At 43.5% G+C, this 564,510-nt stretch overlaps 3 protein-coding genes across 10 annotated transcripts; 1 reads left to right on the forward strand and 2 right to left on the reverse strand.

The window, feature by feature from the left end:
- Positions 1 to 48,980: 48,980 nt before the first annotated feature.
- On the reverse strand, positions 48,981 to 125,039 carry SEC16B (SEC16 homolog B, endoplasmic reticulum export factor). The gene is made up of 27 exons (XM_060232482.1): positions 124,923 to 125,039; positions 119,679 to 119,997; positions 115,798 to 115,889; positions 113,943 to 114,063; positions 110,293 to 110,443; positions 109,219 to 109,366; positions 106,970 to 107,109; positions 104,475 to 104,536; positions 103,539 to 103,674; positions 101,652 to 101,882; positions 100,307 to 100,404; positions 100,148 to 100,229; positions 97,219 to 97,336; positions 95,512 to 95,626; positions 90,380 to 90,410; positions 88,320 to 88,394; positions 87,105 to 87,245; positions 73,334 to 73,447; positions 70,255 to 70,324; positions 66,023 to 66,289; positions 60,965 to 61,029; positions 56,258 to 56,395; positions 55,734 to 55,844; positions 51,817 to 51,940; positions 51,628 to 51,701; positions 50,252 to 50,338; positions 48,981 to 49,369 (listed from the first exon to the last, which is right to left on the reverse strand). Exons 2-27 carry the CDS (start codon positions 119,972 to 119,974, stop codon positions 49,292 to 49,294), a joined length of 3,165 nt encoding a protein of 1,054 aa, XP_060088465.1. The 5' UTR covers positions 119,975 to 119,997; positions 124,923 to 125,039; the 3' UTR covers positions 48,981 to 49,291.
- Positions 125,040 to 134,324: 9,285 nt separating this feature from the next.
- LOC132566951 (quinone oxidoreductase-like protein 2) lies at positions 134,325 to 157,647 on the reverse strand. Its single transcript, XM_060232484.1, has 10 exons — positions 157,543 to 157,647; positions 154,765 to 154,921; positions 153,970 to 154,066; positions 151,003 to 151,061; positions 150,046 to 150,111; positions 147,326 to 147,435; positions 145,073 to 145,154; positions 143,336 to 143,517; positions 142,352 to 142,580; positions 134,325 to 136,313 (listed from the first exon to the last, which is right to left on the reverse strand). The coding sequence occupies exons 1-10, from the start codon at positions 157,617 to 157,619 to the stop codon at positions 136,245 to 136,247; spliced, it is 1,128 nt and encodes a 375-aa protein (XP_060088467.1). The 5' UTR covers positions 157,620 to 157,647; the 3' UTR covers positions 134,325 to 136,244.
- A 47,840-nt stretch (positions 157,648 to 205,487) lies between these two features.
- Positions 205,488 to 486,475, forward strand: RASAL2 (RAS protein activator like 2). Of its 8 annotated transcripts, none has more exons than XM_060232488.1 (19): positions 205,488 to 205,668; positions 348,343 to 348,470; positions 361,265 to 361,391; positions 405,975 to 406,081; positions 423,965 to 424,074; positions 449,406 to 449,559; positions 457,469 to 457,567; positions 459,014 to 459,568; positions 462,080 to 462,224; positions 466,043 to 466,187; positions 468,763 to 468,999; positions 470,881 to 471,082; positions 473,667 to 473,860; positions 474,603 to 475,503; positions 480,453 to 480,572; positions 481,261 to 481,463; positions 481,796 to 481,883; positions 483,070 to 483,100; positions 485,812 to 486,152. In XM_060232488.1, the coding sequence occupies exons 1-19, from the start codon at positions 205,497 to 205,499 to the stop codon at positions 485,949 to 485,951; spliced, it is 3,858 nt and encodes a 1,285-aa protein (XP_060088471.1). In that variant the 5' UTR covers positions 205,488 to 205,496; the 3' UTR covers positions 485,952 to 486,152. The 8 variants fall into 8 exon arrangements, with proteins under 8 accessions (XP_060088471.1, XP_060088468.1, XP_060088470.1 ...); XM_060232485.1 differs by lacking the exon at positions 205,488 to 205,668 and adding an exon at positions 312,248 to 313,044; XM_060232487.1 differs by lacking the exon at positions 205,488 to 205,668 and adding an exon at positions 312,248 to 313,044 and having other exon boundaries at positions 473,688 to 473,860.
- Positions 486,476 to 564,510: the final 78,035 nt, after the last annotated feature.

Consider the following 564,510-nt stretch of genomic DNA (forward strand, 5'->3'; position numbering starts at 1 on the left):
ATGGTAGCCATTTTGTGATCGCCAAAGAGAGCAGGGTCTCAACTCACTGTTGAGGGAGCATCGTCTCAACTCACTTGTTAAAGGCCTCAGCTGAATATGCAAGCGACTTAAGGAGGCTGTTTGTGCTAACAGTCAAATGGACCAATGAGAGGAGCCCCTTTTATTTAGCAATAAATACAGTTTCTCACTCGCTGTTCCAAAGAGGTTCAGCGTATCTTATAGTACCAAGTAAAAATTAAGCATTAAAATGCATCCAATACAGTGACAAACCACAAAATAAAATTATATGCTGAAATAGCCTGTAAGAGCAGAGGTAAAACGGGTATAAAACCCATCAGGGTCTAAGATTAAATCTGCTGTAAAATGAAAGGATGAGTTTAAAACAAAAAACTGTTCAGCTGATAATGCCTTTTCAAAATTTATTTTAAAACCACACAGTCTCAGAGAAAACATAAGGTAAGGCAGGAGCCATCATTCTAGGAAATGAGATCTAGAAAGTGGGTGCTGCTAAGGCCTAGCAGATCACACAAGAGCAAAGGAGGGGAGATGGAATAAAGAAGTGTCAGAATTGCAGTTACCTAGGATATATCCAGTTCTGGATGCTATTCTTTAAGAAAGAAGTAGGCAAATTGGAGCCCTGACCTCAATGGCTCAGGCTAGTCCTATATCATCAGATCTCAGAGGCTAAGCAGGATCGGCCCTGGTTAGTACTTGGATGGGAGGGATGCTATTCAGAGGCAAGCAATGGCAAGCCACTTCTGTTCATGTCTTGCCTTGAAAACTCTGTAAGGTCACCATAAGTAGGCTTGTTGACATGAGAGCAATTTACATATAGAGAGGGATTGGAATGGGTTCAGAAGAGGTCAGTGAAGATGGTTGGCAGTCTGGAAAACATCCTACTAAGCAAAACTGAAGAAGCCAAGTCTGAAGAGAGATGTGACTACAGTCTTCAAACACATAAGGGGTTGTCACGTGGAAGAGGGCAACTTTTTTCTTGGATGCTCCAGAAGACAACCCTATCTAATGCCATCCTAAACAGATTTATGCCTAGTTAAATCCACTGAAGTCAATTGGTGCAACTCTATTCAGGAGGACTGAATGAATATGACAAGGAGAAAGACGAGGATGAAGGAGGAGAAGGAGTCATTTGTGAATTTATACCCCGCCCTGCACTACCTGAAGGAGTCTCAGAGTGGCTTACAATCTCCTTTCTCTTTCCCTCCCCACAACAGACACCCTGTGAGGTAGGTGGAGCGGAGAGAGCTCTGACAGAAACTGCTCTTGAGAAGAACAGCTCTGACAGAACTTGTGGCTGGCCCGAGGTCACATTAAGTGCATGTGGGAGAGTGGGGAATCAAATCCAGTTCTCCCAGATAAGAATCCTCACACTTAAAAATGAAAGCAGTTCAACAATAGAACCAATTATGTGGGAAGGGTTATTTTCCCCGTTCTGGAGGCCTTAGGGTTGCCAATCCCCAGGTGGGGATAGGGGACCCCCGTTTTGGAGGCCCTTCCCTCACTTCATGGTTATCAGAAAGCAGTGAGGGGAAGGAAATGTCTGCTGGGCACTCCATTGTACTCCTTGGAGATCGATTACCATAGGGCAGGGGTGTCGAACTCATTTATTATGAGGGCCGGATCTGATGTAAATGAGACCTTGTTGGGCAGGGCCATTTCAGGTTGGGCCAAGCCATGTTGGCCCAACTGTCTGTGTTCTTTATAAAATTTATATATTCTACCTAATCTTAAATAGATATGTTTTTTTAAAAAAAACTTAAAACATACTTAAAATGTTAGCACTCATTGGTCTTAAAGATGCTTTCTTTGTATTTCTCCCATGGGATCCAGAGAACTGGGCAAAGGGAACTCTGGCTCTTTCCTTCCTTCCCCAGGGGACTAGGGGGGCAAGGAGCCTCAGCCAGTAGAAGGAAGAGAGGCTTGGCTCAGTAGCTCTGATGTGCAAATGAGCAAGCCTTGCAAAGGAAGCTGTTATGCAGAAGGAAGCAAGATAGAGGGAGAAGAAAGCAGTTGTTCGGGGGCCTGATAGGAACCCTCCAGGGGCCTGATTCGGCCCCCAAACTGCATGTTTGACACCCCCGCCTTAGGGTATAATGGAGACTTGATCCGTGGGTATCTGGGGCTCTGAACACTCCCCAAGCTTCAAAAATATTGGACTAGGGGGTCCAATTCTATGAGCTCCAAAAGATGGTGCTCCTATCCTTCATTACTTCCAAATGGAGGGAAGGCATTTAAAAGGCATGTGGTCTCTTTAAATGTGATTGCCAGAACTCTCTTCAGAGTTCAATTGTGCTTGTCACACCCTTGCTCCTGGCTCCATCCTCAAAGTCTCCTGGCTCCACCCCCAAAGTCCCCAGATATTTCTTGAGTCAGGCCTGGCAACCCTACTTCTAGCAGAACCTGATAGGAATGCTGTAGTTTTAAATGCCTGCATATAGCAGGGTGTTGAATAAGACTGCCTGTAAGGAGAGCCAGTTTGGTGTAGTGGTTAAGTGCACAGACTCTTATCTGGGAGAACCGAGTTTGATTCCTCCACTTGCAGCTGCTGGAATGACCTTGGGTCAGCCATAGCTCTTGTAGGAGTTGTGCTTGAAAGGGCAGCTGCTGTAAGAGCTCTCTCAGCCCACCTACCTCACAGGGTGTCTGTTGTGGGTGGGGGGAAGGTTAAAGGAGATTGTGATCACTCTGAGACTCTGAGATTCAGAGTATAGGGCGGGATATAAGTTCAGTATCATCACTTTCTTCTTCTTCTCCTACACACACATGCCACTTGAGCTTCTTGAAGAATCACAGAAAGAGGGGATTAGTAATCTCTAACGCATTAAATCTGGAATAAAGGGAAGTTCTCCTGTGTCAGTTCTGTTAAAATGGACAAGAGCTGCAGAAGAAGTGCATGGTCATCAGGGCCGTAGACAGGATTTTACAAATTAGGGGGCTTTTTAAAAAGTCAGGGGGAACCCTCTTCCATCCACTGTGGGGCTTGCTACTTCTCAGATGCTTTCTGGGGTAGGGGCAAGAGCTGGAGACTCTGAACATGGCCAAATTTAGGCAGCCAAGCCTAAAACTTTGGAGTGAAGAAGGGGCTGCACCTTGCGTGCTAGCAGGGAGGTTTCCTTCCACCCTCCCTCTCTCCCACCTGGCACTTTGCAGCCAGGAGCTCCACCTGTTCCTTCCCCTCCCCAGCCCATTCCACATGGCTTCCTCTGCCTCCCTCCTCTCTACCTGTTGCTTTTGCTGCCGCAGTGCACTGTGCCCTGCTCAGCTCTCCTGGCTCTGGCTGCTGCTGATGGCACTTCGCCGGCTCAGCCATGGTCATAGGGCTGCCAATCCCCAGGTCCGAGTGGGGGTTCTCCTGCCCGGGAGGTTCCCAACCTGTCGGCCCACATTGGGCCAGCAGGGGGAACCTCCCCCAATGTCACTGGCGCAATGATGTCACCAGGAAGTGATGTCACAAAAATGGCGGCACCCATGCAGGGCCGCTCTAGGCATTTCCAGGAAAACTCTATGGATTTCCCAGACGCTCTAGCTATTTGGGAGGTTAAAACTCTATGGTGTGTAGGTATCATAGAGTTTTAACCTCCCAAATGGATAGAGCATAGAGTTTTCCTGGAAACACCTAGAGCAGCCCCGCATGGGCGCTGCCATTTTGATGATGTCACTTCTGGGTGACATTATCGCATCGCACACGCACTCTGCGCATGAGAGAGAGTCCCCCTCTGCGGGAAGTTGGAGATTTGGCAACCCCACATGGCCAAAATAAAATTTTAAAAGTAGACTGCATGCCAAAAGCCCCCTGTAAGTTGGGGACCCTGCTTGAAAGTCAGGGGCAGTGCCCCCACAAGCCCCCTGTGGCTAGAGGCCTGGTGGTCATCCTCCTCCATAGCTCTCCCACATTTCAGTGGAACATGCAGTTATGAATTTCATGAACCTATTTGTTGTGCTCTACCTTACCTTCCATTTACTTCAATGAAACATGCATAAATTCTATCCTTCATTGGCAGTGGGTCTTGTGTGGGAGAACTTCCCACTGAATTGCAGAGTTTTGGCATGTTTTTCTTAAAAAACAAAATCATGCTCCCTCCCCATTTCCCCATGGATCATGTCTTTTGCTTTCTGATTCTTGGACTGTATGCATGCATCTCCTGAGAAAGTGCCATTTTTCTACTTCCAGCCTTTTATGAATAATAAATTTTGATAATAAATTAGAGATGGGATTAAGTGCATTAGGTCACCCTGTCCCTCGCCCCAGGGAACAATGTGGGACTCCCTCCCCCCTCTTTACTGCAGTATATCCTCCTACATTGTGTCCAGGTTAATTTTTAAATGTCTCAAAGGATGAATAAGAGGGCTCAGAGGCCATGTGCAAAACAGGATCGTGGGCCAATTGGATCTATCTGTGAAATTTAAGAGGCTAATATATCAGTTTAAACCAGGGCTTTTTTTAAAAAAAAGTTTTAGACAAGGTAAGAAAAACAGCTTCGCAGTGTTACAAAGCAGAACAGCCCAGCATTACCTGCTCAGCCCTCCCTGAATCCAACAGCCTCAGAAATCATTTGCTGCTGAGCTAATCCCCAGGCTTTGGGAAGCATTTGTCCTCCTCTTGGAGTCAGCCCTGCCTCCTGACAAGCAGAAATGTCTACCCTGGGCATTCTCTTGCAGAGAATAATGGATGACTGACAACTGAATGCCTCCCCCAGACTGGGGAGATAAGAGAGTGGAGTGACCACAAACGAAACAATGACAGCAAGATCTCACAGGCTGCTTTCACACACTGGGTAAAACAAATTTTTGAGATCTTGAGATCTGAAGAAATGTGCTTGCACAAAAAAAGTCCACACCTTGAATAAACTTTTGTGGGTCTTAAAGGTGCCACTGGACTCAAAATTTGTTCTGCTATTTCAGGTCCACATGGCTGCCCACCTGTATCACACACAGGATAATGCACTCTCGATGCATTATAACAATGCTTTGTGACTGGATTCTCCTTGGGGTTGCCAGATTCAGGTTGGGAAATACCTGGAGATTGGGGGTGGAGCCTGAGGAGCACAGGAGAGGGGAGGGACTTCAAGAGACTCCACCTTCCAAAATAGCCATTTTCTCAATGCGAACTGATCTCTGTCACCTGGAGATCAGTTGTATATCGAGATCTCCAGCCACCACCTGGAGGTTGGCGAGCCTATTTTTCCTGAGTGAAACAGGAATATCCAGTTGTGAATGATTCCTGTAGTACAGGGGTGGCCAATGGTAGCTCGCCAGATGTTTTTTGCCTACAACTCCCATCAGCCCCAGCCATTGGCCATGCTGGCTGGGGCTGATGGGAGTTGTAGGCAAAAACATCTGGAGAGCTACCATTGGCCACCCCTTCTGCAGTGCATTGAGAGTTCATTACCCAACATATGGGGAATACAGCTACACAGTGATAACTGCTTCCGTGTGTGTAATGTAGCCAGGAGCTCCTACAATTGGCAGCCAGAAGTTCTAGCTCTTTAGCATTATGTAGGGTGACCTATGAGGAGGCAACCTAGAATTGCACCCCCATACACTAAATAAAATAATAGTGGTAACCAGGGGTGGAATTCTAGCAGGAGCTAGAATAGATATTAGACCACACACCCCTGATGTAGACAATCCTCCAAGAGCTTATAAGGCTCTTTTTTGTAAGCTCTTGGAGCATTGGCTACATCAGGGGTGTGTGGACTAATATGCTAAGGAGCTCCTGCTAGAATTCCACCCCTGGTGGTAACTGTTCCTTTGGGTAGCCAGCTGTGAAGGAAATCAGCTGCATGGAGGACAGGGAACCAAGGTCTAGTACTGGGAGATGCAGCAATAGAAATGCCTTCTCTTACCCACTGTGAAAGATATAGATGCTCTACTACTCAGCCATGGCCCTTCCCATGTCCTCCTTTGCAGCTGGTCATCCTAGGCCAAGCCTCACACTTAATAATAAAGACAGAACAGGGACCATAAGGAGGAAGGGACTCTAAAGACAAGGTGCCACTGCCAAGGTGGGAAAAGACTGCCTCTAGTGGCTTCCTGCTTCACCTCTTTGGCAAGGATCAAAATAGCAGAGTTTGGATGAAGATGATGAGTAGGGGCACGGGAAGTTCTTCAGGTACCTCAGTCTCATGCCTTTTAGGACTTTAGTAATAAGCACCCAAACTTTAAATGGTTCCCAGAATCAAATAAATAGCCAGTGTAGATCTATCAGTACTGGGATGCTTTTCTAATTCTGTTTAGATCGGATACTTCTTGATTATGTCCAAATCGTCAAGAGAGAAGGTAGACTACATCTTTGAAATCATTACTCTCAGTTTCTATAGAGTGAAAGGAAATGGCTATAAACATAGATTACTCTTGCAGTCATCTCTGTGACTCCCCACTTCCACACCTCTGCTGCCCATAATTACAGCAAACATCATCATATCTTGATTTATCTTATTTAATTCAATAACTTAATATAATTGAGGGGGGAATCCAAAAACTAGAAGGCCGCTGAATATAGGGTTTTTTTCCCTCTTCCCATGCTGACCCACTTTATTGTCCCTAATAGGTTTTATAAATGGTTTCCAAATCCAGCAGCAACGGTCTATTTGCTGCCTAGCATAGCATGTAATCTTTTCTAGGGGTGGTATTGATCTTGTTAGAGTCTCCCAGCCACTCATGTTCTTAAGCAAGCCTTCTTAGCAGTCACTTCTCCATAGCAAAACAGTGTGTCCTCTTGATACCTCAGGCAGTAGCCAATGTACAGATCATGCTGTAAAAGAGAGTGAATCTAGATGAAATGAGTTGGTTTGGATCTTTCTTTGGCAACCTAGCATAGCCCTGTGCAAATCAGTACAAAAACATTGTAAACATGGAGTGAGGAAGATAGAGCAGGGACCTTAAGATAGCCAACACCCCACCCCCACCCCACCCCCCAAAAAAGCCCTCTAGGATTCCTTCTCAAATTGTCCTGAAGAAAACTTGCTGCCTGACCTGTCCGCAAAGTGGCAATCTACATTCCTCCGGGTGTATAAAAAAGAGCCACAATAGCACTGATATAACCTGTCCTGCCTTCATTGCTGTCAGATGGCTATCTAGCCTCTGTTTACAAACCTCCAAGACACCACCTCCCAAGGAAGTCTGTTCCACTGAGAAACAACTCTGTCAGGAAGCTCTTCCTAATGTTTCTTCTTCTTCCTCTTCAGCATACATTTTGTATGTACATGAGCTACAGGTATATAAAGTACGCTTGACTGGACTGATACCTCCCCCTTCAGCCCTAGCCTAGAATGCCTTCATCAGCAAGTTTAGCCCATCCAGATAACAGGGAGAACTTCAGGACCCACAAGCCTGAAGAAATACTTGTAGGATTGCCAGCTCTCGGAAATTCCTGGAGATTTGGGGCAGTGCCTAAGGAAGGTAGAGCTTGGAGAAGGGATCAAGCTTAGTAAGACTGCAGTGTTACTCTAGGACTTCAATTTCTCCTAAACTTTTTGGTATACCACAAAGTCCACCCACCATAGTTGCCTTTTCCTCCAGGGAACTGATCTCTGAGCCAGGAAATAAGGTGTAATTCCAGGAGAATTCTGCGTTCCACTTGAAAATTGGCTGCCCTGCTGCCAAGCAATCCTTGGACCTCTCCCATTCAAAAATGGCTCTAGAGGTGAGCTGCAGGCATTTTTGCAACAGGGCAAATTGTGCTTCTCCAGAGCAATTTTAAACAGGAAAATGACACGGAGGGGAGGCTTTAAAACTCCTTCCCCTGTCACAATAGTCCCACTTCACATCACTGACCTCCACACCCAATAAGTGAGTTCTTTAAAAATGGGAGATCTGCACATAGTGGTTAGGAGCACAGACTCTAACCTGGGAGAACTGAGTTTGATTCCTCACTCCTCCACACACAACTACTAGTGAGACCTTGGGTCAGTCACAAGTTCTCTCAGAGCTCTCAAGAGCAGTTCTCTCAGTCCCATCTACCTCATGGGGTGTCTGTTGTGGGGAGAGGAAGTGAAGGAGATTGTAAGCCACTAAGACTCTGAGTGAAGGACGGGGTAAATCTAGAGTATAAACCCGAGAACCTACATTAATGTTTCTTGGGAATCCAGGGGAGGAATTGGTTTCAAAAAATTCACTGGGCTTTATTAAAATACTTTTGCTTTCCTTGATGGGCTTCCACTGTTTGGCCCAAGCAAAAGATCCATTTGCCTTATTGTTTTAAAAGAAGCACACAGGGAAAGCAGCGTCTTCCCAGCCAAAAATTGTGCCTGTCAGGATATCAGAGATTCTGTACATAAACAGTGGTAATTTAAAAACACAAATGCAATTCAATTACTGGGTAAGTATTAATTAAACATAATGCCAGTAATACAAAGCAGAAATATAAGTATCTGGGGACATTCTGGTTCAGAAACCAAAGCAGGGCCAAGCTAGACGTGACGCTGGAGAGCCATGATTTTATCTCCAGCAGCTTTTTTTTCAAATGCAAAAAACAGACATAGGGGTAGGAACTAGCTCCAATCAAGACTGTAGTCCTCCTGGGAGGTGGGTGAACTTAACCTTCCCCCCCCTGTTGTTTTCTCAGTGCACATGACACTTCCCCCCTCCATCCAGCTGCTATTTGAGGAGAGTTACACCTCAGTGGCAAAATGTCTGTTTGGGGTGGCAAAGTTTCCAGATTCAATTCCTGCCAAAAGATTGGAAAGCAGGTGATGTGAAGGACCACTGCCTGAGATCCTGGGAAGCCACCGCCACCCAGAGAAAGCAGTCATGTGACTCAATACAGCACAGCTTAAAATGAGAGGCTGTGGCTCAGTGGTAGAGCATCTGCTTGGGATGCAGAAGGTCCCAGGTTCAATCTCAGGCATCTCCGTTTAAACAAAATGGGTGGCAGATGATGTGAAAGACATCCACTTGAGAGCATGGGTAGCCACTACCAGTCAGAAGGACCAGTACTGACCTTGATAGGACCAAGCCATGACTCAGTAGAAGACAGCTTCATTTGCTGTCCTGGTGGTGAAGGGGAACATACAAGTACCCATAAGGCATCTGTTTCAAACCTCCACAGAGCACATAATGACACCTTGGAAACAGTGATGATCACAGTATGAATCAGTGCCCCATGACTGCTTTTCATTTTGTTTGTTTGTTTTATAATCCACAGGAAATGACAATCTAATGATTTTCCAGGTGGTCACATCTAGTGACCAGGTTTGGGTGCCTTACTCCCCTTGGCTAATTACATTTGCCAGGAGAAAGAGACAGGAGGACTGCAGATTAATGGATTCTCTTGGACCTCTTGATGACTTTCAGTGCTATTAAATGTGCCATCTTCTAGAACAAATTGGCTGAGGTGGGTATCAGGGCATTGTGCTTCAGTGGCCATACCCAGCTGATCAGTTCCAGAAGGCTGCACTGCAGGACAAATCCAGCCGCATTTTCCTCACAGAGATGATAGTTTTCTACCTGCAAGGAAGGCTTTTTTTCACCTGGACCAGGGAACCTTCAAATATGTAAGACCAGGCCTCATTTTGGGCAGGAGCTCACAGGAGCGGAGCTCTGGAATCTCTAAGTTGTATTGTGCTCTTTCTTTCTTATCCCCTCCCCAATACTTGCTTCTGGGCTCCAATGTTTAACCCAGCTCCCAGTGAGAATTTTGCTGAACTCTAAGATTTGACAAACTTTCTAATATTTTTCCCCACAAAAAAAATGGGAAAATAACCAAAACATATAAAGCAGATAGATGGAAATCTTCCTCATGCCACTGTGGCTACATAGGAGAAAGTAATTTAAGAAGTATGATGGCAATATGTTGACAATATAATTCAAGAAGCATTATACGGTAGATTCCGAGCTGATATAATTTAGTACACCTTCTGGTGATGTCAGGGGTGTGTGGCATATGCAAATGAGTTGTGCTAATAAGCTCCGGCACCACTTTTTCTACTAAATGACCCCTGTGTAAGACTCTACCTGTAGCATTACACCCCAGGAAAGGTTGAAGCTTGTTATTCTGTGAGATGCATATAAACTGGAAGCACCAAAGTTAACAACAGGAGGGAGAGAGAGAGAGACCCACATTGCCCTTTGCACATTCCTGGTGCCCCCATTGTGTCAGCATTGCTTGCAAGCCTATCTGTCAGGGTCAGCTCCTGCTGGGGCACCAGGGGTTGCTCTCTGTGCTAGTGAAATATTTATCTTCTCCGGCTGCAGAGGTAAGACAGCTGACAGTTTGATTTGTTACCTCACCAGCCTTTTTTCTCAGAAGCAGAAACAGCACAGGAAAGAGGGGAGGTGGAAAGGAGAACCCTGGCGCTGACCTTAGGCTGATTATTGAACAAAACTTTTTTTAAAGATGTCAACCCCCATTTGCTCCTTTTCCCCATAGCCATCTGCCCCTGTGGTTTTCAAAGCCTGAGCGATCCTCCTTTAACAATATTACCTTCACTCTAGTGTATCATGTTTTGACCCTTCCTCTTACATGGCTTTTCCACTTGAGCCTCACAACAGCCTTGTGAGGTAGGTTTGTCTGAGGGAAGATGACTGGCCCATGGTCACTTAGCAAGCATCATGGGGGGAGGGGGAGGAGGAGGAGAGTTGGTTTTTATACCCTGCTCTTCACTACCCAAAGTAATTTCAGAGCAGCTTACAATTGCCTTCCTTTCCTATCTCCACAACAGACGCTCTGTGAAGTGGGGGGGGGGGCTGAAAGAGCTCTGAGAGAACTGTGACTGACCCAAGGTCACCCATCTGGCTTCATATGGAGGAGTGGGGAATCAAACTTCATATGGAGGAGTGGGGAATTAAGAGTTTGCTACTCTTAACTTCTGCACCATGCTGGCTCTTTAACCTGGGTCTCCCTGACTCTAGGCTGACACACTAACCACTATACTACACACATTAACCGTACATATGCTTCCAAGGTCCCTATTTAAGAATATAAGAAAAGCCCTGCTGGATCAGACCAGTAGTCAGACCGGTGAGCCAGTTTGGTGTAGTGGTTAAGTGTGCGGACTCTTATCTGGGAGAACCGGGTTTGATTCCCCACTCCTCCACTTGCGCCTGCTAGCATGGCTCTGGCAGAGGTTGTCCTTGAAAGGGGGCAGCTTCTGGGAGAGCCCTCTCCAGCCCCACCCACCTCACAGGGTGTCTGTTGTGGGGGAGGAAGGTAAAGGAGATTGTGAGCCGCTCTGAGACTCTTCAGAGTGGAGGGCGGGATATAAATCCAATATCTTCTTCTTCTTAGTCCTTCTAGTCTCACAATTCCTCTGGAAGGTTAATTTCAGGGCGTAGAGGCTAAAACCTTTCCCTGATGTTGCCTCCTGGTTCTGGGATTTATAATAATAATAATAACAATAATAATTTTTAATTTATATCCCGCCCTCCCCGCCGAAGCAGGCTCAGGGTGGATTCAGAGATTGACCTCAGAATTTAGAGATTCCCCTCTGTCCCCATTGTTAGACCAAGCCACTGGTAGACCAATAGCCTTGCCTCCTGGCACCTACTTTACTTCCTTTTAGATGTCAGGCTGAAACACACCTTTTTTTCACCCGGCTTTTAATTAGGTTGTTATCAGTATATCAGCTTAATGGGCTGCTCTGTGGAATTAAGAAAAGTGCTAAAAGAATATGAAGTGTATTTTAGAAGTATTATTCCTTGAAGTAGGATCTTTGACAGTAGGCTAACCCATTCAGAATTGGGCATGGAGCAGGGAAGTCAAACATCTGGCTCAGGGGCCAAATCAGGCTCATGGAGGACTCCTATCAGGCCCCTGAGCAACTGGTTGTCATCTGCTTCCCTCTCCCTCTCCCTTGTTTCCCTCTGCGTGACAGCTTGCTCTGCAAGGTTTGCTCAACCACACAGGAGCTACAGAGCAAAACCTCTATTTTCTCCAATGGCTGAGGCTCCTCCCTTGGGAAGGAAGGGGGGAAGGAAGAGCTTACTTTGCCAGGCTTTCTCAATCGCACATCAGTCAAGCCTCTCTTCCTTCTATTGGCTGAGGCTCCTCCCCCTCCTGGTTCCTTGGGGAAGGCAGGAAAGAGCCAGAGCTTCCTTTGTCCAATTCCCTGGATCCCATGGGAGAAATACAAAGAAAGCACCTTTAAGACCAATATACTAATGTTTAAAGCATGTTTTAAGTTCTTTTTTTAAAAAAAATCTTAAAATGTTTTGTCTGTGTCCTTTATGAAGTTTATATCTCTGCTATCTAATCTTATATAAGTACACATATGGCCCGTCCCGACAAGATCTCATTTATGTCAGATCCGGCCCTCATAACAAATGAGTTCAACACCCCTGGCATAGAGGATCAACTGTGATGTTACTGAGACCAGTCACACTCTTAGAAGTACTCCTTCCTCCACTCCAACCCTCTATGTGCACTTCAACCCCTTTTGTTACCATGGGCTAAACTACCCAACTGGGCCCACCTGAACACTTCCTGCCAACAAGCTACCCCTGCTTCTTCTACCCACACTTCTAGCCACATCTTTCCGTGGCTACCCCACCCCCAGAAGACGTTCCTATAGAAAGGAAGCTGCCCAACATGGTTTGAGGTAAGAAGATTCTCCTAGAAGGGAGAATCCAAAGAATGACCTTCCAGAGAGGAAGAAGGAGGGCCTATAAAAAGCAGAGGGCTGGACTTCAGTGAAAAAAGGAAATGGAAGTATTTAGGTAGCATCCAAACTCTTGGCAAAAGGCTGTCATAGAGAATGGGGAGCCCTGATGAATTTGTTTGGCTCCAACTATTCGGTGTCTTTGCTAAGCCAAGCCCAATTAATATGATGGAATGCTGAGGGCACAAGGTCCCTGTCTAGGGTTCTCTCCTTTAGGAAGCACAGAGTGCTGCTTTAGCTGGGGTCATTATTTTATGGAGATCTTCTCCTGCCAAGACCAAGTAACAGAATGCTGTAGTGATGCCACTTGGCAGAGTCTTTTCCAACTGACACAGGAGAAAGACTCTCATACAGGAATATAGATCCAGGTGGATAGCCATGTTGGTCTGAAGCGACAGAATAAAGTTTTATTCTGCCACACAAGAGACAGTCAAAGGCAAGAGACCTGGATTCATTCCCACTCCACTGCTAACATGTACATTTCCCTATTGTGTATCCAGACAGGTTTCATATGTTTAGGATGGAATTGTAGTAACTACTCTGATGTGTCCCTTTAAACTAGTGCTGCTATTCACCAACTGCAACATTTTGGTGGATTAATCATCCACATTTTAACTAATCAATTAACGTGATTTAGGGATACCAGGCTGTGCAACCAGCAAGAACTCGGGGGACAGAGACATGAGGGGTATAGGCAGTTCCTGTGCCATGACATCACTTCTGGAAAAAAGCTGGAAGTGATGCCATGCTGTTCTAGGAATTACTGGAAATTGTTAATACCAAAGCATTTCAGGTGACTCTTAGGCTAGATTCAGATGGCCAATTTGAGCCAACATAGGCACTTCCCCCAGGTGGATTAAAAAGTCAAGGTCAGACAGGAGAAGAACAAGAAGAAGATTTATATCCTGCCCTTCTCTCTGAATCAGAGTCTCTGAATCAGTTTATAATCTCCTTTATCTTCTTCCCCCACAACAGACACCTTGTGAGGTAGGTGGGGCTGAGAGACCTGTCACAGAAGCTGCCCTTTCAAGGACAAGTCTGCAAGAACTATGGCTGACTCAAGGCCATTCCAGCAGCTGCGAGTGGAGGAGTGGGGAATCAAACCTGGTTCTTCCAGATAAGAGTCCGCACACTTAACCACTATACCAAACTGGCTGCCGCCCATTCTGCTCTTGCACTCACCCCATCCTCCAACATCTCTGAGATGGATTGAATAGCTACCAGTAGGGAAGTGGCAGCAAAATCTTCTGCTGCACCCTTCCCACATGTCCTGGCATCTGACCGTGGGAGCGCACAAGCAAGGTTGATTGGCGGTATGAATCCGCCAATCTGCTCTGGGTGCTTACCGGTATTCTTTTTTTCAAATCACTTTCACTTTTTTTGTGAATGTGATTTGTCTGCTCCATTTTGGGGCAGCATGATTTGAGACGCCCCCCCAGTTGCACAGAACTGCCCGTCCGTACCCAGCCCTGGAGTGATGTGATGTCACTTCTGGCTTTCTCTAGGAAATGATGTCACACCGTGCATGATGGTGGCTTTTATAAAACGTTTTCCTCCAGGATTGTTCAGAGCTGCAACAGTCAGCAACAGTTGCCAGCAAGATGCCTCCTGCTATAGTGAGAGCCCTGGCAACCCTAGTGTGATTTAAACATTTTAATGATTTTCAGAATTCCAGTATAGGTGCTTTGATATACTGAAAGAAGGGTAAGGTAAATTCATTAAGATGGCCATCTGTTGTCAGAAGGAAAGGCTTTTCATTAACATTTTCTTTCTAATTGCAGCAGAAACAACTCACAAAACGAACACTTGGGCCCAACCATTGAAAGCCACCTTCAGCATAAAACAGACTCCCATTCATTGATCTGCTTATCAAGCGCAGAATCACTTGCAATTCAACTCCTTTTTGTGGGTACACAGTTAGATGTACCTTTAAACAATCCATATGGGATGCATTTCTGTGCCTGTGCAATCAGCAACATTTGTTGGTAAAATGATCACAAGAACTGACAGCTAGATTAGCTAAGTTCATAGGCAGGCACCTGTGGCACACAAAGACATCTAAGTAGTAAGTCACCTAATATCTTAAATGTTTTTCCATCCTTTAATTATGCCTTTTAATAATCTGAGGTAGTTGTGGCAGATGGAGGAGCAGCAGGTGCGTGGAGATGGGAGTCAGCTGTGAAAAAGCAGTGTAATCACGCAAATAAACACATACGAATTCGTTCAGATGCCTCTGAAAAGTTGGCTCCCTGACTGTGACCAGCAAGAAGGACACAAGCCAAAATGGCAGGTGATCAAGCCTCGCTGTGTGAAACGTGTCAGGGTCCTAGGCTATACTCAGCATATCAATTATATACTGCTGCTTGACTAATACCTGCTTATTTGAGTATGCAAAAACAGAGTGGAGCCCTCCATTTGTGGCTGGTGTGCCGCATTCAACCCATGGGTCATTATGAGCTTGTCAGAAGGCAGGAAGGAACTATGTGCGCTCAGTTTAGCCTTGAAATCCTGAGGGTACATGAAGCCATTTAATGGAGACAGCATCTGGAAGACTGTTTTCCAAGAAATAAGTCTATTTGTCTCACAAGGAGGAAATTGAATCAGAGGCTACAAGTTAGGGACTCTCTTCTGTCCTTGGTAGACTTGTGTGTACAAGAGAAAGGGACTCTTGGGAGCTTTAATTAACTGCCTCTTCTCTCACACACAGAAGCTGTGTTGTTTGCGCTTTTCCATGAAAGGCTCCACTGGCCTCGTTTCACGGGCAAGCGCCTAATCCTCTCTCATGCTTCAATGTCATATCAATTACCCATTCGATATTGAATTATCTCCATCAGGGCATTAAACTAATGAGATGCACTGAGGACTCCCACACGGGGAATACCAAATGCTCCATGCTCCTACCCAGACACCACACTCATTTGTTTTTCTTTGTAATTAATGCTAATTAGCGTGTGTGTGTTTCTTTTCCCCTCTCAAACAACAAATCTAACCGCCTTGTCCCATTTCTCTTTGGGATGTTGTTGGGCTTCAGGGCAACCAAATTGTTTTTTTCACAAAAACAAATATTATGTACATTAGAAAGGCCCATCAAGTTTGACAGATCTGAGGAAAGTTTAGCAAGTTTTGGTCCTCTTCTTTTTAAAAAAAAAATCCTAAACTCCTTTAGATCTGCTCTGCTCTATCCCACAAACAGGATAATCAGCTGTAGACTAAAGGGCAGCTCAAAGTGGGGCAGGGAGATCAAAGCACCAGGAGGTACCACAAGTGATAGTTCCAGCTCCACAGACAGCCACCTTTTTTGTCAAAGGGTGGCATCAGCCCAAAATGGACTGCTGGTTTCCTTTGAGATGTACATTTGTCTAGCCATCATGCATACAATCCTGACTTTTCTGTTGTTCAGAACACCACATCTTTGCTTCAAAGGTTAACCATGAACACTCTTCCATCACATCAATGCTCCTTTCTGCATACATGCAAAGCACTTATCTGAGAATTACAAGCTTTTGAAAACTTTTGTTCCTTATCAGCCTGATTAGCTTGGAGGCCACTCATGAGAGATGGGTCATGATAATCCTGGGCTCACCGCACAATGCTTGGGCACATTTCAAAGCACTCGCACTTCTAACCTACAGCTTTTTATATCTGGCCCAGGTGCAGCCTACAGAGGGAACTGAATGGAGCTTAGTGACCTTGACAACCAACAGGCAGAAACATTACGCATCAAGCTTTTGTTATTCTTTGGCACCGCTGTAGCTGTGTGTGCTTTTTACTGAGCAGAGCCCATCACTTGGCCCTGCAGGGCACTATGGCCCAGGGATACAATGGGTATTGTGCCAAACAGCTAGAGCCAATCATACATTATTTGACAAGATGGTGACTGCTGGACCACCTTGTTGAAGGGTAGAAGCTGCTCATTGACTTGAGCCAGATTTGGAATGACACCACCCTGCAGATCAAAAAAAGAATGGCAGGAGGGTAAAGAAAAGTTGGAACAAGAAAGGATTCTTGGCAGTCTTGAGTTCAAGGCTTTTTTGGGGATAGGGATCCCAACCCCCTGGTCACAACAGGATTCCCCTACTTTTCAGGGCTTCAGTCCACCACCAGCCAGCTGGCACGTGGGGAAGCCCCACCCCTGAAGATCACCTGGAAGTGACATTATCATTTTGGTGCCGGGGTGACGCTCTAGTTTTTGGGCAAACTCTATGATTTTGAAGGCAAATAACCCATAGAGTTTTGCCCAAAAACTAGAGTATCACCCCCGACATTAGCAACGTTGGCGATGTCGATCCAGGAAAGGACCCAGGAGCCCCCTACTGGATGCCAGATTGAACCTGGCAATCCTGTTTGGGGGCCAAGCCAACTGCTTGGAGTGGCATAGCAAAGTGGGACTTAGGAACCTGTGCATCATGGGAACTCAGCAACCTCCCATCAGTGGCCGGGGCAGTGACAGGGGTGTTTTCCTGGGCCCATATTGCCACCAGCCAGGTCCAAGCCAAGCCCCTACAGCAACCCCACAGACCCAAGAAGAGATCAGTGTACCTTGCTTAAAGGAGACAAAATGCTTTGAACTGTCCTTGCTTGACTTGGGGCTTTTCCTAGGCTCCCAGAGTAAAGGAGTATGCTGTTGAAGATCATGAGAACAGCCTTGCTGAATTAAAATGTCTAGCATGCTGCTTCCCATAACCAGATGCCAGTAGACACTGGCATGTAGAGCAGGAAAATAATGGTCTTCTCCCGCTTCTCCACAGTTTTCTTTTTAATCAGAAATAGATAGACTAGTCACTGATAACCACAGAGCAATTTTAGGGCATTAGTGAAGTCAAAGAGGCTCAATCACAACAGAGAATGTGCCCACATTAGCTGGTGAATATAGACTCAGTGATCAAAGATTGCTTGCTAACCTTTCTCCATCATGGACCAAGTTATCTGTTTTTTATTTGAAAATGGCAGAGCGAAAACAAAGTGGAACATATATGGACATATGAAGCTGCCTTATACTGAATCAGACCCTTGGTCCATCAAAGTCAGTATTGTCTACTCAGACTGGCAGCGGCTCTCCAGGGTCTCAAGCTGAGGTTTTTCACACCTATTTGCCTGGACCCTTTTTTGGAGATGCCGGGGATTGAACCTTGGACCTTCTGCTTACCAAGTGGATGCTCTACCACTGAGCCACTGTCCCTCCCCAATTTTGATTTGACTTTTATATTTTATATTTGATTTGACTTGATTGTACTAGTAATGATTTGTTTTATATCGAGGTTGTTAAAGGTATTGTATATTGTTATAACTTTAAAATTCAATTAAAACTTTTTTTAAAAAAATGTGCTAATTCTATTTATGGCAGCTCCAGCCTCATCCTCCTTGAATTTTGCCTAATACAACTTCCCGTGCTGCAAAAAATCCAGGCTGGAGACAACCATTTTTAAGAAGCTGAAGATGATATATGATATGGCCATTGATGCCATATGCCTTTGATCCTGCTATTAACCTTGGTCAAATAGGTTTGGGTTTTAAAACACTACACAAACATGTAGCAGCAACACCAAAGGAATACAAAAATAAAACCCAAGGCTGCTTGCATCACACATTTGAATGTTCTATTACCTTTAAAATGTCTTGTGGGCAAGGAAAGAACGTTAGTCTCTGCTATGCTAGTTTTGTTCTATTTGCAGGAAATTTTTACATGCAAGAATATTCGGCAATGATCCCTCTTACCTGCAGTCTGTCTGACCTGCAGATATCTTTTTAAATTTCAATGTTCTGATTCTTGTGTAGCCCCTCCTTCAACAGACAATGAGTACCATCTGCCTCTAGCCTTACTCAAGGGTTACATCAACATGGGGACAATTCCTGGTTGTGCTCTCATTGCTGCTGCAAATGCAGGGGCCTTCACAGCGGTAACTGAAGGTTGTCATGGGGATATCCTCCAAGTTGTTCCCTTGTGTGCGCCATTCCTCCACTCAAGTGCTTTTTGCTGGCTTGATAGCAAAGTTGTTTGTAGGTATATTGCCATAGTGTGATGCATGAGAGCCAGTGCAGTGAAGTGGTTAGAGTGTTGGACTAAAGGTCAAAATAGACAATATGACACCCCTAGGGCTGTGATCTGGATAGCCCAGGCAAGCTCAATCTTGTCAGATCCTGGAAGCTAAGAAGGGACAGCCCTGGCTAGTATTTGGATGGAAGACCTCCAGGGAATACCTCAGAGGTAGGCAATGGCAAGCCACCTCTGAGCTTTCTTTGCTTTCAAGCCCCACTAGGGGTCACCAGAAGTCAACTTGACTTGATGGCAGAAAAATGGCATCCCTAGAGATACTGTGGACAGGAAAGCACCATTTAACTGCTGGAATTCCCTCACTTGTGGACCCCCAATCCTGCTGGGTGGAGGCTCTTGAAAACAGGATTGGAGGGAAGACCTCTCCCTATATATTGCGGTCCTAAGCAGAATTGGGCCCTAGCAATATTTGCAAATTGAGGAAATTCCTGTGGTAAAATGGCAGTGCCTTATTGTCTAGTTTGACCTTAAGATCTGGAAGGCCCAGGTTTGAATGCCCATTCCACCATGAAAGCTTGTTGCGTGCCCTTGGGTCATTCCAATCCTCACATGGTAGCCTACCTCACAGGGTCAAATGAAGAAGGGGAGAATGCTGTAAGCTTCTTTGGAGAATGTTGTAAACCACTTTGGGTCCTCGCTGGGGTGGGGGGGAAGTGGGATATAAATGAAGCAAATAAGTACTGAGGGGGGGGGGCTGTGGCTCAGTGGTAGAGCACATCCTTGGCACATAGAAGGTTCCAGGTTCAATCCCCAGCCTCTCCACTCAAAAGCATCAGGTGGTTAGTGATGCAAAAGACCTCTGCCTGAGACCCTGGAGAGCCACTGCTAGCCTGAGTACACAGTACTGACCTTGATGGACCAGTGGTCTATTCACTACAAGGGAACTTCATGTGTATCACTACTGACTTCAAAAACAATCCATCATAAATCCACTCAATGGTGGGGAAGTGCTGGGTTCATGGGAATGCAGAGAAGCAATGGTGCAGTATGTGGGGAGGGAGCCTTTGGAAATCCAGCCTTCCTGTCTGCACGGTGAAGAGACCCACTTTGACTCCAATCTGCATGGAGGAATCAGACCAAAACAGGTTTGGGAAAGAATCAAAGATGGGGAGACAAAGAAGGAAACAGAAGGAGAATGCTTGGAGGATGACCTTATGTGGGTGCTCAAAAAATTAAAAGCATTTCCAGTTTGAAAGCCAAGGTAAAGCATATTCTCTGCATGGAAGCAAGTATAGCATTTTAGCTCAGGCTGGGCCCATATGGTACCAATGCAGAGCCAATCCAGATTGTACAGTCCACATATCTGAACTTCCCATCGTGAGCATGGGATTATCCCAGGTATGAGGGCAGTGCCTTTTTTCTCAGAATATTCACCCAATCCCTTGACTGCATGCCTCAGCGCTAGACATAAAGGTGAAGACTTTATTGGAAGATTTAGTAAAACTGATTATCAGATTTGCTGACACATTTCAGACATGTTCTTCTGAGTAAGCATCTAATCAGTAATAGGACAGCTGAGACCCTCATCCCAGGGTAAATAGTCTCAGGCAAAGGTAGTACCAAATAGATCAACTTGTTCAACATTTAAACAGTCAACTAGTAATAAAGAAGCCACTCTCTCAGATCTAATCATGTATTGCTGATTAAATGTCGAGTCGTTCTCCCGGGGAAGGACACAAATATGCAAAGCATGTCAGGAAATCTGATAATCAATTTGTTAATAAATCTTTCTTGCACCGTTGCCTTTGCCTTTTTGTAATTCTTCTGCTGTGCAACGTCAACCTCCTTCTGTTCCTACTTCTACTCTCGCACCTCAAACAGAAAACATGGAGTCATGGCAAGAATTTGAGAGGTTATCATCTTGAGTTGCCAGCCAGGAGCAACTGGGAGGGGCAGGAGCATGTGTGGAGTGGAGACTGGGGAAATGCCAACAGACAGTGCTGTGACATCACTTCCAGGTACTCACCAGGAAGTGATGTTACAACATTGCACACCATTGTTCCCCCTCCCCCATTTCAACTCCCTCTGCTCTATTGACCAAAAGTCAGGGGGCAGAACATGGGGGCAGAAAATTGCCCACTGTGGTGGGCAACTATATAAGTCTATTAATATATCCAGAATACTACATCCCAAAGCATTGTTCCTAATCCCTGAATATCGAGGCATATTCTGCTAAAATCCACTGTGCTCATTTGAGTAAATCATGTGGATTATAGTACACTAAGTCTATCACTCAATTGTCTCTCTTCCTCCTCAGATTTCAGTGAGGCATTGGTATCCTTGAATTGTTGTCAGGAAGCAGTCATGGGCTGGATGAGAGCCTATAAACCACAGCTACGTCTACACAACACAGAATTAATGATTATAGATGTGTGACAGAACCCCCAAAACTTACTAAGGCCAAAGAGTGCTGCCTGGAATGTATAGGATCTTGGACCCATGGAAATTCTATTAGAATGACCCATTCATTTCCCTTCCACATTGGACCATCCTGGTATCCCTTTTGGACAAAGGACAATCTGGTTTGGACCAGACCACCTATTTGTCATGGAAGTATGGAGCCATTACCAAATGCTTGATGGAGGTGGGGGATACATCCTATGCAGCTCTGATTAAGAACACGAGAGAAGGCATGTTGGATCAGGCCAATGGCCCTTCAGTCCAACACTCTGTGTCACACAGTGGCCAAAAAACCCCAGGTGCCATCAGGTGGTCCATCAGTGGGGCCATGCAAAAGATTGATGACAGTGTTTCTGACATCAGAGATAGGAATTTGCACAGGATTGGAGAAATCAGCTTGTCACTCTTAGAAGTTAGGCTGTCTTAGATCCAATTCCATTCACCATATACATCTGGACATTTGGGGTTTTCACTTGTCTTCAGTTTTCAGTCTTCAGCAGGAACTGGGTGCACAGGAGACTGAGCAGGAGTTAACACCTTTGACTTCTTGTTACTGCAAGAAATTCGGCACATGCTCCAAGGAACCTCCTACAGATTAGGTAAACTGTGTTTAGCTCAGTAATTCAACAGTATTGCTTTTCATTCTAACCTTTCTGTGCTGTTGTTGCTATGTACCTTTCCCTTTTTGTGTTTTTGCCCTTTTCCCACCACCTTGGAATTTAACCATCCTTTTCTTTTCTTCTTCCGTCTTTTATAATATACCTTTCTTATTTTAAGACTTTTTTTTTTTTTTGCTTTGCTTAGTACAATTTATTTATCTGGGATACTTCTCTTAATCTCTTCCCCATGTGCTAGGCTGCACGGGTACTACCAACTTGATTATAAGGTGTTTTCTGTACTTTCTACCCTGTCTCTTTGTTGTTGTTGTTCTAGTACTGGACTGGAAGGCTGCTTTCTCGGTAGGTCAGTCTAGTTGTTCTCAAGAGGTCCTGAGTGGTAGCAGCAAGTTACCAGTGTATTTTTCAGAGAGCCTTTGGTCTAAGGAAGTTCCCCAGCAAGAAAAGACTCAATTTTTTCCTTCCTACCATAATAGGACCTTAACTTGAGGTGGTAAGTGACCTATTCTAAATAGGGTTCTTTTGCCCCCTTGAATGAGGATGTCCACAGCTCGGGGATACTCCTGCATGTAACTGTATTTCTGAAATCTCCAGAGGTGGCTATGATCAAGACTGCCGTCTTCCAACTTCCATCTCCTTGAGGGACTTGCTTCCATAATCCATGTTTGGTAACTGTTGATTGCTTTGTAAATTGCAGAGTAAATCAGCAAGAGTCAACGCAGTGTGTGAGTTAGAGCTTAAAAAGAAAAATTATCTTTACTAGAAACAAGGGAGAACGTTACACTTGGACAAAATAAGAAACATTTCTGTCTGACCTAACAGACTACATGTTCACAGTTACATTGTTAAAACTATAATACTGGCTTCTTCTTCTCTGAACAAAGGCCAGAAGACCTACAATAAAACATGCTAAACAAATGCATACATGATCAAAGCACATCTTCAAAGCGATATATTGATTAGTCAATGACAAGACTACAGATCACATCATTATACTAATCAACATCCACAATTTCCCCAGGCTAACTTATTTCTACTTATATGTGGTTACAGCTAAACTAGGGAACATCCTGTTTGCATGCAAACATCAATTTAACTCTTTTGTGACAGAAATGTTGGCAACTGGGAGCTGACATTCCGACAGTAACTTCTAGACTGGCCTCCTGTAATAGACTCCATGTATGGCTCTCTTTGAAGACAAGTTCACAAGCTACAAGTGATACAAAAATACAGCGCCCTGACTTTTAACTTGTGGAAACTGCTACAACCATAAAACACTTGATCTGAAAAGGAAACTTGCTTCAAGATCCGCTCAGCAGTGCTAGTTTAACCTTTAAGCCTTCCAACACTTCAGTCTTGCCAAGTACATGTGTTTCAGCTTGGGAAAAGGATGCATAGAAGAAAGCTTAACCTCCCTTCTCCCTTAAGACCAACAATGTTTTATTCAGGGTAAGCTTTTGTGTGCAGGCACACTTTGGCAGACAATGAAATGGAATACAGTGAACAGTGCTACATAGTTTGCTGTTTCCCCCACCCCCACAATTGAACCCATGCAGATAGTAACCTGAGACCAAACTTATTCTTTTTATCCATTAAAAACATTTTCACTATTTTGCATGCTAACTCACTATCCTAGGGTTGGCAAGTCGAATTCAGGAAAGATCTGGGGACTTTGGGGGTGGAGCCAGAAGACTTTGGGGTGGAGCCAGGAGACATTGGGGTGGAGCCAGAATCAAGGTTGTGACAAGCATAATTGAATTCCAAAGGGAATTCCGGCCATCACATTTAAAAGGGCAGCACACCTTTTAAATGCCTTCATTGGAAATAATGAAGGATAGGGGCACCTCCTTTTGGGGCTCATAGAATTAGACCCCCTGGTCCAATCATTTTGAAACTTGGAAGGTGTTTTGAGGAGAGGCATCAAATGCTATGCTGCACGTTTGGTACATCTACCTCAAAAAACAGGGCCCCACAGAGCCCCAGATACCCATGGATCAATTTTCCATTATACCCTATGGGAATCAGTTTCCATAGGGAATAATGGAGTGCCCAGCAGACATTTCCCTCCCTTTCCCCACTTTCTGATGACCGTCAAGCAGGAGGAGGGTATCCAAACCAGGGGATCCCCCGCCCCCACCTGGGGATTATGCAACCGAAAAAAGAGTAGCCCGGATAATAGAGCAGGATTAAAGGTATAAACCTTCATGAAAACCAGCCTCCAAAATTTATGAAGAAGAAGAAATTGGATTTATATCCCACCCTCCACTCCGAAGAGTCTCAGAGCAGCTCACAATCTCCTTTGTCTTCCTCCCGCACAACAGACACCCTGTGAGGTGGGTGGGGCTGGAGAGGGCTCTCACAGCAGCTGCCCTTTCAAGGACAACCTCTGCCAGAGCTATGGCTGACCCAAGGCCATTCCAGCAGGTGCAAGTGGAGGAATGGGGAATCAAACCCAGTTCTCCCAGATAAGAGTCCGCATACTTAACCACTACACCAAACTGGCTCTCCACATGCAAAGTATTTACTTAAGACTATTGTTGGGAAAAGATTTTTCTAATAGTCATCACCAAATTGTACAGAAGTAAACATTAAAGGAACATCACCCAGCCACCCAAAGTCAATTAATAGCAAATTAATGTCCAATTTTCAAATAAGAAGGGTGCAGGAAGAGATTCCAATGGTGCAGTCCACAATAGACACCAAAGCTCCGAATGAGTTTTCTTGTACAGCAAGGCATAAATTAGTTTGCTACGTGGTCCGCCCTCTCCTGAAAAAACCATCACTAGATCTGGCTGAATTGGCACAGTATCGGCCGGTCACAAATTTGCCCTTTTTAGGCAAAATTATTGAGAGGGCAGTAGCACTACAGTTACAGAGTTTTCTGGAAGACGCTTCTGTCCTGGACCCCCATCAGTCCAGCTTTCGCCCAGGTCATGGGGTGGAGATAGTACTGGTAGCCCTGGTGGATGATCTCCAGCGGCATCTAGACTGAGGCGGTTCAGCAAAACTGATGTTGTTGGCTGTGTTCAACACGGTCAACCATCAGTTGCTGATTCACTGCCTTGCTGACCGAAGGATTCAGGGGTTGGTCTTACAATGGCTCTCCTCTTTTCTCCATGGTCGCGGACAAAGGGTGGTGATCAGGGGACAGTCATCCCAGAGACACCCACTTAATTGTGGTGTGCCTCAGGGGCGGTGCTCTCCCTGATGCTGTTTAACATCTATATGCGCAGCCTTGCCCAGATTGCCAGGAGGTATGGGTTGGATTGCCATCAGTACGCTGATGACACCCAGCTCTATCTACTGATGGATGGCCAGTCTGCCTGTACCCCAGAAAATCTGTATCTGGCACTGAAGGCCGTGGCAGGGTGGCTTAAGCTGAGTCGACTGAAGCTAAATCTGACAAAGACACAGGTCCTTTGCCTGAGCTGCAGTGGCCCAGGAAGGGGAATCCCCTTACTAGCTGTTGATGGTGTGCCAGTTGCAATGGCGCCCAAGGTCAAAAGCTTGGGGGTGCTACTGGAACCTTCATTGACAATGGAGGCCCAGATAGCAGCCACTGCCAAATCCGCCTTTTCCCATTTTAGGCGAGCAAGGCAGTTGGTCGCTTTCCTTGACTGTGGCAACCTGGCAACTGTGATCCATGCTACGGTCACCTCAAGATTGGACTACTGTAACGTTCTCTACATGGGGCTGCCATTGTCTCAAATCCAGAGACTGCAGCTGGTGCAGAATGCATTGGCTAGGCTGTTATTGGGGCTCTCTATGCGGGAGCACATACAGCCTGGCCTGTGGGAATTGCACTGGCTACCGATAGTGTACCGGATTCGCTAGAAGGTGCTGGTTATTACCTTTAAAACCCTATATGGCCAAAAACCTGTCTACCTTAGGGGCCGTCTCTTCCCATATATTCCCCAGAGGGTACTCAGATCAGGATCACAGAACCTGTTATCGATCCCTGGGCTGAGGGAGGCAAAATTGAAGATCACTCAGGAGAAAGCCTTCTCTATAACAGCCCAACTGCAGGAAGGTGGAACCAACTGCAGGAAGAAGCAAGAGCCTTGCGGGACCTTGTTCAGTTCCACAAGGCTTGCAAGACAACTTCATTTCAACTTGCTTTTAATGGATCGCCACCTATGAGGACACTCAAGAAGACTGAAACTGAAATTATTGGAATGTATTATTAGCACCAAATTATTTTTAAAATGTTTTAATTGTTATATTGTTTAAGGTTTTAATTACCGGTAGTTAATGTTTAGTATCTGTACATGTTTTTAGTGTTGTGAGCCGCCCTGCACCTGCTTCGGCAGGGAGGGCCCTCCCCCTCCCTGCCGGGATATAAATCCATTAAAATAAATAAATAAATACACTTTGTTCTGTTGCTTCAGACCAACACGGCCACCCGCCTGGATCAATCTCCCTTCTTCCTGTCATCACACCATCCAAGCGTTGCTAACTTCCAGGCGGGGGCCTGAAGTTTTCCTGGATTTAACAATTGATCTACAGAGATCAGCTCTCCTGGAAAAAACAGTTGCTTCAGAAGGCGCGCTACCAGTGGCGAATCTACCCATTTTTTGAGCAGGGGTAAAACTAAAAAATGGCGCTCCCACTCAAAAAATGGTGGGGGGGGTGCCTGCCACCCCAGGCAAGGCACCCCATCCCCACAAAGCAGCCCCAGTCTTCTGCCTCCCCAGGCGCCTGCCCCTTTTTTCTTTCCCAGGTCTGTGCATAGACCCAAAGGAAAAGGGGGGCAGCGCAAACGCCTCCAGGATACTGCCAATTTCTTCTCCCTGCGTCTGTGCACACAGACCCAGGGAGGAGAAGGGGAGGCAGTGTTTGCACCATCCTCAGCTTCAAAGAAGGCACAAACACCACCAGGACGCCCTGGCTTTCTCCTCCCTGGGTCTGTGCGCACAGACCAAGGAGGAGAAAGGGGGGAGCGGTGTTTGCGCTGGCCTCAGCTTCAAGGACAGCACAAACCCGTCGCTTTCTCCTCCCTGGGTCTGTGCACACAGGCTGAGGGAGGAGAAAGGAGCTGGGGCAGCATTTGCATCATCCTCGGCTCTGAGGACAGCGGAAACACTACCAGGACGCTCTTACTTTCTCCTCCCCTGGTCTGTGCACACCGAGTGGGGGAGGAGAAAGGAGCGGGGGCAGAGTTTGTGCCCTTCTCAGCTCCAAGGACAGCCCAAACACCTCTGGAACACCCTTACTTTCTCCTCCCCCAGTCTGTACACACAGACCGGGGGAGGAGAAAAGCATGGATGGGGTAGCCAATTTGGCACCCCACCCCCGACAGCGCCCAGGGCAAGAACCCCCTCTTGCCCCACCCCTAAATCCGGCCCTGCATGCTACACAGGATGCTGCAGATTCTATTTATAACTGCTTTCCATATTCCCTGCTCCAAAGGAATTTTCCAGGCTAATATTGGCAGCTCTAAATTATCCTGATCTGAACTGAGACCCCATGTGCCAGGGAACGGGATTCCCAGCTGGGAAATCCTAGCACACGCATCTGATTTGAAAGACATAAAGGCAGCCACAAAGATTTTCTAACACGTGAATCAGCCCTTGGTGATTTTACTTGCTTGCTGAAGTCAATCCTATGAATAATGAAATCCAAGGTAGGATAATCATCATACGGCAGTGTGTGTAGTATAGCCAGGAGATCCTAAGATTACCTGGCAGCCAGAAGTTCCAGCTCTTTTAGTGTTATGCACCACTAGGTGGTGAGCTAGACTTATTTTTTTTGGCTGAGAGACCTCTGAAAGAGCTGTGACTGACCCAAGGTCACCCTGCTGGTTTCATATGGATGAGTGCAGAATTGAACCTGGTTCTCCAGGTTTGCGTCCATTGCTCTTAACCACTACACTATGCTGTCTTCAAAGCCAGGATTAGGGATGCCAGCCTTCAGTTGGGACCTGGGGATCCCCCAGAATTGCAGCTCACCTCCAGGCTACAGAGATCAGTTCTAGAGAAATGATGCTTTGAAGGGTGGACTCTGCGGCATTCTACCCTACTGAGTTCCCTGTCCTCATTCTAGGGGTAGGCAGGACATCACATGACTTTTTTGTAGCAGGAACTCCTTTGCATATTAGGCCACACACCCCTGATGTAGCCAATCCTCCCAGAGCTTACAGGGCTCTTATTACAGAGCCTACTGTAATAACCGCTACTAAAAAAGCCCTGGATGATGTCACCCAGAAGCCCTCAAAAGGAGGGGGGGACCCTGCCAGAACCTGGGGGCTGGCTACCTTACTATCAGACCTATCAGACCCAAGCCCAGAGCTTCCAGACACAGCCAAGCTGTTCCTCTACCTCCTCCTAGGGTTGCCAATCCCCAGGTGGGGGCAGGAGATTCCCCGGGTTGGAGGCCTTCTCCCTGCTTCAGGGTCATTTTTGAGGTAGAGGCACCAAATTTTCAGCACAGCATCTGGTGCCTCTCTCCAAAATGCCCTCCAAGTTTCAAAAGGATTGGATCAGGGTGTACAATTCTATGAGCCCCAAAAGAAGGTGCCCCTATCCTTCACTATTTCCAATGGAGAGAAGACATTTAAAAGATGATGGCCAGAACTCCTTTTGGAGTTCAATTATACTTGTCACAACCTTGCTTCTGGCTCCACCTCCAGTGTCTCCCGACTTCACCCTCAAAGTCCCCAGATATTTCTTGAATTGGACTTGGCAACCCTACCTTCTCCAGATCTGGCATTGCTTTATCCTCCACCAGATTCTCTCGCAATCTGCCTTGCACCATCTCTCCTCTCCCCAGTTTACCCTCCCCACCCACCCCCAAATCTCAATCTCTGAGGCTACAAAGACCTGAGGACCTTAAACCTGCCAACCATTGGTGGCACCCTATCAGAGCCACCTGTTTGCACTGGGGCTACCAACTTAGGACTGCAAAAACAGCAAGAGGGGCAATGTTACCAAGCCCCTGGCAGACCTCCACAGATGGGTGATGGGGATGCATCATTCTTGGTGGACCACAAGCTGTACTGTCCTAATGGAGCACAGACACTGATGCAGAACCAGCTGTTCCTTGTGCACAAAAAAATCCACACCTCACTATCCAGGCCAGAAAGGTGTTCTGGCTCATTTTAAGAGTCGCACTTAACAGCATTGCTGCAAATCTCAGCCAGATAACCCGGCTCATCGCCAGCTCCACAGAGATATAAATAGCCAAGTGTGTGACTTTTTCGTTTCTAGTTAAACAGTGGCACCAAGGCAAAAGGTGAAAAATAAGCAAAGATCATTATTCCCCACCCCCACCCCCCCAAAAAAGCACAAATAACCAAAGTTAAGAGAGTTTTTCTCACCCAAAGGTCTTTCTTTCTTCTACCACTGATGTGCTGCCAGCACAATGCAGTCAGTCACCTGCCTGAGCAAACAGGCTGACTAAACTGGCCATGCTGGAGATTAAAACCCTTCTCCTTCCAAACTCGGGTAGCGTGAAGTCTCTTGTCACCCAGGAGCAGGTGCCATTAGGCGGGCTGCGCCTCAAAACAATTACATAGGGAAGCAAAAGCAGGCAATGATCAGACAGCACCCTCCGATTCCTGCCAGCCAGATGTTTCCATCACAATTAGGGTTGCCAACTCTGGCTTGGGAAACACCTGGAGATTTGGGGGCAGACTCTGGGGAAGGCATGGGGTTGCCAACTCCCAGGTGGGGGCAAGGGATCCCCTGGTTTGAAGGCCCTCCTCCCGCTTCAAGGTCATCAGAAAGTGCGGGGGATGTCTGCTGAGCACTCCATTATTCCCTATGGAGACCAATTCCAATAGGGTATAATGGAGAATTATACAGGAATCTGCAGGTATCTGGGGCTCTGGGGGGGGGGGACTGCTTGTTGAGGTAGAAGCACTAAATTTTCAGCATAGCATCCAATACCTCTCCTCAAAATACCCTCCAAGTTTCAAATGATTTGGACCAGGGGGTCCAATTCTATGAGCCCCCAAAGAAAGTGCCCCTATTCTTCATTATTTCCAGTGGAGAGAAGGCATTTAAAAGGTGTGTGGTCCCTTTAAAGGTGATGGCCAGATATCCCTTTGGAGTTCAATTGTGCTTGTCATAACCTTGCTCCTGGCTCCACCCCAAAGTCTCCTGGCTCCACCTCCAAACTCCCCAGATATTTCTTGAGTTGGACTTGACAACCCTAGGAGGGCGTCATTTGGGGAGGGGAGAGAGATTAATGGGGATGTGATGCTATAGATTCCATCCTCCAAAGCTGCCATTTTCTTCATCTCTGTAGTCAGGATGGAGGTCAGCTATAATTTCAGGAGAATTCCAGGCTCCACCTGGAGGTTGGTAATCCTATTACAATCCAGGGCAAACTCATGGGGAAGGAAGCTCTACTGAAACCTGACCGACCAAAATAAATATCATGGTCTGCTTTTATATCTTTAACAATAATGCCATCTACACAATTAAAAGATGTAATGGCAACAGAAATTAGTACACAGCTCAGATCTGAGGCAAGTGCTCAAGCCAACTTCTAAAACAACCCTGGCAGGTTCCAGCAACTGCAGTAAAGCATAGTTAACTCAACAAGAGGTTTGAGCCAGTAAATTAACAGAGAAGTTTTGTCTAAGAAAGGATGGGAAATAGTACCTGGGCTCCAATGATGAGTTTTCAACCAGGCCTTTTGCACCTGGCAGTGAAATAGTAAGCGTTAGGAACAGGCACAAAATAGGAAAATGGGGATTCATCCCGTTTTGTGGCTCATGAGGTCCCACGAACTGGGACAAACCTCCCCAACTTTGAAAACTGATTTGAGTTCTTGAGATTTGTGGATCTTCCCTCCCTCCTTTCTACTGGGGGCAGCCCCCTGAGGCCAGCAGAATTCAAGTGAAAGGGAAGATGCCTTCTCAGTTAACTTGCTGAGTTATGCCGTCATGGTGGCACGACTCACAAGTGAATTTTGAAGGCATTTAAATTGTGTTTCTGTTCACTTGTGAGTTACACCACGATGGCAGCACAGTTTGGAAAAGACTTTTAAAGAGATTTTAAAATGCCTTCTCCAAGCCCTGCTGCCAGTGCCAGCATGTCTACTGACATGAAACACATGAACCACCTGGGAGGTTTGTGGGAACCGGAGAGGGGGGAATGAGGTTTATGAAACCATTAACTGGGCCCAGTTTGTGACAAATTTTGGTTCATAATTCAGATTGTGCCCATCCTTAGTAAGCGTTCATCAGTTCCAGGCCCATCTCTTAAGGATCTCCTGACAATCTATATTACTCAACAGGCTCCATGTTGTAGGACTCCAACATCTGTGCTTCAGCTTATACAGACCCTGCCTGCATGGTGTAGTGGTTAAAAGTAGTGGACTCTAATCTGAAGCACTGGGTTTGATGCCCAATCCTCCACAGAAAGCTTGCTGCGTGATCTTGGGCCAGTCACAGTTCTCTCGGAACTCTCTCAGCCCCACCTACCTCACAAGGTGCCTGTTTTGGGGAGAGACTGTCTGGCTTGGTACCATAATACATTATTGATTGATTGTGGGGAGAGGAAGGGAGGGTGATTGTAAGCCGCTTTGAGACTCCTTAAGGTAGAGAAAAACAGAGTCTACTCTTCTTTTCTTGCCTCTTCTTTTTCCTTAAGGAAAAAGCCAAAGTCCCTCAGAATTTTCATCCCACAGATTAAGCTTCTCATGACATGAAGATAAGCATTTTCTCTGTTAGCTTGTGATTTACATTTAGCCAGCATGGTGTAGTGGTTCACATGCTGGACAGTTAGGACCAGGAAGATCTGGGTTCAAAGCCACACACTGATATGGAGCTGACCGCGTGACAGTGGGCCAATCACTATCTGTGCCTCAAGTACCTCACAACAGGGCCAATTCCAGATTTTGGGGCCGGGGCTGGGCAGAGAGTTCCCAAGGGGCTCTTCCCACCCACTCACCCATGTCTCTCACTACTTGCCAGTGCATCCTTCCCCTGCCCTGCTCTCAAAATGTCCCACTGCTCATGCTCCCGGCCATCTGCACTGTAGCATCTGTAGCCTTTTTCCTGAGGACACTGGACAGTGTGTGCAGCTGTGCAGATAGGTGGGCAGGAAGGGAAAGGCATATTGTGAGCAGGAAGGGAAAGGCATGTTGGAGGGCGCAACAGGCCATGCCAGAACCTCTGGGACTCAGCAGCTGCCCTATCTGAGGGCAGGGCTTTTCTTCTGGAAAAAGAAGTGCTGGAACTCTCAAGAGGGAAATGAAAGGAGAAACACACAAGTGCCCCTCATGAACTTTTAAACATTTTTTGATAATTTTGTTTCCACAAAGAGGTTTCGGAACTCCATTCCGCTGTGTTATCCCAGAAAAAAAGCCCTGCCTGAGGGTATGCTGACACCAGCTCTACAGTTGCTGGCTTAAGGATAGTATAATGATAACGATAGTGATTGGAGATTTTGGGGTGCTGGAGCATGAGGAGGATGAGATTTGTGGAGCGGAGGAGCTTCAATGGGACATAATGCCATAGAGTCTACCTTCCAAAATGGGCATTTTCTCCAGGTAAAGTGTCACCTGGAGATCAGTTGTAATCCCAGAAGGTCTCCAGACACTACCTGGAGGCTGGCAACCCTAGTTGGCTCTGCCTTACAGGGATCTATAAGTAATACACAATCTTGATCATTGTAAGGCAAAGGAAGCCCCATAGGTAAGGCAAAGGAAGCCCCAGTTTTTTCTGTTGCACTGTAGAGGTGATTTCTTCTGTTTCAGGTAATGTCCAACAGTTAGCTTGCTGACCAATCACTAAGTTAGGCTTTTGTTATATATTATGCTTTAAAATGTTGCCATTTCCCTCACAGATGGAGATGTAGACCTTCCAGAAATGCTGAAGACATGGAAAAAGTTCTTAGGGAAGGAAAAAAGACAAAAATGTTAGAGGGAGGATGAAAAATCTGCAATACTTACATTCTTATTAGATCTAGACTTACTTTATAATTTTAATAACATAAAATGCATTATGTATAACTTAGCGTATAACATTGTTCTGCTTGGTATATTTACGAAACTTTGAAGTATAGACACCTTTGTTTTATTCATACAATAATTACAAACATCTCCAGTGTTAGAAACTGAGCAGTAATTAACTGCACCCTAAACATATCTTAGGTTTTTGCAAGTTGGGAAAATAGGAAAAAATAAATAAAAGCAGGAAATAGTATTTGTCACTGTAGTAAACAAAAGGGAGTTTTTATTATCTGGACTTAGAAATGATCTCCTGTTGTTATAGTTAGTGTTATCCTGGAGAAGATGAAATTCATTTTTTGAGAAACATCAGGAAATTAGCATCCCTATAACAGCCAAAAAGTTTTTAAGAGTTCAAAGTGCTCCGACAAATTCAGGCCCAATCACAAAATGGCTGCCATAGAGGAAGTTTCAACTAAGTGGTGGGGGATTGTAAACTAGGTGTCCTCAGTATGGTAACTGGACACCACATAGCCCGCTGACACTTTTCATAGCACCTGCAGAGTTTCCCTGATGCCTGTAAAGTGTTTTTAAAAGGCAAGAACTTCTCATTGGCCATTTGAGACCCACCCAGATTTTCAAAAACATTGTTTCAGCAGCAACTGCCACCACAGCATGAGGATCTTCAACGTGTGACTAAAGGGAACCTACTTGTAGGCAAGAGACTATTTTAAAATAATATGTCCATTTTAAAAGGCATCCTCTTAAGATCCTCTTAAGACTCTAAGATTTGGAGTGGAGGGTGGGGTATAAATCCAATTTCTTCTTCTTCTTCTTAAACAGCTTTTGCCTGAAAGGTTAAAGAGTTATATTAATTAGAGTTATGTATACACTCACCCCTGACATTTAGTGGTTGGCTCTGCCTTCTGTGGCAGCCATTTTGGGGTTGTGTCCACCACCCTCTGTTAGAATTCCAAATGCTCAAAAAGGTTGGGGACATCTGTTCTAAGCCATGGGTCCCCCCTCTCCTCCTATGATGATTACAGCAGCTTTTGAGTGGATGCTCCCTGTAGATACAAGTATGATGCCTCCTGTGTTCTTTTGGTTAAAGTCCTGCACCAAGGAAGTCCAATGAGAACCAGGATCTTCTCAGTATACTGAGTAACAAGATGCTATTTAGTTTCCATTTCCTGAGAAAGGAAAACATTTGGTCTCTATGTGCTCCCACAGGCAGCCTTCCAAGCCCAGACACTTTAGCAAGGCTGTGTGTACGGCTAAGTCAAGGGTGCACGGCTATGTCACACCCACCTGGGATAAGCTCAGCAATTTGTTAGTCAACCACCTGGAAGGAAGTGACCCACTTCCTGTTGTGTATGTTTTTCTTTCAAAATCCTTTGCATTTTAACATGAAACACACTGATGGACATCATGACAACTCTGCGTGTCATGTTGTGGACTCGTGGAAACATACTGGGCTTTTATTTTCCCACTGTACCAAAAGGGGAAGGGGGTCCCATCTCTAACAATGGAATATTTATCTTGACCTTTGTAATTGGAGTTCAGCCTAATACCGAATGCAACCTGCATGTTAAATTTCCTTGAAGATAAGGAGCTGTCCACCCAAACGCACCTCACGTTATCAAGTTGTTTCTCCTGCATTTTTTTTCCCAAGTCACTCTAGTCCTCCTTTTGCTGTTAATTCTTTTCCGAAGCAATCTTTTGAGTGAAATCAAAAGAGCCACCCGGTTGCAAAGGCCAATTTTACTTGCCCGTTTGTATAGAATGGCATTTGTATTGATACTGTGCTTCTGTTGTTCTCTGCAAGGCAAGAATGTGAGAGTAAGAAGCTTGGAAAGGGCTCCTGGCTGCAAAAAGAAGCATTTGGTTTGATACAACAGTTCAGATCTTGACAATTGCTGTAGCTGTCATACAACCATCAATGACAGTTTGCTCAGGAGACCTTTATTGCACCTTAACAGATGCAACACAAAGCAGGTAAGGTAGATACTTGATTCAAAAGAAAGATCATAGGGGAGAGGCGACTATGCACAGATCTGGACTCAGTACTGGTTCCATATTGATCTCTAAGAATGCTCCCTCAGTGACATTTCAGATTTCAGCAGGGAAGGGAGCAAAGAGATATTCATATGGGGGCAAGGAGAGATTCAGCAAAGTCCAGTTTCCCAATGTTAGACACATTCAAGGTTAAATTTGCACAAGGCACTGTGTTTTAAGAGCACAGTAATCATAATACTTATACAAGGGCACATTTAATTGATCATCATCCCCTTGGTTACTGAGAGAGCTGGCCAAAAAGACAGCTGCTCTTAAGAACTTATCCTATTAAATGTAGTGCCATTTTGCACAGGAAAACACTTTCTGAGACACAGTGTCTGTGGCTGTGTTTCTATATGGTTCCAGATATACAAAGCAGACACTTGCAGATTTCCATGGGGCCAGCATGGTATAGTCAAAGCAATGGTATTTCCAGTAGTAATGTATGGCTGTGAGAGCTGGACCATAAGGAAGGCTGAACGCAGAAGAATAGATGCTTTTGAGCGTTGGTGCTGGAGAAGATTCTTGAGAGTCCCTTGGACTGCAAGAAGATCGAATCAGTCAGTCCTAAGGGAAATCAACCCAGACTGTTCCCTGGAAGGTCAGATGCTGAAGCTGAAGCTCAGATACTTTGGCCACCAAATGAGAAGGGAGCACTCACTGGAGAAGATCCTGATGCTGGGAAAGACAGAAGGCAAAAGAAGAAGGGGACGGCAAAAGATGAGATGGCTGGACAGCGTTACTGATGTAACAAACACGAATTTGAGCAGACTTCGGAGGATGGTGGAAGACAGGAGGGCCTGGTGTGACTTTGTCCATGGGGTCACAAAGAGTCAGGCTTGACTGTGTGACTGAACAACAACAACAACAAAGCATGGTATTTAAGTCAGACTGCCAGCACTCGCATATGAAACATCCCACATATCCAAGGTCTGAGTGTAAGCTGCTCTGGTATGGTGATGCTGCGTGCAAAAAGGCCTGTGTGCCTGATTAAGTGTCATACCAACCACATGAAACATGACACAGTAAGGTGTTTCCCCCCCTTTACTTGACTGATGTTCTACTTAAGTAAATCCAGAACCTTTGAGTTCTACCAATTCCACCCCCACTGCTGCCACCCACTAACCCCAATTCTACTAAAGTAATTTTTCATCTTAGATAACGAGTATGGGATCAGCGGCTGGCAGTAAGACAGGCCAGTGGAACAAATTTTAAGCAACAAAAGTGGTTTTGATTCCTAAATAATGTTCCACGCTGCTTTACCAAGGGGTATAGGATTGTGCACCCCTAAGGACCAATGGAGTTTCAAGCCCCTGCTTTGTGGTTTCCATAAGTTTGACTGAATGCCTGTCAAAACCCATTCTCCTCCATGGGCAGCTGAGGTGTCTTCAAAGTAAAGAGAGACACCTAGTGCTTCATGAAGTGAAAGGCAGGAGTTTGCTGAAAAATATAGCAAAAGGGTACATGCCTTGAGCCTTTTGAATGATGGATCTATTTGAGGACACCTAGTCAATGTGGTACAAAGTTTGGCAGATGAGAAAAGCAAATCTGCCACCTGTCACCTGTAGTATGATGGTGTGCAGTTCATTGGAAAAGTGGCATTTAACCAACCATGAAGTCTATAAAGCCAGTCTGGTGTAGTGGTTAAGTGCATGGACTCTAATCTGGGAGAACCAGGTTTGATTCCCCCCTCCTCCACTTGCAGCTGCTGAAATGGCCTTGGGTCAGCCACAGCTCTCACAGGGATGTCCTTGCAAAGGCAGCTGCTGTAAGAGCTCTCTCAGCCCCTCCTACCTCACAGGATGTTTGTTGTGAGGGAGAAAGATAAAGGAGATTGTGAGCCACTCTGAGACTCTGCGATTCAGAGTGAAGGGCGGGATATAAATCCAATATCTTCTTCTAAAGTCCCATTCCTACTACAGTCTAGTGAGCCTCCCCGCCCAAATTTTGTTCCTGAGAAGAACAGCACAGAAAAGATGCTGTATTAGGAAATGAAAAGCTTGGGGGAATTAAAGCATCTCTTCTCAGTGATTTATATAGGGAGCAGGTGGGGAAAAAATCCTCCTTGCAGATTGAAAGTCAGCAGAGTAAGTTCCTCAGGATCATCAGAGGGGCAAAGTGAGAGTCTGCAATGGGAACAGGGCAATCAGCAGAGGTTACTGTCTCCCTTCTTCCACAAACACCATTCCTTTGGAGGAACTTCCTGGTTTGATATGTTCCAGGATTCTCTGTTGCAGTGCTTCAGTTGCAGAATTCCCTTTCCTACAGCATTCACCTGCCCCCTTTGTTGCTGAAGTTTAGGTCTCATTCACACATACAGCAGAACAAATGTTGTAGAACTCTGAGGCAGTAGAATGCACTGCACCATTTCAGACGGCAAGCAGTATGTTATAATCCTGAATATTTCTTTGCATTAAAAAATATATATTACCTGCACACAGAAATCTAGCTAACGAGAAAGAAAAATTCTTTATGTCTCTGCTGACTTTCAATCTGCAAGGAGGGCTTTTCCCCCACCTGTTCCTTGTATAAACTGTCCAGAGAACCCTCCAGGTTAATCACTAGGATATAAGTATTTTTAAACAAAGGAATGACATCCAGAAAGGGGATTTGGCTATTGCATTTCTTCTTTACCAATCCACGTAATACAGAACTGGCTGTCCAGAAGAGTTTCTAGGGACACATCTGATACAAAAACCTGAGGGCTATGCAAACCAATGTCCAGCAGCAAACCAATGTCTAGGAGTCCAGGTCAACACCAAACAACTGCAAAGTTACAGCAGAAAAGTGAGATTTTCAGCAGAGAACTGGGAACCAGAACTGCTAGTCTTGACATCTCTTTGTCATACACTTTAGAGGAATGTGGCAGGACAAGGGTAAGTTCAGGAAGAAAACATTATTTCATAGAAGCAAGCCAGCTTTGAAATTCCATAAATCCACAATCCCCACCAGAATGTCTGTTAGTGGCATGGTGCCCACTTTAATGTTGAACCTCGGGAGCAAATCTAAGGGGTCATGAACAGAACGGTAGAAACAGGAGGCCTGGGTTCACTCCCTACCAGCTGATTGGTTAGTGAAGCACAGAGCTATATCCCAGGCTGGTAAGTCCCAGATATGCACCCACAGTCATAGACACAGATATCTGTATGTCTCTGAGCTTGGCAACCTCCACCTGTGGCTGTGTCAGGGTAAGCTTCCCCCTGTCTTGAAACTGAAACCAATCAGAGCCTCCTCTTCCCTCCAGGTGGCCATTGTTATCCAAAAAGGCGGTCTCCTAATTAGTTGGGAGAATTAGCTTAAAGGAGATAAAGTGAGAGGGGGTAAATGGGATTCTCCACCTATGTATATGAGGATCTTTCCCTTAAGAGAACTCTAAAAATAAATCAGGCTGAAGTTCAACTAGAAAAAGAGAAATGAGCAAAACACACACACACATACTGAAAACATATACAAAGCTAACATGGATGAAAGGGGAGAGGGAAGGGTGATAATTACTGGTCTTGAAGAAGGTCCATGGAGGCAGCAACAAGGCCAGCATTTCATGAGAGTAGAGAGTCCCACAAAGTGAGGATGTGTGTGGAAGATACACACACACTGCTGGGAAGCAGGATGCTACAGATATAGGTCAAAATGTACTCTGGGGCAGATATGACACATTTACCAGAGAAACAGTAGCTTAATGGTTTTTGCTGAGGTGAACAATGGTGTGGGAGAGGTTTGATGACTCTACAAGTTCTGGACAGGAACAGCTAATAGGTTTGGTGAATAGAATTATGAGTTTATTAACTGCCATTTAAATAAGGTAAGTCAGTGCAACGGAAGTAAGATTGGGTGTTCAATAGATCCTGAGAGACCATTGTCCCATAATTATGCATCTCTCCAAGGTGTGGGCATTAGCCAGCCAGCTACTCTGACTCACCTTCCAAAATACTTGCCCAGGCTTGATCCTGAATGACATCCATTTTCTTTCATTTTAGGCTAGCCAGTGTCCTGCACTATGGTTTTGGGATGATAAAAGGACTGTTTTTTTCTTCTCTCTCTCTCTCTACCCAAAAACTGCCCCTTTGTGAGAGGAGGGGTCTGACAGCACCATTTCCTAATGTTTCCTCCCCAACCTCAACCATTTTGTGATTGGCATTGCCCCCCCCAGCAGCCATTTTGTGGTGGCAACCACTAACCTCATTCACAGTCCCCCCCCCCCCCCAAGTTCCCATGGAGTTAAGGACAGAATGGGGGAGGGGAAGAAGAGCTGATGTGCTAACGAGACAATCACTTGCAGTGAAATCTTTGAAGTGACATCACCAAATTGGCATGACATTCTTGCACCCCCCTAAAATTGTATGTAAACCACAGATTTGCAGGGGGAAATCCTACAACATCACACCAATACAATGATGTCACTTCCAGGTTTTTTCAGAAGGGAATCAAGGGATGTTGTGCCATAGATGTGATGTCATTATTCTTATCCCCCCTCTGCCTACCTCTGGTTGCCAGTGGTTTGCAACCCTACCAGGAGGTGACCCAGGATTTAAACCCTGGGCCTGCTTGGACTGGCTATTTTTCACTCCAAACCTCCCCACACAAACACCTCAACAGTTCTAACTAAGCTATATTTTTGTTAAATAAATAAATGGGACAATATTTTGAGTTCTGCTGCTGGCAAATATCATCACCTTGTGAGGAGGGGGAGGGGGGCGGAAGGGACGCGTGGCTTGCAGAGCCAAAGTATATTGCATTAGTTTTGTCAGCATGTCAAAAATATTACAAGCATGAAGAGGAAAATAATAACACTTGCAATTTATAAGGCACACATTTCCAGAGCGGAAAGTATTTCACATCCATTAGCAAAATAATGGTTACAAACAACCTTGTCATAAGCTATTGGCCAGGGTGAGTGTCAGCAAAGAGAGCCAAATTTCGTGCTCTTCCTCCAACACACCTCTGCGCACATCAGGTGACACCTTCCAAGGGCAACAAATGGTTCCATTTCAGATCTTCTCTTGATTCTTTGTGTTTAGGTCAGGGACAAAACTTTAATGAAAACAGACGATAATGATGGGGTCCAATGGGCCCTCTAGGAACACCTCCAGTAGGCAAAGATTCTATCCTGAATTTTACAGCCAGAGAAGTATGCACAAATAGGAGAAATCCTACTTACCATAGACCTGAATTGCATGCTCAGAGAGAGCTGTCACTCACACCAAAGTGGTTTACATAGCTGCTTTTTTTTGCAGGTCTTATCTCAACCCATTGAACGATCATGAGATTGCTATAAACCCTAGGGGATTGGCATCTGGGGGAGCAGGAACATAACTGGAGCCATCACTGCCTGCTTCTTTTGGCAGCCACAACCCAGGGTCCATCCTGGTTGATCACTCAACTACCTGGTTTAGGTGTTGTGCTGTAAGGTACCTAACAGCTTTAGGGTTGCCAACTCTGGGTTGGGAAATTCCTGGAGATTTGGGGGGGATGACGTTTGCAGAGGGTGGAGTTTGTGGGAGATCAGCAAGGATATAGTAGCCACTGTTTTCTCCAGGATAACTGATCTTCACAGTCTTGAGATCAGTATTAATTCCAGGAGAACTCTAAACATCACCTGGATGTTGGCAGCCCAGAATACTTAGTGCAACAGGCAACTCTTGATCCATGCTCCCTTTCTCAAATCCCACTACTTAGCCTGCGAATCAGAAAAACAAAGTTTATGAGATAAAGAAGGGTATGAGCACTGCAGGTTTTAAGTTGATCCAGAACTTACCCAAACAAAAGCTCAGAATTGCATTTTCCCTGTTGTGAACTAACAATAAGCAAGGAGGACTTGAGTCACATGTAGAAGTAAAAAGAAATTATCATAACCGGGTGACTACCACATACACCGCCCAACTGGGTTTGGGGTTGCTGGTTTCAGAAAAACATGTCCAGGAGTCCTAACACTTTTGCTTTCAGGAGTTAATTTTTTTTTCCAGAAATTCTGATAAAATCTTATTGAGAACGTCTGCAGTGTGGCTTTTATTTAAACGGTAATAGTGCAATTCAGGGGAATGTTAAAAAAGCTGTGCTTTGATCTCATCAGTTCTTGGAAGATAAATAGGATCAGAACTTGGACAGGAGACCACCAAGGAACACTTTGCAGAGAAAGGCAATGGCCATCCACCTCACATCTTGAAAACTTTGTAGGGTCAGCATAAGTTGGCTGCAACTCAACAGCATTTTACACACAAACAGTGCAATTCTGTGCATTTTTTATCACAACTACCAGGGCTTTTTTTGTGAAAAAAGCCCAGCAGGGACTTATTTGCATATTAGGCCACACCCCCTGAAATCACCATTGTTTCACACTGCTTTTTTGTAGAAGCCCAGCAGGAACTCATTTGCATATTAGGCCACGCCCCTGGATGCAAAGCTTTCCTGCTTAAAAAAAGCCCTGACAACAACTATAGTTAGTAACATTCACTCTTAAGTAAGGAAGTCTGGTTTTTTAGTAAACAACTGGGAGAACAATCTTTAAAAGGTCTACTCAGAATCCTGTTCAGGTCTATTCAGTGGGGTTTACTCCCAGGGCAAATGCACTTGCACTGAGTTAACTGCAGGAGTTGCCTTTTGTCACGTCTCCATTCTTCGCAGATATGGAAAAGGGTTGCAGGAAATACTGAAGGACAACATTCTTCCCTCCTCACACTAACAAAAAAGCTCCTGTCTTTGCAGCTGCTAGATTTTCCAATGTGACACCTACCTTTGAATCCTGTCACAGCTTTAAGCTCTTAACAGAAAATGGCTGCCCCCTCCTGCATTAGAAGCAGGGCAGGCCTGACGCCCTGGGGCGCCCAAGGCAGACTTGCTTTGGTGACCCCCAAAGCATCTCCATGGCTCCCCCCGCAGCTTTGCGCCCCCCCTGCCCCCCACATGGTGTCCCACCCAGCCCCCCGGCGCTCTGCTCGACTGCCCACCTGCCCGCCACCGCTAAAAGCAACGGCGCTCTGCTCTTTCCCTTCCCCTGGGGCTCACTGGCTAAAAGTAAGCTTTGCCAGCTGCACAGGCGCGAGCTGCTAAGCCGGCTAAGCTTACTTTTAGCCAGCAAGCCTCAGGGGGAAGGGAACAAGCGGAGCAGTGGCAGGCAGGCAAGCAGAGTGCCTGGGTGGGGAGGGGTAACGCCGCACCAGTGGGGATGGGCAGGTGACGGTGGCCTGGAGGGGGCTAGTGGCAGCAGCGGCGGGGAGGGAAGCAAGCTAAGCGCTTGCCTGAGGCACCGGGGGGGGGGGCAAGAGCCCAATTTGCCACCACCCGCCTCTCGGCGCCCTAGGCAACCGCCAAGTTTGCCTAGTGGGAGGGCCAGCCCTGATTAGAAGGGTTATGGCTGAATGCCATTAATAAAACAGCACTTTTTAATAGCACCCTGGAATTGTTTTACTTAAAGGCCTGATTCTGAAGGGGAGGGGATGAAGTCTTTAAAGATACAACATACAGAACTGGTTCATTGAGGCTTTGGTAGCTATAAAACTTCTCTGAGAGAGTTTCTGGTTGGTCAATTTTTCTCTCCCCCCCCCCTCCGCCCCTTGCTGGGAAAGAAGAAAGATTGACATACCTTGTCAGTAGATTGTTAAGGATTTATTGACTAATAGGGAACTTGGTGCTACACCTCAACTTTTTATTGGGGAATATTAATATTTCTTAGCTCAAAATGGTGAGTCTACGAGAGGTGAGGTGAGCAAGGATTTCTGTCTATGTTTACGGAGATAGACCACTGAAAATCCTTTGGTTAATAATGGATTTTATTATAGGTATTGGTTTTCATAAAGTTACATCCCAATCAAACAATTTCATGCATACAAGAGGAATACAGTGGTTAGCTGAACAAGTATGGGAAGAGGTGATACAATACCTAGATCTTGCAGAGGAAAGAGTATGTGGGAAGAGGTGATACAATACCTAGATCTTGCAGAGCAGGCTCAGTCAGAGGAAACACAAGGCCTCTGGAGGGAGATTTCTCTTGAGAAGGGAGGAGGGTGAGGGCAGGAATGGATGGAGGGAGGAGAGGATGGAGGAATTCCCTTTTTTTTCTCTCCATCCTGACAGGTGGGATTGCCTATTTTCTAGGGTAAATTACGACACATCAAGAGATTCAATTACCCAATGAGGAAGCAGAGTGTCACACCAATGGAAAATCAGAGTGTCATATGTGGAATATCCAATCAGAAATCATTGTGTCATAGACCCATACCCCAATAGAGGAATTTTAATTACACTGGCCAAATGACTTTTTATGGCCCTGTTTTTCCAAACTGATTCCTTTGAAGCTCCCCAAAAGTGATAGATTTCTCCCTTAATGTCAAACATGGATAGGCATCCATCAAGTGTTCAGGAGATTGGTTGACTTTGATAGCCTTAGCAGTAATTAAAGAAAAATAAAAATCTTGTTAAAAGTCAGATTCTCATACCATACATTCACAAGATGGCCACTTAACCTTTAGCCTTTGTGTTTCTGCTGTCTTGCCCTGAAGAATAACAGAACATATATATACAAGCCATGTATTTGTGTTGCAGGAGTCCTGGTAACCCTTATTTTTTATGTTTTGATGACTTAAAAGGTTGCCAAAAGAAGTGAAGGAACTTGTACAGCTCTGCCCACTACGTGTCCCTCTCCGGGCCTGGAATTCTTCATTTCTAGGAGCAGAAAGATGGATGCTATTTAGCCATTCAGCATTGGCCACTATGTCTGTCCAGCCTGTGAACCAGACTTGACATCATTCCAGCCTGCCTGGGGCCTAGAAGGAACTGGATTTTTCTCCCTTATGCGCAAGAAAGACCATCCCAATTCAAATGGGCATTGCTGTGTCATATTAATATTCTAGGGTTACATTGCAATATCACATTCCAGGGGTGCATGGCTTGGGAATCAGCACAGGGGTGTCTTTCTGAAGGGGAGGGGATGAAAGCTTTAAAGATACAACATACAGAACTGGTTCATTGAGGCTTTGGTAGCTATAAAACTTCTCTGAGAGAGTTCCTGGTTGGTCAATTTCTTCCCTCTCCCCCTACCCCTTACTGGGAAAGAAGAAAGACTGACATACCTGGTCAGTAGATTGTTAAGGATTTATTGACCAATAGGTGACTTGGAGCCATACGTACAGCTACCTTTGGCCAATGAATGTATGTACTAATGCAGAAGACGCTTGAGGAGAGGGATGGAGAAGTCCTCTTCAGGAAAGGGCTTGCTTACAGTGTTATGTTAGACCAGAGGTTCCCAACCTTTTTGAGCTTGTGGGCACCTTTGGAATGTTGAGGCAGGGTTGCAGGCATACCTACAAAATGGCTACTGCAGGAGATGGAACCAAACACAACACACAAAAGAGGCAGGTAGATGGGGAATATAAACACACACAGAGAAGCAGCCCTGGGGGGGATAATACACACACAGTAGAAAACAAGCAGTGCAGAAATGGAAGATAACACATACAGAGTGAAGAAGTCCAGGGGAAAAGAGTGCTTTGCTACTCTGGTGCTCCTTAACTCTCCACCGCCCCACAACTGATCTGCAAGTCTCCTTTACAGAATCCTAGAACCTTCTCCAGCAAGCAGTGGGGAAGAGCCAAGTGAAAATCCCCTTTATTTGTATGAAGGCAGCCAGTCACTGGTTCTTCCTTCACAATGGTCCCGCTGAGTGTTCCAAGCTGAGTTAGTGTGAGCTCGCTCACAGTTTTTTAGCCTCCAGCTCACACATTTTTGTCTCAGCTCAGGAAAAATGGCCCTGGAGCAAACTAATTTATGCAGTAGCTCACAACTTTAATGCCAGTAGCTCACATACTGGAATTTTTGCTCACAAGACTACACAGCTTAGAGGTAACATTGGTCCTGCTTTTCTAAAACCCATGGCAGGCTGCTTTGGCACCCTTGGGTGCCACAATGAGGAACCCTGAGTTAGATAAAGGCAAGAGAGATGGACTGCATAGCTAACAGCTTTCCACCACCTGGACTATCTGCAAAAAACAGCAGGGAGGCAGGCAGGAGGAATCAGTCTATGTTGATGGGCCACTGCCCCATTTTTCCTAACAGACCCCTAGCAGGTGGCATCAGTGGAAAACTTTCAATTGACCCCATGAGTTGGTTAACAGGGAATACCTCCAGCATACAGGAGATTCCACCCTAATTAACTTTCCAGAACTACTAGTCCCACTGACTTCAGTGGAGCTGTTAATTTTGGTTGCTGCCCTGGAGAGAAAGCTATGAATTAAGGCAGAGAACAGGCTGGTGAGTAAATCTGTTTAAAAAAAAAAAAAAAATCCTGGAAATAAAATGGGAGGATGGATGTTCCTGAAGGCAGAGATTTGTAGGGCCAGTAGTGAGAGTGATTCAGGATAGAGAAAGGAAATGGGGAAAGTCCATGATATTGCATGCTTTCTGAGAACAGCAGCATACAGATCCCCATTCCAGCTTCTCCCCCCCCCCATTTATATTCTACCCTCCCTGCAAGCATATCACAGACAATAATTACGCCATTTGGTGAACATATTAGGGTTGCCAATCCCCGGTAGAGGCAGGGGATCCCCCAGTTTGGAGGCCCTTCCCCCACTTCAGGGTCATCAGAAAGCAGGCCAGGGAATGTCTGCTGAGCACTCCATTATTCCCTCCCATAGGGTATAATGGAGAATTGATTTCTAAGTATCTGGGGCTCGGGGGGGGGGGGGGGACGGACTGTTTTTTGAAGTAGTGGCACTAGATATTAGCATCCAGTGCCTCTCCTCAAAACACCCTCCAAGTTTCAAAAAGATTGAAAAGGGGGTCCAGTTCTATGGGCCCCAAAAGAAGGTGCCCCTATCCTTCATTTCCAATGGAGAGAAGGCATTTAAAAGGTGTGTGGTCCCTTTAAATGTGATTGCCAGAACTCCCTTTGGAGTTCAGTCATGCTTGTCGCAACCTTGCTTCTGGCTTCATCCCCCAAGGTCCCCAGATATTTGTTGAATTAGACCTGGCAACCTGAAAACATACACCGATTAATAAATAATTAAAATGTATTACATAAAAATTAAACACAAACTGCACCATTTGACTGCAGATTTATACCCCGCCCTTCCCTCTGAATCAGAGACTCAGAGCGGCTTACAATCTCCTATATCTTCCCCCCCCCAACAGATACCCTGTGAGGTGGGCGGGGCAGAGAGGGCACCTGCGATAGCTATGGCTAACCCAAGGCCATTCCAGCAGCCATGAGTGGAGGAGTGGGGAATCAGACCCGGTTTTCCCAGATCAGAGTCCACACACTTAACCACTACACCAAACTGGCTGTGCGCACAATCTCAAAACTGGGGCCCTGGACTCTGATGGTTATTTAATCCAGGATGCAGAGAAATTGTGACTTTATTGGATGCCCACCACCTCAGCCAAAGCATCTTCTTGCTGAGCAGCTGCGGAACTTTGTTGTTCTTTCTTTGGCTTGCTATATCCAGAAGCAGGACACTGCCTTTATTGCCCAACGCTGGCTGATGGGTTTAATGGGCAAATCCCTGTCGCTTGGACTAACCATCAGCTGTCCACGCGATTAAAGCAGACAAGCTCTACAAAAACCAAGCTCAAGAATCACTGCCTCGCTTGGGATGAATCATGGGATTCCCCAACATAATACAAGTAAATGACTCTTCTGTTCTTTCACATGTTCTGTCCCTCCAAGAGAGGCAGCATTTAGAGTCCTCATGTTTGAAGTTGGGTTCCCCACCCCCTCCCTGAAACCTTTTGCAGCCCTTGCAAAGTGGGGGAAAAAATCATGAAAATTGCATTAAAGTCACTGGGTGGCTTCAAAGGACTATTTAACAACTGGTACCTTATCATAACGTGTATGTAACACATCAAAGAAGCTGGCCATTTATAGAACCTAACCAGGTGGTGAGGACAAGTTTAATAGAATCTTCCTGTCTCCCCTGATTATCCTCAGGCCTGTCATTTGTTGAAGTTTTACAACTATATAAACATTTTGCCGGTGTTGAATTAGAATCACTGTCATTTATAGAGAATGTGTGGAGGGGAAAGCATTGAATCACATTCAGGTTTTTCCTTACAATGGGCACTTATGGGAATCCTCAGAATTAAGAAAATCAATTGAATTTACTCCTGTGTTTCTTCGCAGAAGCCATTCTGGCTTCCCCTCGATGGGTTTTGTTCCTCTATGTGCCTAATAATTCCGCCTTTGATTAAAGTTTCTATTCATTTGCCTGTAATTTCCTCTCTGGGCCCCTTTTTAAAATCCAGTGTAACATTTCATAATTTCCAGTTTTCTGGTACAGCAGCTGATTTTAGCAATAAGTTACATATACAGGTTAGTAGACCAATAATCTCACATCTAAATTCCCTAAGAACATTCAGGTGTATGCTATTGGGACTTGAAGACTCACTGGTTTTTAATTTCCTGAGTAGGTCTAGAACTTCATCTCTCATTACCTCTGTTTGACTCAGTTTTTCAGATGCCTTTCCTAAAAATGGTGGCTCTGGCCTGGTTACATGTCCTGCACTTTCCACAGTGAGCAAAGATGCAAAAAGATCCCCTTTAGCTTCTCTGCCACCTTCCCATCTCCCCTTAGCAATCTTTTATGCTTTCGTCATCCAAAGGCCCATCTGCTTCTTTGGCTGGTCTGTTTCTTTGCCATTGTCTTCCAATTCTGTATTGGCCCAGCCATATTGTTTATTAGATGTCCTATTCTGTTTAACTGAATAATCTCCCCTTAAGCCTCAGCAAAAAAGGTGGGCTATAAATGAAAATAAGTAAGTAAATGAGCCACTTTGAACTTGGTACTTCTGCATGGGGAACTAGCATGGTTAGGTTACTTCCACAGAATCATAGAGTTGGAAGGGACCTCCAGGGTCATCTAGTCCAACCCCCTGCACAATGCAGGAAACTCACAAATAGCTCCCCCTAAATTCACAGGATCATCATTGGTGTCAGATGGCCATCTAGCCTCTGTTTAAAAACCTCCAAGGAAGGAGAGCCCACCACCTCCCGAGGAAGCCTGTTCCACGAAGAAATCGCTCTAGCGGTCAGGAAGTTCTTCCTAATGTAGAGCCGGAAACTCTATTGATTTAATTTCAACCCATTGGTTCTAGTCCTACCTTCTGGGGCCACAGAAAACAATTCCACATGCCTCCTCTCCAGGCTAAACATGCCCAGCTCCTTCAACCTTTCTTCACAGGACTTGGTCTCCAGACCCCTCACCATCTTCGTCGCCCTCCTCTGGACCCATTCCAGCTTGTCTATATCCTTCTTACAATGTGGTGCCCAAAACTGAACACAATACTCCAAGGGTGAGGTCAGATGTTCATAAAATCCCTCTACGAGCATGAGTGGAGTCCGGAAGCATGTCGGATCTTAAGCGGTAGTCCAAATGTCAGCATCTGCGAATGGTGGTTAGCTCGTTCGAGTCCCGCATTGAGACGACTGGGGCACGGACTAATTTGATACCGCTTTAAATCAGGAACAAAATTCTTCTGATGGTTCCTGAGCGAAGTTTCTCTGTTTGAACGCTCCATCGTTGGCGACTCGTCGGAAGCACACCACCGCTTCCCTCCTAAAGCCCCTGAAGTGATATCACTGCGCCAGTGAATGAGCGAGCGAATGTTGGCTCGATAAATTGTTTACCTGCCCTTATGTTCGGAAACAAAAATCACTTTTGAAAGTAGATGTGAACTTGATGTGAGCCGATTTGAATTCCTGGGTTCTTTTCTGCACGCGTAGTGCTCGTGCTGGAAAAGTAGTGCCAACGGACTAGCAAAACTTTAGTGATCTGACCCATTTAAAAGCAATGCGCTGCAGATAGCAGGCATCACTGCGCCTGCGCTAATGCAGATTGACGTCTCATGAAACGAGGTCCAGTAGAGCAATCTGATCGACCAGCGATGGGACCCACATGGGATAGAACGGGAGCCTGGCTGTTGTCTGATCGGAAAATTGGTTGTGCGGATTATAATACAGGTGCATTGCAGATGGATTTAATGGTGAGTGTGACCACACCCCAAATGAGGTCTTACCAGAGCAGAGTAAAGTGATACTGGAAGTATGTATGTATGTATTATTAATACCTCACATTTATATCCCGCCCTCTCCACAAGCGGACTCTGGGTGGCTAACAAAACAAGTCAAATAGCTGGATAAGGATCTCAACATGATTATGGTACTTGGTGGAGGACAGCTGTCCAACATAAGATGAGATAGTTGCTAAAGAGACCCCAAATATCTCCCTTGAGCTTTGCCAATCACTAGACTGCAAGCAATTGTGTTGATTGACAAGGTACAGAGTTCTCTAGATTCCTTTTAATTTGCTCTAGGTTTCTCACTTGCCTGTGGAACACGAAAGGAAGCTGCAACACTCATCTTCCCTTTATTATTTTTTTTAAAAATCTGTTGATCATGATGCCAAGGATGAACAAGAACATTAGGTCTTCAGAACACATGAGAAAGATTACAATTGTATTCCACATTTTAATAGGCACGGAGAGAACAAGGGGGGGCAGCATGTCTCTCCCTCATAAATATTCTTGTTGGTACCCCTTGGGGAGCAGGAAGCTGGGTCATCAGTCAAGAGGAAGAAGAGCATGGTACATAATTGCATTCAGTCTGTTAACCTCAGGCAAAAGGACGGTGGCCAGGAGGAGTAGAAATAGCCCGAAGGTTTCTTTGATCATTGAGGATAATGTGGGTAGCGGCGCGGAAAACTGCGTCGTGGATGGCCAGAGCCAGAGACGGCTGCCGTGGTGACCTGTTAGAGACAAAGTTGTGCTGAATTTTTAAGTTTTAAAGTGGTGCAACCCGAAAAGGAAAATGCAAACCAGGAAACATATTTGTGATAAAAGCTGAATTCATCCCACAAATTTGCCCAGGTCTTGTGGGCGCAGAATCTGAGGTGTTTAACAGAATTTTGCATCTCCCTGGAGATTAACTCTCTGCCTCCAGCAAAGATGGTTAAGATGCCATCCTTAGGCATTGTTTTATCCGGAGGTGACCAAACTTGCTTAATGTAAGAGCCACACAGAATAAACGTCAGATGTTTGAGAGCTGTGAGACATGAATATCCACTGTTTGAAAGCCAAAAGACAGGAGGGAGGGAGGGAGGAAACTAACTTTGAATGCATTCTCTAAGCCACAGGCCAGCTTGGCTTGGGGAAGTGATTTAAGAGATTTAAAGAGACAAATGCCTTCTCCAAGACAACTGATGGGGTGATGGGAGCTTCAAGAGTCACACAATATGTGTGAAAGAGCCACATGTGGCTACCGAGACACAGTTTGGCCACCCCTGGTTTTAGCTCTTTCCCCACAGCCATATCAATGAGACAAGCTGCCTTCTCAGTCATCAAGAGATATGCCTAGGATTCCTTGTACAGCGGCATGTCCCATTCAAAAAGGTGTATGATCAAGAAGCCATTGATACGTGGAGTAACTATGGGAACTAAATGGAACTTTTATGTTCAACAGCAGTGGATCTTGAAGTACCAGATGCTAGAGATAAAGAACAGGAAAGGTTTGTCCTTCATGCCCTGCCTTTGAGTGCCCAGAAGCTTGTGGATGGATGGATTAGATGGACCCTTGGCTGCTGAGATAATTCTTGTTTTTCCAGTGCATACACACACAAAACAACCCATACCTGAGATGGATTGTAAAGTGGAACTGATCCTTCCTTTGGGAGTAAAGGTCCACCATCATGGCCAGGATGACGTTCAGAGGAAATGTCCTGAAATCACAAAGAAAAATCAGTGGGAAGGGGATCTGCCACTGTTTAAGGCATAGGGGTGGCCAAACTGTGGCTCGGGAGCCACATGTGTCTCTTTCACACATATTGTGTGGCTCTCAAAGCCCCCACCACCCCATTGGCCAGCTTGAAGGAGGCATTTCTCTCTTTAAATAACTTCTCCTAGCCAAGCCGGCCGGAATATTGGAGAATGCATTTAAAGTTAAAGTTGTTTTCTTTCCACCTCTCCCTCCCTCCTTCCATTTCTTTGCCTGCCTGCCTGCCTTCCAGCCTTGTGTCTCTCAAACATCTGACCTTCATGTCTTGTGGCTCTCAAGCATCTGACATTTATTTTATGTGGCTCTTACTTTAAGCAAGTTCAGCCACCCCTGGTTTAAGGCAACTCAGAGAAAACACTACCATTTCTTGGGTGGAAGGAACCCACAGGTATGGGACAGCAAGCTGGGACAAATGATGCCAAGCTGCTTGAATTTTCCTTGCTGCCAACACAGATTGGAGAGAGGCTGTGGCTCAGTCGTACAACATCTGCTTGGCATATAGAAAGTCTCAGGTTCAAACCTCAGCATCTCCAGTTAAAGTACCTAGCAGCAGGTAACGTAAAAGACCTCTGCCTGAGACTCTAGAGCAGGAGTCCCCAACCTCCGGTCCGTGGACCGGTACTGGTTCGTGGCCTGTTAGCAACCGGGCCATGAGTTGTATAATTATTTTTTATATATTACAACGTAGTAATAGTAATAAGACACTGGATTTAGATCCTGTCCTCCACTCTGAATCTCAGAGTGGCTCACAATCTCCTTTATCTTCCTCCCCCACAACAGACACCCTGTGAGGTGAGTGGGGTTGAGAGAGCTCTCAAAGAAGCTGCCCACTCAAGGACAGCCTCTGTGAGAACTATGGCTGACACAAGGCCATTCTAGCAGCTGCAAATGGAGGAGTGGAGAATCAAACCCGGTTCTCCCAGATAAGAGTCCGCACACTTAACCACCACACCAAAATAAAGTGCACAATGGTATCATCCTAAAACCACCACCACCACCACCCCGATCTGTGGAAAAATTGTCTTCCACAAAACCAGTCCCTGGTGCCAAAAAGGTTGGGGACCACTTCTCTAAACAACTGCTGCCCATCTGAGAAGACAATACTGACTTTGATAGACTAGTGGTCTTATTCAGTATAAAGCAGCTTCATATGTTCATATGGTCTGCTCCACTCTCGGCATGCACCCCCAGTGGGATTTCCCCTCATGTGATATCTGGGTCTTCTTGCCTCACCTGGGTTCTAGCACCTGGAAACATGGTCCCTTCTTGGTTTCCAACACCTAGTGTGTCTTTGGTTCTAGAAGTACCTGAGGAAACAAAGTCCTTTTCTTTAAAAAACAAACAAACAAACCCTCATTTAAAAAGAGTTTAAACACAGTTGTAAATACGGCAATGTGTTCAGAAACATGGTAATACATTTACCCAGAGAGCTTTGAGAAAAAGGGTTACCAACAGCATGAGGTAGATGAGGAGAAGGAGGAGGAAGTGACGGAGGCTTGATCCCACCCATGGGAGGAAGAGAAGGTGGTGGCAGAGTTGTTTCCTCCTGAAGAAAGGAAAATGTATGTTTTATGAGAATATTGTTCTCAATTCATGCTCCAGCATCATATTTGTTCTTTGGGAAACATGTTTCTGGAGATGTAAAATGCCTTGTGACCAAAAGGACCCTACAAGCTCCTCATTTTAAAATGAGGAGGGGAAACATACACAAATATAATGCAACTATAGATCCAAGTGGGCATCTCTGTTGGTCTGAAGCAGAAGAACGAAGCAGGAGTCAAGTTGCACCTTAATTACTATTACCTTCAGTTTGTATTTTGTTTTTAAAGGTTATTTTTGCTCTGTATTCTGTCTATTAAGCTTACGATGTTATTTCTGTTAATCTTGACGATAAACTTCTTGCGCTATGGTAAGACCAACTAAGTTTTATTCAGAATGTAAGCTTTCGTATGCAAGCATAATTTTTCAGACGAGGGAATGGGGTACTGTGGGCTGAAATACATGTAGCTGGTGAGTTAAAAGTGCAAACTGATACAAAGGATCAAATGGCAAAATAGTGTAATAAACTGGAAGACCATATGGTCTGGATAGCAATAAAAGGTAATAAAAGTTGCCTGTTAAATGCTGTTGCTGAAAGTCTAGGTAAAACGAAAGGACATGTATTTCCTAGTTCTCGCCCACCTAATTTACTTTTTAACATCATTCCATACAACTATGTTTTAAATGGGATCTGACAGATTCATCAAGGAAAATCCATCAACAGTTGCCCGCCATGGCAAATAAAGAGAATCTCTACATCTGGAGGCAACAGAACCTCTGGATACCTGTGCTAGGAGGCAACATCAAGAAAAGGCATTGGCCTCTATGCCCTTTTTGTTGGCCCTCGAGGTCAACTGGTGGGAAAGAGGATGCTGGACTAGATGGGTCACTGTTCTGAGCCGGCACCGTACCTTATAATTTATGTGAATGAGAGTCGGTTTAATATAGTAGCTGAGATTATGAGCTAGAAGCCAGAGATTATGAGCTAGTTCAAATCTCATTTCAGTCATGAAGAATTTAGTTGATCTTAGGCAAGCCTTTCTTTTTTTTGGGGGGGGGGGTCTCCCCCACTCCTTTACAGTAGAAGAACAGTGCTAGCCCACCTTGCTGGGCTGTGGCCAGCATTATTAAGAAAAAAAAATGGCCCTGGGTACTTTATAGAGAGATAGTTGTTATTATTTTCATGACTACCATAAAGATAACTGATTGCAGATCTCTGCAAGGTCACCATAGAAACATGGAACTGGGAACCTCATCCAGAATCTGCTATGTTTGACAATTTCATTTGACAGCTTTCACAACTGAGGAGAGACAATTTGAGAAAGATGGGAGTAATGTCAGGCGACAGCTGAGCGGAAATTTGCTGGACAGCTCCATAGCCCTGTTTGTTGGATACATTTGAATTCGGAGGGCTGAATGAGGAGTTAGGCAAATGAAACCTATGCAAACTCATTTCATTTAAAAGCACGCCCACAAAATCTATCTTGATTTAATATCATGTTCAGACAATCCTGTTCACAGATGTTTAAAACTGGTCTCTGTTCCTTTCATTCATGTTTTCCATCCCACCACCCTTCCTTGCCTCTCATTTTTTACACTGTACATCTACTGAAGAACTGAGATATTACCAGGGCTTTTTTGTAGCAGGAACCACTTTGCATATTAGGCCACACCCCTGTAGCCAATCCTCCAAGAGCTTACAGGGCTCTTAGTACAGGGCCTACTGTAAGCTCCAGGAGGACTGGCAACATTATAGGGGTGTGGCCTAATATGCAAAGGAGTTCCTGCTGCAACCCACCCCCTGGACATTACTACAATTGGAGCCAAAACCCTACCAACATTTTTATGACTAAACAGCTATGTGCTGTGTGCTCTGGAGGACAGAGATGTTTAGAGGAAGAAGTGAGTGAGTACCAGAGAACATATCTATAGGCACCATGATATCCACTACACTGGAGATAAGTGGGTTATGCATTTGAATGCTCCTTTATCTAAAAAAAATCTCCCCACACTGATAGGAGAAAAGATTCACTGTGCTGTTTTACTATGCACAGCTGTAGCATCAACAGTGTGTTGTAGGGCAATAAATTACCAAGTTTGTTAGTTAGTTTGTTGGCAAATTCACAGCATGTACCACCAATCATGGGCAACCCCATCCATCATGTCCCGCTACTTGTGCTGGGAGAAGGGCCACCCTCCGTCCAGTGGATAGATCAGACAAGGATTTATGGATTTCCCAAATCAAGCCAGAAATCATGAGGTGTGTATTACTGCTGTTTCTGTCCCTATGCTCATTCCCAAACCCCATCCTTGAACATATGAAGCCGCCTTATACTGAATCAGACCCTCGGTCCATCAAAGTCAGTATCGTCTACTCAGACTGGCAGCGGCTCTCCACGGTCTCAAGCTGAGGTTTTTCACACCTATTTGCCTGGACCCTTTTTTATTTGAAGATGCTGGGGATTGAACCTGGGACCTTCTGCTTACCACTGCTCTACCACTGAGCCACTGTTTCTCCTCAGCCTCAGAACCTCAGAGGTGTCTCTCATTGGTGGTAGCCAAGCCCATAGACATGGACTCCAGTGCATCCTTTTAATGAACTACAAGCCCTATAATTTGTTGAGCAGGGTTGAGCCACAACACAGCAGGTTTTGGGTGCAGCAGCTGTAGCTAAGCACAAGTTGTTACATGCAGACAAGGTTTTAAGAACATAAGAGAAGCCATGTCGAATTAGGCCAATGGCTCATCCAGCCCAACACTCTGTCACACAGTAGGTCCTCCCCCCCCAAAAAAGGTTTCTTTCTTGCAAGAGTACATAAAATTTTAATTCCCACTGCAATCAGGAACCAGTTGAGAAAACATTTTTCTGATTCATTGTGCTCTGCTGTATCCTCTGGTTCAGGGGTGGCCAAACTGTGGCTCAGGAGCCACATGTGGCTCTTTTACACATATTGTGTGGCTCTTGAAGCCCCCACTGCCCTGTCAGTGGGCTTGGAGAAGACATTTGTCTCTTCAAATCACTTCTCCAAGCTAAGCCAGTCAGCAGCTTGGAAAATATATTTAAATGCATTTAAGTTGCATTTAAAGTTAATGCATTTAAAGTTGCTTTCTTTCCACATCTCTTTCTCCCTCCCTCCTCTCTCCCTCCTCTATTTTCCTTCCTTACTCCCTCCCTCACTCCCCCCTCCTGTCTTTCAGCTCTCAAACATCTGACATTTATTCTATGTGGCTCTTATGTTAAGCAAGTTTGGCCACCCCTGCCCTTGTCTTTTTGTCCTGAGAAGGAAACTGACTACAGCTAGTCTTATTTTACCTTGACCTTGAGGGCCCAGGCTAGCCTGATCTCAGAACCTTAGCAGGGTCAGCCCTTGTTAGTACTTGGATGGGAGACCACCAAGGAAGTCCAGAGTCTCTTCTCAGAGACAAGCAGTGGCAAACCACCATTGAAGGTCTCTAGCCTTCAAAACCCTCCAGGATCGCCATAAGTCAGCTGCGACTTGATATCACTTTCCATTACCACAGCCTTACTTTTCCCTGTGAATCACAATCCTCCTTCTACCATTTCTGCCCAGCAGTTCACCATTGCAGCCTCTAACCAATTTAAAGGCAAAACTGACTCCATGTTCCTCAGACTGCTTTGCAAGAAACTCTTGCTTCTCAGGAGTTCTTCGATGAGGTCAATCAGAGCAATGCACAGCTGCAAGAGAGCGTTGTAAGTGGGAGGCAGGCTCTCCTGAAGAGGTCAGATTACGGAAACAACAAACATGCAAAAAAAATTAAATTTAAAGGGCTTTTGTTACCTGGGCAACTGGAGCAGCCAAGTCCAAAGGAGTGGTTGGTGCCTTCCTGGGAAGTTCTGTATCCTTGTTAGGCTTGGATCGAAACCACCGGAACCAGCCAAAACCAGAAGCCTGGAAGAATACCAGGCATTGGGTGAAGCAAATATATATATATTTTTCATTTTTAATGGGTGTTAATGAATGTGTACTTAAAGATGGTGGAGAAGACAGGAAGGCACAGAAATCTACATTCCTGGTTTTGTCGGTGGTCCAACAGGCTTGATCTTGGTCTCAACCAGTGGCCTAATATGCAACGGAGTTCCTGCTGTTAAAAAAGCCCTGGTCTCAACTATTTGAGCCCTGAGAAATCCTGAGGTAGTAAATTACTTGTGCTTAAATTGTACACTGTGAAATTCAGGTAGATGAAATCTGGGGTCCTGCTGTAATCCCAACCATCTGAAAGTTAAATTAAATGCTATGAGTGGCTCCCAACCTAAGAAAACAAAAGGGAAATGAACTATGCCCCTCTCAGGAGGTGGCGTCACCTTTGCTTGCTCTAGCCCAGCATCCTCCTCTTCTGGCTTCTCTGAAATGGTTTCCTCCACTGTATCTTCTGAGGTATCCTCTACCATAGATATACTTGAACTCTCAGAAATGGACCGGATCCGGGTATTGAATATGTTCTGGCATCAAAAATACAACATGGACATCAGAGAGGCAGAGGGTAACCGAGTCTACAGCAACAACCAATCAAGAGGATATTATCTGTAGGTTTGCTGTCTAGCCATATCCATGAGGCTGAAGATGCTCATGCCCAGTATGAGCCCCTATGGCAGATTTGCCCAGCACAGCAATGACTTTAGGTCCTTCCAAATCCCAGCAATGGTGCATTCTGCTACTGCACAGGCTTTTTCTGTGGTTGGACCCATGTTGTGCAATAGCCTCCATGAGAAAAGGTCTGAAGGTTTTGTAGAACAGCAAAAATTTGGGCCCCTCGATGTGATTTCTTGGTGGGGGTCTTGAAAGATCATGATCCCTGATGGATTGTATTGTTTACATTTTTCTGCTGGTTGTCTTAATTCTGTTGTTTTTAGAATTATCTCATGTTCATTTTATTGTTTTGGCCTAGTTATGTGGGGGAAAGATGGGCCTATAAATGTTTTAAATAAACTGTAACACATTCCATCACAAGCTTCCCATGAGGGAAATTTGTATAATTTCTGCTTCACCGGTAGAGAAAGGTTAAAGCTGAGAAACAACAGCCTGCTCAATATTACCTAGAAAGTTTACGGTAGAGAAAGAAGGTGAATCCAGTTTCCCACATCTAATATATTTTATTTTAAAAAAAATGTGAGCCACTTTTAGATCCCAACAAAAAGGCTGGATACAGATTAAACCAATAAATAAATGATTCAATATGTCACTGGACTGATAAAGTGCTTAGCTTAGAAAGAAGGGTATGTGTCAAGGAAGACCACATAAGGAGCATTCCCAACAGGTCTACTTGGAAGTAAGCTCTATTTTACTCAGTGGGGATTAATGTCAGGCAAATGCTGAAGCCACCATCAGTTTGAACAAAGAGTTCGGACTTCCCTTCCTTCATAATATACAAGAACAAGAGGGGAAGTTGCAGGATTCACAGCAAGGGCTGTAGATGGTATCTTGCCAGATAGCTAGAGGAGGCCCCAGCAGGGAAAGGGCAGTGGTAGCTGAGGGAGGCTGCTCCACAGGTTCTGCATAACCATACCATACCATACCAAACCTTTAATGGCATAATAGATTCAGATAAAAATACACAGAATATAAAAATTTAAACATTGGAGATAAAATCAAAATAAAACCGAGCTTACAGATACATTCAAACATGGTCAGAATTAAATTTAAGGATGTCAGCCAGAAATTTTGCCACAGCCTCACTAACCACCCCCTCAGTATCACTCAATAAATAATAACAGGGTGGCAGAATAGACAAATCTGGAGAAAAAGAAAGCTTGCCAAATAAATCTTTACGGAGGTTATGGTAAAAAGAACAATCAAGCAATATATGCTGGATTGAGTCAGGGGTATTCGCTCCACAGGAGCAAAGTCTGTCGGCTAAAGGGACTCGCTGATATCTCCCTTGTAAAACTTTGGAGGGAAACGCGTTTAGTCTGGCCAACATAAATGCCCTGCGATGACTTGGAGTGGTTAGGTCTGATAGATAATTGGGCATTTGGCCACAAAAAGCATAAAGACCTAAGGAAGCTGGAGAGCAAGTATAAGGGAGAGTTGGCCGTAATTTCGTTTCCTCCAATTCCCACAGTCTCAGTTTAATACATCTGAAGATATATGACTCTTCAGAGGTAGAAAAATCATCTACCTCTAACCCCAATTGATTGAGTTTAGACAGAAGCACTGCTGTCCAGGACGAAATATATGGGTCTCTTTTCATACAATCAAGAAGGCTGTTGGGATCTGTTCTAAAATGAATTTTGAGCCAGAATTTAAACACTGCAATCCAGGCTTTTGTCTCCACCAAAGACTGACCCACTTCAGAGCAGAGAGCAAAGTAGGACACACATTTTGGCAAACCAAGAATTTGTCTAAAGAATGAGGCTTGAATGCCCTCCACTTTCCTGGTAAAAGCTGAGATCCATATAGGGATACCATAGAGGATTTGGGCAAGCGTTTTGGCTTTGAATACTTTAATAGCTGCTGGAACTAATTGGTTGCCCCTTGCAAAGAAAAACTGTTTAATTTGAGCAGCTGAACACTTAGCCAAGTTGATGGTGTTGTTACGATGTGAAACCCAGCTTAACTTGTGGTTAAAAGTGATCCCCAAGTATTTAAAAATTTTTGTTTGCTCGATTGTTGAATTGCCAATAAACCATCTCTGTGGGCCCCAGCAATTTGAAAAGACAACTACTTTAGATTTGGTATAATTGATAGTAAGTGAATTACAATTACAGTAGTCATAAAAGGCGTTCAAATACCTTTGCAGGCCCACTCTTGTACAAGAGAGGATGGTAGTGTCATCGGCATAAAGTAATAAGGGGACCGCTCGGCCTGCAAGTTTAGGCGGATGACCATTGATAGGGGTCAAAAATTGTGCCAGGTCAGTTAAAAATAAATTAAAAAGGTGTGGGGCCAGCACACAACCTTGTTTTACCCCCTTTAACACTGGGATTTTACTAGTCAAGTCACCGCTAGAAGAAAATTTCACTTGGCAAAAGGTATTAGAATGAAGTTTCCTCAAGAGAAACAGCAAACGAGGGTCCATTCCCAGGTAACCTAGCTTGATCCATAGTTGGGCTCTATCTATTGAATCAAAAGCACCCTTCAAATCGATGAAGGCAGCATATAATTTTTTAGACCCGGTATGCATATATTTTTCAGCAAGGAAGGCCAGAGTGCAGCAGTGATCCATAGCAGATTTGCCTTTGGAAAAGCCAATCTGTTCAGGACCTATGATGTTGCCTAGGCGCATCCAGTCAGTTAATCGGAGTTCTAAATGTTTTGCATACAATTTGCCCACTATAGATAATAAACTAATGGGGCGGAAGTTTTCTGGTAACTCCAACCCCCCCTTTTTGTATATTGGGATAATTATAGAGTCAAGCCAAGAGTCAGGGATGGAGCCATGCAGATCGATAAAAGAGAACAATTTTGCAAGGGGCAAGAGCCACCAATCGGCAAACTTTGTGAATACCTCAGCGGGAAGGCCATCAGGGCCAGGTGCTTTACCCGCTTTTAAATCCTTCAATAACTCACTGATTTCCTCTAGAGTTACTGGAGGCCAGACCGGCATATCAGTAACTGAGGGGTTTGCTAAGATAGGAGGGGATACACATGGGGCAGCAAAAATGTTAGAGAAGTAATCAACCCATGTTTACTCAGAGATATTTGGGTCAGTAACAGAATTGTTTTTTAGATTACCTGAAATGATTCTCCAGAAGGCCTTATTATCGTTAGATTTTATCGAGTGGTAAAGTTGGTCCCATTTATTCTGAAAGAAAGCTTTCTTTTTGGATGTAGTAAGCTCCAGGTAGGCTGTCTTGTAAGCAATGTAGGCCTTAATTTTTGATTGGTCTTTGGAGTGACAAGCCTCTTTAAAATGAGCTCTCAGTTCTTGTTTCCAAGCTAAACAATCTGTATCGAACCAGCTGGAGAAACTAGACCTAGACAAGATCACCGGTTTAGCTTTGGCACTACAATAATCAATTAATAATGAAAATCCTGAAAGGATTGAATCATCTGAATTGGAATTTATGATTGAATCCCTTAATCTGCATAGCGCTTCAGAGCCAAAGAGGGAAGAAAACTCCCTTTCTAGGGCCGGGGACCACTTGATTTTTTTTAGAACATTCTCAGGGGCCTTCATGGATTGGGAAGGTGATACCATATTAACCTCCAGATCCAATCGTAGGGATAGAGTTAGGGGCAGGTGGTCACTTTCTGTGCGCGGATCGATGTAAAAGTTATCGATAGATGACAGAAGGTTGGGTGAGCCCACACAAAAATCTATCACACTGCAACCCCTTGTGGAAAAAAAAGTAAAGTCATTTGCAGCTGGAAATTTGGAGAGACCATTAAATATTATAACATTGTGCGCTATGCAGAATTCAATTAATCTAAGACCCGCCTTATTGGTTAAAGTATCTTTAGAACAACGGGGTAAACATAGTTGTAGTGGAGGGGATTCAACCGCTTCAAAGCCAAAATGAGAGATCCATTTCTGATTGTTACTGCCTATCCGAGCATTAAAATCACCAAAAATCATGAGCTGAGCAGTATGGAATTTCCTAGACAAAGACGTCACATAGTCAGAAAATTTCTCCCAGACAGCATCAAACTCCAGCTCACCATTAGAAGGGGCTAAATAAACATTAATCATGATTAGGGTCAGTGCTGGGGAGGACAGCAATAAAGTTCTGCATAAGAACCTGTGAGAGGAGGAGGAGTACTGCCTTAAACTAGAGGCCATTTGACAATTTTATTTTTTAGAATTCTTTTTGGAGATTTCTGTGCAAATGTGGGATGCTCAATCTAACACACCATGTGCCAAGGTCCTGCTTATATATATAATGAGGTGGTAGCTCATGCCATTAATCATAACTCTTTTGCTTAGGGCAGTATCAAGCCACTAACGAAAGGATGTAACGGCCACCATCGGGCTAGTTTCTAATTGCTGAAATGAAATTTTTGGAAGGGGGAGGACCAATCTGATTTCTGCATCCTTCTAATTATGATCCTCCAACAACACACTCTCTCACCTGATTTTCCATTAAGTTCTGTTCACTGCTGGTGGGGTACATGGCACCAGATTCCTGAGCACCCCCTTGAAAACAAAACAAAACAGGTTTTATGATACCATCTTCAGATTTGGACTTCAGCATGGCAACTCCTCATGAAAGGCAAGAACAGGGCTAATGTTTGAGTCCAGTGACACCTTTAAGAACAACAAAGTTCTATTCAAGGTGTGAGCTTTCATGTGCATGCACCGGAAAGCTCACACCTTGGTCTTAAAGGTGCCACTGGACTCAAACTTTCTTCTGCTGCTTCAGACCAACACGGCTGCCCACCTGGATCTAAGAACAGGGCCGGTTCACCACCCAGGCTGTCACTTGTGCCAAACTGGTAGGCTCCCCATGAGGGAGAAGACGATAGGCATGGTTTATACCTGCCATCACTAATGTGTTCCATCAGGCTACAGCATCCTCCTATGAGAGACTGAGCAGCATATGCTCTCTCTCTCTGCTTGTGACGCTTTCACTTGGAGCCTGTGGGAACACACACACTTGTGCTGCCGAGGGGGTGTACGTCATCCTGTGTCACACTCTCACCACTCGGGGAGGCAAAATGGAATACCCCAAATAAGGATTTAAAAAAAACCCAAAACCTTTGCTGGATCACACCAAACATCCATCAAGGTCACCTCCCACCTCTCATAGGGGACAATCACCAGATGCCCCCAAGAAGCCTATAGCCAGGACATGAAGAGAATAGCCCTACCCACTGTTGCCCCTCAGGAACTGGCATTCAGAGATATACTGCTTCTGGACACGTAGGTTTCATTTAGCTCTTATAAATTCTCAACTACTTCCCCTAGTCTCTTTTTAAAGTCATCTAAGCTAGCGGCAACTGACCAGAATAGCCCAAGTTACCCTGATCTCATCAGATCTCAGAAGCTAAGCGGGCTCAGCCCTGGTTAGTACTTGGATGGGAGACCACCAAGGATGGGAGACCACCAAGGAAGTGCAGGGTTGCTGTGCAGAGGCAGGCAATGGAAAACCAACTCTGAACGTCTCTTGCCTTGAAATCCCCACGAGTCTCCATAAACCAACTGCGACTTGACAACACACACACAAGAAGCTAGTTGCTGTGACTTTTCATCTCATGGCCATGATTCCTGTAAGTCAACACCTGGTTGAATGCCTTGGAAATAGTTTCAGTGCTACCAAAGCATCAGGCAGGGTTGCTGCTGGGCAGTACATTCAGGGTAGCCAAAATAAGATATTCATCCCACACATCATTATCTAGTAGAACTCACTGCCACAGGATGTAGAGACAACTGCTAGGGTTGGTGGCTTTAAAAGGGAATTAGATGAATCCATGGTAGAGAAGTCTGCTGATGGTCATTGGTCATGATAGCTAATGTACCTTCAAGTACCAGTTATGGAGGTTGGGGACAGAAACAGGTGGAGGTCTGGACCTCTGTGTCCTTGCTTGTGAGGGTCTATGGCTGACCACTGTAGGAAATAAGATGCTGGAATAAATGGACTGTTGAACTGATCTAGCAGGACTCTTGTAATGTTGTTATGCTGCCACTTTCCAATGTTGACAAGTTTCCACTGAGGCGGGAAAAGCTAGCCACAAGCCCACACTCTCAAACACAAAGAGTGCCTCCCACTTGGCAGGACGCACTACAATGTATTCTGCTCAAAAGAAGCATCTTGCCTTCTTGTAACCAGAGAGACTTCAAAATAGAGATCCAAGAAGCAATAGCGCCATCTGCTGGTAGTTACAGTGGCCTTATCAGATTCTTTCTTAGCGGTCCTGCTTCTGGGCTTTTAATATCTGGTTCGCGGTGGTGGAAAGCAGCGTCAATTCACAGCTGACTTAAGGAAACCCCATAGGGCTTTCAAGGCAAGAGACGTACAGAGGTGGTTTCCCGTTGCCTGCCTCCATGTCGCGACCCTGGTATGCCTTGGAGGTCTCACATCCAAATAGTAGCCAGGGCAGACCCTGCTTAGCTTCTGAGATCTAATGAGACTGGGCTAGCCTGGGCTATCCAGGTCAGGGCTTAATATCAGGTTAATATACAGAAATTAAACACGGAAAGCTCTTCCCAGTGCTTTGTCACCAATGCCTGCAAAAGTGTTGCTTCTTTCGTTTCTGCCTAACATGCTGCCATTAAAACACAGAAGTAGGGTCAGATGAAACAACAGCATCCTAAATTAAAGAAATGATGACATTTTCCATGTTCATCCAGTGATCCAGTTCAGCCTAATGCATTCTGAGAACGTTCACAAATACTTTTTGTCCTTTGAGACTGCAATTCTATGCAGATTTACTCCAAGTAGGCCTGCATAAACACAGGCCAGAAATTTCCAGAACTAAAAAATGCTATTGGTGTTGTAGAAATGGCGCTGAAGGGGGTTGAATGGCTGGGAAGGCAGCTTAATAGCAACTCCCCAGGACTAAAGGACTGAGGGGAAAATAAAGGCGTCCAAACAAGGATCCTTTGTCCAGTGTAAGAGTTCGTCTCCGTAGTGCTATTTCAATAGGGGGAAATTGCTAGGAAGCAGATTCAGTCCTTTAGCATAACAGAACATTTTGTGCATTTCTGAAAACAACATTATGTTTTATTCCCATTCCACGATGAAAGGCGGATTCTGCCCTTTTGTGTCTAGCAAGAAAAGGCCTTAAGCAAAATGGAGATGCATAAGCACTTTAGGTGCTTTCTACTACCCGCATTGGCACATGTCCCTCTTTAGATGGCCCTCCTTTCCCCTTCCCTGAATGGCTTTTAATCATATATCTGCTGCATGCTCACAATTACAGCCCTTAGAAGTGCCCATATTCCATCACCGTGCCTTCCTTCCAAGCAGGGCTTTCATTTTTTAGCAGGAACGCACAGGAATGTCGTTCCAGCCGGCTTGGCATGAGGGGATGTGGCCTAATATGCAAATGAGTTCCTGATGGGCTTTTTCTGTAAATGATGCTTCTAAGTATACCAGTAAGGCTGTGTCTGGGTCTCTGTTCTCTGAGAGAACAACACACAGCGTTTCTACCATTATGGTTAAAAAAAATACTTGTATATATTAACATATATAGATGAACATATACTTTGTGCAAGATGCATATGAACACATTAAAGTTCAAGAGTCAGACTCTTAATCTATCAAGATTTGTATGATTTACTCTGATTAGCAGTGGCTCTCCAGGGTCTTTAATCAAGGTCTTTCACATCACCTACTTGCCTGAACCTTTAACTAAAGATACCGGGGAACAGCTTCAGATTCAACAGGAGCTCACAGCTTCCTGGACCTTTCTGAGGGTTCCCCCTCTTCCTCCCTGCCTCCCTTGTCCATTGAATAGTAGGTGCAGCTGGATAAGAATCCCTGGATTAGAAGAGTGGGCAGCCAGCCAGCCACCAGGGGCTTTGCCATGCCCCCCCTCCCCCTGCAGCCCTCATTAATCCCTGGAGAAGTTCACATTACCCTTTCTCCACTTCTTATGTGATTTTGGGTGGAAAGCTTGCTGGCCTTTTGACTGGGAGGTGGTGGCCCAGGAGAGCCCCAGGCAAGCAAGGCCTGCTTGGGCTTGTTGGATCTCTAGCCAGCCCAAGCAGGCCTCATTCACCCAGGGTTCTCCTTGCTTTCATAGGGTTGCTTTTGGCTGGGGGGGGGGGGCAGCATATGCTAGTGAGTTATGTTAGTGAGCTCCACCACCTATTTTTCTACAAAACGACCCCTACCGGGGATCAAACATTAAACCTTCTGTTCTTAAGGCAGACACCCTGCCACTGAGCCATGGCCCCATATAGAGCTGTCCACTCTGGTTTGCTAAATCCCTGAGGATTTGGAGGGCAGGTACTCCTCAGATCCTTCTCTTCTTTACAGTAAACTCATCCTGCGCCGCTTATTCCTTCTTTCTTTTCATACCATTTGTCATCTAGAACAAGGCCATCCCCTTTTCCTCTCTGAATTATGATAGGATTCCTTGGCTTTTATTGTCTGTAGAAATTTGGCAAAGGAAATTTCCTCATGCTAAGAAACCTGCATCTGGCACACAACAGATTGGTCGCAACCTGCCCTGAGCCTGCTTGTGGGGGACGGCAGGATAGAAATGCAAATAAATAAATAAACAACAGTTCTTCAATGGAGCAGAACAGAAGGGTGCCAGTCCTTTCCATAATCCTTTGTAGATGAAAGCAAAACCCTACCGGATTCAAAATGTGCATGGATTTTATTGAATAAAAAATGGATCTCTTCCCCAATCTAGCCTGCGTTAATAATAGTTCCAAACAATGCTCCCTCTAAGCTGTGGAATCTTCTGAGCAAAAATTCTATTTTGTGAGCTACTGGCATGAAAGTTGTGAGCCACTGCATAAATTAGTTTGCTCTGGGGTCATTTTTCCTGAGCTAAGACAAAAATGTGTGAGCCGGAGGCTAAAAAACTGTAAGCTAGCTCACACTAACTCAGCTTAGAGGGAATACTGGGTCCAACTGATACACAGCAAACTAAAAGATCACAGTTGACAATATTCTACAAGACTTGTTCATGGTGACCAAGGAATCTGTGGCAGTGGAAAGCTAGTCCTGACTGCCTTTTATTGGGCTATCTTTTCACAGGTAAACACCCAAGTAGGCGTAGGTTACTGCTCTGCAGAAGTTTCCCCTTGCACAGGGGATGAAGCAAATATGACTTCTCCCATCTTTTTGGTTCCTAGAATTATTGTGCTTTCACACAAGCTAAATAATGCAATCTCAATCCACTTCAGCAACCATTTGCAAGTGGATTTTGCCATTTCACATAGTAAAACCCAGTCACAAAATGCACTGAAAGTGGATCGAAAGCGCATTATTTGGTGTTTGTGAAAGAGCAAAATGTTATCTACCTTCTTCTCTCCTCTTATAATAAGCGATCTTACACAGGGTGCAGAAAAAGGAGCCGAGAACAAAACTTGGAGGGGGAGAAGGCCCTGCTATCTCATTTACCCCACTGCATCAAGGAACTTCTAGGTAAATAAACGCTTTCCAGATTGAGACCAGGTAACTATAACCAACACACAAGCTGCCCTGGATCATTGTGAGAGTCCTCTTTACCTGATAGCTGGTGCTGATGTGAGGAGAGGTCATCGGGAAGTCCTCCAGGAGAAGAAAAGGAACTGTGACTCATCTCAGGCAGGTCATTCTCCATATTGGCAACAGATGTATTTACAGGATGGTCAGATCCAGGATGGAAATGCAATCTCTGGTCCAAGCCAGGCTGGTGCTGAGCCGAGTGCACAGGTGGCGGGAGATAAGAAGCTTGTTGCCTTAGATCCTCCAAAGAGCCTTGATTCTGTACATGCTCAGAATGGGGAGCCATACCTGGAATTTGGTGGGGGAAACCAGTATTATTCCCAGGATACTGAGAATGAGATCTAATCACCTGAAACCAAGGTCAACAGATAAATCCATGAATGACCCATGCCTGAGTGCATAACTCCAATTCCACCCTCCACACCCCCCTAGGAACACACTTGGGCCATTTCAAGAGGCGTTGTTCAGCAGTAAATCTCATTTAATTCAGTGGGACACTTAAGAACATAAGAGAAGTCATGTTGGATCAGGCCAATGGCCCATCCAGTCCAACACTCTGTATCACACAGTGGCCAAAATATAATACACACACACACTCACACACACTGTGGCTAGTAGCCACTGATGGACCTCTGCTCCATATTTTTATCCAATCCCCTCTTGAAGCTGGCTACGCTTGTAGCCGCCGCCACCTCCTGTGGCCGTGAATTCCACATGTTAATCACCCTTTGGGTGAAGAAGTATTTCCTTTTATCCGTTTTAACCTTGACTGCTCAGCAATTTCATCGAATGCCCACGAGTTCTTGTATTGTGAGAAAGGGAGAAAAGGACTTCTTTCTCCACTTTCTCCATCCCATGCACAATCTTGTAAACCTCTATCATGTCACACTTATTAGTGTGCAGGGCTTTTGTCCTAGCAGGAACGCACAGGAACGCAGTTTCGGCTGGCTTGGCATCGGGGTGTGTGGCCTAATATGCAAATGAATTCCTGCTGGGCTTTTTCGACAAAAAAAAGCCCTGCTGGTGTGTATATGTGGACGGTGGTCATAACTGATCAACCAAGAAGCATAGCAATAGGTATCACCACTCGCACATGCACACAAAATACTCCATAGCCTACTGGAAGGTGTTAAGTATGGTAGAAAGGCTGAGGAGACTTTTTCTACTAGAAAAATAGAATCAGCAAGAAGTGGATCCTGAAGAAGAGCAGATTAGAGAGGGCACACGGGATCATTAGACATTCTGTGAACTCACCTGTATACTTCTACTATCAGAGCCTTTAGCTAGAAATATCCAAACTCTGGACTTTGCATGCACTGTCTTAACAATAACAGTCTGATTGCTGCGGGTTGAGGTGTGAAAACAGGATTGTCGCCTGGCCTGGAGGACAAATGTCCTGTCCCTGGAACTGAGGTTTAATGTGTGGCAGGTGCAGCTTTTCGTGGCATAGCAGTAAAGAATATCACCTGGTAAAGAATGTCCCCCTGAGCTTCAGTCAAAGGGGCAAGACATTTTTTTTCCCACCAGGCCTGTTGGCAACCCTCTAGGAAAAAGCAAGTTTCCAGTTACTCCTAAGTTTTGAAACTTGGGTTACTCTGTGCAAGTCCTTATTTTTCTGCTACGGTTATGAGTTCCTTAGTGTGAGAAACAAACAAAATAAGAAAGCCTGCATGAAACCTGCTCCTTTATTTCCACTGATTTTCTTCTGCCTCCCATTGAAATGTTGAGACTTGGATATCCTTGCTTTAGGAACCATGAATGTAAATTGCATGTGCATCTAAATATGAATCCAAATGCAGATGTTATCAATTGGATACAAATCTATATCTAGTTATTGGTTTCAGTAGATTGTGCATTCACGCGTATATATCATGTGCATTCACGCGTATATTATGTTCACACATAATCCCCTGTCTAGTTTGTACAAGAGATTACATCTTGCCCTCAAGAAATTCTCACTGGCCTTGGAATGTAAATCACATAGAATCAGACAGAAGACGTGTTTGAGAAAACTGCACACTGCAGTAGAAATGCAATTTCCATAATGGAAATCAACCTTGCTGAATTAGCATCCCTTTCCTACATCTACAGCACAAACCAGTTCAGACCTGCTCACTTCTTAACCTGATGCTTGAGCCTCTCTAGAATTTGAGGATTACTTGGCAAGCAAAAAAAAAAAAAGAGGGGGGGGAGGAGCTCAGATGATGGACATGGGTTCAGAATCATGCAAAGAACCCCCAGAACTGGGCCAAGCAGATAACATACCGTCTTTGAACACTGGAGCCTTTCATTAACACTGCTCACATTTTGGAGAAAGAATTAGTCTGCAATCAATGTGGCAAACAGACTCTTATTTTGAACAGCAATATCAACAGCTATTAAATACGGACATGTGAATTGGATCATAAAAGAAAAACACACTTAGGACCAAACAACACAATATGTTTTTGATGAGTTGGGACCAAGACATGACTCACTCTCCCTGCAGCCACACAGCAGCTGTGGGAAATGTTTTCTTAGAAATCAGTGGGAGTGTGATTTAACTTGGAACTGGGGCATGGGGGGGGGGGAAGGGGCTTCTGCACCACCCCCCATCAGATTGCACCATTTTCCCCAAGCTGAAATAGCATCAGTAGGGAGATGTCTACAGCTTTGGAGCTGCACATGGGAGTATTCTAAGCATGTGAAGCCCCAAAAGTTATACAAATATCTCCAGTGCCAAATGGTGCGGGGGGGGGGGGGGGGGAGGGTACATGGTATAGTTTGGGCCCTTAGGCTTGAATTCTATTTCCAACAGAGGAGGAGGAGGAAGAAGAAGAACGTAGATTTATCCCCCACCCTTCTCTCTGAATCAGAGTCTCAGAGTGGCTTACAATCTCCTTTCTCTACTTCCCCCACAACAGACACCCTGGAGAAGGGTGGGGCTGAGAGAGATCTCACAGAAGTTGCCCTTTCAAGGACAACTCCTGCGATAGCTATGGCTGACCCAAGGCCATTCCAGCAGCTGCAAGTGGAGGAGTGGGGAATCAGACTCGGTTCTCTTAGATAAGAGTCCGCTCACTTAACCTCTACACCAAACTGGCTCTCAGAGGACAACCTCTGGAAACTCACAAGTAGTGCATAAGCAATACCTACCCTTTTATTTTGGCATCTGCCACTAAAAAAGTATATAGCATCTGAACACCGAGGATTCATTTTGGTATAAGAACAGATAGCGGTTTTTTAGCTTTATGCAATAGAAATAGACATGAGATACTTATTGGCATCCTAGGCTTGGATCCTGCAGAAAATCTCTGGCATATAGATTTCTGTAAGTGGAGCACAGCTCCTCTGCTTCTCCTCTCCTACTGGTGTCCCAAATGCCTCCCCTCCAATACTGCTTCCAGCTGATGGGGAGGCAGAACAGCATAGGAGAGAAGAGGTGAAGCTCTGCTACAGGAGAGGGAAATCAGTAAAAATCCCCCTCCCTTGAGCATGCAGAAATGACCAGCACAATCCAACCCCAAACTTTTTTTTTTTTTCAACATAAAAGTGACTGGGAGTAAGCAACTGGGAAGGGAGGGTACTGTATCACGATCATACACTATGGTAGCCTACACAAATGCCTAGATTTGGATAGGGCAGTTAAAAACATCCAGCCAGAAGGACCATTGGTGTGACTAAGGCTGCAATCTTTTGCACACTAACTTGGGAGTATGCCCCACTAAGGATTGTGTATGTAGAATGTCATCAAGTCACAGCCAAATTATAGCGACCCTGTAGGGTTTTCAGGGCAAGAGATAAACAGGTGGTTTGCCATTGCCTGCCTCCACAGAGCAACTCTAAGGAGACTGGACTAGCCTGAGCCATCCAGGTTACTGCGGGTTACTCCAGAGTAAATGTACACAGAACTGGGCTGCAAATACGACCACTTCATGTTCCACAGCTTCTCAGTGAGGCCAGATTCTGGATTTTGTGCACAGCAGCCCTACGTGAAAGGACTCCTGCAATCAGATGCCTTGCACTTTAGGGAAGAAAAGAATAAGGCTTTGAGAGGAAGCCAAAGACCAATTGCTTTTTAACACCATGTGATCCGTCTGCAGACTGAGTCTATGCTTGTCTACTGAACAGTAAGGCCTCCAGAGTTCCATGGAAACGTATATAGGATTGCAGCAAAGCCTTTGAATGGAAATCTTCTTTTAACCTCATCTGAGGCACCTGAGAACACCGCCTTCTGCTAACAAAATACCGTTTTGGCCCCTTTCTTCCCTTACCTGGTATTGATCCACTGTTCCTTACAAGCTCCGTCTGGGTGGAAGTAGCACCGGGAAGATTTCCTTCCTCCTTAAATCAATCAATAGAGGAGGGAGGGAGAAAAATCAAGTTATACAAATCCTGCAGCCAAGCAGAGTAGCCTGTAGAGCAAGCTGATGACAGTCGTACCCAGTGTGAACCATAGATGCTACAGAATAATCACTGTTAAGACGCGCAAATGCAAGCTTTATTGGGGTTTATTTGAGGGAGGAAAAAGCACAGAGAGAGCTGCAGGAATGACACCCTCTAAACTGAGGGCCACTTTGTTGCCTGCCCTCTGCCATATGGGGCAACTGTTGAGATTGCCAGTGTGGTCTAGAGGTCAGAGGGCAGAAAACTAACTACACATCAATAGTCTCCCAAAGAGATAACCTTGGGTCAAGGAGAGAAGGGTATTCTTGAGTTCCATACTTCCCAGGCATATGTCGGACCAGTTCAGATCAGGAGTATAGCATATAGAGATGGGGGGCTAAAGGTTTCCTACCCTGAAAAGGCCCAGAGGGATGCTGCTTGACTCATTATGGAAATGTAATGAGAAATACAGGTATGACCCCCCCCCAACAGAGCAAACAGTCCCTCCTCCCCTAGGAGAGCCGGCATGATTTAGTGGTTAAGAGGGTTTGATTCCCCACTCCTCCTCCACATGAGGCCTGCTGGGTGACTTTGGGCCAGTCACAGTTCTCTCTCTCTCAGAACTCTCTCAGCCCCACCTACCTCACTAGCAGTGTTCCTCTAAGCTGAGTTAGTGTGAGCTAGCTCACAGGTTTTTAGCCTCCAGCTTACACATTTTTGTCTTAGCTCAGAAAAAAATGGCCCCAGAGCAAACTAAGACTCCTTTGAGTAGAGAAAAGCAGGGTATGAAAACCGACTCTTCTTCTTCTGGGCCGTTTCAGGTCAGAGGAATAGCCTAAGCCCTCCTCTCTCCACATGCTATAGCCCCAATCTGAACTGGGTTCATGCCTGCCTGGCCTGGGCTGCACAGAACTTCAGAACCTGCCTCGCCACCTAATCCAGGAATGTCCTTGTGGAGAATGTAACATGTTGGTCTAAGTTGCAATCCCCACTACATTATAAAGTTCATATGCAATACTCAAATCAAGAAGCAGGTAATAGTTCAGTCTCCCCTAGGGCTGACATGTCCTATCTTGCCAGTGTGGGGATCCTGGGTCCTTTCTGATGCCGTTGCCTGGAAGTGATATTCACATCACTGCCATCACTGCTGTGGGGTGGCGCTCTAGTTATTGGGCAAAACTCTATAGTTTGTACCTGATTTAACCATAGAGTTTTGCCCAAAAACTTCTGGGTGACATCATCACATCACCTTTTGGGCCAGTTAGGGGTGGGATTTCCCCCCACCTGTCAGCTGGCTGGCAGCAAGGAAGCACCCTGCAAAAGCAGGGGTTCCCCCACTACCGGCAGTGGTCCGGCAACCCTAGCTTTGTGCATCCTTAACTTGGCAGGGTTCCCAATTCCTCTGGAGAACATGGCAGCTTCTGGGGGCAGACCATGGCATCACTCCCACTAAGCAGCCCCCCCTAAAACCCCACCTTCTGTAGCACTGCCCCCCAACCTCCAGGAGTACCCCAAGTTAGAGCTGCAACCTAGAGTTGCCAGACTCTAGCTACGTAATATAACAACAATATAACTGCAGAAAAATCACAAATTACGTTCACAATATAAGACATTACACAGAAAAAACTTTTTGGATCTGACACCTTCACATGAAGAATTGCATTTTATTGTGCTCCTCTATTATTGAATATTATGTCAATTTCACTTGCAAATTGGGGCACAGTGGAAGGGCTTCTAGCCCCATTGGTGGACCTCTTGATGGCACTTGGGGTTTTTTGACCATTGTGTAACACAGAGTGTTGTATGGGCCATTGGCCTGATCCAACATGGCTTCTTTTATGTTCTTATGTTCACATTATTGTGTTTAATATTGTGAATGAGAGTGCTGCATTTCTATGGTTCCACTATCATGAAGGGTAATAAGTGAAGAGTGAGTTTAAAATTGTGAACATAATTCATTATTTTTCCACAGTCATACTGTAGTTATGTTTCTATATCCTATGGAACTCTAGGGTTGTTATCTTCTTGGGACTCTAGTTGTGGCCTGGAGATATCCCACTATTATAACTGATCACCAGACAACAGAGATCTGTTCCCTCGGAGAAGATGGCTGCTTTGGAGGGTGGATTCTCTGGTATTGCATCCTGCTGAGGCCCCTCCCATTCCCAAACCCTGTCCTCCCCAGGCTCCACCCCCAAAATCTCCAGGTATTTTTCAACCCAGATTCCATACCAGGTTGTCCCCAACATCTCAGAAAGAGTTTTGGGGAGAACAGGGAGGAATTTCTCAAGAGGTTTGACTCTCTTCCTTTCCTAGTGAATCCTTAGTGTATTGGGCTGATTACAACCAAGACTCCCTCAAAGCTGAGGAGTCTTGTGAGCAAAATTTTTACTTTGTGAGCTACTGGCATTAAAGCTGCGAGCTACTGCAAAAATTACTTTGCTCTGGGGCCATTTTTCCTGAGCTCAGCCAAAAATGTGTGAGCCGGTTTAAAAAAAAAAAAAAAGTGAGCTAGCTTACACTAACTCAGCTTGGAGGGAACATTGATCACAACCAGTGTTCCCTCTAAGCTGAGTTAGTGTGAGCTAGATCACAGATTTTTTAGCCTCCAGCTCACACATTTTTGTCTTAACTCAGGAAGGATGACCCCAGAGCACAATAATTTATGCAGTAGCTCACAACTTTAATGCCAGGAGCTCACAAAGTAGAATTTTTGCTCACAAGACTCTGCAGCTTAGAGGGTACATTGATGACAACCCTTGTAAAAATAAGCCAAGATCGCTTACTTTGTTTAATTTAAATGGGATTCATTTCCAGCCAGAATCTGTTCCCTTGATACACTGGATTACCCTGTCTGCTTATTCAGAATAGCCATGCGTCAGCCCACTGGTGTCCTTTGCAGACAGGCAGGCTACAGATATTTCAAGACAAAGAAATAAGCAAAACACACAAATCCAGAATTCTCACCTTGGTCTGCTGATGTAGGGCTCGGAGCTGTAAGAGCCAATCTGGTTCTAAAGAGACATCTTCTTCAGGCCTTTCCAGTAGCCGTGGGTCTGAGAGTTTCAGCCGCTCTGCCAACTGTGCCATTGGGAGAAGAGAAGATCAGCTGAATTTAATTACTGGTGTGCATAGTGACTCTGAGAGCTCTTTACACTACTGAGCAAAAGAAAGATCTTAAAAACAAAGAGGTGGGGGGGAGGAGAGAGTGCACTCATGTCTAGCTCTAGCAAAAGCCATAAATACCACAGATACTATGGAGCCTTCCCAATGTCTCTTGGGCAAGGAAGGTCCTTCTGAAAGCATCAAGCCTCATATTTTAATAGCCATTCAAATTGTAATTATTGGGATTTGAACACAGGAAGTCACACTGGATAAGATGGTCATAAGATCATAACAACAGCCCTGCTGGATCAGATCAGGGATCCATCCAGGGCTTTTTTTGAGCAGGAATGCACAGAAATGCAATTACGGCTGGCTTGGCATCAGGGGATGTGGCCTAATATGCAAATGAGTTCCTGCTGGGGGGGGGTTTACAAGAAAGCCCTGTACCAAATGATGGTGATGTCAGGGGGTATGTCCTAATATGCAAATGAGTTCCTGCTAGGCTTTTTCTACAAAAAAAAGCCAACCAGTTGCCCAGGACAGCCAGTGAACAAAGTATAAGGGCCAAGACCTGCTCCGTGACGTTCCGTCTTGACACTGGTATTCAGAGGCTTACATCCATTGGATGTGAATGTTCCCTTTAGTCACCATGGCTAGCAGTCATGGATCAGTCTTATCATCACACCAGGCAGGGATTCCACCTCCTTGTTTGTCGCTTGCTTCCAGGTGGCCAAGAGAGCTGTGTGGGAATGGAGGAAAGTTGTACCTCTTGAGGGATTCCTCCCGGTTCTCCCCAAAACTTTTTCTGCGATGTTGGGGACATTGTGGTGTGGAATCTGCCCAGGTCTTGGATTCAGCAGGAGCTCACAGAAGCGCAGTTCCTGAACCTTTCTGAGGGCTCCCCCTCCTCCTCCCCACCTTGTCCATTGAATAGTAAGTGCAGCTGCATAACAATCCCTGGATGAGCTCCACCACCTATTTTTCTACAAAACGACCCCTGAATCTGCCACCACCCCAGGATTATGTTAACTCTCTCTGAAAGCCTCTTTGTTCTTGGGGTCACCAAGATACGCATAGCTTAACTCAGCAGCAAAGCAAATCGATAAAGACATAGTACAGCCTCTCTGTTAAACACACACATCTTTGAAGCGAATGAATACATTCATCTAGTATGCATCCTGTTCAAAATACAACAATGCGGATGAGGCTAGGAAACATCAGCTTGTAAAGGATGCAGTTCCTAGCAAACAAAACAAGAAAGAGAAACACTGGCTGTCTGAAACCTGAAGACTTTTTACCTTGATCTCTGCATTCCCACCCTCTTCCCACAAGAATGGGTTTGGTATGACAAGGTTTGGGACAGAGGTTGCTTTCCATTCCTTTCATCAGCCTCCACAGCCTACACTCCAAGCACCTTTTCCCAAACCCACAGGCTGTTTTAACCCTTCCACTTGCGTATGACTGTGAAGCTAATCCCCTCTCTGGGCAGAATCTCTAGTAAATCAGCCAAAGTTCTGCTACCCAGTTCATTTGGCCTCATTGCTCTTTATGGCAGACATCTCAAGATATTAAAACCTATCCATCTACCCTCTTTGACAGGAGCGTCCCGTTTTCTCTGCTCTCCCGCAACAGAAGCGTAGGTTGCTTTTTCTAAGGTCACCAAATGAGATCATTATGGCAGTGTTCGCAATTCTCCGTGTCTTTTCCTTGAAGGCAGATGCCCCTTATCTATAATTATCCATCGTCTTAGATAGGATATATTGCAATGATGGATTGTTTTTAATGCATTTTAACATTATACATTGTACTTTTGCAAATTGTTGTGAGCCGTCTTGAACCCTGCATGCTGGGAATGGGCAGCCTAGAAAATTGAATGAGATGATGATGACCAGGGCTCTTTTTCTAGCAGGAGCGCCTCTGAAGATTAGGCCACACACCCCTGATGTAGCCAATCCTTCTGGAGCTTACAGAAGACCCTGTACTAAGAGCCCTCGAAGCTCCTGGAGGATTGGCTACAACAGGGAGCATGGCCTAATATGCAGAGGAGCTCCTGCTAGAAAACGAGGCCTGATGATGAGGAGGATGACAATGACAACGATAAAGAAGAATTATGACAACAACAAAGACAACAGACATGTCTTGTTCCATGAATATGTCTAATTCCCTTTTTTAAAGCCATCTATACTGGCGACCATCACACAATGAACCCACAATTTAATTAGTCATTGAGTAAAGTAGTATTTCCTTTTCTCTCCGGTCTCCAGGTCCATTTAGTGTGATATTGCCTACCAATCAGGGCTTTTTTTGTAGCAGGAATTCCTTTGCATATTAGCCCATGCGCCCCAATGTAGCCAATCCTCCTGGAGCTGACAGTAGGCCCTGTACTAAGAGCCCTGTAAGCTCTTGGAGGATTGGCTACATCAGGGGTGCGTGGCCTAATATGCAAAGGAGTTCCTGTTACAAAAAAAGCCCTGCTACCAACTATCCAGAAATAAGAGATGCTGCTCTTAGCTCTGCTACCCGACCCTTTTCCGCAGGAGCTGCTGGGGACTGAATTGAGGAGTCAGCTGTAGCCTGCCCTCATCTAAATTAGGAGAAGGTAGCATCCAAATATTATTATACAGATTCAAGGAAATTCAACAACTCGTTATATATCATTCCCCGGCTTCCAAAGAGAGTGTTTTTTAATCAAGGGCTAATTTTCCACAGTAATTTATACAAGTGTCTCTGCCAAAGAGAGCAGGTGTGTATTGACCAAGCTGAATTGCAAAGTAAATACACGTTTCCTCTGAGACCGTGCTATTTTTGACAGGAACTGCATGTTAGACAATTAGCTAACAGTTTGATAATTCCTCAGCTAAGGAGTCATATCAAATGGAAAGAGCATCCAAGTTAGTCGCTTGCAGATGCTCCAAATGCTCAGATGTGCGGAACCTCCTGTCACTGTGACAACGCACCATCCACCTATGAACATCAGCCTGTCTGACTTTTTCTCCATAGCCACTTTGTGAGCATGGGCAGGAAAAATGGATTGATTCATGAGTCTGGGGGATGTATATGCCGCCTCTCAGAGATTGGCTAGTGGAAGCAAAACAATACCGTACAACAGGGCTTTTTTGTAGCAGGAACTCCTTTGCATATTAGGCCACATGCCCCTGTTGTAGCCAATCCTCCTGGAGGTTACAGGGCTCTTAGTATAGGGCCTACTGTAAGCTTTTGGAAAATTGGCTACATCAAGGGTGTGTGGTCTAATATGCAAAGGAGTTCCTGCTACAAAAAAAGCCCTGCCATACAACTGGGAAGCTGAGGGCCAATTGAGACATGCTTCAGATGGGGAGGTCTAGGTCTGAAGCTTCCAGCATTTTTTTAACCTGAATTCCCAAGTATACAGGGATCCCACATGCCTGAGAATTCAGTTTTACAAATCACTGCAAGTTCCATATATGGAAATCCCAACACACATCAAGTTTGGGCTTGAATACAACTGCTAAGTTTTTAAGGTATTCACCTACAACTGGAACTGACCAAGGGGGTTCTAAAAAGGTAAAGGTAGTTCCCTGTGCAAGCACCAATCGTTTCCGACTCTGGGGTGACATCGCATCATGACGTTTTCACACGGCAGACTTTTCACGGGTGTGGTTTGCCATTGCCTTCCCCAGTCATCTACACTTTCCCCCAGCAAGCTAGGTAGGATAGAAGACTGAGTCAACCTTGAGCCAGCTACTTTAACCCAGCTTCCACCGGGATCGAACTCAGGTCGTGAGCAGAGCTTGGACTGCATTACTGCAGCTTACCACTCTGGCACCATGGGGCTCCAAGTGGGTTCTAGCCACATTTAATACATTCTCTTTAAAATCTCTCCAAGTGCAAGATCCTATAATTATGCTATAATTATGAAAGTAAGCCACAAATGCCTACTTTTCCCCCCAGACTATTATCCCTTTAAACTCACTTTTCAGCCCATTCTGGTATTCCAAGAAGTCCCCCAACATTCCTCAATGGATCCTTTTACCTGAGCAGAGCACAGGAGACTTTAATCTTTCTTTTTTTTTTTCTTCAGCAGATGTGATAGTTCATTAATTCTGAATATTTTAACCACCCTAACTGCACAATTATGATATTAGTGTCACAAAAATGAAAAAAAAACCCTAATCAGCACACACATCCAAGAGAACTGCAGTAATTAAAGCCTACCCTTCTTTCTCTCTCTCCCCCCTTTAAGTAAAAAGGATTTGATTCTGAGCATCTTCAAGTATGCCACTGCACCACCAGTGAACAGGAAGTTAACTAATTAAGCAACGGAGAATCAGAAGCTGCTTTAAAACAACAGAAACAATGAGGATTTGAGCAGCGGTAGGAAAAAATTTCAGCATGGATGTTGCTCGGTATTTGAAACCTGGGCACCTCAAACATTTGCCCAGCTTGGCCAAAAGCACCTCTATTTGCTTTGCCAGGGAGTTTGTTCAACAACCAGGCTGATGTTAAACTAACATAACCCCTAATGTGTCTCTGGAACCTGACACAAAATTCATCTAATCATGGTCAAATTCAAGGGGATTATATTGACATATCCTTTTCATCTCCCCATATGAAACTGGTGATGGATTAAATACTCAGCTGGAACAAGATAAATCGGGATGGACCAGGCCTAATCCAACCAGGTTTTGTTAAAAACAAATCAGGACTGGGTTTTTGTTTTGTTTTTTTCTATGATTAAAGCATGGATCAATGATGCTTTGGCCTTTTTAAAATCAAAAACTATATTTTAAAATTGGCATAACATTCTTCAATACAGATTGACAAAAGGTTAGCAAGAGAAGCTGAGTTTAAACAAGTCAGTAAAATGTAAAAAGAACAAGCGAACATATGGCGTAATGGCTTGGATCCAGCGATGCGCAAGCATAAAACAACATAGTGCAGTTCTGCTTGCACAATATCTTCTGCAACATCTAGCATTCCCCTCCCTATATATTATATTGCCCAGAAATTACTTGCACAAGATCTTGCACAAGTGGAAATAGAACGTGAGGATAGATACCACAGACTTGACTTAGTCCAAGAAGCTACCATAAACTTTTTCTTACATCTCTTTATGTCCAGGAGTTCGTGCAAACGGAAATTTTGTGCTGGATCCAACCTATTATTGACATTTTACAACTAGTGTTTCACATAATATTTTATGAAGTCTAAAAGCCACTTATATTTATAAAAGGATCTCAGTCTTTCAAGGTTATGTGCTAAATGATAAAAATGGAATCCAGTCTTTGTGAAAGTTAAGCGAACACTGTAATTTCACAAAATAAATAATACATTGTGTGTTAGCTAGATCTTGCTATCTCTCTTTGGCCTCTTGCACAGCATCCCATAGTGGGAAGATCCTATAGCTCCGTCACAGAGTATCCGCTTTGCATACAGAACATCCCAGGTTCAATCCCCAGTGTCTACAGTTTAAAAAGGATCAAGTACCAGGTGATGTGAAAGATTTCTATTGGAAAGCCATGGCCAGTCAGAGTAGACAAGCTGACCCTGATACACCAAGACTCAGTACAAAACAGCTGAAAAGGGGCTGTGACTCGATGGTAGAGTATCTCCAGTTAAAAAAGGATCACAAAGCAGATGATATGAAGTGTGATCTTGGACTGTCACTGCCAGTCAGAACAGACGGCTTGACCTTGATAGACCAAAAGTCATAAGAGAGCATAAGAGAAGCCATGTTGCCATCAGGCCAATGGTCCATTCAGTCCAACACTCTGGCCGTTTTCGCACTTAGCGTTTGCTCCCCTTATTCCGCGGCGCAATTATGTCCGGATCATTTTTCTCGTTTTCCCACTAGTGACTCTTTGCGGAGTCGCCTTCCCTGAAGCCCCGGCTCAAATCGTTTTCCCACTGGCATCGACTTGAGTTCGATGCCCTGTCAATCATTTTTTTTTTAAAGCGCAAGTCTGGTTGCGTAATGACGTACTAACGTAACATCGAGCTGTTCCCTCCCCTTCTTTTCGTGGACAAACCGCATCACGTGTGCTGCTGCTGCTTATGGATTGGCTGCAGCTGTAGAATCCTCCACAGCCCTTTATGTATTAACAGAAGCATTCACAGTGGAGAATCCTAGCACTAGATTCCCCCCCCCAAATTCTGAAGCACTAGATTTCCCCCCCCCCAAATTTCCTCCGCTCTCTTTCCCCTCCCCCGGCTGGCGCTTGCAACGGGGACCTGACTGATTCCTGCTGCCAGAGCTCCCCCCCCCCGCCCCATTCTCTCCTTCCCCTTCTGTGGCGCGTGTGAAGAGCGAGCTCGCGTCTATTTTCTAACCGAGCGGAATGTAGCCAGGGAGAAGAATGCAGGACTCCAACTTCCCATTTTATACATGGCGATTTTGTGCAGGTCTAGAAATCCTGGTGGCACAGCTGAGGGAGGCATTCCCTTTTTAAAACACACACACATGAATGCTTTGGCCCGCACCGGCACTAGATTCCCCCCCCCCCAACAATGGTCGTTTTCGCATTATCGAGATAACGCAACAGCGAAATAACGCAACTAAAGTCAATTTAAAAAATTCTAACGAAACCAATTGAAGTGGCAATTGAGGCTATTCCAGGAGGGTTTTTTTTTTTCTATTTGTTAATTTCGAAATATCGCTATTACGCAAAACTGTGAAGTTTAAAAAAAAAATGGCCGTGCCGGCACTTTGGGGAAGCGCCGCGAAAGGCTGATGATTGGCCAAGGGGGTGGATGGGGTGGGAGGACGGAAAGGGAGAGGGTGCCGCCCACACAGCAGTCGATCCGGCGTGGATGGATTTCCCACTGCAAAGTCCGCGGAGTGGATCCGGTGTGGATCCGGAGGTTTTCAAAAACTCCGGCAGCATGCTGAAAAACATACTCCGGTGTGAAACCCCTGAAGCACCGGAGCAAAGCGCAGCGCCGGAGCAACAGGTGCGAAATCCAGGAAAAGATCCGGAGGTAAATGGGGCGCTATGCCGGAGCAAACGCTAGTGCGAAAACGGCCTCTGTGCCACACGGTGGCAAAAAAACCCCAGGTGCCATCAGGAGGTCCATCAGTGGGGCCAAGATACTAGAAGCCCTCCCACTATGCCCCCACAAAGCACTAAGAATACAGAGCATCACTGCCCCAGACAGAGAGTTCCATCAATATCCTGTTGCTAATAGCCACTGATGGACCTCTGCTCCATAGACTAGGGTAGTTTCATGCATTTGTATTATAACAGGGTGTTGTATTTCTTTTGGGAGCTACAGCATTCACAGTCCTTGGATGGAGATTACAGGGATCCATGCATAGTTTATACAAATGTGCGTCATGTGCAACCATTTGAAATTAACGGAGAGGGACTCGTATCTCCATTTAGGAACAGCAGCTTTATGCAAAAAACAAGTTACCGGAGCTGGATCAAGACCATTCTTTATTAGAAGCATAAAATACTGTAAATCACACTGCATCTATGAAATAAGACTGAGTCTAAAGCAGCTGGCACAGGAATCACATTTACCTGTCCATATTTCTCTTTTAGCAGCCAGTTATGGGAACCTTAAGAGCTTGGTTTATTCTTGTAAGTTTAATTTTACATGCAAATTTGTTGTTTGGAGAAAAAAAAAAAGCCACTTTCTATATGGAACAAAGCTTGTTCCCTGCCTATGATTGCTAAATGGCTCCTCTCCACTGTAATTTGTACCAAACCTATGACAACCCTTTTCAAATTCAGCAGATTATTAGGAGGATTATTCATGGCCAGCACTCCTTGGGAGTGAGGCACTTCCTGGTACATGTCAAGGCAGCTTCTCAAACTGAAAGGTTTGCAGCCGCTCCTGTGGAGCTGCTTGTGTATCGATGAAACATAAATTAGGCAAATGTGATCATCACCAAATGAAGCATTAGAGACGAAATAGGAAATTGGCCTGTGCCAAGTTTAGCTACTTAAAACCTCCACGGCTTCTATAATTCATGTCATTCCCTACGTAGCTCTCATTTCTTCTGAATTTTCATCTAGCTGAAACCCTCATCAGAGGCAAGCAGAGGCTGTTAACTCTGAAGGGGCAGTAGCTTAGGCATGTTTAAGCAGGTAGACAAGCCCATAACTAAGGCTGTTCTGTGAGCTGGACCCAGGGATACCAACAGGACTGGCATCATCACACCTGGAGTTAGGGCAGGTGCTAGGGTTGCCAGCCTCCAGGTGGGCCTGGAGATCTCCTGTTTCTACAGTTGATCTCCAGCCAGGCCAGGCACTAGGGGTTTCTAGGACCCCAGGCCGAAACCTGCTCCTCTGCCCCCCAAGTTGTGGACGTCACCTGGCTGCCATTCCCCCCTCCCCCAACTTCGCTGACGTTTGCAAAGCCTCGGTGACATTGGGGACACAGCAGGTGTGCTCAGAGCTGGGCCCTGCGTGCACTTGCTGCCATGCCCCCCGACTTCGCTGAGGCTTTTGAAGCCTTGGCTATGACAGGGAGACAGTGGGCATGCTCAGAGCCAGGCTCTGAGCACACTCACTGCCACACACCCAACTTCGCCAAGGCTTGCGAAGCCTCAGGAAGCCTCGGGAAGACAGCGAGTGTGCTCAGAGCCGGGCTCTGAGTACACTTGCTGCCACATCCCCCCGACTGAACATGCCCACACACCCCTGACTGAGCATGCCCGCTGTTCTTCCAACCTCACAGAGGCTTCCCAAGCCTCAGCAAGGTCAGAAAGTTAGCAGGCACAGTGGGTGAGGAGAGGAGGTGCCTCGTGATGCCCCTAGGCCAGATGGTGTCCCTAGGTGGCCGCCTACTTGGCCTACTCCCACGCGCCGGCCATGTCTCCAGCTGGCAGAGGTCAGCTCTCGTGGAGAAAATGGCTGCTTTGAAAGGTGGACTCTGTGGCATCATAGCATGCTGAGGCCCCTCCCCTCCTGAAACCCCACCCTCTCCCAGCCACACCCCCAAAGTCTCTAGGTATTTTCCAACACAGACCTGGCAACCCTAGCCAAAGCCCAAGTCTTCTGGTGGGGCCCACCCACTCACCTCCCCTGCTGCTTAGCCACCCACACTCCTGGCTGCGTGCACCACCCAGCATAGTCAGGGAAGGATGTTTGAGCACTGGGAGGACTGGGAAATGAGCAAGTGGGCAGGACAGATGGCCAGGCAGTGGGCAGGGGCATAGGTGGGATGTCAAGTTTTGTGGGGCACACAGGCCTGATTTTTGGTTGTGGGGGCCAGAGGCAGTCCTGCTTCCCATATCAGGATCAGGCTAACCTGGCCCATCCAGCGCAGGGCCAATAGCATTTACTCCAGAGTTGGACCCTCTGCACCTTTGCTCATCCTCTGGGGGTAGGGGAGGACAGGAGAGGGACTATAGTTCAGCAAGCCTGCGGAGGGAGGAAACAGCCTCTTGGCTCCAGCAGAAGTTGGAAGTCGTAAGTGATGGGGCCAGGCCCTCTGGTCTTGGTGTTTAAGTGGTGGGGTCGGGACTCTGGGCCCCACTGTGGCTACAGGCCTGGCTGTAGGGGAGAATCCAGGCAGGTGGGCAAGTGGATTGAAACTGCCTCATTTAGTATGTGTGACCGCACCTCTAGAGTGATATCACATCCCCACTAAACTCCTCCCCCTCCCCAAACTCTGCCCTATCCAGGAACCACCACCAGATCTCCAGGAATTTCCCAAGCTGATCTGTAGCACATGATCATATCTCAGAGAAGCAACATTTGGCTTCCATTGCAACTGTCCTGGTAACTTCCATCCATTTTACTTTTTTATCCCACCTTTCATTCAAGGAAGTCTTGGTGGCATGCATGCTTTTCCTGTCTCTAATTTTATTCTTACAGCGACCCTCTGAGGTAAATTAGACAAGTGGGAGAACAATCCTAAGCAGGTAGTCAGAAATAAATCCATGTCCAACTCCAAGGAAAGTGTTTTTAGGACTACAGCTGTCCTATTCCCATTGACTTTAGTGGACTTAAAAGCAGACCTGGTCAGTAACATTATCGTTTGCCACCAAGACAATAAATGTTGCTTTGATCTGACAGTACAGAAATAAAATAAATAAATAAAAGTATGCAGTGGGAAGGAGAAGAAGAATTGGCTTTATACCCTGCCCTTCACTTGGAGTCACAAAGCAGTTTACAATCTCCTTCCTTTCCTCTCCCCACAACAGACACTCTGTGAAGTAGGTGGAACTGAGAGAGCTCTGAGAGAACTTGTGACTGGCCCAAAGTTACCTCATATGTAGGAGTGGGGAATCAAACCCGGTTCTCCGGATTAGAGTCTGCCGCTCTTAAACCACTACACTGGAGAGCCAGTTTGGTGTAGTAGTTAAGTGTGCGGACTCTTATCTGGGAGAACCGTGTTTGATTCCCCACTCCTCCACTTGCACCTGCTGGAATGGCCTTGGGTCAGCCATAGCTCTGGCAGAGGTTGTCCTTGAAAGGACAGCTGCTGTGAGAGCCCTCTCCAGCCCCACCCACCTCACAGGGTGTCTGTTGTGGGGGAGGAAGGTAAAGGAGATTGTGAGCCGCTCTGAGACTCTTCGGAGTGGAGGGCGGGATATAAATCCAATATCTTCATCTTCATCTTCTACACCAAACTGGGTAACAATGCACGAGGAAGTTCTCCTGTGTCAGCTCCCTTGAAATGAATGGGAGTTATTCCAGTAGGATTGGCATAGAAGGACTCTTGGAGGACTCTGCCACTGATCCACTTCACATGTTACAGTTCCCTGACCAATCAGCACTTCAGTGCCTTCAACAAAATGTCATGTCACTATAAGCCTCGGTGTTCATATCTGGAAATTCCTTTCTCATAAGAATGCTATTAACTATAGGACAATTTTGAAGGTCATTGATTCATAGATTCAGCATGAATCTGAAGCAACTTGGCTGCACTTAATACACACATAGGAATGCTAGCCTGCCCAAACTGAGGGCTGGAAGGTTTGAGAGGCTAGTGGGAACAGTTAACTCCGCAGGATTGAACTGAAATGTCAAATTATAGTTCTGCAATGGACATTTGAGTCACCTACTGATCAGGTTTTTCCCCTGTCCAATTGTACTCTGTCTACACCAAAATAAATCCCAAGATTTTGCATTTGTGTCCTGGTGTATTGTAAGTAAAGAAGAATACCAGGGAGAGCCAGTTTGGTGTAGTGGTTAAGTGCATGGACTCTTATCTAGGAGACCTGGGTTTGATTCCCCACTCTTCCACTTGCATCTGCTGGAATGGCCTTGGATCAGCCATAGCTCTTGTGGAGGTTGTCCTTGAAAGGGCAGCTGCTGTGAGAGCTCTCTCAGCCCCACCCACCTCACAGGGTGTCTGTTGTGGGGGGAGAAGACATAGGAGATTGTAAGCCGCTCTGAGTCTCTGATTCAGAGAGAAGGGTGGGGTATAAATCTGCAATTCTCCTTCTTCTAAGATTCCCATGAGCATTATTAGCAGTCAGTCTGAAGCAGAATTATACCTTTCTAAACCCATTGACTTCAAGATAAAACTTGGCTTAGAATGACACTGTTAATGAGCAATCCTAAACAGGTCTATTCGATAGCATTTACATTCATCATGAAAATGTTCTTAGGATTTCAGCCTGGGATTCCCAGTTTGCATGATCAAGGCAATAAGACACCAGACACTGTAGTTGTTTCCACTATTGGCAGTGATGTGTCAATAACAGCCATGATTTGTTTCCGTAAAAACCTGTCAAACTCACAAAGCCATGGGTATGCATGCATTCACACTTTTCCATAACAAATAAAGTACAAATACAAATCCTCGTGCACAACTATCCTACATATTTTTTTTTTCATGCCTGCTTCATTAAAGGTCATCAGGATGTTTTCGGCACCTCCAAACAAGAAGGTGCAAATTAAATATAAAATGACAGCTCAGTCTTAAATGTGACCTTTTCTACACTGGTTATTTGTCCCAAGTTTGATGCTGTTGGAAAGCAGGTTCCCCTCCTCCCCGCTGCTTGATCCAATAATCAAATCGCACTTGATTTGATGTGGGGAAGGGCTGCATCTCAGTGGTAGAACATCCAATCGACATGCAGACTGTCCCAGGTTTGATTTCGAGCTGCTCCAATTAAAAGGGCCAAGTACAGGCGATATAAAAAGACCACTACTGGAGACCCTGGAGAGCCAGTGCTGATCCGAGTAGATAATACTGACCTTGACAGACCAATGGTGCACTTCAATATAAAGCAGCTTCATATATTGTCCACAGTACTCATGTACCCCTTTGGGTTTCCCTGGCTTTTCTCCAATCTTTGCCAAACCTGATTTGCTGAGAAGTTTGGAGGAAGATTACAGCAAAGCCTTGATGGTTGCCATGTGGGTAGAGAAGTTTGGATTTTCCTGCGCTTGCCCATGCAGCAGCCAGAAGCAGCTATCCCAAAAGTGGCCATTCCCCTCTGCCACCAGAGGGCTTGTGTCTTTTTAAATCAGCACTTGACTATTATTATAACAGTCTGTGGTTTTCTGAATTCCCAGCTCTCCCTCTCTCTTTTTTGAAAGTCTCCAGACCCTTTCATTGCAGAGATATGCCTTTCCCTTTATATCTTCAAAAGGAAAAGGGATAGAGATTTACTGTTTAAAATGAAATCTGGAGGTAATAATATTCAATAACAATATTCAATATTCAATTGATCATTTTTTACCATCTTGAAAAGACCCAGTGGCCTATTGGGGGAGACAGACACTGCCAGGGATCCAGGACAGGAACACATGCCATGAAACCCTGCTGCAACTATGTTGTATTTAGAATAACTGGCACAGCATTGCCTGGCAACTGGTAGGAGATGGGGGAGGCAGGTGTTTACTGTAGGGTGACAATCTTTGATGAGGGACAATGATGTCATTTCCAGTTCAACCCAGAAGCACCAGCATCACACCAGGGCAGCACTCTAGCATCCACCCCCATACTCTATGGTTTCCATCAAGCTTCTGGGCAAGCACTAGAGTGTTGCCTCAGTGTGATCCCAGCACTTCCAAGTTGCGCCAGAAGTGACATAACTGCTCTGTGATTCCCTCCCCTTGGTTTAGTTGGCCTGCTTCTCCCCACTGACCAGCTGAGCGTCGACAGGCAGCAGCAATAATTACTGGGAGTCTGCTCACCATTAGTGGGCACCCAGAAGCCTAGCTGTGTCAGCAGACACAACCACCAGCCATCAATTGAGAGATTGAAATGGGCGTATGAGAGAAACTTGGCTGTGAATTTCAGTTGGCTTATGAGGAAGCTGCAGGAGCAGCGGAACGCAATTAAAAAACGGTGGTTGAGTGAAGGCAAGATTTTTTCCTTCAGAAGCCGACAAGCAACGGAGGGACTCCTTTGGAACTTTGTTTTTGAGTCGAAGTACTCTCTTTGTGAAAATAAGAGACTTTGTGGGGTCCTCCCTGAAATAATACATTTGAGACTTTTGTGTTGCTAAAATGTTTTGAATATATGACAATTTTTGTATGTTTCTACACAATATAACATAATTTGTACAAGGTATTTAATAGTGTGATTTGCACAATATTTTTTGGTATATTTGTGTTAGCAGACACGCCAGCAGCAGAAAAATCAAACAAGCCTGTCCCAGTTTGGACTTCCTCAATTTGCATCCTTAAGAAATGCAGACCATGTTTTTGTTAGTATCATTCATCCATAATCAAAGACTCACCTTGATAACTTGCTCTAGGAGGACGGGGTTGGTATTTCCGTTCTGGGCAAGGAATGCCATCCCAGCCCCTTCACAATAATGCAAGGCCTGGGCAGTAAGGCCATAGTCTGTGAGGTGAGTGGCATAAATCAGTTTGTACACCTGTGAAAGAGAATGGGAGGGAATGTACAGACCCTGAAGGGCAAAAGAGGAAAGAATTCTGTCTTGAACTTCTCAAATGGCGGTCCTGAACAGAAGGCTGTGGCCAGCCCTCTCTCCCTAGAGTACATTCAGACACCCCAGGAAGCTACTCTAAAAATAACATCCCATTCTTCAACAAGAGAATGTCACCAATTTAAAAGCATTTTCTTTCCAAAATAGGTTTAAATTGGACAAATTGCTACTTCTGGTGGGCAGTGAACTCACTGCCTCCACCCAGGCCTGTAGCTACTGGGGGTGGGGGGCATTGGGGGGCCCTGCCCCCTGACTTCCTGTCAGGTGCCCCAACTTTCCCTCCCCCCTGCCACCTCCCTCTGCCATGATTGCCCAGGAGGGGTACCCAGGAGCAGCTGCTGCCCCTCCCACACCATTTAAAGGGTCTACCAGGAGACAAAGAGAGTGCCCCTGGCCTCTCAGCTTTCACCCCTGAGGCCCCTCAAGCAGTGGTGGCAGTGGGGGGACAGGGTGGAAGGTCAGGCACCCTGAGTCATGGTGACAGTGGCCAGTGGAGGGAAGCCCCTAAGTGCCCCCGACTTTTAAAATCCTGGCTACAGGCCTACCTCCACCACGGCTAAGGCCCCATCTTGTTGCAGGTGACGCAATCAGTTTTCTTAAGGACCTGGCATTTCCATGGGGTAAACCTAGGGCAGCCTTGATCCAGGAACAGAGTTGTCCCAAACATCATTCATACGAATAAAGATCAAACAGCTGGAATCACCACCCTTCATTTCTAGCAAAAGCATCGAAGACAAAACTGGAGAGGTCCTGTTCCTGGAAGTATCTATGGAGACATTCCACTCCCCTGCATTGGATTCTTGAAGTTGGATACATGGCTGCACATGCACATCATTGCATGTTGCACCGCCATTGAGCAACAGCAATAATTCACTTCCTGGATTGTCTTGTCCACACAGGAGAATCCAGTTGTGCATGACCACCATAGTGCAAAATTCAGCATTGTGAGGATTCAGCCCATCTTAAACCTGCTGGCTGCAGCTGGAAGGCAGCTTCTCTTACCTGGAAAGTGGGGATGAAAGCTTTGGGATGCCCCAGCAGCTGGCAGTATTCAAAGACCTCCGTCCTGTGGATATCCTCCAACCTTACAAACTTTCTTCCTGCACTGTGAGGCCAGCACAGAATCCATTAAGACTCCATTCAGTACATCTCGAACTGCGACTACCTCGCCAATGTTCTCCATGGCACCATTTCAAGTGCATTAGAGTCAGGCTTTCTTTTTTCCTGGAAAAAGAGGTGCTGGAACTCTCAAGAGGGAAATGAGGGAGAAACACATGGGTGACACGCATGAACTTTTTTGAGAATTTTGTTTCCACAAAGAGGTTCCAGAACTCCATTCCGCCATTTTCCCCCAGGAAAAAAAGCCCTAATTAGAGCTAACTGATCAACGGTAACACACCTTTTAAATATATACCAAGGTTGTTTCTCTTACATGAGGGGTACAGCTGTTGCTTTACTGAGATTGTCAAAATGGAGAAATTGAGGGGAGGGGGAGAAATAATACGATGGTTCTGCATGGGTGTGTTATGGTTACCTCAGCAGTGGGTACAGAAAGCAAGGGTCAGGTGCCATGCCTAGTAGAAAAAAACTGTTTCAAGACCTAACTAGACTTTACATCTTCTACAGGTCAGAGATCCCTGACCCATTTTACGGAGCACAGGGAGAACCACAGTGGGACAAATACACTCCCACATGGCTGTTTCCACTCAGGAAAATGGTGTGGGGAGGAGGGAGATTGAAGCTTCTCCTTCCTCCATTATGTACTCCAGAGCCGAACTGAACTCCAAAGTGCTTGGGGAATGTTAGAACTTCAATGTCACAACTGTCTGTCAGGGAAATCCACATGATTCGTGGCAGATGTAACGTCTAGTGTCCGTAAGATGAGGGAAATCCTTTAGGGAAATCACTGGTAACCCAAAAGTTTTGAGATTCCATGTAAGTAACTTTAAACACTTAAGTGTCAGATGTGCTTTGCTTGAAGATGCAAGAAGCACTTGGCCCCAGCAATACTAATAAGGAGCAAGCCATGTAAAGGTGAAATGAATCGTTAAAATCTTTTCCTTATTATCCAGCCAGTGCGCCATTTGCATAAGTGGAATTGTTGGCTCTTCAAATTGGATTCTTAACCTTAACAGTGCCTCATAAGGTGAATGACTAAATCACTCACTACAAGCACAGCTTGCCTATGGGAAGACGATTTGAACGAGGCGCTCCAGCATTTGCCATGCAACCCTAAGCAGAGTTACACCCTTCCAAGTCCACTGAAGTAAATTGGTTTAGAAGGCCACGAGCCTGCTTAGGACGGCATTGAAATGTAATTCTCTGCACCTGTGGGCTGACTTCCCACATTTTAAAATTTATTTTATTTTGCAGGCTTTATATTCCACCCTTTCCCGTAAACGGGCTCAGGGCGGATCACACCATGAATTAAATGACAATAAAAACCTACAGATTTAGACTTTAAAAAGTGAAATAAAATTCACAAACCAAACGATAAGATAAAGTGCATCATAGGCAGGAAGGGCACATTTTACAGAATAAAACAACTATCGGGCCAAGAACAGAATGATGATAATAATAAATAAGATAGCACAACAATACAGCATGATGTCACAATTCCAGGCAGGGAATGCAAAATGCTATCCTCTTCATTAGAAGGGAAATGTTTACTCCCCCAGTTCTTCGAACGATTTGCTAAATGTGATGAGGAATGTTTTTTGGGTCAGCAAATGTTCAACCTGTGCATTTGTATCAGTTATCCAGAGATTTTGCGCCAGTGAATGTTTGAGAGCGTATGTTGGCTGGCATGGGGGATCTATCAGAATTTGACAACACCTGACATATAGAAAAACCTGACACTCTCAGACACCCAGCAATCTAAATTTGAGAGAATCTAACACCAGAGAAGCATCAGCAATCTGTATTTGGGCAGAATATAAACTTACCAAAATAAAAAAAAAAGAATAAAATAAAATATTTTGCAGAACAACAGTCGACACGCAGCAGCCCTGTGCATATTTACCTGGGACCCACTAAATTTGTCAGGACTTACTTCTTTTGGCTGTTAATGTAGCAAATTGTATATGAGCCTTCCTCCATGTAGCCAATCAACAGGCATATCTTGAATTTTGACAGCAAGTGTTGATCTCAAAATTCAAAGACGATATTTTGAAATCAATTGTTCATGCTCAAATCTGACATTTGGAATCTGGAACTTCAGCAACTCGGAGTGGCCCATCCATAGGTGCACCTGGACAATCACTTGGGGTGTCAAAGATGGAGGGGTGCACCAACCAGCCTTCTCACCACTCTGCCCCCCCCACACACACATGGATTAGGGTCTGCCGCAGCAATTAGCAGCCCTTGGAGGCATCCCATGGGTCTTTTTCTCCTCCCCTCCCCCACAATGCATGGGGATAATGGGTAGGATCTTCCGGCCTCCCCACAGGTGGGGCAGGGGCAAGAAAGGGTGGTCTATGGCTTCCCTGCACTAGCCCCAAATCCATGGGCTGGCCCCACTAGTACCAACCCTCATTTAGCAAGAATCAAGTTTGCCAAAATGCTAGTTGTGGACCTAAAAGATTCACATTCAAAACCAGTTCTAACAAGGATTCACCATCAACCTACTGGTAAGTTATCATCCCATCCTCAAGTCCAAATTGTGCAAGATGCATTTTTTCCACACGGATGCCCAATTTTCTCTGAGACCGCTGCACATATGCAAAGAAGACTTAAGATTCCACCTCCCACTCACACTATTTCTCCAACCTGAAATGCACTGGGGAGCCATGACTTGTTACTGTTCGGGAAACTGACATGTAATTCACCAGTCCCACTTCAGAGTCCCAACCATGGTTGCCAACTCTGGGCTGGGAAATCCCCAGAGATGAGGGGGTTGAGTCTGGGGAAGGTGAAGTTTGGTAGAGAACTCAGCATGGATGCAGGTAAATCCCAGCAACATCACGACTGAATTCAACTCCTGACCGTGACATACTGGGCAAGGATGTGGTATATTTAATGTAATTATGCATGTATATAATAGAACAGTCTGCTCCTCCCTTAATATCTGTGTGATTTAGTTTAGTCCTGTTGGGGGGAGCTCTTGTTTCAGTTTCCAGTTCTGTACATTAGCTGAAGATGTTGGTGGTTGCTTCCTTGCAAATAAATAGCTGGCGTTTTGAGCCAACGTCTCTGCTGAATGGACCTGAGGATAGCTGCCTGGGAACCCACAACCGGGGAACCCACAACCAAAAGGAGACATTACAAGGGGGAAAGCCAGGGATTCTGAAAGGCAGGATTAAAGTTATTTCCCAGATATACTCCAAGAGTGATTTTCAGGCTCTGCAGAACTGTGAGCAAACCTTATTCCATGCCCTCAGGGGGGAAAAGCAAGCTGCACAATCCCTGAGGTGGCTGAGGCCTCATCAAATTTTCAGTGGATGATGCAAATGTTTAGAAGGTGTTTTAGAATGTTTAGAAGATATTTCCAAGTTCATTCTTCTCCGTTCCATTCATTTTCACTTTGGTGATCCACTCCTGCTGCTTCCTCCCAAAAAACACATTTTTGCCCTAAGCCACACATTTCACAATTTTAAGAGCAAAATCATTGCCCAATGTCTTGGTGTGAAATGCATTTCACACCAAGACTTTGGAGAAAAACTGTTGCTGTTGTTGCCGCTAGGGCTGCCAGCCTCCAAGTGGTAACTGAAGATCTCCTGGGATTACAACCAGTGTTCCCTCTAAACTGAGTTAGCATGAGCAAGCTCACAGATTTTTAGCCTCCAGCTCACACATTTTTGTCTTAGCTCAGGAAGGATGACCCCAGAACACACTAATTTATGCAGTAGCTCACAATTTCAGTGGCAGTAGCTCACAATTTTAATGCCAGTAGCTTACAAAGTAGAATTTTTGCTCACAAATCTCTGCAGCTTATTGATTACAACTGATCTCCAGGAGCCAGATCAGTTCACCTGGAGAAAATGGCCTCGTTAGAAGGTGGACTCTATGTCTATGGCATGATACCCCACTGAAAGTGCTCCCACTAGGGTTGCCAAGTCCAATTTCAGAAATATCTGGGGACTTTGGGGGTGGAGCCAGGAGACACTGGGGTGGAGCTAGGGGGGAGGGGGGGAAACGGCGCCAAGAAGCGTGGCAAGCCGCCCCATCTCGGAGTGGGCGGCCGCTGCGCTGCTGCTGCCTCTTCTCCGCTCACCGTAGCTGCTCCTCCGAGATGGGCTCAGGCTGAACCCATCTCGGAGGAGCAGCTAAAATGAAGCCGAGAAGAGGCGGCAGCAGCGCAGCGCCATCACCCGCTCCGCCTCTGAGGTAAAATCAGAGAACCTTCTAGGACCCGGACTCGCGGCTCGCCACGCTCCTGGCCTGCCTCCACCCTCCCCTTCTCTGATTTTACCTCAGAGGCGGAGCGGGCGTTGGCGCTGCGCTGCTGCTGCCTCTTCTCGGCTTCATCTTAGCTGCTCCTTCAAGATGGGCTCAGCCTGAGCCCATCTCGGAGGAGCAGCTACAGTGAGCGGAGAAGAGGCGGCAGCCGTGCAGCGGCATCGCCCGCTCTGAGATGGGGCGGCTCGCCGCACTCCTTGGCGCCGTTTCCACCCCCTCCCCCCGCTTCCATTTTTTGGGGGAGCAGGGGAAGAGGCTGGAAATCCTGGGGTCCCCCGCCAGGGCGGGAGGGTTTGGAAGCCTAGCTCCCATCAAGCCCGTCTTCCTAAGACTCCACCACTACCCCCCAAATCTCCAGGAATTTCCTAACCTCGAGCTGGTGAACCTAGTTACTGCTTCATCCCAGCTTTGAAAAAAAAATGACCAAGGGGGAATAGCAAATAAAGAATACTTTAGAAATTTAATGGGCTGCTCAGCTAAACTTAGGACTATGACACAGGTTCTTCCCCCCCCCTGAAACTTTAGCTCCAGTGCTTTGAAAATCTCTCTTTGGGAGTCTCTGTGTGAGTGGTGCCTATAAACCGGACGGGAAATAGACTTAAGCTTCTGTGCACGTGCAGCATCTCATTTTATATTACAAGCCAATTTAGGGCTTTTCAAGACAATTACGTTCAGTGCCTAATATACGCGACCTAGGTAAATTCATCCTCTGAGCAAAGTAATTACGAATTTTTGTCAGCATCACTGAAGGAAATTAAACCTTCTAGCGTAGCCCTTGGAAAAAAAAATTCTCACCCCTCAGAAGTGGCAAAACATGTAAAAACGCATTATCTTTTTAAGCGTAAAGAGAAAAGTAAGCCTCTAGTTTTAATCTGAGAATGAGTGTGGTGCTGAGTGTGGTGGATTTCCTCTGTGGAGCCCTCAACTCACAATGAGGTCTCTCCTAAAGCCTTTTAATCAGAATATTCCAGGTACTGGAGAGATGTGATATTTGTGCCAAGTGCCCAGCTGGGGGGAGAAGGAGGTCACATATGCTCAGGAGACCATAGTGATCAGACCTGAGGTTGAATTCCACACAACACACACACAAACAAACACACAAAATCCCAAATACAAATGTGAAGTAAAGCCTCTGCAGACTCTTTTTAAAAACTGCGTAGTGTCAGAGTGACCTCCAGTGTTTAAATCAAGGAATTACAGATTAGGAACTCCACAGCTGGTACTTCTGCAGTCTTATAAATGTTGTACCAGGACTTGGGGCAGTTGTCAGGAGATAATGAACAGTTTCACTTCAAGGTGGTAGAGAACTATTGTATAGATTCTCCGCAACACGGTAGAAAGTCTGTTTTCTTCTGCTGTCAACAAAACCATGCTGGAGGCATTTCTTCTGACCCTCCTATTATCATACAGATTGCCATCCATTGTCACACAAGAAAATTGATCCTTCCTCACAAAAGATTCTCAGCGGTAATACTCGTAACTAGCGGCTGCTTCCACATAGCAGCAGGGAGTGTGAGGGGGGTTGCTGTCTTTTCTTTGGCAGTAGTTTGGCCCACAGACTCTATCAGATCATAATAGTTACCTGCGCTTTGAATAAAAATGTAAGCGGTTTGCTGTAGTGGTTAGAATGCTGGACTAAGATCTTGGGAGCCCCAGGTTTGAATTCCCACTGTGCCACGGAAGGTTGCTGAGTGATCTTGGGCCAGTCACACACTCTCAGCCTAACCTAACTCACAGGGCAGTTATTGTAAGGATGAAAAGGCGGACAGGAGGACAATGTTGTAAACTGTTCTGGGTCCCCAAGGGGAAGAAAAGTTGGATATAAATATTGAGGAGGAAGGGTTTTTTTATATACCCTGTTTTTCACTGGCCAAAGCATTCTCAGAGTGGCTTACAATACAATCCCCTTCCCTTCCCCTCCCCACAACAGACACCCTGTAAGGTAGGTGGGGGCTGAGAGAGTTCTGAGAGAACTGCTCTTGAGAGAACAAGTCTGAGAGAACTGTGACTGGTCCAAGGTCACCTGGCTGGCTGCATGTGGAGGAGTGGGGAATCAAACTCAGTTCTCCGACTACAGTCTGCCGCTTTCAACCGCTACACCAAACTGGCTCTGTAAATATATCAACAAAAGTACAACAGCAACAGGGCAGGGGTCTGTTTCATTGACAGCCCTAGCAACAAAGCCAAGTTCAAATGTCACTAGAGCTATGAACCCCCAGGAGTGGGATTCAAGTTGATGACCATTTTCCAAGGCCAACCCAGTCTTACAGCACTGTCACAACAGAACTGAGATAATGTTTATCAGGTTCTTTCAAAACGAGCTACAAAAATGCTGACAGCCAGGGCGGTGTAGTGGTTAGAGAGTCAGCCTAGGATCTGGGAGACCCAGGTTTGAAACCCTGCTCTGCCAAGGGAGCTTGCTGGGTGGCCTTGGGCCATGTTCTCAGTCTAACCTACCTCAGAGGGTTGTCGTGAGGATAAAATGGAGGAGAGAGGAACAATGTAAGCTGCTCTGAGCCCCCACTGGGAAGAAAAGCAGGATATAAATGAAGTAAATAACTAGATAAGTACTCTCAGAGCTTTTTTTGTAGCAGGAACTCCTTTGCATATTAGGCCACTCCCCCCTGATGTAGCCAATCCTCCAAGAACTTACAGGGCTCTTCTTACAGGGCCTACTGAAAGCTCAAGGATTGGCTACCTCAGGGTAGGAGTGGCCTAATATGCAAAGGAGTTCCTACTACAAAGAAAGCTCTATTATTAATTAAGCCAGATCTCCCCTCTTCATGAATTTACTCACCTTTGGCTACTGCCCAGCAATACCATGTGGTGGTGCGTTTTAACTCCAAAATGACCAAAAGGGACATTCCCCATCAAGTAGCAGAAGTGAGCTGCCTCCGTTAACCCCTTCCCAGCTAAGGAAGGAAAGGTCAACATATTAAATTCAGAACAGATTATAATACACACATTTTAAAAAATCCAGCCCTGGAAAGTGAGAGAATATACAGGGGGTGCTGTAGCCATGCAAGTTTTCCCCTCAGAATTAAAATACACCCCAATCTTTCATCTCATTTACTGCCAGGTTTATTGTTCAAAATATTTTACTATTTCATGAATAGTTAAATGCAAATCCAAGCCCATGAAAATGTGCATGGCATGTTCTTCTCTCAGTATCTATCAGATGGGCACAAAGAATCAAGGGAAGCCGGGAAGTAGATTTGGGCTATCAGATTTCTACAGCCGGATCTTCTGTTGCCCAAACGATGTGCTATGTCAACGGCTTCTTAAGCTACACACTCTTATCCTTGCAGAGGCTTGCCATTTGCCCCCACCATGGCAGGCACTCCACACTTGGCCCCAATTCTCCACCATCCAGGAATTGAGGAGCAGGAAGAAATATGGCTGCCCTGTACAGCCACCATCTGCATGTCCCCTATGCCCTAAGGGAGCTCCTTGTGCCAGAGGAAAATGCCAGTGCTAGCGGAACAGGTCCACAGGATCCAATCCTATTTATTTAATTTCCTAAATATTGTCATTGTGCTCCATTAAAGTAACACAAGTGAGAAGGTTAAGCGAAGCCCTAAGGCAATCATCACAATTTGGTAATAATAACCAATAACTAATTTGGTAATAATAACTATCCCACCCTCCCCTGAATTCCAGAGAACTGCAGTATTCTCTGATATTGCTTCCCATGATATGGATGACATGGGAACAAAAGAAGAATACACTGTAGGTCAAGCAGATTCACATAGAAAGAACCACTTCATTGTCAAATGTTTGGACAAGAAGATCAACATGGACACGACTCTTCCTACATGATTCTCTCTCTCTCTCTCTCATGCGCACACATGCACGCACACACAATTCCCATATTTATATTATGCTGAGATAGAAACAGAAATCATGCTATCTCCTTGAAGTAAAAAGGTTTTCTTTTTTAACTTTAATTTGTATCCCACTTTTCTCTCTTATCAGGGATTCAAAGTAGCTTTTTCTATTGTTCACCTAATCCTCACAACACCCTTGTGAGGGTCAGTTAGGCTGAGAGACTGTGACAAGCCCAATGTCAACTTGCGGGGGGGCTTTCATGGCTGAGTAATAATTAATAATTATTATTGTATGGCACTGTGTGTAAAACAGTCAGGAGATCCTAAGATTGTTTGGCAGCCAGAAGTTCTAGCTCTTTTAGCTTGATGCACCACTAGGTGGCAAGCTAGATTTCTTTAAAGGCAAGAGATGTTTCAGAGGTGCTTTGCCAGCACCTGTCTCTGCTGAATTCCTTGAAGGTCACCCATCCAAATACTAGCCAAGGCTGACCCTGCTTAGCTTCCAAGATCTGACAGGATCAGACTAGCCTACGGCTGAGTGGGGGGATTCAAACACAGTCACCCCAGATCCTAATGCAACACTCTAACCTCTATGCCACACCAACCCTTCAAGCAGACTTAAAGAACATGGTTATCCTTCTCTGTATAATGTGTGTGTGTTTCATTACTCTTCTCACCCAATGTGTCTCCCATGGTGACAACAGCTCTGTGATTCAGCTCAGCATCTCCCACCTGATTGGACAGGATGACAGCCAGGTGTGGCCTCCAGTCTCCCCATTTGTCATCCCCACAGCTCTGTTAGGAAAAGAGGCAAGAAAGAGAGAAGAACATGTAGAAAACTAAAAAGATGGTTTACTTTTTTTAAAAAAAAATCAGTACCTCCAGCAATCCTCAAGGCAGGGTACAATATAAAAATACCAGAGAGAAATATTCACAAAATCTCTCTCTGGTATATTTGACTGCACTTGTTGCATATCGTTGTGTGTGTTTTTAAATTTAATTTAAAGAAGAAAATGAAAAAAAAATACCAGAGAGAAACAGAGAGGAAAATGAACACTGGAGGAGCAGAAGCAGTTACAGATGGAAACAGCACAAAACCAGGATGTTAAATTCAATGTTGTCATATTTTAAATGAAACTCAGTTCATCACAAGAGCCTTTTGATCCTCAAAATTATTTCTTTGTGGGTTCTGAAAGACAACAGTCTCTGGGGAACTTTTAAGTTTTTCTGTTGATCATTTTAATTCTGTCATTTTTAGAGTTGTGGTAATTTTACTGTTGCTTTCTGCCTTGAGTCCCTGCAGGCTTATAATTTTTTTTAAAATCAATCAATAAACCAAAAAGAACTATGAATCCTGATCAAAGGACCTGGCTAAGGCACCTGGGGCAAGCTGGAAACCTCAAGGTTGGAACTTAGCCTGACAACAGGCTTGGGTCTCTGTGACTAAGGAAACATAGCCCTCTTTGAGCATAGAATAGGATGGGAATGTGTAATAGCCAGGGCTTTTTTTGTAGAAAAAGCCCAGCAGGAACTAATTTGCATATTAGGACACACACCCCTGACACCAAGTCAGCCAGAACTGCATTCCTGTGCGTTCCTGCTAAAAAAAAAAAAAAAGCTCTGATAATATCAGCCCTTGTGATAGGCAAGCAGTACAAAGCTTCCAGATTGGCAAAGCCTGATGTCATTTCTAGGATCTCACTCTTTTGACCCTTGATTGGTCAAAAGAACAGAGGGTTGGATGGATCCCATCCAACTGCTCTGTTAGCCATGACACTTGGCTGTGATGCAAGGATACTTCCCATGAAGGACTTGCCACTAGCCAAACAGATTGACAGGATCCACCCCTGGTATTTCCTGTTTCCTGTACACCAACTCCTGTGGAAGATCCTGCCCACAACACAAGCTAAAACAATCTAACTGATCCCAGCACGGGGATCAGTAATTACGACAGTTCTCTCTTGACCTTACAGTTGGTTAACCGAGTACTGTTTCATATAACTATTTTACAATGTTATTCTATAACTGCTATTGATCATGTTACTATTCATGGCTTCAAGAGTTTTACTCTTACCTGGGAAATAATCTATACTTTTTAAAAGTATCAACTAACACCCACTCATCCCAAACTGTTTTCAAGTTTGGTTACTCAGTGCTCCAGCCTAGCCCAGTCACACCTGTTTTATTACATCTGACTAGACAAGCTCTTCCATGCCTTCTCTTATCTTCCTCCTCTTCATCTTCTTCGTGGAAGCATAAGACATCATGTTAAAAATCTGCCAAGCTAGACTGCTAGACACCCCCATCCAACACCAGAGCATCACCAGGGAACTGCTGATCGCCACTTTGGGGTCAGGAAGCAATTTTCTCCAGGCCAGTTTAGTTAGGGATCATGGAGAGGTTTTTTGTTTGTTTGTTTTTGCCATCTTCTGATCATGGAGCATGGGTCATTGGGTGTGGGGGGGGGAGGTATCTGTGAATTTCCAGCATTGTGCAGGGAGCTGATGGCCCTGGAAGTCCCTTCCAACTCTTAGATTCTACATCATTCTGAAAATGAGCACTGAACGGGCTATCGTTCAGATATCATTATTAGAGTCACCAGCCGGGATAAGCAGGGCAGATCTGGCCAGCATCTCCCAGACACTTCAGGGACCTGCTCTAGTGCTGAAGTGAACCAATGGCATTTTCTCATGCCTGGGGGAAATGATACAAAAGGAAATCACAGCATGCCATATGGCAGCCTTAAGGATAAGAAAGAAGCCAGATGGATTCTGAGATGCAGCAGAATGGGCCAAAGCTAAGAAGCATACTAGCTATCAGTTGCCCTAGGAAAAATATTCTGAGAAGGGGAGTTTGCTTTCAATGGGAAGTGTCACTTGTATTTCTTCTTTAATGGGGAACAGACTGCGGGCTCTTTTTTTTTTTTTTAAGGAGGAGGGTTTATAGAGGGTATTTTATTTTGTACAATTTAAATTGGAATTTTTAAACTGCCACAAGGAAAGGTGGGGTATAAATATATTAATACATTCTATATGGTGTCAGAGGTCTCAAACTGGGGGTCCTAGCAGCAGAACTCAGCCTTCCTGGCATAAAGGCTAGCCCACTCTTTTTCTGTTGAGGCTCCCACCCTATGGACCAAGCTCCCTGAGGAGATGTCTGCAGTGCCACCTCTAAACATTTTTAGGAAACGCTGACAAGCCTGTTGGCTCTTTTAAACTTGAGCTGCCTTGAACCACAAGGAAATGGCAAGCTATAAACATTTTAATAAAGAAAAGCCTGTCCCATAATTCTTTGCACAACCCTCATAGCCTTCCTGAGGAGCGAGACGCCAGCCAATTCCCTCTGCCACTCCGAAGCGCCACTGCTGTTGATATCCAGGGAGGGTGCCTGCAGCTGCCAGCTGAGCGGAGGTTAGGTGACACAAGGGGCCAAAAGTATTCTTTTTCCATCCTGTAAGGCTGCTGCATCTGCCCTTCCTTCTCAGCCTGAACTGCTCTTCTATGGACAGTCCCTCTTTGCCTCCAGGCCACCAACCCCAGCATGGACAACATCCCTGTCCCAGATTTAGACAAGCCAGAAGCAGCAGGAGAGAGCTGGATTCCATACCAGAGATGCCTGGGGGATTCTTCCAGACATGAGCTGGAAAAGCGTCTGCAGAGGGTCATTGGAGGCCAGAGTGCTGGTGAACCTGTAAGGAGAGGACGGAGAGTGAGGTGGGAGCATCAACTGGGAGCATCAACTTTTCTAGCACTGGGATCTACCTACCCGGTCAGGACCCAGCTATAGGTCCTCAGGTCCATCTTGCTGGATAGAAAGAGAGCGTGACCCCAAAGCTGGTTCCTCATGGCCCAATCCAGTGCTTCCTGCAAGCAAGATAATAATCTATATAAAGATATCTTTCTCTCCAGTTTCCTCTCTTGTAGTATTCCATCATGTCAGGTCTTCCCAATCCTCGTTAGTTGGAAGCATCTAGAACAGGGATCCTCCAACCTTTTTGAGTCTGTGGGCACTTTTGGAATTCTGACACAGAATGATGGGTGAAGCTGCAAAATGGCTGTCACAAAATGGCTTCTGCAGGTGGTGACCCCAGCCACAAAATGACTACTGCAACGTAGCTTCAGTCACATAGTGAAGATCCTTGTGCTTTGGTGGCAGCTGCTGCCAAAAGCTGCGTTTTTGAAAATCTGAAGCCAATCAAATCTCCATGGCCTACGACCCTACCTGGCCCCACCAACTTTCTAAAAACAGCAGATGCCAGGAAAAATATCAATGGGCACCATGGCACCTACAGGTACCATGCTGAGGACCCAAATTTAGAACAAAAGACAAGTGAGGGGTGGCATGACAAAGGCCTACAAAATTATGCACAGCGTAGTAAAGGAGTCAGAGAGACTGTTCTCTCCCCCTTGTGTCATAATACTGGAACTCAGAGTCAGCCTGTGAAGCAGATTGGCAGCAGACTCAAGACACACAAAAGGAAGTACTACTGTGCTTCACAATGGGAAAATGACTTGTGGAACTCACTGCCACTAGATGTGGGGATGATGAGCACTGGCTTAGATAGATTTAAAAGGGTTGGACTTATAGAAGATGGGTCTATTGCTTGCTGTTAAAAATGACAGCCAAATGGGGTCTCTGGGTTTAGAGGCAGAATGGCTTCACGTTGCCAAATGCTGGGGAGCAGTCAGCAGGAAAGGGACTCACCGATGGACTGACCATCCCACTGACCACCTTTAAAACAGGGTGCTGGACTAAATGGACTGATCCAGAATATCCTACATTAATTTCTTTTAATTTTTATTTTTTGGGAATTGTCACTGGCACCTTCTGTATGCAAAGTATGTGCTCCCCCATCAAAGTAGGTTCCCCTTCTGTTGTCAAAGCCTTTTCCTAGTGTTCACGTTACACTTTTCACAGTTCTTTTGACACCCTTATAATGTTCTTCTCCCTTGAACAGAATTATATCCAAGATGGGACTGAGGAATGTGGATTTTCTGACCTGTGGCAATTAATTAGTGGCTGTTCCACACACGAGAGTCATCACTTGATGCCAAAGCGATGAATAGGCACGTATGAATCAGACTTTTGCATATCCAACCTATCAGCTTACTTTTTTTCTCCCATAGAAGAGGAGTTTGGTGAACTTCTCCACGTTTTGCTTCTGTGTGCCAACACTTGGCATTATCTCCCCTGTGAGAAGATCTGGGGTCCCATAGACTTGTACCGGCCACTCCTCATCCGTCAGATTGATCAGATTGGCTACTGGCTCTTGTCTTTTGTACTTCTCCCGGTGCCGGCAGTCTTGCATTAGTAGTTCTGCTATGTCAGACCCCACCATGGACTGGAAAGAAAAACAAAGACCCAACATGAAAGGGAAAGGGAGAGCAGAACTGCATACATATACAATTTTGCAAATTTGCTTTGTCAAGTGACTGCTAACTTACAAAATCCATTTTTCTAAAAACTGAATTCTTCCCAAATCTGTATTTCAGGTTCAATAATGAATGTTGGTACAACAGCTTAAAAGCGCTGGCTGTGAAACGTAAGTCAATGTCATGGGACAGCGATAGTTTCAGAGTTTCCCCTCCTCACTCAGTCCTCCACTCCCTCTCAACTGAGAGTGAGGAATGAAGTTCTACTTGGGTTCCTTCACCACCCGGGGCAAACTTCACCTCTGTACAAAACAGGGTTTTATTAATATATTCACTAGCTTTTTTAGTCATGACTCTACCATGGAAGCTCACTGGTTGACCTTGAGTCAGCCACACACATTGAGGCTAACATGCTTCACAGGAATGCTATAAGAATAAAATGCAGGAAGAGGAAATGATGTCACCTGCTTTGGGTCCCCATTGGAGAGAATGGAGGGGTATAAATGAAGCAAAAAAATAAATAAATATTGGAGTCATACTGTCCAGGTTTAGAACAAACCCAAGATAGTAACAGAAGAAGATACTGGATTTATATCCCACCTATACTCTGAATCTCAGAATGGTCACAATCTCCTTTACCTCCCCCCCCCCCCCACCCAACAACAGACACCCTGTGAGGTGGCTGGGGCTAAGAGAGCTGTTACAGCAGCTACCCTTTCAAGAACAACTCCTGCAAGAGCTATGGCTGACCCAAGGCCATTCCAGTAGTTGCGAGTGGGGAATCAAACCCAGTTCTCCCAGATAAGAGTGCATGCACTTAACCACTGAACCAAACAGATCCTGGTTCCCAGGGGTTATTTTGCAGAAAAATAGGTGGTGGACCTCAATAGCATAACTCATTAGCATATGCTGCCCCCCCACCAGCCAAAAACAACCTGATGCAAGAAAGGAGAGCCCTGGGTGAGCGAGGCCTGCTTGGGCTGGCTAGAGGTCCAGCCAGCTCAAGCAGGCCTCTCTCATCTGGGGCTCTCCTTGGCCACCTCCCCCAGTCAAAAGGCCAGCAAGCCACCCACTACCCAAAATAACATAAGAAGTGGAGAAAGGGTGGCATAGGCTTCTCCAGAGGTTAATGAGGGCTGCTGGGGGTGTAGCAAAGCTCCTGGTGGCTGGCTGGCTGCCCACTCTCCTAATCCAGGGATTGTTATGCAGCTGCACCTACTATTCAATGGAGAAGGTAGGTGGGGAGGAGGAGGGAGAACCCTCAGAAAGGTTCAGGAGCTGCACTCCTGTGAGCTCGTGCTGAATTCAAGGCGTGCTGGTTCCACTGAAAACAACAAGGGATAAGCATGAAATTTGTGTTAGGAAGTGAAGTGAAATTTGTGTTGGGGTACTGAAGACCCACATGGAAAGATCAGGGGTCATTTTGTAGAAAAATAGGTGGTGGAGCTCATCCAGGGATTGTTATGCAGCTGCACATATTATTCAATGGACAAGGAGGTGGAACTCTCAGAAGGAGGTGGAACTCTCAGAAAGGTTCAGGAGCTGTGCTCCTGTGAGGTCCTGCTGCAAGACGATTCAGCCTCTCTTTCACTCACACATAGGCACACCACCCAAGAGGTACGTACCCCATTCTGGCGGCAAAGAAGGAGAAGGAGTTTCCAAAGCAAGGCGGCATCTCGCCCCTGGTTAGATCCCAGGTCATGGCCCATGGCTGCTTGGCGTTGACAAAATGTCATCACATCTACCTTGTGCAAGTCTTCCCTGAAATGACAGAAAAACTGCCTGCAACTCAGCTGTGTTCTCCAGTCCCCTAAGGAGCAAGAACTCCTGGGGCAGCACTATCAGGGGTTCCTTGGGATGAAAGAGCAGCAGGAACTTTAGCGTATTGCTGTACCATTTGCAAAACATGAATGAAGAGAACAAATGCACAGCCTGAGGCAGGGAGAGTTCTGAAGATTTGGTAGCTGCAATTGGAGGGCCATGCTTGAAGACTGTACAACTGGTCCCTTGAACTGGTGCAGGCTATGCATTTGTCTCTATTCATGTTTCGTAAATGCTACACCAATTCCCTGACCGATCGGCAATGCAGAAGCAAAACTGTGGGCTGCATCCTGGTTACTGTAGTTATTCTCTTGAGGAAGACCACATAATTATGAGACTTCAATGCATCTTCAGGCAGGAAGGTGTGTGATAATCTAGCCTGATTTTGTCATATCTCAGAAGCTAAGCAGGGTCAGTACTTGGACGGGAGACCACCAAGGAAGGCTCTGCAGAGGAAGGCAATGGCAGGCCATCTCTGCTTCTCACTTGCCTTGAAACCCCCTTGGCTGGGGTGGCCATCATAGAAGAAGAATAAAACTGAGTTACAGAACATGAAAAATTGATCCGGTTTCCATTAAAGGATATCAGGTAGAAGGTGTTGGGTGAAAGCTTTCTCAGCCTCCTACATTGGAGAACCATTGCCCCTCAACGCAGACAACTTCGGATTTGATAGACCAGTGGTCTATTAGCTGCACATGTCCTATGACATCTGTAATTATGGCCCTCCAGAGATACCGTACCTGATCAGAGGTCCTGGGAAGTCTCGCATAGCCTCCTGCTCAGCAGTGTCATGTAAAATAACCTGAACAACAAGTGCAGATTCAGAAAATTGAGATCCTGACTGGAAGCATAAAGCTAAACTGATGATGGGGAACTGACTGTCATGTGCTTGTTCTAATCATCTGGAACCACTGGCTCTCTGAGCAGGTTCCTGCAGCACTGCCCGTGTTCTCTTCCAGTGGTGTTCTGGAACATATAAGTTGATCAGGAGGGATGTCAAGCCAGATGTATGATCCTGCATAGGGCAGGATGGGGAGGTAGAACAAACAGCCTGTGACAAAGGGAAGGCAGAAAAGGGTCCTGTCACCAGCCTGCCTTGGCCTTGCCTTCATCTTCAGCTGTCTCCTCAAAAGAAGGAAGGAGAGCCTGCCCAGGCAGGTCCCTAGCAGGAGATGCCTGGCTATGCTGGGCAGGGTGAGCCAGATGGGCCCATATAGCAAGGCAAGATGGACTTATCCATCTCCCTGGGCTGTGGTGGCCCTGCTGAGGGATAGATCCCAGGTCTGAGCAGCCCTAGTGATTGGTGGACCCCAGTTCTCATCCCGCCCCCCCCCCGGACTCTTCCCAGTGGCCTGAATGGCCAATCTGCCCTGGACAAAGGTCATTGTTCTCTGTCTTAACATAGTCAAATCCAGGACTTTTTTGAGCAGGAATGCAGATCCAGCTGGCTTAGCATCAGGGGTGTATGCAATGAGTTCCTGTGAAACAATGATGACATCAGGAGGTGTGGCTTAATATGCAAATGAGTTCCTGCTAGTCAAATCCATGTGCAAAAATGCTCAAAGCTCTTCACGTTCGCTATCACAGTAATCTTTAGCCCTGCAAGTTAGCAATATAATCACCCTGAGGCTGCAAATTTAGGGTAAAACTGAGATATAATGGCTTGCCTGGGGCTACCTGATACGTATGCAGCAGAACTGAGAACCAGGCTTTCCATAAAATCATAGTTAAGAGGGACCTCCAGGGTCATCTAGCCCAACCCCCTGCACAATGCAAGAAACTCACAAATATCTCCCACACATTCACCCACCCAGTGACCCCCATTCCATGCCCAATCTGCCACTCACTTTCTGAACCCAGTACACTTGCCACTTCCTCGGAATCCTCATGCCCAAGAAGATCACAATACATAATGTGGGCTCTATTCTCAGTCTTCTGCCTTTTTAAGATGATTATGGCGAAACTGAAAACCATGGATGCTTTGGCTGAGTGCTTAGAAATCAGCAGGTGGGTGTTTTGAAAGAAAACAGCCAACTAAATTTGCCATCCCACGTCAATTGGGCAACAGTCAAAGCCCAAAGAAATACTCCACAGGAAGGGAAGCTTGTAAAGCATTGGTCATGTATGACAGAAAGCAAGGGGGAAGGCACAGGAGAGGCAAGGCAGGGATCCCCAGACTTGTTGAGCCAGAGGGCACTTCTGGAGCTTTGAGAAAGAGTAGCAAGCACCCCCAACAAATGGTTGGTAAGGGGAACAATTACACAAGGTTGGGAGATCTCACACCAAGCATCCTTGAAGCTCCTGAATCAGACCCTTGGTCCATTGAAGTCAATACTGAGACTGACGTTTGCTCTCCAGGGTCTCAGGCAGAGGTCTTTCACATCACCTACTGCCTGGTCCTTTTAACTGCAGATGTGGGGGGGGGGGCTGAACCTGGGGGTTTCTGAATGCAAAGCACAGGCTCTTCCCCTGAGCCACAGCCCCTCCCCTTCTACTGGGGTGGAGAGCAATTCTGAATGTACGGCTCCTGCAGATTCCAAGGCAATATTTCTTGAGTTTGCCTCAAGTGCCATCAGCTCCAATGAAATAGAGGGAAGCCTGGACTGGTTCTTTGTTTTGGGAAAGAGGCACCTTGGGGAAATGGGTGCTAGGAAACACATTGGCCAGCATCATGATACACATGGATGCCACCAGGGCTTTTTTTGTAGCAAGAACACCTTTGCATACTAGGCCAAACACCCCTGATGTAGACAATAATAATAATAATAATAATAATAATAATATTTTATTTTTATATCCCGCCCTCCCCGCCAGGCGGGCTCAGGGCGGCTAACAGACATGGGGTCCCATGATTCACATTAAACAATAAACAATATAACAGGCATGGGAGTCCCATGATTCACATAAAGCATAGCAATTTAAACATTAATTACAAATAAGTTATTTAAAATACATAAAACATATAAAATAGGTGCTAAAATAATATAGTCCTGATGTATATGAGATGGCTAAATATCTGTTCGTTCATTCGTTACAGAGCCTACTGTAAGCTCTTGGAGGATTGGCTACATCAGGGGTTCGGCCTAATATGCAAAGGAGTTCCTGCTACAAAAAAAAAAAAGCCCTGGGTGACATGCTGGAGATCACTGTGTGAAGGCAACAAAAAAATTATCAAGCTGCTCTGGGCAGATACAGAACACTCCATTTTACTTCCCAGGGGCCAAGTCGCACTTACTTCCAGGCTGTGTATTTCAACAAGGGCAGGTTGCCCTTCTGCTGGGTAATTAGGACATCCTCGGACCAGGTGCCCTCCAGCTCCAAAGCAGACAGGTACATGGGGCGAGGGAAACTTCTGAGGTGCCTGTATATCTTCTCCTAAAAGATAAGCACACATGCCAAGTCCTTTAGTGCCTAGTCTGTGACCCAGGCCAGCAGTTGGCCCAGACTGGCCAGCCAGCTGAAACCACAAACGATCCTACAAGCTACCCTTTGAAGCAGGCCTCCTCTTCCATAAACCCCCAAAGCAAGCAGGTAAATAGCCACTATTGTCCTCAAGGTTATTGCAATTGCAGGAACAACAGTCAGGGACTCAGCACAATGACAGAGAGTTAGGCAGCATCCACATTTCATTGGACTCTACACTACTGGTGTGCTATCAGAAGTCATTTGCGACTGGGTTTTTCTGCATGGACTTGACAGTTCAGAAAGCAACGGTTGTTGCACTGCAATGAAAGCAATATTCAGCCATGTGTGGATACAGCCATAGAAGGACCCAGCCAAAGAGGGGTAGCCCTGTAGTCCAGTTCACACATTTGTAACCATCTTTGTGCAGTGGAGGAAGGGTTGCATGCACCACCACACAATGAAGCGTCATCAGGATGCTCCAGGAGGACATGCATCTGCATCCCCTTCAGATTTGCACTGTTCTTCCCTCTCAGAAAGGAGAGAGGGGAAAATTGCATGGGTCATAATTTTGTACGTAGGAGCCTGCATACTACACAATTTAAATGCTTGAGGAAAGAGAGTGGTTTGCAGTTGGTCTTCTGCTGTGTGACTTCTACTGCTTGGTCAGTGCATAGACCAAACTTTTGTTTCACTGACCTCTCAATGGCTGGGCAGAAGAACTGCAGGAAGGTACCCTAGAGGTGGAGCAAAGTATTCTGATGTGCCCCTTGTGGTTTTTTAGAAAAAAACTGGACCCATCATTTCTCTCACCCCATCCTTCTGCGAGGCCCAAGAACACCAAGAACTGGACTCAGAAGGGACATCCACTGAGGAGTCTGCATCACTGGGGTCCTCATATCTCAGCAATAACCCTTCAGTTTCAGATAAGGAAGATGATTCCCCTGCAAGCCCCAGCCCACAGCAGAGCCTGGAGGTCAACAGAACCCAACTGGGAGTCTGAAACATTCACCCAATGAGCCCAGCAAAGAGCTACCATGAAAGATGGAGCATTCATCCCCTATCAAAGTGCCTTCCTAGTCTCAGCAGAGCTTGTGTATTGTAACCAGGGCTTCTTTTGTAGCAGGAACTCCTTTGCATATTAGGCCACACACCGCTGATGTAGTTAATCCTGCAAGAGTTTACAGGGCTCTTCTTACAGGGCCTACTCCAGGAGGATTGGCTACATCAGGGAGGAGTGGCCTAATGTGCAAAGGAGTTTCTGCTACAAAAAAAAAAAAAGCCCTGGTTGTAACAGTTAAGAGATCTCTTTAGAACTGGGAAGAACCATGTTCACTAGGCAACTTTGGACCAGTCACTTATCTGAGTCTCCTCTACCTTGCAGGATGGTTGTAAGCACAAAACAGAGAATGGAAATAATGTGTACACTGCCTGAGCTCCTTACAGCCACCCTGAGGAAGGATGATACAAACCTTTCAAAGAAAGAACTTGTACCTAAATATGACCTGGATCAGGCCCCCTAGTGTACCAGGAGGGAGTATAGCAGAGGTGGCCAAACTGTGGCTCAGGAGCCACATATGGCTTTTTCACATGTATTGCGTGGCTCTCAAAGCCCCCACCAGCCCGCCAGCCAACTTGGAGAAGGCATTTCCAGGCATTTCTCTCTTTAAATCATTTATCTGAGACAAGCCAGCCAGCAACTTGGAGAATGCATTTTAAGTTAAAGTTGCTGTCTTTCCACCTCTCCCTCCTTCCCCCTCCCACCATCTATTCCTTCCTTCTCCCAAACATCTGACGTTTATTCTATGTGGCTCTTACATTAAACAAGTTTGGCCACCCCTGGAGTATAGTTTCAAAACCACCTGGATTTTGAAGATCCAGTGTCTCTAAGTGCCTAATTCCTTGTATCATGCCTTGAGTTCCGGCTATTTGTCTAGACAGTTCCCCAGTCCCTGGATTCTGCCCTGATCTTCTTGGGTGCTGAGACCAGTGGGCCCTTTGCTGGTCTTAGGGCCCTGCCAAGAGTTCAGCTTTTCTGTCCTGTGGACTTAGCCTTGCTGATGATGATGTCAAACAACACACCTGTTTGAACTGGACTCCAATCCTTGGAAAGAGTTGTTTCATTTGGACTGGAAGCATCATAGATGTACTGGCTTAGCTCATAAGTGCTGGAGCTGAGGCCAGATTCTTTGTACTGTTGAAGGAGGCTTGGCTCTTCAAGTGCTGGAGTCTACAGGAGGGGAATGAAAGCAGGAGAAATAGATGGGAGAGGGTGCCAATAAGAATGAAAAGGCACAGCAAAGTTAATCACGGTCTGGTGTAGAAGATATTGGATTTATATCCCACCCTCCACTCCGAAGAGTCTCAGAGCGGCTCACAATCTCCTTTACCTTCCTCCCCCACAACAGACACCTTGTGAGGTGGGTGGGGCTGGAGAGGGCTCTCACAGCAGCTGCCCTTTCAAGGACAACCTCTGCCAGAGCTATGGCTGACCCAAGGCCATGCTAGCAGGTGCAAGTGGAGGAGTGGGGAATCAAATCCGGTTCTCCCAGATAAGAGTTCGCACACTTAACCACTACACCAAACTGGCTCTCCAGTAGTCATTCGAATGTCTGGCTAGGATCTGGGAGACCCAGGGTGAAATCCTCATTCTGCCATGGGAACATACTTGGTGACCTTGGGCTCTATCGCTCACTCTCAGCCTAACCTACTTCACAGGGTTGTTGTGAGGACTGGCTACATCAGGGGTGTGTGGCCTAATATGCAAAGGAGCTCTTGCTACAAAAAAAGCCCTGGGCAATGACATAAGGCTCATTAGTGCCCCGTTTTGGAGAATGGCAGGATATTAATTAAGTAAATAAACAGAGGATATTCCAAGGATCTGCCCATTCATTGGGTATGGCAGATATTATTCCCAAGCAATGTCCCCTCTAAGCTGTGGAGTCCTGTGAGCAAAAACTCTACTTGGTGAGCTACTAGTATTAAAGTTGTGAGCTACTGCATAAATTAATTTGCTCTGGGGTCATGTGTGAGCTGGAAGCTAAAAAACTGGAAGCTCACACTAACTCAGCTTAGAAGGAACACTGTTCCCAAGGTTGGCTGGCATATTAAAAGGTTACGCAGGGCTAGCTGGGATGAGGGAAGAAGAATAGGTACCTCATGTACTGGAGCCCCAAGATTCTCCAGGACTCTCCCTTGCATTTCATTTGGAATCCATCCTTGTTGCAAAGAACGGCCATAACTTAAATTATAGTAGTCATCTTCCTTTGTGCCATACCTGTCTTCATAAGGCTCATGCTTTTTAGACCTGGGGAAGAAAAATGCCAGAAGAAAACATTGCTTAAATTCTTTATTTACCTCAATGTTGGCTGGTGTGTCTGAAGGTCCCAGGTTCAATTCCTGGCATCTTCATTTTAAAAGATTGGATACTTGTCAATGTTCAGTCTGGAGAAGATGAGGTTGAGGGGAGACATGATTGCTGTCTTTAAAGGGCTGTCATTTAGTGGAGGGCAGGGAGCTGTTCCTGTTGGCAGCAGAGGAAAGGACTCACAATAATGGGTGTAATTAAGGGCAGGAAGATACCAGCTGGATATTAGGAAAAACTTTTTTACAGTCAGAGTTGTTGAACAGTGGAATCTGCTACCAAGGGAGGTGGTGAGACCCCCTCACTGGCAGTCTTTAAGCAGTAGCTGGACAAATGCTTGTCAGGAATGCTGTAGGCTAATCCTGCATTGAGCAGGGGGTTTGACTATGTGGCCTGTATGGCCCCTTCCAACTCTGTGATTCTGTAACTATAAGAACTGCATGAGACACTGGAAGGACACTGACAGTCAGAACAGACAATACAGACTTTAGTAGAACAAGAGTGAAACGTAACATAAAGCAGTTTCATCTGTATCCCAGATTTTGCACCAGGCACAAATTTCCTTAGGAAATACAGTTCAAGTGTGTTCTGGTGAATGTCTGCATGGGAGCAGGACTTGATCACTTCTTCAGAGAAACTCACGAGTTCCCAAAGCATGCATCTTGCTTACTAAACTGTGAAGCTTTCAGCAGTGGCAGATTTCTCAAATTACAGGTGAGGTTTGCTTAATCTCATTCTCTCTAGAAGCTTTATCTCAGTTTGGGGAAAAGAAAAGTCAAAACTCCTAAGACTTTTCTAGGATAAAGTCCCCAACAAAATTTCAGTTGGGGGCAAATTATACAATGTCGTCAAGGTGAAGGAATTCATGGAACTCAATAGATTTATTATAACTCATGATATAATTAATTTGAAGACTGGGAGGGAGAGGCAAATGACACATCAGTACAAGAGTTTTCAAGTAGGGCATTTTGTAGTACTTAAAAATAACAGAAAGGGTCAACTAAGAACTAAAATGATGCAAAAGATCATGATGAAAACAATATATAAAAGAGGATGACTTTGGCTGTTGTAGAAAATAGTTGCAAACTACTATGGTATGAGTGATGAAATGAAAGAATCTGGAGAACGATTCATAATTCAGTTTCACACTTTCTGCTGGGCTCTTTGAGAAAAGTCCTTGTACAAATTGGTTTCTTGGTGGCATATCACACCTGCCAAACTCGACAGACCTCAGATGACTGATGCGTTTACAAGTTGCACAAAAATACAGCCCCAGTGGATCACAGCAGCGGCTCATCTCGTCCACACACTGTTTCCTACAAGAGCCTCTGGGAAGTCCTAAAAATAAAGCATTAAGGGGAAAGACCCTGCAGTTCTCCTTAGCTACCAGCATGTGGTGGTATGCTCTATCTGAACATGGAAGTTACATTTAGAAAGTGAAGGGGATGGAAAAGAATTCGGTTTCTTGAGAATCTCAGTTTTCTTTCTTTTTTTAAAAAAAGAATAAAGCATAAGCCTGCAAACACACACACACTTGTTATTATGCGACCAATAAAATCTCAGGCTGGTAGAGTTGCTGAATAAGATATCGGAGGGTACCGTTTCAGTACAGTACAGTTTCATTGTTCCTTTCCTTCCTGCTAACTAGTGGAAGCAGAATATGTTTTGCAAAACCATGCAAAATTTGCACAATGTATTCACATTGCAGAATCCAGATTTTTTTCCTGCAAAATTGGCTTTCAGAACATACAACCATGAGTATCACATGCATGACCAAGTCTTTCCTCCTCCCCATTGCTTTGACTCCAATCACACAGGAACAGAGCAATCAGAAACTTGAATTAGTAGATTCAAGAACAAAGGTTGCAATCCTATGCATACTTACAGGAGGGTAAGTCTCACTGAAATCACTGGACATACAGAGAGCTGGTGCTGCCATAAGGCATAAGTGGCAAGTGCTAGATCGCCACCTGCTGGCCAGGGCACTCCAAGCACTTCCCTCTTCACCCAGGCCACCTGGCCCCACTCAGCTTTCCTGCAATGTGGGAAGGTTGAGCGGGGGTGGTGTTTGCTCTCGAGTACTTTGCACAAATGGGGCCATCCAGCCCCGCTCAGCTTTCCCGTGTCATGGGAAGGCCAAGCAGGGGCGGCGTTTGCACGGCAGGCTCAAGAGGAGCCCGTTGTGCAAACGGGGCCAGCATTTGGGCCAGCACTTGGGGCCCTCCCCCACTGAAGGGTGGGGGGCGGGGCCTTGCCAAGGTCAGCAAAAGCCCGAGCACTGGTCCTGGACATTCATCCAAGTAAACGGGCACAAGACTGGGCTACCGAGCTTTAGTTGACTATTGGTGGAAAATGCCATCAAATCACAGCTCTGTTGTGTTTTCAAGAAAAAGAAAAGTTCAGAGGTGGTTTGCCATTGCCTGCCTCTTGGTCACAAGTCATGACCCTGAAGGTCTCCCATCCAAATACTAACCAGGGCCAAGCCTGCTTAGCTTCCAAGATCTGACAAGATTAGGCTAGTCTGGGCCAGCCTGGACAGAGCTTATTTGACTCATGAAGGTGACATTTTAACTGATAACACTGCAATAGAAGAGCACATTTGAATTTCCAAAAATATTTAGGTTTCATCAGAGAGAATGGATGTATTAAAGACACCCTTTTCTTCTACCCATGAGTAGTAAGTTACCTTTATTAAATTCTAAATTATTTCATACCTGCTTAAACAGCAGCCTGACAGAGGAGAGCAGTTGCCAGTGATTCAGTTGTAAACAGGGGTGGAATTCTAGCAGGAGCTCCTTTGCATATTAGGCCACTCACCCCTGATGTAGCCAATCCTCCAAGAGCGTACAAAAAAGAGCCTTATAAGCTCTTGGAGGATTGGCTACATCAGGGGTGTGTGGCCTAATATGCGAAGGAGCTCTTACTAGAATTCTATCCCTGGTTGTGAATCATGCAAAGATTTATGCAATGCGCTGACACAGTCTTGCAGGGTACTACTGTACACATTTATTACCTCTGAGACCTCATGAGTGTGCCACAGCCTCATAAGGGATTCACGATAACCAGTGTTTGGGCTGCAGAACGTTTACTGATTATTAATCAACATGTCAATTATTGCTAATGTTAAATTCCATTGCTTCAGTTATGCAAGCAATCCTCTTTCATATTGGTTCATTGTTGTTTTTCCTTAATTGTAAAAGGTTGCATACCCCTGGGTCAGGACATCCTCTGATGGTAAGCACTCTGAAACAGACCCAAAGTCCTAGAGAAAACATGTTTCCAAGAGTAACACTAATAAATTATAATAATACTGAAAGGGTAGCAAATTATCTTCAGCAGGAATCATGAGCTAACCTCCATAAGATACCACAGAGACAGCCTTAGTAGAGAGTTCCCTGTTGGACAAAGCCCTCTTTTATGATTACTTTCCTGTTTTTCTTACCGAATTGGTGTTGCATTGTCATGCCAGACAATTCTACTGCTTTCCTCCTGCGGGTAATCTCTGTAGTAACTCTGAATCTGGTAATCTGTATGTTCACCATAAGTATTTCTCTGCCTTGGATCTACATACTCAGAGAAAACATAAAGCAAAAGATGTACCTGCAGCCATCCATATAATTTAAAAAGTTATAATGCCAGTTATGAGACACAGGTCTATCTTCTCTGTGGATTATGTTTATGGCCAAACTGGACATAGAGGCAAGAGCTGTACTTGATGTTCATGAGCCTAACATGATCGAGTGAAAAGTGGGGTGGGATCCAATTTTAGCATCAAAAGAGTTGTACAGATGAGGGAAACCCTCCTTGACCTTTTAGAATATAGAGGTGAGAAATGGTGGCTTCAGAGTGTAGAGTCTACTACACTCTGAAGTATACCACAGAGTCTAGGAGCAATAGAAGCCTTAGAGTGACACCATAGTAACCTCTCCCCAAAGTCTATTCTCCCAGGTACCATCCCCCAAATCTCCAGGCATTTTTCAAACTGGAGTTGGCGACCCCAAGTTCCAGTACAGGAAGTGAGCCATATCTACCGTAGTTTGGGTAATTCCTCCCCTTTGAAGGATACTAGATATGAGAGGTCACTGCTGCCTGAGATAACAAGGGAAGCCTTGGTAGCCATAGTCCCCCCCAAGGGTTGTTAACATCCAGGTAATGGCTGGAGATATCCTATTACAACTGATCTCCGTGAAACAGAGATCAGTTTCCCTGGAGAAAATGGCCACTTTGCAAAACTGAAATCCCTCCCCTCTCCAAAGCCTCCCCTCCTCAAGTTGCACCCCCCCCAAAAATATCCAGGTATTTCCCAACCCAGAGCTGTCGACCCTACCCCCCCCCAAAAAAAATCTTTAGGGCTTGCAACACTATCATGAAACAAAATACAAGGAGGAGGATGAAGATGGAGTTCCTTTTTGACAAGGATTCAATACATAAACTGATGAGATTTCAAAATCTGATCACCTGGCAGCACTAATTAGGGTTGCCAAACTCCAGGTGGGGCCTGGAGAGCTGCTTTGGAAGGTGGACTCGATGGCATTAGACTCCACTGAGGACTCTCCCTCACCAAATGCCCTCCTCTCCAGGGTCCACCTTCAGATTTCCAAAAATTTCCCCAACCTTGTATCGGCAACTGTGATATAGTGGATTGAGTGCATGGAGGAGACGCAATTGCAGCCATCATAGCTCTTTAATGAGTTACAGCATGGTAACCAGTAACTAAAGAAGGCTGCTTAACTGGGCCAATGGGGCCAACTATATACAGTTCAAGGTCCCCGTGCTAGGACGCCATTGGATCATTCGAACCAGCAGGGGGCCTGTGATTGGAGCAGGGCAGCAGGGATTTGGATCCTACTGCCCCTTGTTCCTGAGTTCCCAAGCTCAGTCCTAAAGGCTCCAATGAGCCAGGTAGGGACACTATTAATAACCTACACATTAGTCCCCATACATAACAGTAACCCTGCAGCCCCTCCTGACGCAGAAGCTGCAGAGCTGCAGTGAAAAACATGTAAGCACAGACATGTTTAAATTTTGCAAGTTCACAGGCCAATATCTCTGGCTTCTCTGTCTAAAGAGAACACAAGAAGACCAAAAAAAAAAAAAACCCAAACCAAACTTTGCAGAACTCTCCATTCCCAAGTACAAAAGACACCTTTACATTGGAATGGAGATTAATTTTCAACATTTTCTAGATGCATATATATACTTATTATCTGAAATAATTTACATTCCCCCAAGCCGTTTCAAGCCATATCCAACAAATATCTTGTCAACTAGTTTTGTTTCTATGGAGACGGTAGTACCTCTGTCACCCTGCATCTCTTGGGGGTATCGCTGATAACTACCGTAGGAATAATCTTCCACAGGGATCCAATACAGATCTTCATAACCTTGCCTGAAATGTAACCCGGAAACGAGTTAGCAGAAAGGAAAGTAGAGGAATCTGCCGTAAATATTTAAATGTTTCTGACATGTAAAGATATGGAATGGAAGTTGACAGTGTCAGAAACAATTCCAGAATCACGGCCAAATTAAAAAGAAATCAAAAGGGTCTGGTATAATATCGCTATGCAGAAGCTATGATTAGCATTTGGTCATTAAAATGACAATTTCCCCAATTCTGTATCTAATAATTAAAATGACACTACTAGATAAGTGGTTTGCCAGCTCTGGATTGGAAATAACTGGAGATCTGGGGGGTGTAGTCTGAGAATGGTGGGACTTGGAGAGGGGAGGGATTTCAATGGGATATAATGCCATGTCCACCTTCCAAATCAGCCATTTTTTTTCCAGGGGAACTGATCTCTGTAGCCTGGAGATCAGCTGTAATCCCAAGAAATCTCCACCTACCACCTGGAGGCTGGCAACCCTAGCAGTAATTATTTTTTTTTTTATCCAAGGTGCTTTTGCCTTCAAAAAATCGCCTCCAGCACATAGCTTTTCTTCCCATGGGAGTGAAAAAAAAATGACTCTTGAGAAAGCAGCTACAAAAATATGATCCATGAAAAAGCAGCTACAAATTGGGGGTTTTGACTGCGAAACAGCCCAAAGAGAAACAGTTAAACACCCCATTCACCCCCACTCCCTCTTCCCATACGCTATCATCCCAGGTTTGCCAGCCCCCAACCACCAAGTGGAACCTGGAATCTCCCGCTTTTACAACTGATCTCCAGCTGGCAGAGATCAGCTCCCTTGGAGAAAATGGCTGTTTTGAAAGGTGGGCTCTATGGCATTGTACCATGCTGAGGCCCCTCCCCCCCAAAACCCTACCCTCTCCAAGCTCTACCCCCAAGGTCTTCAGGTATTTTCCAAAACAGACCTGGCAAACCTATACAATCCTGAGCTGAAACAGACCCTGCGTGCCTGAGTTCCCAGCAGGGTTGGCAGTTCCAAGTTAGGAAATACCTGGAGATTTTCCGGGCAGAGTTTGGGGAGAAAAGGGACTTCAGTGGGGTATAATGCTACAGAATCCACCTTTCAAACTGGTCGTTTTCTCCAGGAGCTCTCCAGCTACCACCTGGAGGTTGGGCAACCAGAAAAGAGTCACACGGGGTGTGAAACTGGAGAACAAGTGTAGGCACCGTGTACCACTGACTCCTGTGTTAGAACTAGTCCTTAACAAACCAATACAAAAAAATATAGAAATAATGTCCAAAATTTTTGTCCAAAAATATTATATTATTTATTAAGTGGTAAGTCACAACCTCAAGGGTATGAAAATTTTCCAAAATCACAGATTAGTTCCCAAAAGGGAAAAAAAAGCTGACAGGCAAAACTGGTCTATTTTTCCCTGTTTCGTGGAAGCTTTATCTAAGCCATTGCTTATTCCCAGGCTGTTATTTAGCTGTGCAGCTCAGACTGTTGGACTGAGTCTGAGCTGCACAGTCTGAGCTGCACAGCTAAAATAACAGCCTAGGAATAAGCAATGACTTAGATAAAGCTTACAGTGAAACAGGGGGAAATAGACTGGTTTTGCCTGTCAGCTTTTGTTCCCTTTTGGGAACTCATCTGTGATTTTGGGAAATTTTCATACCCTTGAGGTTGTGACTTATCACTTAATAAATAATATTTTTGGACAAAAATTTTGGACATTATTTCTATATTTTTTTGTATTGGTTTGTTAAGGACTAATTCTATCACAGGAGTCAGTGGTACACGGTGCCTACGCTTGTTCTCCAGTACCACCTGGAGGTTGGCAACTCTAGTTCCCAGCAGGGAATTAGCAGTATACATCTAACAGAAAGCACAATGACTATGTGTAATTAGAACCATGAAGCTCCCTTGGTGATTCTGGGCCAGTCCCCCTTTCTCAGCTTAAACTACTCCCCATATTGTCCTTCCAAGAATGCTGCAGCCAATCCTACCTCTGTTGCCTTGATGTCCTTGAAAGAAGTTAGGGATAAAAACATGATAATTGATATGTGAATGCTCCTGGGTCTCTGTATGAGAGAGGGAATGGCCAGGGAGATATATATGGGAGTGTAATGGACTAAGGAAGTTAGCTGGGAACACCTACTGGCTGAGCCAAAACCTGGTTACCAAATGTATCAACTTCGAGAAAGCTTGCTGTGGGGGAGAAAAGAGTGGGCCTCAGAGTTTAGTTCAGTCTAGGTACTGAAGGAGATCCATTGTGACAATGGACTGGGAAGGAGCTGAGACAGCCTGTGGGCTGAGTTCCTTGTGAGGGAGAACTGGATTGGCATTCTGTCTGAGAGAGAGAGAGAGAGTTATTGGAAAGAAAGAGCAAAACCAGGTTCTTTCTGTGAGGAAACTCTCTGAAGGAAGCAGAGGGAAAACTTAAGACTCTGCTGAGGAAAACTGTCAGCACTTCAGGGCAGACTCCTGGTCTAAATTAAAAACACCAACACAGAGAGAGAGAGAGTAAGTAGATTCTTGTTGCTGAGAAGGAATCTCAGGAGACAGACAGGAAAACTAGCTGGGTGGGACTGAGACACACAAGATTGAGGGGCTTGGTTATAGCACTCAAAGGTGTGAGTCCTGTGGTATCACTCCAAGGTCTGGGGGGGTGGGGTTCTGCCTGAATGCTAGGGAAAGATTGTCTGGGAGGGGATTTTTCTGGCACAAGTCAGAAGTCCAAGTGTGAAAGGACAAAGAGTGTGTAAAGCGTACGGTTTATGATCCTCTGTTTAGAGTGTTTCTCTGGTGCTAAGGAAGCACTGCCTGTTTGCAACATTCTAGATATCTTAAAACTGCCTGGTTGTATGTTTTACAGATTATCAATCTGCCAGTAGTTTGTATGTTAATTCAGCCTGCCAACAACTATGGTCTTTTTAGTTGAACTCCCACCTGCCAACTGATTTGTTAATACCAACCAATAACTCTTATTTTACTCTCTCCCTTGCCTTTTGCAAATCAATAAATATATCTTTTGGTTTGATTTTAAAAATGTCTGGGGCCTAGTTCATTTTCTGATAGGATTTTAGTGTGTGTGCCTGAGATACTGGGTGGAGGTGATGGGAAAATTTACAGTGGTACCTTCTCCTAAGATGACCCTTTAAAGCCCTATATGGCCGAGGACCTGCCTACCTGAGGGACCGTCTCTCCCCATATGAGCCCCAAAGAGCACTGAGGTCAGCAGGGAAGAACACGCTGACTATCCCTGGGCCAAAGGAGGCAAAATTACAGAGTACACGGGCACGGGCCTTCTCTGTTATAGCCCCGTGCCTTTGGAATCAACTTCCGGAGGAGGTACGGGCCCTGCGGAATTTGGACCAATTCCGCAGGGCCTGTAAGACCATCCTTTTCAAGCAGGCTTTTGTAGACGTTGATAGGATGGCTGTTTAATCCACCAATGATTTATCTAGTGACCCCTGCCATAATATAAGTGTACAGAATAACATCAGGAAGATCACCGCCGTTTAAATTATGGAATGACCCAGACATTCGAACTGGTTTTAGATTGTTGTTTTAAATTAATGTATAATTTCAATGTTTGTTTTAAATCACCTTATATTGTATATTCTATATTGTATAATTTTATTGAACTGTTGTTAGCCGCCCTGAGCCTGCCTAGGCGGGGAGGGCGGGATATAAATAAAATTTATTATTATTATTATTATTATTATTATTATTGACCCTGACTGGTTCCTCACAGGGAGACATGCTCTGTTCTTTTTTCATGCTTCTTACAGAATATAGAGTGTCACCTTCCTAAAAGTTTTACCTTGAGTATGGTCTGTTGAGATAACTGTTCTCATAATATTCTGCCCTGGAGTTTGGTCTCCCATAGTTCTGGAGTCGTGGATGATATGTTGGGTGGTAGTACTCCATTCGGGCTTCTGGCCAAGGTGGAGGCCCTGCCCGTGGATCTTGGGACTGATGGTAGAGCCTCTCGTTGGGCCTGGAATGAGGAGGAGGCCCATGGAAGACTTCCCTCCATGGGCCCCTGCCCTGGCCTTCCTTCTGGGTTATATTCCTTCCCCTTGGCTGAGGATGCTGTGGTGAAATCCAAGAATCCATCTGGGAATGACTGCTTCTGCTTCCTGCAAATGAAAGAGTAGTCATGTCAGATGATACAAAATTAGGTACATACTTCCAAGATATCTAGTATTCATGGTTGTGGAGCTGTGCTTTGAAGCATGAAAGCAGCATCTAAGCCCTGACCTGGATAGCCCAGACAAGCCCAATCTCATCAGATCGTGAAAGCTAAGAAGGGTAACTCTGGCAAGTAGCTGGATGGGAGACCTCCTTGAAATACCAGTGCCAGAAGGCCCCTGCAGGTTTTATTCAGACACCTCTTTGAATATCCTCCATGCCCCTGGACGGGGTCAGCCACTATGACTTCCACACACACACATAAAAATATTTTTAAACCCCCAAAAGCAAAGAAAGCAGCATCTGAAGAAGGCTCTGACATAAAGGGATGGAAGCCCCTTTTCTGTCTCATATGCCTAGCTTAGACATTTATTTTAAACAGAAAGGAAGGACATTTTAAAATAAACACCTGATTCTTCCTTATGAATAATGAGGTTTCTTAGAGCCAGTGAGGACCAGAGACATAGATGACTGTTTTGTTTATACGAACTGAGCATACAGCAAGCCAGCAGGCACGCTGACAGGCATCGCTAGTTGCAAAACAACATCCAATCCCCAAGTTTTCCCTTGGGGGGGGGCATCTTCAAATTGCTCATTCATTTTTGCCCCCTGCTGGGCAGGTAGAATAATATATTATAGGGGTTTTAGATTATTACACAATTCCAGATGGGCAGATCTGAACTGAAGACACTTGCTGTCTCACAGCTTAGTGACTTAACTTAGTACACTGCCCTCTACAGCCTGTTGTCTCTTTCAGGGGTCATGCTGTACAGGAAATGGGGCATTTCACAGAACAAGGAAAGGCCTGTCATATGAGATAGATTATTGACAGGTAGATAGATGGAAAATAGATTGCTAGATAGATTGATATGAAAATTCCTCTGCCACATGATGTTCCCAATTTTCCATTGAGACCTCTTCCACTGTACCTCACTTCTCACTCAGAAGTGACGCATTCTTCAGAAATCGAAATATTAGCTTGCAAATGAATACACAGAGGTTCAAACACTTATTTCTTTTCTTTATGTTGAATTTGAAATCTTGGCCATGGAACTTTGATGTGCTGGTACGGGGTATGGAAAGTTGTGACCATAACAGATTCCATCGTTTGCAGTAATATTATTAATAATAGTGATTATTAATATTAGTATTGTCACAGAGAATTTGGAGCTCAGACAACTTCGTATACTTTATCTTAATGCTTTACAACAGCTTTGTAAAGCAGGCTAGCAGTACTGGATAAGAGAGACAGAGTGAAACAGGAGCTGAGTAGAAAGCTTATTGTTTGACCTCTTAACTTACTTCAGCACTATATAGCCACAAAGATCTCCTTAAAAGCATTTTTTTTAAAAAAAAAAATCAGTTTTGCAAGTATTTTAATAATTGAGAGATCTTTCTACCCATCTTAGCCCACTTTTTAAAGAAGGTAATCTAGATCCCCTTAACTTTATGTTGTGAGCTGGCAATGTCAGAAGTTATAGATTCAGAACCTGCCTCCAAAATGTCAACATATGCGTGCGTTTCAATCAGTTTCACCCCACAGTTTAATATGCAAAGCAGCAGGGCTTCCAATTAAAACCTCCAGTGCTCCAAGATTAATCCAGAAGAAGTTGGGTAAGCAACAATATCCCCATCAGCACACACACTGTAACACACACAAACACACACACACCTGTTGACATGAGACCACCCGCTTCAGCTCTTTCAGGCCTGCTGTTGTTCTACCTGTCCCCAAAGGCAGCTGTCAAAGTCCACCTGCCACATCGGTTGCTGCCTCGCTAGTAATCAGCATATTCTAGGCCAACGCCTCCTGCTTTTCCCTGTGCCAAAGTCCCAGCCTACTCCATAACACTAACGGAGTGGGGCGAAGGGCAATTTGCCAGTCTGCTTGAGGACAAACCCCACCTTTGGCTGCTTGCAGGCAAGACAGAAGACCCTTGAATAAAATTATTTTTAAAAAAAATCTCTTGAAGAGTCCAAGAGTGCTAAGATACAGACAGCCTGGGACACAGTGGATTTTAAACCCCAGGACCCAGAAGGAAACTGTTCAGCAGCAGAGTTGAGAATGTACACAGACTTTTCAGCGCTCTCTAGGCAACCGTTTCGATTTATACAGTGCAATTCTAAGAAGAATGATCCCCTTCTAAATCCACTTATTTCAATGGATTTCAAAGTGTGTAACTCTCTTTAGGACTGGACCAGTAATGGTCTTGCTTATTATATTTAGGGTGGAACAATGAGTGAGTAAAATCTGGGATTTGTTGCCAGAGGAGGTAGTGATGGCCAGATTGCTTTACAAGGGACTCAGACAAATTCATAGAGGAAGATGGGTTCATCAATGGCACCCAGCTGTGGTGATGGTGTTTGCCTCTGTGGCCTGCTATTGGCGCTCCAGAGTAACTGGTTACTATAGGGTTGCCAATCCCCAGGTGGGGGCAGGGGATCCCCCGGTTTGGAGGCCCTCCCCCCTCTTCAGGGTCGTCAGAAAGTGGGAAGAGGGGAGGGAAATGTCTGCTGGGAACTCTGTTATTCCCTATGGAGATTTATTCCCATAGAAAATCATGGAGAATTGATCCGTGAGTATCTGGGGCTCTGGGGGGGGCTGTTTTTTGGGGTAGATGCACCAAATTTTCAGTATAGCATCTAGTGCCTCTCCCCAAAATACCCTCCAAGTTTCAAAAAGATTGGACCAGGGGGTCCAATTCTATGAGCCCCAAAAGAAGGTGCCCCTATCCTTCATTATTTCCTATGGAAGGAAGGCATTGAAAAGGTGTGCTGTCCCTTTAAATGTGATGGCCAGAACTCCCTTTGGAGTTCAATTATGCTTGTCACAGCCTTGATCTTGGCTCCACTCCCAAAGTCTCCTGGCTCCACCCCCAAAGTCCCCAGATATTTCTTGAATTGGACTTGGCAACCCTAGGTTACTATTGTGTGAAACAGAAGGCTGGACTAAAAGGACCCTCTTTTGCTCTTAAGAACTTCCCAAACTTGCCCACATCTGTCCAATCGATTTGAAGGTCAAACCAGGAATATGCTAGAAAGACTATTATTTTTCTACAATTCATACAACAGCCACCTAAGGCAGGGCAGTGTTATTGTCCTCATGTTGCAGACTGGAGGCTGAGGCAGAGTGTCATGACTGCACAGTGAGTCCCTGGGTGAAGTGGCACAGGCTTTCCCCAGTTCACACACCTGTTAGCCCCCTTCTAATAAAATGCAAGACAAGCACAAGGGATTCAGCCATTTGTGACCAAAGAGATCCACAGTGAGGAATTTCCATGGTACTTTGAAAGGCTTCGAAAACAGACGGTGTCATTTGTGCCCCCTCTCTCCTCTAAAAGCTCAGAGTGGCATAGATGGCTCTCCCTTCTTTTTTATCCTCACAACAAACCTGTGACATAGATTAGGCTGAGAAAGTGGGTGTGAGAGGAGTGACTTAGCTCAAAGCCTTATGTGAGCAGAGCCGAGATTCAAACTGAGCTCTCCCGGATCCTAAACCAATGCACTAACCATTATACCATGCTGGTGTTCTGGATCAGGATTATAGCACTGGTGAAGACAGAATCTAACCCAGGGGTCCCCATTGTGCAGCCCATCAGTGCCATGGCACCCGCCCTTGCCTTTTCTAGTGCCCACCAAGTGTTTTTAGGAAGCAGACAGGGTGGGGCCAGATATAGTTTTTGCCCAGCAAGACTTCTGATGGAGTGCTGGAATTGGAGATTTGATTGGCTGTGCATGCAGATTTTTTAAAAATGCTGTTTTGGCAGCAGCTGCCACCACACCATGAGGATATTCACTGTGTTACATAAGTTATTGGATTTCAGCTATTACTTAATCATTTTGAGACTGGCTCCGCCTCCTGCAGCACCTATTTTGTTGCTGCACCCACCATGATGTGTCAGAATTCTGAATGTGCCCAGAGGCTCAAAAAGGCTGAGGACCCAATCTTCTGATCTTTTCCCCTTGCATGCTGTCTCACTAGAGGTACTAGTATGGAAACAACAAGTGACTTACAGCAACAAAACAGTGTTGGCCTCACCTTTCCCTGCATCAGAGCCCCCAATCCAAATCAAATTATATATCTCACCAACATGCCTCTTTCAGCACAGACACAGAAAACAGCCTGCTCTTCATGCTATTTAAGAAGTCTGTGCTCAAATCTTCAATGCTCCAAGAACCAAATTGTTGTTGTTGTCTGAAGTTTAAGTGTACATCTCACACAGTACACAGACACAGCTATCAGGTTATAGAGATCTCGCAAAAGATTTAAAATTAAACTTCCAAGAAGCCCTCCTTTCTAGTATAGAAACTGGAAACTCTTATAAAGCCATGCGCACTGTAAAAGCTGGACCTGCTCCAGGACTGAATTTGTCATTACCCAAACATTTTTCCAATCACCAATCATATTATAGAGTTTAGTATCCAGTTTTTATCTTTGTCCATATTAACTAATTTGATTATTTTGACAACTTTTTAATTGTCTGTGATAATGCCGCCTCTGTATTTAATCATCCACCAATCACTAGATAGCTTGATTTGCAATTTTCAAGCAAAACATCACGTCTTTTCAATGAGGTTCAGCTGCTCGGGATGTAACGGTACAGAAAGGAAATGCAAATCACCCTGTTAAATGATGGTGACAAATAAATAATAAAAGAAGCAGAAAGATCGTTAAAACCAAGGGATCTTCCTCGAGAACAGTCGAGTTCCCTACCAACTTACGTTTTTTTTTAAACAAAGTTTTCGCTTACACATTTTTGCTGTCCCCTCTTCCAAAGCAAACTTTGCAAACTTGAAAATGTACTGCATATGTTCTCTCGTTTAATAAACATATACTGTTCTTTCCGTTAATGCCAAAAAAGGAGTTACTTACACCGCCTATCACTAAATCAAAGTCTTTTCTGATGCTCCTGCATCCCATCGTGACAACAAATTCCGCATCTTTCTGCCTTATTAGCATCGCTTCTCTGCTACCCTCTGCCACGTCAGCTCTCCGGAACCTTTGAGCGGCAATTATTGCTTCTTGCCGGAGGCATTCTTGGAGCACAGAGTGAGGGGAAATGCAGAAGGGTAAGCAGCGTGGTAACGCCATGTAGAGAGGGTAATTTCAGTGCCGAAAAGAAATGGGTGATTGTCTGGAAAGAACTTTCTTAAGACCTCGGCAAGCATCTTAATTCCCGCCCCCTCCATTCTCCTGGGCACTCGACTACATAAATGCCATTTTAAAAGGGTTTTTAAAAAACCTAAATGACCACGTATTATGCAATTATATTTTTGCGAATTATTTCCTGAACGGTTTTAGGGCTTGCCAATCTCCAGGTGAAGCCTGGCGATCTGCCAGAATTACAATTAATTGTCAAGAGTGCAGAGACAAATTCCGGTAGTGGCTGCGGGGTGCGGGATGAAATCTATGGCATTTTTTTCTTTATGCAACATTTATATCCAACTTTTCTGGCCTTACAAGAGTGACCAAAGTGGCTAACAAATTAAAAGTGGAGGGATCATTAAAGGAGGGATAGGGATCATTATACCTAGGGTTGCCGTTTCCCCCTATGGCCACCAGCAATTGATGGGCAAAGGGGAGAGTTTCCAGATCCAGGTTGGGAAACTCTTGAAGATTTGGGGATGGAGTCTGGAGAGGATAGGGATCTCAGTGGGGTACAGTGCCATAGAGATCAGCCTCCAAAGCATCCATTTTCTCCAGGGGAACTGAGCTTTTTAGTCTGGCATTGAGCTGTAATTCTGGGAGCTACTCAAGTCCCACCTGAAGGCTAGCATCCCACATAGAGGTCCCTCCCCAAACCCTGCCTTTCCCACAAAATCTGTGGAATTTCCCAACACTGGCAACCATTCTTAAGTGGCAAAATATGTGAGAAAACACTCATCAGAAACCCTGAGAGGCAGGGGGTACCTATGGAGTGGATCGAGGTGGGATATGAGAAGGACTTTTGGCTGTGCCAGACTGGTGCAGTACAGACCCTGGTGCTTGGCTTGGGGAAATAGCAGAATGAACAGCAAACACTGTCTAGCTTAGCCAAGCTGAAAATGCAATATTTACCCAAACTCAAAAGCAATTTTTTTTTTACAGGTATGCTATCAAAAAAAGAGTGGGTCATCTTAAATTCACATGTGTTACAGTTATGTCCAGTAATTGTGTGAGTGGGTAACATTTTAACGGGGTAAACTTACAGAGTTGCCTTCAAGTTGCTTAAAAAAAAAAGATGGAGAAACAAACTAAAATTGCACATACTAATTTACATTCAAGTATCACTGGAAAAGGAGGAACAGTGGCTCAGCGGTAGAGCATCTGCTTGGTAAGCAGAAGGTCCCAGGTTCAATCCCCGGCATTTCCAACTAAAAAGGGTCAAGGCAAATACGCATGAAAAACCTCAGCTTGAGACCCTGGAGAGCCGCTGCCAGTCTAAGTACTGACTTTGATGGACTGAGGGTTTGGTTCAGTATAAGGCAGCTTCATATGTTCATATAAAACAAAGCAGATTATTTGCCTGATTCATTGGGCTCCCAGAGCAAGCAAGTTCCCTGGAATTTTGTCAAACTAGTCCCCACCACTACCACCACCGGTCCTGTTCAGGTGACAGGCACAGTAAATCTTGCTCTGCTTGAAACTATGGAAAGCATCTGTTAATCACAGGAGGCTCCCATAAGTTTTTGCTTCACTATGTTGATTATCCTTTTCAGTGCCAAAGGGGCACTATCTTTTACAATAGCAGATAGGTAGAATGACCCCTATGGAATATGGCCAGTTAGACTATGAAAATAAAACACAGTATCTAACCAAGGCTAAAAGAAGTCTCTCTAACCTAAGGAGTCTTCCATTGCAAGAACAGCAACTTCCATTGGAAGTAGAGATACCAATTTTGGGTTTAGAAATTCCTTGAGATTTGGGGGGAAAGAGGGTCTGAGGCTGGGGAGGGCAGAGGGAGTTCAGCAGGGCATAATACCATACCATCTACTCTCCAAAGCAGCCATTTTCTCCATTGGAACTGACCCCTGTCATTTGAAGATCCATTGTAATTCCAGGAGATTGCCAAGCCCAACCTGGAGGCTGGTAACCCTTGAAAACTCACTTCCTCCAGTTTAAGGTAGGCTACCCCCAGGCCCAGTGCTAGGGGTGCCTGTGCCCCTAGGCTGAACTGCGATCCTCCACCCCCATACTGTTATTTTTGTGCACGGAAAGCGTGCGCCAATGATGTCACAATGACGTCACTGTCACACACACACACTGACTTTGCTGAGGCCTCCTGAGCCTCGGTAGACTCCGGCAAAGTCCGGAAGGGCAGCTGTCTGTGTCCCCACCCACCCACCCCCGCTTTCCAGTGGGGGAGGGCCCCCAGTGCTGGACCAAATCGGCCCGTTAGCAGGGAGGGGTCCTCTCGAGGAGCCCTGCATACGAAGGAAACACCCCCCCTGCTCACCCTTCCCGCAGCCCAGAAGTGAGGCCGAACCACCTCTTTTCTCTGCCCGAGTCTCAGGCAGGAGAAAAATACAGAGCTGTGCTAGATGGCATGTGGGGAGGGGACACCTTGGAGTGCCCTGTAGCCATGAGGCCCTGGCAGAGGTTGTCCTTGAAAGGGCAGCTGCTGTAAGAGCTCTCTTAGCTCCACCCACCTCACAGGGTGTCTTGGAGAGAAAGGTAAAGGAGATTGTGAGCCGCTCTGAGACTCTTCGGAGTGGAGGGCGGGATATAAATCCAATATCTTCTTCTTCTTCTTCTAGGCAGCTGCCTACATAACCTATTCCCACACGCTGGGCCTGGCTACCCCTCCCCAAGCCCAGCCTCTCTGAAATAGCTGCATTTGTTCTCATCAGGGGTTGGGGGGGGGTTGTAGAAAAAGCCCAGCAGAAGCTCATTAGAAGAAGAAGATATTGGATTTATATCCCGCCCTCCACTCCGAAGAGTCTCAGAGTGGCTCACAATCTCCTTTACCTTCCTCCCCCACAACAGACACCCTGTGAGGTGGGTGGGGCTGGAGAGGGCTCTCACAGCAGCTGCCCTTTCAAGGACAACCTCTGCCAGAGCTATGGCTGACCCAAGGCCATGCCAGCAGGTGCAAGTGGAGGAGTGGGGAATCAAACCCTGTTCTCCCAGATAAGAGACTGCACACTAAACCACTACACCAAACTGGCCACACACCCTGACATCACCATTGTTTCGCACAGGGCTTTTTGTAGGAAAATGTCCAGCAGGGATCATTTGCATATTAGGCCACACCCTGATGCCAAGCCAGCCGGAACTGCATTCCTGTGCGTTCCTGCTCAAAAAAACCCCCTCGTTCTCATATTTGAAAAACTGGGCCTTAATCCTTTTGCAACAACATCATTTGGAGAACGCGTTTTGCCAAATGCTCTTAGGATGCTCACTATCCATAATAAGTAAAGAACACATGCTCCTTGATGCTACGTTTGACTTTTTGCTGAGGTGGTTTCCTCTGAAAGCTCAACAGCTTGATGTGGGGCCCCTGGAGAACCATCTTGTGGCGTTTGCAGTCAGTTTTACACTCCAGGCACAAAGCCAAGACAGAGGAGGAGAAAGATATAAACAAAAACAAAATGATTTGACAAATATTGATTCAATCCTCCGCCTGACACCTTCAAGGGAACAGTGATTTCTTGTGCTGACAACAAATTAAAAAAAAACCCGACAGTGCAATTTGATGCAGGTCCAAGACTTAGGGATGCCAGCTTCCAGAGATACCCAGGAATTACAGCTCATCTCCGGACTATAGAGATCACTTCTCCTGGAGAGAAGGGATGCTTTGGAGGGTGAACACTATGGTATTCCACTGAGATCCCAGTCCTCCCCAGGCTCCATCCTGAATCTCCAGGACTTTCCCAACCTGGACTGGGCAATCCTATCCCCCATCCCATGGTGGTGGCCAAGGGGGACCTGACAACCCTACCAAGACCATTGATTTAAATGGGTATAGACTGGAGTCACTCTGTATAGGATTGCAATAGCAGACTTAGCCAATTCCTTGAATTACATTTGCAATCCTAAACTAGACTCCCACTGAACTCAAATCAGATTTTGAGTAAACCTGCACCCGGCTGCACAGTACAACTTACATTTTAATATCATTCTGGAGGAGAGGGGATCCCATACTTCTTGTGCTTTAAAAGATATTCAGTTTTATGTATGAGGCAGACAATGGCAATCCCTTTTATGAGAGAAGGAACTTCTCAGCACTCAACATGTTCATAAATAATATTCAGATTGTGGACTTCGTTAATAAATAAAAGATGTCAGATGAATTGGCTGATTCGTAGTCAATGAAGGGTTTAGCTTGAATCGATTTTAAATCTAGCCTACTGATCAACTAAAGACGGCAGCCTTTTTAAAGGGCTGCATTCCTCCGTAGCAGAATATTGTGCTAAAGCAGTCGTCAAACCTGGATTTGGGGGGGTGGGGAACAAAACAATCAAGTCGCAAACGATGCCACAGACACAAAATGTGACACAAAATGAGAACACACTTGAACCCGCCTTGTGTTGAGTCAGATTCTTGGTCTCCTAGGTCAGTTGTCTGCTCTGACTGGCAGTAACTCCACCTAGGGCTGAGGGTGCCCAACGAGGGGCCCGCCAACAACTTTTCTGGTGCCTGCCGGGGGGGAGGGGCAGGTAGGACTTTTTCCCAGCAAGGCTTCTCATTGGCTGTCGGAAACTTGATTGGTTATGCAGATTTTTAGAAACGTTGTTTTGGCAGCAGCTGCCACCACAGCATATTGGGGTGACAGAAGAAAAGCTATGGCAATCATAGTGCCGCTGACTCTACCTCCCACGGCAGTCATTTTGTGGCTGCTCCCATCTTGTTATGTCAGAATTCCAAAGGTACTCAAAAAGGTGGGGACCTCTGCCCTGCGGTCTTAAGCAGAGGTCTTTCACATCAGCTATTACCTGATCCTTTCAACTGAAGGTGCCAGAGGTTAAACCTGAAACCTTCTGCAGGTAAAACAAATGCTCTGCCACTGAGTTACAGCTCCACCCCCATTAGGTGGTTGAGTCCTGAAGTAGTAGGACAGGCTGTTCCACTTCAGGCTGCAGGTGGAGGGACATCGTTTTGAATGCTCTTGTCCCAAACTCACAGCACATAGAAAACAAGTAGAGCGGGGTATATAGGCTGCATTAGATCTGTTCTGCCTGCTTGTATTTTACGTGCACTTAGATGAGAGTATTACAAAGGTAACATCCATCTGAAGTATCATTCACAGTAAAGTCTCAGGATTGGACCACCAGTTTGGTGTAGTGGTTAAGTGTGCTGACTCTTATCTGGGAGAACTGGGTTTGATTCCCCCACTTGCAGCTGCTGGAATGGTCTTGGGTCAGCCATAGCTCTCACAGACTTGTCCTTGAAAGGGCAGCTTCTGTGAGCGCTCTCTCAGCCCCATTCACACGGGTGTCTGCTGTGGGGGAAGAAGGTAAAGGAGATTGTAAACCACTCTGAGATTCAGAGTGAAGGGCGGGATATAAATCCAATATCGTCATAATCTGTTGCTGTGCGCCTCCAGCAGACCAGAGCTTGGGGAGGTGTAAAGTAACAGAGTTCTGGTGACTTCATCTACTTGCTAAGCAACCAGCCTCCATGAATAGATATAAACCGAAGTTCATGATACTGCCCTCTCCCCCCTGCCCCCGGCTTCCATTCTTGCCTCTGAATCTTTCATGCAAAGATATACTTCAGCTAATCGTCACAGAAGACAAACTATTTTCTGCCTCCTATTGCAATTAAAAAGGTTCCTTTTGGGTTTAAAACAAAATTAAAACCAGGCGACCTCGACACTGAGGCATCCATAATTCACGAGAATGCATTATTTAAAACATTTCCTTTACATTTTAAGAATGGTTTCAGATGAGAATGAAAAACATGCTGGGCAGTTTTACACGCTGCTCAGTGGTTAATGGCCCAAGCTCTAGAGTTTTGAAAGCCACAGAAAAGAAAAGAAAAATGGCATTATGAAAAAGTTGCCTTCCTATTATCTATTAACCACATGTGGCCACCATCTGCAGATACTTAAACTGGGGCCACATGGAGGCTTAAGAGATTTGGAGGACGTGCCAAGTTTGCAGAAAAATCTTTAAAATAAAATTTATTGGGTTCTGCAGTGGTGGCAGAGGACATTGGCAACTCCTAGGCTTCCCAATCCCCAGGTCCCAGCGGGAAGCCCCGCCCCCACAGCCACCATGCACCTCCATGAACGATTCCCATAGGGAATGATGGGGAATTGATCCGCGGGTATCAGGGGCTCTGGGGGGGGCTGTTTTTTAAGGTAGAGGCACCAAATTTTCAGTGTAGCATCTAGTGCCTCTCCCCAAAATACCTCCCAAGTTTCAAAAAGATTGGACCAGGGGGTCGAATTCTATGAGCCCCAAAAGAAGGTGTTCCTATCCTTCATTATTTCTTATGGAAAGAAGACATTTAAAAAGGTGTGCTGATCCTTTAAATGTGATGGCCAGAACTCCCTTGAAGTTCAATTATGCTTGTCACATCCTTGCTCCTGGCTCTGTGCCAATGTCTCCTGGCTCCACCCCCAAGGTCCCCAGATATTTCTTGAACTGGACTTGGCAACCCTAGCAGTAAAAATCCAGTTGGAAAGTGCATTGAAAGTGCCTTATTTAGTGTGTGTGAAAGTGCCATTTTATAATAGGGGTTAAAACTGTTAAATTTAAAGAGTCTTCATTGTTTGTATTATTATTATTATTATTATTATTATTATTATTATTATTATTATTATTATTATTATTATTATTATTATGACATTATTTGCCAGTTTTGCAATTCAGCTCTGCTGCATTTTTTTTTTGTAGCAGGAGCTCCTTTGCATATCAGGCCACACACCCCTGATGTAGCCAGTCCTCCAAGAGCTTACAGTAGGCCCTTTACTAAGAGCCCTGTAAGCTCTTAGAGCACTGTTTCCCATTTGCGGGGTCAGGACTTGGTACCGGGCCACTGAAGCCTCACTACCGGGTCACAAGAAAAGCCAAAGCTAACCGCGCCCCCAGCAAAGCATGACCTCTGCTCTGCTTCCTTCCCCCATCTCTGTGTTGTGCAGAGAAAAGCTAGCCTTGAAGACTGACACAGGCTGCAAAGCCTGAGCTCCACTTGGCTTCCTTCCTTCCCCCATCTTCGTGTTGTGCAGAGAAAAGCCAGCCTTGAAGACTGACACAGGCTACAAAGCCTGAGCTCTGTTTGGCTTCCTTCCTTCCCCCATCTCTGTGTTGTGCAGAGAGGAGCTGGGCTGCCTCTCCTACCTTCTCCCCCTCTCTCAGTGTTTGAGAGGAAAGCTGGCGTCCACTGGCAATTTAGATCCATGAAGTGTTCTTCAAGGTATGAGCTTTCATGTGCCTTGCAGTATGTTCTTTTGGGGAGATTTTCCAGGAGGCCTGGGTGGCAAAGAAGGGGTGTGTGTTTTTTTCAGCCAGGAGGGGCAGGGAGTGGGCATTCCAGTAGCTATTTTTTTTTTTTACCAAACGATCCCTGGGCAGAATTGTTGCCAGCTGAGGTAATCTGATTGAGAGTAAGGCTTTTTTCCCCTTTGTCCCCCCTTCTTTCTTTTTCCATCTGCAAGGGATGCTCTCTCTGTATTCTTGGTGCTGGAGGTGGGGGAAAGCAACAAGTGGAAGGGCTTCTAGTGCCCTGGCCCCACTGGTGGACATTCTGGTGCTTTTTGGGCATTGCGTGAGAGAATTTTGGACTGGATGGTCCACTGGTCTGATCTAACATGGCTTCTCTTATGTTCTTTCTTTCCATGTCTTTCTTTTCTTTTCCTTTCCTTCCATTTCATTCTTTCGCTTTCTTTCCTTCCATTTTTACTGGATGAAACTTTTCTGTTCATCATACTGTTGTTGCAGACATAGGAGCTCTGTCAATTAAAAATTGGCACCCCCAGTTGTAGCCAAGTGGCCTTTCTATGAGATTTCTGTGTGAGTGAGAGTTAGAGGTGTGGGGCAGAAAGAGATTATTGGAGATTACTGCTGTATATCTCAACAGCACTGGAAGTGATGGTACTATAAACTTGGCACCATTTTACTGGTTCTGCTTTAAACAGCTGTCTGACACCAAAATTAAACTCCTCCTGTAGATATTAAAAAGGATGAAAGAAGTTCACTGGCTAAATATCTGCACAACAGGTTGCTTTTAAAGGCATGGGAAACACAGCCAATAAAAAGCTGTAAGCCCCTCATAAATATCCTTTTTGGGATAACTGCAGAAAAGCTTGTATGAACTTTATATAACTTGAAATTAATTCATTAATTGCAGTACAATTCTCTGCTACCTTTCACAGCAATTTCCCAGTGTTTCAGTCAAGGAAAAGCATGAAAAATAGCTGTCAAAAGATTTTCTTGAAACCAAGCAAGCTTGGTTGTAGCTTGAGGCAGGTTTCCAGTAGTAGCAGCTGAAGGAAGGGCCTACTAAATGTGTCAGCAAATTTTGAGGTACAGCAGCTGCCAGGGCCAAGTGTGGGTGGTACACAGCACTGGCATTCCTGATGGCAATGGCAACAGCACTTCCAACTGCATACACTGGCCAGTGCTGTTGAGGAAGGGGTGTGTAGATGGTGCAGGCAATTGAACATGGGCATTAGGGGTGCTTGCAAGCTAGAGAAGAACACATAAACTGATAGGTGCATGCAGGTGTGAGGGTGGAGAAAGAGGACCCTGGGAATGTATGAAAAAGTTGCAGACCACCCATTTTCCACCCCCATTTTGGCTCAGCGTGAGTTTCAGAGAGATTTTTCTGAACATAAAGCTACTTCAGAAGAAGAGGCAGGTTTGGGAGAGTGCCCTGGAAGTGACATCATGGGAAAAGGTGGAGTTTTGGTTTTGGTGGAATTTTGGTTCAGTGTGCCCTGGAAGTGACATCACTTGGCCTTGACCTGGAAGTTACACCACAGGAAATGACATAATTTGTCTCCCAGATCCACCCCCAAAGTCTCCTGGCTCCACCCCAAATTTTAGTGGGCCACAAAGGAGAAGTGTAAAAATAACCAGGCCACAGGAAAGAAAACTTTGGGAAACCCTGTCTTAGACTATTGGCTACATCAGGGGTGTGTGGCCTAATATGCAAATAAGCCCTGCTACAAAAAAAAAAGCCCTGATACTGCTATTTTGTAGGTCATACGGTTTTGGTGCATTGTTCTCTTAATTTGGAACTCCATTTTATTCCCTGGTTGTTGTGTGTTTTCTATTGTTATTGAATTGTGTGTAATTGCATAACCTGTCTTGAGCCTCAATAAGAAAAGACTACAAAAGAAAGAAAGAACGTGGTCATATACTTTATTTTCATTTCCTTTGCACAATGTTTTTTCTTTATACAAACCAAAAAGGAGATGTAACTTAAAAATCCTCTCCCTGAGATTGCTTCTCCCACCACCCCCCAACCCCCGTCCCATTCAAATGTCACAGTGATACCATCTTCAGGAATTCCAGATATATATTGAACCAAAGGAGGATGTTCAAACTTGTGCAGGCAGCTATCAAGGGGGGGGGGGGTGAGGGGGAGAAATCACACACTGTGTCTAGTTAATGCCAGGCGCTGGCTCGGTGCTGTTATGGTGCAATACATGAACTAGCTGTAGTGGCATTATATAATTTAGGCTGCTCCTGAGCCAGAAAGAACAGAAAAGACTGGATGGTGGAAGACAATGCTGAACTGCAACATGAGTGCAATGAAAAGGGTTGAAGCAGCCTGAACGTACCCCTTTCCTGTAGCCCAGGCCGGTAGCCAACACAAGCTGCTTTTGGTTAAAATAAAGAAACAGAAAGCAAAGCAGCTTCGTTACTGGTTTGAACCTGGAACAAGACGGCCATCCTTTGATTGGCAACAGAGCACAGCTACTTAAGGAATAAAAGGGTGAACTCATGGAATGCAGAGCCAAAGTGACCCAAGTAGATGCTTGGGGCACCGTAGCCTGCCAACAGCACTGACACAGCATTGGAGACACTGTGGAACAAGGTGACCATGCATGGCTTGTCTCTGTGTTGGTTGTCTACCAGACCCATACCTATCAGATCTGTTGCCTGGGTCCAAGACCCCAGAGCTCATACTTGAACAGTGGAAGCCTGGGATAAAGTGGCAAAATAGCTCACTCTGGCCCAGGCTGAATGGGAATGAAGCAAGGAGACATGTGAATAATTAAGAAACAGCACTTGTCCAATGGGACCCCCTGCCAATATAATTAAAATAGGAGATCAGCAACTGGAGGGCACCCAGATCAGTTGCCAACTGTAATGAGCATGCAGAGAACAGGCAGCACCGATGAGGAAACTTGCCAGCGGGTCACCTTGGCAGGTGGAACTTGGGCCTGCTTCCTCCACTTCATTCTCAAAAGTGGCCGTCTAGTGAAAGAAGCTGCTGGACAGGACACTCTGACTGATTTCGCACTAGGGCTTGTTCCGGGTGGAGAGCCCTTTTGCCCCTGGCAGTTTTTGCACAAGCTGCCCTGGAGCTGCGAGTTGGCCTGATGCTTTTCCGCAGCAAGCAGAAACTGCTTGTAAGAGGATTTTGCTTGCTGCAGAAAAGTGCCGTGCCAACTCGCAGCTCCAGAGCAGCTTGTGCGAAAACCGAGAGAAGCGCCAGGAGCAAAAGGGCTCTCCACCCGGAACAAGTCTAGTGCGAAATCAGTCTCTGTTCTATATGTGCAAATTACCAGCATTGTCCCACTTTTCCTTCAAGAGCTGCGTACCTACCATTCCCTGATGATCTCCCATCCAAACTGCTTACATGGCTACACTTGGTGAGTTGCAGTGGGAGTACTGCTTCATGTAACTTCAGCCCACTCCACAGGCCAGTGGTCTGGGCATACATACTTCAATACCAGATGAAATGTGTGCTAGGTTTTGTATGTTATCCAGTACCACTGATGTGCCATTCATGTTTCTGTAAGTGGCAGGAAAGCCAGAGTAAGGCCAGACAAGGGCATGCAGGTGAGGGATTCTCTGCGTGGTTGACTGAAGCTACAGTGGCGTCATACAGTTCAAGAGTCAACTGTCTGCTCATACTCGCAAAAAACACCAGGGTCACTTACAGTACAATCCCATGAAGAGTTACTCCAATCTAACCCCATCCAATTAGATCTATCTATTTAGGCTTCATGGGAGAAGGCCCCATTCTTCAGAAGGAGGCAAGAGCAGTTAAGGAGCAAGGGCCGGCATCCACACGCGCACACACAAACCAGGCTTAACTAACTGAGATGATGACCTTTCCTGTAGATTTACGCTGAGTTACATGTGCAAAGGCTTCATTGACCTGTAAAGCAAATCAAACAAAGAGGCATTTAGGCCTTCCGCAAAGATGGAAGAGTACACAGCCTTCTTCAATGATTCCTCCACACAAATAGTGCAAAAAAAATTATGGCATCTTGGCTTTGGAATGCCCTCTCCCCCCTTAAGGGTCCTTTAGTTCCTAATTTCTTTTCTTTTAGGCACCAGGCCAAAGTATTTCTCTTTATCTAGGCTTCTAACTAAGCGGTTCCATCCTTTTACATGGGTTTATGGTCTGCTCCTACACTGAGGACTGTCTTCATTTTAGACTAGGTTAGTTTTATGAGCTTTATGTTTTTATGTCTTGATTTGGGGGAGGGGGGGGCATTGCGTGCTCTCACTTGTTGTCTTCACTAATTCGCTGGTGTTTTTTAATTGGATTTTGTTTTTACTCCTTCCCAAGATTTGCTTTAATGTTTAAATTGTAAGCTGCTTAAAGGAGGTGCACAACATTTTCTAAATAAATATAAACAGGTCACATGTATGAAGGTGCATCAGACCCATTTCAGGCAGCACGGCTAGTAAAGTTGCTTTTGCGGCAACCAGTTCAGTTTCTCGAAGGTCACAAGCATGACTGTGGTTGCTCTTATATTAAATGGGCATGAGGAGGTGAGCAGGAACCTGACCCACTAGGACAAGCAGAGTTTTTTCTATAGCAGGAATGCCTTTGCATATTAGGCCACACCCCCTTGATGTAGCCAAACCTCCAAGAGCTTACAGTAGGCCCTATAATAAGATTCCTGTAAGCTCTTGGAGGATTGGCTACATCGGAGGGGGGATCTAATATGCAAAGGTGCTCCTGTTCCAGAAAAAAAAAAGGCCTGAGGAGAAGTAAAAGGCCATCATATTGTTTATGGAGGATGTTGGTCTGCAGTAGAAGAGCCAGATTCGAGTCCAGCAGCACCTCAGAGACCCAACAACATTTTCAAGGGCATATGTTTTGAGAGTCAAAGCTCTTTTCATCAGATATACGTAAGTAGTGGAGATGAAAAAGAGACTGAAGTTATACCCTGCTCTTCACTCAAAGTGGTTTACAATCTCCTTCCCTTCCTCTCCTCACAACAGGCATCCTGTGAGGTAGGTGGGGCTAAGAGAGCTCGGAGAGAACTGCTTTGAAAGAACAGGTCTGAGGGAACTGTGACTGACCTAAGGTCACCCAGCTGGCTGCATGTGGCAGAGTGGGGAATTAAACCCAGTTATCCCAGATTAGAGTCATTACACCAAACTGGCTTTCTGAGGACTTCCTTCTTTGCAACATTCCTCCCACCTTCTGACTGGGATATAAAGGCTCAAGGATATTCAGCTTGGTAAGAGCCAGTTTGGTGCAGTGGTTAAGAACACTGCGACTGTAATCTGGAGAACTGGGTTTGATTCCCCTCTCCTCCACCTGCTGGTGTGACCTTGGGTCAGTCACAAGTTCTCTCAGAGCCGTTCTCTCAAGAGCAGTTCTCAAAAGAGCTCTCTCAGACCCACCTACATCACAGGGTGTCTGTTGCAGGGAGGGGAAGGGAAAAAAGATTGTAAGCTGCTCTGAGACTCCTTTGGGTAGTGAAGAGCAAGGTATAAAACCAATTCTTCTTCAAAGGGAGCTTTCACCATTGAAAGTTTATACCCAGCGCTTTTTTTGTAGCAGGAACTCCTTTGCATATTAGGCCACACACCCTGATGTAGCCAATCCTCCAAGAGCTTACAGTAGACCCTATAATAACAGCTCTGTAAGGTCTTGGAGGACTACATCAGGGCATGTGGCCTAATATGCAAAGGAGTTCCTGCTACAAAAAAAGCTTTGTTTATACCCTAAAAATGTTGTTGGTCTCTAAGGTGTTATAAGACTCCAGTCTAGCTCTCATCTTGTTTCTGGATTACTAGTCAATGGCAGATCAACCCAGGACCTGAGGTTGGCTTTCACAGAGGACTTTAATAGATAGAAGGGATTTCCATCTGCAGAAAACAAATTTCTTGCTTCCCCAACTCTGCTTGCAGCCCTAAGTGGCCACAAAAGGCCACTCTTAGAGGACAAAGAACCACTATGAACAGCTTGGGGTGCAGAAATAAAAGGTCTGCAAGCAGGAGGGGGGGACTTGGTGAAAACTGCCCCTGTCCTTCCGGCCACAGAAATCCTTCTGCCAGATCCAACCCTTGCAGATTTGGGGATATGGAATCATGAAGCAGCCAGGCTTGTGCAAGGTCACATAAACAAACCTCCTTAGAAAGGAAGAGCTTGCCTATGGTGAACGAATTGGCACAAATGCCAGTTAAATGTTCGATTTGTTCGTTTTTCCTGAAGGATATATGATTATAAAATGGAGACAGTGGCTAAGGAGGTGGAATATCTGAGACATTTGTCCTGATTAAAAGTAGGAGGTATGTTTGCACTTCTTAAATGAGACATGAACAGGAACTGGAGTGTTAACTGGGGACAATCTAGTGACAGATGGATCACTGAATGTACCAACTCTTCATGTTAACCATCAGTTACAGATGGTGAAAAAAAAAATTATGCTGGCACAGAGAAGCCTTTCAATGCCATCTTCTAGAGAGAAGCCCAATCCTGCTATTTTATCCCTTATTTCCTTCAAATCCCATCCTCCCCCCCACCCCAGGAGTTCAGGCTGCAGTCGTCTCCTTTACCCTTGCAACAACCTTCTGAAGCAGGTCTCTGAAGGGAATGGATAAATTATGCCATCGTTCAGTCTCAAGGATAACAGCAGTCTGAATGTAGCCTCCTTTAGAGCTCCTCCTGCCTTTGAAACAACTCGTTCCAGGGGAGAATATAGAACAGCAGACAGATGCTTGAAAGTTAGCAATGAACCCCATGTTCTGAGAACTGAACCTAGAGACCTTCTTAGTCATCCTTGAATTATCCTTGGTGGCACTTGACACTGACCATTGTCAGATATTGGTCTGCCGTGTCTCAGAAGTTCTGTAAGTTTTTAAGCATCAGTAGGCACCTGCTTTGATCTCTTTTACACTCAAGATGAAAAGTTATTGGCTTTTGTTTCTTTGCTTACTTGTTTACAAAAGCCTTTGGGTTATTTTTTTTTAAAATGCTTTTAGCACTGCTGTTGTCATTTAGTTTGGATTTTACCCCATCCTGCCTTTTAAGTAGCTCAGAATGGTATGTATCATTCTCTGTTCTTCCTTTCTACACTCAACCAGGGCTTTTTTTTTGTAGCAGGAACTCCTTTGCATATTAGGCCACACACCCCTGATGTAGCTAATTTTCCAAGAGCTTACAGAAGACCCAGTAAGAAGAACCCTCTAAGTTCCTGGAAGATTGGCTACATCAGGGCGGTGTAGCCTGATATGCAAAAGAGAACCTGCTACAAAAAAAAAAAAAAAGCCCTGCCCTCAACCAACCTGTGAAGCAGGTTAGGCAGAAAAAGGGAGTGACTAGTCCAAGATCATTCAGTGAGCTTCATAACAGAATGAAGATTTGATCCTATGTCTTTCAGATCCTGATCTGACATCCTGATCACTACCCCACAGTGGCTTTCAACTGGGTATCTGTAACGTGTTCTAATTTGGTTCTGTGTTTTTTGCCTTGGTGGTTTCCCATCCATACACTAACCAGGGCCAACATTGTTTAGTTTTTGAGAACTGATGAGATAGGGCTAGCCTGGGCCTTCTGCCTGGGCCTTCTAAGTCAGGGTGGGAGGCCATGTACATGAATAAATAATTTTTTAAAGATTCTACCAGGGCTTTTTTTTTTTGTAGCAGGAACTCCTTTGCATCGTAGGCCATACCCCCTGATGTAGCCAGTACTCCAAGAGCTTAAAGTAGGCTTACAGTAGGCCTTGTAATAAAAGCCCTGGAAACTCTTGGAAGATTGGGTATATCAAAGGGTTGTTGTCTAATATGCAAAGGTGTTCCTGATATTAAAAAAAGCCCTGGATTCTACCAACTTCCAGGGAAATGGGACCAACAGAGTCCCAGATTAAACAAAGATGTTTGGGGGCTGGTGATGGAATGTGCTGTCTACTCCCAGCTGACTTATGGTCACCCCAGGGGGTTTTCAAGGCAAGAGACGTCCAGAGGTGGTTTGCCATTCCTTGCCTCTGCATCATGACTCTGGTATTCCTTAGTGGCCTCCCATTCAAATACTTTCCAGAGCCGATCCTACTTAGCTTACAAGATCTAATAAGATTTTGGGCTAACCTGGGTTATCCAGGTCAGGGTAGCTTGGAACCAGGCCTGGCACTATAGGTTCTAGTGCCCCAGTCCGAACCCTGCTCCCCCACCCCCGAAGTGGTCTGTTCGTGCATGCAAAGCATGTGCAGCCCAATGACATCACTGGAAATGACATCATCGGGGGTGTGCGAAGCACAAGCGCTTGGTTCAGCCCTGTGCCCAGCCCTCTCCTGCTTCAAAGGCAGCTGAAAAGACTTCTTCCCGGCTCCCTCTGAAGCGGGAGAGGGCTGGGCATGGGGCAGGTCAGGCCAGGCCTGGATGGCAGTGGGCCCTCCCCACTTTGCCAAGGCTCAGGAAGCCTCGGTGAGGTCAGGAAGGCAGCAGGCGCGGCGTGTGAGGAGAGGGGGTGCCACCTGGTACCCCTAGGCCAGGTGGCGCCCCAGGCCGCCGCCTACTTGGCCTACTCCCACGTGCCAACCCTGCTTGGAACTGTATATAATATCTTATTGATTACTATTTCCAGGGGTCCTGAGGGGAATCAAAGTTCCACCTATACACACAGAGAGCTGCCAGCCATCCTATATATGTCTCATCCTGTTCTGAACTCAAGGCTGACATGGTAGGAAGAACATTCCGTACCCTTGTTGTTCCGGATTTCTGCGGTCTTTGGAACAGCGCAATGCAACTTTAGCAGATGTGGAGAGAACAGCCGTTAGCTCCCTAAGCTGCTTGGACTTCTACAGGAGGCTGGAGGAACACATCTGAATAACCAATCACCAATCTGACTAAGGCCCAATCTGACTAAGCAGAACTTTATTGAGGTGCTGTCAGTATAAGACTACAGCAATGCTACTAAGTCAGTGAATCTTTCTGGCAGCATACGGTGCCGAATGTGAATTAGCAAAAATGAACATTTTAGAGCACTTCTTCAATGGAGACAACTGAGACATGTACACCTGACAGCCTGGGAAATGTAACAAGCTGCTTTGTGATGAAAATTAAGGAATGTTCCTGCATGTACATCATCTGTCTTGTAAAGGTGAAGACTACCTGTGTGTTCCATTGGTGTCCATGAAGTTGTTCTGGGAGGAGGTTGCAATTGAAATGGAGAATCCTAGAACTCCCAAGAGACTTTAAGAAGCTCCTCCCAACACTACAATGACCAGAGCATGCTAGTTAAAACAGCCCTATAGGGAGGAATAATCATTCAATTGGCCAGACACTCTTTTCTTCTATTGAAGACTAAATAAAACATTTCAAGAAAAGCACAGAGAGCCAGTTTGGTGTAGTGGTTAAGTGTGCAGACTCTTATGGAAGAGAACTGGGTTTGATTCCCCACTTCTCCACTTGTAGCTGCTGAAATGGCCTTAGATCAACCATTGCTTTCACAGAAGTTGTCCTTGAAAGGGTGGCTTCTGTGAGAGCTCTCTCAGCCCCACCTACCTCACTGGGTGTCTGTGGGGGAGGAAGGTAAAGTAAACTGTAAGCTGCTCTAAGGCTCTGAGATTCAGAGTAAAGAGCAGGGTATAAATATCATCTTCTTCATAGTAGGTAATCCAAATATATTTGAAAGAATACTAGGGTGCTTTCACACACACTAAATAACATACTTTCAATCCATGTTCAATGCCCTTTGGAACTGGATTTTTGTGAAATGGCAAAATCCATTTGCAAACAGTCGCTGAAGTGGATTGAAACGGCATTATTTTGCATGTGTGAAAGCACTCACATACTTCTGAAATGGAGGCGCATGCAACCACCAACAATCTATGCTTATGAAAACTGGCACTAGAATATCTGCACTGTAGACAAATTCATCCCCAACATACAACATACAAATTCATACAACTTTCATTAATCCACCAGACATTTCTCAAACCTTCTCATGCTTACCTCTTCCAGTTTGAACACTGCTCCTATGTGAGGATGGATACGTTTCTCTTGACAATACTGAAGAGCAGAAGAGAGCGCAGAGGAAAAGACTGGGAAATCCTGATTCCTGTACCGGCCCCAGTACAGTCCCAAGGCAGAGATGTTTTTCAAAAGCAGCAGGTTGGCTGGGATGGAAGGGATCATTCCCCCAGCAAAACCAACCACCACGATCCTGCCTTCCCAAGCCAGGCTGAATGATGGGGATAGAAGATGAAAGAAAAATCAGCATCAGGACCCATCTACTGAGACAACATTTGGCAACATCTTGAGCAGTGCTTTTATGAGAGCAATGCCATTGAAGTAACTTATCGGGTTCATGTTGTTTAGCAGAAAGGAACACACAGGCTAGAAAATCTGGAACATATGGCTCTGATAAGGATATTTATTTATTTAGATATTTATACCCCATTTTCCTCCCCAATGAGAAGCTGAAGGGGCTTACAACATCTTTATGTCCTCTCTTCCTCTGTATCCTCACGACAACAATCCTGTGAAGTCGATCAGGCTGAAATACAGTGATTGGCCCAAGGCCACCCATTGAGTTTCCATGGTTGAGTAGGAATTTGAATCAGTGCCTAACCTGACACTCTAACCACTACACTATGCAGGTAAAAGAAAGGAGAGCCTTGCCATGTGATCCCTAAACCAAGTAATTATCAGCAGACAGACTGAATGCTGCTAATGAGACATCCAAATTAGGTAAAGGGATATTAAAATGTTAGACACTGAACATGAAATATAGACTTGAGGCTACTGCTAAAATGTGCAGGGAATACTGAACAGCCAGTTTGTGATGAAGGAACTTATTCAGAGCACACATCCAGATTCAGTGTACTTACTTTGATGAGGAAAAAAGCCCCAGGAGGCTAAAGGAATTGTTAGCAGCTAAGACTGTGCCCATGTAAACAAGCTTTCCAGGAGAAATGAAACTCAAGTCTGGCTCACCTGTGCAATGCCTCCTTGAAAATGTCTCCACCAATGGTTTCAATGGCCACGTCAACTCCCTTATCGGCTGTGAGTTTTTTCACTTCCTCCCTCAAAACAGTCTGGCTGTAATTCACACTGTGGACAGCCCCTTTCTGGAGAGCCAATTTGCATTTGGTGTCATTTCCCGCTGCTGCTATTACCTGAAGTTACAGAAAGAAGAACCACCGCAATGGATTCTCTGTCAGCTGACTGACAAGTGACTAGTTTGAGTTGTTTTGGACAGTGTTGCCATCCCTCTGAAAGTCCAGGCTTTCAACATCTGAAATTACTTCTGGGCTCAGCCATGTTGCTTGTCCTACTTCCCTAACTGTGGCATTTCCACATGTAGCCTCCAACATGAATTTATTGCTTTCAATTTCATGTTGGACGCAAGCATACATATCCATGTAAAATCCATGCAGGCTGAATTACTGCAAAACATTCCAGCTGGGGCAGAGTCTGCAGAATGTCTGTTAACTTCAATTGATCCATAACACCCAATTGGTCGACAACACTCTCTAATAAGAGAGGGCCCATCACAGAGACTATATATAGCACCAATGATAAAGCAGCTGCACTTGTTCATTTGTTTCCAGGCTCAATTCAAAGAGCAGGCATTGTCTTTTAAAGCCCTAAAGTACTTAAGACCTTGAGTAAATTAAGTAACATGCCCATATGATCTTCCCCATGAACTGAGACATGCCACAGGTACCTGCTCTATGTACCCCCACTATGCAGTTTTAATCCCCTAATCCCTGCCCCAGGAAGTTCATCATGTCCCCTGAATGTTGGCCTTCCAGAGACTCATCAAGGCCATTTGATTCCAGAAGGCATCTGATGTTTCGAAACCCTTACTTGACGCTATTTTAATCTAATTTTTGAATGGCAGTGTGTGTTACATGTTTAAATGAAACTCCTGAGAAACTTGTGCCTTCATTTTAACCCAGAGCTAACATTACAACAGACTCTTATTAATTGCTCTTCACGCCCAGGATAATTCACTGCCCATTTTCTCTATATTTAGGACTGCTTGGCATTCCATCCTATTGTCTGATGAAGTGTGCTTCTAGCACACAAAAGCTTACATTCCGAATAAAACGTCGTTGGTCTTAAAGGTGCACTTGACTCCTGCTTTGTTCTACTGCTTCAGCCCAATACAGCTGCCCACCTGGATCTATTTTAATCTGTAATGCCTTTACTATTGATGGATGATTTTAGTATTGACAGTTGTTCTCACTGTCTTTACATTTTAGCAAATTTGAAAATTCTATTTTTATGAATGGCATTTGGGGGTTTTGTTGTTTACTAATTTCTGTTCTTTTTATTTTTTTTAACTATAATATTTTTATTGCTTTCAATTTCATGTTGGCAGCTACTTTGAATGCCCCATATGTTGGAACTGTGGGACAGAACTCTCCCAAATGAGCTACATCAGGCAAACCATTTACGTTTATTCCTAATGCAGAATTAATTGCAGGCAAAAAGAACGTTAAAGCAATCTTTCTGAAGAGCAAACAAAAACATAAGTAGCGATCCTGGTATCTATGAAGCTTAACGCAATGGTGGTTGATTGTTGTGAGTGTTGAGTCTATATTACCATCACAATCATTTTTCCCAACAAGTTGAGCTAAAAATATATTATTTAAAAACGGAGTTTGTCAGGAACCTTGTGCAGTCTTATAGCTCACCCTGACTGATTCCTCGGGCATTGCATACCTTTGCTTTAAGGACATTGCTTGCAACATCCACAGTGGCCAGTCCTGTGGCACCAGCTGCTGCCGTCACCAAAACAGTCTCTCTGCAACAGACAGAAGTGTGACATTGACAAATCAGGACACAGACAGCTACTCAGGTTTTCCATACCCCGAAATTTGGTGGCGTACACAAATTTTGTTTGTACCCCACTATAGCTCAGGGGCTGGCCAAACTTTCTTAGCATAAGAGCCACATAGAATAAACGTCAGGTGTTTGAGAGCTGCAAGGAAGGAAGGAAGGAAGGCAAATAGATGGGAGAAGGAGAGGTGGAAAGAAAGCAACTTGAACTTGAATTCTGAAGGCTCTCCCCAAGATAGGCAGAGAAAGCTGGAAGAGACTGCAAAGTCCTGAGCCCCATTTATTCATCTGTTCATCTTTCTTTGCCAACTAGTTGTCTCTCTTTCTCCCCCCCCGCCCCCACTTTGCATAGACAATTAGCTGTCAATGAAAAATAAGATATGGACAGATAAATAATGAAATAAAGTGGCTAGTGGCTATACAATCCCCTCTAGTTTCCTCTGCCTATAGGAGCTATAGAAGTTTCAACAGTGACAGCTTACATTATGTAGCTGTGTTTCATATGACCACTCTTAATGCATAGTCCAAATAATCATTCCCATTTATCTAAATGTGATAATTGAGTGAGGTTTGATTCCAAGATAATACCACATAGAGAAAAAAGATGACGATGACATTGGATTTGTATCCCTCCCTCCACTCTGAATCTCAGAGCAGCTCACAATCTTCTTTACCTTCCTCCCCCACAACAAACACCCTGTGAGGTGGATGGGGCTGAGGGAGCTCTTAATGCAGAAGCTGCCCTTTCAAGGACAGTTCTGCGATACCTATGGCTGACCCAAGGCCATTCCAGCAGCTGCAAGTGGAGGAGCGGGGAATCAAACCTAGTTTTCCCAGATAAGAGTCCACACACTTAACCACTACACTAAACCTAACAGGACAACTGTATGGCCAGGTTCCCCTTTTTACCTAAGAAATGCTCTCTGATCCTTCATTGGAACTGCCATATTTCAGGTAAAGTTAACAGTAAACAGGCTCATGACACTTCCATCCTTAACAACCCGATCTTCAGTTCTTTAATTTGGAAGAAAATTCCATGGATGTCAAGGGAGCTTGCTCCTGAAGGTCCATGTTAGTTTAGGTACTATCCTTAATGCACAGCTGCCATTTTTGCAGACCGCTGTTTATCTAATTCCCCTCTCTGCTAACATCTTGTAGAACTTTATCTGTTGTCCTGATATCATAATGGCCCACATTTCCCTATCACCACATGCCGTCGGCTGACAATAGCAAGAGCGAGATAATGAGGCATGTCATGACTTGAGGCAAATTCTGTTACGGGGTGGGGGGGGAGGTGGAGGGAACTAGAAGAACAGCTGATGTTTCAACAAGCAGCTATACAAGTTAGGGAAATATCTACCTTAGAATTAAGAGTTCTTCTAGCTCCCCAATTACTTAAAGCCTTTCCAAAATCCCATCACAGCAAATAAAAAAAAATACACCACCTCCAAAGTCAAAAGCTCTCAAAATAAGAGCTGAACAGTAAGACTACTGGGAGTTACAGCTTGTCCTGATTGTGTAATTGGCCTCAAGAGAATTGCTCAAAATGCTTCAGAGTCATCTGGAACAGTAAAGTCACTACTGCATGAGTCGCAGAGACAAGAACGGAAATGCTTTCACACTTTCCTGAACCTGAAATTGAATTTGAGAGTCCCACATACACGATGCTGAGCCCAACAATTTCTAATTCAGGAAATTCACACTTCATAGACCAATTTTCTCATCTTAAGAACTCCTCCTTCCAATTCATATCTAACCTCTGACATGATCCATTTTTTTAAATTCAGATGTACAAAATGTATAGATCCACTTTAGCTGTACTACTGGCATGGAGCAGAAACTCAGAACTTTATTCAACATTTTCTCAAGTGGGATGCTTCAGGGCACCAGGGCCAGCCCTAGACTGTCTAGGAAAGACTAACTTCTGGTGCCCCTCCCCCCTGCACTGATAACATCGAGTCACATGGAGGGGTGCCCCAGAAGGCCAGAGCCCTAGGCAATTGCCTATTTTGCCTAGTGGCAGGGCTGGCCCTGCAGGGCCACACAGATACATACACCCTGCCTTCTATGCAACAGAATGTGTTGACCAGTCAGAAAAATGCTTAATCAGGATAATAAGTGCCTCCAGTCACTCACCCTGCCCGTGTGCATGCTCTATGCTCAAGGGCCAAGATGGCTGTCCCATAAGAAACAGGCAACGTTGCAGCCTCTTCATAAGGAACTCCCTGAGGGATTGTCCAGAGTAACTTTATAAAAGAAATAAAGACAATTACTCTCATATTGAGGAAGGAAAGATTATTCCAAAGCCCGGTGAACAATCATGTCAACCTTTTTGCCAGTTTTCCCAAAACGCTGCTTCTGACAGACAGAGGACACCCAGTAATAGCCTAAGGAAAATGAAATGTTTTAGCCTGGCATGTAAAAGAAGGTAGATGCCAGACATACCAGAGGTAAGGCACATAACATCCCCAAAGGGTGATTAACACATGGGATTCACTGCCACAGGAGGTGATGATGGCTGCCAGCACAGACAGCTTCAAGAGGGGATTGGATGAACATATGGAGCAGAGGTCCATCAGTGGCTGTTAGCCACAGCATATTGATGGCACTCTGTCTGGGGCAGTGATGCTCTGTATTCTTGGTGCTTGGGGGGGGGGGCAACAGTGGGAGGGCTTCTAGTGTCCTGGCCGCACTGGTGGAGCTCCTGATGGCGCCTGGTTTTTTGGCCATTTTGTGACACAGAGTGTTGGACTGGATGGGCCACTGGTCTGCTCCAACATGGCTTCTCTCATGTTCTTAACACTTCTTTTAGGGAAGCGAGTGGCAACAGATTACTTTCTCTTCTATTTGAAAAATCATGCAGTGCTAGTCACGACACTTTGCCTGGAATTACTAGAAGCACCAGTCAGAAGGGCAAGAGTATAGAATAGATCATGCAAGGAGAAAGGTTGATAAGATTCAGAATTTTAGATCTTCCTCCCTGCAAACTATGGTTTGCAAAATAAGGAGCCAGCCTGTGGAAAATCCACCCACATCCTCCCCTTTGGTTATCATAGTTTAGCGTAACAGCTGCATGAACACTAAGCAAAGTTAACATTAACAACGATTTTTCAGCACGTTTCAAAACCTGATTTCCAAACCCTAGTGGAGGAAATTAGTCAATGTTAACCATAATCAGCATTGTGGCACACGTACTATTAAAACATGGCTAAGGCACATAAAAGGAAGGGAGTTCATGCCTGAGAAAGACAGCAGATGTGGCAGACCACATGTGGCATGACATCTGTACAGACCTAAAATACTGAGCTTTGCCCGGGCAAAAACAGAACAATGGCATAAACACCTGTCAGGTGAAGGCTATTTTGTGGTTGGTAGAATGAAGAGAGGAGATTATAGTGCACCTGAGTTTTTCTTAGGCATTGCAAAGGATCTGGTTAAACCAGCTTTTGGCTCATAAGCGCAGATTGGTAGTGTATTGAGGAAGAGTCCTGGAAAAGGATAGAACCATAACCAGAAAGGATAGCATAGCCTCAGAAGGTAGGTTGGTACAACAATCATTATTTCCTCTACTGAGATGCTCCTCTGACACTTTATCAGCATAACTCTAAACTCTAACCTTCAATCTGTTATTTTTCCCAGCCTTGTGTGCATATGAAAGAAAGAGTGCATGATCAACACAGAGAGACAAACTGACTTGTTTGTCATCTTGCAAGGAGAAAACCAAGGAACCCAGCTCAACCACAACTTGCTAGCTAAACATGCAATACTTTACTGGGGTTGATACAAATTTAATACAGGTCTTTTAATCCAACTTCAAACCATGTTTCCATGTCCTGAATTACAGACAATGCTTTTGGCAATCAGATGTACTGCTTATAACATTCTTACATGTTCTATCTGCAGGGAACCACAGAAGCAACAGCAATGCATTGGGAAATATTTTGCCAGTGTCTGCTCACAGACAACCACCCTTTCGTTAAGAAGATCTTTGAGATTTCCATTATTACACAACTTGGAATTACAAGAATCTGAAAGTGGAAGTGTGCTGTCTCCTTCGAAGCGTATTTTAAAGTTACAATTTGCTTCTCATTCAGGCTGGAGTGGGGAGAAGCGATCACTGAATTTGTGCAAGCAAAATAAGGACACCATGGGCTTTGCTCCCAAGCTGCAGTTCCCACATCCTGTTTTGGGGGTTCTCCCCAGTGACTGGACAGCTTGAAAAAGGGAGTCATGCTGTTTTTATACACCACTCATAGCAGGTAGTGCGGTAGAGGAGGCACCCGCACCCCCAACATTCATTGTTTTCCTAAGTAGTTGTGCTATTTTTTTTTAACTGCTACTCAATTCCTTTTGAAGAGGACTTTATTTTATTTTGTTGATTTATATTTTGCCCTTTCCCGTAAACCGGCTCAGGGCGGATAACAACATAGATTAAAACAATTACAAATTTACACCCTAAAAACCATACCACATTACAATAAAACCAAAGCAGTAATATATATCAGAGGCGGCAATTTCCATTAGGCACATTCTACAATCGGTACTTGCTATAGACCCAGGAATATGATAAGAATATGGCAATAATGAGATGATTCAGATAATAGTAAGATAGCATCACAACAAGGGAGGCCAAGCAGATGGAACAAGGACACCCGCTGCCTCAACCAAATCCACTGCAAATGCTTTGATCAACTGATCAGCTACATGAGAACAGAACATTACTTGCTTCTTACTTCCTGTTTGCACAACTAGATTCATAAACAGCAAACCCTCATCCCACAAAAGGAGAGCAAGGACATTACTGAACATTACAGACAGAACATTACTGCTGCCTTTGTTTTGCTGAAGACACTTACCTTTTGATCAGCAACATACTCCTCAGCCAGAGCTTTGGTGTTGGCCACGCCAATTACACGATCCCCCTGTCCAGAAGTGATCATCAGACAACTGTTAGGATAAGACCCATCACTGACCACCCTTGCGAGATATTGACACTTTCTGGCAGAAGACTTTCAAGCATCCACCATGCTGGAATGGATGTATCTGGCCCCAGGAATTCACACAGACATGGTGCCAGTCCCTGCACTAATCAAAGCCAGTCTCTAATATAAAGCAGAGCAGGAGATGTAATCAAGGACAGACAACCCCATACTAATTGAGAGGAGGCTTCTTCCTGGTGGATCCTCTTAGCTCCACACCCCATTTATGCTAAGGGGCTAATTCAGTACAGCAAAAAGCTGTTAACTGGACAAAGCCTTAAAAATAGCAAGTGTACCCAACCATGCAGCTGCAAAAACTTAATGGCAACTTGCTTTGAAGGAGGGCAGCAATTTCTGCCTACCCCGCCCCCCTTCCAATTGCAGGCTCCCACTGATGCTCTTCCTGAGGATCAAAATTTCACAGGAATGCAGGGAAATCCTTCTTAAAGTCCACAGGTTGTTGGTTACAGCCCTGTGTAGTGTACTGGTTAAGAAACAGGTTTGATTCCCCCCTCCTCTGCATGAATCCTGCTGGGTGATCTTGGGCCAGTCACAGTTCTCTCAGAGTTCTCTCAGCCCCACCTACCTCTCAGGGTTCCTGTTGTGAGGAGAGGAAGGGAAGGAAATTGTAAGCCGCATTGAGACTTCTTGGAGTAAAGGAAAATGGGGTATAAAACCCCACTCTTCTTCTTCTACAGTCCTGTTAATTTTTCTCCCAACACACAAACTAAAACTCTTAGCATGCCAATATGCAACTGTATCAATGGCTCCTAGTTTCTCCTCTGCCAATTTGCTGGGCACAAATCACTACACTTTTAAATCTCAGTCTCTTACCTCCTTCACGCTGCTGACATCCACTCCACACTCTATCACATCCCCCGAAAATTCCATTCCTGGAAGAGAAGATCATGGATTGGCATTTGCAGTAGGCACTACCAGACACTCCTGTACTTGTAGTGGGCAACGATCACACAAAACACAGGCTAGCTGATGAAAAATAATCTCCCTAACCTTCTGGTGTTTTCCCAGATACTGATATCACAAACCGTATACAAATGGTGCATGTTAGGGTATCTCGGACAGAGCAGAACTTTTGAGGAGAGGTCTATAAGTAAGGTCTATAAGAGCCCCGTGGTGCAGACTGTTAAAGCTGCAGTACTGCAGTCCTAAGCTCTGCTCACGACCTGAGTTCGATCCCCGGTGGAAACTGGGTTTTCAGGTAGCCGGCTCCAGGTTGACTCAGCCTTCCATCCTTCCGAGGTGGTTAAAATGAGTACCCAGCTTGCTGGGGGGAAAGTGTAGATGACTGGGGAAGGCAATGGCAAACCACCCCATAAAAAAAGTCTGCCATGAAAACGTTGTGAAAGCAACGTCAACCCAGAGTCGGAAGCGACTGGTACTTGCACAGGGGACCTTTCCTTTCCTATAAGTACATAATAAAGTTGATGGGGTAGGGGTGTTTTTTTAAAAAATGATGTATGGAAGGGTAACAATGGCTATCTGAAGGGTTAAATTTTTTCTTAATGATATCTTATGAATCATTTATGCTTATCCTCCTGATGTTTTCACTTTATTTTAATCAGCCACAGACTATGAAGATGAACTCCAGTCATCCAGTCAGTCCCTCCTTTCTGACCCCAACCATAGAGAGGTAAAGGACAGTGAAGAGTCATTACAGGGCTTTTTTGATGGTGGCTCCAAGAATTTGGAATGGTACTAAAATCTGTTCCCTCAGCCTCTGCCTTTCGTAAGTGTTATGAAGCTGTTCCGCCTTCAACAGCCTGTGGTTAAGATTGCGGTAGCTAGTTTAGCTTGAGAGGTTGGGTCTGTTATATAAACTGCTTCAGGTCCCCATAGGGGAGAAAAGCTGTTATGTGTATATATAGCTATAACTGGGTTTCCTGTGTAGATAATAGAGTTGCCAAGTCCAATTCAAGAAATATCTGGGGACTTTGGGGGTGGAGCCAGGAGACTTTGGGGGTGGAGCCAGGAGACTTTCGGGGTGGAGGCATAAGCAAAGTTGTGACAAGCACAATTGAACTCCAAAGGGAGTTCTGGCCATCACATTTAAAGGAACCACACACTTTTTAAATGCCTTCCCTAAGTTAGAAATAATGAAGGATAGGGGCACCTTCTTTTGGGGATCATAGAATTGGACCCCCTGATCCAATATTTTTGAAACTTGGAGAGCATTTTGAAGAGCATCATCAGATGGTATGCTGAAAATGTGGTGCCTCTAACTCAAATAACAGCCCCTCCAGAGCCCCAGATACCCCTAGATCAATTCTCCATTATACCCTGTGAGAATCAATCTCCACAGGGAATAATGAAGTGCCCAGCAGACATTTCCCTTCCCCCCCCCCCCTGTTTCTGACTACTCTGAAGCAGGGGAGGGCCTGCTCCCACCTGGGGATTGGCATCTCTACTCACAAGTTGCTGAACTTCCAACTTCTTCAAAGTAACACAGAGCAACCAAAGGTTCAAGTTTACCTTTCCTATGCAATCGACCTCTGAAAAGATTGTGCAACCAACGGAGGGTCTGGGCTGTTTTCACAGCCACTGGGAGCAGCCATCCTGTTCTGCATCCTCCGCCCCCATTCAGCCTTAAAGACACAGACACACAATCCCAAGAGGAAGCCTTTCCCAGTAGAGTCTGAAGCCTCCGGATGTGGAAAGGCACATGGTGGCTGTGGGGGCAGGGCTTCCCCACGCCAGCCAGCTGATTGGGAGCGGGAAGGAGCCTGGGGAAGCGGGAGAACCCCTGTTGGGACATGGGGATCGGCAAGCCTAGTAGATAAACATGTATATTTTATTGATGGGTTTTTGATATGCATAAGCCACCTTTAGTCTGCACTTTGTATATAGAACAGTACTCTGGAAGGTTTTAAACTAATCAGTCCATTTACAGTGGGATCCTACACAGTGTTACTAAGTCACTGAGCTTAGAGGAATATTTAGGATTGCTTTGTTAGCCTAATATTTTTGTCTGACAACTGCTTTCGCTGCTTTGCTCTCATTTTCTCTTACAGATACCCTTCTTTTAAATTGCATATGATTTTATGTGGCTGGTTTTTTTTTTCTTCATTCAAAATAACTAATCTTTTGTGAATTGCCTTGAGTATACTTTGTAGAAAAATGGAAGGTAAATATTTGAAGTAAAATAATATTAAAATACATATATGGCTACATCAGCAATATGGAGAATTATAATGCTGGCCCTTTTCACAGGGCTATTGTAAAGACGCAATATATGAAGTGCACTGAAGAGCTGAATAAACTGTGTCAGCACCATCCATTGCGGGATCAGTGAACTGTGTGCTCCACTTGTTGCAGTTTTATACAGTGTAAGCAGGGCTTTTTTGTAGCAGGAACTCCTCTGCATATTAGGCCACCCACCCTTGATGTAGCCAATCCTCCAAGAGCTTTCAGGGCCTACCCTAAGCTCCAGGGGTGTGTGGCCTAATATGCAAAGGAGTTCCTGCTACAAAAAAAGCCCTCTTTAGAACTGTATATAACCACAACAAGGTTTGATTTGAGGTTAAAATGGAAGACAGGGGAATGATGTAAGCTGCTTTGGGTTCCCACTGGCTGGAAAGGTGGGGTTTAAATGAAGTAAAGAAATAAATAAACCACAGATTCTTCTCTTTTCCATCAATCTCTAGTTTGAACTACAAAAATAAAGCTTAGCAGTGGTTTCAAGTTGATATGGATTCCTCCTTCCCCCCTTGGCTTAGGGAAGCTCACAGTAACAATACCTGTGATCCTCAAATCCTAGGTTAATGTTTTAAACTACCTACAAACCTGGGGTGAATGGAAGGGAATGTTTTTCTTGGTAAAGACCCTGACAAGCAAGTATATCGGCAAAATTCACTCCACAGCAACGAACACGAACTCTGACCTGAAAGACAATATGGATTATCACAACTCTTCATACATACAAATCTTTTTTTTTTAAAAAAAATGCTTTTTCCATCCAAAGAGAGAGCTTGAAAGAAAGATGCAACTAATCTAGGTCCAGTCCCCTTATTAAAACCAGGATATCCTATGCAGCTAGGCTGTTCTATTGTGTAATACTACACAGAGTTATATACTTCTAAACCCAGTGAAGACATCCACTGATTATTCTGCTTAGCCCTGTACTATACAGTAGCTACTCATGGCGTTGCCAGCAGGTCTGGACAAATTGTCCTGTCCCTTTAATGGGAGCTTAATGTGTGGAAATGAACCAATTAGGCTTTTCACGGCAGGGAGAAAACAGCACCCCCTGGTAAAAAACATCCCATTAAGCCTCTGTTAAGAGGACAGGACCATTTTTCTCTGGGCAGTTGGCAGTTGTAGCTACTCAGTTGGCTGGTTGTGTTGAGAATAATTTTCAAGTGGCCAGTCAGAAAAAGCAGGGCTTTTTTTGTAGCAGGAATTCCTTTGCATATTTAAGCCACATAACCCTGATGTAGCCAATCCTCTTATAGGGCTCTCAATACAGGGCCTGCTATAAGCTCCAGGAGGACTGGCTACATCAGGGGTGTGTGGTCTAATATGCAAAGGAGTTTGTGCTACAAAAAAAGCCCTGTGAAAAAGCATCCAAAGTATTTTTACCTCATGAGGCTGCAGAGAGGAAGATGGGACATCCCTTATGACCAATGGCTTTGTCAGCTCAGTACAAAGAGCTGCCCGATAAGCCCTTCGGGGCTGCAAGAGGCTGAAGCCACTCGAAGAGATGGGACCCAGTGATTCTTGACCAAAAGCATTCCTCCTGCAACACAACAGTAAAAAGCAATGTTATAACATCTTGCATTCCTGTCCTTTGCTTTAAATAAAATGCCTTTTATTGAACCATCTGCTGGTGCTGAAACGTGCAGGCTTTTAAGTGGCACAAACCTCATTTGACCTGATCCAGATGCAATGTCTCCTAACCATGGTTAGCGGTGTTCCTCGTGGGTTTTTTTTTTTAAATCCAGGGTTTGTAAATCAGTTTCTAATCCTCCTTTAAATGCTACCCATGGTTCACACCAGTTCAGATCCAGTACCATGCCACAGTCAATGCTAACCAGGGAAAAGGGGAAGGGGACTTTTTCGTGTCAAGGGCAGGAAGGGGCAACAGAATCCCACGGTAAACAAGATTCTAACTGTGCTCAGGATATTGCAGGTAGGCTTCAGTCATGAATTTGGAAAGCCAGCGCATGAGTTTGTAAAGTTCTGAACCAGCAAAAAAGATCAGTTCTGTATATATTATTCTTTGGAAGCCACAAAGTGAGAGCATTTGGTGCCAAGACACTACTTAATTATTAACTTCTGCTGCCTCTAAGCATCGCTGGGCTGAATAGTAAGAAAGTTTATCATCTAGAAGAAACGACGACCTCTGACCCATCTCAAAGTCTCTTTGTGTGAAGAATCTCTTCCTAGATTCTCCCTTTGGCTCTTTCTTGGCAAGCACTACACCCCTACTCATTGTCAGACTGTCTGACTTTTAATTAACTACCCAACCTGTCGGAGATACACAGCAAAAAAGATGCATGGGCCCAGTCTTCCTCCCCCATCTCCCTGAATCTCTTGCCATGGAATTGCACTCTTAGCCTTGTGTTGGGGGTATATTTTCCTCATTCTCATAAAAATCACCCACTTGCATAATGCATGAAAGATGTGCACTAGCAGCTCTCCGACTGCAGCCCACAGCATTTTCTACAACCTTTGGAAGTGCATCTTGGAAAACACTGTGAATCTGATGAAGCAGGCCTTAAAAGCTTACAAAAACAGACAACTGGGGTGGGTGGGAGCCTACGTACTGCAGCCATCAGGACATTAAATGGAAGAGATCTCTGACATTTCTAAGGGGGGAAAGTCATACACTTGTTGCATTTCAGTCCTATAGATAATTTTGGATAACACCATGCATCTGAACAAGGCTGTCTGACACCCTAGGCAAGACTAACTCCTGGTGCCCCCCCCACACTGATATGTCACTGAGACCCATTCATCATCCCCAGAAGGCTGACGCCCCTAGGCTGACACCCTTGCCTAGTCCAGTCCTGTATCTGAGGCAGAAAAGTCCAGGACAGCGTCTGCTACAAGAAATCCACTAGCTGTTTGGGAACTGATTTTTTTGTTTGTTTGTTTGTGAGGTAGCAGACCTCCGCAGTCATCTCTCTGGATTTTCTTTTTCCTTCTAGGAGGGAGAATTACTATTTCATCTCTTAAGTAAGGGGAAGACCTCTTCTGTAGTCTCTGGGGACTGCTATATTCTTCAGACAGTAATCAGGGGGGCAGAGGAATCCTTGTAGGTGGTCAAGTTCTATAAAGAAGTTGGCCTTTGCAGGTCTACCTGTGCTAAGGTAGAAGATGTGGGGAGAGCACTCTGAGCAACACAAGTGTTTCCTAGAAGATGGTCCCCTTTCTGTCCAAAATATGCATGATGGCAACACAATAACATATACAATGTAGAACCATAGTGAGTGCAACCACACTAAACGGGAGAGTTGCTTATGCTATCCAAGCTTTTCTTGAACCATGGATCACAAGCTAGGAATCTATTGTCCATCAAGTGGCCCTTTCACTACCGGGAATGGGGGCAAGGAGATCCTTTTTCTCAGTACACTTCCAGCAAGACACTTTCTGCATATAAACAGCTACAAAACCTGGATCTGTGTATGAGCATAGTAGCTTGGGATACAGCAAGGGAGAAGCGTTACTTCCAAAGCACATCCTGTTAAATAATACCTCACTGGAGAGAAAAAAGGGGATATAAATTAAAGCCAAACAACAATCTTCCTCCATCTGAAAGGTAAGAACATAAGAGGAGCCCTGCTGAATCAGACCATGCATCCCCCTAGTCCAGCATCCCGCCTCACACCGTAGCCAACCAGTTCCTCTGGGGGGCCTCCTGGCACTGCAATTCAGAGGTTTAGTGCTTCTGAATGTGGAGGGTCCCTTTAGTCACCAGGGGCAATATTCACTGATAGACTTGCCTGCTATGAAATTCCTTGCAAAATAAAAACTAGAACATCAGTAAGAGAAGTTCTAGCCTAGCTTTTTGCAGGCTCTGCTAGTTTCCCCTTTAACCGGAAATATATGCAAGAGAAGGGAACTTTGAGCAAAAGTACTCCCTCCTTTGCAGGTAGAAGTGACGCCGCGCAGGTTTTTGCCTGGGGAGTCTCACCCCCTCCCTCTGTTTATAGGGGTAGATCAGGGCCCCGCGCAGACGGAACTAGCTGGGAGGCTGCGAGAAGAGGCAGCCAAGAGCTTCCACATTCTGCAAAAGTCCGACCAAGGGACAGCAAAGCTGCTGGCTCTTTCTCTTGAGCTAAAGACGGAAACAAAGAGGCCGGGTTGGGAATGGGAAAAGAAAGCAAAGCGAGCGGAAGATTTCTGGGGTCGCACCTGCAGTTCTCCACTCGGGAAGCGCTCCTGGCGCGCAAAAACCAGCGCAGCCCTCCCGATCCGCCCGCTCTCGCCATGCCTCCCGGTGCAAACAAACGGACCCCCTTTTGGATCGCTTTACCAGACCAGCCCTTCTCTCCTCCCCGCCTCTCTGACCCGCCTCCCGGGTGGAGGCTTTCCAGAAGAAGGGAGGAAGGAAATGCACCCTCTTCTCAGCTCTTTGAAAAGGGAAGTGCGTGCTGGCCAAGGGCTGAATTCTGGGGAGATCTTTGAAATCGGGGGACTTCGGCATGAAATCCGTACTGTGTGTAGGAGGGAGCAGGATCATCAGCCCTGGACATGATACTTTCAGCCTCCATGCCAAGGAGGACGGGAATCCTTTAATGGAGGCAGATTGTGCCGCGCGATTTAAAAGGCGTGGGTAGAATCAGCGCTGCGGCATTGGAATGCCAAGAAGCATTACTTCCACTTGGTCGCTAGAGGGACCAAAGAACCTTCTGTGCTTGCGTTAAGTGCTGTTTTTAAGATCTTTTCGACATTATTAAGACTTTAGCTTATTTTCCTATGGTGGCCAGCGGTAGCTCTCCAGATGTATTTTTGCCTACAACTCCCATTAGCCCCAGCCATTGGCCATGCTGGCTGGGACTGATGAGAGTTGTAGGCAAAAAAAAACATCTGAAGAGCTACCATTGGCCACCCCTGGACTAGTTTATCACCGCTGTTGACAACGATCCTTGTTGGCTCTCCTTTTATTTTGTAAGGTCAAGTTATAGATGTATGTATGCGTCTATACAGGGCTTTTTTGGTAGAAAAAGCCCAGCAGGAACTCATTTGCATATTAGGCCACACCCCTGGTGCCAAGGCATCTGGAACTGCATTCCTGTGCGTTTCTGCTAAAAGAAAAAAAGCCCTGCGTCTATATGCTGATCTGAATGGTTCAAAATAAAGTTTAATAAAGGGGGGGGGGAGTTCTGTCAAATCACTTCCGACTTCTGGCGACCCTATGAATTAATGTCCTCCGAAATGTTCTTCTATGGTCAGAGTTTTTTATAGAAAAAGCCCAGCAGGCATCAGTTGCATATTAGGCCACACCCCTGACATCACTATTGTGTTATGCTTTTTCTACAGCAGAAACTCATGTGCATATTAGACAACACCCCCTGATGTCACCATTGTTTCACACAGGACTTTTTTGTAGAAAAAGCCCATCAGGAACTTATTTGCATATTAGACCACACCCTCTGATACCAACCCAATCAGAACTGCATTCCTACTAAAAAAAAAAAAAGCCCTGTCTATGGTTAAGAGCCTCGCTCAGCAAATTAATAGCCAAATTAACATATAGCTTAATGAAGATCTTTTGACACATTCAAAGGCCAAAAAGTAATAACAAGCTAGGTTTATACTGTTGTCAGGACACTGTTTGTTTGAATTTAATTTAGGGGAGTGCAGTGTAGCAATAAGTATGCCAAAAGAGGAGACAGATGCATAATGGTATCCTTCTTAATTAATAAACTGGTAGTAATAAACTGGGATTCTGTTGTTACACCCCTTTAGTCTCCTCTCAAGCATGGGGTTAATTTACAGCATCCTTTTCTTAGAAGTGAGGTGCAGTATTATGTCAGAGAAATATATTCCAATATATTGCATTGAATCAGAATCACTATACCAATTTACTATTCCAAAAAGAAATACATTAAAATATAGAAGACATATAGCCCTTCTTGGTTAAGAATACATATGTAAGAACTGAATGAGTTTAGCATATGTAATAAGATAAGAAATCAATATCTCTGTTAAGTCCTGGGGATGTTTGTTCCAAGTGTTGTAATAACTTGTAATTCAGAAATTCCATTTCTATTCTGTTCCTGAAATTCCTTTGTAATAAAACAGCTACTTTGAGGACACAACTTGAATGTCCTGGATGGTTGAAGTGTTCTCCTACAGGTTTCTCAGTCTTGTGGTTTCTGATGTCAGATTTGTGTCCATTTATCCATCGGTGTAGAGTTTTTCCGATTTGCTCTACATAGAGAACCGAAGAGCACTGTTGGCATTTAATGGCATATACAATTGTAGATAAGAAATCAATATCTCTGTTAAGTCCTGGGGGTGTTTGTTCCAAGTGTTGTAATAACTTGTAATTCAGAAATTCCATTTCTATTCTGTTCCTGAAATTCCTTTGTAATAAAACAGCTACTTTGAGGACACAACTTGAATGTCCTGGATGGTTGAAGTGTTCTCCTACAGGTTTCTCAGTCTTGTGGTTTCTGATGTCAGATTTGTGTCCATTTATCCATCGGTGTAGAGTTTTTCCGATTTGCTCTACATAGAGAACCGAAGAGCACTGTTGGCATTTAATGGCATATACAATTGTAGAAAATGAACCTGAGATGGTATAATTTTTTTCAAAGTAACATTTTATTTTAAAATCCAAAGGTATAACAAATAATCACAAAACAAAAAAGGTGGACAGCTACACCTTTGAATAAAAACATGTTATCAGTTTAACCCATCTTTGAGGAACCATAGAGCAATTAACAGACTCTACATTTATTGTCTGTGACACTGTGTCCAACACAACAAATGGTATCTAAACCAAACTGGTTGTTCTTTCAATCTGTTAATTATACTATTTTGGCATAGATTCTGACTTGGTACTATTTTGCATACTTAATCACTGCCCACCAGCTATATGTAACTCTTCTTATTGCACCCCATTTCATTGTCTGATGAAGTGTGTATGCACATGAAAGCTTACATTCTGAATAAAACTTTGTTGGTCTTAAAGATGCTACTGGACTCCTACTTTGTTCTTTCACAAAACAGAAAGGTACAGCAAAATAAGCACAATATATGTTGACAATCCAATAAGGTGTAATTGATGTTGTTAGATCCAGTGATTGTGTTGGCTGGGTGTATCTGGCAGCATAATTGACATTTGGGTTTATTGCAAGCTCTGCTACCAATTTCCATGTTCAAATTAGATTTTTCATTATTGGGTGAGGAGGGTTGTTTGAGTCTGAGAAATTGTCTGCGTGCAAGAAAAGGTTTGCCCCCCAGAACTTGTGAAAGAGAACTATCATTGTCCAGTAGTGGTTGGAAGTCGTTTTGAGGTGAGAGTTGTATGTGACCACTATTGGTATTCCATTATTGTCTTTTTTGGGCCTGTTTCCTAACTTCATCAGGTGACTCCATCAGGTGACTTTGTCAGGTGGATACTTTCATTCCAAAAGGGTTTGTTGTGGATCCCTCAGGTGGGAATCTCACTGTAGGATTGGAGCAAATGTGGCTGAAACATAGGCTGCCCAGCTGGATCAAGCCACTAGAGGGAGTATAGGACCATTACAAAGCCAGAATTTTAGAGGGCTTTACAAGCTCAAGAAGAATGTGTGGTAGAGCTGCGGCAGACTTAACGGTGACCCCATCCTCTGAGCGTTCCAGGCAAGAGATGAACAGAAATGGTTTGCCATTGCCTTTGTCTGCATAACAACCCCAGTCATCTTTGGTGGTCTCCCAGCCAAGTTGATATATGGCAGTGTGTGATATATGCCACTAGATCCTAAGATTGTCTGGTGGTCAGACGTTCTAGCTCTTTTAGCATTATGCACCAGTAGGTGGCAAGCTAGACTTGTTTTAAAGGCAGGAGACATTTCAGAGGTGGTTTGCCATTGCCTGCCTCTGTGTTACGCCCCTGGTATACCTGGGAGGTCGTCTTTCCAAATACTAGCCAGGGCTAACCGAGATCTTCCAAGCTTAGCCAACCAAGATCTGACAAGATCAGGCTAGCCTGGGCTATCCAGTTCAAAGCCATCCGAGTACAGACCAACCCAAAGAATTTCTTTAATGCAAGCAACAGTTTGGCTAAGGCTAAGGCTGTTCTCCCTAGCATAATTTGGAATGTAGGTTAATGCAGCCCTGGGTGTATTGCTGTAACCTTCACATTCTCGGCAAGGATGCATGCTAAGACAAGGATGTTACATACTATATGTAGGGTAATTAACCATTAAGTTGCATTGTATGGAAATATATGATACTGCCTTATATAGAGGCTTATCCATCTAGCTCAGTACTGACTGCACTGATGGCTCTAAGTCTTTCCAAACCCTACTAATTTATCTGAACATCTTGGGAGATGAACATGGGGTTTCCTTTGCAAGGAATGCAGTCTATCTCCCTGTTTCATTTGAACCATATAATTTGGGCAGAAGGTGCATAAATCTGTTAATTTACTTCACTGTAATCGGTTGATGGATCACTCTCTAGAAATAAACTTGTGTTCATCCAGGTAGATCATCAAATACATTTCAGCTGAAAATGCCAGTGCTCAGGTTCAGTGTCTGTGGGCACAAATGCCTATCTGAAAATTACATTCATTTCTGCTTCTGGTTATCTGACTAGGGAAAGGAGCTGAACGTCTTCAAAGAGGACTGAACCTTTGCGGAGAGACTCATGGCAATACTTGCTGGTAGGAATTCAGTTCTCAAAGGAAACTGCTTATTACTTTGGTGGAAAAATACACTGAACACTTACAGCAGGATCTAGATTGGTTGCTTCTCTGGAAACAGCAGGCAAACCCGCTTCTACTGTAAACAGTCCTTCACAAATCTGTCTTAAGGTGTGCCAGTCTTTGTTGGATGTGTTGCCCTGGTGAGACATCCTTGGACGGCGCATGACCTGGAGGTTTGCCAAAAATAGCAGGAACCTGACTGCATCATTAAAGGTGACTGACAATGCAGTCCTTCTCAGTCTATTAAAGTAACTTTGGTTAGGATGGCATTGACAGTGACCTCCATCGTCTTTATTTGTTACATTTCCTCCTACCCACCCACCCCCCTTCATGGAGGACAAGGTGGAACTTTGTGGGACTCCATAGGCCCGAGGTCAAAGGACCAAGCAGCAGTCCACAAATCCCACTTTCTGAAACCTATTTTCCAGGTAGGCCTGAAAGGACTCCAAATGGTGCCTTTGAGTTCTAGCCCTGAAAAGTGGTCCAACAGGATACCGCAGTAATGGAACTGAAAACCACTGAGAGGTCTTATAATATAATGGGTTCTATGCAATGATGAGGTGAGGTGGTAGGGATCATAGCTCTTTTATTGACTATAGCATAGTATAGGGCTGCCTCAAAAGACTGAAAACAGGGCCAACTATATATACACACAAAGTTCCCGCACTAGCATGCTAGTGGACCATTCAAACCAGCAGGGGGCTCGTGACTGGAGCAGGGCAGCAGGGATTAGGATCCTCCTGCCTATTGTTCCTGAGTTCCAAGCTCAGTCCTACAGGCTCCAATGAGCCTAGGGCTGCCAAGCTCCCAGTCTGGGCAGCGAATACCCCTCCCAGGAGGTTCCCAACCCGCTGGCCCCCTGCGTTGCTGGTGCAATGACGTCACCCAGAAGTGATGTCATCAAAATGGTGGTGTACATGCGGGCCTCTCTAGATGTTTCTGGGAAAACTCTATGGTTTTCCAGGACGTTCTAGTCACTTGGGAGGTAAAACTCTAGGGTACAATAGGTAGCATGGAGTTTTAACCTCCCAAATGTCTAGAGCATCCACAAAAACCATAGAGTTTTCCCAGAACCGCCTACAGTGGCCCGCATGTGTGCTGCCATTTTGATGATGTCACTTCTGGGTGACATCATTTTGTCACATACTTTGCGCATGCACAAAAGTCCCCTGCCAGGACTTGAAGAGGACTTGGCAACCCTAAATGAGCCTGGCAAGAACTCCATATAATAGAATTATCCTCCTTCTGTTCATCTTCCAGCACAGGTCATCCACCACAGTGACCAAGGCCATTTCAGCGCCATAAAAAGACCTGAAAACAGGCTAGAAAGGATCTAGACGATCTGCTTCATTCAGGAATCCTTGAAATTGTCCAGCCACCACCCATTCAATCACCTTGGCCAAGAATGGAACATTTGAAACTGGTTGATAATTAGACGGTCAGAACTCCAATTAGGGTTGTTCCACCAATCTCCTTCTTTAGAATGCCTTTTCCCCCCCGTCAGGTCAGAAGTGACTTACAGCAACTCCATATGGTTTTCAAAGTAAGAACATTCAGAGGTGGTTTACCATGCCCTGCTTCAACGCAGCAACCCTGGACTTCCTCTGTGGTCTCACAGCTAAGTACTAACCAGGGCCAATTTAGTTTCTGAGATCTGACAAGATTGGGCTAACCGAGGTCAAGGTAATAACTGTGTGCTGTCAAATCACAACTGACTCATGGCGACCTCAAGACTACAGGGTTTTCAAGAGGTGAGCAGAGATGGTTTGCCCTTGTCTTCCTCTGCATAGCAATCCTAGGCTTCCTTGATAGTCTCCCATCTAGGGCTTTTTTTGTAGCAGGAACTCCTTTGCATATTAGGCCACACACCCCTGATGCAGCCAATCCTTTTGGAGCTTACAGTAGACCCTGTACTAAGAGCCCTGTAAGCTTTTGGAGGATTGGCTACATCAGGGGTGTGTGGCCTAATATGCAAAGGAGTTCCTGCTCTAAAAAAAGCCCTGCACAAGTACTAACTGTGGCCATCCTGCTTCACTTCCAAGCTCTGGTGAGATTGAGCTAGTCGGGGCTATTCAAAGTATGCAGAGTACTTTGCATAGGAAATATTTATGACCCACAACCTCTTGTACCTTACCCTGAAATACCAGGTTGCATGATTACATGACAAAGGACATTATCGTTACCCAGTGAAGAAAATCTGAGCATGCCTCACTGTATAGAATTAACCAGCCCATTTACCAGGGTTATATGTGAAGATTATCTCTTCATGTAAGTTGCTTCCATGCATATTCTTGGAGAAGAGCAGGTCAAGTTGAATCTACTTATGGACAGGGCTGTGGACTGGCTGGGTTTTTTCTACCCAAAAAAGCCCTGTTATGAACTATTTTGAATAATACCTACCTTGCAACTCCATTGAAGAGGAGATTGTAGAGTATACCTTTGCTGGAACAAACTTCGAAGCAGGATATCAAGTTGACCTCCTGTACACTGGAACTCTACTTCATATTGTGATTCCCTTGTGGGAATATATTTTGTATTAAGATTGTTCCATATGTGTATGTGTATTTATGAACTATGTTTTACCTATAAAAGTTGAGAATTATTGTACATTGCACCGTAGTAAATTTTGGTCACTATAACCCTTTGGGTTGTTTATTGTTGCAAGGTCCCTGCCTGGCAACAGATGGAGTAATAGTGTTTCCAGATCTAGGTTGGGAAACTCCTGGAGATTTGGAGGTGGAGCCTGGGGAGGACTGGGACCTCAGTGGAAAACAAAGCCATGGAGTCCATCCTCCAAAGCCTCCATTTTCTCCAGGAGAACTGATCCCCATAGTCTGGAGATGAGCTGGAATTCTGGGGGACCCCTAGGTCCTGAAGGCCGACATTAGGTTGAGCCCATCCCACAGAGATGTAATACTCAAGTAACCACTGCATTGTGAACAGCAGTCTGTAGCCAACAACTGATGGGCATCCAGAGAACTGTTACAGAATGTGGTGGTTTCCAAGTCAGGATTTTTTCTTACTCCAAGGGTGTTTCTGTTTACATTTCCCAGAAATCTTTATGCAGCCACCAAATTCTTCAGCTGGCTAACCACTTGGAGTTCTAGTTAAATGCCAATGAATATTTTAAAAAACAGCAACCACAAACCAGCAAAGTAGTCTTCTCTGAATTCCAGAAGTGTGTGACTTTTAGCTAAAGTAAATTGGTGATTCTTAGCTGCAAGCTGAACTAAGAAAACTAATTGTGATTCTTAATGTTAATAATAGAGCTGAAGTGCTTTATATAAATATAATCTCAGTAATCCAGTATAAGTAGACCAGCAGCAGTGTTAGAACTGTAAACACAAGGCTAGAGAGAACCTACTGGCCTGCTGCTCTCACCAAGCCTCTTAGAAGTGTCATACCTGACTTTTCATTTATCATCTTCTAAACATAGATCCAAGTAGGCAGCCGTGTTGGTCTGAAGTAGTAGAACAAAATAGGAGTCGATTGCACCTTTAAGACCAACTTAGTTTTATTCAGCACCTTTAAGACCAACTTAGTTTTATTCAGAATGTAAGCTTTCGTGTGCTCTCTAAGCACACTTCATCAGACGAGGAGATTCATAAGAATACATTTCTTAATTTTTTAATAAACTGCCTATTATGTGGATTTGGATGCCCATTTTTGCCCCCATGTTCAGGTAGCAGCAAGGTGGGTAAATTCTGTTACATTATCATGCAGCATGATTTAAAATGATTTAAGAACTACCATTTGGTTTTTATTTGATTTAAGAACTACCATTTGGTTTTATTTTGAGAAGTCATGTTCAGTATTCAGGATCAGCTACTACAGTGTTAGTTGGAGAGGCTGGCATATCACTTAGAGCAGGGGTGGGGAACGTCAGGCCCGAGGGCCGTTTGTGGCCCTCGAGATCACTTGGTCTGGCACTCAGTGAGCCTGAATGGTGGGCATTGTGAAGGACTGCTGCTGGGGTATGTGGGTGCCTTTAAAGGTCTGCTGGGAGCAGCTGCAGTTTCCGCATGAAGGGTGGGAGGGAGGGATGGCAGAGATGGGGGTGGGAGCCAGCTACCAGCAGCTCAATTTGCACTTGCTTATCCCAGATGGTGTGGCCTAATATGCTAATATTAGGGGATGTGGTCTAATATGCTAATGAGTTCTTGCTGGGCTTTTTCTACAAAGAAAAGCTTTGGATCTAGGCATTTGCCTAGGGCGGCAGGCCAGGGGGGTGCGCCAAATTAAGCTTGCCCCAAATGACTTCAAATAGAAAAACAATTATTTGCATTAATTTTGCCAGCACGAATCGTTCTCCCTTGGCAGAGCACTGTTTTTTAAATTGAAAATTTCGTATGGCCCGCGAATGACGTTATAATATTCAAACGCCCTTGGCAGAAAAAAGGTTCCCAACTCCTGACTTAGAGAGTAATCTTAAGCAGGTCTGCTTGGAAGTAAGTCCCACTTTGTTCAGTAGGATTTGCTCCCAGGAAACTGTTCTTAAAACTGAAGCCTTAGAGAGCTAGCTAGCTGTTATGGTTATAAGTGTGGGAGGAAATTACCTGTCACTTTAATAGAGATGAATGTATGGAAGAGAACAGGTGGAGATAAATAACATCACCTGATAAATAGTCCCAATAAGCCTCTATTAAAGGGACAGGATCCCCCCCCCCTCCAGTGCTGTCAGCAATGCTACTTGTATTAGTATATGGGAGAGTCAGTTTCAAATCTTCACTGTGCCTTGAACTTACAGAGTGGCCTTGAGAACCAATTTGGTGTAGTGGTTAAGTGTGCAGACTCTTATCTGGGAGAACCGGGTTTGATTCCCCACGCCTACACTTGCACCTGCTGGAATGGCCTTGGGTCAGCCACAGCTCTCGCAGAGTTGTCCCTGAAAGGGCAGATTCTGTGAGAGCACCTACCCCACCTACCTAAAAGGTGACTGTTGTGGGGGAGGAAAGGTAAAGGAGATTGTGAGCCACTCTGAGACCCTGAGATTCAGAGTGGTGGGCGGGGTATAAATCCAATATCTTCTTCCCTCATTCTCAGCCTAACCTACCTCACAGGGTCATTGGGGTGTAAAATGGCGGAGGAAAAACCAACATATGCTGCCCTGAACCCCGTGAAGGAAGGGTGGAATAAAATGGACTTAATGAATAAACTTGTCTTCTTTCTGCCCAGGCATGCCTTCCCTCCTTTCCCCTGCATATTCCAAAATGTAGCTAATGATGGGAAAGCTTGAGAATCATGCATCCACCTGAGACAGACATGAGTGCATGAAATGTGGGCACCAGTTACTGGGGGGGAGGGAACAGGTTATCACAGGTTAAAACCACGTCTTGTAGGGTTTTCAGATCCCAACACTCAAGCCAACCAGCCATTCAACACAAATAAATATGTCACTTTATTCCAACCTGCTTGAAATTAGGGTTGCCAGCCTACAGGTGGGGCCTGGAGAACTCCTGCTTTTACAACTGATATCCAGCTGGCAGAGATCAAATCCCCTGAAGAAAATGGCTGCTTTGAAAGGTGGACTCCATGGCATTGTACCATGCTGAGGCCCCTCCCCAAGCCCTGCCCTCTCCCATATCCATCCCCAAAGTCTCCAGCTATTTTCCAGCACCAGCCTGGCAACCCTAATTGTACTACACACAGTTGAGAGACTGAATTGGTTTCAGTCAAGAGCTCTGACTTTAGTTTTGCACTTGACTGGCAAGATTACAAAATGCCTTTAGTGTTGGAGAGTCACAGACACTGTGAAGGTAATAGAAACATGAAACATAAATAGAATAATGTTATTCTGTCAGTGAAAATAGACAATTGGCATGCTTGCTCACACTCTCAGTGTGTACAAAATCATGCCCATTCTAATAGTCCATAGCAAGGCTTAATCTTGGGTACATTTGACAATTCTAGACTTAATAAAGCTTTTCCCCCTACTATTTACTTTGAACAGAATCTGTAACTTCCCAGATTCTACCCTAGATAACTTTTAAAACACCCCATTACCATGGCTACATTCCATTCTAGTTAGCAATACACTTAGGATTGCCAGGTCCAATTCAAGAAATATCTGGGGACTTTGGGGGTGGAGCCAGGAGCAAGGGTGTGACAAGCATAAGTGAACTCCAAAGGGAATTCTGGCTGTCACATTTAAAGGGACTGCACACCTTTTAAATGCCTTCCATTCATTCGGAAATAATGAAGGATGGGGGCACCTTCTTTGGGGGCTCATAAAATTGGGTCTCTGGTCCAATCTTTTTGAAACTTGGGAGGGTGTTTGAGGAGAAGCACTAGATGCTATGCTGCAAATTTGGTGACTCTACCTCAAAAAACAGCTCTCATAGATACCCACAGATCAATTCTCCATTATACCCTATGGAAATTGGTCTCCATAGGGAATAATGGAGTGCCCAGCAGACATTTCCCTCCCCCTCCCCCAGTTTTCTGATGACCCTGAAGTGGGGGGAGGGCCTCCAAACCGGGGGATCCCCTGCTCCCACCTGAGGATTGGCAACCCTAAATACACTACACAGTTCTCATGTTCTCCTAACCTGTTTCTCTGTAGTAAGTTCCAGGGGTAGCAGTAGACAGGTTAACAATGCAATCTAAAGCTGAGTTACATCCTTCTAAGCTCATTGATTTAAATGGACTGCCAGAAGGGTTGAATTCTGCTAATGGTGACACTGTTAGAGAGCGGCTCCCGAGTAAGTCTATTCAGAAGTAAGTCTTCTTTTATTCAATGCGGCTTCCTCCCAGGAAAATGTTCTTAAGTTTGTGTAGCCCAGGCTAGCCTGACCTCATCAGATCTTGGAAGCTAAGCAGGGTCAGCCCTGGCCAGTATTTGGATGGGAGACCACCAAGGAATACCAGGCTTGTGATGCAGAAGCAGGCAATGGCAACCACCTCAGTGCACATCTCTTGCCTTGAAACCCCTATGGGTTTTGCCATAAATCAGCTGTGATTTGATGGCACTTTCCACCACCACCACACAGCCATAGTGAACAAGCAGAGCCTGGTCTACTTACAAGTAAGTCTCACTTTATTTGGTTTGTTTTTGTTGAGGGAAAAGACCTTGCAATATTTGCTTTATTTATAAATGCACAAACAGAGCATTTTGGAAGCAAATAGACACACCCTTAGCAGACAGCCATTTGTACAGCTGTCTCCATCCATTCCAACTAACTCCATGTACAAACTCTCAGCTCTTTCACCCTCTCTTCTTCTCTGTCCATTCAGTCTTCAAATGGCATTTGCCTCCTTTCTCAAGTTGGAGGAGTGTCGTTTTCTCCAGGTTCTGATAGCTGTCTCATTCAAAACACTGGAGAGAGATTCACAACTACCAGGAGACATTTTCTGTCGTGGCTCCCATTGATCAACTTCAAGCGGTCATCCTGAGTTATCAGCAAGTAGTCAGTCTGAAGGAATAGTCAGTCAGCAGTTGTAACAGTATTTTACTCAAAAGATCAACCGTTTCATGTTTCTTTGGGGGGTGGGAACCTTCTTCATTTCTATGGTGCCATTTGTTTTAATGGGTTAATTAGTTTGGGATGTCACTTTTCGGCATCTTGGTGATGGGCTTTTTTTTGTAGCAGGAACTCCTTTGCATATCGGGCCACACACCCCTGATGTAGCCAATCCTCCAAGAGCTTACAGTAGGCCCCGTAATAAGAGCCCTGTAAGGTCTTGGAGGATTGGCTACATCAGGGGTGTGTGGCCTAATAAGCAAAGGAGTTCCTGCTACAAAAAAAGCCCTGATTGCAGGTGTGAGTAGTCCCAAATGGAGAGCCAGTTTGGTGTAGTGGTTAAGTGTGCGGACTCTTATGTGGGAGAACCGGTTTTGATTCCCCACTCCTCCACTTGCAGCTGCTGGAATGGCCTTGCTTCAGCCATAGCTCTGGCAGAGGTTGTCCTTGAAAGGGCAGCTGCTGTGAGAGTCCTCTCAGCCCCACCCACCTCACAGGGTGTCTGTTGTGGGGGAGGGAGATAAAGGAGATTGTGAGCCGCTCTGAGACTCTGAGATTCGGAGTGGAGGGCGGGATATAAATCCAATATCTTCTTCAAATGGCAGAACTCACACTTATGTCCTGTTGCCTAACTACCTGTACTCCAGCACTGTATTCTCAAATGCAGCTTTCATGGCACCCTCACTAGGTGTCATACTGCCCATCACTTAGCTGCTGATAGAAATATGATGGTCTGAAATGCCCAGCATGCATCTATTACCTGCCTACTACATTTTAACCCTTCCCTTCCCCCAAGGAGCTCAGCCCAATATACATGGAGTATGCTAGGCTGACAGAGAGCAATTAGCCCATGGTCACCCAGAAAGCTTTATGGCAGAATCTAACCACAACATCACACTGGCCCTGCACGTTCCATGGTTGTTTGGTCTTTTAAAAAATAGTTGAACCCTGTGGCACTTTTAAGGACTCAGCAACAAAGGTATAAACCTTTGGGTAACCAAAGACCTGTGCATACATTTCCCTGTCTCCTGCCTTCGCCCTTTGTTTGGATTGAGCCATACTCACAATGGCAGTCAATGAGAGTTTGACCTCTAAAATCAGGAAGACAGCAGGGACTCTTTTTTCCCCTTAGAATTTGGAAAGGAAGGTGGAAAGAGCAAAGAGCAATGAGTTTCAAAGCCACTCTGCAGCCTCCTCTGTGAGGTAGAAATTCAATGTCAGAATATATATCCTGCAGGCAGCTGGCAAGAGATGAAGGGGAATGGCAGCAGCTCCAGCAATGACTTGCCTTTTAAATATTTAACTCTCTCCCCCACCAGTCTGGTCACACATCAGCCTCCATCCCAGTTCAAAGAGGTTATTCGTTTTACCTGGAAATGGCAGCTCTCACCATCCCAGTTGTCAAATCAAGATGTGTCTACAAATGCCTTGCAGAATGAATAATATTTCTGGTTTGTTCTCCAGTGGAAGACTCCAGAAATGGCTTTGTGCTACACTGGGCTTTCTCGGAGCTAAGGTTGCCAATCCTCAGGTGGGTAAATAAAAAATCCCGCTAAGAGACACCATACATTTTAAACAAGACAGTGTAATGCAGAGGTCAGTGGTGTACTGACAAAACTTGCACATAGAACTTCAAATAGAAAGCATGTAGCAAAAAAACATAAACAGAAGACGGTTCAAAAGCAGTCTTTGCAATCACAAAGGACTGACAATAGTCCAGTATTTAGTTCATGGAACTAAAAGAAGCCCTTCCAAAGACGTCTGGTCTAGATATCAAGACGTTTCATCCGTCTTTCTTCAGTTTGGAGGCTTATTTTTCACTGGAACTAGAAATATATCCATACATGTCATATTAAATTGTTATACAATAGACAAGCAATAGTCAAGCAATTGTCAAAACATAAACAGAACACTCACCCCAATCTTTACAATACATTCACAGGAGACCAACAAGGTTCACCTGTTGGTCTTTTAAATGCTGTAACATGGCTCTAGAGATTTGAGAACCTGGAAATCTTACAGACATGTTCTGAACCTTGTTGGTCTCCTGTGAATGTATTGTAAAGACTGGGGTGAGTGTTCTTTTTATGTTATCTTTTAGTTCCATGAACTAAATACTGGACTGTTGTCACTCCTTTGTGATTGGAAAGACTGCTTTTGAACTGTCTTCTGTTTATGTTTTTTTTGCTACATGCTCTTTTCTATTTGAAGTTCTATGTGCAAGTTTTGTCAGTACACCACTGACCTCTACATTACAATGTCTTGTTGTTTAAAATTTATGGTGTCTCTTAGCGGTTTTTTTTATTTACACAGCTATAATCCTCAGGTGGGGGCAGGGGATCCCTCGGTTTGGAGACCCTTCCCCCGCTTCAGGGTCATCAGAAAGTGGAGGGGGAGGGAAATTTTGAGTTGGGAGTGAGCAATGAAGTGGACAAGTTTGCAGATGACACTAAATTGTTCATGGTGGTGAGAACCAGAGAGGATTGTGAGGCACTCCAAAGGGATCTGTTGAGGCTGGGTGAGTGGGCGTCAATATGGCAGATGAGGTTCAATGTGGCCAAGGGCAAAGTAATGCACATTGGGGCCAAGAATCCCAGCTACATATACAAGTTGATGGGGTGTGAACTGGCAGAGACTGACCAAGAGAGAGATCTTGGGGTCGTGGTAGATAACTCACTGAAAATGTCAAGACAGTGTGCGATTGCAATAAAAAAGGCCAACACCATGCTGGGAATTATTAGGAAGGGAATTGAAAAGAAATCAGCCAGTATCATAATGCCCCTGTATAAATCGATGGTGCGGTCTCATTTGGAATACTGTGTGCAATTCTGGTCACCGCACCTCAAAAAGGATATTATAGCACTGGAAAAAGTGCAGAAAAGGGCAACTAGAATGATTAAAGGGTTGGAACACTTTCCCTATGAAGAAAGGTTAAAACGCTTGGGGCTCTTTAGCTTGGAGAAACGTCGACTGCGGGGTGACATGATAGAGGTTTACAAGATAATGCATGGGATGGAGAAAGTAGAGAAAGAAGTACTTTTTTCCCTGTCTCACAATACAAGAACTCGTGGGCATTCAATGAAATTGCTGAGCAGTCAGGTTAAAATGGATAAAAGGAAGTACTTCTTCACCCAAAGGGTGATTAACATGCGGAATTCACTGCCACAGGAGGTGGTGGTGGCTACAAGCATAAACAGCTTCAAGAGGGGGTTAGATAAAAATATGGAGCAGAGGTCCATCAGTGGCTATTAGCCACAGTGTGTATATATATGTGTGTGTGTATATATATATATATATAAATTTTTTTGGACACTGTGTGACACAGAGTGTTGGACTGGATGGGCCATTGGCCTGATCCAACATGGCTTCTCTTATGTTCTTATGTTCTTAATGTATGCTGGGCATTACATTATTCCCTATGAAGACAAATTCCCATAGGGTATAATGGAGAATGGATCTGCGGGTATCTGGGGCTCTGGGTGGGCTGTTTTTGGAGCTAGAGGCACCAGATTTTCAGCATAACATCCAGTTCTATGAGCCCCAAAATAAGGTGCCCCTATCCTTTATTATTTCCAATGGAGGGAAGGCGTTTAAAATGTGTGCAACAGTCCCTTTAAATGTGATGGCCAGAACTCCCTTTGGAGTTCAGTTATGCTTGTCACAACCTTCCTCCTGGCTCCACCCCCAAAGTCCCCAGATATTTCTTGAATTGGACTTGGCAACCCTACTTGGAGCCAGTCTTATGATTCACCAGAAACATGAAACAAGCAGAATGGTGGTCATAAGGCAGGCTTTTTGAAAGCATGAATCAGCCATTGCAGATGAAACACCACTGCTTGAACTTACATGTCATCTCTAGTAGTTTTCAGGGGACATGGATGCACACATTTAAGTCATCAAGGGATGAGTTACCGACGTTGATATCCTAAGTGGAATTAAAGTCTTCTAATTCCACAGTGGATTTAGAAGAGTTTAACTCAGCTTACAATTTGCACTGCAAGTGATGTCAGAGCAAATGATTACATGTTTGTGTGAACCATCACTTTAAAGCAAGAGAAAAACCAAGCCACAATCCCATCCCCACTCTGACAATCCATTGTGGAAGGCATCTTGATGTCTGTCTAGGAAGAGTGAGGTTCCAATTCAAGAAGTTACCTCTTGTGTGTTGATCATGGAGAAGTTTTCTTCCTCTGAGCCTGCTTTGGCGGGGGAGGGCGGGATACAAATAAAATTTTACCTTACCTTACCTTACCTTTTTACCAATATAAGGGTTCTTTTGCCCATAACTCAGTGGTAAAACTGATAATACTTGAAATTGTCAATCCAAGCTCTCTAATGAATATACACATGATATATCACTTGTAAAGAAAATAGTCCCCATTTGAGCTTAACGCTTTATATTGTCCAGGGTGCATGTCAAAAGTCTTAGTTCTACACAGGCCTCAGATTCAGCAGGAACTCACAGGAGCACAGCTCCTGAACCTTTCTGAGGGTTCCCCTTGTCCATTGAATAGTAGGTGCAACTGCATAACAATCCCTGAATTAGGAGAGCAGGCAACCAGCCAGCCACCAGGGGCTTTGCCACACACCCAGAAGCCCTCATTAACCCCTGGAGAAGCCTGCACCACCCTTTCCCCACTTATGTGATTTTGGGCAGCAGGGGACTTGCTGACATTTTGACTGGGGGGGGGCGGCCCAGGAGAGCCCCAGGTGAGCGAGGCCTGCTTGTGCTTGCTGGATCTCTAGCCAACCCAAGAAGGCCTCATTCACCCATGGCTCTCCTTTCTTGCATAGGGTTGCTTTTGACTGGGGGGGCAACATATGCTAATGAGTTATGCTAATGAGCTCCACCATCTATTTTTCCACAAAACGACCCCTGGTTCTACATATTCAGGAGCCTACGAACAGCCAATATTAATGAAATAAATGCCCACAGGATCTCCACTTTTCTTATTCTAATCAAGAGATTATTTGATCCAGACAAAGAACCAAGGTTTCTCTCAAAGGGAATTCTCTCTTCTCGGCTTCCTGCATGAAACCTAATGAGAGTCAAGAGCAGGACTTTTTGTAGCAGGAACTCCTTTGCATATTAGGCCACATACACCCTGATGTAGCCAATGCTCCATGAGCTTACAGGGCTCCTAGTACCGGGTCTACTGTAAGCTCCAGGAGGATTGGCTACATATTTGCCCAATATGCAAAGGAGTTCCTGCTACGAAAAAAGCCTGGCCCCTGATCAAGAGAATGACCTAGCCAAAGTCAAGAGGATGAAGCCAGGTAGTCAAGCCAAGATAATTTAGTTAAAAACAAGCCAAAGATTCAGTAAGGGAGAACAGTCAAGTTGTTATATAGGCAAACAGAAAGAGGGAGACTCCAAAACCAGTCATAGGATCAAGCCAAGTTACAAGAAAAAGATGGCAGTTTTACTTTTTTGAGCAGATGGAAAGCAAGCATGCATGCAGACAATACTAGTCCGAGAGATCTTTGGCAGGGTTGAATCCTTTAAGTAACCTTCACCGCTGCAAAAAAAAATATGAGCCTATTAATTAGATGCTTTTTAAATGGTATTAAATATTTATAGTTAAAAGATATTTGGAGGATCCAGCATACAGATAAAAGAAAATATGCCCTTTCCCCTTGGGTAAATAATAGCTACTCATGAATAGATATGATTTTGTTTCCCCTCCAATTAATTAACAAAGTTTTCCAAGGAGAAATAGGAAATTCACATTATGCGTTTCATAATCCAATCCACTTTGAGCTTTGCCTTACCTTTCCTCTGAGTCTGCACATAGATACTGGAAATTAAGCAAAAAAAAAATCTTTGAAGGTATTGTGAAAAAATAGGGCAATGGGATATCAATAGTATATATCATATATCTAACATTTCTATATGGAAGCATTTAAAACATGTACATAGCTTATTCATTACTGTATGTGTGAATGAGCACCGAAACCAGCAGAAACTGCTTTATAAAGCAAAGGTCAATGACTTGGAGACATTTCATAATAGATTTCTTATAATAGTAGAAAAATTATTTGCAATTTAGATGCTAAACCTGTTCAGAACATTTAAAAAACTCATGTAAATTATATGTGGGCTGCAGGCTGGATAAAGACAAAGCAGAAATTTTGTCAATACATTTGCAGGGGGGGGAAGGCTCTTCCCCCAGATAATCCACTTAGCAGACCTGTTGTCAGAAATGTTATTATTGAGGCAATTTCCCCCCTGTGAACTGAGTAGGTAAACCCAAAATAGCTTGAATCTAAGTCAGATTTTCTGCCTTCTGCTCTCATTTGTCAGTTCTTTGCAAAAAGGAAGGAGGGAAGAAATCAAAAGGGGAAAGATTATAGAACAGGGCATATAAGAATGAATTTGGTTGCAATGGTGTTAACTGACCCAGGGTCCATTTGTTTTTGACAGTCAGATAAAAAAGCGCCTGCACATTCGCTTTTTTATCTCTTTAAGAAAAAGATTAGAAACCCACTTTAAAACAAAACAGCTGGAAATTCGAGCTTATTTCTAAGAGAGCTATGCTCTGTCTTCTGTGGCTACAGAATGTGGATGACAAAAAAAAGAGACTGATGGAAAAAGAGATAATACAAAAATTATAAACTGTTAATAAATTTCTGAAGAGTTATTATAGTATAAATTTCAGCCAGTTTATATAAAAATTTAAAATATTACAATCAAAATTCACATATACTCAGTACAATTCACAATCTAATACAAATTCTCCTCTTTGAGGAAGGCATTGGAAATGGAACTAAAGGATGGCAGGCTCTGCTAGAGGTGGAATTGAAGCGTCCTTTTCAACTCACGACCTGAGTTGGATCCCCGGCGGAAGCTGGGTTCAGGTAGCCGGCTCCAGGTTGACTCAGCCTTCCATCCTTTCGAGGTCAGTAAAATGCGTATCCAGCTTGCTGGGGGGAAAGTGTAGATGACTGGGGGAAGGCAATGGCAAACCACCCCGTAAAAAAAAGTCTGTTGTGAAAATGTTGTGAAAGCAACATCACCCCAGAGTCGAAAACGACTGGTGCTTGCACAAGGGACTACCTTTACCTTTTTTCAATGAGCCAGGTGTTACATTTTGGAAAATGTATGAACTGGAATTCTTTCAGCCCAGACACTTTAATTCATTGAAGAAACTGCAATTGAATTGTGAACCATATTGAATGTATGTATTGGCTGAATTTGTATTGGATTGTGATTAGTACTATGTGTGAATTCAGATTATAGTAATGTTTAAACTGTTATATATGCTGCTTGAAATTTATATTATAATGACTCTTTAATAATTTATTCATGGTTTATAATTTTTGTATTATCTTCTGTGGCTACAGGTCTGCCAACTAGTCAGCAGAAGTGAACTTCACATATTTAGGACCAAATGTGGCCTAATCAGGAGTGTGGCCTTATATGCAAATGAGTTCCTGCTGGGCTTTTTCTACAAAAAGCCCTGTGTGAAACAATGGTGATGTCAGGGGGTGTAGTTTAATATGCAAATGAGTCCCTGGGACTATATGTTGATGAGAACAATACAAATATGTTAAGTACCCATTATTTCCCACTGCACATTTATTCTTCATTCCTCATGGTCAGGACCCGGAGTAACGTGAATATTCCTTTCTTAAATTTTGGGGGTGGAGCTGTGGGTGGGATGGGGAGGGGCAGACTTCATTGGGTTATCATGCCGTAAAGTCCACCTTCCAAAGCAGCCATTTTCTCCAGGTGAACTGATCTCTGTCATTTGGAGATCAGTTGTAACAGCGGGAGATCTCCAGCTACCACCTGAAGGTTAGCAATTCTATTTAGAACAGATAGGGTTGCCAGCCTCCAGGTAGGGCCTGGAGATCTTCCACTTTTGCTCTCCAGCTGGCAGAGATCAACTGTCCTGGAGAAAATGACTGCTTTGGAGGATGAACTCTATGGGTTTGTACCAGGGGGTTTTTTTAAAGCAGGAATGCACAGGAATGCAGTTCTGTCTTGCTTGGTGTCAGGGGGTGTGGCCTAATTTGCAAATGAGTTCCTGCTGCACTTTTCTTTACAAAAGCCCTGTGTGAAACAATGGTGATGTCAGGGGTGTGTGGCCTAGTATGCAAATGAGCTCCTGCTGGACTTTTTCTACAAAAAAGCCCTGCATTGTACTGTGCTAAGGCCCCTCCCTTCCTCAAAGCCCACCCTCTCCCAGATCCACCTCCAAAACCTCCAAGCGTTTTCCAATAGCAACCTAGCAACTCTAGTCATTGAAGGTGATTTAATACATCTACTTCTTCAGTGCCTAGTGCCAGGCTGTAAGAGGTCAAGTGCACAAGGACTAAATTTCCCAGGATGCACCAAAATGCAATGCCTGAAGCACCCAAAGAAGCAAGAGGGCTAAGTCACAGCCTGCCAGCCTGGTGTTTGACAGCAGCAGAGTAAGCGGGGTTTGGAGATGGGAGTAGGAGAAAGATGTGGGAATGTAAATAAATGGTACGTTGTAAAGAAAGAAACACCTGGGACAATCGATCCCATACAAGTGATTAAAGCTTTGAAAACTCTCCTTGCTATGCAAAAGACCATGTCCAGTGATGACTCGATGTAAGTATGAAAAATAAGCAAAGTGTAGTCCTCCCACACTCTGCACAAGGATTCCTTGTGAATCTGGGTGGTTAAAACATAGGATATGTGAAGGGGGCTGTTTTTACTTCTTGCACAGAAGGAATTTCAGGCATGTTGCTGGCATGGCTATAAATGGGAGTTGTCCAAATGAATTCCCCACCCTGCTGCTGGCAGCCTAGACCTCCCAGGTCAGAAGAACAGCTGTGGAGAGAAGAATGAAGCTCCAGCTTCTCCAGTTTCTGGAGTATTTTTATTTGCTGGACAGAAATGCCATTGCGTCCCTCAGATCTGCAAGGTGAGCCCTTCTAAAACATCTGCCTTCTGTTTACATCCTCCTCCAAATAATAACAATAATTATCGTCAGTTACCTTTCACCGTCATATATAAAGAATATATATAAATATATACGAGACTGTGGCACAGTGGAAAAGCATCTGATTGGCACACAGAAGGTCCCCAGCATCTCCAGTTAAAAGGACCAGGTAGAAGTTGTTGTGAAAGACCTCCATCCTGAGACCCTGGAGAGCTGTTGCCAGTTTGAGTAGACAATGCTGACTTTGATGGACATAAGAACATAAGAGAAGCCATGTTGGATCAGGCCAATGGCCCATCCAGTCCAACACTCTGTGTCACACAGTGGCCAAAAACCCCCTCAGGTTCCACAGGAGGTCCATCAGTGGGGCCAGAACACCAGAAGCCCTCACCCTGTTGCCCCTTCCAAGCACCAAGAATATAGAGCATCAGTGGGGCCAGGACCAATGGTCTGATTCAGCATAACACAGCTTCATGTGTGTTCAGCTTCAACGATTTCCTGATAACCATGAGGCATACTTCATTTACCTAATGACCAGCCTGACAGCCATCTCTTGAGAATCCTACTGTCTGCAGTGTGAATTGGCAGCATTTTGAAAGAGCTAGAGTCTGGTGTTCCCCATGTCTCCTGAGGGGCTCTAACCAGGGGCTGTGGTACCAGGACATAAAAACAACTCTTCTGGATCTGACCAGTGGTCCATCTAGTCCTACATCATGAGGCACTGAGACCAAGCCCCGCCCCCTCCCCTGATACTGCCACCTGGCACTGGTATTCAGAGGTTTACTGTCTCTGAATGTGGAGGACCCTTTGTTTTCTCTCTGCCTCACTGTGATCGTTTGAGAGCTCTTTAGCGCCACCAGTAGGGCTGATACTGCATCTGCTAGCTCAACCATGGCAGGACATACAAGAGGCAAATACAAGCCCATCTGATCAGATAAAACTGCTGATTCTGGACTTTGTCCTCAGCCAGAGCAACCTGTTGCTCAGCTTCTAATTGAGCTATATTGATGCAATCCAGCATCAATTATCTACCACCCCCAGTTGAATTACCAGCTTGCTTCTATACTGCCAGCTCTGATAGGTTCCCTGACCTCACAAGCTGTAGTTGGCAGAAGGTAGTGTTACGGTGTCCAGGTCTGGGCATAGAGCTCTGCTCCTAGGATGTGTTGTGGATGAGGATTGTTCTTGATGACTTTGACATTCATTCTGAGGGTACCTTGTGTGAACTAACTCTCCATATTGTGGCCTCCTTTGCTACTATGGGTTTCACCCAGGCTGCAGCAGGCCAAGCTTATAAAAAAGGACATACCCCAGGCCAGGAGTCACCATCCCTTTCTTTAACGAGAGCTACTTCAGAGTAACAAAACATATCCTGAGTTACTCCCCACCCTGGGCATATTACCAAGTTTCATTATGTCTTAGAAACAGAACATGGAAGAGCACCAAAGTGAACCTATCGACAAACAGCACAGATAAAAATGCTGTGCAATAAAAGTTTTTTTTAACGAAGTCTAGAGTGGATCTTTTCACAGTCTATTCTTCAGTCTTCTCAGGGATGTGTGCCCGTCAGCTACACTGCAGGAGCCAGCTTCTCTAAACCACTTCCAGTCTGGCTTCAGGCCAGGCTATGAGATGGAGACAGTGCCGGTGGCTTAGCTAACAATCTCCATTTGAATGCAGATAAGGGCTGTGCCTCAGTGTTTGCTGTTAGGGTGGCCCATGCCACCTTGCGGTGTTTTGTGACAGCAGTAGGTATAGAGGTTGCCAACCTCCTGATGTCCAAGGCCAAAGCTACCGTGAAGTCCAGCCTCTATAAAAAAAATAATACAAAATAGTCCAAAATAATGAAATAATTCATATATTAATTTTTGACAAATATAAGACTTTTTGTGCAATATAGGGAACGGTTACACCAGAACACCAGTCCCTTTCTGTCTCACAACAAAAAATTGTAGCTCCCTTGGGAACATTCCAGTGAAATTGATTAGTGTTCAGCCCGTTCCAATATCTTCAAACATGTGCAGCCCACAATTCGTTAGGCTGTGCAGCCAGTCAGTCCGTAGTGCAACAGGTTTGTACTAATTTCCCTGTTTCGCTTTTAGCTTCTTCAAGCTACATAAAATGAACATCAGTAAGAATACAATAATTACTAGAGCAAATTAATGAACAAAGTGTATACTGGCATATTGGAAGGAACATACCTCTACATAAAGAATTTCAATCATGGGTAAGAACGCCAGCAACTTTGCTCAATGGATAACCAAGTGTACTAAGCAAGCACAGTTTCAGCCATTATATACACACAGGTGAAGTTAATTAAGCGTTCCTTAAAGAAACAACTATTTCAGCTACAGAAATGACCATGAATTATATTTTATCAACAAGAATAAAAATCTAATTTGTACAGATGTTAAAACCAAACAGACTAGTTACTGACTAGTTAAAAAGGTAAAGGTAGTCCCCTGTACAAGCACCAGTCGTTTCCGACTCTGGGGTGACATTGCTTTCACAACGTTTTCACGGCAGACTTTTTACGGGGTGGTTTGCCATTGCCTTCCCCAGTCATCTACACTTTTCTCCCAGCAAGCTGGGTACTCATTTTACTGACCTCGGAAGGATGGAAGGCTGAGTCAACCTGGAGCTGGCTACCTGAAACCCGCTTCTGCAGGGTTGAACTCTGGTCATGAGCAGAGAGTTCATGCTGCAGCTTTACCACTCTGTGCCTTGGGGCTAGTGTACAGACTAGTTACAGAAGATAATATGAGATTATAAAAAACAGGTCAAATCCAATGTACACTAGCTGTGTACGCTGCAGGACTTGTAAATTTCCAAAAGACTTGTTGCAGGACTTGTAGATTTCCAGTTTTATCCCCAGTGTTGTTTAATCTTTCTGCAAAGTCTTTCGGGAGATCATTTATTATGGCTATGCTGACAAAACCCAGCTCTGGGGCTTTTTTTCCTGGGGGAATGAAGCAGAATGGAGCTCCAGAACTTCTTTGTGGAAACAAAATTCTCAAAATTTTTAAAAAGTTCATGAGAGGCATTCCGTGTGTTTTCCCTTCATTTCCCTCTTGAGATTTCTGGCACCTCTTTTTCCAGAAAAATAGGTCCTCACGCTCTGTATTTCTGCATGTAGGCTTCTCAGTGCTGCTGTAATTGAGTCAGTACTTACTGCTATGATTAAATGGCTAAAGGTGGACAAGCTGGAACTGAATCCTGACAGAACATAGGTGTAGGGATGTGCATTCGGTTCGGCCGAACCGTATTTACAGCCGAATCACCGCTGATTCGGCTGTATACGGAATAGGCTGCAGCTGATCCCCATAGGCGCCCATTATACGGCAGCCGAATACGGCTCGCTGTATACGTACGAATGGCTATTCGGAAGTATACGGCTGTCAATTCAAAAGGCGGGAAAGTAGCTTCTGCAGCCTCAAAGGAGCTGCTTGCCTACTTTCCCGCCTTTAGTTGCCTTTTCCCGCCTCTCCCATAGCCTCCCTGGGATCAGGGAGGGGGGGGAGGGGGAAGAGGAGCCCCAGCAGCCAATCCAAAGCATGCATTTGCAAAATGCATTGCAAATGCATGCTTTGCAGGGCTTTTTAAGGAGTCTTCCTTCCTGGCTGGACTCCTCCATTGCTGCTGTGTGTGAGAGATTGTACTACTGCTGGCTGGCCCTTGGCTTCAGCTGCTGCCTGCTGCTCTCTCACTCAGCCTTACCAGACTTCCCTGGACTTGAGAAGACAAGGTAAGACAGTCTTGGGGTTCTTGTTTTTATTTATTGTTGGTAAAAGGACTTTTAAAGACTTAGAGTCCCTTTATTTATCCAGATATGGGTGGTGGTGGGGTAGCTTATTTGGGGTTAGGGGGTTAGGGGTTTCTGCTTGGGGAGGGGGCCTGGGGTGGGGTGGGGGTTGCCAATTTGCCCATATCTTAATTTAGTGAGTGTCCTTTTACTTCTCCTGATTTGGGTGGCTTGGATTTCTTGGGGTTAGAATGAAGGGTTTTTTTTGGGGGGGAGGGGTTGGCAAAGTTCCTGTATTGTTAAAAGTTAATTTTTTTACTGTTTTAAAAGTATTCAGTGTTTGATTTGTTGCTGCTGTGTTGTGCTGCTGCTGTTACTCTTCTCTTCGGGTTCTTGGTGGGGGGTGCTGTTTGGCCTAATTTCCATTGTTTAAAAGGCCACTTTTGTCCCCCTGGTTCTGGTTTTAGGGGGGGGGGGGTGTAGTTGACTGATTTGGCCTGAGCTTTCTTATTGGTGAAAAGGCCATTTTTTAACACTTGAGTTGCTTGGCCTTTTCTCCTGTTGTCCCTTTTCTTGGTTTGGGGGGGGGGGGGGGGCGGTGGGGGTGTTGTTGACTTCTTTGGCCTGAGCTTTCTTGTTGGTGAAAAGGCCACTTTTTAAACACTTGGCCTTTTGTGATTCTGCTGGTTTTGTTTTGGTTTTTTTAAATTACCTCTGGTTGGTGTGGGGGTTGGCGAGGGTGTGTGTGGGCTGGGTCACTTTCTTGTTTTTATAGAGTAGATTGTGTGTTCTGTGGCAGGGAAGCTGGCACCTGGGTGAGAGACCCAGAACCAGCAGGCTTGTTGTGGTTGGCCAGCTCTCCCCGTGTTGTTTGGGGCAGGGCTGGAGAGCTGGCATCTGTAGATTGTGTGTTCTGTGGCAGGGAAGCTGGCACCTGGGTGAGAGACCCAGAACCAGCAGGCTTGTTGTGGTTGGCCAGCTCTCCTCGTGTTGTTTGGGGCAGGGCTGGAGAGCTGGCATCTGTAGATTGTGTGTTCTGTGGCAGGGAAGCTGGCACCTGGGTGAGAGACCCAGAACCAGCAGGCTTGTTGTGGTTGGCCAGCTCTCCCCGTGTTGTTTGGGGCAGGGCTGGAGAGCTGGCATCTGTAGATTGTGTGTTCTGTGGCAGGGAAGCTGGCACCTGGGTGAGAGACCCAGAACCAGCAGGCTTGTTGTGGTTGGCCAGCTCTCCCCGTGTTGTTTAGGGCAGGGCTGGAGAGCTGGCATCTGGGTTTGCTGCAGCCAGGTCTGCAGAGAAGACCTTGAGCAGATTGTGTTTTGTGTGGCAGTGATGTTGGCAACTGGGTTTATATTGCTTCCAGGCCTGCAGGGTTCATAGAGTAGATAGAGGGATGTAGTGCATTTGGATCCTATAGAGATTCTCTGATGTGGTTAGGTTTGGCTTTGGGTGCCCCAGGAATTGGACCCCCTGGTCCAATTTTTTTTTTTTTTGGCCTTGTGGGTTTTGTGTGGGACAGTGCCCTGAAGCTGCACAGCAGTTTGGGGGGCTCTCCTCAAAACCCCCTGCTCCCCAGAGCCACTTTTCCCACGACAATTACAGTGAGGAAGTGGCTAATTGGGCTTTCCCCATCATTGTTGGCAATGGGCCTTTTGGGGAGCCCAAAGACAGGGACCCCCTGGCCCAATCTTTTTGGGACTTGGGGGGGTTGTAGGGGAGAGTCCCCTGCATTTCCCCTGCAAATTTGGGGGCTCTCCCTCAAACCCCCTGCCCCCCAGTAGCCTCTAATTATGCCCTATGTTGCCATTGATTTCAATGGCCCATAGGGTATAATGATGGAATAGGGGCACCCTCTTTGGGTGCCCCTGAAATGGGATCCCCTGGTCCAATCTTTTTGGGACTTTGGGGGGTTGGAGGGGAGAGGCCCCTACAGGTCCCCTGCAAATTTGGGGGCTCTCCCTCAAACCCCCTCCCCTCCATGCGGCTTCAAATATACCCTATTTGCCATTGATTTCAATGGCCCATAGGGTATAATAGGGCCGTATATTCGGTAATAGCCGCGCATCTACCGTATATGCGGCTATTCCGAATGCGGTATTCAGGAGTATACGGGGATTCCGAATCCCCCCCCCCCCGTATACTTCCGAATCCATGTAAAACCGATTTTTTTTTTTTTTTTGCACATCCCTACATAGGTGATGCTAGTTGGAAGGACTGAGGTAATGGTGGGTATAGCATTTCCCACACTTGATGGAGTTCAACTGATCCTTGCTGTCTCTGCTCCAAAGTCTGGATGTTATCCTGGACCCAGCATTTATACTGGAAAAGGAAGTAACTGCAGCTGCTAAGCAAATGCTTTATTTCATCTGTTTAGCTCAAAGGATGGCTCCCTACCTTGAACTGGCCACTCTGGCCGCACATCACAGTAACGGATGCTAGGGTTGCCAAGTCCAATTCAAAAAATATCTGAGGACTTTGGGGGTGGAGCCTGGAGACTTTGGGGGTGGAACCAGAAGACATTGGGGTGGAGCCAAGAGCAAAGTTGTGACAAGGATAACTGAACTCCAAATGGAGTTCTGGCCATCACATTTAAAGGGACAGCATACCTTTTAAATGCCTTCCCTTCATTGGAAATAATGACGGATAGGGACACCTTCTTTTGGGGCTCACAGAATTGGACCCCCTGGTCCAATCCTTTTGAAACTTGGAGGGTCTTTTGAGAAGGTATAAACCAGACTTATTCAAAGGGACATTTTTATTAAGTGCATAAACAGTTGCAACTAATGTCAGTGAAATTGTCTTCACAGTATTTATTAAGATGTATTGGTTGCATTGTTTTCTAATATAACTTCAACACATTGTTTTTAGTGTGTAATATGGTGTTTCACTGCATTGATCTCCTAGCTCCTGCTTTACTGTCCGTATTATATTTTTCTCTTTGTTTGCAATGACTATGGAGCAATGATTGGTTGTTCTATATGTATTATAATGTTTTTACTTCATTGTTGTTTAGTTGACATCTGCCTCACATCGCAGCAAGAAACACAGAATATAAATGAAGTGAGTAAATAAATTGAATTGCTAGCAATCCTGGCCCATACCAAGGATTTACAGTATAAATTTTACACTGCCTGACAATCAACACGGCCTGCATTGTATATTCTATCTGAAAGCCAGTTTGGTGTAGTGGTTAAGTGTGCGGACTCTTATCTGGGAGAACCGGGTTTGATTCCCCACTCCTCCACTTGCACCTGCTGGCATGGCCTTGGGTCAGCCATAGCTCTGGCAGAGGTTGTCCTTGAAAGGGCAGCTGCTGTGAGAGCCCTCTCCAGCCCCACCCACCTCACAGGGTGTCTGTTGTGGGGGAGGAAGGTAAAGGAGATTGTGAGCCGCTCTGAGACTCTTTGGAGTGGAGGGCGGGATATAAATCCAATATCTTCTTCTTCTTCTTCTGAGCAGTGAGTGCCTGCAAAGAGCTCTGAGGCTCACAGACACAAAGGGCTAGAGTAAGTTTTCCACAAACAAAAGTATAAGAATTGCCACTAACTCCCCCCTTTCTGTTGCAGATCCCTAACTTGTCGCTTGCGTCATTCATTTTTAATTTTTTTTCCATATATGAAAAACTAAAGCAGAAAAATAGAAATAGAAAATCAGACAGACATATCTTAAAGATTCCAGAATTACAAAAAAGTTTCTCAACAACAAAGCCAAATAGTATCACCTATTGCTATATTTACAATAAATACATAATCACTTACTCGTAATGAATCTATTACTTATTAATTTTCTAAAATTTAAAGTTCTCTTCATCTGGCCTCTTGTATTATTCATGACAGTCCCCTATCCCATGTTTTGCCAAAGGCTGTTATGGTAAAACGGCTTTTACCATAAAAATTTTTGCCCAGATACCAGAGTGTCACGTGGATGTCGCGGGCATGTTGACATCACTTCCTATGCAGCCCCAGTGACGTGGTTTTGGTCTTTCTCTTTCTCCTGGTAAGTCCCCCCACCAGCCAGCTGATCAGCAGCTGGGGGACAGGACCCAGTGTGGGGGGACCCATGCCTCCACCAGGGGCCTGGCCACTCTAGATCCATGGACTGCAGTGGGAACAGCAGGAAAGTTCTGTTCTGCTGATGGAATTGCCTTCCATAAGTAGAAAATTTAGTCTGGATCGAATCCTTGACAGTCCCTGGCAGCACATGATAACAAGTCCTTGTTTCAAGCCATAAGGTTTCTGGCTTCAACCCTGATGCATTCTCACTGTCCACATGGAACACTGGAAGAAGTATACACCCTTGGCTAGGAAAGCATTTGTTGCAATCAGTGAATGTTATGATCTAATCTGCTGACAATCTCTCCAGAACAAGTTCCATGGAATCAAATGGACACAAGGCAAGGGGGATGTTGAAGCCCCATACTGATCATGTTTACTCAGCCATTAGTCATCATAATTTGTAGAGAAATAAGCATGCTCAGAATTGCAGGCTTGGTCTCGATGAAGAAGAGAAGAAAGAGAGATTGGATTTATACCCTGCCCTTCACTCAGAGTGATTTACAATCTCCTTCCTTTCCTCTCCCCACAACAGGCATCCTGTGAATGGAGCTGAGAGAGATCTTTCGAGATCTACTCTTGAGAGAGCAGCTCTTTCAAGAACTGCGACTGACCAAAAATCACTCAGCAGGCGCATGTGGAGGAATGGGGAACCAAGCCCGGTTCTCCCAGATTAGAGTCTGCACACTTAACCACTACATCACGCTGGCTCTGGTTGGCAAACATACCATGCCCAGTTTGTTTCTCGACCACAGCACTGCAGGAAACAGGAAACTGAGCTAAATGGAACACTGGTATGAGTCAGCAGGGCTCTTTTTAATTAATAAAACTATAAAAGATATTACAAGAAAGATTTCAATATTACAATATCATAGATTTGAAACACTTACTGATAGTCACGACTATAGATTTATATGGCCATTAGATGAACAGTGTCAATACTATGAGCTTTTTCACACAGCCTAAGTATTCCGGTATGGAAGCTGGTCAGTTACTGAACAATAATGGGTTTCTGCTGGCATTTCAGACAGACCCAACTCAGTAATTGGCTGCTACCGGAATACTGTCACCTTTTCACACAGTCCCACGGCTGTCCTGGTAGTGAGGCATGCCTGAGTCATTACTAACAAAGAGCAGCTTCTTCCAGTTTTCAACACCTCCTTCCAGGTAGAAATCGGTATGGGGCGCTGTGTGAAATGTCCAGTATCTAATCTGGGAGCAGTTTTCGCTCCCTTTTGTGCCCAATCTCCAGCTTTTTTTTTTAATGTCTTTTAAGATCGCTATAGCGACGTCTCACAACAGCACCACCATAGGGATAGCTGGGCTCCATTGAAATGCCAGAGATCGCCGCCGCTGAAACTTGGTAACAGATGCCCCATTGGATACACAGTTCAAGCGGGAGATCAGAGCACCAGGCATTGGTCTGTCACCTGTGGCTATCACTTCCATGCCCACACGGGAGTCAGGGGAATGTGATTGGTTTGTAGGTGACTTTGAGGCACATTTTTTGGGGGGGGGGCTGTTGCCACCTGGAGAGGGGTTGCCCATAGGGCAGCAGGTTTCAGCGGGAAAACAGACCAACAGTGATTGGTGAGACAAATGTTGCTAACTCAGCCTGATGTGCACCCATCCATGCCCACAGGCTATTGGCTGGAAAGTGACTTGTGCCAAGCTGCAGCAGGTATAAATGTCAGGGGGGAAAGCCACAGATTTCTGTGGGTTGTAGTTGGTGAGCGGATTGTCTTGTTTAATAGGGTGGTGAGTGATTTGTCAGGAATTATGAGGAGGATGAGTGGGTCAAGCGGTGTAGCTTGGAGTGAGCAGGAGATTCTGGATCTCCTAGCAGTATGGGGAGATGATAAAATCCAAGAAGCTCTGCAGACATCCCATAGGAATTATGCTTGTTATCAAAAAGTCTCAGCTGAGATGGCCAAATGTGGCCATGACAGTACAGCAGAGGAATGTAGGAGTAAAACCAAAAGTCTGAGAGCAGAATACAGGCGGGTAATTGCACATAATTCCAATCCTGGAAATAAAAAAGTCACATGCCCCTTTTATAAGGAGCTTCATAGAATACTGAAGGGGGAAGGAAGCGTTAAGTCAAGAAGGCTGTCTGCCATCACCTTTCTGGGTGATCAGCCATCAGACCATGGCAGGACTGTGGGCATGGATGGGTGCACATCAGGCTGAGTTAGCAACATCTGTCTCACCGATCACTGTTGGTCTGTTCTCCCGCCGAAACCTGCTGCCCTATGGGCAACCCCTCTCCAGGTGGCAACAGCCCCCCCCCCCCCAAAAAAAGTGCCTCAGAGTCACCTACAAACCAATCACATTCCCTTGACTCCCGTGTGGGCATGGAAGTGATAGCAACAGGTGACAGACCAATGCCTGGTGCTCTTATCTCCCGCTTGAACTGTGTATCCAATGGGGCACTTGTTACAAAGTGTCAGCGGCAGCGATCTCTGGCATCTCAATGGAGCCCAGCTATCCCTATGGTGGTGCTCTTGTGAGACGTCGCTATAGCACTATAGCGATCTTAAAAGATGTTACCAAAAAAAAAAAGCCAGAGATCATGCGCTGGTGGGCAAAAAAGGACGTGAAAACGGCTGGCGCTGGTGGAAGCGAGATAAAAGTGGAACAGTGTGAAATGGCCCACTTCAATCACGGAACCCTACCGGAAAAAAAACCATATTTCTGAAAACTCCCATCCCTGTCTCGGATTACTGCAAGGCGGCACAATACCGATTCCCTTCCGGTTTCCACTGGTAGGTGTGAAAAGGGCCTATGATATTCTAAATCTCAACTAGAGCTAAAACTGCCTTCCTAACCTATTCCTTAGAACACAGCTGGGTCTGACTATTTTTTTTCCTGTATTCAGCCTCTCTCTTCTTTTGAAATCTGCAGTTAATTCTGCTAATCCAATGCATGACAAGTGAATCAATGCATCTTTTCATTTATAGCAATTAAGTCTTTTGTTGATATTTGGGGATAAATAAAACAGTAGATAAACTCCCACCTCAACTCACTGAATGACAAACAGAAAATGAAAAGGCTTAAAACAACAACAGCTGAGGAGGGGAAAAGCTAGAGATGTGGGTGTGGGTGAGAGAGAAACCAGCAATAGAGGAAGACAGATGTCAGCTCTTTGCAGATTTATTCTGTTCAAAGCTCAATGCTGTTAATTGTTGGAAGCAAAGGACTTTGTGCTGTCTCTTAGGTTCAAACTTCAGAGGGGGTTTATAAGAGGGTCAGAGAGACTGAGAGACCAGGACACTAACTATCCTTCTGTTTACTCTCTGATGCTATTCATTTGATGTGTAGATTGCTACTCTTGGGGAAACTTTCTTCTGGTCTTGACACCTGTCCATATAATGCTAGTCTTCGCCATTTTGGCACTATGAGAGCAGGCCATGAGTCTTGTATCTGTATCCATCCTAGCTGGTTAGGCCAGATTAGAATCTCATATCTATCCTGTCTAGAATGGAGTTCCTCATATTAGTTTTGCAAAGATAAAAAGTCTCTGTGTAACAGGGTTCCCATCCTACCACTGGGGGTGGGTTTTCCCCCAGTTTCAGGTCCTTCAACCCACCAGCACAGGTTTGGCCGGTGGGGGAGCCCTGCCCCCAAAGAGCTCCATCAGCGCACAACATGCCCAGAGTGATTATGTCACCCAGAAGTGATATAATTGCACAGGGACATTCTAGCATTTGGATTTAAAACTCTATGGCACCAAAATGCTAGAGCATTCCTGCGTGACATGTTTTGCGTGGTTACATCACTTCTAGGTGATATCATCATGCTGCACACGCAAAAAGAGCTTGAGGACAGTCCCTTCCACCAGTAGCCAGGTAAGACCTGGCAATCCTAGTGCGTAACCTTATTTCTTGCCTGTACACACTACCCAGATAAGCTCTGCTGTGTTATGAGCCTTGAGCACTCGGCTAACCCAAATAATCCTTCATTAATGAGCTTCTGGACTTGGACCTATATGCAAATGAAGCATAAATTGACTTAGTGCAATTTCGCTTGTAAAAGATCTTATGTACTTTCCTCCCTATTTTTTATTATAGGACCCGGAAAGCAGTTGTGCAAAAACTTGCACAAGCAGAAATATAAGAGGGATCAGGGTTGCCAACTCCAGGTTGGGAAATTCCTGGAGATTTTTTGGTGGAATCTAGGAATGACATATTTTGGGGAGTAGAGGGGTCTCAGCAGGGTATCTGCCCTCCAAGGTGGCCATTTTTGCCAGAGTTACAGAGCTCTATCAGCTGGAAGTCAGTTGTAATTCCAGGAGCTCTGCTTGCCCACCTGGAGACTGGCAACCCTAGCTGGGGATGCAATATGTTTGTCTTAGAGCAGGCCAGGCCTTGAATGCAGCAGGAGCTCACAGGAGCACACTCTTCAACCTTTCTGAGGGTTCCCCCTCTTCCTCCCCACCTACCTTGTCAATTGAATAGTAGATGCAGCTGCATAACAATCCCTGGCTTTGGAGAGTGGGCAGCCAGTCAGCCACCAGGAACTTTGCCGCACCCCCAGCAACCCTCATTAACATCTGGAGAAGCCCACACAACCCTTTCTCCACTTCTTATGTGATTTGGGGAGGCGGGTGGCTTGCTGGCCTTTTGACTATGGAGGGGGGGGCAAGGAGAGTCCCAGGTGAGCGAAGCCAGCTTGGGCTGACTGGATGTCTAGCCAGCCCAAACAGACCTCGCTCGCCCGGGGCTCTCCTTTCTTGCATCAGGTTGCTTTTGGCTAGTGGGGGGTGGCATATGCTAATGAGTTATGCTAATGAGCACCACCACCTATTTTTCTACAAAATGACCCCTGGTGCAGGCAGATATGGTAGTATTTTTCTTGAATTTCCACTTGTGTAAGAGCTCTTTTTATGACTTGTATGTTCTGCCACACCATGCTACGTTGGTGCATCTCTGAGAACACATGGGCAATATTAGCACCAGGTTCTTAACTGTGCCAACAATTATTGCACTTGCTAATTCCAAGATGGTGGAATGTAGCAAGGTATTATTAAATACACAATAGGGGTTGTTTTGGCAGGGTAAGCCTAAAGCACAGGTTGAATGTAACAGTCTGATTAAATTTCAAAACAGTCTGTCATTGAAACTGTTTAAGTAGAATGCTTAATTTTAGATTCTGGCACAGAATGTTATCTAAAGTGGGTTTTCTTGCCTGCATAACATTTGCAGGATCAACTAATGTTCTTATTAGCAGAAGAAGCTTAGTGGAAGAGTCACACAAATTTATTTCATTGTAGGTATGCAAACAAAAAAAGGGGTGGGGACAAATTAAAACAAATAGCAATATTCTATCTCAAGGTTGACATTGACTCAATAAACCTGAATATTCTTTCCAAACAAAGAAGAAAAGACTAAATTAAATTTAAATGGGACTGCAAGTCATCAGGCTTGACTGGAGGGATAAAGTTACACTACTCCCTAGAAACAAACATGCAAAAAAAAAAAGTCAACATGGTATGGGGGGCAGAAATATAAATAAACCAGGGTCATTTTCATCTGTTCTAAACTAGAGAGGTCGCTTTTTGATCTGGAAAATGACAGGCGTTGCAATTGACATACTGGAGCACAGACTGGTATACAGAGACCCCACAATGCAGTTGTGGCTTTTCTAAACTAATAATTATTCTAATTAGGTAGATCCAGGTGGGCAGCCCTGTTATTCTAATTATTAAATTCAGTGTTAGAAAACAGGGAAGTAAATCCTAATGGTCATCATTATCGCTGCTTATTATTCTACATAGTAATTTCAGTTATCAGAGATGACAGACCAAACAGCAACACATTATCTTTCTGCAAAACAGCACTTGCTTTAAAACAGCGTGGGTTGATTGCAACATACACTGCTCCAGGTTTATATTTGTATTAAGATCAGGGCTTTTTAAGATCAACACACTTCCAGCTGGCTTGGGGTCAGGGGGTGTGGCCTAATATGCAAACGAGGCCCTGTTGGGCTTTTTCTGTGCAAACCCCTATGCAAAACAATGGTGATGCCAGAGGGTGTGGCCTAATATGCAAATGAGGACCTGCTGGGCTTTTTCTGCGCAAACCCCTATGCAAAACAATGGTGATGCCAGAGGATGTGGCCTGATATGCAAATGAGGTCCTGCTGGGCTTTTTCTGCGCAAACCCCTATGCAAAACAATGGTGATGCCAGAGGGTGTGGCCTAATATGCAAATGAGGTCCTGCTGGGCTTTTTCTACAAAAAAGACCCTGATTAAGATTATTTTACCTGTTTTTTTCTCAAAGACTGAAAGCTAAGAAGTAAGAGGCTGTAACCAGCCTGTTGAGAATTTTTACACCAAGCCCCTTCTGGTGCTTTACCCACTGTCCAAGATCTCTTCCCTCTAAAACAGAGCCAATGAATTGCTAATAGATATTCCGAGGCTCTGATAAACAGTCTCCACTGCTGAGAATAAGAATAAGCTACAGCGGATGCTGTCCGGCACTCATCACTTCAGAAAGATTTGTAAAATGGTTTCAGTTCATCAAAATCCACAGCAGCTCACTGTCCCGGTTTGGCATGGCCAGGCAGTTTTCAAATTCAATCCCACATAATCAGTGTCCTGGCAAGGGTCCCAGGACTATGGGCAGAAATAAGCAGCTTTTCAAAACTGAGCTCTTCCTCTCTTTCAACAGCAGCGTGAGTCGACGCTGTCGGCTTTGTCCCTTCTTCAACTCTTGCCTGCTTCCCGGGTTTTATATGAGCTATCCCTATAGGTCTAGGACTTTTAAGCCTGAAGCCTCCTCTAAGCCATGCAGCTGTTCTTGGCAGGGAACATGTTTCAGTATATCTGCTTGTAATGCTGTGCTAATATGACTCCAACATTATGAATGAAGCGTGGCTTGTAATTTGGCATTCCGTTTGTTTGTTTGTTTGATGATCTTCTGCCTTGAAGAATGGGATACCAGAATGAAAGTTGCTGTATGTATTCCGCAAACCTTTTTTTTTTTGAGCAGGAGCTCCTTTGCATATCACTCCACACCCTCCCCCTCATGTAGCCAATCCTCCAAGAGCTTACAGTAGACCCTGTAATAAAAGCCCTGTAAGCTCTTGGAGGATTGGTTATATAAGAGGGGTGTGACCAAATATGCAAATGAGTTTTTACTACAAGAAAAGCCCTAGTATTCCAGATGTGATTATTCTTCTCTCCTCTATTTTATCCTCTCAATAACCTGAAGTAGGTTAGGTTGAGAGTGTCTGACTGGCCCGGGGTTATCCAGTAAGCATTCATGGCAGAGGAGGGATTCATACCTGGCTCTCCCAGAATCTAGTTGGATTTTCTAACAAACTTAGGGTTGTCAGCCTCCAGGTGAGTAAATGGAAAGGAAAGGGTCATAAAGGCCAATAAACTGGAACAAAAGTTACCATGACTAAACCATATTCCAACTATATTCAATTAAATACGTACAAAATCATCTTGTACAAAAATAATCAAATACCACAGTATTCAAATGGCAAAAAGACTCATATATGTCATATATTTCACATAATAATACAGGGACACCATTCCATCCTTGAAATAATCCCATGGCTGTAGGACTGTGTATTAGTATGTGATGGGTCTCTGACTGTATCAAACTGATTGATATATTAGTATGTTGCTCTATGTCAGAAGCTCCCAAATTCAGACTTTACCACTCTTTCCAATACTTGTTATCCAAACAAAATGGTCCAGTAAGATTAAAGTGATCCATTCATATATTAAACAAGCAGTCCAAAGGGAATCCACTGGCTGTAAATTCTCGTAGCAGAAATATCAGTCTATCTGCAACAACTCCTGACAACAGTTGGGACAATAAAATACCAATGATTTCTGCATTCAATATCCAATATCCCATCATTAGGACAAAATTATTTTCAAAGATGATTTATTATTAATTGGCATCCACTCCCACTAACTCCCGCTAATTGTGTAGCTTCACGTCTCCAGTTTTGTAATCCTGATTTATAATTCAATCAAGAACTTCTCTTTCTGGTACCCTTCCCAGATGCTATTTAGTCTGTTCTATAGCTTTCTGCTGATGCTGCCCAACTTTCAAGTATTCCTTTAGCATCTGTTGTAATATTTAGATACTTGAAAAGAACCATTTTATGTAATGGACCAAAAACAGTATAATTGGCTTGGCTTTAGAGCCAGAAAGGGGAGTCCAATCCTGGATAGCAATGGAACTGCAACAGATTCCCAACACATACACTGGATCCCTCCTTCTTCCATCGGATTTCTTTGCAGAATAGGGCAGGTAGTCTTTGCTTTTCCTCTTGATCTGTCCCTCTCTTATTTTCCAAACCACATGTACACCTTTAGCCCAAAGAGTATCCCTTGCTCCAGTTTGGAGCAGTTCTGCTGACTATTTGTTGCTATATTTAATAAGATAACAAATGTGTCTGTGTTTTTGATTTAGTACTTCTAGTAATTGCTTAAGGTTATTTCCCCCTACACACACACACATACACTACCGTACCAACTCTCTGAATAAATGTTGTATCCCTTTTAAAATCAGATCTCTGCCATCCTTCTCTAACTGAAAACTCACTCCTCACCGTTGCCACTTGAGGTATAAGATCTTGGTTTTCTTTGCCCTGTGCAAACATGCAAAGCTAATTCTCCTTGTTGATCTGAACATAATATTCATGTGTTTGTTGTGTGGCCATGGTAACATCTGCATAGGTATAAGTTATAACAACACCATATAATGTGAAGAATCAGGTGGTATGATCAGCCGTGTCTCTGGGCAGTGAGCTATTGACCAAGGGTAAACACCAGTGAGTATATTTTTTATAATGTTAGTGCCATTATTTTCAGCAAATATTGGCTACTTAAAAATATCAAAATCTAGTACAAAAATTAAAATCCATAAAACACAGTGTGTTAAGAATGCCTGTCTTTTTTAACATGCTGTTTTGGGAGGAGGCGTTGCATTATAAGCACATAAGAGAAGCCATGTTGGATCAGGCCAATGGCCCATCCGGTCCAACACTCTGCGTCACACAGTGGCCAAAAAATTTATACACACACACACACACACACACTGTGGCTAATAGCCTCTGATGGACCTCTGCTCCATATTTTTATCTAGCCCCCTCTTGAAGCTGGCTATGCTTGTAGCCGCCACCACCTCCTGTGGCAGTGAATTCCACATGTTAATCACCCTTTGGGTGAAGAAGTACCTCCTTTTATCCGTTCTAACCTGACCGCTCAGCAATTTCATTGAATGCCCACAAGTTCTTGTATTGTGAGAAAGGGAGAAAAGTACTTCTTTCTCTACCTTCTCCATCCCATGCATAATCTTGTAAACCTCTATCATGTCACCCCGCAGTCGACGTTTCTCCAAGCTAAAGAGCCCCAAGCGTTTTAACCTTTCTTCATAGGGAAAGTGTTCCAAGCCTTTAATCATTCTAGTTGCCTTTTTCTGCACTTTTTCCAATGCTATGATATCCTTTTTGAGGTGCGGTGACCAGAATTGCATGCAGTATTCCAAATGAGATCGCACCATCGATTTATACAGGGGCATTATAATACTGGCTGATTTGTTTTCAATTCCCTTCCTAATAATTCCCAGCATGGCGTTGGCCTTTTTTATTGCAGTCGCACACTGTCTTGACATTTTCAGTGAGTTATCTACCATAACCCCAAGATCTCTCTCTAGGTCAGTCTCTGCCAGTTCACACCCCATCAACTTGTATTTGTAGCTGGGATTCTTGGCCCCAATGTGCATTACTTTGCACTTGGCCACATTGAACTTCATCTGCCACATTGAGGCCCACTCACCCCGCCTCAACAGATCCGTTTGGAGTTCCTCACAATCCTCTCTGATTCTCACCATTACAATACTATACAACATCAGAAGTTACTGTTTTATAGCCTTTACATGAAGTATGAAATCAGATAATCTGAATTTGTGTCAAATATTTTTCTGGGCTAAATTCTAATGCAGCTGGAAATGAAATGAAAGTATCCCTACTGGAAGCAGGCCTGTAGTTATGGGGGGACGTGTCCCTCGCCCCCCCCCAACTACCCCTCAGAACTTTGTGGCTTCTCCTATCCCCAGCCCCGACTCTCTCCACCTCCACTTTTGTCCCCGTGGCCACCCCAGCACTTAACTTGTTGATCACTCTGGAAAGGTGGCTTCGGAGCGGCTTTTTCTCCTGATCATGTGATCGGCAGGGGGGGCCACCTTGCAAGAGCTCCAGGAGCCCACTCTTTATTCTTTCACCCAGTTGATGGGTAAGTGGGTGGGTAGGAGGGAGGGGGAGGTTTCACACGGAGGGGGGTGGGGCTGCCAGAGCCGCGGGGACAAAAGTGGAGGTGGAGAGAGTGGGGGTTAATGGAAGAAAGTGAGGAGGACCTAAAGAACCTCTTGTTGAGGGTGAAAGAAGAGAGCACAAAAGTAGACTTGAAACTCAACATAAAAAAAAAAAATAAGTTCATGGCATCCGGCCCCATCACTCCTTCAGCAAAGCAAGCAAAGCAAATTTTATTCTTATATCCCGCCCTCCCCCGCCGAAGGCGGGCTCAGGGCGGCTCACAGACATGGCAAGCATGATTTGGTTAAAATAGATAAACAATAATTTAAATAGTACAATTACATAAGTTAATTAAAGTTTAAAAATATAAAAATAGAAGAATAGAAGATTTTAAAATATAAAGTATAAAAATAGATAGAAATAGGTGCTATACTTCTATCGGTCACAGTTTACACATTATCATACATCAGTTCCAATAAAGTGGCAAATAAAAGGGGAAGACATGGAAGTAGTGACAGACTTCACATTCCTGGGATCCAAGATCACTGCAGATGGTGACTGCAGCCATGAAATTAAAAGACATTTGCTCCTTGGGAGGACAGCTATGGCAAACCAAGGCAGTATAGTAAAAAGTAGAGACATCACCCTGCCAACAAAAGTCCGTATGGTCAAAATGATGGTATTTCCAGTAGTAATGTATGGCTGTGAGAGTTGGATCATAAGGAAGGCTGAGCACAGAAGAATAGATGATTTTGAGTTATGGTGCTGGAGAAGAATCTTGAGAGTCTCTTGGACTGCAAGAAGATCAAATCATTCAGTCCTAAGAGAAATCAACCCAGACTGTTCCCTGGAAGGTCAGATGCTGAAGCTGAAGCTCAAATACTTTGGCCATCAAATGAGAAGGGAGCACTCACTGGAGAAGACCCTGATGCTGGGAAATACAGAAGGCAAAAGAAGACGGGGACGGCAAAAGACGTGATGGCTGGACAGTGTTACTGATATAACCAACATGAATTCTAAACCACTGCCTACCAGCTATATATAGCCCTGCTCACTGTACCTGATTCCTCGTCTGATGAAGTGTCCTTGGAGCACACAAAAGCTTACGTTCTGAATAAAACTTTGTTGGTCTTAAAGATGCACTTGACTCCTACTTTGTTCTACTGCTTCAGACCAACGTGGCTGCCCACTTGGATCTATCTACATGAATTTGAGTGGACTTTGGAGGATGGTGGAAGACAGGAGGGCCTGGCATGACTTGGTCCATAGGATTTGAAAGAGTCAGACTCGACTGTGCAACGGAACAACAACAACAATTTTGACAGATGACCATAGACAGGCCATCAGTATTCAACAGTATTTGACTCTAAATGTTTGTATGTTTGTCTGTACACAAACACCTGCTTAATTCTCCCAGGACATGAGAACATGGCAAATACTTGTCTGCATCCAACAGACTGTTTTGATGTTGTTCAAAAAAATTAGATGGAATTATAACCGGTCTTGAGTGGATGAAGCTGATGTTTGAGTGTTTAAATTGCTTCAGTACAAGTCCCATCCTGGATAAAACATATGGGAAATGGACCACAGGTCGACGAATTTATTGGCCAGGACTGTGGAATTAATCTGCCATCTTCTTATCAACATTACATGTTTATGAAACTTTACTATTTGTAATGACTGTGGAAGAAAATGTCTTGAAGGCTAAGGAGTGAAGCATGGAGATTTTGCAGTTTAAAGAGAGACTTACCTGCTTGGTGCATCAGCTTATGAATATGTGCATCTTTACAAGAGAAGAAGATGGTATTGGATTTATATCCTGCCCTCCACTCCAAAGAGTCTCAGAGCAGCTCACAATCTCCTTTACCTTCCTCCCCCACAACAGACACCCTGTGAGGTAGGTGGGGCTGGAGAGGGCTCTCACAGCAGCTGCCCTTTCAAGGACAACCTCTGCCAGAGCTAAGGCTGACCCAAGGCCATGCTAGCAGGTGCAAGTGGAGGAGTGGGGAATCATACCGGTTCTCCCAGATGAGAGTCTGCACACTTAACCACTACACCAAACTGGCTCTTCCAGAGACTGAGGTGTGAACTATTTTAAATATGGACTTCATTTCCTTTTGTAAATGTCTTTGATAATACTTGCATTTATGTTGGGTATAAATAGTATTGATTTGTACTATTGATTTATTGTGGAATATATTGTTATAGCACATAGGTGGCCAAACTTGCTTAACATAAGAGCCACATAGAATAAACATCAGATGTTTGAGAGCTGCAATACAAAGGAAGGAAGGAAGGAAGGAAGGAAGGAAGGAAGGAAGGAAGGAAGGAAGGAAGGAAGGAAGGAAGGAAGGAAGGAAGGAAGGAAGGCAAATAGAAGAAGATTGCAGATTTATACTCTGCCCTTCCCTCTGAATCAGAGACTCAGAGCGGCTTACAATCTCCTATATCTTCTCCCCCTACAAAAGACATCCAGTGAGGTAGGTGGGGCTGAGAGGACTCTCATAGCAGCTGCCCTTTCAAGGACAAATCCTGTGATAGTTATGGCTAAGGCCATTTCAGCAGCTGTAAGTGGAGGAGTGGGGAATCAAACTCAGTTCTCCCATATAAGAGTCCGCACACTTAACCACTACACCAAACTGGCTCTACACTAAGATGGGAGAGAGGTGGAAAGAAAGCAACTTTAACTTTAAATGCATTCACCAAGCCACTGGGGCTGGCCTGGCTTCGAGAAATGATTTAAAGAGAGAAATGTCTTCTCCAAGCCAGCTGATAGGGTGGTGGGGGCTTTAAAAGCCACTCCTGTTATAGTATATATGTGAGGTTCATACATGCAGTTAATGTAGTGAGTAAATTGTCTGCTACATTTAATACATTTTTATAGAAAAAGCCACGCAGGAACTCTCTGATGCCAAGCCAGCCAAAACTGCGTTCCTGTGTGTTCCTGCTCAAACAAACAAACAAAAAGCCCTGGTTATACCACCTGGAGGTTGGCAACCCTACTAGTAGTGGATGCCCAGATTTTAAAAAGGAGGAGGAAGGACCTTGCTTTCTACCCCTTCCCCATTCTGGTATTTGTTTCCTGATCCTAAAAAGACAGGCACTGACATTGGAAGAAATAAATATTGCCTTGGATACTTATTCAATACAGAGAACGGCAGCAGAGTCAGAAAGAACTGAGGATTGGCAGCCATACTAGCAGAACAGCGGGTAGATGGCCAAATATCATATAATGCCTCCTTCATCTCCTGTTGGTTAATCAATTTGGAGTTAAACATTGCTTGCTATGACTCACACATGGTCACTCATGAAGCTGCCTTATACTGAATCAGACTATTGTTATTGTCTGTTCAAGACTGGGTCTCAGGCAGAGGTCTTTCCAATCACCTTCCGGCTGGTCCTTTTAACTGGAAATGGCAGGGACTGAGCCTATGAGTTTTGGCATGCAAAGCAGAGGCTATTTCCCTGAGTCACAGCCCCACCCTCACCTACTGCTGCTTTATTATTTATCTAATAGTCAACTGATTGGTTCCTATGCAGATGACCAAAGCAGCAAAACCAGACCACCGACAATATATGCATCTATTCAGATGATTCCCCAGGTATGCTGAGAAACAGGATTCCAAGCTCTGCCCATATACAGAATGACAAACAGAAAATTGTAATTTGTAGTTATGTTTTGAGTTGCTTGTTAAGTTGGATCCAACCAAACATTTCCACTGATGGAGGAAGTAGGCAGTTGTTGTTGATTACTCCTTTCTGTAGCAGACCACACAGACTCTCCGTTTTGTACTGAGTGAGTCTCCTGTCCTCTGGAAACAACAGAAGGGATTTTGGGGTTGCAGCAGGAAATATATATTTCTATCTCTCATATGGCAGAGTTATGCACAAGAAGTATATGCAGTAGGAGATGGAAGGTGAGAAAATCCTTTCTGTCAACAGAGATTTAGTGTGATCCAAGGCTTGATCCCAAGTACTAGGACTAGCTATTTTAGATAACAAGAAAGGAGAGGGAATTTTGTCCCAAGACAGGCAAAGTCTCTCAGTCTATCATATTTCTATCTCACCCTTCCTCTAAGGAGCTTCGGGCAGCATACATGGTTCCTCTGTCCTCCATTTTATCCTCACAACAACCCTGTCATGTGCTGATGAGAGAGCAGCTAGCCCAAGACCACCCAGTGAACTCCATGACACCGTGAGGATTTGAACCCAGGTCTTGTGACACTCTAAAACCACTACACCGGACAGTAAGAGTTCTGAACAAGAAATGAAAGGGAAACAAGCCAGAATTCTAACAAAATATATGTAACACCTATAAAATGAACATTAATTTTAGCAGGTCTTTTTTTGTAGAAAAATCCCAGCAGGAGCTTATTTATATATTAGGCCACACCTCCTTATATCACCATTGTTTTACACAGGGCTTTTTTGGTAGAAAAATCAAGCAGGAACTCATTTGCATATTAGGCCACATTCCCTGACACCAAGACAGCTGGAACTGTGTTCCTGTGCATTCCTGCCCCCAACCCCCCCTGCATTTTAAAAGGGGTCAATCCCAGCTGGAAATATCCATGGTCACAGTAATATAGGCAGTCACCTCCCCTTTCCACCTGTCGGGGTAGCTGGCATTTCAAACCCACTATCACTACATAGATCACATTTTAAATATCTGTTTAAAGATTTATTTGACTGATCGCACCAATAAGCCTATTAATGATTTCAATCCTAGTAGGATTTGACAGCTTTTCCAGCTGAGAGAGGACATTTAATAATCTGGAAATTGCCTTCCAGCTCTCTGGAAGCCTTCCTTCGTGAAAGGAAGGAGCAAGTAATCGTAATAATGAAAATTCATCCGCTTCAAATAACTAAGGTTTCCCAATGCCCTATGGAGCTTGGGAAAAGACCAGAGATGTTTATCTTTTGTACATTTTCTCTCTCTCATATATTTCCTCTTTCCCCTTCTCTGGCCTCATCATATTCTGCCTCTTCTCAGCTTCAAAAACACAATTAAAAATGGTGGCCCTGCCACTTATGTAACCCACATTCGCTCAGGGTGCTGCAGAGTTGTGGGTCACAATCCATCAGTCAAAGCTGATGGCAGTGGTGTTGGTGGCAGCAGCAGCAAAAAAAGAGAGATTGGATTTCACTCAGAACCTTCATTCAGAAAGGTTTATAATCTCCTTTCCCTACGTCTTCCCACAACAGACACCCTGTGAGGTAGGTGGGGCTGAGGGAGCTCTGAGAAATCAGTTCCTGAGGAAACAGCTCTGAGAGAACTTGTGACTTACCCAGTGTTACACCAGCAGCTGCATATGAAAGCGTGTAGTATAAAAAAGGCATCAGCGATAGCTTGCAACTGAAGACATCAGGGGCTACATTCTCAGAGAAGCATTTCCCTGGATTCACATTTATATAACTGCACACATGCACAATTTACATTTTTTTTTTAAAAAAAGTTCTTTAATAAAAATGTACCATGTTAATTATAACACTAATTTCTAAACATTCAAATTGAAATTAAACGGCCTCCCTGTTGGGAGCACAGTATGCATTCCACAGTGTATGCCTTGATGAAGCACAGTTTGGCTGGTTTCCAGAACAAACTAATTCAGGCTTTTGAGGGGGGGGGAACAGAAATGTGAGATAAGCAGGCAAAGGCAGCAGTGAGTGAAATTTTGGGTCTCAGCGCCAAAAGAACAGTGAGGGAGCAATCCTAAGCCATTCTGCTAAAAAGTCAACTGGGTTTACTCACAGGAAAGCCTTCTTGGGATCACAGCCAAGGTTGCTGCAAAGTGTCTTGCATTTTTCAATATGCTAACGTTAATAAAGTAATTATTTGCCTATGAAATTTTAATCACATTTTTAATGCAACAAATGTGCAGAATAAACATGCTACATTCAAGCCCTCTGATATCCTTCCATTGTCCAAGAGTCCATAAACAGATTTCATTTCCTTCTTTCTTTGTTTCCAATTCAGGACCGATGCCCATGGTGACAGAACTGGCAAATTATGGATTCTGGTTAAGTAAGTGGAAAATGTGAAAAATCAGACATGGGCTGCGAGACAGATGGACTAATGGATTATAAAGAAGATAAGGCACTATGTGTTGTGACAGTGCTGTTATTATGTCACCAGGAAAAAAGCCTGCAAAATAAATAAACCAACCAAAAGCTTTCCATACAGAGGTTTACAAAATTACACATGGGGTGGAGAAACCAGACAGAGGGGGCACCCTCCCCCCCCCCCCATAATAGAACTTGGGTGCACTCAAGGAAATTGTTGAGAAATTGATTCAGAACAGGCAAAAGGGGAAAAAAATCTCTATCCGTTGAGTAATTAAGCTGTGAAATTCACTGACAGCAAAGGTAGCAATGGCCACAAGCATAAATGGTGTTACAAGGGGTCAGAGTCATGGAGGAGAATATGAAGGGGACCCCCATATCCAGAGGCAGTAAACCTCTGAATACCAGGCCCGTTTGTTGGCCTTCCCAGGCAACTGGTTGACTGCTGTGAGAAACAAAATGCTGGACTTAATGGACACCTCATCTGATCTTGCAGGCTCTTATGTTCTAATTAATGTATTGTTTATTAAAACATTTATATTCTGCCTTTCCTCTAGGTTCAAGGGTGCTCACAATAATAATTAAAACATCCCCAGCTTAAACCAAAAATAATATAACAAATCACAAATTCTGCCCACCCTCCCACCCCCCACCCCAAAAAACAACATCTGCTGTTCAAACCCCCTGGCAAACAGGCAGGCCTTGAAGCATCTCCTGAAGATCTCCCAGAAGGGGACCACCTTAACTCTTCCCTGGAATGCCGACCATTCCACAGGACCAGAGCCATGATGGAAAAGGCCTTGTCAATGTGAGGCAGGCTACCCTAAGTGCTGGAATAGGCTATGCCACCCCACAAGATGGCTGTCCGATGACTGTAGTTGGTATACGGGGACGTATGGAAGGAGAGAGACCTTCAGATATGTGGGTTCCAAGTTATAAAGGGTTTTAAAGGTCATTAAAAGCACTTTGAATGGAACTCAGAAACAGTCTGGCAGCCAATGAAGTTGTTTCAGACTGGGCCACCTATCAGCAGCTAGCACCTGACACACCAGTTGGGCTGCCACATTCTGGACTAGTTGTAGTTTCTGCATTGTTGCAAGGGCAGCCCCCCATAGAGAGAGTGTTGCAGTAATCCAGTTACAGAAGCATGGATCAGCATGGTCAGGTCAGCTGAGTCTAAGTAATGATCTTGTTGTTGAGTCAGCTGCAGCTGTTAGAAAGCTCTCCTGACCACCATGCCAACCTGTTTTTCAAACAGCAAGGCAGGATCCATGAGCATCCCCAAGCTCTTAACCTGTTCCGAAGAAGCCAATATTAGTCCATCCAGACAGGTGGATTCAGTTCCTCCAGGATATCAGCCTTCCCAACCAGTATCTTCTCTTTTCTTGTCTGGATCCAGCTTCAGATTGTTCTGCTTTAGCCACCTGACCACTGCACCAGTGAAACCAAGATGGACACATCTGGAAGCATGGTTGAGAGAACAGAACTCTATGCCACCCCACAAGATAAATTTGACCAGGCTGATTCTGCACCTCTGGTGAAGACTCTTTGTATCTACTCAGAGTAAGACCCTAAAAGGGCTATGAGCTTATCGAGTTTATACTTAAGCCAGTGGATAATGATGACGAGATCAAGCGTATCAATGGCTGCTGAGAGGTCCAGCAGGATCAATAGGGAAGACTGTCCCGTCCATCTTTAGACAAAGATCATCCACCAGTGCTACGAAAGCCTCCTTGGTACAAAACCAGACTGAAATTTATTTCTGAACATCTATATCCCATTCCTCCCGAAACAGCTCGGAGCAGCTTCCAGCAATATTAAAATCGGTACAATAAATACAATAAAATAGTTACATATCAATAAAATCCTATATCAATGGCTGGATGAATGGCTGACATGCCATTTAGGAAATGCTAAATATTCATATATTAGTGAAATAATCTGGATCCAGACCATGGTAGTTGGAAACAGAACTGTATGTTTCCAAGTTTTATGTTTTTTTTTAAGACGAAAAAGAAGATACAGATTGAATGTGTATGGTTTTACACATGGACCTCTTGGAAGATGTTTCTGACATCGGTGGCTTTTTAAAAAAGATGAAGTATTACTCGAAAATATATAATAAAGAGGCAACAACTATTTTTTACAACAATACTGTGAGGCAGGTTAGAGTGAGAAAAACTAATGACTGGCCCAAGGTCACCCAGTTATGCTGACAATAACCTAAATAATAAAACACTTTTCCTTCTTATTGTCCATCCGCACTCCTACCCCAGCAGAGAAAACTCTTTTAAGCATATCTGAAAAGGGACCCCTTGGACAAAAGCCTTTACGACTGGAAGTAAACCACCCCACCCACCCCAGATCCACATAGGCGTTAGACTGCGCCACAGAGAGCAACTCTTTCCAAGCTTCAGTTCCTGGTCTGAATGACACCGCCGCTGTTGGAGAGGAGGAAAGGAAGGCAATCCCTGGGAGTCCCATCCCAGCGCTTTGCCTCATTTGCAACAGCCAATCAGCAGCCGGAGGAGGGGCGGGTAATTCTTGGGAAGGAGGAGGTGTGAGAGTGCATGTGCGCGTCGATAGGCGATTGATCACGCCTGGCCGGGCTCCGTCCATGCCTCCCTGAGGCGGGCAGAGCAGGGAGGCCGGCCGGGTGGCCGGCGGCTCGGCGATCCATTGTTCTCGCCTCTATCCCTGGGATGCCGCCCGCCGATGCAGCCGCGAGTGAGAGAGAAGCGGCGGACGGCAGAGCGCTGGCTGCGGGGCGGGAGACCATGCCGGGTGGCGCCCTCCGAATGGAGCCGGGTCGGGCTGCTGCCGGGCAGTGACCGCTGAAGGGGGCGGCTCCTGGGGGGGGGAGCGGCAGAGCGGGCTGGGCTGAACTGACCGAGGGGGGCTTCGGCGGCTGACCCCCCAACCGCAGAGGGCGAGAATGGAGCCCGGCGCTTCTGCAGCGCGGCCGTCCAGCGAAGGAGCGGATTCCTGCTTGGAGCGGCTCAAGAATTCTCTGCCGGGACCTGCCGACTTGGCTGGGGCGGCCAGCACGCTGGAGAGGATCCTGAGAGAGTCGGTGTGTCAGCTGCAGGGCTGGCTGCGGGTCTACGGTGAGGAAGGAGAGGAGAGCCTCCCCCCCACGCCCCCTTTCCAGCCCCTCTCCCCCCCCCCCCAAATCTCCATCTCTCCCCGCTCAGTTCACCTTTGGTCTCCCTCCCCAAGTGGCCAAATGCCGGGGTGTGGGTGGGTGGGTGTGTGAAAAGGGGCTTTCCCGTCCCTCCCTTCCTTGCAAGGGTTGACTATGCCTTCTGGACTCATTGTAGTTTCTGCGTTGTTGCAAGGGCAGCCCCGCATAGAGTGTTGCGGTAATCCAGTTACAGAAGCCGACTCTTATCTTATCCCGGTTGGATTCTCCGTTCGTCTACATGCACCTACTGGAATGGTCTTGGGTTAGCCATAGCTCTCGCAGGAGTTGTCCTTGAAAGGGTAGCTTCTGTGAGAGGCGCTGTCAGCCCAACCGCTTCACAGGATGTCTGCTGTGTGTGTGTGTGTGGGGGGGAGAAGATATAGGAGATTGTAAACCGCTCTGAGTCTCTGATTTAGAGAGAAGGGCGGGGTATAAATCTGCGGTTGCCGCCTCCTCTCCTTACCCACCCCCTGACCTTGGGCAGGGGAGAACCACCAGCCGCTGCTTTAAAAAAAAAAAAAAATCCCACTCTCCATAAGCAACACGCCCCCCTCCCGTCTGTGCGTAGACATTACCGTGCCGCACCTTGCAACACCAGCACTTTCTTTTTCCCCCCTACAAGTACTTTCGCTGGTCTTGAAAATAGATATATATTTAAATGTAAGCATATCGTGTTGGTTTGCCAGCCGGTCTCCTCTCCCGAGCCCATGAAGCTGCCTTATTACAGAGTCAGGCTATTAGTCTGCCAAGGTCAGTATTGTCTAATGACATGCAGGGTCTCAGGTGGAGATCTTTCACATCACCTGCTACCTGATCCTTTTAACTGAGGATGCCTGGGATTGAACCTGGCACCATCTGCATACAGAACAGAGACTCTGCTACTGAGGCATTGTATCTTACTTTTTACACAGAAAACACACACGCTCTGAAGCCTTTGCATTCTTTCATCCTACAGGTGTTTCATAGGGTCTGATAGATCCATTTGTCGTGCTGAGAGTAAAGCACTTGATATTACAGATCTTATACATATATCCTTCCAGTTTTAATGCCTTTGGATTGTCAATAGCATGTTTTTCATTGTTTTCTGTTCTTGCTGATGGGGAACCCTAGCCTGTCTTTGGCACTGCCCCGCTGTCGGGGAAGGGGGAGAAGCCATGGCTGATCAATAGAGCTTGACACGCTGGAGACCCCCATTTCAGTCCCTTGTGTCTCCAGTTGAAAGGATCAAGTGTTAGGGTAGGATGAAAGACCACCCTGGAGAGACTGCCAGTCAGGCAGGGTAGGCAGTAAATAGTGGTGGGGGAGAGACAGCTTGTCTCCATGGTAGAACATCTGTTTGGCATGAAGAAGGTGCCAGGTTCAATCCCTGGCATCTCCAGCTAAAAGATCTTGCAGTAGATGATGTGAAAGATCTCTGCCTGGGACCCTGGATAACTGCTGCCAGTTTGAATAGATGATACTGACTGTAGTGGATCAGTGGTCTATCCAGTATAAAACAAGTGTCATGTGTTCAGGCAGATGCTTTGTGGTCCCATGCCCAATCCTTGGTATCTTCAGATGAAAAGAACAGGTAGTATTTCAAATACCTTTAATGGCATATCAGTAAAATACTTGCCAAGATAAAACAGGAGCAAGAAGGGACTACAGAGATAACAAAATAAGGCAGATCATACAGAGAGATTATGTCTATCTTTAACTGCTTCAGCCAAGAATTTGGTCACCAGAGCTATGAATGTTTGTGTCAGTAAATATTGTATTCTGTAGTTGTTGATACAATGTTTAGGGTATAGTGGAGAAGGACAGGTAGTAAATTATGTAAAAGACTTCTACCTGAGACTTTGGAGAGCTGTTGCCAGCCAAAGTGGACAATACTGACTTTAGCTGGCCAGTGGTCTGTGTGTCTTCTCCATTTCATTATGTTGGTATTGACAGCATCTTTTGGAAGCAAGTGATGTTGTCAGACCATGATCTTGTATTTGCCTTTGGGTTGCCTGTGAACCTCAGTCCCTGACCTGAAAACCACCTTTTAAAACACCCTTAAAGGATAGCATTGTCCCAGTAAATTTGGTGGGTGGGTGTGTCTCTGATGCCTTGCTGTCTTGCAACCTGCCAATAGGTTCCAGTCCACCATTTGGGAGTTACTGCTTCATAGGTTCCTGGTTGTTGCCTGATTTGGAATCTCTCATTCTTGCTCAGCCCGTTTTCAGCCAGCTGTTTTGCATCTGTTTGTATCTGCCTCAAGATTTCTATTGTACATCTTCAAATATTAATCATGCAATAATAGTTTTTCTGTTCTGCACCATGTTTCTGAAAGGAGTCGTGACATCCGGTTTTGAAGAAGTATCTTGACATGGTTGGTGGGGATAGACCCTGGTTTAAAACACATGTTCTACTGGCAGCCTCTTGTGTATGAGCTTCCTTTCTTCCTGTGACGATAACTGTGTTTCTTCATTTCTCTCTGTCTCTATGACATTCTTCTTCAGTGCAGGTATGCAGCTGTGTCTCAGAACAAGGAATGTTCCTTGGAGTACCTATCAGGAGGGGTTAAAAATGATGAGGCTGTACTTTGCCAAAAGGAAAAAAAAAATCTTAAAGTAACTTCTTGTGTGTCGAGGGTGGTGGTGTCCACCTCCTGGCATGGCCTCTTCCCATTGTCTTTTCCATTCCTTTAAAAAAATGGTCTCTGTTCTGTCGTGTTAGCAGGAAAAAATAACCCCATGGATTATGTTTCAGAATGTGGTATTGTTTAGTTGTCACTGTCAAATCTCTGGGTGGCTATTCCATCAGCAGCAAGAATGAAAACTGATGAACAGACAAACCTTTTTCATGTTTAGGTTCACTCTGAACTTTGGGGAAAATTGCAACCATGATTGAATCATTCCTGGGTAAAGACTTATGACTAATCTCAGTTTTAAAGCAGTTCATTATTTTTAGATGTGTAGGCTTTTTTAAAAAAAAAAACCCTCTACAACCTATAAAATGTGCTGTCAGGAAATGCTACCCTGTGATTATTTGACATATGTTAAAATGTCAAGATGATGTTGGCAATTATTAGCAAGCTTCCCTTTGTGCTAATTCTGTAAAAGTCAACTACTGGATGCTCAATTGAAAGCACCCCAGGATCTAGCAAAATGCAGAGAGGTGGTATGCGATCATTCTGTAATCTGTATTTAAACACTTGGTGCTTGCTAGAGAGGAAGAACAGGATGCAGTGTGAATAAAGCTTCATTTCTCTTCCCCCCCCCCTCCCCGCCAGCTGGATTCTGGATGACTATTAATGAGTTTCTGGAAGCCTGGAAGATACTGACATTGTTCATCATGTGGTTCAGTACTTACAGACTTGCATTTGGTCGGCGTCCTTATTTATAGCAAAGGTTGATGAGAGCTGGGGAAAAGGATGTTAAATTCTTTAGCAATCTGGCTGATGTACAAGACTCAATGTTATTTCCTATTTCTTTCTCAAACACTCCCTGGTATGTAACCTCCCAAAATAAATCTGTATCAGTACGCCTTGCCTATTCCCAGGCTCAGTTTTTGTTTTATTTTATTTTTTTGATCACAGTGTGTACTTTGCTATAAAAATGTATCATGACTTAGCCTTAAAGTCAGTAATTCAAGACAGAAAATGCAGAAAATTGGACCGGGGGGGGGGGGGGAATAATTCTGCAGCTTTGCTTTACATTGAATTTTGTTCTTCATCAAGGGTGGCCATACTGTGGCTCAGGAGCCACATGTGGCTCTTTCACGCATAATGTGTGGCTTTCAAAGTCTCCATCACCCCATCAGCCAGCTTGGAGAAAACATTTCTCTCTTTAAATCTCTTAGCCAAGCCAAGCCAGCAGCTTGGAGATTGCATTTAAAGTTAAAGTTGCTTTCTTTCCACTCCTCCCCCCTTCCTTCCTTCCTTCCCTCAAACATCTGACATTCATGTCTTGCAACTGGCAAACATCTGACATTTATTCTCTGTGGCTCTTACATTCAGCAACTTTGGCCACCTCTGTTCTAAATCATATGCTGCGTAGTTTAACTTCATATGTACCCTGCTTTTCTCCCCAGTGAGGACCAAAAGTGTGTCCTAAGATAAAATTCTCCTCCATTTTATCCTTGCAATAACCCTATGCGGTAGGTTAGGCTGAAGGAGTGTGATTGGCCCGAGGTCACCCAGGAGGTTTCCATAGCAGTGTGAGGATTCTAACCTGAGAGTCTCAGATCCTAGGGTGAAATTCTAACCCCTGCACCAGCCCAGCTGTCCCTACATCACACTCTACTTTGTATCCAAGGGAGCAAGAAGTTATTGCGTTCTGTAGCAGTGAAATTTGCTAATTGAAAACTCCAGCACTTCAGGGTTGCTGGGCCTAGTGGCTGCTAAAGTACAGACAGGTGTTGTCGCATTGGTTCCAGACAGTGAGAGAAATTAAAAAGGTAAACTGATATCTTTTATTGGGCTAGCTTCTGTTGGTGTAGGAAACAGTGTACTAATCCTATGTAACTTTGTAGACACCACCTTTACCAAACAATTTTGCAGTGCCTGTTCATTATGGTGGGTTAACTTTGTTTCAAGCAAATAACTGCTGTGGAATTCTGTGTAAGACAATAAAGTGTCTATAATTAGTGACCTTATTAAGCTAAGTACAAGATAGTGGAAGTCACCCAATATTGCTTGTTGTAGCACCCCTCCCCTTCCCAGTGGAACTAAATAAAATACTGAGTTTTGTAGAAAAAGGTCTGCTGCTGAGCATTCAAAGGAGGCAGGACAAAATGTCTCTTCCCTCCTTCAGCAGAGCTGGATTAACAGTTAGACCAAGTAGGCACTGGCCTATGGGCCTCCACACCTTTAAGGGCCCCGGGCTGGCTTTTCCCTCCAGTTTCCCCCCTGCTTGCAGCCCTCTCAGCCTGCAGAAGCAGCCAGCAACTGAGCAGCTCTTTGTTCGACTTGCCTGGTGCAGCTGCTGCTGGTATTGTCACCAAGTTTGCCTCTCTCTGCCTCTCCCCCTCAGCTTAGTAAAAGGGGCTTTTAAGAGGTGCCTGCAGACTGCAGCGGTGGCCATGAGAGGTGGGGTGGGCACTCAGACTCTAATTTGCAAGGGGGCTCCCAAGATTTTGACTGTCTAGGGGCCTCCACAGAGTTTAATTTGGCACAGCCCTTCAGAAACTGTTCAAGCAGAGGGCAAGCACTGCTCTTGCCCCTGTAGTCTTCCCCCATGCAGCCTTCTCCCATAAAAGTAATGTGACTTCTTTTGTACACATTCCTGTGGGATCTTTTGCAGTTCCACAGGGTCTGTAAGATGAAGCTCTTCCACCAAGCCTTTGATTGTTAAATTCTGGGACTCCTATCTGGTCGCATATGAAATGTTATCATGTCGGACGAATTGAATTGTCTTTAAAGAGCCTGCCCCTAGATCAGAAGTATATCTGGAGATTCGAACTTACGATGGAAATCATCGTGGAAAGTTTGGTGCACTGCCATGATGAAAATAATACTGAATGCAATGGTATTTGCTGTTTTAAAGTTGTAACTGCACCTATAGTTTTAATTGGTTTTATGCTTTCAAACTTGCCTGTTGGCATTGTTAGCTGCCCTGAGCCTGCTTCGGTGGGGAGGGCGAAATATAAATAGAACTAAATACCGGTAAATTAAAAAAAAACCCAGAAGATCTTTTAGGGGCCATACAGGGGCAGAAGCGATGTGTCAACCGCTCTGTGCCCTGCTGGCACAGAGAGCTGTCGTTTCCTCTTGCCAGTTCATTGTTCTTCTGGATGCCCACTGTTCATGCACCTCAGAGGACAGCACACTGCCCTTAAGAAGTTCATCGTCTCTTGAGAGATGAGCCTGTGAGCCACTGTTTATATGTGGGGCCATTCTCATTCATTTATGAGAATGAACTTTAAGAAGTAGAGTAGTAATCTGGAGTTTCTCCTGATTAGAGGAATCGTTTGTGAGTTGGAACTGCCTTGGGATGCTTGGATAGTTGCCAGAGAGAACACAAGTTTTTCCTGGATTGTTTTCCTTGTGCGTTCGTTAGGGCTCATGGCGGAGTGGTCTCTTCCTTTCCCTCCCCCTCCAAAATACAGTGCTCGGTAAGATGGTGCGTATCCTGCTGCTTACATTATCACTGATAGGAGCATTGTTTCCTCAAGGACGCAGCAGCAGACTCTAGTCCTATATTGGCTTTTCTGTGTGTTTTGTTTTGATGTAGCCATATGCTCCTTTTGGCTATAACCAGGAGAAAAAAATATCTTGTTGGCTTTAACTGTTCCTGAGGAAACGTCAATTGTTCCTTGCCCTTCGGAGGCCTTGGGTGGTATTTACAAGCTCTGACCCCTCCTTCCCCCTTTTGCTTCTTAAAACAGAATCAGACTCTACTTGAGTGGAGCATGGGTATGATTCTAAAAATAAATGCTTTTTGAAATAGTTTCTCCCCCCTGAAATAGGGCTGCCTGTTATAAGGGACAACATTAAGAAGTGACATACAGATGGACACTCCAAAGTTAGTTACAGTGTTAAGTGTTGCTTCTGTAGTCCTCTGTGTCTCATTCCGCGATGAACTATAGTTTTGATGCTAGCATGGAACTAAAAATACCTATATAACTTGCTCGCTAAAAGGCTGGGAAAAGCACAGCGATTTTGATTTTTCCAAGTGTAATTTTTTTTGTAACCTAATGACAACAAATTATTTTTGGTCTTTATGAAAACAAAGCTGCAGAAATTGAAACAAGGCAGCAAAAATTGCTAGTTCCGCAGTTAAGGTTTTTCTTTTCTATTCTTTTCTTTAAAGTAACTTAACTCTTAAAATATATGCTTCCTTCCCTTATTCACAGGATCCTGTTTTGGGAAAGCAGAGTAATGTGAAAATAAGTTAATAAAATGTATACATCAGATTGTTTCCACACTGTTCTTGCCTTTCACAGATTGCCCTGGATATATTCCTGTACATTTAATCAAACTGAAACCATGCATGCTAGTGCACAACTAAATGTCATTTCTGGGTGTGCTATATGCTAGGGATGGCCAAATTTACTTAATGTAAGAGCCGCATAGAATAAATATCAGATGTTTTTCAGAGCTGCAAGACAAGGAAGGCAAATAGAGGGAGAAGGGAGGGAGAGTTGGAAAGAAAGCAACTTTAACTGTAAATGCCTTCTGCAAGCCAGCCAATGGGGTGTTGGGGGTTTCAGCAGCCACACAACCTGTGTGAATGAGACACATGTAGCTCCCGAGCCACAGTCTGACTGCCCCTCATATATTCTGCTGTAGATATTTACAGCATCCAGGAGCTTTTTGTAGTTAACAAAGAAGGTTGCTATCCTAGCAGAGGAAGTAAGAGTTGTGAGTGAATTTCACCTTGTGGACCACGTTACACTGGGAACAGCTAATGCTGACTGCTGCTACAAATGACTCCAAAGAGGAAGTGTATCTTGCTTGAGAAATGTTAAGTATCACTATCTTAGCACTGTGAACAGGGGAGCTATTAATATAACAGCTAAGGTTCAGTGTTCCCTGTGTGGTCATACAAATGCAAGACAGCACAGTGTATTTTGAGATGGTTGCAATTGAAAGGCACTTAGTTCCACAGCAGATTGGCTGAGAGGGGAACAGTTATTGATTTGGAATAAATTCACCTGCAACTTCTCAGACTTAGTCACTTTTGTACATCTGTGTTTAAGGAACTGCGCATTAAGAATTCATTTTGCATCTTCATGGTTTGTTCAGGGCCATTATAAGGAATCAGTCCAGCTGCAGAAACTATACAGTTAGTATCTGTAGGCATTTGCAATAATGCACCATAAAAACCATCTGCTGTGGCAGAGCAATAGTGTGACAGTGATACAAGGGAAATAGTAAAAGCTTCATTCTGGGATGTACTCTTGCTATGACCCTGACATCCCTTCCTGCTTTTTATGGATGAACTAATCTTTTCCTATCTCCCCAATTGCTTTTTGTCTTACTGATCTTGATTTATCCTAATATTTGTGTGTGCAGGTCATACGAGCCCATCTCAGTATCCTCTATAGGATTTGGTAGCATGTGAAAAGATTTGAGATTCTGACTTGCTTAAGCAACTAGCTGTGATGACCATTGCAAAGGTATCGTTGACGTTCCTGAATGTTCCTGTTCAGTCCTTTTGGATTATAGTTGACTGGGTTGTCCTGTACTGTAAATGTTATGAGGGTTAAACCAGAAATTATTTGAGCTGTAGAGCTGATGGGCCACATTATGTAGAAAAATGATTGTAAGAATAAGGTGTATTACTCTTTGGGTAGGTGGAAGAATCGTGTCCTTGACTATAAAAAGTTAAAAGTTGTTTGAAGTATCTGATGGCTCTGTTGTTGACAGTGATTACGTACCTTATCAGATTAGTGCTTGAATAGAGAATAGTGTTCTGAAATTATTCATATTACAATTATACTTCTTATAAGGATTTGCATTAATTACTTCTTTAAAACACTTGCTGGTGCTGGAAATTCTGAACCTACTTTGTGATCCTGTATCAGGGTTTTGTTAAAAGTGTTAGGTTTGTAGAAATGGCTGATAAAAGCTTAAAATGGCCGTTCTTTTAGGCAGTCCCTTTGCTTTAGCACTTAATGTCTTGCTAACTGGGACTTTCCTGCTGTAAATATGAATACAGCTTCTCATGTCAATTGATATAAGATTTGCCAATATGTATTTGCCAAATTGCACCCTGCATTCCTTGGGTACATTGGATTGAGCCTTAACAACTTATTTGCTAGCTAAGGAGTTCATTATGACCTCCAAAAAACCACGTTAGAGATCCTTGGGATCTTCTTGAACAAAAGCCCGTATAGGGTAGGGCTGCACAGAAGCGGGAAAAGAGGGAGAGTGTCCCACCACTTCAGACTTCAGAAGAATGACCTGTGGCTGTTTGTATACTTCAAAATCAGCATATGATGCAGCATTTGTGAATGTTGCTGCAACTCATAATGAGAGTAAGTACTCTAATAAGTGTACAAAAATAGCTTGTAAAATGTAGTGGGATCCTTTTAAAAAGAATAAAATGGAATTCATTATATAATGCAAAATCTTTGACTATAGAATCCCAAAGTTGGAAGGGGCCATACACACCATCTAGTCCAACCCCCTTCTCAATGCAGGATCAGCCTAGAGCTGACGGAAGAAGGAAGCACAAAATATAAATATAAAAGCAAGCACAAAATAAAGCATGAGGTTAACCACTACACAAGTAAAGGAGGGTTAAATTTGTGTCTGTCAGGAAGAGGTATTCAGTCATTAGGTTGGAAGGAAGCTGAAGATCATCTTGCTGAACTCTGCATCCTAAGACAGGAATCTCTACATAAAAGTTTGTTAAACTTCATCCTCGCTGCGCCATGGCCCTTTATATAATACAATAGGACAGAAGTCCTTGCCAGGTTCAAGAAACACTTTACTAAAAACAATATGGGTTTTCCAAACAAGTGAATGATGCTGTGTTTTTTGTGAAAGATTCCACCAACTCAAACCTTTCTAAAGTTCTTTTTAAAAAGTCTGTAGTTGATTCCATAGTTTGTGGTTAGTCAGTCTAAGGGACTTGTAGAGGGACAGAGGAGTTCTTTGTGATATACAAATGAAGGACCAGACTGAAAATTATATTGTGTACCTTTCATACATCTATTCAAACTGTCTTTACCAAGGCAATAAACCTGGGTTGACTCTACTGGCTGAATACATTTATCTGACTAGCTAGGGGCAGTTGCTGTCTCATAGGGTGTTTACCAGAAAGCATGGCTAAAATTCTGTGCCTTGAAGCAAGTACCGTATTTTTCGCACCATAAGATGCACTCCCCCCCCCCCAAAAAAAGTGGGGGGAAAAGTGTGTGCATCTTATGGAGTGAAGATACGTACCTTCCTCCGGGGGGGGGGGGGGGGCGATCCGCTGCCTCTGCCTCTGATCCCGGCGCTTCCCCCGTGCCTGCCTGCCTGGCTCCAGCTCTGACACTTACAGCAAGCGCCAGGATCGCTCCCTCCGCCCTCCGATCCCAGTGCTTGCTTTAAGTATCAGAGCTGAAGCCAGGCAGGCAGGCACGGAGAAAGCACGCCGCCTCCTCCACAGCCGGCGCTCACGAAGCGCTGGGTTTGCGGAGGGGGTGGTTGCTTCCCCCGTGCCTGTGTGCCTGGCTGGGAGACAAGCGGTGAGATCGCTCCCTCCGCCCCCCATCGCAAACCCAGCAATTCACAGGGAGCGATCTCACCACTTGTCTCCTAGCCAGGCACGCAGGCGCCGGCGTGCTTCCCCCGCACCTGCGTGCCTGGCTGGGAGACAAGCGGCGAGATCGCTCCCTGCGAAGTGCTGGGTTTGCGGTGGGGGCAGAGGGAGCGATCTCGCTGCTTGTCTCCCAGCCAGGCACCTGCGTCTAATGGTCCAGAGCGTCTAATGGACCAAAAATACGGTAGTAAGAAGGGAAGAGTCTAACATTAACCCTCTTGATTTCTTTTAGGAAAGTGCATCTAGGCCAAACATGTATTTATCAGAAGCCTGTTGATCAGGGCTGGCATCATCATACCTTGAAGTGGGGCAGTTGCCAGAGCCGTTGTTATTATTCCCTGCCCGTCCACCTCCCTGTCACCTATCTCTGTGTTCTTCTCCACCCATTTGCTTGCAAGCATTCCACCGCTCATGCTCCCAGCTTCCCAGAATCGATGGGGAAAAGCTTGCATTCTGGTGGTGCACAGCAACAACATTTCCAGCTGAATGCATGAATGTGGCATGAATGTGCCACATGAGGCACATGAATGTGTTGCAGGCATGAATGTGTTGCAGGTTGTGGGAGGGCTTGTGAGTTGGGAAAGGATACAGTCAGGCAGGAGGGACCACATAGGTGGGTGGGTTGAAAGCAAGGCACTGTCTGCCCAGGCCACCAAAAAGGACAGTGTCTGGGCACTGTCTGCCCGGTGCCCCTAAAAGGACAAGCAATATTGCTGGGAAGATTAAGGTATTGTTGTGGGTATCTTCTGAAACAAGGGCCTTTAGCTGTTTCTTTACTAGAGGATACCACTGCTGCTAGCTGCACGCTCCTAGCTGCTTCCTCTGCAAGTTATGGGAGTGTTAGGCTGAAAACAGTTTTGGAGAGTAGCCTTATTGGTCTGCATTAGAACTGGTAGATTTGAGCCCAGTAGAACCTTAGAGGTCAACAATATAAGCTTTTGAGGATCAAATCTCCCTTTGTCAGATCATGATGCACCATATCTGATTTTTAAAAGCAAGATGTGTTCTGAACAATGAGACATAGTTGCCTACCAAAAGAATAATGAAGGCCTTAATTGTTCAGTTGAACACGAATAGCGTAAGTGGGTTTTTTGTGACTAGAAAATCATCTGATGGAGGGAACTTTGACTTTCAGAAGCTTATACCATGAAAATCTTATTGGTCTCTTAAGATGCTGCTGGACTTGAATCTAGCATTACTGAAAACATTATCCTTCTTTAACAAAGCACCACCTCCTGTTTTGAGAACTGCAGATGTCAAAGAGTCCAAAACTGAACTCTGTGGGTCCCCAGGGCTGTTGCACACAAGTAACCAAGCCTTTTCTTTATTTTATTAAAATATTTTTAATTAAGTTTTATTTAATTTCAGTTTTAAAAGATTTATTCTACTGGCAACACAGTGCTCTAAAGTCATATAGCAGAATAATAACAAACTAGCTTAACGGACACATTTTCAAGACTTGCATTAGATGGCACAAACTTTAAGTCAAAGAAACAAAGGCCACAGCTGATACATTCTCTACTGTTGCAATATAAGCATATTATAGTTTGGAGCTTTAATCCATCAGAATCCAAGTTAGCCTTCTTTTCCAGGTCTTTAGTTCAATTATAGTTTTTGGCCAAGTAATATCAGGTGGTGATGACATCCAGTCAGCACACAGTTTAGCTGGAATGTTCTAGAAAATTACCTCATCACTCCTGGCCTCCTCCCTCCCATTCTGTGGGCTGCAGGTTGTCATGAGAAGCTAATTACCACTTTTCTGCTTTGGCCTTGATGATGATAAGGGCTATGTAGGCAGAGAGATCAATTAGTAACAGGGTGGAACAAGCCTGTTATCGTTCACTCCCCTTGAGTAGGGGAGCCAGAGGTGCACACACACAGTAGCATTATACACTATTCCACATATTTGGATGATCTGATTGATTCTCTTTTGTTGCTGTTGTTTGCTTGTATCACTAAGTATAGAAGTAATTAGCCTTGTGTTTTTAAGAGGATGAACTGTAGAGAACATTCAAGTAATGTTAAGCTTAATCTATATGAATTTAGAGTTCAGCTTTAATGTTGAATTTTAACTATGTGCCTAGTATAATTGCTCTTTAAAATTTCACCCAAGCAAACTTTATCTTTTTATACTTTAAACTTTTAGTCAGCATTGCATCTATTTTTAAGAAAGAGAAAAAGAAAACAAATTGAACTGACACATTCTGATACCATGATTGCTTTTATAATTTATAATTACAGATTCAGTTTAATCTAGCTGAGATTTCATTGTAACGTTTATTCCTTTATTTTACATATGAAAGTATTTATATTCTGCCTTTCTTCAAGAGGGCTGTTTTTGATGTTCATAGACGAATGACAAAACTTCTGGGCTAGTGCCTGTTTTTTTTTTTAAAAAATGTTTTCTAGAAAGGAAAGTGCACTAAATGAGCCTTTGTAGTTTTTTTATGGCTGCATCCAAAGAGATCCATTATGCATTTTATGCAAGGACGGTTTGAGTTGTAGACATGTTTCTTAGTTTATAAAGCAATGGGAATTCAAAGATTTCAGGTTTTCACGGCTGGTAACATCATTAGGGTTTGTAGAATCTTTCGGGATCAAGTGCCGTGTTCTACTGGAGAAAGTTTTCCTTCCAGACGTTTCTTTCTCAGCTGCGGAGAACATCCTCAGTGGCGTTGCAGCCGGAGCAGGCGCTCAGACCTTCTTGGCTGCTGTGCCTGCTCCGGCTGCAACGCCACTGAGGATGTTCTCCGCAGCTGAGAACGAAACGTCTGGAAGGAAAACTTTCTCCAGTAGAACACGGCACTTGATCCCGAAAGATTCTACAAACCCTAATGGGAATTCAGATTTAGGGTCTAGACCCAGTTTAGTTGGGGACTCCAGCTATTAGTGGTAGGCTGAGTCGTTTAAAAACCTGCCTGACCCAATCATTTATAGTGAGGGAAGGTTTTAACATCATAAGGGACCTGTGGTGGATATTGGGGCTAAATTTTCTCCTCCTGCTACATGCCTGAAGCTTCCCTGCTCACAGTTTCTGTGTCACATTTCTACAGGTAGAAGTGACCCCAGCTTGGAAAAAAGTTCAGGGGGGGAAGTGGTATGTAGAAAGACAAGCAGCAGCATGAGGATATTTCAGTTTGTGATCTTCTTTTTCATTGATAAAAAAAATCTAAACAACCCCACCCCAATTTATAAGTGATCGAAGAATACCTGAGTTTGTGTTTAGGGACCAATCCCTCAAGAAGTGCTATGTGAAAGTAAACTCTATTCACTGGGGCTTGCACTTCAGATCTATTATGTTAAAACATGCAGATATGGATAGCTCTCTTTTTGTTGTTCTTTTGCAATGAAACATGTTCTACTAAACACTGCAGCCTCTGTTGTGTCCAGGCAGAACTTGGATGGGTTGGTTGTGGTTACAATAGAGTAAGCATCCCAAATGTTAGTTTTCTGCTCTCACTCAAACCTTCTAGCTGCTGGTGGCTTCAGTAGCTAAGCCCTATGATGTCCATGCCCAAAGTTAAGGGCTTCCTTCTTGGAAGTGCAGCCAATGAAAACTAACCTGGGTGGCACAGACGATCTTCCCCAGGAGAGTGACCCACTTAGTTGTTAAGGCCTAGCCAAAGGTGCCACCGAGGTGACTAACAAAATAAGCATTATTACAATAATCATAAAACAATTAAACCCCAAACTAAAATACATGTTTAAAAGCACAGAAAAACAGTAGCTAAAGCATAGGTCAGGAGGGAGAGACTGTTGGCAGAAGACAATGACAGCAGGGGACAGTGGCAGATCCCTGAAGGGAGAGTTCCATAATTTTGGTGCCACTGCCAAGAAGGACCTGTCTTGGGTTGTCATTTACTGATCTCAGATACTTGAAGGAGGGCATGGGAACATCACTTTAGTGGTTGGGGTGGTTCATACAGGAGTAGGCGGCCTTCAGGTAAGCTGGTTGCAAGCTATATAGGGCTTTTTATAGCTTATAACCAGCTCCAGCACCTTGAATTGTGGCCAAAAATGGATAGGGATCCACTGTAGATGGGCCAAGATTGGAGTGATGTGGTCCCTACAAGCTACTCCATTCAGCATCCTGGCTTTAAAAGTCATGTATATGACATTAGCTCCTAGGCGACCTTGGGTAAGTGTGTGTGTGTAAGTGCCATTAAGTTGCTTCAGACTTATGGTAACCCTATGAATTAATGACCTCCAAAATGTCCTCAAACTAACTGTTTTGTTCCTGTCTTACCAGCTAGGCTGTAACTTCCTTGATTGAGTTGATCCACCTCATGTTGGATCTTCCTCTTCCACTTTTCCTAGCATTATTGTCTTTTCCAGTGACTCTTGTCTTCTCATAATGTGAATGAAGTACAATCAGGCCTCAGATTCAGTGGGAGCTCACAGGAGCACAGCTCCTGAACCTTTCTGAGAGTTCCACCTCCTTGTCCATTGAATAGTAGGTGCAGCTGCATAACAATCCCTGGATGAGCTCCACTACCTATTTTTCTACAAAACGACCCCTGAGTACAATAGTTTCAATTCAGTCATTTTAGCTTCTAGGGATAATTCAGGCTTGATTTAATATAGAACCCAGTTCCTTGGGTAAAACATACTGATAATTTCCTGCCCTCAGAAAGCGAACAATAGTGATTTGTCTCTTAATGTTGCGGTGATGTGGATGTGATACTTATTGGAGCACACAGCGCTTGAAATATTATGCAGATTATTAACAGATATTGTAATGAACCTTTCACAGCCAAATTGTTTCTGGAACACAGGTTCATTACTGAGCTATAGAAAAAGAAGAGGAAATTTTTGCTACGCTGTGGGAGGAAGGGATACAGAAAGCAGTTTGTTTCTTGGAGGGGATGCTTGTAGCTGAGAAAGCCTCTTTAATACAGGCTTTATTCTGCAGGCGCTGGCAGAAACTTCACTAATATTCGTTCAGCGTGCTGTGGGAAAATGGCACTTGCTTGAGCAGATGTGCTGCAGTGTCTGATAGAGATTTGCATGAGAATACAAATGCACCTCGAAGTTTCTGCCTTCTTTAATGATGGAAGAGGCACTTGCCGGCTTTGATCTGCATACAGTTTTTGCCTTTTCAATCCAGCTGCTAGTGCTGCGGTACTTCTGTAGACAAATTTTCTCTGAGATAGACATTAGTTATATTTTAGCATTGCATCATAAGGGTGGATGCACAGATGCATTCCATTTCTCTTTTGGCCTCTTTGCCCAGGGAGCTGTCAGGACAGGCGAGTCATGAAATTATACAAGCTAGGATGGTTGGGTGAACATCTGAAAGGCCTTATTCAGATAATTGGTGTAGCTAGCTGGGTATCTATCATGTACTTTGATTGGCAGCACTTATCTAGGGTCCAGGGTAAAAAGTCAAACCCCCAGCACCAGCTTTTTGAGATCCTTTGGCTGGGGATGCTATGAATTGATTTCAGACCTTTTGCATGCAAAACATGTGCTGTTCCATATAGCTGTAGCCCCTTCCTAGGGGATCGCTCTCTCTATAGTACTAGACAGGGGTGGAATTCTAACAGGAGCTCCTTTGCATATTAGGTCACATGCTCCTGATGTAGCCAATCCTCCAAGAGCTTACAAAAAAGAGCCTTGTAAGCTCTTGGAGGATTGGCTACATCATGGGGGTGTGGCCTAATATGCAAAGGAGATCCTGTTAGAATTCCACCCCTGGTACTAGAAATCCGATCCCTCCCTCAAGAAACTTACAATATAAAACTTGAGGCAAGGAAGACCACAAAGAAAGGGGAAAAGAGGCAGGGATAAGTAAGCTAGCCTTGTATACTGGTTAGAGTATAGGAGTAGGGTCTGGGAAAACCAGGTTCAAACCCTTGTTCTGCCATGGAAGCTTGCTGGGTGACCTTGGACCAGTTGCACACTCTCAGTCTAAACTATTTCACAAGGTTGTTGTGAGGATGAAATGGAGAAGAAAATGATGTTAGCTGTTCTGAGTCCCCATTGAAGAGAAAAGTGGGTGTAAATAAAAACAAATTCATTTCAGTTGTGTATGCTTTTGGGTAGCATTTGAGGAATAAAGGTTGTTGTAGAACTCATTTGTATATTAGGTCACACCTCCTGTGGCCAGCATGCAAGTCCATTCAAAGACTTTAAGGCACAGAGTTCTGAACAGAGGTGAGAGTCCAAAGTATGACAACAGAAGACCAGAAAGGAGTTCTTTAAGGAAAATATTGTACATTTTTTGTACTAATCAAGACAAGAGGTGGCCAGACCATGAAACAGAAGATGTCATAGAGGTGCAGAGAGAAAGCCAAAGCTTCAGAGTTGGGAAAATATTAGTTGAGTTTGAGATAACAATGAGCAGGGCTTTTTTTTTTTTTTTTAGAAAAAGCCCAGCAGGAACTAATTGGCATATTAGGCCACACACCCTGGCATCACCATTGTTTCATACAGGGCTTTTTATAGGAAAAAAAGCCCAGCAGGAACTCATTTGCATATTAGGCCACACACTCCTGATGCCAAGCCAGCCAGAACTGCATTCCTGCTAAAAAAAAAAAAAAGGCCCTGGCAAAGAGACATCAAAGTGGAAGTATTGGGCAACTGGTGATGTTTCAGTTGACTGGAGAAAAGGTCAGGAGTAGAGAGTGACCACTCAGGATATGCTGTCTGTGGTAAGCTTTCAGCTGGGCAGTATCTTGAACTCCATTTCTACCATTACGCTGCACTGGCCACCTCTAGGTATACTTATACAACGAGGTGTATCCTACCATCCCACTCAGTCCCTCTGTCTTAAAGGGCTATTTCATTGGAGGAAGAAACACTTAAGTTCATAGAAGGCTACTTTGAGGGGCGGGGGGGGGGGGTAGATCCATCCCAATATGATATATTGTTGTGTAGAAATTTTAAGTTTAAGATGATATAGGAGATATTTGTGCTTAGCAGTAGGATTTGGAGTTAATCTAGAACATTTCCCTGGAAGGACCAGAAAAAGAAAAAGCACAACTTTGTCTATAAGAGCAGACCTGGGTGAAAAAGGAACACAGAGATAGCAATAGCATCCAGCATGGGATCTGAATGGGGAAGTTTTGATGTGCTTTTCTTTCAAGAAACTGCTTTATAATGTGTCTGTCAAGGCCCATATTGACTTCTCTGACTGTAAGTGGCTCTCCGGGTACTCAAACAGAGGTCTTTCATATCACCCGGTCCTCGTAACTGGCAACTGAATATGGGACTCTGTGTATGCAAAGCAGAAGCTCTACACTGAGCCACGACCCCATGCTTTTGAATATAACACATGGGCCGAGTGTCGACAGAGTTGCAGTTCAGGTGCTGCATACAAATCTGTTTGTTTATTATAGGCTCTGCTCTGGTTTATTGTTGGATTTGTGCACTCCTTTTCTCTTTCTGTCACGCAGCACACAGAGATTAATGACTGAAATCTTCAGCTGACTGGTGTTATACAAAACAAAGTTTGAGTCCAGTGACACCTTTAAGGCCAACAAAGTTTTATTCAAGGTATAAGCTTTCTTATGCACACACGTCTTCAGATACAATGAAATGAAAATTGCCAGTCCATCCATACAGGTAAAGGGTGAGTAACAGTGTAATGTGGTGTCTATGCATCCATTGTGTATTTTTACCATAGTGTCAAGAAAATGAAGAAGATATTGGATTTGTACCCCACCCTTCACTCTGAATATCAGAGTGGCTTACAATCTCCTTTACCTTCCTCCCCCACACAGACACCCTGTGAGGTAGGTGGGGTTGAGAGAGCTCTCACAGAAGGGCTACGGCTAACCCAAGGCCATTCCAACAGCTGCATGTGAAGTGGGGAATTAAACCTGGTTCTCTCAGATAAGAGTCTGTGCACTTAACCACTACACCAAACTGGCTCTCAATATATTTCTTGAATAGATTGATTCATTGTCAGGTTGATGGTAGAGTAAAAATACTTGAATGCCTGGTGGAATATCCAGGGCCTCTTTACCATATGTCCAAGGCAATGAAAATGCTATTGATGTATTAAGGTATAAAAGAGGTATGAGTGGGTTATGGAAATGTTGTTCCAAGTCAGCCATAAAGATATTAACATACTGTGGGGCCATGCAAGTACCCATAGCTGTACCATTGATCTGAAGGAACAAGTTGTGGCATTTCCCTGCTTTTAGCCGCCTCCAGTGTGCAAGCTCTTGATATCCAGTCTATCTGGATAATGTCTCTGCTGAAGAAAGATCCAAGATCCCCTTGTCTGATGAAGTGTGCTTAGAGAGCACATGAAAGCTTACGTTCTCAATAAAACTTAGTTGGTCTTAAAGGTGAACTTGACTCCTGCTTTGTTCATCTGCTGAAGAAAATTTTCCTTAAGCAGCTTTTACTTTGTAGGGATCATTGACATATGCATAGCACAGTTAAGTATGTTGTAAGTTGTAAAAATATTAATTTAGGAGACCTGGTTTTCATTTCATTTCCTTTCATTGATTTTGTTTTTAGTTCTTTTCATTGCAGTTTCCATATGATGGGTGTGAAGCATCTGACCACGATTTGCTTCCTTTAAAGTTTGCGCATTTGGTGCACGTTCCTTTGTCATGGGTATTTTGGAGGAATTGTGGGCTGGTTTGATGTTTAATTGTGACTTTAGTTCCTGTTTCTCTTTTTAAAAAACAACAACATTTTCCTGGAAACGTTTCTCTGGATTTTAGCTTCATGGATAGTGTGCTTCTCAGAATACTTGACAAAATTAGTTATGAGAACTGGTGCAGTAGCTGGTTTTTTTCCTTGTCACTTGTAGCTGTTTTATGACAACCGCATAGTATGGGTTTTCAAGATCAGAGATGTTTGGAGCTAGTTTGTCATTGCCACCTTCTGCATAACAACCCTGGTCTTTCTTAGTGGTCTTCCATCCAAGCACTAACAGGGCCAACCCTGCTTAGCTTCCAAGATTTTACAAGATCAGGGTAGCCTGGGCTATCCCGGTCAAGTTGCTATAGCTATAGGCTGAAAATAGACATGAAGGCAACACTAATGCATACATGTGTTGAAATACGGAACTGTCATGATGGCGTAGAAAGAAATTCTACAAAATCATTGTGAGTTGAACTTCTCCAATTTAACAGGCTAGTCGTTCATGTTTGGACAACTCTTCTGCTGTACTTTATTGGCAGGAGAAAAATAATAATTAACAATAGTAATTTTAAATTATTTAGTTAACTAAAAAAAAAAATCACACTATGTAGTATATATGTTCCTGTATTTATGAGGCTACACTCATAAAGATCTCAAGATCTTTGTAGTATTCTGTTCAAAGTTTCACTTACATTTGTACTACTCGTCTCTCCCTCTTCACACTTAGTGCATAACATCTCCTCGTTATCCAGATCTATTCTACCCCAAACACTGAACTCCTTGAATTTTAGCATTTAAGAGGTAAAGGATTGATTCTGTGTACATAAATTTGCAGAGGAACAATTGGACTAAGGTATCTTTCTCAACTCTGTATGTTTATTTTAAAACTAGGAATAGGGCCCATCATGAAAAATACAATGGGCTCGAGAAAGAGGGTCTGAGCAAGTGCACCCCTGCCGTCCTCCCAGCTACCCAAGTGAAGGCATTCACAACCCCTCCCTACCTCAAGGGGAGCTGCCTTCTGCCATCTGGAGAGCAGCTGTAATTCTGAGTGATCTCCAGTCCTCACATGGAAATTGGCAACAGTAGTTCCCCTGAAGGAAATGGGTGATTTGGAGGGTAAAGTCTATGGCATTGTACCTGTCTGAGGTCCTGCTCCTCGTCAAGGCCCACCCTCTCCATGCTTCACCCCTCAAATCTCCAGAAATTTCCCAACTTGGAGCTGGCAACTGCTAAATCACACTGGCTATCATAGGAGGGCTGCTGCTGAACTGGAGCAAGCAGTCAGGCCTAGTTAAGTCATGCCAGTCAGGTGGCATCAAGTCATCCAGAGGGTGCTGCCAGATCTAGGGTAGCCAGCCTTCAGGTGGAGCCTGAAGATCTGGGATCACAACTGAACTCCAGAGAACAGATCTCTTTCCCCATCCTGGAGAAAAAATACTGCTGTGGAGGGTGGACTCTGTGGCATTATATTCTGCTGAGGGTTCTCCCTTTACTGCCTAGCAACAGCCTCTGGCTAGCAGCTTCCCCAGTGGCCCAATCCTCATCTGTCATGGGGCGAGACTGAGGGGAGGAGGGAGGGAGTGACAGGAAAGATACGGCCGCCATGTCCTCTGAGGAAATGCCTTGTGAGGCCGCAGCAGAGAGGCAGCCCTTTCTGAGGCTGGTTGATGGAGAGGACACAGAGAAGCATCGGAGATGTGTCTGTCTCTTAGGTAAGACTATTTTGGTGGTTTGTTCAGTGTTCCTTGGCTTGCAGTAGGTGAGGGACAGGGGAGTCAGCCAATGGGAACCCAGAAGTGATGACTGACACATGATTGGCCAGTGGTTTATGGAGCGCAGGCATCAACCAGTGGGAGAGCTCTTGCTGTTAAGAAGAGGCATGTTATCTCTGCATACATAAATTCACAGTTTTGAGAACTGCAAAACCAAGCATCTGTGATGGTATTTTGTAGATGGAAATATTCTTCCAGATAATCCTTTGGGAGAGCATGACACTGGGGCCTGATTGAATAAATTGATAGAATTCATTTACAATTTTTTTTAAAAAAAAGATGGCTTGATTATACAGTCTCATACTGCATAATTAAAAATTAATCCGGGTTATATTGTATCTTAAATAGAAGTAAAAAAGAGTAATTGTTCAGTATTACCTTAAATACTAACAACATTTGTTATAGGGTTCCAACCTGGATAGCCCAGGCAAACCTGATGTTGTCAGATCTTGGAAGCTAAGCACGGTTGACTCTGATAAGTACTTGAATGGGAGACCTCCTTGGAATACCAGCAGTTGGGGCAGGGTCAGGCTTTATCCAGCCACCTCCCTGAATATCCTCCAGGCCCCCAGTAGGGGTCAGTCACCAGAGGTTGCCAAGACTTCCAGGTGCAGACAAGCATAAAATACAAAAAAAAAAAAAAATTGTGGTAGGGTATGAGTTTTTGTGAGTCACTGCTCACTTCTTCAGATACAGCTGAAACCTGAGTCCAGCTGTCCTTCTATGTTGGAGTGTGCAAATGAAAATAGCAGGTATGAGTCAGTATCTTAAATAGAAAGCTATCTTTAGATAGATTTTTCCTCAAAAAGCATTTTATCAAACAAGATCCAGTTTAAAATTTTTAATACCCCCATTTAAATTAAAAAGTCCAGTTTAAATTTTTGAAATCCGTTTAAAATAAAAAAGTAAATAATTTTATTTTTTCCCACCCTGGAGCCAACACAAATGGTCTCTGTATGGGAAGGTGGAAGGTGCCATCAAGTTGTAGTTGACTTAAGGTGCTCCTGTAAGGTTTTCAGTACAAGAGATGTTCAGAGGTGGTTTGCCTTTGTTTGCCACTGCATAGCAAACCCTGGACTTGCTTGGTGGTCTCCCATTCTAAGTGAGAATAAGGGCTGGCCCCGCTTAGCTTCCAGGATCTGGCAAGATCCGGCTAGCCTGGACCCTCCAGATCAGGGCAATTTCTGCATTAGTAAACTGTAATTGTTCTAATTTAGGGAAGCAGTTCCATGATATTATTTTCTTATGTAGCTAACAAACACTTAGCTGGTTTCTTTGAAAATGTAGCTGCAAAATGAAGCAATATTTGTCTTTATTTGAGGAAGCAGAGATGCAAAAGCGACGCGAGAGCAGCTGTAGCATCCGATAATGTTTTATGCCTATTTTTTAAACCTGCCTGTTTGCAAAGGTTAAAGATTGGAGTGCTTTGTCATATGTGCTGAAAGCGTGTCTGTGCTAAGGAGTTAAAAAGTTAGTACTCTGCTGGTTTGTACTTTATTCTGGATGCGTTTTATACCTCTAGTTCTGTGACATTTCACCTAGTATATTTTCCTCTGTTGCAAAAACAGAATCACATCTTGGGCAGGGATTCTCCTGACAGAAGTACTTCCTACGTGCCTGTCATCCTTTGGAGGCATTTGGGATCTGGTGCCAGTGAGCAGCATGCTGTAGATTCAGTTCATTTTAACTGAAGACTGGGCTGACAGCAGTTTTCTGCATTGGTTAGCATTCTATGTATAAGACTGCACAGAGCAACCAGTTCTCATGTGTCTTATGGGCAAACAGGAGGCTTGCTGAAGGGCAGGTTTCCTCTCAGGGTGACTGCAGCTGAGTGTGTGTGGGATGAAGCGACTGAGGGGCTTTGGGGGGGGGAGTGATGCCTTGATCATTTGAACAAGCTGAAAAGCATCCTGGTTAGCCATCAATCTGTGCTTCCTGACAAGATAACCATGCATATTCAGCTGCTGTTAGAAGACTTTCCTTCTCACAGTGATGCATCTGGGAATGGTAAATATGTTCACCTCTTGCTGTGTTTGCCAAGGAATCTGTAAATACTTCGTTGGTAGCCCCTTTTGTGGATTGTCAGTAAGACACAAAGCTGAGAGGTCCTCGTGCTGCTTAGCAACTTGCCATCAGACCAGGGGTGGATGCTGGTGACAAATTGTCATTGGATTGGAAGCTTTCGGACACAGGGGTACTTCTTAAAAGTCTAGTACTTCTGGACTTCTTAAAAGCAAGTTTCAGCAAATGCCTGAAGACTTTTGCATTAAATCTTTGTATAGTTCCCCATACTTATATGGTGGCAATCTGTGGATATATTAGCCTATGCCTTTTAGAAAATAATAAAGAGGTTACAGGTCCTGCAACACTGCTACTTTTGGATAAACTCTTAACTAATGAGGGGTTATCCAGATGTTAAATACAAGTTTGTATATATGATTCTCTCCATAGAAACAATGCAGCTTTTTTTTTAAAAAAGTGGTAACTGTATATTTAAGAGAAAGCACTGGTTTTTCATTGGTTAGATGGTGCACAACATATGTTAAACAAAACTATACTTTGATGTGTTGTTTTGTTTTTTGCGTTCAAATTGCAGCTAATGTATGTTGACCCCTCATGGGATTTTCAAGGTAAGAGAAATTCAAAGGTGGTTTGCCATTACCTGCTTCTATGTAGCAACCCTGGACTCTCTTTATAGTTTCCCATCCAGTTATAGTTTCCCATCTAGTATAAAGCTGACCCTGCTTACTTTCCGAGATCTAATGAGACTATCCAAGTTAGGACATCTGTTATGTGGCATTTTGTTTTCACAAGCATCTAGTATAAGTGTTCTTACACAATGTTGGCATGTTCCTGTAAAATACTGTTCAGAGTAAACCTAAAACACTTTGGGTGCATGGACCTCTTTTCGAATGCCGCATTGTGGAATGTTCTCAAATGCAGGTTAGGTTAATAATGAAGAAATTCTTGGTGGCTTGTACATGATATTTCCCCCCTTCCTATTTGGTATCCATTGTGCATGCTGAATACAATGTACTGTACCCTGCCACAGCAGACTTTTGGTGTTTGGAGGTATCATCCATACTATAGGCCTTTTCTGTCATCATGGCTCTTTCTCTGTGGAATGGGTTTCCTGGGTATGTGAAAGAGGGGGAGGGTACTTGGAGATACTCAGGAAGTGCTGTAATGACTTTCTGTTTGCCAGGGTATTTAATGGGGTTTAAATAGCGGGCATTTATTTCGAGGGGGGGGGGTATTTTTGCACTGTGTGTGTATGTGTGTCCATGCCCAGAAGTCATGGTGATCTGGAGACTCCTACTGGGGCATGGAGGGCGTTCAGAGAAGTGGCTTGATAGCCTGCCTGTGCCTCCATGCTCTGGTATCCCAAGGAGGTCTCCCATCCAAGTACTTGCCAGGGTTGGCCCTGCTTAGCTTCTGAGATCTGATGAGATCCAGCTTGCCTGGACTCTCCAGGTCAGGGCTAATAGTAAACATTTTGGTGGCGGGGGGAAGGATTTGGAGCTTGTTGTTTTATCTTTGGTTTTAGCAGGGGTTGTTTTAATTATTATTGTAAGCTTGAACCAAGAGGGAAGTTAGGATATAAATGTTTGAATGAATAAATAAAATATTTAGAGCCACTATTTAACAACCTGCCTTAAACACCTCAAGGATGTGTCTGTGTGATAACTAATACTTCCGGGTTCTTCCCCCTTGGAAGCTGAAAGCACTAAGGTGGGCATATGCTGCCTACATTTGCCTCTGATTTGCCTGCCTTCAAGCTATAAGGAAAATTAGTTCTGCCTCCCCAGTTGTCTAAATTTGTTTTTCTCCTTCATATTTTGAGTAAGCATGAAGTGTGTTCTGTCTAATGCACCTGGTGAACTTTACTGTTGATTATGTCAGTGAGTGACAGTGTATGTGTGTGACAGAGAACCACGTTTAGGGGCTTGATTCTGTGAATGGTAAAGGAAGCAGGTCCTGGGCCTCTGAAAGTTGAAATAGGGGAATTTCTTAAAAGCCCACCAGCCCTTTGAACATCTGCAGTGATTTAATGCTCTCTTTTTTCATATCACATTGACATTTCTTCTTCCCATAGATAAACTGTTATCTGCTTTGTGGAGTGTGGGAAGGGTGACTAAGGAGGAATATGTTTGTAGAAGTAAAGTATTCTTATAGTGCTGCTGTTTTTCAATTGTGCCACTTGTGTTGGCATTCTTTACATTTAGGGTTGCAAACTTTAGGTTGGGAAATTCCTGGAGATTTGAGGGATGAAACCTGAGGAAGGTATGGAGGAAGAGAGCCACCACCTGGAGGTTGGCAACCCTACTTACATTTGATTTTTATGTTTGTTTTTTTTACAAAAACCCCATGATATACATTGACAGAAGAACAGCTGCTTGTGGAGAAATTGCCTTGCTGGATCAGACCAATGACCCATTTAGACCACCATTCTGATTTTAACAGTGGCCAGCCAAATGCCTTAAGGAGAGTACGAAGATGCTCTCCTGGAAGTGCTGTTTGGTTTCATTTAACTGTTAGGGCTAATAGAACAAAGCAGTAGATAAGTGCACATTTAAGACCAACTAAGTTGTGTTCAGAATGTAAGCTTTCGTATGCTCTTAAGCAGACTTCATCAGACAAAATGGGAATGGCAAGCAGCAATTCTTAATATAAGTGGGCAGTGAGTTGGAATGTAGAATCATGGGAATGTTTTTAGCCGATTAAAAGAATCACAAATAGGGATCTGTGTTTGTTAGTGTTAGAACAAAGCAGGGCTGAAACAACACTGGAGGGTGTTAAAAAGCAGACTTCTGTTGTAGGTGTGAAGTGCCATAAATCTAGGTAACATTCTGGCTTTGTTAGTTTAAATAGAGGGCATGGTTTCTCAAGAGGTTATAACATCCATTATAGTTTGCCATTAGAAAAAAAGGACATTAAAATACAGTGGAGGATGGGTTAGTATATGCAATAAGACAAACAGCTAATATCCCCCATTTGAGCATGTCAATACAAAAAAACCACACCAAATATTCTGTTAGGGCTAATGGTTATTGATGGCCTGGTCAGCTTTATGGCTGTTGTTACAGTTTGTGTCACTATGGTGCCCAAGTTAATTTCATGTTGTCTTGACAAAGGCTTTCATCCTGTCTGTTGTTTAAATCTACTGTCAGTCACTTGTCATGGCAAGGGAGAGGGGGAAATCCTCTGTAGTTTCTCCACACCATAATTTTATAAATCATGCCCCCTCTTAGTTGTCCTTTCCCACCCCAAACTAAAAATCTCTAGTTGCCTTCATGTTTGTGTATAGTGGGTGGGGCAAGGAGAGAAGCCTTGGAAAAATTGCTATGGTTACCACCAGACTTTTTGGGGGGTAGCAGGAACTCCTTTGCCTATTAGACCACACACCCCTGATGTAGCCAATCCTCCAAGAGCTTACAGGCGGCCCTGTAGTAAGAGTCCTGTAAGCTCTTGAAGGATTGGCTACATAAGAAGGGTGTGGCCTAATATGCAAAGGAGTTCCTGCCACAAAAAAAAAGCCCTGGTTACCTCTACTGGATATAGAATGTTGGATGACATGGCCCCTTAGTATGATCCAGCAAGGCTTATGTTCTTAGTGTGGAATTCTTGTCTTACTTAAAAGGAGGCTCACTGTGGCTTACTCTGAGATTCTTGTAGGTAGAGTAATGAAGTCGGTGGTATTGGCCCACTGTGAGAGAGTCTCCTGCAAGTTTTATTTGGTTATTAACTTCATTTATACCTTGCCGTTCTCCCCAGTGGGTACCCAAAAGCAGCTTACATTGTTCTCTTTCCCATTTTATCCCTATAATAAACCTTAGAGGTACGTTAGGCTGAGTGTGTGTCACCCCAGCAAATCTCTGCAGCAGAGTCTCTCAGATCCTAGTCCAGGGATGACCAAACTTGTTTAATGTAACAGCCTCATAGAATAAATGTCAGATGTTTGAGAGCTTCAAGACAGGAAGGAAGGTAAATAGATGGGGGAATGGGAGGAAGGAGTGAGAGGTGGAAAGAGTGCAACTTTACATGTATTCTCCAAACTGCCAGCTGACTTGACTTGGAGAAATTATTTAAAGAGAGAAATGCCTTCTCCATGTCAGCCACTGGGGTGGTGGGAGCTCTGAGAACCACAGAATATGTGTGAAAGAGGCATATGTGGCTCCTGAGCCACAGTTTGGCCACCCCCGTCCTAGTCCAACACACTACATGTCATTGACACACAAATTAGTTCGCTAGAATTTCTGATAGTTTATTCAGTGCCCCTGACCTGGATAGTCCAGGCTAGCTCGATCTTGTCAGATCTTGGATGCTAAGCAGAGTTGGACCTGCCTAGTATTTATATGGGAGACCACAAAAGAATACCAGGATCATGACATGAGGGGAGGCAAGGGCAAACCACCTCTGAACACCTCTTGCCTTGAAACTCCCCCATAGGGTCGTCATAAGTCAGCTGTGACTTTACAGCACTTTCCACCAGCACCACCACCTTATTCAATAGCTGGCTCCTTGAAGAAGTGCATCTGATTTATAGATTAGACTTCTTTCTTCTGCAGCGCCCCTTTAAGAGGAACGAATTTACTTTAAGAAGTTTATAGCCTTGCAAAACAAGCCTTTTTAAATACAACTCTTATAGTTGTCATTCAGTTGAGTTGTGAATAGTTTCAGTGGGAGGGGGGGGAATGGCCATGGTGATACTGCTGATGTATCTGTACAGGAAGAATAGTGATCAGGAATCTTAATTATCCAATTAATCTTGCCATTAATACATTGAGCTTATGTTGGTAACAAGCATTTGAGCCTAGGGCTCTCTCAGCATGTGTCCATTCTTATTTTGAGACCTTGACGGATGAGGACCTGCTTTGCATGTGTACTTCGTTAGGACTGATGATTTTGTTCTGTGCCAGCAGGCTCCCAACTCACTGCCTTTTGTCCTTAGTAGACAGTAACTGGCAATTAGTCATTATATGTATAAAAGCCCATTCTCCAATTCCCTCGTTGTCAGTCTCCAGCATGGCCTAGGGGACAGAATCCAGAGGGAGGCCCTGTAGATAAGAGCAGGATGGATTCCAAAGACTTCCATTGAGTTCTGTGGGTTAAAATAAACAGATTTTATCATTGGTAAGGTCTGTTGGAAAGGCAGCACCAAGCTTCTTCTCTCATCCCTCTAAGGAGCTGCGGGGTCATTAGGCATAGGTTTGTGCCAAAACCCATCCAAATAGACCTCATTTGCCACTATGGGAAAAGGTAATCTGACACACTTGGGGGGCCTTTTTCCTTCTCCCAACCCACACAGCAGTCTCCTCTTGTCAATGACAGGGATTTTTCTGTAGATTATATGGTATGGTGAAAAAATTAATTCAGGATTGCATAAACTTGGTTATGAAGTTTAGCATGTTTTCTTTTACTTTTAACAAGTAAAGTATCTGAGAAAAGGAACTTTGACTCTCAAAAGCATATTGTCTGGAAATCTTTAAGGTGTTCCTGGACTTGAGTCTCTCCCTTCTGCTTCAGATGAATATGGCTACTTGCATGAAACTTCCTTTTCTCTTGTTGCCAAGGTTGATAAGAGGTAGCTTGTTCCGGGCAGTTTCTTTCCCTGCTTTGAAGATAATGACAAGGAAGTGGAGCTAATTACAACGATGTGGAGAAGTAGGAAATCTGATTCGTGGTTTGTCATTGTGAACTGAGTCCCTGGGAATTAGCCATGTTACTTAAAAGATATTGCAGACCTCTTTACAAGATGGAAGTCCCAATACATACATTTAGTGCCAATTGCCTGGTTGGAGAAAGTGTAATTTGAAAGGCTGTTCTCAGATCTGACTCCTGTTCCTTTATTTCTGGGCTGTATCTCCCACTTCCTCTCCAGTCTTCTACATGATTCAGCCAAACCCTGAGTCATAATCTTATGAGCTCATAGAGGTTCCCCTCTGTGCAATGAGTGTGCATCTCAATTGTCTGGAGTACTTAAGAACCGCATGTTTGCATAGTTTATACAGTTCCCATTGTGATTTAATGTAGGCTTGGTTCTCTAAAAGAGGGCTGCTACAATATGAGAGACCACACATTGATCTGGTAAAGTAAGTAGTTTGTACTTAAAGCCCACTGGTTCACATCTAAAAATAGCTATGATTAAAAAAAAAATAGAAACCTTGCTGAACCTTTGTTGCCAAGAATGAAAAGTAATGCTAGCATTCTTTCTTACCCTGAAGCAGTCCGGACTCCGGAGTCTTTCTTTGGTACTCTTGAGATTAACTGTTATTCAGCTCTGAAAGGCCATTTCATTCTTGAGCCCAAGTGGCCGAGCGATTGCTTGGAGTAAGCCATTTACATGAGCGATGTCCTTGTTTATGACTGAGGAACCTTGCTTTAAATTCCTGGCTGTGTCATTAAGTACCTTTTCTGAAATTTCAAAATCCTCTTTTTAGTTTCTATTTTGTTTCAAAAAGAAAACAGTATGTAAGTAGTCTGTGTCGAATAGCGGGCTTCTCATTCTACCTTGGAATGTGGAATTTACTCAGCTGGCCTAAGGTGGTAGATCCTAAAATTTACAGTTTTATCCCACAAACCCCAGGAAATATACCTTTCATTGCCACTTTCAGAATATGAATTACTGAAAAGATGGTCTAATTTAGGTGTTCACTAACCTTTTTGAGCCTGCAGGTTCAAATTCTGACACAAGGCAGTAGGTGCAACCACAAAATGGCTGCCTGGGAAGCCCAAGAGCAGGGGATAAGAGGGTTAATTTTTTAAAAAATACAATGGGAAAGAAGAGTCAGAATAAAACCAACACTGGGCCACCTCTCCTGTTATACCCCCAAGAGAGCCTTGCACTCAGGTGATCAACATTTGTTGGTGGTCCCCAGCCTGAGAGATATCTGGCTGTTCTCAGATAGGGCCAGGGCCTTGTCTGTCCTGGCTCCTACCTGGTAGAACTTCCAAATTCCACGTGGGCCTTGCAAGACTTATTGCCATTCCACAGGGGCCTGTAAGGCAGAGATGTTCTGCCAGGCATTCAGTTGAGGGCAGCAACAGATTCTTCTTGGCATTTGAACTTCTGCTTCACCCTTTCTGTGTGAAAGTGGCACTTTCAGGATCTGATGCCGTCTTGTTTTTCTTACGTGTTAGTAATGCTATTTATTCTGTTTTTACCTGTTATAACTTTACCTCGCTGTGAACCACCCTGAGCCCGGTTTCAGGTACGGCTGTAAAAATTCAGTTAAATAAAGAAATACATGTAGTGAAATGTTGTTTTAATCTTACAGCCAATCAGATTTCAAATGGACAATCAGAAGTCCTACTGAGCAGGAGCTCCACCTGGCCCTACCCACTTTCTGAAAACACTTGGATGCCTGGAAAGGTGTTGGCAGGTGCCATGGTGCTTTTGGGCACCGTATTGGGGATCCCTGGCCTAGTTATTGGGACCCATGCTCTCTTATTTTTGTCTTTCAAAAAATACCTCTTCAGAATTTAGAATCATAGGCCTTTTCTGACCCATCACCCCAGCTTATCATGGATGAGAATTCATACCTAGGTAGGAATCTTCCTGCCCTGCTCTATACCTTTGGTCAGCATGGGTCAAGTTAGGACTTTCTAGATAGATATAAATGGACTACTATAACACCATTTTCAGCGGGGAGGTAATTTCACTTTGTAGCTTATATTAAAAAAGGAAACCCCTGCCAAACTAGTGAGCAAATGGAGGCTAAAATGAGTACTAAATTCAGTTGACTTTTCCTAGTCTAAAATTTACCCTTCTGAGTCAGGAGGGAGGTAGAATAATCAGTTTCCAGGTTTCTGTTTTAGATCATATTTAAGCCTCTCTCAAAAGTATCTCTTGTTCCTAAATTGTTTCCATTCCAAAGTCATATCTACTTCTCATGAGTGCTCATTTCTTCCCCACCAAGGAATCTCCCATTGAAACTCACTGAACAAAGGGCAGAGTTCTTCTTTTAAGCCCCACCCCATCCTGTCTGATGGAAAACTACTAGCCAGCTTTCAGAGGGTTCCTCGAAACTTTACTGATTACATGCGGTTCCTAGTGCCGCAGGAGAAGTTTATTTGTTCTCTTTGCTGTCCAGTTTACATATGAATTAGTATCTTCCTAGCTTGGCAGACTGAAAGCTAGATAGAACATACTTGATATACAACTTCTCTACCTTTAAAGACTGGTATATAGGTTAACATCTGGGTGTTAACACAATACCAATCAAACATTTTACTTTGTAGAAATGTAATTTAACATAGATGCCTATTGGTGAATTGTTATTTAGTCATAATTATGCATTGGCAAATAGTATTTGACATCTGAGCAACTAGAATGTGGTCATCTGATGTAGTTAGGCCAGTGCACTGGAGACAATGAGCCGGGGACCAACGCTCACATGTGCCCAGAACATTTTGTATATGTGGGCAGATAGAGGGTGTTGGTGCACTAGGATATACCGTACTTGCTTGCCATGTTTTCCCTTCTGTAGTATTTTCAGGATGTAATTGCTGAACCTTCAGAGCTTGAAACATGCTGTCAAGTTACCAGTATATTGACCCAAGTGGTGGTGCTGTGTTGTAATGAGCAAACATTTATTTGCAAACACATTGTAGTGTATTCATGTTGATACAACCCCAAAGCCAGAGGAGGTGGCTGAGACTGAATCTGAATAACATGGAGGTTCTGTGGCTGGGGAGGGGGAACTCAGGGTTGTGGTGCCACCTCGCAGTTCTTGATGATGTGCCCTTGACACTGGCACCAACTGGGTGTGATTCTGGATGCCTCCTTATCTGTGGAGGCCCGGATCGTAAATGTTGCCAAACTGACATTCTTTCAGCTATGCCAGGTCAGGCAACTGGCCCCCTACTTGTCTCCCCCTGACTTAGCCACTGTAATCCATGCAACAGTCACCTCCAGATGGGACTACTGTAATTTGCTCAATGTGGGGCTATCCATGAATCTTACCCGGAAACTCCAGTTGATCCAGAAAGCAGAATGCAGCAGTGCAGGTCCTCACGGGGGACCCCATGCACTGCACACATCAATCCTGTGCTTCATGAGCTGCACTGGCTTCCAGTAGAGTTAGGGTTGCCAATCCCCAGGTGGGGGCAGGGGATCCCCCAGTTTGGAGACCCTCCCCCCGCTTCAGGGTCATCAGAAAGCGGGGGGAGGGGAGGGAAATGTCTGCTGGGAACTCTATTATTCCCTATGGAAATTTGTTCCCATAGAAAATCATGGAGAATTGATCTGCGGGTATCTGGCGCTCTGGGGGGACTGGGGTAGAGGCACCAAATTTTCTGTATAGCATCTAGTGCCTCTCCCCAAAATACCCTCCAAGTTTCAAAAAGATTGGACCAGGGGGTCCAATTCTATGAGCCCCAAAAGAAGGTGCCCGTATCCTTCATTATTTCCTATGGAAGGAAGGCATTGAAAAGGCTTTCAGTCCCTTTGAATGTGATGGCCAGAACTACCTTTGGAGTTCAATCATGCTTGTCACAGCCTTGATCTTGGCTCTACCCCTAATGTCTCCTGGCCCCACCCCCAAAGTCCCCAGATATTTCTTGAATTGGACTTGGCAACCCTAAGTAGAGTACCGGATCAGGTTCTAGGTTATTGTACTAATCTTTAAGGCCCGATACAGTCAGGGACCCATGTATCTTTGGGACTGCTTTTCCAAGTATACCCCCTGAAGAGTACTACACTCTGCTGATAAGAACCTGCTGGAGGTTCTTGCCCAGAGTCAGGGCTTTTTCAATCATGGCCCCAACCTGATGGAACTCTCTGCTGAGTAACATCTGCACCCTGTAAGACTTAATGCATTTCCGTAGGGCAGAGATGTTTTGCCAGGCATTTGGTTGAGGACAGTGACTGTTTTCTATCTGACTAGCACTTCTGCTTTTCTAGCCTCTCCTTCCCCCCTCCCTGCAAGGCAGTGACATAACCTGGCAGCTTTACCACCATCTGATTGGTATTATTATATTTTGTGATTTTGACCTTTTATTGTATTTTTATGAGTAATTTGATGTACTCCACCCTGAGCCCTGTTCTACAGGGGAGGGTAGTTTAAAAAGCAAATTAGATAAATACATTCCAGATTTAAAATTATTGCTGGTTACTTTAACAATGGAGTTCTTGAAAGCTCTCTCAGACAACATGTGATAGTAACATGCTTTTTTCAGTTGCATAAATGCCCCTCTCTTTATTAGTTTCTGAGATTTATTTTCTTTCTTGATTTTGGTGCATGCCATAGATTTGCTTTTAAACATTAGGACTGAGGAGAGAGAGAGAGCTGTCTTTGTCTGGCTTTAGGCAAATGTCTTTTCTGAGCACTGGGTCTTTGGTTCCATTAATGCAGGCAGGCTTAGGTCTAGATCTGCTCTGTAGTCTTACAGAATTTGTTCCTTCGCTTACACAGTTGGGAGGGAAATGCAGTCTTGGTGTCTGTGCCTTGGGCACAAAGAGGTAATGTGAACTGTGCACAGATTTGCATGGTGGCTTTCAGAGTTAAAGCCCTTTTGTCTGAGATTAAAAGTCCTTGGATTTGTGTGTGTGTGTGTGTGTGCGCTTGTCTTCAGCATGAATAGAGGCAATTAGCTGCAGTTGCTGAGAAAAGAGAGGAATTTATATATACCCCAGTTATTCTCTGTATTGCTGGCCTCCTGATAAACTCCTTCTGATATTGGTTTGGGTCAGAGAATATCTCAAATATTCTTTAACATTGTCAAAAATGAAAGGTTATTTTTCAGTAGGCATCGACAGGTTGGAATATCAAACACAAGACAGAAAACTATAACTCCTAAGTTTTATTCCATCCTTTTAAAGATGAATATAATTCAGAGGTTTGCAGGACATCACAGCATTTGGGTCCTGCAAATCTAAACAGTCATCTAAAATAAGATTGAGGATGATAATGGACAATGCCGTTATTATTCTTCAGTAAAAGAAAGCTGCTTCTTGAAAAATGTGTATGCATGCCTAGTAGCATCTCAGGGTTCCTGACTCATAAAAATGTAATGCTGGTACCTCTAAGTTAGGAAAGGAAAAGGAAAGGTCCTCTGTGCAAGCACCAGTCATTTCCGACTCTGGGGTGACGTTGCTTTCACAACGTTTTCATGGCAGACTTTTTACGGGGTGGTTTGCCATTGCCTTCTCCAGTCATCTACGCTTTCCCCCCAGCAAGCTGGGTACTCATTTTACCAGCCTTGGGAGGATGGAAGGCTGAGTCAACCTTGAGCCAGCTACCTGAAAACCCAGCTACTGCCAGGGATCGAATTCAGGTCGTGAGCAGAGCTTTGGACTGCAGTACTTCAGCTTTAACACTCTGCGCCATGGGGCTCTTCACCTCTAAGTTAGAAATGATTTAATAGAGCCTGTGCAATGTCAGATCAGGTAATGGTTTTCAAGTTTCTCCCTCTTTGTAGCTTGCAGGTGATATATAGCAAGAGCCCCTGTACCCTCTCACTCTAAATATTTTACCCTTCTCCAGTCATACAAACATATTTTGGACTCCCTTTTAGGGTGGACTCCCTGTGCCGAAACTGTACTGTACCAGTGGCTACTGGAAGTGCAGCTTTGAAGGACTCTAGTAGCAAGTTTGCAGTGCAGTCCTAAGCATGTTAAGTCAACAATGCCCATTGAACTCAATGGAACTTACTCCCCTGTAAGTATGATTAGAATCGCAGCCTTGGTGAGGGAATATGCATGGGCTAAGGCATGACTCCAAGGGAATGAGTGGCATGGGAGGCATATCTGCCCACATGCCATTACTTAATTCTACCTTTTATTTGCAAGGATTTTTTTTTTCATTTTAATACTTAGGGGCAATCCATTTTCTTAGGCAGTAAATGAAGGCTCTTTTTAAATATGCATGTGCCCTGTCTTAGTTTGTGCCCTTGATAAATGCCATTTTAATTACAGCTGAGAGTGTGTGAGAGAGATCTTCAACTGAGGGGAAGGAATAAATGTTTTAGAGTTCTCCTTCCCTGTGCTTTGGAAAACACTTTGCAATTTTTTGGACCAGGGGACCAGACAAAAAGGAATCCTTTGGTTTGCGTTAAAACAAAAAACAAAGATGCTTCTCCTCCCCTTCCTTCCCTGTCTGCTGTGTGCCACATTCCTTAAGTACATAACATATTTACATTTCACAGACTGAGTCAGTGACTTACAGATGTGAAGGCTCTGCCTCTGTCTTTCATAGCTGTCTGATCTTTTGTGTGTTAGTAGGAAGGGCAGGTGAACTCTCCAGACTCAGGAATAATTTAGGCATACAACTTCTCGCAGTGTTTTTCCATGGTTGATCCTTCCCTAAAACACATTTCTGACCTAAAGGAAGGAAACAGCTCATAAAACAGGCTGTCTTTCGTTAGAGAGAACCTTTATGTAGCTAGAAATTAGTTTCATTTTTAAAAATTCTGTATTTTTGGAAGATGCACACCTTTGTGACTGAAACAGCTCTGTCGGTTTTGTTTCAGATGGTGAGCTTGGGCACTGTACTCTTCTGTACTAACACTAAGATCACCATTGTAAGAGTGCTTTCCTGTGGATAAGCACTACTGAGTAGATTTAAGTAGGAATTTTAGTAGGCCTGATTTTAAAAAGGTAAAGGTCCCCTGTGCAAGTCGTTTTGGACTCTGGGGTGATGTTGCATCACAACGTTTTCATGGCAGACTTTTTAATGGGGTGGTTTGCCATTGCCTTCACCAGTCATCTACACTTTCCTCCCAGCAAGCTGGGTACTCATTTTACCAACCTCCTATAATGGGATTGCTCTAAGAGTGCTTGTCCTGTGTATTGAAAATGAAATTGACTAAAGCTTTCATGGCAATAGAGGTTGCTGTCTTCAGTCTGTATAGAACAGGAGTGGCCAAACTGTGACTCAGGAGTCACATACAGTTCTTTCACACACATTTTGTGGCTCCTGGAGATCAAGGAGGAACGTAATGCAGGCTTAGAAGAGTAATATTGGCAACTAAATGAATAAATAAAAATAATAAACTGCACAGGTGCAAATTTAGTGCATATAACAGTGGTGGCCAAACTTGCTTAATGTAAGAGCCACATAGAATAAACATCAGATGTTTGAGAGCCACAAGACGTGAATGAGGACAGACTTGCTCTGGCCTGCCAGCTCTTGAGACACTGACCACACCCCAACCAATTTACTGTGCAATTATATATTATTATACATACAAACACACAGAGGGAGAGAGTGCATCAGGCAAGAATAAAAGCAGCCTTGAGCTGCTACCACAACATCTTATTTCAGTTTTTGATTTTTGATTATAATAAACTCAACTGCTATAGAACTGTTTGTTTCCTATTTCCCCCCCCTTAAAAGTGATATGTTTTGGCACGCATTCTCTAGCTCCCTTATTTGGAAATAAATGAGAAAGAGAGAGGTGAAAAGAAAGAATGAAAGAGGTGGAAAGAAAGAATGAAAGGGAGGATGAGGGGCTGTCTTGTCTTGAAGAAGGGTTTAAAGAGACAAATGCCTTCTCAAGCTGGTCAACAGGCAGAGGCTTCGAGAGTTGCATAGTATGTATAAAAGAGCCACATGTGGCTACCAAGCCAATTTGGCCACCCCTGGCATGTAACTTAATTTACCTGCTTTAAAATAACATCTTGTGATTACTTGGGGCATCGTCATCGAGCATGTGTGATTAATAGTTACCTGATCAGCATCCTCAAAGCTGTCAATGCGCAGACAAAAAATTTGCTGGAAATACATGTGGTGAATATGCTGACATATATTATATTATTGGAAACATGTTGGAAATTTATATCAGTTGGGTTGGAGAGACATGTTCCCCATAAACCAAAGCTTTTACTGTTAAACTGTCTAGCTGATATGCCTGAAAATCTTTAAGCAGTAGCATTGCCATGGCTAGATTGGTCTTTGCAAGGAAATGGAAGCAAGTCTGAAATTTACAATTGACTGATGAAAGATTTAAAAAGTCCTTGGTTAAACTAATGGTCTTCTAGTAAAGCAAAGATAACTTCAGATTAGATGCATTATGTTTGAGTGTTTTGCAGAGAATGACTTTTGCAGTGAACTGTGAGAAACAGAGTCCTTTTTGCATGGTTTTTATTGTACCAGTAAATGTGTTGGCTACATATTTTTTTTATGATGTGCATTTTCATTTTACTGAATAAATTTGTTTAAATTCAAAAAGAGGTCAATCCAAAGAGAGCTCAATGATAAGCAGTAGACATCTGGAACAAAGTATGTTTGAATGTCTTCATGGTTTAGCATGATTCTTCTTACCAACCCATGTCTAACCTGTTATCAGAAAACAATGATTCCTGTACATTATACTCAACTTATATCATGAGCCGTTCTTAGAGTGTTTGGCTTGGGTGGGTGTAAGGCACAGTGTGTGTTAGAAATAATTGATATTTCACACAAAGCCCCAAAGTTAACAGTTTTCATTAGCACTGACTGATCATTTAGTTAATTGCCATTCTTGTGAGAGTCATTGGAATGCATCAACTGTTTTATAATTAAATAGATACTGTGAGGTTTGGATGCTGAGAGAGTTAACTGCCTTTAATGGAATCAGTTTCTTGGAGTTTTGTGCAAACATCTTTGTTGTTCCTCTTAAAAATCAAGATGAAACAAAGCTCAAAACAAAACACTGGATTCTCCATACCTGACCAACAATTAGGTGATGAATTTGCAAGAAGTGTGCTGCAGGTTGAAGAAAGTTTTACAGTTTCATATTCCTCAGAGATTGGTTGGTATGTCCAAGGATTTCAAAAGGGAAGACTTTTCTTAACAACTGTAAACAATTTTCTTTTACCTTGTTGAAATGTGACCATAAATCTACTGAATGATTGTCTGGGAGTATTGTTAAGACCTGGCTTATGTCTCTCTCCTTTCAACAAAGGAGAAGGGGGTCAAACAGTTTGACATCTTTGTTTTGAAGCCTTTTGGTGTAATCATTCCCTTAGAAAAAAAGTTTGAGCATTTTTCAGGGGCTTTGCATCCACCTGTTCACAGGAATCAGCCAACTGGTTTCTCTTATATTGTCCAGTGGAAAAGTGTGTATATCTACAAAAGGAATATGTTTTAAATGGTGACAACGGCACACATTTACAACATAAATGGTGATAATTCTGTAAATCCAGTTTCTTATATAAAACTGACTGCTAGTAAAAAGATCCTATCTTTTTGGGAAAAACAATTACGTGGCAGCAAGAACTGAGTTCTTGGGTTTATTTTGAGTGTAAACATTGTCTCCCATTCTCATTCGAAACACTTTGTGGAAATCCACATTTATATCAGCAGAACTTTTCCCCATGTAAGCATTCAGCCTTTGTTTACATTCTGCTCTATGTAATTTGGGGAACTGGGGAGAAATAATCCATGGAATATTAAAGAAGCTTTTATTTTTGACATTTGTTTTAAAAAATCCCCGTCCTGAAATTGTATTCTCGATCCTAAGAGTAAATCCGCACAAGGTAATCAGACTTGCAATTACTATGTTTCCCCACAAAATTAAACCCAAACAAGTGGTAACCACATAAGCTAAGCTTGCTATTTCTGTTTGGCCCTTGAATCTGTTAAACATCTTTATTATGTTGTATGCTAATTTATTACCTATCCTCTGTCTATATGTATGGACTGGTAATTTCCGTTTCATTGTATCTGAAGAAATGTGCATGTATGCGAAAGCCTTATACCTTCAATAAGTCTTCGTTGGTTGTAAAGGTGCCACTGTATATCCAGTTTCCAATGGACATCCAGTAATTTTCATTTCATTGTATCTGAAGAAATGTACATGTATGCAAAAGCCTTATACCTTGAATAAGACTTTGTTGGTCATAAAAGTGCCACTGGACTCAAACTTTATTCTGCTACTTCAGACCACCATGACCACCCACCTGAATCTAGAGACATGCAAGGGAACAGGTTATGGTTTTGATTTGGCCATGGTGTGTAACTACAAAGTGTTTCCCACAAATACTGCTTGAAACCTGAGGAGGGAAGAAGTACCATCTGTTCACCAGTCCATTCCTTCACTTGTTTTTTTTTTTCCTGGGAGTGGCATGAAGAATGATATATGCAGGAGAGTTTCTTGTACATAAATCTTTCCACACAATATCTATTGCCAGGCAGCTTCGCAGATTTTTGAAATGTAACTTCCCTGTTCTTCAAAGGAGGCTAGGCAAGGCTTGGGTGGTTTTAAAGAACCCATTGAAGCCCAGCGTTTTTCTGATATTACAGGATGCATGACCAAATTTTTTTTTTAAAGGTTCTGGGAATTGGAATGCCCCTCTTTCTTAGGCCCCTCATACTAATGAATGTGTAATATATTTGACAATTTGTTGGATATTTGTGTAAAGCAGATTGGTTACAGTTGTGCAAAACCTATTTTAAGTTTTCAGCCTTTTTTCCTCATTGTGTGATGTCATATACCTGAAAAAACACTTGAGTCTTAACTGGTCCTCCATTTAAGGATGGTGATTGGTCATTTGCATGGGCATCAGAATGTGTGTTCCACTGGGGATACAGTTCTTTGCTTTCAATGGGATGTGCATCTGGATGAGTATCCTCATTCTTGAATGTCAAACCAAACACATGACACTGCCTTATACCAAATCAGACCCTTGGTACATCAAGGTCAGTATTGTTTACATGACGGTCAGCTGCTCTCCAGGATCTCAAGCAGAGGAAAGTCTTTCACATTGCCTTTTCACCTGGAGATGCCAGGGGTTTAACCTGGGACCTTCTGCATGCCAAACAGATGCTCTGCCATTGAGCCACAGGCTCCCCCCTAACTTGCATAAGAGAGCAGCCACCAATATCCAAAAGGAAGTAAATCTGATAGAATTGGAGAGGATGGTTTGGGGATAACTGCCTGGACCAACATAACTGCAATATCTGCATTGAAAATTAAACCTGCTAGATTGTTGCAATGCCTTTAGAGTCAAAATTATTTCTAAGTTATTTTTAAACTTTAGAAATTGAAAAGATATTATTTTATGCATGGAAACCCAGTGACTCTGCTTCTTTATCAAAATCGTTAGTGTGGTTTTAAAACCCCAAAGACCATCATATGCAGCCCTTGGTTGGTTTTTGCTTTGGGTTTGCTTCATGTACTCTGACAGAGTTAAATACATGTACTTGCTGGGAATAGATTCTGACTCTTTTGTTTTCAGATCCAGTGACTATACATGTAACTTGTTATATTTTAACTAGCAGTGAAGCCTGTTGTCAGATGGAATACAATGGGCCCTAGGGGAAAAAGGGGGGGGGGGATGATCATGAACATGGCATGTACAATAATGACATAGAATCATGTAGTTTTAGTAATGAATTAATATATACATGATCATGTCATCGGCCCTGAGGTGGCGGTATGCAAGGACTGTAGAAGCACCTCAAGCTGACGAGGCTGTGGGGCTCCTGTTCAAGGCTGGTGTTCCTGGGTGGCCATAAAGGATGGCCAGGGAGGTTGAGGTGGAGGCAGATGAACCAGGCCCGTAGCTACAGGGGCTGGAGGGGCCAGGCTCCACAACCCTTCCATATTTTACCTTTCTGGCCCCTCAATGGTCTCTTGCTGCCATCGTTCTGCTGCCGCCATCCCCGCTCTGGGGCCACCTTGCCTGCTCTGCTGCTGCCTTCCCCTACACCGAGAGAAGCAATGTTGCATCTGAACATGTCACTGTCCTGTGAGGGAATGCTGTTTTGGTGGTTTCTGCCAGGGCGGGGGGCAGAGAGGGTGCCCAGTGATAGCGGGGGGAGTGGTGACAGACAGAGTGTAAGGCCACTCCTGTGGTCGTCACATCTTCCAACAAAAATTGAGGGATTTGCCAGCATGTTGGGCTTTTATTATACCTATATATATATATATATATATATATGATGATACCCATCATTGTAAAAGAGTCTTGAGATGTGAGGAGAAAACCTCACAGTATTATTAAGAATGTGTAATAGTGTAAAGGTGAAAGTAGAGCAGATGATTTTGTTGCTGTTCACTTTGCTGACTAAGAAGCCTGCAGTTGTCTCATAATTGCAAAGAAGGGAGGGACATTGGGCATATCGTTGTAGCAAAAGGAGCTTACCACCTGTATCTTTGTAAAATGACAGTCAAGCAGCACAGTTAAAACTAACAAAAGTTTATTTTCAGCACAGGCTTTTGTGAGTCAGAGCTCACTTCTTTGCATGTATGCAATGCCATTAGATTGCGTTACATTAACTTGCATACCAGGTTTAGGGCACAGATGGGGGGCTCCAAAATTAAGGAATGTAGGCCAAGTGGGAAGATGAGACGGGTTAACACAGCTACTCTTTTGTAAATATCGTCTGTATCATGGATCTGTAGGAATGGGGATGCGACCAACACAGACTTGCTAACGCTGCACTACCCATTGGAATTTATAACTGCTGAAAGAAAGCTGTTATGCGTACAGGGGCTCAATACATTGTAGAGATTATGTTCATGGCATTTAGCTACAGGTTTATATTGTTACTTCATTCCAGTATGCTCGATTTTTGTTTTTATTCTCACTAATGCAATATTCAGATTTTCTAATTGGTATTAGTAGAATAATTGTTAAATAACTGCTAGTTTGTATTCTGTAATATTCAAATATGTTCTTAACTCTGGTTGCTTTTATCGTTTTTCTTTTTTTTAAAACATCTTAATTCTTAAGCTTTGGGAACAGTTTTGTAAATCTCATTGTTAACTGCAACAATAGCCATCTCCCTTCAACAGATGCACTCTTAACAGTGTGAATAGAATGCCTGTCTGCAGAGTGGGATTTTCTCTTTAGACTCTCTCCCCCACCATGCCACATAAATCTATCTGGATGTGAAATAACAGCCTGCCCATCTGCCTTCCCAAGATCACTTTTTGTTAGGCTGGGAGTCATTGGTAAGCCTGGCATCATTCTTAATGCGGTGTGTTTGGAGAGGGTGATAAAATAGGAGACAAAATAATGCCTCCTTTTGTTGCTGCGATGTCCAAGGGTTTAGTTCCGAGAAGGGGGAAATAAAGTCCTACAGCAACTTGAGTGATATAGAGTCTGTTGTATGCATTGGAGCTGATTAAGAAGAAAACTGGCTCAAAATGCTTGCTTGTGAACCTAGTGATAGGTTTGTGCTAAATTACTTATTGCCATAATGCTGTGATAGTTTCTTAAACCTAAAAACCATTTGTGTAAATTAATGTTAGTTGATATATTAAGCAAGTTGTGCTATTTTAAAATGGATTTGGTAAGATGTTTGTAATGGTACATTTAAATATACTGTTCGACTGTATCCAAAAATTCTTCTGTATAATTGGTTAGCCCAATCTCATCAGGTCTTGGAAGCTAAGCAAGGTTTGCCCTGGTTGCTACTTGGATGGGAGACCATGAAGGAAGTCCCAAGGTTGCTATTCCAAGGCAGGCGATGGCAAGCCTCCTCTTGCCTTGAAAAACCCCATAATGGGTTTCCATAAATCAGCTGTGACTTGATGGCACTTCCCACCACCAATGTGTGTGAGCATTGTTTTGCTGTCTCGTACAGACATTTTGAATTTCAGCCAGGAAATCCACTTTAGAAAATGGATTCTGCAGGGGGATTATTTCATGAAAAGTGTTGCAGCACTGGCAGGTGGAGATAGGTTTTACATATTTGGGTGAGGATGATGCAACTGTACCGGTGTTAGCCTGAAACAGACCATTTTAGCATGAGGTCTGTCCCCAGTTATACTATGTGAATGCAGGCAGGGGCAAGCAGGTTGCAGAAAAAGGAACTGGCCGTCTTGGAGGCTGATCAGCAAGTGGCATAGATGAAATCCTAATTTTATTAATCTTGCATTTTTTCATTCCTCAGAAGGAGCTCAAAGGTGGTGTGTATGCATTTTATTTTTGTAATAATATAGTAGGGTAGGTTGAAAGAGTCTTTCCCAGGGCCACTCTCTGGACTTAATAACTGAATGAGGAATTTAAATATCATTCAAACCCCTTCAACTTCTTAACTAATCAACAACAACAAAATAGTCGTTAGAGAAAATGTCTGATGATACTTTCTCCGAGAGCCAGGTTGGTGTAGTGGTTAAGTGTGTGGACTCTTACCTGGGAGAACTGGGTTTGATTCCCCACTCCTCCACTTCCATCTGCTGGAATGGCCTTGGGTCAGCCATAGCTCTGGCAGAGGTTGTCCTTGAAAGGGCAGCTGCTGTGAGAGTCTTCTCAGCCCCACCCACCTCACAGGGTGTTTGTTGTGGGGGAGGAAGGTAAAGGAGTCTGTGAGCCACTCTGAGACTCTTCGGAGTGGAGGGCGGGATATAAATCCAATATCATCTTCTTCCATTATCACTATTACTGAAAAACAGTATGCTTACTTTTTGTAGATCTCATTGCTTTGGGGCCATTTTACTCATCACTGCAGCAGTGCCATATCTTGAAACCACTCACAATTTCAGATTGCTTGATCTTACACCCTAAATCCCAGGAAACAACATATTATTAGTGGTGTGTAATCTTTGGGCCACAGGATTGTTTGTATCTGTTTGAAAAGGACTTCTTAAGCTGCAGTGGCCAGAGCTAGTGAAGATGTATGTAGATATGGTTTGGTGGGTGATCAGTGGGAGTGGAGAAATTGGGCGTGTTCATACACACTAAATAACACACTTTGCAACTGGATTTTTACTGTGTAAGAATAGCAAAATCCATTTGCAAACAGTTGTCATGTGAAAGCACCCACTGTTATAAGATGCATGTTAATAGATTCCTGATCCAGCATGTGCCTTAGGACAAAATTACTTCAAAGTGACTGTCCTGTGGTTGACAGAAGAATTGAGCCTAGACTTTGGGTAGATGCAGACAGTCACTTAAAATGACAAGCTTCCACCAGAAGTGTGGTTAAATTCTTCTTGCTGCTTGGCAGAACGGTATTTATGATCAGTTTACCATGTAGCTACACTGCTATTTGGCAGTATGCATCCTTTTTAATTCTCACAAAACCTGTACATTTTATGATGAAATTCTCCCCCCCCCCCCCCCCAAACTGCCAAATAAAACTTTTCTGGGTTGTGGTGGTTATTCTAGTCCTAGCTTGTGTGAGTAACTATATTAGATCATTTCTACCCACTCCCCGGGAATTTACTTTGTTGTGGTATTTGGCAAGCTACATCCTGCAGCAAATTGGTTACTGTGGGGAAGATGTGACATAAAACCATCCTTTAGTGCTTGCAGATAACAGCTCAATCACGAAGCACTCTGCACTTTGGTAGAAAGGAAGTAGAGAGGAAGTTCTTGAAACCTCTCAGAGTATTTTAATAAGGTACGCATTTGGTGATGGAACCCCCTTTGCAGGTCTGTGTAACCCAAAGAAATGGGCAGTGAAAGCAATTACTTTCTATTGAAAGGAGTTTCAGGGTTTTGGCCCTCATCTGTCCCATTCCCTTAGCAAGACATTTGTTCCAGACCTCACTTCTGTTGGTTATCTTTGTAGGCTGGAGGAGCTGAAGGGAAAGGAAGATCTTTCATATTGCAAGACCATTCCCACCAAGTCCTTGGAAACAAGATATGAATAATGGTATATAATTTTTTGAGTTGTTGGTATTGAAAAATTAACATTGTCATTTTAAGGCAAATTTCCTTGCAATAGCATATTTTTCCTTGTTAAGGTACACCTGATTGAATGTGAATATTCACTGGGAAAGTGTGGAATCTCAGAGTTCTGTAGTCATAAGTGCCTCTTAAATGCTGTGTTATTGAGATGAATATTCACAGCTGTGTACTGCTTTAGGTACAGAGGACTGTCTGATTATATTTTTGTCCCATTCTTAATTTATGTTATTTTATTATTTAAAAAATTCTTACATATGCTAGGGCTTTTTTCTGTAGAAAAAGCCCAGCAGGAACTCATTTGCATATTAGGCCATACTCCCTGACATCACCATGGTTTCACACAGGCTTTTTGGGTAGAAAAAGCCCAACAGGAACTTATTTGCATATTAGGCCACACACCCCGACAAGAAGCCAGCCGGAACTGACACCAAGCCAGCCGGAACTGTGTTCCTGTGTGTTCCTGCTCAAAAAAAGCCCTTTATGCTCCCAACCTAAAATTTGGGGACCCAAAGTGGCTCAGAATGTTCATTTAAAAGCCTTACATACACAACAAAGTCTGTTTAAAGTTGCTAATAAGTGTAAAACAAAACAGAAGTACCAGTATTTTGATTTTTCATAGCTGGTAATAGCTAGGCATCAACTGGATTTGGATTTGATGGAAATTTCTTGACGGTCTTCAAACACAGTCATTAAAAAACAAACAAACCCCAAGGTATACAATTGAACTTGGGCACAATGCAAAATATTATATATAAAAATTTCAGTTTTCATTTCTAGTTATAAAACATAAGTTATTTCATAGACATTTAAATGTTTTTATCAATTAGTTGTTTACGGAGTCTTATGGCTTGTACAGCAAACATTGCCACCCTCATAGTAATTTCCTGGTTCCTATCTGCTAAAAACTTATCTAGATAAAAGCGAAAATCTCTCCCCAGAGATTGGTCACAAATAGGAGCAATATAAGTCAAGCAAATGTTCTAATAAAGTTTACATTCAAAGAGAATGTGCTCTCTCATCTCTGTCCTCCCAAACCCGCTAATACATAGCCAGTCTATAACTGCACATTGCAGTAACCTAGAGGGGATTTAGGGGTATGGAATGGCTGTGACAGATGGCCTCATATAGCAACATTTCTACAAGCCTGAGCAGAAGTCCTCCAGGGCCACTTTGCTGAAAGTAGGAGCAGGACCCACCAAGGAATGGTGCCCCACCCATGCCCCACTCAGTTATCCTCTCCAGAAGGATACCATGATTGATTATATATTTTTCTGATTGTATTTGCAGTCAGACAGTTGGTAACTTGGCCACTTCTTATGCCACTCAAACTTCATCATTCAAAGTAGGTTTTGAAATGGTGAAGGATAAAAAAAATAAAGGTAGAATCTTCGGAGAACCTGTTTAAAAGGTCAAAGAGTCACAAAGTTGGAAGGAACCTCCAGGGTCATCTAGTCCAACCTCTTGCAGGAAACTCACAAATGCCTCCCTCTCATACACATCCAGTAACACCTGCTCCATGCTCCGAAGATGGCAAAAAACCCTCCAGGATCTGTGGCCAAATTGGCCTGGAGAAAAATTGTTGCCTGACCCCAGTGGGGCAATCAGCATTTTCCTGGGTCTGTAAGAGTCTGTAAGGTATAGTAAAGTGAGTGCTTTTGCTCATTTGAATGAGTTTTCAGTAGGTCAATATATACCCATCCTATGGATTGTGCCTAAAGAATACTATAAAGAGCATCATAAACTCTTTTGCATTTTTTAAAAAAAAGAGTATGTATATACTCAGGGGTGGAATTCTAGCAGGAGCTCTTTTGCATATTAGGCCACACACCCCTGATGTAGCCAGTCCTCCAAGAGCTTATAGGGCCTACTGTAAAATCCAGGAAGATTGGCTACATCAGGGGTGTGTGCCCTAATATGCAAAGGAGCTCCTGCTAGAATTCTACCCCTGTATATACTACTTTCCCTGAAATGGTCTGAAATCAGACTGTCAGCACTCAGTCTCAGTCAGGGCACAAATCTGACTGAATCTCTCCTCAGCATGCAGTTCTCTCCAGACTTTCTGTGCTCAGTGGATGCTAATCAATCAGATTGCTTGGAGCAGCCTGTCACTCAAGGGTTCCTGTTTCTGTGAAGAATCAACCCTTCACAGTTGTTTGTACAGCTCTTCTAAGTTTCTTAAAAGTGCAGTCCATCACAGGTGCCCAAAGAGGCTTAAACAAATGCATACCAGGCATGTTCATCTGCAGTCCTTTGCAGAGTTACTCCAGTCTATGCCCAGAGATTTCAGTAAGCTTAGACTGGAAGAACTCAACACAGAATTGCACTGTGGCTTTCTCTGCTTGTTTTAGGATATCTTTGCTTACTGTAGTTAAAACCCAGCAGATGCTTCAGGGATTGAAATAATCTACAGCTGGCTCAAATTTTTCCAAACTGCAGTTTCTAATTTGGAGGATGAGAGATGTGCTAAAAATGGCATTTCTAGCTAACATCCCAGAAACATCTCTGTCAGTTCGGGGAAAATAATTGAAACAGAAGCAGCAAAGATAAGGCTATATAGATGCTATTCAGACTTTGTATTCTGTCTCTCTGGGTTTCCTGTCACAGATTGATGATCGTTAACTATGTTAAGGCGAAAGGATGATAAAAATACCTGTTCCCATATTGTGAAAATATCTGTTCCCATACCATGTTCTGTAGAAATAAGGCTTTGTGGGTTTCAGAGGGCAAATAGAAGACTTGCAGGTACCACACAATAGGAATATAATGAAAGGGCATATTTTAAAATGCAGCATGCAGTTGAACTGGGGAGAGTTGTGGGCATGTGAATTTGTGATGACCAGGGCTTTTTTTTTTTTTTGAGCCGGAACGCACCAGAATGCTGTTCTGGCTGACATGGGCAGCGTTCCGGCTGCCTTAGCCCGTGTTCCGGCTCATCCCAGGCAGATTCCCAGCTGGCTGGGGGTCAGGGGACCCAACTGCGTTTGCCCAGCTTTCACTTGATCCTCTGCTGGCCAGCGGAGGTCAGGGGGCCCTGTAGCGCCTCCTCGGCATTTCCCCTGCCCTCTGCCAGCCTGGCAGGGGTCCGGGGGCTCTGCCGCGCCTTTGCAGCCTTTCCCTGCGCTCTGCCGGCCTGGCAGAGGTCCGGGGGCCCTGCCGTGCCTTTGCAGCCTTTCCCCGCCCTCTGCCGGCCTAGCAGGGGTTGGGGGCCCTGTGGTGCCTCCGTGGCTTTTTCTCGCCCTCCGCCAGCCTGGCAGGGGTCGGGGAGCCCTGTGGTGCCTCTGTGGCCTTTCTCCGCCCTCCACTGGCCTGGTGGGGGCTGGGGGGCCCTGCAGTGCTTCCGTGTCTTTTCCCCACCCTCTGTGGCCTCGCATACTAATGAGTTCCTGCTGGGCTTTTTCTACAAAAAAAGCCCTGGTGATGATCATGGGTACCATTGGCAAAAAGGGTGGATGTGTTGGATCCAGGCATTAAGAATATCCAGTTACCAAAATATTGAATTGATTTTTAAAAAATGACTTCCTATCTTGTAGCTTCCTCCAAGTTGGTGAGAGTGTAGTATGGGCATTTTAAAATGTCAGGCCCATAGATAAAATATGCTAGCATTCAGAGTGAATACTACAGTTGATGCCCCCACCCTCAAACAATTTCACATCTACAATACTTTGAACTCAGTGAAACAAGCTTGCAAAAGTTCTTGAGGTATATAAATGTTCTCACTTGATCATTCGGTTGACAAGGGGCTTTGTTTCTGAGGTAATGTAAGAGTTTGGTGTTCAGTGGAAGCTGGTTTTTCTCTCTGAGTATTTCTCAAGAGTGTGTGGGAAAGCAGCCCATGTGCAATAAGGCTTGCTTTTTACGAAACTAAATGGAACTGAAACAAATCCATAGCTTGGCAGTCAAGGACCTTACTAAATTGTTGCCTGTTTGCTGACTTAATTAGCACGTTACGCTCAGCCTGTCTGCTTCCTTGTTTCCTTGTCATTGGCTATTGACTTTTCCCCATATATTAGACTACAGAATGAGCATTTGACTACCTCCTAGAGCACAAAGAATAATAAGCCCTCCATCTTGCCCAGTACCACCATACTAAGCATTGCAAGTGGAACGAAGTGACTTCATTGCAGAAACCTTTTTGAATAAACTCTTCTTTGAATAGCTCTCAGAAAATCCTTCTTCTTTAGTACAAATGTTTTCTGCTTCCCTTGTTGTGCCCTCTCCATTTTTAATAAGAAACGGATCTCTTAACTGTTCTGGTATTCTGAATTCTTTTGTTTCTGATAGAGACCAGCATACCTCCCACTGACTTCACCTTTAATTTTGGAATGTGCAGTTCATTTTAACTGGTTTATACTTTCCCTAATAGATTCTAAACACTCCTTTTCTGTGCAAGAAACTCTTGGCTGAACTTTAGCTTAGATATCCCCAGGCCCTGTCAATATTGTCAAGACTAATTGTTGTAAAAGCACACTTAAGAAATGGGCTAAGTTTAGCTGTCATTGGGGTGTGTGGGCAAAGGCAGTCTTTATCCTGGTGGAAGAGAAGCTGCTATAGTATTAGTTGATTTTACTTCCAGAATTGTAGACAGGTCCAAACTCTAGAAATGCCAGCCAGGAAAAAAACCTCTTGCACTTGGGGTGGGGTGTGAGGAGAGACTGAACAGAGTTTGTTTCTTTTTCGGGGGGGGGGCCTCAGTATTTTAGTTTTATTTTTTGGCTTAGAGAGATCAGTGGGACTAACGTTGAGAACATTAGCTCTGTTTCTGTATTTCTAACATACTTGCTATATGAACTGCTCACAGCATGCAGTATCGCCAGTTAAAAATATATATATATCAGTAAGGGAAGGAAAGGTAATGTATCCAGAATTGGGTTATCACAGTAAGGGCTGAAAAATGAGCATATTAATCCTTCATTTTAAAATATATTATTTACCCTCTCCCAAAGAACTGGCAGAGTAATTTCCAGTGACACATTATTTAACATTAGCTTCTCTGTACTAATGATAAAACAACAAAAAAGCACTTTTAAAACAGAAAACAGTAATAATAATAATAAAACTGAAAATAGTTTTAGCACTAGTGTCATCAGAAGCATCAGTGTAGCCAGATAAAATCCGGAATGTCTCATTCTAGTGCAAGTTTAAGGAGGGGATTTGAGTTACTAGTAGATACTTCCGTAATTTTGAGCAGTATACTAACCTCATATCTCTTTTATACAAGGATGTAGAAGGACTCAATAAGACATCCAGTACATTTTGGGCACCACATTTTAAGAAGGATATAGACAAGCTGGGACGAGTCCAGAGGAGGGCGACGAAGATGGTGAGGGGTCTGGAGACCAAATCCTATGAGGAAAGGTTGAAGGAGCTGGGGGTGTTTAGCCTGGAGAGGAGGCGGCTGAGAAGTGATATGATCACCATCTTCAAGTACTTGAAGGGCTGTCATATAGAGGATGGTGTGGAATTGTTTTCTGTGGCCCCGCAAGGTAGGACCAGAACCAATGGGTTGAAATTAAATCAAAAGAGTTTCCTGCTCAACCTTAGGAAGAACTTTCTGACCATTAGAGCGATTCCTCAGTGGAACAAGCTTCTTCGGGAGGTGGGGGGCTCTCCTTCCTTGGAGGTTTTTAAACAGAGGCTAGATGGCCATCTGACAGCAATGAAGATCCTGTGAATTTAGGGGGAGGTGTTTGTGAGTTTAACTGCATTGTGCAGGGGTTGGACTAGATGACCCTAGAGGTCCCTTCCAACTCTATGATTCTATTTTTTTTGTCTGTCTGCATTTGGGCAGTCTTCCTGCCTTTTGAGGTGTTTCAGTACAAGCCCAAAGGAAAGCGCATGCACACACACCCCCACGCACAAAATAGAAAACAGTGCTGGTGTTGTTGGTGTTACCTATCAGCTCAAGGCATCTATTTTTGGGTCCCACCTATTAAAGACTAATGATCTAGGCAACTGCCTGAGGCAGCAAAAGCTTGTTTTATTTTTGGCGTTTCTGTTTTGTTTCCGCCTTCAAAGAAGTTCTTAAGTCAACTTATAAATATTAAATATTAAACAATATAGCAAAAGGAAACCCAACAGAAGGACAGAACATTTTATTACAATAGAAAAATCATTATAATTGATCACAAAGACTTGGAGAAGCCTGTTCAAACAAACAACCCAATCTTCTACCATGACAATATTTTTTTCACAAATACTGAAGAAGTCATGTGTGACCAAGAGGTTCTAAAGGCCAGGAAATACCAGAAGAAATCTCTGTCCAGTTTATTATGTGCATGTACACATAGCCGTTACATAAGGTAAGGAGCGAATTTCTGCATTACAGTGCCATGATCTATCATTTGATTCTGTAGGTCTTTGCAAGTTTCCATGGTGATAGCTGCCGTTGGTAGGCTATTTTAAAGATATTCTCTTTGTATATGGTAAACTAATGGAGAATGTACACCCCAGATTCAATAAAAATTTCTGAACATGTTAGCCACATTCATATCCCAGATATTCTTGCCATCAGATTATGTGGCTCTTATTGTGCTGCGTTCTGTTTTTAAAAGGAAGTTGTACAAGTCAGAAATATAACAGTTACCTATGTTCTATTGATCTTCTGTTTGTATTCTCACAGTATAATATCTCCATAGCTGTGAGAGTAAGTAACTATTCAAATGGAAATGTTATAATACAGAGCTCTAGTTGCTACTTCTATGTCGAATTTCATTATATAGAACATCCAGCTGGAACAGTGGAATAGCCATCCATTTTATTAAACATTACCAAAGACCAATAGCACCTGAAATATTTTTATGGTTTTATATTTTAATGTCTTATATTTTTGTGTTTTGTATGTGTAAGCCACCCTGAGCCTGCTTTGGCAGGGAGGGCGGGATGTAAATAGAAATAAATAAATAAATAGAAATTTTATTATTATTGATAGCCTGGTTTATGGAACACTCCAGACCTTAATTTTCCCTAGCTCCTAAACATTACTGTTACCTATCCTGGCGTGAAATCTTAATACCAGTGTAAGAAAAATGAACAGAGCCAACAGTTTTATTACAAATTGCAGACCAAACTTATGATGACATTATTGCCATCATTGAAATATTCCTTTCTTTCAACTTCATCCAGAGTCCGGCTTCCAAATTTTTTTGCAAATTCTCCTACTATTTTAAATAGTAGACTATCATCATCATAAATTACTCAGTATATAATCCATGCTAATGTTGCTGCATAGTGATGTAACTTTACACAGGGGTTCACTTTTTTCTTGTCTGTCTTGGACTACAGCCCAGCTAACTCTCAGCTTCCTTTTCTCCCAAATAAAGTCACTAAAGGTTTCCTGCCAGTCTTTGAAAAGATAATCTGGGATATATATTGGGAAGTTACAAAATAAAAAGATAAATGTGCACATAGTGTCTTAACTGCATCCAATCTTTCCAGCAGAGTTTGAGGGGACCCCAAATGCAGTTCAGTTTTGTTTAATCAAGAACAGTATTAAAATATAAAAGTTCGTTGATATTTTTTTTGCAGCCATAATTGACTAAGCTGTTATGCCAATAAAGGCTTTTTGAACTGGACTAAGCGTTTTATCATCTTGTCATTTCTTACCCTCATCAGTAAAGACTGCTGGTTTTATCTACCATGGGAACACCAAAGAAATAATGTGTGAAGCAAGAGGCATGCTGAGGTATTGCAAATGTTACTGGAATGCAGTTCTTTGGTTGTGTCACATATAGCTGTTTATGATGTTAAAATTTGGCCCCAGAATCCTATGCAATTGTAAAAAAGAACCTGGAGTACAAAGTAGAGACAGTGTCATTCATCTGCTCTGGGGATGCAGATTTCTTCAGGCTCTTGAGGTATTTCACCTCAGAGTCCCAAAACAAATATGACGTCTTGCACTAAACCAGCATTCTTTTATTTCTATTCATTAGAATTGCCTTAGCCACAAAGTCATGTGCGGTCAAATCCTGTCAAGCTACAAAGTCATGTGCAGTCAAATCCCATGCATGTCTACTCAGAGGTCTGTCTTGCTGTGTTTAATAATACTTTGCGGTGCACACACTGCTGCCTGACCGCTTTCACCTGCCCAGGTCTGCACAGACCCAGGCAGGCAAGAGCGGTCAGGCATGGTGTGCGCCACTCTGAGTGGTGCACACATTGCTGCCCTGCTGCCTTCACCTGCTCGGGTCTGCACAGACCTGGGCAGGTGAGAGTGCTGTGTGCCACGTGCGACGGAAGGCGCAGCGGGCCGGCATGGCCCACCCTGTGGTCAGGTAGCACCCTAGGCAGCTGCCTACTGGGACGCACTGGCCATGACTACTACACCATGGTGATTTTCAGGTAAAGCCAGGGATCACACCTGTATCCAGTTGCTATGCTTTGCAATGTGGCCGGGCTTTCTTCACATTTTATGATAGTCATTTGGCTGAGTTGGTGCAAAGTGGGTTAATATAGGATCAGTATCCCTGCATATCTTTTGGAAATGATAAAATGTAGCAGTGGGGGGGATCTCAATTTTGGAGGCAGTTGAATGGCTTAAAAAAAATCCTGTATTTTGCAAATGTATTGATTCAAAAACATGACACGTTTACTCTGTGTGGAAACTTCACGCTTCAGTGACTGCTGCAGTAGTTGTGATGAGCCTTTCTATAAACAGATCATTTTTCATTAGTGATTGCCATATGCTGGGCCTTTGCCCTTCTTCCAGTTTCCCCAGCAGTATCAACTTTTAAATGCTGTTAATTCAGTAGCAGCCCTAAGGGTTTATGCGACTGCTGTGTTAATGGAGTAGTTCATTCATGTAATTGGGGAAACTCTGATGGAGCTGCATTATGCAAACCACTGAGCCTGTTCATTCCCTATCCATTGTGGCTTGTTGTCTCTGCAAGCTGCTGATGAGTTTTTTTCTACTTGTTGAGATTTTAGGTGTACACTTAAGATATCCTATGCATATCACAGCAGCTGAATTTGCACATGCATGAGTTACCAATGAAGTGCTACCAGCTCTGCTGTGCACTTAGTTGGGTGGCTTTAGGCAACCCTCAGATTCAGACCCCCACTCCATATATGGACTTCACAAAGGAGGCTGTAAGGATTATGATGAACTATCAGGTGCACAGTGCAGAAGAAGAAAAGGAGGAGGAAGAATTGGAATTATACCCCACCCTTCACTCGAAGTCTCAGAGCACCTTACAATCACCTTCCGTTCCTCTCCCCACAACAGACACTCTGTGTGGTAGGTGGGTCTGAGAAAGCTCTGAGAGAACTATGACTGACCCAAGGTCACCCAGCAGGCTCTACTTGGAAGAGTGGGAAATCAAACTCGGATTGGAGTCTGTTGCTGTTAACCACTACACCAACATGGTTCACCAAACTGGCTTCATACACCAAAAAGCTGGTTGTTGTTGTTAGCAACAGTGATTATTCACCAGGAAATGTAAAGTGTAGATATGACAAATGAATATCAAGCATAGGCATGTATTCATCTGGGAACCCAGATTCAGTGGCAAACTCAGGTTGACATTATGTAATTTCTGTAAGTGTCAAGCATGGTAGAATTCCACTGGTAATTGATTGTTTTAGGGTCCTCCATAAAGCTGGCCTGTGAAATATCATGGAGGACCAAGGTCTATTAACTCTGTTATTCTTTACCCCTCCCCCTTCTTGCTTTATTACTTGCGAAGTAGAAGTAGAGAGAAATGAAACTAACGAGAAAGAGTAATCAGCACCTTCCCATACATTCCTGTTAGGGAGTGTGGCACATCTGGGGAAAGCAAGGACAGAGTCCTGATAACACTGTGAGAATGTAGACATTTATGATAGTTTATGTGTGAGAGCGCATCCCTCACCCCCACCTTTTGGAATCCTTTTGAAGTATGCCTTAAAAGTATTGTATCAATGTATCTTTAGCATCACTCTCACGAATCTGTTACACAGAAAGTATCGGTCTATCAATAAACGTAGTTTTGTATCAAACCTGACTCATCATTGAAACCGCATGCTTGACAGTAAGAACCATTATAGTACAAAGGTTCATAGGTCATGTTGGTCTGCAGTAGAACAGCTAGATTATAGTCCAGAAGCACTTGAGACATCAACAAGATTTTGGGGGTGAGGGGATGAGCTTTCGAGAGAGAAATCTTTTTTTAATCTGACAGAGGGAGCTTTGACTTTTGAAAGTTCATCCCTTGAAAATATCGGTGTCTAAGGTGTTACTGGTCTCGAATCTAGGTCTTAAAGTACACAATCACGGTTTACATCCTAGACCAGGGGTGGCCAAACTGTGGTTTGGAAGCTACATGTGACTCTTTCACACAGCTTGTGTGGCTCTTGAAGCCCCCACCATCCTATCAGCTTGCTTGGAAAAGGTATTTCTCTCTTTAAATCACTTCTCCAAGCTATGCCTGCCTGCCTCCCTCCCTCCCCTCCCTCGTCTTGTAGCTCTTAAGCATCCGACGTTTAAATTCTGTGTGGCTCTTACGTTAAGCAGGTTCGGCTATCCCTGTCCTATACACTGTCCTCTGTTTGGAAGAACATATCTTTCTTCCTGGGTTGCTGTTAAACATTATAAATGTTGTATTGTATCCCATCCATAAGGGTAATAAAAAAAAATGACTGTTTTGTGTGTTTCCCCTCATTGGTCTTCATTGTGTCTGTTGTGAGAACTCTACATGGCAATGACTTAGAAGCTGGGTATGCAATTATATTGCTTTCTTTGGCATCATGAGCAAACCTGTGCAAAGCCTGTGGTTTAATCATAATTCTTTAATAATTATGTTTGAGAACTAATCTTAGCACATATGTTCTTTTACCCTGATGCCAGCTTCCATGTAACAGAACTTTAAAGGTTTTATTCTTAATTTTCTGGTTTGGCACAGCAAGCGTCTTGACACCTGAAAGAATGTGGCTGGAGGGGAAAGGCCTTGAGAATCAAGCCTTAGCTATGGTTTAGGTATTCAGACCTCACCATGGTTATGACAAATAAACTGCAGTTACCCATGAATCATTTCAGCCTTATAACAACCTCATTAAGTAGAAAGAGAGATGTGCCCATGGTCACTTGGAGAGTATGGTTGCCAATCAAGAGGGGCCTGGAGATCTTCCAGAATTACACCTGATCTCCAGACTACAGAAATCATTTCCCTTGGAGAAAATGGCAGCTGTGGTGACTAACGCTCGATGGCATTGTGCTGTATGCTTTCTAGGCTCCAAATCTCCAGGAATTTACAAAGCCGGAGTTGGCAACCTTAATCTGAGAGTCATCTATGAGCTACTGTTCTAAATCCAGTTTTCTATTCTCTATCTCTTTGGTTTGTATTCATTCAGATTGTATAGAGATCTGTGATGTGTCTATTTTAAATGGAATGCAATATGTTTTTAGAACTAATTGAGAATAATTATGTGTAGGTCAGGCAGGGTTGCTTTCTGGCTGAGAACAGCTTCTGTTTCTTTAAAGATATGTGATCATCCTCTTCTGCTTTCAGAGCAGTAGCAGCTACCTGCTACTCTTACAATCTAGCATTAACAAAGTATTTATTTTTTAAAAAACTGGGAATATGTACATACACATGCATACAGATTGTGTGTGCATGGTTGCTTTGAGCTGCCTTTGGTAGATTATGATTAACGAGAATATGAGTTATACAGTTTTTAAAGAAACTTGTAAATAAGCAGGCATGTAGTGTAGTGGTTAAATGTGTGGACTCTTATCTGGGAGAACCAGGTTTGATTCCCCACTCCTCCACTTGCATCTGCTGGAATGGCCTTGGGTTAGCCATAGCTCTTGCAAGAATTGTCTTTGAAAGGGCAGCTGCTGTGAGAGCTCTCAGCCCCGCCCACCACACATGGTGTCTATTGTGGGGAAGAAGATAGAGGAGCTTGTGAACCGCTCTGAGACTCTGATTCAGAGAGAAGGGCGGGGTATAAATCTGCAATCTTCTTCTTTTGTGCTTTATTTATTTACTATTTTTAAATAATAAATTTAAATTTGGGAAGGGATAACTATGAATATAATCTGTGATACTCCTTGTGTTTTAGAAGACGCTTTTAAAAGCATTCCTGGCTTCCCCCTTTACCTTCCAGTTAGCGTTAGTGAAGACTTAAGAGAACATAAGAACATAAGAGAAGCCATGTTGGATCAGGCCAACGGCCCATCAAGTCCAACACTCTGTGTCACACAGTGGCAAAAAATGTTATATACACACATACACTGTGGCTAATAGCCACTGATGGACCTGTGCTCCATACACTGTGGCTAATAGCCACTGATGGACCTGTGCTCCATATTTTTATCTAAACCCCTCTTGAAGGTGGCTATGCTTGTGGCCGCCACCACCTCCTGTGGCAGTGAATTCCACATGTTAATCACCCTTTGGGTGAAGAAGTACTTCCTTTTATCCGTCTTAACCTGTCTGCTCAGCAATTTCATCGAATGCCCACGAGTTCTTGTATTGTGAGAAAGGGAGAAAAGTACTTCTTTCTCTACTTTCTCCATTCCATGCATTATCTTGTAAACCTCTATCATGTCACCCCGCAGTCGACGTTTCTCCAAGCTAAAGAGTCCCAAGCGTTTCAACCTTTCTTCATAGGGAAAGTGCTCCAGCCCTTTAATCATTCTAGTTGCCCTTCTCTGCACCTTCTCTAAAGCTATAATATCCTTTTTGAGGTGCGGCGACCAGAACTGCACACAGTACTCCAAATGAGACCGCACCATCGATTTATACAGGGGCATTATGATACTGGCTGATTTGTTTTCAATTCCCTTCCTAATAATTCCCAGCATGGCATTGGCCTTTTTTATTGCAAACGCACACTGTCTTGACACTTTCAGTGAGTTATCTATCATGACCCCAAGATCTCTCTCTTGATCAGTCTCTGCCAGTTCACACCCCATCAACTTGTATTTGTAGCTGGGATTCTTAGCCCCAATGTGCATTACTTTGCACTTGGCCACATTGAACCGCATCTGCCACGTTGACGCCCACTCACCCAGCCTCAACAGATCCCTTTGGAGTTCCTCACAATCCTCTCTGGTTCTCACCACCCTGAACAATTTAGTGTCATCCGCAAACTTGGCCACTTCACTGCTCACTCCGAACTCTAAATCATTTATGAACAAGTTAAAAAGCATGGGACCCAGTACCGAGCCCTGCGGCACCCCACTGCTTACCGTCCTCCACTGCGAAGACTGCCCATTTATACTCACTCTCTGCTTCCTATTACTCAGCCAGTTTTTGATCCACAAGAGGACCTGTCCTTTTACTCCATGATTCTCAAGCTTTCTAAGGAGCCTTTGATGAGGAACTTTATCAAAAGCTTTCTGGAAGTCAAGGTAAACAACATCTATCGGGTCTCCTTTGTCCACATGTTTGTTCACCCCCTCAAAGAAATGCAACAGGTTAGTGAGGCAAGATCTTCCCTTGCAGAACCCATGCTGAGTCTTCCTCAATAACCCGTGTTCATCAATGTGCCTACTCATTCTGTCCTTGATAATGGTTTCTACCAACTTTCCCGGTATTGAAGTCAGACTGACTGGCCTGTAGTTTCCCGGATCTCCTCTGGAACCTTTTTTAAAGATGGGGGTGACATTTGCTACCTTCCAGTCCTCAGGAATGGAGGCAGATTTCAATGAAAGATTACAGATTTTTGTTAGAAGATCCACAAGTTCAACTTTGAGTTCCTTCAGAACTCTCGGATGTATGCCATCCGGACCCGGTGACTTATTAGTTTTTAATTTGTCTATCAGTTGTAGGACCTCCTCATTTGTCACCTCAATTCACTTAGCAGTGAAGTCAGATTGTCTTGTCACCAGCTCTTTACCCTGTTCTCTGTTTGAGCGTAATGTCGTTATTCTTGGCATGAGAAGCTGAGACCCGTTCGCCCTTGGTTTTGCTTCTTTGAGCTCCCCTCAAACATGGAATAAATGGGATCTTTTCAAGTGCCTTTTCATTGTCTGTCCTAATGTAAAAAAGCCAAGCCCTATAGCTTTTGGTTGGCCTCCAGTAGGTTTCCTGTTTGCCTTCTCTTTGATTTGCTCTCACAGCATTTAATAGAGGCAGTTAGCACAGCGAAAAAGTCCTTGTAGCCTGGGGTTGGAATGTGGCTGTCTGGCACACACTGCCCCTGTGCTGGCTGTAGGTTCTTTTAAGCATCTTGGTGAGAGATTAATTTGTACTGTTCTCCTTTTGTTTTTCTCCCCCGAGCCGCTTCTAAGGCTATTTCCCTATTTAGTCTTCAGTCACGACTGAGGTTTGGAGTGTAATGTTCAAGTATAACTGTCTCATACTAGAGGAGGGAGCAGCCCTGAGGTTAAATGGGTCTTTTACTCTAAATAATGTTTTGTAACAATTTGTATTCTTAAAAAGAAAATTAGATCTTCAAATGGACCTGGTGGTGTCTTGGACAAACTTGGATTGGCTGGCTAAAGATGGCTGTTCTGAAGGGGCAATGTCCATTCCTCAGAGGCACCAAATAGGGATTTTGTTTTCAAAATGTTAAGATTTGCTTTGATCAGATGGCATAAGGAGATGCTCTCTGTACTGTTCATGCTTCTTAGACTATGAAATTGGTTTTAACTCGTGACTAAAAGTGGAGGAGGTGGGATGGGACTATGTAGCTCCTCAGGTATATCTCTGCATCCCCCCAGAGTCTCCGCTGGTTATTGAACATCTAAGCCGATATTTAAAGAATAATTTTTTTACTGCACTTCATTGCAGGAATTGGCTGAAAAGTGCCTTCAGTTAGACACTAGGAGGCATATTTCTTATGCTTTTCAACTAGTATATCAATACTTTTCTGAGATGATTCACACTTTTCATACAAGAGAATTTCAGAATAAGGATGTGGCTACATAGGATCTGGTACAGCTCCCAATGTGAAAGCCAATGTACAGATTTACATCTAACTGGAACATACAAAGCAGGTGCATTTTTACACATGTATGCACAAACATATGATGCTTTATGCATATTTATTTGTGATGTAGACCCTCTTGGCTCAGCTGTTTGGTTTAAATGACTCAGAGCTATTTAAACCCTTGCTTTCTGTTCCTGACAAAAAGCAGCGGAGAGCAGAAAGCAGGAGTCACAAACCTGTACAAACTGGTTTGGTTTGCGAACCGACCTCCCAGTTCATATAGGTTTGTGGTTTGAAAATGTGGTTCGTGTCCATACCTATCCATCAGTACAATCAGATTCCTTAGTCTGTTCCAAAAAAACAGAAGAGCTTATATTTTTCCATCCCTATCCAGCAGTACAATCAGATTCCTTAGTCTGTTCCAAAAAACAAAAAGAGCTTATATTTTTCTGTGGAATGGGCATGTATTATTTGACATATGGAAAATGGCGGGGGAGGGGAACCATCAATTATGTGATAAAATTAAAAACTCTAGGTTGTTTGATTCTGATGCAAATGTAAGAGGACTTAAATCTTTGCCTGACTGTAGAAATCTCAGGTTTTTTGCATAAAGCCTGTTACTTTATTAAGTCTACTGGCAGAACTTGATTAAAATCTCTGAGTCTTTTATCTTTGCACATACTTCTTGACTGTAATCTAAAAATCTAGATTCTCGCTGGTTCTTCTTCCAAGTCTAATAATGAACTAATCCATTTCTTGAAGAAGGTTACCAGTGATTTGTCTTCTGTTCCTGAAATAGTGTTTAATTTCCATTAAGCAGTCTAATAATTTCTTCATTATTTTTCCTAATAATACCCTCTGTATAGATTAGCTTTCAGATGCCCTCCTGGAAAGAATAGCCTTTTATTTCTTATGGCAAGTAGACAGTGTGGATGCCCTGAAGGGATCACAGAGGGCATTTGGCCACCACCAAAAAAAAGAGTGGGTCTTCACAATAGCTCACTGGAAGTGCTTGGAAGAGCTTAAGTTTCAACTAGGAGGAAGCCCTAGGAAGATCTGAGGTGGCCAAAAAAACAACAACCCATCATAGTGGGAAAAATGGTTCTCCAAATAAACTGGCCCCAGATTGTATAGGGCTATAAATGTCAAAAACAGCATTTTAATTGGTCTATTGGAAAACAGTGTATGGAGTAATATGCTTCCATCTGTGTGCCTAACCGGTGGGAAAGTTGCCCTGTTTTGCCACAGTTGAGGCTTCAACAAAACCTTTAAGAGCTCCCAACCTCACAGGCAGATCAAACTCTGTGCAGCCTTACTGAATAAATTCTATACCCCTGATCCCCCATAATTCATCATTCCCTGTTGGTATAACCAAAGAGATAAACCATTTTCACACCATGCTTCTCAATGCCGCTCTAATTTCAAAATGCTCTAGTAATCTGAGTTGCTCCACGGGTTAAAATGGATGCATCTCCTTTAGCCAACTGTATTCAAACATTAGCCAGCAGTGTAATAAGAGTGGTCTCCATCTGAAATCCACCCTAAAGCCATATTAGAATAGGTCAAGGGCAGATGGTTCATTTTGGGGTTCTTCCTCTACCACCATCTCAGATCTGAGACTTGAAATTCTGACACAGGCCAATAAACATATATCCCCAGTTGTCTCCATAGTGACATTCTGCCTATCATTGTTACTTCCCTGACTACTGTGCCTGCTTATTAACTTTGGAGTACATATCGTAAACAGTCATGAATATGAACAATAACTAGTTATCAAAAAACCCTCAAACCAGTGACTCCCTGCCACCCTCCAAAATAACCCATACCTCATAAATGGTTTCAAAACATAAGTAATAGCTATAAAAATTAGCACACTCTGCAAATTGACAACCTAGTTAACCAAGATTGAAGCTCTATGCTATCCCTGGTCCAAAGGATGTGTATTTAGCCTCTGTCCTGGCTCCTACCTGGTGGAACATGCTCCCACCTGAGACCAGGGCCCTGAGGAGCCTGCTACAGTTTCATAGGGCCTGCAAAACAGAGCTGTTCTGCTAGGCTTTTGGTTGAGGCGGTGGACACTCAACTGTCTGGCCTCCCTGCTAAAACTGCCCATCCATGTGCCCATATGGAGTACTGATACTGTAGAAGAAGAAGAAGAATTGCAGATTTATACCCTGCCCTTCTCGCTGAATCAGAGACTCAGAGCAGTTTACAATCTCCTATATCTTCTCCCCCCACAACAGACACCCTGTGAGGTGGGTGGGGCTGAGAGGGCTCTCACAGCAGCTGCCCTTTCAAGAACAACCTCTGCCAGAGCTATGGCTAACCCAAGGCCATTCCAGCAGATGCAAGTAGAGGAGTGGGGAATCAAACCTGGTTCTCCCAGATAAGAGTCCACACACTTAACCACTACATCAAACCGTATAAATCTTACTCCACTCCACCTGTTCAGCTCATGGGTTTATATTCCAATTGTTATTATGTTTCACTATCTTTTAGTTGGTTTTAAACTGTATAACTGTTTTTAGGATTATATGTTAATTGTTTTTTAAAATGTTTCTTGATCTTGTCGTTACCCATCCTCAGCCCACTTGCTGGGGAGGGCAGGATAGAAATCTAAAAAATAAAATAAATGCCTAAAGGACTAGACCCTCTGGTTCCCGTTGAGGGTACTACTTGAGGGCACCGTCTCCATGGCAATACTGACACAATCAAAAAGGAGTCAAGCTGCTGACAGGCACTGCATTTGCCCCAATCTTTGTCTGAACAATGGCTATGTTTTCTTCCTATCAAAAGCTCTTGGCCAAATGCCAAAAACAGCCACAGTTGTGGAAGACAGATATGCCAAGGCTAGTGGTACTAGATGGCCTTAGTTTGGTGTAGTGGTTAAGTGCATGGACTCTTATCTGGGAAAACCAGGTTTGATTCTCTACTCCTCCACTTGCAGCTGCTGGAATGACCTTGGGTCAGCCATAGCTGTCATGGAAGTGTCCTTGAAAGGACAGCTTCTGGGAGAGCTCTCTCAGCCCCACCTATCTCACAAGGGTGTCTGTTGTTGGGGGGGAGGTAAAGGGGATTGTAAGCGACTGAGATTGAGAGTGAAGGGCAGGGTATAAACCCAATGTCGTCGTCGTTGGCTTTCTGCAAGTTCATTGTGGCATAAGCAGGCAGAGCTACCAGGCATCAAAATGATAACTATCTTTTTCTGGCTGTTGGTTAGAGAGTTACTTCCTCTGATAAAGCCTGTCATGACTAAAAACCTTTGATAAGACTATTCCCTGTACATTTGTGTAACTTTTTTTTTAAATCTAAAATTGGTAGCCATACTATTTTGTCATAGTAAATTCTATACCTTGTATAGATTCCAGAAGTTCATTTACTCGTCTTATTTTTCCCCCCTTTGGTCTTTCATTAACCTTCTGACAGTTGGTACCATGGGGTTTCTAGTACAGGAGGGGGGACAGGGAAGACAGATATCTTTCTCTTTACTCTGTTGTCAAATGTAGCCCATCTTTACCTTAAAATATTACACATTTTGCTGTTCTTTAGGATTTTGTTTGGCACAAGATATTCCTAGAAGGGAATGAGCAAATGCCTTGTGTTGATTCATCATGGAGATGTTTACTTTTGAGAAATTTAGTTCCCTTTTTTAAAAGGCCTTTTCTCTTTCCTATTTCAAAAGGAGCCTCCCACTGTCCTCTGTTCTTAGGGATGCTGCTCCTGCTGGTTTGCTGTCATTTTGCCAGCCTTGATATTTTTCTTTCAAGTGCTGCAGGATATGTTGGTATCTTTCTGTATTGCTTTGTTTAAGTTGGAGGCGGTGGACTTGAGAAGCTTCTATTCCCAGTGTAGGCAATCGTCCAACCTTATTGTTGATATTGTGGAGGCAACGAAGTCTCCTCTTTGTATACTCTATTGTAGACAGATCCTGTCATAACTGAAAATAGTCTCTTGATTCTATATTTATTCACAAACCTTGACATGGATCTCTGTTTTTCCTCCAGATCAGTGGCACCAGAGTTTGCATTTCTTTCAGTGGATGTTTCCTAATTGGTATTCTGTGGCATGCTGGTGTGCCTCAGGAACAGGCAGTGCACCTCTTAAGAAATCAATTAATCAAAGGCTCCTGTGAGCCCAAAGTACCTGCCCACAGTGGAGACTGTCAGCTAGGTCCCTAAAACAAGGCAAGGTCAATACAGTTGCTCCTTGGAGAGGGCAGTTCTGCTGTCTCTCTGAATTCAGATTCTCAGTGTAGAGATGCTCCAATGTGTTGCATTTCTGATGAGTCAACTGCTTGGAATACCTCCTTTAGAGGATATACAGAATGAGGACTTGTGAAGGTGGTTCATTCTTATGCTTGTCTTGTACACTTAAAACGTTCCTTCTCCAGCTTGGAGCTTCCCCAATCTGATTTTAGAAAAAAAAATAGTGTTTCTTGGCTCTTAGAAGTTAGGGACATGCTGTTCTAACCCTCATGTGACTCCGATCTTCAAATATGTTCTGCTTGGCTTTCTGATTTCTAAATAATTTAATTGCACAGGTTGTTTCCATAAAAGATTACTTCAGGAAAAACACATTTCACAGCTCACAGCTCGAAGTAATAACCTGAATAAGCTGTGCTGGAGAAAGTCATGTTAAAAGCTTACTTAAATGCAAATGATTAGGAATGTAATATTGGGTGTTTTTGTAGTCAAAATGTGTATCTGGTCCTTGAAGTCAGCTCTCTGTCCTTGAAGAAAAACTGAAATTCAATCCAAAGATGCAGTATGCCATTTAGTTGTATTAGTTACATATTTAATGACAATACCTAGTACGCTGGGTTCCCTTTTTTAGGCTGGGTCTAGAAAGGTCAGTAGAGAAAACACCCTGAACAAAAGGCCACTTGATATTTATCAGAATACAAATGAATGGAAAACATCAAGTCATTGGGCTAGATTTCAGTTATTTGAAAGGGCGTGTCTTTCCTACTGAGGAGATGTGACTGAAACACCCAGTACAAAAGCAGTTTAAAAAGCCATAATGAAATAACATTACAAGATCTGGATCCTAGGTATGCTTTTTATTGGTAGCTACAAACTCTGGCCATTGTCCTTGCTTTAATGAGCAGCTTGATTCAACAGCTAGATTTTTGTGTGTGTTATTTAATAATAATAATAATAATAATATTTTTTTATTTCTATCCCGCCCTCCCCGCCAAAGCGGGCTCAGGGCGGCTCACAACATAAAATACACATCACATCGGTTTTACATTATAAAACATGGTTAAAACAGTTATAAATTATTAAAATTAAAATTTGCGGTCAGGGCTTTTTAAAAATTGGAACACACAGGAATGCAGTTCTGGCTGGCTTGGAGTCAGGGGGTGTGGCCTGATAGGCAAATGAGTTCCTGCTGGGCTTTTTCTACAAAAATGGTGCTGTCAGAGGGTTTGCCTAATATGCAAATGAATTCCTGCTGGACTTTTTCTACAAAAAAAGCCCTGCGTGCAGTCATGTCGCCTCTGACTTACAGTGACACTACTAATCAGTGACCTCCAAAATATCCTATCAGCACCAGCCTTGTTCAGGTCTGAGGGCTGTGGCTTCCTTTATGAAGTCAATCCATCTTGTATTGTGCCTTCCTCTTTTCCTGCTCCCTTCAACTTTTCCTTGTCTTATAGAAAGGTCTTTTTGAGGAGGGATGTAAAATGGTTACTCTGGACAGGTGGGATATCTGATCAAAATTTAGTGTGTGGGAGAACAAGGCCGAGTACACAACCAGAGGTTTAAAGAGAGTCATAATTTGGGTATATCTAAATAGAATACACAAAACTGTCAAGAACTGGAGACCACCTTTCCTCATGAGCCAGGCACATAATCTCAGAGAGGCAGGGTGAAGAGATCCAGACCACAGAGCTGTTTTTTTAGGGGGGTCCATGTGTTTAGCAGGTAGGGAATCAAACCATACTTTCTGGAATAGTTAAGGAGTCTCATCACAGGAATTAGTGGGAGCTTGGAATCATTAGTCCACCTGTAATGAGTATTGCCTTGGTGGCCTGAAAATAAATGGAAGTTCCTCCGGGAAATATTAATGCTTATACAAACAGCATATTGAAGAAATTTCCAGCTAATGCCAGGTGAGTCACAAAAGGAAATTTGAACTTTCTACAACAAACATGTGATTTGAAAGAAGAAAGGTAAGGGGTTTGGGGGCCTGTAACCAAAACAAGTTCATTATTTTAGCTGAGCTTATCCTTAAAATTCAGCTGATGTAGTGAGTTCATGATAAGCATTAACTGTGCACTCCCAGCTGTAATTGTTGTAAATTACCTTATCTCATGTTTGGAACTGTCTTAAGATGATGATTATGGTTTAAAAGCTGGTATAGCATATTCACTTTGCAACTGAGCTGTGAACCAAGATGTTCCAAGTTCTCATGTCCCTTCTGTGATTGACTCAGACAGTATAGATGGCTTTAAACAAGCATATTTATTATTTCACATTTCTATCCTTCCCGAAAATGGGCTCAGGGTAGGTCACATCAGTAAAAGAATTACATTATTATAAAGCAACTAGCTAAAACAACCAGATAAACAAATTCCAGATTAACAAATTCAAAATTCTGATGATGGCCAGTTCAGAAACCTAAGCCCTGGCTTGCACAAAACAAATGGAGTAGTCAGAACAAGTCCTGCTTAACTGATATTCACAGGTGGGCCTGCATGTGGCAAGGAGGCCATGTTGATGTTTAATGATGTCTGTTGCCTCAACTAAAGGCCTGGTGGAACAGCTGTGTGTTATAGGCCCTGTGGAATTGCAGCAAGCTCCGCAGGGCCTGAATCTCCAGTGGGAGCTGGTTCCATCAGGTAAAGGTCAGGACAGAAAAGGCGCTGGTCCTAGTTGAGGCTAAGTGGACATCCTTTGGGCTAGGGACAACCAGAAGATGTTGCTGAGCAGAGCATAGAGCTCTCTGGGGGGTATATGGGGAGAGGGGAGAAGCAGTCCCTAAGATAGGCTGGTCTCTTGGCTACAACCCACCTAGAATAATAGGGGAATTAATAATATTGACCTACTGCAACACGATTGTTATATTGGCAATGCACAGCAGCCAAGAAGGTCTGAGCGCCTGCTCCGGCTGCAACGCCACTGAGGATGTTCTCCGCAGCTGAGAACAAAACGTCTGGAAGGAAAACTTTCTCCAGTAGAACACGGCACTTGATCCCGAAAGATTCTACAAACCCTAATGATTGTTATAAAGTTTGTTAATGTGTGAAAAGTAAATTGACCACATTATATTCCAATACCATGGTTAAATTATTACTGTTATTTTGTTAAACGGCACCACCACAATGGTAGTTACATGTAACTTGTTCCTTTCAAGTAGACTTAAAATGTAAGTATGTCAAAGCAATTGGTTGGAAGCTTTCAAAGGAGGGGTATGTTGAGCAGCTGAAATAATTGGACATCCCCTAGTTAAAACCTTTGGGTCACTTCATACTTTTTCCAAACTTTCATAGAACTATAGAGTTGGAGGGGACCTCCAGGAACATCTAGTCCAACCCCCTGCACAATGCAGGCAATTCACAAGTACTTCACCCCTAAACACACTCAGTGACCCCTACTCCAAGCCTAGAAGATGGCAGAAAAAACCCCCAAAACCTCTCCAGGATCCCTGGTGAAACTGGCCTGGAGAAGAATTATTGCTTGACCCTGAAGTGGTGTGTAAGAAGGGGTCATGAGAACTAAGCACTGATGCAATCCTTCCTGCCCTCCTTCTCATGATCTGCCAAAGTTCACAGGACCTGCATTGCTGTCTGATGGCCATCTAGCCTCTGTTTAAAAACCTCCAAAGGAGGAGAGCCCACCACCTCCTGAGGAAGCCTGTTCCACTGAGGAACAGCTCTGTCAGGAAGTTCTTCCTAATGTTTAGTCGAAAACTTTTCTGATTTAATTTCAACCCATTGGTTCTGGTCTGACCTTCTGGGGCCTTCATCATCCTGTATAGGACATTCCTTCAGGTACTTGAAGATGGTGATCATATCACTTCTAAGTCATCTCTTCTCCAGGCTAAACATACCCAGTTCCTTCAACCTTTCCTTCCCTTTCATGTAAGGGAAGCACATAGGGCTTTTCAGGGAAGCACCACTTATGTAAAATGGCTAAATTATGAAGGTGATTGTACATATAGCTACGGAGACTTCTATGATGTTGCTGTGGCACAGTTGCTTTATACACATCACCTTTGCAGCAGTCCTTGTTCATATAATAATCCCTTCTTATGAGACTGACCTTGCTTGTGTGAAGGTAACATTTGTATAAACTAGCACCACTGGGCAATGGTGTGTACAGAGCTTTTCATTATTTTTGTCTAAAAGCTAGTGTGCTGTATAGACTTTACTGGAATAAAAGTGAACTTGTGTGCCCCAAGGATTTAATGTGGAAACCGCTGACATTTTTGAACAGCCCCTTAGATTTTCCTTCCATGTGATACCAATATCTGTATAGAACACTTGAGATGGAAATTACTTTGGCTGATCCCAAACTGTTGATTGTTTTATCACATGCCTTTCCCTAATGTGCTGTAAAAGCCTCCTCACCATTTGGCAGGATAATGTAGAGAATAAAGATACCACAAAGTGAGGGAGCTTGTTCTAGAGTAATTTGTTCTCATTGCAGTTATTTTAAAAGGAATTGCTTTAACGCTAACATAATTTATCTGTTACAAGGTGAATTAGACAAGGAATAATTTTAACATTCAATACTGAATAACAAATTTGCTGAGGTAAAACGTCTTCCCTTATTTTTACACTTAACAATCTGTAACAGTATGAAAGCGCTGAATGATATTAGTATAATTGAACCAGAATTGAAGAAAGATTTCAGATTCATAGGTATTAAACCCCATTTTAAGGTACCATCTCTGGGGAGAAATGGGGGGAGGAATTCAAAATTGTTAGGTGCCAGCATCACATTTGCAAGTGATCAGTCATCTGTAGGATAGTATGCCTTTGTTTCTCCTGCCTTGCATTTTGTAGAATGTTTTTGGTTACATTAAAAAAACTTCAAGGATTCTTCCTCTTCTTGGAAGAAATATACCATTCACTTCTGCAAATGGATAAACTTCAGTGTAGAAAGGCTGAAATGTTTGAGCACATAACAAGCTTTTTGCACTGTTGCGCTTACCAATTCGATCATGATCTTTTAACAAGGAGCAGTCTTCTTTCACTGCCATTTGGTCACATGTTTTTCCAATATACATTGTAAATGTGTTCGTAATCACTGGTTTTAGAAGTGACATACATTGGCTTGGATCCAGTGATGCGCAAGCTGAAACGTAAATGGGCTTAACGCTAGTTCCATGACTGCGGTCTTTGTTTTGAATTTTTGCTTGGGCAAGAGCTCCAGCTTATGGGGAAATTTTGCTGTGGATCCAACCTATTACGCATTCTTTATAATTAACTCATAGTTTTCATTGTCTATTGTACTTTATTATTCTTGCTGTTTACTTAATTCTTTATTTTGTTATGCCACATTTCTGATGGCTTGTGTGGAAAGTGGGATTGCCCAGTGTTTGCTTGCTGGTGGATCCCCCAGATCGATGGGGCTGGGGTTTGGATGTTGTATTGCATAGCGGCTGGCCTATTTTTGGGCAAGGGCAATGAATATTTGATTGGTTTTGCTCCTGTGCACTTTTTTGTTTGTGTGGTCTTGTTTTGATTGCTTTTCTGGACAGTACTTTTTACTTGGTTTCACCTGTTTTGGATCCTATCTGTGTTTTTGTTTCATTCTTTTATGCCATTAAAGGTTTTGAATCTGAAATAAGCTACCACCACTGTGAAAGATTTGTCTCTGGATGCCACCGACCTTGTCACTGAATGTGGAGGGCACAGAGAGCAGGACTTGTGAGGAAGATCTCAGCTGATGGGCTGGACAATGTGGGAGGAGGCGTTCTTTCCATCTTTTTCCTTCTCTTTTGATCTTTAAAGCAAACCAACCCCAGTTGCCTCCCATTACCATCACTTAACATAATTATTGGAAGATGAGTAATGAGTACTTTTTGGTTAACAGATGCCCATTCTTTACTATGGAGCATAAAATATTGTAAGCAGTTGTCTGCTTGGTAGCAGTCTCAAGGCTTTTATGCTTCCCTCTCTGAATAGAAGAAGAAATTTCCAGTCCAGACTATACCATCCTATTGATCAGAAAGACACATATTCACGAGGCACATGTAAGTGTGGATGTGGTCCACCTCCCAGTTCGATCCAAAGCCTTATAAATAAGGCAGTGTGCATGGAAGAAAACCTTCGTTCAACCACCTCCAAGCTGAGAGCTGCTATCTTAAGCTCTACACACAGTTTAAAGGCTAGGCAGTGACTCATGGTTCTAGTTTGTGTATGATTTAATGAAATTACTGTCTTGGAGGGGGGGCTGTGGCTTGTACTTTGCAGGCTGAAGGTTGCAAGTTTAACCCCCAGCAGCTCCAGTTAAGAAGGGACAAGGCAAGTGATGTGAGAGATATCTGCTTGAGACCTGGAAAGAACCCCCACCAGTCTAACAATACTGACCTAGTCAGATGTTATGTTGGGAACCAGGTTGGAAGCTGCATTTTACCTCCAGTTGCCTGTCTTCATTGTTCTATGCTTGTCTGAATGGAACCAACCTCCAAAGAATGAATGAACCCAACCTCCAAAGAGTGAAGGGTTGCAGTAGATAGTAGTAGGGTGATGCATAACATGGCATACCTTAGATGAGGCATTACCCTCTCTCTGCTGTTAGATGAAAGGCAAGTACTGATTATGTATCATATTGAAGTATTTCCTTCCTTATACCCTAACTAATGTAATTGTTGGCTTTCCTCACTGTGCTATCTCCACATTAGTTTTTTTCATCAGAAATACCAGTAGCAGGGGGAGATAAGACATCTTTTTATTGTGTTGGTGAGTCAGAGTTAGTTTTGTATTTGTTCTTACTGAGTTTCTGATTCAGCATAGTCTATGTGTGGGCAGCGTCCAGTCCCTTCCTCCTTGTCCTGTCATCATCCCCTCAGCCGTGAAGTAATCTCCAGGGTCCCATTGGGTTGTCTCATGTGCACCCTTGTTCTCATCTTGTTGACCTTCTTTCTGCACAGCCAAAGTAAATGACCAAGAGCATATTTCTCAGCTCTCCCTACTCTTTGAATTCAATTAATCAATTTATTTCTTACGGTGTACAACCAGCACAGATCATTATATGCACCACTCAGAGTTTTAAAAGTTGGCCATCAGTTAAATGGGATATAAAAACAAATTAAAATAAGGAACTAAAATATTACATAAAATATCCTTAAGAACTTTACAGGCAGCAGCAAAAAACCTTGCACAAGAAGCTGTAGTTTCCACCTTAATGCCCATGAGAATACTCTTTGAATTAAAGTAGTGGAACCTTAAAGGCCCCCTAAAGTGACCTCTCCTTCCCACCTAGCCAGGGTAGCTGCCAGCCATGGTGGAGAAGCTCCTGTCCCTGGGCACTGGGGTGGGCAACATGAAGGGAGGGCACTGTGATTTTTCTTTTATAGGGAATAATGAGGCTGAGAGATTGTGACTTGGCAAAAAAAAAAAAAAATCCATGTCTGAACTAGAAATCGAATCCTTTTTTCTTAGCTCCAGGTCCAACATTTCTTCTAGCCCAGTTAAAAAAAATTGCCTACCCCTGCCCCAACAATCCTGTGCTGAATTTCCTGCAGTCCAAACCCATTCGTGTCAGTGGACTTGGACTGGAGTAACTCAGCAAAGAATTGCACTGTTGGGCTAGTTTCAGAGGACAGCGTTGTTGGTTTTCAGTAGAACAGCAAGATTCGAGTCCCATCCAATGATTGGAGCATTTACTCTCGAAAGCTTACACCCTGAAATATTTGTTGGTCTCTAATGAGACACTGGACTCAAATCTAGTTCTACCTTGGTCTAGGCTCTGGAACAATCCCAAATACTAACGCTGGCTAGTAACTTCTTTCAGCTGTTTTTCATTGCTTCTTTATCGGTTATTATATGTATATAATATTGTATTTTTACAAGATTAGGCATTCAGCCCTAACTGGCTTTTGGCTTTTTTTAGTAATGCATATAACGTAAATTTAAAAAACCCTTTTCCAAGGGTAATTTTGTTCCTCTTTTTTTAATACAAGGCTATTACTAACTGAAGATTAGGTTTTTAAAATCGGCTTTCAAACAGTAATACACTGGGAGGGAAAATCTTGTTAAACTCTTAAGATTATTTGTTAAGGATTACTCTGAGGATTGGATTTTTTTTAATTGACAAAAATTCTGTGACTGACTTTTGTGCCAGTTGGAGGCTTAAAGTTTTAAGAAGATAAACCTAAGTTGTCTTCCCCCTCCCCACCCATTTAGCAGCTAATTCCAGAACAATACCCAATTGTAGTTTGATATATTGTCGAAGGCATAAACTTTATGGTCAAGGCTTTCAGAGTTTGACACATGGATGGTTTTATATACTTGACAACAAAATAACAGACTTATTCCTGATGTCTGTGAAAGGGGTTTCAGGGTGGCAGGTGGCAGAATTTTCCAGTAAAACTCTTGTTGTACATTTACACACGGCCATGTATTCTGTTCCTGAAGTCTCTAGATAGAAAATCATGTATTAATTCTGAGCTGTTTGTTATTGTGGCATTCTCAGACTGCAGAGGATTTTAAAATCATCAATCCTCAAGGATCCAGCAAATGGGTTTAAAATTTTGGTTTTGGTCCCACGTCTTGCCTTCAGCTTTTCACAAGAAAGGGGAGCTGGTATGTCTTTTTCATGCTGTACTGTGTGACGTTTGGGGCCCCCTGCCTTATGTTTTCTGCATCCCGTCATTATGATTCACTGGATTAAAAATAGTATCCTCATTCAGAAAAGTCCAAAGTACTTGTCGGCCTGTAATCACACATTCCTTTGTGCTTTTTCAGTCTCTCAAATACTTCACCTTTATCTCTTGAGTGCTCCCCATTAACCGTGCATGAAGAAAAAAAGCATCATCAATCAGAGTGGGAAGATAGGGAACAGGCAACGCTGGGTTGTCGCTTGAGATAGCTTGAGCTGTCTAATTAAATGTGTGAACTACTCGGCTTTTTAAAGGTACTGACGCAAATGTGGTATGTGTGGGGTTTCAGTATTCTGATGGGCCACGTTTCCCCACATGATCCCTTACGCCAACTGGGGTCATCGAGTGCCTCATTTTGAGCTGCCCCCTTTGCTGATTTTATATCCCACCTTCTCATTGGGGATCCAAAACATCTTACACAGTTCTCTCCTCTGTATTATCCTAACAACAACCCTGTGAGTTAGGTTAAGTTGAGAGTGTATGCCTGGCTCAAGGTCACCCAGCAAGCTTCCATGTAGAAGGCAGCTTCATGTGTTCATGGGGGAGTGGGGTTTCAAACCTGGGTTTCCCAGATCCTAGTCCAGGAATGGCCAAACTGCAGCTTGGGAGCCACATGTGGCTCTTTCACACATAATGTGTGGCTCTTGAAGCCCCCGCCACCCCAACGGTCAGATTGGAGAAGGCATTTCTCTCTTTAAATCACTTTTACAAGCCAAGCCAGCCAGCAGCTTGGAGAATGCATTTAAAGTTAAAAGTTGTTTTCTTTCCACCTCTTCCTCCCTCTCTATCTATTTTCTTTCCTCCCTCCCTCCCTCAAACGTCTGACATTCATGCCTTGCAGCTCTCAAAACATCTGACGTTTATTCTGTGTGGCTGTTTCATTAAGCAAGTTTGGTCACCCCTGTCCTAGTCTGTCACTTTTACCACTACACCAGTAGGCTCTTGTTCTGGGCATGCTATTTTTTAAAAAAGGAGTGCCAGGAAGAAGGGGAAGAGCAGTCTTGGCAAGTGGCTACTCCCTCAGTGGTGTACAAGGCAGTAAACTTTGTGGTAACCAGACTATGGACAGTGGGTAACATAGAGGTGAGGCCTCAGAACAGGGAGAGGAAGCTAGGAGCCCTGGTCCTCTAATTGGGTAATTCCTTCAGAGGCCAAGTGGTGGCAGTGGTTGAACTGAGAGTGGGAGAGAAAAGTCCCTTCAGGTGCTGTGAAAGCCAAATGGATGGCACATGCCAGGTGGTCAGCTACTGGTGCCCAGATGCCATGGCAGAGCTGGACACGCAGGTCAGAGCAGGGCCACACTTGATATTTGTTCTATGTGACTCTTACGTTAAGCAAGTTTGGCCACCCCTGTGATAGGCCATCTCAAAATATGGGCTCAGCAACCAAAAATGAACTCTCACAGTTTCTCTGCAGACTCGTTTATGGTTGCTGAGCCCATACTCTGAGGCAGCCTATTGCATAACATAAGTCTATTGCTTAACATAAGAGCCACGTAGAATAAACATCAAATGTTTGAGAGCAGGAAGGAAGGCAAATAGATGGGAGAGGTGGAAAGAAAACAACTTTAACTTTAAATGCATTCTATTTTTTTTTTTATTTTTATTTTTAGTACATTTCTATTCCGCCCATTCCTCGGAGGGCTCAGGGCGGAGCACAACATAGAATAAAACAATAAAATACAATAAAAAAACATTTTATGAACAGACAACTCAACACAATACGGCAACTGGCCACCGGCTGGTTTGGCTTGGATAAGTGATTTAAAGAGACAAATGCCTTCTCCAAGCCAGCCAATTGGGCAAGGGCGCTTTGAGAGCCACATAATATGTGTGAAAGAGCCACATGTGATCCCAGAGCCAATGTATGTGTATGTGTTCCAGAGAGAACAGTGGACTTCAGAACTCTTGATGCATCTTCTTGAATCGTAACATGTGCTAGAGCTGCCTCCTTCAGATACATGAAGTGTTTACAGCAGGAGGATAGGAACAGGAGGTGTGGTGGGGAAGTCCAGCCTTCCTGGATAGGTATGCTACTTTACATTGTAGATAAAAGCGAGCTCCGGTCAAAAGAGTAAATTAGAGCGGGTGTGACTCCTCTCAGCTATTGATGAATGGAAAAATAGGATGAGTGCTATGCATAAAGTTTGCAAAGGGACAAGTCATATGTATTTCCCATATACAAAGTGCAAAAGCAGCAATGTGGTATATATAATGAAAGATGAATGTAATAAACTGTAAGATCATTAAATGCAAGAATGCTAAAACATGAGAATAAAATCTTAACAGAGTTGAGGAGGTACCAGGAATTGTCACTTTGCAGATATAGATACTTTAATCTGTCTATTTGGGTTGCTGTAGTCTATTTTTTTCTTTTTAAATTAATGAACCTTTCATTTGTTTGATTGCTTTCAACAAAGCAAATGGAACTGTGTATGATTTCTCAAGATGACTTAGAACAGGTGTGGGTTTTTTTTTACATTTTTGTTTCTTCTGGGCAGCGTGCTAGGGAGCTGGACTAGGGTGGCCAGGCCAAGCCTGGTTATAGGCAGGAGGGCTGAGGGCAGGGACACAGCAGGTGAGTTCAGTATCGCAAAGGTAGCTCTAGGAATTGCCAGAAATGTGGTGGCTTTACCATAGAGTTTCTGGCAATCCCTACATCTACCGTTTGTCATTTCTGGGTTGTACCTGGAAATGGCATCAGTAATGTTACTTTTTTCTCTCACACACTGTGGAGATGGGCATCAGAGTATGTCAGGGAGCCCTAGCGAGCTTAGGCTGAGCTCTCTCAGAGATGCCCTAGACATGGAGATGGCCTGCATGGAGTCTGGCTGTTTTCCATATTACTACACATTCTTCCTTTTGGTACATGTTCACTGCGGTCCCTCAGAAGTTTTGAGTGACTCATTTGACTGCCTGCTTCCACTCCGTTGTGCATTGGGCTTGTGCTGTAGTAATTGCAGCAGAGGTAATTACTAGATGACTGGTTAGCACCTTCCTGAAGGTTGAGCACTTCAAACAAATTTGTGCTGGATCAGAACAAATTTGTCCACCGAATCCGTCTTCATTACTCATGATAAGCAGTATGTTCAGCACATTGCTCAAATGTGCAACTCTTAGAAAAACTTAACATCTGTCCTTCACAGATCTTTTGCTAACCCTCTAGGGGGAAAATACTCTTGGCCCTCAATGAGGATCCCTGTTCAGATGACCAGTGAGTAGACTTCCCATTTGCCTGGCTGTGGCAGGTAAACCCTTGCCCTCAAGAAACTGAGGAACAATATAAACAGTGGCTGGAAATGACCTCCACAGTGAAACTCTGGGAATTTCCATGTTTCTGTGGTATTTATCATATATTGGGATGGTATGAAGTCCACTGTCCTCAGGCACCACTCTCAAAATCTTCATGTGTTTGCCAAGAACTCTACCCATGAAAAGCCTATATCCTGACTGACAAAGGAGGTCTCTCATACTAAAGTGTCTCGTAGGCCAGAAAGACTTATACTTCAGTTTCCAATTTGATATGGAAAGCCTTTTCTTCTCTCTCTGGGCTTGGGAGACCAGGAGGTTTTGTCATGTCATGCTGTGGTTACTGACAGGCAGAGTTTGGCATGAAATAACTTCAGTCTGCTTTAAAGCTTGTTGTGATACAGATCTCCATCCCACCTCTACACTTACTGGGATATGCAAATGACTTGAGGGAGTAATGTGGAATCAGTTACAACCGCTGGTTATATCTGGTTCGTAACTCCGAGGACCCCTGCCTGATAATGAAATTGGCACTGTACGCATATTGGTGGGGGGTTGACATGTAGCAGTATCAAAATTCTCCTTTCTTGCTCTTTGCTTTTGACTGTTTCACTCAGAAAACTTACCAGTCGCGGGGTGGATGGCATTTCTCTAAGTAATAGAGGGAAAGGAGATCTTTAGCCCTTTGGTTTGTATGCTTGCTCTCATGGATTGTGTTATGATGCGCTTCTTGGAAAGCAAGTTGCTCACTTTCCAGACATTTAAAGAGAATTTGAATAAAATGAAGTGAAATGCTGAAGAACCTGTCTGAAATGATCGGATCACCTTGGCAGTATGTATAAATTATGTTTGTGCATGTCTGAGTTCAGCGTTGCCTAAGTTTTAAGAGTATGTGCCATCTGTGTTTACAAAACCTGAGAATCACCTTTATGTCTTTTTTGACACCTGCAGTTTGAAATATGTTAAAATTGGCATTTTGATATGCTTATAAAACATCACCAAGAAAGAAAAGTTTTGTGGTCACTAGAATAAATCTTACAATTTTCAAAGATCTAAATTTAAAGAAAAGAGCTTGATTCTAACCTTCCTCCTTATGTCAGTTCCCTGAGAGAAATCACACTATCATGGGGTAGGGCTGGAGACAGCTAATTTATCTTGGCAGAAATAGCATGTAGGGGGAAGTTGATGCCCTTTCCCAGTATGATAGCCCTGATCCAAATCCTTTTCTCCCCCAACCCTGTACCTGCTGTTGAAGAAAACGGAAGACCGCTGGAGATCCTGTCATGAATCCCTAACATTTCATCTTTATTGTGCTCTGAGTAGCTACTCCAGATTACACTGGTAGAAAATATAAAACATAAATTCTCAATAAAATATCCATAAGGTTATAAGCTATGTTAATTCAAGCAGTTTTTACATGCTGTGACTGGATACTGTCTTGCTTTTAGTGAGATTCCACCCATCAGAATCCTGGTTTGAAAAACAAAGTGCTCTTTATTTCCTCTCTCCCCTCCCCAAACTTCCTGTTGTGACACCAGAAATCTTGTACAACGGATGGTTTTTTAAAAATTGTGGGACACTTTTCCTAGGCCTTTCTCTCTTCCAGAAGTTGAGTCAGGGTTTCTCTGGTGCTTTTTTGCCTTCATTCAGCCCTTTGGCCTGTCTGTGGGAATTATCAATGCATGCATACTCAAGCAGTGATGCACAGTTTGAAACTCTCCCAAATTAACTGGCAGCTTCCAGTTCCAAGACCTCATGCTGTGCTTTTGGGCCAGCTAGGATTCTTCTGGCCTGTGTCACTCAGGCAGGAGTGTGAAAGATGCCACGGCAGCCTCCAAAGGAGACATTGCATGCTAATTGGAGTGAATAATATGAGTTTATCAAGTTTAGCGCTTGATAAAAAGATTATTATTTTTTATTTTTGGACATGGCAGCAAGATTTTTTCATGTTGCTGAGACGAGGTCATCTGCTTATGCTTCTCTGTGTTTTTAACTGACTTTTTATTTCAAAAAATGAAAATGTTAAGAAAATCCTCAGCTTGCAGCTACTAAAATATTTGCAAACCTTATGCTTGTTATAGTTGGACTATAACTGAGGAAAATATATAAATCAGTGCTAGAATGTTGGCTTTTTCCATTTGAGTAATTCAGATTTATTTACTACATTAATATTGCTCAATAAGACAGAAAAATAACAAATAGTACCATAAATTTTGTTCCATCTAATAAATAAAATTCATTTTCTGTGAAAAAGGATTTTCCATCAACCTACCTTCTCAGAATCTGAATATGTTAGCTGAGACTGTTGTGCTGTTTTCCATATTGTGTCACCTTGATGTTATTCTAGAGGTTTCCCAAAGATAAGTGATACCCATTTGTGCTAGAATTAAATTTAGTGCCAATCTGATACCATTCACTTTTATGCCAAACATCTGTCTCACAACTCTTGCATTCAACAGGGATCCATTGTTATTGGATTTTAAGAATAAGCTCAACATGTAGTTGAGTTGGCTTATTATTAGGCTAAACGTTTGATGAGCACTTGACAGGAAGAAGTATTTAATCCTTTTCCAGAAGTGCTAATATTTTCTTTAAAATAATAACTCCTTGATTAAAGCAAAATGTATAGTACTGTACAAAATCAAGCATTCAAGTTTCGCTTCCTCCCTCTTCTGCAGTGTTTGATGTGAAAGCCTTGTTTTTGTCTTTCTTGATATTCATTTATCAATTATTGTTGTTTTAGAATATAATATGTTTTATTTAGTGACAAGTGAGGTGCTATGAAAGAAGATTAGAAATTTTGGTATAGCTGTTGATTTTTATTACAGATATATACCCAAGTCAAATAATTTGCAGCTGTTTCCTCTTATGAGCTTCTTTTGTCAGTTTAATTATTTGCAAGTTCGTATAAAAACTGTTCAGATCTGTGGAAATCCTAATATCTGATAGAGAAATTTTTCATGATAGTCTACAGATGTTTTATTAAACAGATGTTGTTCTAAACATACATCCATTGCTGTTAATTTGTGCTTCTCATTCATATTGACCTTAAGCATATACTTTGCTCTTTTAAAATAGACAGGGAAAGTCAGTAACAGAAACAATAATTCATGTATGACAACATTTTGTGTGATTAAATTAAGCAGGGCCTATATATTGTAGCTTCTTTAACTCAACGTATTTTTTTTTAAAACAGAGAACAGAATAAGCATAAAGGGTTGAATCCTGGTATCTTTGAGGACAAGGACTGGGGATCTTTTCTGTATTCCTGCCCTCCCAGCCATCCCTTCCATCCCTGAGAAAGTTGTTTTCCAAGGTCATGCCCTACCCCCATGAACTTAGTAGCCCATTGGACTGGAGGACTGTATTGGGAGGGATGAAGGGTGCAATATTGCTGTCTCCTTCAGATGCAAGAAGCATTAGTGTGAATTCATGTGGATCTCACGGCTCCAGAAATCTGTTTTCCTGGAAGAGACTTCTGAGGGAAAGTGAGAAGGACTCTGTGACATCGTGTTTTAGATTTTTGTTAGAATGCAGATCACCTTTTTGTCTTTAGTAAAGCTAAGATTCAGGCAGATCCATCTTTGATGACATTGAACTGACTTAAGTTTAAAGTTATGCATGTTGTCTATTTCTCTACCGTATCGATTCAGCTAAGAATATGCCACAGTTGTTCATGAAATATTTAGTATCTTCAGTAATCCACAAATTTGGCGGTGAAATTAAATGTGATTGTATAATCTAATTTATGGTCACAGGTTTTATAGTCCCTTGGTGCAGAGAAATCAAAGACAAGATGAAAATGTTCCACCAGAATAGCTGTTGTTTAGTTTGCTCATATAGGTATGCTAATATACTTTTAACCTCGCTTTTATTTAAAGAATAGGAAAGGCTTATATCACACTTCCATAGCGTGGCACTGAGACTCTAAGAATAGATTTGTTCAACTTTGTATAAAGAGTATAATCAATTCAGGAGAATAATGAAACATTAATTCTTTGAGATTTCTTTGTTACGAAAGTTAACTGTTGGGTATACCTCCACACTTTCAGGAATAACAGATATTGAATGGTAAATATTCTAGCTCTGTTCTTTCAGAGGAGGACTTATGGAATGGTGATTGCTTCAATAAGAGACAGTCTCAGTGGAATATGTTTTTTGTGTGTGTTTTACTTGCCAGTCCAGTCCTCCAACAAACAGCCCATTGTGAACTAGCCAAAACAAAACACTATTGCCATCTGATAGATTAGGGGTGGCCAAACGGTGGCTTAGGAGCCACATGTGGCTCTTTCACACATATTGTGTAGCTCTTGAAGCCCCCACTGCCCTGTCAGCTAGCTTAGAGAATGCATTTAAAGTTAAAGTTGATTTTTTTCCATGTCTCCCTCCCTCCCCCACCTTCCTTCCTTCCTGTCTTGTGGCTCTCAAACATCTGACGTTCATATCTTGAGGCTCTCGGACATCTGACGTTCATATCTTGGGGCTCTCAGACGTTCATATTTTGAGACTCTCAGACATCTGACGTTCATATCTTGAGGCTCTCAGATGTTCATACCTTGAGGCTCTCAGACATCTGACGTTCATATCGGAGTCTCTCAGACATCTGACGTTCATATCGGAGGCTCGCAGACATCTGACGTTCATATCTTGAGGCTCTCAGACATCTGATATTTATTCTATGTGGTTCTTACATTACGCAAGTTTGGCCATCCCTGTGATAGATCTCGTGTGTTACTGCTCAAATCTTTATTTTGGGGACTGGAATACTGAAGACTGATTGGATTGAAGTGGATGCCATATGCATGATGCGACTGAATTTTTTGCTTATGATTTTTGATTTTAGAAAGCCTTGTATGTGTGTGTGTGTTTCAGTACCCCAGTAGCATCTAAACCTGGAGCTAATGTGATCGAATAATACTGAATGGCAAACAGAAACTGCGTTCTAGTTCAGCAGAGTGTACTACAAAGTGCCCAGGAAAAATGTGAATAACTTCACAGTTGGATTCTAGACTGATGGGTATGACCAACAGTGAAAATATCAAGTTACATGAAAGAATGAGTGGCACCCCTGAGCGGCACCACTGTTGAGTTTAAGTAAAGGGCAAATAAAATATGAAGAGAGCTAGGAAGCAGTCCACATTCTCTAGAACAACCAAGGGTTAGACATCAGGAATGAAAGATAAAGAATTGCTTTATTGTTCATGGAAGAGGAAGAGAACAGCTTCTTCTTGGAAGTTGGAGGGAAAGCAGAGTCAGAGGTATGACAAACTGCCTGATGATTTCTGGAAAAAAGCTAACAGTGAATTAGAGGAATATTTGTAACGGAAAAGGAGGATGTAGTTTGTATCTTTAGAGTTGCAGTGATGATCAATTCCCTGTGTATCTGTAAAAATTGGACTAATGTAGTAAGCTGAATAATTCAGTATTTTGCTAGTAATGCCCATTAGTCATGTCTAATGAAAATAAATCACATAGAAAACTATTGGAGTGAGTGACTTGAATAGTTGCTTGTTGAGGTAAGGGAGTCCACAGAGAAGCGTTTTGACTGAAAAGTGCATAGTCAGAATTATGGGAACAACTTGACTCCTACTATTTAGTCATAGAGCAAGGTGGGTTTTATGATAACGCATTGTGAACTTTTCTGATGTAAGTTTTATGGGTGGCTGTGGATTGTGCCTCATGACTTCATTTTCCGTTAACACAACTCTTTAGAGTGCCTAATAAAAAATCTGGGATGGCAATGGCTGATGTCACAGGCATACAAACTATTGTTCCATAGATACTTCAGAACCATGGTGTGTGTGCTCAGTGTGGTGAGTGACTGATCACTTTGCCAGGAATGCAGTGATGTCCTGTGGGGAACCTTAAACAATGTTGTGCCTCCACCCCATTGAGTTGCCATGTGAGATCACCAGTGTTCTTTCTATCCAAAAACGAAGCACTTCAATCTTTCTGACTAGTGAGGGTTTGTGGGGGGGGGGGGTTGTTGTTGTTAAATGGTCCCTCTGCAATGTGTGCTAAAATTAAATTTTTTGGGAAGAGGACTTTTTTTCATTGTTCATTCTGATGGTTGGAATTCTCTCATTAGGGGGCTTTTACACTGTTAAGAGCAGCTTCCTTTTTTGTTTTTTTCTCCCTTTTCTGTTACATCTGACTGAGTGTAGTTTCTTGAACGGCATTTTGTCTTCTGTTATAGGTACCCACATACAAAATTTGCTGAACTGCACCAGCTATAAAGAGTGCATTGACATTCCAGTTTACTCCTTAAAATATATGAAAGAGCAGCTATTGGAAAAGGCTGGATTTGAGAGAGAGAGAGAGAGAGAGAGAGAGATCTGTATTTGTGAATCTGTATTTTCCAAAGACTATGTCCAGTTTTAATTGGATTTTCCCTTTTTCAGGGAATATCTCTTGAACTTTGCCTGTCTGAATCTGATCCTAGGCTAATGGTATAGATGTGTTATTATAAGTTTTTGTCGGGGGGGAGGGGGGATTTAAAGGGTTAAAATTTTGTGAATATTTGACTGCTCTTGTTGTATACTGTTTTAAAAAGCTTAATGAAAAAAAGAAAATGAAAAAATTGCCAATTAATAGATACTGAAGTTATCATGACAAAGTAGTTAAAATGTCATACAAGCATCTGGGAGACCCAGGTTTGAATCCCCAGTCTGCTATTGATGCTTGCTGGGTGACTGTGTGTTAGTCACGCTCTCTCAGCCTGATCTACCTTTCAGAGTTTTAAAAACTTTTGTATATTGTGTATGTGTGTCTGCACCTGGAAGTGATGTTGCCCTCTGGTGACTGACCCCTACTGGGGTCTGGGGGATATTCAGAGAGGTGGCTGAATAGAGCCTGCCTTTGTCTTCCGGATGATATTTCAAGGAAGTTTCCCATCCAAGTACTAACAACAATTGACCCTGCTTGGCTTCCAAGATCTGATGAGATCGAACATGCCTGGGCTATCCAGGTCAGGTCTACATAAGAACATAAGAGTAGCCATGTTGGATCAGGCCAATGGCCCATCCAGTCCAACACTCTGTGTCACACAGTGACCAAAAAACACCAAACCCAAGTGCCATCAAGAGGTCCATCAGTGGGGCCAGGACACTAGAATCCCTCCCACTGCCCCCCCCCCCCAAGTACCAAGAATACAGAGCATCACTGCCCCAGACAGAGAGTTCCAACGATAAGCTCTGGCTAATAGCCACTGATGGACCTTTGCTCCAGATGCTTATCCAATCCCCTCTTGAAGCTGGCTATGCTTGTAGCCGCCACCACCTCCTGTGGCAGTGAATTCCACGTGTTCATCACCCTTTGGGTGAAGGACTTCCTTTTATCCGTTCTAACCCGACTGCTCAGCCATTTCATGGAATGTCCACGAGTTCTGGTATTGTGAGAAAGGGAGAGGACTTCTTTCTCTGCCTTCTCTATCCCAGGCATAACCTTGTCAACCTCTCTCGTGTCACCCCTCAGTCGACGTTTCTCCAAGCTTTCTACCTTTCAGCATTGATGAAGATAAAGTGAGGGAGAGGGGAATGATGTTTAGGCCCTTTGGATCTCCATTGTGGAGAAGGGTGGCATGTAAAAAAAGTAAAGAAATAAAATATTAAAAGTGATGGGTCTATATTTTCAGCCACCTTCCCACTAGTATGTAAATATACAGCGTCCTTTTATACATACATTTATGCATTTGTATGATTAGCTTAAGAAAAATCATAAATGCCATCGCTTGTTTAGAGAGTTTACAATAATTAGCACAGGTTAGTTAAAGTTTAGAAGTGCCCCGTGGCACAGAGTGATAAAGCTGCAGTACTGCAGTCCAAGCTCTTCTCACGACCTGAGTTCAATCCTGGCGGAAGCTGGGTTCAGCTAGCCAGCTTGAGGTTGACTCAGCCTTCCATCTTTCTGAGGTCAGTAAAATGAGTACCCAGCTTGCTGGGGGGAAAGTGTAGATGACTGGGGAAGGCAATGGCAAACCACCCCATAAAAAGTCTGTCGTGAAAACGTAAAAGTAACATCACCCCAGAGTCAGAAGCGACTGGTGCTTGCACAGGGGACTACCTTTTTAGTTAAAGTTTATATTCCCATCCTGCTTACTTTTCCAGGGCATGTTTACATGTAGTCATTCTCATGTTCCCTCCCTGTGGTCCAAAAAGCTGTCTTAAAGGAGCCCTTAACATACCCCACCATACTGAGTTTGCACCTGCACCACTAACCTTGCCATCCTTTCCCCCAGCTCCTCTCCTCTCCTTCCCTCTTTTGTCTCTTGCTATTTGCTGCTGCTTCAGGCTCTTGGCTTAGGATCAAACTAGACGGGATGTTGTCCATGGGACTGACCTCTGGGCGTTGCTGCCTTTTTAAAGCAATTAAAAAATGCTGTGAAGCACGTGAGCGGAATGCTCTCCAACCTCCACATCTTTTAAAGTATTGAAGCAACCCCTCATGACTGTTTTTGGCACTTGAAAAGGTGCAGGCGGGGATGGGGAGGTACATGAATGCTTCAGCCCACTGTGCACTTTTTAATTGCCGCTAAGCCCATGGAGACTGTTTGGCCACAGTGGTGGGAGAAAAAGGACATCCTTAGAAGAAAGTAACAGCTGGGGCATCCTGGCTTAAGAGTGTATGTTTTGCTGGCTTCTTAAGTTTATATTATGAGATGTCCTGTTTCTCCTGTCACATCTGTCTGGATGTTATTTTACATCTTCTGCTGATTGGAGGGCTTCTTGTTTTTTTTTAAATCTGTCACCCGATTTAGGTGAGTGCTCAGGCAGCAATCTAGTGAGTTTATAGTCCCTTATTTCGAATACTGTAAAGGCCCATCACAATTTTTAATGAGCAAGTTTATTTGCCACAGCTATTGTCTTGCCTCAAGGCATCTGCTAAGTTTGATGCTGTTAATAAGGTCACCCGGTACCCCTGAGTTTGAGTTTGGAGACCTGCTAACATTGAGCAAAATAACAAAATGCAAAAGCCTGTGGCCTGGAAGGAGGAGAAATAGTCATTGTTAAACATCTGTGGGGGCAAAAGTCAAAGTGACTTGCCTGGAGTGCCATATGCTTTGGGCCACTGTGCAGAAGTGGTGGAATGCAAAGTATCAAATCCAGAGACAATACTACTGAATAATGGAATGGTATTCAATTTGTAACCCATGGCTCAGATATGAAAAACGACAGATGTGAAGACCTATGCTGTGAATAAGTTATGTAGAGTGGCATAATTTGGAAGTTGCATCCTTTGAGTCAGCCAACAATTTGAGGCATTTTGTTGTTGTTGAGGTTGTAGTATCTTTGTTGCACAGCTGAGGTGGAGGATTAGGATTTACAGAATCCTAGTAGCCGAAACCGAGAAACCAGGAAGCCCTCCAATCAGCTTTGGAATGCAAAAAATCTTAATCCTCTGGCTACTCAAGTTTATTTCCAGAACTGCATCTAGTTCAGATTCTCAAGCAAATTAGCCCTGCCCCTTCACTTCCCATCCCACCCGGTACCCCCCCTCCCCAACCCTCCAGAGCCCGCATGAGCTGCTGCACCTCTCCCAACTGTCAGAGGTGTGGGCTTGCTGGGTCTTCCTGCTTCTGCAGCCAAAGTCAGCTGCAGCAGCAGGAAGTGTACCCAATGAGCCCTCACCTCTCCAACAGTCAAAGAAGTACAGGGAGAATCAGGAAGAAAACCCAGTGAGCCCACACCTCTCCGACAGTTGGAGAGGCACAGAGGGACGTCTTTTCCCTGCTTCTGCAGCTGACTTCAGCTGCAGATGGGATCTCTCTTTCTCCCCCCCCAACCCTCCTCTCCTCCGGATTTCTCATCACCCCATCATCCAAAATTCTCCAGCTATGGCCCTGTTTGGAAGTAGCCAAGAATGCTTGAACACATGAAGCTGCCTCATACTGAGACAGACCCTTGGTCTACCAAAGTCAGTATTGTCTCCTCAGACTGGTAGCAGCTCTCCAGGATCTCAGGTAGAGGTATTTCACATCACCTGCTACTTGATCCTTTCATTGGAGATGCCAGGGATTGAACCTGGGATATCCTGTATGCCAAGCAGATGCTGTACACTATGCTGCAGTCCCTATTCTGTGTAGGCTTCTAAACCAACAATTGCCGTGTAAATAAATAGTAGATGGATGGAATCTTTTTTGTTCTTTTTTTCTTGGCCTGTTTAGATGTAGAAGCTGGGCATGATGTCAGAAAGCAGATTTCTTTTGTGTGTGAAAGATTCTTGATGATTATATACCATAATGATAAGTGTAACTGAAATATTTCCATCTTTTAGATCCCAATAAGAGTAATTCCTCAGTAACATGAACCATATTGCTAGGGTTTGGGATCATGTTGCCCATAGCCCATGATTTAAAATGTATGTGGGATAAAATTTATTTTCCAAGATGACAGTTTATTTCAGAATGTCTTGTGGAGCATTGTGGGTGTTCTGTTCACCAATTTGCACTAGAAAACATTACACAAAAGATCGGGGGACTTTCTTTGACTAGCTATTAGATATGTACAGGACATACAACAGTACCTGGAGCTATATCAGGCCTCTTTAACATGGTGCCTGCAAACTTCTTCCCTGGAAGCACTAGTCATGTCTAGTGCTTTTAAAAAGTAGGTGGGGCTAGGCACATCTTTTCCCCTGCAGGTCTTCTGATTGGCTGTGCAGATTAAAAGGCATCCTGTTAAACAAATTGCCTAATTGAAATATCAAAGAGTTGCTATTAAACTTGTTTATAATCTTGATGACTGACATTATGTGGTTGGTTCCACCTGCTGTTGCAGCCATTTTTGTGACTGTGCCCGAGACACTTCGTCAGAATTCCAGAGGTGCCTCAGGTTCAAAAACACTGAGAACTCCTGAGTTAGACTGTTTAGGGGGGGCGGGAATCTTACTGCACCTAGCAACTAAATATCATTCGGAGACAATGCTATAACTTCCTGGCTTTCTGTGTATAGTTGGAGATCACTCTACAGATGTTACTTATAGACAGGAAGTTCAGCTTTTCTTTTCCTGCTTGCCGCTTGCCGTGTGTTTGATGTCAGCTGTGCGATGTCCTGTTAGCCTGCTGCGTTTTGTCTTTTAATAGCACGTGCTTGAAACCGAGACAGCTTGCACTGGCAAGCCCTCTTAAGCTTGGTAGACTGTGTGGAGGATGTGGTTGGCTGTACGGAGGCAGAGGCATGGAGGATCTGTTTGCAACTATTGTTTGAGCAAAGCAAAACCTTTCTTCTTTTTGGTTAACATCTTGCATAACTGGATGTATACAAATGTAAAGGCGGAAGTATATGTCCTTATACAGTCACATGCGAAGACCATATGATTGTGTTGTACCACATGAATCTATTTCTGTATGGGCCAAAGGAAAAAACGGATACATCCGAATTCTTTAAGCATATGATATATACACATCTTTCTTACAGCCTTGTGGTGAAACTGTTCAGTGATAAGTGGATATGACACTGCTATTGATTAGGTCCAATTAGCTTTCTCAAATTGAGAGGAGTTATGAACTGCTGGGAAAAATGGTTTAGTCTTTTTTACTGCAGTGCTCCTAATGTTGTGTATAGAATTGAAGAGGGGGAAAACCCCAGTCTTTTTGGTTTGGGTTTTAATTTTGTTTTGTTTTGCTTTGGCGTAAGGAGACACAGACAACCAGCTAACTTGTTTGAACAAAGTGCAGACATTTAATGAGTCTTTCTTAAAATGCTGTTAGTCTCTTCTTTGTTTTTACATGCAGCATTGCTCTTAGACCACCGTACTGTAAAAAAGGGAAAGAAAAGCTAAGAGCACATTCTGGCAGAAATACCTCCTGAATAAATCACATAAAATGAGTTAGTTGCTCAAGCATCTTCTAATGTAGATTATTCAGATAAACACGGCTTTACTAGAGTTGACCCCAATGATTGTGCTTGGAGAAAGAATTCATTAGAGTACTTCTCCCATCCAGGGACAAAATGCATGGGTATCACATAGCAGCAACAAAAGAAAAAATTACGTATTTTTGTTAATTCTAATATGATTAACTTCTTTCCACAAAAAGAGATAAAATAGGCTAATGCATTATGTTATCTTGCATCCTGTAGGCCAGAGGTTCCCAAACTTATTTGGCCTAACGCCCCCTTTTCAGAAAAAAATTACTCAGAGGCTTCCTGGAAAGCTACCTTCAAGAAGTAGACTAAAAGATGCAATGACATATTTGCCTCCGACAAGCTCAGGCAACATTTGCCATGCGAAGAAAAGCAGCGTGCCCAGGGCTCTCAGCTTGCCTGCTGGCTGGCGCAATCATGCCACATGAGAAGAGGGAGTAAGGGGGCACCCAGAAGCGCACTCTGGCAGGGTGGCACCCTAGGCGGTTGCCTACCCTGTTTTTACTCCCATTCACTGGCCCTGCAGAAGACACTCTGTGTCAGGGGCATTGCAGTTGGCTGAAATCAACAGAAGCAACTAACTGGTAACCAGAGAACTGTAAGAAGAAGAAGAATTGCAGATTTATACCCTGCCCTTCTCCCTGAATCAGAGACTCAGAGCGGCTTACAATCGCCTATGTCTTCTCCCCCCACAACAGACATCCTATGAGGTGGTTGGGGCTGAGAGGGCTCTCACAGCAGCTGCCCTTTCAAGGACAGCTCCTGCGATAGCTATGGCTAACCCAAGACCATTCCAGCAGGTGCAAGTGGAGGAGAGGGGAATCAAACCCGGTTCTCCCAGATAAGAGCCCACACACTTAACCACTACACCAAACTGGCATGAAGCTTGACACTCTGCAGAAAACCTTGTGAGGAGAAAGCTACAGGTTGGAACTCTTCAGAGAACTTTGTACAATTGCCTCAGTGCTTCCACTGTCCTGACTTGAACTGTATTGCTGAGAGAGAAACTGCAAGCAACCTTGAGAAGCTGCTAGCTGTAGCAAGTATTGGCTAGGATAGACTAGTAAGGTTTTTTGTTTCTGTGTTTCTTGTTTGTCTATACCCCTCTATTTTTTTATTCTGTCTTGTAAATAAACTGCATCCTTATATTTTAATTAGAAGGAGTTCTGGTCCTCATTACTAGTCTAATTAAGTGAATACGCACTAAGTAGTAGACAAAAAGGAACCCTCTATTTTTGTTAATTGGAATTTTTCTTTAAATCAGAAATTCTGGACCCCTCCCAGAAACGTGATGTTTTGACACCTCCAACCCTCTTCTCTTCTCCCTTTATGCTTCCATTGCCTTCTTATTTTTATTCACTGCCCCCCCAATTGCACCCAAGGCTACTACTGCCCCCTTGGATCGTTCCAGTGCCCCCCAGGGGGCAATATCGCTCACTTTGGGAAACACTGCTGTAGGCTCTTAAGATCAAACATAGTTTGGCTCTTGTATCACCTACTGAGGCTTGTCAGTCATTCCACACTAGTGCTTTAATTGGCAGAGGATATTGAAGACATCACTGCTATTGTATCACAGTCCTCTAAAACCAGCAATCCTTTTTTATGTTTCCTGAGAGTATTTGTGGGTCATTTAGGTTATCTCTTCTCTCTGGTTTGTGATGGGTCATGTGTGTGAATATGCAAATTGTAGCCTCCTGTCGTTAGAGAAATTTCTGTCCAACTTCTAAGTCCACTGATACCTAAGCCTTGGTCATAATGCTTACCTGTCTAAAAGCTGTGTGGAGTTCAGTTATTATAGGTCTATTCTGTATGACAGAGAACCTTTGAAAAATCTAGGGACAGGCAAGTGCATTGTGGTGTTAATACAGGAAGCAGTGTTCTAAGAGGTTCAGTCTAGTGAACTATAAGCAGAAGATGCTACTGGATGTGGATTCTTTGCCACATTCTCCTCCCCCTAGCATCTCCTTCCACCACTGGGAAAGTCAGTGATCCTGGAGTTACTCCAAAATGGAGGGGGAAAGGTTGTGCATGCAAGCTTAGCTATTTTGCTCTCACTCATAACTGACTTTTCCCCTTGGTGATATTAGCCATGTTGAACAATGATGTTCTCACATTCATTGCATGTTCAGGGAAGCAACATTAACAGGGTATAATGACAGAGTCTGCCCTGCAAAGCAGCCATTTTCTCCAGGTGAGCTGATCTCTGCCATCTGGAGAGCAGTTGCAATTCTGAGCAATCTCCAGCCCTGACCTAGAGACTGGCAAAAATGGTTCCCCAGGAGGAATGGCTGGTTTTGGAGGGTGGAGTCTATGGCATTGTACCTCTCTGAGGTCCCACCCCTACTCAACTTGCACCCTCTCCATGCTCCACCCCTCAAATCTCCAGGAATTTCCCAACCTGGAGTTGGTAGCCCTGTCTCCTTCCCAGTAGCCGTAGCAAGCAGCCAGGTGTAGGGTAGCCAACCTGCAGATGGAGCATGAAGAGCTCCTGATATCACAACTGAACTCTGCTTTGGAGGGTGGCATAATATTCAGCTGAGGCCATTCCCCTCTCCAAACTCAGCCTTCCTAAGACTCCACCACAAAATCTTCAGGAATTTCCCACCAACATGGAACTGGCAGCCCTAGTCAGGACTGGGCCCAATGAGTTCTTCCTCAAAGGCCAAGAAGCCTGAAAAGCGCCTGCTCCCCCTGCCTGTTACTGACAGGACCATCTTGGTTGCCTAGCAACAGCCACTGCCTAGCAGCTTCCCCAGTGACCCAATTGTTGTTTGTCCTGGGTCTGGCAGTGGGCAGGAGAGGGGACTGTAGGCAGTGAATAGCATGGGAGAGCAATGGAGTGGCATTAAACAGAGATTCTTCCTGAAAATGTTGAAGACCTACTACTGGAATTATGCATGGCCTCACTTTCTGACACGTTTGTGGTTGGCTCCACCTCCTTTAGGAGCCATTTTGTGGCTGTGCTCCAGCCTTGTGTCAGAATTGTACCAGTGCCCACAAACTGAAAAATAGGTTGGGGCCCCTGGATTAAATATTCTTGTTCATTTAAAAATCTTGTCACTGCCCCTTGTTATGTAACCATTCTGTTCTATGCTTCCATGTTCCTCCTGTGAAAAATAAATTCATGATCTTTTGCTTGGATGAGAAGAAGGAAAGAAAGCAGCCTCGCTGCGCACAAAGGGAGAAAGATATAATACCAATGTTCATGGCAATGCTTAAGTCAGAATGGATGATACTGGGTGTTCCAGCATTAGCTAAGCTTTAATTGGGGTGTGACTTGTTTCTGCAGGAAAGTGTGAGAAGTTTGAGCACTGTAGTTCGAGAGCTAATGACACCCCTGAAAAGTTGATACAGTAATAATGGAGAAGCACCCTAATCCCCAAGAGTGTGCAAAAGCATTTGTTTACTGCTTTGACATACAGCTTTCAGATTTCAGATCAAGCATATGCTAGTGCTTTGTTAAATATTTCTCTCTTTCACTACTCAGGCTGAAAGGAATGCTTTTGTGGGGTATGCGTTAAGTGGTTCGTGTGGGGGGAAGCTAAATTATCCTAATGTTCCATTATTTTAATTCCTCTTTGCTACTATATTTCTCTCTCTTTACTGTAACTTGAGTATCCTTAGTGCCATCCCCCCCCCCCCCCCCCCTGGTTGCTGACTTCTTGGGAATCCCAGCCAGTTGATCAAGCAGTTAATGTGAGGACATTCAACATAGCTAATATCACCGGGGGGGGGGGGGGGGGGGGAGTCAGGTAAGAGTAAGGGCAAAATAGCTCAGCTTGAATGGGCTGTTTTTGTTCCCTTTCAGAGTAACTCCAGAAAACCAGCAGATAGTAGAGGATATGCTTTGCTGTAGCAAAATGTTTTTTTAAAGACAAGTGCCCCTTATTACCTCAGCCTTACTAAAGATTTGTGTAACATTAATTCTGAAGTGTCTTTATTAAATTATGTATACCCTGCCTTTCTCTTCAAGGGAAATCCAGTGTGGCTTATGACACTCTCATCTCTTCTGCTTTATCCTCACAACAAACCTGTGAGGTAGGTTAGGTTGAGAATAAGTGACTAGCCTAAAATCACCCAGCAACTCCCATGGTATGATGAGGATCTGAACCTGGGTCTCCCAGATCCTAGTCAACACTTTAACCATGTCACCAGCATGCATTGAAAGTGGTATGGTTTACTAACAAAAATAAAAAAGTAAAGGTGACGGTATTCCCCTGTGCAAGCAACAAGTCCTTACCGACCCATGGGGTGATGTCACATAATAACGTTTTCTTGGTAGACTTTTTACGGGGTGCTTTGGCATAACCTTCCCTAGCCATCTACATTTTAACCCCAGCAAGCTGGGTACTCATTTTACCAACCTTGGAAAGATGGAAGTCTGAGTCAACCTTGAGCTGGCTTCTGTCGGGATCGAATTCAGGTCATGAAGCTTGGACTGCAATACCGCAGCTTACCGCTATGTGCCATGGGGCTCCTAAATAACAAAAATACAATATCCCAAAGAGTGAATCAGAATGCAAAATAAAAGTGTGGTAACACTGAATGCTGCAACTAGCCATTACATTGTTCAAGTAACTTAAGGCAAAGGAAGTGGAGCACTGAGGGTCTTTTTTTATTAGGTATCAGGGAACAAAATAATTAGAAGATGATGACTGAACTAGACTCATCCCACCATCTGTCTCATTAAAGTACACTACTGTTCTGTCGTGTTTGCCTTCCTGGAAACAGCTTAGCTTCCTGATTTATTCAGAAATGCCGAGTTACATCTGTGACTGCTTATAAATTGATTATGTCTGTGAATGTAGCTTCTTAGCTACAAATGTCAAAAGCACTCTTAGAAACTTTTATCTTGAGACATATTTATCCAGGATTTCTTTGCTTTATATTCAAGCTCTTAACCTTGCTGGAATGACCTTTGAATGTCATTTCTGATGGGAGGTATGGCTTGAAAGGAGACACTCCCCCCCCCTCTTGTGTACACTTCTTGTATAACTTCAATCTTTGTTGTTGTTGTTGTTAAATGGCAAGTAGATCATGTCAGGTGTTCCGTACACTTTTCTAGACACTAGTCCAAGAAGCAGCCGTCTTACCTCCAGGAAAAAAACTACAGCAGGAAGCAGATGGATCTCCAGATAGGAGATAGGAAGGGGAAGTTAGGTCATAAATTACTGAACACATAAACAAAATTCAAATTCTGAAATCAGGGTTGTGGCAAGCTTTTGGGCGTTTTAAGTGTCTCTCCTTGGGAGCAGGAACAATTGCATGGATTGGGAGTGCTGATCTACCCCAGATTTATCATTCCTGTTATCAGGCTGAGGCAATATATAGTATCAACTACATGCTCAGTTTTCCAGGTAACATGGCTTCTACAGAAAATGCAGGATGTGTGGTCTGAAGCCATACAGATTAGATGCCAAGGCAGTGCTAACCTCAAAAGGCTCGCTCTTTTACAAAAAAAATTAATAATAGCACAAGATCAGACAGAGAAAGGATCACAGCATGCTAGATAGTGCTGATAGGCTGTGCTTGAATTAGTTTATTAGGTTTTAAATGCCAGATTTGATCATAATGGTGCCCACTGTTCCCTCCAAGCTGAGTTAGTGTGAGCTAGCTCACAGATTTTTAGCTTCCAGCTTACACATTTTTGTCTTAGCTCAGGATGGATGACCCTAGAGCACAATAATTTATGCAGTAGCTCACAACTTTAATGCCAGTAGAGAGCCAGTTTGGTGTAGTGGTTAAGTGTGCGGACTCTTATCTGGGAGAACCGGGTTTGATTCCCCACTCCTCCACTTGCACCTGCTAGCATGGCCTTGGGTCAGCCATAGCTCTGGCAGAGGTTGTCCTTGAAAGGGCAGCTGCTGTGAGAGCCCTCTCCAGCCCCACCCACCTCTCAGGGTGTCTGTTGTGGGGGAGGAAGGTAAAGGAGATTGTGAGCCGCTCTGAGACTCTTCGGAGTGGAGGGCGGGATATAAATCCAATATCTTCTTCTTCTTCTTCAGTAGCTCACAACGTTAATATCAGTAGCTCACAAAGTAGAATTTTTGCTCACAAGACTCTGCAGCTTAGAGGGAACATTGATGGTGCCCCCTTTACATGTAAATATTAAATGACTGTGTATGACTTTTGTGCGTAAGCCTGGTATGAGTTCCCATTTCCTTCTGAGAACTCTTGCAGTGTGATTGACAGACATTATGCATTTTCAACAGTGTATTAAACTTAATGGCTTGGATCCTGTGATACGCAAGTGGAAACCTAAACCGAGTGCAGTTTCGTTTGTGAAAGATCTTGTGGAACACCTAGTCCTTTCCTCTTTATATATCTACTGTGCTCAGGAATTGGTTGCAAATGATCTTGCTCAAGCAAAAATACAAGTGGGGAGAAGGGTAAATTTGACTTAGTGCAAATGGCTACCATAGTCTTTTTCTTGTGCTAGATCTCTTGCATAAGTGAAAATGCAAGCTGAAATTTTGCACTGGATCCAAACCAATGAATCTGTGTGAGGATCCAGAGTATGCCTAGAAAATATGTGCATGTAAGAGACTATAGCTTCCCATCTTTTTCTGCGGTACTACTTTACTTTCGGCAAACCTAGTTGAATAAGTATATGTGTTTTGCTTTGTTTGCATTAGTAAATTTTTGACTGAAATGAGAGAACGACTGTTGTATTGGAGGACTCCTCTGCACAGGATGCCTGAGCTGGGTAACCTATATTCTCAGCTATGGTACCAATGCTCTGGAATTCTCCTCAGGGAGATTTGTCTATCCCCTTCTTCCACCAGCAGGTGAAGGTTTCTTGTTTTGCTTGCCATTTCTTAGCAAATCTTCCAATCATAGAATCATAGAGTTGAAAGGGACCCCAGGGTCATCTAGTCCAACACTCTGCACAATGATTTCATGGTTGTTTTTATACCTTTGTATGTATTTCACTCTGTTTTTAATTGTTTTAATCATTTGTGTTTTGTGTGTGTGTATGTGTGTGTAGATTGGTTTTAAAATGTGATTTTATTGCATACCTCCTGGCATACTCCCCCACGAGCATTGTGTTCAGCAGATAAGAACGTACTGGTGGACCCCAGCCTGAGAGACATCTGGCTGTCCTCAACCAGAGCCAGGGCAATTTCTATCCTGGCCCCAACCTGGTTGAAGTGAAACTTTCTGCTAGAGAACATCTATGCCCTGCAGGATTTAATGCTATTCCAACAGGGCCTGTAAGGCAGAGATATTCCACCAGGATTTTGGTTGAGGACAGTGACAGTTTCCATCTGTCTGGCACTCCTGTTCCTTCCCACCCCCGAAGCAGCAGCACAATTGGAAGCCTTTAGTGATATCTACTTAGAACAAATACTGTACTTTCATCATTTTAAACTGTGAATTTAATATATGAATGTCTTTTATAGTTGTGCACTACCCTGAGCCCTGTTCCACAGGGGAGAGTGGTTAAAAACTCTAATTTATTAAATAAATGAATGTTTTAAATTGTTAGCAACCTTGGGGCAGAAAAGGAGATATTACTTTTGTAAATAAAGAAAGAATGTTGAAATAGACTATAGCCTATTTTCTACTACACAGTCATGGGGCAAAAAAGAGGTTTATTTTGATGGACAGAAGTTCCTGCCCTCTTTTCTGCCTGTTCAGTGAAGACCAGTTGGATTTGAAAGTCTGAATGGAATGTTGATGGGAGTGGTGAGGGGGGATTGGACCTGAGTAGGGTTGCCAAGTCCAATTCAAGAAATATCTGGGGACTTTGGGGGTGGAGCCAGGAGACATTAGGGTGGAGCCAAGATCATGGCTGTGACGAGCATAATTGAACTCCAAAGGGAGTTCTGGCCATCAGTACAGTTTAAAGGACGGCACACCTTTTCAATGCCTTCCTTCCATAGGAAATAATGAAGGATAGGGGCACCTTCTTTTGGGGCTCATAGAATTGGACCCCCTGGTCCAATCTTTTTGAAACTTGGGGGGTATTTTGGGGACAGGCACTAGATGCTATACTGAAAATTTGGTGCCTCTACCCCAAATAACAGCCCCCCCAGAGCCCCAGATACCCGTGGATCAATTCTCCATGATTTTCTATGGGAATAAATCTCCAGAGGGAAAAACAGAGTTCCCAGCAGACATTTCCCTCCCCTCCCCCCGCTTTCTGACGACCCTGAAGCGGGGGGAGGGCCTCCAAACCGGGGGATCCCCTGCCCCCACCTGGGGATTGGCAACCCTAGACCTGAGGCAGTTTAACTGATCTAACTGCCGAAAACCAATGGACAAATTGGGTAATCGGATTTCAGAGGGAGTAGGAATGGGAGGTATTGTGGACCAGGCAGGGAGTCCTTTAGGAACTGTAATGATTGATTTTGACAGGAAGGGCTTGAGTGCTCTTCCCAGATAAAAACAGTGAACTTGTTGAAGCTATCTAGTTACTGTTATTTAAGGCAGAACTGCTGAAAGTAACCTTTAAGTATAAGGTATTTCCCTGCTCTGGTAACTGCATCTGCTAGCAGACTGGAATGGGAATGAATTACAACACACACTTACCAACTAAACAAACTTATTTATTTGTTTTGTTATATGTGATTCCTGTGTTATCCTCAACCCAGATATCCCACTATACATTCTGTAGAATCTTAAGACAAAGGGGTCTGGGTTTGAAACTGATGGCTTTCTGGCACAGGATTAAGAAATCCTGTGTGTGTGTGATGTAGACATGCTAAAAAATAGCACTCCACTTCACCTCACATACCTAACGTCGACAGTGGATCTTGTATAGAAAATCAAGCGACAGGGTATGGGTGCTGAAGAAGTGTTCGGCTCTCAGTCTGAGGGACTTGTTATTAGTATAATGGTATGAATACAGTAAGAAAAGAAAGACCTGGATCAGGGGTCATGACATTTATGATACTAGATGTCACATATCTCTGGTCTTCGGCTTCTTACAGCTTCAGAGAAGCATTAATAAATGGCCATTGTTTTCATTTATTTTGAGTCTGTTTCCAGCTGCTCTGATGGCATCTCAGTCACTTCAAAGCAAAACGGGGGCATGTCATGTGCTTCTGTATCTTTTGGCTTCCTTGATGGCAGTTACCACATTTTGATATCTGCACCAAAATCTGATGCTGAAACAGGAGGCTTGTCTCAAACTTTCACTGGAGTAGGAGGAAAGGTTGGTTACCACTCTGTTCTTGGCTCCAAGTTAATTCCAGTGAATGACAGATCTTGATTAATCAGTGTTTCCCCCTCCTTTAGTTACACCTAGAGTAGCAAGCACACATAACTTGGCAAAAGCCACATATGCACATTGATTTGTGTTCTTCTATGAAAAGAATGACTTCATTTTTCTAACTAGAAACTGGCAGGAGGTGTTTCTTTCCATCGTAATAAAATGCTTGGAAAGCAGTAATGACAGCAAGCCATGCACTAGACTTGCGACTCTCTTGAGAACTGAAGATACAGGAAGCTGATTTCATCCAAAATGATAGATAAATGTGTTGGCTAGCACTTTTGAAATGCTCCTTAACCATGCTGAGCCTGAAAACTGAAGATGAAGCAAAAGTCAGTCACTATAAAAGAAAGCCAAAATCTATATCCATCTCTTCTTTGTTTTCTGAGGTGGTTGAAAGTGATTAAAGCTACAATCTGAGACTTACTTATTTGGAGGAAAACACTGAAATCATTGAGACCTAGCACCACCGTAATTCTCCAACAGTGTTTTGGAATAGAGTTGCTATTTCTCTCAAGAAATATTTAAATAATAAAACATTCATTCAGATCACAATTAGTTAGGCACAGGCAAGATTTACTACATTGGGTTTGTACCCATCCATAACTGGATTCAGTAACTATGCTACATCTCTACAGTAGGTTTGATTTGGAACATCTAGTGTTGCTTGCTGCCCCATACATACTCCAAAACCAGAGTGTACAACTCTTCAACAATTGCATGGGTCAAAATAAGCCTTATTTGCAATTTAAGGAGGATCTCTTGGGAAAACAGAACATGTTGCCCTACCCAGTATCAATCTCCACCCCCGGGTCTCTGGTTTAAGATGCTGGAGAATCAGCCTTTATTTGGCATACCCTAAACTTCAGCTAAATAAAGAAAGCTGGACAGTGTTTTCCCTTGTCTTAAAAATTAGGTTTGTATGGGAAAAGTAGTGAAGTATGATGCTTTCCTCTGTAGTCCTTCTTAGGGGACTCTGTTAGTTTTGAATTAGCCCCAGCCTCATCCGTATGGGATTGCATCATGAAGGAACAGGGCTTTTACTAGGTTACTAACACACATGGGAAGGGTAGACATGGTTCATTGTAGATTCTGTCCTTGTGCAGACCATAGACAGGACCTTATTGAAACCTTTGATTTTGAGCACTGGTCTCTGTTACCCTATATGAGATGGAACTAACCTGTTAATTCACTTGGCTATCTGAATATGGTAACCAGGTGCACACATTTCACTTTGTAAAACTTAAGAGCCAGGGAAACTTTCTAGGAGAAACCAGCTTCCTGATCTCTGACCAATTTCCTGCAGTTGCCGAGTTCCCAGTACAAGAAGGGCTACAAGATGCCTCGATTTTTACTCCCTTGGCTGTAATATGATTCATTATAGAGATGCTGATCAGAGCTCATCTTGCCTACTTTTAGCTAGTGGGGTTTCAGGGTGCCACAACTAGAATTAACTCTTTTGATTACTTTTCAACTAGTATGATTTGACTAACATCCTATATGAATTGTTCACTCGGTTGTCTGGTAGCCTTCAATGTGATATTAGTACACAGTAAAACATGAGACCCATGATACTGTGATCTTGATGTTGGCAATCAGGAATCACAATACAGTGAGAAGGAACTGATTAATAAAAAACAATGTGCTAAGAAAAAGAAATAAGAGTCCGTGGTGCAGAGTGGTAAAGCTGCAGTACTGCAGTCCTAAGCTCTGCTCACAAACTGAGTTTGATTCCAGTGGAAGCTGGGTTCAGGTAGCCAGCTTGAGGTTGACTCAGCCTTCCATCTTTCCAAGGTCGGTAAAATGAGTACCCAGCTTGCTGGGGGGCGGGGAATGTAGATGACTGGGGAAGGCAATGGCAAACCACCCCGTAAAAAGTCTGCCGTGAACATGTTGTGAAAGCAACATTGTCACGCCAGAGTCAGAAATGACTGGTGCTTGCACAGGGGATTACTTTTTTTTTTTTTTTTTAACAAAAAAGCCTTATATAGAATGTCTAAATCTAAAAGCTTGGTATTCTAACTAATCTGGTGATGGCTAAAGGTTTATTGACAAAAAAGTCGTTCAACAGCCACTATGTGTGTGGAGGTGGGGGTGTCATAATGCTTGAGACAACTCTGGGTGACTTCCACTGCTGTCACTCCTGTGCCCTTTCTGGGTGTCTTGAGATTTTCATTGAGTTGGCAGTTGGCTTGTTAAACAAAGTAAATCTACTTTTTACCATAATGTGTCTTGATAGTGGCAGTTGCTGTTTGTATCCATCCTGAGAATTGGATGTGACTGAGTAAATAGCAGTCCTGAAAACTAGACTAGACTCAGCTTCTAAAGCAGTGGATCCTACCATTTTTTCTACTGGTTCAAGAGAAGGGCAATCTTTCTCAATTCCCTTCCTCACTATAGCCCGTCCCATATGGCTTTTTGTTTACATGATGGGACCCATGATCCTTTTGGGGAGGGTTTTTTTTCCTTTTTCTGCTAGCAAAAATTCTGGAAGGTCCAGTACAATTACCAAGTGTATATGGGAGCATAGCACTTCAATGTAAGTATGTATTGGCTAAGTGACTGGTTTAATAAGCTGCTCCAAGAGAGAATTTATCAATATTAAAGGAAATACAACAAATGTCTAAAGACCTTCTGCCAAGTTTGCATTACAAAGTTGTACTAACCAGTTTCCATGCATCATTGTTTACTGGGTAATTACTACTGAGGGATTCCTATGAGAAGTATGAATCACTTTGAGTACTTGGAGGCAAAATTTCCCAGTAGCTCAAATTATAGTTTTGCATCTTTTTCTTCCTTATTTGATAGCTGTTCCGCAGGCGCTGGGGAAGAAGAAAACTTCCTTAACCAGCTTCTGTATCTTCTGACTTTTTAAACATACCATCAATTTTGTCAGCCAGAAAAAAAATGTTGAAAAATACTAGTCAGAAAGTCTTTATCATTTGATGAACTTGAGCATTTCTGTCTTTTCCTGTTTTTCTTTTGGTCAGGATAGTGAAAATGTGTGTTGTGAAAGTGGAGGAAAAATATTAAATATTCTGTGGTACATGTTTGTATCCGTATGAGGTTGTTGTACACTCTGCCAAACCCTCCAATAAACTGAATTGGTAGTTAATTGGTAGAATTTGAGATGAGTGTCTTTTCTGTAAATATGGCTGTTTCATAAGAACATAAGAGAAGTCATGTTGGATCAGGCCAATGGCCCATCCAGTCCAACACTCTGTCACACAATGGCCAAAAAAAACAGGTGCCATCAGGAAGTACACTATTGGGGGAGTTCACTAGAAGCCCTCCTACTGTTACTCCCCAAAGCATCAAGAATACAGAGCATCGCTGCCCCAGACAGAGAGTTCCATCTATACTCTGTGGCTAATAGCCACTGATGGACCTCTACTCCATATGTTTATCCAATCTCCTCTTGAAGCCATCTATGCATGTAGCTGCCATCATCTCCTGTGGCAGTGAATTCCATGTGTTAATTACCCTTTGAGTGAAGAAGTTCTTCCTTTTATCCATTCTAACCCGACTGCTCAGCAATTTCATTGAGTACCCATGAGTTCTTGTATTGTAAGAAAGGGAGAAAAGTATGTACTTCTTTCTCTACCTTCTCTGTCCCATACATGACCTTGTAAACCTCTATCATGTCACCCCTCATGTCTCATATGTCTTTTCCACTAAGATACTTTGTTGTTTACCTTACAGTGTTCGAAAGAATCTGTACTTCAGTTTATCCTGTCAAGTTATTGAAGGAAGAATAAGAACTAAGTCCCTGGATTTATTTTCCTACTGTATACAATTATTCTAGGTTTTCTTTCTTTTCTGACTCAGAATGTGGTTTGGTGGATTGAAAATTGGAATGGGATTTTAGAATCTTAGCTGACTAGGCAAGTTAGACTCTTGAACTGAGAAATCTGTATTTTTCTGAAAGGTCTATATCATTCTTTTAAAAAAAAAACGATGTAGGGGTTTCTTCTCATTTTTTTTAATTATTAATTTCAGTGGAAGCTATTGTTTAAAGTCAGTGACTCTGAAGAACCATTTCCAGGTAACCAAGCATAGATTTTTAAAAAATATTAATTTAAAACATTAATTCTTTTGGGACACAGATGTGCAAAATACCATCTCTGTATATGTATGTGCAGACATTTTTGGTGGGATCATTTGTAAGAATGTTTATGCTGCTAATGTTACTCTTTGAGAATTTTGAAGCAGTTTTTAGAGTGAGGTGTACAATGGTCCAGGACCTACCCTTAAAGCTAGGAACTGCATAATCTCTAATCCCTATAATACTCTTTATTAAACTTAACCAAAATGACATAAAAGAGTGTGCAAGGTTTTTGAGGTCACTAAAAATTTTAATGAGGCCAGATTTTTATTTAAAGTGTAGTGAGTGAGTTATTGCCGGGCATGGACTTGGGTCCAGTAGTGCACAGGTAGAAGCATAAATGAATTTAGCAGACTTCACTTGTGCAAGATTTTGTGTGACACTACGTGTTTTCCTCCTTATATATTCTAGTGCCCCAGACTGGCTTCACAAGACCTTGTGTGAGTGAAAATACAAGTGGGGATGCAAAAAGTTGATTTAGCACAAGATGCTACTGAGGGTTTTTAAAAGTTATTTCCGCTTGTGCAAGAGCTGTAGCTCAAGCAGAAATTTTACAGTGCATCCAACCCATAATCTTCAGGTCTGTTCTAATTGGTGCATCACACAGAGTTAGGAAGCTCTAGGATGCAGAGCTGAGGTGGCATGAAGCATCTTTGGCCTTGTGTTAAGAAGACTGTGAGCACAGTGATAACTGCATTTTGAATATAGATAAACAGTGGTTAAGTCCCATGTTCAAGTCATTAGTGTTTCATAGGGGTTGAAAAGAACTGACAGACCTGCTAAAAGAAGATGTAGGCAATATTGGATTAGACCATGGTCTGCTCTGGTTTAGTATAAGGCCACAAGCCACTGGGTGAGTTGGGTGTCATCAGCATGCTGATGATACTTTGCACTGGATGTAATGGTGATGGGAGATACAGCTGCTCTAGAGGAGATGGGTTTGCCTGGGATAGATGGAGTCTTTTTTAAGTTGCCTGATAAAAGCCTGGATATGGGCCTGCTTCTTGAGCAGGGACCAGAAGTGCCTTTATAAAATTTGCATTTGTTTATAGGCTTATCTTTTTTCTAGACAGATCTGATCTTGCTTCTCTATTCCATTACTTTTCGGCCTTGACTATGTGGGGCTGCCTTTGAAAGCTGTTGGAAACTTCAACTTGTCCTGCCTTTTTCCTTGGCTGTGTTGATGTTAACACACTCATGAATGTATTATAATGGTATTATTGGACATGTGTGAGCTCTGTAAGGAGATATCACTTGAGACGGCAAGATACAAATGTTCTAAAATAAATGTTCAACCAGATCTGAGTTGTCAGCTGTGATCGTTGTTGGTTTACTTCTTGGTTCAATTCAAATTGCTAGTATTAATCTTTAAAACCATCTGTGGCCCAGGATCTGTGGCTGGGTAGTCTCACCCCATATGAACTCATCCATAGCATCTGAGATCCAGCCAAGAATGGCTTTTGGCAGTTCTGTCTTTCTGCTTGGTTAGATCAAGAGTAGTGACTTTTCCTTCTGGAGTTCTCTTGTAGAGGAATTTAGAAAAGATAGTTATCTTATAAATATATATGGAAGATGGAAAAGTTTTCTTTTTGTAATAGTTTTAAAGTTAATTGGGTTTTTCCATCATGCTAGGAAGCTTTCTTTGTTCTGAAATAGTTGTAATTTTATTTTTATTTCTAAGAAGGACGTTAGTAGGATTTTACAGTTTTATTTGGTTTTAATATTCGTGAACTCACCTGGGAGGGTAAAGTACACATGCTTAAATACATTTTAAAAATTATGCGTTTATAAATACATAAATATATTTGTCCTGCTGGCTCCCTGTAGATTGCTGAGACTTTACAGAGAAAGAATCAAAATAGTTCTGTAAGAATTAAAATATACTAAAAGCCCAACAGTTAAAAATCAACATCCTAAGAATTCATCAAACATTAAAAACTTAAAAATGCACTTTAAAATGGCAGGAATTAAAATGACAATCAATTTTGTAAATTTATATGCCTCTTCTCTAGAGAATTGCTGAAGGCAGCTTGCAGCTAAGACTACGAAACAAAACCAGTAAAACACAACCATCAAAAATAAAGCCCATCTAGAAATCACTAAAAACAAGCCATTGAATCAAGCAGTTCAAGAAAACAAGCTGATGCCATTAAAATAAGCCAAAGTACAGCAGCATAAAATACACACTGAGCAACCTAAACTTCCTCGGGACAGAAGCAGACAATAAAAAGTTTGAGATAAAACCCCCATAGTTAAATGCTTGGGTAAAAATGACTGTTTTAGCTGCTGCTTAAAAGAAAGCAGAAGTAGATGTGAGGCATGGGGAGAGAACATTCCAATGGCTAACATTGAAAAAGCCCTGTCTCTGTTTGCCATCTGTGACCATATGGTATCATATGAGGGTGAAACTAGCTTATATTGTATTAACTTTAAATCAGTGCAGTTTGTGGTATGGCATAGAATGTGGAATGATATTGTTGTTGTTACTACTACTACTATTATTATTATTATTAAAAAGGTAAAGGTAGTCCCTTGTGCAAGAACCAGTCGTTTTCAATTCTGGGTGACGTCACATCACGGTGTTTTCACGGCAGATTTTTTACGGGGTGGTTTGCCATTGCCTTTTCCATTCATCTTACTGACCTCGGAAGGATGGAGGGCTGAGTCAACCTTGAGCTGGCTACCTGAACCCATCTTCCACCGGGATCAAACTCAGGTCATGAGCAGAGCTGGGACTGCAGTACTGCAGCTTACCACTCTGTGCCACAGAGCTCCTAGTATTATTATTATTACTATTATTAAAATTTGATATCTGCCCTACCCCATAGTTGGGGTTCAGGGTGGCTTACAACATTCAAAAGTGCAGTTTTAAAAAGTTAAAAACAATGAAACTAATATAAATTGATAAATATTGGGTTGGTGGGAAATGTAACAATGACTGAATAAAAAGGAATAAGAACATAAAAAGGGCTTTGCTGAATTATACCATTAGTCCAGCATCCTGGTTCACGTAGTGGTCAACCACTTCCTCTAGAGGGCCAGCAATGGCATAGCAGCCAAGGCCTTCCTCAGATGTTGCCTCCTGGCATTGGTATTAATAGATTTTCTGCCTCTGAATGTAGAGGTCCCTTTTAATCACCATACATAGTAGCCACTGATAGAATCTGTCTAATCAATCTGTCTAAATATCCTTTTAAAGCTTATAAATGTCTGTAGCTATAATTGCATCCTCTGGCAGCGAATTCCACATTTTGATCACTGGTTAAGTAAAAAAAAAATCTTTTTGTCCATCTTGTATCTTCTGTCCATCAACTTAATTGGATGTCCTAGAGTTCTAGTATTTCGGAGGGGTGGAGGGAGAGAGAAAAGTTCTCTCTGTACCACATGCATAATTTTCGTCATCTGTTTCTTTATCTGAAAAGTCCCAGACTGTTCCTCATAGGAAAGGTGGTCCAACTCCTTAATCATTTTGGATGCTCTTTTTTGTACTTTCCTCCAGCTCTGCATCTGCAGTGTCCTTTTAGAGATACAGAAACTAGAACTGCACACAGAATTCCAAATAAGAGAACACAGTAGGTCTATACAGGGGCATTATAATATTTGCTGTTTTATTTGCAGTCTCTTCCTTAATAATCCCCCAGCATAGAGTTTGCAGTTTTCACTGCTGCAACACACTAGATTAACACTTGCATTGAGCTATCTGTGACAACCCCAAGGTCTCTTTCCCTCTCAGTCTCAGTGAGAATATCCTCTTGGAGGGTTTTCTAGATAGAGGCTAGGTGCCCAACAGAAAAAGTTGGTGGAGGGAATACTGCATAACGCAGCTTGATCAAATTTTGCAGTTGAATCAGGATTTTCCCCTTTCCTTTACTCAGATTGCTTATTTGATCAGATGCCATTCCATGGGACTTCCAATGAGCAGTCTGAATCATGCTTATTTTTATCCACCCCAACCCCCGAAGTATCTGTAGATAAACTTTTTTCCTAAGTGCTATGGATGCACACCTTGGCAAATTTCATATTTATTTATTTGCACCATTTAAAGGCCAGCTTTCTCACAGATACTCAAGACAGATTACACAGAATAAGTCAGTGCAATCAACAGGATGGGACATCCAATAAACAATGCAGACACCTGAAACCAAGCAGAAATCAGAAGTGGAGCTGAAATGAAGCATAAGCATTAACATGGTGTGTTAAATGATGCAGAAATTGCATGGTAGGATTGAACTTTTGATGAATCTTAGGAGAGCCAGATGAGTACATTTACTCTTATAGTTTAGAAACCTTGGTCACTTGCAAACATGTGTGTACTCTTATAGTTTAGAAACTCTGGTAATTTACACCCACTTGACCATTGAAGAGCCTTGGGGTAGCTATGGAAGAAGTACATTTGCCAAGGTGTCTAAATTGCACGATTTCACAAGTGTGTTTCCATGGCAAGATTATTTCAGTTGATAGGCAAGATGTAAACACTTTGCTCAAGGAGAGGACTTCATTAATTACTGATTTGATTCAAGGCCAGATTCAACGTGCTGGTTCTTGTTTTGGAAAGCCTGAGATGACATGGCTTCAGGGTTAGTTTAGCCCCCAAACCAGGAGTGAATCTGGATTCAAAAAGTCTAGATCCATTTCATTCAAGGAAATTTGATCAACCATCTTACTCACACATGAGTCTAATACTAGACAGCAAGCTTTGAGTCCAGTAGCAACCAAAAGACCAGCAATATTTCCAGTTCTGACAAAAGGAGCTTTGACTCTTGAAAGCTTATATCCTGGAAATCTTTTTGGTCTTCTGGGCTTGAAACTTGCTTTTCTATTGCAGACCAGCACAACTACCCACCTGAAACTTAAAACTGGACAGTAGTTATTAAGATCAGATAACTCAAATGCTATTTTATAGCCAGTTCCTTCAAGGTGGTAAGCATTACCCTCTCCTTCACTGTGGTGTTTATTGTTCCCTGAATGCAGTCTGGCACTTGAGATGTTCTATACAATGCTGGGCAAGGATCAAACAAGGAAATAGTAGGCCAAACCTCTCTCAGTAGCTCGTCTGTCTCCTTGGACAGCAGTAACACATGGCCCCTATTAAATAAAAACACATTCGCTCTCATTTTTGCAGAAGAGCTGCAAGTAGCTCTGCCCAGTTTTACTGTAAAGAAGTGGAGGGTGTTAAGTTGTGCTCAGACATAATGTGAGGTCTTGCTTGAAGGTAACATCTTGATTCCAATTCAGCATCATTGTTTCCCAGATGATAAAAAGGCGCAGTAGTCTCAAGAATCTACGGTGAAGTGGACTGTTTCAGTTTCTCTGCCAGACTAGATAATCATTTCAAATAACCAAAAGTCATTTTGATTGTCATTGCAGCAACATTTGCCAAAGGTCTGTTAGTGTTTCCATTTTAAACCCCATATTTTCTCGGGTTTTGAGAGCACATTGTTTCAATCTGGTTTGAAACTTGGCTCGCTTCTATTAGCAGATATGTTTTCTTTAGCAAATTTAATATAGTCAGCTGTTCCTTAACTTGTCGAGGTGGCCATTTCTCTTCTTAGCTTAGATAGGAATATTATTTTCCAGTCTACTGACTCCAATTAGATTTATGAAAACAAAAACCTCTGCTCACTAAGAAAATATGCACATTTCCATGTTTCATTTGCCACAAGATCTGGCCTCAAAATGGTCTGCTTCTTTGCTTTGGTCAGTGATTAACTAAACACCACCTACCTCCCCTCTACTTTGCTCCTCCTGTGTGCATATTTTTCCTTCAGTGTATTTGCAATATTATTCCTTTTTAGCTGCTGCAGTCTATCCATATGCATCTCTGGAAGAATTGCTCCATGGAGTTTCCATGAATTTGGTTTTGCTTCTGAGTTTGGACTTGAGAATAGATAGGGCAAATATACAACATATTGGCTTGCTCAGGGGCTGAAACATATCCAGGCTGCATTGCTGTGAAGTCTCCTCCTTGATGCATCCTGTCTCTGAAGTCAAGACTCCTGTGGTCATCACCTTAGTTCTACATGATGTTGTTCTGTGAATGCTAAGGGTTCTTTCACATTCTATTTTTAATTCACTGTTACAGCGTGAGAAACTGGAGTACAATTGGCCTAGCACTTACTTTGTGAGGTTTTAGAAGTGGTTTTTTGAGGGGGGGTTACTTCCTGAAAGTCTGCTTCAGAGATGTGACACTTCAGGAAGTGAAAATCAACGTTGAAAGCTCTCTCTATCTCAAGATGGATGAGTCTTGTGTAGATTCTCATTGTGCTTCAGTATTGATACATCGCTGATGGAAGATTGGAAGGAAATCCAGAGGCCAGCTAACACCTGTCCTGTAAAGAACCTTGAGGAAGGACAGAAGAATGTGGCTTAGATTGCTATCTTGAGAAATAGGAATGTGTGCAAGGAGGTAAGGGTAAGTTAGTTCTTGATGAATGTGAGAGGCAGAAAAATGAATGTGTTTAAGAAGCGTTCTAGTCCTTCTGTTGCACGCTTTCAGAGATCTTTGTCAGAGCAGGATGGTGACTCTACAAGAGTGAGAGCCAGCTTGAAGGACTACCATTGGAGCCATCAAACAAAAAGTAAGAAGATATATGAAAAAGCAGATTCAGATTTAGGGAAGCTGCTTGGAACTTACAGATGGCAAACTCATCCTAGATTTCATTGGAAGATGAGCAAGAGAGCAGATGTACTGAAGACAGCTGAACGGCCTTTGAGGGTACACAATTTAATTGCTGATGGTTCCCAGGAAGATCCAGAAGAGAAGACTGTCATGCCGGCAACCAGGCCATTTCGGGTTCCCTTCTGCAGGTCTCTATCTGAACCCACACCACACTGGAGAGACAGAATCACCAAGCCATTCTCACAGCCAGAGGGTAATCAGGAGAACTATTTCATCCGTGGCTTCTTCTCTACATTGTCTGGCAGCTTTAATAAGGTGCTGAGTCGAAAAGGAGAGCAGTGTGTGTCAGTGACAAATGAAGAGACGGAGAATGAGCAGATGGATTTGACTGAAGGTATTGTTTAATTCTGCTAAAACATTTTGAGGGTGAGCTGTACCTCAGTATCTTTGTGGGGATTGTTGTGGCATTACGAAGCATTTTTTTTCTTGAAGCTTTTTTTGGTGTGTGCACTTGCTGTTTGAACCATTACGCAGTTGGAGTACCTAAGAATAGTTTGGAGATGCTGACCTTGCATTCCATGATGCATAATAATAGTTTGCATCCCTGTTTGACTCATCAGTGTTACCTATATTGAATATGTAAAATGTATTTCTTTAATAAGTCAATTAGTTGTATAAAACATGATGTGTTTTTGAATTGTAAGTTCTTAATTGGCGCTGAGGGAAAACGTTGCACAGGCTTCTGGTTGTCTAGGCCAAAATTGCTGTCACAACAAAGGTGTAGTTAACTCAGATGTTTTAGAAAATAGTTGTTAAACTTTTTGGCATTGAAGAGCAAGTTGCGGCTCTGTAGACCAACACGCATTCTGCGATGGCTACTGCAGGGGATGATGCCTCTACTGCAACTGAGTGGAGCTAGATGCTTGTCTGAGGAAGAACGTGGCAGGTACTTAGAGCCCTTTAAGCCTGCCAGTGCAACTCTTTGCATTATTGAAATGAGTTTAAGGTGTTAAACTGAAAAAGGCAGCTGCCTTCTCAACGTTTTCCTCCATGATTTTCATTTTGGTCTCTGAGCATCTGAAATCCACAACTAGTAGTGGCCAACTGCTAGCAACCTCTGGTTTAGTCCAGTAAACGTTCTATTCTTCTTTGTTCATAAGACACAATAGCCATTTATCTAGCAAGGACCTTGGGGTTGTGTGTGTAAAGTGCTGTTAGATTGCAGTCAAGTGCTGTGTTTTTTGCTGTGATGATTATGAATGATCAGGAAATGGTGGGTTAGAGTTTGCAGCATTTTTTTCCAACTGGTTATTATATCCTTCAGTTATTGTCGTCTTATCTATTTTTGTTTTCATGTATTCCTTCCATATACCCTTCTCAGCACTGTTGTATTGTTTTTTACAATGTAAATACAAGATAGTGTTTAGGGATCCACATGTGTTTTATTTTAGACACTTAGAGCTTTAAAGCTGATGCTGTAGCTGAGGAAAAGGTGGTTCTTTGCACAACAAATAAAGTTCTGAGAATGCCTTAAAGAAGAACCAGTGCCAAATATTTCTAATGATGTAAGGTTTAAAACTGGCTACTGGGAAACCAGTAAGCAGAGAGGAAAATAAAGCTGTCTTTAAACAGCACCCCGGGCAGTTAAACAGATCCATTCCAGCCTTTGAGATTATGGCTGTGTAATCAATCAGCCAAACTGATATGTGCTGAGTTGCCAAGAAGAGTAAACTAACTTGTGAAGGGTTAGCCAGTTGGGATTAAGGTCAACAAATGCCCTAGCATCAGACGGTGGGATTTCAGCTAAATCTTCTGCATTGGTGATCATGCTTTTAAAAGGAGAAAATAAGAGCGAGAAAGACACCTTTGGATTTTGTTCCTGCTTAGACTAGACAATCTGTTCTGTGTTATTGATTCAACAATGAAAACAAAAAAGGCTGTAAACTCTTGCTTTAAAAAACTTCTCTGAATCCTGATGATTATCACACTAAACCTCTGGAAACATCTGGAAGCCATTGAGCCATTGCTGGACTGGGCTCTGGGCAATCCAAAACCTCTGATTATTACAAACAAGCTATGCTGACGTGGGCACTTAAAACCTCTTAATCACAGTCTAGTGTGCTTTTGTATCTGGTTAATGCAACATTTACTAAAGCATTTACTCCATATGAATTTTTCATGCAAAAACTATGCTACTTTCATTATTAGTGAGAAACAAAGGTTCCCTAAAAGGCATTGTAAATATTTCCTTTCCCCTTGAAAGATGAGTATAGGGTTGAAATAAAAACTGTTGCATTTTTTAAAAAAAACCAAGTTTAAACTTGGTTCTTTTAGCATGAGATTATGATCTGGATGTCTAAAATATTGGCTCTTATTAGTTACTCCCTTTCAGTGGACTTGGGCCGGTGTTTGGTTTGGTTTCTTGCATCTCCATTACTTTTGTCTCCAGGTACTGCCGTAGTGACCTCCCAGACTTTGCTTGTAAGTGTTCAGGCTGTTCACCACTGAAAACTAGATGTTGGAGTAGATAGATAGATGTTGGAGTAGATAGATCAAGTATGATCCAGCAGGCTGTTATGTTTCATGTGGAAAATGTGTTAATAATAGATGGATGTCTAGTGGCAGAGAAGCTATATCCTGGAATAATAATAACTATGTGCCATCAAATCACAACAGACTTATGATGACACCAGGACCTTGGGGTTTTCAAGGCAAGAGATGAGCAGAGGTGGTTTTTCATGGCCTTCCTTTGCACAGCAACCCATGTCTTCTCCAGTGGACTCCCATTCAAGCACTAACTGGGGCTAACCTTACTTAGCTTCCAAGCACTGACAAGACTGGACTATTCAGTCAGCCACTAGAATCATACTGTGACATATCATGCAGCTTTGCCTTTGCCTGGCAGGACAGAGCTATGTAGGTTAGTGTCTTGTTCATGAGGAGAAAATGTGTGCAGGAATGACTAATACAGTGGCAGAGCTACCAAAACCAGGGTTTTCCTGCTTTTGAGAATTATAGTTTTCGGGTTAAAATTTGGAATCAAAGCCATGTCAAAGTGATGTATGGATAGAGCCAAAATCTTTGGGCAGTAATAATGGTCAGCTTGTCAAATTAGGTCCCTGCTGCCTTGGGTTTTTCTTTTACCTCTAAAACAGGAGCAGATTTAGTGTATAAATCTGATGTTTTCGCAAGTAAAGTGAACCTAAGAGAGCTTGCTTGATATTTCCATAAATTAACTTCTACTGTAGTAGAGTCCACTAGTGCTGGCTGATTTCTACATCAGAACTGTGACTGGCTCAAGATCATCCAGCGGACTTCATGTGGAGAAGTGTGGAATCAAACCTGGTTCTCCAGTTTGAATCTGCTGCTCTTAACCATTATGATTGCTGGCTCTCATACTGAGGCAAAGATGAGATGATAGAGTAGGACCTGTTTGGTTTTTTCAAAAAAATATATTTAAGATTCTCCACCTTGACATTCAGTTTACTCAGCCCCAGCATATAGAAATTATCTTTTCTGCCTCCAGGTTGAAATCCAGATTTGCCTTTGATGTGTGGTTCTCACAGGACTTAGAGACCAAACCTGTTTTCATGAAAACCTAGAATTTTGAGCCAGTGCTGCCTTTTTAGCATTCGGTAGCTTCAGTTCTTTCATTGTGTTTTTATGGGATGATTCATAGGGTACATGTTTATCATTTGATGACTGTAGCATCAAGCAGTGATTTAGGTGCATGGATGAGCCACCAGAGATAGCCTTAAAGTACTTTTGGGCTGCATGAGGTGATGGTTCAGCTGCCAGTCTTCATCTGCTGGATTAGTCAAGTGGCATTCATACATGCTCATGTAAGCGGGGCTTCAGGGAGCTTTCTTTCTAGCATTGGTCATAGAAGTCTGTAATTGGCTCAGCCAAACAACAAGTGCACTCCTAGATCCAGGTGGGCAGCCATGTTGGTCTGAAGCAGTAGAATAAATTTTTGAGTCCATTGGTACCTTTTAGACTAACAAAAATCTATTCACAGTATGAGCTTTTGTGTGCAGGCACATTGCCTCAGATATATTGCCTAGGTTATTCCTTGAGAGCCAAAGTAACTATTTCTTTTTCTGCCCACAGAGCCTGGTGTGAGCTAGAATTTTATTCTTTTAAAGCTTTGACTTGATACCCTGGTGTGCTTACTGAATACAAACTGCAATGAGCACTAGCTGCAGATAGGACCTACCTGAAACTGTCACATGCATGCTCTTTTGAAGTAACTGGTCTTTTGTGCAGGTTTATAAATGCTGCAAGTTAAATAGAGGGAGCGTGAGCAAGTAGGTCATTTTAAATCTCCACCAGCATACATTCAAATGGAATTCTAGCATACTTGATTTTAAGTTGCCTTCTGGAAGCTTGCATTTTGTCCTTTCCAGGAAAACAAAATCACGGCAAGGAAAAACTGGCCTGGCTGTCTCATCGGCCAGTAAAGAAGCAGGTGCATGGCATTTACTTCTTAATTCCATGCCAGAAAGAACTCTGGTCCAGTAGTTGTTTGCCTTGAGAAAGGAAGCAGTACTCTGGCTTCTGCATCTGCTCTAAGGAATAAGGACAGTTCCACCACTTTCATCAAAGGCAGTGTAGCAGAAAAATAACGAGGTCTGCACACAATCTCTGGTTTGAAGCGAAGTATTTTACTATTGGTACCAAAAGTAGAACCCAGTCGGGCTTGGCTGACCCAAAGACTGAGTTGAAATCATTCTGCATACAGTTTTCTTAACAGGCACACAGGCTTATCTGATTTCAAGATCCCTCCTTCACAGAGTCCTCCCTGGTAAAATTCCATGACACCATCCCTTCACTTATCTATTGCAGCAAGTAACCTCTAAGAGGCCTCTTCTCTTCCCTTAGCTAGCCAGCTTGGGCATACACCCACTATTTTTTAATTTTTATTTATTTATTTAGAATTTATATCCCGCCCTTCCCACACGTGGCTCAGGGCGGCTGTGGCTTAACGGAAAGTTTCATCAGACATTTTAATCTTGGAAGCAAAGCATGCTCTTGTTCAATGTTATAATTATTATTATAGGGATTTTAATTAATTATTCAGGGGCTTTCCTTCAGCAGGTTGGCCTGGAAAGATCAACCTGGTCCAGCTCTGACTTTCAAACTGGTCTCCCTTTATTTTCCTTCTCTGCTGCTCTTTCCTTGCATGTTTTTTTCTTTTTAGTGCTTTCACTACAGCATTCTGATCCAGCTACCAGGTTTGGTTCATAACTGCAGAGGAATGCTCTAATCATACTCTTGGATACAGCTTTTCTCTGCTGTCATCTTCACTTCCCTTAGACTGGGGAAGTCCCTCCAGTCATGGAACTTCCACCAAAAAGTCTGCTGCTTGTCTAAAGGCCTGTGCAAAGCAGGACTCTTTACACTGAACAGTTATTGTCAAGGTGTCTGATTTTCCATGAGTCGTACTTCTCTCCTGCTATACCTGTCACAGCAAGGTTTGCACACAACACATTCCTTGGGAGCTGTTTTCTATGTGACTAAAGTCTGCAAGCACAAGGCAGATGGCAACCCATAGACCGGCTCAGTGGTGGCACCTTGTCTGTGAAATGCCTTTCCTCTTGAGCTTCACTTCAAGAGCCTGTTTTGGGTGCCAGGCCAAAGTATTTCTTTTAAAAGTATTTCTTTTAAGTAAGAAGTTTGATCTTCCAGAAATATTTTTACACTCCGCTTATAGGATTATTTTACAAGAATTTTCTTGGTCTGCTGGAAGTGTGACACTATTTTTATGCTGTGACTGCGTTTTAAATTTTTTTTAAAAAAATGGTTAATTTAACATTTTTATGCCATTTTATGGAGGTTTTGTCAGCTCCGCCATTTTATGGAGGTTTTTACCTTGCGAAAGGTATCAAGCAATTCGTCTGGAGAAGCAGTGTATATATTTTCCAACATATATAAATAGTTCTTACTGAGATAATATGCTGAGAGAAAAGGTTTCTAGCCTTGCCTTCTCTAGGATGTGTGACATCGAGTCCCTGTCTGTGGTCTAAAGCACAGGCCAGGCAAAAATTGACCAGTGCTGTAGGGTCTGGCCAAAGTAGTGATTATGCAAAGCTTAATAAGAATTAGGAGATACTGATTAGTATCCATTTTCAAGTTGATTCTTAGCTCCTAAAAAAGAGGAGAAAACAATTGGAAGTCTTTGTGTGCCCATCAGATCAAGAAGGAGCTTATTTCAGTAAACAGACCCTGAAAGTAGGAGTTGCCGTATGAGGCTAAAGTCATCAGGTCAATAGAAACAGGATGGGGAAAGAGACACACAGGGATAACGTTTTGGTCTGTCTGCCTTTTTGGAATGTTCCACTCTGTAGTCCTTGGCCGTTTTACAAAGGTCACTGGGAGCAGGAAGAAGGGATTTTTTAATTTTTATTTTACCCTTAACTTGGAATAGAGCAATGTTTTAAACCCACCCTTCAATAGAATTATTTTTTAAAATCCTACTAGGAATATGAAATTGGAGGGGACAGAATGAGGTTATGTCATCTACTGATTCCTCTTGGCTGCAGTTAGGCATTTTGTCTCTAATGCGGTGGTGGTATTTCCTGGGAAATGTTTTCTTCCTCCTGCTTCCTCGGAACAAAAGAAAATCAAAATCCTGCACATTCAGGCAGTATTACCCGGCCTAGCTGCCTTTAAACATGGCCTATTGTTTGTTTTGACCTTAGGAGGACTGAAGGCTGCTGTAGCAATCTTGCTTTCTTGAAGTTCTGTTTACAGATTTATTTTATTTATTTTTTAAATAAAGCTAGTGTACTATATTTGTAGCAGTTTGGCAACTGCGTTCTCAGTTTGTCACTGCCGGTATATATTTCCAGTGTGGCAATTCCTGACATCCCTGTATATTTACATTGTTCTAGATTTTGTGCATTTATAGACAACCAGGATTGGCATCAGCATTGTTGCTAATTTGTTTCTTTCTATCACTGCATAAAAGGTTATGTGTTGGACTAAAGCCTCGTTAAGTACTCTGCATTTGAAACTCTGTGTTATAATCCAGAAAGCTGCCAGATGTTTCTGAGCATAAATTGATATTTGGCTGGAACTAGAACTCTTTACTCAGTTTTCACAAAAACAAAATCCATGTGATACCTTTTATTTTGGACCCGCCAAATTGACAAAAAGCTTTAAGCTCACAAAAATTCTTGATCAGGCTAGATGCATCACTCCAGTCTTGTTCCATCTACCCTGGGCTTCCAAGTTGCTTCCAGGCTCAATTTAAGGTGCTGGTGTTGACATTTAACATTCTGTACAGCCTGAGACTAACATACTTCAGGTACCGCCTTGTCCCTTATGAACCTACCTGTTCGCTCCAATCGTCTTTGGAAGCCCTTCTTTGGTTGCCCCCACTATCTGAAGGGAGACAAATGGCAACACAGGAAAGCTTTCTCAGTCATGGCGACAAAACTTTGTGATAGTAAAACAATTTTTTATTAGTAACATATGGTAATGAATTTATAGCTTACATCTTAAAAAATTTCTTTTATCTACCCCATATATTACTTTCCACCCACCCCTCCCCTCGTTACTTGACCCCCGCCAGTGTTATTTACTTTAAAAAAATATTAAAAGTACCCTTAACTATTAAAACAAGAATTTATATTCTTCTTTTTAAAACTTAATTATTATCAAAAATTGTCCAATGTCCTTTTATTTTCCACTCTTTTTTTATATATCTTCTAAACTTTTTCCTCTCCATCTTAAAAACTTCTAAATCATAGTCTCTTAATATTCTTGTTAATTTGTCCATTTCACTCCATGTCATAACTTTTATAATCCAATCCCATGGCGGCAAAACTTTGTAACCCACTCTCCAGTGAGATCCATCTATTTCCCTCTATTGGTGTCCTCAGCCAGCAGGTGAAGACGTTTTTGTTTTGTTTGGCCTACTCACAGTAGCCATTATTGGTCCTTTTGCTTGGTACTGGTATTGTTTGTGTTTTTTACTGAATTATTTTATAGTTTCAGATGATGTTTTTTAGATATTTAAAAGTTTTAATGCATGTTGCCTTGGGAACCCTGGTCAGGTGGAATGGTGGCATTAAAATGTTTTAAATAATAATAATAAAAACACAGCAGTGGCTATGTCATAATGTTCATCCGGGGGCCATAGAAATGAATTTATATATCATTTGATAAGAATCAAATGGCTCAGCTTTGCTATGAGACTAATTACTTCTGATGGTTCAGCTAGAGCAGGGCTAAAGATTATAAAAACTGTAGTCATACTAGGCAAACCAGACTGAAAATATGGGGTCATCGTCTCCTGGAGAATAGAGTGAACCAACAAGCCGTCATTGTAACTCTAATTACATTATGCTTCAGATCACCACGGTGCTCTCAGTGTTCTCAAACACATTTTCAGAGGATTAATTTTAAATAATCTGTATGATGAAACCTAATCGTTGTAGATTTATTTATTTATTTATTTATTTATTTATTTATTTATTTATTTATTTATTTATTTATCTGGGATTATGGGATTTGTTATTTTCCAAGAAGTAAATGTAGAAATAATCTGTTTGAAATAGTCTTTAAAACTAATTTTTGACACTTCAGTATAGTTTGTAGATGAAATATAGTTGTATATGGTACTATACAGGGTATTCTAAAGGATGAAACATTTTTTACAATTGCTTTTATTTAAGCTGTTTTAGGCTTTTTTCACTGGTTTAGGGATGTTTTGCCAAGGACGACTCCCACTACTTCCCCAAACCCATTTTAACAATAATGACTGGCTGATTGTAAGGCAGGCAGTGCAGTCGTGGGTTGTTCGTATTAATAATGGGCGAAAGCACTTAATGCTTTTATTGGGAAAAATGGCAGCAAAGTAACTGACAATTACTGATGCTTAAAATACTTGGAGATATATTGAGCAATCACCCAATCAGCCCACACAGCCTACCTCTTTGCTAGAATTACATTTGAATTTTTTTTGCATCTGGGGAAAAAGTAAATCCTGCCATCTCATGTATATCAAGACTGTTCTTGGGTTTTATCAGACTCCAATGCACAATCTGATACTACACAAATAGGGCTGATATTACAGTTTAAGGGGTTTATATCTCTGGGGGTCAATATATCTGTGTGAATGCCATGTGTAGGATGGCTATAAAAGTGGGAAGCAGGTGGGATGGAGTTCAATTTCATGTGTTTCAAAATCAGTGCAAGGTAATCATATTTTGAACCACATTAACTTCTGAGCAGTGTTGGTCTTTGACCTTTTTGTACCTGAAAACAAATATCAAATGATTTGTGATACTTTTGCTAATTTCTAATACTGTCCAGAGATGGAGTTTGCCCCATCTGGAATCTGCTGTCCCAAACAACTACAGAGTAAAGGCAGTCCTTTAAGGATGGATTAATTGTATTTTTATTTAGCATTTCAGCAAGAACAAAAAATCCTCCCCAGATACTTTGCAGCAACTGATGAAAATACCAATTAAGCTATAATTGTTGTGCCATCTTGGACATGATGGAAAGATGCCTGGCTGTTGCCTCTTTTTTCTGTGGTGATTCAGAGTTCATAATTGTGAGAAAAGGAGATCATAGCTGGAGCTGGATCTAGCCATAATGGAGAGCTGTCTGCTTCCTTTTTTTCCTCTGAATGTGGAATAGAATTTCAGGTTAGTTGTCAGTTGAGTTGAGGAAATCTCCTACCTCTGAGTATTATCAGATTCTTTGAAGAGTCAAAACATGTATGGACTCAGTCTAGAAGTGTCTGCCATCAAATGGGAGAAACACGCATGCTGCTTTTGCGGTAGACAAAGTGTTCAGCAGACAGCTTTGAATTTGGTCCTTTCTTTGGCAAACCTTGCACCATTTTGACTTAGTTAAGATTGCCTGGGGGAACCTCAAGAAACATATATTGTTCCTTAGATCTGCAGAAGCTCTGTGAGTGTGTTGATTGCTGATTTCACGCATGTTGGACAAATTCACTTTTCTTCCACTTTAGCAATCATTTGTAACTGTTTGCAAACAATTGCTAAAGTGTGAAAGTGTGTTATCCAATGTGTGTGAAAGCACCTGGCATAATAAGGGGAGAGGTTCTATGCACTAAATGTATATCATCTCATCTCCTAATTTTCTAATCTGAGTGAATTGGCTTGTTTGAAGGTTGAGAGCTGCAATAACTCTCACTTTCAACAACGACGTGCAAAAGCTTTCCACTGCTGTGGTACAGTTTCTGGGGGCTTTATCCACTCCATTTGTTGAAATGAAGCTCTTTTTTGCTTGCTACAAGTCATGCCTACATCAGACACCCTCTGCTAAATCTTCATAGTTGTGTGCCATAGCTGTCAAGGTGCAACCTAAAGAGGTGTTTCATCCTGCTGTGTTCAGCCGGTGGGAATCACCTCTTGTTCTTTGAAGGATGATATTTATGGAAAGTAATACGTGTGACTGCAGAAGACCATATCTGAAAAGATGTTTACAGTGTGATTCTGGGTCCTCTGCCACCCCAAAGGTGTGGCAAGTGCAAGAAATAGAGCATCTGTTGAATCAATTCACATTTTTTTTTTTTTTGCATATGTAACAGCTTTGAATTGAGTAAAACCTCTTAGAGGTGATGTTACCTTCTTGGGAATCCTATGAGTGATGGATTTAGGGAAATTGGCCTTTCCTATATCCTTCCAACAGAAAGTGTGGAAATTGGGCAAATGGCATTCCTACAGCTGAGAAGATTTTGTTTGAGAGCACAAGAGCAGGAATTGGCTGCCGTAGGAAGAGTACCCCACTGTGTTTTTGCATGAGTTGTTCTGCCTATACCTTCACACTGGACGGAGGTAATCTCAGACTCATACGCAGGCATAACGATTCTTTGAGAACTGGTACTTCTGGTGGTGGAAAGTGCCATCCTGTGAGGTGTTCAAAGCAAAAGATATTCAGAGGTGGATTGCCACTGCCTGCCTCTGCATAGCAACCCTGGACTTCTGCATAGCTTCCGAGATCTGACAAAATCAGGCTAGCCTGGGTCATCCAGTTCAGATCGGTAGTTCTGCCCCACCTGTAGTAGTGTCCAGTACAGAAATATGGTGGAACTGCCCACCCCCAGTGGAGGCTGATGAAAAGTGACAAGACTGGAGCAGTGAATCTTGCAGAGATGCGATGACTTGCCTCTTCTGTAAGCGAACACTTTAGACTCAGAGGAGACTTTAATGTAGTTTCCATGCTAGTGGGAGTTGCTGCTTTAGAAGGAAAAAGCATTAAACTGTAGTGTTAACTCCACCTCGCTGTGGAACTTCATTGTGGAGTTTCCTTCATCACTTCCTGTTTACCATAGTGCATAACAGCCTCATTGCTTTCACCAGCTCTTATTACTTGCAGGAATGATTGGACTGAACTCTGTGTATTCTGAAAGTGAATTATAGCAGTTAGATTCGAGTCCAGTAGCACCTTACAGACCAACAAGATTTTCAGTATTAGCTTTCAAGAGTAAACGCTCCCCTTGAGGTTTGACTCTCAACAGCTTATACTTTGAACATCTTTTTTGTCTCTGAGGTGCTACTGGACTTCAATCTAATTGTTCTACTGCCAAACAACATGGCTATCCTCTGAAACGGAATTATATGAAGACTGAAGAATATTTTAAATTCATTTGTACAACCCAAGAAAGCTTTCAGAGCCACAATAAAGGGGGGGGGGGGGGTTGTACCTGCATTCAGTAAATGCCATATTAATCTTAATGCATTGTCAAGTGTGAATTTGCATAATTGCTAAATTAAGGTTGCTGTGGCAACTAAATTTGGTTTCAAATGTTCCTGTGATTTCTTTGTTACCTGCGTGTTTCCGTTTGCTTTCATTGGGACAAAGCAGGCCATGTGTGCATGCATGCACTCACACAGACCGATTTCCCACTAGGCTGTTTCCAGGTGGAGAGCCCTTTTGGTCCCGGTGCTTCTCTTGGTTTTCGCACAAGCTGCCCCAGAGCTGCAAGTTGGTGTTCCGCTTTTCCACAGCAAGCAAGATCCTCCTACAAGCAGTTTCTGCTTGCCGGGGAATAGTGGCACGCCAACTTGCAGCTCTGGGGCAGCTTGTGTGAAAACCGAGAGACGCGCCAGAGGCAAAAGGGCTCTCCACTCGGAACAAGCCCTAGTGCAAAATCGGTCACAGTGAAGCTGCCTGACACTGAATCATACCATTGGTGCGTCAAGAGTTGCAGAGAAAGGATCTTTCACATCCCCTCTTCCCTAGTCCTTTTAACTGGAGATACCAGGGACCTTCTTTATGTAAAGCTGAGACTCTTCCACTGAGCCACAGTCCCTCCCCACAATCAATTACAAAAAGACTGGTGGTTGTGCACATTCACTTCAGGCAGAAACAATGCTCAAGAGAAGGGAATTTCACTTGTCGCCCACTTAAGAGGAATAATGTTTATATGATATGGAAGCGTTCGAACAAGTTTCCTTAATTCAAAACTTGCTAACAAACATTAATATCCATGATCATACCACTGGCAAAGCCAATCAACTGATCAATCAAATATGTAGTCCAGTTATCTTTCTATAATGGAATAGTTCATGATGAAGCCAAGAATGTCCTGTGTAACTGTCGACATACTCCCCCTCCCCAGTTATAGCATCATTGGGTAGCCTAACTGATTTTACTTTTTTTTAATGCCATTGATACATTCACTTGGCATTTTTAAGTGGAGGCTGACCTAATAAGAACTGGTTGAATCATTCACATTTACAGAAAACTTACCTAACATTGTTAAGATTCATATCATTGTGTCACATACCTAATTTTTATAATAATCAGCGGAAGCATTGAACCTGTTGTCCATTGAAGTATTTTTCTTCTAATAAAGTTAATACTTTTTAACTTTTTAAAAACATGGGCTTTAATTTAAGTTTTTTGACCAATAGCTGACTGGTCAAATGACCAAAACTTTGCAGAGCATGGGGGAAACTAGTTACTGTAGATCTGAAATTAATGCTTTCCCAGTTGAATGTTTTTCTTGTAAGAATTCAGTTGTAGCCAAACATGCCTTTAACTGTTTGCTAGAGAAGAAGGGTCTCTCTCTCTCAGTGTAATAGACATCAGGACTCCTTATTCAGAGTGTCCTTAGGTGCCCAGTTCCAAAATTGGAGTGAGGTGCTTTTGCAAGTTTTAGACATGAACTTGGATATTTAAACATGACCTGAAATCAAAGTTAGTTGTGTAGTTTCACTGGCAGAAAGGCTATTTTTATGGTGCTTAAAATGTAGTTCACGCCTCCTGCTATCATTAAATAGCTGGAGTAGATACATTCCTTTTGTCTCCTGATTGTGCTGATGTGTGGAATGTGATGTGAAAGAAAAATATGCCTCATTACCTACTGACATGCTGAAGTTCTAAGCAAGCTTATTGGGGGGGGGGGGGGGCGGGGTGTCCTGAAAGATGTTCTCATAGGTTAGGTTTCAGACAATAGATTATTTTCTTTTTAAGAACATTATCAGATTAGTTAGATGTGACCAAAAGCTGTCCAAAAGTTTATTTTGAGGGTGTGTTTTTTTAATGTTTGTGCAATCAGCTATAGGTTGGATGGGCATGCTGGCTCATTTCCTGTTGAAGTTTTATTAATAATGATTTCCTCTTTGCATTGCTGTTGTTCTTATTTACAATGTGGAATATTTATAGTAATTTAGTGGTATTTGTTATGGCCAGTGGTCAATGGAAAATAAACTATTTTTATTTGCTTCTTTAGAAAATATACTGTCATTCTAAATGTTCAGGGCAGGATATAAACGGACAGTTGTGGTCAAATAGTATATGCATTGACAGTGTATTCTCTGATGACAATGTGTATTGCCCAGGCACTGCAGAAAGTAGACCTGAATGCAAAATATATTATTCTGGGAACACACAAAAGATCTGTGATCAGTTCACATTCTCTGATGTGCATCGGTGATTGCTTGGTGGATTTGAATGATGTGCAAAACATCCTGTGGATGTTCTCAATTTATGCACATTCTTCACATCTTCTTGTAAATCTACACAATCTGTGGTTATGCACATTCCTCGTGGTTAAGAGACTGACTGTGCCATCCAAAGCACAGTTTCACTTTTCTAAATCCATGGAAATCGGAGGGCTTAGTGCAGCTATGTTTAGGATTATACTGTGACAGTAGGCTGTACAGTTGCTTCTCCTCCATTCTCCTTCTCAGACCAGTTGAAGTACCCATGCCCACATCACATGAAACCATAGCTAAAGTGTGGAAAGCAAAGGAGGTGGGACATTATTCAGGGGCTTTGTTTAGCTGGCTTCCTTGGTAAAATCAGGAGCATTCAATCTGCATGGATCACATTCATAACTGGAGAATCATTGCAATTTTCATGTTCTGTGTTTTTTTTAAGATGTCAGACCCAGAATGAGAAGTTGGGGTGGGGGGACTTTGGGATAGGGGGAGTTGGTTGTTGTGTCTTAAAAATGAAAACTTATCCCGTATCTGTTGGTCTGGAAAATACCCTACAAATCTGGATCAGCTAGAACCTAACAATTGGGAGATAGGTCCCATATTTCTGTGCTGCTGCTCCCAGACATGGGTAATTACAGCAAAATAAATTCTTGATTTTCACATATATGGCATTCTGTACTTCCCTCCTCTCACGTATAGTGAGAAGGATGTCTTTCACCCCTGTTAGGCCGTGAAGCTATCCCATAGAATTTAAACAATTACATGCATTAAAAAATTTTTTATTATATTTTAAATATTTATATTCTACCTTTCCCCAATGCCTAAGGTGACTTACAAAGTATAAACAGATATAAAAGTGCAAACTGTTTCAGTAAATGTGTGACAAAATGATTAAAAATACTGATGATAACTTTAAAACTTTACTATATACTAGTTGTTTGGGGGAACAAAAAAGTAAGACAGTGTGAATTCTTAGAGGGAGAATTACATAGGAAGGGTTAGGTTCCCACTATCAGTTTCATTCCCCCTACCTGGCCCTTGCTGCCCAAAGAAGGATAATGCTTTCCCCCATCTTTTTAGTAGCTAAGATTGACAGATTGAGGTGATGAATCTCTCTGCTGATAGATATATTCAGATGGGTAGCTGTGTTTGTCTGAAGAATATCTGAAGAAGTGTGTGTGCACACAAAGCTTATACCCAGAATAAAACTTTATTGGTTTTAAAGGTGTCACTGTACTCAAAATTTGTTCTGCTAGGAGATATGTTTGTTTTCTTCCTTATTTGAGTGACTTGAGGTGGGTCTTCAGAGGGGACATTGCTAATTTGCAGTGCACAAGAGTAAGTTTAACGTTAACTGCTGTTACAAAAGCCTTGAGCATCTAGATAAGAGAAACTGGAATAGGAGAGGAGAGAGGATGTACAATTGAATGGGAAGGGGTGCGAGAGAATACAGAAATTCTGAACATTTTCTCCCTATAGGGAGATGTATTACACCAATCCTTTAAGCCCCGGAAGAAAGCTTCTTGCTGTGGTTTGCCCCAGCCATGCTTAGTGAGCTCCTTTTGAGCTTGGCTTCTGAGGAATTGGCCCACATAATCTTTTAAGCCTTTCGTGAGTTTCATAATCGCTCCCGCTTTGAGAATGAGTTCTGTAATACGTATTTCGTGTGTTGACAGTGGAGGGCATTTGAGTGGTGAGAGGAGAGAGGGATCTTTGCAGACCAAGGTGAATAATGGCTGAAGGCCAGTTCATGTTGTCATTTATTTTTAAGCTGGGTTTGTTCTCCCTGAAGCAACAGATGTCCACCTGTGACATGCGGATTTCTCCTACTGCAGCCCAGAATACTTCTCCTAGGGCACAGGGCATCCCACGAGAACAGGCTTTTGGGGGGTGGCATTTTGGGCTGCAGTGGGGATGAGGTGTGTGTAAAAAAGTCATGCTCCATGGGTGGAAATTCTGCTGTCCACATAAATCCTTCTGTGGGCTCAAACATTCTTGAAAAATGTCCAAACTAGGTAGAAATTAGAATCCATGGTCACCTTTAAGACCAACGGAGTTTTGAAAGCTCATTCTTCATTCCCCAAACTGGAATGAAATTTACCAGTCCACGTATATAAGACAGACGTTGAACAGCAAATTAGTATACATACAATTTAATGAAATGTTTTAACAGATGCAAACAGGAATAACAAGCTAAGTTTATAAGATCACAATTGTTTAAATTTAATTTCAGAAGAACACAGTGAGACAAATAAAGATGTCAGAATTGGTGATAGAAGTGTAAATGTATCCATCTTAATCATGGAGTGTTAAGAGCAATCATCTGACCCTGCTATCATGCTGTAATCTGTTAGGGTTCAGTTGTTGGGGGGGGGGGGCAACCTCACAAGGACATAAATATGTTAGAACTGGAGATTGATGGGTCCTTGATTGTGAGAGTCTGTCATTAGGTTTCTTAAGCTAGATAAGATTGCCAGTTAGGTACCATATCTTGACATGGGGATGGAAATAGCATGTGATCTTACTGGACAGGGTGTTTCCTCAAGGTGAGCTCGTTCTGTTCTAGATGTTAAGGAGACTGTGCCAAAATGCCTTCTGATGCTACCACCTCCATTAACTGTGCCAGTTTGGTGTAGTGGTTAAGTGTGCGGACTCTTATCTGGGAGAACCAGGTTTAATTCCCCACTCCTCCTCTTGTACCTGCTAGCATGGCCTTGGGTCAGCCATAGCTCTGGCAGAGGTTGTCCTTGAAAGAGCAGCTTCTGTGAGAGCCCTCTCCAGCCCCACCCATCTCACAGGGTGTCTGTTGTGGGGGAGGAAGGTAAAGGAGATTGTGAGCCACTCTGAGACTCTTCTTCTTCTTCTTCTCTCCACCCTCCTCTATCTCACCAAAGCAAGCAGTAGTCATGTCAGTAGACCAACTGCCTGTTTGCTTTCTGAGTCCAGTGAACTACAATTGCAGCCAGCTGCTGCCACCCAGGAAAGGGTCACAGGATCACAGCTGCCACTGCTGATCATCACACCTGCTGGTACCTGTCCAGAATTAGCAAGCAGCTAGTGAAGGTGGGGAGCAGATGCTCAAGCCAGCACCAGACAGGAAGGAGGAGCCTCTGCTTGGAGGGATGGGAGTGGTGGTTGGTGGATGTGCTGGTTGTGCTACCAGTTTCTTTGGGGAGGAGAAGGTGTCATTCCAGGGAGGGACGGCTGCACAGACTGATTTATTTACAGCATTTATATCCTAACTTTTTGCCCGGTCAGGGCTACCCAAAACAACTTGCAATTAAAGCAAACATTATAAAAAATGCATCATGAAACCAGTTAAAATTAGAACCTAGAATACATATATAAAGACCTGAACAGCAAATGAAAATATAAAACATGAAGGAGGGATCATTGAGGGAACTCCAGGCACTACAAAAGAAGGCTTCACCCACTGGTTAAAGATAGTGAAAGAAGGGGACAGATGAATGACCCTGAGGAGAGAGTTCCATGGCACTTCTTGGTGCTTTAACCAAGAAGTTCTTCTCTTGGGTTGCCACGAAAAGTGCCAGTGTCTTTCCCTTATGGGATAGTGAATCAGCAGCTCAGGAAGGTGAGGAAGCACCCACCTCTTTCCCTGGGTGGTGGATGGGGAGGAATAGGAGTTCTCATTGTCATAATGGCAAGGGAAGGGCCAGGGCATGAAAGGGTTCCGATCACCCAATGCAACTCCATTATTACCACTGCCCGAGAGAGAGAGAGCAGTCAGTGACAACCTCCCTCAAGGCCAAGCAGCAGTACAGGTGATATGATCATGGTCTGTCCCTTCCTGCCATCACTAGTGCCCCAGCAGCTGCCTCTGAATATGGCAACTCTCCTTAGCTATTGTAGTTCATTGCTGTTGACAGAACTACCTTCCATTGATTTGTTTACTCTTGTTAGGTCATTTAGACTTGTTGGTACCACATTCTGCTAGGCTAGAAACGCATAGATGACCATTACTTCTACTGAATTCTGTGCCACCATTCTACCCAAAAGTACCAAGACAACTTCCCCACAAAATGTAAATGTTTAAGAACAAGCACAAAATTCACATACAATAAAAGCAAAATTAAAACAATCCTAGAATGCAATATCTAATGTTATCTCACCAGTTGGTCAGTTATTACAGTCTTCTGGGTTATTTTTCTTATAAGTTTTCATAGTCGTCAGGGAGGCCTTAGAGATGCCAAAAAAGGTTCTATTTTTTTTTTAAAGGAAATTATTTTCACCACACAAAAGAATTTGGAAGTTATCTTTATTTTGTTTTGAAGTTATCTTCTTTTGATTTTTCAGCCCAGTATTTTTGCTTTGCATGTGAGATCCATGGGTCTCAGATGCATACACCAAGGTGTGTGCACCAAGATAACATTGGGGTCTATGCAGACATTAGAGGAGAGGGAGAGATGACAACACCCCAAAGTGCTAGCCCCTCTGCTGACTGCTGCTTGGAAGTCCCACAGATTAGGCTTTTAGCTGAAAAAGCAGTCCTATTGCAAAGGACAAAAGATTCAGTTGCAAATACTGTTCTGATAGGATTTTGCAATCAACCCTGCAATCAACAACCCTCTAAGGTAAATTAGTGTTGATCTTTCCGCTTTGGGCTCTATAGGTGTGTCTATAAGAATGGAAAGTTGTGACTGAAGTATGATTTGAATGGAGACTCAGAATCTTAACCATTGCACCATAAGACTCTAATCAATTTTAAAGTTCCTGAGTTCTGCTTGTTGGGCTGTGAGTTGGACTTTTGATTATATCATCAGTCTAAAGTACTTCTTTTCCTCTAAATTTGGTTTCCACCTCTGCCAGTGTATGCAGATCTTTACAGGAACTGAAACTCTGAGGGAGTCTGATGAGAAATGGAGATCAATTGCTCTTTTGAGTTTAACTGGCAGCTGTGTGGTATTGTAAGTAGCTTACAGGGCTCAGCAGTATTCTAACTAATTGCTCTGATTTAGGCTGCTATTAAGAGCTTCCTCACCTTCTACTGAAGAGAGCTCAATACTGAATTTGGTTTTTTTAAAATAAAATCTGTTGAAATTGCACTGTCACGCTGGTTGAGGTTTTTATACCCTTTTAAGAATCTAGACTTTTAGAACTAGTATGAAATGAGTTTGTTGGTGTTGGCAGACTAACATCTACAGATCCAGCTTTCTGAGTTGATTTTCCAAGACATTCTTTAAAAAGGCTCTCTCTGTAATGCTGCTTCTTATTCAGGGGGTTTAGGAGCTTGACATGGTACTTACAGAATTCTAAGAAACTGACATTTTTTATTTGCCTGAACAAGTGACCAACCTTCGTGACTTGTGTGTGAAAATGTGATCTCTATACAATGCTTAGAAAATAGGTGTCTGATGGTTTTCCTTTAGTTTTTTTTTTAAACAGAGTGAAAAGTACCAAAAGTAGCTGTGCAGCCAAAAAGAATAAAAACAACAGCTGTGTACTTGACACTAAAAGTTGAGGAATATGTAAGGAAATACTGCTATTAAAAAGAGTTGTGATTGAGTCAGGTGTGCAAGAGGCACCCTCCTCCTTTTCCAATTTTAACTTTACTTTGGCATCTACAGTTGACCTGTCCTATACATGTTGTTTGCATCCCTTTTTGGTTCTGTTTTTCTTGCTCTCCTCTCTTCTCACCTCTTCTTTTTTACTAGACAGCAGTGAAACTAGAGATTTGTTGTTTCATAAGCTTCTAGAGGCATTTTTGAATCAAAGCAGGAAGACATTTTTATTAGTGGTTGGGTTTCTGAGTTGAGCTCTGCTGAATGCCAGGGTAGGTTTCATTTCCTTCAAACTGAAGCCCCCCCGCCAAAAAAAAGTGGCACGTTTGCACTGAGAATGAAAGTACTCAAGTACAGATCTGTATGTGTCATCCAGGAATATCTCATTAGTATGCTACACATATTTGATTGAATGCAGAATTCACTTTTGCCATGCTTACAATTTCAGGAATTGGCAGCTCTTAAATTGTGCTGGGTAGGAGATGGAGATTATTACCTGTTTTCATGATGGCTTTAATTTACAGATACAGTAGCATGCACATAAACAATTCCACATTGCATGCAAAACCATATATGCGCAATAGTGAAAATTATTCACAAGCTCACCATTTTCTACATGTTCACTGCTTTTGAGGCTCAATACACAATTTAAGCATTCACTCAGCCTCTCATAACTAGAATATGTATTCTGCAAGACTCTGAGCATGCACAGTGTGCTACCTTTTAAACATTCTGCAGCTACACATTGATTGTTTACATCTGGTTGTTCAGACGTATGAAACTGTGGGGTATATCCAACTCATTGGGGCAGGAGTCAAGAGGGATTTGATTCCTGCAGTCCATTTTTTTTCTGAATGCAGCAATTTAATACTACAGTCTCTTAATATGAAATGGTACAGGTTCATTCATAGGATGGGGTACTAGACACCATAGTTCCCTCTAAGCTGAGTTAGCGTGAGCTGGCTCACAGATTTTTAGCCTCCAGCTCACAGATTTTTGTCTTAGCTCAGGAAGGATGACCCCAGAACACATTAATTTATGCAGTAGCTCACAACTTTAATGACAGTAGCTGACAAAGTAGAACTTTTGCTCTGCAGCTTAGAGGGAACATTGCTAGACACTATGCCTCCTCTTCGTGATTGTCCCAGTTTCCCTTTCTTGGACTTTGTTTAGAGGCACCCCAGAGTGTTTACCTATACTGAGAGAGTCATAAATCCACCATGGGTCTATATGTGTTTACATGCATATAGCATGTTCATATGCTGTTAAATCATGTTCCTCTTCTTCATGCTACCACCACAAGTTATAAAATCCAGCCTCCCATTTTATCAGTGACTTGGAGAACACTACTAAAGGCTGCCTCTGAGCAAGTTCAAAGGGCAGAGTTTCTCAATTACTCCAGCCCTTCCCCTGTGCATTTGTGTTTAGCGCGAGTGAATAGCTAAGAATCATGCAGGGAGGAGTTTGAAATGCAGTCTCTCTCTTAAACAGGAAATCTGCAATATCAGCATCACAACAAGTTACAGTAATAATGCACTATTGATAAAGTGGAGGACAGTTCTAGCAGTCAGTTCGTTGTGCTTTGCTATGAGCTCTCTGATACCCAGGTGGTATGACTCTGCATACTTCTTGTCACTGAAACTGCCAGTTTGTAATGACTAACACTATTTGGGGCTGTAGCAACAGGATAATTGATTAAGAGTTTTGCGGCATCTGCTTTTTTCCCTTTGCAGACATTAATTTCCAGTTGACAACAAATGGGGTAGTTCTGCCTTCCACCTGCCTTTTCTTGGCACCACTTTTCCTCATGTGTGCTTCATTCTAGTACCTTTCTTAATCAATACGTCATTGTTGCTATCAAAGGCTGCATCAGTGCAACTGAACTTTGCACCTGCATGAACAGCTGAAAATGCATACATCAGCTAAGTTCCCTAAAGTTGCTACTCCTTACTGTTTACTAAGTGCATATATGATCTGCTGCCCATCGATTGGTTGTAATGTAATGTAATGTAAAATTTTATTTATATCCCGCCCTCCCCCGCCGAAGCAGGCTCAGGGCGGCTAACAGCATTTCAAGTAAACAATACAATAATAAAAACATTAAATTCACATTAAAATTCACATTAAAACCAGTCAATAGTCAATAATTAATTAAAACATTCCTAAATTAACACTGGCGGTAAACGTTATTAATCTGGCGGTAAACATTAATTCAGTTATTGGTGAACGCCTGTTTGAAGAGGGCGGTCTTGCAGGCCCTGCGGAACTGGTCTAAGTTCCGCAGGGCCCGCACCTCCTCTGGGAGTTGGTTCCAGAGTTGTGGGGCCGCAACGGAAAAGGCCCGAGTGCGGGTGCTTTGAAGTTTAACTTCTTTTGGCCCAGGGATATTCAGTCTGCTTTTCCCCACTGACCTCAGTGCTCTCTGGGGCTCATATGGGGAGAGACGGTCCCTCAGGTAGGTCGGTCCTTGGCCATATAGGGCTTTAAAGGTTATGACCAGCACTTTGTACTGGATCCGGTATACGATTGGCAGCCAGTGCAGTCCGCGCAGCCCCGGCCGTATATGTTCCCATCTTGGGAGACCAAGTAACAGCCTGGCCGCCGCGTTCTGCACTAGCTGCAGCTCCCGGGTCCGGTACAGAGGCAGCCCCATGTAGAGAGCGTTACAGTAGTCCAATCTTGAGGTGACCGTCGCATGGATCACCATTGCTAGGTCCCGACGCTCTAGGAAAGGGGCCAGCTGCCTCACCCGCCTCAGGTGGAAGAATGCTGATTTGGCAGTGGCTGTTATCTGGGCCTCCATTGATAATGAAGGCTCTAGTAAGACGCCCAGGCTCTTCACCCGCTGCGCCGTCTTCAGCGGCGCCTCGTCAAAGGCCGGGAGAGATATTTCCTTCCCCAGAGTGCCACGACCCACATGGAGAACCTCTGTCTTCGCTGGATTTAACTTCAGCCCACTCAGTCTAAGCCATGTTGCAACTGCCTGCAAAGCCCGGTCCAGGTTCCCCATGGTGGAGGCGGGCCGGCCGTCCATTAGTAGATAGAGCTGGGTGTCATCTGCATATTGATGGCAACCCAGCCCAAATCTCCGGGCAATCTGGGCAAGGGGGCGCATATAGATGTTGAATAACATCGGGGAGAGAACTGCTCCCTGGGGCACCCCACAGTCTAGTGTGCGCCTCTGGGATCGCTCACCCCCAATCGCCACCCTCTGCCCCCGACCCATGAGGAAGGAGGAGAGCCATTGTAAGGCCAGCCCCTCAACCCCTATGTCGGCGAGGCGGTGGATCAGCAACCGATGGTCAACTGTATCAAATGCAGCCGACAGATCTAATAACATCAGTATTGCTGCACCGCCTCGATCCAGTTGCCGCTGGAGGTCATCCACCAAGGCGACCAGGACCGTCTCCGTCCCGTGGCCCGGCCGGAAGCCAGACTGGCACGGGTCTAAGACAGAAGACAATGGTTGTCTCATTGCCAAGAGAGTTGAAGTTCTGGTAATCCATGTCTTGAATTCGGTTCTTAATTCCCTTTTTGCTAGTAGGATAGGTACAGGTAAAAACTAGTGCTACTGTCTACTTGTCTTCGAGCTGTATATGCTATCAAAAGCCTTTGCATTATGTTCGCGAAAATTTTCAGTGCCCCATTCTTCTTTGAAGTTGTCTTTGTTTTAATTGCATTTAATGAATGAAAGGTTAAGACTTTGTTCTTTTACTTTCTGTCATGAAAATGTGTTTTTATTGTTGTTTTGATGCAAGCAAAGGCCCTCTTTCGACAAAGTTCTCTCATGGTTCTTGCCCTAAGATGACTGCATTAGAGTTAGAATTGAATAGAGGCTGCCACTAAGTCTTCACTGTTCTGTGAAAGAGTTGGAGGCTTGTCAGAAAAAAAGATGTAATGTCTGCAAAATTGCTAGAAATTCTGCATCACCCTTTGCATCATAGGTCTTCCTTCCAGTGGTTGAGTCATTGTGCATGAGATCATCAGAATCTGCTCCAGACAATGATCTAGTGTCACAGCTATTTAAGTCCTTTTATTGTATGCTGGGGCCCATTTGCTCGATGTGCCAGTTTGTTTTGGTGATGTCAGTGATTCTTCCTTGCCCTCTCCTTTTATTATTATTTTTTTTTTTGCCAACAGCAGCATTCAACTGTTCTTGGCTGTGATCAGGGTCTACTTGATTAAATTTACACTGAGACCTCTTGACAACAGAGTCAACCTTCCTGAACTTCTCTTTAATTTGATCTGATGGTTTGTACATTTCACTCTGGTATACAGTTCCCAAGGGGGCATAGGTAATATGATTGTACCTCACAGGGAAAGGCAACATGGATTTAGATGTAAGTTCCAGATGTCATCCCTTGGTGTTTGTAAGATCACTACCATTTTCCTATATGGCCAACAAAACAGGAAGTTTGGATTCTTCTTCCTTTGGTATGAAGAAAGCTACTGCAATGCTTCCCTCCTTGGGTCACTTACTATGTGAGCTTGTACTGGTCAGGTTGATACCAGGCCTCATTTTGAGCAGGATCTCACAAGGAGTGGAGCTTTGGGACCTCTAAATTTTATTGTGCTCTTTCTTTTTAACCCCCCCCCCCCAATACTTGTTTCTAGGTTCCATTGTTCAACCCCCCTGTGAGAATTTTGCTTAACTCTTAAGGTTTTCTTTCAGTTTATTACAGAGAAATATGTAAAGACTGAACTCTAAGATTTAACAAACTTCCTAATATTTTCCCCCCACAAAAAATGGGAAAAGAACCAAAACATACAAAGCAGAGAGATGGAAATCTTCCTCATGCCACTGTGGCCACATAGGAGAAAATATGATAGGAGTAAGGTTTTATTATGACCATTATAAGTCAAGAAGCATTTTAAGGTAGATGCTGAGCTGATATAATTTTGTACACCTTCCGGTGATGTCAGCCATGTGTGGCATATGAAAATGAGTTGCGCTAATGAGCTCCAGCACCTCTTTTTCTACAAAATGACCCCTGGTTGATACATCCATCCATTGCAAGCTGCTTATGTTTTGAAATAAACTAAACTGAATGTATAACCTTTTTTGAGAGTTCAGTCTTTAAAAGGACCAGCTTGCAGTTGAGATAGTAGGTCAAATTGTGCCATGTGAGCCAGGACTGACCCTTTTGGGGTGTGTACAACCTAACATAACAAAAATCAGACAAGTGCCAAACACCTTGGTTATAGCAGCAAGATTTTTAATTTGTGCAATAGAGGAAGCAAACTAAATTTCTTGAAATAGAGAACTTGCTTTGTAAAGCTAACGACCTGTAAGTTAATGTAGGACCAAGATGGTTTCCCACAAAGTTCTTTCTTGAGCAAATGCAAAACTGGAAAAAGTCCCAAGGGAATGAAAATGTAAGACAAGAAGTCTTGACATGAACATGATGTATATTTCTTTTGTCCTTGGGACATTATTGTTGTTGGCCTAAGCTAGTTATACCTTTGTTAAGAATAGAATAGAAATGCTGCAATTGAAAATAAGTTATTTATGAGGTACTCTCTGCTTCTTTATGTCATTCATTTCTGTACATTTTGGTGAAGATGTATACATTTAAAGCCATTTAAAAAAATTATTGCCAGCTTTTAGTCAAAATACCTCCAGAAGCTTCTTTAGCTAATGTAATGTCTTGTTTTTTGGCCATTCCAAGTGTCCAACCACTGTGTGGTCACATGCTGGAGAATGTCTTGATATGAAAGTGAGGGGGATGTGTTTGAGGACTATACAGTCTTTCCTCTGGGAAACAACCCCCATAATGACCCTTTCCTTCCTCCAGTTGCATTACAGTTATAGTCTTCAACACATGGTTGCCGCCATTTCAAAGGTCCCCTACGCCTCCTTAGTCACCAGCTAAGCTTCTCACAAAACCTTAATGAAAATATCATTTTGTTAGTGATTGTGGAACTGAATACAACAGTTCATAACAGTGGCATTCAATAATTATGAACAGTGCTTTTTTTATAGAAAAAGCCCAGCAGGAGCTCATTTGCATATTAGGCCACACACCCCTGGCCTGGGAGTATGTGGCTGCCGCATGGTGGGTCGAGCCAGCTAGAGCCCTGGCCAGCCTAGGCATAGCTCTGCTGACGTGGGCTCCAGCAGAAAAAAAAAACCCCTGATTATGAAGCATGCTAAATGGAAACAGTGCACATGGTGAGTTTCCATGATTATCAGATCAGTTATATAATTCCATTATTTTTAGGTGTTTAAAAAAATGAATTGTTGTTGAAAACACACTGGGAGCTATAGGGGAAGAGAAGGGAATGAGAAGAATGAAGAAACAATACAAGCGTGAGGCAACAAAACCCACCCACCAAAAAGAAAAGGAACTTCATGGCAGGGTAATTGCACAGAGAAGGTGACATGAAACTTTACTGCCATATTATTCCAATGTTCTAATGTTGCTGTATGTAAAACGATATTGCATCGTAACATAATCAACATTACGCTTTTAAAAAATTAGCGTATCATTCAGGGGACAACCTGGGGGTGGGAGGCAGGGTGAACACACACTTGACAACATGAAAGGGTAGCAGGAAACAAAATTCAAAATCAAGAATTCCTCACTGGAAAACTGTGATTTCAGATCTTAAGGATGGGAAATCACAGAAAACATGGGCACTAAATTCGGAACTACTCCTGGGGAAGCAAAAAGTTGTGTGGAAAGTTTTACAAACTTCTATTACTGAAGAGCGCCTATGCTGGCTGAAAAGGGAGTTGGGTCTTATATTTACTCACCTAGTCATCTGCACTCTGTTTCTGTATACACTCCTACCATTTAGGCATCTTACTGGTATAAAACACTTCTAGTTCCTTTATCTTCCTTCACTGAATCCCGTCAGTGGAATTTTTCTTTTGGTTTTGGGGATTCTTAGATGTGACATTGGAACAATCAATATATAGTTTCAGCTATAAATGTTTTACTGTTGGAATGAAATTTTGATGAGTTATGACACTAGACAATATTGGCTGTAAATTCCTGTCCTCCTTACATTGTAAAATGGAGAGTTCAAATTGTTTGTAAGTGCTGCCAACTTAAATTTTACTTTATAGCACAGTTAGCCTCAAAACAGTTGTTTCTTGGTTTCCAGCTGGTTGAAGATGTCAGGCAGGCAAATCTATTTTCCCCCTTAGTGTTCCCTTTGCTGTCTGTTATCGTTGAGTATGGGAGAAATAGAGAGGAGGAATGAAGGAAGTTTAGTTTGTGTGTGTGTGATGACTGTTTGATAATGGTGATAGGAGTAAGACAGAGATTTTATCTTGCACATTCTGTTACTTGCACAAGCACAGCAAAGTTTCATTTAAACATTTTCTAAATCTAAGGTATTTTCATATGAGTAAAATTATTTGTTTTTCTTGATCTGAGTTAGGCCTGCATTCGGTATACTTGTCTACTATGTAATATTGTAGCAAATAAGCTATCCTTGTAAGGATCAGGGCTTTTTTTGAGCAGGAACACACAGGAATGCAGTTCCAGCTGGCTTTGTATCAGGGGGTGTGGCCTAATATGCAAAAGAGTTCCTGCTGGACTTTTTCCATCAAAAAAGCCCTGGTAAGGGTGATCAAGTTTGGGAAGTCATGAGGAAGGCTGAGAGTAGGAATATAAAATACACCCGTGCTACTTTATTCTTTCCAGTGGCAGTATTTAAATACTGAATATATTAATTAGTATGGCTTAATGTACTGACTAGATAAATGCATGGGCAATAGATCTTTCAATAGTCTTGACAGGTTATATCAAAGGTGGAAGTTCAAAAACCTGGGTTTCACCTAGGAACAGCCCATTGGAAACCAAGCAAGCAAGGCCGGCTGTATGGCACCCCCTCTCATCCTTTTTTTGGACTTTGACAGTAAGAGAACTTTCAAGGCTCCAGGTTTCCTGGAACAGGATAATGAAATGCTCACACAAGAAAGGTTCAACTCCTGGGACTTGTATTTGAGCCCCCAACCCTGCAGCATTCCAGGATACCAGTTTAATAATTTTTTCTTGTCATTGCTGAGGGATCTCTACAACAATGTTAGAACCTATCATGACACAGCCATTCTTCTTCTGAATTATCTCAAGTTCTTGAGGGGCTGGAGTCCCTCATTGACACCCCTCAGTTTCCATAAATTGTGATTGCTCCGTTATCTGAAGCAGGGTGAGAAAAACTTCAGCAGGAGTATTTAAGTTGTCGCTGCTAGGGTTTTGTCTTGATTTCACCAAACTTCGCTGCAGAGAGCAAAACCCACAGTCTTCTGTAGCTAAGACACATGTACAAGCAACATGAGGTCATTTGATTGTTTTGCAGTTATATAGCTAGGGTTGATTAGTGTATTTTTTTCACAACACGCCCCCCCTCACCATTTGTAGAGCAAGCCATTTGTTGGAAATTTATGTTGCTACTAAATACATATCTCTAGTTCCTTTAAATATACTTAAGGAATACTAATTCATTATATTTCCACTGCGGAACTATTTATCTTCGTAAATATGCCGTAGTCTTGTCACAATAATGTAAATGCACTTTCATTTCTCTTTCATTGGCTTATTATAACAATAATTAATACATCATAGTTAATTTTGGGAGGGGAAAGTACATCCTTGCCTGCCTGCCTGCCATTCATCATAAAAAGACTTGCTAATTTTGATGTAATGGCATATTTTATTTTTACATTCAGCTGTGGCAGGAGTAGATAATACTCTTCAATATTTTGCATGTGTTAGTCTTGCTATTATAATCAGGTGGTCATTTCACACCCGGTAATAACATGATCTAACAATTGTGTAACAAAATATTAATGGATATACTGGTAGTTTTATCTCCATAATCCTCTTAAAACACTTTGTGGACTTCATTACAAAAATTTCTCTGCTGGGGGATGGACTTCCTATTAGATACTTCCATTACAGATAATTTTATCTACATACAATCTTTGATATTTGGGGGTATGATACCCTCATCAGGTATACTAACGTGAGTACAATGTCGTTCAGAGGTGTCAAACATGCAGCCCTAGGGCCAAATCAGGCCCCACAGGGCTCCTATCAGGCCCCCGAGCAACTGGCTCGTCTGCTTCCTTCTCCCTCTCTCTTGCTTCCTTCTGCATCTCAGCTTGCTTTGCAAGGCTTGCTTAATTGCACAGGAGCTACAGAGCAAAACCTTTGGTTGAGGCTCCTTCGTCTCCTGGTCCCCTGCGGAGGGAGGGAAAGAGCCGGAGCTTCTTTTGCCCAATTCCCTGGATCCCATGGGAGAAATACAAAGAAAGCATCTTTAAGACCAACAAGTGCTAATGTTTTAAATATTTAATGGTTTTTTAAAAACCCTTTAATCGTGTTTGTGTGTCCTTTAAAATTTTACATCTTCGCTACCTAATCTTAAGTAAGTATACACACAGCTCTGCCCAACAGGGTTTCATTTATGTCAGAGCTGGCCCTCATAACAAATGAGTTTGACACCCCTGATGTAGTTACTCTTAAGTACAATTATTGTTAAGTACAATGTAGTTATTGCTGTATCTCTGCAATTAGTTTTGAATTTTGAAATTAATTACTTTTCAAATTTTTGCCCCCAATTGTGTGACTCATTTCATAGTGAGAACCTAGGAGAATCTTGTGTACTTTCTGGAAACTGGATGCTTCCTGTGCTTTGAAACCACAACTTGCTGCCATATTTAGGTTTCTTAACTGGCAGCCACGTTCTAGCAGAGGGGTCTCCAACATGGGACCACTGGATGCCATGGCACCCACCAGCCCCTTTCCCGGAACCTGCAAAGTGTTTTCAGAAGGTGGGCATGGCCAGGTTGGGCTTTTGCCCAACAGGGCTTCTGATTGGCTGTAGGAGACCTGATTGGCTGTGAAGATTTTTTTTAAAGTTGATTCAGCAGCAGCTGCCTCTGCAGCACAAGGATCTTCATTGCATGACTGAAAGTAAGCTGTATGCACACAGGAAAATATTTGTAAGTGATACATTCAATACATCTATTAAATAGAGCTTCTGCCTGAAGTGTTGAAGAGTGCCTATTAGAGTTATACATGATCTCAGTGACTGACATTTTGTGGTTAGCTCTTCCTCCTGCAACAGCCATTCTAGGGATATTGTAGTTGCACTGACCACCAAATTCCAAAGGTGAACACGGGCCGTTTTCGCACTTAGCGTTTGCTCCCCTTTTTCCGCGGCGCAATTATGTCCGGATCATTTTTCTCGTTTTCCCACTAGTGACTCTTTGCGGAGTCGCCTTCCCTGAAGCCCCGGCTCAAATCGTTTTCCCACTGGCATCGGCTTGAGTCCGATGCCCTGTCAATCATTTTTTTTTTAAGCGCAAGTCTGGTTGCGTAATGACGCACTAACGTACTAACGTAACATCGAGCTGTTCCCTCCCCTTCTTTTCTTGGACAAACCGCATCACGTGTGCTGCTGCTGCTTATGGATTGGCTGCAGCTGTAGAATCCTCCACAGCCCTTTATGTATTAACGGAAGCATTCACAGTGGAGAATCCTAGCACTAGATTCCCCCCCCCCCCCAAATTCTGAAGCACTAGATCCCCCCCCCCAAATTTCCTCCGCTCTCTTTCCCCTCCCCGGCTGGCGCTTGCAACGGGGACCTGACTGATTCCTGCTGCCAGAGCTCCCCCCCCCCGCTCCATTCTCTCCTTCCCCTTCTGCGGCGCGTGTGAGGAGCTCGCTCGCGTCTACTTTCTAACCGAGCAAAATGTAGCCAGGGAGAAGAATGCAGGACTCCAACTTCCCATTTTATACATGGCGATTTTGTGCAGGTCCAGAAATCCTGGTGGCACAGCTGAGGGAGGCATTCCCTTTTTAAAACACACACACATGGACGCTTTGGCCCGCACCGGCACTACATCCCCCCCCCCCCCCAACAATGGTCGTTTTCGCATTATCGAGATAACGCAACAGCGGAATAACGCAACTAAAGTCAATAATAAAAAAAAATTCTAACGAAACCAATTGAAGTGCCAATTGAGGCTATTCCAGGAGGGTTTTTTTTTTTCTATTTGTTAATTTCGAAATATCGCTATTACGCAAAACTGTGAAGTTTAAAAAAAAATGGCTGTGCCGGCACTTTGGGGAAGCGCCGCGAAAGGCTGATGATTGGCCAAGCGGGTGGATGGGGTGGGAGGACGGAAAGGGAGAGGGTGACGCCCCCAAAGCAGTCGATCCGGCGTGGATGGATTTCGCACAGGAAACTCCGCTGAGTGGATCCGGAGTGGATCCGGAGGTTTTCGGAAACTCCGGCAACTTGCTGAAAAACATACTCCGGCGTAAAATCCCTGAAGCGCCGGAGCAAAGCGCAGCGCCGGAGCAACATGTGCGAAATCCAAGAGAAGATCCGGAGGTAAATGGGGCGCTACGCCGGAGCAAACGCTAGTGCGAAAACGGCCAGGCTCAAAAAGGTTGGGAACCCCTGTTCTAGCTTTTTCTGATAAAAACTTTGCTTATAAAAACTCAGACTGCAGAGGTGTGTGAATGTTTATCATGTGGTTTGAGTTAAATTTACCTTTATGTGTGTATCTGTTGTATTTCCAGTTACAGCTCACATTTGGGATTATAAATAATTTTTTAAATCAGAGATGCAATTTGAGTTGTAATTAGCCAAATCCTTTCTTGTATCTTTACTGAATTCTGAGCAAGCATATGATCAAAAGGTTTGTTGGCAATGCTTCAGATGTTCTTTTTGCTCAGTTGTTCTGTCTTGGTACCTGCTTTTTTGGGTTGCCATCCTCCAGGTGGTAGCTGGAGATCTCCTGAGATCACAACTGATTTCCAGGTGACAGAAATCTGCTCATCTAGAGAATGTGGCTGCTTTGGAAGGTGGACTCTGTGGCATTCTACCCAATTGAAGTCCCTCTTCTCCTCAAACCCCATCCTCCTCAGGCTCCACCCCCAAAAAAATCTCAGGTATTTCCCAACCTGGAGCTGGCAACCCTTGCTGTTATTACCTATTTGCCTTGGATTCTCCCTTCATTGTACAAATTGCTTGAGAATTCCAACTGATAAATGCACTCCTTATATTCTAGAGCAGGGGTGGCTAAAGTGTGGCTTGGGAGCCACATGTGGCTCTTTCACACATATTGTGTGGCTCTCGAAACCTCCACCACCCCATCAGCTGGAGAAGGCATTTCTCTCTTTAAATAGCTTCTCCAAGTCAAGCCAGCCAGTAGCTTGGAGATTGCATTTAAAGTTGCTTTCTTTCCACCTCTCCCTCCCCATCTGTTTCCCTGCCTGCCTGCTCTCAAACGTTTATTCTATGTGGCACTTGCATTAAGCAAGTTTGTCCACTTTTGTTCTAGAGAATATGTCTTGCACAATTCAATTCTACTTCCTTGGGGAAGGGGAGGGGATTTGCATGGGATAACCAAAAGAAAATGTGACTCTCATAGGCATTTATTTGCAGTATTTCATCCTGAACTTCAGTTGCAAAATGTGAATTTGGCAATGGCAGGCCAGATTTGTCCTGTGAGAGTTAATTACTTTCTTACAATAGTATGTCAGTGTGCAAACTGTTCTTTAAGTTGGTGTGTGAAGTTGTAATCGGATATTACTTGCGAAGCTATTGATAAGGCTCAAAAGATTTCTAAGTCAGGTGTTTTGCAATTCATTTTATGGTGTTTAAAGATCTCGGTTTTTCTCTCAACCTGGTTTTGGATGTGTTTGAAGTGTGCCTTTCTGGATATGTTTGAAGTTTATCTTCATACGGAGGCTTCATACAGAGGCTAGATGGTACAGGGAAATAAAGTTTTGGATTTCTTTGTTTTGGAAGTAAAAAGTAAAGAGAACCTGCTTCAGAAATGACACTTTGGTACTGTGACAGGGGATTTAATGAGATGGAAGCCTGGAGTATTTCTCTGTTTTATAAAGTCTCAGAAGCAGAGGGCAAATAGATCAGTTGTAACAAGACAAATTGCATACATACACACCCTCAGAAAGAACACCCTTGGTTTCTAACAAAGACATTTCATACAGGGTTGTTCACAACTCTCCATTTAGCAATTTAAAAAAAAACCCATAAATGTACTTCAGGTTTTCAGAAAGAAATCACTGTTTAAGTGAGGAAAAGCTAAGATGCCCTCTAGTGTTGAGAAACTGATACTTGAAGGTTTAGCTCATTTAAGAAATTATGCGGAAACTACAGAGAAGTGAGCCTTGTGGCTTCAAATGTGCTGTCAATCAAGTGATGCTAGAACAGTGATATATCTATTTTTAATTTAGCAGGGAAAATTGAAGCCAACAGAGCTTGAGCGAATGCCAAAAATGTAGGGACAGTGAAGATACAAATTTCAGCCCTCCCACAGTAGTCTCACTTATAAACTTTTGAACGTTTGATTTAAGTTACATCAAATGGAATGGATGGCTTCATGATCTGGGAGAAACACTTCTACTCCTGAGTATGTTGTTTGTATCCCTGTGGTTTGACTACATGGGTGACATATTGCATCCACTGTTGTCCATGTAATGTTCAGTTAATGCCCCACTCACCTGCAGAATTGTGATTCCTATGGGAACCTTTTTGTTATCAATATGTAAGGAAAATAAATGGGAGCGCTCAATATTTTGCAAGGGAGAAGTCCTACCTCATGGTACAGAGATACAGGGAAGCAGGAAATTTACATTAGATACTGTAAGGGGTGAAGAGCAAAAATACCAAAAACAAAGCAAGCCGCATAACACCTAACCAGAACAGTTGTGACTTAAATAACAATAATGAATAGCTGGCCAGCATAATGCAGGGAGACCCTAGTCTGGTAGATGTCATTAGTACCAGGGGTATCTAGAAGGCTGTTAGTTTGCACAAGAGACTTGACTGAGTTGTCCTGGACTGCTAATGAGGAAAGGGGAGAGATGAATAAATGAGGGAGAGATGAATAAAATGGAGAGTCTGCACGTAGATCAATAAACGCCACATTTGAAAAGTGAGCCTAAAGGAAGGGAACAGTCTGAATTTATGACAGGGAGCAATGTGGTGAAAGAGAGGAGAGTGAGAGAAGACACACTGGACTGATATGAGAGGTGTAAGTAGAACTGGAGATAACAATGCACTCAGAAGACAGCGGTAAGGACTAGAACCTTGTTCTGAATTGGAAATGCAGCAGCTAGCCAGTCCAGGAATGTAAAAAGTAGGGTATAATAAGACCAGTAACAAGCTTCACAATGCATTTTTTTTTAAAGGTGCCGTTATAGATTGTGCTGATGTCCTCCAATCCTCTCCTCCCTCTACAGATCCTCACTAGGCTGTTCTACTTACCCACAGGGATTGCTGTGGGCCCCTCTTTTAAGAAAAGGGTACTTAAAGCAGATCAGTATTATTATCCCCAGAGGGTGGTCCGAGGCTGAGAAACTGTGGCCTGCATAATCTAAGGCTGCTTGTGAGTTTGAGCAGTGCTGAGAATGCATCTGGGACGTTCTGATTTTATTCCTACTTGCCCTTCCAGATGTGCACTAAATTCTTTTATGATTTGCTGTCCCCCCAAAAAGTGCCTGTAGTGCGTGCCTTCACAAAAACAGTGTTGGGGCTTAGCCATGGGCAATTTGATTGGGGAGATGCAACAGGCTAGAAACACAAGTGTTGAGGGTGCTTGGCTCTCTCATGAGTGCTTTCACATGGCAATGGTTTGCAAGTGGATTTTGCTGTTCTTACCCAGTAAAAAAGAGCCCCGTGGTGCAGAGTGGTAAAGCTTGCAGTACTGCATTTGGAGCCCTCTGCTCCCGACCTGAGTTCAATCCTAGCAAAAGCTGGTTCAGGTAGCCGGCTCCAGATTGACTCAGCCTTCCATCCTTCTGAAGTCGGTAAAATGAGTACCCAGCTTGCTGGGGGGGAAGTGTAGATGACTGGGAAAGGCAATGGCAAAGAGGAAAGGAAAGGTCCCCTGTGCAAGCACCAGTTATTTCCGACTCTGGGGTGACACTGCTTTCACAACGTTTTCACGACAGACCTTTTTACGGGGTGGTTTGCCATTGCCTTCCCCGGTCATTACACTTTCCCCCCAGTAAGCTGGGTACTCATTTTATCGACCTCGGAAGGATGGAAGGCTGAGTCAACCTTGAGCTGCCTACCTGAACCAGCTTCTGCTGGGATCGAACTCAGGTCGTGAGCAGAGGGCTCCAACTGCAGTACTGCAGCTTTACCACTCTGCGCCGTGGGGCTCTTAGTGGCAATGGCAAACCACCCCATAAAAAGTCTGCCATGAAAACGTTGTGAAAGCAACATCACCCCAGAGTCGGAAACGGCTGGTACTTGCTCAGGGGACTACCTTTACCTTTTTACCCACTAAAAATCCAATTGCAAAGCATGTTATTTAGTGTGTGTGAACGCACTCTATGTTTTTGTATTTCTCAATTACTTTTTTTTTCAAGGACCCCCATAAATGTTTTGTTCTGGTGTTTTATCTGTTCCTGTAGATCTCATTCAGAAACAGGAACTGCTGTGGCTGTGGATTCACCACCCCCTAGTGGTGAAGCTATGCTTAAGTTGGCTTATTGCTGCTTTTTGTGGAACTGTGTGTAGAGCCAACAATTCTGAGGCACAATGGAAAGGGAAATAAAGAATGCGTTTTGCACCTTTGAAATAACTTAACTGTCGCATTGCAAAATAGTCTGAGGAAGGACTGGCAGCTATTCTTGTCTGTGAAACCGCAACACAAGGTGCTTTTCTGTTTTTTTACTTCTTCAGGTTTCATAACCTGCCAGCATGGCTTGCTTTTCACAATGTCTTAGTCTTAGTCACAGCAGCAGGTCAAAGCTTAATTGGTGCAGCTATCACGACAACTGTTTAACTTTTCACATTGGCAGTAAAGTAATAATTTACATTTAATGTCCATTGACTGTCTATAAATCACATCATTATATGTGACTTGGATCCCGTGGTAAATCCTTCTTGACAGAATGAAGGTCCATTAGCAGAATGGGACTCTCTCACCTCCCACCTCCAAAATGTTGTTTTCCCCTCCAAAATTATCTCCAAAATGTTGCTTCCCCCACCCATGAACAGCAGTGTGTGTGGGAAGAGAATCTGAGTTCTGCAGCAGGAGGTGGGAATTAGCAAAAATCACTTTCCTTTCATTAGTCAAAGCTTTTTGCAGGATCCATCCCCTTATCTTTAATTAAAGCAATGATGTTTTTTCCATTCATAAAAGTAATTGAATAGCTGCTGAGCACAAGAAGAATAAAACTGATGAAATGTTTAACCATATCCTCGTATTTTCCTCCCCTTTCTTCTTTTTTCTAGATGTGAAAGGACCACCAACTCACAGGCTATCTTGTGGCCAGTCCCCCGATTCTGAAACAGTAATATGGGAGACCAAGTACTCCATTCTGACTGACAGCCAGCTGGTGCTGCTGAACAAAGAGAAGGAGGTGAGAGACTGAATGTACAAGAATATCCTGCTTCTGAACAGTTCTTAGGCTTATGGCAGTGCTTGAACTAGTTCCAGTTCTGTCACATATGTAATGGGAAGTAGCAAAGTGGCTTGAGAAAAGTTCATTTTCAGAATCTTTCTATAGTTCTTCGTCGTGAACCTTAAGGCACAATTACTCAGTGCTGGTTTGGGTTTTTTTTTTTTACCAGCAGTTTTGAAATTTACCTCCTGAGTCTCTTATCCTAATAAAAGCTGCCTCTATTGGTTGATAACCATATAGAATCCTTGTGTACCACTGGTATTAGGATAGAAATTGAGCATCTCAGACTCTCTTCTAAAGCTAGCCAGGCAGTAGAAGTGGAGAAGCTGTTGTGGCCAGAAGCTTCCATTTATTCCCTGCCTTTCCTTATCCTTTGGTGCTTAGCATCATGAGTTTGACAGTTGCCTCTTCTTCAGGGAAGAAAGCTCCTCATTTTGTAGCAAGATAACTTCCTCCCCTTGGAACATGACACTCCTCCAAGCTTTATTTATCATGTAATACAAAGATATAGCATTTTGGATACATAGCATTTAAAAATAGGATATGCAATACTCTCTCCCTGTTTTCATTATTGAGGCAGTTTGAGTGAGGCAAAGAATCGATACCCCGCTCTTAACGTAGTGCAGATGCCCTTTCCTCAGATTGGTGAGGGCTATTGCTAAGCATTCCATAGGTTGCTTCATAAAATTACAATCTACTTTTCAGGGAATTTATGTATAGAGAGACTCCTTCCCCAGACTCTATATTCAATAGAAAGTTGGAAATATTAGACTCTGAAATGAAGACTAATTGTTTCTTCTAGGTGGTGTTAAATGGAACTCTCTGAAAGTCCTAACACATCTCCCACCCTAATACCCACCCTCCCTCCCTTAGGCCCATGAGATGGTCCAGATGGTGAAGCCCAAATCCCCTGGGAGGAGAGGTACAAAGACTGAAAGGAACTGAACCAGGACACCTTCCATTCCTACAGAGTCCCAGCCCATACCCCACTAACCTGCAAGAATCAGGAACTATCCTCTCCCCATCACGGATTTAGCCCCATTTTTCCCAACAAGGAAAGAAAACATTTCCCAAACAAACCTAGTTTTGGTCCAGGCTGAAAGAGGGTTTGTGTTTAGGAAACACCAAGGAAAATCACATAAATTCTGTGTTTGGGGAAGGGAAGGATGGGATAATGAAAAAGGAAGGAAGGGTGGGGGGGAACAGCCAGAGGAAGCAGAACTGCCATGAATTCAGTCATTAAACTATTCAAGGGAGGGTTGAAAGAGACTCACTTTCAGCTTTGACTCAAAAGTTCCAGAATCCCATCAGTTTCAAGTGATAGAATAGGGGTAGGTTCCATCCCATGATCTGAAATAAGAATGCAGCCTAAAATGCGAGGGAAGGACTGATAAAGTATCTCCTAGAGCAGGGGTCCCCAACCAGTGATCCATGGACCAGTACCAGTCCATGGCCTGCTAGCAACCAGGCCATGGAGTGAGGCCACATCGTCTCTTTTGTCTCGGGCTGGCAGAAGGGGCAGCGCTGCTGTGACCTTAGCCTACCCCCTTATTTATAGGCCCCCACTGATTGGCAGGTGTCTTTAAATGGGAGAGGGAGGCAGATTGGCTTTCTGCCACCTGGCCACCTAGTGGGGAGGTGGCAGAAACAGCCCCAGTCTCCCCCTCCCATTTAAAGATCGCCATGGGGGGCAGGGACAGGGGGCAGCCTTGGGTGGCAAAAATCCCAGTGCTGCCCCCCACCAACCTTTCCGTGGAAAAATTGTCTTCCACAAAACTGGTCCCTGGTGCCAAAAAGGTTGGGGACCACTGTCCTAGAGCATTTTAACCCTCTTTCTTGTGTTCCAATGAGTGCCTAACACATGGGTGATGGATCCCTGCAAAATATTGCAGCAGATTTCCTTGCACCTGAAGCTATAACCTACAGAATTGTTTTGTAGACTTGATTTGTTGGATGTTCAGCTGTCTCAAATAAGCTCAAAAAAGAGAGTTCTAGCATAAAACAAGCAAAATTATGAAGATTGACACACACACACACACACACCCATGAAAAAATTAAGAGCTTTTTTCACAGTTCAGTCCTGTTTGCATGGTGGGCAAATATAATGCATGTAGTGGGCTCCCTGGGGTATCTGCCTAGGTGCTGAATCAGTTGGTGGGCTGATGCTTGACAGCTGGTGCTATCAAGTGGCGCGGTTCAGCTTGCCATTCCTTTAGCAGACGTGCTGCCTCCCTGGTACAGGAGATAAAGCACCAGAGCCTGGCTCTGGCTGCTGACAGGCCCAGGTCAAGACCCTTGATGCTCTGCAAGCAATTAAAGTCCGTCTCCACTCTCCTTGTTAATATTGTATTGAGTTTCATATTAACAGGCAATTAAAATGCATCATCTGTTTAGATGTTATCAGTGATGCAGCTCGGATTAGTCTGAAGCTGCTGCTAATGTAGTCCTGAGTGCTCCTATTGTTGCTTGTTAGACTGCTTTTATGAAGGGTCCAGCTGGGTATACTTGTAGGAAGAGGCAGGTTTGTTTCGATGGGAACCCTTTCAGAAATATCTAACTCACAAAGGTGAAGAAGAGAGGAGGGAAAGGGAGGAAAGAGAAGACATAAGAAGTAGTGAGAGACTTAAATTTATGTAAGACTAGAGATCTGGCTGCCATTTGTTGACTATTTTAAAGATGAAAGAATAAATGTGGGTTGCTGCAGAAGGTTTCATATGATGTCTTAAGTTATCTGCATAGCACCTGGTTATCTTGATGAACAGGAACAATATGGCCAGGGCTCTGTCCAGCCTGTGATTCTGTGGGTACAGAAAAACCCACAATAGTCATATTTGGCTTAAAACTAAAACCTTGACTTAGATCAGGCTTCTAGCCCTTGTGTCTACAAATAAGTCTATGGCAGGTGTGGCCAAACTTGCTTAACCTAAGAGCCACATTGAATAAATGTTAGATGTTTGAGAGCTGCAAGACATGAACATCAGATGTTTGAGAGCAGGAAGGAAGGAAAGCAAATAGATGGGGGAGGGAGAGGTGGAAAGAGGACAACTTTAACTTTAAATGCATTCTCCAAGCCGCTGGCTGGCTTGGCTTGGAGAAGTGATTTAAAGAGACAAAGGCCTTCTCCAAGCTGGGCAATGGAGTGGTAGGGGCTTTGAGAGCTATATAGTATGTGTGAAAAAGCCACATGTGGATCCTGAGCCACAGCTTAGCCACCCCTGGTCTATGGGAAATTCTGAAGTTGAAAGTCTTCACAGAACTCCACAATTCCTGTGCAAGGGTGGATGACATGGGCTTGTAAAGGCAAAGAAAAACATGATAGAGCTGTATAAAGTTATGCATCGGCTGAAGAGATGCACAGGAAGAACTTTGGCCTCCCTCTCCCAAGATATTAGTACTCAGAGAATTAGTGGGCAATAGATTCAGGACAGACAAAAGGAAGTATGGCTTTTCTCAAGAATCAATTAGATTGTGGAATTCACTGCCAAGGACTTCTGAGCACAAGTGCCAGGAGGCAGCATGGGGTAAAGCCTTGGCTTCTCTGCCCTGTTTGCTGGCTCTTATGGGCAACTGGTTGGCCATTGTGTGAAACAGGCTGCTGGGATAGATGGACCACTGATCTGATACAGCAGAGGCTCTTTATATGTTTTCAAACAGGTGGCTTTGCCCTTTTTGGGGGGAAGGGGAGAGCTGTGCAAGTATTCTACTATGTAACAGTATTTAAAAATAAACCATGCTGGTTACAGGAATGGCCACCAAACCCATAGCTGAAGGGCAGTGTGCTTGCTGTTGCCTATAACGGAACAGACCTAACTATATTGAAGCCCTTTGGCTTTCTCACAGTGGGCTAGAAACAAAGATTGCCTAAAAAGACAGAAGTAGCTGCTACACACTGAAACATTTTTAACCATTAAATATTTCTTTGTAACACATTTTTCAGTAATGAGGTACTGAGCAACCTCTTGGGGAGATGTGAGAGAGAACATGAGCAACAAGTGTGAATAATGGAGCCAGTAAACCCCTGCTGTTTAAACCATTGTGAAGAAGCCACCCACCACAGTGTGTTCTCCCCAGCACAATGGGTTTATAATTAGACTAACAGCATTTGCAACAGCTCTGAGCTATCCTCGCCAGTAACACCTCATCTCAATTGCAGAATTAGCAGACAGCTGTTGCAAACTGTCTTTTTAAACCTTTCCTGATGGCCCCGGAGAGAATGACAAAACAGCTCTTGAAGGACTCCTCCATTTGACAAAGTACGAAACCATGCGGGGTCCTCCAAGCTCAGCTTCCCTTAGTCTGCCAGAATACACATAGCCATTCAGCTGCCCCACCTTTTTAAATATTGACTGACTCCCCCCTCCTCAAAACACAAAACCCTATTAAAAAAACAAGAAAATATCTATCTAAATCATCAATTTTGACTGCCCCCATCATGAAAGTGAGAGACAATACTGGATAAAAAAAGATTAAAAAAAACAAACCTTGGTACAAAGATACCAAAGGATTTTGAAATTCTAGAGCAGGGGTGGCCAAACTGTGGCTCGGGAACCACATATGGCTCTTTCACACATATTGTGCATCTCTCAAAGACACCACCGCCCCATTGGCTGGTTTGGAGAAGGCATTTGTCTCTTTAAATCACTTCAAGCCAACCCAGCCAGTGGTTTGGAGAATGCTTTTAAAGTTGCTCTCTTACCCCTTCCTTCCTTCCTTCCTTCCTTCCTTCCTTCCTTCCTTCCTTCCTTCCTTCCTTCCTTCCTTCCTTCCTTCCTTCCTTCCTCCGACATTCATGTCTTGTGGTTCTCAAACTTAATTCTACTTGGCTCTTATGTTAAGCAAGTGTGGCAATAGACTTTGGCCTGCTTCTAGAGGCTGTAGGAAAAGAAACTGAATTGAGGGCCATAGTTGCACGTCATCAGATGTTGCACTTCCATTGCACCACTGTATTCATTCACTTCCTGTATTGCCTTGACGTAGAAGCAAATCCAGTTGTATTTATTCACTTCCTGTATTGTCTTGTCCGCAGAAGCAAATCCAGTTGCAAATAATTAACTCTAAGCCTCTTCACAACCTCTAGTAACTGTTTGGCACTACAGAAGTACATCTTCACTGCTTACCGCTGTTTCTTTCTGACCCCTTTTAGGAAAAGCTTACGTGTTATAGTATCAGCAGACCCCCAAAGATAAAAACATAAGAAGAGACCTGCTGTATCAGATCATTGATCCATTTAACCCAGCAATTCATTTCACACAGCAGCCAACCAGTTTGGCCTGGTGGGCCAAAACATGAGGCCTAGAGGTCAAGGCTTTCCCTAATGCTGCATCCTAACAGTGGCATTCAGATGTTTCCTGCCTTTGAATACAGGGTGGATTTGATTTAAATCAATTTGATTTAATTCAGTTGTCAGTAAGACTCAATTTAAATCATAGTTCATATTATTCCTATCAAGCATATGTAGAATAGTAAGGGCCAGAGATACTAAAATGATCTGATGAGGTGACTATAATATTCCAGTGCTTAAGCAACAAAATTATTGTGAGCTTGAATTCTGGTTACTGTGGATCAAATCATCCTATGGGCTTGGCCTGTGTCAAAAGGAATGGTGGTGTTTCTAAACCATCACTGTTACCTTAATGGGTCTTAATTGTTAGGAAATGGCTCTGTCCAAGCACCCACCAGGGCTTGGGAGAGGTTGTAATGGTTTCCTGGGGCTAGATACAACCCAAAGGATCTTGTCTCAGTTTCCCATCTCTCTTACTGTTCCAGGTAATTTAAGCAGGGTTTTTAAAGCATGGAGATCTTTATCTGGGTATAAACTTACCCAAGCTTGGCCCGGTAAACTGAGGGATAAGGAAAACTGACACGGGTAAGATGGTTGAAAGTAACAAGACAAAGGGAAGCTGAGGTAAATATTTATAGTCAACAAAGAGATGCAGGATTTCAGGCTTTATACTATGCGTACTAAAAGCAAAATGGCCTTTCTTGGCAGGTTAGTGCATACAAATATAGCACTCTGCTGCAACTGTAATTACACACTAGGCCCAGCAGGCCCTATTGGGATATTATAATACCTGTTTACACTCAGTTGCACAGACACCAGAACTTAACTGAAGATCTATAGTTCCTTAACCCACATGCACTAAACTATCTTTCAGCTATCCCTCTAGCTCACTCCCTGTCGTGATGACCCCACTGTGGTGGTGGTGGAAAGTGCCGTCTTGTCACAGCTGACTCATGGTGACCCCATTTCAAGTTAAGGGATGTTCAGAGGTGGTTTGCTGTTGCCTGCCTCTTCATCATGACACTGGTATTCCTTGGTGGTCTCGCATCTAAATTCTAGCCAGGGCCGACCCAGCTTAGCTTCCAAGATCTGATGAGATGGAGCAGGGGTGGCCAAACTGTGGCTCTTTCACATATATCGTGTAGCTCTTGAAGCCCCCACCATCCCATCGACTGACTTGGGGAAGGCATTTGTCTCTTTAAATCACTTCTCCAAGCCAAACTAGCTGGCAGCTTGGAGAATACATTTTAAATTAATTTCTTTGCAGCTCTCAAATATCTGACATTCTTGTCTTGCAGCTCTCAAACATGTTATGTTTATTCTATGTGGCTCTTACATTAAGCAAGTTTGGTCACCCTTGTGCTATACATTTAAATTAACTAACACATTCATTTAGATCAGCGATGGCCAAATTGTGGCTCAGGAGCCACATATGCCCCTTTAACGCACATTGTTTGGCTCTCGAAGCCCCCATTGGCTGGCAGCTTGGAGAATGCATTTAAAGTTGCTTTCTTTCTACCTCTCATTCTGTCCCCCAACTTCCTTCCGTCCAGCTCTCAAACATCTGATGTTCATGTCTTGCGGCTCTTAGACCTCTGACTTTTCTTTTATGTGGCTCTTAGTTTAAGCAAGTTTTGCCATCCCTGAGATAGAGCTAGTATGGGCTATCCAGGTTGGGGTGACCCCATTCTACTCTTAGTAATTCCTGCATTTCTTTGCATACAGTTATTCCCCTTGTATTCTAAATAATTTTTTTTTCATGTGGTAAGCTCCCTGTAGATGATTAGCTCATTCTGGCAGCATCCTTGTACTCAGAAAAAATAACTAATGTAATGGACACTGAAGGTCTTCTTCTGGTGCAGAATTTTCCTGTCATTTTCCCCATTCCCTTGACTGAGTTGGAAAAAATGCAAGCCGCCCATCAAAGTGACCTCCCCACCACATATCAGGTGGGAATTCTGCCTGGTCCTTGAAATATCTACTATACATAAACTCCAGTGCACACTTTGCATGGAGAATATGTTAAAAGGTGGAGAGCAGCCTCTGCCACACGTTGTCTTTCTAGGTAGCACACAGAAGCTCTAAATCCAGTGCTTTTTCAAGTTCGTATAAGCTTGACATGAGTAAGAACTCGGGAAATATTTTAGCTAGTTTTATGTTTAGATTTTCCTTTGACTTCCACCTTCACACCCATCTGTTCTTCCTCTTAACCCCCCCTCCTTTCCATCATTTATGGTTCTTGCCTAATTTTCCTGGATTACCTGAGGCCATCTTTAAATTAGTTTCCCTGAGGAAAAAAACCTGAAATACCTTCGTTTTTTACTCAGCACTTTTGCATATACAGAATATCCTTTTTAGGCAGTTTAGGAGGCTGTAGGTGGAAGAAAGGATTGGCAGGGAGGTTTCCCTGTCTCCCCTCCGGCTGGACACCTGAATGGTGGGCTGCAGGTTCCCCCCTCCCTTTGCCATTGTTACACTCCCAAGTTCCAACTTCTAAGTTCCAGTGTTCAAAAGATAACAGTTGGGTCTTGACCTAGCACACAGTAAGCAGCAGAAATGTGGCACTCTGTGAAAAAACACTTTTGTTGCTGGAAGAGCCGAGCAGAGGAAGATTACAAAGTGAGGTGTGTGAAGCCTCTTGAGAGTACTGGATTTTTTCCCCTGAGGGGATTCTGTTTTGGGGCAGTGTATTGGCTCCCCTGTGATAGAGCCTGTTTGCCAAAACAGAGCAAATTCCTCAAAAAAACACAACTACTCAAACCCCAAATCTCCAGTGCTCTCTCCTCCAGAGGGTCCCAAGCCAGGTTTCAGGCTACTCCTGGAACCTCCCACCACTTGGAGATGAGGGGCACACGTAACAGTTATCTCCTCAGTGGCAAAGTATGATGTCCACCTAGAATGCACTCCAACTGGTAAAGAAGATAATCTTTCAGTGGACCAAATGTAATGGCAGCCTGATAAGTAGATCTTATTGTACCACCATAGTAAGCCACTCTGTTCCTTCTCCCCCTGACCTGACCATTCAGGGACCTTTGAGAGGAAAAGCCGTTTGCTTTAGGTTTTGTTTGGGCCATTTCATCCAGTTTACTCTGGATGACCCGAGGCAGTTTTTTGCATCCTATTTCCTTTTGTCCCACTAAAATCTTTTTCCCCAAGGAGGAATCTTACCTGTGGTGTTTTTTCACTTGGTAACTCTGTGTGAGTAATGCATTGAGAACTCTTAAGAACATAAGAGAAACCATGTTGGATCAGTCCAATGGCCCATCCACTCCAACACTCTGTGTCACACAGTGGCCAAAAAATTTATACACACACACACACACACACACACACACATATATATATATATATATATATATATATATATACACACACACTGTGGCTAATAGCCACTGATGGACCTCTGTTCCATATTTTTATCTAACCCCCTCTTGAAGCTGGCTATGCTTGTAGCTGCTACTACCTCCTGTGGCAGTGAATTCCACATGTTAATCACCCTTTGAGTGAAGAACTACCTCCTTTTATCCGTTGTAACCCAACTGCTCAGCAATTTCATTGAATGCCCACAAGTTCTTGTATTGTGAGAAAGGGAGAAAAGTACTTCTTTCTCTACCTTCTCCATCCCATGCATTATCTTGTAAACCTCTATCATGTCACCCCGCAGTCTACGTTTCTCCAAGCTAAAGAGCCCCAAGTGTTTTAACCTTTCTTCATAGGGAAAGTGTTTCAAACCTTTAATCATTCTATTTGCCCTTTTCTGGACTTTTTCCAATGCTATAATATCCTTTTTGAGGTGCGGTGACCAAAATTGCACACAGTACTCCAAATGAGACCGCACCATCGATTTATACAGGGGCATTATGATACTGGCTGATTTGTTTTCAATTCCCTTCCTAATAATTCCCAGCATGGCGGCCTTTTTTATTGCAATCGAACACTGTCTTGACATTTTCAGTGAGTTATCTACCACGACCCCAAGATCTCTCTCTTGGTCAGTCTCTGCCAGTTCACACCCCATCAACTTGTATTTGTAGCTGGGATTCTTGGCGCCAATGTGCATTACTTTGCCCTTGGTCACATTGACGCCCACTCACCCAGCCTCAACAGATCCCTTTGGAGTTCCTCACAATCCTCTCTGGTTCTCACCACCCTGAACAATTTATTGTCATCTGCAAACTCGGCCACTTCACTGCTTACTGTCAACTCCAAATCATTTATGAACAAATTAAAGAGCATGGGACCCAGTACTGAGCCCTGCGGCACTCCACTCTTATGTGGTAATGCAGGCATTTTGAGATGGAAGAAAGGTTCAGCAGACAGTCTACCTATATGCCCTCTGGCTGGACTTCTGAAGTTTGTGGTGGTGGCAGGTACCAGGAGATAGCTAGGAGCTCTTTACCATTATTATACCCCAGAGTTCCAAGTTCCGATGTTTAAAAGCAAACAGTTGAGTCTTGACACAGTGCACAAAATGTGGTTCTCTGTGAAGAACAGTTTTGTTGCTGGAAAAGGCAGACAAAGGAAGATTATGAAGTGAGTTGGCTAAAGCATCTAGGGCAGGGGTGGCCAAACTGCGGCTCGGGAGCCACATGTGGCTTTTTCATAATATTGTGTGGCTCTCAAAGCCTCCACTGCCCTGTTGGACAGTTTGGAGAAGGTATTTCTCTCTTTAAATCATTTATTGAAGAATGTGTTAAAGTTGCTTTCTTTCACCTTTCCCTCCCCATCTATTTCCCTCCCTCTCTCCTTCCTTCCTTCCTTGTGGCTCTCAAACACTTGACTTTATTCTGTGTGGCTCTTACATTAAATAAGTTTGGCCATCTTTGATCTAGGGCAGGGTTTTCCAAACTTTTCTTTCCTGTGGCCCAGCTATTTTTACACTTCTGCTTTGTGGCCCACTAAAATTTGGGAGTGGAGCCAGGAGATTTTGGGATTGGAGCCGGGAGACAGGAATTATGTCATTTCCTGAGATGTCACTTCCAGGTCAAGGCCAAGTGATGTCACTTCCAGGACACACTGTACCAAAACTCCACCAAAATCAAAACTCCACCTTTTCCTGTGATGTCAGTTCCAGGGCACTCTCCCAAACCTGCCTCTTCTTCTGAAGTAACTTCATTTTCAGAAAAATCTCTCTGAAACTCATGCTGAGCCAAAATGGGGGTGGAAAGTGGGTGGTCTGCAACTTTTTCATACATTCCCAGGGTCCTCTCTCTCCACCCTCATACCTGCATGCACCTATCTGTTTGTGTGTTCTTCTCCAGCTTACAAGCACTCCTAATACCCATGTTCAATTGCCCGCACCACCTACACACCCCTTCCTCAACAGCACTGGCCAGTGTATGCAGTTGGAAGTGCTGTTGCCGTTGCCATCAGGAATGCCAGTGCTGTGTTCCACCCACACTGGGCCCTGGCAGCTGCTGTACCTCAAAATATGCTGACACATTTAGTAGGCCCTTCCTTCAGCTGCTACTACTGGAACCCTGCCTCAAGCTACAACCAAGCTTGCTTGGCTTCAAGAAAATCTTTTGACAGCTATTTTTCATACTTTTCCTTGACTGAAACACTGGGAAATTGCTTTGAAAGGTAGCAGAGAATTGTACTGCAATTAATGAATTAATTTCAAGTTATATAAAGTCCGTACAAGCTTTTCTGCAGTTATCCCAAAAAGAATATTTATGAGGGGCTTGCAGCTTTTTACTGGCTGTGTTTCCCATGTCTTTAAAAGCAATCTGTTGTGCAGGTATTTAGCCAGTGAACTTCTTTCATCCTTTTTAATATCTACAGGAGGAGTTTAATTTTGGTGTCAGACAGCTGTTAAAAGCAGGACCAGTAAAATGGTGCCAAGTTCATAGTGCCATCACTTCCAGTGCTGTTGAGATATACAGCAATAATCTCCAATAATATCTTTCTGCCCCACACCTCTAACTCTCACTCATTCACACAGAAATCTCATAGAAAATCCAGCTAGCTACAACTGGGGGTGCCAACTTTTCATTGACAGAGCTCCTATGTCTGCAACAACAGTATGATGAACAGAAAACTTTCATCCAGTAAAAATGGAAGGAAAGAAAGCAAAGGAATGAAATGGAAGGAAAGGAAAGGAAAAGAAAAGAAAAGGAAGACATGGAAAGAAAGAATATAAGAGAAGCCATGTTGGATCAGACCAGTGGACCATCCAGTCCAAAATTCTCTCACACAATGCCCCAAAAGTACCAGAATGTCCACCAGTGGGTCCAGGGCACTAGAAGCCCTCCCACTGTTGCTTTCCCTCATCCCCAGCACCAAGAATACAGACAGAGCATCCCTTGCAGACAGAAAAAGAAAGAAGGGGGGACAAAGGGGAAAAAAGCCTTACTCACCATCAGATTACCCCAGCCCGCAACAATTCTGCCCAGGGGTTGTTTGGTAAAAAAAAATAGCTTCTGGAATGCCCACTCCCCGCTCCTCCCGGCTGAAAAAAACACACACCCCTTCTTTGCTGCTCAGGCCTCCCGGAAAATCTCCCCAAAAGAACATACTGCAAGGCACATGAAAGCTCATACCTTGAAGAACACTTCATGGATCTAAAGTGTCAGTGGATGCCAGCTTTTCTCTCAAACACTGGGAGAGGGGGAGAAGGTAGAAGAGGCAGCCTAGCTTCTCTCTACACAACACAGAGACGGGGGAAGGAAGGAAGCCAAACAGAGCTCAGGCTTTGCAGCCTGTGTCAGTCTTCAAGGCTAGCTTTTCTCTGCACAACACAGAGATGGGCAAAGGAAGGAAGCAGAGCAAAGATCATGCTTTGCTGGGGCGGGGCTAGCTTTGGCTTTTCTTGTGACCCGGTAGTGAGGCTTCCGTGGCCCAGTACCGGGTCCCAACCCTGCAAATGGGAAACAGTGATCTATGGGATACAGAATTTTTCTTTGTATGGACCCGATGGGGGGTAGTGTATTGTCAATCCTGTGAAAGTGTCTATTTGCCACCTCCTGTTCTACTTGCACATCATACAAATAATGCAGATTCTTCATATACACCCAAGTCTCCAGGGTTCTTTCCCCCAAATATAACCAGTCCAGGTAAATGCTGGCCTCTGGAACTTCTTTCTGCTTGTGCATAGCAGTATCTTATCATCAAAAAGGATTTTGTAAGTGATGTGATTTCTACTTAAAAAGGGCTTTATATATATATATATATATATATATATATATATATATATATATATATATATATATATATATATATATATATATATATATATATATATATATATATCCCTTTTTAAGTAGAAATCACATCACTTACAAAATATATATATGAAAAATGGGCTCAGGTGTCACCTATGAAGTGAGCTTTGGTTTCTGCTTTGGAATTAGCGCACAAGTGAAATGAATTTATGGACTGTAGCAGGAAAGGTTTCTTTATTACTCCCAGCTACTTATTTTTGGGAGGGAAAGAGAAATATAACATTGATTTGTATCCTTTCTGTACACAGGCGGCTGATGATGGAGGGCAAGAGCTGGCCGCAGAGCTAACCAAAGGGCGGTGTCTGCGTCGCACAGTCAGTGTTCCTTCCGAAGGCCAGTTTTCCGACATTCCACCAGAGGGAGCTGCAAAGCTCGGTAAGTTGCACAGAATTAGAATAACCAAATGCAGCACGCAGTATTCATGTTCAGCATTCAAGGAACCGTGACCAGTCCAAAGGAACGGTAATCACTGTGCTTGAGTTGAAGAATATTCAAATAGGCATTGTCAGTAAACAAATGTCTGCGTCAGGATTTGCCTTAAAAGTTGGTGACATTTCAAAAGCAGGGTGGGAAGGGGATTCTCTTTTTCAGCACTGTAAGAACTCTGTGCTTGTGAGTTTATGAAGCAGCCCTGGAATTTTAGAGCGCTTTATAGCCTGTGTCAATATTTAAGTACAGTGCCCCCTAGTCATGGTTTGAGTTGCTTAGCTGTGATGTTGTTTTTGAACTGAATGAATGTGATAAGATCTCAGTTTCTGTCAGGTTGCAATCTGTGCTTAGACCAATGGTTTTTCATACATTCTGGCATAGCAAAGACTCCCCACCCAAGTTACTGTAACAAGCTCTTGGAGTCTCATGAAGTCATGGAGAAAAACCTGTGATAAATTTAAAAAATAAAAACTCTCCCACAAGAAGGAATGAGGGGAAAGTAGGCCAGAAAAAGAGCTGAGAAGAAGCAAGACCAGTGGAGATAACCACGTCCTCACTGCTTAGCTGTCAGCGAAAGCTCCTCCTCACATCCTAAAATGTTCTGAGTTCAAAGCATGAGGACGCCCAAGAGATAGTGAGTTCAGCTCTTTATTCAGTGATTCAGCATAGTGAGATAGGAACAGAACTGTCTGGCAGGCCCAAGGCCCAACCTCCCCACACCAAAACCCATTACTATCATCCCATTACACACAACTATAGGTTAATAGCGGGCCTAATGATCCCTGATGGGCCTCCTTCCTGAATCCAGGTGGCTATTTTAGGGTCTCCAGCTCAGCCAAGTCTCTGCTGGCCCTAAGGCCAAACTCCATTTCCAGTACATAACACATCCCCAGCTGTCCTGGGCAAAAGTTCCTTACTCAGAATGACACCAAGTGTCAGGGCTTTGGGTTCAGGCTCACTACATGTACTTCATTGTTCTTCAATCTCTGAGGCCCCAAATAGGCTAATTCTCTCTTTGCCTAACCTACAAACCATGATGGCTATTAAAATAGAGGGGTCGATGATTTAAGCTCTTTTAGGTCTCCACTGAGGAGAAAAGTGAGGTATAAATGCCCAAATAATAAAACAAATTTGATGTGGAAAATCAGTCATAATTTGGCCGTTAGCAGCTGATCAGCCGCTCAACCACCCCTTGGTTCTTCTCCGACACTCCCAGCCTACACATATCTGCACCTGCTTTGACTTGCTTGAGAACCTTTTGTGGATCTGTCTGGCCCTGCCATGTTGAAACGGCAGCACAGTGCCTCGCCTGAAATAAGCTCAAACAAATGCAATGGTTGCTCTGATCTCTTAGTAGTAAAGTAGGTACTAGTGACTTCCTGTTCATGGGAGGAATGTATAAGAGGCTGTTTATGCACCTGATTTTTCTTTTTCTCCATGCCCCTTTAATTAGCGATTATGTGGTGAACAAGCTATGACTGTGTGTGAGCAGAAGTGTACTTCTCTCTTATTAATTAGCATCTTGCAATTATAGTTATCCTTCCGGCATATCTGAAGCACTTGGCTTGTGTTTCTTTGACAAGGTACTCCTCTCTCTGAGCATTTTCAGGGCCACATTGTTAGGAAAAAGAAATGCCATCTTGACTTTCAAAGAAGATGAAATGAGACAAGAGCCACCAAACAAAATTACCAAGTGAGGCACATTGTTAAACTGACAAATGGGATTGACATTCAAGAGCATTTGACTGTTCTTCTAATTTTTTTTCAAGCAGACAGATCTACTGAAATGAATGGAAGGTATACAGCAGCTATGCTCAGTGGGCCCCAAACGTATCTAGCATTAATTCACACCTGGGAAGATTTATTGGGAGCCATTTAAACAGAAAGTTGAACTAGTATCTTGGCCTGCAGGTTCTATTGATAATGCAGTAACCAACTGGAAACTGAGTGTCATCGTAAGACCTTTGTTAAACCTCCTTGTTCATTTTGTTAATATGTGTAGCTTAACCGGGAAGAAGTCAATCGAAATAATGGAGTAATCCATATTTAGTGCAGCATACTTTATGTGGGTTATATAATACGTTGTATCAGATAGGGGTGGCCACAAGATTTGGTAGCTAAACAGGCTGTGCTGTGACAGTGCTAGAATAGAAAGAGAACCAGAAACCTGAGAGGTGAAAAGACCGTCAAAAAAAGGCAACATCTGGGCTTTGAATCACACTCGTTACTATCCCATTAAGTTTAGATAGCAGTGGGATCTGTTGAAAGAATCCTTGAAATATTCCTTGAAAGCATCTGTCTTTGCTTGAAGGATATGCCTTGTTTTACACTGAGTTTAAGCTTAAGCATTTCTTTTTAAAAATTGCAATAGGAGTTGATCTTGTGAAGGAGAGAATTGGATGTGATGGAAGTGAAAAGGGGAAACAGATGGCAGCCAGCAGCATGTGCTACCAGCAGTCCAGGCAACAGCTGCACCCAAAATAGCTTTGGAATGGACACCAAATGCTGAAAAGCGCAAGGGCAGACAAAATAGCCAGGAGTGAAACTGCATTGCAGAGCTTAGCTCTCCCAGAAAAATCTGGCTTGGGTTAATAAGCAAGTATTATAGTTTATAATGGATGGTCACTGAACTTATTGCTCAGAGAAGAACTCTGTACGTGATTCTGTATAGTATAGTTGCTATGCTGTTTGATGTGGACCTTAGAGCCTAGAATAGTGGATTCCTTCTCAGCCCTGAAGTTGATCTTGGGAAAAGGTAGCATATCTTGGGTTGATTTAGGTGTGCAGAGAGATGGCACATCTTTCTGAATTTGTATCATTTCATAAAATATGGTGTGGGGGTGGGTGGCAGGATCATGGTTCAGGCCTCTGCCAAATAAAAAACTCCCCCTGCCTGCAGAAAAATAGCAAGTTAGTGGAAAAGGTAGAGCTGGCCTGCTTATCCGGATTGGTGATCAAATATAGAAATTGACTGATAATATATCCCCTTTATTATAGCCAACCAGTATAATTCTGTCTAATTCTGAGGTGTCGAACATGCGGCCCGGGGGCCGAATCAGGCCCCTGGAGGGCTTCTGTCAGCCTCCCAAGCAACTGACTGTCATCTGCTTCCTTCTCCCTATCTGTAGCTTCCTTCTGTTTAAGAGCAAGGCTCACACATTAGAGCTTCTGAGCCAAGACTCTCTTCCTTCTATTGGCTGAGGCTGCTCCCCCTACTGGTCCCCTGGGGAAGGAAGGAAAGAGCCACAGCTTTCTTTGCCCAGTTCCCTGGATCCTGTGGGAGAGATACAAAGAAAGCACCTTTAAGACCAACAAGTGCTAATGTTCTATTTTTAAAAAAAAAAAATTAATTGTGTTTACCTCTGTCCTTTATAAAGTTTATATATCTGCTACGTAATTTTAAATAAATACACACATGGCCTGGTCCAACATGGCCTGGCCCAACCCGACATGGCCCAGCCCAACAAAGTCTCATTTATGTCAGATCCGGCCCTCATAACAAATGAGTTCAACACCCCTGGTCTAATCCATGAATGGCTTGCTAATTCTCTGGTTTTCATACTTTCACTAAAACAAATCAGCTGGTCTTTTTGGAAATACCTTACTGGAGACTTTCTGGTCTCCTCTCCCCACAATATTTCGACTGATCCCACATCTGGGTAGCCTGCTGTAAAGAGCCCACAGTTTATGATTTGGAAATCCTATCTTTACTTTCAGTGAGTCAGTTTCAGAGTGTTTTTGCACTTTCTGGATGATGGGGGGAAACGTTACTCTCTGTAATCTACTTAAAGAGCAATTTCAGGGATGGGAGTTGATGATCAAGAAATCTGTCTAATCAGGGCTGTAGTTACTAGGAGAGAAATACCGTACCAGGGTGAAACTGTAATTAGTAACTGTCTTCCCTTCTCTCGCTAATTGGAAAGAAGGCAAAACAAGATTTTGGGATTCCCTTGTGCTTCAGAAAGCTGTAATTCTTGCAAATGAGGAAGAGCTGGCTTCAGGAGGAGTCCTTGGGAAGATAAATTAATGACCATGGTCTAATGAAAGAGTTTACTTTTCCTTCCTGTTTGTATATTACAAAATCCATGGTTTCTCATTCATTAAGAACTAACAATAATAGCTTTATAGGTTGGGAGGGTATGTGCCTAGGCTCTGCAGAGCTTTTACTTGTCACTTTAAGTGCCTCAGTGGATCTGTTAACCCAGTCCATACCAAAGCTAATCACCCTACTTATAGTGCCTTTTTCTTATCCATTTTTTTCTGTATCCATTTTGATATAAGTTGTATTCATAAGAAATAAGAAGAACCCAGCTGGATCAGACCAGTGGTCCATCCAGTCCAGCATCCTAGTCCAGTTTGGTGTAGTGGTTAAGTGTGCAGACTATTATCTGAGAGAACCGGGTTTGATTCCCCACTCCTCCACTTGCAGCTGCTGGAATGGCCATGGGTCAGCCATAGCTCTTGTAGGAGTTGTCCTTCAAAGGGCAGCTGCTGTGAGAGTCCTCTCAGCCCCACCCACCTCACAGGGTGTCTGTTGTGGGGGAGGAAGATAAAGGAGATTGTGAGCCACTCTGAGATTTGGAGTGGAGGGCGGGATATAAATCCAATATGTTCTTCTCTGGAGGCTCAACAATAATGACCAAGACCTTCCCCTGATGTCGCCCCTCCTGGCTCTGGTATTCAGGGTCTGTCCGCCACTGAATGTAGAGGTTCCCTTCAGTCACCATGGCTGGTAGCCATTGATAGACCTCTCCTCCATGAATGTAATACCCTTTTAATAAGAACATTTTAATAGGAACATTCAATATAATAATTTATAATTTAATATAATAATCATATGAAGAAGAAGAACATTTTAATAAGAATGCTTAATAGGAACATTCCTGTACTCCTCTTGGATTTTACATTTCATGAAGATCTCTTTTTCTGTAAGTTATAGGTTGTGGGGTTTTGGGTGTGCACTCATGTTCTCATCTACAATTAGAAGAGATTTCTATAATTCTAAGCAAAGAGCATGAGGTCAGTCTGATCCCACATGTATTGTAGTGATATAAATTTTTTTTTTTATAAACTCTGTTTACAAATGCAAGTTCAGCTGTTCTTAACACTATCATGTTCCCCTCAACCACCCACTATTGGCTATTAAACTGGGATAATTTTGATTCATTTGTGGAAGCATCTTCATCTCTTGAGCATTGTTTAAAAATAGTCAATGGGATGTGTTTAGCTGGCGGTTGAGATACAACAATAAAACCACAAGGAGTCCTTGGGCTCACAAGCCTCTTTCCTGCCCCTTCTTACATGCAAGCATTTAATGAAAGAGCTCCTTATTTGTGCCAAGCTATTCTGTGTTGTTCTGTCTGACCAACAAGCCAAGGTTTGCATTCTTCCCTTCAAACCAAGATTCCAAATCAGACTACAGGGAAGGATGCAAACTTTTGTTTGTGATTGACCTCAATGACAAACTGTGGTTCGTCATGGATGTAGAAGATATTTATTAGCCAGCGCCATGTGAAGGGAGGAAGGTGTGTGTGGGGGAGTCATTAGAGCAGTGGTCCCTGCATGGTGCCTGTGATCATCATTGTACCTGTTGACAGGCTACCTGGATCCCATATATTTGCTCTCCCCCCCCCCAGCAAACAGCTAAAGTTACCCATTTATTTTGGTTGTGAATAATATTACAAGTTTGGACCAATCTGATCTTGTTAGGTATCTTATTGAAATGTTCCTGAGGCATCACTCATGATCCACTGCAAATCTTGGGCACCAAAACCCTATGTGGGCCAGATCCTTGACGTACATGAGCAGACTTGCTCATTATATGAAATATGACAATGACATTTCTCCTGATGGTTGAAGTTTCAATGTCCTTTCCTTTCCTACGGCTAGCAAAACTGGAATAAATTATTCCAGATAATAGAATTTCAGAATAAACTTTATGCTAAATAAAAGGTTATGGAAGTTTGCTTGCTTTGCATAATATATTCAGTCACAGAAACCATGTATTTCTTGACTGAGAATCTGAATTATACAACTGCAGAAATTACTTTTAGCTTAGCTTAGAGAGCCAGTTTGGTGTAGTGGAAAAGTGTGCGGACTCTAATCTGGGAGAACTGGGTTTGATTCCCCACTCCTCCACTTGCACCTGCTGGAATGGCCTTAGGTTAGCCATAGCTCTCGCAGGAGTTGTCCTTGAAAATGCAGCTGCTGTGAGGGCCCTCTCAGCCCCACCTACTTCATAGGGTGTCTGTTGTGGGGGGAGAAGATATAGGAGATTGTAAACCGCTCTGAGTCTCTGATTCAGAGAGAAGGGTGGAGTATAAATCTGCAGTCTTCTTCATCATGATATTTTTACCTTCTGTATTCATTCATTCTGTGGTTCAGCTATCATGGATTATCTTGATAAATCCTGGAAATCTTAATTGGAAGAGAATGGTCTTGTTCATGATTCCTAACCCCCCCTTCCCCTTTAAAGAACTGTAATTTCCACTATTCCCAAGGAAATGACAATTAAATACGGTTGCTAACTTCCAAATGATGGCTGAAGATCTCCTGGATTACAGCTGGTCTCCAGCCACCAGAGGTCAGTTTCCCTGGAGAAAATGGCTGCTTTGGACATTAGTCTGTATATGGCAATATATCCTGCTGAAAATGTTCCCCTCCCCCCCAAAAAATCCCCAGGAATTTTATACCCTAACATAATTTTAAATGCTTATTACTCTGAGGAGCAGCAAGATGTACTATAAATTACATAATTAAAGTCGATGTGTACATGCCCTAAGTGTACAAATCTGTATAAATGAGAGAGGGCATTGTTGCCCATCTTAAAACCTGTGAAATTGTAATGTGCAAGTTTATATCTAGGTAAATGGCCTTGTACCTTGACCTGGATAACAGAGGCTGGCCCAGTCTTGTCAGATCTCAGAGGCTAAGCAGGGTCAGCCCTGGCTAGTATTTAGATAGGAGACTGCCAAAGGATACCATGGTTGTGATGCAGAAAGGCAACAGCAAACCACTTCTGAACGTCTCTTGCCTTGAAACCCCCACAAGGTTTCCATAAGTCAGCTGAGACTTGATGGCACTTTCCACCACAAAATGGCCTTCTTCCTTCATATTATCATAAGGTCTGATCAATGATAGGTAAGTTATTCTGCAAGGATGAAGAATGGGATCTGCTGCCTATCATCAAGGTAGGTGTTGGAGCATCAGGGTGCTCAGCTCAACAGGCTTAGCTCTCCAACCTTCCCATTGCCATTATAGCCTTTCAGATATGCAGCAAAATATCTGCCTACAGTGCCTCACTGTCCCTGTTTTTGGAGATGCGTTGTTATGCTAGGTCTTTCCTGTGGGGAGGGCAGGTCACTAGGTATTATATCCTCTGGGGAACAAATACATCTTGTATTTAGTGTACACTTATGAACACCAAGACATCATGCAGTGCCTAGCCTGCACCTGCTGAAGGATGTTCTGTACTGTTGATAAACTGTTATAGGACAATTGTGTTTTTAACCAAAACAGCAAGCACAGTCTTGGCTTTTCAGCCTGCAGAGGATGGGTTTATTTCAGTAGAAGTTAATACGGTAGAAGAAAGAAGAGAAGAAGAATGTGTAACCCACCCTTCAGTACCAAAGGAGTTTCAGAATGGTTTACAATCTCCTTTCCCTTCCCCTCCCCACAACATACACTCTGTGAGGTAGGTGGGGCTGAGAGAGCTCTTCCAGAACTGCTGTTGAGAAGAAAAACTCTGATAGAACTTGTGGCTGACCCAAGGTCACATCCATCAGCAGGTGCATGTGGAGGAGTGGGGAATCAAACCCCATTCTCTCAGATAAGAGTCCGCACACTTAATCATTATACCAAGCTGGCTCTTCAACAGTGTGTAATTGGAGGTGAAGGGTATCAGGCACTAATAACTAGAGTGTTAATAATTATAAGCAGTTCCATATTTCTATCTACGGGAGGGTATGTTTTTAGATTCTACCATCCCATTGTGTTACAAAGAGCCCAATTGTGTTTCCCCTCTAACTACTGTGCAACAGAAATAAATATTTTTGGCTAAGGTCCTTTTGTACCTAATGTCAAATTTGGGCTTGAAGTAAATTTATCTGTATAAATCGTAAATCTCTGTAGAGCAAGGATTTACTGGAATGTGGACACATAATCTTAGCTCTCAGTACATTAGGTTTATAATCTCTGGTTTTTTATTCTTAGAAAAGCATTTATGATCCCACACTAAAGAAAATCCCTTTAGAAGAGGGGTGTCAAACATGCGGCCCGGGGGCTGAATCAGGGCCCCAGAGGGCTCCTATCAGGCCCCCGAGCAACTGGCTGTCCTTCTCCCTCTCTCTTGCTTCCTTATGCATCACAGCTTGCTTTGCCAGGCTCTCTCAATCACACAGCAGAGCTACTGAGCCAAGCCTCTCTTCCTTCTGTTGGCTGAGGCTCCTCTCCCTCCTGGTCCCCTGGGGAAGGAAGAAAAGCGCCAGAGCTCCTTTGCCCAGTTCCCTGGATCACACAAGAGAGATACAAAGAAAGCACCTTTAAGGCCAACGAGTGCTAATGTTCTAAGCATGTTTTGAGTTTTTTTCTAAACTCTTTAATTGTGTTTGTCTGTGTCCTTTATAAAGTTTATATCTCTGCTACCTAATCTTAAAGAGATACACACATGGCCCGGCCTGGCCCGATATGGCCCGGCCCCACAAGGACTCATTTATGTCAGATCCGGCCCTCATAACAAATGAGTTTGACACCCCTGCTTTAGAAGGTTTTAAAGTTTTGTCATTTGTAAATGTGACTTGCATTTATTGTTGAGAAAAAGCTTGACTTCCCCACATCCTATACTAATATCTCTTGCCCTCTGAAATTGACCACAGAAAAAGAGAGACACACAGAGAGATGTAGTGACTATACAAGCATAGACAGCTTCAAGAAGGGGTTAGATAAAACTATGGAGCAGAGGTCCATCAGTTGCTATTAGCCACAGTGTGTATATATATGTGTGTATATATATATAATTTTATATATATATAATTTTTTTGGCCACTGTGTGACACAGAGTGTTGGATTGGATGACCCATTGGCCTGATCCAACATGGCTCCTCTTATGTTCTTATGACTAAGCAGGTCCTAAAATTGACTTCCTAGACAGGAAATGGATAGTCTCCTAGATTTTTTTCCCCCAATAATAAAGTTTATTTATCCTTTACATAAAATAATTACAAAATGTCAACAATTTAGCATACCTCAAATCTGACATATGAAAATCACAGTAAACAAGGACAAAACAAAAATTAAATACAGATTGAGGCAGTTGAGGCAGCCATGGAACTAATGCTAAATATGCCTGAGAGGACAACCAAAGGTCTGAGGCTACTTCTACTGATCCTTGTTTTGTATTTTCAAATTTTACATTGTAGATCCCTTGCGCATCTTAACAGAAAGGTGGGTTCATAAATGTATTTCAGCAACCAGATATATTCAGTTTCCTGTGGAAGTCTCTAAGGAATTGTGCTGTCCAGTAATTACAGACTTACAGACTTCCCATGTTTATTCAGAAGACCCACTGAGACCAGTAAGATTTTCAGATAAACTTTCATAGGATTACAGCCTTAACCATTTTATTTATGGGGAAGTCATAGTTCAGTAGTAGAACAAATGTGCTGCATGCACTAAATCCTAGTTTCAGTCCCTGGTATTTCCACTTAAAGGATCTTGGGTAACAAGGAAGGTCCTCTGCTTAAGAACTGGGAGATCCGCTGCCAAAAGAGAACATAAAAGGACACCACTTATTCATATTTGTGGTGGTTTTGTATTACATTCACACATGCTAATTAATCTTTGCAGTGCCTCTGGGTTGTATGTACATATGTAAGTGGAATCAAGTCATAACCAACTTACGGTGACCCCATCAAGAGCAGCAGAGTGAGAAGCAGAGATGGTTTGCCATTGCCTTTCTCTACGGAGTCTTCCTTGGTGGTCCACCATCCAACTCTGCTTAGCTTCCAGCATCGAATGAGATCATACTATATCATGCTGCCTTCCATCTCTTGGCCTGTACGCCTGGTCTTAGAAAGCTGAAGAAGCGGAGGTCTTTGGGATGTGTGATTATTATTGGATGTTGTCATTCTGATGCATCTCTGAAGATTTGATTAACACTCTCCATTTGGAAGATAAATTCTAGAGCAAGCCCTTAATTTGTGAAACTGCTCAAACATAAGGCAGAAACTTGTCCCACCATAATTAGATGATAGTTTTGTAAACGTGATACCCTTTCCTTAACAGATGGTTCTCTTTATGCCAGTGTGGAAAGAACAGTTCTTTACTTTAGATTATATCAGCAAAGGAAGTGTAAAACATTTCAGCAGCTCAACAGGGAGATTCCTTACAGAAAAGAAAAATAATAAAGCCACTGAGGGGAAGCTGGATCCTGAACCCCTTTGCAGTTCACAGTCGGCTCTTTCAAAACAGGCACCTCCAAGTCGCGTACAAATCCCCGTGTCCCTGAAGAAAGCTCCAGGATGCAGAGGTCTGCATGTGCTAGCAATGATTAGTACCCATTAAGATGCAGCTTGTTAGCCAAGAAAGTGCTTCGTTTGGCTAAAGGCTTATGTTTATTGAAATGCATTTTGAGTCTATCTCTCTCTCTCTCTTTTGTCTCTGTATTGTTTCCAGGGAGATATTAAGTAGAGTAAAGGGTGTTTATTTTAATCATGGTGAACTAACTATAAAACTGCATAGGGTGTTAGATACAGCAGTGCGTCAGCAAAAGGAGTATAAATTTTCCATACATCCTTCTCCCCCTCTCACCACATGGAAAGATGATTTGTGGGATTCCTGGAATTGTCTGGACAGATAGCCACATGGCTTAGGGGACTGCAGTGAGCAGAGGGTTGAGAACAAATTTGCCTCCCTCTTTGTATAAGCATCACTCCACTTGGCAGAAGAGGCAGGAGGGGACAATTTATCCCAGTTCCTCACACACCACTGCAGCTTTGGCCTGTCCCCACTACACATTTTATTAGTGTCTACCGCCTCCTTTTTTTTTAAAAAAAATTGAAAAGCGAAATTCTCCCTCTCAGAGGCCTTCAAATATGGGAGGATTCACCTAGCCTAAATTTGCAGAGTGCTTCCTGTACCCATTATACGCCCTGCCATTTTGTGACCCTGTTTCCCTTGCTCTTGTGTTGGCAATCCTGGGTGATTTGAAATGTGTCCTATCAAAAGAAAAGCATCCTGCAGCACAACCACAATGAGAATCTGGCTCCCAATCCAGCGTATAAAGTACTACTCATTCCCACAGGTCAGTCATGGAATTCATCAGGTGACCTGAGGGAGCCATTCTTTTCCTTAGTGCAGCCTTCTTTACTAGGCTTGCCAAACCCCAGGTCCCAGCGGGGGTTCTTCCACTTTCCCAGGCTCCTTCCCGCCCCCAGCCAGCTGGCCGGCGGGGCGAAGCCCTGCCCCCAGAGGACCATGTTGTTTGAGGTAGAGGCACCAAATTTTCCATATCGTATTTAGTGCCTCTCCCCAAAGAACCCCCCAAGTTGCAAAACGATTGGACCAGGGGGTCCAATTCTATGAGCCCTAAAAGAAGGTGCTCCTATCCTTCATTATTTCCTATGGAAGGAAGACATTTAAAAAGGTGTGCTGTCCCTTTAAATGTGATGACCAGAACTCCCTTGGAGTTCAATTATGCTTGTCACACCCTTGTTCCTGGCTCTGCCCCCAATGTCTCCTGGCTCCACCCCCAAAGTTCCCAGATATTTCTTGAATTGGACTTGGCAACCCTATTCTTTACAGATCAGTTTTTTAAATGTGTTGTGACTCACCTTAAGCTTTTGGTCAGAGAAAGGCAGTGTTTTTTGGTCAGTGTTGCCATTAAGAAATAAAAGTATAAGGCAATCACACTCCTTACTGCAACTGGAGAAATTACTACTATCCTGGAATTTCATTTATCACATCTGATGTGATAAGTGCAGTATGGGATAACAGATCTGTGGACGAAGTCGAGGAAAAAATGGAAATAAAATTCCAGAATAAAATTAAGATAGATTCCCAAAATTAATGTAACATCCCTCCTTAGAATAATCGAATCACAAAGTTGGAAGGGGCTAGTCCAACCTACTGCTCAATGCAGGTTCAGCCTAGAGCATCCTCAACAAGTGTTCGTCCAGCCACTGCTTAAAGACTGCCCATGAGAGGGAGCTCACCACCTCCCTAGGTAGCTGATTCCACTGTTGAACAACTCTTACTGTACAAAAGTTTTCCCTAATATCCCACCAGTACCTTCCCACTCTTAATTTAAACAAATTATTGCAAGTCCTGTCCTCTCCCGCCAACAGGGACAGCCCTCCTCTAAGTCAGAGGCCCTCAACCTTTTTTGTCCCAGGGACAGGCCCCTGGGCTGGCCGGCCCACCGTGGCCCCAGAGCTGGTGACCGCCCCCCCCCCCCCGTGGCGCCGCCTCCTTCCCCCATTTCCTCTTCCCTCCTCTGCCCTGCCCCCCACAGCCTTGCCAGCCGCCCCCACACAGCCTCACCGCCCCCTGTTTCTACCACTTTAAGGCCAGGGAAGGTGACGCGCTTTCCAGACCGACCGACCTCTCCCCACCAATCAGCTGATCCAATCAGCCGGGAAAACGTGGCAGTGCAGCTGTTTCAGCGGTTGCTCACTGCTGCCGCCGCCGCAGTTTTCCTCTCTGATTGGATCAGCTGATCAGCAGGGGGTGGGGGAGGTTGGCCTGGAAAGCGTTTCATGGCACCTTCCCCGGCCTTAAAGTGGTATAAACGGGGGATGGCAAAGCTGCGCGGGGAGGGGGCAGGTGGCTGTGCTGCCCACTTGGAAACAGGCCATGGACCGGGACCAGTCCGCGGACCGGTGTTTGGGGACCCCTGCTCTAAGTGACATCACTTTAAACATTTAAAGAGAGCAATCCTCTCCTCCTCACACTCCTCTTCTCCAGACTGAACATTCCCAAGTCCCTCAGCCTTTCCTCGTAGGGCTTGGTCTCTAGGCCCCTGATCATCTTCGTCGTCGTCCTCTGCACCCACTCCATTCTGTCCACATCTGGGCTAATGGGAATAATATCACTTTATTTGTTGCTTTCCTGGTTTTAAACTGAAAAAATTGCTGCAGAGGGATGCAACAAGAAAAAAACAACAATAATCATGAGAAAAGCAGACTGTATATTAGTTTATGGTCAGCTTGAGTTCTTGGGTCATTGAAGCAGATGTTTTCCGTAGAAATACCAAGTTATCAACAGACATATATTTTATGTATTTATATTGGGTGCTTTGGAAAAGTCATGCTGGGGTCTTCCAGATCCCTCAGCATGATGGGCAGCCTCTCTCCTGGAACATGTAATACGAACACACCAAATTTGACGATTGCCATCCCTGAGACAGCAGGAACAATTACTGGCATTTGTAACTGGCCATTAACTGTCGGAATGCTGTTTAAATGCCAGGCAGAGCCAATTAGTGTTGATGACGGATAGCAGTGCCTGGAGTGATGCTGAGACCAAAGTATAGAGAACCTGTCAAGTACAGTCAGCAAAGCGTAACTATGCCAAGTTTTGCCTTCCTAGCGTGTCTGGAAGATAGTGTGAATTTAGGTGCAGCATTCTCTGTTTCCTCTGTAAATAACTCTCTTCTCTATTTTTATTTATATGATATTCGCTGTGGATCTCTTTGGGTGACCTTAGGCTTTCTCACACTTTCTCACAGTGCTGTAACATACAGTGCCGCCCTGAGTTCATTGGTGGAAAGGGTCAGGACAAAGATGTGATAAATGAAATTCCACATAGTTCTAATTTCTCCAGTCACAGCGAGGGGTGAGATTGGTTTATATTTTTATTCCATCGTGACAGCACTTAAGTCTGCCTTTCTCTGACCAAGATCTCAAGGTGGGTAACAACAAATTTAAAAAATGATCGGTTAAAATGATAAATAGCACAATAAATCACACTAGCAACTGCCGCAAAGGTCAATTCCCAGCATGCACAGTAATTCAAATTCCAGCCTCTGTCAAAGTGCCCTTCTTAACAGCTCTGCCTTGCACAAATTCCTGAAAATCAGCAACAAGGACACCTTCCGAATATATTTGAACAGAAGAGTGCATACGGTAGAGGACTGCTGCTAAAAATGTTCTGGACTGAGCAATGAACAATGTTAGAGGCAGGAAGCAACAAGGAGACACCCGTGACACCCGGTTTCTGATATATATTCATTGTGTTTAAAGCATATACTGTCTGTGCAACAAGATTAATCTATGTATAAAGGAGCATGAGTATTAATAGTTGTGTGATGGCAAGCTGTATGACGAATGGTATCTTTGGTGTATCTGTTATGTGATGCATCTATATAGTCCTGCATTTGTGTTCTGTAGAGTTCTGCTCCTTTGATGCTGTTAGCTGAGCTTGTATGGTGGCTCAAAATAGCTTGGAGCTGAATTCTGGGGATAGTAGCAGGCTAACTGCAGGACCCTGACCTGGATAGCCCCGGCTAGCCTAATCTTTTCAGAACTCAGAGGCTAAGCAGGGTTGCCCCTGGCTGGCATTTGGATGGGAGACCACCAAGGAAGACCAGGGTTGCTGCACAGAGGCAGGCGGTGGCCAGTCACTTCTGAATGCCTCTTGCCTTGAAAACCTTACAGGGTCACCATAACTCAGCATCACCCAGCTGCAGCAACAACAAAAATCCTGCAGAAAGTCAGGGTCACAGTGTTCCATTTCCTGACGCTGAGATCTGTAAATATAATTTAAATAGAGCTCACAGAGAGAGAGGGAGGGGACTGATGCAGAATTTCTTCTGTCTTCCCCAGATCTTCTTCAGGAGACTAAGTGCAGGATGATAGCCATATTAGAAAGTAAAATTCTCTCTTTCCCTTGCTTTTCCCTTCAACAGCAAAATATCCAGGAAAGCTGGCCCAGTATTCCATGATTACTCCGAGTCACAGGTCAGGGGAGTCCTTTGGTCATGCAGATTTAAAGGTGACTGCAAAGAAAGGGTGGGGCAGATGCTCAGGCATAAAGTTTTGGGCAGCTGCCTAAGTATCTCAGTTCCTTCCTCTACTTGGCTTGTGGGAACTTTCAGCAGTTCTGGTCTCAGCAACAGTTATGTTACTGGCTTGTGATCTCCCAGTTGAGGCTTGTTCATCATTGCATGTGAGGCTGGGTCCTCCTTTGGTCACCAAGCAATTGTTTGGTTTGCATATCTCTTGCCACTACATAATTTCCCCCTGTTCTTTCTAAAGTCGTTTGTATGTACCTATTTTAGGAGCATAGGTAACATCTGTTAAAATGGATGCTGCTGCTTTTGTAATACAGCTTTGATGTTTCATATTTTAATGTCAAGTTTTCTAGGAAATTTCATGTAGTTCATTGGGGGTTGAAACTGCTGTTGCATTTTCATTCCCCCACCCCAGCTTCTTCCAAACAAACTTGCCCAGTATGCAGTATCTGGAACAAAAGTTTTTGTTGTGTACTAGACCTTCTCTCTTTGGCCAGCCACATTCCTTGTCACCGCTAGATTTATAGAAAGCCAGCTCCCTGAAGTAGATCACTTTTGGAAGCTGCTGTTGGTATTTCAAGAATCCCCTTTTCTCTGCTAGATAATCAAGTTCAGAGTTCTCAGCCTCTCAGGTTACTAAAAATCAGAACAATTAAAAGTGACTTAAAACAGATGACATGAAACTGGTGTTCAGCTAATTCTTGTCTTGGCTCATTTAATAAAATGTGCATTTGAGAAACATTCTGCTATTTACAATGGAGTGAAAAATGTTTCTCACCCACACGTTTTGGACTGGATGTTTTAGTACAGAGAAAAATTATCGGTTGACACATCAAGAGAGATCTTGAAGTTGGGAATTTCTTGTGTGTAGACATTTGTCCCTAAAGCATCAGGATTCTAATGACTTTTTCATATGTTCACTGGAGAAACATTTTTGTGACGCGTTCAGAATAAATTGCACTGAAGGTACAATGCACTGAGGATACATTGCTCAAATATTGAAAAGAAAAATAATGATACATTTTCATTGATTGGCCTAAGAATGAGAAATACAATACAAGGAATAGAAAAGTGAAGAAACAGAAAAAAGTGTAGAAAACCAAGGGAATTTTCCCCCTCTTCCTTTAAGACCTTTTTGGAGGGAGTGCCAAAAGCTCCTATGAAATATTTTCTCTTGAAATGAGTAAAATGCTCCATAAGACCCAGGTTTTTTTCCCCAGCAGGAACGCAATTCTGGTTGGCTTGACATCAAGGTGTGTGGCCTGATATGCAGATGAGTTCCTGATAAGACCAGATTTTAAACCTTAATTTAATTTAATTTAATTTGTGATTTATACCCTGCCCTATCCAGCTAGGCGGGCTCAGGGCGACTTACAACATTAAAACGAAGAATATGTAGTATAACTGTTTTTGAGCTAATCTACAGCTTTAGATAATTCCTTAACATTCTGTAGTATAGTTGTGTACTACCTTTCAACAAAAAGTCTGCAAAGCCGTTTACAGTACTATCGATTTAAAAGCCAGTAAGGTACAATGAAATTAATTTAAAATAACAGTAAATAAACACAATAAGTCAATATAATAAACATCAATAAAATAAATGCAACTCACTCTGAACACCATGGCTTGCTTATTGCTCAGCTAAAAGGACCTCCAAAAAAGAAAGGTTTTCTTAGAAGTCCTTGGGGAAATTCTCAGCTTCTGTGGAAGGAAATTGCAAAATTGTGGGGCAACAGCCAAAAAAGCCTTCAGGCCAACAGCTTTCTTGATCTTAGACATCATAACCAACCATAATTAACCCAAGATATGGTTTGCAACCATTTCACCCCATGCTTGCTGACTGTAGTTTTCTGGCTAATCACAAGCCATTGCTTGTCATACCAAACCATAAAAAAAGGTAAAGGTAGTCCCCTGTGCAAGCACCAGTCGTTTTCGACCCTGGGGTGATGTTGCTTTCACAACGTTTTCACGGCAGACTTTTTGTCATCTACACTTTCCCCCCAGCAAGCTGGATACTCATATTCAGAGAGGTGGCTGAATAGAGCCTGCCCTTGTCTTCTTGATTGGGTATTTCAAGGAAGTCTCTCATCCAGATACTAGCCAGAATTGGCCCTGCTTAGCTTCTGAGATCTGATGGGATCGGACTTGCCTGGGCTATCCAGGTCACGGCTCACATGTGGTCCTTGGCGCAGTTTCCAAATGTGGCACTTGTCCCATTTTTCAGTAAAGTGGACAAAGCCATTGCCTTGTGGGACTTGTGATTGGTAGGTGGTTGCCATCTTGAAACAACTGCTGCCGAAAGAATGGGCAAACCTCCCTGAAGTGTAAATCTCATGCCGGGGATGGGAGTAAATGCAGCCCTTCTGGTTGAGAGTGGTGAATATAGTTCTCCGCAAGCCACAGAGTGAATACCACTTGACTTGAGGGACTTTTTGAAAAATTACAGCAAGCGTGAAAAGGAGGAGGAGAGAAAAAAGAACACATGTTCAGTTTGTCTGCAGCCTACGTTTAAATTGTGGTACCTGGCTAGAGGAACTTCTTCACTTACCACACTCATGTTTTCTTAGATCTGTCATCTTCGGCTTTAATGACAGAATACGCAGGTGGAAATCTGCTGGCAGTTCAACCATAACTAAAAAAATAAAATTATGAAACTTTATTTCCTTCGGCAGCAGTGTTACGTCTTCGAAACAGTACAAAAACAGCAAAGGACTAGAATGTTCAAGGAGTGCCTCCCTCCCCCTTTTCATCCTTAAATTTATAAGAGGAAGCTTTCATTCCGTAGTGCCAGGTATTGTGTGTGAAACTGTCATGTGAAGAGTTTTTGTTTTCTTTTTAAAGATGGTAGAGGAATGTTCCCAGCCTGTCTGGTGACACTTTTTTTAAAAAAAGCTCCAGTTTGAAACCAGAGATCAAGTAGCTCATGCATTTTCTGTCTCACAGCACAGAGTTGTACATTTCCCAGAGGAAGTGCAGGGGTAGAAATAGTTCTCCACTTGGCTTTAGCTGTGCACGAAACCTTTTCAACTTGGTGTTTTGCCTTCCAGTTAATAAATCTGGTACTTAAAAAAAAAAGTCCTTGCTCCTTCATTAAGATTTTCATCAGCAATGATGACAATGGTTTAGCAAAGGCATTGTGTGAATTATCGCACAGTGGTGTTGAAGTGCATTGGCTTTTCATTAGCTGAGCTCATGTTTTGGCTGCCTGAAACCACCTCCTGCTCTTGCATGCACACACCCCTTTTGGGAGAGGGAAATGAAGCGTCTGTCCCTGTGAGCTCGCCTCTGTTCACGCACAGGGATTCCTACGCACTCCCATGCAGTCGAAGAGAATGAAAGCAAGAGAAAGGGCAGCTATTGTTTAACTGCCCCCAGTCAAGCCACTGAATAAAGAGGCTTGGCTTGGCCTCCAGTTTTCTTTGGGGGGGCGGAGGGAGGGTGGCGGGTTGTGTGCTGTCTTTTCTTCATTCCAACCCCTCCGAGACAGAGGACAGGCAAGGAGTGTGGTGGCTGAAACTGGTGGCGTTAGACTGTAGCTGGCATGCTAGCAGGACCATGATTGGGGCACTGGCAAGATCACAGCATGCAGGTTGTTTCAGGTAAGTTCCTGTTTCGGGTAGACTCTGCTTTGACAAATAGCTACAGTATTCCTGGCTGAACTCGTTCCAGGGAGAGCAAATCTGTGCTGTGAAAAGTTAAGTAAGAAGGAAATGTTTAGCTTTCTACGCTGACCACCACCCCCCCCTTTTCTTTTGAAAACAAAAAACAAGTGGTTTGCTATATTATCCATCTTTTACCAAGCAACTTATTTTTCTTTAAGATCTTCCCTCCATCTCCCTCCCACCTCACAGCCCCATCTTAAGGGGAAAGGTAACAGAGAATTGACTTCCTTCTTCTTGAGCAGGAGTCAAAAGCATTTGATACTTTTGTGGAATCTCAGGAGACAGACAAAGCAGGAAAGGTGCCCTTTTTACTGAGCTAAATTATTCTGGAGCAAAGTTTCGCAGGCAGGAAATCCCTGAAGAACTCAGTTACTGAAAAGCTTGTGCCTTCTCAGCAAACATAAGCTGATATACCAGAACATATCCTCTTGCAAGCATTGTATGCACAGCATTCTCTGGCATTGACTGCCCAGTGTTTTTACAGGTGATACAGACATAGAGAATGTGCAAACTTGTTTCCGTACGTTGATTGGAAAAGATACGCTAATGCAGTGTACAGACTCTGTATGAAAACAGCTCTTTCCTTTCTAATCCTCAATAACATTCCTCCTGCAAACTAGAATGCCCTTGCTCTGAGATGATGGATGAGAGTTTTAAAATAAGACATTGGGGTATATAATTATGCGTGCTGAATTCTTGCAAGCTTTTGAAGTAGCATTTTTAAAATCCAAAGCTCCTTAGAGACTCAGATTTAAAAGTAAACATACACTCTTTTACTCTCTCTCCCCCCCCCCCCACTTAGTATGGACACTTGCATTTGTACGCAGAATATGCAACCAGCAGCTGGTGTGATTAACTTGTAATTGGTGTCATTGTACAAGGGATCCCCCCCCCCCCAAAAAAAAAGTTCAGCTTTGTATGTTAGCGTGTCTTCTTGTAAGGGATTTATGGAAATCCTGGTAAAAGGACATCTCTGTACTCTCCAGTGAGATATATCTGAATTTATTTTTTATGTGTTTGAACCAGAGAGAGAAGTGATTGCTTGCCATATTTCTAGGGTCAATTATGAAGCTGCTTTTGGTTAGTAATGGCCAAACTGCATCCTGTGCTCTCTGGGGAAGTAGCCAGTTTTTTCCTGAAATCAGCTCATGCATTCCATGGCAGCTAACTTAAGGTTTGGTTTTTCCAAAGGAGGGGGGGACAACCCATACCCCATATAGCAGGAAAGCAAAAAAAAGTTATAACACAGTCACCTGTATGCAGGTCCACTCCCACATTGAAAATTCCCTTTCTTATAGGTATCCTGGGAAGCAGCCCAGCTTAATAAAGCTCTGGGCTTTTCTTTTTTCTTTTGTCCTGCCATCACATGATGTTCTAGTTTGTATATATTTGTATATGTGTGTGTGTATTTTTTCCTGTTCCTGTCCCCTAACAGTGATGTCACTCTTCTGGCTCCACCACACTCACCTAACTAAAGTTTTCCTGTCCCACCCTTTTCTCCCTTGCTGCCCTTTCCACAGAGCCTTGGCCAGAATCTCTTGAGCCCCATCCCCTATGCAAACAAAATGTATAGGCCTGTTATGGAACTTAAATGCATCTATTTCTCCTGCATACATCTTCCTTTCCTCCCGCTGAAGTCTCCTGCCTGTTGAATTTCAGACTGTAAGCTCCTCAGGGCAGGTTCCTGCCATATTGTGTGTTACTCTCTAAAGGTCCAGGCTCATTGGTGATGCCATATAAACAGCTGCAGCTTCTCCCACCCCTCTAGCAAAAAGGAAAAAAAAATCTGCTTCTGCCAAACAGATCTCTCCCTGGCACGTAGACACAGAAGGTAAAGGACACTTGACCTAAACTGGATATTAATGTGGCTGGGTGTGGTTACTGAGGCAGCTGCTGACCTCTTAAAATTTAGCTCTGTTTGTTCTCACAACTGGAGCAGCTTGCTGGTCTGTTAGGAGAGAGGCTGAACATCTTCATGTCTGTGTGGGCGAGAGGTTACTCCCCTTTGGTTGCAAACCTTCCTCATGAGCAGAACTGCCTGGTTGAATCCTAGTGAACTGAGGAAAAGCCCAAACAGAGCTCTGTTGTTGTGGTCCTCAAAGGAGAGGCCGGGTGCAATTACAGTATATGAACAGAATAAAGATATGGGAATCTGAGATGTCTGTGGAACTTTGGCTCCCACAAGATAGCTTGGGACCTACCTAGGTTTTTGCAGCTGATGAAGAGAAGAGTTGGTTTTTGTACCCCACTTTTCTCTAACCTAAGGAGTCTCAAAGTGACTTACAATCTCCTACCCTTCCTCTCCCTACAACAAGAACCCGGTGAGGGTAGGTGGGGCTGAGAAGGCTTTGAGGGCACAGCTCTTGAGAGAACTATGACTGGTCCAAGGTCACACCAGCAGCTGCATGTGGAGAAGTGGGGAATCAGACCTGATTCTCCATATTAGAGTCCACCAATCTTAACCGCATCACTGTGTTTGCTCTCAAGGTGCAAGGAAGGAGGCAAGATTTTCTGTGATTCCCCCCCACCCCCGATGGGAGTGTTCCAGTCACCTTCCCCAAGAGCAGCATTTCAGCAGGTATTCTGGACTGTCTTGAATGGGAAATTAGCAACATTCACCTGCAAACAATCTGGACAGGACTCTGCCGAATGGGTTACTGGGTTGGATTATGCAAGACTTCTAGTGCTGGGGGCAGTGTAATGTGTTGGGTGTCCCTCCCTGTCACTTAGGACACATGTTAAAATGAATTTATGGTTTCCTGTAGGAACTGTCAACATCTTCTTAAGAAGACTGCCTCCGGCAGTAGGTTATAGAATCGTATACAACTTAATCAAGTACTCTGCTCTAAAGTGAATTGTCACATCTGGGTACCCTTCTTTTAGTCCTTTAGGGCTTCCTCTCCCTAGTCCCTCAAAAACACCTTTCTTCACTTTTGTTGGACTTTTTTTTAACAAAAAATCCCCCTTTGCATTTGTATCCCGTGTACTACATATGTTGAAAGCATTTTACAAACGTTATGGCTTGGATCCACCAGTGCAGTGTTTCTACAGGATTTCTGCCCACCGAATATGATTTTCCCTTTTCCCCTTCCCACAGCAACCCAAAACGCCTCCCCATCCCATTCCTGGGGGGCAAGGCACCTCCCAGAACAGGATTTGGGGAGGTCATTTAGGACTGCTTTGGAAGGGGTCAGGCAGGTAAGTCATGTTCTGCAAGTAGAACTCCTTGTGCCCATAGAAAGTTGCTTTGGATCTGAGCACTTTTCAATGGCCCTGTCAGATGTGTTATAATCTCCATGCCAAGAGAAAAGAGGTTTGCCTAAGGCCACTGGATAAGTTTGTGGCTGGCTGTGATTTGAACCTGGTATTTATTGTCCCCTAAGCCAACTCCACATAATATTTTGATGCCTCAGCTTGCCTTCCAGGTTAATTACACATGATATTAAAGACTCAGGAGCTGTGTTCTGCTCTATTTATTTATTTTATTTTACTTCACCTATACACTGACTTTCTCCCCAATGAGAACTTAAAGTTGCTGACAACATTCTCACCTTCTTCATTGTCTCCTCACAGCTATCCTCTGAGGTAGCTTACGCTGCAGAGTGTGTGACTGGCCCAAGAGCCCCCAGCAGACTTCCTTGGCAAAGTGGGGATTTGATTCCGGATCCCTGTGATCCTAGTCCAACAACATATCACACTGGCTTTCACCTCAGAGCAGACCCAAAAGCAACTTACGTCGTCATTTCCTCTTCTGTTTTATCCTCCCAACAACCCTGTGAGGTAGAATAGCCTGGGAGTGTGTGACTGGCCCAAGGTTTCCAGCAAGCTTTTGTGGTAGCGTGGGGATTTGAACCTGTGTTTCTCACATGCTAGTCACACAGGTCCAACGCTATAACCCCTACATCACTATGTAACGTTTGCAATGTTCATCATTTTAAATGTGTTGCAATCCTAAACTTTTTAGTGTTCTTTAAAACAGTTCTTCCTTTCAACTTATTATGCATTCTGGTTTGTATCTGTATACAAGGAAATCTGTGTAAGGGAGAGTTATTCTGGCTGTTGCCCTTTGCTTGCCGGTGGCAATTTCCTCTTGCCGGTCCATTTTCAGCCCAGTCATGTGGCTTCTTGGCCTGCATTTCCAAGCCACAAGTGCTCTCTGCTTTGAGATACACAAGACTGACTTTTAAAAAACTCCCTCTCCAGGCAACATGTTGATGACCTCTCTGTTTATGAACAATGTCGGTTAGAGATTCTCTTCATAGCTTTAACAATGCTGGTCCTTCATTAGCCATGGGAGTTTCTGTTATGACACAGCAAGGGCCACTCCTGTTTTTTCCTTCCTCTTTCCTGCACCTGTTTCATGCTAAATGGAGCAGATGAAAGAATGGTTTTTGCAATCAGGGCACCTGCCCCTAAATAATGGAACTAAATAACATAAAAGTAAGAGATCTGTAATTGCCTCAAGCAATCTCCGAATGGATGGGGTGCAACTTAAATTCATAAAAATGGAAGAGGGGGGAATATTGAAGGCTTTTTTGGGGTCCCCATTGGAGAGGAAAGAGTTGAATGAATATATTAAACCCTCTGTCACTTATGCCCGCTTCAAAACTTACTTCTTTGTGGCCTGAACCAGGTGGGAGCTGTGTGCCAGTAACCCTCAGCGACTCAGTGAGCAAAGTACTATTGCATTCCCACAGCCTCTTAGAAATCCAGACAAATGTATATGTGGTGGGATCATGCTTTACCACATGGCTGGAGGCTGGGCTTGCCATTAATATGTGTATTATTTTGGCTAAGTTTCCTTAGATCGCAAATTTGTAGATAAGCTGCATAATCCAAATATATTAATTCCCCCCCACTTAGATCAGAGACGTTGAACTCATTTGTTATGAGGACCGGATCTGACATAAATGTCACTTTGTCAGGCTGGGCCGTGCGTGCTATAAAATGTAACACAAGGTACCGGAGATATAAACTTTATAAAGGTGATTTCATATGTCAAACAGCAATAGCAGATGAATGAGAACAGTAGGCTTGATTGGAGTAGGTGTGATATACGGAGGGTAGTAGGCGTGGAGATACTGAAGCTCAAGACTATGCATCCTCCTGGACTGAATTGAGAGCTGGTTTTCCTGTCTCCTTGCAATTGTGTGGCATTATCATGTGGCATTATCATTTGGCATTTATTTATTTATTATATTTATATCCCGCCCTCCCCATAACGGGCTCAGGGCGGCTAATAACCAGTTAAAACAGAACATCAAAACATAAAATATAAACAATCAAAAATAATGTACCATAAAATAGATAGTTAAAATTGCAAGTCAGTAACCAGTAGTGCTGAAATCATTCCACTCTGCAATATACAAGGACCAACCCAAGAGTTCTTATTCCTAATTTTAATTTAATTTAATGTTGAGATTTATATCCTGCCCCTGAAGCAGGTTCAGGGTGGGTCACAACATGAAACATGTACGTTAGCTTCATTAAAAACCACAGAAAAGTCATCAAAAGGACAGTTTACAATTTACAATTTAACAACATTAAAACCAGATGGCTGCGTTCCTTAAATCTGCTCAGGCTTACTAATAATAACTGCATTCACGGGTATTTGACATAATAAACAGCGTAGAAACAGTCTGGGCCAACACACTGCAGGAGGGGCGAGTCAGATCAGGCAGGCTGAACTTCACTGAAAAGCCTGGCAGAAGAGCTCCGTCTTGCATGCCCTGCAGAACTGCAAGAGTCCCTAATCAGGGTCTTTTTGAAAGAAAATAAATACAGATAGGAACAGAGAAATCCAATGCTTTTTAAAATAAAAGCAACAACTTTTCAGAATAAATCAAAACAATTTCCTCAGTTGTCAGAAGAATCTACCCTCCCTCCAAAGAAGTGTGCTTGCACACCAAAGTTTATACCTGGAATAAAATGTTGTTGGTCTTGAAACTGCCATCATGGACTCCAACTTTATTTTCTCTCTCGGTCTTTTTTTCCCCTTTCCTTCCTTTTCAAAAGAGGAGGCGCAGCCATGGAAAAGGAACCAAAAGCTGAGTCTCTCTCTCTCTCTCTCTCTCTCTCTCTCTCTCTCTCTCTCTCTCTCTCTCTCTGTAAGTAAAAGACAGAGAGAAAGGCTTGTCTTTGTATCTCTCCCACATGGAGCTCTCTGTGTGCCTTTGAGGGAGAGGGGAGGGAGGCAAGAGGCAGGGGGAAAAAAAGATAAAGGTAGTCCCCCTGTGCATCGAACTCAGGTCATGAGCAGAGTTTAGGACTGCAGTACTGCAGCTTTACCACTCTGTGCCACGAGGCTCTAAGGGGCAGGAAGCAAGAAGCAAAAAGACAGGGAGGGAGCTGGGGGGAAAGTAAGCTGTCGTGCAGCCACAGCAGCACCCCTGGAAAAGAAAGCATGAGAAGGAAGTTGCTCTGGGGCTGCATTTGAGCCCTGGGTGGGCTGGATCTGTCCCATGGGCCACATTTTTTTACATCCCTGCCTTGGACTGTTTCCCCCCAAAAACTCTGTCATTATGGGAGCACACTTAACTTGACTGACTCCAGCTAGATGCCCCAGCCTGTTTCTAGTATTGCTTCAGAGCCATTTCACACATTTACATTGGAGTTTGAAAGCTTGAAGTGCTGTCAGTCCCAGCTCCCAGGTGAATCTACCATGATGATGCATGGAGCCAGTATTTGTGGTTGAATGGACCATGTGCTTAAAGTGCTAACCCTTCCATATCCTTGCAAAGCTTAAGAAACTGAACCTGATTGCCCAGTGGAGGGGATTTCTCTAAAAATCCAGCACGAAAGCAGCAGAAAGATTCTGCCAGAGAAAGTGTTCACCTTGTCATCAACCACACCTGCACATACCAAAGAAGACATGGTTTCTGATCTTAATCAGTTTTCCCTTGCTCGGTTCTGAGTTCATCAGTCACGGTACTGTTTCCATTTATACTTCTGAAAACAGAGGCTGAGAGTATGTCTTGCCTAAAGCTGTGTATAGATCCAGTTGGGCTGAAGCAATAGAACAAAGTTGGAGTCCAGTAGCACCTTTAAGACCAAGAAAGTTTTATTCGGAATGTAAGCTTTTGTGTGCATGCATGCAGTCATTGTCTGATAAAGTGTGCATGCACGCGAAAGCTTACATTCTGAATAAAACTTTGTTGTTCTTGAAGGTGCTACTAGACTCCCAACTTTGTTCTAAAGTTGTGTAGTGCGTCCATGGAAGCTTTCTCCCATTGAGACTCAGCGCAAAATCTCTTGCTAACAGATAAATCATTAAAATGGAGCGATGCAGAGGAGAGAATGAGCTATCTCTAACACAGATTACATTGGGACTTCGCAGTGCTTGTCTTCTTGAACAAAAATGTATTGGCGAGATTCTTCTTATCTAGCGTGGCTCTTTGTATGCATTGCAACTGCAAGCCCCGTATGGAATAACCAAATTTTTCATCAAGAAGAGGAGCATATAGAAGCAAATTTAGCTAAATCATATTAGGAGGGAGGAAATAAAGGACATGAGGCTGAGTGAAAGGGGCTGGGAACAACCAGAATGGTTTAATGAGAATTGGGGCCTGGATGGAATGATCACCCCAAAGCATCACTGTATCAGAGGAAGCATCCCCATGTTTGTTGCATTTCACCATTCTGCAATAAATCACCTTTTGGATTAAAAGCAATGGCAGATATTAAAGTGATTTCATTCAGATGGCATGACTTGATGAAGAAGTGGGCAAGTTAATACTTAAGGCAAGTGGAATTGGGAGTGCTTGCAAGATGATGAGATCTGTAATCCTCTGTGCTAGGGTACTACTTCATAGCTACTGGAGTCCTTATGATGGGTTGTCATCAAGGCATTTGCTCTTTTTAAGAAGCTGCTCTGCTGTAGGGCATGCGTGATTCAATCTGCCCTTAACTCATTGCATTGCATTGAGGCCAATCACAGCACTGGAGAGGAGTAGCTTAGCACTCAGCTGATGCCAACAAACTTGTAATTTCCTTAGCGGCTGAAAAGAAGCAGGCAAGAACATGAGAAGTACACAATAGGGCTGATGACTGACAGGACATCTCCACCCTGAGTGCTGAAGGCATCATCTGCCTCATTCAGAGTAAGCCAGCAAGTTTAACTAGTTATGAGACTATTAACCAACACTGGATGTGGAGGAGACAAGGGACTTTGACTGCAATGCCATTATGTTCATGTTGCCATTTATTGCAGTGCTGCAGTGATTAGAGTGCCATCCTAGGATCTGTGTGACCCAGGTTCAGATCCCCAGCCTGCCATGGAAGCTTGCTGGGTGACCTTGGGCCAGTCACGCACTCTCAGCTCAACCTGTCTGTCAAGTTTGCTGTGAGGGTAAAACGGAGAAGGGGAGAATAATGTTGCGAGCTGCTTTGTGTCCTCATCAAGGAGAAAGGCAGGGTACAAATATCTAAAGATTTTTAAAGCAACGTCTACAATAACAGATTGTTATTTTAAAATCAAAACTAGACGTTAATTTGCAAAACTGTCTGCTATATAATTTCCAGAAGACAACAAGGAACCTACAACCTTTAGTTAAGAACAGGTCCCCTGAATAAAAGTGGCCTTACAAAGATTTTCAAATCGAAAGAGAGTAAGAGGCCTTCTGCACTTCTACCTTGGAGAAAGCAAAAGTTCTTCCTATAATGACCAAACCTGCTAAAAGTAGGTGCTACAAGGAGCTATTGTTCTCAGGACTTCAGGTTGTGCATAGGCTCATACAGGTAGAAGCAATCCATCAGGTATAAAGGTCCCAGCTCATGAAAGACTCTAAAAATAATCACCAGCACCTTGAACTGTTTTGGTTTTAGCTTGTTCACCCTCTTCCACCTGATCATATTTAAGCGCAGGTTCAGAACATGTATCTGGGGGCCTTGTTGAAGCCAAGCAGAGGTGGTTGTCACCAGCATATTAATGATACCCCAATTCCTGGGCTCCAGATGGTCTTATTCAGAGGCTTCATAAGGGAAATGTAGAGCCCTGCGGCATGTCCCCCAGCTTTCTAATGGAAATCCCCTGGCTTCGATCCATTAAAAAAAAGCAAAACAGTACCTGAAATCCTAAAACTGTGCTCCAACTGGTTTAATAAGATGGTATGGTCAATCATAAGGTACATTCAGTTCCAAAACGAGGCTAGATACCGGATTTTAAAGAGTCAAGAGAAGATGCGTCATTTCAATAAACCTTAAGTGAGTTTTGCAATGACTCACTCATGCCATGACATTTTGTCTAAAGAAGAGATATTAGAAACTGGTCTATAATTAGCCAAATCTTCCTTCTCCGAGAAAGGGATTTTTCCCCAGAAGGGGGCCTTGTAACAACCTCCTGTAATACACTTGGCACATGACAGTAGGCCAATGAAGTATTTATTAGCCTCACCAAAGGCTTTTTTGTAACCTCTCCTAGGATAATTTAACTATCCTTGAAGGGTAATGGTCTAATTTGAAAGAAGTGGCATTCCCAAGAACCCTCATCACATCAGCCAGGGAAAGGAACCCATAGCTTTCCATGTGGCTGTGACAAATGAATATTTCTGGCACATTTGCTCATTAATCTGACTTCATACAGGTATCAAAATCTGATTGTAAGTAAAGAATCCAGCAGAAGTGTTTCAGTGGACCACTGAGCTGTTTTCACATACTTTGATGAATGAGATTCAGCTGACACAGTGGTGCTGGGGTGTGGGAGAGATTTCTTCATTGGTTTGCATATGAGCTCTGTGGTTCACAGATGAGCTCTGACTAATCCTGCCTAGGATTTCCACCAGTGATGCTCGGGTTATCTCCCAACCTGCACCCTGTTATATTGAGGTCCTACAAGATGGAAGAAGTCTCATGGCAGTGATGGTGTTCGATGACCTGTAATTCCACTCTGACATCAGGGCTTCAGTAGAATCAACACTGGAATCCTACATCAGATGTTGATGGTATAGCATCCTCATTAGTCCAGTACCCATAAAGTGGGGTGATCCTGTGTTCCCTTAAGCTTGAAGCAACTAGTGATCTAACCATGACACGGGCCTCCTATTTAGCCCATGTACTAGAATGCCAGTTTTCTGTTCAGCAGATTTTTTATTTTTTCATTCATTAAGATCATTACAACTTGGGACAATGTTATGGAAACAGCAGTGTCCTGAGCCAGGTCAGATTAGGAGGGGACCTAGTGTCATTATTGACATCCGAACGACCAAAAGTCTAGGGGTCTCTTACATCAAGCTTGAGACCATCTCTGTAACTATATTCACCAGTGAGTTGGATGGACAATATGCCGCTAAAATCATCACCTTGTTCCTAGAAGCTTACAGAGAATCAAAGTCAGGAGGTGTTTTGTTTTGTTTTGTTTTGTTTTGCACTCAGTTATCCACAAAAGGATACAAATTTGGAAGAGAGTAGCAGTGCTCCCTTTTTGTGGAAATTGAATAGCCAAAGTTTGATGGGGTTTTCAGATGATTCAGCAGTGAACATTAATTATCAAGGCAACATGTAATGGCATTTTGGATGCCATAGCTTGCTATTACATTTGAATTAGCGAGCTATAGTTTGCATACATGCCCTCTAAACTCACATTGCAGTTTTACAATCTAATCAAGGTTTGCAATTCTGGTTCGGAGGGCAAATGCTAACCATCAGGGGTCATTTTGTAGAAGAAGAGGTGCTGGAGCTCATTAGCTCAACTCATTTACATAACTTATTTGCATATGCCCCACACACACCCTGATATCACCAGAAGGTGTACTAGATTATATCAGCTCAGCATCTATCTTAAAATGCTTCTTGAATAATAATTGTCATAATAAAACCTTACTCCCATCAGACTTTTAAATTACTTTCTCCTATGTGGCCACAGTGGCATGATGAAGATTTTGATCTCTCTGCTTTGTATGTTTTGGTTATTTTCTCTTTCTCTGTGGAGAAAATATTAGAAAGTTTGTCAAATCTTAGAGTTCAGCAAAATTTTCACAGGGGGTTTGAACAATGGAGACCAGAAGCAAGTATTTTTTTTTTTTGGGGGGGGGGTAATAAAAGAAAGCACCAGGGCTTTTTTAAAAGCAGGAATGCACAAGGACGCAGTTCCGGCTGGCTTGGGGTCAGGGGGCGTGGCCTAATATACAAATGAGTGTATGCTGGACTTTTTCTACAGAAAAGCCCTGAGTGAAACAATTGTGATGTCAGGGTGTGTGGCCTAATATGCAAATGAGTTCCTCCTGGGCTTTTTCTACAAAAAAATGCCCTGGAAAGCATAATAGAATTTAGAGGTTCTGGAACTCTGTTCTGTGAGCTCCTGCTCAAAATAAGCCTGCTAACCATAATTTTGCTGGTCTAGATATAGCACAAACTATGGCTTGCCTCTAAATGGGAAAGAAAGGAAGAAATGGAAGGAGAAGGGGAAAACCCTTTCTCCCCAGCTTCATTCCAGGCATATTTCACATAGCATCAGACTGCCTCTGAACCAAGTGTTGGGGTTTCATCCTGACTGTCTTGCAGAGCGGCTTATGTTGTTTTAGGCTCTTAGGTCTCAGGAAGCTGTCTGAACTCTTGACAACCCATCTTGTTACCTGTGGAATGGGTGGAAACAAACAGCTCACTGAATACTTCATGTTCCTCCAGCTCTCAATTAACTCTAGCCATTCTAATGAGATTGACTTCTGCAGAGCCTCTGCTGTTCATTAGGAATATATATCCACAAAGGTAGCCGATGACTTAACAGCGTGGCTGTTCAGTCAGACCCTCTGAATGAGCTGCATCAGATCCACTTCTCTGCTTCTTAATGTGTGGAATAATAATGTGTTTTGATTTAAAATAGTAATGCTTCTGCTGTTCTTGTGTTTATGTAGCAGCTCTTTCCACGGTTGTCACTGCTGCAGAGTTTGCATGCATTATGAATGAACATTTTACTAAATTGCTTTATAAAACATTCTCATCCAAACTTCTGAGAAGATTTGCTTATCAGGGATGTGACTTTTAAATCTCTAGGGTGGCAGAAGCTGCTTAAGTTCTCATGGGTTTCAGGACTGTAATTGTATGGGGTGACAGTTCTAACAAATGAGGAGGTAGAGGAATATCCATTGATATGATCCATAGAGATATAACCAGTGCATTCTTTCTTAAGGCTTATCTAAAATAAATCCTGAGACCCAGGCTTGATTTTTCTGGGAAGCTTAGTTTTGAATAAAGGTGATTTTCTTAATTTTGGAGCAAGAGCTCCTGGAAATAAATGCCTTAAAGAAGAGATTTGGGATTTTATTTCATCATTTGTTGAAAATGGATTTCCATGATAGATTCAAAGTAGCAGACCCTGACACCCCCCACCCCCAATCCAAAATGAAACTCTGGATTATAAATCCTCTTTGGTTGCTTATGTTCTCAACACTTGGGACTCAGAAAAGGTCATCCCATTTGAGGTTTTGTACAGTCTGTTTATGGGCAGAGGAATATATAAATAGTCTACAGAATTTTTTGAAAATCGTATTCTTCTGCTACTTTTTTGCCAGTGATGTTTTATTTTCTTCATAACCTGCAGGCAATATGTTATTAAGGAACTCTTAACAACAGAGGGAGCTGGAACAACTGAAAAGGGACTGAACGTTCAGAAGTTATTAATGCCTTAATTTATATCCAGCATGGTTCAGAACATAAGAATGTAAGAGAAGCCATATTGGATCAGGTCAGCAGCCCATCCAGTCCAACACTCTGTGGCACACAGTGGCCAAAACCCAGGTGCCATCAGAGGTCCGCCAGCAGGGCAAGGACTCCAGAAGCCGACCCACTGTACTAAATTAATTTCAAATGTTAATTTAGCCCTTCTAGGCTTGGACTAAAGGGGACTCTAGCAAAGTAGCCTCAACAATTACAGGAGTTATCTAAACTGCTTGTTTTCTTGTAGGGGAAAAACACCCTTCTTTAAAGAATGTATGAATTGGCTTAAAATATCAAATTTAGTTTAAAATTGGACCCCGTGTTTTTTAAACCCTTGTTGTATTTAAACCCTAGCTGCAGTTTGTTTTTTGTTTTCCCTTTTCTATTACAAAAACCTGCCTAAGGTTTAGCCTTAACTGTGAACTCACTATCCCTGGTCTCTGGTATTAGTGTTTAGAAAATCTTCAAAATCCAAAAAGTTTGGTTTAACATCATCTTCCAACAATGGGCGTACCAACACAGGTTAGACAAGTGGATGATCCTAGTCTAGCTAAGAACTAAAACAGCCTTAGTTATAAACTGCTGCTGGCCAAATTCTGGGGAAACATGCTGATTTTTTAAAAAAGGTATTAGTCACATATAAACAGTTTGCTAAATGGTAAAGGAAATGTACTTTTACTGATTTTTTTACATAATACATAGTTGTAGTTGTCTTCCTGACTTGGTCAGTATCGAAAAAGAGCCATTTGGTTTCATCTCTGCTTTCAGAACTTCTCCATTTGAGAAAGAGAGCCACTAAATAAGCTTATGTATTCTTGTGGCATTTATGTCCCCTTTCTCCTCATTAAATTTGGTGTTTGCATATCCTGTATAGGATGGAACTTTATATAAAAATAAATAAATAAAACCCTGCCCTGTATCAAAGCGATATAGACCATGGAATGCCAATGTAATTGGACTTTTTGCCCTGTTTGTCACTGAAGCCATTCTTTCCCTTCCTTCCCCATCCCTCTTAGAGCACTGCAAGCTTGCGTGAATGTGTCTTTCCCCCCTTTTGCTGGTGCTCCTTATTTTGTTGTTGCTGTTTATAATTCCTTACCACTAAATTAGTCTGCTTTGCTTCCTTTCCCCTTTTCTCCTCAAAGACAATCTGAAGTCAGGGCGCAGCATCCAGGAAACAAGGGTTTTTTTAAAAAAATGTAGATTTCCTCCAAATGTGAAAAGGGAACCTATCCCTTTAAAGCAAGCATTTTTCTCATCACATCAGCCCTAGCCCCTGAGGACAAAGGCTTTCTAAAATTATTTGTGGGGCCCAGGCGTCCCTCATTTGTCAGGGTCCACCGTTGCTTGCATTTGTACAAACCTGCAAAGTGACCCTTTAGGTCATATAAAACATATCTTCTAAATCCTCTGCTGCTAGCAGCGTTCCCTGTCCTGTGGTGGCAGTGGCAAAGAACCCTCCTAACAAGCACCCGCTGTCCAGCTGCAGGACAAGGGGTAGGGGTTGATTTGTTATGCTTCTCCCCCCCCCCCTTTTGTCAATTAAACGACTCTGTGCGTCTGTAGCCGGGGCTCCTTTGATTTCTCCTAACAAGACTCATTTCTCCTGACATCCCCCCCCCTTTGTCCTCTCCAAAGGATGGGGGGGGGGGGAGCCCTATTAACTCAGGAGGCCAAAGTCCCGGCCGCCTCCATCGGCTGCTGCTTCTCATTCTGATGAAGAGGAGTTGTTCTAATATCCTTAATGCTGCTGTTGGCAGTTAGAAACAGATTCCATTATTGTCGATCAATGCAGCCGCCATGCGGGAGGGGAGAGGAGGGGGAGAAGGGCGGGGAGGGGCGCTTCCTATTCACAGATTGATCAACCTGCCATTGCATGAGCGAATGCGTTGTAAGAAAGGCTGGGATGCTGTTGTAATAATAGCTGGAGCAGGGAAGGGACCGGTGGCCGTGCAGGTCTCTTGAGTTGCTACAGGGCTTTAAATAATCTTTAAGCTTTCTTTAAGAAACTGGGGAGGGGGGACACAAAGCTTTACTTTTCCTCCTCTGAAAAGGAAGACCGTGATATGTTACCATGTATTGTTTTTAATGTGCATGGATAGCTTGCTGATCTGTTCCTTTTGTCTTCCTGTTTCCTTTATGTTTTCAGATACTTTTATTGTTTTAAGGTACAGGCTATCCTCCATCACATGGTTTGGGTCTTCCCAATTGAGGAACTGGCACCCAATTTTCTCTCTGGCTGCCCCTTATGCTTTCTTTCTCAGAAAGGTCCATCAGCTAGGGAGTTAAGAGCTAGGCCAGGTTATCCTTTCCCTTGTTCTGTTTCATTTTGTCCAGTCCAGTCAAAAACCTAAATCCTAGAGTCCCAAAACCATCTACATCTTCCCACCCACCCTTCCCTGCTTCGTTCGACCATTGTCTTCTGTATGGAAAAGTTTTCTGGCTGGAGAATGAGTCTCCTTTCTCCTGGAGACACAGCCGACTGGCTGGATACCTGCACAGAAGATGAGAGAAGCCTTCTGTCATTTCTTGGTACGGTAGGCTTGGAATAAATGCTATTTTCATATGGTTTTTTTTTTTTTGGCAGAAGCTTCTTAGGTGGGTTTCTCTTTGTTGTTGTTCAGGAGCAGTCGGAGGAATGAATTTAAGCACACTTTGTAGTAAGACGCGAGTTTTTCGAGTGCGGCTGCATGAAACTTAAAATATCTCTGTTAAATCAAATAGGCAAAATCAAAGTGATGGGTGTGCTTAATACAGCATTGCTTGCACAATCATGCTTTTAAAGTAACTGCATTGTTCTGTTTTGTATGCTGGCATCCAGAGCTGTCGGCCTGCTGAAGTCTGGCTGACTTGAACTTATTCACCTGTGAATTTATTTTTTAGTAGATATATCAAAATAAAGTACCTGTCACACTTCTCCACCCCCATCCCCACTGAAATTTTAGGGAGACTCGCCTAAAAATACCAAACATTCTACTTCTCCAGTGTTACATACCTCTTAAATCTACAGGCTGTGTGCAAAATAAAGCAATAAGATAGCAGGTAGTGGCAGATGCCCTCTTTAGTAAGCTTTGTTAGCAAGTAGGTTTACAAGAAGAAAGTGATTCAATTTAAATTTTTCTTGTATGAAACAGAAGGTATGTCTTGCTGGATCAGGCCAACATACACCCAACTTCACACTCTGTTTGCGCAATTGGTCAGTTTTATGCTTCTGGGGACTCAAAAGCATGTCCCTGTCATTTCTTCCCAGTATCTTTTCTCCAGAGGTGTTCTGCCTCTGGACATGAATTAACAGAGCTGATAGCTACTGCTCAACCTCAATAATTTGTTTTAATTCTTTTTTAAAAAATATCAAAACTTTCTTCCATACCTTATCTTCTTTGGAACCTTCGTGCATGAAGATCTCCCTACAGTGTGGCTTCTGAGAGCGTTATCATCTGTTTTGTGGTTGGATGTCCAAGTGACTCTTGTGGATGCACAATTGTGGCATGTGTATTACACTTGCTTGTGGTGCAGCCTGTTGTGAGGGTTTGGGTGTTTGCAAGGAAGTTGCCTGGATGACTCCTCCCCCCTTCAAATTAAATAAAACCATGAAGGAAAGTCACTTCCTTTTTTGTAAAACATTACATCAGGAGTGAGTCTGAGACCAGAAAAGGATTCTGCTTGTATCCAACCACTCCACTGAATTGAAGCCTTCCTCTAACTTTAAGTGGCTCTTCCTCCAACCAACAACTTCTGAAAATGTTTCACTTGCATTCTGACTTTGTCTTCTCTTTCAAACTTTTTACAGCAACTGTGAATTACTTTTGAAAACATTTTGACTGAAAAAAAATAGCTACGGGAAATAGAAGTCTTAGGACAGCCCTACTGTTTACCCCATTTGGGCTACACTACCAAATGCATGACGTCAGTTTAGAGAACAGATTTGTTGCATGCTTAACTTGAAGCACTTCTGCCCTAGTTCACTCCCAGGCAGTTTCAGTTAAAACAATGTCAAGTTGTATAGCTGGGACAGACATCCACCTTCTGTTTTGGAGACTTGCTGCTACTTGAAGTACACAGTACTGGAGGCACATGAACCTACCCAAAACAATATGGTCATATTTGGATGTTCTGCTTTATTCAGGTGCCCCCACTTTCTGAAATTAGGTGGGTGACACCATCTAATTCTCAACAGCGGCACCAAAAATCTGGCACCCCCTTCTGTTGGCATGTCTCACTAGTGGGTGAAGACTTGTTTCATCCAATGTTCCTTCAGTGATCCCTCCCTCCTGGCCAATGTTTTGTTGTTTTTGTGTGCATTTTAGATCTGATTTTGTTTTAATAAAGTGTTTGTAATTGGTTTTAATGGTTTTTAATATGTGATTTTTGTTATGTATGTTTCTGTTTGTTAGCCACATTGGTGGCCCTTGTGAGGGCAGAAAGGCAGGGTATAAATTTTGTAAAATAAAACACTGAGCTATGTCGACCAGTGGTCTGACTCAATACAAGGCAGCTTCATTTGTCTGTGTAAGTATCAAGCATCACTGCAGGGAAGAACCACCGCTTCATAGGAGAGAAGGTCCCCGCTTCAGAGATCTCAGAAAGCATTCTCTGCTTGAGACTTTGGAGAGCCAGGGGCAGTCGATGTAGACTAGGGGTGGCCAAATTTGCTTATATAGAACAAATGTCAGATGTTTAAGAGCCACAAGACATGAATGTCAGATGTCTGAGAGCCGCAAGACGTGAACATCAGATGTTTGAAAGCCATGAGACAGAGAGGGGGGAGGTGGAAAGCAACTTCAAATTCATTTTCCAGGCTGATTTAAAGAGACAGACACCTTCTCCAAGCTGGCTGATGGGAGCTTTGAGAGCCACAGAATATAACAGCCACATGTGGCTCCTGAGCCACAGTTTGGCCAGCCCTGATGTAGGCCATCCTAAACCTCTGACAGTGTAGAAGAGCTTTAACTGCTTAATGGCTAGGGGGGATTTGAACCCAAATCTTTTCAGTCTGAAGCCCAGCACTATAGCTTTCAAGTTTTCATTGTTAATGCATCACCCGTACCTTCCTTTCCAACAGTACCTTAGTGTTTACTTTGGTAAATCTCTTCACTAGCGTTATTAGTTCTTGGGTGTCGCTAACCAGCCAAAATCTTGCAGAACTTTAGGCCTTGTGAGGTCTGAGTGACTTGTTTGGTTTAAAGGATGATTGTATTTAGTTACAGAAATACGTTATATTGCCATCTTAAAGGTGTGCACTGCTCAGGGAACATTCTTATCAGATTAATAGTTTACTTTAAAAACTTGTGCAGTGATTTCCCCCCCCACACACACACTGTGGATTGAGGAAGTGGTGCAAGTGATTATGTAATATACACAGTCTCATTCCATTCCTTAACGTTCTTCTCCCAATAAATTTTTTGCTTTGTTTTGTGCAGAAGACTAGGGGTAACTAAGCTGAAAGTTCCTCTAAGGGACAGTGAAACGGAAGTAACTATTTTCAGCAAGTAGGTGGGTAAGGGGAGTATTTGCATTTACAACCCAAATCCCATATTAAAGGTGGCTTTATTCAGCCTGTTCAGACAGCGATCCAGTTCAGGTATGGTTCAGACCAAACAACACTGCATGTTTTTCCTGCTGTTCAGAGAAGTCTGATGAATCCTCAGGCTTGTGTACCTCCCTCTCCTTCCCTTTTTATGCATAGCCAGCCAATTTACTTAACTCTGGCTTGGAATCTGAGATTCAGAGGAAGTGAAAACTGTAATTTGCCAGTTGAGATGTAATGGCAAATGATGGTTTGCTGAGAAAAGTAGAACTAACTAATTATCTCACTTCACTCAAGGGAAACAAACCTGCAGCTCCTTCAGGGCTGTTCGTGTAGTGAAACCTGCACTTGCTTAGTTACATCTGAAATGTGTCGTAATTAGGATTGCCAACTATGGGCTGGGGTTTTAAAAGGGATGTCAGCCTCCAGGTGGGACCTGGAGATCCCCCAGAATTAGAGAGCAGTTCCCCTGGAGAAAATGGATGGTTTGGAGGGTAGACTCTGCGGCATTGTACCCCACTGAGACCCTTGTCCTCCCCCAGGCACCATTCCTTTACTCTCCAGAGTTGCCCAACCAGGAACTGGCAGCCCTCCCCTCCACCCCCATCAGTGGCTGGGGGGATCTGGCAACCCCGGTTGGGAAAGTCCTGGATATTTGGAGCAGGGAGCTCAGCAGAGATGTGATGCGATAGACAGGGCCAGTGCTGGGAGTTTGCCCCCCCCCCCCACCAGGCGAGGCCCCACCCACTGCCCTCAACTTCCAGTCGAGGGGGAGCAGTGCAGCAGCGGACATGCTTGGAGCCTGGCTCCGAGCACACCCCCTGCCTTACACATCCTTCCTGGGTCCTGGGAAGGGTGAGCAAGGTTGGCACAGCAGCGGGTGTGCTCGGAGCTAGGCTCTGAGTGTGCCCACTGCCACAGCACCCTACGAACCCCACTCAGCCTTCCCAGGACCCAGGAAGTCTGGGTGGAGTCAGGGGGCGGCCGCCTTCATGTTCCCCAGGTCTGTGCTTCCAAAGCACAGACCTGGAGAATGTGAAAGCAGCTTTCAAGGCAGACTCTGAGGAGTGCACTGCATAGGTGCTGCTGGCTGCTTTCTCATTCCCCCCGGCCTGTGCTTCTGAAGGGAAGGCAGGCTCCAAAGAGGCATGGGGGGGAGGGGGCACCCAGCAGTGCCCCTGTATGCCAAGTGGTGCCTACCTGGCCTACTCCTACACAGCAGCGCTGGCCATAGAGTCTACCCTCTGACGTTCCAAGGGAACTGATCTCTGGAGAACTCCAGGCCCCCTGCTCAGGTTGGCATCCCTAGACATAATGTTGATCCCTGGTTTATTTTTCCAGACGTAATGTTGATCCCTAGTTTATTTTTCCTAGTTTATTTTTCCAGGATTACAATTCCAGACTATAAACATAGTTTGAGAAATGGGTTCTCAATCCAGAAAGGTTTTTCATCATTTGCTCAGCTGATTGTTATACATGTACATTGAGTTAAGTCTACCTGTAGAGGAAACAAGAGGAGGAGGAGGTTGGATTTAGACCCTGCCCTTCACTATCCAAAGGAGTCTCAGAGCAGCTTACAGTCTCCTTCCCCTTCCCCTCCCCACAACAGACACCCTGTGAGGTAGGTGGAGCTGAGAGAGCTCTAACAGAAACTGCTCCTCAGAGAACAGCTCTGTGAGAACTTGTGACTGACTCAAGGTCACATCAGCAGGTGCATGTGAAGGAGTGGGGAATCAAGCCCGGTTCTCCCAGATAAGAGGCTGCACACTTAACCAGACTCTTTGGAAAGGTGGGGGACAAATAACATACCAGTGGTTCAAGAGCCCTACTCAGTACGCTGAAGCCTGGGTTGCTTGTACATTTACAGGATGTTGGTTTCAGAAAAGACAGTTGCATTAAATAAACCAGATTTCAGCATTACATCAGAGGAGACAGAACTATGTATTAGAATCAGTGCAGCAATACTATGGAAAACCACCATCCTTATTTAGAGTTCTTCACAGTAACATTTAAGAATACTTACGTGGGTTGTCATCATCATCTTGATGTGTCTAACTGCTCCTGTTCAATTTCATAAACTGGCATGGATAGGGAAATACACAATGTGGTGACATCTTCTCCTGTTGAACTAGAGAAGGAGAGAACTTGATAGTTTTGACAACGTCGCTGTGCTGGCTGCAGGAGCAGCGAGAAGAAACCACAACCATCTCCTCAGTTCACCACAGCAATTCACCAGGGGTCGTTTTGTAGGGGGAAAGGGGCAGGAGCTCTGTAGCATATCTTATTCACATTGCACCCAGGATCTGTGTGCAGTGGGGAGAGAACTCCCCACTGCATGCAGACCCTGGCTGGAGGTTCAGAAGCTACGCTCCTGTGAGCTCCTGTTGAATTCAAGCCCTGGTCCCCACTCCTCCCGCATCTTATTCCCTCTGTTGTTGTGCAGAAGGTTTCTTTTCCTTGATTAGGAAGATGAACTATGAGAGTTTGGACCCTGAAGAAACCCTTCTTTAAGGTTTGCTGCATTGTCAGTATTAACCACGATATGAATAACACAGAGTCAAAATGTCCTGCGGGGGACAAATGCCCAAAGGAGTCCTCCTCTGCTGGGTGAATTACAGCTTGCTTTCAGATTATCAGCACCAGTAAAATAAAAAACCCTAACCTGTATTAAGCCTTCCTGAGCAGTCATCTTTCATGTCAGGAAAGTTATGTGGCTAGGGAGCTCTTATTTGTACAGTTGTAAAAAAACCTAATACATTTATTGAGACTTTGCAGATGAACCGTATGTCTAGGGCATTCTCTTTTTTTGCTGTTCATGCCACGCGGTCTCATTTTAGGACTGTCTAATGGCTCTTGATAGCTGGGCAGAGGTTTACAACATCTGTTTTTCTTTGGAAAAATAAGAAGTTTTTAAAAAGCTCTAACATGGCTGATTTACATATCTTCTAGGCTAGGCTTCTGACTGAAGTAGGTTGAGAGAGTGTATCCATTGATGCCCCAAGGACTAGATCCTGAGGCAGTGATTCTCACTCTTCAGTTTGTGACAAGCCAAATTCCCAGTTCCCATTGGCCGAAATAGCCACATGACTACTGTATGCTTTGCACAGCAGTCACTTCTTCTTACTGCCTCTGCTGCTCTGTTTTTCTCCTCCAGCTCCGCCCATTCCCCCACCTCCCCTGTTCATTCCAGTTATTCTCTTTGTCTCCTCCTTCTCGTGCCCTTTGGCATTCTGAGAGTTTTTGTCTATGGTTAGTACTCTAGCTTGTTTCTGGCCGCATCTCCTGGCACACCCTTGCTTCCTTCTAGATATGCCATTGGAGGCATGAAACAAAGCACTGAAACTCAGAATTAATTAGAAGAGCTTTGGGTGGTATTTGGAAAGAGCCACATACATCTTAGAAGCCAGAGACTACCACTGCTTGAGGACTAAATGTGACTCCTATCTTTCATCACTGCTTTTTGCTGGGATTTTTTTTTCAAGAAGGAAAAGGAAGAAGTGATGATGATTGGATTTATATCCTGCCCTTCACTTAGAGCCTCAAAGTGGCTTACAGTCTCCTTTCCCTTCCTCTCCCCACAACATACACCCTGTTAGTTAGAGGTGGGACTGAGTGAGCTCTGAGAGAACTGCTCTCGAGAGAACAGATCTGTGAGAACTGTGACTGACCCAGGGTCACCCAGCAGCTGCATGTAAAGAAGTGAGGACTCAAACCTGGTTCTCTAGATTAATCACCACTCTTAATCACTACCCCAAACTGGCTCACACCTGATTTCAAGAAAACCACTGCACACATAGCTTGTTCCTGGAGAGCTACTGGAATATAGCATCTAAACAAGGTCGTGAAGGAAGAAGTCTGTGGTTTTAATCTCAGTTTAGCTAGGAATGCTAAATGTGGTAAAAGCAAACCACTGTCTCTTAAGTTTCAGTCCCTCACCTGCAATGGGATAATAATAATATTGTGTTGTATACCTTTCTGGGAGAAAGCATTATGAAGCACTGGGAGCATTCACAATGCAGAATAAATGCTGTGTTATTGTTATAACTAATCTTAATATGTATGTTAAAGGAAGAATGTACATTCTTTCTATGTAATTTCTCTGTGGAGGTTTCTGTCAGGTGTGAGTAAGTATCTGATCTTGTTTTCAGTTAACTAATCCTAGTTGATGACTAAGCAAAACATCTTCACAATCTGACTGTTGTTCTGTGATGTTTATGTAGTGGTGGGAGAGTGTGTATATGGAGGGGCTGGGGAGGGGAATCTCCTTCATATCGAAGGTTGTAAGTTCTGGGATGGGAAATTCCTGGAGAACTTGGGGTTGGAATCTGGGAAGGGCAGAGTTAGGGGAGGGATGAAAAATCAGCAGGATATAATGCCATAGAGTCCAGCCTCCAAAGCAACTATTTTCTCCATGGGAGTTGCTCTCTTCATCTAGAGATCGGTTGTAATTCCAAGAGATCTCAAGGTCTCACCTGGGGCTCAGCAACCCTATAATCACATCCCAGCTAGGATAAAGAGAACAGAGTAAAGGTTTAGGGCAGTTGCTGATTCATAGAGATGATACAATCTACCCCTAAGCCTTAGCTCTAATGAATGACTCATACGGTAAATTGTGGTAATTTAGTATTTCAGATAGAGAAGTGTATTGATTGGTTTTTTTGCAGCATGTGAAAATAATGCAAGAGCACTAAGTTGCATGTACAGGGTGGAGGTGGAGGAGACGAAGGCAACAATCTAATTTTGCCCAGGTGGCAATACTATAGGTTTTCCACCCAGCTCAGCAGAAAAGCAGCTTTGAGGGCACAGAAGCATCACATCAGTGGTAGTGCTTCCAGCATGTAGATGCACAGTTAAAAGTAGCCAGGGCTAGGGATGGGCACAAACTGGAAAAATGTGGCCCATGCAGCCTGCTCCCCACCGCTCATCTGTTTCAGGCTGTCTTGTGCAGTCCCTTTAAAGTTTAAAGGGACTGCACAAGGCAGCCTGAAAAATGGCTGAACATTGGGGAAGCGCTTCCTTTTAAAATTTAAAGGGACAGCACAAGAGAACTTGAAACAGCTGGGCCTGCTCCCTGCCGCTCAGCTGTTTTGGGGGCTTTCATGGGAGACAGAAAGCAGGAACTTAAAGGGACTCCTGCTTTCTGCTCTATTCATGAATTGCCATGAATGGCTTTAAAAGTTCATGAAAGTTCATGATGGTAGACTTGGCATGAACTTTGGTTCACAAACCACAAACAGGGCAAAATTAGTGACGAATTTTGCTTCGTGGTTCAGTTTATGCCCATCCCTAGCTAGCGCATCAATTGAAAACCTCATTTTCCTATCCAGGATCCACCAGTCAAATCCTTACTTTTTATCTTCTCCTAATTGCTCAGAAGTACTTTCCTCCTCTCTTATGTTCATTCTGGTACAAATTTCTGTACTTGCAGTGGTTCTCCCCCACCCATCACTTAGCTCCAGTTTGTCGGCAGGTGCAGATTTTCCCCTGGTCTTTTTCTGGCTGGCTTTGTTAAAAGAACTCCCAACTACTCTCCAACTATCGACTGTCTTTCGCTGAGAATTACAAGGGGATCCGGGATTCTGTTTCTTCATGCATGACTCAGCAAAACCCTGTAGACAGTGTTAAATTACTAGAGATGCTTTGATGATGGGGAGCAGTTTTCGCGAGCGAGCGTGAAATAGGACAAACCAAGCTTTATTGCAGTACATGATTACAACTGGGCCTGTTATTTTGGTACCCTCTCCTCCAAATTCACACTATTTTTGTTCCCCCCCTCCCTTTTCCTGTTTTTCCCAAAGGGAGAAAATGATGGTTGGAATGTTTATCTAATTTGCTGTCTGAAAGAGTATTTTTTTTCCCCCTCTTTAAATTATTGGTGTAGCAGGAAGAACAGCTCTTGGATAAAACTGTTATTTGCTGGGTTATGCTTGAGTGTAAATGAAAGACAGGGATCTCTGTTGTAGAGCTCAGTAGATTTATTCTCCATGAATGGAGGGGTTGGGGGGTCTCCCCCCCACTTTATCTTCTGAGTTTTAAATCAGGTGTCATGTTCATTTCTTAGTGTGATTCTCATTTGCTTTGCTAGGCAAGTTTTTTAAAAAGCCCTCAAACGTTACTGTGGTCTTTTGTCCCCCCCTTTTTGGCGTGGTTTGCAAGGTAGTTAGAGAGTTAACATAGTTGCTTACAGTTAAAAGAGAAGGAAGCACCCTCCACTGTGAAGCTCTTGGACCATTCAGCAGGATCCCAGTCTCTTCTCCTGCCACCATCATGTTGAATTTTATTTCCTTTGAGCCTTCACTGATGTGCCGTGCAGTAAAAGTGGTGAAATCGGGATCTGTTGTCCACCAACTTCACGGGAAGATGTTGCAGAAGGTTTTGCTGGTGAGGATTTGTCGTGGTTATCTTCTTTAGCGAAGGAAACCTTCATTTCTGGAACCCGACCGGTTGTGCATCTCCTCAGATGTTTGTGGATCAGGACAGAGAGGGGAATTCTCTGTAGCTGACCAGAGTTTGGCTGTTGGGTATCTGTTAATAGCATGAAAGTAACTGATGAGGAGGATATGCGTTCAGAACGATTGATTGAAAAGCTGCAGTCCTCTCTCATGCGCGTTTCCTCCTTGCTCTCTGCAAGCTGTGGAGAGGGGAGGGGGAAGAGGGGGGGGAGAAACCGGCTTTCTCTTGAGTGGAAGTAGCACGGCTCCCAAAGGGCCAGGAGGCCAGAAATGGAAGTTTAAGCTGCATCTGTGTCTCAAAAGGAGACCAGCAGGAGTCAAAAATGCCAGTCTCCGGAGCAATGTTTTCCTGCCTTCCTTTTCGACCTACGATATAACAATGGACTTTTTCTTAGGATGTGGCTTTATCTATTTGATGCTGAGTGTCTTTTACTTAAGCTGGATTCCTTTAAGCTTAGGTGTTTGAAGCGGAGATGGGCAGCACTTGTGATAAAGGTATATATGTGTGTTCTCTCTGTGAATGATGTTCATAGCATACAAGGAAATGCAGTAGGATACCCTTTGTTAAGGCAGATTTTTGTAATCACAAAGTTATAGCTTCGGTTGTACTGCCAGAACAAGGAGAAAGTGACCTATATCACCCCCATCTGCAGAGAGGTTTTATATTACCCACCCTCAAGTAGCTGAACCTTTTGATGCCCATAAGCTACAATTCTATGTGTATGTACTTCGGGAGAAGTCTCAACTTACTCATAGGTAAACGTGCTTAAGAGCAGGCTATTTCTGTCTGAACTAGCAGTTAAGATTATATTTTGTGCATGAGAATGAACTTTGACCTTGGTCAAATTTGTGTTCAATGCTGCCTTTATAATTAGGAGCTTCCGCCTTATTCAGATTGCCAGTTTTGCAGAATTAACTCTTTGCATGCCTGACTCAGCAGACTACTTTTATGTTGTGGCTAATGCGTGTCAGTTGTAACTTTCCCAGCTGAATATTAAGCAAAGGACAGTCTTTCTGAATTGCCTGCAAGTCAAAGATGGATTTGAATTTTGGTTTTTACTGATCATGGCTAAAGTGTTCACAACTTGTTAATGGTGTAAATACATCTGCATTGTTTTTTGCTCTTGTTTCGTGTGTGTCTTGTGGTTGTCTGCGATTAGGAGTGTGGAAATTCTTCTTCCATTTTTCTCACCTACTTTCTCTGTCCTTCCCTCCTTCTCTTCCTGTACCCAGAAGTCCCAGCAGAGAAGTCTCCTCGCAGACGGAGCATCTCAGGGACCAGTGGTTCAGAAAAAGCCAATCCCATGGATTCGTCAAATACATCTCCATTCAAAGTACCGGTAAGTACACCTTTCTTAAGGGAGAAATATTTTTGTATTTGAACTCAGATTTGTGACTGAAGAGCCTTATCAATTTGGAGTTGAGATCTCATCTGGTTATTGAAAGGCTACGGTGTTAGAATTTAAAATATAAAATTTTTACCGTATGGTGGACCCCAAAATTTGTCATCAAACTGTATAAGTTTTGCAGAGTGATTTCTATGTTACTGCTTGGAAGACTTAGTTTAAACTCGATGCCAAATAAAACATGGAGTTAAACCACATGATACTTCCTGTTCAGCTTTCCTGTTCCATCACAACATGAGTCCTGTGCAACTTGGTCATGAGAAGAGTCCAGTGTGGGCTGGGCCTGAGATTTCACATGGATTCAGCCAACTTTAAAATTATTTATTTATTGCCAAAATTTGTCAGCTTAACAAACTGCTCTTTGGTTTGGGTCCTTCATTTGCCCAGCGGTTGTGCAGGAACTTTGAAACCTGAGCTAATGGCAGGGCTTTTTTTGTAGCAGGAACTCCTTTGCGTATTAGGCCACACACCTCTGATGTAGCCAATCCTCCTGGAATTTACAGTGGGCCCTGTACTAAGAGCCCTGTAAGCTCTTGGAGGGTTGGCTACATCAGGAGTTTGTGGCCTAATATGCAAAGGAGTTCCTGCTACAAAAAAAGCCCTGGCTAATGGTAAACATGGTGTGGGGAGAAGCAATCATATGACTCAGTGTGTTGTTTCAGCAGCAAAAGACCTTGCCTTGGAAGCTTGTATGATGATGGCCTTCAACATCCACAGCGAGCCCTGATGGTTGGCTGCAAATTACTTGAGTTTGTTATTCTTAATCCAAAGAGCCTGGATTTTCTTTCCAGCATATATATTTACTGTAATTGGTGGGCCAAAATTGACAGTACAGCTGCTCTCAGATTTCTGTAGCTTTTCTATTATTCTTAATATACCAAGGGAGGTGGACACAGTTATAGCACAAATCAAGTTAAAGCTGAAGTGCTCTTTAAACAGTACAGCAAATGGAGTTAGACTTTTTTTAAAAAAAAAAACCCAATATTCACTGCCTTGATCTGGATATTCCAGGCTGGCCTAACCTCCTCAGATCTTGAAGCCTCAGCAAGGTCAGCCCTGGTTAGCACTTGTGTGGGAAGCCACCAAGAAAGCCACCATAAGCTAGCTGTGACGTGACAGCAAAAAAAAAAGAGGGGGGATGGGGGATCACTGACAGTGTTACAATAATATTTTGTAACAAACGATGGGAAAGGATAATTTGGTTCACTTAATTCTTGTATGTTTTTAATTTAATAAACATAATCTCTCTGCCCCTCTCTCATTTGTCTTCCTGTCTCAACATGGCTTTGTCCTCCCTGCTATTTCTTCATTCCCAGTAAATTGTAGGTTTTTTTAGCTGACCAATATGGTTTTTAAATTTAATTTTGCATTGTAATGTAGGAATCACACAAATTACTTTAGAGCAGCAGTTCCAGAAGTTAATAACAGAGCCAAGTGTCCAGTAACAAAAATCTAAATAACGCTGCCAACATTGGAAAAAGAAGAGTTCTTTCTGCCTCCCATCCCTCAGCCATGCAAGTGCAGTTAGCTGACCTCTGTTATATGTATATATGTTCTTGTCCAGGAGTGGCCAAACTTACTTAACATAAGAGCCACATAGAATAATTGTCAGAGGTTTAAGAGCCGCAAGACATGCACGTCAGATGTTTGAGAGCCGGGAGCGAGGAGATGGGGAAGGAGAAGTGGAAAGAAAGCAACTTTAACTTTAAATGAATTCTCCAAGCTGCTGGCTGGCTTGGCATGGAGAAGTGGTTTAAAGAGAGAAAGGCCTTCTCCCAGCTGGCTGACAGAGCAGTGGGGGCTTCAAGAGCCACACTATATGTGTAAAAGAGCCACATGTGGCTCCCAAGCCACAGTTTGGCCAGCCTGTTCTTGTGCACTAGGCCATCTTAAAATGTTGTATTTTAGAAACATCAGTAATAGTTATAATGAATTCTTCTCAGCAAGAGATTTTTTGCAATCTGAAGAGAAACCAGAGTATAGCAAGAGATTTTTAAAAGAAATATATTTGTATATAGTAAAGTCAATTGGGGTTTCATGAATTTTAGCTGTAATAATTCGTTAGGTCACAAATGAAATTGGAGCCTTCTTTTTTAAAAAGGAATTGAGGTATTTAATGAATGGGCTGCTCCATCCCAAGCAGAAGTTGTAAGCCACTTTGTGTCTCCACTGGGGGAGAAAAGCAGGATATAAATATCTAAATAAATAAAAAAAAACATGTCTCCAGGTTCTCCATGGAACACACTTGGAGAACCAGGCTTGATTCCCCATTCCTTCACATGCATCTGCTGATGTGATCTTGAGTCAGTCACACATTCTCACAGAGCTGTTCTCCCAAGAGCAGTTTCTGTTAGAGCTCTCTCAGCTCCACCTACCTCACAAGGTGTCTGTGTGGGGAGGGGAAGGGAAAGGCAATTGTAAACCTCTCTGAGACTCCTTCAGGTAGTGAAGGGTGGGGTATAAATCCAGTCTCCTCTTTGTCTCCTTCTCTTTCATCTTTTTATTCCCAGAATTAAACGTTGTTGGTCTTAAAAATGCCACTGGACTCAAACTTTATTTTATGAAGAGAGAGAGATGTAGAGCAGGCATTCTTTTTTGTGGGGTGGGAGGGGTTGTATTTTGTGTGTGTTTGTGCACCTGGAAGTCATGGTAACCTCTGGTGACTGACTCCTAGTGGGGGCCTGGAGGATATTCAGAGAGGTGGCTGAATAAAGCCTGCCCCTGTCCTCTCAACTGCTGATATTGGAAGAAGGTCTCCCATCCAAGTACTTGCCATAGTTGACCCTGCTTAGCTTGTGTGATCTGACAAGATCGGGCTTGCCTGGGCTACCCAGGTCAGGGCATAGAGCAGGCATTCTTGTTGGGAAGTGGGTGCCTCCTTTCCTCTCCATCTGACTTGATGATCAGTTTATCTTGAAACAAATGCTGCACAATTAATACTATGATAATTTCTAAGGCAGAAAGTTACCATGTTTTCTAATTTGTTTTACCAGATATATTTTGTCAATTTAACAGCTATGTCAAGGTGCTTATAATATACAGTTTGTCTAGATCGCCAACTGGCTTTGAGGTACTAAAACCCACTCGCAGGGTGTCTGTTGTGGGGGGAGAAGATATAGGAGATTGTAGGCTGCTCCGAGTCTCTGATTCAGAGAGAAAGGTGGGGTATAAATCTGCAGTCTTCTTCTTCTTAAAACCCATTCACAGGACTTGGTTACCACACAGAGGAATCTGGCTATGAACTGATACACTTAGTTTAGCTCATTTGTTCCTCTGTAACCTTCTGAGTTGCCTATTGTTTTAGCAGATCAGCCTTGTTTTAGGTGTTATTAGCATGAACTAGCCCACATCTAGAAAACCATGCTGGGCTCAGTCCTCCTTACTGCAAAGTAAGCCATTTGTGCTTTTAAGATACAGTAGAAGTGTGTAAGGCTGTCATGATCCATTCATATCAATAGTATGATGTGACACAAAATAAACACAGCTGTATACACGTTTCCCCATATTTCCATGAGCTTTCTTTTTGAGGGGTAAGTTAATTGTGCAGGTATTCATATCGTTTGTAGCTCTACCTCATACGATTGTTGCTGCATGGGCCCAATGCCCTACCACACATTTTGGCAGATTTCATTTAAACTGGTACACGGGTCTCTTTAATCTGATGGAGTTGTTCCCTTCTGTTTTCTGTCTTTCGGAAATATCTTTGATTGCTTGATGCTTTCCCATAAATTAACTCTGAAGTTGTCTGGGAGAGAGGTTTGTGCGAGCTCTTGGGGCTTTCTGCTTCACTTTCTATGACGACAGTTTTCAGCCAGCTCAGTCGCAGAAACCAAAACATGGATAGACGCAATTCTCAGGCCAGTAGGGAGCTGCTGCCAGGAAATTCTGAAGAAACTCCCTAGAGTACAAGTTAGTATCTGGCACTTGATCTTTAGGATTCCAACCAGATGTCCTGGATAATTTTGAATTTGTTTCTTTATTAAACTTGCTTTCCCATTCTGGTGTTCTCAATTAAAATGGTGAACAAGCGCATAAGATGTAGTAAAAGATAGAATCCTGTTGAAAAGTCCCGATGTCAGTCTGTGCTAATTAAGTTAGTCTCAAAAGGAAGCCTTTTATCAGTTTCTTCTCCCCTGATGGTTTGGAGAGCTTTGATGTAGGAAACAAGATTTCTGACAATTTTGTGTCGCAAGGAAGTGTAACATCATGTCCTATAGACAGGCTGCAGGAGGAGACAGTAAAAATAGTTCTCAGATCTGTTTTGTTTGTTGAAATGGGATTTTCTCATCTTGGCAAGGGCCCACTTCTACGCAAGAGTGAAATGGGGCTAGTTAAACAATTATTCTTGAACTGAGATTGAGGACTGAGCTGCCTGTGACATTACATTAATTATTGTAATGGCTGATTTCAGCTGGCAATACAGCCTTGGACATAATGTGTTCCATTTCCCCTTCCTCGTCCCTTCATTTGGAGCTTGTATATTGAAGACTTCCTGGATCCCAAGAAACCATATTTTGTCACATCCAAATCATACGAAACAAGTAGTGGTTTATTTTCTTGCCTACAAGCCAGAATTAGAAGATTTGGGGAGGGACGGTGGCTCAGTGGTAGAGCATCTGCTTGGTAAGCAGAAGGTCCCAGGTTCAATCCCTGGAATCTCCAACAAAAAAGGGTCCAGGCAAATAGGTGTGAAAAACCTCAGCTTGAGACCCTGGAGAGCCATTGCCAGTCTGAGTAGACAATACTGACTTTGATGGACTGAGGATCTGATTCAGTAGAAGGCAGCTTCATATGTTCATATGATTTAAGTGTGTTATGTCATTTGATTTGGATGTCATATTGGAAACCTGGAAGTCTCCACTATCTAACTTATGTATGGGGGGAGGAGTTCATGACACCTAGGAACTTCCCAAAGTGAATTCCTGCAATGAGATGTGGTGTTGCAATGACATGAACAGTGTCATGGAGACCTGTTATGAGAAAATTATTGGAGAGCTTCCTTGACTGGAAAGGATATATAACCATTCCTTTTGCTTGCATACGTTATAACTTAACTTACCCACTGCTCACAACATAATGGACAAATCTGGGAGAAAGAGCTTGAGTTGAGGAAGAACATAAGAGAAGCCATGTTGGATCAGACCAGTGACTCATCCAGTCCAACATTCTGTGTCACAAAGTGGCCAAAAAACCCAGGTGCCATCAGGAAGTCCATCAGTGGGGCCAGGACACTAGAAGCCCTCCCACTGTTGCCCCCCCCCAAGCATCCAAGAATACAAAGCATCACTGCCCCAGATAGAGAGTTCCATCAGTACCCTGTGGCTAATAGCCACTGACAGCACATTCAGACTCAGCACAGGTGCTTAGTAGCCTGCTTCTCTCTTCATGGGCTCTGGCAGACTATTTTGGGTTGTAAAACATGATTCAGTTCAAAATGGCAGAGGTGTTGGGAAAATTCCTGTTCATGGTGTAGTATAGTGAATATTACGTTGGACCAAGAGCTCAAGATTCATTTTCTAGCTTGGCTCTAAAGTTCACTAGATGGTCTTGGACAAGTCAGTCAAGAGGAGCTGTAGGCATGAAATGAACTTAACTTGAGCCTCCTTGAAGGGAAGAGATGAGATAATTAAGTGAATGGAAATGAAGTTTCTTCATAACCCTCACTTCCTGGATATGTGAGTGTGATGTAATAGCTAGGAACAGATTTGCAGTCTTGAAATAAAGACTTTGGAAATACGTTGCATTCAATTTTTTTTTTTTAATTACAGCCAAGCTATTTTCAAAACTCATTTCTAAATAGAGCATTCACTTCCAGTATATTCTCTGTAGTTGTCTGTCTATGCACCAAGCAGTGTTATCCATACAGAGAAAGCCACTCAACTGTAGAACTGTTAATGGGCCTTTGTCCAGCACTTGGAATTTTTATTTACGCTTACGTAACGTACTTCAAGTGAATGCTTTTTTTTTTTTTTCACTGGAGTGGGGAGGGAAGAAAGTCTTTAAATAGCATCTCTTGTTATGTGCTTGGGAGCCAGCTTGATTTTAGAGGCTAAACACTGATGGAATTCAGTTTCCCTCTTCGCTTCAAATATTTAATGTTTCTGCTTTTTTAATAAGGCTAGTACAGCACGATCGCATTGTTTTCTGCTTTCTGAATCCTCTTATTTGCTGGTGCAAATACAAAGGCAGAAAGAATGGCTAAAACCAGACCTGGTGTAAAAAAGGGTCGAGTTTATACCAGCTTTCCTTTCCCACACATATATATGTTGCTCTAATAAGTACCTCAGCTTTTGTAATGCTTTCTGTCCCATTTATATGTTTGTACTGAACTCTGAGAATAGCCAAATCTAGCAGCTCTCTAGATCAGGGGTGGCCAACGGTAGCTCTCCAGATGCTTTTTGCCTACAGCTCCCATCAGCCCCAGCCATTGGCCGTGCTGGCTGGGGCTGATGGGAGTTGTAGGCAAAAACATCTGGAGAGCTACTGTTGGCCACCCCTGCTCTAGATGATATCTTTCAAAGATAGTTCATAGGCAGCCAGCCCCTGAACCATCTCCTTAACTATCTAGAATCATCAAGCAGATGCCTATCAGTCTCGATCTCACTTTCTCTCTTCCTTGCTCCCCCCCACCTCCATCCATCTAAAAAGGAACTGTGGTAAGTAAAAATGGATCTGGTAGCCTAGAATGGCGTCCCTGAAGAAATCGAAAGGAAGATGTTTAATTTAGAAGTCCCTGTGGGCAAAGCCTGAAGAGGGAGAGAGCTTACTTCCTCAGTTAGGTTTTCATTTCAAAACAGAATTGTTACGAGAAGAGCACTTGTCTGCCTCTTAGCTCTTCAAAGCATACTAAGTGAAATAAAGAAAGAATCCAACCAGCCTAATTGAAGGTCAAACCTGGATAGGATTTCACAGCTTCTCAGACTTGTTTTCTTATTGCGTTCAATAAGACTACACTTATCTTTATAGGTGGCACTCTTTATGCAGATGACATTTCTGGTCTTTTCTGTCATCTAGGCTTGCCGACCTCCAGGTGGTAGCTGGAGATCTCCTATGATTACAACTGATCTCCAGCCAACAGAAATCAATTCACCTGGAGACAATGGCCGCTTTGGAAAGTGGACTCAGCAGGGCATTATACCTCACTGAAGTCCCTTCCCGAACCCCAGCTTCCTCAGCCTCCATCCAGGACCAGATATACATGTTTTTTGAGGGAGGGCAAAATTAAAAAATGATGCCCCCTTATGGGCCTGTTCTATTTTATGGACCTATAGAATACAATGGACTCCATACCCAATTTGATGCGCGTCCCCCCACGTTGGCGCCCGGGGCAACCACCCCCCCTGCCCCCCCTAGATCTGGCCCTGCCTCCATCCCCCCCAAATATCCAGGTATTTCTCAAACCACAGCTGGCAGCCCTACTGTCATCTGATCCCTCTGGTATGCAGAAAGCACAGATTTAAATCTGGAGGACTTTTGCACTGTGCATTCATTTTGCGTTGACCATTTCTATGTTTATGTTTTCAAATACTTACCCTATGGGAGTCGGTATATGTTGGAATTGGTATCCAGAACATATTGTGTGATTTTATTTACTCGTATTAAAAATGTAGCCACGCCTTTTTAAAATATTTCGCTCAAGGCAATCTGCAATAAAAAGTGATGGTAATCAGATCATCGCAATGCAGTAAACACAAAACAAAATAGTAAAAATGCATCCCTAACCTAAGTCAGCTGAAAAAGAGGTTATATAGTTCAGTTAGCTAACTATTGCCATAAACTAAGTGAAACAAGAGTGTCTTTTGCCTTCTAAACCAAAGGAAGACAGATGAAATAGGTGGATGTCCTTAAGGGAAACATACCAAGCAACATGACATCAGTGGTGGCTTTCTTATGGGCAGCCACTGAACATGCTTCCAAAGTAAAGGGAATATGCATCTCATTAAGCGTGGGTGGGTTCATAGGAGCAGAGGTGTTTCTGCAGATTGCAGTTGCCAAAATAATACATGTGAGTGCCATCCTAGGGTTACTTTCCCCCCCTGCTTTCAGGGCTCTGCTGTAAATGGGCATCCGGGCCTTGATGTGTGAATCCCAGGAGACTAGGAAGTGGTTTCAAAGCAAGTTAAAGGATTAACCATGACCACATTGTGTTGTTACCGAGGTACAGAAGCAGCATGTCCTTGGGGGAAACATCAGATTTAAAGGCAATTAATGCATTCCTGTGCTTTCACCTACTCCCTGGGAATTCCAAGGAGAAAAGGTTACAGGGCAGATATAGTACTACCAAGGGCTTCGTGCCCTTGGATCACAACAAAATATGGCAGAAAATAAATCTATGCACTAGACAGCCAGGCAGAGAATTCCTTCACATAATTTCTTTTGGGGAAAAAAGAATGCCAAGGAATTCCCTACGCTAAGCATCTTCATACTTCCAGCCTTTTGTTCTTGTAGCCCAGTGGCAAAGTGGGATGCATAAGGATAGACACCCCTGCGCCTTTCCGTTTGTATTATGCAGTTTCTCTTCTGAAATGCAGTTTGTTCTTCAAAAAATCCTCAGGGATATAAAAGACATGATGTTATTTATCTTCCTTGCAGATACAGCTTTGTTCTCCTCTGTAAATTCTCCGGTGAATATTCAGGTAGCAGGCACTTGTGCTTCTTCTCTCAAGAGGAGTTGCCAGTATGTAATGGACCACAGCTCTAGGAAATCTTTCCTGACATGCAGTCTAAATTTTCCTTGGTTGTACCACAGCTCCAAGCAGGGAGCAGCATACACACATGAATCTTCTTAGCTGTTTAATTATTTGTGAAGTTCTTCGCTGAACTTACTCCAACACACTGGCCTTGAGATTCCCTACTTCGGGGGAGGAGTTGTCACACATGAAAGCTGATTTATCACCATTTGGATTCACGGAAGCTTCCCACCTTCTGTGCTGCATGCTTCTGTAATGTGTGTTTAATTTTCTTTACTGAAATGATGGAAGAGTATACTTATGTTGCCATATTCTGTCATACTTTAAGACTCATGCTGTTTTCCATATTTTTCTGTTCTTTTCCCCCATATTGTATAAAGTAATGCTTCCCCCTCCCCCCAAATCAGTTCTTACTTTTATTAATAATTTTTATTTGTTTTCAACCTACTAGAACCCATGAGATTTTTTTCTTACTCCCTTTTCCTTCCACCTTTAACACTATTACTTAGCTTTATCCAGGGCTTTTTTTTGTAGCAGGAACTCCACACCCCTGATGTAGGCAATCCTCCTGGAGCTTACAGTAGGCCCTGTACTAAGTCCTGTAAGCTCTTGGAGGATTGGCTACATCAGTGGTGTGTGGGTAATATGCAAAGGAGTTCCTGCTACAAAAAAAAAAGCCTTGGCTTTATCTGAGTTATTCCATAGTACTAGCACAAATCCTACCCCTATCCTACCACTCCACTGAGTAAAGTCTGAAGCCTCTTCTTGACTCAGGTGCCTTCCTCCAACTTAAGTGGCACTTTCTCCAACAGAAGAAATTGGAGGACATCTTGTTACACTGGAGGAGAGCAACTTGGAGAAAGATTTGTTCTACGCCAATATCCAACAGATCTGGAAGTTTCTGTCCACCTCCCCTTCTTCGAATCACTACAGTGGCATGGGAGGGAACAGTGCATCAGGAAAGCCAAAAGGAAGGGGTTGAATAATAAATGTCTTTGGGTAACCGAAACCCCCAAAGCTCTTACAGCTTAGGGCTACAAGAAATACTGCTTCTTGGGAGGAGCCATTTTGTGCCCTTGTGAAATGAGTAATCGTTGCACCAATCTGCTGCCCTATTTCAAAGCCAGGTGTTTTCCTGGCAACCAGTATAGGAAAGGGGCAAAAGCTGCTTTGCTTTATAGGCCTCAAAGCAAAAGCCCATAAATGCAACAAACGAGCACAGCCTTTGCCTGAGAAGGACAGCTGTGTTATAATGGTATAGGACCTGTGGAAGCAGGAACATATTCTCCAAAGCCAAAAAAAGGAAATTTTATTCATTATGCACAGGCTCTCCTGTCTTTAGGCCTATTTCCATGCATGTTCCCACCATTTGGAGGGAAGAAGGGATTGGATTTATACCCCACCTCTTCACTACCTGAAGGAGTCTCAGAGCAGCTTACAAACTCCTTTCCCTCCCCCTCCCTGCAACAGACATTCTGCGAGGTGGTTGGAGCTGAGAGAGCTCTGATAGAAACAGCTCTTGAGAGGAAGAGCTCTGTGAGAACTTGACATCAGCAGGTACATGTGGAGGAGTGGGGAATCAAACCCAGTTCTCCCAGATAAGAGTCCACGCACTTAACCACTATACCAAACTGGCTCTCAGGGCAGCTTTCAGGGATGGTCCGCAGCTGAGCAGGGGGAAAGGGGGCAGATGACATGCAGGTACAGTGGATGCTCAACCACTGAGACAGATCACCATGCCCACTCATGGCCATCCTATATAGAGCCAGTCTTGTGTAGTGGTCAAGAGCAACAGAGTCTAATCCAGAGGACTGGCTTTGATTCCGCACTCCTCACATGAAGCCTGCTAGGTGACCTTGGGCCAGTCACAGTTCTCTCAAAACTCTCTCAACTGCACCTACCTCACAAAGTGCCTTTTCTGGAGGAAGGGAAGGAGATTGTAAACTGCTTTGAGACTCCTTAGGGTAGGAGATTGTAAGCTGCTTTGAGACTTCTCCAATTGTGCAAAGATAATTGTGCTTATTGCTCTGTGTGTGTTTGCATTGGGATCATGTTGCTAGATCTTAACTGGAGCCCTTTCTCAGCCTCAGAACCAGCCTTAACTGCAGTTTCTCTCCCCTCTGAGGTGCTGTCTGGGTGACCAAAATGGTGCTCCTGAGCATGTGCAAAATGCCTCCCTAATGGTTCTGAGTTAAGCAAAGCTATTTCCCAGGTGCTAAGCATTCTGTGGCAAACTTATTGGCATTGAATTTAAGAGCTGGACTTTGTCTTGGTGCAGCTGCTGCTGTTCTCCATTCTAAGCACTTGTCTGGTGAAGCAGCAAGACTTAGGAGGCTAGCATGTTACTCTCTGCTTGTTCTCTGGTTCCATTAATGTCAGGTCCCAAAGATTTCGACCTGTAGGCCAAAACTGCATTGTTGAAGGGCTCCTCCTGTAGCCATATAGTGTACTTCTGCCCTCAGAGTAAGAAGACTTGCTCTTTTTGTGTTGTTAAATATGGCCGACGCAACTGCAGTTGTTGTCTCTATATTTCTGCATATACACTTTTTAAAAGCTGAATGAAACATTTGTTTCTCCAACATCTCAGCTGAATTCTACAGGCTGATTATGTGCTTCATCATGAAAAATCTTCTGGGATGCATTTTTTGCTGAGCTTTAAAAAAAAAAAATTCTCATTCTCATTTGGCTTATGTGTTATGAAACAGAGCAAGGAGAGGAGCCCAGCTGCTGTCTCAAGTGCGAAGCTAAATTCTCAATTGTTTTAACCTTCCTTTGAGTATAAACACAACCTCCTCTCTCTCCCTCTGTTCTTTTAGATGAAAGACAAAGAGTAGAATGAAACATGATTGTATCTCTGTATCTTTTTCTGCTCCCATCCTTTGTTCAAATATGTAGCACCTTCCTTTCCTTTTTTGCCTGCTGTGCATTGATCAGACAGTTTCATAGACATGTTTACAGTAACCTCCCAGTAACCTTTCTTTAAATGAATTTATTGTTGTTACCGAGTATCCCTGTGTCTCTGTAATTCATGTCATTTTGTCCAAATATGCTCTTACGTAGGTGTACCTGGTGAGTTTCATCTGTTTCAATTTGCCTCATCAGCTAGTTTTACAAGATGCTTTTGTTTTTTCCCCCTCCTCCTGGTTTTGTAGACCCCAAATCGGTTGGCACTGAACAGCTTTCTTTTGCTCTCTGCAGTTAATTCCAGCTGGTGAAGCTGGATACAGCTTAACATTGGTGGCTTTTAATTCTGGGAATGCCTCCCCTCCCTATTAATCCCGTTCCTTGAGTTCTCTTCCTCACGCTTTGAGAACTGGTTGCTTCCCTCCCCGTGAGCACACATGCTTTTCCTATGTGGTATTCACTTTTTAGTGACCTCTGTTGAAGGCTTTTCTAGCATATTCTGCAGCTACATCATTTTCTGGTGCATGTATGGATTGCTACTGGCACCAGTTTTAAGACAATAAAATAGATCGTTATTGAACACTTGGTGGTCTTGCCCTGAATATACCATGGGGAAGTGTTATCCTTGTTAGGCCACAGGCTGTGTAGGCATTGTCTGGAATATACAGTGGGATAGAGATTCGTGACAGTCAAGATGGTTAATATGCTGGAGAGAATCTACGAGATTGTTGGGAGACTAGCCAAAGAGTAGAGAGAAAGCTAAAGCTGAGCCACCTGGTGGGAAGGGCGGGATATAAATCTCAGATAAATAAAAAAATAAAAGCAAAGCCTCATTCATTTGGGGATCACATCCAAGAAGCCCAATCCCAGGTTTGATAAATTAGATATGGAAAAGCAGAGGAGGAGGGTTCTAGGTCAGAAAAATGGTGGGTGAGGCAGGAAGCTAGAAGCAGAGAGAAACCAAGGATAGGACTGGATTAACAGTTATATGCAGGGCTTTTTTTTGTAACAAAAGCCCAGCAGGAACTCATTTGCATATTAGACCCATACCCCCTTACACCAAGCCAGCTGGAACTGTGTTCTTGTGTGTTCCTGCTCAAAAAAAGCCCTGGTTGTATGAAATACTTTGTAAGTGGCATACTTTCTGTTTTCAACATCCGCTTGATGAAGTGCTTATTCCGAGCACAGCTCATGGCATTCTCAGGTCTTTCCAGATTAAAACAGGATTTTAATCCAGCTCAAAGGGCAATCCAAAGCAGGGCTGTGGAGTTGTGTCCATGTGGACATTCCCTTCGTCAGCACTAGAGGGGGAAGCGGCAGAGCCAAGCTTCACTTTCAAAATGGCACAGGGCAGCTTGCTTCCATGTACCACTCCCCCTCCAGTCTTTTCCTCCCTTTCTCTGCTGACATGGGCTGTTGCATTACAGTACAACTTGGTAGGGAAAGGAAAAGTGAGGGGAATGGGGGGAGGGGGATCCAGAGCTGTTGGAAGGAGCAGTGAAATCATTGCCATGTCTTGGCTTTTGTGCAGGTGCAACAGGAAAAGGGGGAGGGGTGGGAGCGGCAACTGCATGTGGAACAAGAGCAGGCATTTGTATGGCAGCAGCATAGAAGGGAGTCTGCCCTGGCTTCCCATCCTTCTTTGATAGTAGCCCAAAACACCACTGAGGGATAGAATTTTCAAACTTTCCCCCCCAGTGCTGACTCAGTATCCTGGAGAGTATTGTATGCAGGTTCGAGTTAATTCTAAAAGTAAGCGCGAACCATTCCAGAGGCTTCATTATTGCAATTTGACTGCCCTGGATTTATTTACTTTATGTTATAAAACTTCTAAACTGTTTCTCTGCTTAGCGCAAATGATTGGATCGATACATATTTTTAGTGTGCATACAGACTTTGAAAAAAAAAATGAGTAATGTCAGCCATAGTTAGGAACAGAGTTGTAAAGGGATGTGAAGAAATACTATTAGAGGTAATTTAGTCGTTCCCCCAGCACTAGCTTATTGGATAGCTCCTTTCACTGATTCCCCAGCTGCACATAATGTTGGCATTCTCTAATTGGAAGTCCACGTGTGTTGTTTGTCCCTGAAAACTACTGGCAGGGGTGGGAGGACACTGTAGGTTAAGATAATGGAAGATGAGGAAGGGAGGTTAAGTTTTCTTTCCCTGATCAAAAACAGCTCCCTTCTGAGCTCCTCCAAACTCCAGTAAGGGGGGGTGGGTGGGGGGAGAACAGTTATATGTATTGTGCCTTACTGAGATTCAAAGCTATTGAAAGGACCTGTTTTCCATCCAAGAAATGGCACGTTTTATTTATTTAATTCATTTATGCCCTGCCTTTCTCCCCAATGAGAACCCAAAGCAGCTTACATCATTCTCCTCTCCTCCATTTTTTCCTCACAGACCTGTGAGACAGTTAAGATGAGAGGGTATGGCAGGCCCAGAGTCATCCAGCAAGCTTCCATGGCATGAGTGGGGATTCAAACCTGGGTTTCCCAGGTATTAATCCAGCTCTTTTAAACACTAGACAACACTTGGTCTCATATAGCACTCTCATACAGTTACCAGCACTGCATCCGTGCTCTGTATTCCCCTCAGTTATTGTCTTTTTGGGAGGACAAATAATACATCTTGGTTTCCAGATGTTTGTTTATTTCATTTATACCCGGTTTTTCACCACAATGGTGATCTGAGGTGGCTTTCATTGATTTCTTCTCCGTTTTATCAGCACTGTGAGGTAGGTTCGACTGAGTGTGCATGACTGGCCCAGTGTCACATCCAGGAAGCTTCCATGGTAGATCAGGGATTTGATCCAGATCCTAGTCCGAACGGTTACATGATTCTGACTTTAGCCCATTTCTGCTACAACAGCTTGTGTTAGAGACCCATTTTTAAACCTCCCTCCCTCAAAAGCTAGTTAAAATTGCAGGAATCTAAACTTCCAATTAAGGAATGTTTTGTTAATTTACTGAACAGCCAACATTGCCTTCCACTCTGTCATCCTTGCTAATTAGAGGTATTTTTGTCACATTTATATTATTCCCTTTTCCCAAGAAGTGCTGGCAGTATATATGGAGTCTACCTAGCTGATCAGTTTTATCTCCATTGCATTTATCTTATTGATAACAGTTCTGAAGTTGTCTACGAGTTTACAAGATTTTAAGTAAGACGCATTTAAAGAAAGCATTTTAAATGAAATGTGTGAAAACAGTAAAATGTGTAGGTTCATATAACATGGATCTGGAGATTCTGAATGTTTCCCATTTTTGAGATACAGCAAAGAGTGATGTAACTTTTCTTTGTGAGGCTATCAGATAGAAGCATTGATCCCGCTATTAACTTTAACACAGTTAACTTCCACTGTAAAATCTGTTGCTATATTTTATTTCCTTCTAATTTGTAGGCACAATTACAGATTTCTGATTGTTTTTGTTAAATAACTTCTGAGCTGTCAAGCATTCAAGGGTATGCGGTCAAAGTCAGAAATATTTGAATTTGAAAAGGCTGCTGTTAATGACCCTGGCCCCGTGGGACAAAGTGGGATATAAAACTGGTAAATAAGGTAATTAATATTGCAAGTCTAAACAGAGCCACACCCTTGGCAGATGTTCCCATTTGAGGTGGGGGATCTCCTCTAGTGGAACCTTGGCAACATATCTTTCTTGCTTGACTTCCCCTAACCTTCGTAGAGCCTTCATGTAGCTCGCTTTAATGTCTTTCCTTCTGCTGTGCTGTATGGGAGGTTTAAGAAAATTCCACATTCCAACAGGTTTTGTGTTTGTGGTTCAAGGAATATAGAAAGTACTGAACATGTTCTCCTGCATTATACATTTTACTGTGATATTCATGCCATTTACATAGATCCTCTTCTTCAAAATCATGAGGGACAATCTGATGGTGGTAAGACTCTCTTCCTACCGTCCACTCATGACCCTGAGATTATTGAGACTTTGGTAAATACCTGTGCTGTGCTTCTAAGAGGAGAGGAATGTTTCAAATGTTGGAGTAATATGTTTTCTCCCTTGCGGATTGTGCACATCTATGCTGTTATGCCAATAAAGGGTGTTGTTGTTGTTGTATTGCAAGCCTAAACAGAGCCACACCCTTATAATCCTCTTGACAACAGTGGAATTAGAAAGGTATAACTTTATTTATGATCACACTGTAAGTCTGCTTTCACTGAAGATGACTGAAGAAACTGGTATTTTTCTTGACTTCTTAATTGAAATTATGACGCATAAAGTATTATAACTTAACCAGAACATGGGCCATTGTTTGAATTCCTGGAAGTCACACTCTTTATCCAGTTTTTCGATAATTGCAAAAAGGCATAACAAGTATTCATTTCGTGATCCATGACTGGCTAGAATTATTCCTGTACTTTTGTACAAACCATCATACAAACCATGAGTAGACTTCATTTGTCCTTGGTGACATCAGCAAATAAACATGGCTACATAGAATCATAACGTTGTTGCATCCAGTACACCATCCTTTATTGACTGAAGTCACTTCTATAAAAAAGAAAGAGACTTAGAATGTCTGCCACAGTAGAAAAGTAAAGGCACTAAAAAAAGATAGACTGAATGGAGGTTCAGCCCCTTGGAATCATTGCTTTCAAGTGTAAAGTAAATCTGAAGAACATTTTCACTACTTTTAAAGAGGTAGCTGTGGGAAAGTGCAAGTTTCCAGAAAGAGGACCTTTAAGAAGGTCAACTATGATGAGATATGAGGGTAAAGCCATTTCCCCCCGCAAAGTATTAATTATTTTAAAAGTAAATCTGCCGATTCTTTTCGATGCTAACATAATGTAGACTTAGACACTTTCATTATTCTGCCTCTAGTTGGGATTGACCCAAATGGTGAGAGCTGATAAGATGCAGTGCTCATGTTTGAAGAAAAATCCCCATTCTCTGTACATGGTCCCATTGTGCGTATTATTTCATCCACATTCTGGGGCCATGTTTAGAATTAAGTATGTACTTGACATATCTTTCAAAGTGGTTATAAGGATTGCTACAAGATAACGTACATGATGTTATTTGGCCACTCTTGGTATCGTCTTAATTGTCATTAGTGTTTATAAATCCCTTGTTGCCACCTTGTCTCTGCAATCTCATATGTGTACCCCTTAAATTATTATAATTTAATTCCCAACACTGGTCCCAAGGGAGCCTAAGACGACATGTATTGATTATTTGCCTTTGCAGTTTTTGAAGGTCCAATGAACCATGCATGTATTGCTGTAAATACACTTCAATTAATGTTTCTGAGTTCTCATTCTCACCCTAGGAAACAACCCGGTGTCTTCATTCTTTTTGCCAGCATTTTTTAAATGTGAGATTAGCCTTTTCTTTTATTAACAGATTTGAGGTGTTGGCTAAAGTGATCCTTCAAAATCACTGTCCATTTTAACCCTTGAAGTTCACTTTAAGCATTGGATTTCCGTGTAAGGACTCTTATTTATTTCACATTTAACACATCTTTTCCAATTTAAATGCCTTCAAGGTGATTTACAATAGTAATAAAATGCTATTAAAACTATTCAGTTATTGAATAGCCATATCAAGTAAAAACAGTTTTAAATGGGAAAAAACTCTTAAAGCAGCAATTTTTGGAGCATCACAACAGAATTTAATTTTGAATTCAAGATAAATTGGAATGGAGTTTTTGCTTTCTTCTGCTGTGTGAAGACAAATAAGTGTCTGGAATTCAATTTTAGTGTTGCAGAAGCTCATGAATTCTTCCAGCAACAGAAAGCCATATGTAAGGCAACAAATGGCTGAATAAGACAGAGGCCTCCTTCCTCTGCTAATCATTCCCATGAACTGAAATAAGTTTTCACTTTAATATCTTTCCTCAATCTATTGAGCTGACAGTAGTGCCAGACTAGCAAATCTCACAGCAAGGGTTTATGTGTCTTCTTAAGGGATGATGGGATTGTTCAGCCCTGTGAAATTAGTTAACGTTCTGGTATTTGATGGACAAATCTCCTATACCAAGGGTCTATGTGGAATCATTTGGTACTGTGTGTTTTAAAAGCTGGCACCTTCTCAATAAATTTAGAGAAATCCAGAGCTGTATCTTGACGAGGAACTTCTTTCCCTGAGTCCTGTATACTAGAATCCTTTCCACAATCAAGAGATTAATCAGTACCCAACGACGGAGCTTTTTGGGTAGCAAATATTTTCACTGTTTCACTTCTTGTCACTTTTCCTTTTAGGGATTCTTCAGTAAGCGGCTTAAAGGCTCAATAAAAAGAACCAAGAGTCAGTCAAAGTTGGACAGGAATACCAGCTTCCGTCTTCCATCTCTTCGACCAGCTGAGGAGAGGTAAGAACCTCCATGAAGAACAAAGGGGACCTCTCCTGTCCTCTTCCCCAAATCCCCCAAACCTGCATTAATTTGTATTCACACAACACAGGTGAAATGGGTGAGAGGAAGCATGCTTGAAATAAAGCTTACGTCTGTTTTTTTCTGTCAGAAGTATTATACTTTTTGGAATCAGCAGATCACATACAGCATGATAGTCCCCTTCAGAGACCTAGAGGCATATTATAGGATACTCTGCTGTGTACACCCTATGTCAGAGGTCTAGACAGCATGTCTCACTTACTGAGCATGGACAGGGAGTAACTTCCCAGAACCACTGGAATTGTATCAGGTAGTCTACATGTCACAGGGACTATTCTGCAAGCAAGAGTCTTCAGACTGCTGAGATTGAATAGTAGCCCTTGCTTGCATGAGGATCACTTGTTGACTTAGAGATCCCATGGTTATTTGAATGTGGGATCTCTCTTACCCTGCAAGTTGAAACCCTCTTTAATTAATCTTCTAATGTCGAGGAGGACTCCATGTTCAAGTAGCTGTACAACCTCCCGTTACAGGTTTTTTTCTTCTTTTGATGACTGAGAGAGTGGGGGGTGGGAGGGGAGAGGTCCTGATCATTGTCCTTGGCTTTACAGTGATATTGTGTAACAGAGTAGGAGTCAAGGAGCATCTTTAAGACCTACAAAGTTTTATTCAGAATGTAAGCTTTCGTATGCATGCATACTTCTTCAGATGAGGGTACAGTGTTATTGTATGTTTGTTTTCTCCTTCTCACCGGGGATCATTGTTTGCCACGGTCATGTTTGCCAACATCATTGTTTGCCACGGTCATGCTGTGCTGCCTCAATTAATAGCACAATTTTCTCTTGTTTACAGAGCAGCAAAATAAAATAATGGTGACATGAAAGCTTTACAAACATGTTAGCAGTCTTGCTAATTCTGTAACTTGTGGAAAGGCTTTCATCTTGGGTGCCACTCTCAAAGCAGAAGACAGTTGTAGCCAGAGGTCCTTATAAACCCCTGAGTAGGTAGAACCCCTGAGTAGGTAGAATGGCAATGATGGATTTGCTTTGGTTATGATAAGCAAGGAGGCGTCTGTCAAGATTGGAGCATTAGCTGCTATGTTGGTCTTCCAGTGATAATATTATGATATGTCATTGTGTGTAGTATAGTCAGGGGATCCTAAGATTATCTGGCAGCAAGAAGTTCTAGCTCTTTAGCATTATGCACCACTAGGTGGTGAGCTAGACTTGTTTTTAAGGCAATACATGTTTCAGAAGTGGTTTGCCATCACCTGTCTCTGCTGAATTCCTTGCAGGTCACCCATCCAAATACTAGCCAAGGCAGACCCTGCTTAGTTTCTGAGATATGATGAAATTGGGCTACCCTGGGCTATCCAGATCAGGGCATTGGTCCAGGCCACACATTTGACACCCCTGATCTATAGTGTAAAAGGAGTTCTTACTTTTGTGTGCTTGTAATCCCTGTGAGGGGGTTGGGAGAAGGAGTGTGAGAGTCTCCAGGGCTTGCTTTTGAGCTCTCATTAAGTGGAATCTCAAGAGCCAAGCCATGTGTGAAGAGGCTTTCCGTTTCCATGCATCCCATTGTGCAAATGAACATTAATCAAAATGTGCTTGCTTTATATCACCAGGCTCATTTTTCAGCATTTTGATTTTCCTTTTGCACAAGTGGGAATTATGAAAGGGAGGAGTAAAGGAACTGCAGCAGTCGAGCATATTGCAGACATAGAGGAGAAACCATGCTGGAGGCCATGAGGGCAAAGCAGGTAGCCTTCTCCCTCCTCAGTAGCGATTGCTGGCAGTGCTTGTATGCTTTCCACTATTAACTCCGCGTCAGTCAGGGCTAGAAAATTTGACATTCTGTTGACTTGGTTTAAATTAGCATCATAGAAAGAAATTCGATCATTGCTGCTATGTTGCTTTTATTTTAAAGCTACCGTACTTGAATTAACAGAATTCATGAACGATACGTGCCGTTAGCTCTGATTGGGAGAGTATTAAACACATCCTCAGCAAATGTGTTGAAAGCACTGAGGAGTTCGCGTCACCTCCTCCAGAGCCAGTTTGGTGTAATGGTTAAATGTGCAGAGTCTTACCTGGGAGAATTGGGTTTGATTCCCCACTCCTCCACTTTCAGCTGCTGGGATGGCCTTGGGTTAGCCATAGCTATCACAGGAGTTGTCCTTGAAAGGGCAGCTGCTGTGAGAGCAGTCTCAGCCCCACCCACCTCACAGGGTATAGGAGAGAAGATATAAGAGATTGTAAGCCACTTTAAGTCTCTGATTCAGAGAGAAGGACAGGGTATAAATCTGCAGTCTTCTTCTCCTGACAGGTAGCCATTTTTCCTTTGGAAAGTCTGTCTTGTACTTCAGGAAGCCTGGGTCTGTTAGTTCAATGGACCGCTAAAAGCAATGTCTGTTTCCATTTTAAATGCATAGGATTATCCCCTGATGACACTAATGTGAACTGTGAACAGTTTATTAATTCAATAAATTTCTGCTCACTTTTATTGCATCATTGGGTTTTTTGCTTCCCCACCCCCACCCCCGTTATGATTAGTGCAGCCTTTTTGTGTTTTTCTCTAAAGAAGGAGCACGGCAAAGGTTTAATGCAGGCTGTGGTCAGAGAGTAGTACAGAGCAAGAGCAGGGAAGCAGCCAAAGGCCAAACAGCACATTTAAGAGTGTTTCCCATAAGCAACAGCCCCTTTCTCTGTCTCCCATAATACAGGAACTTGGGGACACCCAATGAACTTGTTGAGCAGTAGATTCCAAAGGAAATGCACATTTACTCAATAAGCAATTAAAGAGTGGAATTCACTGCCAGAGGTCTTAATGATAGGCACAAGTACAGATGGCTTTGAAAAGGGGCTTAGACAGATTCGTGGAAGAGGCAAGATCCATCAACAGCTACTAGCTGTGGTAACTGAAGGGAATTTCTGTATTCGGAGGCAGTCAACTTCTGAATACCACTGCTAGAAGGTAATATCAAGAGGATGCCTTGGCCTCTATGCCCTGTACACTGGTCCTTTGGGGCAGCTAAATGACTGCTGTATGGAACAGGATGCTGGACTAGATGGACCACTGGTTTGATCTGGCAAGGCTCTTCCTATGTTCCTATGTCTATACAGTAGGCTGAAGAAAGGAAATAAGGTAGCAAACAAGTATTTTGTCTCAGATTTTATCCTTGTGGCATGTCTCTCTGCAGAGTTTGAAATGGCTTTTGTTAAATGTCCAGAGCCATATATTTACAGACTCTAGTGATGTCTCAGCAGAGCCATCACAAGCTTTTATGAAAACTGATTGAATAGCAAGGTCTGATACCTGTTGTTGTTAACGAAGAATGGGTCCAGTTTGAATCGGGACAAGAATTTGAATGGATATCAGGTTCTTACCAAACCATGGCAAAACGCACTCTGGTTTTCTGTGGTTGTTGTACTAATTAACATCGTGCCTGCATTACCTAGCTGCTTGAAGTTTGTAGCTGTTCTCTCGGCATCAGACAGTCAGCCGTCTGTTCGGAAAGTGCTTGTGTTAGTTGCCTGCAAAAAATTAATCTCCTCTTTGGAGAGAAATTGATGGCACTCGTAGAAATGACATGCAAATTGGGGAAGTACCTCTTGCTGAAGAGACTGAATGTTTAATGAAGTCTCGTCTGCATTAGTGGTGCGGTCTCCTTTTAATGCACCCATCAGACTGATTTTTTTAGGGGGCCCTTCTTCGTATATTGCCATTTGGAAACAATGCTTTCTTTGTGTGTGTGTGAGTCTTTAAATGTCTGACAGTAAAATGGAGCTTGTTAATCATTCGTGGGTCCCAGAGGGCAGAATTTATGTTATCATAATTTCTACATATTCCATCACCAGTGGCAAGACTAGGTACTCCATGTACAAAGAATCTTTTTTGCCAAGGAGTGTTTATATGCAGGCTGTCCTCTTCTATTGTTTCTTCTTGCCCTCCACAAAGCATCTCATCCCATGCAACCTCAACTGTGGGACTTAAGACGTCACAAAATATTCTTCATAAATATTTCTTGAATCCCATTACAGCCTTTGATCCCAGAGCTCTTTACAGAGATGGTGCTTAAATCAGTCTCCCTGAGAGCTTAAAAAACAGTGTTGCAATTCCGTGTTTAAATTTGCTAGTTGATTTGTGGCCATTTGTTCTAGTACATAAAATCACTTTTTACAGCTGCCTGAAAGAGCATCTACTACATCTGTAACTGTTTCTGTAACTGGGGGATCTGTAACTGGTTGGACAGATTGCACCCAAAGAATGCTTGTCATGGAGTGCTTCAGTTTTGGGCACCACAATTCAAGAGGATATAGACAAGCTGGAACGTGTCCAGAGAAGGGCAACAAAGATGGTGAGAGATCTGGAGACCAAGTCCCACAAGGAAAGGCTGTATTTAGCTAAAGAGGAGACAACTGAGCAGTGATAATGATCCCCATCTGCAAGTACTTAAAGGGTTGTCATATAGAGGGGTGGTGCTGAGTTGTTTTCTGTTGCCCTACAAGGTTGGGCCAGAATCAGTGGGTTGAAATTAAATCAAAAGAGTTTTCAACTACAGAGCAGTTCCGAAGTGAAACAGGCTTCTTGGGAGGTGGTGGGCTCTCCTTCTTTGGAGATGTTTAAACAGAGGCTAGGTGGTCATCTGACAGCAATGCTGATTCTGTGAATTAGGCAGATCATGAGAAGGAGGGCAGGAAGTGTTGCATCAGTGCATAGTTCTCATGACCCTTTCTTACAAGCCCAGAAAAAATGCTGTTCGCCACTTTGGGGTCAGGTAGCAATTTTTCTGTTTTGCCAGGAAACCTGGAGAGGGTTTTTTGTCATCTTCTGAGCGTGGATGTGTTTTATTTGTGAATTTCCTGCATTGTGCAAGGGGTTGAACTAGATGACCTTGGAGGTTTTTTCCAACTCTGTGATTCTATCAGTGTCGAACAAACCATCTTGCTATTTATTGAAGTATTTAGAAAATTTTTATGCCATCTCTCCGGGGAGTCTGCCTGAGGCAGCTTACGTAATAAAAGAAGATGAAGAAGATATTGGATTTATATCCCGCCCTCCACTCCGAAGATTCTCAGAGCGGCTCACAATCTCCTTTACCTTCCTCCCCCACAACAGACACCCCGTGAGGTGGGTGGGACTGAGAGGGCTCTCACAGCAGCTGCCCTTTCAAGGACAACCTCTGCCAGGGCTACGGCTGACCCAAAGCCATGCTAGCCAGGTGCAAGTGGAGGAGTGGGGATCAAACCCGGTTCTCCCAGATAAGAGTCCGCACACTTCACCACTACACCAAACTGGCTCTCAAGACACTAGAAATATTAAAAGCTATCAAAAATTCAACATCCTACAGATTTAGCATGTGTGTTCTGATTTGCTTAACTGATACAATTTTGTTCGAGTTGCAGAATTCAGTTTAGCTTGATTTCATCAGATCTTGGAAACTATGCAGGGCTGCCCATGGTTAGTGTTTGAATGGGAGACCACCAAGGAAATCTAGGGTTGTGACACAGAGGCTGGCAGTGTCAAACCACCTCTGAACATCTCTTGCCTTGAAAATCATATTGGGCGGGGGGGGGGGGGCACCATAAGTCAGCTGCAACTTGCCAGCACTTTCTACCACCATTGGGGCTTTTAAATCCTAATTTATCCAAAATCCAAAGTGAAGAGAATTTGTATGTGCTTCATATAGCCTTGGCTTGGTTCCTGCAAAGCAACAGAAAATGAGGCCCCCAGTTCTTTCATAGTTCCAAAAACTATTCACATATTACAGTGGGGTGCAGTACATTGGTGATTTTATATAGATTCATTTCTGCCCAGTAATATATGAAACTATGACAGAGAGCTGGGGGTTATTGGAAGCTCTCCAGAGATCATTTCTACAATAAAGACCTGGTGGAAGAATTGTAGCTGCTGTTCTCTTTACGTGCTTGAATTAGGTTTGCCAATCCCCAGATCCCAGCAGGGGTTCTCCCACTTTCCCAGGCTCCTTCCCGCCCCCAGTCAGCTGGCCAGTGGGAGAAGCTCCGCCCCCACAGCCACCATGTGATTTTCCACCTCCAGAGGCTTTAGTCTCCGATTGGAAAGGCTTCTTCTTGGGATGGTGTGTCTGTTACTTTGAAGAAGTCGGCAGCAACTCGTGAGTAGAGACCACCAATCCTCGCTTCAGAGTTGCCAGAAATGGGGGGGGGGGAATGTCTGCTCAGCACTTCATTATTCCCTATGAGGGTATCGATTCTTATAGGGTATAATGGGGAATTGATTTTGGAGGTAGCGGGGGCTCTGGGGGAGCTGTTTTTTGAGGTAGAGGCACCAAATTTTCAATATAGCATCTAGTGCCTCTCCCCAAAATACCCCCCAAGTTTCAAAGTGATTGGACCAGGGGGTCCAGTTCTATGAGCCCCAAAAGAATGTGCCCCTATCCTTCATTATTTCCTATGGAAAGAAGGCTTTTAAAAAGGTGTGCTGTCCCTTTAAATATGATGGCCAGAACTCCCTTGGAGTTCAATTATGCTTGTCACACCCTTGCTCCTGGCTTCGCCCCCAATGTCCCCTGGCTCCATCCCCAAAGTCCCCAGATATTTCTTGAATTGGACTTGGCAACTTGAAGCAGCCTTCGCAAACTGTGTGCCAGATACAAAGAAAGTTCCATAGGCCAACATTTCAAACATGTGCCATATACCTCTTAGAGCATTAAGTGGTGTACCTAGTAGGCACTGAGTGTTCCACCAGCAGACCTTTGGTGAGGTTCATGTAGACGGCATAGTGCCTGCTGGTTGCTTGGAATTCTTACAAAGGAAGCTGGACTAGGTGTTCCTTGGTCAGGTGCAGCAAGGCACTTCGGTCCTTAAGGAAGAACACACCTTTAAAATTTAACTTCAGATTAATTATGCTTGAATATTAAGTAATGAACTCTTGCTTTGTAAATGTAAGTGAAAGCAAACAGTGAAAAACTAAAATTAGGGCTTGTGAGAAAATGGAAACTGGTCCACCTTCACCCTGGAGTACATATGAATTTCAGTGGCTGAGGCTCATTTTGCATCTTGTCAATTGAACTTGGGAGTAGGCTTACAGTACAACATGGGTGCAGCAAAAGCAAGAATGAAAGCCTGAGACAGCATGCCTTGGGATGCTTGTCAGGCCCCTTCTGCTCTTATCTGGGAGCATCTTGAGAGCCAGTTTGGTGTAGTGGTTAAGTGTGCGGACTCTTATCTGGGGAAAACCGGGTTTGATTCCCCATTCCTCCACTTGCACTGCTAGCATGGCCTTGGGTCAGCCATAGCTCTGGCAGAGGTTGTCCTTGAAAGGGCAGCTGCTGGGAGAGCCCTCTCAGCCCCACCCACCTCACAGGGGGAGGGAGATAAAGGAGATTGTGAGCTGCTCTGAGATTCTTCGGAGTGGAGGGCGGGATATAAATCCAATATCTTCTGTCTTCTTCCTTCTGCTGTCTGTTTCACAGTTTGACCATTCCTGCTTACAGTTCAAACATCCCAAGTAATACTAACAAGTGGTGCTCAAATGTTCCTCCTTCAGCTTGATATGGGCTTGCAGAATGAGAAACTGGCTTTCCTCATTGCAAGCTTTCTTTTCATTTTTGACTCCTAGAAAACAGCCATTCCCGGCTTTTATGTATGACAAAACACTTTCCTGTGGAGTTTCCTATGTTTTAGAAATTTCTCTGCTTACTGCTTTTCAGCAGAGTGTTCAGTAAACCTGAATTAGTGAGATACACTCAAATACATCTCTAAATTCAATGGTCCGTGGCATGTTCCAGCTTGCGCCTTGAACATATTTTTCAGTGGTCGTCTGTTTAGTAAAATATTCTGCTGGGGTGCATGGAGATTGTAAGAAGTCTCACTGTACTGAACCAGTATCAGTACTTTTTTCTGTACAGCTGTCTTTTTAAATTGCTCCTCCAGAATGCAAAACTGTGTACCTCAGGCATGTTCTGTTGAGAGGGTGTCACATTTTTAAAATCTCCTGGGTTTTAAAAGTGAAGAATAATTGACAGGCAGCCAAAGAGTGCTTCAATATGTAAGCCAGGTAGGGTAAGCAGGTTATTATATGGCAGGTGTGGGACTAGGAAATGAAATCTTTCCTAACTGGCCCTCACAGTCCTTCCCCCTACTTTTATTTATTGGGCAGGAGGGCGAGGCTGAAAGAATGATGGTTTGAGAATGAGATGCACAGGCTGTGAGTGGCAGTAGTTAAAACTGTGGACAGCTGGGAGGGTTTTGCCCTCGTGGGATTTGCTGCCACGTGGGAATCCTCCTGATTTAGTAAAAGTCATTTTATGGCATTATCAGACAGCTGTAGAACGTCAGAGAATTCACTCCCAGAGAATGGCCACTCCCGGGCACTGGGGTATCAAGTAGCCATGGCTTTGGGGTTTATGATGAAGCGGTACCGCTGTGCACACGCCAGTTCCTTCTACTATAGGTGGGTTCTTTCTTTTAAAATGTCCTCTTTGCCGTGTAGGCTATTGTAGCAGGTTAGCTAAACAAACCCAGCAAAGCAGTTGGCTTCTCTCTTCCTCATTTGGTCTGCCTGCCTTCTCATTCTAGATTCCAGAAGGTACTAGTGGTAGCAGAGCTGACAGATTTTTGATCCTATTTGAATTAAGTGGGTGGGAAGCTGCTGGTGGCTCTCCTTGCATGGGAATTTGCACCGTGTTTTAACTGTGCTGTTTTCGAGCAGAGTGCGTGTGAGACAGAGTATGCGTCCTTGTGCATGCAGAAAAGAGGTGTTGTTTGTCACTTACTAAGCACTTGAGGTCCTTTTTAAGGACACATTTGCACACTCGGTGGGTCATAACAGTACTTCAAGTTACATTAAAATATGTGAGGTTTGTCGGCACTCTGTGTGTTGTGTCTGCCAGATACCTTTGGACTCCAGAGTTGCTCACGGGGCTCTGTGTACATCTTGTTTTACAGCACTAGTGACTGTATTGTAGTTCTGATGCCATCTGTTTCTATAACTGTGATAGAGGGCATATCTCCTGAGATAATTATAAATGTAGAATTGTTTTTGAAATGCCCTAATGAGATAAGAATCCACTCTGGAGTTTGAGTCTTCTCTGAAAGGTGGATGTTTCTGCTGGTTTTTCCCAACTTGTACCTTTAGGGATGGAAATAGCACGCCCCTCTAATCAAAAAGAAATATCAGTTGTTTTCCTGATCGTGTGTTTCTGCCTTCTGCTCGGATGGCGTGTTTTTTTCAATTTTTTTGCAAAGCAAGAGAGGGGCTGCTCTCTTCTCAACAGATACTTCCTTGTCATGAGGTGCTGCTCTACCCGTTTGTTTCGATCCCACAAAAGCATGGCAAATGCCTTTCTGTAGCCTATTGCCTTCTAGGCATTCAAAAGGAGAGACTCCACCCGACAGAGTCCCCTTCTGAAAATAGCTTTCACTTGCAACTTGATAGGGGAAGTATATCTGCTTGCTTGAATACAGTGGGTAGAAATTGGGACTGCAGGACAGAAAGTCCGATTCCATTGTTCGATCCGTAGCACTCCACAGTGAGCAGCAATCTATACAAAAAGGGCACCAGGAAAGCCCTGTCTAACCATACCATATTTCAGAAGCATGGGCTGTAAGGCTCATTTGTTTGTTTAAATTAGAACCGTCTCTCAAGTGCACTCAGCCCCCTGCTCACAGTCTGAAAAATGAACAGGATTCAAAACTAAGTAATCCTCCCTGATCTTGCAACTGAAATAAAATTGACTTATGTAACAAAGCAGTGAAATCTGCAGAACTGTTGGCTAACTGACAGCAATGATTTCTCCAACTAGCGGTTTAGAAAATCTCCAGCTTGTAGCACTTGTAATCAGTTCTAGGGTTTGAAAGGCTCCTGGTGCCCAAACTCTTCGAGGTTTCTTACTAGCCGTTATAAACACAAATCTTCAGAATCCCCCTCCCCTTCATTTTGTATGAAAAAAGCATTTATCTTCTACAAATGGACCTTAATGAAATGGACCTTAATGAAAAACCCTATATTGTCAAATGGACCTTAATGAAAACTATGAAGGAGCGGGGGGGGGGGGTGTATTTTGCAAAATCTCTTGCTGTCCACAAAGTGAGCTGTTGGTTGGGTAACTTTTGCACTCTTTTGCAAACGGAAGTATGCCAGGTAAGGGCAGATGTCTGGAGAAAGGGCAGAACTTCTGCTTCCAAGTAGGGTTGCCTAGTCCCCAGGTGGAGGCAGGAGGAGAAAGCCACACAGGCATTCACGTTAAAACAACCTCAAATACTTAGAAATTCATGTTATTTATATAGCAAATTATTCATAGAAAATGCAGTGTATCACAAAGTGCAAAGAAAAACTGCTCCCGAAACAACCATTCCTATATTGATATCCGACAGAGTCTGTTCTTTGAAATTGGAGTCGGGAAGTAGTGTGCAATGCTGTGGAAAGAGTCCAGTGCTCCAGTTCTTCTCTGTTAGCCAATATCTGGATGGAATGCAGCAAGGCAATAAGACGCAACAAGGATGCACTAAATGCCCTGTTTCACGCAAAGCTTCAATGAGCTGCATAGATAAAAGTGAAAAATCACTAATACATAAACACTACAATTTCTGAAAATACAATACATAACACTTGTAAATACTTTCGGAAGTGACTAAAGAATTCATATTGGAGACCAACGCTCCTACATTCAACAGACAAATGAAAGCAATAGGAAATTGACCATAATGCACTTATAAACAGGTGTTGAGAATTTCTTAAGTCACAGACACAGAGTTTATAGTGGCATACTTAATACATAGTGAACTACAGTTATTTTGCAAAAAACATAGTGAACTACAATTTAATTACAAAAAACACGACAAGTCCCAGTCACTGTTAAGACCATTAGGCATCAGAGAATCCAGTTTAAAATCAACCGCATCTCCTGCTTAAGCAACCATTTATTCATGTTAGGTTTTCCCTGAAGCCAAACTGGAAACTTTTCCAGGACAAAGAATTTGAAATCATTGGGATCATGTTTTAATAAGCAGAAATGCTCAACAAGAGGGGCTTCAGAAACAAAAATTTTTACACAAGATTTATGTTCCAAAATTCTAGCGCGGACCGAATGTCTCGTACTACTGCAATAAATTTTTAAACAAGGACATAAAATAATATACACACAACTTTTGGTGGAACAGGTTGTAGTGGTCTTTCAATTTTATTTTGAAGCCTGCTGTAGGGTGTTGAAATTTCTTTAAGTCTAAGGATAATAGGGAAGTGGAGCAAGTCCTGCATTTATGGTGCCTCTCCCACATCCATTGGAGGTACAATTTTATTAAAGTCAGACTTCACTAGATAATCCGATAAATTACTGGTTCTATGATATCCTATTTTTGGAAAGGTACTGCAACCAGGCCGGTCTGTAACCAAGAACCAAAATTTTTTGAGAATATTTTGAATAGGATAAGCTAATGGGGAAGATTGGAAGGCACAAGTTAGTCTTGAATTAAACAGACCCCCCCCCCCGCCCCTCATATTCACTCTGATTTCTTCTGGTTAGCATGGAGTCCCAGGAAATGTTATTAACCTGTTTACAGGCAGTATTCAATGTATAATCAAAATATCCTTGTGATTTAAACTGCCTACAGATTCTATTTTTTTTCTGTTTCGTAGTCTTCCAAAAAGGTAGAGTTCCGTTTTGCTCTTCTTAATTGGGAATAAGGCAGGCTATTTTTTAAATGACTAGGATGACAAGAATCATACTTCAGAGGTACAGTTTTATCAGTGGGTTTCGATAAGGCTTGACTGCCAATGTGTTATCCCTATGTTTAAAGACTAAAGTGTCTAACAATGCTACTATATGAATATCCGCCTGGTGACTGATCTGAATGGATGGATGCGCCTGATTCATCCGTCGCAATAGGGGGTCTACCATGTCATTGTGAAGAAATTACAGCCATCACATCATCAATATAAAACTGTCATTTAAAAAAATAGCCTGCCTTATTCCCAATTAATAAGGTATTTACAAGTATTATGTATTGTATTTTCAGAAATTGTAGTGTTTATGTATTAGTGATTTTTCACTTTTATCTATGCAGCTCGTTGAAGCTTTGCGTGAAACAGGGCATTTAGTGCATCCTTGTTGCGTCTTATTGCCTTGCTGCATTCCATCCAGATATTGGCTAACAGAGAAGAACTGGAGCACTGGACTCTTTCCACAGCATTGCACACTACTTCCCGACTCCAATTCAAAGAACAGACTCTGTCGGATATCAATATAGGAATGGTTGTTTCGGAGCAGTTTTTTCTTTGCACTTTGTGATACACTGCATTTTCTATGAATAATTTGCTATATAAATAATTGACTTTCTAAGTATTTGAGGTTGTTTAACATGAATGCCTGTGTGGTTTTCTCCTCCTGCTCTACCTTTTCACGTTACTCTGTTTGGTTGCTAAATCCCCAGGCGGGGGCAGAGGGACCCCCCAGTTTGGAGGCCCTCCCCCCACTTCAGGGTCATCAAAAAGGGAGGGAGGGGATGTCTGCTGGGCACTCCTTTATTCCCTATGGAAACCGATTCCCATAGGGTACAATAGAGAATTGATCTGCAGGTATCTGGGGCTCTGGGGGGGGGCTGGTTTTTTGAGGTAGAGACACCACATTTTCAGCATCACATCCAGTGCCTCTCCCCAAAACACCCTCCCAAGTTTCAAAAGGATTGGACCAGGGGGTCCAGTTCTATGAGTCCCAAAGAAGGTGCCCCTATCCTTATTCCAATGGAGGGGAAGGCATTTAAAAGGTGTGCGGTCCCTTTAAATGTGATGGCCAGAACTCCCTTTGGAGTTCGGTTATGCTTGTCACACCCCTTGCTCCTGACTCCACCCCCGAAGTCCCCAGATATTTCTTGAATTGGATTTGGCAGCCCTATTTCCAAGGCAGCTAATATTCCCCCTCACCCTGTCAGTCGTTGGCCAGTTGGTGTGAATATGAGTGGGGATGTGCATCCAACCCCCTCACAAGTGGCAATTTATGGTGACCTGTAGGGATTTCAGGTCAAGAGATGTTGAGAGGTGGTTTGCCACTGCATGCCTCTTCGTAGCAACCCTGCACTTCCTTGTAGTCTCCATCCACATTCTAACCAGAGCCAGCCCTGCTTAGCTTCAAGATCTGACCAATATAGGGTTTCTCCTGGCTAGACATCTATTATTTTAAATTGCAGGGGGAAAAGTTTAAGGATTGCGGGTAGGGGGTTGCCCCAAACTGCCCAGTAACTCAGTAAACTGAGCTGAGATTTAAATCTAGATGTATCCCACCTTCTGTCTACTGAATTATACTGACCTAGCACAAATCAAGATATATTAGGTGGTGCAGGAGTGCATGCATATCTGTAATAAGAGGGCTGCTGAGAGCAGGGCATTGTGGCATTTTTAATCAGGTGCATTATGTCTGAGAAGAATCTAACTGTGTGAGAGGATGCAACCTCATAATTAACCTCCTTTGATTCCTTTGTTATAATAAGACGATGAATGAATTAGGCTGTGAGTTTTGTCGGTTCATTGCTGGTCCCTATGCCATGTTTGCCTTTAGGGAGAGATTTCTGATCCTTATTAGTTATTTTTAAGAGCCAATCCAACCCATCCACCCACCCCCACCCCCACAGTAATCGCAGTAATTGAAATGTGCACTTTGGAGTCTGGCTTTTAAATAGGTCAAAAGCAGCAGGAGACCTTCATAAGTGGAGAGAATTTGATTTTTTTAACCCTTTCCCCTCCCTATGCTTGCTTGACGCTAGAATATTATAACAGGCAGCTATTGGCTGCCCAAGATTTTTTGTTTGTTGAGTTCTGTAGTCAAAATTGAGACATTGCTGGAATAGGGTGATGTTATTCCATTGCATGCAGCACTTGAGGCATGCATGCTGGAATCAGAGAGGTCTGTGAGTATTTATGGGGCAACTCTGGTGGTAGGATTCTGATTCAGTTTAGTACTCAGGGTTGCATTAGTGACAAGTACATTGGAAATCATCACCAGCTCATTATCAGTAGGCGTTCAAATATTTTTGTAGACCTCCACCTTGGCCAGATTAAAAAGTAATCATTGAAAAAGATGCCATACTGTCCATTGTTCGGGGGTGTTGGCATCAAATAAAAAGGGGCTTGATTCAAAAATTGGAGCAAAAAAGCTGGTACAGTGAAAGCCATCATCATTACCTATTCTCTGCCTGGAATCCACATGGATTCTTGCATGTGTTATTATTTTATAGCAAAACAAAACAAAAACCCAGTGGCTCTTTCAAGACTGACAACAGAAAGCTCATTTTTTAAAAAAACCCAACATTATTAGTAAGGCATCAGTGGGTTTTTGTTTTATTTGGGAATCAACATGACACTACTGTTCTCTGCTTCTAAAACTGAATTCAAATGTGATGGTGCCAAGCAGGAGGAACTTAATTATGATATGTTGCACATTTACAACATCTTTATTTTTTTCGATTTGTTTATTTATTCTTATAGTCACTGACCCAAAGTCACCCAGCAACGTCCTGTGGCAGAGTGGGGATTCAGACCATGATATTCCAGATCCCCCTCCAATAGTGTAACTGTCTCGTTTTAATCCTGCCCCACAACCACTAAATGGGCAGCATTAGCATACTGAAGAACACTCCAGCAGGTATTGCATTGGCACGTTACTGCTGTACATATAGGGAGGCTACATACCAGTGAAATATATATGAGGCATGGAACATTATGCATGCTGTTGTAGCACATATAGTAGGGTTACGCATGTATCGGCATTGTTGAAATAAAACATTGCACGGGTGCATGTTCTTTTTGACCACTGGGATCAGTTTTAAATCCGGCTGCAATGTCCCCAGCCAAGTCTCCTTTCTGTTAGTGGATAGCAGGGGAAAGGTTAATCGTCCAGGTTAAGTGTAATTGGAATAGGGATTTGGGGGAGGGGGGGGGGCTAATGGAACTGCTGAGAAGCAACAGATTTTGGGCAAACATTCTCCCTCTCCAGCAGGCTTCCTGCCACTCTATGTGCCTACATGATCTTCCTGTTTACTGTAATCTTGCTTCTCTGTGATTAACTGCCATGTCTTTGCAGAGACACTAAGCGCCACTCATTTTTCCAGTACCTTCCCCCTCTAATACGGGAACGGCTCTTTTAATCTACCATCATTGCTGGTCATTAGAAAACAAGTGGAGTGGCTTGGACTTATTATCTGTATGCTCAAACCTAGAGGGGGTTGGCCAAATTGCCTCCTTGTTAATTGCAGCATTAGAATATTGGATGAGGCTTGTGTTTTGTGGTATGACTAAATTATTATTATGATCATCATTTTTTTTCCTAGAAAGACAGCTCTTTGCATTTATAGCTACATGATCTAATTATACCTAAAACTGTTGAACCTGGAAAATGCAGGGTTTGGCTCTAAGCTCAGTGAAAGCTTTTTCCCCCCATCTTCCATTTCCCAACTTGTAAAATGATGGCAGGGTATGTACACAATAAGGCAAATATTACAAAATTAGTACCTTCAGGATTGGGCCAGTAACAGAGGTGGAACTCCAGCCACACAAACCTTCTGGGAGTCAAACTGGGACCTAGTTCAGATCTCCTCTTCCTTATGAGTAGTATATACTCCTTCTTGTCTTTGAAAATTGAGGTTTGAACACACCTGAGCCCATTAGGGGAGGGCAGGATATAAATATGATTAAATAAATAAATAACCTATCCATGCTCTGGCCACACCCAGACTTGGTCCTTGAAATATGCTCTGCATTGGCCTGCCTTGGAAGATCTTCCTATAGCTTTACACAATCAACCTTGTTTTTCACCATCAGGAGTAATCTGGTATCATCTGCACCTTTGACCACTTACAATCCCAAATAATTTATGAACAATTGAAATAGCACTGGTCTGTTTGATTCCCTCCATTGCATGAACTATCCATTTATTCCTCAGCTTCCTGTTGTTTAATCAATTTTAGTCCATTGCCTATTAATATTTAAGAAATATATTACTCTCTGAAGTTACATAAAGACTCTTCATCTTTATTGTGTGTGCGCGTATGTTTTGTGCTTTCAAATGGCTTCCAACTTGTGGCTAGTTGTTATAAATTAACAACCTCCAAAATGTCCTGTCATGAAAACTTTGTTCTGGTCCTGCAAACTGAAGACTGTGGCTTCCTTTATTGATTCATTCCGTTTCATTCTGGGTCTTCCTTTTATCCTGCTCCCTTCTTTGCTAGCATTGTTGTCTTTTCTGGTTTTTATTGTATTTTTAAATTATTTTATTTTGACATTTGTATCTTCCTTTTTACACCAATGGAGACTCAACACAGCTTAATACATTTTCCCATCGTCCATTTGATACTCAAAACAAGAACTCCATGAGGGAGGTTAGGCTGAGAGAGACTGCCCCAAGCGTCATATCATCATGGGGATTTGAACCTGGGTCTCCCAAATCCTAGTCCAATGGTCTAATTATTATGCCATTTTAAAGCAATATTTTTTAAAATTGTGACTGTAAGAAATTATTATGCACTTTTATTCCAAAAAAGTAATAGCAGAAAATGTTGATTTAAATCATAACCACCATTTTAAGTAACGTCACCTTGGTTGCCAGCAATTCATTTTTGAGTACAGTTCCAATAATGTCTGCCCTCAAGGCTCCGAACAGACCGGGGCCTGGATGTCTTAAGGAAAGCTCTCATATAAACCTGCTGAAACATTAGGATCAGTCTCAGAGGCTCTGTTGAAAATGCCCTCATTGGCAGACGGGAAGGTGAGGGGACTCATGGGACAAGGGCCCTCTCTATGATGGATTGTGGTTTTCTTTCCACACTGTTGTGTGTCTGGCACATTCTATGTTAAATGCCAGGTTTTGGGGAAACTTTCTTAATTTCACCTTTTATGCATGGGTGGCTTTTTGCCTCCTTTCTTTGGTTCAGTTTCATTGGTGCTAAAATTATTTTCCTTGTTTATAGTTGCATATGAATTTGCACCCTTTATCTGCAGTTAAATTGATAACTAAGCACAGCTGTTTTTATTGTTTTGATGATGTTGCTGGTTTCCTCTCCCCCCCCACACACAGATGTTTAGTTTATTTGCTTTTATTCTTGTATATAAAGTTATGGCACTGAGGCAGTCTATAAATAATTCAATCAAAAATATATCAACTTTCTGTATTCCTGTGAATTCCTTGTCTGTACTGCTTATAGGTGTGCCTCCTTTGTTACAGATATTCCGAAGGCAAGATGGAGTTCCAAAGTTTGGAGGCCACTGCTGCAAAAGCGGTGTTCCCTGAGCCTGCTAAAGTCACCTCTGTCAATAAGGGCTCACAACACAGAGCAGATCTCTGTCACTGGCAGGCTCATTGGAACCAAGGTTGTCTCATAACTTCCTTGGTCCTGAGCCACTTAGGAGCTTTAAAGGCCAGTAACAGCGCTTTGAATTGGGCTTGGAAGCAAATTAGCAGCCAGTACATTTGGCTCAAGACAGATGTTATAAGCTCTCCATAGCAGACCATAGTTAGAACCCTTGCAAGCCATGTTATGAACCAGCTGAAGATGACAGACGGTCTTGAAAGCCAGCTTCATGTAGAGCATGTTACAGTCATTGAATCTGAATGGTACCGAGGCATTTGTTACTGTGTTGAGTCGGACTTCACTGAGTATGGTTATGGAGAGAGGTATGGGTTTACCATTTTCCCTGACATGCTACTTTTCTACAGGTAGGGGACTTTTGTGTGTGTCGGACCATTCCAACTGAGTGAGCCCTTGTCTGCCATCTGAAGTGCACTGATTTATGCCAGCAAGATCTAGACTATACCTCTTAGACCCACTTGGGTTTTTTCCCCCCGATGAGGGGTAGTGTTGAGAAGGTGAATGTTAACTTTGCATTAAGAAAGCCACATTTGGGGGGGGGGGCATTGCTCTCCACAGTGAGCTATTAGTCTGCCATGGTGGTCCAAAAAGCCGGTCTGCTGCCACACTGATTCCCCACTCTGCTGCAAAGAGCCACAAGAAAGTGTTTGTGATGGAGTGGAGACAAATCATATGGTGGTGACTAATTCACATGGGATGCCACTTAATGTGAAGGAGGCCTTTAGTATTCATTATCATTTAATGCGATTATTGTTGAATCTGATGGGGAGGAAAAAGCAGTCCATTGACATGCACACAGCCTTGTATATGTTTGTGTGTGGTACATATGAACCCAATCACATCAGGATAGACTTTAGAAAGCAGTATTTGAAACTATGTCTGCCTGGGAAACTTAATGGATGCTGGTGGATTATTTAACTTGAGTGGTGGGGTGTGGTAACTGTCTCCCAATGGAGAAGGATCATATATAAGACAAGATAAATAGGGCTTTTCCGGATGTGCCATTCTTCTACCCTGCTCGATCCCCAAGAGGCCATTCGAAGGCTGACTCCACTCTCTTTCAGCTCTAGTGTCTGGTTAACTTGCGGGAAGGAGGGGAGGGAGGGGTCTCTTTCCTCTCCTCAGAAAGGTCACCTTTGCTGCATTTGCAGAACACACTGCCTGAGCTCTGCCGGCTGCGGCTTCTCCCTGCTGTCTTCCATCTCTAATCTCCTTATAGATGCAGTGCCATGGCAACAGGCCCAGGGCTGAGCGAGCTGGGCACACACCAAGAAACCTTGTTTGTGTCACCTGAGGGACAGACTGCAGTGTGTGTGAAAGATGAGCAGAAGGAGGGTGACGGCTTAGTCTGTGTGGACAGAGCAGTTGTTCGGCCTGGCTCTTCTAGGAGGCTTGTCCGTGAAACTTTACCATAGAGGCGTCTGCACCTTGTCTGTACCTGGATCTGGCTGTTGCTGTCCTTGCGCTAAGAAATTCCTCTTCTGAGATGTAGCCAAAGAGGAGGAGGTGTGGGGGTACCCAGGATACATGGCACCGCTATGATTTGGGGCTGCACGGTCAGGTGGCTGTACAATTGTTTCATGTAGGTGTACTGGTGTGAACGCAGTTACTTGTCTGTATTTAGGAAACCTAGCTGGTACAAACCATTTGTGATAAGCTGAGCTTCATAATACTGTGCTTATTCCTTTCTTAGTTGCTAGCTCCCTGATGTACAAACCGAGGCCTGGAACAGATGTGAATTCTTGGACATCAGTCTGTACTGTTTGTTACTGTTTTCTTGGGTTTGAGAGACTGGGCAAAAATAAAAAAAAATTAAAAAATAGAGTGTGTGTGTGTGCCTTTAGGACATAGACTGGAGATATTCAAAATGGAGGAATTTGTTAGAGAAGTCTTGTTTTAAAAAAATCTGTGTTTTAGAAATGCTTTGTTTAATCACAGCCAATGATTGAATATTCATAGCTGAAGTTCTAGATTTGCATTGGTACAAGCAGAAGAAGTGGACAGCAATCAAAACATTTACACTCAGGTTGTCATCTTGTGTTTGAGAACTGTTTTCTTATTCTTTGCTTGCAAAAGGTATCAAGGGTGTCCCCCTCCCCCTTTTACTTGTGTCCTTGTGTGTTGAAATGTGAGACATTTCTCTGGTTAACAGTTTCTAAATCAGGGTGGCCCCAGGCAAGAACAAAGCTAGCAGCTGTTTAAAGAAGTTCTCTTAAACAGGCTTAACTAGTGATGTTTAGTTCTGGAGTAGCTGGAGGTGGGGTGGAGATAAATGGACACATGAAACTGCCTTATATTGAATCAGAACGCTGTTCAACCAAGGTTGGCAGGGGTTTTCCAGGACCTCAGACAGAGCTCTTTTTTATCTCCTCCTACCTGATCCTTTTTTACTGGAGATGCCCAAGGAGATTTCATTTAAAGCAAAAGGCCTTTTGTGTCAGGGGAAGGCTCTTTGCACCAGAGGAGAGTGTCACTGCTACTGCATTGCAACATGAAGCCAACCCAATGTATAGGATTCCAATAAATATGGCATTCAAGAAGAGACATTACATTCAAATAGAGATGGAATCATTTTCAGACCAAAGGGGAAATTGTCAGGAAATTGCTCTCTGCATTTTAAACACCTAATGGTTATCATCTTGTCAGACTGTAATATGAGCATCCTTCTATAAAAGCAAAATACAGTTTAGTTGGATCATGTTTTAAGGTAGGAGGTAAACAACCATGAGGAGATGAATGCGGGGGGGGGGGGGATTGTTTGTGCGCCTTGGCATGCATGAGGGCAGAAGAGGAGGGAAGGAGAGACAAGTGCTATGTTTCATTCCGAACTTCCCAGTGAAACTAGTGGAAACAACTAGACTAAAGGAAAAATCCCTGAAGCAATAACTACAATACAGAGAGAGAGAATAAAAATATAATTTTTGATTAAAATGAATTTACAGTACTTTTCTGCTCTTGCTTAACTGAGGCCCATTGAGTTATTGTGTATTATTCTTTGTTCTGTTAAGTGACAGTATGACTTTTTGAGATGACTTTTCTGGTTTCATGGAGGAACAGTGAGATCTTTACACTCTTGTAAGCCCATCAGTGGACTTAGAAGGATGTAACTCTGTTTAGGATTGCACTGCAAGGTAGTCTTCATTTATCTGTAAATTTCAGACTGCTTTAAATAGTTTCAAAAAATGCATCACACAATAAAGTGTTTTAAAGTAAAAAACAACAACAAACATATGTACAATTAATAATAGCTTGTCAGTCATAAAGAAAAACATTTTATAGACTTTTCTGTGACCTTCAGACTCTCTTACAGAAACTGATTTCAAAGCAAAAGGGGGCTCTCACTGAAAAGGCCCTATTTCTTATTGCTGCTGAAATTACCTTGCAGAACTGTCAACATGGTCTGTTGACCTGATCTTAATTGGTGGGAGGGCATGTGAGGAAAGACATTTTTTTTTCAAAAAAAAAAATGTGGGTCCCAGTACACAAAGGGTTAGAACTTTGAAATCAGTGCCTTAAATTGAATGCTAACGTAAATTGTCAGCCAGTATAATTGACACAAAAGAGGTGTCATATCTGAGTATGCTGTGACACACCGATTAACAAATGGTCAGTAGTGTTCTGTGTGGTTTGAAGCCTTTTACATAACTGTTTTCAAGGGACAGGCCCATATAATCAATCCAGGAAACTACAGGTGCATGGATTAGTTTTGACCAGTCAGATCAGTCTCCAAGGGATGAGAAGGCATGTGTATGGAGTATGCATAAATGGCACTTCTGTGACCAAACTACATATAATGTGTGTGGAGGGTGTCCATGTCACAGCCATAATGCAGCCATAAGGTACCCAATGTGAATAAGGGTTGATGAGTTAGAAAGAGTTTTAATCATCCCTTGAGCTTTCTTCTAATGAGAAGTATCTTCAGGGTCATTTTTTAGCCTGGATGAGAAAAAAGAAAGCTACATATTTTCCTGTATTTTTCCTTAATGCAAATGAGGGGAGTTTCCAGTCAGGGAAGCAGTTTAAGGGAAGAATGTGACATCCTCCCCTCCGTGGTGCTGTGGGGTGGGGAGTTCTGCATTTTTGTGTTCATTAGCATGGCATGTCTTTGGGGATCCAAACAGCAGATCTCCCCAGAGTCTCTAGGGATCCAAGAGCCATCCCTAGGTGCTTCACTTGATTCAGTAGAGCGATCGTCACCCCATCCATTGATGGAAGACCAATCCCCCTCCCTAACATTAGCTGTATCTTAATTTGATTCAGTTTGTTCACATTTTGTGCACTTGATCACCCTTTGAGGCAACAGAGTTGGTTGCTCTTGGATGTTTAGTTAATGAAAATATGAGGTTAATCATCCTATTAGAGGCAACCAGGGCCTTTTTTGTAGCATGGCCTTTTCTGCATTTTAGGCTACACCCCCTTGATGTAGCCAATCCAACAAGAGCTCACAGAAGGCCCTGTAAGAAGAGCCCTGTAAGCTCTTGGAGGATTGGCTACATCAGGGGGGTGTAGCCTAATATGCAAAGGAGTTCCCACTATAAAAAAATGCCCTGGTGGCAAGCAACTAATCCAGCCCTACTCATTGGCCTGGTATATATAAAACCTGTCAATAGTACTGTCCTTTGCAATTAACCTCTAATGTATGTTCCACAGAACTCTTTGTGTCCAGTAAATATTGAAGAAAAGGTTTTAATTTGCTTGGAAATGACTTGTCCTAAATATCATGTATCTTACTGTTGGTTGCTTGTATTACTTTGAGTATAAAGGGATTTGAAAAAAAGTCTAGGAAGCATCTTGCATCTCATCAGAAGCAGCTGTAGGAATGTTCTAAGACTAACTGAAGTTACTGTTTTGAACACAATGGAAATGAGATCCCGTTTTGAAAGAGCCATCAAAACACTTGCCTGTTTTCTTGGCATGCGCATTATATCCAGTTTGAGCTTCAAGTATATCCAGTATAGACTTCAGCAGGGCTTTTTTGAAGGAAAAGCCCAGCAAGAACTCATGCATATTAGGCCACACCCCTTGACATCACCATTGTTTCTAAAAGGTTTTTTTTTGTAGAAAAAGCCCAGCAGGAATTCATTTGCATATTCGGCCACACACCCCTGGCACCAAGCCAGCCAGAACTACGTTCCTGTGCGTTCCTGCTCAAAAAAGCCCTGGACTTCAGTAAAGCTTTTGACAGGATTCTGTGCAAGAAAAAAATGTGAGGGAGAACCCTCTGTTTTTAAGAAGGATATAATCTTCTTTCTCAGTTCTTGTGAGCAGCAGGATATTTTCTGAGCAAGGGAACAGCTTGCATGGTAAAGTAGAATTATACCCAGGGAAACCTGGATTTGTTTGTTTGTTTACTTTATTTATACACCACTTTTCTCTCCAACGGGGATCCAAAGCAGCTTACGTTGTTTTATCCTCCATTTTATCCCAACAATCCTGTGCTGTAGATAAAGTTAGGAGTATGTGACCTGCCTAAGGATATCTAGCTAGCTTCCATGGGGATTCAAACTTGGGTCTCCCAGATTGTAGTCAAGACACTCTCACCACTAGACTACACTGGCTGTCAAGCCCTCATCTGTCAAGCTGTCCTCAATGAACAGGTATGCTGTAGTGAGCTCCTTAAATGAGGGGCAGGATATGAGAAAGAGAAATACTTGGTTCAGATGCTTTTTAAAATTTTGCAATATCTATTTGATTCCTATTCCAGAATATGCACAGAGGAGGGAGTGTAGAGGATTCTTCGGTTTAAGATGTACCATTTTCCCTTCATAGATGGATGGAATATATGCAACTTCTAGGAATAAGTGGTTCATTGCCCTTTTGGGGCAAAATTATCGAGAGGGCTGTGGCGGTGCAGTTACATGAATTTCTGGAGGATGCTTCCATCTTAGACCCATGCCAGTCCGGCTTTCGCCCGGGCCATGGGACGGAAACAGTCCTGGTCGCCCTCATGGATGACCTCCGACGACAACTGGATCGAGGCGGCTCGGCGGTACTGCTGTTGCTAGACCTATCGGCTGCGTTCGATATGGTCGACCATCGGCTGCTCACCCGCTGCCTCGCCGACGCAGGAATTCGGGGGCTAGCCTTACGGTGGCTCTCCTCCTTTCTTGACGGTCGGGGACAAAGGGTGGCAATTGGGGGGGAGCTGTCTCAGAGGCACCCACTTCATTGTGGTGTGCCCCAGGGAGCAGTTCTCTCCCCGATGTTGTTTAACATCTTTATGCGCCCCCTTGCCCAGATTGCACGGAGGTATGGGCTGGGTTGTCATCAATATGCAGATGACACCCAGCTCTATCTATTGATGGACGGCCGGGCTGGTGAGGTCCCTATAAATTTGGACCGGGCATTACAAGCCGTGGCTGACTGGCTCAGGCTGAGCGGGCTGAAGTTGAATCCGGCGAAGACTGAGGTCCTTTGCGTGGGCCGCGGCGGACCGGGAGGGGAGATTACCCTACCGGCTTTTGACGGTGCGTCACTGGTACCAGTGCGCAAAGTCAAGAGCCTGGGAGTGCTACTGGAATCCTCTCTATCAATGGAGGCCCAGATAGCCGCCACTGCTAGATCCGCCTTCTTCCATCTCAAGAGGGTGAGGCAGCTGGCTCCCTTCTTGGAGCGCAGCGACCTAGCAACTGTGAACCACGCAACGGTCACTTTGAGACTAGACTACTGCAATGCCCTCTACATGGGGCTGCCCTTATACCGAACACGGAGGCTTCAGGTAGTCCAGAACGTGGCGGCCAGGCTGCTGGAGGGACTACCATGGTGGGAACCTGGCGCGGCCTGGGCTGCGGGATCTGCATTGGCTGCCGGTTGTGTACCGTGTTCGCTATAAAGTGCTGGTTATTACCTTTAAAGCCCTATATGGCCGAGGACCTGCCTACCTAAGGGACCGCCTCTCCCCATATGTGCCCCAGAGAGCACTGAGATCTAGCTCTCAGAACTTACTAACAATCCCTGGGCCAAGAGATGCTAGGTTGAAGGCTACTAGGGAGCAGGCCTTCTCAGTGATGGCCCCTCGTTGGTGGAACCACCTTCCAGAGATGGTGCGGGACCTGAACCAATTCCGCAGGGCTTGCAAAACATTTCTTTTCCAGCTTGCCTTCGAGATGAAACCCGATTAATCTGACGTATGCACATCTAGCCATCTTATGGATATTATGATCACAGTATTTTAGCGCCCATTTTATATATTTTATCTATTTTAAATTAATTTATTATACAACTGATATATTAAAATTGTTTACATTGTTTTATATGAATCATGGGATTTCCATGTCTGTTAGCCGCCCTGAGCCCGCTTCGGCGGGGGAGCGCGGGATATAAAAATAAAGTTGTTATTATTATTATTATTATTGTAGCAGCAAGGGAGAGCCAGTTTGGTGTAGTGGTTAAGTGTGTGGACTCTTATCTGGGAGAACCGGGTTTGATTCCCCACTCCTCCACTTGCACCTGCTAGCATGGCATTGGGTCAGCCATAGCTCTGGCAGAGGTTGTCCTTGAAAGGGCAGCTGCTGTGAGAGCCCTCTCCAGCCCCACCCCACCTCACAGGGTGTCTGTTGTGGGGGAGGAAGGTAAAGGAGATTGTGAGCCGCTCTGAGACTCTTCGGAGTGGAGGGCGGGATATAAATTCAATATCTTCTTCTTCATCTTCTTCAAGGTTGTTATTAAAATCTTGGAATCTGGAGAAAGCAGGTAGCATTGATTTAAAAGCTGTTCATACATGTATTCATTTTATTGAGGTTTATAAAGCCAGTTACTAAGAATGCATAAATGCCAACAAGCAAAATATTTCTGATTTTCTGGATCTGCTGGATCTTGTCTGGCATTTGTCAGGGCTATCTAATTTCCAAAGCCAGCAATCAAAGTGAGGCAAACCTTCACCAGTGCTTTAGGAAAATCTGTTTCCTTGAACAGCTCCTCTGTTCTCCCCTCCCCGGGGTCTTATTTGTAATTCCTCTTGCCTTTGCACAGGTCCCGTCCTTTACCAAAGCTGAAAGAATCTCGTTCCCATGAATCTTTGCTGAGCCCAGCTAGTGCTGTGGAGACATTGGATCTCGCCACCGAAGAGAAAGTCTTGGTCAAACCACTTCATAGCAGTATCCTCGGACAAGATTTCTGCTTTGAGGTAACACACACAAAAAACTCATTCCTTAGAAAAGAATTACACAGATTACTTAACCCACTTGGTCTGGTTCCTCATCTCATTCTTCCTGGGTTTCGTAATCAGGTGAGCAAATTGAGATGTACTGAAGCAAGGGCGTGGACTAGGTATTCACCAGCCAGTTTTAAAGCCCTGGGGGCCATTGGCATCAATCATTCAACAGGAAGAAATTTTGTCAGCTGTGTGGCGCTACCCCAACTGAAGATTACAATGAATGCCTTGAGAGAAAGAGAAAATATGGGAGGTGTAATCTGTTTGTGAGCCAGTTTCTGTTGGTGTAGGTGTATACCACTTCAGCACTGTACCAGGGTTGTGCAGATGTTTTGATCTCTGACAGATGAATTTGCAATGTGTTCCACGCCGCAGTCCAGCTGCTGACTTATATGTTTTGGTAGACCTCATTTGCTTATAATTTTCAAATGTTTTGCCACTGACCATTTATGTTCTTGACAATATTTATTTATGTGTAACTTGCATCTTCCTTCTCAACCCCAAATGAGGCTTAGAATAAAATAATGGCAAATTTATGTAAAATAATCCGTTACAGCTTCTAAAGCCTGTTAATTAAATAGCTACAACGGCAGCAACCTGGAAGGCAAATGTGCCTTACCAAGCTTCCAAAATGTTCCCAGAGAATTAACCTGACCAGCCTCTGTGGTAAGAGCACATTCCACAGTTGCACTTCTACCACTTCCACCACCAAGAAGCATGCAGAAGGGTCCTAGATGAATCCTTGCCATCTCTTAAGTGATTTCAGGTAGCAGGTGTAGAGAAGTGCTGGAAAAAGAAGACAGTACCAAGCAGTTTCATATGTTCATACAGTAATCTTGGCAGGTCTTTCTCATAGGCAGCTGCTCCTTTGGAGATTGTCCTCTTTAAAGTAAGCAAGCTTCCAGTGTGTGATGCTGTAGAGAGACCTTGAAAACTTCACAAATCTGCCTTTTGTTAACTGAAAAACAGATAAACAAGCTTCTTCTTTTTTGCTTGCTGACTGATATGCGATCATTTAGGGTCAGTTGTTACATAATCAGAAACATCTCTGTAACTATGCTAGCTTGCAATGTGCATTAAATGGTTTTTTTTAAAAAGCCAGGATTGTATGAGGCACCAATGGCCAATGCAAAATGCTGCGGAGGTGCCCTGCATCTTTGGTACTGAGAGAACTTCTTTGGAAGAAATATTAGATTTAATATTGCACAACATTGTTGCCTGTTGTGATATGTGTAGGTGTGGGCAAGGTTTTAAACAAGTGTGTGGAGGATAGGTCTTTTAATAGTGATAAGTCATGATCTCTAAACAGATCCTTCATGTTCAGAGGCAAAAACTCTGAATACCAGTTCTGGAGATCAACAACAGCAGAAAGTTTCAGCCTCTACACCATTCTGTGGAACAGTGTAATGGAACTGATAAGCCAGTTGCCTGATCCAGCACAGCTATTCTTATGTCTTACTTTACACAAAATTTTCTTCTTCCAGGCACATTTCTGCTGGATGTTTCAGTTGTTTGCTCTGTCAAATGTGTTATTTCCATCGGTGGTTGCACACCTATCATGGATGGTTCATGTTCTGTCATGCTCAGATTTAGTAACTGCTGTATTTCAATAATGGACACACGAAGCCATTCTTCCACATTTAGCTTGGCTATTTCAGAACCAGTCTTTCACATCTTTTCTGGAAGCATCAGAATAAGAACATAAGAGAAGCCATGTTAGATCAGGCCAATGGCCCATCCAGTCCAATATTCTGTGTCACACAGCGGCCAAATATATATATATATATATATATACACACACACACACACACACTGTGGCTAATAGCCACTGATGGACCTCTGCTCCATATTTTTATCTAACCCCCTCTTGAAGGTGGCCATGCTTGTGGCCGCCACCACCTCCTGTGGCAGTGAATTCCACATGTTAATCACCCTTTGGGTGAAGAAGTACTTCCTTTTATCCGTTTTAACCTGTCTGCTCAGCAATTTCATCGAATGCCCACGAGTTCTCGTATTGTGAGAAAGGGAGAAAAGTACTTCTTTCTCTACTTTCTCCATCCCATGCATTATCTTGTAAACCTCTATCATGTCACCCCTCAGTCGACGTTTCTCCAAGCTAAAGAGCCCTAAGCGTTTCAACCTTTCTTCATAGGGAAGGTGTTCCAGCCCTTTAATCATTCTAGTTGCCCTTTTCTGAACTTTCTCCAATGCTATAATATCCTTTTTGAGGTGCGGCGACAAGAACTGCACACAGTACTCCAAATGAGACCGCACCATCGATTTATACAGGGGCATTATGATACTGGCTGATTTGTTTTCAATTCCCTTCCTAATAATTCCCAGCATGGCGTTGGCCTTTTTTATTGCAAACGCACACTGCCTTGACATTTTCAGTGAATTATCTACCACGACCCCAAGATCTCTCTCTTGGTCAGTCTCTGCCAGTTCACACCCCATCAACTTGTATTTGTAGCTGGGATTCTTGGCCCCAATGTGCATTACTTTACACTTGGCCACATTGAACCGCATCTGCCACGTTGACGCCCACTCACCCAGCCTCAACAGATCCCTTTGGAGTTCCTCACAATCCTCTCTGGTTCTCACCACCCTGAACAATTTAGTGTCATCCGCAAATTTGGCCACTTCACTGCTCACTCCCAACTCTAAATCATTTATGAACAAGTTAAAGAGCATGGGACCCAGTACCGAGCCCTGCGGCACCCCACTGCTTACCGTCCTCCACTGCGAAGACTGCCCATTTATACTCACTCTCTGCTTCCTATTACTCAGCCAGTTTTTGATCCACAAGAGGACCTGTCCTTTTACTCCATGACTCTCAAGCTTTCTAAGGAGCCTTTGATGAGGAACTTTATCAAAAGCTTTCTGGAAGTCAAGGTAAACAACATCTATCGGGTCTCCTTTGTCCACAAGTTTGTTTACCCCCTCAAAGAAATGTAACAGGTTAGTGAGGCAAGATCTTCCCTTACAGAACCCATGCTGAGTCTTCCTCAATAACCTGTGTTCATCAATGTGCCTACTCATTCTGTCCTTGATAATGGTTTCTACCAACTTTCCCGGTATTGAAGTCAGACTGACTGGCCTGTAATTTCCTGGATCTCCTCTGGAACCCTTTTTAAAGATGGGGGTGACATTTGCTACCTTCCAGTCCTCAGAAACAGAGGCAGATTTCAATGAAAGATTACAGATTTTTGTTAGAAGATCCACAAGTTCAACTTTGAATATTCCTTTGGGAAGTTTTATTCTGGATGCTTCCTTTGAGTTCTGTTTGGCTGTTTCAGTTTTTTCATAGATGCTTCAAACCAGTCAAGGACATTAGATGCTTCAGAACCTCTTCTTCTGAGGTTCTCTATGGATGCTTCAAGCCATCCCTTCTTCAGAGGATTGTTCATGTCAGGTTCATTCTTCCTTTCCTTCCCCATCTTCGTTCCCATGATTTTTCTTGTACAGTTCTTTAGGTTCTGCATTCTGGAGAGGGCAACCCTGGTTGCCTAGCCCAAGGTGCCCTCCATCCGTGATAGGTGTACAACCATCGATGGAAATAACACATTTGATAGCGCAAACAACTAAAACATCCAGCAGAAACGTGCTTGAATGCAACAGTTTATAGCTCAGAGAAGATAATTCCGCATTTGAGGAGAATATGAGAAAAGGGCTGCAGTTACCCTCTGACGGGGAGCACGTCAAACTCCCTTTCACCATCTAGAAAGACCTGTGAAGCAAAACACCTTGAAACACCCAATCACGCCACAGCAAATAGGCTCATAAGACTTAGAACCAGAAAGTCCTGGATCATCCCCACTCAGTACATGAGAGATGAGCTTCCAGCATACGTACCAAAGATCTGAGAAGGAGCATCCAGACTGGCTTGAAGCCTCTATGAGAAGCCCTGAAGTGAAAGCGAGAGATCCTCTTTATGGAGGCTCAGGTCCCTACAGTTGCCAGGTCTGCTTTTTATCATCTTTGGCAGATCAGGCTGCTGATCCCCTATCTCTGCCCCCAGGACTTGGCTACAGTGACCCATGCAGTGGTCACTTCCAGACTGGATGACTGCAACTTGCTGTACACAGGTTTGCCCTTGAGGTTGATCTGGAAACCCCAGCTGGTGCAAAATGCAGCAGCACACCTGCTGACTGTGATGGAGCAAACAGTGAAAACTAAAATTTCTCTCTATAATTTATATCTATAGATTGTGAGGAAAGTATCACACTTTTGGGTTTGGGGAATAAAATCACTTTTGGGATTGGGAGTTGAAATGACCCCAAGGGAAACCAGTCTTTGCAAACTGAATTGTTGTGTATATAACACAGTAGCCGGGAGTTTTATGCTCCATCAAAGCTTCCCTTGTGCTTTTACCCACATGGAAAAGCTCAAACTGAACCGTATTGCAGTTTCGGAAATGGGGTCATTTTATACCCGTGCAAGACAAGACAGGACAAGTCTGCAGGCAACCTTTGAATCTCACATTTTCAGAACCTGAAGGAGCTGTTCAGCCTGGAACTTTAAATGACCCGTAGCTGTCTGTCCACTTAGCTGATTCTTTCCTTTTGTTGTGCTAAATCAAAGCTCAAGTTGAACTATGTTGCTAATTTGGAAAATGGAGTCATTCTATCCCCCCTGCAAGACAAGCCTGGAGATGTTTGGCAGGCATCCTTCGAATCTCACGTTTTCCAGACTTGAGGAGCCATTCAGCCTCTCTCTATACATGCCCCAGAGAGCCCAGTGTGCCATCATCTGCTGGTTGTCCCCAGCCCAAGAGACGTTCACTTAGCCTCAACCAAGAGCACGGCTTTCTCTGCTCTGGCCCCAGCCTGGTGGAACATGCTTCCGTCTGACAGTTCTGTTACAGTTCTGCAGAGCCTGTAAAGCAGAGCTGTTCCACCAGGCCTCTAGGTGAGGCGGTGGGCATCTACCAGTTGGCATCCCTGTGCATCTACCAGTTGGCATCCCTCAGGTACTAGAATACCGTCAAAAATTACATTGCTCAGTTATGGTCCAGCCATTTCCAGATCAAGGCATTAATACTACAACCAGCACAATGCCAACCCATGAGAGATATATTGTTAATTTAAATCGTTTTAACTTGTTTTTATCTGATATTTATTGTAAATTTTAAAATTGTTTTAATGTATTGATGTAACCTGCCCTGAGCCTGTTCACAGGAAGGGCAGAAAATAAATCTAAATAAATAAAAAAAGAGAGAGGAAATATCTATAGTCAGCCAATCCATAGCTGCTGTGTGGAAGTTTTTGAAAGTTAAAGGCACAAAAAATACAAAACAAAACCTTACAGTTCAGCCACAGAAGTAAAGATCTGCTGTTTCTTGCCTTAGAGATTACACTGGCAATTTGATTTCTTCAGAAGAAGCACTCCGGAATTATTATTACACAATTCACATCAGCACTCCATTAGTTTGCTTCCATCAGTGTCGAGTGAATATAATCAGTTCACACCTTGGTCAGCCTGCTCCACAGTGTGTGAAGTAGATGGGAAAAGAAAGCAGTCAATAGCTAGTGTTTCATACCTGGAAGCTGAAATGGTCACTTAATTCTGCTCCTCAGACTTCCTATTTTAGAATATCCAAGCAATAGGGAAAATGTTCCTCTGTCATGATAAGCGAAACAACTGCCTTGTTCTCATCTCTTGAGAATGTTAAAAGGGAGAAGGTTCTCAGATAAACACTAGAACAGAAATCCAGATTTGGTCATTATTCTTCTCTGGGACAAGCTGAGCCATCCCTGAGTTCTGTAACCCTCATATTGGATGTAGTTTTACTTTTAGATTTGTACTTTCATCTTCTACATTGTATTATTTCCTCTCTAACATTAGATTTCTGTTTCTTGGCAGGTTTCTGTATCCTAAACTGTTTCTTTTTCTGTTGTTGTCTGGTGCATGATCTATCATTTTGAAAATGTAAAAAAAAATTCCTCTTCTCCTAAGCATAATTCTAGTATTTTTGTTCCCTTTGGGCAAAAACTGATCTCAGTTGTTACATTTATCGCATTCCTAGTTGGTAACGTGATGTCTGGCATATTTACCACAAGTGTCAATTGTTAAATGATAGTATGTATTGCATAATGTAAAGGGGTTTTCCCTGTGTTTCTGCTGGGGGATGGTGTTCCCACCTAAAACTCCAAATATCCAATGAGTCTAAGGCAAGTTTAGAAGCTGTATCTAACACCTTGTGCTTTAAAGAATGAAACCATAAAAACATATGCAGCTAGGCAGTTCAGAATCAAAACATAGTGGCCTGTAGATAGAATACATTATTAAATGCCTTGTTACCTCCGTGATAGGGTTGCCAGGTCCTACCTGGCTGCCGGCAGGGGAGCTCCCTCATATGCGCTTTTCATGCATGGCATGATTATGTCACCTGGAAGTGACATAATCACGCTGGGACACCCTAGCATTTTGGTGTGAAACTCTATGGTGCTGTAGAGTTTTTTACCAAAATGCTAGCACATCCCTGTGCAATACACGTGGTGTGATTATGCCACTTCTGGGTGATGTAATCACAGAGGGTACCATCAGAGCTCTTCGGGGTGGGCTCCCCCTACCAGCCATTCCTATGCCAGTGGGTTGGAGACCCTAAGACTGGGAAAACCCCACCCCCAGCAGGAGGTTGGGAATCCTACTCTGTGAGCATAATACAACATGAAAAATACCACAGGCCTTTAAAAATCCTGTCAAATCGTCACAGAATTCTTCAGGTGAATTCCTATGGTGCCTACCTAGCATCTTGAAACACTGTGTAATGAACAAATGTGTCACATAAAAGCATACAATTTCATGTATCAGTTAGACCAGGCTTTACAGGGGCCCTGTTCTGTGAAGTCTCAAAACCGTACAGGGAGGAAGAAGTAAAATGTGCAGAGTTTCAAGAGTTTGAGGTGTGTTATTTGAGTGTCCTGTATCCTGCTGTTTACTGCTCACCACTTTCTAGTCTCCATTAGGAATGGTTATACAATCCTCCTGTACTAGGGTTGCCATCCTCCTGATGGGAACTGGAGACCTCCCTCTATTACAATTAATCTTTAGATACTAGAGATTGGTTTCCCTGGAGAAAATGGCTTTGGAGGGTGGATACTGTGGCATTCTACCCTGCTGAAGTCCCTCTCCTCCCCAGAACCCACCCTCTCCAGGCTTCACCATCAAAATCTCCAGAGCTGGCAACCTTATCCTGTCCTCTGCTGAATTTCTCCACAGATTTTAGGCCAGATCAGAAGTCAGTGTTGAAATCCATAGTTGTATTTCCAGAGTGCACCCTCAAAATCAAGCAAAAATTAAAGCCCTCCATGACTAATCTCTGTATGGCTAATTTTGAAGGTTTGTTTTAGAAAGCTGCAACTGCACTCCTACTAGTCTCTTTAATGCTAGCCCTTTCTGTGAAGTGCTAAAATGTTTTAAAATTTGGCACACAAAGGGGATTACTTTTGAAGGGGCTCTTTGTTTGTTTTTTGCATAGGAATGTTGTTGTTCTGTTGCACAAGTAGATACACAAAAAAATATTTTTATTTTCTTTCAGCTTCACTACTTTTAATGTATTTGCAAATGATAAAGAAAAAAAAATTCTTTGTGCAAAATCCATGATTAGTGTCCTGAAATTTTCCTTTCTTGCAAGAAGAAAACCAGAGTGGAGTTCACCGTGAAACTAAAAGAATGTGCTCCTCCCTGGTCTTCATCTATTCCCCCTGTTCTTTGTAAGAGAGGGGTTGAGGATTGCACTGTTACGTATGTTCTCAGTTTGTCTTGTTTAATACTGATGAGTAATTTAGAATTCTTGTTGTGAGATATTCAGGGTACCATGCTTATTCCTGGCTTATGCACCCTGTGTGGATCTTAACTTTTTGTTAACATGTCATAGGTAACTTACTCTAGTGGCAGTAAATGCTTCAGCTGTTCTTCTGCTGCTGAAAGAGACAAGTGGATGGAAAACCTACGAAGAGCAGTTCAGCCTAACAAGGTACTATACAAGGGGAAGTTCCAGGAAAATATCCAGTGGCAAAATGTACCCTGAGTAATTGCGTTTTTGATCAGTGATATATCAAACTCTTCCCCAGACAAGTCCACACATTTAATTAGGTTGATGGCATCAGTATAGCCAACCCAGGAGGAAAACTGCTTAATGGAACCAAATGATATTCTGTTCAACTTTATATGAAAGTTTAATAGATTAACCTTTTAAAACATGGGCTTTTGTCACCCATATCATTGTTTTACTGGGAAATGAGCTTGTGCAGATTACTTTTGAACTTTTTCATCTTAACAAAGAGTCCCATTGACCGACAAGCAGATGCTTATTGTATTTGAATTTTAGCCTATGCATTTCAAAAAATAATAATATTCTTAAATTAGAGCTTTATCAAAGTGAGTCAGTTATTCCATTAGTGGCCCTTTACTAATCCTCCTATTTTATCAATAATAAAGGTTTATCTTGCCCTCTGCTGGCTGGATGCATTTCAATGTTAGAAATGTCCTTAATCACCCTGACCATCTAAATAGAGAGAGGCAGTGTGACCCTGTTCATTCTCCTGACTATCTCAGTGGCCTTCAGGAAACTGACAGGCAGGAATTCTTGGCTGAGTTGGGAATAGGAGATGCTGTTTTGCGATCAGGGCCAGATTAAACCCTGTGGAGACCCCTAGGCAGTCAAAATATCAGGTGGTGGGACCTCACAATTATCTCAGAGTTGAAGCAGCCATCCCACCACCTGCAGCCCCTGCTGCAGCCTGCAGGCACCTTCTCAAAAGTCCCTTTGGCAAAACTGCAGAGGAGAGGCAGAGAGAGGCAAACTTGGTGATGATGCCAGCATCAGCCATACTAGGCAAATTGGGCAAAGAGCAGCTCAGTTGCTGGCTGCGCGTGCAGGCTGGAAGGGCTGCAAGCAGGGGGGGAATGGGGGGGAGCCAGCCTGGGGCCCCTAAAGGTGTGGGGGCTCTTAGGCCAGTGCCTACTTGGCCTAATTGTTAATCCAGCCCTGTTTACAATGACTCCATTCCTTCCTCAGGATAATTCCAGCAGGTGGTGCTGACAAATTACTGTTCCTCCCCATGCAAATAGTTTTGTTGGGTACCATTTTGTGTCCCATGATGTTTACCATCTACATGGAACCTCACATGGATGAGGTGGTTGTTGGGAGCATGATGTAAAATGCAGAGTTTGGGGATTTTTGCTCCTCTTTTCTGCATACATTCCTCCTGATATTCAAGAGATTCCCTCTTTTCTCATTGGACTGCTTTTCATTATCATCAGTGGGGCCAGGACTTGTAGTTATAGTATTATGTAACCAAAAAAAAATCAAAGTTCCATAGAAAAAAGGATAATTGTATGATAGGAATTTTGTTATTACAAAGAATCTTATATTGCCTGACCAGCACTGCTAAGCCAAACTAAATGGTTTTCTCCTCAGGATAACTGCCTTCGAGCTGAGAATATACTGCGTCTTTGGATCATTGAAGCCAAGGATTTGGCCCCCAAGAAGAAGTACTTTTGTGAATTGTGCCTGGACGATACTTTATTTGCCCGCACTACAAGAAAAACAAGAGCTGACAATATCTTCTGGGGGGAGCACTTTGAATTCTCAGGACTTCCATCGATACTCAGCATCACTGTCCATATCTACAAGGATGTTGAGAAGAAAAAGAAAAAGGACAAAAACAACTACGTTGGTCTAGTCAACATCCCTGTGGCCAGCGTGACTGGCCGCCAATTTGTGGAAAAGTGGTACCCCATCAGCACACCTACTCCCAATAAAGGCAAGTCCGGAGGGCCTTCCATCCGGATCAAATCTCGATACCAGACCATCATCATCCTGCCCATGGAGCAATACAAGGAGTTTGCTGAATTTGTCACTAACAATTACACTTTGTTGTGCACTGTGCTGGAGCCAGTGATCAGTGTTCGGAACAAAGAGGAAATGGCCTGCGCTTTGGTGCACATTCTTCAGAGCACTGGCAGAGCCAAGGTAAGCACAAGTGTTACTCCTGAATTGGCACACTGCTGGGAGATTATGGAGGTTGGGTTCTCACTGTGGTGTTGTTAATGAGAATCCTTGTCTACAGATGCCAAAGAAATCGTACAAAAGGCATGGGTTAAAAGAACATTAATTTAATGTATAATTTGTAAAATGGGGAAAAAAGTATGAGTATGCAAAGGCATCTGCTTGGATAAGCATCTACTGTTATAAAAACGGTTAGTTAAAGTGCTCATTATATGAATATAGTATATAGCTAGCCCTGGTTATTTGGGCCATTTGTAAACCACAGTTTGAGAGTAGGGGTAATGTATGTGGCGTTAACCCTGCGAGATGACTTAGCCAGAAACCAGTGACTTGCTGAAGGCCATCCTGTGAGAGAGTTTATGGTAGAGCAAGGTTCAGTATCACCTCCTGAGGATCAGTTTCCTTTCCTTCTTCCTTCTGGGTCTTTACTAAATCTAGATTGCTTGCTATAAATACCTTTGCTTCTCTGTCTTCTGATAAACAGCTACTGAGAGAGACATTTCTGAGAATCTAGGTTTTGCTTGTAGAGAGAAGAATGTGCAGATCTATGGTGTTTGTGGCTGTGCTCAAAACCTGTTTCTCCCCGATGGAAGTAGCTTTATGATGCTTTTAAGAAGTTGACAACCCCCGAGTGATGGACAGGGCAAATGAGTTTATTCTACATGCCTGGTTTTCAAGCACATTGCCTTCAAAGAATTATTTCTACATTTACTGGTCTCTTCAGGAACCCCTCAATAATCAAGGGTATTCTGTGAGAAGTTACAGGGTGCTGGAAGCAGCGCCCACGGATCACTTAGCAGACTTGTTGGTTTTTGTTGTTGTTCTGCATGAACCTGAGAGTATACCATAGAATGTCTCCAGTGCCCCTCCATGGTACACATTGGAAGGAAAACTGAGTAGTTGTGAGGAAGTGCATTCACCACTGCTTACTTTCTCACTGAGGAGTCCTTGAGGTGCTTCGGAAAAGCTTCCCCTGAACACATTTGAAAACCACTTTTCTATAAAAACAATCATGTGCTATCACTAGATAGGGTATTTTGCTGACCATACAGGATTGGAATTACTTGGACCGTTGCTTTTTTCTGATTAATAGCTTGTACTTTTTGTGTTATATTCATCTATAACATCTCAGGGAAGTGTTCTCACTGAAGCAGACCATTTCAGCTGTATGTGTCAAGTTGTATTGCTGACAGCAACACTTTTAATAGGTAGGCTCTGTCCTTTGCCAGTGGCTCAGGGTTATAAGCATTATTATCCAGGGAGTTCTCCTCTATGTGCTGACTGAGAACCAGCATGGTGTACTGTTAAAGTTGGCAATCTAGGACAGGGGATTCCAACGTCCTTTCCAACTGCTGCTCTGTGTTCTGTTTTCCAAGCAAGCGTTTTAGTGACTGAGGACACGTATTACGGTTCTGTTAGTTGAACATACATACCATTGCGCCTGCCAATATTTTTCTGGGAGTCTGCTGAGTGTTTTTAGAAAATGGGTTGGGCTAGGTGGGTTTCTGCCCAGTAGGATTTTTGATGGCCCATTAGAGAAATGATTAACTGTGCCAATTAAAATAGCATTTCACGGACAGCTGCCACTGGGAAAGAGGAATCAGAGAGAATAAATTCAGTGCTATAGTGTTAGATTTATTCTCTCTCTGACTCCTCTTTCCCAGTGTATTTTTAAAATTTACTTCTCTTGTCCCCTGCACTTGGGCTTCCTCTGTGTGTATGGTTGGCTTCAGCTCCCACAGTGGCCATTTTGTGGACTGCCTCCCACTGTGGCCATTTTGTGATTGCACCCACCATTCTGTGTCAGAATTCCAAAGGTGCCGACAGGCTCAAAAAAGTTGAGGACCCCAGCTCTGGGATATGGTAGACGAGATTTCAGATCCTAGCTTTGCTGCAGATGCTTACTGAGTGACCTTTGGCAGACTTCTCTCTCAGTCTAACCTACTTCACAGGGTTGTAGTTGTCTTGTGACAGTAAACTGGAGGAAGAGACAAACATGTTGCAAGCTGCTTTGTGTCCCCACTGCAAAGAAGAGAAGGGTCTAAATAAATAAATGGGGAGAACACAGAGAAAGAGAGATGTCCTTTCCAACTGCTGCTCTGTGTTGTGCTTTCCAAGCCAGCATTTTAGTGACTGAGGACATGTATTATGGCTCTGCTAGTTGAACATATGTACCAGCGTAATATCAGAAATCCTGGCAGTGTGGCTTATTTTTTTGTTGTTGCTAGAGAAAGAATAAGCTGGTTATCTACCAAACCTATTAAAAAAGTGTCATCAGGATCTGAAACAAAAGTGTGTCTTGTTCCTTAGATCTGTTGTGTTTCTTTTGCACCAGGCACTGTTTGCTTCTAATTTTTCTTCTGGGGTTTGTTGTTGCTGACTGAAGCGTCTCCTGATCATCCTACTGCCTGACGCTGTACAATATTTCTTTTTGGTTGAAATATCTTCTCTTCCTACCTAACTTTTCCCCTTCAGGACTTTTTGACTGATCTGGTGATGTCTGAGGTGGATCGCTGTGGGGAGCACGATGTGCTGATCTTCAGGGAGAACACACTTGCCACCAAAGCCATTGAGGAATATCTCAAGCTGGTTGGACAGAAGTACCTGCAGGATGCCCTTGGTATGGCAGTGCTGGCCTCTCCTTTCTTGTTCTGGGTGACTTTTGCAGAAATTAGAAAGCATATCTGCACAGTGGGTTCACAGACATTCTTTTTAATTCCAGCTTGGTTCATCCACTGACACAGCATTTGTGTCTGTTCATCAGCTGCTTCCCCAGACCCAGATAGCTCAGGCTAGTCCATTTCATCAAATCTAGTGAAGCTAAGCAGAGTCAGCCCTGGTTAGTATTTGGATGGAAGAGCACCAAAGAAATCCAAGATCATTACACAGAGGCAGACAATGGGAAACCACCTCTGGATGTCTTTTGCCTTGGAAACCCTATGAGGTCATCATAAGTCAGTTGTGACTTGACAGCCAAAAACAAATGAACAAAAAAAGCTGCTTCCAGTGTTATATTACTGCCAGAGAAAGCTACAGTGGGCATTCTGCCAGTGCTGCTCCAATAATGTCAGATTTCACAGGTTGTGTGGATGGAGCCTAAAGTGAGACTTCCTTCCCTTAATAGTAACTCTCCTTAGAAGCTGGTTGTTTGTGGGTGGGGGGGAGTCCCTTAATGAAATCCATAAGCCTCACCCTGACTCCTATCGATTTTAGTGGCTCCTGGTTTTATAAATCACACTCACAGCTTTGTTCTTAGAGGATGATATATAAACTATCCATTTAGAATATATTCTGGTGTTGAAAAAGTTTCAGTGTCCGCATACACAGCCTCTCCCTTGGCTTCTTTTACTTCCAGCCTGGCCTTATCCAGCTCCCATTGTGCTACCAATCAGTCCTCTAATGCTCTATACATGCTTGAAACATGGACTCTCCTGGCCAGTGGTGTGGTTACAGCTCTGGCTCCTTCTCCTCCAGTCAAATGGCTCTGATGTTACATGAGTTCTGTAATGTGTTTGCACCTCACTGGGTCCCATGCCCCTGCTTAGGTGTTAAAAGTACATCCTGGGTCTGAGCAGGCTGAAAACCACTATCCTAAGTGGTGACTCCAAGGGTAGAGCTTGAGACGTCACACATCATGGAATCACAGCCCATTAAAAGAACACAACCTAGTGTTTCATGAATTTGATCAGTTCTGCTGAAAAGACAGTCCATAAATGGAAGGCAGCAATACCAACCATGGAGGCTTTGGAAATAAAGCCAACGTGGCATGTATCACATTTTATTCAGTTGTATTTTATTGTACCTTTTCCATCTGCTCTGTTGAATTACATGTGTTTTTTCTTTATTGCTTCTTTCGAATATTTTTTTCTTTATTGCTTCTTCTAGTAGTTATTCTAGTAACGTTCCCAATTACTTTATTTCATGTTCTCAGAATGTTTCTTTGTTACTTTAATTACCTGATTTCAGCAGTAAAGTTCTCTGTTGAGCAGAAGGCAGTTCATCGCAAGTAAGCGTTTGATTAAGAATAATCCCAATAAGATCAAAAGCCATGATTAGGTTATAGCGTAAATGATCCTACAGAGTAGATTCAGTTGCCACTGAAGACTTTCCATTATTTATGCTCTGTAAGTTGGGAGCCAGTTTGGGCCAAACATTACAGTTCAAAACAAAGACAGAGAACTTGGACTTCTGATTTGAAGAATCCAAAGTAAGTGTTCAAATATTATTTGCAAGTTGTTGGCAGCACAATTGAAATTTTCACAAAATGTGTACTTTTTGGACATATTTTGTCAAGCTGCAACAGTAGTTTTGAACTTAAATGTGGTGGTTAGGGTGGGGAAGAGAGAGGGAGTGGGGCACAGAGATGGGAAAATGACTTGTGATATAAGATGCTATGATGGACCCCCGGACGCTTCCCCACTATCAAGTAGATTTTCCCGCCAAAAATTAGTTCCAGACTATGACTGATCAACTCCAAGTAGTGTGGGCTTGGTTATTGTTTTAAAAGTCTGTCTGTCCCACCCCACCATGAAGATCTAATTTGTCTTTTAGCCCAGCCCAGGAACTTGATGAGATAAGCAGGAGCCCTCTTGTTTTTCCCTTTCAGATGCCACTTGAGTAGTTAAAACATCCAAAGAGAAATGATGATTATATTTAACAGGAAGGGAATGAATAGGTGCAGTCAGGGTTGGAAATGCTGCAGTAAAAATCATTGTTAATACAGATTATACTGCTTTTAACAATCAATAGTGTTGAAGCTTATTTTCATGTATTCTTGGATCTTAACAGTGAGAGGCGTTTGAGTATTTTAGTTACAGTTACAATGCTTCTTCATATGGTTTCCTATCACTCTTCAGGTTTCCTGGAGACTGTATCTTTATTTGTGTACCGAAACTCTTCCCCTTTTGGAAACCACAGCTTCAGTATCTCAAGGGGTCTAAATCCAATTCCCTTCACGACAGACCAGGGGTCTCCTCAGAGCCAAACCCCCTGAGTAACTGGGCAAGAATTATTCTTCCTCTCCTCAGAAGATATAACTCTTTTCTTTTGGCCTGAATGAGAGTTTCGCCCTTGCCACAAACTCAGTCCCAGTTCTGGTGTCTGTGTAAAATGGACTTCAGTTTAGGCTGACTTGTAAATGTTCTGTTCTGATATTGAATTCCTCCTCAGAATTGATAGAGAACAGTTAAGGCAGGGAGTCGTTTCCTTTCACTCCAAAGGTAAACCTGTCTGAAGTCTGTGTCAGACTCACTGACTCCAACAGATTCTGTCAGAAGCTGACTGACTGACTGTCAGACTTACCAAAGACCAACTGGCTGAAAAACTTAAAAAAAAAAAAAAGATGCCCTCAGCTAATCATATAGTTCTCCTTAGAGTAAGACGGGAAGGAGCAGTCTGTCACTCAAGCTCTCCATTCCTGTGAATAGTTCTCTTAAATTGCTGCACTAGGGAACCTCTTGTTGAGGGCAATGCATCACAAATGTTAATCAGCCTCCATCTCCTGGAAATTTCAGGATCTGGGTTTTCTGTTCAGGAGAAATTGCCAAGATTGTACTCAGATCTTCTGAAACCTAGAAACTTGCTCATGTTCTCAAAGCACTCATCAGATTTTTCTGCACACCAAATTAATTGCATAAGAGCAACAACCAATGGTTTTAGAAGGTTATATGTCTGCTTAGAGTGGCACTATTTCTGAGGCTGGCTAATTAAGTGAAAAGTATGCACAGTTTCAGAAGCAATTCTGTGCTAACCGAAACATGCCTGTGTAAGGAGCAGTTGAGAAATTTCTGCTACATGTGAACGCTTCAGAGAAAATTCCCAATAGCTGGACACTTTGCTCTAGGAGATGGGGAGACGGAATTGTGCAGCAAATGGGATTGTACCAATGATGCCGCATCAGCTCCAGTGCAAACCCAGAAGCAAACACCATCGCAACCTCACAATGTCATATTTGTCCCCTGTTTTTCTTCCACTACTTCCTGAAGTAAGAACAGCGAGGCCCTGGGTAGCAGACCTACTCTGCTTCCAGCTGACCCCCCTCTGTTATTGATATGCTCCTAGATCAGTTCCTAGAAGCAGCAATGTGCAGGGGATGATATGGGAGGGGTTGACAAGGGGACTGTTGCTCAGCACCAGCCTCTGTCGCAAAGGAATGGGCAAGGGAAGATTCTCCACCCAAATGGAGCATTGTGTAACTGGTTATCTTCATTACTGGCCAGGGAGATGAGATTGTTGCTTCCTTTGTTGAAGCAGATCTTGGCAAGCATTAATGATTTGGCTTGCCTTGGTCAGCCTTGGGCCTCAAGTCAATATGAGGATATGGTAGTGCTGTCATATGATACTGCGAAATGATTGCAGATGTCCAGGAAGACTGAGACTGCAGCAACATGCCAACAAGACTTTCTTCTGATTTGCCTCTGTCTTTTTGCCCAACTTAAGGTGAATTTATCAAGGCGCTGTATGAGTCGGACGAGAACTGCGAAGTGGATCCTAGCAAAAGTTCGCCCAGCGAGCTGGCTGATAACCAGGCCAACCTCAAAATGTGTTGCGAGTTGGCCTTCTGCAAAATCATCAACTCCTATTGGTGAGTGGAGGGGGAGAGGTTATGCCTCAAATGGTGGGTTGTGCGTTGGAAGTGTTTCTCTGAGGAAGGCAAAATTGCCCTTCCCCTTTCTTTAATAAAACAAGGAACATTTCCACCAGTACATTCATTTTACCCGATTCCACAGGTGCAATCCACCCAAATACTCTGCACAAGTGAAATTAATTCACATCTCAGTGAATTGTGTCTGATGAGCATCAGTACAAGCTAATTGAATTGAGATGGGCTAACTTTAGAGGACAGATGGAACTGTAGTTTGTAGCCAGACCTCTGATTGGATTTATGAAAGGAGAACTAAGCTGACTAGATAAATTTTGTCCATTGATGAAGGAAGAAAAATGGGTTTCCTGTACCAAATCGATTGCACAAGGAAATTCAGAACTTATTGTTTGGCCAAGGATCTAACAAGCCTAACCAATCAGGTAGACAAGAAAGCCAGTTTCTGGGCTGTATATCCTCATCATGCTGCAATGTGGCCAAGAAACAGAATAAAGTTAGAGTCCGGTGGCACCCTTAAGGCAGGCGAAGTTTTATTCAAGGTATGTGCCTTTGTGTGCATGCACACTTCCTCAGATACATTGAAATCAAACAGTTCGTATATAGAGACAGATGCCTCTAGATTGGTGAAACAGAACCTGAATTCTGGCTGCACAGGTGGAAGGATGTGGCAATTTTCAGTCTTCCCATATAAATGAATGAGCATGTGATCCCAAAGGAAAAAGGCAAAGTGCTGCACTTGAGGGACACTAAAAGGATGAGATTCCAAAGGATAGTCTATAATTTTTGGCCTGAATCGCAGAACTTAGAAGGTGCCCAACCTCAAAGGAAAAACAATGATACTTGATGCATATTCTGATTTTTCTCATTGCTCCTCTTTTTAAGGCTTCTGTGTTCCATTTGCTTTTGTTCTTTTTATTATATATTTGTTGAAGTCAAGAAAAAAGCTACCTTTTTAAAGGCTTCAGTACATCAGTGTGTGGTTAGTGACATTTTTGCCAAGTGAAACCAATAACTTAGCTGAAGTTGTTCTTTCAGATGTATTTCCTTGGTGGATTGTAATAATCCACCCTTCAGATACAGTAGCATAGATCAGTGCAGCCCAATCAGCTGATTCTAGGATCTAGGAGACAGAAATAATCTCCAAGCCATCCAGGTGTAATTACAAGATGGTGTTTTATTGTTTTAGTAAAACACCTGTTTGTTAGCAACACTGGGTTTAAAAGTATCTCCCAAGCTCTTTGTGCAATCTGTAAAAAACAGGGCTACTGCAGAGCTGGTAACACAGTTTCATCCAAATTATTTTCCCACTAGCATTACCTCTGTTTCATCTGAATTCAACTTCAGGTCCTTCCTTATATGCCAGCTGACCGCAACATCCAAGCAGTGGCCTAGGATTGTCAGTAACGGAGGGGAAAGTATAACATGCATTCTCCCCTTTGTCATTATTTGACATTCTGCATGCACACAAACAAAATAAATATATGTGGCTCAGACAAGTATGCCATGTATATATGATGTTTCAAGTAACTATAAGGAGCATTGGGGATGAGAAGAACCAAGGGGAAGAAAAATCTTGAAAATTAACTGAACATTTTTATTAAAACCAGAACTTTATTCTATATTCAGAGATTTTTAAAATATATATATTTTAAAATATATATATATATTAAAATATATATATATATTTTAAAATATATATATATATTAAAATATATATATATATTTTAATATATATATATATATATATATATATATATATATATATATATATATATATATATATATATATATATATATAGCAAATAAGTCTAGGAATGCTTACCTACAAACAATTTACTTGCCTGTCTGCCTACAAGGATCTGTTAGATAGATGAAGATGATATTGGATTTATATCCCGCCCTCCACTCCGAAGAGTCTCAGAGCGGCTCACAATCTCCTATATCTTCTCCCCCCACAACAGGCATCCTGTGAGGTGGGTGGGGCTGGAGAGGGCTCTTACAGCAGCTGCCCTTTCAAGGACAACCTCTGCCAGAGCTATGGCTGACCCAAGGCCATGCTAGCAGGTGCAAGTGGAGGAGTGGGGGATCAAACCCAGTTCTTCCCAGATAAGAGTCCATGCACTTAACCACTATACCACAAATGTTAAGGATTTGTGAGTAAAGCAACTTTAGTACTTCCCTTGCCTAGCCACCTGAAAGCGTTTCCTGCTTATTATGGGTGACTAGGGTAGTGCATCACATTGATGTGTGTGTGCATGTGCATGAGAAAGAGATAAAAACAAAAAAAATACCCATTGATATTTTGAATGATTGTGTTGGGAAAGCTAACACAAGTGACATTTCAACCCAAAGCTCTCTTTCTTCCCTATCAGAAATTGTTACAGCAGTGCTTAGTCTTCCCCCTCCCCATGCCTGCACAAACTTCTCTTTCAGAATGACCCCCTACCAATCTCAGTGGCAGGTTTATCCTATGCTGTGGTTCCTAATTAAGAGTTTGCATGGTTCAGCTTGCCCATATTTCATGCCCTTGTTATTTCATTGATTTTTTTTTTTGCAGTGTCTTTCCTCGGGAGCTGAAAGAGGTGTTTGCATCGTGGAAGCAGCAGTGCCTCAACAGGGGGAAGCAGGATATCAGCGAGCGCCTGATCAGTGCCTCGCTTTTCCTCCGTTTCCTCTGTCCAGCTATCATGTCTCCGAGTCTCTTTAACCTCATGCAGGAGTACCCTGATGACCGTACCTCTCGGACTCTCACCCTGATTGCAAAGGTTATCCAAAACCTGGCCAACTTCACAAGGTGAAATGTCATGAGATCAAACCAAAAGTAGTTAAGGGATATCTACGTCATGGTTGGGGGTGGGCTATCCTTACACACAAGCGCCGTGATGGAGGTAGCTAGAACACAAAGTTGACCCACTTCTTCTCCTCCAAAATATTTTGGGATTTGTGTGTTCATGCAGAATAAAATGGGAGTCTGGCAGCACCTTAGTCTTAACAAAATTTATTCCAGCCATACTCCTTGCTTCCAGAGCTGGATTAACAATTAGGCCAAATAGGCACTGGCCTATGGGCCCCCATGCCTTTAAAGGCTCTGGGCTGGCTCCCCGCCCCCAGTTTCCCCCCTGCTTGCAGCCCTCCCACCCTGCACATGCAGCCAGCAACTGAGCTGCTCTTTGCCCGACTTGCCAAGTGTGGCTGCTGCTGGCATTGTCACCAGGTTTGCCTCTCCCCTGCAGCTTAGTAAAAGTGGCTTTTTTAAGAAAGTGCCTGCAGCAGGGGCAGTGGGTAGTGGGGTGGGCAGTCAAGACTGAGATAATTTGCGAGAAGGCCCCCAAGATTTCAGCTGCCTAGGGGCCTCCACAGGGTTTAATCCGGCACTGCTTTCTTCTGATGACTGTGTGCATAGTGACACTACAATTAAAACTGCTTTGTACCAGTTGAAGGAGGACAAATTTCCCAGCATTGGTTCATTTCTCTGCTAATATTTGCATGCGTTAGTTGTCCCTCACAATTGTCAATAGGACTCAGGATGGGCCATTCAGATAAGTGCAGACTTAAATTTCAAAGGGATCCATTATGTTGTATGGGACAAAGTAGAAGGATAGCATTCTGGGACAAAGTTCAACCTCTCGCTGCCCCCACTCACTGAGTCAGGAGGCCAGTGTAGCTCCAACTTGTGGTGTCCCTGAGTATTACTTTGCTTCTTATAACCAATCCCTTATTTTTTGCCATAGGAGTGATTATTGGGGTGCTGCATTTGTAGATGTTGTTGCATTCCCAAAGGAATGACTGCAGTATTTTGGCTTTCCCCTCTGAAGTCACACTGTCTGGTCTTCCTAACAGGTCTTTTGTGATCTGTGGGGGAATAACTGACAAGCAACTCTATTCTGAGGACAAAGCAGTTGCCTCATCATAGCTTTCATGTCCATGAGCAGTGGGGGAGGAAGGCCCACAATGCCATATGATAAAAACAAAACCAAAGCAGCACCAAAAGGAGCAGGTGTTACCCTGCTTGCTGCTAGCATGGGTAGATGTTGGTAGCCCCTGGAGACAGGGAGTGACCACCCAGAATATCCTGAAGTCTGTCTTGTCTGTTGAGAGTGTTTTTCCATCTAGGAAGCAACTTTGTGATGGAGAGTAATCTTTAAGGGTTTCCAAAGGATTCTAGGAAATATTCTGAAGAGTAAAAAGGAGGAAGATGAATATACAATTCTAGTTTCTTCTGCGGACGTTTTTCAAGAATATCCATTTGCCATATTTTGTGCATCCCAACAGATAAAGCAAACCTTTTTTTAAAAAAAATCATTGACTTCAGCAGTGTTAAAATAGATTAATTTTGTTACCAAGCAGATTGTCAGCTAGGCTTTTGAATTCTGAGTTGCTGATTATCATTGCATGTGGTTTTTCAGCACTTCAATACTAAAAAGATCATTAACACACTGACGTTTCTGTCTGGTTTGCTGCAAAAGCTTCAAACTCAGAGAACTGTATCACATCACCTTGAACTCTCTCTAAAGCATACAGTTTCCAGACAAGGGGTAAACAAAGAACATGCCAGGCAGTCAACAGTAATATTTGTCTTTTAATAAAACAAAGTGAGAAATTCATCAGTTATTCTCATCTCCAAAAGTTAACTGCCCCAATAGTGACTCTTTTTTTTTTCTCCCCTCCCCTAAAGATTTGGAAACAAAGAAGAATATATTACATTTATGAATGAATTTCTGGAACATGAGTGGGGAGGCATGAAACGCTTCCTGGTGGAAATTTCAAATGTGGACACCATCTCCAGCACGCCAGGATTCGAAGGCTACATAGATCTGGGGAGGGAGATTGCCATCTTGCATTCCCTATTGTGGGAAGTGGTGTGCCAACTAGATAAGGTAATCCAGGCTGGAGGGCTGAAAGGGGCGGCTGGATTGGAGATAGTCTCTTGGCAACAGTAAACTTTAGTGTGAAATATGCAGGGAGTGTCAGCAAGCTGCTTCACAAAATGTTTCTCAACTTAGCACTTTAAACAAAAAGGGTACTTGACTGTCAGGTCAGACTTCATTTTCTGCATGACTACTGATCCCAAGCCTCCTTTTCTGAGGTGTCCAACAGGATCAACAAGGAGGCCTGAGCAGCATGTATTGATTTCCCTTCTTTCAGCCTCTGAACACACTTTTTAAAAAAAAATTATCTGCAAAAATTCTTATTGAATAGCTTGTGGTGTTTTTGGTTTGACCTCCCTTTTGGTTTGAGCTTCTTCTATATACCTTGGATTTGGAGAACCTGCGTCCTTAGATGGTTCCCAACATTATTATTAAGGCTGATCAGGGAAAGGAGGTTAACAGAGGGAGGTTGAAGGATGGGGAAGGGAATGCACAGTCTATATTTAAGAAACTGGAAAATACTACCAGGCTAAAGGTACACGTCAAGCAACAGTGCTATTAACATGTTAATGTGGCTGTGTTGCTTTCAGAGGCTAATTCACATAACAGTTCCAAGGTTTTATGCACTGTGTTGCTGCCCATAATTCTCTGTGATTATATCAGTCCAGCTAGATTTTTCCTTGCAAGGAATTGATTGTCGAGTAATGGTTGGGTGGGTGGGTGGTAGTGGGAATGGTGCTTATTATTCTTTGTTTGCAAATGTCCTTTAATTTCCTCTTTGCACACTGTATAAGTAATTCTGTGCAGGAACATAACTTTGCATCTTTCGGTTTGAGCTGATTGTGGATCCCCCAGTCCTTTTCACGTACTCCTGGTCAAATTTTGGTTAGAAGGGTTGGCTGCCCCCCTAAGGACAGTCAAATGGCTGCATGCCTTAACGTACCCTAGCCCCCCTTTATGAGGCTACTTAAAGCAGAAGAGTGGTCTTGGTTGAGAATGAAAAAGCAGCCTGCCAGGGAGTTGTATTGAAAACCAAAATGGCCCATAAATTAAACTGAGAGGTAGGATACCATGATGTGTGCTTCCTTCCCCAAGGAGTGATGGTGGTGAATATAGGCTGACGGGAAGAGAATTAAGCGTAAAAAACACTTTGTTTTGTGGCTTCACTGTAAGCAAAGAAACAAGGCTGGATAGCTGGGAATCACTTGAGGTTAAAAGAAGTATGAAGCACATCTCTTATTATAGATCATTTTTAAGGGTAGCAGTAGCTTTAGTTGTGGTGACCTGAAGAGTTCTTCCTTTGACCTAAGGGTGTTGATTATGGCAAGCGTTTTGCAAAGAAGTCTTATTCTATAAAGAAGGAATTGTAAGCAAAGATGGAAGAAAAGGCCCACAATGTCCTTGGTCAATATTGTCTTGGAGATGAGTTTTCCAGTATGAATGGTCTTCTTCCTGTCTCCCTTTGGTCAGAAATTCCAGCAATTAATGGTTTCAAAGGCTTTATGTAGAGCAAATCAATGATAGCTGAAAGCACTGACATCCCGGATCCAATCTGGGGAAGTTGTTTTAGCCATGCTCTGTTTTCGGGTCACTTAATGGTGAGGATGCAGAAAGCCTTGCCAGTCCCTGAAGCTGTATCGTAAAGGGGCATGACCAAAAGCCTTTTACATCAAGGATCTGACCACTCAGCACAACTCTGCTTGTTTCCCAAGAGCAGGAAAATGGCCACAGTGGGTGTTGTACAGTTCCCAGTAGCTTTGTAAATAATAAAGGTATGGTGTTCCATACAGGATGGGGAAGGAGGAGGAAGATTAATTGAGTCTCATCAAATTACTAATCAGGATCAGGCAGGTTCTTTCATTATCACGTTAGTAATAAAGGAAATATTAAAGTTGTAAAAAAGTTAACTAATCAGCAAAAGCTGGTTGAAATAGCCACACATAAATGCATGCATGAACGCACACAAAGCACTTCTTGTGCTTTCTTTCAGTTCCCTCACAGATCCCATGAACGCCAGTCTCCCTGTGTGTCAGCATGCATTTCCCTGACTACACGTCTGTTTTGTTGGGAGTTGGGGGAGGGGTTTCCTTGAAGGCAGATGACTGTGTAGTTCTCTGAATTTTTAAAATTAGCTAGCTATTATATATAGTCTTTTTGTTGTCCCCACCCCCCTGCCTTGATCCTACCATCCCCACCCTTGAATGCAGTTTGCTTTGCATGACAGTTTTGCATTGGAATGGCATGAGTTTGTTTGGGGTTTTTTGTTTTGTTTTATTGAGCATGATCTTTTTATTTTGGGGGGTCACTTTTTAATTTCTATTTCCTTTTCTTTCCTCGATGTCTGCTGCACCCTGTTTCGTCTTCTCCATCCGCCCGGTCGTCGTGGTTCTGCTGCTCCATCACAATGCATTGTGATCCTGCCATACACACATACACACACAAAAATGCCCCACCACATTCTTTTCCTTCCAACCTCCACTGTTCCACCCACATTCATCATCGTTTTTATTTTTTAAAAAAACCAAAACTTTCACAATCAAACCCCCAAAACAACCTGAAATGGTGGCTGGCACGGTGCTTATTGTCGAATCAGGGTGAAAATTCCTTCCTACAGGCGACGGTTGAAAAACTCGGGCCTCTGCCGCGGATCCTTTCGGACATCGCAAAAGCTGTGTCAAACCCTATTCCAATACAACAGCAATTGAGGCGGCTGACAGAGCATAGTTCAAGCCCAAATGTGAGCCTGTCTTCAGGACTGCAGAAAATATTCGAGGACCCCACTGACAGGTACGTAGTACTGGCTGTGGCTATGTGGTACAAGGGAGAAGAGCTATACACATCAGAACTGAAACCTGCTAAAATCCTTGATAACAAGGTTGACTGTCTTCTGTACAAGACCTTGGCTCTGCTTAAACCATTGGCTTTAGAAATGAAGGTTGCAGGGGCTGAGAGGGCATTGGCTTCACTGGGCCTTCCTGGTGAGCTGCAACCCTGGAGGGGGTTAACCAGGTAGCAGTAGGCATCAGAGAAGAGAAGAAGAAATAGGATTTATACCCCACCCTTCACTGCCAAAAGGAGTCTCAGAGCAGCTTATACCCTCCTTCCCCTTCCCCTTCCCACAACAGACACCCTGTGAGGTCGATGGGGCTGAGGGCTCTGACAGAAACTGCTCATGAGCAGAACGGCTTCTGACAGAGTTATGACTGACCCAGGGCCACTCCAGCAGTTGCTTGTGGAGGAGAGGTCATGGTAGCGTAACCCAGCCAAAATCCATTTGTCCCATTATTTTTCTTGGAAAATGTACCTTGTTAGCATTTCCTTCACTGTCCCCTCCTACCCCCTGGAAACTTACTAACTTTTTGCTTTGGCTGGATCATATCCAAGGAATTTAAAAGATGCAGTTCATTTGACTGCATCTTAGAACAAATGGAGATGATTAACTGCAATGTTATAGGGAAGGATTTTGTTAACTCCCCTCCCCACCACATACCATTTAAAAATTAATACCTTTTTCCTTTCCACTCCTCAGTGAAAGCAAAGTGACATCAACCCAGGAGAGTGAATATTCTATGAAAGGGCAGATGCTTTGGATCCAGCACTCAGCATCGAGGAGCGCAGCATCATCTGATCAAGGGGATGACCCAGTCATGCCGAATGCCAGAAGCATATCTCTGATGGATCTGCAAGATCCCAGTGTCCCTCAGAGCTTCCCTGCATGCATGATTCATGACAGTACGCTAAGTTCATCTGGGAGTCACCTGTCAGTCGGGGAGGTGGCGGGCATGAAAGTCTTTTATGGCATGCCCCAGAGCGCCCCCCAGAGTCGAAGACCTCTGAAATCCCCGGTGAGTCAGCCAAGCAATCTCCAGCCCCTCTCATTCCAAAATCCGGTGTACCACCTTAGCAATCCTTCCATGCCCCTCCCCACTGTCCCGCAGCCAGTGCCCCAACCCATTCCTCCCCCACAAATGTCGACCCCCACTCCCTCCCATCAAAAGTCTACAATGTCAGTGGATTCGAGCCTGGAAAACATCAGCATGACCAGCTCCCGAAGCCAACACAGTGACGATTTGAAAATGAGCAGCCCTGGCAACGGCAGTATGGAGGACATCACGAGGAGGAGTGTCAAAAGCGAAGATTTTTCCTGGCGGGGAGCCCTGGCCGAAAAACGCATCCCTGTAGCGTTGCCACGGCAGAGCAGTACTGGGCAGGTACCAGCCCGCAAAATGGAGCAAGCGGGGCTGGGCGCAAGGGCAAAGGCTCTCCCCCACAGCGCATCCGTCAGAAGCACGGGAAGCATATCTGCAGCCTCCGCTGCAATGACCACTGAGCCTCTCCAAAATGGGAATCGGTCGCAGCAACTATCATCCTCTTCCCGAGAGAGTCCAGTTCCCAAAGTGCGGGCTATCCAGCGGCAGCAAACGCAGCAGGTAGGACCATCACTGTGCATGCACCTTGAAATTTAAGACCAGATTTCCTTTTGCTTTTCCAATGGATGTGAGTGCCCATAGACCCATCAGGGGCAAAGCCAGCAGGAGTGTTTGGAACTTCTGGGCAGGAAGAAGGTAGTCCATAGGCCTGGCCTGCTATTCTCCGTAATTCTACTGTGCTCCTGATCCCCAGCTCTCTTCACCAGAGGCCAAAGTATTACTAAGTACTGTGGAAGGGGGAGGGTAGAGGAGGATGGGGTCCTCCAAGTGTTAGATTGGTGGTTTAAGGTGCCATCAAGTCACAGCTGACTTATGGTAACCCTATAGGGTTTTCAAGGCAAGAGATGTTCAGAGGTCCTTTGTCATTGTCTCTGTGTCTTGCCCATGGTATTCCTTGGAGGTCTCTCATTCAAATCCTACCCAGAAGGTCTCCCGTTAAAATCCTACTTATCTTCCGAGATCTGATGAGATCGGGCTAGCTTGTGCTAGAATAGTCCTATCCTATTATTTGGGCTTGACTTGTGATGTAATTGCTTTGAAAAGGGCTGCCACTGTTATAGGAACAGCAGGTGTAGCTTGACATTTCCATCTAAATTCATGATCACCACATTGCCTTGCGCAATGTTTAATCAGATGCTTACTAATCTCTCCCTTTTTTTAAGAAAAGGCTATAGATAAGAAAATGTAAGAAACATTTGGCGGGGGGGAAATCTGCTGTGCTTTTAAAAGCCAAATAAAGCCAGCAGTCACCCATCAGTCACAAATATCTCTCAAAACTACTCCTTTTGCAGCAAAATATAGTTAAGAAGAAAGCTCCAGTGTAGCACAGTGGCTACAATTATAGTCTGAACCAGGAAGTCTCCTGTCCAAATTGCTGCTCTGCCATGAGCTCAGCAGGTAGCCTGAAATGTCTCTCTCTCTGGGTCCAGCATCTGCAATGTGGGGGTGGATAACGAGGAATTCATTTACAGGGTTGTTGTAATGGTTAGTGACAATTATTCGTGTAAAACATTTGACTGCTTTAAGAGCGCAATAAATGCTGAGCATTGTCATGAATTGTAGTAAGAGTCAGCCGTACATGATTTCAAGAATCTTTGCCAATGCTAAAAGGATTGATTTCAAACTGATGAGAATGCTCGTATATGCTGCCCATTTACCATGGAGGCTCATTTGCTAAGTTGATTTTGCCTAGGGAGCTGGACATTTTAACTGGTAGAGAAGAGAGATCTGTAGACCAGCAAAATACCAATTTACCCCTTGGAAGTCCAGCAACTGCTATGTCTCTCCCCTCACAAGCCCTAAGTACAGTTACATGTGTCATGTTTACAGTTTTTGCTGGTATAAAGGCCTGCCTTATCAGAATGCCCTCCTGAGATATGTTTTTCCCCCTTAGGGGTATGTTACTGGAAATGGCTGCAAAACAAACAAGTACTCACTCAAAGGCAGTAGAAAAGGATAGAAATACACAACCAGGGATTTTTTGGATGGAGGGTTATTTCCTATTATCAGCATAGGGTTGCCAACTTTAGGCTGGGAAATTCCTGGTGATTTGGAGGTGGACCTTGGGGGGGCAATGTTTGGAGAGGAGAGCTCAGCAAGGATGTGATGTCATAGAACAGGGGTGGCCAATGGTAGCTCTCCAGATGTTTTTTGCCTACAACTCCCATCAGCCCCAGCCAGCATAGCCAATGGCTGGGGCTGATGGGCGCTGTAGGCAAAAAACATGTGGAGAGCTACCATTGGCCACCCCTGTCATAGAATCATACCTCCAAAGGCTGTCATTTTCTCCAGGAGTGAGCCATGTTGAGCCACAGTAGAAAAGCTAGATTCAAGTCCAGCATTAACCTTAGAGACCAGCAAGTTTTTTAGGGCACAAGCTTTTGAGAGTCAGAGCTCACTTTGTCAGATACAGAAAAGGAGCTTTGATTCAAAAGCTTATGCTCCCCAAATTTTGCTGGTCTCTAAATGCTACTGGTTAAGAGCCCCATGGTGCAGAGCGGTAAAGCTGCAGTACTGCAGTCTGAGCTGCCAGCTCACGACCTGAGTTCGATCCCGGCGGAAGCTGGTTCAGGTAGCCTGCTCCAGGTTGACTCAGCCTTCCATCCTTCCAAGGTTGGTAAAATGAGTACCCAGCTTGCTCAGGGGAAAGTGTAGATGACTGGGGAAGGCAATGGCAAACTACCCCATAAAAAGTCTGCCGTGAAAACGTTGGGAAAGCAACATCACCCCAGAGTCAGAAACGACTGGTGCTTCCACAGGGGACTATTTTTACCTTTAACTTTAAGTGCTACTGGACTCAAATCCAGATATTCTTTAGGAGAATTTAACTCCTGTAGTCTGGAGATTAGTGGTAATTCTGGGAGATCTCTAGGCCCTCGCCTGAAGAACAGCAACCCTATCGATAGGTCTAGCTTTTTACGATAGAAGCACATTTGAAAGATCCTCATCTTTCTACAAGAGAACAGACTGACAGCCCCCCTGCATGATTGCATTTTTGCAGTTTCCCAGTCAGTAATAAATTCCTTTGGGGGTAGCTGCATTAATGTGTTGCAGTGAAAACAAAAAAAAAGGAGTTTTGTGCCATCTTAAACAATTTTATTGTGGTATAACCTTTCATGGACTAACTCCACCACCAGCTATGAAAGCTTGCGTTTAAGTTGCCATAAAACTCTCCTTTTTCATTTTTTCTTATGTTTTGTGCTGAGTGTGTGATGCTTACCTCAAAATGGCTGTGGTAGACCATGAAATGTTCTGGGTGCTGCTTTTTGTTCCCTCGTTTTTGTAGAGTCCCTAAAGTGACAATCAGTACAATTGGCCTAGCTGTGCAGCACCTGCAAATAACTTATGAATTGCCTGCTCAGATTTCCATTCCATGTTTTTAACTCAGCAGATTGTTTAAGGTAGCTTTTCTGCTTTCATCTGTATTGCATCTTTTGGTTCATTTGTAGCTTGTTCTCAGTCCTGTAAAAGCCATCAGACGTCAGAGATCCTGTGGTCTTTGAGGGAAGGGGCATTTCAGTGAATGCCACTGTGTATTTTTAATTGCAAATTACGCTCTGGAATTCCCCCCACAACACACAAAAAAATGGCCATTTTTTCCCCTTCTGAAATTGGTCTGTGGGTGCAGATGGTTGTGAAATTCCCAGTTTCTTATTAATTGCTGGTTGTTTCTGAGAACAGAGAAGAGCCCTTTACTGGGCTTCAAGAGGTCAACTTGTGCTCTGCATATCTATTGTGTGCGTAGGAACGAATCGAAACTGCAGCAGTAGCTATACCTTTATGAGAGGCAGTGAACTAGCCTTCGCGTTTCCCACAACTTCTCATTAACTGCCCTTTTTTAAAAAGAGAGAGAAGAAAGAGCAGGAAGAAAAAGTTTTTTAAAATGTTGGTGATAAAGAGTATAGTGGAAGCCGCCATCTGCAATGCACAGCACTCCTGAGGATAACTCTAAATCTCTTGCATCTTTGAATTGTATTGAAATTAGCACCAAATTGTTTTTATCTAATGTTTTAATTTAAATGTTTTATTGTTGTCTTATTATGAATCTGTGAGCTGTCCTGAGCCTGCTTCGGTGAGGGAGGGATATAAATCAAATAAACCTAAACCTAACTTAGTTTGTGCCCAGTACAAAAAAATTCTTAGGTTGCACCAAAGTATACTGATTTTTAAAAGTTCAATGGCTGATTTCCCTCTGAAAACAGCAGATTTTAGTATCTGTCTCTAGCATTTGTCAGAAGTTATGAGCCCCTCATAAGTCAGAGACCAGAAATAACATTCAGAGACCAGCCAAAACAAGACTTACACCCTTCAAAGTCCCCGGAAAATCCCTGTGTTTAGAAAGGTATAACTGTAGTTTGGATTGCCTTTTAAGTTCATTAAGTGATTAAGGGCCAGACTGTATGAGATGCTTGACCTCCGTGACTGGAACACTAGACAGGTAACTTTGGACCCTTTAAGCAGCTGGGGGAGGAGCTAACCTGGGTTGGGGTCATGGCATCAATCAGAAATGCCCCCACCTCTGGGTTGCTCTAAGGCCTGATAAAGACAAGTACTGTAGCAATCCTTTTCCCTCCTACTGGAGGAAGTTGGCATTTTCAACTGGGAAAAGCCCCCCCCCCCCTTTACCCAATGGTGTAGCCTCAGTCTAGTTTTGCTGTTCTGTCCCACACATACAGTTGCTTTTTAGGGTCCAGTAATATACATGGAATTTACATTGCAGAACTGCAGCTTTGTGCGTTCTTTTGCTTTTAGACATGGGGATAGCTTTCTGTTGATAGAATGCAGGAGTGGATTGAACTTGGTTTGCTCAAGGAAACAAGGCCAGCCCAAGGAGTTTTTGGTGCCCTAAGAGAACTAGAACTAGTTCTATCCCCTGCATTCAATAGAGATTCAATCTGCATGGGTGTGTGTGTGTGTGTGTATGTAATCTATTTTGGCATCCCTTAAAAGTTGGTACTTTGGGCAACTGTCTAGTAGGCCTTGCCAGAAAAGTAGTTCTCTCGCTCTAAACACACTGGCTTATCCCTAAATGGAGTCAAAAATGGCCATTTCGGAAGGTGGCCTTTGTGGCATTATATCCCATTGAAGTCCTTCCCCTCCCCAAACGCCACTCTTCGCAGGCTCCACCTCCAATCCTACTTATTCAGATTATTATTTCTGTTTGATGTTGACATTGTCATTATTGAGTACAATGTTGCTTGCTCTGTTGAAGACAAAAGCCCAACCCTGGTAGAAAAGCAACAATCTTGTATGTATCTGTACACTGAATTGACAGTTCTATGACATTTTCTTGAGTGACATCCAGGTAAGACAAAGCCACCAAATTGGTCTTGCTATGAGAGTTCTTCAGAGGCACGTTTGAGGAACAGACTGGTAGATTAGCCAGCGGGTGGAACAGTTCTCCACTCGACTGACCTGTACCCTACATCCTCCCCTTGCTTTGTTTGTAGATTCAGTCCCCAGTAGACTCTGCCACAATGTCACCAGTGGAAAGGACAGCTGCGTGGGTCCTCAACAACGGGCAATATGAAGAAGATGCTGACCCAGATGAAGTCAAGCATGCAGAAAAGGTAACAGAAGGGTTGTAGCCAGGATTTTAAAAGTCGGGGGGCTTTTTAAAAAGTCAGGGAGCACCCTTTCCCATCCACTGCAGGGTAGAGGCAAAAGCTGGAGACTCTGAAAGTGGCCGAGGCAGACAACCTTAAAACTTTGGAGTTGAGAAGTGATTGTATGTTGCATGCAAGCAGGAAGGTTTTCTTCCACCTCCCTCGCCCCCATCCCGGCACCTTGCAGCCAGCAGCTCTATCTGCCCTTCCCCGCAGCTCCCATTCCATATGGCTTCCTCTGCCTCCTGCCTTCCTCGTCTCCACCTGCTGCTTTTGCTGCTGCAGTGCATTGTGCTCTCCCGGCTGCAGTCAGGGGGCCCTGCCTGCCCCCACAGGCCCCCTTGTGACTACCAGCCTGCTCCTGAGACATGGATAGAGTGCAGGCCCAATTACTGTAATACAGATGTGAACTCTAGAATGGAAAGTATTTCTCCACAAACTGTAAAGTTAGGGAATGGGGACTGCAAGGAGACTTGGAGTTAAATCCTATCGCAACAGTCTCTCAGTAGATTCTCACCTACTAATTTCTGCCTGGCAATGACCACAGTGAGCATCTCCACATTTCCTTTCCCGCCCTGTTTTCCTTGTTAGAAAAAGCAGCACCTCTCTCAGATTGTGCCATACCGTTTGTTCTCCCCCTCCCCATCTGCAGTACGAGCAAGAGATAGCTAATCTGAAGAACCGGCTAACGGTGTCCAGTCGCCGACTGGAAGAATACGAACAGCGTCTCCTCGCTCAGGAGGAGCAAATGAAACAGCTGCTGACAGCATACAAAGCAAGGCTTGAAGACAGCGAGGAGCGGCTCCGAAGGCAGCAGGAGGAGAAGGATGCTCAAATGAAGAGCATCATCAGCAGGTAAAGAAAGGACCAGTGTTGAAGGAACTGGCCAGACTTGCAGGTACAAAGATGTCAGTCTGAATAGTCAATACTGAACTCGATGGACCAGTGGTCTGATTCAGTATAAAGGCACCTTTCTGAGTTCTTCGCGTGCTGTTTAAGTAGCTGAGCCTGCCTGGAGGAGAGGGATGCTTCAGTGATGGTGGATTTACCAGCATAAAACATAATGGAGGAATAGAATGGAAGAGCTTTGCTCTTGAGCCAGTTGCTGGGCCAAACTTTTCCTTTCTTCCCACCCCCAAAGGCAGAGTCAGATTTTTCTCCCCATTAATTCTTGCACTCCGTTCCAGGCTAATGGCTGTTGAAGCAGAGCTAAAGAAAGATCACGAGAAGATGCAAGATGTGATAGAGACTAAACAGAAAATAATCGATGCACAAGTAAGGAGCAGAATTATTTTCTCCTCTTCTTTTCTTTTTTGGCTTGCGAACTCTGCCCACCCCCATTTCCCCTCCTTAGTCTGCCCTGCAACTGCAAATCATGTGAAGTAGCACCTGGGAAATGCCCAACTCAGGAACTATTTCACTGGGACAAGCCCTGGTCAGTGTGTGTCTCCAGGACAGGGTAGCGCTTGCCTCAGGCAGCCTGAAGCATGAATTGTCAAAATGTGTCCCCTCCTGACATACAAGCATCATGGGATTGGAGCCAAGGGCTTGGAGCTGCTGCTGCTGCTGCTGAAAGTCACTTGATGTGAAAACAGAGTGCGCTTTAAGCGTGTGACTTCAGCTGGCTATGGCTTGGCATGATGCCTGTTGGCGTGGCAGTCCTCCTTTGGCACTGGGCTTGGCTGGCATGGGAGAAAGAGAGATGCCGACAGACTTAAATGCACGTCCTCCTACTTGCCTTTCTGGAGTTGGTCTTGAAGGCTTTGCTCCCCCTGCCCCTGGGGTGCTTCCATTTGTTCAGCCAGAAGAAAAAAAGAGGCTTTAAAGCTACACATGAAACAATCGCGTTGCTTTTAGTGGGTGGGGAGGCTGGCCCTCCAAGCATATAAATATCCTGCTTTAGCATTTATCACGATGGGGTAACTTTTTTTTCTTAAATGCGTTTGGCATTAGCCTTGTTTCCCCTACATTCACCCATCCTTAAAAAAGGAAGAAGCCAGAGCTTGTCCGTTGGCTGCCTACTCATACGTGCTCCATGGCGCTTTAAATTAAATTAGAAATGCCTGGGTTTCAGTCAGGCCCAGACTGTGACCCCAGCAGCTGGGCTTTCTCCCAGCAACTGAGAGACTGGTGGTGGTGAAAGTGTAGCAGGTTCTTGTGAGAGAGAGGGGTGAGGGGAAGGCCCTCCACTGGGTTTCCTGCTGTGTTCACTAGGAAGCGTGTGGCCCTTACTTTGACTCCTACCCAGCCGCTCTGAAGCAGAGAGCCCTGACCTTTACAAAATGTGAAGAAGGCAGTGGTGCAGCTTTTGCTTTCTTGTCCTTTGCTGAGGGCACCCAACACTTTCCCCTCTTGATACAGTCACTGGTGTTTCCCCCCCCCCCCCTATTTATCAACCACCAGCATGCCCTAAGCTCTGGTTTTTGTGGTTTTGTGACATCTCCACTGTGTTAAATTACAGGTCTTAATTGGGGATGAGATAATGCAAGCAGGCAAGTAATACCTGATCAGTTCTCTAGCTGAGCATCTCCCTGCCCTAGCCTGGCGCTCTTGCCCCCCCTACACATTCCAGCTCCTGCCACTCCCTGCGCCTCATCCAGATGCATTATGGGACCCTCCTTGGGGAACCAGTTCCCTTGCTTTCTGAGCGAGGAGCTGACATCAAGGCCTCCTTCCCCTTGAAGTCCAAAAAATGATGCGAACCACTTGAAGACTGTGGGAAGGGGATTGGGGTTTTTTTTTTGTTTTAATTTGGATTGTCATGCATACAGCTATGAAGTAGTAGCTAGAGGGGGCAAACTAATCCCTATTTTATATTATAAAAACCATTTTAAGATTGCAATGAGCATCCAGCACATTGATCTCAACAACAGCAACAGATTTTCAGCTGGAGTTTCACAGTCATTCTCTTTAGATTTGATGGGGGCAGGGCTGATATTGGGAATTTCCACAGTCTAATCCAAGACTGATATAGGAAAATAGACTAAATTTGGGAGGATGGCCGATGGACATTCAAAAGACACCAGTTTTCCACAGATTGATTCCACTGCAGGCTCGATAACTGGGTCCCCTTTATGAATCCAGGAACATCCCAGGGTAGTTCTGAAGGACACAGAAGTGAGTTAATCAAAAACTTCACCCTTCAATCAAATTTCTGGGTTCCAGTGGGACCTTCAGTGTTGATCATTTTCATAAACTTTGCCTTAGTGTATTTTTAAGAATTTGTTCAGATAAATATAGTTGAAAGATTATTCTTCTTAAAGTAAAAAATAGATACGCTTTGGCAGGAAGACCAAGAAAGCCGCGGGGAAACCACCAATGAGAAAGAGAATTCCTCTTATAAAAGCAATTGACCTTAGGCAGGCTTCTTTTATGTGTGGCTTGTAGGAAGGTAGACCCTTCTCACACTAAGTAGCTATTGCTTTTCTTTTCTGTGCCCAGCTGACTGAAGCCATGAAGTGGAAATATGCCCAAATACATTCCACTTACACCCTGTCCATATTCTTTATTGACTCTGCATATCTCTTAATGATTGGCTAAGCCCTTTCCCAGGGATATCAGAGCCAAGACCCTCTGGCTTTTCCAGAGGATTGGCAAGAAAGAAAGAGTTGAGGGCTGGGTTTCCCCTCCGCGTGTTCCAGGCTTTGTCCAAACCTGGGGGAAGTGGAATAGACATCTCTTTGCATCAAGCTACATCTTAGTCAAGAACATGGCTTATACACAGTCAACTGTGTAGGGGATCCCATCCCATTGACAAACACTCTGCTTTGGGAGGTGGTCCCTACTGCTCTCCAGCTCCCCTTTGTTTCCAGAGGGCAGGACCCCGTGAGCCAAGACCATGCAGCTCCAGCAGCACTCGGCTGCACTGCTTTCCTCTCCCGAGGGAAGCAACATATTCATTCCTTTGTGTTTTATGCCCTCCATGCCTTGTTCCTCCTTCCTGTCTTTTGCATTGTGCCCTGCAGTTCCATCGCATGAAGCGCCAGGTTTGCTGTCAAGGCAGGAATGCTGAACTTGCAGTTTGGGTTTCCTGTTAAAAGGCCCACTGGCCCTTCACCATGTGCCCTCCTGTCTTGGCTGGTACCATTTTTTGAAAGGGAGGGGGATACAGATTTATCTTAAGGTTAAGCCAGCGTAGGTCCTTGTGGCTCATTGTTTTGATCCTCCCTCCCGCAGAAGGTCTGTAATTTGCACATCTGCTGGTCATTCTTTTGATGCAGAAGCCCCGTCCCCATTCCCCAGTTTCTGAATCAATGGCAGAAAAGGAGTTCTTTTGGAGGCCATGCGGTCCTGGAGTTCTCTGAGCTGGAATGGGTTTAAGGTGCCAGGCGCCCTTTTTGGTTTTTGTGTCTTGTCAGTGGCCTTCTTTCCCTCTCCCTACCATGCACACTTCCTCTCTCCTCCCCTCACCTCCTCCCATCACATAACTCCTTATTTTCAGCTTCTGGCTGCTGCTCCCCCCACCCCCCACCTCTGCCCTTGTCGCAGCTACACTCTCGCACTGCTGGCATCTGTTGTCTGTTATAATTTCTGGTGTACCGGGGCATACTGCAAGCCCAGGAGAGCATCAGAGATCCCGGTCCATTCACACTGATGACATGTGAGAATGAATCCACTCATATTCGCTTTCTGCCTTTTTCTGTTCTCCTGTGTGCTCAAACAAGCCCTTAAACCTCTAGGAAATTCACTACTGTCTTCTGGCTCAGTATTTCAAGCTGATCAAACTGTAAGTTAGCTTTCAATCACAGTTGATTGGCAGCTTCCACAGAAGCCGTGCTGGATGGCAGAAAGAGGCAGGCTCGTTCTGTTGGGCCATTGAGCATTAGCTTGGCTGGCTGGGTCAGCTTGGGCGGGTGGGGGGGAGGGGCAGGACTCCTTATCTGGCAGCCATCCTGAGACAGAGATGTTGCAGGCTGGTCTACAATGAAACTCAACAGCAGGGCCAGTTCAAGATATTTTGATGGCCCAAGCAAGGCACACCCATCCCCTCCTGGGTCTACATTGCTTCCGGCTTGGTTTGTACCTAGCTAGTGGTGGGACATTCCCAGGAAGGGGGATGCCAATGCCCTCTACTGCCACTGATGGCTGGGGGGGATCTGCCTCCTGCAGTGCATTTGGTGCCCCCCGCCTTCCACTCACTGCTTGGGTGGTTCAGCCAGAGAATGTGGGCAGTTCTGATCTTGCACTGTGTGTTTCTTTGCAGGAAAAAAGGATCCTGTCTTTAGAATCGGCAAACACCCGCCTGATGAACGCACTGACCCAAGTAAAAGATCATTACAGCATGCAGGCGCGCAACGGAATCTCCCCGACGAAGCTTTCAATAACGGAGAATGGGGAATTTAAAAGCAGCAGCTAACAGCCATTTTTCTCTCCCCACAACTTTCTCCAGCCTGACCATCTGCCTCCCCTCTGTGCTCCCTAAAGGTGCCTGCTTCAAAGCAGGACACTTCTCAGAGAAAGACTGGGAAACAGCTGGCGGGGGGGCTGCCACCCTCGTGTCCTTCCAAAGGCGGCCTTGCCCTAGTGTGGGGCCACCAGCTTGCCTCCCCCTTCCACCCCAGGGTACAGCAAGCCATCACAGTTGCCTCCAAGCTCAAGTGTGCATCAGTTGTTTTGAACATGGCAGCAGCCTGCCCTATGTTTTGTAACATCTGGGACAGGGTGGCCCTCAACCATCACCCACCAGGTCAAGGGCATAAAAGACTACAACAGCCTAAATGGCAAGTGGGATCGATTATGGCCCCCTCCCTGGGTTGCTGGTAGTGGGTCTTTTTTTGTGCCAGTCTGAGGATGGCAAATGTTTGTCCTGTGTGCATCTTTGCCACCCAAGCTTCAAATACATCCAAGAACAGTGTATTTGAAGAACAGCAGCTGTTAACATCAGTTTTTTCCCACTGACAAACTTGCCAACTCCCTTGTTTCTTCTGCTTACTCCATATCCAAAACTATAGCCGATAAGAGTTATCAGTCCATTCAGAGTGGGTGAGGGGGAAGAACTTTTGATAGATGGGCAGAGTAGGGTTAACGTAAATTCCTACAGTGTGAAACAGAGCTCATTAATATCTGTAAAGAGACGGATCCTCCTGAGCCTATTCTAATGGTTGTCCCTTCCTTCAGCTGGCTTGGTGTAGTGGTTAAGTACACAGACCCTTCTCTGGGAGAACCAGGTTTGATTCCCCACTCCTCCACATGCACCTGCTGTGATATGATCTTGGATCAGCCACAAGTTCTCTCAGAGCTGCTCTCTCAAGAGCAGTTTCTGTTAGATCTCTCTCAGCTCCACCTACCTCACAGGGTGTCTGTTGTGGGTTGGGGAAGAGAAAGGAGATTGTAAGCCACTTTGAGACTCCTTTGGGTAGTGAAAGGTAGGGTATAAATCCAATCTCTTCTCTTCTTCTTCTCACCTAGGCTGGGAGGGTTTTTGTGCACCTGCACTCAAAACTTGGTGTCCTGACTGATGTCAGTCAGGAAAAAATTGTCAACATTATGCTTTTCTTAGAATGCCACACCAGCAATCCAACCTGCTACTAAAACCACTGTCCTCCAATATAAGGAGCCTTCTTTCACTCACCAGCCCGATTCCATGCACCCCTTCTCAGCCAGCTGGCCTAGATGCATACCCCACTGTCTGTAAGCCCACCCACCCCAAGCTGTGGTCCAGGTGCATGCTGACCTGCCTAATGGCTGGACAGCTTAGAGAGGTGAGCCACCAGCCTGTCTGGTGACCCATGCAGCAATGTTGGGGGCAAGGCACCATGCTTTCGGTGCCCTTGGCATCTTTCACCCTCTGGTGCCCTAGGAAATCTGCTGCCCTTGCCTTCCCTTTTGGGAAAGTGTGTTGCATTTGGACCAGTTGCTTCTCTGTTGTGAGGATTCCCTGCTTTCTCTTTTCTCTTCTGCCTCCTTCCCCTTTGTAGGGCATTGCATATTCTATTGTATCCACCTCATCCTCATCTAGGGATGGGAGGGTTTTTGAGTGTTCTCTCCGGTGGCCTGAGAAACACATCACGGGACTGTTTCTCCGGCAGAGGTTGCTTCTGACTGCACTACCCCAGGCAGTGAAAACACCCAAGTATTTCTTCACAATGTGGGGAGGGGGAGATAGTATTGAATCTCTTAGTGGACGCTAATCCCAGATGTTTTGTCAGTAGCAGGAGAATAAAAACCACAAATCCAGCCCTGATAGGTGGCCTTAAAAATTAACAAAACTTCTCCCAGTTTAAGCTTACATGTGTCAAGAGTTCGCTTTGGTGACTTATACATGGGTTGGCCTGCATGCTGCTGGGAGGCAGGCTTTTCCTTATTGCTCCACAGCATAACAATGCTTCCAAGGTTCTCCCCATCTTTCTTGCGAACATGCTTTGTATGTTTTTGGGGAGCAATGCTGATGTGGCAGCCTTGTGGACGGAGAGGTCTGGATCTTCCCAGTCCTGCCCATATCAGTGCCATTTTCCCTGCTTTCCCCCATCACCATTGGATGTTGGCCATCAACATACTGTTATACACCATTCAAGGGCTGGTATGCCAAAAAACAGCACTAGCTAAGCTTCAGCAAGGGAAGAAATTGGGCCCTACTAGATCAGACCAGGATGGGCTTCATCCACCTGCAAGCTGAGTGACAGATGCTGCATGAGGAATGGGGCCGGCTCTCAGTGGAGCTCAAATGGAGCTTCTCTTTTAGAGAAGAAGGTGGCTGAAGTGCAAAACAAAGCGCAGTCCAGTCTCAAGGAAATGAGGGAGACAGCACAGTGCCCACAGGGGGCTTTAGAAGCAGAAGTGGCAACGGAGCAGGCACTGAGGCAGCAGTTGGAGACCACAGAGAGGCAGCTGAAGGAACTGCACCCAGACCTGTGGAAGGCCAAGGAGACCTCAGAGAACTTGAGGCAGGGGCTGGGGCAGTTGCAAGAGGAATATGAGAGAGCCCTGCAGGGGAAGGTGATGGAAGTGGAAACCCAGCTGCACAATGTTCTATCAGAAGTGGGGGGAAAGCTCAATGAAGCATGGCGGGAGCATACGAAGGCAGTGGTTGCCCTACATCAGACTTAGCGACACGCAGCAAGGAACAAAGCACATAGTGAAGAGCTGGCCAAACAGTAGGAAGCTGACACACAATAGAAAATGGCACACCTTGAAGCATGTCTGCAGGAGCTTGAGAAGGACAAGAACCTGCTGATGGAAACTTTATGCCAGGAAGGGATGTTGGCGCACAATCAGCAGAATTGGCTGGGGGGGGAGTCAGCAGAATTGACTAAACCAGGAGCAACTCAAACATCATCTAAAGAATCCATCGTTGCTATGCTGAGTGATCTGCAGGCCCTGAGTGCTGCCATCTTGGATGAAGAGAAGGCTGAAGGGAAGCCCTCTGAAGATGGAGGCACCAGTACAGGCACTTGAGAGCTGTTCACTGAGCCCTCTGACGCCACCTAAACAAAAGCCTGCTGGCTGGCCCCTTCCTAGGTTCTCTCTCTGGCAAGCCACATCAATTTCAAGCCCAGGGAGGGGAAACAGGGAAGCTGTAGCCCTCTTGGGTCTTCCTCAGCTCATGGGGGTGGGAAGAAAGAAAAAGGCCTGGGCAATGGCAGGGGCTTTGTTGCAGAAGGAGGATTGTGGGAGTTTCTATCTAAATCTGACAGATGTGAGCTGTATTTCCCATACAATATAAGAAAGCCCAATAAGAGTGGGCAGAAAGTAGTGAGGGAGATCTTGACTTTGTTATTCTCCGGGCTGCACCCCCCTCCAAAAAAAATCTGCTTCAGTTGTGCACTTGTGGAGGCTACAAGAGAAATCCCATTCCCCTCAAAGGTGATTTACCAGAAGGTAAATCTCATTGAAGTTAAAAATATATACGGGCATGCTGGTTGGTTGGTTGGAGTGAAATGCAAAACAATGGAACATTTCCATTGTATGAGAAAGGCAAGGTGGACAGTTAAATGGGATCAAAATCTATTCCAAGCCTATTGGATCTCTGGGATCATGGGGTGCTTTCAGCTACAGCATCTAAACTTGTTACTTTTGAATTGCCAGATTCCCCACAGAGTCACAAAGGGCAGCGGCCAGCCCTGCAGCACTGGCTACATGTCTCAATCTGGCTTCTTTGCTCCCATTCTCTGTCTTCCCTCCCTGTTTTCCTTCTCTCCCTCATCTCACACCTCCTTTCCTTCCTCTTTTGGCTCCCTCCCTTCCTCTTCAGCCCCTCTGCAAGTCCCTGGCTGAGCGTGCACCCTTTTCTTCAGCCTCCTCTCTGCTTTCTGCCCAGGATCCTGATGGACAGGTCCACCCCACACAGGTCACAACCAAAATTTAGCAGAAAATGAGGGTTTTAATTGTAGATGCAGAATGCATAAACAAATGCACAATAAATAAAGCAGAGAAAAAAGAATAGTGCAGAGGGCAGGCACGCAGGTTCTGAACAATCCGACATCTCAGATTCTCTAGAGTAAGCTACAGTGTACATGCAGAAAGGACCAATCATCCTGAATTTGAATTAATCAAGAAATCAATATGCCATTAGGATTCATCACAAGATCTTCTGGAGTGGGGCAGTCAGAGGCATCTGTGCTAGAGAAACAACCTCCCTTGATATGTTTTTCAGGCCATCTGTGCTCATACCCCCTCCCGGCCCAGGTGAGGAGGAGGTGGAGCAAATAGAATGTGCAATGCCCTCTTCAAAGGGGATGGCAGCAGGTGAAATTGCAAAGCATGTAATCCACACAAGAGGTTGGCAAAGCAACTAGTCCAGCTGCAACAGCACCCTTGTTCAAAGAAGCAGGTGAGGACGCCCAGGGATGGCCCTTGCAGAGGCAGACCTAAGACACTGCCGAGAGGAGTGCCAGGGGCACCAAAAGTGGGCAGAACTATGGTACCCCCATACCACAGTCTAGGTCACCTGGCAGGCTGGTGTCTTGCCTGCCTGGGCTGGCCAATCATTGGGCAGCTCCACATGCACCTGGGCTGGCCACTGGAGAGGAGGGCACATCTTTTGTTCTTGTGTTGGATAAAACTGACACCTCTAGCATGGATTGCTGAGATGGAAGCCAACGGTCTATCATTTGATATGAAAGTATAACATGGGATAATACCATTCAGTAAGCCAGGTTTTGCAGTGCAAAGGGCAAAGCTTTTTCTGCCTTGGCCCCTACCTGGTGAAACTCTCTCCTGAACAACATCCGTGCCCTGTGGGACTTGTTGTGTGCCCTAAGCCCTGTTTTTTCAGGGGAGAGTGGTTTAAAAGTTGAGCCAAATAAATAAAAGCAGGGATTCCTCATGAGAGGCTTGGGAATCAACTGGACCTGCCGCAGATGGAATGCTCTCTTCAAAGTTGAGTGGGCAGCAGAGGAAGGCATATATAAATCCTCACGAGAGGCTAGGGAATGAGCTGAGCTTGCCTTGCATCAAGTGCAATATATCCTCTTCAAAAGGAGAGTAGAGGGTACCCATGGCCAGGCCATCCATTTGGTGTGCCTAGGTGAATGCCTAGGAAACCAGAGGTGGAAGGGTGCCCAAACCAGCCCTGTTACCTGCAACAAGCAGTAGCTACAGGTGGTGCCCCCAGGGGGCCCCCAGCCGCAGTGGGAAGCCTGCAGTGAGACTATGACTCCTTTCCTCCTGCTATTGGGGGCCTTTTCTAGTGCAGTTTTTGCCTCTCAACCAACCCCATGTGGGAGGAATGACACAATGGGAAATCACAGTGTTGGCCCCAGTGAGGGCAACATGAGGAGAGGTGGCTACGGGAGAAGGTGGCACCAGAGGTGGCTAGCAGAGACACGGATCTTTTAAAGGACTCTTGCGTTACTGGGGAGTTACTGTTAACAGCTGTTTAAATTATTGCTATAAAAACAGGAGGGGGGGGAGATAAACAGGAAACTGCAGTGAAGTCATTCAGTTTATCCAGGAAGTCTTTGGGCTGACCTTAAGCATGTCTGATGAAGAGAATCCTTATAAGTGGGGGGGGGGGTTCTTTTTCATTAGCTGGTAGATAGATCAGTGAGAAAGATGGACACTGCCACATATGGAGAGTCAGATGTGGAAAAAGAGTCTGGCGTCTGGAACAAGAAAATGGCTATCAGAAAAGGAGTCCAAGAGACCTGAAAAGGGGTAGTGTGGCAAACTGAATCACTACTACATTTCTTCATGGAGAAATATATAACCAGCCATGAGGAGCATAGGAGAAGATGCTTTCGGTGCAACCATGAACATGTGAGACAGCTGCACCCAACCAACCGAGATCTGAAAACTTAAGCTCCAGGAGGCCCCACCACCCTTGTGTGATGACCAGGGCAGAGTACCCCTAAAATCAGCAGCCTCCCTGGGTTGAGTGAGCCAGAAATTAATAGAGAAAAAAAGTGGGGAACTAGCTGTACCTGTGGGCAAATGCATAACCCTCTTCAGAAGGGCAAGGGAGGGCTACTAAGCGGCTTTTTTATTTGCCAGTTGGTACCTCACAAGGCACTTTCCTGCCATTTTATGATTTAGCAATTAAGGGGGGGGTGGTTCTTGGCTGACAGGTGATGGTTGATGACCTTGGGTGGGTGATGGCAGGCTGCTGCCATGTTCAAAACAACTGCTGAAAACCCAGCAATGCACAATTTTGGAAGGTCTAGGGGAACGGCCACTGTTAAAATGACTTTGGGAAGCCTACTGCCATTCAAATGGCTTTAGGGAGCTTAGCACCATCAAAAGGCTTTGGGGAGCCTTCCACCTGTGAAATGGCTTTTGGGAGACTGCACTACTTTACAGGACTTTGAATAATTTATTTCAATAAAGTTTATCCAAGTTAACTACCCCATACTTTGTTCCCTTCCTCTCCCAATTGTATTTTTATGTCTAGGTTTGTTCTAAAAAAGATTTATTTTTGTTTTGTGAATATTTTTGGACAGTTTCTTGTATATGTACAAATATAGATACATTTGAGGTCTTTTATTGAAAATAAACTTTAACTTTAAAACACTTTTGATTCACCGTGTGTGTATTGATTAAAACACGAGTGATGATAAACTTCAGTTTGTTTATTTATATTGTTTATAGTCCAGCTTTTTCACTGGGACTCAAGGTGGATGACACAGAATAAGTCAATACAGTCAACAAGATGGGACACTTAATAAACAGTCAAATAGAATTTGGGTTGTAGAACCAACCAAAAGTTTAAAAAACAGAAGCCTAAGTGTTACGACACATTAAATGCTGCAAAATTACACAGTATGAACCAATTTACAGCAAACTATACACAGTAGTGTAGACCACGGTCTCTTAATAATTTGTCCAAATAACTTTGTGAATCATTCTGCACAGTGCTACTTGGCTGTCCGCGTAGAACAGTCCTCTGGAATAATTCTGTTTTGCATAGTTTTTAGAAATCCAGGAGAGGCAAGATTTTTCCTCCGTTTTTCTGTCCCTCCACAGACTAAAGGCAACATGATCTTCTTCGTGGTCTCTGTGCAGTCCCACACATGGGTCTTGCCGCAGGCAATGAATCCATTCCTCGGAGTTCCAATAGCTCGCCTATAGCGCTTTTGGCGCGCTCCCCTCCCGCCCTGGGGAGCAGGCAGCGACCGCGCATGCCTGGAGCGGGGGGGGAGCGCCCATTCCACTCAGTTTCTTCCTTTCCGCCGCCCGGACAACACCTTCCTCGCTGCGCTCTTCCTTAGCTCGTCTCTCCTCAGCTCATCTCATCTCTACTTTGACTGGTATCGTTCTCTCTTCCCCCGTTTCGTCCTAAAAAAACAAAAACAAAAAAAAAAAAAACCGTTTCTGCGCTTTTCTTCTCTTTTTCCTACCCGTCCCTTCCCTCCCTTCCCTCCCTTCCCCCCACCGTCCGGGTCGTATGGAAGGGAAGGTTACTTTCAAAAAGTGTAGGCACTGTGGGGCTAAAATTCCCACCACAGACGGCCACAGTCACTGCCTTTTTTGCCTCGGGGAAGGCCATCGAGTCGACGCTTGCCCGCATTGTGCGAACTTCGGCAAGCAGGCACGCAAAAACCGCGCTGCACGACTACAGGCTTTCCTCTTAGAACGGTCCCTGCGGGCTATGCCCACTTCCGACTCGCCGCCTCCCCCACCTCGAGCGGGAGATTCGGCTGCCCCGGCTGCGCCTCAGTCTCAAAAGACGCACAAGTCCGGGAAACGACCTTCGAAGCACGCCGAAGCCGGCCACAAGTCTTCGAAAAAGCTGCGTCATTCCGAATCGGAGTCGGCGCCTAAGAAGGCTCGACACTCGGATTCGGCGCCTAAGAAACCTCACCATTCCGAACCGGCGCGTCATTCCGAGTCAGCGGACGCGGCGCCCATAAAGCCCCGTAACACCATGTCCTCGACTGCTCAATCGAGTTCAGCTCAACCACTCCTGCCGTCCGAGTTGTCGACCCCGGTTGACGTCATCACGGACATGCCTCGGCTTACACCTCACACCTCCACGGCCGTGGAGGTGATTCCGATTCGATCCCGATCGCCTTCAGTACACAGCGTGGTACCTTCTGAGATCCTTGAACCCGACCGTACCACCGACCCGACAAAGACTTACCTACGCCCATCTTTGCGACCTGACTCCTTCCATGATGTTGCACTCTCTCCGCTGTACCGTGAATCGGCAACGCAAGTCTCCTCCCATCGGATTCGAATTCGATCACGCTCTCCGCGTAGCCGCCACGACTCCGGTTCCTCGGTCTACTATGAACAGCAAGATTACTACTCCAGGAGGCGATATGAATACTCTCTATCCAGATCGCCCTCACCTCGACAGGGCAGGTCCCGTCACCGCTCCGGCTCCCACTCCGAGTGGGACATCCATCGTAGATATCAGGAGTCAGACTCCTACTTCCACCGTGATCCCGCTACTCCACGGATCCGTTATGGCGGTTCGCCTCGGTCTCGTTACGCTCGCACAACCCGACATGAGGATTCACCTCAGCTCCACTTCGACCGCCCTTCTCGACTTCGTGACCCTCGAAGCCATTTCGAGTACTCACCCAGACTCCTCAACCGCCTCCTATCATCTGAACAAGAGGCTGCCCCTCGCATCAACGCCGTGAGCACCCTCGGTACCGAGACGTGGCTAAACCGCGTACTGCTTCTGCCACTGTATCCGTGGCCCCGGATTCTCGAGTTCGGTCTCCTCCCAAGACCTCGGAGCCTGCAGCCCCCATCTCGGAACCGACTGTTCATCCACCCTCCCCCTCCACGGGAGCCTCTTCCTCGGGTGGGGACTCCCCAGCCTCTTCGGATTCCGAGGACCACTCTCCATCTCTCCCCTCGGACTCTGCGCAACAGCTCAGGCTCTCTCCGTCTGATGCATCCAAAGCGTATCTCAACCTTATTACTTCTATGGCGGAGGCACTGAAGATACCTCTCCAGGCGGACTCCCCCAAAGTGTCGGACATGGTACATGACCTGGTGCAATCAGACTTCCCTCCCGGGTCCTTGCTTCCTATGCTACCGGTGCACCTGGAGGGTCTTCAGGAGACTTGGGACAAACCTGCACCGGTACCTCCCACTTCTAAGAGGCTGGACTCCCTCTATCGAGTCCATGCCCCCGACGCTAAGTTCCTCGCCTCACATCCAGCTCCGAACTCTATCATCGTTCATTCTGCCATGAAGGCCAAACCCTCCAGGCATCCCGCGCCGCCGGATCGTGAGGGAAGGAAATTAGACACCTTGGCAAGGAAAATCTTCACACTTGCCTCCACCAACTCGAAGCTTAACAATTACCTGGCTTATTTTGCTGCTTATACTTTTAATCTGGCGAACCAATTCACACCACTGATACCATCGCTTCCCGACTCCTCTCAGAGAACAGCATCAGCCCTGGTTTCCGAACTCTCCAGGGTCTCCAAACAACAAATTAATTCGATTCGACATGCGGTCTCTTGTTCATCCCGTGTCTTCGCCTCTTCAGTTGCCCTGCGTCGTCATGCTTGGCTGAGATCCACTAATCTTCAACCCGACATCAAGCAGAAGATAGAGGATCTTCCCTTTGATGGCCTCGGCCTCTTTCATGCCTCTACTGATGAGGTCTTGTCCTCTGTTGACGACGGGCGTAAACGGGCCAAGCGCCTAGGAGTCTCTCAACCTGCTTCGCAACCGTTTGGCCGCAAACAACCTTGGAAACCATCTTTCCAAAGACGCCAGCGTTCTCCTAAACAGTCTGAATACTGGAAAAGAAGACCTGCGCAACAGAAGCCTTCTTTTCAGCAAAGGCAACGCCCTCAGCAGTCCAAAAAATCATCCCCCCCTACCAAGCAGTCTCTTTGACTTCCCCATTCAGTCACCCTACCCCACGCGTCTTTCCCCATTCTACAGGACTTGGACTTCAATCACGACCGACTCCTGGGTACTCACCATCGTACGTCTGGGGTACGCAATAGAGTTCGCTTCGCTGCCTCGCCACCACTACTTCGTGGCTACCCCTCCATCCCATCACCTCCATCACGAGATTCTGGACTTGCTCCAGAAAAAAGCCATAGAACCGGTTCCCCTCCAACATCGGGGAATGGGACTCTACTCAAGGTACTTCCTGGTCCCCAAGAGGGATGGAGGCAAGCGCCCTATTCTAGATCTTCGGAAGCTGAACAAATTTATCCAGTACAGAAAATTCAGAATGATCTCGTTGCAGTCCATCTTGCCCTTGATTCCAAAGGATTCATGGATGGCTTCCCTAGATCTTCAGGACGCTTACTTCCATGTGACTATCCGACCTCAGCATCGCAGATACCTCCGGTTTGCGATCGGCCAACATCATTATCAATACATCTCCCTACCATTCGGCCTCTCCACTGCACCCAGGGTATTTACCAAGTGCATGGCGGTGGTGGCAGCGGCTCTTCGACTGCGAAACATCACAGTCTTCCCGTACATAGACGATTGGCTCCTCATTGCACCTACTCCAAATCAGCTCGAGGCCAATCTTCACGAAGCCCTTCTCCTCCTGGAGTCTCTAGGCCTGCGGGTGAATGTCACCAAATCGCACTTCACCCCCACTCAACATCTCTGCTTCATAGGGGCCTATCTTCGCACCTCTTTACACCGTGCCTTCCTTCCAGAGGACCGTGCTATGACAATCATCACCCTTGCCAGGATGGTCCAGCTACATCCCATCCAACCGGCCCTAACTATTCAGCGTCTTTTAGGTCTGATGGCCGCTACTACAGCAGTCCTCCTCTTCGCCAGGCTACGAATGAGACCACTTCAGCTCTGGTTCGTACGTGCCTACCGGCCTCATGTGCAACCTCAGAGCACCCTGCTCACCGTCCCCAGGAGAGTCCTTCCTTCTCTCACTTGGTGGACCAGCCTCGACAACCTCCTCGAGGGCATGCCGTTCTTACCAACTACTCCAACAGCTATCGTGACAACAGACGCCTCCATGTGGGGATGGGGAGCCCACTTAGAAGGCAAGACTGTCAGAGGTCTCTGGACCCCTCAGGAGAGGACCCTGCACATAAACTGCTTAGAACTGATTGCAGTACACAGAGCTCTTCAATCCTTCCTTCCTCTCATTGCGGGTCGCCACATCCAGATTTCCACGGACAACATGGCGACAGTATTTTATGTAAACAAGCAGGGAGGCACCAGATCCCCTCGACTATGTCGCATAGCCACACTGCTCTGGGAATGGTGTATCAAACACAGCATCCACATGACCGCCATCCACCTCCCAGGTGTACAGAATGTATTGGCCGACTCCCTAAGCAGGATACGTATAGACGACCACGAATGGTCCATCAATCTGACCTACCTTCGTCGGATTTTCAGGTGCTTCGGGACCCCCAGGGTGGACGTCTTTGCCTCCAGGGACAATGCCAAATGTCACCGCTTCTACTGCAGGAAGGGCGACGATGCCTTCCTACATCTCTGGAGAGGTCCCCTCCACTACATTTTTCCGCCAACCCCCCTACTGACACGCGTGTTGACGAAGGTCGCACGGGATGGCACGGACTGCATCCTTATCGCACCGTGGTGGCCACGGCAACCATGGTTCACCAAACTTCTGCAAATGTCACAACACACTTACCGCCGCCTCCCGATCGTGGGAGACCTTCTATCGCAGGCGAACGGCCAGGTACTTCATCACAACCCTCGGGTTCTGGCCCTCACTGCTTGGAGGATACACTCACCTGCCTCTCCACAGAAGTGACCAATATTCTTCTCAACGCAAGGAAGCCTTCCACTAGACTCTCGTACCAACGCAAATGGAAGCGCTTTTGTTCCTTCGTTGCACCCTATCATTTGACTCCTGAGGTAACACCTCTAAACCTGATTCTAGATTATCTCCTATCCCTGCAGAAATCAGGCTTGTGCTACTCTTCACTTAAAGTACACCTGTCTGCCATCTCGGCATTCCATGACACTATCGACGGCAGGACAGTGTTCTCTCACCCCTTATCTAAATCCTTCCTCAAAGGAATGCTGCACCTACATCCACCGGTTAAACCATTCGTCCCAACGTGGAGTTTATCCCTTGTTCTTTCCTGTCTAATGAAGGCGCCCTTTGAACCCATGGCGACAATACAGCTCAATCTTCTTTCTTGGAAGACAGCATTGCTAATAGCCCTCACCTCGGGTAAGCGGGCAAGTGACTTATGTGCCTTCAGACATGACCCTCCCTACACCATCTTTCATAGGGACAAGGTTGTCTTAAGACCGGATCCTACGTTCCTCCCCAAAGTTGTCTCCAAGTTTCATCTGTCTACCTCCACTGCGTTACCAACGTTTTTCCCTAACCCGTCGGACCAGGGACAGCGATCCCTGCATTCTCTGGATGTCAGAAGGGCGCTAGCCTTCTATCTGCATCGCACACAACCTTTCCGTAAGGACCCTAACCTGTTTGTGGCCTACGGTAAACCACGTAAAGGACACAAAATTTCTACCCAAAGACTATCCAAATGGGTAGTTAGTGCCATCAGGTTGTGTTACGAACTGGCTAAACAGCCTCTTCCCGAAGGCCTCAAGGCCCATTCTACTAGAGCGGTCTCCACGTCTTCGGCTTTTCTACAGGGCGTCTCCTTAGAGGACATCTGTGCAGCTGCATCGTGGTCCTCTCCTTCCACGTTCGTCTCCCATTACGCTTTGGACGTTCGTGCGAGACGAGACGCCTCTTTCGGCCAAGCAGTTCTCCGATCCATCTTCCACTGAAGTATGGTGAGTGTTTTCGCTTCTGCCTCTATGTCTTGGAACATGATCTGTTTTCTTATGTGACTAACTATCTTCTTTTACCAGCACCCTCCTCCAGGTTACTCAGCTGGCTAGTCACCCATGTGTGGGACTGCACAGAGACCACGAAGAAGATAAACAGGTTGCTTACCTGTAACTGATGATCTTCGAGTGGTCATCTGTGCAGTCACACACGCCCACCCAGCCTTCCCCGCTGCTGGCTTCCTGTGATTGTTATTTAACTCTGTACTGTGTTATGTCAGCGGCGGCTGGAAGAAACTGAGTGGAATGGGCGCTCCCCCCCCGCTCCAGGCATGCGCGGTCGCTGCCTGCTCCCCAGGGCGGGAGGGGAGCGCGCCAAAAGCGCTATAGGCGAGCTATTGGAACTCCGAGGAATGGATTCATTGCCTGCGGCAAGACCCATGTGTGTGACTGCACAGATGACCACTCGAAGATCATCAGTTACAGGTAAGCAACCTGTTTTTTTCTTCTCCCCTGAAGAAACCTTGGCTGTCTCACCCTGTCAGTAAGATACATTTTGGCTATTTGCTCAGTGGAGGAACCTGAGGCAATAAACCCTTGAAAATGACAGTTGAGATGTTTTTAAAATTCAAAAATAACAAAAGGTTTTATTTAACATCAAGGGGAAAGGTCAGATGAAATCGGATTGAAATTACTGAGGTAAAACTAGTACAAGCACACACTTTTGTTCTTATAATAAGGCTAGTGAGAGGCTGTTGAATTAGTCAGTTACTTAGATCTTTATATTGAGAGGCTTTTGTTCCAGTGTTTCCCCGAAGACTATAGTACACTTTGAATAATCACTGAGTCTTGGTTTCCAGAAGGCTGGTACCCTCTTTCCAGTTCCCAAACCCCTTTTCTTGGAACACCCTACTCTTCTTGAGTTTTTCATTGATTTTTAAGGTCTCTAAAGACAGTTTCTAATCACACCAGACAAAATCTCCATACTCTTCAGAGATAACTCTCCATGTTTGACTGAGTTAGAAATCTTCCACTCTCTAAAAGATCTATCCCTTTTCATTTGGCCTGAATGGGAATCTTCTCCACTACCCAAACCCTTGCCAGACTTTTCCCCAGCTCTGTGTTCACAATATTCAGTCACAGCTGAAAAATCTGACTTTGTCAGAATTAAACCCTTTTTCTATCAGGGCTAGCCTCAGATAATCATGTCTGGAGACATGCTTTTCTCAGTTAAGGCAGGACTCTGACTGAATCTCCTCAGTCACTCTGTCATTCAAGGCTCTCTGGCTCTGTAAAGAATTAACCCTTCACAGAGCCAGAGAGAATTAATTAGCCTTTATTAACTAGCTTTTATTAACTTGCTTCTTCAGCAATAATGTGGCTCCAGTATAACCCTGAGACTCTTAACTGCATCAGCAAGGGTCAATTGAACCTCATCAACCAGCATTACTTCTGGCTTTCCAGGATTTTTCAATTTCTTTGCTCAGCCATTTAACGACAGTGGTCAGGCAGTGATTTAAGACCTCTGGTGCATCACCAGGAGATTTGGATAAGAACATATACAGTATGTCACAGAAGTGAGTACACCCCCTCATATTTTGTAAATATTTAAGTACCGGTATATCTTTTCATGTGACAACACTGAAGAAATGACACTTTGCTACAATCTAAAGTGGCGAGTCTACAGCTTGCATAACTGTAAATGTGCTGTCCCCTCAAAATTATGCAACACACAGCCATTAATTAATGTCTAAACCGCTGGCAACAAAAGTGAGTACACCCCTAAGTGATAATGTCCAAATGGGGCCCAAAGTGTCAATATTTTGTGTGGCCACCATTATTTTCCAACACTGCCTTGGGCATAGAGTTCACCAGAGCTTCACAGGTTGCTGCTGGAGTCCTCTTCCACTCCTCCATGACAAAGTCACGTAGCTGGTGGATGTTAGAGACCTTGTGCACCTCCACCTTCCATTTCAGGATGCCCCACAGATGCTCCATAGGGTTTAGGTCTGGAAACATGCTTGGCCAGTCCATCACTTTTACCCTCAGCTTCTTTAGCAAGGCAGTGGTCATTTTGGAGGTGTGTTTGGGGTCGTTATCATGTTGGAATGCTGCCCTGCGGCCCAGTCTCCGATAGGGGTGTGCAAAAAAAAAAATCGGAAATAATCAGATTTGGAAATATATGGGGCCAAAATATTCAAATATCATATATTTCTGAATACCTGTACTCGGAATAGCCGTATATATGGTAGATGTACGGCTATTTCCGAATATACGGCCCCATTATACCCTATGGCCATTGAAATCAATGGCAAAATAGGGTATATTGGAAGCTGCCTGGAGGGGAGGGGGTTTGAGGGAGAGCCCCCAAATTTGCAGGGGACCTGCAGGGAACTCTCCCCTACAAACCCCCCAAGTCCCAAAAAGATTGGGCCCCAGGGGTTCCCATTCCAGGGGCACCCAAAAAGGGTGTGCCACCATTATACCCTATGGGCCATTTAAATCAATAGCAACATAGGGCATAATTAGAGGCTACTGGGGGGCAGGGGGTTTGAGGGGGAGCCCCCAAAACTGCAGGGGACTCTCCCCTACAAAACCCCCAAGTCCCAAAAAGATTGGGCCAGGGGGTCCAATTCTTGGGGCACCCAAAGCCAAACCTGACTTCATACCAGAGAATCTCTATAGGACCCAAGTGCACTACATCAACTATCTACTCTATGAACACTGCTGGCCTGGATCCAATACAAACCCAGTTGCCAAAGTCACTGCCACACAAAACACAATCTGCTCAAGATCTGCTCTGCAGACCTGGCTGCAGCAAACCCAGATGCCAGCTCTCCAGCCCTGCCCCAAACAACACAACTCTCAAACAAGAGAAGCAGTGGACAGATCCAAACAACAACAACAGATCCAAACAGATCACTGAGAAAAAGCCAAGAAACTCAACTGTTAAAAAGTGACCTTTTCAACAGTAAAAAAACCTCAGGCCAAACAGCCCCCCCAAGAACCAGAAGAGAAAAGGAACAACAGCAACACAACACAGCAGCAACAAATCAAACACAGAATCCTTTTAAAACACTAAAAAAACCTTGACTTTTAACAATACAGGAACTTTACCAACCCCTCCCCCCAAAAAAACCTTCACCCTAACCCCAAGAAATCCAAGCCACCCAAATCAGGAAAAGTAAAAGGACACTGCACTTTTAAAAGTCCTCTCACTAAAGTAAGATATAGGCAAATTGGCAAAAAAACCACCCCCAGCAGAACCCCCTAACCCTAACCCCAAATAAGCGACCCAGTATCCATCCACCCAGATCTGGATAAGTAAAGGGACTCTGAGTCTTAAAAAGTCCTTTTACTAACTAAAATAAAAACAAGAACCTCAAGACTGTCTTACCTTAGATGTCTTCTCTTCTCCAGGCAGGTCAGACAAGGCTGAGAGAGAGCAGCTGCAGCTGAGGCCAAGGGCCAGTGCAGCACAATCTCTCTCTCACACTAACACCAACACAGCAGCAATGGAATGGAGTCCAGCCAGGCAGACTCCTTAAAAAGGTTCTCTGGCCCTATACAGAGCAGTTTCAAAAAATACCACTGCTCTGTGATTGGCCGGAGAACACTGTTTACTTGGATACCCAAGTAAATAAAAGAACAACAATGTTGCTGATGGCTGGGGGATTAGCCCAGCCATCAGCTACACAACAGCCCTGCAAAGCATGCATTTGCTATGCATTTTGCAAATGCATGCTTTGGATTGGCTGCTGGGGCTCCTCTTCCCCTCCCCCTCCCTCCCTGATCACAGGGAGGCTATGGGAGAGGCAGGAAAAAGCTTCCAAAGGAGGGAAAGGAGGCAAGCAGCTCCTTTCCCACCTTTTCTATGGACTTCCGTATACTTCCAAATATTGATTCGGAAGTATATGGGGATCTGTATACAGCTCCCATATAATGGCTTCCAACTGGATCCAGAAGTATACTTCCGAATCAGGGGTGATTCAAATGTTTCTTCGATTTGCCCGAACTGAATGCACACCCCTATTCTCCAAAAGGAGGGGTTCATGCTCTGCTTCAGTATGTCACAGTACATGTTGGCATTCATAGTTCCCTCAATGAACTGTAGCTCCCCAGTGCTGGCAGCACTCATGCAGCCCCAGACCATGACATTTCCACAACCATGCTTGACTGTAGGCCAGACACACTTGTCTTTGTACTCCTCACCTGGTTGCCGCCACACACGCTTGACACCATCTGAACCATATTGGTCTGCAGGACTGTTGTCCCAGAAGGAAGCCTCTTCTAAAGATGATGCACAAGAAAACCTGCAAACGGTTTGCTGCGGACAAGCAGACTAAGGACATGGATTTCTGGAACCATGTCCTGTGGTCCGATGAGACCAAGATAAACCTATTTGGTTCAGATGGTGTCAAACGTGTGTGGCAGCAACCAGGTGAGGAGTGACCACATTTCTAAGCCTGTTTGCTTCATTCACTTGTTACCTTAAAACACACAGGCAAATGGACTGTCACATGTATTTGCATGTTATTTGCGTTATTTGGGTCTTAGCTGTACACATAAAACGTTTAATGTGTCACCTCCGAGAATTCTTTTCATAATTCAGAGGCGTGATCTTCAGCAGTCTTGACTGGCAGTCCTGCATCAGAATGAAATCAAATCAAAACTTTCATGTGGAAACAACTTCGAAGTTCACAAAACACTGCAGAAATAGGGGCAGTAATATTTCTTGTCAGCAGTGATGTCATAGGCATTATAACAATGCTAATATGACACATTTCCGGAAATGCACATGTAAAATTGCTGTAGAAATGGATATTCTTGCAACAAAAAGCACTTCCTTAAGAAAAAAAACTATCTGGATTCCTTAGCACAAATGAAAAAAGAAGCAGCAGCAAGCAAGTACTTTGGAAAGATCCTTTAAGTGAAAAAGATGGTCATCATCAACACTACAGAAAAAAAGCACAACAGCTCCTCCAAGTGGAAGGAAAAAAATACAGCTACAAACTTCCTGCTGCGTGCTGGAGGCTCTCAAAGAAAAACAGGCTGAATTGTATAGGGAAGCATAGTTCAAAGGAGAGACACAGTAAATATTGATGGTCTCATAAGGCAGCTATTTCCTGCACCCATAAGGTATCAAACAGTGAAGAATCCCACAATCCAGAGAGTTGTAAAGTAAAAAGATTTGGGGCCTCCTGAGTTCAACAGAGTATTGTAGTAACCTGGTTTATCTTGCTGATGATGAATCGGCTGCAAACTGCTGCAAACCTGCCATAGAGCAACTGCTAAAATGCAGTAAGGCATACCATTTCCTTAATACAACTGCTTCACATGCTGCTGTAGAACAGACATTTCCAGAGTAAAGAAATGCCCAGCAGGAGAAGCACCTTCAGCAATGCATAATGGAGAGCAGGGGGGGGGGAGCTGGTATGGTGACCCTGGTCAGCAGGAGAATTGTCTGTAGACACAAACATGCAGAACTATCCCTGTGAAATATCAGAAGGCATGAACCAGTCTGTCTGCTTATGTGGAGTTGTACAGTAATTGCTCCCTTTGCATCAAAGAGATTGGCAAATGGCATTTCAAGCTTATCAGCAGGGTGATCCATTGAAGCTTTTCCTGGAATGGAGAAATAAGCAGTATAGGAATATTCACATGTAGATGTTCTGTGCATCAGAATATTAAAGGCTAGGGATGTCAGCATCCAGATGAGACCTAGGGATCTCCAAGAATTACAGCTCATCTCCAGACTACAGAAATCAGTTCTCGGGAGCGGGGGTGGGGAATGGCTGCTTTGGAGGGTGGACTTGCGATACCAGATTCCAGGTTGGCCTAGGGATCCCACAGAATTACAGCTCATCTCCAGATTACAGAGATCAATTCCTCTGAAGAAAATGGGTGTTTTGGAAAGTGGACTCTGTGAGCATTGTACTCCACTGAAGTTCCTGTCTTCCCCAAGCTCAACCCCCAAATATCCAGGAGTTTCCCAAACTACATCTGGCAATGCTATCCCCGCATCCCCCACTGGTGGCTGGGAAAGACCTCGCAGATATGGGCTTGTCCATTGATGGGATTGTTTTTTAAGTGGAATGGGATAAAGTGAATTCTTTTGGTGAGTGTTATTGAAACTTCTGCCCTTGAGCAGCATCCCCTAATGCCAATCAGTGGCCCTGCTGACAGAAGGAAGCTGCCTACTTTGAATACTTTCCTTGTTCAAACTGCACATTTCCCCTTGGGATAGTTAGTTCCACAGAACATGGAAATTGTAGGGCTGTTCTTACCCGGCTCTCTGCAGAATTAACTTTGAAGATGCAAATTGGAGCTTTAGAAGCAGTGCTTAATGTTTACTTTGTGGCATCCTTTGACTATTTTCTCAAAAGTGCTTTTAGCAATTCATTTTAATCTCCCACACAGCAATGAGTTAGAATAGGGATCAGTTTTTGAGGATATATCTGTGAGGACAATTGGAATAGTTTTCCTATTTGCTTTGCAGAACTGGAATTCATCTTGGCTTTTTTTTTAAATTGTGTGGTGTATATTGTCTGTTTATTATTAGAAATTCCCTCTCACATTCCCCTAAATGCAAGTTTTCCAGAACACTCTTAATATTGGAAGGATCTTGAGAGCCGGTGCAGTTTGTCAAACTAGGATCTGGGAACCCAGGCTTGAATTCTCACTCTGTTATGAAAGCTCTCTGGGTAATGGTAGGCCAGTCATTCTTTCTCAGGCTGAGAGTCTCAGCCTAACATGCTTCACTTCCTTTTGTTATAACGATAAAATGGAGGGGGGAAGAACAACGTTGTGACAGTTAAGACATAAAAATGTCCCCCAGGAATACATGATCCGATCAGATCCATGCTCTGAATCAGCCAATAGGAGCCCTGTACTGGAGAAGTTAAGTTCTGACAGGGAGAAGTTTTGTCAAATTGTCAGTAGGTTTTGAGGGTGAAGAGGGTTAGTTTAACAAAACTGTGAATTAATAATCTGAGGAGAGAATAAGTCTTTGGTTCAGTTTTGTTGTCTGTTTGAGGTTGTTACAGCATGCAAGCAGCATTGTGCTGGTACTAGTGTGTAACTTAGTTGGGAACAGAGCGCTGTGTTGATTTGTTTATAAAACCTGCCTGAGGGGATGTTATCCTGAGGCACATGCTGTGTAAAACCTAACAGCCCCGCAACCAAGTGTTAATATTTATCTCACTTGAGTGGTTTTCTGCATAAACTTTGTTTTTACTCACTTTTTAAAACAAAACATTTTTCAACTGTCACTTTACCTCGGTCATCAATCCAAACAGAATGGGATGTTCCTGAGAACCAGGTTCTGTCCCCTCAAACTGTGTTGTTTTGTTTTCAAATCTTATTTCCCACTGGGAACCCTGGCAGGTGGTAACTGAGGAAAAAATCCAGTGGGGTAGTGACTAAGGCACAGGAAATCAGTTCCAAGCAGCTTTTGGGTTCGCTTGTGGAGAAAAAATAGGGATGCCAGCCTCCAGGTGGGACCTGGGAATCCCCTGGAATTACAGATAATCTCCAGACTACAGATATAGCTCCCCTGGAGTAAATGGCTGCTTTGGAGGGTGGCCTCCATTGCATTGCACCTCATTGAGGTCCCTGTCCTCCCCAGGCTCCATCCCCAAATCCCCTGATATGGCAACCTAAGCCCCCCCCCCTATTTTCTGCTGGTGGCCAGAGGGTACCTGGCAACACTAGAAGAACAGAGGTATAAAAACCTAAAGGATAAGGAGGAAAGAACAAGTCTCTTATATATTAAGGACATTAACTTGCAAAAGCAACATAAATTTTAAAATGTAGGGGCATTTTTAAGCTTCTGATGTATCATAACGATAAATATTTTGAAGTGTACATACTTCTTGAATGGGGAATACATCCTAATTACCATAAAACATATTTGTTAGCAACAAAATAGTTTTATACATCCCATAATTAAAATCCCACATGAACTTTAAAATATCTGCTTAAGGACAAGAGACACATTTCTGTTTTGCTCTCTGTGCATACACATTCAAGGATACAAAGTACAATGACTAAGTTGAAGGCTAGGTATCTAGAAGAAAGAGATAATACATTAATGAGCAAAATGCTTTTTCTTCACAAAAGTGTGACACCCAAGGGAATCTTTCCTGTTGTGGCCTCAAAGGGCAGAGCCCCAGCCTTCAGTACATGACCTGCAGGGCACCCAACTTCCTATCCTCTTGAGTCCGATAATTTACCTCATCACTGATGACAAAACATTCCTGTAGCTTATTTCCATGCGGTTAATTTTCCCACTAAATGTACACCATTTATAGCTTTCTGTGTCCATAAATACTATAAAAGGCAATTTAGGTGAGTCAGATGATTCAGAGTCCTCACATTACCAACTCCAAAGTAAGCTCTCCTTTGTGACTGTAAAATGGTGCTAGGTCAGAATCAACAATATATCTACAGCCTTTGACTCATGCTCTATAAACCTGAGCTAATACACGGTCTTTTCTTAGTTTCCTGTTCTGCTTTCCTATGAGTTCTCAAGGCCCTAGGCTTGCCAATTCCCAGTTGGGGGCAGGGGATCCCTTCTTTAGACATATGCCATACAACACACAATTCATTTAGCAGCCATTCACATTCCCAGTCAAAACAATGCTCTAGTGAGTGTTCTAAGCAGATGCTCACTCATGGCTCACGAATGGTCCATTCCAATGAGATATCTGAGATCCATTTTTCAGACATGGGGCAACCTGGAGGTAGACCTCTTCACATCATGAATAAAGTTGTGGTTTCCTCTATTTTTGTGCAAGAGCTGCAAATCTAGGAAACTGTCTATGGGACACATTCCTTCTCAGGTGGTCAGGCACCCTATTTTACTCATTTCCACACTTCCCTCTACTTCTAAAGGTACTGGTGAAGCTCCAGTGAGACAGGATGCAGTGTATCCTGATTGTCCCTTTTTGGCCTTGCCACTGTTGCTTTTGTCTCCTGCAGGCCCTGTCCAGAAATCGAGCCATTACTCTACCCATGACTCCCAATATTCTCTCCATAGGCTGAGTATGATATTACAATGTATGAATGCTCCACTACCACACATGGTACATTTTGCCATAGACAAATGTTCTGAGAGGGTGGCAGGGGGTTTGCTTGCTTCTCATAAGGCCTCCACTTGCTGTCCTACAACAAAAGTGGAGGTTTGCTGCCTGGGTGGGCAAACAGAGTGTACGAACCGAATCTTGCCCACTAACAGAGGTACTTAACTCTTACGTTTATTAGACATGGGGCTCCCTGTTTCTTTTAAAGTGCATTTTGCTGCCATCTCAGTATTTCATCTCAGTATTGATTCCAAACCTATATTTTTAAATGCCTTAGCTAAATGTTTCTGAAAAGTTTATTTAACATATACCCTCCTGTTACTCCACCCACACCACAATGGAGCGTCTCAGTTGTGTCAGTGCATTTAATGCATACCCCAGTTGAACCTATGCCTGTGATTTATCTTTCATATCCTATAAAGTTGCATTCCTTGCTACCTGTCAGAACTCAATGAACTTCAAACGGATCCCATACTCAGTTGCAAAGCTAGGATTTTATTGAAGAGAACTAGGTGCTGGAAAAGGCAAGATAACAGTAATGGCGAGAGCCAGCATCAGCTTGATTTTATACACGTAAAGCAAACATCTCACAAAGCCACAATTCACATTGTAGGGCGCAGCTGTCTTCTCACCATCACTATCAGTAGAGAGGATGCCTCCCTACTTCGAAGGCCATGCTGTTCGGCTTCAAAGGGTCCCAGTGTGAGAATGTGCAGAGACAAGACATAATTCATTCTACAGCCCCAAATATTTTGGATACCAGTGGGGCAAGGTTAATTACTATTCAGGCACTCTGGGTTAGACAGAGGTTACAACATGGAGTCAGTTTGGTTCAGTTATAATATAACTCTAAGACACAGTAAAACTACCATACAGCATTGGTCACATTATAGGGGACCAGCAGCAAAGATACAAGTTCTGACATACTGCCCCCCCTAAGCGCCCCCTCCCGCGGGATCGGCTTTGGGCTTGTGTGGGTACAGTAGGTGAAACTTTTTTAGCAGTTGCGGAGCCACTACGTTCTGAGATTCGACCCACTCGTCACAGCTCGGGGGGAAGTGTTTCCACCTGATCAAATAATACAGTTTCCCCCGTTTGACTCTGGAGTCCAGGATCTCCTGGACTTCATGGTGACTCTGACCCCTCACTGTCGTCGGAGGGGGCGGTGGGGCCCTGGGATGGAAGGACGTAGCACCAGGGTCTTTCCGAAGCAAGCTGCAATGAAAAACAGGATGGATCTTACTTAGAGATTTGGGTAGTTCGAGTTCTACCGTTACTTTATTTATCACCCTTTTGATTTTGAAAGGTCCGAGGAACTTCAGTGCCAGTTTGCGACAGGACTGAGGAAGGGGGAGGTTTTTTGTTGACAGGAAAACTGTATCCCCCACCTTTAGGTCCCACTCCGGAGAGTGTTTTTTGTCAAATTGTTTTTTGTATGCTTTTTTCGCTTCCTCCAGGTTTTCCTGAATTCCCTTCCAGCCTTCACGAAGTCCCTCCCACCATTGTTGGCACGATGTCGGTTGGGATGGGTTAGCTGGGAGGGCGAGCGTGGGGAACGGCTTGCCCTCGTAACCATTGATGATTTGGAAAGGGGAGGTTTTGGTTGAGCTATGGAGGCTATTGTTGTAGCCGTATTCTGCAAAGGGGAGGAGGTCTACCCAGTTGGACTGTTGGAAATTAATGAAGCAGCGGAGGTATTGCTCTAGAAGGCCATTAACCCTCTCCGTCTGTCCGTCCGACTGGGGGTGGTAGGCAGAACTCAATCCTTGCTCAATACCAGCCAGTTTGCAGAACTCCCGCCAGAAGTTGGCAACGAACTGTGTTCCGCGGTCACTAATGACCTTGTCTGGGAATGAGTGTAGGCGTACAATGTGAGTGAAAAAGAGCTGGGCAAGTTTCTTGGCGGTAGGTAATTGTTTGCAAGGAATGAAGTGAGCCTGCTTTGAAAAGGTATCGACTACGACCAAGATGACTGTCTTGCCCTGCGAAGGCGGGAGCTCTACAATAAAGTCCATGGAGACTACCGACCAAGGTCGGGTTGCTGTAGGGAGGGGGACTAGGTGGCCCGGAGGTTTGCCCCCCCTCCGTTTTGCCATGAGGCATGTGGGACATGACAGTACAAATTCCGAAACATCTTTTTTCATTTTCGGCCACCAAAATTGGCGGGTGAGCAAGTTGAGCGTTTTAACATAGCCAAAGTGGCCGGCCAAGCGGCTTGAGTGGCAGCGGTCCAAAACCTCTTTTCTGAGGGGATCAGGCACATAGATTTTTTCATTATGTAAATAGAGCCCGTTCTCGGCTTTGACCAAGTTGGGGGGGCGGTCAGCTTCTTGTTTGTACTCCGAGAGGAATCGAGCAAGCAATTCTAAGTCCGGAGGGTCGGTCTGTTTGCCGGAGCGGGTGGTGACTCCCCCCGCGATGGCTGAGGGGGAAATTAGTGAGTCTACCACCTCCTCTCTAAGACTGTCGTGTTGGGGCAGGCGGGAAAGGGCGTCCGCTAAAAAGTTCTTTGAGCCTGGGATGTGTTTCAGCACAAAATCAAACTTAGCGAAGAAGCCTGCCCACCGGATCTGTTTTGCAGTCATTTTGCGACGCCCAGTGAGGGCTTCCAGGTTTTTGTGATCGGTCCAAATTTCGAAGGGGACTCTTGCTCCTTCAAGCCAGGAGCGCCAGGTCTTTAGGGCAAACATGACTGCAAACGCTTCCTTGTCCCAGACTGACCAATTTCTCTGTTCATTGGAAAATTTCCTGGAAATATAGGCACATGGTCGGAGCGCCCCATTTTCCCCCCTCTGCATCAATATGGCTCCCACAGCGGCGTCGGAGGCGTCGCATTGGACCACGAAGGGCTTTAGTTCGTCAGGGTGTGCCAGCACGGGTTCGGAGGTGAAGAGGCGTTTTAGCTCAGTGAAAGCTTTTTGGCACTCCGGCGTCCACGTTAGGCGTGCGCCGGGTTTTTTAGCCTCGTCACCTTTTCCCTTGGTTTTGAGGAGTTCTGTAAGGGGGAGCATGACCGTGGCGAACCCCTTTATGAAGTCGCGGTAAAAGTTAGCGAACCCGATAAAACTTTGTAATTGCTTGCGGGTTCGAGGGGGTTCCCAGTCTAACACCGCTTGGACCTTTGCGGGGTCCATGGACAATCCCTCCCCCGACACCCGGAAGCCCAAATAATCAAGCTCGGTCTTGTGGAATTCACATTTCGACAGTTTGGCATACAGTTTGTGTTTACAAAGGGCGCTTAACACTTTTCTGACCAAAGGCACATGAGACTTTAGATCTTGTGAATAGATAATGATGTCATCAAGGTACACCACCACCCCCTTGAACAGGAAGTCCCGCAGCACTTCATTGATAAAGTTCATAAAAACGCCCGGGGCTCCCTGTAGCCCAAACGGCATGACAAGGTATTCAAATTGTCCCAGTGGGGTGTTGAAGGCGGTTTTCCATTCGTCCCCCTCTTTGATGCGAACGCGAAAGTACGCGTCCCGGAGGTCGAGTTTGGTAAATATTTTCCCCCTTGCTACAGTGTTTAACAAGTCCTTTATCAACGGGATCGGGTAGGCGTTGGACATGGAAATCCCGTTTATCGCACGAAAATCTGTGCAAAGTCTAAGCGACCCGTCCTTTTTCTTTCGGAATAGAACGGGGGCGGCATGGGGGGCTGTGGCCGGTCGAATAAAACCACGCTTTAGATTTTTGTCCAAAAACTTTCGGAGTTCCGCCTTCTCCGCCCAACCCATGGAGTACAGTTTCGCTTTGGGAAGCTGCTGCCCGGGGATTAACTCAATGGCGCAGTCTGTAGGGCGGTGGGGCGGTAGCTCATCCGCTTCCTTCTCGCTAAATGCCAGTTTTAAGTCTCGGTACTCCTTGGGGATGGAGGCGACTTCCTCAAGTGTGAGGCACGCCCGCATGTTTTGGGGGGGAGCGTGCGGCCCCCATTCGGGGCGCCAGTGGTGATGCTCGCACCTCCAATCTGGGAACCGGACGATCTGTTCCTCCCACCTTATGTCGGGTTGGTGGCGGGCGAGCCAGGCTGAGCCAACTACCACGTCGAAAGAGCAGGAGGGGGCAATTACGAAAGTCTCAATTCCCCAATGCTCCTCGGTTCCTACCGGGACCGCCTGAGTTTCTAAAACACATGGTTCCCCCCTCATGGGCCCCCCGTCCATTTGCTGGAACTGCATCGGTTGTGGCAGGGGCGAAGTGGCTAATCCCAGCGCCTCAACTAGGCGGGGGGTGATCAAGTCCCTGTTACACCCTGAGTCGATTAGTGCTCGGGCGTGCATGAATCTCTTTAGGTTCGGGTTTAGGAGGGTAACGGCCATAAAAAGTAAACCCCCAGTTGCTCTCACCGTGAGGAGTGCCGGCTGTTGCTGGACCTGCTTTGCGGCACCCATTAAAGCAGGTCGCTGTCGTTTCCCGCCGACTCGGTGTCGTCCGACTCCTCGGTCGATTCTTCGACTGCCGCCAGGCTGGTGGTAAAATCAATGGTGGTAAAATCAATGGTGGTAAAACTCAATGAACTTCAAACGGATCCCATACTCAGTTGCAAAGCTAGGATTTTATTGAAGAGAACTAGGTGCTGGCAAAGGCAAGATAACAGTAATGGCGAGAGCCAGCATCAGCTTGATTTTATACACGTAAAGCAAACATCTCACAAAGCCACAATTCACATTGTAGGGCGCAGCTGTCTTCTCACCATCACTATCAGTAGAGAGGATGCCTCCCTACTTCGAAGGCCATGCTGTTCGGCTTCAAAGGGTCCCAGTGTGAGAATGTGCAGAGACAAGACATAATTCATTCTACAGCCCCAAATATTTTGGATACCAGTGGGGCAAGGTTAATTACTATTCAGGCACTCTGGGTTAGACAGAGGTTACAACATGGAGTCAGTTTGGTTCAGTTATAATATAACTCTAAGACACAGTAAAACTACCATACAGCATTGGTCACATTATAGGGGACCAGCAGCAAAGATACAAGTTCTGACACTACCACATCCATCCACAGGGTAGGTGAATTACAAGCACTATAACATGATACACCATTTCTTAAGTTTCATACAAAAGTGTGTTACATCCTAGAATAGAATTATGCTCTGATAGTGTTAAAATTCCATCTTACCCAAGTCATAGTTCTGCCCATTTCCCCCCCTAATTCGTTCTCACCTGCAGAACAATCAATACACACATGAGATGTTCAGAAAGCTTTATTGTTTTATTTAGACCTGCAGGTATTAGAAATACTACTCATTTATTCATTTCATTTTTTGGACCAACAAAGGGATATGCTGCCCCGGCCCAGTCAATTTCCAGGTGGGTGACATTGGCCATTAGACTTTCTTATGATGCGGCACATTTGCCATGCCCTTTTCCTCTCAAGGCATCAACTGCAGCATTCCAGGCAGCAGTGGGCATCATAGAGATCTGCAAGGCTGCAACATGGTCCTCACTCTCAACATATATTAAACATTCCATTGATGTTGACTCTCAGAGGGATGTGGCTGTGGGGAAAGCAGTGTTTCAATCTTTGTTCAAATAAAATAAAACATAGCCCACACCCACCTCCTGTGTATTTGAGCTTGCTAATCTCCCATGTGGGACTGCACAGAAGACATGACAATTGTTGTGTCCTAGGCTCAAATGGGAGAACTGTTACTTTTGGAGGGAACTGTTACTTTTGGAGGGAAGCTGAACAAGCCAAAGCTTGTACTCCACACCAGGGTTCCAGAGAAGGCCTAAGCGTGCCCAGTCAGGGGAAGGATTGAAACATAAGTAGCCAATCAACATCTAGGCTCATACTGTACCCTGATAGGCCCTTAGGGCCCTGTAAATAGCCAATCCATGTACATAGTTAAGGACCAATCAGAAGGGGGCAAGAATTGTATAAAGGAGCGGGAAGTTTGAATAGAGCTCAGTCTGTGTGTGTGTTCCTGAAGTAAAGCTTGCTGAAATCACTCTCCGACTCTGGTCTTTTACTGCGCCAACCCCAGTACTTTACAACAATGAAAACATGATTGAGCTTACCTGTAACTGATGTTCATTGAGTGTCTTCTGTGCAGGCATACATCCCTCCCTCCTTCCCCAATTTTGGCTAATTGTAGATCTGCTTCCCACAGCAGCGGTCAAGGTCTGAAGGAGGAGTGCCTTCCCTCTCCCCTCATCATGTGACCCTGGATGGGAAAACAAGCTACAGCTCTCCTCTGTGAGGGGAGGGGGAGCACTCAATTATAAGATTCTAGAAGCTTTTGGAACCTTTTCCTATGGCTGGCCTGCCTTCAGGCAGTCCCATCTGTGCCTGCACAGAAAACACCTGATGAACATCACTTACAGTTAAGTGCAACCATGTTTTATAGGTAGGATTTTCCATTCAGTTTTAAGTATGATGAAATTTTATCTGCTACCATAAATCCCACATTCTGTTGTAGCAAGCTTGAATAGACAGTAGGTATTTTTTTTCCCTTCCAATTTTGTTTTGTTTGCATTTTAGAAGCTATTAGTAGCAAATTTATTAGGCCTTTCTAAATTGGAAGCATTTATGTTCAATATACACAAGAAGTATCATTTTTGCTTGTAAGGAAACGCCATGCCTTGTTATCTTTTGCATATGATGTTTAATCAGAGCTCTCAGATATTGAACTATTGGACAATGCCAGCAGAGTGATAAAAGGCACCATGTTCTCCACATTTATTAGAGCATTTGGTTGGAGGGGGGGGGGTTTTGGTAAATATGTGGGAGTGGTTTTGGAGTTAAACCTCATTTTGCGGAGAACTTAAAGATTGATTTGTTCTTATAAATCTTTTCCCCCATTTGAGAACATAACTAGGAATTGCTTGCCAAAATTTTAACAGTGTGTTAATATTAAAGACATCCTATTAAAAAAAGCTTCTCATGGTATGCCAAATAGCTACTATCATACTAATGTATAAGCTCAGTCCCTGGCATTTTATGGTTGGCTCCATCTCCAGTCACAGCCACCTCCTTGGGCCAGAATTCCAAAGATGCCTGCAAGTGCAAAAAAGGTTGAGGACCCCTGTTCTATTCCATAATAAACACAGCAAGTAAAACTTGGTGATGGTACAGATCTACCAGTTCAGCAGATTCAACATAACCAGTTACCAAGTGAAACATAACTCACATAGACACTATTGAATACATAACAAGTGATTGCTACACTACATTCTGCTCAGCCCAGTCTCAAGGCTTCCTTCAACCCCAAGGAGTTGTCCTCCACTAAAAGAGACACAGGCTCTTTCTGCATGGGGTTTTTCTCTGCTCTCACAGCTGCTCCACTTTGCAATACATTTGTCATTCTGCATTGCCTCCTGGTTTCACCTTGCTGTATATTTGTAATTCTGCATTGCCTCTGAGTTCCACTCCACATTTCCACTGATTTATTTTTTGACTCTACATTGTTCATCTGTCAGTTCAGTTTCCCACTGCTGTTTCCCTGGGTTTTCTGAATGCTGTTTTGCCAAGAGTCTTCCTGCCCCCGCTCCCCCAATATCCATGCCAAAGTATTTGAATGCAGAAACATTTCTTCAGATTTTCTTCCCCCTCCTCTTTTCCAGCCCCCTTGGCGGCCACTTCTCTGCCCACCCCATTTTGTTTCCTCCTGGAGAGCCCATTCTTGTGCTCACAAACTGAAGGGAAAGTATTGCATGCACACATTGAATGGGGCTTCTTCTCAAGAAGTTCCTCAAAGGCTTTCAGGTTTGTAAGCACAGGGACAAAAGCCTTCTCTGCATTCTGTAAAATTGTCAGGGTTCTGAGCTTGCTTACCTGTTGTACCCAGTGCAGGGAGGCAATCAGCAGCATGGTTGGGCTTAAATCTGTCTTCCCCCCCCCCCTTTGATTTGCTTTTTTTGGGGAAAGCAGGGGTGGATTTCTTGGAGGAGCTTTGCAAAGACAGGTTCTCCACACCAGCAATGCCAGTTCCCATTGCTGAGAGCTGCTGTCTGCACCACACACACACACACACACACACACACACACAGCTCAATGTGGAACTGGAGGCAGAAGGAGGGAGGGACCGAAACATCTACTTTCTATTGGACTCCTTCCTGTAAACTGAAAAACTCTGCCCCTTGGGGAAACCTGCAAAAACATGTGAGTTTGGGCTGTAGATGCAGAATACATTAATACACAAAAAATAAACCGGAGAAAAAGGGGGAGGACGTAAGGTGCAGAATCACAAACTGTGAACCCAGTACAGAACTGGATTGGGTATGGAGAAACAGTAGAATAAATATGCATGTGGAAACAGTCTTAGATAAGATGCTTCCTATGTCCATGGTATTTTCATTACCAAAGAGCTCACCAAGAGGCTTACAGTCCGGTTTGCAAACAGCACAGAACACAAGTTGGAAGGGTGAGAATCAACCAAGAGAGGGCAGAGTGGGAGAGGTTAGGGATGAATGCTTGCCAATGCAGCTACATGGAGAAGAGAAGTGCAACCAGAGTGACTTGGCTGGTACATCAGTAACGGTGGTGTTTGTCAAGAAAGCCCAATGTAAGGTGTGGCTGCATCATTCAAATGATACTCATATTATTTAAACACTGAGCTCCAGCCTTCTTGTCTGTTTCTCCTGGTCGACAGACATGCCAAGAGGGAAATTGGCAGGATGAAGTGGTGGAAGCTGCTGGTCATTTTGCTGTGCCTGTCAGGTAGGACAGAACAGAGGTCTGTGGGAAGTGGAATTTGTGACACAGCCAAAATTTCATCTTCACTGGGATACTGAATAAATCAGACTTGGTGTGGTGCTGACAGTTTCTGTTAGGAGCCCACTCATCTTGCCACCTCATTTGGGACTAGATTTCTGGATGAATCTTTGCTTAGACTTCAGGCAGATTTTTCTAGAGGTTTCCCACTAGTTCCAATTCACAGTGAATTCAAGAGGGAATCTAATGTAAAGCTGATACACATCTGGCAAAAGGAGCAACTCTGCCAATGCTTTTACTGTATGTCCCCTTTGCAAGAGGACACAGAAAATAAGAGCAAAATGGCAGTATCACCCTATGCAGTTAGGGTGAAGAAACTCAAGTTTTTTCTTCTGCCCCAAGGAAGGTGGAGGTCACTACACAATGAATCATTGTTATATGCTGGAGGATGGTTGCTAATAGACAACAGAAGACACAGACTTCCAACTTATAGTGATGCTTTGAATCAATTACCTCCAAAACATCCTATCATTAACAGCTTTGCTCAGAGATACTTACAGTATGATTATTAACTTAATTTATAGTACATCTTTCTCAATGGGACCCAAGGCAGAGAACAAATATAAGACTGAGTCATGGTGGGTCTTCTTTTACTGCTGTCTTCAGTTTTTCCTAGCCATTGCCAAAGTCGGTGCAGTCTAAGATACAAATTAGTTCCAAGTTCTGAAGCTGAGGTTTTTCACGCCTACTCGCCTGGACTCTTTTTAGTTGGAGATGCTTCTGATTACTTGGGGGAACCCTTAATACCATCTGACGCAAAATTATTTGCAGAAGGTTTACGTGCTCTTAGTTTTGCAGAGCCTCTTTCTCTGTGCTTTGGATTTCCTGATTTATCTAGCTGTGATTTCTGTATGTCATCCAAAGTTCTCCTAATCTCTTCCCTTTTACTTCAGGCTATCAAGGAAAACATTAACTTTACTGTTTTAATGAATAAACACCATTTAGCTTCATCCTTACACCTGTTTTAAAAAGATCCTACCTTTTTGTCTGGATACTCGGGGAATGCAGAACACCTCTTTTGTCCAGCATCTCAAATCCCATCACCCTATGTTATCATACCCTCAGGATATGTTTTGGAGCATAAGTATACCTGGTTTGTCATATTCCCAGTGTGACCTGCTCGAGTGCCCAGAAAGCAACCAGCCATGATCCATATCAGGCCTTTGTACATGTAAATGTTGGTTGTTGTCATGTACCTCCTTCTCCTGAACCTCAGGCTCATTCATGCTCCAAGATCAGTAAACTATCACCCACTGCTCCATTCCCATACTATTTTACCCGCTACTCCCTTTTTTTCTAAAACTCTGTGTGTATGCTCTCTAATCTGTTATGTATATTTAATTTTTTGCTATTTTTCTATAATAAACCATTTATTTTTATATTGGCCTGGTTTTTGGCTCCAAAAAATGGGGGGGAGAGTTAACAGGAATTATCTCTGTATGTATGGAATCATAGAATCATAGAGCTGGAAGGGACCTCCAGGGTCATCTAGTCCAACCCCCTGCACAATGCAGGAAACTCACAAACACCTACCCCTAAATTCATACGTAGTAGATCCCGTTTAGATACCCCGCCTCTTGCTAGCTTTGCCTTTTTGCTAATCTTTCCAAAATAAAATCAAAAGGCAACATTTTGCAATAAAGCTGTTAGGGGTAAGAATGCTCCCATGTTTTGCTATCATACATTTGTGACTTGTTCCCAACAGTTTTCAGAGAATGGATTTCTTGTGTCTGGTATGTCACTTTAGTAAAATACAGATACAAAAGTCAATCTCAGGCTCCTACTTTAAAATGATTTAAAAGGAATCTGGTCTGTGCACCTCCTGCTTCACCCCAGGCATTTGCTAATATCCATGCAACAGTGCACAACTTTCTGGTTGAAACCTGAAATACACTTGTCTCTTAGGGTGCACTGACTACAGAACTGGCCTATCAGCTGACAAAAGAATCTGTCAACTATCAACTCTCATTTTCAAGAAATATCCTTACTGTTGGCTAAGATTCAGGCATACTCCTTCAGTCTTGTGAGCTACACACCCACCATGAAAAAACAAACTGTACCTCCTGCCCTTCCATCCATTAATCCATCCTGCACTCATGCTTGCAACTTGTTGGATTTGTACTTCCTGTCTGCAAATATTAGGTTACGCAAGGAAGAGTTTTAATTAACCACCTGAACACATAACACACTTCAGGAAAATGTTATGTTTGTTCCCCGAACAGAGGAGAGGCTGTGTACAAAACAAATGACTCAGAGTAAGGTAATGGATGCCAAAGGCCAGATCTGAAGCCAGTCAGTACTAGACAAGAAATACATTTAATATTTCCATTTCAGCTAGAAATGTCTCCTTGGCTCTTTCTTTCTCCTTGGCTCTTTCTTTCTCCACCTGTAAAGCAGCAGTCATCTACTCAAGGAATCATATCTCAGTCATGAACTCTGAATGGTCTTAGGTGAGCCACTTCCCTTCTCCCTCGGCTCAACCCCCCCATTTACTGACTACCTTAAAAGCATCCACTCTGGACCAAGTTCACAGGCCTGCTTGGACTAGCATTCTACTTCCCTAAGAGATGTTTCTGAAAAGCACGTAAGCAGGGCATAAGGTTTATTGACAGTGTATGTGAATTCAAGAAAATTCATGAATGCAATCTATGTATTTAGCTACTATGTTATTTAACTGTATTGAAATTAGCACCTGAATATTATATTAATTAATGTTTTTATTGTTGTTTTATTACAAATTGTTGTTTTATTACAAACTGTAAGCTGCCTGAGCCTGCCTCAGCAGGGAGGGCGGGATATAAATCAAATAAATCAAACCAAAAAGTACTACATGTTCCCTGTCCTTGACTAGTAATCCCACCTTCCACTCTGTTCAATGTCTTTCTGGGCCAGGCATTAGAAGCAAAGCTGGTTTTGGAATTAGTAGCATCCTTGGTGATAGTGATGGGACCAGATCCAAAAGCAGACCCAGGATTGGCGATATCATCAGTGGAGGGATAGATGGAGTACTTGGTTTGTTTGGAGGAAGTAAGAACCAGGCTACCACGAGGAATCCTGCACCACGCCAGCCAGGTATTTAGAGACAATTTTCTTTATTCTACTCTAGACATTTCTGTTTGATAATATAGGTCTAACATATGTGAATTCCATAGACGGAAGGGAGCAGACTTGCACCCTTGGCACAGTGTTGGCAAAATAAGATCTTAGGGATAGTACTGCTTTCCTGTACAATGTATCTGCTGCAGGGCTGGTGTAACTCCCTTATTGTTCTCCACTGCAACTAACCTGTCGTTTTATGGCTATCCAGACCAAATGGCCAAGCCACACTGGTTTACCATGTGATCAGTCTGCATGCTGCATAATCAACAAACTGCTTGAATTTCAGCCCACAACACCTGATCCCCTCGTTTGATGAAGTGTGTTTAGAGAGCACACGAAAGCTTACGTTCTGAATAAAACTTGGTTGGTCTTAAAGGTGAAACTTGACTGCTGCTTTGTTCAACTACTTCAGACCAACACTGCTGCCCATTTGGATCTAACCTGTCCATGGTTGATGATGTTCTCTCAATGCAGATCCTGGATACCTGGTGCTGAAAGTGGACCTGCTTTCCCCTGACTCTGCAAATATTTCTGCTCTTATTCAGCCAGTCATGGCAGAGGTGAGGAGCCAGTGAATTAAGAGATGATTGATTCAGTTTTGTATTACTTGTGGAAAGGAGGGAATTGCCAGTGAAATCTGCATCCTTTATAGCTGCTTTCCAGATACTGCTGCCACCATCTATACTCTCTCCTCCAAAAAGCCTTGTCAACTCAGTGATTACTCAAGCTTCATGCATTGATGTTTTCAGGAATCCCCTAATTTTGCATTACTATGCGTGGGGTTTTCCTTAAGTATATCAATTTTACACTTGGAGTTCAAACCTTGTTTTCCTGACTGTTACGATTCAAGGAAAACCATCAACATTATATTTGCATTGCATAAAACAATAGACAATGGGGTTGCACCCCAGCATCTCATTTCCCTTCAATACTAGGGGCTTTCCTCCGATTCAAAAGACTCTCATGCTTGAGGAAAGTGTCACTGCTATTGGAATGGACTCTTGGAATCCACTAGGGTTGCCAGGTCCCCCTTGCCACCAGTAGAGGATGGAAGAATAGGGTTGCCAGATTCAGGTCAGGAAACTCTTGGGAATTTTGCGGATGGACCCTGGAGAGGACAGGGGCATTAGTGGGGTATAGTGCCACAGAGCCCAGCCTCCAAAGCATCCATTTTCTCCAGGGGGGTGGTTCTCTGTAGTCTGGAGATGAGCTGTAATTCCAGGATATCCCCAGGTCCCGTCTGGAGGCTGGCATCCCTATCACCTACCCAATGCTTCTAGCCCAGGAGTTTTCAAAGTTAGAGTGCCTCATCTTCTCCAGTTACCCAGTATATATTCATTTGTGCCTTTTTGTGTGCATTTATTCCAGACAAGGTGAAAGGGGGGGAGGGGGAAATAGAAAACCACCTATTTCCAAGCCATAGTTGGCAGCTGTTTTCAAACCAACCAATTGGGGGTGGGGGGAGAGGGGTTGTTGAGATCCCATACCATTTCTTTGTTTTGCAGAATCTGATCAACAGCACCAAGAGGAGGGAGGTCAAGTCTTTATCAGCTCTCTGGTTTTTGCACCTAGGCTTCTTGGAATGGGGAAGAACTCAGCTCCATATCAGAGGATGGGCTAATTAGTTTCAAAAGGCCAAAGGTGTTAGGGCTGATAGACCCCTTCAAAAAGTTTCTCTTGGAATTAACCACAGCTATGACTGGAGTATTTTTTTTCTTCCACCTGTGCCAGGTGAAACAACTGCTTGAGACGGGCTTGCCGAGAGGGACCTTCCAGCTGACATGGGTCACATACGATCAGTAACAACAGTAGAGCAACATTCACCAAGCAAAAGCCTTTGGCTCCAAGACAAAGCTGTCCTTAAGAAATTCTTGAATATTGACACAGATTGGGATACATAATTCTAAAATTCCAGGGCTGCTTCATAAACTCAGATGCACACAGTTGTGATGGTGATGGAAAACTGCATTCATCTCATTCCAGCGCCAACACCCTTTCCCCTCCTCAATCTTTTAAAAAGGTATAGAAAGTTATCCCTCAGTCTATCCAGTTTGTAGCAGGTTTTGGATCCCAGTCTGTTACTCCAATTATATTGTTGGATTCTCTGCTTTTTCACCCCATTCTGCTGCACTCTCTCATATGGTCAGTTTCCTTCTTCAGGATGCTGTCTTCAGGATGCAGACTTGTATGTCTTCAATTTCCTCTTTTAATTTCCTCCCTGAGTACCAGTAGTTTGATAGGAAGAGGGCTTAAACTTCGTTTGTACCTCACATGTGCATTTATTTCCTTTCTGTAGCACCACTATTTTTATTTACCTGATTTGTTTCTCTTTCTGCTAATTTAATAAATTTATGTTCTTGTTTAAGCAGCTTATTCCCTTTCATTGATTTTGAGTGTTGGTTTGTATCTTGACCCTGGTAGACAGAGGATCTGATCTCAGTAATTAATTCCCCGCAATACATGTGTTTTCTCTTTGCTAGCAGGAAAACACTTTTGCTAACTATAGGGACTGCACATGTTATAGTGATTTGGATAACATGTGACCTATATGAACATCCTTCAACTCAAGTACAGTGATTACTGTTCTGTTGGGCAAAACACTGTTCCTTCAATGCTGAACATGAATTCTGAACACTGTGTTGCTGTTTGGATAGCCTGTGATTCTGTTTAAATCACCTTGGTCAGGGATTCCTTTTCCTCAGGCAGCTGTTCCAGGTAAGGGGAACATTTTTTCCATTAAAAAAGCAAGTAAGCTCCCATAATAAGCTTGGCAATTGGCTATCCTGAGGTTGAATGAGGTTGATAATTAGGTCTTGTGACTCAATGCATCAATTTTTCTGCCTCTTATCAGTTGGAGTGGAGTGGGAACCTACTCTTTGTTTCACCTGCATTTCTTCTGCTCTAAGGGAAGATGGGGCAGGGTGAATGAAGAGGAAGGGGTTCCCATCCTGTTGAACTCTGTATGTATTCTCTACCTTATGTAATGTTTTTCCTAAGGTGATTTTGCCATATCCAGAATTTCCTCCAGGAGTGGGAAGGCTACAATTCCCAGTGTCAGAATAAAGTCACCTCAGGATCTTGTCCCGTGGTTTCATATAAATAGAAGGAATCTGAATGTCCAGAGACTGGGCCATCCTCACCATTTGCTCTGAAAATATGCAGAGAGCTTCACTTGGGGACACAGGGTCATGATCTCTGATGGTGACAAACCCCATCCACTTTCCTCCCTCAGAGGGAAGATTTTCCATTCATTTTTCTGTCCCTACACTAACTGAGGAGCCCTGGTAATGTGTTTTCTTCTCCACTGAAGAAACTTTAGCTGTCCCACCCTGTCAGTAAGATGTATTTTGTCTATTCACTCAGCCCAGGAACCTGAGGAAAGGGATAGGATCACCCTTAAACCCTTGAAAATGGCACTTGAGATGCTTTAAAATTCAAAAATAACAAAAGGTGTTATTTAACATCAAGGGGGAAGGTCAGGAGAAATCAGGTGTTGAAATTACTGAGGTAAAATTAGTACAAGCGCAGTTTTGTTCTTACATATCAGGTTAATGAAAGGTTCTTAAATTATTCACAGTTACTTATATCTTTATATTGAGAGGCTTCTGTTCTAGTGTTTTTCCAAATATTATTATACACTTTGAGTAATCACTATCTCTTTTGGTGCCCAGAAGTGTGGTACCCCCCTCCCCAATACCCAAACCCCTTCTCTTGGAATATCAGTACTCCTCTTGAGTATTTGACTTACTTTTAAGGTCTCTACAGGCAGCTTCTAATCACACCAGACCAGCCCCAATTTTTCCCACCAATTCATCTACCTCATCGGGTACACATCTGCGACTGCAACCATGTTTAACCTCTGATAGTCAACACAAAATTTTACCATGCTATCTCGCTTTGGAACTAAAATAACTGCTAAGGACTTTCTGAATGAACAATAAGTTTACAATTTCTTTAACCTCCTTCTCAATACTGATGGCATTTGGGCCAGTTATTCTGTAAGGTGGGAGAGCAATGGGCCTGGTCTCTCCAGTATTGAGCTTGTGTGGAGCTAACTGGAAAATTAGAAAAGATGAACTGGTAACTCTGTTAGATCCAGGTGGGCAGCTGTGTTGGTCTGAAACAACAGAACAAAGTTGGAGCCCAGTAGCACCTTTAAGACCAACAAAGCTTTATTAAGGATGCAGGTCTTTGGTCAGGGTTGGTCCCAGATATACTTGTTTCCCTTGGTTATCTTCCCCCAACCCTTTAATTCAGTTTCATCTTTTTGTGCACTTCTGGCGATAAGGACCAGCTTACATCTATCATGGTAAGGCTTTAGTGTATTAACATGAAACAATTTACATTGCCCCCCTTCCGAATTTACATTTACCAGATAGTTTACATTTGAAACCTTGTTCACAACTCTGAAAGGCCCTTCCCAAGCTTCGGCTCTTTCCTTCCTTTCCTCAGGAGACAAGGAGGGGAAGGAACCTCAGCCAATAGAAGGAAGAGAGGCTTGGCTCAGTAGTTCTGCTGTGCGACTGAGAGAGCCTGGCAAAGCAAGTTCTGCCTCCCCCCTTCCTCCCCAAGGGAAGAGCCTCAGCCAATGGAGAAAATGGAGGCTTTGCTCTGTAGCTCCTGTGCAATTGAGCAAGGCTGGCAAAGAAAGCTGATATGCAGAAGGAAGCAAGAAAGAGAGAAAAGGAAGCAGATGACAGCCAGTTGTTCAGGGGCCTCGTAGAAGCCCTCCGAGGGCCTGATTCAGCCCCCGGGCCACATATTTGACACCCCCGGCTTAGAGGGGGTATTGGTGGTAAGCTGTGGTAGTAAGGTGTCTGATTCCACAAGCCTGCAACTGTTCCTTCATTACTTGAGACATGATTGTGGTTCCCTAATCTGTGACCATCTCTTGCAGAAAACTTAGCCTGTTAATCAGTGTCAGTAATGCTTCTGCTACAGTTTTAACTTCAATGTTCCTTAAAGCTTCTGGGAAATTTATTGCTGGATTTGTGGCACTTGCTGCATGACTGTTGAAGTCTGGTTTTCATATTTATAGATATTTTCTTGGAAAGTTCCTGTGAAGCAAGTGGAATCCCTTGTATACTCTTTGCAGTCTTCCATGTCAGTTCTGTTTCTGGTGGACTTTTGATTTTGATTACCATTATATTGATGTTCTATTATCTTGTGTTGAATTAATTCTATCTTGCATGTATTATATTTCAGAATTTATACTGTTTTTAATTGTTCTACTCTTTTTCATTATACTACTGTTTGCATATACAAGGGAGTGGTTTTCATGTTCCTTTTGTATGACTGTTGCCTGCAGGTGTTTGTTCTGCACTTATAAATATTTCACTTGCTTCCTCAATTCTTCCAGCACTCAATTCTTTCTTCGTGAAAAACCTCAGCTTGAGACCCTGGAGAGCCACTGCCAGTCTGAGTAGACGATACTGACTTTGAAGGACCAAAAGTCTGATTCAGTATAAGGCAGCTTCATATGTTCACCAGATCCTTTATAAATTGTGCTGCAGTGGCTAGAATACAATAACAGCAGATCCAGCTTCAAATTTTGTCCCCTGCAAGAGTGCCCTTCCAAGTCAGTTGTCTTTTTGCCACTTTTTCAGTCAACAGTATAGTAATCTCTGCCATCTGCAAGTGGATTTGGGATCTCAGGGTTTCAACTTCCAATGTTTCAGTCAAATAATCCTTTTCTCTTAGCTGTTCCTCCAATCATTCAAGTTTGTTTTTCCATTCTTCTGCCTCCTTGCACAATTTGCTGCTGGCTGAATGCCATTCCTCTGAACCACATTGGTGCAGGAATTTTCCCAATACTTTCAGCAGATTGTAGTGGTCCATGTGTTGCTGTTTTCATTTGTCTAGCTTTGTACCATAGACTTCTTCTATGTGTCCTTCTTCCTGGCAGTTAAAACACACTACCCCTCTCTATTTAGCTTGGGAATGTTCCACCTTGCAGGGCTGGTCTTAGATGGTTTAGTTTTCCATGAGGTGCTCCAAATTTTAGGGCTTCTACAGGAGACCAGGGAGGGCTTCTACAGACTGCTACCACTCTGGTATGGGTCTATCTGGGAGGGCCCCAGAGCACCCAGCCGACCCCTGCATTTTCCTTCTTAGCAAGTGACCTTATCTGTGACTGAAGAGACATAAGGACCCAGGCAGTATAACAATAATAAGTTTATTGTAAGTGCTCAAGAACAAACAAGTGGGTTTTAATTATTAGTATAACAGTGAAAGGGAACAACGGTAAAGTTGGTGCAAAGAACATAAAAGCCCTGGTTGTCAAGCATCAGTATTTCGAATAGCCAAGCAGTTGCTTGATACAAAGACTCGTTTTATTGATAATCCGGTACTTGCCCAAGGTGCGATACCTTGGAAGTGATACAAAGGTTCACACGGTATAGATTCTTAAAGGCTACATCAAAGGCAATAGGGAAGATAGCTTCAAACCATAACATACAGATGTAAATTGCAACAGATGTTCAAAGGGTACTACTAACTACCGTTATGTGGTTATAACTTCTCCCGGTTCCCAGACATTCCTGCTTTCTTGATAAGATGCATGAATGCGAACTGTTCGGGGGAGGCACCTTTCTTCTATCATCAAGGTTACTTGCTTGATGATATATTCTAAATCTTCTACCCAGAGGTGAGAAAGAAAGGAGAGGAGAGAAAGATGGCGGGGGGGAGAACAAGCTTTGAAATGCAACTATGAGAGGGAATGATTTTATGGCAGAGAGGAAATAACTTCCAATACCTATATTGAATTAATACACAGAAATAGCATGCTTGACACTGGTGCACCTAACTACATGTTCTCTCCTTCAGCTTCCAACTCACTCACCCATGTTTGGATGAGGGGACTCTCCTGCAGCAGCATCTCTCCAGTTCAGCCTTTCCAGAGAGAACACACCTCCCTCTAGCTTGGCCTTTTATCCTTTCCTCCCAAGTCCCACCCCTCTACTTTACTTACTTTATTTGATTTGATTTATATCCTGCCCTCCCTGCCGAGGCAGGCTCAAGGCGGCTCTATTCTCCATTGGGCAAGTTTTATCTCCAAAACTGCTACCCACCCAATCAGAGGGACAGAAGGGATCCTGGGAGATGTAAGCCCACTAGCAACTCCAAGGTTGACTTCTCCAGGTCCTAGAGACCTCATGGCCTATGCCCATGGCATGACGGGTGGGTGGGGAAAAAGATCCTCCCAAGTCCCCTTCTGTCTCATCTAATAAAGTGGTGGTTTCATTTAGTGTTTTAAACTTTTTATCCCTCAGAAACCATCTAAGTTGTGTGGAAACTTGTTCCAAGCCTAGTAATAGCTTCAGTTCTTCAAATGTTTGTACTTTACTTCCCTAAATGATCTGTTTAAGACTCTGTCCAGACATCAACCTAGCCGTGTATATGTTTTGCTCGGCTTTCTTTTAATTTCCCTGAAATCGTTTCTGCTTCATCAGTCAGTCCAACTCTTAAGACTCTCTCCTTGAAAAGTAAATAATATGAAGTTTCCTCATCCCTCATCTCTGAGTAAATTTTACTCAAGGCGTTTTCGCACTGACCTTAATCAGCAGCGACGCCCCTCTTCACCACGCAGGATCTGCGCGAATTTCGCACCAATTGCCGCGGAGCACCCGGAAGAGCCACAAAGTCCCGCGGCTTTTGCGGCGCAAATGGAAACTGGTTTTTGGCGGTTTCCATTTGCGCCGCAAAAGCCGCGGGACTTTGCGGCTCTTCCGGGTGCTCTGCAGCAATTGGTGCGAAATCCGCGCAGATCCTGCGCGGTGAAGAGGGGCGTTGCTGCCGATTAAGGTCAGTGCGAAAACGCCCTCAGTCTTCTACAAATCTGTGGGTGCATATAAATCATTCTGTTGGTCTCTGTGTCTTTTGTGCAGGCATGCATGAATGGGACTGCTTAAAGGCAGGCCTGCTGCGGAAAAGGGCATTCAAAAGTCTGACTCCCCATGCAACGTGACATACATAATTCCATCATCTTGTATGCTATGAGCTATCAAGTCACTTCTGATTTATAGCAGCCATATGAATGAATAAACCTCCAAAATGTTCAATCATTAATTGTCTTGTTCAGGTTTCGTGAACTGATGGCTATGGGTTCCTTTATTGAGCCAGTGCATCTCATGCTGGATCTTGCTCTTTTTCTGCTGCCTTCCTAGCATTATTATTTTTTTCCCTCATGATGTGACCCAAGTACAATAGCCTCAGTTTAGTCACTTGCCCTTCCAGGGAGAATGGAATGCCACATAATTTTTGAATATTTCCTTTTTATTGCATTGTCTTTGAACCTAAATGCAAGTGTTTGGGCAATGTGATTCCATCTAAGGATACTTATATTACATAATGAGAATAACAATATACATTCATCATCCCCCCTGCCTTTTCAATACATAAGACTTAGTTGACAATGTCTATGGAACAATAGTTAACATAAACAGTTCGGGCCAATAGCGTCCAAGCAAGCCAGGGATCTCACTGTCTTTTCGAACTTGAATCAAGCCGGTCTCTTGGAGCTGAATGGAATGCAGCACTTCTCTGCCTTGGTGTATTGCCCGTCTTCTTCCTTTCCAAGAGTTTCTTGTAGTCCTAAAATACTGATGTATACTTTTGCAGATAAGATGGAATCCTCACAAGGCAAGCTGCCTGGCACTTCCCTCCAATCACTCAAGGAGGAGTTGGCTTTTCTACCTTATATGAAATCTCTCAACTCTCTAGTCCCCTAATGTAGAGTTAGGGTTAGACTTGCATGTGTATGCAGACAGAGCAAACAGAAACATCTATTGCCTCTAAGCAGAATTCTGATATTCATGTGGGACTTTAATTTTGGGTTGTATAAATACTTTGTTTAGATACTCACAAATATGTTTTATAGCACTTGGGAATGCATTCCCATTCAAGAAATATGTAGACTTAGAAATGCTTTATCATTATTATGACACATTTTTTATTTTATGTTGCCTTTACAACCTAGCCTTCTTAAAATATAGGAACTTTGCCCCTTCATGCTTGTCCTTTATGTGTTTATTTATTAGTTTTCTTCTCAGTGCATACCCAAAAGCAGCTTATAATATTTGTGACTGAGGTAAATGCTAACAGGTGTTGTGGGATGGATTGTGGAGGGAGGTGGCCGCCACCAAACTAAGCTGGCATGTCCACCTCCCCATTAGCCAATCATTCTGCAGTGAGCCTTGGTTGGCTCCTCCTTCCCTTGTAATTCATTCAAAGGAAGTGGGGGCATGGGCAAATGGTAGCCCCCACATCACTTGGTGGGAATCAGTCTTAGTCTCACAGGGCTTGGAAATGTTAGGGCTGTTCTTATTCTGTTCTCTGCAGAATTAAGTTAGCAGATGTGAACTGGAGCTTTAGAAGGAGTGCTTAACATTTACTTTGTGAGTGACATACACTGATTGTTATCTCTGCTTTTAAAATGTTTTTAATAATTTATTAAATTGTTAACTTTTTGAAATCTTGCTTGCATGCCAGTGTATATTCTATTCATATTGCTAGCATTGTTGTATGATTTGAATCTACAAGGTTTTTAAATATCTATATCATGTTGTTTGAAAGTGTTACATAAAACATCAAATAAATATTTTCCATCATGCTGTTCAATAGAAACATATTTAAGAAATCTATCACTTCTCCATTTTTAAGCACATAATCTCTCCCCCACCCCTTTTAAAGTATTATTGTCAATTGATCTGTATGGCTAATACTTCTGTCCAGTAGATACACCATCTCTCATTTTCCTTCTGCAACTCTGCATCAGTACTTGTATATTTTTGATGTTGTAACATTGATGATAAGGCACTAAGATGGTCTTTCAATATTTTTTGAGAAGTTCCGACATTTGCATTTTTCCAGTCATCAAAACCAGTTTGAAATTGATTGGATATTATGTCTGAACATGTGCTAAATATTTTGCATAAGTAGTGATATAGTTTACCACAAGATGGAGAATAAATCAACCAGTCTCTTGTTATTGCCTCTGCATTTTTCATTTGCCTGATCAAATACTCTCTTCATGCATATCTCATGTTATCAACAAATAAGTTTACCTTTTAGTAAAAAAAAAAAAAAGATTCTAAATTTTGCAAAGGGATAGATAGATTGATGATAGATTGATGATAGATTGATGATAGATAGATAGATGATAGATAGATGATAGATCGATAGATGATAAAGTGTTACAATTCCACTGGGGGAGCATACTTTGACTGCATTGGTATAAAGATGAATATAATCCAGCCTGGATTATATTAAACTTTGTACTAATGCAGTTATAATATATATATTTTTTAAAAAATTATGGAGGAAAGGGTCAGGGGCTCATGAAGGCAAATTGACTAGGGCCTCCAAAAGTCATAATGTATCCCTGACATTACCCATTCCAGTTTAAAAACAATCCTGTCAGTGGGCAAGTCCACACATTCAGTCCAAAATGCCAAACTTTGGTGGGTTGCAACAAAACTGAGGTGGTGACTAGGAATTTGCATTCCCATCACTGTGCCATGTTGAAGTGTGCAATCCTGACACCCTTAATTTCTATGCATTTATGACCTGTGTGGGATAAGATGTGATTGCCTGAGGATAGTGGCTGGTAAGGTAAGATGAACCTAAATTGGGCCTAGGAAATGGTAACAACCTTGGAAATGGGTCCCCAATTTATTAGGCTTTGGATCTGCCGGGTGCATGAACTTCTTTTGGGCTTACCTAGAAATCCTGTAATGAGTTCTGGGTTTATGAACAGTTGAGTCCTCTATGTTTGGATTCTGATTACTGTGGCATCAGTCCATCCCATGCCACAATTTATTTTTATTTATTTAATTTGACTTTTACCCCACCCTTCCCATGAACAGGCTTAGGAAAGGGTAATGCATTTTGACTATGACCATCTTTTTATATTTGACCAGCTTTTTATATTTTTTTAACTTACAGCACCCTCAACTTCTTCATTGTGTGGCCTAAAGTATACTGATGACCATCAATACTTACTGTGTCTCCACTGAACAATCCTTCCCTTTTACAATTCAGGCTGTTCTTCTTTGGGAGCAGCAGAAAGTTTGTAGTGTTATTTTTTCTTCCACTGGATGGAGCCAGTGTACCTTTTTTTGGTAGAACTGATAGTCTCTCTCTCTCAAGAATCTTTGCTGTGTACCAGCTTACTTTTGGGGGAGAAGTAACTCATTTGTGATAAAGAAACTAGATACTCTACTCCATCTATCTATTGATGGACGGCCAGCCTGGCACTGTCCCAGAAAACCTGTATCAGACGTTGAAAGCCGTGGTTGGTTGGCTTAAGATGAGCCGACTGAAGCTGAATCCGACGAAGACAGAGGTCCTTTGCCTGAGTCGCGGTGGCCTGGGCAGGGAAATCCCCCTACCAGCCTTTCACGGGGCGCCACTGTCAATGGCACCCAAGGTCAGAAGCTTGGGGGTGCTGTTGGAAGCCTCCCTGGCAATGGAGGCCGAGATAGGAGCAACTGTGAAATCAGCCTTTTTTCATTTGAGGCGGGCGAAACAGTTGGTTCCCTTCCTCGACCATCGCAACCTGGCAACTGTGATCCATGCAACAGTCACTTCAAGATTGGACTACTGTAATGCCCTCTACTTGGGGCTGCCTTTGTCGCGAACCCAGAAACTCCAGCTAGTGCAGAATAGCTGCTAGGCTGCTATTGGGACTGCCCAAGTGGGAGCACATATAGCCAGTGCTGCAGGAACTGCACTGGCTACCAATAGTGTACCAGATTCGTTACAAGGTGCTAGTTATCACTTTTAAAGCCCTGTATGGCCAAGGACCCATTTACCTGAGGGACTGTCTGTCCCCACACTTTCACCAGAGGGTACTAAGATCTGGATCCCAACATCTCCTAGTGATTCCCGAGCTGAGGGAGGCAAGATTAGTGACCACCAGGGATCGGGCCTTTTCAGTGGCAGCCCTGTCCTGATGGAATCAACTGCCGGAAGAGCTTAGGACCTTGCGGGACCTCGCCCAGTTCCGCAAGGCTTGTAAGACCGTTCTCTTCTGGCAGGCCTTCAACCTACTGTAGGAGAATTCTGGAATAACTGCCATCCTGGAACTATGAGGAACATCTAATGTGTGTTAGCACCAAGCTGTATATTGTTTTAATCTATGTGTTTTAACTTATATATTTAAGTGGTTTTATTGTTTTTATGACTGTGATCATAGCACGCTATGACTTTGATGTAAGCCGCCCTGAGCCCGCCTCGGCAAGGAGGCCGGGTATAAATGGAATTAAACAAACATAAGCATACTCTCCCTTAAGGAAGTGCTGTTGCAAGGATGTTCATTTCCACAGCATTTTTATTGCACATTTTTCTTGCTGGGGAAATCCTGCCAACGTGAGGGTTCATTTTGTTTGTGGAATGCATCAAATCACAGTCATATATCAGCATTGTTATAATGCCTATGATATTACTGCTGGCTAGCCATACAATTATTCCTATTCCTGCAGTGTTTTGTGAATGTCTAAATTGCTTCCAGGTGATGTGTTCTCCCTCTCCCCTGGGATTGCCAGTTCAGAGTTGGGAAATATATGGAGATTTGAGGGTGGATCCTGAAAAGGGCAGAGTTTGGGGAGCGGAGAGACTTCAACTGGATATAATAATACCACAGAGTCCACCTTCCAAAGCAGCCATTTTGTCCAAGTGAACTGATCTCTGTTGCTTGGAGATGAGTTGTAATAGTGGGAGATCTCCAGGAACCCTCTGAAGGTTGGCAACCCTCCCTTTAACAGTAGTGGTGGGGGGAGTGTTTCAGCATCTGCCAGACTTTGCTGAGCTAGTGTCCACTTTTTGTGCTTTTCCTGTTTGGAAACAACCCTAAAACTCTGATTGTGTTTTTTGTAAACCTGGTGGGTAACAGACAATTCAGGAAAATTCAGGAAAACTACAGAGAACCTTCAGCGTAGCGATATATGACTGGTTCTCTAGTTCTGCTAAGCACATTTCCAGCATGTTTTCTTCCTAGTTTAGATTATTCCAGGTGGATTCACTGCACCAGCTGTTAGAACCTTGGAGCCTTTATCCCTGTTCTTGTAAGAAAGCTTAGTTGGTGATACAAGGTTTACGTTTTAATTTTCAGGTTTTTTGTAATGGCTGAATTATTTTTGAATTTGTTCTTGTAGTGGCTGAATGCATTCCAGCACAGAAGTGCTCTTTAACAAGACAACAAAATGAATGGTTTCTTCTCAACTATTTCCTTCTTTTTTGCTTTAATTTTCCTTAGTTAATTCTTTAAAAGCTATGCCATCCCTTCTCCAGAGCAGGTCATGTCAGCCCTTTTTTTTACACAATAGTACTCCCTCTCATATCGCAAGACTGACTGCTCTCCTCCTCTCTGTTATTATGATGGTGACATGATGCCATGTTACTTGTCATGGTTCTGTGTTGCTGTAAAATTGTTCATGAAACCAGAGGCATTCGCTTTTATCAGATGGTTGTTATCAGAGTTTTAAAGAAATCGTAATTTGATTGTAAGCCCTAATGTTCAAAGGAGCCTGTTAAGCCGGGGGTGGGGTGGGGAGTCTAGAAACATGAAATGGTGTATCAGTGTCTCTCTCACTCTCTCTCTTCTCTCTTAGGGTTACCATTTGTCCATTAAAGTCAGTATTGTCTACTCAGGCTGCCAGTGGGTCTCCAGGTTCGCAGATACAGGTTTTTTACCTACTGCCTGATTTTTAAGCAGAGATGATGGGAATAATACAAAGCAGAGGCTCTTCCACTTAGCCACAGCCCCACCCCCCCACCCCCGCAAGCATCACATCTCATGGTAAAGAGTCACATCTAGTTTGATGTTTGGAAGACTTTGAATATGTTGTGCATCAAATGCTGAAGAGATGTCCAAAAGAAGCTACAGTGTCACATTTCCCTTTCTTATTTCTAGATGTAGATTTGTCATCCAGGGCAAAATAAAATTTAACAAAGGATAGACTCCCCGATCAGCAGTAAATTATTATATTCAAGAAAAGGTTAGGAATGAAGTTTCCAAACACCAGTATTTTCTACTAAGTGCAAAAAAGAAAAAAAAATATTGCAGTGATATAAATGCCAGTGGGGAGAAATTACATAATATTCTCCTGTAACCATTATTCAAAATGAGTATCTTTGGGTTTTGTAAATGAGTAAGCAGTCTGTTTACATCCAAGGTGACATGCCTTGTACCAGAACTGGTATCCTGCTTTATGTGTAATTAATGTGATTTGAATATATTTGCATTCAATTTCCACTTCATTTCTTGCCTATAGCCATTAGTCATCACAAAGCATTTGTGTTAAGTACTAAAGTTACTAGGCCAGAGAAGTTGAACATGTACTTGTAGTGGAATTCGATTTTTACTCTCTTAGACTAACCTATAAATACCTGCATTTTTGTTCCATATATTCTTAAAGATTCATACTGATGATGTTGCTGCCACCAATTTAGTTACTTTTAGGAAATGTCTTGAGATGTGTGGGAAAAGTGGGTGTGAAAAGCAGTCTGGGTATCTTTCATTTGCCCTGGGACCATTGAAGTACAAAACCTCTCATATTTATAGCAAGCCTAGACAGCAGAGGGGCCATGGCTGAGTGGAAGAACGTCTGATTGACATACAGAAGGTCCAAGTTTCAATCCCCGGCATTGGAGAGTCATTGCTAGTCTGAATAGACAATACTGACTTTGATGGATCAATGATCTGAGTCAGTATGAGACAAGATATTCTTATTCTTGTTTCCTGGGCTGTTCTTCCAGTTCTTCAGTCCCAGATCCACTACATTATTTTGTTTTAATGAGAATCTCTGTTTTTAGACTGAATTGTTTTTATCATATTTTGTACTCAGCTCACTGGACGACCAAATTCTTTCTCATATATCCAGCCCCTCAGCATTGGGCTTTTCCATTTTCTCATTTTACTCATGGTTAAGTTCCCATTTCTTTGTGTCTCCTCCCCCTCCCTGTTTGCACATGTTTTTCTCCCTCTAGAGTTCCAGATGGGCCGGTTCTGGTCCATGGGCCATAGGTTTGACACCTCTCCCTTAGAGTCCATCCACTGGGTAGGATATAAATCCAATATCTTCTTCAAAGCAGCTGGTTTCTCCAGGGGAACTGACTTCTTCAGTCTGGAGACCCACTTGGATGTTGACAACAAGACTTTTAAGCCAGCAGCAGAGTCACAATTGCCTGAAGGTGGCTCCAACAAGAAATCACCAAAATTTTGGGCTATGATTTTAAGAAAATTGCAGAGACGTTTTTACTTGGATTACAATTAGAAAAATACCCAAAAGAAGATAGGACTTTAATTTGGTACCTGTTATCAGCTGCTAGGACTTTGTACGCGCAGCTTTGGAAGCAAGAAAAAATGCCAGAGAAATGGGAATGGACCATGAAAGTTTTATCATGGTGTGAAATGGATAAATTAACCAGAACACTAAGAGACTATGATTTAGAGATATTTAAAAGGGAGTGGAGAAAATTTAAAGGATATATGGAGAAAACTTGGAAAGTAAAGAAATATTGGACAATTTTTTAGTTGTAAGAATATAAATATGGAACTTTGAGCAGTCAGAAGTGCCTTTAGTATGGGTTTGAACTTATAACCTCGGGGAAGTCAACATCGGAGGGAGGGGGGATGGAAATGTCATATGGGTTAATGTGAAAAAAGAAAAATTAAGAAATAGATAAGCTTTGTAACCATATGCTACCAATAAATTGTTTAAAACGACAATTGCCTGAAGGTGGCTGCAGCAGCAAAACCAACCAGGTCACTGGGAGCTTCAGCCTCCCATGTGATTAAAAACAACTTCAAAGAGCCAAAAAAGTAAACTGGGGGTGGGGAACGAAAAACCTGAAGTGAAAACTAAAAGAACAACAACAACAACAAAAGCATGCAGAAATCAGGGGATATACCAAAATACTATGGGGTCAGAACTGACAAAAAAAATGTGGAGAAGCCCAATAAGACAAAGAAGGTGTATGATGGACAGCAGGCACAGGCATGCTTAGAGGCAGTGCATATGAGTGACAGCTAATGGAACTCACTCTGATTGGGGAACTGCAGTTGGAGAAGCAGTTGGAGAGTGGATGGATAAGAGAGACTCTCGAATGTGAGAAAAGCCTGAAACAAAAGGAGAGTCTGTTTCAGAGCTACTAGGGTGTGGATTTGAACCTAGAAGAGGCTCTGGTGGGAGACTGTTCCCAAAAGTTAAACAATCTCTCTGTGTGTAAAACAAACAAACAAATCTTGAGAGGGAATTTTAGTTCTCCAGTTTTAAGCTTACTGTCCGGGGTGTAATAACATCTGCAATACCTTTTGTGAAAGTCAAACAACTTTAAGCATAAAACCATCTCTTGTGAATTCTGCAACCTAAGAAACCATTTTGTGTTTAACTTTCTGCCTATTTATCCCAAATCCAAACCCTATGTAAATATCGATTCCCTTCCCGGCCAGTTTGTTCCAATAAACCAAATACTGTTCAAAACTTTACCTGTGCATACCATACTATTTGCTCAGTTTAAAACAATTTTATTGGTAACATATGGTAATAAATCTATATCTTACATCTTTAAAAAATACTTCTTTTATCTACCCCATATATTACTTTCTACCCACCCTTCCCCCCGTTACTTGACCCCCGCCAGTGTTATTTACTTAAAATGCAAATATTTAAAGGTACCCTTAACTATTCAAACAAAAATTTATATTCTTCTTCTTTTTAAAACTTAATCATTATCAAAGATTGTCCAATGCCCTTTAATTTTCCACTCTTTTTCTACATATCTTCTTAACTTTTTCCATTCCGTCTTAAAAACTTCCAAATCATAGTCTCTTAATATTCTTGTTAATTTGTCCATTTCACTCCATGTCATAACTTTTATAATCCAATCCAATTTCTCTGGTATTTTTGCTTGCTTCCACAACTGCGCATACAATGTCCTAGCGGCTGAGAGCAAGTACCAGATTAAAGTTCTATCTTCTTTTGGAAATTTTTCCATTTGTAGTCCCAACAGAAAAGTCTCTGCAACTTTGTTAAACTCATATCCCGAGATCTTAGAAATCTCTTGCTGAATCATCTGCCAAAACATTTTAGCTCTTTCACAAGTCCACCACATATGGTAGAAAGAACCTTCATGCTTTAAACATTTCCAACATCTGTCTGGCATCTTATTATTCATCTTTGCCAATTTTGTAGGAGTTATATACCATCTATACATCATCTTAAAACAGTTTTCTTTAATACTTTGACATGTTGAAAGTTTCATAGAGTTCTTCCACAAATATTCTCAAGTTTCCATCTGTATTTCTTTATTTACATTAATTGCCCATTTAATCATTTGCGATTTCACTACTTCATCTTCTGTAGACCATCGTAGAAGTAATTTATATACTTTTGAAATTAATTTATCATTGTCTCCAAGCAGAACTTTTTCCAATTCTGTTTGCTCTTTCCTTATTCCTTCAGTTTTAATATCATTCTCCACTAAACTCTTTATTTGTTGCATTTGAAACCAATCATATTTATGATTCAACTCTTCAGCAGTTTTTAGTTCTATTTTGCCACTTTGTATTTTTAATAATTGGTTATATGACGACCACTTTTCTTCGCCTATCTCAGCCGTTATTTTTATTACTTCAGCTGGCGCTATCCATAACGGTCTTCTCTCATCTCCATATTTCTTGTATTTAATCCATGTATTTAGCAAATTATTTCTTATATAATGGTGAGAGAAAAAAACATCCATCTTCTTTTTTCCATAATACAAATATGCGTGCCAGCCAAATTTATTTCCGTGACCTTCCAACACTAAAAGTTTTTTGTTTAACAACATTATCCATTCTTTCATCCACACTAAACAAACTGCTTCCTGATATAATTTTAAATTCGGCAGTTGAAACCCACCTCTTTCTTTTGCATCTGTCAAAATTTTCATTTTAATCCTTGGTTTCTTCCCAGTCCACACAAATTCTGAGATTTTCCTTCGCCATTTATCAAATTGTTTGCCATCCTTCACAATAGGAAGAGTTTGAAACAAATACATTATTCTTGGTAAGATATTCATTTTGATTGCAGCTATTCTACCCAACAATGACAAATTAAGCTTATTCCATTTTAACATGTCTTCATCCATTTTACACCATAACTTCTCATAATTATATTTAAACAGATCAATATTCTTCAATGTTATCTCAACCCCTAGGTATTTTACCCTAGAGGTGACTTCACAACCCATTAGTCTCTGTAATTCTTGTTGCTTGTTCATCCGCATATTTTTACACAGAATTTTTTATTTTTCTGTATTAATACAAAGTCCCGCCAACTTCCCATACTCTTGTATTTTAGCTAGCAGCAAAGGTGTAACTTGTATGGGGTTTTCATTTATAAACATTATATCATCAGCAAAAGCTCTATATTTGTAAGTAAATCCTTTTATTCTTAATCCTTCTATTTCTCTTTCTTCTTGGATCTGCATCAATAATATTTCAAGAGTCATTATAAACAACAATGGTGAAAGCGGATAGCCTTTGCTAATTTTCATATCTTCTGTAAGATCTTTTATACACAACCTTGCACTTTGTTCAGAATATATTGATTTTATCATTCTTATAAAGTTTTCACCCAGCTCCATTTTTTCCATTACTGCAAACATAAAGTCCCAATTTAAATTATCAAATGCTTTCTCTGCATCTGCAAAGAACAATGCTACTTCTTTTTCTGGATGTCTTTCATAATATTCTACAATGTTTACTCTAATATTGTCTCTTATTTGTCGTTTGGGAAGAAACCCTGCTTGATCTTCCTTTATAAAGTTTATCAAATGTTGTTTAAGCCGTTCTGCCAAGATTCTTGTAAATATTTTATAGTCATTATTTAATAGCGAAATTGGTCTGTAATTTTTTACGTTCGTGACATCTCTATCTTCCTTAGGTATCAACGAAATAACAGCTTCTTTCCATGTGTTTGGTACTTTCCCCTTTATTCTTATCGTATTCATCAACTTCTGCAATTTTGGTATTAACTCATCTTTAAAAGTTTTAAAATATTTAGCTGTATATCCATCAGGCCCAGGTGCTTTTCCATTCTTCATTGCGTTAATTGCTGCTTCAATTTCTATTTTTTCAATTGGGTCATTCAAAACTTTTTGCATATTTTCAGTTAAGGGGTCTATTTTTATCTTTTGTAAATACTCATCCATCTTCTCTTTCTTTAACACCTTTAAACAATTTGGCATAGTACTTAAAAATTCTCTTTTTATTCCCTCTTGAGTAACCACTTCTCTTCATCTACCACAATTTTGTTAATAATTCTATTTTCTCTTTTTTTCTTCAATTGCCAAGCCAAATACTTTCCCAGTTTATTTGCTCCCTCAAAGGATTTCTGCTGAAGTCTTTTCAAACTTCATTCCACTTCTTTATTTAACAAATGTCTCAATTGAGTTTGTAATATTGTAATTTCCCTTAAAATTTTCTTTTTCCCTGGCCTTTTTCTCTCCTTCCTTTTTCTTTATTTCATTTTGAACGTCCAACAACTGTATTTCTTTTGCTCTCTTATCTTTATTATTCAAAGTAATCAACATTCCTCTCATTACTGCTTTATAGGCATCCCAGACCATCTGAAAGTCAATATCCTCTTTGTCATTCACTTGGGAAAAAGCTTTAGTTTCATTTTCTAGGTATGTCACTGTTTCTTTATTCTGTAGCAAATCTTCATTCAATCTCCATCTTCTTACCTTCTTGGACAATTTTGTAATCCACATTATTGGGTTATGATCAGCACCAATTTTAGGTAAAATCTCTATGTTCCTTGTTATAAGACCTAAAACTTTAGTTCCCCACAACATGTCAATTCTAGAAAAAGTTTTGTGTCTTGCAGAAAAGAAAGTATAGTCCCGAACTTCAGGGTTAAATTTCCTCCATATATTTTCCAAATTTTCTTGTTTAACCAGTTCAAAAAAAGACTGGCAATTTTCCTTCTTTACTATTGTTTTTTTTTTCCTCCCTGACCTGTCAAATGAGTTCTTAACTGTTCCATTAAAATCTCCCATTATCAAAACTTGGTCATAGGTCAATTCATCAAGCTGTTGTATAATGTCTTTAAAAAAAACATCCTTTACACCATTAGGCACAGAAAGTCCCAATAACAACGGGGTTTTTTCCATCTAATATTGTCTCTACTGCTACAAATCTTCCATCTTTATCTTTAAATACTAATTTTGGCTCCAATTCTTGTTTAATATAAAAAACCACTCCCCTATTCTTTTGTTCAGCCATTGAAAAAAATTCCACTCCCAATTGTTGGTTCCATAAAAATTTATAATCCTTTTGTTTGATATGCACTTCTTGCAAACAAATTATATTACAGTTTTGTTTCTTAATCCAATGAAATGCCGCCCTTCTTTTTTGTGGTGAATTTAGTCCATTTACATTCCAAGACAATAATTTGTAATCCATCATGGTGCAAATTCTTTATTTTCTTCAAAAAATCTACGCATATCCTGTGCATTTGTAATTGTGATTCTTTTCCCGTGGAGTTCAAAGCTCAAGCCTTCAGGTATTATCCATCTAAACCTCATTCCATTGTCTCTCAAGTTTTCTGTCAACTTTTTATATGTTCTTCTATCATTTATCACTTACCTTGGCAGAGCCTTCATGATTCTCACTCTACTGCCTCCCACTATCAGTGTCTTTTCAAAGTTTTTACTCATGTTCCTTCCCACCATTTCCTTTGTCATATATCTTATGACAACATCTCTTGGTAAGTTGTTTTTCTTGGCATAAAGTGAGTTCACTCTATACATATAGTCATACATGTTTTTAGTCTCTTCAGGGTCTTCCTCTAAAAATTCTGCAATTATTTTTATTATATATTCTTTTAAATCACCATCTTCCTTCTCAGGTACTCCTCTCAGACGTATCTGAGTCTCCATTAATTTGCAGTCATGGATTGTCACTTTTTCTTGCATTTTCAACAAGGTGGAATCATATACTTTCATTCTGCCTCCTGCACTTTCTTAGATGTTTCCTCTCCTTTCTGAGATCTTCCATATCTTTTTTAATCTCTGCAATAATTTTTTCCCCCGATTCATTTATCATCTCTCTCACCCCTTTCATCATTCTAGCCTCCATTGCCTCCAATTGGTCCTGCATTTTTTCCAATGAAGTAGCCCTTGTACGGGGCTGCTTGTGTTCAGACATTTAAAAAAACAACAAAAATTTGGACCTCACCAATTTCCAATTTGACTATCAAATTTAAAAGAGTAGGACTTGCCCTTTATAACAAGCCCAATTTTGCCATCCTCAAAGCTCCCAAAGTCAAAATATTTATTTTTAAAGTTTTTAAATCTTCCAAAATGGCAGTCGCAACTTTTTACTGCTCCTTACAATTTTTTCCCCTTTTAAAAACATCTGAGGTCCACACCAATAATATGACCAATAGTATTTAACTTCTTACCCTCTTCTCAGTTAACTCCAATAATTTTTAATGTCCCAAATTCTTTAAAAACATTGTTTTTATTTTAACCTCCCAGCAATGGCTGCCGATGTTTCTCAATGGTAATAAATTCCTAGAGTAGGTTTTCCTTCTGCTACTTCCTGCTTTTGTTGCCACGAAGTCTCATTCACACTGGTAAGGAGATCTCACAATACTTGACGTATGGTACTTCCTGTCTTGCTTGAATGTGCTGCAGGTCTGTGACGATGGTGCTCTTTTTTTCAAAACCACAAGTAGACTAAACAATAAATTCCTTTCCATTTTTTAGCACTTTTTTACACTGTCTTTTATATTTATAAAGTCCAAATTTCACCTCTTCCTCCCCTCTTCTTCCAGACTTTCTAGATTTTCCTTTCCCACCTTTTAAATTTATTCCATTAAGCTGTAAATAGTTCCAGAATGAAAGATAGTAATTTGTATCTTCTCTTCTAATTATCCAAGTTCCCACCGGTCTTGCAAAGCTTTAGATGTTTAGCAATGTCCAAGAAGGTTAGGATCCTGTCGAGCTTATGTCAAATAAATGACTCTGAAAACTTCTGCAGATGATGAAAATGCAACTCTTCCCGGAGACCCCTCAAAGGAGCCCCCCCCCCCCCGAGGACTCCCTTTTAGCCAAGGTAAATTTCCTCAAAGTTTCCTGTGCATATCTTGGACTAATCTCTGACTGAGAAAAGTAGGCAGTAGGCATTAAATTTCCTTCCACTACCCCAAACAGAAGTTCCAGCCTGCTCCCGTTATGAGAAGCAGCTCAGCTCGACATTTTCCTCCCCCGGAAGTCAACCATACCATGCTATTTGCTGAAGGGAAGTATTTGACAATTGAAGCAATGACAGGGTAATCATTTTAGTCAGGTAATGAATAAAGCGGTTGCCTTGTCACAAGGGGAGAACTATGCATGCTGTTCCTCAGCTCCTGGAAAGAAAGAACATGAATAAAAGTATAACCAGAAATGCCTGAACATCTCTCCTGAAATACTTTTATACCTGCTTTTAGAAAATAAACAGGGAGCCTGCCCCAGATAATCAGATGTGGGAGCAGCACTCAAATTAGAAAGGGGTGAGGGGCAGAGATAGAGACCCTCTTCTCATGGGAAGATAATAATGTAGAAGAAGATGATGATGATGATATTGGATTTATATCCCGCCCTCCACTCCGAAGAGTCTCAGAGCGGCTCACAATCTCCTTTACCTTCCTCCCCCACAAAAGACACCCTGTGAGGTGGGTGGGGCTGGAGAGGGCTCTCACAGCAGCTGCCCTTTCAAGGACAGCCTCTGCCAGAGTTATGGCTGATCCAAGGCCATGCTAGCAGGTGCAAGTGGAAGAGCGGGGAATCAAACCGCACACTACACCACACTGGCTCTCCACACTGGCTCTCCACATGCAGTCCTTTAGTTAGATTACATACCTAGGGGGCTGTCATGAGGATTCCATGAGGATTAGTCACTGAAAACACTTCTCTCAGTCCCCTTATTTCCAGTTCCAGTGCCAGAAGAGCACCTGTATACATATGTGCACCTAGGCAGAAATTGTTCTTTTTGGACGAATCTTCAATGCAGCAATTAGATAATGGACTACAGAGAGGGTAAGAGCCTTATTTTTACCAGGCAACAGATTTATTATATAGTAATTGTGTGAACATACTGGAAAGTGTGCAATAAAAATTGAACTTATTGAGGAATAACTAAATAAAATAATTGTGTTTCTGTCTCCACATTTCTGCATTGCAGGCTCTCTGTTCAATCGAACTGCCTGAGAATTGACCAAATAATTTGTTAAGGGGTACAGCATTGTGTCGAGCCAAGAAGAAAAGGCTTCAATGAATTGGAATTGTTAAAGATTATATTTATATTTGATTTATTTATATTTTTAAAAAATTCAGTTAATCTGGAAGCACTGGGAAAGAAGGGGGTACTCAGTCCCCCAAAAGAAGGTACACCTTTCCTTTTTGAATCACTGCATAACTCAAGGTATGTTGGGGTGAGAAATTCGGCATGCCTGGACTTGGAAGGGGTGGGGGTGCTACAGCACTCTAAATGTGTGTAGGTATTATCTCCTTGAATGGAATGCCTCTCTTTGTCTTAACTTGGAAGTTGCCCACCGACCCATCCTCCAACTTAGTCTTCTCACTCACATCACATGGCCTTCCATGGAGACACCAGCTACTGTGACTGGTGACTATGACTGAGCGAAACCTTGCTATATTAACCAAATATCCCAATAGTAATAACCCTTTGTTCTAGGCTACTAATTATCTTATTCATAACTAAAGGAAGATCTGAAGGAAAACTATGTGCCTTTATTTAGGGTTGCCAGCTCTGGGTAGAGAAATATCTGGAGATTTTGGGGATGGAGACTGAGCAGGGTGGGGTTTGGGATGGGGGGGGACCTCCACAGGGTATAATGCCATATAATCCACCCTCTAAAGCAGCCATTTCCTCTAGGGAAACTGTAGTCTGGGAGATCTCCAGGTACCCCTTGGAAGTTGGCAACCCTACTGAGTTGAACTGAGCACATTGAAGTGAGAAAGATGGATGGTTTTCAGGGTCATAAAGGAGCATATTTTTTCTCCCTGCAAAAAAAAATGCTGTATGAATTGGAAGTGCATATACTTTAAACATAAGATAGAAATTCTGCAGGAGACATTGCAGATATAATTTCTGGCTGAATAAAATATTAGAGCTTTAAATGATAAGTACATTAAATACATATAAATAGCATTGGAGCCTGTTAATTGCAGTGTAGGCAGCTGACTGTCAAAGCTTGTGAAACAGCAGACTGAAGTCAAGTGAGATGGAAACTGCTCCAAGCAAACGTACGTGCAAACACTGAGTCAAAAGCTCCAAGTTCCACGCTTCTGACAGTATTTTGACTCTTCCTGAAAACTTCTCCAGGCAAGTCCAACTTCATTAAATGCAAGTGCTCTTGCTAAAAATAGTTAAGCTTGCTGCATGGGGTTTGCCAAACCCCATGATTGTCTGACAGCAGAATGAATTGTAATGTTGCATTAAATGGCTGGCTTTATCTTCATGTTAACAGGCTGAGATGTACCTTTCATTTAAGCTTGGTGGAAGGCTCGAAAGCAGTGTGTGGTTAGAGAATGTGCTGCTCTGATCCCCCCCAGAATGGAGATGTCCCTAGTCAGAGGCATAGTCAAGATTTTTAAAGTTGGGGGGCTTTTAAGAAATTCAGGGAGGGCACTCAAATTTTTTGAAAACCCCCTGACCTACAAAGGCAGCGCTGGCAGGGTCTTCCTCAGGATTCTACAGGGGTGGCTCCTAAAGCAGCTCAATGTTTCACAGCAATTGACCCTGTCCTTCCACTTCCTGCTGGATAAGGCAGGGGAAACAAGAGGAAGGCATCAGGAGCTGCAGCGGCCCTGAGACTTCCTGAACACCAGTAGAGATAAGCAACCCCCACTGTGCATTCCCTCTGGGCTTGGAGGGTGAGTGCAAAGCTACTGCTCTAGATATAGGCTTACGGGAGAGGGTTTTCCAAACAGTGGGCATCACAGGAAGAGACTTTCCCCGCACAAGCAGCTGGATCACTGGAACTTGTGCTTTTGTCATTACCACTTCTGAGAACAGCATCTCCCAGCATCCCTTCTGTAGGTTTCTCTCTATTCCATCCCTTGTTCTTTGGGAGAGGAAAGGGAAAAAAAGAGTTTCTGGCAGAATTTCAAAGTCTTGGCTCCTCTGTTTTGAAAGGGTAGTTTGTACAAAGCACAGAGGCCAATGTTGGGGGAGAGGGGAAAGAAGTGGGCTAAGAGTGAGCAAAGAGTGTGGAGCTGTTGAGTGGACAGAGGGAGCAAGAAGGGCTAATAAGTCACCAGGTCCGGATGGCATACATCCGAGAGTTCTGAAAGAACTCAAAGTTGAACTTGTGGATCTTCTAACAAAAATCTGTAATCTTTCATTGAAATCTGCCTCCGTTCCTGAGGACTGGAAGGTAGCAAATGTCACCCCTATCTTTAAAAAGGGATCCAGAGGAGATCCGGGAAATTACAGGCCAGTCAGTCTGACTTCAATACCAGGAAAGCTGGTAGAAACCATTATCAAGGACAGAATGAGTAGGCACATTGATGAACACGGGTTATTGAGGAAGACTCAGCATGGGTTCTGTAAGGGAAGATCTTGCCTCAGTAACCTGTTACATTTCTTTGAGGGGGTGAACAAACATGGGGACAAAGGAGACCCAATAGATGTTGTTTACCTTGACTTCCAGAAAGCTTTTGATAAAGTTCCTCATCAAAGGCTCCTTAGAAAGCCTGAGAGTCATGGAGTAAAAGGACAGGTCCTCTTGTGGATCAAAAACTGGCTGAGTAATAGGAAGCAGAGAGTGAGTATAAATGGGCAGTCTTCACAGTGGAGGATGGTAAGCAGTGGGGTGCCACAGGGCTTGGTACTGGGTCCCATGCTCTTTAACTTGTTCATAAATGATTTAGAGTTGGGAGTGAGCAGTGAAGTGGCCAAGTTTGCGGATGACACTAAATTGTTCAGGGTGGTGAGAACCAGAGAGGATTGTGAGGAACTCCAAAGGGATCTGTTGAGGCTGGGTGAGTGGGCGTCAACGTGGCAGATGCGGTTCAATGTCGCCAAGTGCAAAGTAATGCACATTGGGGCCAAGAATCCCAGCTACAAATACAAATTGATGGGGTGTGAACTGGCAGAGACTGACCAAGAGAGAGATCTTGGGGTCGTGGTAGATAACTCACTGAAAATGTCAAGACAGTGTGCGTCTGCAATAAAAAAGGCCAACGCCATGCTGGGAATTATTAGGAAGGGAATTGAAAACAAATCAGCCAGTATCATAATGCCCCTGTATAAATCGATGGTGTGGTCTCATTTGGAGTACTGTGTGCAGTTCTGGTCGCCGCACCTCAAAAAGGATATTATAGCATTGGAGAAAGTCCAGAAAAGGGCAACTAGAATGATTAAAGGGCTGGAACACTTTCCCTATGAAGAAAGGTTGAAATGCTTGGGACTCTTTAGCTTGGAGAAACGTCGACTGTGGGGTGACATGATAGAGGTTTACAAGATAATGCATGGGATGGAGAAAGTAGAGAAAGAAGTACTTTTCTCCCTTTCTCACAATACAAGAACTCATGGGCATTCGATGAAATTGCTGAGCAGACAGGTTAAAACGGATAAAAGGAAGTACTTCACCCAAAGGGTGATTAACATGTGGAATTCACTGCCACAGGAGGTGGTGGTGGCCACAAGCATAGCCACCTTCAAGAGGGGTTTAGATAAAAATATGGAGCAGAGGTCCATCAGTGGCTATTAGCCACAGTGTGTGTGTATATATAAAATTTTTTGCCACTGTGTGACACAGAATGTTGGACTGGATGGGCCTGATCCAGTTGGCCTGATCCAACATGGCTTCTCTTATATTCTTATGTAACAAAAATGCAACAGAACTGGATTCCAGATCTTGAAAAAAGGAAAGGTCCCCTGTGCAAGCACCAGTCGTTTCCGACTCTGAGGTGATGTTGATTTCACGTTTTCACGGCAGCCTTTTTCGGCGTAGTTTGCCATTGCCTTCCCCAGTCATCTACACTCCCCCCCCCCCCGCAGCAAGCTGGGTACTCATTTTACCGACCTCGGAAGGATGGAAGGCTGAGTCAACCTTGAGCCAGCTACCTGAAAACCCAGCTACCGCCAGGGATTGAACTCAGGTCGTGAGCAGAGTTTAGGACTGCAGTACTGCAGCTTTAACACTCTGCGCCACGGGGCTCTTCCAGATCTAGAGAACAGTACAATAAACAATGGTGGGTAAAACTGGATGCATGTGTGAATTAGTGAACCTTGGTTATGTGGAGGAGGGAATATTGACCATGGTTGCGCACAGACAAAAACAAAGCAAAACACTTCCATTTGCTAACCACCTTCTGCAGGAGTCTTAAATGCACAGGAGGAGTCCTGTTGTCTTTTCTCCATAGAAGAGCATATGCTTGGATGTGTGAAACCACGATAGTAAACAAACCTTGAGTAAGATTATACACAATGGTTAGAAAACCAGCTACTGTGAGCACTGGGCAAGCAGCAACATGACAGCATGTAAAAGGAGCTATGTTTGTAAAATGCTGCAGTGCTGATGGATTGTGTCCTGGATTTCCACAGAAGCCTCTCAAAGATTTGGTTTATTACTTGGCAAACACGTAACTGGCAATTCAGGCTGCAGCTTGGAGTTTCTGTGGCCCCAGCTAGTCTAGAACGAGGAATTAGCTCAACAATGGGAGTCACACACTTTGTAGTACTATGGGCTGGTCTGTTAATTCCACACATATTTAATGTATCACCTGTAGCATCTGCATAAATTTACTGTGCAGAGAAACCGCTTCTGGTGTGTGTGTGGGGAGGGCGGGAGTTAAATTGTACAGGTTCATTTTTATTCGTCTATCTACAAGGTGTGTGGAAGAAGCTTCCAGGAGTGAATTAGGACCTAAAGAAAGATTGGACACCTACTGTGACTGGGTCAAGAGGATACCAAGACAGAGCAGTGTTGGACTGCTGATGTCAAGAGAAGGACCGCTGAGGAGGTCTTTGGTTGAGGGTCTCCATCAGCTAGCTCATAACCAACTGCAAGTCTGCCTGCTGCTACGGATAATCTCATGCATCCTCCAAAAGACCCAGGAAAAGGTTGTAAAAAGATTTGCTTTAAACTCTTTTATAATTTTATTTTAGAAGATATTCTCCATGTTACTTAGCAGATAGCTTCATGTCTGGTGTTCTCCCTAGTCCATTAGACAAAACAAAACTTGATAACTGCAGTCTCTGCACTCATCTGCTCTAAAAGAGACTCCAGCAAGGGACAACTTTGCTCAGGTACCTTTGAAGCTGGCAGTCCAACAGGAGGCCCTAGAGAAAGCGGCAAGGGCAAGGCTGCACCCAGAAATGCCCCAGCAGCATCTTCAGAGCCTGGCAGGCCCAGCACAGACCTCAGATGGGAGGCAGGGTCTAGACAGGAGGCTGCACTTGGGAACAGGACAGACAGAAGAGGAGGCCAGCAGCTGCTAGGGTGTCTCTGGACCTGTGCAGCCAGGCAGAGCATCCTGTTGAAACCACAGGGCATGGCAAGCCAGGGTGGGGAAGGCCCAGCTAAAGATACCAGAGGCCCAGATTCCCTTTAATCATGATGAACCTGCCCCTGAAGAGAGGGCATTGCAGGCATCCAGGGTCAGTCTACACTCAGACAGGCTTGTACATTCAGACAGGAAGGGATAATGTAAACCTATCCCATGCCAGTCAGGGAAAGGCTGCTGGCAAGGAATAGGAGATCTAGGGCTGTCCCCACAAGTTTTGAGACCCTTCATGAGACACAACAGACAGCAAAGAGGACCTAGAGGGCACAGTGGCCCCGGACCCCATCCTGGGCGAGGAAGAGCTGGATGGTAATGTATCAGTGTTTGTGTGTGTAGGAGGGAGAAGTCTTCATTAAAGAAAAGGTTTGCAGCACCTATTTTAGGTTACTACTCAAACCTATAGGTTCCATATATTTTCTGCCCATTTCTTTTGTATTAACTGTATTGTATTATTGTTCCTTTCAGCTGCGGGCAGGGGAAACCCAATCTACCAAATTATGTGCAGTTCTCTTGAATAATATTGTGCTGCCATGTAGCTTGATTTGCAGCATTAGAGCTGGCATGTAGGTGTCTGTACCTTTTACAAGTACATTTTGAGCTTGTCTTGCAAAGGTTAGGATACACCTGCCAGATTCCCTCCTCCTTACAGTTTGATGTTTGGCAGTCTGTATTAATAAATCTATACCGTTGGGTGTGTGTTCTCCATATCTGAAAATCAAATCATTTTTCCTTTTCTGTTAAAAACAATTGCAGGGAATTAGATTTGCACACTGTGCATACATTAGCACTTTGTCACCGATGTGGTTACACTTCTACAGTGAAACGTCTGACATTCAAAATCTAATTTAAGCTGTTGCTCGATGGCCTACTGATAATATTGAGAAGCTATATTAAAGAATCTGGAATAACTGATTCTGTCCTCCCAAGATTTTTAATTGATACATTCATGGAGAATATGTACATGAATTAAGGCAGCATACCCAGGATAGCCCAAGCTAGTCAGATCTTGGAAGCTAAGCAAATGCTGGCCAGTATTTGGAAGGGAAACCACCAAGGGAAGGGAAATCAGGGTCGTTCCTCAGAAGCAAACCACCTCTGAACACCTCTTGCCTTAAAAACTCTTTGTGGTCACCAGAAGTTCTCTGCAGCTTGATGGCAAAAAAGGGTGGTTTTAGGGGTTGGGTCTCAGCTGTCAGGATGGTTTGTTGAGATTTATGGCCCCACAGAGGGCTTACTACTAACTGGAAATAAAGAATGAATCTACTGCCTGGTTGCAGTAGAGGAAAGACCAGCCATGTTATATTTTCCCAGTTGCCTTCTCCAGATACCTATTCCATTGGGAAATGAGTGATTGTCCCAGAAGTCTGTGTAATATCACAGTGAGCTCTGGAACAATCGCCCATTCTCTGATAAGAGAAATAATGAAAGGAGTGCAGATCCTTGATGTTTTTTGTGTTTCTTTTTTGACAAGCTGACACTGTTGGGGGCAAAGACCTGCGAGGGGTGGGGGAAAGAGAATGGAGGCGTGATTTGGGGAGCCATTTAACACCCTGTGCATTGCACAAGAGTCCATAATAATCACCCTTATACTTAGGGTTGCCAAGTCCAATTTAAGAAATATCTGGGGACTTTGGGGGTGGAGCCAGGAGACATTAGGGGTGGAGCCAAGATCAAGGCTGTGACAAGCATAATTGAACTCCAAAGGGAGTTCTGGCCATCACATTTAAAGGGACGGCACACCTTTTCAATGCCTTCCTTCCATAGGAAATAATGAAGGATAGGGACACCTTTTTGGGGGCTCATAGAATTGGACCCCTTGGTCCAATCTTTTTGAAACTTGGGGGGTATTTTGGGGAGAGGTACTAGATGCTATACTGAAAATATGGTGCCTCTATCTCAAAAAACAGCCCCAGATACCCGTGAATCAATTCTCCATTATTTTCTATGGGAATAAATCTCCCTAGGGAATAATAGAGTTCCCAGCAGACATTTCCCTCCCCTCCCCTCCCCCCCCCGCTTTCTGACGACCCTGAAGCGAGGGGAGGGCCTCCAAACCGGGGGATCCCCTGCCGCCACCTGGGGATTGGCAACCCTACTTATACTGCAGCTTATTGGATGCTGGGAACAAACAGGAGAAGGCCATCCCTTTGTACTTGGCTTCCTGGAGACATTTTTCAGGCTGCTGCTGTAAATCAAGTGATGGATTATAGGGAGCTTTTTGCCCAATTGAAAAGACATTTCTGAAAAGGTGTTTATGTCCAATTGAAAGGTATTCTGGCAAGAACTCTTATTTTAAAAAAGGTAGTCCCCTGTGCAAGCACCAGTCGTTTCGAACTCTGGGGTGATGTCGCATCACGATGTATTCACGGCAAACTTCCTTTTTACAGTGGGGTGGTTTGCCATTGCCTTCCCCAGTCATCTACACTTTCCCCCTAGCAAGCTGGGTACTCATTTTACCAACCTCGGAAGGATGGAAGGCTGAGTCAACCTTGAGCCGCCTACCTGAAAACCCAGCTACCGCCAGGGATCAAACTCAGGTCGTGAGCAGAGCTTTGGACTGCAGTACTGCAGCTTTAACACTCTGCGCCATGGGGCTCCTCATATTCATGTAATACAAGGGGAAGATAGGAAGAAGAGGGCTCAGTGTTAGGTCCTCCATGGCAAGTGCGTGCAGGGCATTGGAGAACTAACTGACAGGAACAGGGCCAGGGGGAAAGAGAGAACTGATTTTGCTGAATGTGGGGAAGAGAGGGCTTTTCCACATTCTCATTTTTGTCACTTGTGTGTTCCTGTTGCTTCCGGGGGGTTTCCCCTCTGTTCTGCATGTTTTGCTCCCTCTAGTAATCAATTTGATACTATATTGCTGAATGTCCACAGTACACAGATTCAATAGTCATTGATATCATAACAATAATTGTGCTTTAAATCCTGAGCTGTAACAAACCAACTCTACACAAAACTTATCATTTAATATAAATACAATTCAATAGGTATTGGTGGAGCAATTTCTCTGGTTAATACCAATAATAAATGAGACTTTGGCAGGCTTACTAGTTATGCAACCCCCAAGTGTGAAACTGGATGCTCTTGGTTGACTATATTGATGTGATTTTTTGAGCTCTTTATGCCTTTGATGGATTTGTTATGCTGACAGATACATTGAAATCTGTTTGACTTTGAAGATTATGCATTGGAACAGATAAGGAGCTGGCAGCCCATTGTTGAATTGTTGAACTGGATTCTTGAAGTTCTTTACAGGTTGGATTATGACAGTATTTACTGGATTGGAGTTTCGCATTCATCAGACCTCTATGGAATTCCACACTGGATGAATTATAATACGATCCATGATAACTGATCCTAGAGAAATCTCTACACTATTCGACTTGTATTTTACAATGATCAGGCATTGATAAAGTTTGATAAAGGTTTCCATTCATTTATGGTGACTCAGGGCTTTTTATTTTGTAGCAGGAACTCCTTTGCATATTAGGACACACACCCCTGATATAGGCAATCCTCTTGGAGCTTACAGTAGGCCCTGTACTAAGAGCCCTGTAAGCTCTTGGAGCTTATTAGGGGTATGTGGCCTAATATGCAAAGGAGTCCCTGCTACAAAAAAAGCCCTCTGATGACTGAATATGGATAGTGTCCCAAAAGCTTTGCAGTGCCAAGATTGTTGTTATTGTTGATACTTGTTGACACTAGACCACTCTGACCCATTTAGAAAAAGAGTCTACCACAATCAAATTTGTTCCCAAGAAGAAAACCTGCAAAATCCAGATGAATTCTTGACCAAACCTTCTTGGTCACTTCCCAAGATATCTGGATCTGGTCTTGCCAGGCCTGTTCTCAGGAATAACCCCAGGGGAGGCTCTTCAAGTCGTCAAAGGAGCCCAACCCCTGGATCCAGTGGACCTTGACCCCATACTAGTGACCAAGCAACCCCTCCCACCTGGACCACAGCGGTTAGAGAAGGTCTGGAATTGCTGAAAAACTCTGTGGTTTTAAGTACAGACTGCCCTTGAGAGTGCCACTGGTTTTGTAAATTAGATTTTTCTTCCCCCAGGAAGATTTCTTTTTTGAGCTTGTTTGGGTGATGGTGTTGTGTTCATTCCTTTCAAGTGGAAAACTAAAGGAAGAGGCAGCATCTTTCAAAAAATGCCTCTTGGGGGACTGTTGGGCATGTTGTCATCTTGCTGTGTTCCTGTCTTTATTCCATGCTGCCGTTTTTTAATTCGTGTTGTTATGGATCAGTGACCCATCTGAATGCAAGTTTTCCTGTGCTCAGGTTGCATTCTGCTGTTATTGACAGACAGGGACAATGCAGTCCCCCTCCCTGTAAAGTCGTTTAACGGCTGCCAGCCGATCAAAGCCCTGGTCTCTTGAGCATCTGTCCAGTCTGCTTCCCTGTCACATGCCTCATTGTACGGCATAGCTTTAAATCATAAGTAGCTAGTTGCCTAATAGCTTCAGGAAGGAGGAGGGGGGATGAAGTGAGCACCGGAAGAACAAGACCCATTCAGAATGAAAATGACTTTAAGGATAATGACTGCTTGAATTCAAGTCAATAGCACTAAAAAAACCCGAATGGAACAGAAGATGCTGGGACTACAGAGTAAAACAGAGGGCCTTTCTGTCTGCCTCTGAGCCATTTAAGAAGCTTCTGAGAGAGCTTGTGCACAGCACATGAATGCTTTTGGTACATTAAAAAAAATGTTTGTTGTTGGAATCTGCCTCCAGTCACATCGTTGCCTTGAAGTTACTCAGTTTATGATTCTCCCACCCACCGACCCTATCTCCAAAGCAAAACTAGGGCAGTAAATGGAGAATCACAGAATAACATCGTGTGTTTAACAATGCATTTTGAGTTTGTATTTTCTTTTCATTGGTTGGTACTTAAAGTGTATTTATATTTTTAATTATATAAAATATAATCTGCTTCAAGAATCTAAATTGGCTAAGGAATTTATTAGGTAGTAGTAATACTAGTACTGTGTATTCCTAATTAAATCCAAAGTCTTTGTGGGCTGTGATATTTTAAATCAAAGAGTGACTGTGGAAGGTGGGGACAGATATTCTTTGCAAAATACCAGGATCCTTCATTTTTGTTTCCTCTAGGATATTTTTACTTTGTTCCCTGTAGCATTTCTGATTTATTTATACCATTTTCAATGAATAAATAAGGAATTCAAGACGGTACAGTCATAATCCCTCACCCCTTTCATCCTCAACAAAACCCTGATGAGGTGGGTTAGGATGAGATAGAGCCCAAGGTCATCAAATAAACTTAATGAGTATGAGCAAGGTGCTGTGTTTTTTTTTTGAGCAGGAATGTACAGGAATGCAGTTCCAGCTCGCTCAGCATCAGGGGTGTGTGGCTTAATATTCAAATGAGTTCCTGCTGGACTTTTCCCTAAAAAAAAGCCCTGTGTGAAATAATGGTGATATTGGGGTGTGGCTTAATATGCAAATGAGTTCATGCTGTGATTCCCCCCCCCTTACAAAAAAATTCCTTGAACCTGTCTGCTTAGCTGCTCATTTGCTTATAGTTTGTGTAGTGCGACACCTTCCAGACAGAGGACACTTTGGTTCTAATACAGTCTACCTTCTGCTCTCTGTGGTTCATATACTAAAGTTTCTACTTACAGTTGGTTAAGCATATTGGCTAAGAAACTGAATAAGAAGTTCTTGGTTTACTTTAGGTTATACCTCTGTCAGTAGGTAGTCTTAGGCAAGCTGTTCTTTCAGCCTAACATCTGCCACATGTGAATAATAATATTGGCCTAGCTTGCATGATGTTCTGACCCAGATAGCCTAGGCTAGACCAGAGTTATCAGAGGCAATTTGGTGTAGTGGTTAAGAGTGGCAGGCTCTAATCTGGAAAACCAGTTTGATCCCCCACTCCTTTCCATGCAACCAACTGGGTGACCCTGGGTCAGTGACAGTTCTCTCAGGGCTGTCTCTCAACAGCAGTTCTCTCAGAGCTCTCTCGGCCCCTACTACTTCACAGGGTGTCAGTTATGGGGAGAGGAAGGGAAGGAGATTGTAAGCTTCTCTGAGAACCTGAGTGAAGGGCAAAGTATAAATCCAACTCTTCCTCTTCATCTTGAAAGCTACGAAAGGTTGACCCTGGTCAGTATTTGGATGGGAGACCTCTAAGGGAATACCAGGGTCACAATTCAGAAACAGGCAATAGCAAACCACCTCTAAACATCTCTTGCCTTTGAAAACCCTATGAGGTCACCATAATGTGGCTGCAACTTGATAGCACTCTCCACCACCTTGCAGTAAGAATTAAAAAAGAAGGTGATATATATGAAGCATTTTGATCACCTTTAGTGCTATCTGTGCTTCTCTGCCACATCTACTTCACTGCAAGGGATTGGGACTCAGGAGTTTTACAATATTGTGATTTTATAATGGTGAACACTTAAGGTGAGTGCCAAGAGCGGACTGAAGTGTGCATTGGTAGAATAAAGCCTTTGTGTTAGGTGCTGCTGCTCCATGAACCCCTGTGCAGCATTAAGCTCCCTGCCAGGACCAGCTTGCCTGCCATGTACACCTAGGTGATTGCTTAGGGCTCCAGAGTTGAAGAGGTGCCATCCAGCCCTGTTGCTGCCCTACCCCCTCATGACAGGGTGCTCCCAGGCTCAGTGGTTTGTCAGTGGAACGCCTGCTCTTCCCTCCCTCTGTTGCAGAGGCAGGCCCTTTTACTCCAGGAGGAGAACAAGCAGTGGCTTTACTGCAACACAGGGACACCTCCCAAGGCTTCACCTCCCTAGCCTAGGGCACCAAAAATCCTTGAACCAACCCTGCTTTCCACCACTTCCCTTTGCCTATACTTGGGCAATACTACCCTGAAGAAGGAATAGGATTGCCAACTGCCTGGAGTAAAAAAAAAGTCCTGTCCCTTTAATAGAGGCTTTGTTGTTGTTGTTCAGTCGCACAGTCGAGTCCAACTCTTTGCAACCCCATGGACAAAGTCACGCCAAGCCCTCCTGTCTTCCACCATCCTCTGAAGCCTGCTCAAATTCATGTTTGTTACATCAGTAACGCTGTCCAGCCAGCTCATCTTTTGCTGTCCCCTTCTTCTTTTGCCTTCTGTCTTTCCCAGCATCAGGATCTTCTCCAGGGAGTGCTCCCTTCTCATTTGGTGGCCAAAGTATTTGAGCTTCAGCTTCAGCATCTGACTTTCCAGGGAACCGTCGGGGTTGATTTCCCTTAGGACTGACTGATTCGATCTTCTTGCAGTCCAAGGGACTCTCAAGATTCTTCTCCAGCACCACAGCTCGAAAGCATCTATTCTTCTGCGCTCGGCCTTCCTTATGGTCCAGCTCTCACAGCCATACATTACTACTGGGAATACCATCGCTTTGACTATACAGACTTTTGTTGGCAAGCTGATGTCTCTACTTTTTATTATACTGCCCAAGTTCGCCATAGCTGTCCTCCCAAGGAGCAGACGTCTTTTAATTTCATGGTTACAGTCACCATCTGCAGTGATCTGATTTCTGTGTTGCCCATCAGGTGATGTCCACGTGTAGAGTCGCCTTTTAGGTTGTTGGAAGAGGATGTTCTCTTGACAAAACTCTATTAGCCTTTGCCCGGCTTCATTTTGTTCTCCAAGGCCAAACTTGTCAATTGTCTCGGTTACCTTTTGACTTCCCACTTTGGCATTCCAGTCCCCTATGATGAGGAGGACATCTTTTTTTGGTGTTAATTCTATATGGTGTTGTAGATCTTCATAGAACTGGTCCACATCAGCCTCTTCTGCATCAGTGGTTGGGGCATAGACTTGGATTGCTGTGATATTAAATAGTTTGCCTTGGATACGGACCGAGATCATTCTGTCATTGTTGAGATTGTATCCCACTACTGCCTTCTTCACGCTCTTGTTAACTATAAAGGCCATCTCATCTACAGAGTTTCTTCTACAGGACTCTTGCCCACAATAATAGATGTAGTGATTCTCTGAGTTAAATTCACCCATTCCTGTCCATTTTTGTTCACTGATTCCCAATATGTTGATGTTCAGTCTTGCCATCTCTTGTTTGACTACATCCAGCTTACCTTTATTCATAGATCTTACATTCCATGTTGCAATGCAGTATTGTTCTTTGCAGCATCGGACTATTCTTTCACCATCAGACACATCCACAGCTGAGCATCCTTTCAGCTTTGGCCCAGCCATTTCACTCTTTCTGTGGTTACTTGGACTTGCCCTCCGCTCTTCCCCAGTAGCATATTGGGCACCTTCTAACCTGAGCAGCTCATCTTCCAGTGCCATATCTTTTAGCCTTTTTGTTACTGTCCATGAAGATTTCTTGGCAAGGATACTGGAGTGGGTTGCCATTTCCTTCTCCAGTGGATCGCATTTTGTTTGGGTTCTCAGCTGTGCCCTGTCCATGAAAAGTTTCAGCTGCTCTGTTGCAGACTCTTTTTTTTTTCATCCCTTGACTTCTTTGGTGGTTTCCTATCCAAATAGGAAGACCAACCCTGCTTAGCTTTTGAGTTCTGACAAGATTGGGTTAGCCTATGCTGTCTGGGTCAGGTACCTCTGTAAGATAGACCGATATTATTATTCTCATGTGGCAGATGTTAGGCTGAAAGTCACACCTAACTTATGATGATGATGACTCCATAGGGTGATCAAGGCAAGAGAGGTTCAGAGGTGGTTTGCCATTGCCTACCTCTGCAGAGTGACCCTGGTGGTCTCCTATGTGATGAGACAAGGCTAGCCTGGGTTATTAAGTAAGCCTCTATTAAAGAGATAGGATATTTTTTTTTCAGGCCTGTTGGCAACCCAAACAAAGACATGCCAGGGATCTTTGATGTAGCCTGTGCTACTGCTGACAAAGACAGGTATGTGGATGGGTGTAAAGTGTTGTCAAGTTGCAGCCAACTTATTGGTGACCTCATAGGATTTTCAAGGCATGCAAGACATGTTCAGAGAACATAAGAAGAGCCCTGCTGGATCAGACTAGTGGTCCATCTAGTCCAACATCCTGTCTCACACAGTTGCCATCCTGTTCCTCTGGAGGGCCAACAACAGGGTGCAGAGGTTGAGGTCTTCCCCCAATGTTGCCCCCTGGCTCTGGGATTCAGAGGTTTAGCATCTCTGAATGTGGAGGTTCCTCTCAGAGGTGGTTTGCCATTGCCTGCCTCTGCATAGCTACACTGGGATTCCATGGTGGTCTCCCATCCAAGTACTAACCATGACTGCTTAGCTTCTGAGACAGATCTGACGACACTGGGCTAGCAGGTCAGAGCGGGAAGTCCCAGAAACAGCATATTTGTCAGGAAGAAAAGTCCCATTCCTGAACCCAAAGTGACAGGGAAAGGGGGATTGAGATAGGCAATATTAACTGGCACATCTTACATCTGATGGGGGGGTGGGGGGTGGGGGTGGATCTGCCCATTTTTCTGGCAGCCAAATTAATATAACCTATATGTACATTTTTAGTATAAAAAGAAATATGCCTCCAATTTTAATCCAGAAAAAAAGAATAATACATCACAAAATGTGGGGAATACTAGTATGTACTGCTGCTATTGTGAACTCAAAAACTGCCAAAAAAGATTACTTTCCTATTATTTATGCCAGCCAGCAACAGCAGAGTTTATTGTTGCTGGTGGCATCACCATACCTTTAAAATACATACACTGAAGCAAAGTTACACCCACTGAAGTAGATTGGTCATTTTAGAAGGAAGTAATTCTGTACGTATTTCTTATAAGCACTGGCTGGATATTCAGTATCTTGTATTAGGGAGAATGAGGAAGACATTTATTCATATTATTAATATATTATTTTAAAATTTATTATAAATAAAGTATTATAAAACTTATTTATATTAGCAAATATAAACAAAAGGATAATAAATTGACAAAAATAATCTCTCTCCAGTTACACTTACAGTGTAGAGTTCAGTGTTTCTGTACACTTTAAAGTTGTATTGAATAGATATAATATTGATATCTTCCTAGTGTAATCTCTTCCTAGCAAGATGGGGCTTTTAAATTTTGGGCTGCTGTGGTTTTTTAACCATTGAACAGCATGCAAAATATTTTATTATAATTATATTGCTTGATCACATGACAGTTCTGGATGTTGTTCCTAAATTACTGGTGGGGAAATGAGGCAGAGGAATTACTAGCTCACAGAATTACTACAAATGCAGTGTTTGACCCTGGATTTGAATGTAGGGCTAAATCTACTTTTGCCTCATTGTGGGGAGTAAGATTGTTCAAAATTGCCTATGCATAATTTTGTCACATTTTATATTATAACCAGGACTTTTTTTGAGCAAAAACACACAGGAATGCAGTTCTGTCTGGCTTGGTGCCAAGGGGTGTGGCCTAATATGCAAATGAGTTCCTACTGGACTTTTTCTACAAAAAAAGTCCTGATTATAACACAGTAGGCATGCCAGCTTATTCTTTCCCCTATGCTCTAAAACCCATTCCTCTGGCATCATTCTCTCCCTCCCACATTAGTGCTCTGCTCCTGTAGTTCATCATGCACGACTCTTATGAGTTATTTCCCAATATGTTTCTCTTTTAGTAAATAACTTACAAGATTGGCTCAGGCTGATGGGATAAAGATCTCTCTGATCACAGTAGAGCTGTCTCATGAATGGTGAGCTGAATTACGAAGCAAGCCAAATATTTTCTCCATGAGACAATGCCTGCTTGTGAAGGTCATTTAAGTCAATCTTCAGACCCGGGGCCCATGTTTAACCTAAAAATGGAACTCATCCTAACTGTGTATCCCTAGACTCTTGTTCCCTCTCCCTTTCACTTTTTTTTTGTTTAGCGGTTTTAAAAATAATGCATTTAGTTACTTAGGTAATTATCCAGCTTTTCTTACCAATGGGGACCCGAAGTGGAACACAAATAAACCTAAGTACAATTTAACATGGGAATAATACTGGCCTACCTTTCAGGATTCTTGCATGAAAACAAGGGGATAAGACTTACAGCTTTCCAGAATAAGCTGAAGAGGATATGATAAGCACACAATCAAAATTATTTGGGCAGATTTTCTGCCAGTAAGTTCAATATTAGTATTTGGGTTACCGATCCCCAGCTTGGGAGCAGGAGATCCCCTGGCTTGGAGGCCCTCCCCCCACTTCAGGGTTATCAGAAAGCAGGGAGTGGGGTTTGAATGTTTGCTGGGCTCTCCATTATGTCCTATGGAGACTGATCCCCATAGGGTATAATGGAGAATTAATCTCTGGGTATCTGGGGGGCTGTTTTTTGAGGTAGAGACACCAGATTTTCAGCAAAGTATCTGGTGCCTCTCCTCAACACCCCCCCCCAACAAGTTTTAAAAAAATTGGGCCATGGCTCCAATTCTATGAGCCCCAAAGAAAATGCCCCATCCTTCATTATTTCCAATGAAGGGAAGACATTTAAAAGGACTGTGGTCACTTTAAATGTGATGGCCAAAACTCTCTTTGGAGTTCAATTATGCTTGTCTTGACCTTGCTCCTAGCTCCATCCCCAGTCTCCTGGTTTTACCCCCAAAGTCCCCAGATAATTTGTGAGTTGGACCTGGCAACCCTATTTTTTAATGTAGAAATGAAATAGGCCCAGTGGCAGCTCAGGGTGTTGCAATGGTCGCACAAAGAAGTTGCCAACAGTTTCAAATAGGCTTCCCAACCCCCCCCCCCCCCCGCCCTGCCAGGGGACCCCTGAATTAGCAGCCTCATCCCCCGCTCTCCAAAAATGTGGAAGCGGGGGGGTGGGGGTGGAGAAACGGTGAGGTGTCTCTTTCCTTGCCTGCCTGCCTCCCTCGCAGGCTTTAATCTTCTCCCTTCCTTCGGGTCACAAAGACCCGCCCACCGCCGGCCTGCTATTTGCTCCAGTCCGGCCTCCCTTCGCGAGGTGCATGCTGGGACTCATAGTCCTTGCGTCCTCTCTGGCTGCCACAGGCGTCTCCTCGGGGAGTCTGGCCAGCGGAGAGAGGGAGCTCCGCCCCCAGAGGACCATGTGCATTTCTACCTCCGGAGGCTTCAGTCGCTGATTGAAAGGCTTCCTCTTGGGATGGGGTGTCTGTGTTACTTTGAAGAAGTTGGCAGCAACTCATGAGGAGAGAGGCCAATCCCCCTTCAGTGTTGCCAGAAATGGGGGGGGGAGTCTGCTGAGTACTTCATTATTCTCTATGTGGAGATCGATTCTCATAGGGTATAATGGGAAATTGATCTGGAGGTTTCGGGGGCTCTGGGGGCGCTGTTTTTTGAGGTAGAGGCACCAAATTTTCAGTATAGTATCTAGTGACTCTCCCCAAAGTATCCCCCAAGTTTCAAAACGATTGGACCATGGGGTCCAATTCTATGAGCCCCAAAAGAAGGTGCCCCTATCCTTCATTATTTCCTATGGAAAGAAGACATTTTAAAAGGTGTGCGGTCCCTTTAAATGTGATGGCCAGAACTCCCTTGGAGTTCAATTATGCTTGTCACACCCTTTTCCTGGCTCCGCCCTGATGTCTCCTGGCTCCACCCCCAAAGTCTCCTGGCTCCACCCCCAAAGTCCCCAGATATTTCTTTCTTTTTTTTTTTTATAAAGAATTTTACTTTTATTAGAGAAAAGAAAAACATTACATCCACAAAAGAAAAAGAAAAGTAAGCACATAAAACAACATATAGCTTAGTCAATGACTAAGCCACAAACAAAATACATACATCATTCTCCCATTACCAATCAACCACAACAAATACCCAGCCAAACACACTGGGAGACGGAGAGGTTTCGATAAGGTAAAAAATATTCAATTATAATTTCACAATTATTTCATTCATATTTTAGTGTAAAAGCACAATGTTAATGTCAAAGCCTTTGCTTCTTAACTAGGTCTCATTGATCAATAATTGTTTCATATTTCAATAATGGTATCATATTTCAGTATATTTACTCCAAATCAAATCCTTTACTTTTGACCCATTTATAAACAGGGTTCCATTCCTCCTGACACTTTTGCACATTTCCATTTCTTAATCTTGTGGACATTAAATCGGCCTCTGCAGTTTCCAATAATCTGTTTATAAATTCATCTCTATTCGGGGTTTTGTCACTTTTCCAATATTTAGCATACAATATTCTAGCTATTGTAATGATGTACATCAACAATTTCAGTTTTGTTATGGGCATTTTCTGCCTACAGATATTTAAGAGATATAATTCCGGGACATGAGTGATTTGTATTTCCAAGATTTTTTGGGTCCAAATGTTAATTTGTGTCCAATACTTTCTGGCAAACTTGCATTGCCACCATATATGATACAAGGATCCTTTAACTTCTCGACACTTCCAACACTTATTAGAATATGTAGGGTAGATTTTGGCCAGTCTGTCAGGTGTAAGATACCACCTGTATACCATTTTGTAGAGATTTTCCTGGAGATCTGCTGGTCTTATCAGCTTTAAGTTCTGTTTCCATAATTTTTCCCATTCCTCCAAATCTATATTGTAGCCAAAATCTTTAAGCCAGCGAATCCATACTTCCTTCACCGTTTCATCACACATCTTAATTTGAAGCAGCCAGTCATACACTTTGGAAATTATCTTCTGCTTAGATTCTAAGATAAGGTCTAACTCAATTTGTGTGTTCACAAAGCCTTTTTCTTTATCTGCTCGGAATCTTGATCTCAATTGGCATTGAAGCCACCAATTTAACTTGACAATCTCTTCTTCAATCAATTCATTTTTATTATTCAGCAGGTATGCGTAGTCCTGTGGAGTGTCCCAATTATACAAATTAGGATGGGTCAAGGCTTCTATCGGAGATATCCACTTGGGGGTGTACGAATACTGTAACTTAATCTCACTCCAAATCTTGTACAAGGATCTTCTTATTTCATGCCTAAGAAAACGACCAGTTTTTATGGGGGCATGGTACCACATATAATTATGCCAACCTTCTCCCAAACCAGCCCCTTCAATAATCAAAAGTCTCTTATTATCCAGCTTGCACCAATCTCTCAACCATGCCATACCACTAGCTTTATAGTATAAGTTCCAGTCTGGGAGGGCTAGGCCCCCTCTTAGTTTACTGTCCTGTAAAACTTTCAGTTTGATTCTGGCCTTCTTGCCCTGCCAGATAAAAGTCTTGGTCATGGTATTAAGTTGTTGAAAAAATGTTTTGGGTACCGTGATTGGTATTGTCTGAAACAAAAACAAGATTCTCGGAAGAATATTCATCTTAATTGTGGCAATCCTGCCCAGAAGTGAAATCTGAAGATCTTTCCAATTTGTTATGTCATGCCGAATTTGTTTCAATATTTTTTCATAATTGTCTCTATATAAGGACTTTAAGTCATTTGTGAGATAAATTCCCAGGTACTTAATCTTCTTTTCATGTTTAAATCCTGACAATTCTTCTAATAGTTGGATCTGGTCTTCCGACATGTTTTTGGATAAGATTTTAGTCTTGGCAACATTCAATTTAAAACCTGAAACTTCCCCAAATTTTCTTGAATTGGACTTGGCAACCCTAGTTTCAAAGAGTTTTGCCACCCCCACATTCATGCTTCACCGCTGCTTACCACCACCACATCTAATTATCCTCATCTCTGCTTTCTTAAAAAGGGCATGGAAACTGGTACAGAGCTTCCAACTAATGTTTCTGATAGAATCTGATAGAACCATGTGGACAGAAAAGAGACAAGGCATCATATAACTGATTATTAGGAGTGTCAGAAGAATTATACAACATATGTGTATGGCACTCATGCAAGCACATTCCACATAACCTCAAAACAAAATCATGTTTAAGTTGGGTAGGGGGAGAATTGTGTATCTTCTGCAACAAATTATTGTTGTTTCAGTAACAAGCATGTTTTCTGTTGCTTTAAAAACATCATGGAAAGACTGTGCACAAATATCTTATACGTTTTTGGCTATAAATAAACAACCAAGTCTTTACTGGAATAAATTTAATTTTTACCCCAACCCTCACGCTTAAGCTGTTAAACATCTGTTTAATTGATAAATTTGTTTTAAGAGGTAGAATTAATATTCACAGATGACAAAACTCCCAGTTATTTCAGTGTCAACAGTGTCTAAGCCAAACTGAAAACTAATTTTTATATATCTTTTTTTTTTTGCCTTTGCCCCAAGGATTAGAATGGTATTTGATGTCATGGTTTGGATAAAACAGACAAACTGTATTTGAGGGCATTGTTTGAGAATGTTTTGAAGCCTTTCCAAAACATACAGGAAGAAGCCCCTGTCAACCAAGTTAGCAGCTGTCCCTGCAGAGAACAGAAGTTATGGTTACAAAAACTTTTTGGCCAGCTGTTGCATATTGGATGACATTCTCATGAAACTTACTTCAGTCTATCTCACGCTGTCATCTTTGTGATCCTTTTAAAAATAATGTCATTAACATTCTCTTATTCATTCAAAATCCATTTGGTATATAACGATTTGGTCAAATAAAAGGTATTATAGGATGGCAAATAGCAGCATTCCTACATTTCACATTTACAGAATCTTTTTTATATTCAATATGCATCCAAAATAGTTAAATTATAAATGCATTTATTCAAATTGAATTTAGAATTGGAATGCTAACCCGAAACCCAGAATGGAGTTTCCATTGCTGCTTTGGACCATTTTGCATGTGTAATTGGCTGCAGCCCCTGCATATCTGGGAGTCACAGAAGTCTGGGTGCATGGCTACTAGGACTGGTATCATGTAAATCAGCCCTATGACCACTGAGTGCAGAACAGCACCTTTGCAAACTATCTGAAATAATGTCATCACAGTGTTAATATGAGGTCATGCTGATGTAACCACATGTGGAAGTATGGGCCAAAGGAACACCACTACATTTCTGGGTGAACACCAATCACTTCATTGTCTGGGAGAAACCATGGGTTTCCCCTGAAAATTTCCTCCCTAAATTGAATCGTAGAAGTGACTGGGTGATATGCTCAGCCTGTCCATGCTTCCTTCCCTGTGTGTCCACCTGTCAAAAGGATCTTCATTTGCCAGAAGAAGCTATGATTCCTCATACAGAGGCCCCAGAAGTCTGGTAATTATAGGATTCTTGCTAGATATGTCCTCCATACAGTTGGGGATGCTTTGTTTCTTGGGGGAGGAAGCGGGGTGGCATCATGGAGTTGTGCTGGTGCTAAGTGTATTGATTGACTCGCTCCAGGTATGGTATGGTATGGTGTATGGTATGGTATGGTATGGTATGGTATGGTTGCCAGCCTCTTGCTGTGAGGTTATTAGCCACCCCCAGAGACTCTGCCATTGTGGTACAGCTATAGCTAAAATCTTACCTCATTTTGTA

This window comes from Heteronotia binoei, chromosome 2 (assembly GCF_032191835.1).
Source record: "Heteronotia binoei isolate CCM8104 ecotype False Entrance Well chromosome 2, APGP_CSIRO_Hbin_v1, whole genome shotgun sequence".
Taxonomy (NCBI): domain Eukaryota; kingdom Metazoa; phylum Chordata; class Lepidosauria; order Squamata; family Gekkonidae; genus Heteronotia; species Heteronotia binoei.

Coding starts and splice junctions, on each gene's coding strand:
- SEC16B (XM_060232482.1), bottom strand. CDS start 119,974: ATGGATTCTTGGATTTCACCACAGCATCCTCAGCCAAGGGGAAGGAAT. Junction 103,675..104,474: donor TTCCCAGGACCTCTGATCAG/GTACGGTATCTC, acceptor CTGTCATTTCAG/GGAAGACTTGCACAAGGTAG. Junction 101,883..103,538: donor TTCTTTGCCGCCAGAATGGG/GTACGTACCTCT, acceptor TTTTCTTTCCAG/TCCATGGTGGGGTCTGACAT.
- RASAL2 (XM_060232485.1), top strand. CDS start 312,459: ATGAATGTGAGAGGCAGAAAAATGAATGTGTTTAAGAAGCGTTCTAGT. Junction 348,471..361,264: donor TGCTGAACAAAGAGAAGGAG/GTGAGAGACTGA, acceptor TTCTGTACACAG/GCGGCTGATGATGGAGGGCA. Junction 480,573..481,260: donor AAGTCAAGCATGCAGAAAAG/GTAACAGAAGGG, acceptor CCCCATCTGCAG/TACGAGCAAGAGATAGCTAA.
- LOC132566951 (XM_060232484.1), bottom strand. CDS start 157,619: ATGGCGAGAGCGGGCGGATCGGGAGGGCTGCGCTGGTTTTTGCGCGCC. Junction 154,922..157,542: donor TCCCGAGTGGAGAACTGCAG/GTGCGACCCCAG, acceptor GTTGTGTTGCAG/GAGGAATGCTTTTGGTCAAG. Junction 151,062..153,969: donor TTCCCTTCCATTCACCCCAG/GTTTGTAGGTAG, acceptor CTTCTCTTCCAG/GAATGGAATTTTCGGGGGAT.